The 569,204-nt window shown below is 45.8% G+C and overlaps 8 protein-coding genes and 12 long non-coding RNA genes across 106 annotated transcripts in view; 9 read left to right on the forward strand and 11 right to left on the reverse strand.

The window, feature by feature from the left end:
* Positions 1-29,744, reverse strand: part of LOC127907381 (transducin-like enhancer protein 4) — a 160,034-nt gene extending 130,290 nt beyond the window's left edge. Inside the window, exons 1-2 of the mRNA XM_052462649.1 lie at positions 29,101-29,744; positions 19,317-19,414 (exon numbers count right to left, since the gene is read on the reverse strand). Coding sequence (XP_052318609.1) covers positions 19,317-19,414; positions 29,101-29,145 — 143 coding nt within the window. The 5' untranslated portion in view covers positions 29,146-29,744. The remainder of the gene's footprint in view (positions 1-19,316; positions 19,415-29,100) is intronic.
* A 14,704-nt stretch (positions 29,745-44,448) lies between these two features.
* On the reverse strand, positions 44,449-45,173 carry LOC127907383 (uncharacterized). Its single transcript, XR_008064310.1, has 3 exons — positions 45,074-45,173; positions 44,942-45,007; positions 44,449-44,596 (listed from the first exon to the last, which is right to left on the reverse strand). It is a non-coding gene; the product is annotated as an uncharacterized LOC127907383 (long non-coding RNA).
* A 7,760-nt stretch (positions 45,174-52,933) lies between these two features.
* LOC127907384 (uncharacterized) lies at positions 52,934-53,875 on the forward strand. Its single transcript, XR_008064311.1, has 3 exons — positions 52,934-53,109; positions 53,159-53,464; positions 53,661-53,875. It is a non-coding gene; the product is annotated as an uncharacterized LOC127907384 (long non-coding RNA).
* Positions 53,876-96,602: 42,727 nt separating this feature from the next.
* Positions 96,603-97,888, forward strand: LOC127907386 (uncharacterized). The gene is made up of 3 exons (XR_008064313.1): positions 96,603-97,088; positions 97,126-97,239; positions 97,307-97,888. It is a non-coding gene; the product is annotated as an uncharacterized LOC127907386 (long non-coding RNA).
* Positions 97,889-112,713: 14,825 nt separating this feature from the next.
* On the reverse strand, positions 112,714-148,507 carry LOC118379946 (STAM-binding protein-like A). 13 transcript variants are annotated; one of them, XM_052460784.1, is made up of 11 exons: positions 148,269-148,506; positions 141,869-142,084; positions 139,081-139,156; positions 136,544-136,639; positions 136,223-136,356; positions 135,437-135,660; positions 128,263-128,396; positions 127,275-127,412; positions 119,935-120,047; positions 113,808-113,907; positions 112,714-113,683 (listed from the first exon to the last, which is right to left on the reverse strand). In XM_052460784.1, the coding sequence occupies exons 2-11, from the start codon at positions 142,069-142,071 to the stop codon at positions 113,627-113,629; spliced, it is 1,275 nt and encodes a 424-aa protein (XP_052316744.1). In that variant the 5' UTR covers positions 142,072-142,084; positions 148,269-148,506; the 3' UTR covers positions 112,714-113,626. The 13 variants fall into 13 exon arrangements, with proteins under 13 accessions (XP_052316744.1, XP_052316743.1, XP_052316752.1 ...); XM_052460783.1 differs by having other exon boundaries at positions 141,869-142,092; positions 148,269-148,505; XM_052460792.1 differs by lacking the exons at positions 112,714-113,683; positions 113,808-113,907 and adding an exon at positions 113,937-113,985 and having other exon boundaries at positions 141,869-142,092.
* A 42,034-nt stretch (positions 148,508-190,541) lies between these two features.
* Positions 190,542-191,469, reverse strand: LOC118381861 (uncharacterized). Its single transcript, XR_008063080.1, has 2 exons — positions 190,760-191,469; positions 190,542-190,687 (listed from the first exon to the last, which is right to left on the reverse strand). It is a non-coding gene; the product is annotated as an uncharacterized LOC118381861 (long non-coding RNA).
* Positions 191,470-191,483: 14 nt separating this feature from the next.
* On the forward strand, positions 191,484-192,452 carry LOC127907385 (uncharacterized). Its single transcript, XM_052462650.1, has 4 exons — positions 191,484-191,499; positions 191,544-191,557; positions 191,672-192,264; positions 192,315-192,452. Exons 1-4 carry the CDS (start codon positions 191,484-191,486, stop codon positions 192,385-192,387), a joined length of 696 nt encoding a protein of 231 aa, XP_052318610.1. The 3' UTR covers positions 192,388-192,452.
* A 1,430-nt stretch (positions 192,453-193,882) lies between these two features.
* LOC127907089 (mitogen-activated protein kinase 1) lies at positions 193,883-320,168 on the reverse strand. The gene is made up of 8 exons (XM_052460796.1): positions 319,745-320,168; positions 280,511-280,693; positions 269,620-269,809; positions 215,547-215,663; positions 208,417-208,531; positions 206,036-206,277; positions 202,284-202,413; positions 193,883-201,030 (listed from the first exon to the last, which is right to left on the reverse strand). The coding sequence occupies exons 1-7, from the start codon at positions 319,888-319,890 to the stop codon at positions 202,297-202,299; spliced, it is 1,110 nt and encodes a 369-aa protein (XP_052316756.1). The 5' UTR covers positions 319,891-320,168; the 3' UTR covers positions 193,883-201,030; positions 202,284-202,296.
* Positions 198,262-199,262, forward strand: LOC127907387 (uncharacterized). Its single transcript, XM_052462651.1, has 6 exons — positions 198,262-198,416; positions 198,461-198,508; positions 198,557-198,796; positions 198,841-198,984; positions 199,029-199,076; positions 199,121-199,262. The coding sequence occupies exons 1-6, from the start codon at positions 198,262-198,264 to the stop codon at positions 199,242-199,244; spliced, it is 759 nt and encodes a 252-aa protein (XP_052318611.1). The 3' UTR covers positions 199,245-199,262.
* On the reverse strand, positions 288,107-292,400 carry LOC127907090 (uncharacterized). 3 transcript variants are annotated; one of them, XR_008063081.1, is made up of 3 exons: positions 291,843-292,400; positions 289,491-289,673; positions 288,107-288,416 (listed from the first exon to the last, which is right to left on the reverse strand). It is a non-coding gene; the product is annotated as an uncharacterized LOC127907090 (long non-coding RNA). The 3 variants fall into 3 exon arrangements; XR_008063083.1 differs by lacking the exon at positions 291,843-292,400 and adding an exon at positions 290,056-290,202; XR_008063082.1 differs by lacking the exon at positions 291,843-292,400 and adding an exon at positions 289,743-289,889.
* A 2,234-nt stretch (positions 320,169-322,402) lies between the features above and the next one.
* Positions 322,403-324,574, forward strand: LOC127907388 (uncharacterized). The gene is made up of 4 exons (XR_008064314.1): positions 322,403-322,780; positions 322,833-323,300; positions 323,353-323,508; positions 323,561-324,574. It is a non-coding gene; the product is annotated as an uncharacterized LOC127907388 (long non-coding RNA).
* A 501-nt stretch (positions 324,575-325,075) lies between these two features.
* LOC118377884 (protein RUFY3) lies at positions 325,076-385,091 on the forward strand. Of its 30 annotated transcripts, none has more exons than XR_008063101.1 (16): positions 325,076-325,575; positions 348,710-348,883; positions 358,960-359,077; positions 361,316-361,541; positions 362,334-362,395; positions 364,940-365,075; positions 365,374-365,460; positions 366,585-366,671; positions 372,853-373,020; positions 377,350-377,447; positions 379,411-380,040; positions 380,081-380,522; positions 380,563-380,642; positions 380,763-380,802; positions 380,845-380,924; positions 381,335-385,091. XR_008063101.1 is itself a non-coding variant. In XM_052460797.1 (11 exons), the coding sequence occupies exons 1-11, from the start codon at positions 343,298-343,300 to the stop codon at positions 381,646-381,648; spliced, it is 1,407 nt and encodes a 468-aa protein (XP_052316757.1). In that variant the 5' UTR covers positions 342,571-343,297; the 3' UTR covers positions 381,649-385,091. The 30 variants fall into 30 exon arrangements, 1 of the variants encoding a protein (XP_052316757.1); XR_008063094.1 differs by having other exon boundaries at positions 380,603-380,682; XR_008063085.1 differs by having other exon boundaries at positions 380,603-380,642; positions 380,683-380,924; positions 381,335-383,678; positions 383,753-385,091.
* Positions 385,092-399,719: 14,628 nt separating this feature from the next.
* Positions 399,720-402,521, reverse strand: LOC127907091 (uncharacterized). 42 transcript variants are annotated; one of them, XR_008063140.1, is made up of 4 exons: positions 400,627-402,521; positions 400,539-400,582; positions 400,261-400,494; positions 399,720-400,114 (listed from the first exon to the last, which is right to left on the reverse strand). It is a non-coding gene; the product is annotated as an uncharacterized LOC127907091 (long non-coding RNA). The 42 variants fall into 42 exon arrangements; XR_008063177.1 differs by having other exon boundaries at positions 400,261-400,888; positions 400,991-401,034; positions 401,079-402,519; XR_008063161.1 differs by lacking the exon at positions 400,539-400,582 and having other exon boundaries at positions 400,671-400,714; positions 400,889-402,518.
* An 8,505-nt stretch (positions 402,522-411,026) lies between these two features.
* Positions 411,027-464,118, forward strand: LOC118380140 (threonine--tRNA ligase 1, cytoplasmic-like). Its single transcript, XM_052460798.1, has 18 exons — positions 411,027-411,202; positions 412,337-412,408; positions 415,509-415,699; positions 424,323-424,446; positions 426,730-426,851; positions 427,294-427,411; positions 429,389-429,453; positions 429,559-429,637; positions 432,610-432,756; positions 433,832-433,930; positions 438,633-438,799; positions 438,991-439,153; positions 441,637-441,774; positions 451,990-452,067; positions 452,219-452,319; positions 452,608-452,712; positions 455,144-455,331; positions 463,442-464,118. Exons 1-18 carry the CDS (start codon positions 411,143-411,145, stop codon positions 463,588-463,590), a joined length of 2,166 nt encoding a protein of 721 aa, XP_052316758.1. The 5' UTR covers positions 411,027-411,142; the 3' UTR covers positions 463,591-464,118.
* On the reverse strand, positions 433,746-438,372 carry LOC127907093 (uncharacterized). Its single transcript, XR_008063184.1, has 4 exons — positions 437,441-438,372; positions 436,127-436,167; positions 435,582-435,666; positions 433,746-434,159 (listed from the first exon to the last, which is right to left on the reverse strand). It is a non-coding gene; the product is annotated as an uncharacterized LOC127907093 (long non-coding RNA).
* Positions 439,170-439,839, forward strand: LOC127907092 (uncharacterized). Its single transcript, XR_008063183.1, has 3 exons — positions 439,170-439,378; positions 439,429-439,528; positions 439,579-439,839. It is a non-coding gene; the product is annotated as an uncharacterized LOC127907092 (long non-coding RNA).
* Positions 464,119-496,122: 32,004 nt separating the features above from the next.
* Positions 496,123-530,402, reverse strand: fbp2 (fructose-1,6-bisphosphatase 2). Its single transcript, XM_052460799.1, has 8 exons — positions 530,104-530,402; positions 517,333-517,495; positions 516,512-516,604; positions 514,448-514,456; positions 508,230-508,370; positions 507,635-507,772; positions 500,921-501,040; positions 496,123-496,353 (listed from the first exon to the last, which is right to left on the reverse strand). Exons 1-8 carry the CDS (start codon positions 530,277-530,279, stop codon positions 496,168-496,170), a joined length of 1,026 nt encoding a protein of 341 aa, XP_052316759.1. The 5' UTR covers positions 530,280-530,402; the 3' UTR covers positions 496,123-496,167.
* On the forward strand, positions 502,779-504,450 carry LOC127907095 (uncharacterized). The gene is made up of 2 exons (XR_008063185.1): positions 502,779-503,826; positions 503,865-504,450. It is a non-coding gene; the product is annotated as an uncharacterized LOC127907095 (long non-coding RNA).
* On the reverse strand, positions 510,309-512,218 carry LOC127907096 (uncharacterized). Of its 2 annotated transcripts, none has more exons than XR_008063186.1 (3): positions 511,163-512,218; positions 510,548-511,059; positions 510,309-510,496 (listed from the first exon to the last, which is right to left on the reverse strand). It is a non-coding gene; the product is annotated as an uncharacterized LOC127907096 (long non-coding RNA). The 2 variants fall into 2 exon arrangements; XR_008063187.1 differs by having other exon boundaries at positions 510,320-510,445; positions 510,497-511,059.
* Positions 530,403-549,084: 18,682 nt separating the features above from the next.
* Positions 549,085-550,745, reverse strand: LOC127907389 (uncharacterized). 2 transcript variants are annotated; one of them, XR_008064316.1, is made up of 3 exons: positions 550,678-550,745; positions 550,201-550,306; positions 549,085-549,457 (listed from the first exon to the last, which is right to left on the reverse strand). It is a non-coding gene; the product is annotated as an uncharacterized LOC127907389 (long non-coding RNA). The 2 variants fall into 2 exon arrangements; XR_008064315.1 differs by lacking the exon at positions 550,678-550,745 and adding an exon at positions 550,519-550,586.
* Positions 550,746-569,204: the final 18,459 nt, after the last annotated feature.

Genomic DNA, 569,204 nt, shown 5'->3' on the forward strand with positions numbered 1-569,204 from the left:
AACGGAAATGGCGTAACACCAAACTGGAAGTCTTCCGACTAGCTTGGAAAGACGGTACCGTGCAGTACCGAAGAACCCTTACTGCTGCTCGATCATCCTATTTTTCTAACTTAATTGAGGAAAATAAGAACAATCCGAAATTCCTTTTGATACTGTCGCAAAGCTAACTAAAAAGCAGCATTCCCCAAGAGAGGAAGACTTTCACTTTAGCAGTGATAAATTCATGAACTTCTTTGAGGAAAAGATTATGATTATTAGAAAGCAAATTACGGACTTGGGTTGTGCCATGGCGGCGATCTTTGTGAGCGAAACTCAGCCTTGTCTCAGGATGGTAAGTTGGTGGTTGAAGATATCCCTCTAGTGGTGTGGGGGCTGTGCTTTGGCAAAGTGGGCGGGGTTATATCCTTCCTGTTTGGCCCTGTCCGGGGTGTACTCGGATGGGGCCACAGTGTCTCCTGACCCCTCCTGTCTCAGCCTCCAGTATTTATGCTGCAGTAGTTTATGTGTCGGGGGCTAGGGTCAGTTTGTTATATCTGGAGTACTTCTCCTGTCCTATTCGGAGTCCTGTGTGAATCTAAGTGTGCGTTCTCTAATTCTCTCCCTCTCTTTCTTTCTCTCTCTTGGAGGACCTGAGCCCTAGGACCATGCCCCAGGACTACCTGACATGATGACTCCTTGCTGTCCCCAGTCCACCTGGCCGTGCTGCTGCTCCAGTTTCAACTGTTCTGCCTTATTATTATTCGACCATGCTGGTCATTTATGAACATTTGAACATCTTGGCAATGTTCTGTTATAATCTCCACCCGGCACAGCCAGAAGAGGACTGGCCACCCCACATAGCCTGGTTCCTTTCTAGGTTTCTTCCTAGGTTTTGGCCTTTCTAGGGAGTTTTTCATAGCCACCGTGCTTCTACACCTGCATTGCTTGCTGTTTGGGGTTTTAGGCTGGGTTTCTGTACAGCACTTTGAGATATCAGCTGATGTACGAAGGGCGATATAAATACATTTGATTTGATTTGATTTATCCAGTCAGGTTGTGGTCTGGTCTGGTCTGGTCTGGTCTGGTCTGGTCTGGTCTGGTCTGGTCTAGTATGGTCTGGTCTGGTCTGAGACATCATCACATACTATCCAATCAGGTTGTGGTCTGGTCTGGTCTAGTATGGTCTGGTCTGGTCTAGTATGGTATGGTCTGGTCTGGTCTGGTCTGAGACATCATTACATACTATCCAGTCAGGTCTGGTCTGGTCTGGTCTGGTCTGGTCTAGTATGGTCTGGTCTGATCTGATCTAGTATGGTCTGTTCTAGTATGGTCTGGTCTAGTATGGTCTGGTCTAGTATGGTCTGGTCTGGTCTGAGACATCATCACATACTATCCAGTCAGGTTGTGGTCTGGTCTGGTCTGGTCTGGTCTGGTCTGGTCTGGTCTGATCTAGTATGGTCTGGTCTGATCTAGTATGGTCTGGTCTAGTATGGTCTGGTCTGATCTAGTCTGGTCTGGTCTGGTCTGGTCTGATCTAGTATGGTCTGGTCTGATCTAGTATGGTCTGGTCTGATCTAGTATGGTCTGGTCTAGTATGGTCTGGTCTGGTCTGGTCTGGTCTGGTCTGGTCTGAGACATCATCACATGCTATCCAGTCAGGTTGTGGTCTGGTCTGGTATGGTCTGGTCTAGTATGGTCTGGTCTGATCTAGTATGGTCTGGTCTGGTCTGGTATGGTCTGAGACAATAACACATACTATCCAGTCAGGTCTGGTCTAGTATGGTCTGGTCTGGTCTGATCTGATCTAGTATGGTCTGGTCTGATCTGATCTAGTATGGTCTGGTCTAGTATGGTCTGGTCTGGTCTGGTCTGATCTAGTATGGTCTGGTCTGATCTGGTCTGGTCTGGTCTGGTCTGGTCTGGTCTAGGATGGTCTGGTCTGGTCTGGTCTGAGACATAATCACATATTATCCAGTCAGGTTCTGGTCTGGTCTGGTCTAGTATGGTCTGATCTGGTCTGGTCTGGTCTGGTCTAGTATGGTCTGATCTGGTCTGGTCTGGTCTGGTCTAGTATGGTCTGATCTGGTCTGGTCTGGTCTAGTATGGTCTGGTCTGAGACATAATCACATACTATCCAGTCAGGTTGTGGTCTGGTCTGGTCTGGTCTGGTCTGGTCTGATCTAGTATGGTCTGGTCTGGTCTGGTCTGGTCTAGTCTGGTCTGAGACATAATCACATACTATCCAGTCAGGTTGTGGTCTGGTCTGGTCTGGTCTGGTCTGGTCTGGTCTGGTCTAGTATGGTCTGATCTGGTCTGGTCTGGTCTGGTCTTGTATGGTCTGGTCTAGTATTTTCTGGTCTGGTCTGAGACATGATCACATACTATCCAGTCAGGTTGTGGTCTGGTCTGGTCTGGTCTGGTCTGGTCTAGGATGGTCTGGTCTGGTCTGGTCTGAGACATAATCACATACTATCCAGTCAGGTTGTGGTCTAGTCTGGTCTGGTCTGGTCTGGTCTGGTCTGGTCTGGTCTGGTCTGGTCTAGTATGGTCTGGTCTGGTCTGGTCTGAGACATAATCACATACTATCCAGTCAGGTTGTGGTCTAGTCTTGTATGGTCTGGTCTGGTCTGGTCTGGTCTGAGACATAATCACATACTATCCAGTCAGGTTGTGGTCTGGTCTGGTCTGGTCTGGTCTGGTCTGGTCTGGTCTAGTATGGTCTGGTCTGGTCTGAGACATAATCACATACTATCCAGTCAGGTTGTGGTCTGGTCTAGTATGGTCTGGTCTGGTCTGGTCTGGTCTGGTCTAGTCTGGTCTGGTCTGGTCTGGTCTGGTCTGGTCTGGTCTGAGACAGCAACACATACTATCCAGTAAGGTTGTAGTTGGTCTGGTCTGGTCTGGTCTAGTATGGTCTAGGATGGTCTGGTCTGGTCTGGTCTGGTCTAGGATGGTCTGGTCTGGTCTGGTCTGAGACATAATCACATACTATCCAGTCAGGTTGTGGTCTGGTCTGGTCTGGTCTGAGACATCATCACATACTATCCTCTAGCTCCACAATGAAATATGGTGCAGGCCAGGCAGCAGGCTGTTAACCAGCCTGCCAGCATAGTGGAGTCTGCCACTAGCACAGTCAGTGTAGTCAGCTCAGCTATCACCATTGAGACTGTGTCTGTGCCTCGACCTAGGTTGGGCAAAACTAAACATGGCGGTGTTCGCCTTAGCAATCTCACAAGGATAAAGACCACCTCCATTCCTGTCATTATTGAAAGAGATCATGATACCTCACATCTCAAAATAGGGCTACTTAATGTTAGATCCCTTACTTCAAAGGCAATTAGAGTCAATGAACTTTTCACTGATCATAATCTTGATGTGATTGGCCTGACTGAAACATGGCTTAAGCCTGATGAATTTACTGTGTTAAATGAGGCCTCACCTCCTGGCTACACTAGTGACCATATCCCCGTGCATCCCGCAAAGGCGGAGGTGTTGCTAACATTTACGATAGCAAATTTCAATTTACAAAAAAAAATGACGTTTTCGTCTTTTGAGCTTCTAGTCATGAAATCTACGCAGCCTACTCAATCACTTTTTATAGCTACTGTTTACAGGCCTCCTGGGCCATATACAGCGTTCCTCACTGAGTTCCCTGAATTCCTATCGGACCTTGTAGTCATAGCAGATAATATTCTAATCTTTGGTGACTTTAATATTCACATGGAAAAGTCCACACACCCACTCCAGAAGGCTTTCGGAGCCATCATCAACTCAGTGGGTTTTGTCCAACATGTCTCTGGACCCACTCACTGTCACAGTCATACGCTGGACCTAGTTCTGTCCCATGGAATAAATGTTGTGGATCTTAATGTTTTTCCTCCATAATCCTGGACTACCGGACCACCATTTTATTACGTTTGCAATTGCAACAAATAATCTGCTCAGACCCCAACCAAGGAACATCAAAAGTCGTGCTATAAATTCACAGACAACACAAAGATTCCTTGATGTCCTTCCAGATTCCCTCTGTCTACCCAAGGACGCCAGAGGACAAAAATCAGTTAACGACCTAACTGAGGAACTCAATTTAACCTTGTGCAATACCCTAGATGCAGTTGCACCCCTAAAAACTAAAAACATTTCTCATAAGAAACTAGCTCCCTGGTATACAGAAAATACCCGAGCTCTGAAGCAAGCTTCCAGAAAATTGGAACGGAAATGGCGTAACACCAAACTGGAAGTCTTCCGACTAGCTTGGAAAGACGGTACCGTGCAGTACCGAAGAACCCTTACTGCTGCTCGATCATCCTATTTTTCTAACTTAATTGAGGAAAATAAGAACAATCCGAAATTCCTTTTTGATACTGTCGCAAAGCTAACTAAAAGCAGCATTCCCCAAGAGAGGAAGACTTTCACTTTAGCAGTGATAAATTCATGAACTTCTTTGAGGAAAAGATTATGATTATTAGAAAGCAAATTACGGACTTGGGTTGTGCCATGGCGGCGATCTTTGTGAGCGAAACTCAGCCTTGTCTCAGGATGGTAAGTTGGTGGTTGAAGATATCCCTCTAGTGGTGTGGGGGCTGTGCTTTGGCAAAGTGGGCGGGGTTATATCCTTCCTGTTTGGCCCTGTCCGGGGTGTACTCGGATGGGGCCACAGTGTCTCCTGACCCCTCCTGTCTCAGCCTCCAGTATTTATGCTGCAGTAGTTTATGTGTCGGGGGGCTAGGGTCAGTTTGTTATATCTGGAGTACTTCTCCTGTCCTATTCGGAGTCCTGTGTGAATCTAAGTGTGCGTTCTCTAATTCTCTCCTTCTCTCTTTCTTTCTCTCTCTTGGAGGACCTGAGCCCTAGGACCATGCCCCAGGACTACCTGACATGATGACTCCTTGCTGTCCCCAGTCCACCTGGCCGTGCTGCTGCTCCAGTTTCAACTGTTCTGCCTTATTATTATTCGACCATGCTGGTCATTTATGAACATTTGAACATCTTGGCAATGTTCTGTTATAATCTCCACCCGGCACAGCCAGAAGAGGACTGGCCACCCCACATAGCCTGGTTCCTTTCTAGGTTTCTTCCTAGGTTTTGGCCTTTCTAGGGAGTTTTTCATAGCCACCGTGCTTCTACACCTGCATTGCTTGCTGTTTGGGGTTTTAGGCTGGGTTTCTGTACAGCACTTTGAGATATCAGCTGATGTACGAAGGGCGATATAAATACATTTGATTTGATTTGATTTATCCAGTCAGGTTGTGGTCTGGTCTGGTCTGGTCTGGTCTGGTCTGGTCTGGTCTAGTATGGTCTGGTCTGGTCTGAGACATCATCACATACTATCCAATCAGGTTGTGGTCTGGTCTGGTCTAGTATGGTCTGGTCTGGTCTAGTATGGTATGGTCTGGTCTGGTCTGGTCTGAGACATCATTACATACTATCCAGTCAGGTCTGGTCTGGTCTGGTCTGGTCTGGTCTAGTATGGTCTGGTCTGATCTGATCTAGTATGGTCTGGTCTGGTCTGATCTAATATGGTCTGGTCTGGTCTGGTCTGGTCTGGTCTAGTATGGTCTGGTCTGATCTGATCTAGTATGGTCTGGTCTGGTCTAGTATGGTCTGGTCTGGTCTGGTCTGGTCTGAGTCATAATCACATGCTATCCAGTCAGGTTGTGGTCTGGTCTGGTCTGGTCTGGTCTGGTCTGGTCTGGTCTGGTCTGAGACATCATCACATACTATCCTGTCAGGTTGTGGTGTGGTATGGTCTGGTCTAGTATGGTCTGGTCTGGTCTGATCTAGTATGGTCTGGTCTAGTATGGTCTGGTCTGGTCTGGTCTGTCTGATCTAGTATGGTCTGGTCTGGTCTGATCTGATCTAGTATGGTCTGGTCTGGTCTGATCTGATCTAGTATGGTCTGGTCTGTTCTGATCTGATCTAGTATGGTCTGGTCTGATCTGGTCTGATCTGATCTAGTATGGTCTGGTCTGGTCTGGTCTGATCTGATCTAGTATGGTCTGGTCTAGTATGGTCTGGTCTAGTATGGTCTGGTCTAGTATGGTCTGGTCTGGTCTGAGACATCATCACATACTATCCAGTCAGGTTGTGGTCTGGTCTGGTCTGGTCTGGTCTGGTCTGGTCTGGTCTGGTCTGATCTAGTATGGTCTGGTCTGATCTAGTATGGTCTGGTCTAGTATGGTCTGGTCTGATCTAGTCTGGTCTGGTCTGGTCTGGTCTGATCTAGTATGGTCTGGTCTGATCTAGTATGGTCTGGTCTGATCTAGTATGGTCTGGTCTAGTATGGTCTGGTCTGGTCTGGTCTGGTCTGGTCTGGTCTGAGACATCATCACATGCTATCCAGTCAGGTTGTGGTCTGGTCTGGTATGGTCTGGTCTAGTATGGTCTGGTCTGATCTAGTATGGTCTGGTCTGGTCTGGTATGGTCTGAGACAATAACACATACTATCCAGTCAGGTCTGGTCTAGTATGGTCTGGTCTGGTCTGATCTGATCTAGTATGGTCTGGTCTGATCTGATCTAGTATGGTCTGGTCTAGTATGGTCTGGTCTGGTCTGGTCTGATCTAGTATGGTCTGGTCTGATCTGGTCTGGTCTGGTCTGGTCTGGTCTGGTCTGGTCTAGGATGGTCTGGTCTGGTCTGGTCTGAGACATAATCACATATTATCCAGTCAGGTTCTGGTCTGGTCTGGTCTAGTATGGTCTGATCTGGTCTGGTCTGGTCTGGTCTAGTATGGTCTGATCTGGTCTGGTCTGGTCTGGTCTAGTATGGTCTGATCTGGTCTGGTCTGGTCTAGTATGGTCTGGTCTGAGACATAATCACATACTATCCAGTCAGGTTGTGGTCTGGTCTGGTCTGGTCTGGTCTGGTCTGATCTAGTATGGTCTGGTCTGGTCTGGTCTGGTCTAGTCTGGTCTGAGACATAATCACATACTATCCAGTCAGGTTGTGGTCTGGTCTGGTCTGGTCTGGTCTGGTCTGGTCTGGTCTAGTATGGTCTGATCTGGTCTGGTCTGGTCTGGTCTTGTATGGTCTGGTCTAGTATTTTCTGGTCTGGTCTGAGACATGATCACATACTATCCAGTCAGGTTGTGGTCTGGTCTGGTCTGGTCTGGTCTGGTCTAGGATGGTCTGGTCTGGTCTGGTCTGAGACATAATCACATACTATCCAGTCAGGTTGTGGTCTAGTCTGGTCTGGTCTGGTCTGGTCTGGTCTGGTCTGGTCTGGTCTAGTATGGTCTGGTCTGGTCTGGTCTGAGACATAATCACATACTATCCAGTCAGGTTGTGGTCTAGTCTTGTATGGTCTGGTCTGGTCTGGTCTGGTCTGGTCTGAGACATAATCACATACTATCCAGTCAGGTTGTGGTCTGGTCTGGTCTGGTCTGGTCTGGTCTGGTCTGGTCTGGTCTAGTATGGTCTGGTCTGGTCTGAGACATAATCACATACTATCCAGTCAGGTTGTGGTCTGGTCTAGTATGGTCTGGTCTGGTCTGGTCTGGTCTGGTCTGGTCTAGTCTGGTCTGGTCTGGTCTGGTCTGGTCTGAGACAGCAACACATACTATCCAGTAAGGTTGTAGTTGGTCTGGTCTGGTCTGGTCTAGTATGGTCTAGGATGGTCTGGTCTGGTCTGGTCTGGTCTAGGATGGTCTGGTCTGGTCTGGTCTGAGACATAATCACATACTATCCAGTCAGGTTGTGGTCTGGTCTGGTCTGGTCTGAGACATCATCACATACTATCCTCTAGCTCCACAATGAAATATGGTGCAGGCCAGGCAGCAGGCTGTTAACCAGCCTGCCAGCATAGTGGAGTCTGCCACTAGCACAGTCAGTGTAGTCAGCTCAGCTATCACCATTGAGACTGTGTCTGTGCCTCGACCTAGGTTGGGCAAAACTAAACATGGCGGTGTTCGCCTTAGCAATCTCACGAGGATAAAGACCACCTCCATTCCTGTCATTATTGAAAGAGATCATGATACCTCACATCTCAAAATAGGGCTACTTAATGTTAGATCCCTTACTTCAAAGGCAATTAGAGTCAATGAACTTTTCACTGATCATAATCTTGATGTGATTGGCCTGACTGAAACATGGCTTAAGCCTGATGAATTTACTGTGTTAAATGAGGCCTCACCTCCTGGCTACACTAGTGACCATATCCCCGTGCATCCCGCAAAGGCGGAGGTGTTGCTAACATTTACGATAGCAAATTTCAATTTACAAAAAAAAATGACGTTTTCGTCTTTTGAGCTTCTAGTCATGAAATCTACGCAGCCTACTCAATCACTTTTTATAGCTACTGTTTACAGGCCTCCTGGGCCATATACAGCGTTCCTCACTGAGTTCCCTGAATTCCTATCGGACCTTGTAGTCATAGCAGATAATATTCTAATCTTTGGTGACTTTAATATTCACATGGAAAAGTCCACACACCCACTCCAGAAGGCTTTCGGAGCCATCATCAACTCAGTGGGTTTTGTCCAACATGTCTCTGGACCCAATCACTGTCACAGTCATACGCTGGACCTAGTTCTGTCCCATGGAATAAATGTTGTGGATCTTAATGTTTTTCATCCATAATCCTGGACTACCGGACCACCATTTTATTACGTTTGCAATTGCAACAAATAATCTGCTCAGACCCCAACCAAGGAACATCAAAAGTCGTGCTATAAATTCACAGACAACACAAAGATTCCTTGATGTCCTTCCAGATTCCCTCTGTCTACCCAAGGACGCCAGAGGACAAAAATCAGTTAACGACCTAACTGAGGAACTCAATTTAACCTTGCGCAATACCCTAGATGCAGTTGCACCCCTAAAAACTAAAAACATTTCTCATAAGAAACTAGCTCCCTGGTATACAGAAAATACCCGAGCTCTGAAGCAAGCTTCCAGAAAATTGGAACGGAAATGGCGTAACACCAAACTGGAAGTCTTCCGACTAGCTTGGAAAGACGGTACCGTGCAGTACCGAAGAACCCTTACTGCTGCTCGATCATCCTATTTTTCTAACTTAATTGAGGAAAATAAGAACAATCCGAAATTCCTTTTTTTGATACTGTCGCAAAGCTAACTAAAAAGCAGCATTCCCCAAGAGAGGAAGACTTTCACTTTAGCAGTGATAAATTCATGAACTTCTTTGAGGAAAAGATTATGATTATTAGAAAGCAAATTACGGACTTGGGTTGTGCCATGGCGGCGATCTTTGTGGGCGAAACTCAGCCTTGTCTCAGGATGGTAAGTTGGTGGTTGAAGATATCCCTCTAGTGGTGTGGGGGCTGTGCTTTGGCAAAGTGGGCGGGGTTATATCCTTCCTGTTTGGCCCTGTCCGGGGTGTACTCGGATGGGGCCACAGTGTCTCCTGACCCCTCCTGTCTCAGCCTCCAGTATTTATGCTGCAGTAGTTTATGTGTCGGGGGCTAGGGTCAGTTTGTTATATCTGGAGTACTTCTCCTGTCCTATTCGGAGTCCTGTGTGAATCTAAGTGTGCGTTCTCTAATTCTCTCCTTCTCTCTTTCTTTCTCTCTCTTGGAGGACCTGAGCCCTAGGACCATGCCCCAGGACTACCTGACATGATGACTCCTTGCTGTCCCCAGTCCACCTGGCCGTGCTGCTGCTCCAGTTTCAACTGTTCTGCCTTATTATTATTCGACCATGCTGGTCATTTATGAACATTTGAACATCTTGGCAATGTTCTGTTATAATCTCCACCCGGCACAGCCAGAAGAGGACTGGCCACCCCACATAGCCTGGTTCCTTTCTAGGTTTCTTCCTAGGTTTTGGCCTTTCTAGGGAGTTTTTCATAGCCACCGTGCTTCTACACCTGCATTGCTTGCTGTTTGGGGTTTTAGGCTGGGTTTCTGTACAGCACTTTGAGATATCAGCTGATGTACGAAGGGCGATATAAATACATTTGATTTGATTTGATTTATCCAGTCAGGTTGTGGTCTGGTCTGGTCTGGTCTGGTCTGGTCTGGTCTAGTATGGTCTGGTCTGGTCTGGTCTGAGACATCATCACATACTATCCAATCAGGTTGTGGTCTGGTCTGGTCTAGTATGGTCTGGTCTGGTCTAGTATGGTATGGTCTGGTCTGGTCTGGTCTGGTCTGGTCTGGTCTGGTCTGAGACATAATCACATACTATCCAGTCAGGTTGTGGTCTGGTCTGGTCTGGTCTGAGACATCATCACATACTATCCTCTAGCTCCACAATGAAATAGGGTGCAGGCCAGGCAGCAGGCTGTTAACCAGCCTGCCAGCATAGTGGAGTCTGCCACTAGCACAGTCAGTGTAGTCAGCTCAGCTATCACCATTGAGACTGTGTCTGTGCCTCGACCTAGGTTGGGCAAAACTAAACATGGCGGTGTTCGCCTTAGCAATCTCACGAGGATAAAGACCACCTCCATTCCTGTCATTATTGAAAGAGATCATGATACCTCACATCTCAAAATAGGGCTACTTAATGTTAGATCCCTTACTTCAAAGGCAATTAGAGTCAATGAACTTTTCACTGATCATAATCTTGATGTGATTGGCCTGACTGAAACATGGCTTAAGCCTGATGAATTTACTGTGTTAAATGAGGCCTCACCTCCTGGCTACACTAGTGACCATATCCCCGTGCATCCCGCAAAGGCGGAGGTGTTGCTAACATTTACGATAGCAAATTTCAATTTACAAAAAAAAAAATGACGTTTTCGTCTTTTGAGCTTCTAGTCATGAAATCTACGCAGCCTACTCAATCACTTTTTATAGCTACTGTTTACAGGCCTCCTGGGCCATATACAGCGTTCCTCACTGAGTTCCCTGAATTCCTATCGGACCTTGTAGTCATAGCAGATAATATTCTAATCTTTGGTGACTTTAATATTCACATGGAAAAGTCCACACACCCACTCCAGAAGGCTTTCGGAGCCATCATCAACTCAGTGGGTTTTGTCCAACATGTCTCTGGACCCACTCACTGTCACAGTCATACGCTGGACCTAGTTCTGTCCCATGGAATAAATGTTGTGGATCTTAATGTTTTTCCTCCATAATCCTGGACTACCGGACCACCATTTTATTACGTTTGCAATTGCAACAAATAATCTGCTCAGACCCCAACCAAGGAACATCAAAAGTCGTGCTATAAATTCACAGACAACACAAAGATTCCTTGATGTCCTTCCAGATTCCCTCTGTCTACCCAAGAACGCCAGAGGACAAAAATCAGTTAACGACCTAACTGAGGAACTCAATTTAACCTTGCGCAATACCCTAGATGCAGTTGCACCCCTAAAAACTAAAAACATTTCTCATAAGAAACTAGCTCCCTGGTATACAGAAAATACCGAGCTCTGAAGCAAGCTTCCAGAAAATTGGAACGGAAATGGCGTAACACCAAACTGGAAGTCTTCCGACTAGCTTGGAAAGACGGTACCGTGCAGTACCGAAGAACCCTTACTGCTGCTCGATCATCCTATTTTTCTAACTTAATTGAGGAAAATAAGAACAATCCGAAATTCCTTTTTGATACTGTCGCAAAGCTAACTAAAAAGCAGCATACCCCAAGAGAGGAAGACTTTCACTTTAGCAGTGATAAATTCATGAACTTCTTTGAGGAAAAGATTATGATTATTAGAAAGCAAATTACGGACTTGGGTTGTGCCATGGCGGCGATCTTTGTGGGCGAAACTCAGCCTTGTCTCAGGATGGTAAGTTGGTGGTTGAAGATATCCCTCTAGTGGTGTGGGGGCTGTGCTTTGGCAAAGTGGGCGGGGTTATATCCTTCCTGTTTGGCCCTGTCCGGGGTGTACTCGGATGGGGCACAGTGTCTCCTGACCCCTCCTGTCTCAGCCTCCAGTATTTATGCTGCAGTAGTTTATGTGTCGGGGGCTAGGGTCAGTTTGTTATATCTGGAGTACTTCTCCTGTCCTATTCGGAGTCCTGTGTGAATCTAAGTGTGCGTTCTCTAATTCTCTCCTTCTCTCTTTCTTTCTCTCTCTTGGAGGACCTGAGCCCTAGGACCATGCCCCAGGACTACCTGACATGATGACTCCTTGCTGTCCCCAGTCCACCTGGCCGTGCTGCTGCTCCAGTTTCAACTGTTCTGCCTTATTATTATTCGACCATGCTGGTCATTTATGAACATTTGAACATCTTGGCAATGTTCTGTTATAATCTCCACCGGCACAGCCAGAAGAGGACTGGCCACCCCACATAGCCTGGTTCCTTTCTAGGTTTCTTCCTAGGTTTTGGCCTTTCTAGGGAGTTTTTCATAGCCACCGTGCTTCTACACCTGCATTGCTTGCTGTTTGGGGTTTTAGGCTGGGTTTCTGTACAGCACTTTGAGATATCAGCTGATGTACGAAGGGCGATATAAATACATTTGATTTGATTTGATTTATCCAGTCAGGTTGTGGTCTGGTCTGGTCTGGTCTGGTCTAGTATGGTCTGGTCTGGTCTGGTCTGAGACATCATCACATACTATCCAATCAGGTTGTGGTCTGGTCTGGTCTAGTATGGTCTGGTCTGGTCTAGTATGGTATGGTCTGGTCTGGTCTGGTCTGGTCTGGTCTGAGACATCATCACATACTATCCAGTCAGGTCTGGTCTGGTCTGGTCTGGTCTAGTATGGTCTGGTCTGATCTGATCTAGTATGGTCTGGTCTGGTCTGATCTAATATGGTCTGGTCTGGTCTGGTCTGGTCTGGTATGGTATGGTCTGGTCTGGTCTAGTATGGTCTGGTCTGATCTGATCTAGTATGGTCTGGTCTGGTCTAGTATGGTCTGGTCTGGTCTGGTCTGGTCTGAGTCATAATCACATGCTATCCAGTCAGGTTGTGGTCTGGTCTGGTCTGGTCTGGTCTGAGACATCATCACATACTATCCTGTCAGGTTGTGGTGTGGTATGGTCTGGTCTAGTATGGTCTGGTCTGGTCTGATCTAGTATGGTCTGGTCTAGTATGGTCTGGTCTGGTCTGGTCTGATCTGATCTAGTATGGTCTGGTCTGGTCTGATCTGATCTAGTATGGTCTGGTCTGATCTGATCTAGTATGGTCTGGTCTGGTCTGGTCTGATCTGATCTAGTATGGTCTGGTCTAGTATGGTCTGGTCTAGTATGGTCTGGTCTAGTATGGTCTGGTCTGAGACATCATCACATACTATCCAGTCAGGTTGTGGTCTGGTCTGGTCTGGTCTGGTCTGTTCTAGTATGGTCTGGTCTGGTCTGGTCTGATCTGATCTAGTATGGTCTGGTCTGGTCTGGTCTGATCTGATCTAGTATGGTCTGGTCTAGTATGGTCTGGTCTAGTATGGTCTGGTCTAGTATGGTCTGGTCTGGTCTGGTCTGGTCTAGGATGGTCTGGTCTGGTCTGGTCTGAGACATCATCACATACTATCCAGTCAGGTTGTGGTCTGGTCTGGTCTGGTCTGATCTGATCTAGTCTGGTCTGGTCTGGTCTGATCTGATCTAGTATGGTCTGGTCTAGTATGGTCTGATCTAGTCTGGTCTGATCTGATCTAGTATGGTCTGGTCTGGTCTGATCTGATCTAGTATGGTCTGGTCTGGTCTGATCTGATCTAGTATGGTCTGGTCTGGTCTGATCTGATCTAGTATGGTCTGGTCTGGTCTGGTCTTGTCTGATCTGATCTAGTATGGTCTGGTCTGATCTAGTCTGGTCTGGTCTGGTCTGATCTGATCTATAATGGTCTGGTCTGATCTAGTATGGTCTGGTCTGGTCTAGTATGGTCTGGTCTGGTCTGGTCTGGTCTGATCTGATCTAGTATGGTCTGGTCTGGTCTGATCTGATCTAGTATGGTCTGATCTGATCGGTATGGTCTGGTCTGGTCTGGTCTGATCTAGTATGGTCTGGTCTGGTCTGGTCTGGTCTGATCTGATCTAGTATGGTCTGGTTTGGTCTGATCTAGTATGGTCTGGTCTGGTCTGATCTAGTATGGTCTGGTCTGGTCTGGTCTGATCTGATCTAGTATGGTCTGGTTTGGTCTGATCTAGTATGGTCTGGTCTGGTCTGGTCTAGTATGGTCTGGTCTGGTCTGGTCTGAGACATCATCACATACTATCCAGTCAGGTTGTAGTATGGTCTGGTCTGGTCTGATCTAGTATGGTCTGGTCTGGTCTGGTCTGATCTAGTATGGTCTGGTCTGGTCTGATCTGATCTAGTATGGTCTGGTCTGGTCTGGTCTGATCTAGTATGGTCTGGTCTGGTCTGGTCTGATCTAGTATGGTCTGGTCTGGTCTGATCTGATCTAGTATGGTCTGGTCTGGTCTAGTATGGTCTGGTCTGATCTAGTATGGTCTGGTCTGGTCTGGTATGGTCTGAGACAATAACACATACTATCCAGTCAGGTCTGGTCTAGTATGGTCTGGTCTGGTCTGATCTGATCTAGTATGGTCTGGTCTGATCTGATCTAGTATGGTCTGGTCTAGTCTAGTATGGTCTGGTCTGGTCTGGTCTGGTCTGGTCTGATCTGATCTAGTATGGTCTGGTCTGGTCTAGTATGGTCTGGTCTGGTCTGGTCTGGTCTGAGTCATAATCACATGCTATCCAGTCAGGTTGTGGTCTGGTCTGGTCTGGTCTGGTCTGGTCTGGTCTAGTATGGTCTGGTCTGGTCTGATCTAGTATGGTCTGGTCTAGTATGGTCTGGTCTGGTCTGGTCTGATCTGATCTAGTATGGTCTGGTCTGGTCTGATCTGATCTAGTATGGTCTGGTCTGATCTGATCTAGTATGGTCTGGTCTGGTCTGGTCTGGTCTGATCTGATCTAGTATGGTCTGGTCTAGTATGGTCTGGTCTAGTATGGTCTGGTCTAGTATGGTCTGGTCTGGTCTGAGACATCATCACATACTATCCAGTCAGGTTGTGGTCTGGTCTGGTCTGGTCTGGTCTGGTCTGTTCTAGTATGGTCTGGTCTGGTCTGGTCTGATCTGATCTAGTATGGTCTGGTCTGGTCTGGTCTGATCTGATCTAGTATGGTCTGGTCTAGTATGGTCTGGTCTAGTATGGTCTGGTCTAGTATGGTCTGGTCTGGTCTGGTCTGGTCTAGGATGGTCTGGTCTGGTCTGGTCTGAGACATCATCACATACTATCCAGTCAGGTTGTGGTCTGGTCTGGTCTGGATCTGATCTGATCTAGTCTGGTCTGGTCTGGTCTGATCTGATCTAGTATGGTCTGGTCTAGTATGGTCTGATCTAGTCTGGTCTGATCTGATCTAGTATGGTCTGGTCTGGTCTGATCTGATCTAGTATGGTCTGGTCTGGTCTGGTCTGGTCTGATCTGATCTAGTATGGTCTGGTCTGGTCTGGTCTGGTCTTGTCTGATCTGATCTAGTATGGTCTGGTCTGATCTAGTCTGGTCTGGTCTGGTCTGATCTGATCTAGTATGGTCTGGTCTGATCTAGTATGGTCTGGTCTGGTCTAGTATGGTCTGGTCTGGTCTGGTCTGGTCTGATCTGATCTAGTATGGTCTGATCTGATCGAGTATGGTCTGGTCTGGTCTGGTCTGATCTAGTATGGTCTGGTCTGGTCTGGTCTGGTCTGATCTGATCTAGTATGGTCTGGTTTGGTCTGATCTAGTATGGTCTGGTCTGGTCTGGTCTGATCTAGTATGGTCTGGTCTGGTCTGGTCTAGTATGGTCTGGTCTGGTCTGGTCTGAGACATCATCACATACTATCCAGTCAGGTTGTAGTATGGTCTGGTCTGGTCTGATCTGATCTAGTATGGTCTGGTCTGGTCTGGTCTGATCTAGTATGGTCTGGTCTGGTCTGGTCTGATCTAGTATGGTCTGGTCTGGTCTGGTCTGGTCTGATCTGATCTAGTATGGTCTGGTCTGGTCTGATCTAGTATGGTCTGGTCTGGTCTGATCTGATCTAGTATGGTCTGGTCTGGTCTAGTATGGTCTGGTCTGATCTAGTATGGTCTGGTCTGGTCTGGTATGGTCTGAGACAATAACACATACTATCCAGTCAGGTCTGGTCTAGTATGGTCTGGTCTGGTCTGATCTGATCTAGTATGGTCTGGTCTAGTATGGTCTGGTCTGGTCTGGTCTGATCTGATCTAGTATGGTCTGGTCTGATCTAGTATGGTCTGGTCTGATCTAGTATGGTCTGGTCTGGTCTAGTATGGTCTGGTCTGGTCTGGTCTGGTCTGATCTGATCTAGTATGGTCTGGTCTGGTCTGGTCTGGTCTGGTCTGGTCTGATCTGATCTAGTATGGTCTGATCTGATCGAGTATGGTCTGGTCTGGTCTGGTCTGATCTAGTATGGTCTGGTCTGGTCTGGTCTGGTCTGATCTGATCTAGTATGGTCTGGTTTGGTCTGATCTAGTATGGTCTGGTCTGGTCTGATCTGATCTAGTATGGTCTGGTCTGGTCTGGTCTGATCTAGTATGGTCTGGTCTGGTCTGATCTAGTATGGTCTGGTCTGGTCTGATCTGATCTAGTATGGTCTGGTCTAGTATGGTCTGATCTAGTATGGTCTGGTCTGGTCTGGTCTGATCTAGTATGGTCTGGTCTGATCTGGTCTGGTCTGATCTGATCTAGTATGGTCTGGTCTGATCTAGTATGGTCTGGTCTGATCTAGTATGGTCTGGTCTGATCTAGTATGGTCTGGTCTGGTCTGGTCTGATCTGATCTAGTATGGTCTGGTCTGATCTAGTATGGTCTGGTCTGATCTAGTATGGTCTGGTCTGATCTAGTATGGTCTGGTCTGATCTAGTATGGTCTGGTCTGATCTAGTATGGTCTGGTCTGGTCTGATCTGATCTAGTATGGTCTGGTCTAGTATGGTCTGTTCTGGTCTGGTCTGGTCTGAGACATCAACACTATCCAGTCAGGTGTTCCACTATATAGACCCCCCTGGCGTGTGTGTGTATTCCACTATATAGACCCCCCCTGGCGTGTGTGTGTATTCCACTATATAGACCCCCTGGGGTGTGTGTGTATTCCACTATATAGACCCCTCCCTGGGGTGTGTGTATTCCACTATATAGACCCCCCTGGGGTGTGTATTTCACTATATAGACCCCCTGGGGTATGTGTATTTCACTATATAGACCCCCCCTGGGGTGTGTGTATGTCACTATATAGACCCCTCCCCCTGGGGTGTGTGTATTCCACTATATAGACCCCCCTGGGGTGTGTGTATTCCCTATATAGACTCCCCCTGGGGGTGTGTGTATTCCACTATATAGACCCCCCTGGGGTGTGTGTGTGTACTTCACTACATAGACCCCCCTCCTGGGGGTGTGTGTGTATTCCACTATATAGACCCCCCTGGGGTGAGTGTGTATTCCACTACATAGACCCCCTGGGGTGTGTGTATTCCACTATATAGACCCCCCTGGGGTGTGTTTGTGTGTTTCACTACATAGACCCCCCTGGGGTGTGTGTGTGTATTTCACTACATAGACCCCCCCTGGGGGTGTGTATTCCCTATATAGACCCCCTGGGGTGAGTGTGTATTCCACTATATAGACCCCCCTGGGGTGTGTGTATTCCACTATATAGACCCCCCTGGGGTGTGTTTGTGTGTTTCACTACATAGACCCCCCTGGGGTGTGTGTGTGTATTTCACTACATAGACCCCCTCCTGGGGTGTGTGTGTGTATTCCACTATATAGACCCCCTGGGGGTGTGTGTATTCCACTATATAGACCCCCCCTGGGGTGTGTGTATTCCACTATATAGACCCCTGGGGTGTGTGTGTATTCCACTATATAGACCCCCCTGGGGTGTGTGTGTATTCCACTATATAGACCCCCCTGGGGTGTGTGTATTCCACTATATAGACCCCCTGGGGTGTGTGTGTATTTCACTATATAGACCCCCCCGGGGTGTGTGTATTCCACTATACAGACCCCCTGGGGGTGTGTGTATTCCACTATATAGACCCCCCCTGGGGTGTGTGTTTATTTCACTATATAGAACCCCCCTGGGGTGTGTGTATTCCACTATATAGAACCCCCTGGGGTGTGTGTATTCCACTATATAGACCCCCCTGGGGTGTGTGTATTCCACTATATAGAACCCCTGGGGTGTGTGTGTATTTCACTATATAGACCCCCCTGGGGTGTGTGTATTCCACTATACAGACCCCCTGGGGGTGTGTGTATTCCACTATATAGACCCCCGGGGTGTGTGTTTATTTCACTATATAGAACCCCCTGGGGGTGTGTGTATTCCACTATATAGAACCCCCCTGGGGTGTGTGTATTCCACTATATAGACCCCCCTGGGGTGTGTGTATTCCACTATATAGACCCCCTGGGGTGTGTGTGTGTATTCCACCATACAGACCCCCTCCCTGGGGTGTGTATTCCACTATATAGACCCCCCTGGGGTGTGTGTGTATTCCACTATATAGAACCCCCCTGGGGTGTGTGTATTCCACTATATAGACCCCCCTGGGGTGTGTGTATTCCACTATATAGAACCCCCTGGGGTGTGTGTGTATTCCACTATATAGACCCCCCTGGGGTGTGTGTATTCCACTATATAGACCCCCTGGGGTGTGTGTGTATTCCACTATATAGACCCCCTGGGGGTGTGTGTGTGTATTTCACTACATAGACCCCCCCTCCTGGGGTGTGTGTGTGTATTCCACTATACAGACCCCCCCCTGGGGTGTGTGTGTATTCCACTATATAGACCTCCCTGGGGTGTGTGTATTCCACTATATAGACCCCCTGGGGGTGTGTGTGTATTCCACTATATAGACCCCCCCCGGGGTGTGTTTGTGTGTTTCACTACATAGACCCCCCTGGGTGTGTGTGTGTATTCCACTATATAGACCCCCCTGGGTGTGTGTATTCCACTATATAGACCCCCTGGGGTGTGTGTGTATTCCACTATATAGACCCCCGGGGTGTGTTTGTGTGTTTCACTACATAGACCCCCCGGGGTGTGTTTGTGTGTTTCACTACATAGACCCCCCTCCTGGGGTGTGTGTGTGTATTCCACTATATAGACCCCCCCTGGGGTGTGTGTGTATTCCACTATATAGACCCCCCCCTGGGGTGTGTGTATTCCACTATATAGACCCCCCCTGGGGTGTGTGTATTCCACTATATAGACCCCCCTGGGGTGTGTGTGTGTGTTTCACTACATAGACCCCCCTCCTGGGGTGTGTGTATTCCACTATATAGACCCCCCTGGGGTGTGTGTGTATTCCACTATATAGACCCCCTGGGGTGTGTGTGTATTTCACTATATAGACCCCCTGGGGTGTGTGTGTATTCCACTATATAGACCCCCCCTGGGGTGTGTGTGTATTCCACTATATAGACCCCCTGGGGTGTGTGTGTATTTCACTATATAGACCCCCCTGGGGTGTGTGTTACCTGTGAAACTGAGCCTGTAGGAACTGAAACTCCTCCTTAATGCGGTCACATGACTCTGACACAGTGAACTTGAAGGGCTGGCCCGGCTGGTGAGGTACCTGGGGGTCAACAACAATAACAAGACATCAAAAGGCCCCTCCTGGTTAGAGCACATCACATAGAACAAATTGAGAACACCATTGTGTTCGGGAGAGTCTCATCTTTCCACTACGGTGAAGTCAGATTTTCGGGATGTCTCCTGGTCTGACAAACAGCGCTGCAACTTTGCAACCTTTTACCGCGGATGCTGAAGGCCGACATCGGCAGATGTGGTGTATTGCTAAATTGTAGTCACTTCGCCGCTATTGGCCTATTTATTGCCTGATCTCCTTACTCCATTTGCACACACTGGATACAGATGTTCTATTGTGTTATTGACTGTATGTTTGTTTATCCCATGTGTAACTCTGTGTTGTTGTTTTGGTTGCACTGCTTTGCTTTGTCTTGGCCAGGTCGCAGTTGTAAATGAGAACTTGTTCTCAACTGGCCTACCTGGTTACATAAAAGTTACACAAAATAAAAAAGACTTCGCTCTGTTATCTTGTGTTGTCTTGGCTGTGTGCTTAGGGTCATAGTCCTGTTGGAAGGTGAACCTTTGCCCCAGTCTGAGGTCCTGAGCGCTCTGGAGCAGGTTTTCATCAAGGATCTCTCTGTACATTGCTCCGTACGTCTTTCCCTCTATCCTGACTAGTCGCCCAATACCTGTCGCTGAATAACATCCCCACAGCATGTTGCTGCCACCATCATGCTTCTTCACCGTAGGGATGGTGCCAACTTTCCTCCATACGTGACATTTGGCATTACTAAGGAATGGCTTCTGTCTGGAAAGGTCTGATTGGTGGAGTGCTGCAGAAAGGGTTGTCCTTCTAGAAGGTTCTCCCATCTCAACAGACAAACTCTTGAGCTGAGTGACCAGTGGGTTCTTGGTCACCTCCCTGACAAAGGCCCTCTCACCAAATTGCTCAGATTGGCCGGGAAGCCAGCTCTAGGAAGAGTCTTGGTGGTTCCAAACTTCCAAACTTCTTCTGTTTAAGAATGATGGAAGCACCTTAAACGCTGCAGACATGTTTTATTACCCTTCTCCAGATCTGTGCCTCGACACAATTGTGTCTGGGAGCTCTATGGAAAATGTCCTTTGACCTCATGGCTTGGTTTTTGCTCTGACATACACTGTCAACTGTGGGACCTTATATAGACATTCAAATCATGTCCAATCAATTGAATTCACCACAGGTGGACTCCAGTCCAGTTGTAGAAACTTCTCAAGGATGATCAATGGAAACAGGATGCACCTGAGCTCAATTTTGAGTCTCATAGAAAAGGGTCTGAATAATTATGTAAATAAGGTATAAGGTTATATTTGATATATATATACATATTTTTGAAAAAATGTGTAAAAAGCAGTTTTCTTCTTGTCAGGACAGTAGAAGGAGACACAATGAGCTGAATATAACAGGAGACACTATGAGCTGAATATAACAGTCAGTGGAAGAGAGGACCGTAACAGGAGACACAATGAGCTGAATATAACAGGAGACACTATGAGCTGAACATAACAGTCAGTAGAAGAGAGGACAGTAACAGGAGACACTATGAGCTGAACATAACAGGAGACACTATGAGCTGAACATAACAGGAGACACTATGAGCTGAACATAACAGTCAGTAGAAGAGAGGACAGTAACAGGAGACACTATGAGCTGAACATAACAGGAGACACTATGAGCTGAACATAACAGGAGACACTATGAGCTGAATATAACAGGAGACACTATGAGCTGAACATAACAGGAGACACTATGAGCTGAATATAACAGGAGACACTATGAGCTGAACATAACAGGAGACACTATGAGCTGAACATAACAGGAGACACTATGAGCTGAATATAACAGGAGACACTATGAGCTGAATATAACAGGAGACACTATGAGCTGAACATAACAGGAGACACTATGAGCTGAACATAACAGGAGACACTATGAGCTGAACATAACAGGAGACACTATGAGCTGAACATAACAGGAGACACTATGAGCTGAACATAACAGGAGACACTATGAGCTGAATATAACAGGAGACACTATGAGCTGAACATAACAGGAGACACTATGAGCTGAACATAACAGGAGACACTATGAGCTGAACATAACAGGAGACACTATGAGCTGAACATAACAGGAGACACTATGAGCTGAATATAACAGGAGACACTATGAGCTGAACATAACAGGAGACACTATGAGCTGAATATAACAGGAGACACTATGAGCTGAACATAACAGGAGACACTATGAGCTGAACATAACAGGAGACACTATGAGCTGAACATAACAGGAGACACTATGAGCTGAACATAACAGGAGACACTATGAGCTGAACATAACAGGAGACACTATGAGCTGAATATAACAGTCAGTAGAAGAGAGGACAGTAACAGGAGACACTATGAGCTGAATATAACAGTCAGTAGAAGAGAGGACAGTAACAGGAGACACTATGAGCTGAACATAACAGGAGACACTATGAGCTGAACATAACAGTCAGTAGAAGAGAGGACAGTAACAGGAGACACTATGAGCTGAACATAACAGGAGACACTATGAGCTGAATATAACAGTCAGTGGAAGAGAGGACAGTAACAGGAGACACTATGAGCTGAACATAACAGGAGACACTATGAGCTGAACATAACAGGAGACACTATGAGCTGAACATAACAGGAGACACTATGAGCTGAACATAACAGTCAGTGGAAGAGAGGACAGTAACACGAGACACTATGAGCTGAACATAACAGGAGACACTATGAGCTGAACATAACAGGAGACACTATGAGCTGAATATAACAGGAGACACTATGAGCTGAACATAACAGGAGACACTATGAGCTGAACATAACAGGAGACACTATGAGCTGAACATAACAGGAGACACTATGAGCTGAACATAACAGTCAGTGGAAGAGAGGACAGTAACACGAGACACTATGAGCTGAATATAACAGGAGACACTATGAGCTGAACATAACAGTGGAAGAGCCTTTATATTTCCCATAAATATTGATGCCAAATGTTTTGTCTCTGCCTACAAATCGTCCCACTCCTAAAAGGTTGGCATTATCCTATATGCAAATCGCCCCACTCCTAAAAGGAAGGCTTCATCCTCTATGCAAATGGTCCCACTCCTAAAAGGTAGGGTCAGCATTCGGTATTTTGGATGAAAAGCATGCCCAAATTAAACGGCCTGCTACTCGCGCCCAGAAGACACGATATGCATATAACTGGTAGATTTGGATAGATAAAACACGCTAAAGTTTCCAAAACTGTTAAAATAGTGTCTGTGAGTACAACAGAAATGATTTAGCAGGTAAAAACCTGAGAAAAATCCATTCAGGAAGTAGTTTTTTTTTTGGTTTTGTAGTTCTATTCAATGCCATTACAGTATCCATTGACTTAGGTCTCCATTTGCAGTTCCTATGCCTTCCACTAGATGTCTTATAAATGAGGGAGTAAGACCAGTCTGAACGAGTGGACACTAACGTGATGCAGAGTTTTTTCAGGCGCATGTGCATTTCTTGTTTACCTTTTATGTTGACAACGTTATTGTCTGGTTGAAATATTATAGATCATTTAGGCTAAAAAAACAACCTGAGGATTGAATATTAACATAGTTTGACATGTTTCTATGAACTTTACGGATACAATTTGGATTTTTTTGTCTGATTGTTTTGACTGAGTTTGAGCCTGTGGATTACTTTAGAAAACGCGCAAACAAAACTGAGGTGTTTGGATATAAAGAGACTTCATCGAACAAAAGGAACATTTATTGAGGAAATTAATGTCTTCTGAGTGCCACCATATGAAGATGATCAAAGGTAAGGGATTCATTTTATCTCTATTTCTGAGTTTTGTAACGCTTCTGCTTGGCTGGTTACTGTTTGTAATAATTTGTCAACTGGGCTAGGTATGTTCTGGGCTAGGTATGTTCTGGGCTAGGTATGATCTGGGCTAGGTATGTTCTGGGCTAGGTATGTTCTGGGCTAGGTATGCTTTCGCCGAAAAGCATTTTATAAATATGACACTGTGGTTTAACAAGAAGTTAATCTTTAAACCTATGTAAAATATGTTTTGTTTTCTGAATTTTTATAATGAGCATTTCTGTAATTGAATTTGGCGCTCTGCAATCTCACTGGATGTTGGCCAGATAGGACGCTCGCGTCCCACGTACCCTAGAGAGCTTAACGACCATTCCACAGGTGCATGTTAAGTAATTGTTTATGGGCCATTGAACAAGCATGGGAAACAGTGTTTAACCTCTTGCTCCTACCTGGCACGCAGGCATCCCATCTAGACATCTGGTAGGCTTTATCCAATATGCAAATCATCCCACTCTAAAAGGTAAGCTTTATCCTATATGCAAACCATCCCACTCCTAACAGGTAGGCTTTATACAATATGCAAATCATCCCACTCTAAAAGGTAAGCCTTATCCTATATGCAAATCATCCCACTCCTAACAGGTAGGCTTTATCCAATATGCAAACCATCCCACTCCTAACAGGTAGGCTTTATCCAATATGCAAATCATCCCACTCCCAACAGGTAGGCTTTATCCAATATGCAAATCATCCCACTCCTAACAGGTAGGCTTTATCCTATATGCAAATCATCCCACTCCTAACAGGTAGGCTTTATTCAATATGCAAATCATCCCACTCCTAACAGGTAGGCTTTATCCAATATGCAAATCATCCCACTCCTAACAGGTAGGCTTTATCCTATATGCAAATCATCCCACTCCCAACAGGTAGGCTTTATCCAATATGCAAATCATCCCACTCCTAACAGGTAGGCTTTATCCAATATGCAAATCATCCCACTCCTAACAGGTAGGCTTTATCCAATATGCAAATCATCCCACTCCTAACAGGTAGGCTTTATCCTATATGCAAATCATTCCATTCCTAACAGGTAGGCTTTATCCAATATGCAAATCATCCCACTCCTAACAGGTAGGCTTTATCCAATATGCAAATCATCCCACTCCTAACAGGTCGGCTTTATCCTATATGCAAATCATCCCACTCCTAACAGGTAGGCTTTATCCAATATGCAAATCATCCCACTCCTAACAGGTAGGCTTTATCCAATATGCAAATCATCCCACTCCCAACAGGTAGTCTTTATCCAATATGCAAATCATCCCACTCCTAACAGGTAGGCTTTATCCAATATGCAAATCATCCCACTCCTAAAAGGTAGGCTTTATCCAATATGCAAATCATCCCACTCCTAACAGGTCGGCTTTATCCAATATGCAAATCATCCCACTCCTAACAGGTAGGCTTTATCCAATATGCAAATCATCCCACTCCCAACAGGTAGGCTTTATCCAATATGCAAATCATCCCACTCCTAACAGGTAGGCTTTATCCAATATGCAAATCATCCCACTCCTAACAGGTAGGCTTTATACAATATGCAAATCATCCCACTCCTAACAGGTAGGCTTTATCCAATATGCAAATCATCCCACTCCTAACAGGTAGGCTTTATCCTATATGCTAATCATCCCACTCCTAACAGGTAGGCTTTATACAATATGCAAATCATCCCACTCTAAAAGGTAGGCTTTATCCTATATGCAAATCATCCCACTCTAAAAGGTAGGCTTTATCCAATATGCAAATCATCCCACTCCTAAAAGGTAGGCTTTATCCAATATGCAAATCATCCCACTCCTAACAGGTAGGCTTTATCCTATATGTAAATCATCCCACTCCTAACAGGTAGGCTTTATCCTATATGTAAATCATCCCACTCCTAACAGGTAGGCTTTATCCAATATGCAAATCATCCCACTCCTAAAGGTAGGCTTGACCCTATAAGCAAATTGTCCAGCTATTAACAGGTAGCTTTTATCCTCTATGCAAACCGTCCCACTCCTAAAAGGCACGCTTTATCTGTGCAAATCGTCCCTTTCCTAAAAGGTAGACTTTATCCTCTATGGAAATCATCCCACTCTAACAGGTAGGCTTTATCCAATATGCAAATCATCCCACTCCTAACAGGTAGGCTTTATCCAATATGCAAATCATCCCACTCCTAACAGGTAGGCTTTATCCAATATGCAAATCATCCCACTCCTAACAGGTAGGCTTTATCCTCTATGCAAATCATCCCACTCCTAACAGGTAGGCTTTATCCTACATGAAAATCATCCCACTCCTAACAGGTAGGCTTTATCCAATATGCAAATCATCCCACTCCTAACAGGTAGGCTTTATCCTATATGCAAATCATCCCACTCCTAACAGGTAGGCTTTATCCAATATGCAAATCATCCCACTCCTAACAGGTAGGCTTTATCCTATATGCAAATCATCCCACTCCTAACAGGTAGGCTTTATCCAATATGCAAATCATCCCACTCCTAACAGGTAGGCTTTATCCAATATGCAAATCATCCCACTCCTAACAGGTAGGCTTTATCCAATATGCAAATCATCCCACTCCTAACAGGTAGGCTTTATCCTATATGCAAATCATCCCACTCCTAAAGGTAGGCTTTATCCAATATGCAAATCATCCCACTCCTAACAGGTAGGCTTTATCCAATATGAAAATCATCCCACTCCTAAAGGTAGGCTTTATCCAATATGCAAATCATCCCACTCCTAACAGGTAGGCTTTATCCAATATGCAAATCATCCCACTCCTAAAGGTAGGCTTTATCCAATATGCAAATCATCCCACTCCTAAAGGTAGGCTTTATCCAATATGCAAATCATCCCACTCCTAACAGGTAGGCTTTATCCAATATGCAAATCATCCCACTCCCAACAGGTAGGCTTTATCCAATATGCAAATCATCCCACTCCTAAAGGTAGGCTTTATCCAATATGCAAATCATCACACTCCTAACAGGTAGGCTTGATCCAATATGCAAATCATCCCACTCCTAAAGGTAGGCTTTATCCAATATGCAAATCATCCCACTCCTAACAGGTAGGCTTTATCCAATATGCAAATCATCCCACTCCCAACAGGTAGGCTTTATCCAATATGCAAATCATCCCACTCCCAACAGGTAGGCTTTATCCAATATGCAAATCATCCCACTCCCAACAGGTAGGCTTTATCCAATATGCAAATCATCCCACTCCCAACAGGTAGGCTTTATCCTTTTCCTCCTAACATGGTAGACTTTATTCTATATGCTAATAATTCTCCTAAAGGTAGACTTTATCCTTTTCCTCCTAAAAGGTAGGCTTTATCCTCTGTGCTCTTGAGGCGAGGCAAAGTTCTACGCCTCTTTGACTGGGAAACAGTATGGATTCTTCAACAAAGTTAGTGTTTCCATTCAATGACAGATAACTAGTTTTCATACACATTTTTTCACTTGAAAAATACTGCACCAAACATTTTAGTTAGATGTAAAATTGTGCCACTTAGATCTCTGCAAAAACGTCCAAATTGCACAGATTTCTTAAATGATCTCAGATGAAATTGGACTATAATAGGGCCAAACAGTACTATTGACGCTTTTCTTTTTCATTTTTAGCAAAGTTCTTTTCCGAGGGTATGCAAAACACAGATTTTCACTTCGCCTAGCCGAGTTCTACAGCCGTGGCCAAAAGTTTTGACAATGACACAAATATTAATTTTCACAAAGTCTGCTGCCTCAGTTTGTATGATGGCAAGTTGCATATACTCCAGAATGTTATGAAGAGTGATCAGATGAATTGCAATTAATTGCAAAGTCCCTCTGTTTGGTGCAGTATTTCTCAAGTGAAAAAACGTGTGAATGGAAACAATTCCTCTCTTGTTGAATAACAACAAACACTTCATTGAATAAACCCTACTGTTGACCAATCGCAGACAGAACTTCGAAAAATTCTGCCAAACAGTGTAAATTCTGTCATAATATATGCATGAACTGCTTTGACTGGGAAGCGTAAGGTAAGCTTTAAACCCAATTTAAAAATTCAATCAAATTCAAAATTAGCTCTGTATTGCATCGCCATGTGCCTCCCAAATTGTGTAACAATGCGGAGTGCTCCATATAGCTCCGAAATTGACATAAACACAAATTGACTTCCTTGACAACTTCCTTCACAACATGTCTACGCTGCCCTGCAAAGCGCAAGAAGTTTGAATGCCCTGACTTCTGCAGGGGCCATGTCACTGTAAATGCTGCGCATCCTTTTGGGCGTGCAAGTTCAGTGCCTGTGGTCTCAATTAAATAGAGAAGACTATATGCATGGGAGGAGAAGCACGGGGCAGTTCTCTTTCAAAGGAAATTAACTTCCTAAATATTTGTATTTATTCATTTTATTTTTTTTATTTCACCTTTATTTAACCAGGTGGCCAGTTGAGAACACCTTTATTTAACCAGGTAGGCTAGTTGAGAACACCTTTATTTAACCAGGTAGACTAGTTGAGAACACCTTTATTTAACCAGGTAGACTAGTTGAGAACACCTTTATTTAACCAGGTAGGCTAGTTGAGAACACCTTTATTTAACCAGGTAGACTAGTTGAGAACACCTTTATTTAACCAGGTAGGCTAGTTGAGAACACCTTTATTTAACCAGGTAGGCTAGTTGAGAACACCTTTATTTAACCAGGTAGGCTAGTTGAGAACACCTTTATTTAACCAGGTAGGCTAGTTGAGAACACCTTTATTTAACCAGGTAGGCTAGTTGAGAACACCTTTATTTAACCAGGTAGGCTAGTTGAGAACATGTTCTCATTTACAACTGTGACCTGGCCAAGATAAAGCATAGCAGTGTGACACAGACAACAACACAGAGTTACACATGGAGTAAACAATTAACAAGCCAATAACACAGTAAACAAGTCAATGACACAGTAGAAAAAAGAAAGTCTATATACAGTGTGTGCAGAAGACATGAGGAGGTAGGCAATAAATAGGCCAATAGGAGCGAATAATTACAATTTAGCAGATTAACACTGGAGTGATAAATGAGCAGATGATGATGTGCAAATAGAGATACTGTTGTGCAAAAGAGCAGAAAAGTAAATCAAATAAAAACAGTATGGGGATGAAGTAGATAGATTGGGTGGGCTATTTACAGATTAGGCTATAGTTTACTACTTTGCCTGGAAATAAATATTGATCACCCATATTTCTCTCCGTCTGAAAATCGTCCCGCTCCTAAAAGGTAGGCTATATGAAAAACGTAGCTCAAGAGAAAGCGCAAGGTTCCGCTGTCTCTCTCTCCAATTCTGCTATTTTCAAACTCCGTCTATCCTATTGACTGATATAATACCGATAGCTTAATATAACCGGCCAAGTGTGAATAGCTGGTCATTTAACCTATTTATAAGGTTTATTGTGCCCATTTTGATCGGTCAAGAAGTTGACGGGCGGACAGGTGTGGCATGAAAAGCATGCGGGAGCGGGATGAAGAAATATTTTCTATATTTCGCTCTCTCTTTCTCTCTCTCTGTCCCCCTCTGTCACTCTCAAATACACACAAGACATTCACCCACATTGCTTCTCTCAGTTTCAGCGGTTTGACCATTTGACAATGCCAGCGATTGTCCAGTTTCCGCGCGATGGCACGGAAACTGATCCAAAGTGATTATGCTTGGCCCGGGTGGGGTGGGCTTGGCCCGGGTGGGGTGGGCTTGGCCCGGGTGGGGTGGCATCACGCCCCGCACAGTCCTCTGTCTTGGGTGTGTTGTTGGTGTTGTTGTTCTGACAGAGAGACTCACCGGGTGCCGTGCCTGCGGATACATCTTGCTCAGGTCCCGAATCATTAATAATAGATGTTGAAGTTCATCCACCAACAAACGGGGAACACGGACAGATCCGCCCCGTCTCTAGGAGCTACCTGCAGTCAGGTAGAGGTGGTGAGAGCCACTATTTCTGCAGACAACCGCGGGAAAACCTCCACACCTCCGCTGAAACCAAAAATACATTCTATTAATTAACCAGTCAAATATGATGCAACTCCTCCCTCCAAGTGACAAGCTCCGGGTTTTCTCGGCTCTCTTCCATGTGTAGAAGATGAGCAACCACGTATAATGTGTCCAGATGCTGAGCTTGGATAGGCTACAATGCCAGTGGCTCTTCTCCTGTCCTAAGAATATATTTTGTTTCGATTCATGTAGCCTATTCTCTGCTTTCTTTAGATGTATTTTCTTCACCTTCACCAGGTTACCATATCACTTTCACTACCTTATATCCTCGAATATATCCTGGTCAATCACGCAGCTTCATTTATTTGCAGTTTGCAATACTGCATGTATTGGGGGGATGCTCTGGTTATTAGCGCATCCTGTCAAAACGTTATGTCCGTTAGTTTAAATCCTTTCCGTACATCCGCTCCCGCGTCAGTCCTGCTGACCACCCCTGTCTAGGTACCACCTTCTGATAACACATTTAGAAGCAACCAGTCGTAAGAACTCTATTATATATTCATAACAAGGAAAAGCGATATCTCCTGTGTCTGGGATATGTAGTTCCAAAACGCACAGCAGCCAGTGATTAATACTTTAAGCTATGTCAAAAGAAAACTACATTTTCTTGATGCGTCTCAGCGCAACTCAGACCCGAGGAGGGGTAGATAGTCACAAGGAGCAGAAGTCTTTATAAGCAGCCAATAAGATCATTGAAGAGCACAGAGCGCGTCTCATTATGTTGTCAATCAGCATCATCTTATCCAATCACCATCTAATAGAATTAATTTTACGTATGCTCCCCACGTGGGTAACGTAGCTTTACATCAAGATGCATCCAATGATCTCTCGATGGAGACGCCCCTCCCAGGGAAGGAACGCCTTCCTGTCTGACGTGTAACGGAGAAACGAGGGGACAAGGGAAAGGTTAGTTCAGTTGTCAATCAAAATAACGTGGCGTGTGTTGCAGTCTGCCGGTGAACACATCAAGTGAATTATCTTCCGCTTTGTTCTGCTTGTCTGCGTGCTGCAGAATCACCGCTAATTACTGCTAGATGTCTGCTTAAAGAGACGACTTCAACCTCTTTGACACACACACACGCATTCACGCTCGCACACACACACACGCAAACACACACATACACACATACACACACACACACGCACGCACACACACGCATACACGCTCGCTCGCACACACACACACACACACGCACAACACACACACACACACACACACACACACACACACACACACACACACACACACACACACACACACACACACACACACACACACACACACGCGCATACACGCAAACACATACACACATACAGACACACACATACACACACAGAGAGAGACACCGGTGCGTAATGATGACAGAGATGCCTGTTGTATTTCTCCAAGTAGCCACTGTGATAACGACTTTCTGACTGAGCAGCTGGGTCCTTGCAAAAAAAGATAGCAGTTTTGAAACTGCAGTAAAAGTGCAGTAACTGCAGACGACTGTAGTATTTTGGACAAAGTATTCGCAGAATAATTGCAGTGCTGAATGACAGCTAGTGAAGTATGGATATAATTGGTGGATTTTTGTCCTTTATACTTGGTTAGTAACATGGTAGTTAGGCAGGGGCAGTGTTATACCTGGTTATTAACATGGTCGTTAGGCAGATACAGTATTATACCTGGTTAGTAACATGGTAGTTAGGCAGGGGCAGTGTTATACCTGGGTATTAACATGGTAGTTAGGCAGGGACAGTGTTATACCTGGATATTAACATGGTAATTAGGCAGGGGCAGTGTTATACCTGGGTATTAACATGGTAGTTAGGCAGGGACAGTGTTATACCTGGTTATTAACATGGTAGTTAGGCAGGTACAGTGTTATACCTGGTTAGTAACATGGTAGTTAGGCAGGGACAGTGTTATACCTGGTTAGTAACATGGTAGTTAGGCAAGTACAGTGTTATACCTGGTTAGTAACATGGTAGTTAGGCAGGTACAGTGTTATACCTGGTTATTAACATGGGAGTTAGGCAGGTACAGTGTTATACCTGGTTATTAACATGGTAGTTAGGCAAGTACAGTGTTATACCTGGTTATTAACATGGTAGTTAGGCAGGTACAGTGTTATACCTGGTTAGTAACATGGTAGTTAGGCAGGGACAGTGTTATATCTGGTTATTAACATGGTAGTTAGGCAGGTACAGTGTTATACCTGGTTATTAACATGGTAGTTAGGCAAGTACAGTGTTATACCTGGTTAGTAACATGGTAGTTAGGCAGGTACAGTGTTATACCTGGTTATTAACATGGTAGTTAGGCAGGGACAGTGTTATACCTGGTTAGTAACATGGTAGTTAGGCAGGGACAGTGTTATACCTGGTTAGTAACATGGTAGTTAGGCAGGGACAGTGTTATACCTGGTTAGTAACATGGTAGTTAGGCAAGTACAGTGTTATACCTGGTTAGTAACATGGTAGTTAGGCAAGTACAGTGTTATACCTGGTTATTAACATGGTAGTTAGGCAAGTACAGTGTTATACCTGGTTAGTAACATGGTAGTTAGGCAGGTACAGTGTTATACCTGGTTATTAACATGGTAGTTAGGCAGGTACAGTGTTATACCTGGTTAGTAACATGGTAGTTAGGCAGGTACAGTGTTATACCTGGTTAGTAACATGGTAGTTAGGCAGGTACAGTGTTATACCTGGTTAGTAACATGGTAGTTAGGCAAGTACAGTGTTATACCTGGTTAGTAACATGGTAGTTAGGCAGGGACAGTGTTATACCTGGTTAGTAACATGGTAGTTAGGCAGGTACAGTGTTATACCTGGTTATTAACATGGTAGTTAGGCAGGTACAGTGTTATACCTGGTTAGTAACATGGTAGTTAGGCAGGTACAGTGTTATACCTGGTTAGTAACATGGTAGTTAGGCAGGTACAGTGTTATACCTGGTTAGTAACATGGTAGTTAGGCAGGTACAGTGTTATACCTGGTTATTAACATGGTAGTTAGGCAAGTACAGTGGTATACCTGGTTAGTAACATGGTAGTTAGGCAGGTACAGTGTTATACCTGGTTAGTAACATGGTAGTTAGGCAAGTACAGTGTTATACCTGGTTAGTAACATGGTAGTTAGGCAAGTACAGTGTTATACCTGGTTAGTAAGATGGTAGTTAGGCAGGTACAGTGTTATACCTGGTTATTAACATGGTAGTTAGGCAAGTACAGTGTTATACCTGGTTATTAACATGGTAGTTAGGCAGGTACAGTGTTATACCTGGTTAGTAACATGGTAGTTAGGCAGGTACAGTGTTATACCTGGTTAGTAACATGGTAGTTAGGCAGGTACAGTGTTATACCTGGTTAGTAACATGGTAGTTAGGCAAGTACAGTGTTATACCTGGTTAGTAACATGGTAGTTAGGCAGGGACAGTGTTATACCTGGTTAGTAACATGGTAGTTAGGCAGGTACAGTGTTATACCTGGTTATTAACATGGTAGTTAGGCAGGTACAGTGTTATACCTGGTTAGTAACATGGTAGTTAGGCAGGTACAGTGTTATACCTGGTTAGTAACATGGTAGTTAGGCAGGTACAGTGTTATACCTGGTTAGTAACATGGTAGTTAGGCAGGTACAGTGTTATACCTGGTTATTAACATGGTAGTTAGGCAAGTACAGTGTTATACCTGGTTAGTAATGGTAGTTAGGCAGGTACAGTGTTATACCTGGTTAGTAACATGGTAGTTAGGCAAGTACAGTTATACCTGTTACAGTGTTATACCTGGTTAGTAACCTGTAGTTATACCTGGTAACATGGTAGTTAGGCAAGTACAGTGTTATACCTGGTTAGTAAGATGGTAGTTAGGCAGGTACAGTGTTATACCTGGTTATTAACATGGTAGTTAGAGAAGTACAGTGTTATACCTGGTTATTAACATGGTAGTTAGGCATGTACAGTGTTATACCTGGTTAGTAACATGGTAGTATTAGGCAGGTACAGTGTTATACCTGGTTAGTAACATGGTAGTGAGGCAAGTACAGTGTTATACCTGGTTAGTAACATGGAAGTTAGGCAAGTACAGTGTTATACCTGGTTAGTAACATGGAAGTTAGGCAGGTACAGTGTTATACCTGGTTAGTAACATGGTATTTAGGCAAGTACAGTATTATACCTGGTTATTAACATGGTAGTTAGGCAGGTACAGTGTTATACCTGGTTATTAACATGGTAGTTAGGCAGGTACAGTGTTATACCTGGTTAGTAACATGGTAGTTAGGCAGGTACAGTGTTATACCTGGGTATTAACATGGTAGTTAGGCAGGTACAGTGTTATACCTGAGTATTAACATGGTAGTTAGTACAGTGTTATACCTGGGTAACATGGTAGTTTACAGTGTTATACCTGGTTATTAACATGGTAGTTAGGCAAGTACAGTGTTATACCTGGTTATTAACATGGTAGTTAGGCAGGGACAGTGTTATACCTGGTTATTAACATGGTAGTATTAGGCAGGTACAGTGTTATACCTGGTTATTAACATGGTAGTTAGGCAAGTACAGTGTTATACCTGGGTTATTAACAGTGTTATACCTGGGTAACATGGTAGTTAGGCAGGGACAGTGTTATACCTGGTTATTAACATGGTAGTATTAGGCAGGTACAGTGTTATACCTGGTTATTAACACGGTAGTTAGGCAGGTACAGTGTTATACCTGAGTATTAACATGGTAGTTAGGCAGGGACAGTGTTATACCTGGTTATTAACACGGTAGTTAGGCAGGTACAGTGTTATACCTGAGTATTAACATGGTAGTTAGGCAGGGACAGTGTTATACCTGGTTATTAACATGGTAGTTAAGCAAGTACAGTGTTATACCTGGTTATTAACATGGAAGTTAGGCAGGGACAGTGTTATACCTGGTTATTAACATGGTAGTATTAGGCAGGTACAGTGTTATACCTGGTTAGTAACATGGTAGTTAGGCAGGTACAGTGTTATACCTGGTTATTAACATGGTAGTTAGGCAGGTACAGTGTTATACCTGGTTATTAACATGGAAGTTAGGCAGGTACAGTGTTATACCTGGTTAGTAACATGGTAGTTAGGCAGGTACAGTGTTATACCTGGTTAGTAACATGGTAGTTAGGCAGGTACAGTGTTATACCTGGGTATTAACATGGTAGTTAGGTAGGTACAGTGTTATACCTGAGTATTAACATGGTAGTTAGGCAGGGACAGTGTTATACCTGGTTATTAACATGGTAGTTAGGCAAGTACAGTGTTATACCTGGTTATTAACATGGTAGTTAGGCAGGGACAGTGTTATACCTGGTTATTAACATGGTAGTATTAGGCAGGTACAGTGTTATACCTGGTTATTAACATGGTAGTTAGGCAAGTACAGTGTTATACCTGGTTATTAACATGGTAGTTAGGCAGGGACAGTGTTATACCTGGTTATTAACATGGTAGTATTAGGCAGGTACAGTGTTATACCTGGTTATTAACACGGTAGTTAGGCAGGTACAGTGTTATACCTGAGTATTAACATGGTAGTTAGGCAGGGACAGTGTTATACCTGGTTATTAACATGGTAGTTAGGCAAGTACAGTGTTATACCTGGTTATTAACATGGTAGTTAGGCAGGGACAGTGTTATACCTGGTTATTAACATGGTAGTTAGGCAAGTACAGTGTTATACCTGGTTATTAACATGGTAGTTAGGCAGGTACAGTGTTATACTTGGGTATTAACATGGTAGTTAGGCAGGGACAGTGTTATACCTGGTTATTAACATGGTAGTTAGGTAGGTACAGTGTTATACTTGGGTATTAACATGGTAGTTAGGCAGGGACAGTGTTATACCTGGTTATTAACACGGTAGTTAGGCAAGTACAGTGTTATACCTGGTTATTAACATGGAAGTTAGCTAGGTACAGTGTTATACCTGGTTATTAACATGGCAGTTAGGCAAGTACAGTGTTATACCTGGTTAGTAACATGGTAGTTAGGCAGGGACAGTGTTATACCTGGTTATTAACATGGTAGTTAGGCAGGGACAGTGTTATACCTGGATATTAACATGGTAGTTAGGTAGGTACAGTATTATACCTGGTTAGTAACATGGTAGTTAGGCAAGTACAGTGTTATACCTGGTTATTAACATGGTAGTTAGGCAGGTACAGTGTTATACCTGGTTATTAACATGGTAGTTAGGCAGGTACAGTGTTATACCTGAGTATTAACATGGTAGTTAGGCAGGGACAGTGTTATACCTGGGTATTAACATGGTAGTTAGGCAGGTACAGTGTTATACCTGGGTATTAACATGGTAGTTAGGCAGGTACAGTGTTATACCTGGTTAGTAAGATGGTAGTTAGGCAGGTACAGTATTATACCTGGTTAGTAACATGGTAGTGAGGCAGGTACAGTGTTATACCTGGATATTAACATGGTAGTTAGGCAGGTACAGTGTTATACCTGGATATTAACATGGTAGTTAGGCAGGTACAGTGTTATACCTGGGTATTAACATGGTAGTTAGGCACGTAATTCTAATGCTTGGGCTCTATTCAGCTATAATCACAAACTCACTCTTGGCACTGTCCTATCCCTCTCGGCACTGTCCTATCCCTCTAGGCACTGCCCTATCCCTCTTGGCATTGTCCTATCCCTCAAGGCACTGTCCTATCCCTACACCTCTAGGCACTGTCCTATCCCTCTAGGCACTATGCTATCCCTACACCTCTAGGCACTGCCCTATCCCTATCGGCACTGTCCTATCCCTACACCTCTAGGCACAGTCCTATCCTGATCCCTCTAGGCACTGTTCTATCCCGCGAGGCACTGTCCTATCCCTATCCCTCAAGGCACTGCCCTATCTCTACCCCTCTAGGCACTGTCCTATCCCTATCCCTCTAGGCACTGTCCTATCCCTATCCCTCTAGGCACTGTCCTATCCCTATCCCTCTAGGCACTGTCCTATCCCTCTAGGCACGGTCCTATCCCTCTAGGCACTGTCCTACCCCTCTAAGCAATGTCCTATCCCTATCTCTCTCGGCACTAACCTATCCCTCTAGGCACTGTCCTATCCTTATCCCTCTAGGCACTGACCTATCCCTCTAGGCACTGTCCTATCCTTATCCCTCTAGGCACTGTTCTATCCCTCTAGGCACAGTCCTATCCCTCTAGGCACTGTCCTATCCCTCTAGGCACAGTCCTATCCCTCTAGGCACTGTCCTATCCCTCTAGGCACTGTCCTATCCCTCTAAGCAATGTCCTATCCCTATCTCTCTCGGCACTAACCTATCCCTGTAGGCAATGTCCTATCCGTATCCCTCTGCCGATACACAGAGCGTGGAAGTGCAGAACAGGCAGTCATCATATCAGTCTGTCAATCAGTCCACAGGGGAAATGACTGGTAGACTGGTAGACTGGTAGACTGGTAGACTAGTAGACTGGTAGACTGTTAGACTAGTAGACTGGTAGACTGTTAGACTAGTAGACTGGTACACTGGTACACTGTAATAATGGTAAGCTGGTCGACTGGCACACTGGTAGACTGGCACTCTGGTAGACTGGTACACCGGTAGACTGGTAGACTTTTAGACTAGTACACTGGTTGACTGGCACACTGGTAGACTGGTCGACTTGTAGACTTGTAAACTGGTAGACTGTTAGACAGGTAGACTAGTAGACTAGTAGACTGGTATACTGGTAGACTTGTAAACTGGTAGACTGGTATACTGGTAGACTGGTAGACTAGTAAACTGGTAGACTGGTAGACTGGTAGACTGGTAGACTGCACAGAGGATGGTGTTAGGTTCAAGCACGGTGGAATCTCTCTCTGTCTCTCTCGCTCATTAGGAGCTGTCCGCCTGAAGAGGTGAGGTGGAACTATTGACTTGGATGGGGTAAAAGATGTTTCAGGCCAATCCGAAGTCTGCATTGGCAGTGCATCACTTACAGGGATAAGGCCTCTGCAGAAGTTCCCCCACCTCCCCCTCCCTCTCGGGTTAATATTGGTAAAGACAGAGAGGCATGCAGACGTTGGGACTTCAGTGACCCTCTGCCTCCGTGTGTCATTCTATGATTTCATTCCGAGGTAATATCGCAACCCGGACCCCAAGGCTTCAACGAGACGGACGGAGCGGAAGGCGGAAGGGAGGAATGGAGAGAGGGGGTCGTGGAAGAGGGAGGAATACACAGATTTATTTGCCTGCTCCACTCTGTGATTATTTCATCCCTTCTTCCTTGTTCCTGGTCTTATGAAGATGAAATGTCAAGTGAGGCGAAGCACCATATCACCAGCTGTCAATCAACCTCTCTCTGCTGCGCTCGCCGCTCAAGCCTTGACCACGGATTATTGGCTTCTCTCTACGACAAGGGGTAGATGAGGGTTACACACACACACACACACACACACACACACACACACACACACACACACAGAGACACACACACACACACACACACACACACACACACACAGACACACACACACACACACACACACACACACAGAGACACACACACACACACACACAGAGACACACACACACACACACACACACACACACACACACACACACACACACACACACACACACACACACACACACACACACACACACACACACACACACACACACACACACACACACACACACACACACACACACACACACACACACACACACACACACACACACACACACACACACACAGACACACACACACACACACACACAGAGACACACACACAGAGACACACACACACACACACACACACACACACACACACACACACACACACACACACACACACACACACACACACACACACACAGAGACATACACACAGAGACACACACTCAGAGACACACACACACACACACAGTGAGACACACACACAGAGACACACACACACACAGAGAGACACACAGCTTCTCCACTGCCAGTTCCCGGCAGGTTCAATGGAGGAATTTCATTTGTTGTGTGATGTCGGGGAGGTGGAGGATGGAGATAAGCTTTCTAGGAGGGATTAGGATAGTAGGGTGTTGCAGGGTGGGAGGTGTGTTGTAATTTTTCAATTTTCTATTATTTAAAAAACTATTCTTTCTCTCCACATTGTTGGGAAGGGCCAGTAAGTAAACATTTCACTGTTAATCCACACCTGTTGTTTATGAAGCAGGTGACAAATACAATTTGATTACATTTGTGTGTTAAGGCCTAATCCCCCATGACTCCAAACCAGCTATGGACACCTTTACACATCTCCTAATCTCAGTTATCAACACCTTTACACGTCTCCTAATCTCAGCTATCAACACCTTTACACATCTCCTAATCTCAGTTATCAACACCTTTACACATCTCCTAATCTCAGCTATCAACACCTTTACACATCTCCTAATCTCAGCTATCAACACCTTTACACATCTCCTAATCTCAGCTATCAACACCTTTACACATCTCCTAATCTCAGTTATCAACACCTTTACACATCTCCTAATCTCAGTTATCAACACCTTTACACGTCTCCTAATCTCAGCTATCAACACCTTTACACATCTCCTAATCTCAGCTATGGACACCTTTACACATCTCCTAATCTCAGTTATCAACACCTTTACACATCTCCTAATCTCAGCTATCAACACCTTTACACATCTCCTAATCTCAGTTATCAACACCTTTACACATCTCCTAATCTCAGCTATCAACACCTTTACACATCTCCTAATCTCAGTTATCAACACCTTTACACATCTCCTAATCTCAGCTATGGACACCTTTACACATCTCCTCATCTCAGTTATCAACACCTTTACACATCTCCTAATCTCAGTTATCAACACCTTTACACATCTCCTCATCTCAGTTATCAACACCTTTACACATCTCCTAATCTCAGTTATCAACACCTTTACACATCTCCTAATCTCAGTTATCGACACCTTTACACATCTCCTAATCTCAGCTATCAACACCTTTACACATCTCCTAATCTCAGCTATCGAAACCTTTACACATCTCCTAATCTCAGCTATCAACACCTTTACACATCTCCTAATCTCAGTTATCAACACCTTTACACATCTCCTAATCTCAGCTATCAACACCTTTACACATCTCCTAATCTCAGTTATCAACACCTTTACACATCTCCTAATCTCAGCTATGGACACCTTTACACATCTCCTCATCTCAGTTATCAACACCTTTACACATCTCCTAATCTCAGTTATCAACACCGTTACACATCTCCTAATCTCAGTTATCGACACCTTTACACGTCTCCTAATCTCAGCTATCAACACCTTTACACATCTCCTAATCTCAGCTATCGACACCTTTACACATCTCCTAATCTCAGCTATCAACACCTTTACACATCTCCTAATCTCAGCTATCGAAACCTTTACACATCTCCTAATCTCAGCTATCAACACCTTTACACATCTCCTAATCTCAGCTATCAACACCTTTACACATCTCCTAATCTCAGCTATCCACACCTTTACACATCTCCTATTCTCAGCTATCAACACCTTTACACATCTCCTCATCTCAGCTATCGACACCTTTACACATCTCCTAATCTCAGTTATCGAAACCTTTACACATCTCCTAATCTCAGCTATCAACACCTTTACACATCTCCTAATCTCAGCTATCAACACCTTTACACATCTCCTAATCTCAGTTATCAACACCTTTACACATCTCCTAATCTCAGTTATCAACACCTTTACACGTCTCCTAATCTCAGCTATCAACACCTTTACACATCTCCTAATCTCAGCTATGGACACCTTTACACATCTCCTAATCTCAGTTATCAACACCTTTACACATCTCCTAATCTCAGCTATCAACACCTTTACACATCTCCTAATCTCAGTTATCAACACCTTTACACATCTCCTAATCTCAGCTATCAACACCTTTACACATCTCCTAATCTCAGTTATCAACACCTTTACACATCTCCTAATCTCAGCTATCAACACCTTTACACATCTCCTAATCTCAGTTATCAACACCTTTACACATCTCCTAATCTCAGCTATGGACACCTTTACACATCTCCTCATCTCAGTTATCAACACCTTTACACATCTCCTAATCTCAGTTATCAACACCGTTACACATCTCCTAATCTCAGTTATCGACACCTTTACACGTCTCCTAATCTCAGCTATCAACACCTTTACACATCTCCTAATCTCAGCTATCGACACCTTTACACATCTCCTAATCTCAGCTATCAACACCTTTACACATCTCCTAATCTCAGCTATCGAAACCTTTACACATCTCCTAATCTCAGCTATCGACACCTTTACACATCTCCTAATCTCAGCTATCGACACCTTTACACATCTCCTAATCTCAGCTATCCACACCTTTACACATCTCCTATTCTCAGCTATCAACACCTTTACACATCTCCTCATCTCAGCTATCGACACCTTTACACATCTCCTAATCTCAGTTATCGAAACCTTTACACATCTCCTAATCTCAGCTATCAACACCTTTACACATCTCCTAATCTCAGCTATCAACACCTTTACACATCTCCTCATCTCAGCTATCGACACCTTTACACATCTCCTAATCTCAGTTATCAACACCTTTACACATCTCCTCATCTCAGCTATCGAAACCTTTACACATCTCCTAATCTCAGCTATCAACACCTTTACACATCTCCTAATCTCAGCTAACAATACCTTTACACATGTTTCTTAATCTCAGCTATCAACACATTTACACATCTCCTAATCTCAGCTATCAATACCTTTACACATCTCCTAATCTCAGCTAACAATACCTTTACACATCTCCTAATCTCAGCTAACAATACCTTTTCACATGTTTCTTAATCTCAGTTATCAACACCTTTACGCATGTTTCCTAATCTCAGCTATCAACACCTTTGCACGTCTCCTAATCTCAGCTATCAACACCTTTGCACGTCTCCTAATCTCAGTTATCAACACCTTTACACGTCTCCTAATCTCAGCTATCAACACCTTTGCACGTCTCCTAATCTCAGTTATCAACACCTTTGCACGTCTCCTAATCTCAGTTATCAACACCTTTGCACGTCTCTTAATCTCATCTATCGACACCTTTACACATCTCCTAATCTCAGCTAACAATACCTTTACACATGTTTCTTAATCTCAGCTATCAACACCTTTACGCATGTCTCCTAATCTCAGCTATCAACACCTTTGCACATCTCCTAATCTCAGCTAACAATACCTTTACACATCTTCTAATCTCAGCTAACAATACCTTTACGCATGTCTCCTAATCTCAGCTATCGACACCTTTACACATATCTCCTAATCTCAGCCAGTCACACACATCGCATATGCCCCCACACACTCCGTTTCACCCAGACTGCATCACTACATATTTCAAATTTCATCTAATCTCCTCTCCACCCCCAACACCTGGATCCCATCTCAAATGTACCTTATTATTATTAAAGGCACACATCTCTCACAAGACCAGTACGCACGCACACACACACACACACACACACACACACACACACACACACACAGACACAGACACAGACACAGACACAGACACACACACAGACACAGACACAGACACACACACACACACACACACACACACACACACACACACACACACACACACACACACACACACACACACACACATCGAACAACATTATTTTTCAAGTCTGAAGCTTAGTTTTCCTCCTTCATGCTTTCACTCAACACAGACTCAGATCTTTTGTCTGAGACCCGAGGGCTTTGCATGCCTTGTCCCAGGCATTGGCTCAACAGGCTAACACAGGAACAACAGCACAGTGCAGTAGACAGTGTGAAATGATGGACATCTCAGACCAGGTTATTTGGTGTGTGTGTGTGTGAACTCAGATGAGCTGTTACGAGGTTATTTGGTGTGTGTGTGTGTGAACTCTGAATGCAGTTAGCACAAGGCCCGTACCTCTGATCTCAGAGTGGGTGTTCAACATCTCTGATCGTTACCGCGGCATCGCACCCCTTTTACCCACAGTTAATACCAACTACCGGTCCCTTTCAACAGGGAGATAAAGGTACACACAGTTAATACCAACTACCGGTCCCTTTCAACAGGGAGATAAAGGTACACACAGTTAATACCAACTACCAGTCCCTTTCAACAGGGAGATAAAGGTACACGCAGTTAATACCAACTACCAGTCCCTTTCAACAGGGAGATAAAGGTACACACAGTTAATACCAACTACCGGTCCCTTTCAACAGGGAGATAAAGGTACACACAGTTAATACCAACTACCAGTCCCTTTCAACAGGGAGATAAAGGTACACGCAGTTAATACCAACTACCGGTCCCTTTCAACAGGGAGATAAAGGTACACACAGTTAATACCAACTACCGGTCCCTTTCAACAGGGAGATAAAGGTACACACAGTTAATACCAACTACCGTTCCCTTTCAACAGGAGATAAAGGTACACACAGTTAATACCAACTACCAGTCCCTTTCAACAGGGAGATAAAGGTACACACAGTTAATACCAACTACCAGTCCCTTTCAACAGGGAGATAAAGGTACACGCAGTTAATACCAACTACCAGTCCCTTTCAACAGGGAGATAAAGGTACACACAGTTAATACCAACTACCGGTCCCTTTCAACAGGGAGATAAAGGTACACACAGTTAATACCAACTACCAGTCCCTTTCAACAGGGAGATAAAGGTACACGCAGTTAATACCGAGGTGGGGAGAGAGGTGTAGAAACTACCGGTCCCTTTCAACAGGGAGATAAAGGTACACACAGTTAATACCAACTACCGGTCCCTTTCAACAGGGAGATAAAGGTACACACAGTTAATACCAACTACCGTTCCCTTTCAACAGGGAGATAAAGGTACACACAGTTAATACCAACTACCAGTCCCTTTCAACAGGGAGATAAAGGTACACACAGTTAATACCAACTACCAGTCCCTTTCAACAGGGAGATAAAGGTACACGCAGTTAATACCAACTACCAGTCCCTTTCAACAGGGAGATAAAGGTACACACAGTTAATACCAACTACCAGTCCCTTTCAACAGGGAGATAAAGGTACACACAGTTAATACCAACTACCAGTCCCTTTCAACAGGGAGATAAAGGTACACGCAGTTAATACCAACTACCAGTCCCTTTCAACAGGGAGATAAAGGTACACACAGTTAATACCAACTACCAGAGGTGAGAACAGAGGCAGACAGACGAGGTGGGGAGAGAGGTGTAGAAGACAGAAAGGGAGAGAGGTGTAGAAGACAGAAAGACGAGGTGGGGAGAGAGGTGTAGAAGACAGAAAGACGAGGTGGGAGAGAGGTGTAGAAGACAGAAAGGGAAAGAGGTGAGAACAGAGGCAGACAGACGAGGTGGGGAGAGAGGTGTAGAAGACAGAAAGACGAGGTGGGGAGAGAGGTGTAGAAGACAGAAAGACGAGGTGGGGAAAGAGGTGTAGAAGACAGAAAGACGAGGTGGGGAGAGAGGTGTAGAAGACAGAAAGGGAGAGAGGTGTAGAAGACAGAAAGACGAGGTGGGGAGAGAGGTGTAGAAGACAGAAAGGGAAAGAGGTGAGAACAGAGGCAGACAGACGAGGTGGGGAGAGAGGTGTAGAAGACAGAAAGGGAAAGAGGTGAGAACAGAGGCAGACAGCATATGATTCATGAATTACAGTGCTTCCCTAATATTCTCTCACTTCATCACAATTACAGTGTCTCTAGCGGTGTCTCCTAACCAGCCTTGGGCTCCCAGTCAGCCCGAAGGTTATCTTAAGAGTGGGTAAGGTGGCGATGATGGGACTGGCTTCTTCTCTCACATCCAAACATACCTGCAGACGAGAGACAGAGGGATAGAGAGAGAGCATGATTAAGCCTTGTTTTTTTTATTCTAACACAGTCAGTCATCATAATCATCAGGAGGTGAAATTCCAAACTGATCTTTGATTATTAACTCTGCGATTACTTCATCTCTATCTGTATTTCAATGTAAAGCATCGATTTAATAATGCTTCCTGTATAATATAAACTGACCTGGGATCATTAACTCTGGGACTACTGCATCTCTTTAATAATACTTCCTGTATAATATAAACTGACCTGGGATCATTAACTCTGGGACTACTACATCTCTTTAATAATACTTCCTGTATAATATAAACTGACCTGGGATCATTAACTCTGGGACTACTACATCTCTTTAATAATACTTCCTGTATAATATAAACTGACCTGGGATCAGAAAGACAGAGGAGATTATCTCTGGGACTACTACATCTCTTTAATAATACTTCCTGTATAATATAAACTGACCTGGGATCATTAACTCTGGGACTACTACATCTCTTTAATAATACTTCCTGTATAATATAAACTGACCTGGGATCATTATCTCTGGGACTACTACATCTCTTTAATAATACTTCCTGTATAATATAAACTGACCTGGGATCATTAACTCTGGGACTACTACATCTCTTTAATAATACTTCCTGTATAATATAAACTGACCTGGGATCATTAACTCTGGGACTACTGCATCTCTTTAATAATACTTCCTGTATAATATAAACTGACCTGGGATCATTAACTCTGGGACTACTACATCTCTTTAATAATACTTCCTGTATAATATAAACTGACCTGGGATCATTATCTCTGGGACTACTACATCTCTTTAATAATACTTCCTGTATAATATAAACTGACCTGGGATCATTAACTCTGGGACTACTACATCTCTTTAATAATACTTCCTGTATAATATAAACTGACCTGGGATCATTAACTCTGGGACTACTGCATCTCTTTAATAATACTTCCTGTATAATATAAACTGACCTGGGATCATTAACTCTGGGACTACTACATCTCTTTAATAATACTTCCTGTATAATATAAACTGACCTGGGATCATTATCTCTGGGACTACTACATCTCTTTAATAATACTTCCTGTATAATATAAACTGACCTGGGATCATTAACTCTGGGACTACTACATCTCTTTAATAATACTTCCTGTATAATATAAACTGACCTGGGATCATTATCTCTGGGACTACTACATCTCTTTAATAATACTTCCTGTATAATATAAACTGACCTGGGATCATTAACTCTGGGACTACTACATCTCTGTCTGTATTTCAATATAAAGCATCTCTTTAATAACACTAACCACTGGTATTGTGGTGATGGGACATGTGCTTTACACCAGACTGGTATTGTGGTTGTTCATTAGGTGATGGGACATATCTTTACACCAGACTGGTATTGAGGTGATGGGACATATGCTTTACACCAGACTGGTATTGTGGTGATGGGGCATATTCTTTACACCAGACTGGTATTGTGGTTGTTCATTAGGTGATGGGACATATTCTTTACACCAGACTGGTATTGTGGTGATGGGGCATATTCTTTACACCAGACTGGTATTGAGGTGATGGGACATATGCTTTACACCAGACTGGTATTGTGGTGATGGGACATATGCTTTACACCAGACTGGTATTGTGGTGATGGGGCATATTCTTTACACCAGACTGGTATTGAGGTGATGGGACATATGCTTTACACCAGACTGGTATTGTGGTGATGGGACATGTGCTTTACACCAGACTGGTATTGTGGTTGTTCATTAGGTGATGGGACATATGCTTTACACCAGACTGGTGTTGTGGTTGTTCATTAGGTGATGGGACATATGCTTTACACCAGACTGGTAATAATAATAATAATATATGCCATTTAGCAGACGCTTTTATCCAAAGCGACTTACAGTCATGTGTGCATACATTCTACGTATGGGTGGTGATGGGAATCGAACCCACTACCCTGGCGTTACAAGCGCCATGCTCTACCAACTGAGCTACAGAACCACGGTATTGTGGTTGTTCATTAGGTGATGGGACATATGCTTTACACCAGACTGGTGTTGTGGTTGTTCATTAGGTGATGGGACATGTGCTTTACACCAGACTGGTATTGTGGTGATGGGACATATGCTGTACACCAGACTGGTATTGTGGTGATGGGACATATGCTTTACACCAGACTGGTATTGTGGTTGTTCATTAGGTGATGGGACATGTGCTTTACACCAGACTGGTATTGTGGTGATGGGACATATGCTTTACACCAGACTGGTATTGAGGTGATGGGACATATGCTTTACACCAGACTGGTATTGTGGTGATGGGACATGTGCTTTACACCAGACTGGTATTGAGGTGATGGGACATATGCTTTACACCAGACTGGTATTGTGGTGATGGGACATATGCTTTACACCAGACTGGTATTGAGGTGATGGGACATATGCTTTACACCAGACTGGTATTGTGGTGATGGGACATATGCTTTACACCAGACTGGTATTGTGGTGATGGGACATATGCTTTACACCAGACTGGTATTGTGGTTGTTCATTAGGTGATGGGACATATGCTTTACACCAGACTGGTATTGTGGTTGTTCATTAGGTGATGGGACATGTGCTTTACACCAGACTGGTATTGTGGTGATGGGACATATGCTTTACACCAGACTGGTATTGTGGTGATGGGACATGTGCTTTACACCAGACTGGTATTGTGGTGATGGGACATATGCTTTACACCAGACTGGTATTGTGGTGATGGGACATATGCTTTACACCAGACTGGTGTTGTGGTTGTTCATTAGGTGATGGGACATATGCTTTACACCAGACTGGTATTGAGGTGATGGGACATATGCTTTACACCAGACTGGTATTGTGGTTGTTCATTAGGTGATGGGACATGTGCTTTACACCAGACTGGTATTGAGGTGATGGGACATATGCTTTACACCAGACTGGTATTGAGGTGATGGGACATATGCTTTACACCAGACTGGTGTTGTGGTTGTTCATTAGGTGATGGGACATATGCTTTACACCAGACTGGTATTGAGGTGATGGGACATATGCTTTACACCAGACTGGTATTGAGGTGATGGGACATATTCTTTACACCAGACTGGTATTGTGGTGATGGGACATATGCTTAACACCAGACTGGTATTGAGGTGATGGGACATATTCTTTACACCAGACTGGTATTGAGGTGATGGGACATATTCTTTACACCAGACTGGTATTGTGGTGATGGGACATATGCTTTACACCAGACTGGTATTGTGGTTGTTCATTAGGTGATGGGACATATGCTTTACACCAGACTGGTATTGTGGTGATGGGACATATGCTTTACACCAGACTGGTATTGAGGTGATGGGACATATGCTTTACACCAGACTGGTATTGTGGTGATGGGACATGTGCTTTACACCAGACTGGTATTGAGGTGATGGGACATATGCTTTACACCAGACTGGTATTGAGGTGATGGGACATATGCTTTACACCAGACTGGTATTGTGGTGATGGGACATATGCTTTACACCAGACTGGTATTGTGGTGATGGGACATATGCTTTACACCAGACTGGTATTGTGGTGATGGGACATATGCTTTACACCAGACTGGTATTGAGGTGATGGGACATATGCTTTACACCAGACTGGTATTGTGGTGATGGGACATATGCTTTACACCAGACTGGTATTGTGGTTGTTCATTAGGTGATGGGACATGTGCTTTACACCAGACTGGTATTGTGGTTGTTCATTAGGTGATGGGACATATGCTTTACACCAGACTGGTATTGAGGTGATGGGACATATGCTTTACACCAGACTGGTATTGTGGTTGTTCATTAGGTGATGGGACATGTGCTTTACACCAGACTGGTATTGAGGTGATGGGACATATGCTTTACACCAGACTGGTATTGTGGTGATGGGACATATGCTTTACACCAGACTGGTATTGTGGTTGTTCATTAGGTGATGGGACATATGCTTTACACCAGACTGGTATTGTGGTGATGGGACATATGCTTTACACCAGACTGGTATTGAGGTGATGGGACATGTGCTTTACACCAGACTGGTATTGTGGTGATGGGACATGTGCTTTACACCAGACTGGTATTGTGGTGATGGGACATGTGCTTTACACCAGACTGGTATTGTGGTGATGGGACATATGCTTTACACCAGACTGGTATTGTGGTTGTTCATTAGGTGATGGGACATGTGCTTTACACCAGACTGGTGTTGTGGTTGTTCATTAGGTGATGGGACATGTGCTTTACACCAGACTGGTGTTGTGGTTGTTCATTAGGTGATGGGACATATGCTTTACACCAGACTGGTATTGAGGTGATGGGACATATGCTTTACACCAGACTGGTATTGTGGTGATGGGACATATGCTTTACACCAGACTGGTATTGTGGTGATGGGACATATGCTTTACACCAGACTGGTATTGAGGTGATGGGACATATGCTTTACACCAGACTGGTATTGAGGTGATGGGACATATGCTTTACACCAGACTGGTATTGTGGTGATGGGACATATGCTTTACACCAGACTGGTATTGTGGTGATGGGACATATGCTTTACACCAGACTGGTATTGTGGTGATGGGACATATGCAATGATGCACCATCTACTGTCATGGAAATTTCCTCTATTTACCAAATCATGAGAGCAAACCACAACACAAGTCAGAGTTAGTTATCAAAGTCCATCTTTAATTATATGAGCTCCATCACAACCCTGTGACTCTCAGATCAATTCAGTGTCTGTCAATGAATTCTCTGAGAGTCCCTCACACATTGCAGCTGAGATCCTTTAAAAGACAAAAAACACACATAGGCATAATTTATCGTTCAGCTTTTACTCTCTTCTCAAACTCAGAACCTAAACAAATCCTCCATATCAACAGGCATATATCAAATCCATCCTATCTTGACAAGATCACAGAGACACATTGACTGGCACACAGACATTGTGGAGCCAAGAGATCCACGCTTGACCTCTCCCCTCTCTCCGGCCCAAGCAACTTAGTCTTGACAGAGACCAGATACTGCAACCCTGCCACAGTGTTATACAAAAACATGCTGATGAGAAGTAACTTACAAACATATGATGAATATAAAACATCTTACCTATGTTACCAACCAATTCTGATTATTCCCCAACACTACATGCTGCAAAGACTCCCTAACTATTCGTGACAGACATACTTCCCTTTCCCCTTCCCCTCGCCCAGGCTGTTTCAGAGCCCTGAGAGAGGCAGCAGCAGGTAGATACCCAGACTAATCTCTATAAGATCTCTATGAGCTCATCCCTACATGCTAATGGTCTATAGTTAGATGTAGTCACCTACTCTGTGTCTCACAAAGACATGGCGATTGGAACCAAAAATCTCAAAGTTTTCATAAGTATTTGCTATAAAAAGTAGTGAGTGGAGTTACAAACAGACTATCAGCAATATTGGACTCGCGGTAGCGCTGTAACGCTGGCTAGCGTGTAACTCGATTTGGGCCTACCCCCACACCAAAGCTAGTTAGCGTTGCTAGCTAATAACTCAGAATAATGACCAAACTCCCCCCTGGATGTGTCGATTGTCAACAACTGATCCAGATAATCTCTGAATTGGAGCATAGAGTGTCTATTGTTCATCAGATTAAAGAAGATGAACAGCTGATTGACTCTTTGCTTGAGTCTGCCAAAAATGTGGAGAACGAAGCCACATGCCCATGGCTTGTCACAGCGGCCTCGGAGGAGCCTGCGGCTGTGAGACGTGCTTTGATCCCTCTCGAAGAGCCTTGGCCATTACCGGGAGCTGTGCTCGAGCACCCGGTCTGCTCCACGCCCTCTGCTCCACCTCAGGAGCCTTGGCCATTACCGGGAGCTGTGCTCGAGCACCCGGTCTGCTCCACGCCCTCTGCTCCACCTCAGGAGCCTTGGCCATTACAGGGAGCTGTGCTCGAGCACCCGGTCTGCTCCACTCCTTCTGCTCCACCTCAGGAGCCTTGCCCATTACCGGGAGCTGTGCTCGAGCACCCGGTCTGCTCCACTCCTTCTGCTCCACCTCAGGAGCCTTGGCCATTACAGGGAGCTGTGCTCAAGCACCCGGTCTACTCCACTCCCTCTGCTCCACCTCAGGAGCCTTGGCCATTACAGGGAGCTGTGCTCGAGCACCCGGTCTGCTCCACTCCTTCTGCTCCACCTCAGGAGCCTTGCCCATTACCGGGAGCTGTGCTCAAGCACCCGGTCTGCTCCACTCCTTCTGCTCCACCTCAGGAGCCTTGGCCATTACCGGGAGCTGTGCTCGAGCACCCGGTCTGCTCCACGCCCTCTGCTCCACCTCAGGAGCCTTGGCCATTACCGGGAGCTCTGCTCGAGCACCCGGTCTGCTCCACTCCTTCTGCTCCACCTCAGGAGCCTTGGCCATTACCGGGAGCTGTGCTCAAGCACCCGGTCTGCTCCACTCCTTCTGCTCCACCTCAGGAGCCATGGCCATTACCGGGAGCTGTGCTCGAGCACCCGGTCTGCTCCACGCCCTCTGCTCCACCTCAGGAGCCTTGGCCATTACCGGGAGCTGTGCTCGAGCACCCAGTCTGCTCCACGCCCTCTGCTCCACCTCAGGAGCCATGGATTACTGTACGGAAACCAAAAGGCCTTAGCAGGAAAACACCAAGGCAAGGTGATGCCTTGGAACTGGGAAACATATACCGGGTATTGGAAGAGTCAGAGATTTCTGCCTCTGGCCCCAAAGGAACAAATAACTCTGCCCAGTAGCAAGTGGACCCCCTGCCATCTAAACAATTTACAATGAAGCAGCCGTACCACCAGCCACAGACAACTTTCTAATAGCAAGATAGTCCCACTGTCCTTATTGTGGGCTCATCTATGATCCAACATGTTTCTATTAGGAAAGCAGAGACCATCTGTTACCCGGGTGCCCGGATCCAGGACATTGACTGTATGATATTGTATGATGTATGACATGTACTTATTAATAAACACCCGACTGCTTCAGGTATCACTGTCCATGTAGGGTCAAATGTTATTAAAATACAGGAATCTGAGCAATAACCTCTTTGGGATAGGGGGCAGCATTTTCACTTTTAGATAAATAGCGTGCCCAATTTCAACTTCCTGCTACTCATGCCAAGAATACAAGATATGCATATTATTAGTGTAGTGGATCTGGATAGAAAACACTCTGAAGTTTCTAAAACTGTTTGAATCATGTCTGTGAGTCTAAAACAGAACTTATGTAGCAGGCAAAACCCCAAGGACAAACCATTCAGATTTTTTTTTTTTTTTAGGTCTCTGTCTGTTCAGTGAGTTCTCATTGGGAAACGATATTTCTTATGCACTTGTTTGCCATTCCTACTGCTTCCACTGGATGTCACCAGTCTTTGGGATTTGGTTGAGGTTATTCCTTTGTGCAATGAAGAAGTACGGCCATCTTGGACCAGGGTAACGTTATGTGTACTGTTGAGAGTTGCACAAGACTTGAAAAGTAGCGTTGGATTGTGATCCTCCTGTATTGAAAACAGATGGACCCGTCTTCAATTTGATCGATTATTAACGTTTAAAAATACCTAAAGTTGTATTACAAAAGTAGTTTGAAATGTTTTGGAAAAGTTTACAGGTAACTTTTCGAGATATTTTGTAGTGACGTTGGGCGAATTGGAAGCTGTTTTTTTCTGGATCAAACGCACCAAATAAATTGACATTTTGGATATATATGGACGGAATGAATCGAACAAAAGGACCATTTGTGATGTTTATGGGACATATTGGAGTGCCAACAAAAGAAGCTCGTCAAAGGTAAGGCATGTTTTATATTTTATTTCTGCGTTTTGTGTTTTGTGTTGCGCCTGCAGCATTGAAATATGCTATTGTCTCTTTGTTTACTGTTGTGCTATCATCAGATAATAGCTTCTTATGCTTGGAGATGGACTTTATATTATTGTTACACTATTGTCAAGGTACCGTGTTGCCACTTCCTCGTACAGGCAGAGGGGTATTGTTAGAAGTCATCTCATCTCCATCCAACTCAGGCCTGTCAGTAGTTACACGAGGAAGCATCGATCATCTAATATTACCCTGAATGCTCCTTCTGATATTAGCTCTCGAAAATAGTGGCCTAGGAATTATTCATTTGAATGCTAGAAGCTTGATCCAAAAGCTAGATTTAATTGAAATACTGGTCTCACAATCACATGCTGACATATTGATTATATCTGAATCCTGGCTGTGTGTCTCTGTTCAAGACTCAGATGTTCTGTTAGCTGGGTATAATGTCTACAGACAGAGTGGGTAGAGGTAGACTCAGATGTTCTGTTAGCTGGGTATAATGACAGAGTGGGTAGAGGTAGACTCAGATGTTCTGTTAGCTGGGTATAATGTCTACAGACAGAGTGGGTAGAGGTAGACTCAGATGTTCTGTTAGCTGGGTATAATGACAGAGTGGGTAGAGGTAGACTCAGATGTTCTGTTAGCTGGGTATAATGTCTACAGACAGAGTGGGTAGAGGTAGACTCAGATGTTCTGTTAGCTGGGTATAATGTCTACAGACAGAGTGGGTAGAGGTAGACTCAGATGTTCTGTTAGCTGGGTATAATGACAGAGTGGGTAGAGGTAGACTCAGATGTTCTGTTAGCTGGGTATAATGTCTACAGACAGAGTGGGTAGAGGTAGACTCAGATGTTCTGTTAGCTGGGTATAATGACAGAGTGGGTAGAGGTAGACTCAGATGTTCTGTTAGCTGGGTATAATGACAGAGTGGGTAGAGGTAGACTCAGATGTTCTGTTAGCTGGGTATAATGACAGAGTGGGTAGAGGTGGACTCAGATGTTCTGTTAGCTGGGTATAATGACAGAGTGGGTAGAGGTAGACTCAGATGTTCTGTTAGCTGGGTATAATGACAGAGTGGGTAGAGGTGGACTCAGATGTTCTGTTAGCTGGGTATAATGTCTACAGAGCAGACAGAGTGAGTAGAGGTAGACTCAGATGTTCTGTTAGCTGGGTATAATGACAGAGTGAGTAGAGGTAGACTCAGATGTTCTGTTAGCTGGGTATAATGACAGAGTGAGTAGAGGTAGACTCAGATGTTCTGTTAGCTGGGTATAATGACAGAGTGGGTAGAGGTAGACTCAGATGTTCTGTTAACTGGGTATAATGACAGAGTGGGTAGAGGTAGACTCAGATGTTCTGTTAGCAGGGTATAATGACAGAGTGGGTAGAGGTAGACTCAGATGTTCTGTTAACTGGGTATAATGACAGAGTGGGTAGAGGTAGACTCAGATGTTCTGTTAGCTGGGTATAATGACAGAGTGGGTAGAGGTAGACTCAGATGTTCTGTTAGCTGGGTATAATGACAGAGTGAGTAGAGGTAGACTCAGATGTTCTGTTAGCTGGGTATAATGACAGAGTGGGTAGAGGTAGACTCAGATGTTCTGTTAGCTGGGTATAATGACAGAGTGGGTAGAGGTAGACTCAGATGTTCTGTTAGCTGGGTATAATGTCTACAGACAGAGTGGGTAGAGGTAGACTCAGATGTTCTGTTAGCTGGGTATAATGACAGAGTGGGTAGAGGTAGACTCAGATGTTCTGTTAGCTGGGTATAATGTCTACAGAGCAGACAGAGTGAGTAGAGGTAGACTCAGATGTTCTGTTAGCTGGGTATAATGACAGAGTGGGTAGAGGTAGACTCAGATGTTCTGTTAGCTGGGTATAATGTCTACAGACAGAGTGGGTAGAGGTAGACTCAGATGTTCTGTTAGCTGGGTATAATGTCTACAGACAGAGTGGGTAGAGGTAGACTCAGATGTTCTGTTAGCTGGGTATAATGACAGAGTGGGTAGAGGTAGACTCAGATGTTCTGTTAACTGGGTATAATGACAGAGTGGATAGAGGTAGACTCAGATGTTCTGTTAGCTGGGTATAATGTCTACAGACAGAGTGGGTAGAGGTAGACTCAGATGTTCTGTTAGCTGGGTATAATGATAGTGGGTAGAGTTGGACTCAGATGTTCTGTTAGCTGGGTATAATGACAGAGTGGGTAGAGGTAGACTCAGATGTTCTGTTAGCTGGGTATAATGACAGAGTGGGTAGAGGTGGACTCAGATGTTCTGTTAGCTGGGTATAATGACAGAGTGGGTAGAGGTAGACTCAGATGTTCTGTTAGCTGGGTATAATGACAGAGTGGGTAGAGGTGGACTCAGATGTTCTGTTAGCTGGGTATAATGTCTACAGAGCAGACAGAGTGAGTAGAGGTAGACTCAGATGTTCTGTTAGCTGGGTATAATGTCTACAGAGCAGACAGAGTGAGTAGAGGTAGACTCAGATGTTCTGTTAGCTGGGTATAATGTCTACAGAGCAGACAGAGTGAGTAGAGGTAGACTCAGATGTTCTGTTAGCTGGGTATAATGTCTACAGAGCAGACAGAGTGAGTAGAGGTAGACTCAGATGTTCTGTTAGCTGGGTATAATGACAGAGTGAGTAGAGGTAGACTCAGATGTTCTGTTAGCTGGGTATAATGACAGAGTGGGTAGAGGTAGACTCAGATGTTCTGTTAGCTGGGTATAATGTCTACAGAGCAGACAGAGTGAGTAGAGGTAGACTCAGATGTTCTGTTAGCTGGGTATAATGACAGAGTGGGTAGAGGTAGACTCAGATGTTCTGTTAGCTGGGTATAATGACAGAGTGGGTAGAGGTAGACTCAGATGTTCTGTTAGCTGGGTATAATGTCTACAGAGCAGACAGAGTGGGTAGAGGTAGACTCAGATGTTCTGTTAGCTGGGTATAATGACAGAGTGAGTAGAGGTAGACTCAGATGTTCTGTTAGCTGGGTATAATGTCTACAGAGCAGACAGAGTGGGTAGAGGTAGACTCAGATGTTCTGTTAGCTGGGTATAATGTCTACAGAGCAGACAGAGTGAGTAGAGGTAGACTCAGATGTTCTGTGAAACAGCATATTGGCTGCAAAAGAAATAAATGGACAGGAGGAATAAAAATGGCAAAAGCTAGGTATTTTCTTGATGCTATGTCAGAGTCTGCTGGTGATCCCTCTAAATTCTGAAAACTGTTAGCTCACTTAAACGAGGAAGCTCCTTGACTTCCCTGCCAAAGCAAATTACATCGGAATCTGGGATCATCAGTGACCGAATATAAATTTGTGATGTTTTTAATAAGCATTTTATTTCTGCAGGTTTTCTTTTTGAAAGAAAAAATGGCCAACATGATCCTGACCGGTCTATTGTTTCAGCCCCTTGACCTTCAGCTGATGTGAAAAACAGTAAGCCAGTTTTTACTTTTCAAAAAGTCACAGAAGATAGTGCAGATAAGACCTGCTATAGATTCTAAGAAATCATTAGGTGCTGACAATCTGGATCCGTAGTTACTCAACTGTGGGACACCTATTATTGCCTGTGTTGTGTAGTATATCTTTAATCAAACATTAGTCATAGGAAAGGTTCCTAAATCTTGGAAATCAGCTTTTGTTTTACCTCAAGGGAGGTGATGGTAGTGAATTGGATAATTATCGGCCCATCTCTAAGCTCTCCTGTTTGGCTAACATTCTAGAGTCACTGGTGAATAGGCAACTACAATCTTCTTTAACTGTTAACTCTTTCTAGTAATCAATCTGACTTCAGACCTAAACACAGTACTATTACGGCCACTGTAAGTGTTGTATATTATATTACTAATGCCCTAGATAATAGAAAGTACTGTGCCGCCTTGTTCATAGATTTATCTAAAGCACTTGACACTGTAGACCATGCAATAGTTTTGGGTAAGCTGTGTCATCAATAGGACTGGGATTGGATGCCTGTCATTGGTTTCATGACTATCTAAAGGATAGAAGCTGTTAGAGTCGACGGCATCCAGTCAGAGCCATTGGAGTTGGTTAAAGGGGTCCCACAAGGTTCCATACTTGGTCCATTACTGTTCACTCTCTACATAAACAATATTGGTGATGAGATAAGAAAGTAATACCTAGGATAGGATAGAGTAATCCTTCTCACCCCCCCCCCCTTAAAAGATTTAGATGCACTATTGTAAAGTGGCTGTTCCACTGGATGTCATAAGGTGAATGCACCAATTTGTAAGTCGCTCTGGATAAGAGCGTCTGCTAAATGACTTAAATGTAAATGTAATGTGTCAAATTAATTTATATGCTGATGACACTGTCATATATTCTATCGCTTCAACGGCTGACCAAGCATTATCACTATTGGGGACAGATTTTAAGATATTATAAGTGTCTTTTATACAGCTGAAACGTGTTTAAATGCAAAGAAACACATTTTATGATTTTGAATAGGTTCAAAAAGTTGGTTGAAAATACACTTGCACTTACGAGCTAAGATGGCTCTCGAATTAATCAGGTCTCTGCATATAAATACTTAGGGATATGGTTGGATGATGAACTGTCTTTTAAAATGCAAGTTGACGAACTTTGTAAACGGCTAAAAATCAAGCTAGGCTTCCTCTATAGAAACAGGACATGTTTGTCCTCTACAAATAGAAGAGAAATTGTGCAAGCTACTTTTATGTCTGTTATAGATTATGGTGATATTATTTACATGAACACTACGGCATCAATACTTAAATCGCTGGATGCTACTTATCATTGTGCACTTAGGTTTATTACGGGTGCTAGCTACAGAACTCACCACTGTGTTTTATATCATAATGTGGGTTGGACTTCGCTGTCCGTGGGACGAGAACAACATGCTCTCGTGTTTGTCTAATAAAGCACTTCTGAATAATCTACCTTCTTATTTATCATCACTTATCAACATTAGAAATGTCATTCATAAAACCAGGTCTCAAGCATGGATTACACTTGAAGCCCATGTGATCTCCACAGAGTTGGCTGCCTTTTCCTGTTATGCTCCTTGCCTATGGAATAGCCTGCAGACTAAACTTAAACTCTAGTGGTGGGGGGCTGTGCTTTCTCCTGACCCCTCCTGTCTTATCCAGTGTCCTGTGTGAATTTAAGTATGCTCTCTCTAATTCTCTCTTTCTTTCTCTTTCTTTCTCTCTCTCGGAGGACCTGAGCCCTAGAACCATGCCCCAGGACTACCTGGCATGATGACTTGCTGTCCCCAGTCCACCTGGCTGTGCTGCTGCTCCAGTTTCAACTGTTCTGCCTGTGGCTATGGAACCCTGGCCTGTTCACAGGACGTGCTACTTGTCCCAGACCTGCTGTTTTCAACTCTCTAGAGACAGCACGAGTGGTAGAGATACTATTAATGATCGGCCTGGTTCCTCTCTAGGTTTCTTCCTAGGTTTTGGCCTTTCTAGGGAGTTTTTCCTAGCCTCCGTGTTTCTACACCTGCATTGCTTGCTGTTTGGGGTTTTAGGCTGGGTTTCTGTACAGCACTTTGAGATATCAGCTGATGTAAGAAGGGCTATATAAATACATTTGATTTGATTTGAAACTTGAGACTCTTCTCCCCCTGTCGCCCATTTAAAATATTTATTGGAGGATTTTTATTTTTGTATTGCTTGTAACTGTTTCGGGTAATGTAAGTTATTGTGCTGTTAGGGGAATAACCTGTGTGTAAATGTAATCTGTTGCTGTATTTTGTTGTGTTATCTGTGATCGTTTTTAAGCGTTCCAAGCGCAAAAAGTATTTTGGGGCATTTGATGACAACCGAGCTAGCTGCCCAGGCTTACATAATAAGAACAATTCTAATGATTAAAATGGCGTCCAACTTGAAACAAATCAAAATATACACATTGCCAGATATTTGACAAAATATACAGACATGCCTGTTTCCCTCATAGGAAACAATGGGAAGACCGCAGTTCCAATATAATCTTTTGCTGTTTATATTTGAACTATAAAACAACACTGTGAACTGGTCTCATTGCCAACACAGGGGAAGCAGGCATTGTGACGTTGAACAATACACTGGGAATAGAATGTTCAGAAGGCGAGTTGGTGCTACGGTTCTCATAATAACTAATAGGAGCTGGCAGGGTGAAAAATGCACTAAAATAAGGCCTGTTTTTTCACAGTTACTTCAAAATGACTGCAAGCAGCTGGGAAATCTGGTCAGATGAAACTGAGCTCCACGGTGGATGCAATGAACTAGTTTTTCTCAGAAAATAATGTTGTTAAAAATATCATGTGTCCAGCCTACTATCTACATGGATTTCAGAGCACAGAATAATTCATTAACGAGCATTGAATATGGCTGGTGTCAGTAAACGTCTGCAAAAAACAATTAGATTGTTTCCAGCAGTACAGTTACAGACACCAACGCTCCGGTTAACAAGAAAACTGCCTAACCAGCTCTGCTAGGGTGAGTAAAATGGTCAGAGTGGTCTCATTTGTGTCTGGAGGCAGCTAGCAAGCTAGCCAACATTAGCTTGGGTTTTTCATTTTTCATGGAATAGAAACACCATAATATTAATCAAATTAATTAAGCAAGTACCAGTAAAATGTTTGGACACACTTACTCATTCCAGGATTTTTCTTTATTTAGACTATTTTCTACATTGTAGAATAAAAGTGAAGACATCACAACTATGAAATAACACCGGTCTCCCACGTGCCCCGCATTCTGTAGTGCAGACATGGCCTGCTTTCCCTTATGTAAGGAATTAGGCACTTCCCATGTTTACTACAATATGTATTGTAGACTGCCCATTAGCCTAATAAACAAATAAACACATTTTGTTAATAAAATAATGTTAAAAAATACTCTTTCAATATGCAGATGTTTTTTTTAGTTTAGTTTAGTTAGGATCCATAACGAATTACTATGGGAATAAATATCATTGATTTACAGAAATATTGGAACAAAGTTGTCTAACGAAGGCAAACAATTCAGAATCGTCTAATCCTGTAGCCTACTCCCGACCGTCACGTTGTACAGCGTCATATTTTCCATTCTATCCTAATGGAAACCCTGAGGGTTTAGTTTTTATTTTTTCTCTAAACAAATAAATTAAGACAAATTTCTTAAAATCAATCCCGTATACTATGTTATTAGAAAAAAAGTTTTAAATTATCTGGTAATGCCAATACAGAATACTGTCAAATGCTTCTCCAACATGCCCTCCAGTGGTCAAACTAGTAATAACCTGCAGTAACAGAAAAATGTCTGACAATTTAAATATTTATTATATAGAATAACTTGCCACAGGATTCTGCAGTAGGTGTGCTGCTGTACGATACAACTTTTAAAGGATTCAGCAGTAGGTGTTCTGCTGTACGATACAACTTTTAAAGGATTCTGCAGTAGGTGTGACGCTGTACGATACAACTTTTAAAGGATTCTGCAGTAGGTGTGCCGCTGTACGATACAACTTTTAAAGGATTCTGCAGTATGCAACTTTTAAAGGATTCTGCAGTAGGTGTGCCGCTGTACGATACAACTTTTAAAGGATTCTGCAGTAGGTGTGCCGCTGTACGATGCAACTTTTAAAGGATTCTGCAGTAGGTGTGCCGCTGTACGATACAACTTTTAAAGGATTCTGCAGTAGGTGTGACGCTGTACGATACAACTTTTAAAGGATTCTGCAGTAGGTGTGACGCTGTACGATACAACTTTTAAAGGATTCTGCAGTAGGTGTGCCGCTGTACGATACAACTTTTAAAGGATTCTGCAGTAGGTGTGCCGCTGTACGATACAACTTTTAAAGGATTCTGCAGTAGGTGTGCCGCTGTACGATACAACTTTTAAAGGATTCTGCAGTAGGTGTGCCGCTGTACGATACAACTTTTAAAGGATTCTGCAGTAGGTGTGACGCTGTACGATACAACTTTTAAAGGATTCTGCAGTAGGTGTGCCGCTGTACGATACAACTTTTAAAGGATTCTGCAGTAGGTGTGCCGCTGTACGATACAACTTTTAAAGGATTCTGCAGTAGGTGTGCCGCTGTACGATACAACTTTTAAAGGCCCACATACTGTACAGACAGACAAATGACGTTAACCACACACACTGCAGATCAAAGCAACAACAACCATTTGATTGAATTTCAAATACATCTATTTATATGTGGAAAACACAGCAGATTATTTTAATAACAATAGTCTTGACAGACTAAAGTGAAGTAGACAGAGATATAAACACAGCGGGGTCGTTACCGTAGCAATAAGATGTCTCTGTCTCCGTAGACGTACCAGCGGGACTCCCACTATAATAAAATCAGATTAAAGAATGATCACATGTATTTCATATATATATCAGAGCTCTGAGATGGCAACTGTCTTGTGTTCTGTAGTAGGTGTGTACGTGTGTGATACAACTTTTGTGTGTGATTCTGCAGTGTGGTGTGTGTGTGTGATGTGTGTTTTAAAGGCCCACATACTGTACAGACAGACAAATGTGTTAACTCACACACTGCAGATTTAAAACAACAAGTAGTATTTGATTGAATTTCAAATAGTATTTAAGATGAGCAGATTATTTTAATAACAATAGTCTTGACAGACTAGAGCTGTGTCAGAGATCTAAACCACTAGCTGTTAAATCATTCCTCTGACCTTGTCTCCTTAGGGTTTAACAGCGGGTCTCCCACTATAGTGTCTCTAAAATGATACATGTATTTAAATCATTCAGAGCTCTGAGATGTGTTCTCAGGGTTTAACAAGTCTTCCTTAGTGTCTCTAAACCTTACTAGCTGTTAAATCATTCCTCTGACCTTGTTTCCTCAGGGTTTAACAAGTCTTCCTGTAGTGTCTCTAAACCTCTACTAGCTGTTAAATCATTCCTCTGACCTTGTTTAATCAGATGGTTTGAACAAGTCGGACTTAGAGCTGTGTCTCTAAACCTTACTAGCTGTTAAATCATTCCTCTGACCTTGTTTCCTTAGGGTTTAACAAGTCTTCCTTAGTGTCTCTAAACCTTACTAGCTGTTAAATCATTCCTCTGACCTTGTTTCCTCAGGGTTTAACAAGTCTTCCTTAGTGTCTCTAAACCTTACTAGCTGTTAAATCATTCCTCTGACCTTGTTTCCTCAGGGTTTAACAAGTCTTCCTTAGTGTCTCTAAACCTTACTAGCTGTTAAATCATTCCTCTGACCTTGTTTCCTCAGGGTTTAACAAGTCTTCCTTAGTGTCTCTAAACCTTACTAGCTGTTAAATCATTCCTCTGACCTTGTTTCCTCAGGGTTTAACAAGTCTTCCTTAGTGTCTCTAAACCTTACTAGCTGTTAAATCATTCCTCTGACCTTGTTTCCTCAGGGTTTAACAAGTCTTCCTTAGTGTCTCTAAACCTTACTAGCTGTTAAATCATTCCTCTGACCTTGTTTCCTCAGGGTTTAACAAGTCTTCCTTAGTGTCTCTAAACCTTACTAGCTGTTAAATCATTCCTCTGACCTTGTTTCCTCAGGGTTTAACAAGTCTTCCTTAGTGTCTCTAAACCTTACTAGCTGTTAAATCATTCCTCTGACCTTGTTTCCTCAGGGTTTAACAAGTCTTCCTTAGTGTCTCTTGGTTATGTTCATACCAAATTAGACAAATATGACTGTGTATGATAATAATAATATAATATATGCCATTTAGCAGACGCTTTTATCCAAAGCGACTTACAGTCATGTGTGCATACATTCCACCTTTGGGTGGTCCCGGGAATCGAACCCACTACCCTGGCGTTACAAGCGCCATGCTCTACCAACTGAGCTACAGAAGGACTCACGTATGAGACAGGAAGCTAGTCGTGAATGTGTCATTTCACATCCCAAAAAAGGCAGGCCCAGGTACACCAACACATTATTTTGGCATTAATACATGTCACATATCAGTTTGCAAACAATATATAAAATATATATACAGTGCCTTGCGAAAGTATTCGGCCCCCTTGAACTTTGCGACCTTTTGCCACATTTCAGGCTTCAAACATAAAGATATAAAACTGTATTTTTTTGTGAAGAATCAACAACAAGTGGGACACAATCATGAAGTGGAACGACATTTATTGGATATTTCAAACTTTTTTAACGGAATCAAAAACTGAAATATTGGGCGTGCAAAATTATTCAGCCCCTTTACTTTCAGTGCAGCAAACTCTCTCCAGAAGTTCAGTGAGGATCTCTGAATGATCCAATGTTGACCTAAATGACTAATGATGATAAATACAATCCACCTGTGTGTAATCAAGTCTCCGTATAAATGCACCTGCACTGTGATAGTCTCAGAGGTCCGTTAAAAGCGCAGAGAGCATCATGAGAACAAGGAACACACCAGGCAGGTCCGAGATACTGTTGTGAAGAAGTTTAAAGCCGGATTTGGATACAAAAAGATTTCCCAAGCTTTAAACATCCCAAGGAGCACTGTGCAAGCGATAATATTGAAATGGAAGGAGTATCAGACCACTGCAAATCTACCAAGACCTGGCCGTCCCTCTAAACTTTCAGCTCATACAAGGGATGCATGGGGACACTACGTCACCGCCAAGTATAAGGGTAGAGATACAAAATTCAAGCCTCTTGGGTGATGCCATAGAGTTACATTAGAAGTACCCATCCAAGAAGGCTCAAGGTCATTGGCCACAGATAAAATGTACAGTAGCTTTGATTGCACTGATCATGTCAACATCATACTTTTAAAATCTTAGCTAGCCGTGATCGTCATTTATCAAGTCGAATCTACTGGTAAATCCTTTTTAACCATTGTCATATGAAGAGAAATAATGAAGAGAATTTATAGATAAAATGGATCGGTGTTCATCTGACATTGGACATAAACACAACAAGTTGGAAATCGCAAATTCAACAATGAGTGGTTTGAAAGTAATCAGTGACCGTGGCTAACTGCAAGCATTGCAAAGCAATCACTAGCCTGTTATTCAGTGGAGTAGCTGTGTGGTCCCAAATCTGGGATTAAGGGTCTCTTTTTCAAATAAAAAATTATAAACATTCAACATTGGCCATGCTGACACTGAAGCATGGTTTGTGCCGCGCTCAAAACAACTGTTAACTCGGAACTGCGAAACCTTGACTTCAGTGAATTCAAGACAGCTGGGAAGTCGGGAATAAACTCTGACTGGGAAAATACGTTTTGAACGGTCATCTCTTGTAAATCCGGCCTCTTTCTCTAGCTACGACCTTAAGATCAATGACGTCATCATGCAACCTTGTCTTTTTCTGAGTTCCCAGTTGTTTTGAAATCACCATAAACCCAGAGACTTTGATGACAACATTTCCCCATGAAGGATTTACACGCCATCAGTCCAAAAATCATTTGTACGCTGCTGCATAAATTATGTAATATGCCAGGGAGATATGTATACTGTAGCTAAGGAAGTAATACTCAGAGTATATTGTATATAAGTGGAACAGCCCATGTGCCTCACCCTAATATTTGCATCTAAATCTGTTTGACTTGGGGGTGACATGATTAGCCTATAACCTGTTTTAGGAAATTAATCAGGTGAATATTGTAAGAGCTTTCATTGTCTGATTACATCCCTGTCCCTTTATTTATCCTACGGTTCTGATTGGGACAGGGAGAATACTTAAGAACGGCCCATGTTCTGAATTCTGTGGTAGGGAGGCAAAAGTGCTGAACAAATAGTTATTTTATTTTGAATGCTGTGCACTCATTGTCTTAATGTACGGATTGCTTCTATCAGAGCCTGAGTCCCCCTATGCCAAAGTTTGTACATCTCCGGCATCAGAAACACATTTGTTTAAGCAAGTCACCAGTTGTGGTTTTAGCGGAAAAGGCAGTAAATGACAAGCCAGACAAGGCTCCGGATAGCCAGGTGTAGCAGTGGAGAGATTCACTGCGTGGTGCTGAAAACAAGGCTCTGCTGATAGCCAGGTGAGCAGTGGTAGGGGTTTAATGGCCAGGTGTAGCAGTGGTAAGGATTCACTCCATGGTGCCCAGCTGATAGCCAGGTGTAGCAGTGGTAATCCACTCCATGGTGCTGAAAACAAGGCTGCCTGATAGCCAGGTGTAGTGGTGGCGATTCACACCATGGTGCTGAGGCAGGCTCTGCTGATAGCCAGGTGAAGGATTCACTCCATGGTGCTGAAAACAAGGCTCTGCTGATAGCCAGGTGTCAGATTCACAAAAATGGTGCTGAAAACAAGGCTCTGCTGATAGCCAGGTTAGCAGTGGTAATATGCCATGGTGGAAAAGATATGTAGCCAGGTGTAGCAGTGGTAAGATTCACGAATGGTGCTGAAAACAATGCTGTAAGGTGTTAGTGGTAAGGATTCACACCATGGTGCTGAAAATTTGGCTCTGCTTAGCCAGGTGTAATTTGGTACTGTTCTGACATGGTGCTGAAAACAAGGCTCTGCTGTTTTTAGAAGGTGTGTGGTGGTAAGAGCTTTCATTGTCACCATGGTGCTTATTTAAACAAGGTTCTGACTGATAGCCAGGTGAGCAGTGGAATTCAGCCCATGGTTCTGACTTAGCCAGGTGTAGTGGTGGAGAACATGGTGCTGAAAACAGCCCATGTTCTGACTTAGCCAGGGAGAACAGTGGTAAGAATTCACCCATGGTTCTGAAAACAAGGCTCGCTGATAGCCAGGTGTAGCAGTGGTTTCAAAAGTGCTGAACAAATAGTTATTTTATTTTGACTACGTCTGTCCTAGCTCAGGTCATTGTCTTAATTCACTCCATGGTGCTGAAAACAAGGCTCTGCTGATAGCCAGGTGTAGCAGTTGTACATTCACTGCATGGTGCTGAAAACATTTGTCCGCAAGTCAGCCATATCAGTTAAGTTGTTTTAAAAGGCAGTAAATGACACTTGCCAGACAAGGCTCTGCTGATAGCCAGGTGTAGCAGTGGTAAGGATTCACACCATGGTGCTGAAAACAAGGCTCCACTGATAGCCAGGTGTAGCGGTGGTAAGGATTCACACCATGGTGCTGAAAACAAGGCTCCGCTGATAGCCAGGTGTAGCAGTGGTAAGGATTCACTGCATGGTGCTGAAAACAAGGCTCTGCTGATAGCCAGGTGTAGCAGTGGTAAGGATTCACTCCATGGTGCTGAAAACAAGGCTCCGCTGATAGCCAGGTGTAGCAGTGGTAAGGATTCACTCCATGGTGCTGAAAACAAGGCTCCGCTGATAGCCAGGTGTAGCAGTGGTAAGGATTCACACCATGGTGCTGAAAACAAGGCTCCACTGATAGCCAGGTGTAGCGGTGGTAAGGATTCACACCATGGTGCTGAAAACAAGGCCACTGATAGCCAGGTGTAGCAGTGGTAAGGATTCACACCATGGTGCTGAAAACAAGGCTCCGCTGATAGCCAGGTGTAGCAGTGGTAAGGATTCACACCATGGTGCTGAAAACAAGGCTCCGCTGATAGCCAGGTGTAGCGGTGGTAAGGATTCACACCATGGTGCTGAAAACAAGGCTCCGTTGATAGCCAGGTGTAGCAGTGGTAAGGATTCACTCCATGGTGCTGAAAACAAGGCTCCGTTGATAGCCAGGTGTAGCAGTGGTAAGGATTCACTCCATGGTGCTGAAAAGAAAGCTCTGCTGTAGGGACAACTTTATATGTCGGCCCTAACAGTGTGGGCATCGTTGTAGTGCAGTAAATATATTGTTTAGGGTTGTGTATAAGGTAGTTGTTGGGGAACAAGATTACTTTATATGTACATATTCTCATTCACCCCTTTACATGTGTGTGTATAAGGTAGTTGTTGGAATTGTGTATAAGGTAGTTGTTGGGGAACAAGATTACTTGTTAAATATTACTGCACTGTTGGAACTAGAAGCACAAGCATTTCGCTACCCTCACGTTAACATCTGCCAACCATGTGTATGTGACCAATAAAATTAGATTTGATTTTGTTACATGTAACCACATCAGTCACTACCAACTAAATATGCTCGGTCAGCTGTCGTACAATCCCTATCATTAAAAAGCTCTGTAGTATAAAAAGTAGAAAGGTCCTAGCTGGATGTAGCATGTAACCCTGGACTGATTCCAGTTCAAGTGATAATAGTGATAATAGTTTAAACTCTATAAAATAGATGGGGAGAACAGGAAGTGGGTGGAAGGGGAATAATAATATTAAGTATACACTACTAAGAGAGTGTTCTTCAGTGGTGATTGTAGAATGTAAATCTTGGTGGGGCAAAAAATAAAAGTGAGATGCATATCAGCACAGCCACTATACAACACAATTCCCCAACAACTACCTTATACACACACATGTAAAGGGGTGAATGAGAATATATACAGTTGGAAGTTAACATACACCTTAGCCAAATACATTTAAACTCAGTTTTTTCACAATACCTGACATTTAATCCTAGTAAAAATTCCCTGTCTTAGGTCAGTTAGGATCACCACTTTATTTTAAGAATGTGAAATGTCAGAATAATAGTAGAGAGAATGAATTGTTTATTTCAGCTTTTATTTCTTTCATCAAATCAATTTTTTTTTGACACATACACATGGTTAGCAGATGTTAATGCGAGTGTAGCGAAATGCTTGTGCTTCTAGTTCTGACAATGCAGTGATAACCAACAAGTAATCTAACTAACAATTCCAAAACTACTGTCTTATACACAGTGTAAGGGGATAAGGAATATGTACATAAGGATATATGAACGAGTGATGGTACAGAGCAGCATACAGTAGATGGTATCGAGTACAGTATATACATATGAGATGAGTATGTAGACAAAGTAAACAAAGTGGCATAGTTAAAGTGGCTAGTGATACATGTATTACATAAGGATGCAGTAGATGATATAGAGTACAGTATATACGTATACATATGATATGAATAATGTAGGGTATGTAAACATTATATTAGGTAGCATTGTTAAAAGTGGCTAGTGATATATTTTACATAATTTCCCATCAATTCCCATTATTAAAGTGGCTGGAGTTGAGTCAGTGTGTTGGCAGCAGCCACTCACTGTTAGTGGTGGCTGTTTAATTAACAGTCTGATGGCCTTGAGATAGAAGCTGTTTTTCAGTCTCTCGGTCCCAGCTTTGATGCACCTGTACTGACCTCACCTTCTGGATGATAGCAGGGTGAACAGGCAGTGGCTCAGGTGGTTGCTGTCCTTGATGATCTTAATGGCCTTCCTGTGACATCGGGTGGTGTAGGTGTCCTGGAGGGCAGGTAGTTTGCCCCCGGTGATGCGTTGTGCAGACCTCACTACCCTCTGGAGAGCCTTACGGCGGTGATACAGCCCGCCAGGATGCTCTCGATTGTGCATCTGTAGAAGTTTGTGAGTGCTTTTGGTGACAAGCTGAATTTCTTCAGCCTCCTGAGCTGCTGCACCTTCTTCATGATGCTGTCTGTGTGGGTGGACCAATTCAGTTTGTCTGTGATGTGTACGCCGAGGAACTTAACTTACTACCCTCTCCACTACTGTTCCATCGATGTGGATAGGGGGGTGTTCCCTCTGCTGTTTCCTGAAGTCCACAATCATCTCCTTAGTTTTGTTGACGTTGAGTGTGAGGTTATTTTCCTGACACCACACTCCGAGGGCCCTCACCTCCTCCCAGTAGGCCGTCTTGTCGTTGTTGGTAATCAATCCTACCACTGTTGTGTCGTCCGCAAACTTTGATGATTGAGTTGGAGGCGTGCGTGGCCACGCAGTCGTGGGTGAACAGGGAGTACAGGAGAGGGCTCAGAACGCACCCTTGTGGAGCCCCAGTGTTGAGGATCAGCGGGGTGGAGATGTTGTTGCCTACCCTCACCACCTGGGGGCGGCCCGTCAGGAAGTTCAGTACCCAGTTGCACAGGGCGGGGTCGAGACCCAGGGTCTCGAGCTTGATGACGAGCTTGGAGGGCACTATGGTGTTAAATGCCGAGCTGTAGTCGATGAACAGCATTCTCACATAGGTATTTCTCTTGTCCAGATGGGTTAGGGCAGTGTGGTTGAGATTGCATCGTCTGTGGACCTATTTGGGCGGTAAGCAAATTTGAGTGGGTCAAGGGTGTCAGGTAGGGTGGAGGTGATATGGTCTTTGACTAGTCTCTCAAAGCGCTTCATGATGATGGAAGTGAGTGCTACGGGGCGGTAGTCGTTTCGCTCAGTTACCTTAGCTTTCTTGGGAACAGGAACAATGGTGGCCCTCTTGAAGCATGTGGGAACAACAGACTGGGATAGGGATTGATTGAATATGTCCGTAAACACACCAGCCAGCTGGTCTGCGCATGCTCTGAGGGGGATGCTCAGCTGGGGATGCCGTCTGGGCCTGCAGCCTTGCGAGGGTTGACAAGTTTAAATGTTTTCCTCACCTCGGCTGCAGTGAAGGAGAGTCCGCATGTTTTGGTTGCGGGCCGTGTCAGTGGCACTATATTGTCCTCAAAGTGGGCAAAAAAGTTATTTAGTCTGCCTGGGAGCAAGACATCCTGGTCCGTGACGGGGCTGGTTTTCTTTTTGTAATCCGTGATTGACTGTAGACCCTGCCACATACCTCTTGTGTCTGAGCCGTTGAATTGAGATTCTACTTTGTCTCTATACTGACACTTAGCTTGTTTGATTGCCTTGCGGAGGGAATAGTTACACTGTTTGTATTCGGTCATGTTTCCGGTCACCTTGCCCTGATTAAAAGCAGTGGTTCACGGTTAGAGCGTTGGACTAGTAACCGAAAGGTTTCAAGTTCGAATCCCCGAGCTGACAAGGTACAAATCTGTCGTTCTGCCCCTGAACAGGCAGTTAACCCACTGTTCCTAGGCTGTCATTGAAAATAAGAATGTGTTCTTAACTGACTTGCCTAGTAAAATAAAATAAAAATAAATTTCAGTTTCACGCAAATGCTGCCATCAATCCACGGTTTCTGGTTTGGGAATGTTTTAATCGTTGCTATGGGAACAACATCTTCAACGCACGTTCTAATGAACTCGCACACCGAATCAGCGTGTTCGTCAATGTTGTTGTCTGACGCAATATGAAACATATCCCAGTCCACGTGATGGAAGCAGTCTTGGAGTGTGGAGTCAGCTTGGTCGGACCAGCGTTGGACAGACCTCAGCGTGGGAGCCTCTTGTTTTAGTTTCTGTCTGTAGGCAGGGATCAACAAAATGGATTCGTGGTCAGCTTTTCCGAAAGGAGGGCGGGGCAGGGCCTTATATGCGTCGCGGAAGTTAGAATAGCAATGATCCAAGGTTTTACCACCCCTGGTTGCGCAATCGATATGCTGATACAATTTAGGGAGTCTTGTTTTCAGATTAGCCTTGTTAAAATCCCTAGCTACAATGAATGCAGCCTCAGGATATGTGGATTCCAGGTTACAAAGAGTCAAATAAAGTTTGTTCAGAGCCATCGATGTGTCTGCTTGGGAGGTAATATATACGGCTGTGATTTTAATCGAAGAGAATTCCCTTGGTAGATAATGCGGTCGACATTTGATTGTGAGGAATTCTAAATCCCAGTGGGTCACATTCCCAGTGGGTCAGAAGTTTACATACACTCAATTATTATTTGGTAGCATTGCCTTTAAGTTGTTTAACTTGGGTCAAACATTTCGGGTAGCCTTCCACAAGCTTCCCACAATAAGTTGGGTGAATTCTGGCCCCTTCCTCCTGACAGAGCTGCTGTAACTAAGTCAGGTTTGTAGGCCTCCTTGCACACGTAGTTCTCGGGCAAAAACTAAAATGTGCACCTCTTTGGGTCCCCAGGGCCAGGATTGAGAACCAGTGATTTAGAGCAACAGTGAACCTAATTGATTCCAGAATTGTAAATAAATACCACCCCCACCAATACCACCCCCACCAATACCACCCCCACCAATACCACCCCCACCAGGTGATTAGACTTTATTCATGTTTATCCGATGCCCTTTTGACTTCGTTGAGAGAGATCTGGGCTCCCAGCGAAATGGCTTCCTCTGGTGACAGAAGAAGAGTTCTTCATTCTTTTAGAAAGGACTTTGTCTGGCTTGGTGTGGATTTACAATCAGAGGTGAGCCAATTCTTTATAGAAGCGGAATAATCTATGATTGATTAATTAGTGTTCTGATAGTAATTCCCCTGCTTCAGATTCAATAGTTACTATATTAGCTAATTGTTCATTACTGTGTAGCTTGTTGGCCAGTAAACAACAGGGACGATTACCATTGAAGTAATGGTTGAATCTAACTCCATGGCAAATTCTGCTCTCCGTCTGTCTAATCAATAAATTAAGTTCTGGATTGACTTTGGACAGAGTAAAAGCTACCTGGTCTGATAATATTTGTTGAGAACACCAACATAGTTAACAACATTTCCAAATCTGATATCTTCTTGAATTGTGATTTATTCAACTCAGATGCAAATGAAGTTGCGTTATTTTAATAAAACATTTGGTGGAATCCCAGAAAGCTTCCCTTGTTTCTAATAGATAATATAACTGAGCTTCCCTTGTTTCTAATAGATAATATAACTGAGCTTCCCTTGTTTCTAATAGATAATATAACTGAGCTTCCCTTGTTTCTAATGGATAATATAACTGAGCTTCCCTTGTTTCTAATGGATAATATAACTGAGCTTCCCTTGTTTCTAATAGATAATATAACTGAGCTTCCCTTGTTTCTAATAGATAATATAACTGAGCTTCCCTTGTTTCTAATAGATAATATAACTGAGCTTCCCTTGTTTCTAATAGATAATATAACTGAGCTTCCCTTGTTTCTAATAGATAATATAACTGAGCTTCCCTTGTTTCTAATAGATAATATAACTGAGCTTCCCTTGTTTCTAATAGATAATATAACTGAGCTTCCCTTGTTTCTAATGGATAATATAATTGAGCTTCCCTTGTTTCTAATGTCTCGCTCTCTCTCTCCTCGGTGGCCTTATCTCCTGCTAAATGCCACCCCATAATGAGTGTCTGTCTGTGGGTTTGGGGGGATAGGAGGGAGGTGGTGGTGGGATTGAGACGCAGGGTCTTGAGGAAGTGTGTGTGTCTGTGAAGAGCTTAGTGATGGTAGGCGAACGTAAGAGCTGACTTGTTTATTCGTCCCCCCACTCCACCCGCCTCTCACTGGTCACCGGTCTCCTCTCGCCTGCTAAATGCCATGCAAATGCTGCCGCGGCCGCCCCAGCTGCCAATCAACCGGCGTTGGCATTCACCGCCCGCTACCCGCCAGAGCATTTAGAACCACCGCGATCTTTACTAAATGAGAAATCTCTACCTCTTCTCTCCTCTCCCCTATTTCTCCCTTCTCCTCCCCTATTTCTCCCTTCTCCTCCCCTATTTCTCCCTTCTCCTCCCTTTTCCTCCCCTATTTCTCCCTTTTCCTCCCCTATTTCTCCCTCTCTTCCCTTATTTCTCCCTTTTCCTCCCCTATTTCTCCCTTTTCCTCCCCTATTTCTCCTCCCCTATTTCTCCCTTCTCCTCCCCTATTTCTCCCTTCTCCTCCCCTATTTCTCCCTTCTCCTCCCCTATATCTCCCTTTTCCTCCCCTATATCTCCCCTATTTCTCCCCTTTCCCTCCCCTATTTCTCCCCCTCTCCTCCCCTATTTCACCCTTTTCCTCCCCTATTTCTCCCCTATTTCTCCCTTCTCCCCCCCTATTTCTCCCTTCTCCTCCTCTATTTCTTAATTCTCCTCCCCTATTTCTCCCTTCTCCTCCCCTATTTCTCCCTTTTCCTCCCCTATTTCTCCCTTCTCCTCCCCTATTTCTCCCCTATTTCTCCCTTCTCCTCCCCTTTCCCTCCCCTATTTCTCCCCCTCTCCTCCCCTATTTCTCCCCCATTTCTCCCTTCTCCTCCCTTATTTCTCCCATTTCCTCCCCTATTTCTCCCTTTTCCTCCCCTATTTCTCCCTTTTCCTCCCCTATTTCTCCCTTTTCCTCCCCTATTTCTCCCTTTTCCTCCCCTATTTCTCCCTTTTCCTCCCCTATTTCTCCCTTTTCCTCCCCTATTTCTCCATTTTCCTCCCCTATTTCTCCCTTATCCTCCCCTATACCTCCCCTATTTCTCCCCTTTCCCTCCCCTATTTCTCCCCCTCTCCTCCCCTATTTCACCCTTCTCCTCCCCTATTTCTCCCTTCTCCTCCCCTTTCCCTGCCCTATTTCTCCCCCATTTCTCCCTTTTCCTTCCCTATTTCTCCCTTTTCCTTCCCTATTTCTCCCTTTTCCTCCCCTATTTCCCCCTTCTCCTCCCCTATTTCTCCCCTATTTCTCCCCTTTCCCTCCCCTCCCCCATTTCACCCTTCTCCTCCTCTATTTCTTCCTTCTCCTCCCCTATTTCTCCCTTTTCCTCCCCTATATCTCCCTTATCCTCCCCTATATCTCCCTTATCCTCCCCTATTTCTCCCCTATTTCTCCCTTCTCCTCCCCTCCCCTATTTCTCCCCCTCTCCTCCCCTATTTCTCCATTTTCCTCCCCTATTTCTCCATTTTCCTCCCCTATTTCTCCCTTTTCCTCCCCTATTTCTCCCTTTTCCTACCCTTTCCTCCCCTATTTCTCCCTTCTCCTCCCCTATTTCTCCCTTTTCCTCCCCTATTTCTCCCTTTTCTCCCCTATTTCTCCCTTTTCCTCCCCTATTTCTCCCTTCTCCTCCCCTATTTCTCCCTTCTCCTCCCCTATTTCTCTCTTTTCCTCCCCTATATCTCCCTTCTCCTCCCCTATTTCTCCCTTCTCCTCCCCTTTCCCTCCCCTATTTCTCCCCCATTTCTCCCTTTTCCTTCCCTATTTCTCCCTTTTCCTTCCCTATTTCTCCCTTTTCCTCCCCTATTTCTCCCTTCTCCTCCCCTATTTCTCCCTTCTCCTCCCCTATATCTCCCCTATTTCTCCCCTTTCCCTCCCCTCCCTTATTTCACCCTTCTCCTCCTCTATTTCTTCCTTCTCCTCCCCTATTTCTCCCTTTTCCTCCCCTATATCTCCCTTATCCTCCCCTATTTCTCCCCTATTTCTCCCTTCTCCTCCCCTATTTCTCCCCCTCTCCTCCCCTATTTCTCCTTTTTCCTCCCCTATTTCTCCCTTTTCCTCCCCTTTCCTCCCCTATTTCTCCTCCCCTATTTCTCCCTTTTCCTCCCCTATTTCTCCGTATTTCTCCCCTATTTCTCCCTTCTCCTCCCCTATTTCTCCCCCTCTCCTCCCCTATTTCTCCCTTTTCCTCCCCTATTTCTCCCTTTTCCTCCCCTTTCCTCCCCTATTTCTCCCTTCTCCTCCCCTATTTCTCCCTTTTCCTCCCCTATTTCTCCCTATTTCTCCCCTATTTCTCCCTTCTCCTCCCCTTCCCCTCCCCTGTTTCTCCCCCTCTCCTCCCCTATTTCTCCCCCATTTCTCCCTTCTCCTCCCTTATTTCTCCCTTTTCCTCCCCTATTTCTCCCTTTTCCTCCCGTATTTCTCCATTTTCCTCCCCTATTTCTCCCCTTTCCCTCCCCTATTTCTCCCCCTCTCCTCCCCTATTTCACCCTTCTCCTCCTCTATTTCTCAATTTTCCTCCCCTATTTCTCCATTTTCCTCCCCTATTTCTCCCTTTTCCTCCCCTATTTCTCCCTTTTCCTCCCCTATTTCTCCCTTTTCCTCCCCTATTTCTCCCTTCTCCTCCCCTATTTCTCCCTTCTCCTCCCCTATTTCTCCCTTTTCCTCCCCTATTTCTCCCTTTTCCTCCCCTATTTCTCCATTTTCCTCCCCTATTTCTCCCTTATCCTCCCCTATACCTCCCCTATTTCTCCCCTCCTTTCCCTCCCCTATTTCTCCCCTCTCCTCCCCTATTTCACCCTTCTCCTCCCTATCCCTTCTCTCCCCTTCTCCCCTATTTCTCCCCTTTCCCTCCCCTATTTCTCCCCATTTCTCCCTTTTCCTTCCCCTATTTCTCCCTTTCCCTCCCTATTTCTCCCTTTTCCTCCCTATTTCCCCCTTCTCCTCCCCTATTATCTCCCCTATTTCTCCCTTTCCCCCCCCTCCCCCATTTCATTTCCCTTCCTCCTCCCCCCTCTATTTCTTCCTTCTCCTCCCCTATTTCTCCCTTTTCCTCCCCTATTTCTCTTTATCCTCCCTATTTCTCCCTTTTCCTCCCTATTTCCTCCCCTATTTCTCCCTTCTCCTCCCTCCCCTATTTCTCCCCTTTTCCTCCCTATTTCTCCATTTTCCTCCCCTATTTCTCCATTTCCCCTTTCCTTTTCCTCCCCTATTTCTCCCTTTTCCTCCCTATTTCTCCCTTTTCCTCCCTTTCCTCCCCTATTTCTCCCTTCTCCTCCCTATTTCTCCCTCCCCTATTTCTCCCTTTTCCTCCTCCCCTATTTCTCCCTTTTCCTCCCCTATTTCTCCCTTCTCCTCCCCTATTTCTCCCTTCTCCCCCTATTTCTCCCTTCTCCTCCCTATTTCTCCCTTCTCCTCCCCTATTTCTCCCTTCTCCTCCCCTATTTCTTTCCCCTTTTCCTCCCTATTTCCTTTCTCCCTTTTTCCTATTTCCTCCCCTATTTCTCCCTTTTCCTCTCCCTTTCCTCCCCTATTTCTCCCTTTCCTCTCCCTTTTCCCCTTTTCTCCCCCTCCCTCCTCCCTATTTCTCCCTTTTCCTCCCTTATTTCTCCCCCTCCCTATTTCCTCCCTATTTCTTTCTTCTCCTCCCTTATTTCCCTTTTCCTCCCCTTATTTCTTTCTCCTTTCCTCCCCTTTCCTCCCCTATTTCTCCCTTCTCCTCCCCTATTTCTCCCTTCTCCTCCCCTATTTCTCCCTTATCTCCCCTATTTCTCCCCCTTCTCCTCCCTATTTCTCCCCTATTCTCCCCTATTCCTCTCCTCCCTATTTCTCCCTTTTCCTCCCCTATTTCTCTCCCTTCTCCTCCCCTATTTCTATTTCCTTTTCTCCCCTATTTCTCCTTCTCCCCTATTTCTCCCTTCTCCTCCCCTATTTCTCCTTCTCTTCTCCTCTATTTCTTCCCTTCCCTATTTCTTCCTTCTCCTCCCCTATTTCTCCCTTTCTCCTCCCCTATTTCTCCCCTTCTCCTCCCCCTTTCCCTCCCCTATTTTTCTCCCCCCTATTTCCTCCCCATTTCTCCCTTTTCCTCCCTATTTCTCTCCCCTATTTCTCCCTTTTCTCCCCCATTCCTCCCCCTTTCTCCTTCCCCTATTTCTCCCTTTTCCTCCCCTATTTCTCCCTTTTCCTCCCTATTTCTCCTTTCCTCCCCTATTTCTCCCTTTTCCTCCCCTATTTCTCCCTTTTCCTCCCCTCCCTTTTTCCTCCCCTTTTCCTCCCCTATTTCTCCCCTATTTTCCCTTTTCCTCCCTATTTCTCCTTCATTTCTCCCTTCTCCTCCCTTTTTCTCCCTTCTTTCTCCCTTCTCCTCCCCTTTTTCTCCCTATTTCTCTCCTCCCCTATTTCTCCCCCTATTTTCCTCCCTATTTCTCCTTCTCCTCCCTATTTCTCCCTATTTCTCCCTTTTCCCCCTATTTCTCCCTTCTCCTCCCCTATTTCTCCCCTTTTTCCTCCCCTATTTCTCCTTCTCCTCCCCTATTTCTCCCTTTCCTCCCCTATTTCTCCCCTCCCCCTATTTCTCTTTTCCTCCCTTTCCTCCCCTATTTCTCCCCCTTCTCCTCCCCTATTTCTCCTTTCCTCCTCCCCTCCCTTTCCTCCCTATTTTTCCTCCCTATTTCTCCCTTTTCTCCTCCCCTATTCCTCTCCCCCTTTTCCTCCCTATTTCTCCCTTTTCCTCCCCTATTTCTCCCTTTTCCTCCCCTATTTCTCCCTTTCTCCTCCCTATTTCTCCCTTTTCCTCCCCTATTTCTCCCTTTTCCTCCCCTATTTCTCCCTTTTCCTCCCTATTTCTCCCTATTTCTCCCCTATTTCTCCCTTTTCCTCCCATATTTCTCCCTTCTTTCTCCCTTTCCTCCCCTCCCCTATTTCTCCCTTCTTTCTCCCTTTTCCTCCCCTATTTCTCCCTTCTCCTCCCCTATTTCCCCTATTTCCCTTTTCCTCCCCTATTTCTCCCTTTTCCTCCCCTATTTCTCCCTTCTCCTCCCCTATTTCTCCCTTTTTCCCTCCTCCCCTTTTCCTCCCCTATTTCTCCCCTCCTCCCCTATTTCTCTCCTCCCCTATTTCTCCCTTTTTCCTCCCCTATTTCTTTCTCCCTATTTCTCCTCCCCCTATTTCTCCCTTTTCCTCCTCTATTTCTTCCTTCTTTTCCTCCCCTATTTCTCCCCTTCCTCCCCTATTTCTCCCTTCTCCCTCCCCTTTCCTCCCCTATTTCTCCCCCTCCCCCTATTTCTCCTCCCCCATTTCTCCCTTTTCCTCCCCTATTATTTCTCCCTTTTCCTCCCCTATTTCTCCCTTTCTCCCTATTTCTCCCTTTTCCCCCTATTCCTCCCCCTTTCCTCCCCTATTTCTCCCTTTTCCTCCCTATTTCTCCCTTTTCCTCCCTATTTCCCCCTTTCTCCCTCCCCTATTTCTCCCTTTTCCTCCCCTATTTCTCCCTTTTCCTCCCCTATTTCTCCCTTTTCCTCCCCTATTTCTCCCTATTTCTCCCTATTTTTTCCTCCCCTATTTCTCCCTATTTCTCCCCTATTTCTCCCTTTTCCTCCCATATTTCTCCTTCTTTCTCCCTTCTCCTCCCCTATTTCTCCTTCTTTTCCCTTCTCCTCCCTATTTCTCCCTTCTCCTCCCCTATTTCTCCCTTCTCCTCCTCTATTTCTTCCCTTCTCCCCTCCCCTATTTCTCCCTTTCTCCCTATTTCCTCCCTTTTCCTCCCCTATTTTCTCCCCCCTTATTTCTCCCTTTTCCTCCCCTATTTCTCCCTCCCTTTTCTCCCTTCTCCTCCCCTATTTCTCCCTTTTCTCCCTTCCTCCTCCCCTATTTTTCTCCCTATTTCTATTTTCCTCCCCTATTTCTCCCTATTTTCTCCTCCCCTATTTCTCCCTTTTCCCTCCCCTATTTCTCCCTTTTCCTCCCCTTTCCTCCCCTATTTCTCCTTTTCCTCCTCCCTTTCCTCCCCTATTTCCCCTTCTCCTCCCCTATTTCTCCCTCTCCTCCCTATTTCTCCCATTTTCCTCCCCTATTTCTCCCTTTCTCCCTCCCCTATTTCTCCCTTTTCCTCCCCTTTTCTCCCTTCTCCTCCCCTATTTCTCCCTTCTCCTCCCCCCCTATTTCTCCCTTCTCCTCCTCTATTTCTCCCTTCCTTCTCCTCCCCCTATTTCTCCCTTCTCTCCCTATTTCTCTCTATTTCCTTTTCCTCCCCTATTTCTCCTATTTCTTTTCCTCCCCCCTATTTCTCCCCTTTTTCTTCCCCTTTCCTCCCCTATTTCTCCCTTCCTCCTCTCCCTATTTCTTCCCTTTTCCTCCCCTATTTCTCCCTATTTCTTCCCCTTTTCCTCCCCTATTTCTCCCTTCTCCTCCCCTATTTCTCCCTTTTTCTCCCTTCTCCTCCCTATTTTCCCTTCTCCTCCCTATTTCTCCCTTCTCCTCCTCTATTTCTCCTTCCTCCTCCCTATTTCTCCCTTCTCCCCTATTTCTCCCTTTTCCTCCCCTATTTCTCCCTTTTCCTCCCCTATTTCTCCCTTTTCCTCCCCTATTTCTCCCTTTTCCCCCCTTTTCCTCCCCTATTTCTCCCTTCTCCTCCCCTATTTCTCCCTTTTCCTCCCCTATTTCTCCCTTCTCCTCCCCTATTTCTCCCTTTCCTCCCCTTTCCTCCCCTATTTCTCCCTTCTCCTCCCCTATTTCTCCCTCTCCTCCCCTATTTCTCCCTTTTCCTCCCCTATTTCTCCCTCCTCCTCCCCTATTTCTCCCTTTTCCTCCCCTATTTCTCCCTTCTCCTCCCCTATTTCTCCCTTTCCTCCCCTATTTCTCCCTTCTCCTCCCCTATTTCTCCCTTCTCCTCCCCTATTTCTCCCTTTTCCTCCCCTATTTCTCCCTCTCCCCTTTCCCTCCTTTTCCCTATTTCTCCCCCTCTCCTCCCCTATTTCTCCTTTCCTCCCCTTTCCTCCCCTATTTCTCCCTTCTCCTCCCCTTATTTCTCCCTTTTCCTCCCCTATTTCTCCCTTCTCCTCCCCTATTTCTCCATTTTCCTCCCCTCCCTTTTCTCACTTCTCCTCCCCTTTCCTCCCCTATTTCTCCCTTCTCCTCCCCTATTTCTCCCTTCTCCTCCCTATTTCCTTTCTCCCTTTTCCTCCCTATTTCTATTTCTCCCTTCTCCTCTCCCTATTTCTCCCTTTTCCTCCCCTTTCCTCCCCTATTTCTCCCTTTTCCTCCCCTATTTCTCCCTTTTCCCTCCCTTTCCTCCCCTATTTCTCCCCTATTTCCCTTCTCCTCCCCTATTTCTCCCTTCTCCTCCCCTATTTCTCCCTTCTCCTCCCCTATTTCTCCCTTCTCCTCCCCTATTTCTCCCTTCTCCTCCCTCTATTTCTCCCTTCTCCTCCCCTATTTCTCCCTTCTCCTCCCCTATTTCTCCCTTCTCCTCCCTATTTCTCCCTTCTCCTCCCCTATTTCTCCCTTTTCCTCCCCTATTTCTCCCTTTTCCCCCCTTTCCTCCCCTATTTCTCCCCTTTCCTCCCTTTCCCTATTTTCCCTTCTCCTCCCTTATTTCTCCCTCTCCTCCCTTATTTCTCCCTTTTCCTCCCCTATTTCTCCCTCTCCCTTTTCCTCCCCTATTTCTCCCTTCTCCTCCCCTATTTCTCCCTTCTCCCTCCTCCCCTATTTCTCCCTTCTCCTCCCTATTTCTATTTTCCTTCTCCTCCCCTATTTCACCCTTTCTCCCCTATTTCTCCCTTTTCCTCCCCTATATCTCCCCTATTTCTCCCTTCTCCTCCCCTATTTCTCCTCCTTATTATTTCTCCCTTTTTTTCCTCCCCTATTTCTCCCTTTTCCTCCCCTATTTCTCCCTTTTCCTCCCCTTTCCTCCCCTATTTCTCCCTTCTCCTCCCCTATTTCTCCCTTTTCCTCCCCTATTTCTCCCTTTCTCCTCCCCTATTTCTCCCTTCTCCTCCCCTATTTCTCCCCTATTTCTCCCCTATTTCCCCTATTTCTCCCTTCCTCCCCTATTTCTCCTTCCTCCCCTATTTCTCCCTTTTCCTCCCCCTTTTCCCTCTCCCTTCTCCTCCCCTATTTCTCCCTTTTCCTCCCCTATTTCTCCCTTTCTCCTCCCCTATTTCTCCTTTTCCTCCCTATTTCTCCCTTCTCCTATTTCTCCCTTCTCCTCCCCTATTTCTCCCTTCTCCTCCCCTATTTCTCCCTTCTCCTCCCTATTTCTCCCTTCTCCTCCCCTATTTCTCCCTTCTCCTCCCCTATTTCTCCCTTCTCCTCCCCTATTTCTCCTTTTCCTCCCCTATTTCTCCCTCCTCCCCTATTTCTCCCTTTCTCCTTTTCCCCTTTTCCTCCCCTTTTCTCCCTTTTCTCCCCTATTTCTTTCTCCTCCCCTATTTTTCTCCCCTATTTTCCTCCCCTCCCTTTCCTCCCCTATTTCTCCCTTCTCCTCCCCTATTTCTCCCTTCTCCTCCCCTATTTCTCCCCTATTTCTCCCCTTTCCTCCCCTATTTCTCCCTTCTCCTCCCCTATTTCTCCCTTTTCTCCCTTTTCCTCCCCTATTTCTCCTTTTCCTCCCCTATTTCCTTCTCCTCCCCCTATTTCTCTCCTCCCCTATTTCTCCCTTTTCCTCCCCTATTTCTCCCTTTTCCTCCCCTATTTCTCCCTTTTCCTCCCCTATTTTCCCTTTTCCTCCCCTTTTTCTCCCTTTTCCTCCCCTATTTCTCCCTTTTCCTCCCCTATTTCTCCCTTCTCCTCCCCTATTTCCCCTCCCCTATTTTCTCCTCTCCCCTTTTTCTCCCTTCTCCTCCCCTATTTCTCCCTTCTCCTCCCCTATTTCTCCCTTTCTCTTCCCTTTTCCTCCCCCCTATATCTCCCCTATTTCCCTTTTCTCCCTATTTCTCCCTCCTCCCTATTTCTCCCCTTTCTCCTCCCCTATTTCCCTTTTCCTCCCCTATTTTCCCTCCCCTATTTCTCCCTTTTCCTCCCTATTTCTCCCTTCTCCTCCCCTATTTCTCCCTTCTCCTCCCTATTTCTCCCCTCCTCCCTATTTCTCCCTTCTCCTCCCCTATTTCTCCCTTCTCCTCCCCCTATTTCTCCCTTCTCCTCCCCCCTATTTCTCCCTTTTCCTCCCCTATTTTCTCCCTTTTCCTCCCTATTTCTCCTTCTCCTCCCCTATTTTTTCTCCCTTTCCTCCCTATTTCTCCCTTCTTCTCCTCCCCTATTTCTCCCCTCCCTCCCTTTTCTCCCCTTATCCTCCCCTATTTCTCCCCTTCTCCTCCCCTATTTCTCCCCCTCCTCCCCTATTTCCTCCCTTCTCCTCCCCTATTTCTCCCTTCTCCTCCCCCTCCTTTCCCCTATTTCTCCCTTTTCCTCCCCTATTTCTCCCTATTTTCCCTCCTCCCCTATTTCTCCCTTCTCCTCCCCTATTTCTCCCTTTTCCTCCCTATTTCTTTCCTCCCCTATTTCTCCCTTCTCCCTATTTCTCCCCTCCCCTATTTCTCCCTCCTCCCTATTTCTCCCTTTCCTCCCCTATTTCTCCCTTTCTCTCCCCTATTTCTCCCTTCCTCCCTATTTCTCCCTTCTCTCCCCTATTTCTCCTATTTCTCCTTTCCTCCCCTCCCCTATTTCTCCCTTTTCCTCCCCTATTTCTCCCTTCTCCTCCCCTATTTCTCCTCCCCTATTTCTCCCTTCTCTTCCTCTATTCCTCCCCTCTCCTCTTGTTCAGACAGACGTGCTGCAGCCAGGTGTTCAAACACAGAAACACAACTCCCCCAGGAGGAGAGACAGAGGAGGAAACATGGAGGGAGAGAGAGTGACAAGGGAGGGAGTGGAGGAAGCGGAGGAGGGAGGGTGAGAAATGAGAGAAGGAGAGAGAAAGAGAGAAGAGGAGGGAGAGAGAGGAGAGGAAGGAGGTGAGATGAGAGACATGGGAGAGAAAGAGGAACAGAGAGATGAAAGAAGAGGAATAGGAAGGGAGTGAGGGGGAAGGAGGAGGGAGTGAAGGGCTGAGTGGCCACCGTTTCTACCAATCACATCTACTTAATAAGGCTGTTGTACGGGACTTAGGACACCTTCCACTCCTCCTCCCTCCATCTACACTTCACTCCATCCTCCTCCTCGGAGACAGAGCAGTGAATCAGCAACTGATGGAAGGAGTCAGAGCAGTGGATCAGGAGGAGGAGGAGGGAGTGAAGGGCTGAGTGGAGATGGAGGGAGGAGGAGGAGGAGGGAGTGAAGGGCTGAGTGGAGATGGAGGGAGGAGGAGGGAGTGAAGGGCTGAGTGGAGGAGGAGGGAGGAGGAGGAGGGAGTGAAGGGCTGAGTGGGAGAGGGGGAGGGGAGGAGGGAGTGAAGGGCTGAGTGGAGATGGAGGGAGGAGGAGGAGGAGGGAGTGAAGGGCTGAGTGGAGATGGAGGGAGGAGGAGGAGGAGGAGGAGGGAGTGGAGTGCTGAGTGGAGATGGAGGGAGGAGGAGGAGGGAGTGAAGGGCTGAGTGGAGATGGAGGGAGGGGGAGGAGGAGGAGGGAGATGAAGGGCTGAGTGGAGATGGGGGAGGAGGAGGGGAGGAGGGAGTGAAGGGCTGAGTGTAGATGGAGGGAGGAGGAGGAGGGAGTGAAGGGCTGAGTGGAGATGGAGGGGAGGAGGGGAGGAGGAGGAGGAGGGAGTGAAGGGCTGAGTGGAGATGGAGGGAGGAGGAGGAGGGAGTGAAGGGCTGAGTGGAGATGGAGGGAGGAGGAGGAGGAGGAGGAGGAGGAGGAGTGAAGGGCTGAGTGGAGATGGAGGGAGGGAGGAGGAGGGAGTGAAGGGCTGAGTGGAGATGGGGGAGGGGGGAGGGAGTGAAGGGCTGAGTGGAGATGGAGGGAGGAGGAGGAGGGAGTGAAGGGCTGAGTGGAGATGGGGGAGGAGGAGGAGGGAGTGAAGGGCTGAGTGGAGAGGGAGGGGGAGGAGGAGGGAGTGAAGGGCTGAGTGGAGATGGGGGAGGGGAGGAGGAGTGAAGGGCTGAGTGGAGATGGAGGGAGGAGGAGGAGGGAGTGAAGGGCTGAGTGGAGATGGAGGAGGAGGGGAGGAGGAGGAGGAGAAGGGCTGAGTGGAGATGGAGAGGGAGGAGGAGGAGGAGGAGGAGGAGGAGGGAGTGAAGGGCTGAGTGGAGATGGAGGGAGGAGGAGGAGGAGTGAAGGGCTGAGTGGAGATGGAGGGAGGAGGAGGAGGAGGAGGGAGTGGAGTGCTGAGAGGAGATGGAGGGAGGAGGAGGAGGAGGGAGTGAAGGGCTGAGTGGAGATGGAGGGAGGAGGAGGAGGAGGGAGTGAAGGGCTGAGTGGAGATGGGGGAGGAGGAGGAGGAGGAGGAGTGAAGGGCTGAGTGGAGATGGAGGGAGGAGGAGGAAGTGAAGGGCTGAGTGGAGATGGAGGGAGGAGGAGGAGGAGGAGGAGAGGAGGGAGTGAAGGGCTGAGTGGAGATGGAGGGAGGAGGGAGGACTTTGGGAGTGCAGGGCTAACCAGGTGGAGATGGGGGAGGGGAGGAGGGAATGAAGGGCTGATGGGGAGATGGAGGGAGGAGGAGGAGGAGGAGGAGGAGGAGGGAGTGAAGGGCTGAGTGGAGATGGAGGGAGGAGGAGGAGGAGGAGTGAAGGGCTGAGTGTAGATGGAGGGAGGAGGAGGAGGAGGAGGAGGAGGAGGGAGTGAAGGGCTGAGTGGAGATGGAGGGGAGTGGAGGAGGAGGAGGAGGAGGAGGGAGTGAAGGGCTGAGTGTAGATGGAGGGGAGGAGGAGGAGGAGGAGGAGGAGGAGGAGGAGGAGGAGGAGGGAGTGAAGGGCTGAGTGTAGATGGAGGGAGGAGGAGGAGGGAGTGAGAGGAGTGGAGTGGAGATGGAGGGAGGAGGAGGAGGAGGAGGAGGAGGAGGTAGTGGAAGGGCTGAGGGAGATGGAGGGAGGAGGAGGAGGGAGTGAAGGGCTGAGTGGAGATGGGGGAGGGGAGGAGGGAGTGAAGGGCTGAGTGGAGATGGACGGAGGAGGAGGAGGGAGTGAAGGGCTGAGTGGAGATGGAGGGAGCAAGAGGAGGAGGGAGTGGAGGAGTGGAGATGGAGGGAGGAGGAGGAGGAGGAGGAGGAGGAGGAGGAGAGAGGGAGTGAAGGGCTGAGTGTAGATGGAGGGAGAGGAGGAGGGAGATGGGGAGTGCTGAGAGGAGATGGAGGGAGGAGGAGGAGGAGGAGGAGGAGGAGGGAGTGAAGGGCTGAGTGGAGATGGAATGGGAGGAGGAGGAGGGAGTGAAGGGTTGGGGGAGATGGAGGGATTGAAGGGCTGAGTGGAGATGGAGGGAGGAAGAGGGGAGGGAAGGAGTAAGGAGTGGAGATGGAGGGGAGGAGGAGTGGAGTAAAGGGCGGAGTGGAGATGGAGGGAGGAGGAGGAGGGGGAGTGAAGGGCTGATGGGGAGATGGAAGAGGGAGTGAAGGGCTGATGTGGAGATGGAGGAGGATGGGAGTGAAGGGCTGAGTGGAGGAGAAGGGCTGATGGAGGAGGAGGGAGGGATAAGGGCTGAGTGGAGGAGGAGGAGAAGGGCTGATGGAGGAGGAGGAGTGGATGAAGGGCTGATGGGAGATGGAGGGAGGAGGAGGAGGGAGTGAAGGGCTGAGTGGGAGATGGAGGGAGGAGGAGGAGGGAGTGAAGGGCTGAGTGGAGATGGGGGAGGAGGAGGGGGAGGAGGGAGAGAAGGGCTGAGTGGAGATGGAGGGAGGAGGAGGAGGGAGTGGAGGGCTGAGTGGAGATGGGGGAGGAGGGATGGAGGGCTGAGTGGAGATGGGGGAGGGGAGGAGGGAGTGAAGGGCTGAGACGGAGATGGGGGAGGGGGAGGGGGAGTGAAGGGCTGAGTGGAGATGGGGGAGGGGAGGAGGGATGAAGGGCTGATGGTGGAGATGGAGGGAGGAGGAGGAGGGAGTGAAGGGAACTGATGGGGGAGATGGAGGGAGGAGGAGGGAGTGAAGGGCTGAGTGGAGATGGAGGGGGAGGAGGAGGAGGAGGGATGAAGCAACTGATGGGGAGATGGAGGGAGGAGGAGGAGGGAGTGAAGGGCTGAGTGGAGATGGGGGAGGAGGAGGAGTGGATGAAGGGCTGAGTGGAGATGGAGGGAGGAGGAGGAGGGAGTGAAGGGCTGATGTGGAGATGGACGGAGGTGGAGGAGGAGGATGGGGAGGAGGGCTGAGTGGAGATGGAGGGAGGAGGAGGGAGTGGAGGGCTGAGGGGAGATGGGGGAGGAGGAGGGAGTGGAGGGCTGAGTGGAGATGGGGGATGGGGAGGAGGGAGTGGAGGGCTGAGTGGAGATGGGGGAGGGGGAGGGGGGAGAAGGGCTGAGTGGAGATGGAGGGAGGAGGAGGAGGGATGAAGGGCTGATGTGGAGATGGAGGGAGGAGGAGGAGGGAGAGAAGGGCTGGATGGAGATGGAGGGAGGAGGAGGAGGAGGGAGTGAAGGGCTGGGGGAGATGGGGGAGGAGGACTGGGGAGGAGGAGTGAAGGGCTGAGTGGAGATGGAGGGAGGAGGAGGAGGGAGTGAAGGGCTGATGGAGATGATGGGGAGGAGGAGGAGGAGGAGTGGAGTGGAGCTGAGAGGAGATGGAGGGAGGAGGAGGAGGAGTGAAGGGCTGATGTGGAGATGGAGGGAGGAGGAGGAGGAGGGAGTGATGGGGCTGAGTGGAGATGGGGGAGGAGGATGGGGAGGAGGGAGTGAAGGGCTAAGTGGAGATGGAGGAGGAGGAGGTGGAGGAGGAGGAGGGGAGGAGGAGTGAAGGATGGCTGAGTGGAGATGGAGGGAGGAGGAGGAGGGTAGTGGAAGGGCTGAGTGGAGATGGAGGGAGGAGGAGGAGGAGGAGGAGGAGGAGTGGAGTGAAGGGCTGAGTGGAGATGGAGGGAGGAGGAGGAGGGAGTGAAGGGCTGAGTGGAGATGGGGGGGAGGAGGAGGGAGTGAAGGGCTGAGGGGAGATGGAGGGAGGAGGAGGGGAGAGAAGGGCTGAGTGGAGATGGGGGAGGGGAGGAGGAGTGAAGGGCTGAGGGGAGATGGAGGGAGGAGGAGGAGGGAGTGAAGGGCTGAGTGGAGATGGGGGAGGGGAGGAGTGGATGAAGGGCTGAGTGGAGATGGAGGGAGGAGGAGGATGGGGGAGTGAAGGGCTGAGTGGAGATGGAGGGAGGAGGAGGAGGAGGAGGAGGAGGGAGTGAAGGGCTGATGGTGGAGATGGAGGGAGGAGGAGGATGGGGAGTGAAGGGCTGAGTGGAGATGGAGGGAGGAGGAGGAGGAGGAGGAGGGAGTGGAGTGCTGAGAGGAGATGGGGGAGGAGGAGGAGGGAGTGAAGGGCTGAGTGGAGATGGAGGGAGGAGGAGGAGGAGGGAGTGAAGGGCTGAGTGGAGATGGGGGAGGAGGAGGAGGAGGAGGAGTGAAGGGCTGAGGTAGATGGAGGGAGGAGGAGGAGGAGTGGATAAGGGCTGAGTGGAGATGGGGGAGGGGAGGATGGGGGAGTGAAGGGCTGAGTGGAGATGGAGGGAGGAGGAGGAGGGAGTGAAGGGCTGAGTGGAGATGGGGGAGGGGGAGGAGGGATGAGCAACTGAGTGGAGATGGAGGGAGGAGGAGGAGGGAGTGGAGTGCTGAGAGGAGATGGAGGGAGGAGGAGGAGTGGATAAAGGGCTGAGTGGAGATGGAAGGAGGAGGAGGAGGAGGAGGAGGAGGAGGAGGAGGAGGAGGAGGAGTGAAGGGCTGAGTGTAGATGGAGGGAGGAGGAGGAGGGAGTGGAGTGCTGAGAGGAGATGGAGGGAGGAGGAGGAGGGAGTGGAAGGGCTGAGTGGAGATGGAAGGAGGAGGAGGAGGGAGTGAGCAACTGAGGGAGAGAGGAGTAGTGGAGATGGAGGGAGTGAAGGGCTGAGTGGAGATGGAGGGAGGAAGAGGAGGAGGGAGTGGAGTGGAGTGGAGATGGAGGGGGAGGAGGAGGGAGTAAATGGGGAGGAAGGAGGGAGTGGAGATGGAGGGAGGAGGAGGAGGGGGAGTGAAGGGCTGAGTGGAGATGGAAGAGGGAGTGAAGGGCTGAGTGGAGATGGAGGAGGAGGGAGTGAAGGGCTGAGTGGAGGAGAAGGGCTGAGTGGAGGAGGAGGAGGGAGTGAAGGGCTGAGTGGAGGAGGAGGAGAAGGGCTGAGTGGAGGAGGAGGAGGGAGTGAAGGGCTGAGTGGAGATGGAAGAGGGAGTGAAGGGCTGAGTGGAGATGGAGGGAGGAGGAGGAGGGAGTGAAGGGCTGAGTGGAGGAGAAGGGCTGAGTGGAGGAAGAGGGAGTGAAGGGCTGAGTGGAGGAGGAGGAGGGAGTGAAGGGCTGATGGAGGAGGAGGGCTGAGTGGAGGAGGAGGAGGAGGACGGGCTGAGTGGGGGAGATGGAAGAGGGAGTGAAGGGCTGAGTGGAGGAGGAGGAGGGAGTGAAGGGCTGAGTGGAGGAGGAGGAGGGATGAAGGGCTGAGTGGAGATGGAAGAGGGAGTGAAGGGCTGAGTGGAGGAGGAGGAGGGAGTAAAGGGCTGAGTGGAGGAGGAGGAGGGAGTGAAGGGCTGAGTGGAGATGGAAGAGGGAGTGAAGGGCTGAGTGGAGATGTAGTGGAAGGTGTCAAAGTCCCGTACAACAGCCTTATTATGTTGATGTGATTGGTAGAAACGGTGGCAGCTCTCGTTGTGGCTAATACCAGCTCCCCTGGGCAATGGCGGTGCTTTATTAAACTTCATGAATGGCTTAGCCTTCCAATTTATCGCCTGGCAAGGAGAGGAGACACACAGAGAGATGGGAGGGAGAAGGAGACTCTCCCGAACAGAACTACATAAAATTTGATTATAAGGGAACAAGTTTTAGCCCCAAGGCAGAGGTACTTTGGGACTGCAGTTTTATAACCAGGAATGCAAATATGAGAGACATGTCAGGTGAATAAGGAACTGATGGGGAGAGACGGAGTAGTGAATAAGGAACTGATGGGGAGAGACGGAGTAGTGAATAAGGAACTGATGGGGAGAGACGGAGTAGTGGATAAGGAACTGATGGGGAGAGACGGAGTAGTGGAAAAGGAACTGATGGGGAGAGACGGAGTAGTGGATAAGGAACTGATGGGGAGAGATGGAGTAGTGGATAAGGAACTGATGGGGAGAGACGGAGTAGTGGATAAGGAACTGATGGGGAGAGACGGAGTAGTGGATAAGCAACTGATGGGGAGAGACGGAGTAGTGGATAAGCAACTGATGGGGAGAGATGGAGTAGTGGATAAGCAACTGATGGGGAGAGACGGAGTAGTGGATAAGGAACTGATGGGGAGAGACGGAGTAGTGGATAAGCAACTGATGGGGAGAGACGGAGTAGTGAATAAGGAACTGATGGGGAGAGACGGAGTAGTGGATAAGGAACTGATGGGGAGAGACGGAGTAGTGGATAAGGAACTGATGGGGAGAGACGGAGTAGTGGATAAGCAACTGATGGGGAGAGACGGAGTAGTGGATAAGCAACTGATGGGGAGAGACGGAGTAGTGGATAAGGAACTGATGGGGAGAGACGGAGTAGTGGATAAGCAACTGATGGGGAGAGACGGAGTAGTGGATAAGCAACTGATGGGGAGAGACGGAGTAGTGGATAAGCAACTGATGGGGAGAGAAGGAGTAGTGGATAAGCAACTGATGGGGAGAGACGAAGTAGTGGATAAGCAACTGATGGGGAGAGACGGAGTAGTGGATAAGCAACTGATGGGGAGAGACGGAGTAGTGGATAAGCAACTGATGGGGAGAGACGGAGTAGTGGATAAGCAACTGATGGGGAGAGACGGAGTAGTGGATAAGCAACTGATGGGGAGAGACGGAGTAGTGGATAAGCAACTGATGGGGAGAGACGAAGTAGTGGATAAGCAACTGATGGGGAGAGACGAAGTAGTGGATAAGCAACTGATGGGGAGAGACGGAGTAGTGGATAAGCAACTGATGGGGAGAGACGGAGTAGTGGATAAGCAGCTAATGGGGAGAGAAGGAGTAGTGGATAAGCAACTGATGGGGAGAGAAGGAGTAGTGGATAAGCAGCTAATGGGGAGAGAAGGAGTAGTGGATAAGCAACTGATGGGGAGAGAAGGAGTAGTGGATAAGCAGCTGATGGGGAGACAGAGAGAGACAGGCTGAGAAAGAGAGACAGAGAGACAGGCAGAGAAGGAGAGACAGAGAGAGACAGGCAGAGAAGGAGAGACAGAGAGAGACAGGCAGAGAAGGAGAGAAAGAGAGAGACAGGCAGAGAAAGAGAGACAGAGAGACAGGCAGAGAAGGAGAGACAGATAGAGACAGGCAGAGAAAGAGAGACAGAGACAGGCAGAGAAAGAGAGACAGAGAGAGACAGGCTGAGAAGGAGAGACAGGCAGAGAAAGAGAGACAGAGAGAGACAGGCTGAGAAAGAGAGACAGAGAGAGACAGGCAGAGAAGGAGAGACAGATAGAGACAGGCAGAGAAAGAGAGACAGAGAGAGACAGGCAGAGAAAGAGAGACAGATAGAGACAGGCAGAGAAAGAGAGACAGAGACAGGCAGAGAAGGAGAGACAGATAGAGACAGGCAGAGAAAGAGAGACAGAGAGAGACAGGCTGAGAAGGAGAGACAGGCAGAGAAAGAGAGACAGAGAGAGACAGGCTGAGAAAGAGAGACAGAGAGACAGGCAGAGAAGGAGAGACAGAGAGAGACAGGCAGAGAAAGAGAGACAGAGAGAGACAGGCAGAGAAAGAGAGACAGAGAGAGACAGGCTGAGAAAGAGAGACAGGCAGAGAAAGAGAGAGACAGGCTGAGAAAGAGAGACAGAGAGAGACAGGCAGAGAAGGAGAGACAGAGAGAGACAGGCAGAGAAAGAGAGAGACAGAGAGAGAGACAGGCAGAGAAAGAGAGACAGAGAGAGACAGGCAGAGAAGGAGAGACAGAGAGAGACAGGCAGAGAAAGAGAGACAGAGAGAGACAGGCAGAGAAGGAGAGACAGAGAGAGACAGGCAGAGAAAGAGAGACAGAGAGAGACAGGCAGAGAAAGAGAGACAGAGAGAGACAGGCAGAGAAGGAGAGACAGAGAGAGACAGGCAGAGAAAGAGAGACAGAGAGAGACAGGCAGAGAAAGAGAGACAGAGAGAGACAGGCAGAGAAAGAGAGAGACAGGCTGAGAAAGAGAGAGACAGGCTGAGAAAGAGAGAGACAGGCAGAGAAAGAGAGACAGAGAGAGACAGGCAGAGAAGGAGAGACAGAGAGAGACAGGCAGAGAAAGAGAGACAGAGAGAGACAGGCTGAGAAAGAGAGAGAGAGACAGGCAGAGAAAGAGAGACAGAGAGAGACAGGCAGAGAAGGAGAGACAGAGAGAGACAGGCAGAGAAGGAGAGACAGATAGAGACAGGCAGAGAAAGAGAGACAGAGAGAGACAGGCTGAGAAAGAGAGACAGGCAGAGAAAGAGAGACAGAGAGAGACAGGCTGTCACAATAGAGAACCTGCAGACTAGAATCAGATACACTGCTTTCAGAAAGTCGTCGTACCCCTTGACTTATTCCACATTTTGTTGTGTTACTCTGAATTCAAAATGGATTAAATATGTATTTTTCTCATCCATCTACACACAATACCCCAAAATATTTGCACATTTATTACAAATTAAATTGAGAAATATCGTATTTCACACCGCTGAGTACATGTTAGAATCACCTTTGCCAGTGATTACAGCTGTGAGTCTTTCTGGGTAATTCTCTAAGAGTGATTACAGCTGTGAGTCTTTCTGGGTAATTCTCTAAGAGCGATTACAGCTGTGAGTCTTTCTGGGTAATTCTCTAAGAGTGATTACAGCTGTGAGTCTTTCTGGGTAATTCTCTAAGAGCGATTACAGCTGTGAGTCTTTCTGGGTAATTCTCTAAGAGCGATTACAGCTGTGAGTCTTTCTGGGTAATTCTCTAAGAGCGATTACAGCTGTGAGTCTTTCTGGGTAATTCTCTAAGAGCGATTACAGCTGTGAGTCTTTCTGGGTAATCTCTAAGAGCGTTTACAGCTGTGAGTCTTTCTGGGTAATTCTCTAAGAGCGATTACAGCTGTGAGTCTTTCTGGGTAATTCTCTTAGAGCGATTACAGCTGTGAGTCTTTCTGGGTAATTCTCTAAGAGCGATTACAGCTGTGAGTCTTTCTGGGTAATTCTCTAAGAGCGTTTACAGCTGTGAGTCTTTCTGGGTAATTCTCTAAGAGCGATTACAGCTGTGAGTCTTTCTGGGTAATTCTCTAAGAGCGTTTACAGCTGTGAGTCTTTCTGGGTAATTCTCTAAGAGCGATTACAGCTGTGAGTCTTTCTGGGTAATTCTCTAAGAGCGATTACAGCTGTGAGTCTTTCTGGGTAATTCTCTAAGAGCGATTACAGCTGTGAGTCTTTCTGGGTAATTCTCTAAGAGCGATTACAGCTGTGAGTCTTTCTGGGTAATTCTCTTAGAGCGATTACAGCTGTGAGTCTTTCTGGGTAATTCTCTAAGAGCGATTACAGCTGTGAGTCTTTCTGGGTAATTCTCTAAGAGCGATTACAGCTGTGAGTCTTTCTGGGTAATTCTCTAAGAGCGATTACAGCTGTGAGTCTTTCTGGGTAATTCTCTTAGAGCGATTACAGCTGTGAGTCTTTCTGGGTAATTCTCTAAGAGCGATTACAGCTGTGAGTCTTTCTGGGTAATTCTCTAAGAGCGATTACAGCTGTGAGTCTTTCTGGGTAATTCTCTAAGAGCGTTTACAGCTGTGAGTCTTTCTGGGTAATTCTCTAAGAGCGTTTACAGCTGTGAGTCTTTCTGGGTAATTCTCTAAGAGCGATTACAGCTGTGAGTCTTTCTGGGTAATTCTCTAAGAGCGATTACAGCTGTGAGTCTTTCTGGGTAATTCTCTAAGAGCGTTTACAGCTGTGAGTCTTTCTGGGTAATTCTCTAAGAGCGATTACAGCTGTGAGTCTTTCTGGGTAATTCTCTAAGAGCGTTTACAGCTGTGAGTCTTTCTGGGTAATTCTCTAAGAGCGATTACAGCTGTGAGTCTTTCTGGGTAATTCTCTAAGAGCGATTACAGCTGTGAGTCTTTCTGGGTAATTCTCTAAGAGCGATTACAGCTGTGAGTCTTTCTGGGTAATTCTCTAAGAGCGATTACAGCTGTGAGTCTTTCTGGGTAATTCTCTTAGAGCGATTACAGCTGTGAGTCTTTCTGGGTAATTCTCTAAGAGCGATTACAGCTGTGAGTCTTTCTGGGTAATTCTCTAAGAGCGATTACAGCTGTGAGTCTTTCTGGGTAATTCTCTAAGAGCGATTACAGCTGTGAGTCTTTCTGGGTAATTCTCTAAGAGCGATTACAGCTGTGAGTCTTTCTGGGTAATTCTCTAAGAGCGATTACAGCTGTGAGTCTTTCTGGGTAATTCTCTAAGAGCGATTACAGCTGTGAGTCTTTCTGGGTAATTCTCTAAGAGCGATTACAGCTGTGAGTCTTTCTGGGTAATTCTCTAAGAGCGATTACAGCTGTGAGTCTTTCTGGGTAATTCTCTAAGAGCGATTACAGCTGTGAGTCTTTCTGGGTAATTCTCTAAGAGTGATTACAGCTGTGAGTCTTTCTGGGTAATTCTCTAAGAGCGATTACAGCTGTGAGTCTTTCTGGGTAATTCTCTAAGAGCGATTACAGCTGTGAGTCTTTCTGGGCAACTGATGGGGAGAGAAGGAGTAAGAGCTAGTGTTGAAGAGGTACTCAAAAAACATCCTCATTCCCCGGGGACCCTCTGGAGGGTGACGTTAAACAGGTGCCCTGACTCTCTGTGGTCACTAAAGATCCCATTGCACTTATCATAAGAGGAGGGGTGTTAACACCGGTGTCCTGGATAAATTCACCATCAACCATGACTTAAATTCTTCATAACCTCCACCTTTACGTGCGATGAAACAGTGAATCAGGTTGAGCAACCTGTCAGTTCAACATCATCTTCTATTTCTGATAGAATTAACACCTTTCTCCATGCAATTTACAAATTGATAAGCGCTATTGATTAGAGCTGGGTAAATGAGTAATCCATTTGGATAAGGGGATTGTAAATATAAATTACTACTGTTTAACCTTATTGAGAAAAATGAGACCAAATGGATTTGGACTTATGTTGCAAAATAATTTTAAATTGTGTTTATTTTTATTTTTACATTGGATAAAAATAAATAGTCAGAGCTAGAAAATGGTATAGCTTACACTACAGTTGAGGAACAATGGGAAAGTAATTCTGCTTTGATAAACGAGTAACCCCACTTTTGAGAAAATGGCCTTTGAATGTTTTGGTACCTACTGGAGAGATCTTCTTTGTCTACACCCATTCAGCATCGTTCACACCCTCTTAAGCTTTAGCCCCACCCATTCAGCATCGTTCACACCCTGTTAAGCTTTAGCCCCACCCATTCAGCATCGTTCACACCCTCTTTAAGCCTTAGCCCCACCCATTCAGCATCGTTCACACCCTCTGAAGCTTTAGCCCCACCCATTCAGCATCGTTCACACCCTCTTAAGCCTTAGCCCCACCCATTCAGCATCGTTCACACCCTCTTAAGCTTTAGCCCCACCCATTCAGCATCGTTCACACCCTCTTAAGCCTTAGCCCCACCCATTCAGCATCGTTCACACCCTCTTAAGCCTTAGCCCCGCCCATTCAGCATCGTTCACACCCTCTTAAGCTTTAGCCCCACCCATTCAGCATCGTTCACCCTCACCCATTTCATTTAAGTCATTTAGCAGACGCTCTTATCCAGAGCGACTTACAAATTGGTGCATTCACCTTATGACATCCAGTAGAAGTCACTTTACAATAGTGCATCTAAATCTTAAAGGGGGTGAGAAGGATTACTTATCCTATCCTAGGTATTCCTTAAAGACCCCGGAAGGTGGTGATTGACTCCGCTGTCCTGGCTTGAGGGAGTTTGTTCCACCATTGGGGGCCAGAGCAGCGAACAGTTTAGACTGGGCAGCGGGAACTGTACTTCCTCAGTGGTAGGGAGGCGAGCAGGCCAGAGGTGGATGAACGCAGTGCCCTTAAGCCTTAGCCCCGCCCATTCAGCATCGTTCACACCCTCTTAAGCTTTAGCCCCGCCCATCTCTTTAAGGATTCACATGTGAGGCCATGTGCTAAACAGAGTGAGTACAGTAGTGTAGTAAACAACCAAAGATTTAAAGACTAAAAGTGGTGTAAGTAGTAGACTACAATAAGGAAAACCTCCAGGTAAAGTACTTTATCGCGTCCTTCACCTACATCCTAATCTGATTGTGTCGAGCCACTCCAGTTCACACTGACCGTGTGCAGAAAGTAGCACATCACTACTTTTTCCTACTGATCTTTGTCGATAGCGCCTGATAAACTCAGGGCAGCAATGTTGAGAGCAGTAGCAACAGTTTGCGGTTCTCCAAGGTTAACGTTATATATATATATATTTTAAAGCCTTGGGAGGATTATCAACACATACTGAGCAGATCATGTTATAGACAGAAGCTTCATGGCAGACCAACATAATATACACAATCAAGAGTGGTGCTGAAAAGGAGATGAATAGCATGACTTTTTCATTGATCACTAATATTCTAAACTTTTCTCTCAATATATTCTAGTTAGTCTGTTGAGAAAATGAAAAGGTACACTGACTTTAAAAGGGGGAAATGTGCTGAAACCCCTATTGAATGAGAACTCCATGATAAATGTGCTGAAACCCCTATTGAATGAGAACTCCATGATAAATGTGCTGAAAAACCCCTATTGAATGAGAACTCCATGATAAATGTGCTGAAAACCCTATTGAATGAGAACTCCATGATAAATGTGCTGAAAAAACCCTATTGAATGAGAACTCCATGATAAATGTGCTGAAAACCCTATTGAATGAGAACTACATGATAAATGTGCTGAAAACCCTATTGAATGAGAACTCCATGATAAATGTGCTGAAACCCCTATTGAATGAGAACTCCATGATAAATGTGCTGAAAAACCCTATTGAATAAGAACTCCATGATAAATGTGCTGAAAACCCTATTGAATGAGAACTCCATGATAAATGTGCTGAAAACCCTATTGAATGAGAATTCCATGATAAATGTGCTGAAAAACCCCTATTGAATGAGAACTCCACGATACATGTGCTGAAAAAACCCTATTGAATGAGAACTCCATGATAAATGTGCTGAAAACCCTATTGAATGAGAACTCCATGATAAATGTGCTGAAAACCCTATTGAATGAGAACTCCATGATAAATGTGCTGAAAACCCTATTGAATGAGAACTCCATGATAAATGTGCTGAAAACCCTATTGAATGTGGTCCTTCTGTAGCTCATTTGGTAGAGCATGATAACGCCAGGGTAGTGGGTTGATCCCGGGAACCCTATTGAATATATGCACACATGATAAATAAAAGCGTCTGCTAAATGGCATATATTATTATTATTATTATGAGAACTCCATGATAAATGTGCTGAAAAACCCTATTGAATGAGAACTCCATGATAAATGTGCTGAAAACCCTATTGAATGAGAACTCCATGATACATGTGCTGAAAACCCTATTGAATGAGAACTCCATGATAAATGTGCTGAAAAACCCCTATTGAATGAGAACTCCATGATAAATGTGCTGAAAACCCTATTGAATGAGAATTCCATGATAAATGTGCTGAAAAACCCCTATTGAATGAGAACTCCACGATAAATGTGCTGAAAACCCTATTGAATGAGAACTCCATGATAAATGTGCTGAAAACCCTATTGAATGAGAACTCCATGATAAATGTGCTGAAAACCCTATTGAATGAGAACTCCATGATAAATGTGCTGAAAACCCTATTGAATGAGAACTCCATGATAAATGTGCTGAAAACCCTATTGAATGAGAACTCCATGATAAATGTGCTGAAAACCCTATTGAATGAGAACTCCATGATAAATGTGCTGAAAACCCTATTGAATGAGAACTCCATGATAAATGTGCTGAAAACCCTATTGAATGAGAACTCCATGATAAATGTGCTGAAAAAACCCTATTGAATGAGAACTCCATGATAAATGTGCTGAAAACCCTATTGAATGAGAACTCCATGATAAATGTGCTGAAAAACCCCTATTGAATGAGAACTCCATGATAAATGTGCTGAAAACCCTATTGAATGAGAACTCCATGATAAATGTGCTGAAACCCCTATTGAATGAGAACTCCATGATAAATGTGCTGAAAAAACCCTATTGAATGAGAACTCCATGATAAATGTGCTGAAAACCCTATTGAATGAGAACTCCATGAAAAAATAGTTTGGCCAGCTCGTGGGAGGGTTTTCAGCTGTTGAATTCAAATGTATTGAGTGCACGCAAGGCAACCATGCCTGCAAAGCCCGGAACGCACCTACATAAGGTAAGTCTGAATAGCAACTAATGAGAAGTGCGTAGGGAAGGTGTGCATAGGAATGGTGTACATTTCCTAAGTCTGAATCGGGCCCCATGAGAATAGCTGTTCACGCACTGATAGGTCACAGGAGAGCTGGTGACAGGTGTACATCTTAATCTCTCTCTTCCCTTTTTTCTCCCTCTGTCTCACTCTCTCTTTTCTCCTTTGTTGTGTTTCTTTCTGCTATAATCCGTGTCTCTGTCCATGCATGGGGTTGGGGGATGGAGGCTGATTAAATAGAAATGATACTGCCATCGAGGTGGTCTCTGTGGGTTCAGATTCTTCATATGGTCCAGAGATCGTTTGGTTGCTTTACCCGACAAATCTCTCCCGTGATAGGCCTACTGACACCAGTCTGTCCTTAGATTACAGTGTGGTGTTAAGCAGTGTTAAAGCCGCCTGGCTAGCTAACAGTTATCATGGTAAATACTACAAGACAGAGAGAGCAGATTCCTTTGATCGATAATGAGAGAGAGGCATTTGACACACGATGGGGATAGTTTCATCTTTCAGAGCACAGCTATTCTTCTCCGCTCTCATCGTGAGTTATCCTGTCTGTCTGTCTGTCTGTCTGTCTGTCTGGAGCAGCACACACAACCACCACACTCTCTAGGTGGACTATCTGAACCCTGTGGTGAAGACACTCTCTAGACCCTGTGGTGAAGACACTCTCTAGACCCTGTGGTGAAGACACAGGTGGACTCTAGACCCTGTGGTGAAGACACTCTCTAGACCCTGTGGTGAAGACACTCTCTAGACCCTGTGGTGAAGACACTCTCGACCCTGTGGTGAAGACACTCTCAGGTGGAGACCCTGTGGTGAAGACACTCCAGGTGGACTCTCTAGACCCTGTGGTGAAGACACTCTCTAGACCCTGTGGTGAAGACACTCTCTAGACCCTGTGGTGAAGACACTGGACTCTAGACCCTGTGGTGAAAACACTCTCTGGAGACCCTGTGGTGAAGACACTATCTAGACCCTGTGGTGAAGACACTCTCAGGTGGACTCTCTGACCCTGTGGTGAAGACACTCTCCAGGTGGACTCTCTGAACCCTGTGGTGAAGACACTCTCCAGGTGGACTCTCTGAACCCTGTGGTGAAGACACTCTCCAGGTGGACTCTCTGAACCCTGTGGTGAAGACACTCTCCAGGTGGACTCTCTGAACCCTGTGGTGAAGACACTCTCCAGGTGGACTCTCTGAACCCTGTGGTGAAGACACTCTCCAGGTGGACTCTCTGAACCCTGTGGTGAAGACACTCTCCAGGTGGACTCTCTGAACCCTGTGGTGAAGACACTCTCCAGGTGGACTCTCTGAACCCTGTGGTGAAGACACTCTCCAGGTGGACTCTCTGAACCCTGTGGTGAAGACACTCTCCAGGTGGACTCTCTGAACCCTGTGGTGAAGACACTCTCCAGGTGGACTCTCTGAACCCTGTGGTGAAGACACTCTCCAGGTGGACTCTCTGAACCCTGTGGTGAAGACACTCTCCAGGTGGACTCTCTGAACCCTGTGGTGAAGACACTCTCCAGGTGGACTCTCTGAACCCTGTGGTGAAGACACTCTCAGGTGGACTCTCTGAACCCTGTGGTGAAGACACTCTCCAGGTGGACTCTCTGAACCCTGTGGTGAAGACACTCTCCAGGTGGACTCTCTGAACCCTGTGGTGAAGACACTCTCCAGGTGGACTCTCTGAACCCTGTGGTGAAACCCTCCAGGTGGTGAACCCTGTGGTGAAGACACTCTCCAGGTGGACTCTCTGAACCCTGTGGTGAAGACACTCTCCAGGTGGACTCTCTGAACCCTGTGGTGAAGACACTCTCCAGGTGGACTCTCTGAACCCTGTGGTGAAGACACTCTCCAGGTGGACTCTCTGAACCCTGTGGTGAAGACACTCTCCAGGTGGACTCTCAGAACCCTGTGGTGAAGACACTATCTAGACCCTGTGGTGAAGACACTCTCCAGGTGGACTCTCAGAACCCTGTGGTGAAGACACTCTCCAGGTGGACTCTCAGAACCCTGTGGTGAAGACACTATCTAGACCCTGTGGTGAAGACACTCTCCAGGTGGACTCTCAGAACCCTGTGGTGAAGACACTCTCCAGGTGGACTCTCAGAACCCTGTGGTGAAGACACTCTCCAGGTGGACTATCTTCTAGTCTTAATGAGTGACAGGGATAATTAAAAACACACACACACAGTGCTCTAATTATCTCTGTTTGTGACACGACGCGGTGCTGTGTGCTCCAGCTATAAGACAAGCTAATTCGGAGTGATGTCCCAGCGCTGTCTGTTCATTAATAAGACAACATCAATTAGACAGCTGCACTTCGCTGCACTGCCACGCTCTTACCGTTTACACAGAGAGATACAACGTTTAATGGGAAGGAAGAGAGAGGATGGTGAGGAAGAGGGAGGAGGGGAGGGGAGGGAGCAGAGATGAAGACAGACGAAAGATGAAGAGGGAAGGATGAAGGGATGAGAGAGGGGGTATAAAATGATTGCGTTTTCATCTTTGGAGCTTCTAGTAATGAAATCTATGCAGTCTACTCAATAACTTTTTATAGCTACTGTTTACAGGCCTCCTGGGCCATATACAACGTTCCACACTGAATTCCCTGAATTCCTATCGGACCTTGTAGTCATGGCAGGTAATATTCTAATTGAATATGTGCATTTCTCCAAAACTCAGTTGTCCTGAGTCTGTGCAGAACTGCCGGTAGCTAGGTTCAATGGAGACACTCAAGTGTTTTAATCCTGTATCAGCTACCTTCTGGAACTCATTCCAATGACTGAAAGCTACTTCCTGTGCTAATCCATGTTGATGGAACTCATTCCAATGACTGAAAGCTACTTCCTGTGCTTGGCCATGTTGATGGAACTCATTCCAATGACTGAAAGCTACTTCCTGTGCTAATCCATGTTGATGGAACTCATTCCAATGACTGAAAGCTACTTCCTGTGCTAATCCATGTTGATGGAACTCATTCCAATGACTGAAAGCTACTTCCTGTGCTAATCCATGTTGATGGAACTCATTCCAATGACTGAAAGCTACTTCCTGTGCTAATCCATGTTGATGGAACTCATTCCAATGACTGAAAGCTACTTCCTGTGCTAATCCATGTTGATGGAACTCATTCCAATGACTGAAAGCTACTTCCTGTGCTAATCCATGTTGATGGAACTCATTCCAATGACTGAAAGAGCTGGAACTCATTCCAATGTGCTAATCCATGTTGATGGAACTCATTCCAATGACTGAAAGCTACTTCCTGTGCTAATCCATGGTGATGGAACTAATTCCAATGACTGAAAGCTACTTCCTGTGCTAATCCATGGTGATGGAACTCATTCCAATGACTGAAAGCTACTTCCTGTGCTAATCCATGTTGATGGAACTCATTCCAATGACTGAAAGAGCTACTTCCTGTGCTTGGCCATGTTGAAAATAATCAACCATATCCTCTGGACGTGTACTAAAGTCTTTGAAAAGGCCAAAACTATTGGTCTATATCGAATCTCCCATTCCTCAAAATAAAAACTATTAGTCTATATCGAATCTCCCATTCCTCAAAATAAAAACTATTAGTCTATATCGAATCTCCCATTCCTCAAAATAAAAACTATTAGTCTATATCGAATCTCCCATTCCTCAAAATAAAAACTATTGGTCTATATCGAATTTCCCATTCCTCAAAATAAAAACTATTGGTCTATATCAAATCTCCCATTCCTCAAAATAAAAACTATTGGTCTATATCGAATCTCCCATTCCTCAAAGGTAGCCTAGTGGTTAGAGTGTTGGGCCAGTAACCAGCAGGTAGCCTAGTGGTTAGAGTGTTGGGCCAGTAACCAGCAGGTAGCATAGTGGTTAGAGTGTTGGGCCAGTAACCAGCAGGTAGCCTAGTGGTTAGCTCAGTGTTGGGCCAGTAGATCACAGCTCAGGATGCCTAGTGGTTAGAGGGTGTTGGGCCAGATCACAGCTCAGGGTAGCCTAGTGGTTAGAGTGTTGGGCCAGTAACCAGCAGGTAGCCTAGTGGTTAGAGTGTTGGGCCAGTAACCAGCAGGTAGCCCAGTGGTTAGAGTGTTGGGCCAGTAACCAGCAGGTAGCCCAGTGGTTAGAGTGTTGGACTAGTAACCAGCAGGTAGCCTAGTGGTTAGTGTTGGGCCAGTAACCAGCAGGTAGCCTCGTGGTTAGAGCGTTAGGGTTAGCTCAGGGATGCCCTCGTCTATATAGATCACAGCTCAGAGATGCCCTCGTCTATATAGATCACAGCTCAGGGATGCCCTCGTAAATATAGATCACAGCTCAGAGATGCCCTCGTCTATTTCGATCACAGCTCAGAGATGCCCTCGTCTATATCGATCACAGCTCAGGGTTGCCCTCGTCAATATAGATCACAGCTCAGGGATGCCCTCGTCTACATAGATCACAGCTCAGGGATGCCCTCGTCAATATAGATCACAGCTCAGGGATGCCCTCGTCAATATAGATCACAGCTCAGAGATGCCCTCGTCAATATTGATCACAGCTCAGAGATGCCCCTGTCTTTTTCAATCACAGCTCAGAGATGCCCTCGTCCATATCGATCACAGCTCAGAGATGCCCTCGTCTATATAGATCACAGCTCAGGGATGCCCTCGTAAATATAGATCACAGCTCAGAGATGCCCTCGTCTATATGGATCACAGCTCAGGGATGCCCTCGTCTATATCGATCACAGCTCAGAGATGCCCTCGTCTATATCGATCACAGCTCAGGGATGCCCTCGTCAATATAGATCACAGCTCAGGGATGCCCTCGTCTACATAGATCACAGCTCAGGGATGCCCTCGTAAATATAGATCACAGCTCAGGGATGCCCTCGTCAATATAGATCACAGCTCAGGGATGCCCTCGTCTATATCGATCACAGCTCAGGGATGCCCTCGTAAATATAGATCATAGCTCAGGGATGCCCTCGTCTATATCGATCACAGTTCAGAGATGCCCTCGTCAATATAGATCACAGCTCAGAGATGCCCTCGTCAATATTGATCACAGCTCAGAGATGCCCCTGTCTTTTTCGATCACAGCTCAGAGATGCCCTCGTCCATATCGATCACAGCTCAGGGATGCCCTCGTCTATATAGATCACAGCTCAGGGATGCCCTCGTCTATATAGATCACAGCTCAGAGATGCCCTCGTCTATATAGATCACAGCTCAGAGATGCCCTCGTCGATAACGATCACAGCTCAGAGATGCCCTCGTCGATATAGATAACAGCTCAGGGATGCCCTCGTCGATATAGATCACAGCTCAGAGATGCCCTCGTCTATATCGATCACAGCTCAGGGATGCCCTCGTCTATATCGATCACAGCTCAGGGATGCCCTCGTCTATATAGATCACAGCTCAGGGATGCCCTCGTCTATATCGATCACAGATCTGGGATACCCTTGTCAATATAGATCACAGCTCAGGGATGCCCTCGTCTATATAGATCACAGCTCAGGGATGCCCTCGTCTATATCGATCACAGCTCTGGGATACCCTTGTCAATATAGATCACAGCTCAGGGATGCCCTCGTCTACATAGATCACAGCTCAGGGATGCCCTCGTAAATATAGATCACAGCTCAGGGATGCCCTCGTCTATATAGATCACAGCTCAGGGATGCCCTCGTCTATATCGATCACAGATCTGGGATGCCCTCGTAAATATAGATCACAGCTCAGGGATGCCCTCGTCTACATAGATCACAGCTCAGGGATGCCCTCGTAAATATAGATCACAGCTCAGGGATGCCCTCGTCAATATCGATCACAGCTCAGGGATGCCCTCGTCAATATCGATCACAGCTCAGGGATGCCCTCGTCAGTCAATATAGATCACAGCTCAGGGATGCCCTCGTCTATATCGATCACAGCTCAGGGATGCCCTCGTCTATATCGATCACAGTTCAGAGATGCCCTCGTCAATATAGATCACAGCTCAGGGATGCCCTCGTCTATATAGATCACAGCTCAGGGATGCCCTCGTCCATATCGATCACAGCTCAAGGATGCCCTCGTCTATATAGATCACAGCTCAGGGATGCCCTCGTCCATATCGATCACAGCTCAAGGATGCCCTCGTCTATATATCTGGCAGTCAGACGAAGAAAGCTGGGTTAGGCGGATGCCAGGAGAACCCTACCTGCCCGAATGCATAGTGTAAATTATGGTGGAGGAGGAATAATGGTCTGGAACAAATTAAATATTAATGGCCAATGATTTTGGAATGAGAAGTTGGACGAGCAGGTGTCCACATACTTTTGGTCATGTTGTGTAAGAGGTCAGTAGGAAGCTGTCACTGTTTTCCTCCCCAAAACAGAATTAAACTAATGAAATGCAACAAGCAACAGAGACTTCAAGTCTTTTACTTTTTAAAAATGAACTTATTTCAGAGTTAGAAATGATTTAGAATCTCAATAAATACATATTGCCCTGCAGATTCCCCTGTGGATGACTTCCGTTACCCACTGTCTGAAGCAGACTCCATCTAAAGGACATCTCTGTGCCACACTACAGCTACAAAGCACTTCACCAGAGCCTCAATCAGTGTGGAGCGTGCAGTGCAGAGCGCCAGGCTTCTAATAATCAGCTACACTAAAGCCTTGCCTCCCCCTCAGTCCCAGTGTCAGCCACACTGCTAGCATCGAGGCTAATCTACCCTACTCTCTACTGGTAGCGCAAAATCTAATCTCTACCTCACTTCCCTAGCGCCTAGGCTAATCTCGTACTCACTTCCTTAGCGCACAGGCTAATCTCTACCTGAAAATTCACTCCTCCCTGCTAGCGCTGATGCTAATCTCAACTCTGCTATGCGGAGGAGCCCTCTGATATGGTCTCTCCTGGTGTTTTTCATTACAGTGGTGTTACCGGACTGCTGCCAGTATTACCCTGACATTAGTCACTTGGTGGAGCAGGGATCACTGGGCAATCTACCCACAACCCCTGTTCTGGTGTTTCAAATCCTGCCTGAGATTCTCTCTCCCTCCTTCCTTCCTTCAATCATTCTTTCACTCCCTCCTTCAATAACACCCATCCTCAATCACTCTCACTCACCCCCTCAATCACTCACTCACCCCCCCTCAATCACTCTCACTCCTCAATCCCCCTCAATCACTCTCACCCCCCTCAATCACTCTCACTCACCCCCCTCAATCACTCTCACTCACCCCCCTCAATCACTCTCACTCACCCCCCTCAATCACTCTCACTCACCCCCCCCTCAATCACTCACCCCCCTCAATCACCCCCTCAATCACTCTCACTCACCCCCTCAATCACTCTCACTCACCCCCCTCAATCACTCTCACTCCCTCTCCTCACCCCCCTCAATCACCCTCAATCACTCTCACTCACCCCCTCAATCACTCTCACTCACCCTCCCCCCCTCAATCACTCTCACTCACCCCCCCCTCAATCACTCTCACTCACCCCCCCCTCAATCACTCACTCACCCCCCCTCAATCACTCTCTCACTCACTCACCCCCCAATCACCCCCTCAATCACTCACTCACCCCCCCAATCACTCTCACTCACCCCCCTCAATCACTCTCACTTTACCCCCCCTCAATCACTCTCACTCACCCCCCTCAATCACTCTCACTCACCCCCCCCTCAATCACCCCCCTCAATCTCACTCACCCCCCTCAATCACTCTCACTCACCCCCTCAATCACTCTCACTCACCCCCCCCCCCTCAATCACTTTCACTCACCCCCACCCCCCTCAATCACTCTCACTCACCCCCCTCAATCACTCTCACTCACTCACCCCCCTCAATCACTCTCACTCACCCCCTCAATCACTCACTCACCCCCCCCCTCAATCACTCTCACCCCCCTCACTCACTCACTCACCCCCCTCAATCACTCACCCCCCTCAATCACTCTCACTCCCCCCTCAATCTCACTCACTCACCCCCCCAATCACTCTCACTCACCCCCCTCAATCACTCTCACTCACCCCCTCACTCACCCCCCCCTCAATCTCTCTCACTCCCACCCCCCTCAATCACTCTCACTCACCCCCCTCAATCACTCTCACTCCCCCCCTCAATCAGTCTCACTCTCTCACCCCCCTCAATCACTCTCCTCACCCCCCTCAATCACTCTCACTCACCCCCCTCAATCACTCTCACTCACCCCCCTCAATCACTCTCACTCACCCCCTCCCTCAATCACCCCCCCCAATCTCACTCACCCCCCCTCAACTCACTCACCCCCCTCAATCACTCTCACTCACCCCCCTCAATCACTCTCACTCACCCCCCTCAATCACTCTCACTCACCCCCCTCAATCACTCTCACTCACCCCCCTCATCACTCTCTCACCCCCACTCAATCACTCTCACTCACCCCCCTCAATCACTCTCACTCACCCCCCTCAATCACTCTCACTCACCCCCCTCAATCACCCCCCCTCAATCTCACTCACCCCCTCAATCACTCCTCACTCACCCCCCTCAATCACTCTCACTCACCCCCCTCAATCCCCCTCAATCACTCTCTCACTCACCCCCCTCATCACTCTCACCCCCCTCAATCACTCTCACTCACCCCCCCTCAATCACCCCCCTCAATCACTCACCCCCCCTCAATCACTCTCACAATCACCCACCCCCCTCAATCACTCTCACTCACCCCCCTCAATCACTCACCCCCTCAATCACTCACCCCCCTCAATCACCCCCCTCACTCACCCCCCTCAATCACTCACTCACCCCCCTCAATCACTCTCACTCACCCCCCTCAATCACTCACCCCCCCCTCACTCTCACTCACCCCCCTCAATCACTCTCACTCACCCCCCTCAATCACTCACTCACCCCCCCTCCCTCAATCACTCACTCACTCACCCCCCTCAATCACTCACCCCCTCAACTCACCCCCCCTCAATCACTCACCCCTCAATCACCACCCCTTCAATCCCCCCTCAATCACTCTCACCCCCCTCTCACTCTACTCACCCCCCTCAATCACTCTCACTCACCCCCCTCAATCACTCTCACTCACCCCCCTCAATCACTCTCACCCCCCCAATCACCCCCTCAATCAGTCTCACTCACCCCCCTCAATCACTCTCACCCCCCTCAACACTCCTCCCCTCTCACTCTCACCCCCACTCAATCACTCACCCCCCTCAATCACTCTCACTCACCCCCCTCAATCACTCTCACTCACCCCCCCCTCAATCACTCAATCTCTCACCCCCCCCTCAATCACTCACTCACTCCCTCCTCTCACTCACCCCTCTCAATCACTCACCCCCCTCAATCACTCTCACCCCCCCTCAATCACTCTCACTCACCCCCCTCAATCACTCTCACTCACCCCCCTCAATCACTCTCACTCACCCCCCCCTCAATCACTCTCACTCACCTCCCCTCAATCCTCTCAATCTCTCACTCACCCCCCTCAATCACTCTCACTCACCCCCCTCAATCACTCTCTCATCCCCCTCAATCACTCTCACTCACCCCCTCAATCACTCTCACTCACCCCCCCCTCAATCACTCTCACTCACCCCCCTCAATCACTCTCACTCACCCCCCTCAATCACTCTCTCACTCCCCCCCTCCCAATCCAGTCTCCCTCCACCCCCCTCAATCACTCTCACTCACCCCCTCAATCCCTCACCCCCCTCAACTCACCCCCCTCAATCACTCTCACTCCCACCCCCAATCCCTCAATCCCCTCCCAACCTCAACCCCCCCCATCACTCCCCCTCCATCACCCCCCCCCCTCCATCACCCCCCCCTCCATCACTCCCCCCTCCATCACCCCCCTCCATCACCCCCCCCCCTCCATCCCCCCCCCTCCATCACCCCTCCCCCCTCCATCACTCCCCTCCTCAATCTTTCACTCTTTTCTCCCCCTCTAGTTAAGGGAAGAACTGCCCATCTTTACATCCATTTCAGATAACATTGCTGTTCTGTTCCCTGCTCACCACTTTTAAACAACCAAATAAGTCTTTCCCAACATTATTAGGGGTTTTCGGAAATTCCGGTTGGAAGACTCCCCGGAATCAGGAGGGCAGCAGGAAAACTGTAAACCTTCAACTAGGATTTCTGGAAAACTGGGGAAGTCGGGGAAAGATACCAGAATTTTTGCAACAGTCCTTCTGCAGTTTGTTTGGTCTTGCATGGCGGAGGCAGAACGTGACTAACGACCCCTGAACTTAAGATGTGAACCAAAGCAGCAAGTGACACATTTTATGATCACATTTAGAAATGTACTGCATTAGGTTTGCCCTCAGAACAGAGTTAACTTCATTGAACGGTCTGTCTCCTACCAGGCAGCACAGCAGTTCTACTCAAGGTTTGCCCTCAGATCAGCTAGTATAATACAGCTGATTGTCCTCTCTCCTCAGAGCTAATATAATACAGCTGATTGTCCTCTCTCCTCAGAGCTAATATAATACAGCTGATTATCCTCTCTCCTCAGAGCTAATATAATACAGCTGATTGTCCTCTCTCCTCAGAGCTAATATAATACAGCTGATTGTCCTCTCTCCTCAGAGCTAATATAACACAGCTGATTGTCCTCTCTCCCCAGAGCTAATATAATACAGCTGATTGTCCTCTCTCCCCAGAGCTAATATAATACAGCTGATTGTCCTCTCTCCCCAGAGCTAATATAATACAGCTCATTGTCCTCTCTCCTCAGACAGAGCTAATATAATACAGCTGATTGTCCTCTCTCCTCAGAGCTAATATAACACAGCTGATTGTCCTCTCTCCTCAGAGCTAATATAACACAGCTGATTGTCCTCTCTCCTCAGAGCTAATATAACAAAGCTGATTGTCCTCTCTCCTCAGAGCTAATATAATACAGCTGATTGTCCTCTCTCCTCAGAGCTAATATAATACAGCTGATTGTCCTCTCTCCTCAGAGCTAATATAATACAGCTGATTGTCCTCTCTCCTCAGAGCTAATATAATACAGCTGATTGTCCTCTCTCCCCAGAGCTAATATAATACAGCTCATTGTCCTCTCTCCTCAGACAGAGCTAATATAATACAGCTGATTGTCCTCTCTCCTCAGAGCTAATATAACACAGCTGATTGTCCTCTCTCCTCAGACAGAGCTAATATAACACAGCTGATTGTCCTCTCTCCTCAGAGCTAATATAACAAAGCTGATTGTCCTCTCTCCTCAGACAGAGCTAATATAATACAGATGATTGTCCTCTCTCCTCAGAGCTAATATAATACAGCTGATTGTCCTCTCTCCTCAGAGCTAATATAACACAGCTGATTGTCCTCTCTCCTCAGAGCTAATATAATACAGCTGATTGTCCTCTCTCCTCAGAGCTAATATAACACAGCTGATTGTCCTCTCTCCTCAGAGCTAATATAACAAAGCTGATTGTCCTCTCTCCTCAGAGCTAATATAATACAGCTGATTGTCCTCTCTCCTCAGAGCTAATATAATACAGCTGATTGTCCTCTCTCCTCAGAGCTAATATAATACAGCTGATTGTCCTCTCTCCTCAGAGCTAATATAATACAGCTGATTGTCCTCTCTCCCCAGAGCTAATATAATACAGCTCATTGTCCTCTCTCCTCAGACAGAGCTAATATAATACAGCTGATTGTCCTCTCTCCTCAGAGCTAATATAACACAGCTGATTGTCCTCTCTCCTCAGACAGAGCTAATATAACACAGCTGATTGTCCTCTCTCCTCAGAGCTAATATAATACAGCTGATTGTCCTCTCTCCTCAGAGCTAATATAATACAGCTGATTGTCCTCTCTCCTCAGAGCTAATATAATACAGCTGATTGTCCTCTAAATTGTCCATTACTAAATGACACATTTATTACGAGTGTGAACACTCCTCAGCCTATTTGGACCCCAGTGTTCGAGAGGCACTGGTGAGTAATTAAAGCTTATTAAATCTGCTCCTCCTGTGAGGGAGTCATTAGCAATGATGTGCTGCTCCCTCCCCAGTGTGAAACTCTTACTGTGTGTCTCTCTGCTTCCCTGTAAAGTGGGTGGTTAATGAGGAAAAGGCCGTCATTAGCATTGTTCCCCGCTACGCTACATCAGAGAGAGATCAATCATTTACAGGCCCAGGGACATGTACTAGTCTGTGGCGACCTAAATGCCAGAACCTGACACCCTCAGCACACAGGGGGACAAACACCTGCCTGCAGGTGACAGCATTCCCACCCCCATAACAACTACATAACCAACAAACGGGTCGCTTTGTTGCACGCTGGTACTGTGCATAGTCAATTATAGGCTACTCCTATAGCTTATCTCTTGGCAGTAGTACTGTAGACTACTTTATCACTGACCTCAACCCAGAGTCTCTCAGAGCGTTCACAGTCAGTCCACTGACCTCAACCCAGAGTCTCTCAGAGCGTTCAGTCAGCCCACTGACACAACAGAAAAAAAATCAGTCTACTTGAACAGAGCAATACTCAAATCATGAGGCATCAAAGCCAAAGGAACTGAATACTATTAAGAAATGCTATAGATGGAAGGAATGTGGTGTGGAAACCTACCAAAAACTATTAGGTAACAACAAATTCAATCCCTTAAGGACAACTTTCTGGACAAAATGTTTGACTAATAGTGAAGGTGTAGACTTGGCAGTAGAAAACCTGAACAGTATATTTGATCTCTCAGACCCCTTAAATAATCTACAAATTTGAAGCAGAAAACCTAAGAAAATTAAAAATGGTTTGATGAAGAATGAAAAAAACCTAAGAAAGAAATAGGGGCGGCAGCGTAGCCTAGTGGTTAGAGCGTTGGACTAGTAACCGGAAGGTTGCGAGTTCAAACCCCCGAGCTGACAAGGTACAAATCTGTCGTTCTGCCCCTGAACAGGCAGTTAACCCACTGTTCCTAGGCCGTCATTGAAAATAAGAATTTGTTCTTAACTGACTTGCCTGGTTAAATAAAGGTAAAAAAATAAAAAAGAAACCTGTAAAAAAATAAAAAAGAAACCTGTCCAACCAAAAACATCGAGACCCAGAAAACCGGAGCTTACGCCTAAAACAATACAGAAATAGACTACACAAAAAGAAGGAACAGCACGTCAGAAATCAGCTCAATGTAATTTAAGAATCCACTCGAACCACTTCTGGGAAAATTGGACACTAAAACAAATAATTCTCTGTCAAAAACAGAGATGTATGGATAAACCACTTCTCCAATTTCTTTGGCCCTAAAACAAACAATAAACAACAAAAACACGATCAAATACATGGTCGCATGTCTGTGGAACTTGTTCAGTTTGTCTCAGTTGTTGAATCTTAAATATTTACACATGTTAAATTTGCTGAAAATAAATGCAATTGAGAGGATGTTTTTTTTTGCTGAGTTGATATGATCAAATACAAATCTTAGAATCAACTATTAAAGACGACAAGAACCCAGTGGATTCTCCAATTACATTGGATGAGGACAAAATACAAATAAAAGGCATGTGGAGTTGTTATCTTAAATTAAAAAATACAGACCACATTCATACTTAAACTATTTAACATTATCTTCAGCTCTAGGATCGTCCCCAATATTTGGAACCAAGGACTGATCACCCCAATCCACAAAAAGTAGAGACACATTTTACTCCATTAACTACATCGGGATGAGCCAACAGCAAGCTTGGGGAAGTCCTCTGCATTATCATTAACTCGTACATTTCCTCAGCTAAAACAATGTACTGAAAAAAAAATGTCAAATTGGCTTTTTACCAAATTACCATACGGCAGACCACGTATTCACCCTGCATTGACAAACCAACAAACAAACCAAAACAAAAGGCAATGTCTTCTCATGCTTTGTTCAAGGAGGGTCTGCTATACAAATTGATGGAAAGTGATGTTGGGGGGAAACATACGACATAAAATCCATGTAAACAAACAAGTGTGCGGTTAAAATGTGCAAAAAAACACGTTCTTTCCACAGGGCCGTGGGGTGAGACAGGGATGCAACTTAAGCCCCACCCTCTTCCAACATATATATATATATATATATATATATATATATCAACGAATTGGCGCGGGCACTAGAACAGTCTGCAGCACCCCGGCCCCCCCCTACTAGAATCTGAAGTCCAATATCTACTGTTTGCTGATGATCTGGTGCTTCTGTCCCCAACCAAGGAGGGCCTACAGCAGCACCTAGATATTCTGCACAGATTCTGCCAGACCTGGGCCCTGACAGTAAATCAGACCACAAATACAAATTCCATCTAGACACCGTTGCCGTTGAGCACACACAACTATACATACCTCGGCCTAAACCTCAGCGCCACAGGTCACTTCCACAAAGCTGTGAACGATCTGAGAGACAAGGCAAGAAGGGCTTCTATGCCATCAAAAGGAACATAAAATTCAACATACCAATTTGGCTAAAAATACTTGAATCAGTCATAGAGCCCATTGCCCTTTATGGTTGTGAGGTCTGGGGTCCGCTCACCAACCAAGATTTCACAAAATGGGACAAACACCAAATTGAGAATCTGCATGCAGAACTCTGAAAAAATATCCTCAGTGTACAACGTAGAACACCAAATAATGCATGCAGAGCAGAATTAGGCCGATACCCACTAATTATCAAAATCCAGAAAAGAGCCATCAAATTCTACAACCACCTAAAAGGAAGCGATTCCCAAACCTTCCATAACAAAGCCATCACCTACAGAGAGATGAACCTGGAGAAGGGTCCCCTAAGCAAGCTGGTCCTGGGGCTCTGTTCACAAACACAAACACACCCTACAGAGCCCCAGGACAGCAACACAATTAGACCCAACCAAATCATGAGAAAACAAAAAGATAATTACTTGACACATTGAAAAGAATTTACAAAAAAAACCAGCAAACAAGCTATTTGACAGGTAAGCAGAGTACACAGTGGCATAATACCTGACCACTGTGTCTGACCCAAATTTAAGGAAAGCTTAAACAAGTCCAAATTTGATAAACTTATTTCATAAATCTATTGAGTGAAATACTAGCATCACAGCAGCAATATTTGTGACCCGTTGCCACAAGAAAAGGGCAACCAGTGAAAAACACCATGGCAAATACAACCTATATTTATGTTTATTTTCTCTTTTGTACTTTAACTATTTGCACATCATCACAACACTGTGTATATATATATATATACACATATGACATTTGAAAATGCATTCTTCTTTTGGAACTCTTTAGTGTAATGGTTACTGTTAATTTGTATTGTTCATTTCACTTCTGTTTACAATCTATTTCACTTGCTTTGGCAATGTTAACATATGTTTCCCATACCAATAAAGCCCTTTGAAGAGAGAAGGGGTGGACAGAGAACAAACCTCAAAACATTGTCTATTATTTGTCTCCCCCTAGTGGATATACTGGAACCTCACTTAGCCATTTAATTACAGCTGAACACATTGAGAACCAGCAGCCTGACAAGTCATTAATAGGACAGAGAGAAGTATGAACACACAGATAATAGTTATTAATCACACAGCATTAGTCCAACAGTTATACGCATTCAAACTGCCTTTTCACCCATGTCTTCAACTGCCGTCTAAACAGACACAAAGTATACAGGTTCCTTTAATAAGCACGAGATGGATGCTGTGTTCAAACACACAACGTTGTGGAACACTCCGGGCTACAGGTCTGGAATCAGCCTCCCCAAACAGAACATTAACCATTCGTGGGGAAACTGCCAAATCCAAGATCAGCATCTAGGGGGCGACATCCCCCTCGTCCTTGTGGAAGATCCAGATAAAATAGATGGTACTGAAAAGGCATGCCTCTCGTTGTATTTCTATCTGTTGTCCATGAGAGTGCAGCTGTTAAGTCATCTTATTATGACACAAACTGGGAGAAAATCAAGAGACGTACGACGTCACCGTCTCAGTTCTCCTTGGCATTTTCCTTAGGTTAGACTGTTAGGTCTGCAGGCCCTGTCAGACCATATACACCCCCGGAGGCTGGTGAGGGGAGGACAGCTCATAATAAATGAATGAAACGGAAAACATGTGTTTGAATCATTTATTCAGCTCCTCCCCTCAGCCACCTCCTGTGCAACACATGAGACAGTTTTGTAGGAAAAATCTTCTCACATTGCCTATAGATCCTCTCTGATCTGAGCCAGATCTGAGCCAGCCAGCCTGAGAGACAGGTAGGTAGCCAGCCAGCCTGAGAGACAGGTAGGTAGCCAGCCAGCCTGAGAGACAGGTAGGTAGCCAGCCAGCCTGAGAGACATGTAGCCAGCCAGCCTGAGAGACAGGTAGGTAGCCAGCCAGAGAGACAGGTAGGTAGCCAGCCAGAGAGACAGGTAGGTAGCCAGCCAGAGAGACAGGTAGGTAGCCAGCCAGAGAGACAGGTAGGTAGCCAGCCAGAGAGACAGGTAGGTAGCCAGCCAGAGAGACAGGTAGGTAGCCAGCCAGAGAGACAGGTAGGTAGCCAGCCAGAGAGACAGGTAGCCAGCCAGCCAGAGAGACAGGTAGCCAGCCTGAGAGACAGGTAGCCAGTCTGAGAGACAGGTAGCCAGTCTGAGAGACAGGTAGCCAGTCTGAGAGACAGGTAGCCAGTCTGAGAGACAGGTAGCCAGTCTGAGAGACAGGTAGCCAGTCTGTGAGACAGGTAGCCAGTCTGTGAGACAGGTAGCCAGTCTGTGAGACAGGTAGCCAGTCTGAGACAGGTAGCCAGTCTGAGACAGGTAGCCAGTCTGAGACAGGTAGCCAGTCTGAGACAGGTAGCCAGTCTGAGACAGGTAGCCAGTCTGAGACAGGTAGCCAGTCTGAGACAGGTAGCCAGTCTGAGACAGGTAGCCAGTCTGAGACAGGTAGCCAGTCTGAGACAGGTAGCCAGTCTGAGACAGGTAGCCAGTCTGTGAGACAGGTAGCCAGTCTGTGAGACAGGTAGCCAGTCTGAGACAGGTAGCCAGTCTGAGACAGGTAGCCAGTCTGTGAGACAGGTAGCCAGTCTGTGAGACAGGTAGCCAGTCTGTGAGACAGGTAGCCAGTCTGTGAGACAGGTAGCCAGTCTGTGAGACAGGTAGCCAGTCTGTGACAGGTAGCCAGTCTGTGAGACAGGTAGCCAGTCTGACAGGTAGCCAGTCTGTGAGACAGGTAGCCAGTCTGAGACAAGTAGCCAGTCTGAGACAGGTAGCCAGTCTGAGACAGGTAGCCAGTCTGAGACAGGTAGCCAGTCTGAGACAGGTAGCCAGTCTGTGAGACAGGTAGCCAGTCTGTGAGACAGGTAGCCAGTCTGTGAGACAGGTAGCCAGTCTGTGAGACAGGTAGCCAGTCTGTGAGACAGGTAGCCAGTCTGTGAGACAGGTAGCCAGTCTGTGAGACAGGTAGCCAGTCTGTGAGACAGGTAGCCAGTCTGTGAGACAGGTAGCCAGTCTGTGAGACAGGTAGCCAGTCTGTGAGACAGGTAGCCAGTCTGTGAGACAGGTAGCCAGTCTGAGACAGGTAAGCTCTGAGCAAAAAAAAAGCAGAAAACCTTCTAAAAGGATATGAAATCATAAACGGACTGTTGGCAGCAAGCCTAGCAGAGCTTTATGGAGTGATAGTCACCTCTGGAATAAAACTCTGTTTTGAAATAAAGACTAAGACAGAAAAGTGGGAGTGGACCCAGGAGAGTTGTCCTTCCCCCAACGAGAAGCGGTCTGCTTTAGTTCAACGGAGGACAGTGAGAGCAGGAGGTCCCTTAAATGAACCATTCCCACTGTCTGTAGTGATGGGTAGAACAATGGGTTTAGAAGTAAGATGTCTCTGTCTTTTAACAGTCTTTCTCCAAATTCCAGGATTATCCAAAAATCCTGGTTGGAATATTCCTGGAAATCCGGGAAAATCTCCAACCAAGATTCATGGAACCCTGGTCATTTTACAACAACTTAAAGAAAATTACCAGAATTATGCAACCCCAAATTCAGCCAGATGTCAGCTGGCCAGGCAGATCAGCCAGTCAACTTTCAGCTGCTTCTTAAAAAGCTAAATAGGGATCCTAATAAACAAATACAGTCAGTCAGCCAGCCAGCCAGCGTTTGGTGTGTAGATCCCCAGTCCAGAGATCACCGCAGGTCCAACATGGTGACTCTGTCCTCGGTGACGGTGATGTGTCCTGCTCCCTGGAGGTGAACACAGAGGATTGTGTTGATGCGTTTCTGAACAGAACCCTACTCCCTATATAGGGTTCAGGCAGCTGCAAAGGTAGTGCACTACAAAGGGGATAGGGAAAAGAGGTGGACTCACAGTGAAGAGAGGAGGGTCTTTGCTGTGAGGGTGGAAACCTTTCTGTTTACACGTTGAGATCTCATCCATCCCACGGTCTGTTATCCTGAAGTAGCCCGTCCTATAAACACACAGTCTGTTAGTCAGAAGTAGCCCGTCCTATAAACACACACAGTCTGTTATCCTGAAGTAGCCCGTCCTATAAACACACAGTCTGTTAGTCTGAAGTAGCCCGTCCTATAAACACACAGTCTGTTAGTCAGAAGTAGCCCGTCCTATAAACACACACAGTCTGTTATCCTGAAGTAGCCCGTCCTATAAACACACAGTCTGTTAGTCTGAAGTAGCCCGTCCTATAAACACACAGTCTGTTAGTCAGAAGTAGCCCGTCCTATAAACACACAGTCTGTTAGTCTGAAGTAGCCCGTCCTATAAACACACACAGTCTGTTAGTCAGAAGTAGCCCGTCTTATAAACACACAGTCTGTTAGTCTGAAGTAGCCCGTCCTATAAACACACACAGTCTGTTAGTCAGAAGTAGCCCATCCTATAAACACACAGTCTGTTAGTCAGAAGTAGCCCGTCCTATAAACACACAGTCTGTTAGTCTGAAGTAGCCCGTCCTATAAACACACACAGTCTGTTAGTCAGAAGTAGCCCGTCCTATAAACACACAGTCTGTTAGTCAGAAGTAGCCCGTCCTATAAACACACACAGTCTGTTAGTCAGAAGTAGCCCGTCCTATAAACACAGTCTGTTAGTCAGAAGTAGCCCGTCCTATAAACACACACAGTCTGTTATCCTGAAGTAGCTCGTCCTATAAACACACAGTCTGTTAGTCAGAAGTAGCCCGTCCTATAAACACACACAGTCTGTTAGTCAGAAGTAGCCCGTCCTATAAACACACACATTCTGTTAGTCAGAAGTAGCCCGTCCTATAAACACACACAGTCTGTTAGTCAGAAGTAGCCCGTCCTGTAAACACACACAGTCTGTTAGTCAGAAGTAGCCCATCCTATAAACACACAGTCTGTTAGTCAGAAGTAGCCCGTCCTATAAACACACAGTCTGTTAGTCTGAAGTAGCCCGTCCTATAAACACACACAGTCTGTTAGTCAGAAGTAGCCCGTCCTATAAACACACAGTCTGTTAGTCAGAAGTAGCCCGTCCTATAAACACACACAGTCTGTTAGTCAGAAGTAGCCCGTCCTATAAACACAGTCTGTTAGTCAGAAGTAGCCCGTCCTATAAACACACACAGTCTGTTAGTCAGAAGTAGCTCGTCCTATAAACACACAGTCTGTTATCCTGAAGTAGCCCGTCCTATAAACACACAGTCTGTTAGTCAGAAGTAGCCCGTCCTATAAACACACACATTCTGTTAGTCAGAAGTAGCCCGTCCTATAAACACACACAGTCTGTTAGTCAGAAGTAGCCCGTCCTGTAAACACACACAGTCTGTTAGTCAGAAGTAGCCCGTCCTGTAAACACACACAGTCTGTTAGTCAGAAGTAGCCCGTCCTATAAACACACACACAGTCTGTTAGTCAGAAGTAGCCCATCCTATAAACACAGTCTGTTATCCTGAAGTAGCCCGTCCTATAAACACACAGTCTGTTAGTCAGAAGTAGCCCGTCCTATAAACACACACATTCTGTTAGTCAGAAGTAGCCCGTCCTATAAACACACACAGTCTGAAGTAGCCCGTCCTATAAACACACACATTCTGTTAGTCAGAAGTAGCCCGTCCTATAAACACACAGTCTGTTATCCTGAAGTAGCCCGTCCTATAAACACACACAGTCTGTTAGTCAGAAGTAGCCCGTCCTATAAACACACACACAGTCTGTTATCCTGAAGTAGCCCGTCCTATAAACACACACAGTCTGTTAGTCTGAAGTAGCCCGTCCTATAAACACACAGTCTGTTAGTCAGAAGTAGCCCGTCCTATAAACACACAGTCTGTTAGTCTGAAGTAGCCCGTCCTATAAACACACACAGTCTGTTAGTCTGAAGTAGCCCGTCCTATAAACACACACAGTCTGTTAGTCAGAAGTAGCCCGTCCTATAAACACACAGTCTGTTAGTCAGAAGTAGCCCGTCCTATAAACACACAGTCTGTTATCCTGAAGTAGCCCGTCCTATAAACACACAGTCTGTTAGTCTGAAGTAGCCCGTCCTATAAACACACAGTCTGTTAGTCAGAAGTAGCCCGTCCTATAAACACACAGTCTGTTAGTCTGAAGTAGCCCGTCCTATAAACACACACAGTCTGTTAGTCAGAAGTAGCCCGTCCTATAAACACACACAGTCTGTTAGTCAGAAGTAGCCCGTCCTATAAACACACAGTCTGTTATCCTGAAGTAGCCCGTCCTATAAACACACACAGTCTGTTAGTCAGAAGTAGCCCGTCCTATAAACACACAGTCTGTTAGTCAGAAGTAGCCCATCCTATAAACACACAGTCTGTTAGTCAGAAGTAGCCCGTCCTATAAACACACACAGTCTGTTATCCTGAAGTAGCCCGTCCTATAAACACACAGTCTGTTAGTCTGAAGTAGCCCGTCCTATAAACACACAGTCTGTTAGTCAGAAGTAGCCCGTCCTATAAACACACACATTCTGTTAGTCAGAAGTAGCCCGTCCTATAAACACACACAGTCTGAAGTAGCCCGTCCTATAAACACACACATTCTGTTAGTCAGAAGTAGCCCGTCCTATAAACACACAGTCTGTTATCCTGAAGTAGCCCGTCCTATAAACACACACAGTCTGTTAGTCAGAAGTAGCCCGTCCTATAAACACACACACAGTCTGTTATCCTGAAGTAGCCCGTCCTATAAACACACACAGTCTGTTAGTCTGAAGTAGCCCGTCCTATAAACACACACAGTCTGTTATCCTGAAGTAGCCCGTCCTATAAACACACACAGTCTGTTAGTCAGAAGTAGCCCGTCCTATAAACACACACAGTCTGTTAGTCAGAAGTAGCCCGTCCTATAAACACACACAGTCTGTTAGTCAGAAGTAGCCCGTCCTATAAACACACAGTCTGTTATCCTGAAGTAGCCCGTCCTATAAACACACACAGTCTGTTATCCTGAAGTAGCCCGTCCTATAAACACACACAGTCTGTTAGTCTGAAGTAGCCCGTCCTATAAACACACACAGTCTGTTAGTCAGAAGTAGCCCGTCCTATAAACACACACAGTCTGTTAGTCTGAAGTAGCCCGTCCTATAAACACACACAGTCTGTTAGTCAGAAGTTGCCCGTCCTATAAACACAGTCTGTTAGTCAGAAGTAGCCCGTCCTATAAACACAGTCTGTTAGTCAGAAGTAGCCCGTCCTATAAACACAGTCTGTTATCCTGAAGTAGCCCGTCCTATAAACACACACAGTCTGTTAGTCAGAAGTTGCCCATCCTATAAACACAGTCTGTTAGTCAGAAGTAGCCCGTCCTATAAACACACACAGTCTGTTATCCTGAAGTAGCCCGTCCTATAAACACACAGTCTGTTAGTCAGAAGTAGCCCGTCCTATAAACACACAGTCTGTTATCCTGAAGTAGCCCGTCCTATAAACACACAGTCTGTTAGTCTGAAGTAGCCCGTCCTATAAACACACACAGTCTGTTAGTCAGAAGTTGCCCGTCCTATAAACACAGTCTGTTAGTCAGAAGTAGCCCGTCCTATAAACACACACAGTCTGTTATCCTGAAGTAGCCCGTCCTATAAACACACAGTCTGTTAGTCAGAAGTAGCCCGTCCTATAAACACACAGTCTGTTAATCAGAAGTAGCCCGTCCTATAAACACACAGTCTGTTAATCAGAAGTAGCCCGTCCTATAAACACACTGTCTGTTAGTCAGAAGTAGCCCGTCCTATAAACACACAGTCTGTTAGTCAGAAGTAGCCCGTCCTATAAACACACAGTCTGTTAGTCAGAAGTAGCCCGTCCTATAAACACACAGTCTGTTAGTCAGAAGTAGCCCGTCCTATAAACACACAGTCTGTTAGTCAGAAGTAGCCCGTCCTATAAACACACAGTCTGTTAGTCAGAAGTAGCCCGTCCTATAAACACACAGTCTGTTAATCAGAAGTAGCCCGTCCTATAAACACACAGTCTGTTAATCAGAAGTAGCCCGTCCTATAAACACACTGTCTGTTAGTCAGAAGTAGCCCGTCCTATAAACACACAGTCTGTTAGTCAGAAGTAGCCCGTCCTATAATAACAACATACACATTATTGGGCTGAACTGTGAATTACAGACTGTGGCTTTAATACAGCATCCGAGAAGAAAAAGAAAGGCTAGAAAACTAGAACATAAAGGAGACACCTATTTAGGCCAGGTGCTGGCTAGCGGAGTAGAAAACTAGAACTTAAAGGAGAGCCGCACACTCTGAGCTCAGATGCAAAAATGTAATTACCAATGTTTCGACAGTTAAGCCGTCTTCATCAGGGTATAATCACAAACACTACGGGATGACATTTTTAGTTTCCATCCAGTAGGGGCGCAAATAGACGTTGTTCAGGAATATCTTGGGGTGGTAAATCAGAGTTTACCAATTGAGATTTCTCTGAGATTTCTGCCCCCGCGAGAATACGACCAAGGGAAGTTCCCGAAAACACATTACCGAGACTATCGTCGGATTTTAGAATGTGCCAATGTTTGTGAACAATTCCCAAGATATTCCTGAACAACGTCTATTTGCGCCCCTACTGGATGGAAACTAAAAATGTAACGGCTGGGCTCAATGCAATAGCACTTATAAATGTAGATCCTTCAAACACCCCGAAACAGGGAAACAGATCCCAATCAAAGGTGTTATTACGTGCTCCACTAAGGCAGTTATTTATTTTATAACTTGTCCTTGTGGTAAAAAATGATGTGGGTAAAACAAAGTGTGAATTAAAAGTACGTATCTCGGAGCATCGTAGCACCAATGGGTGTAAAAACTTGACTTACCCAGTTGCGGCCCACTTCTTGGAAGCAGGCCACTCGATTTGGTCTCTGCGTTACGTTGGCATCGAACATGTCACCCTCCCAAGGAGAGGGGGGGTAACTCAGATAATTTATTGTTAAAACGAGAGGCTGCCTGGATCTTTAACTTAAAGGCCCTTGCGCCCTTCGGTCTCAACGTAGATTTTGATCTGAAGACATTCTTGTGATTATTGTGACTTTGTAATTGTTTGTAAGCTTGTGTAGTTAAATGAATCTATGATCGTATGCTCTCCATTTGCTGTTTGTATGCTGTTCTTTGTATGACATTTTAATATTTGATAATTAACCAATGATATGAGGCCACTCCTGGCCATGATTACAGACACCTGTGTCTTTTGATACTATATAAACAAGTCATCCCGTAGTGTTTGTGATTATACCCTGATGAAGACGGCTTGACTGTCGAAACATTGGTAATTACATTTTTGCATCTGAGCTCCTAGAGTGTGCGGCTCTTTTATTTTCAAGTTTAAAACAGCATACAACACATGACCTGATAAAGGCAGTGTGTCTACACTCACTCGTTATAACACATGACATGATAAAGGTTATAACACATGATAAAGGTTATAACACATGATAAAGGTTATAACACATGATAAAGGTTATAACACATGATAAAGGTTATAACACATGATAAAGGCAGCGTGTCTACACTAATTCGTTATAACACATGACATGATAAAGGTTATAACACATGATAAAGGTTATAACACATGATAAAGGTTATAACACATGATAAAGGTTATAACACATGATAAAGGTTATAACACATGATAAAGGTTATAACACATGATAAAGGTTATAACACATGATAAAGGTTATAACACATGATAAAGGCAGCGTGTCTACACTAATTCGTTATAACACATGACATGAAAAAGGTTATAACACATGATAAAGGTTATAACACATGATAAAGGTTATAACACATGATAAAGGTTATAACACATGATAAAGGCAGCGTGTCTACACTAATTCGTTATAACACATGACATGATAAAGGTTATAACACATGATAAAGGCAGCGTGTCTACACTAATTCGTTATAACACATGACATGATAAAGGCTATAACACATGATAAAGGCTATAACACATGATAAAGGTTATAACACATGATAAAGGCAGTGCGTCTATACTCACTCGTTGAACCTGGGTGAGCAGACAATAGCGATAGCCTCCGGCATCATGAGCTGGTAGGAACAGTGTGTGTGGAGATCGACACTGGACAGGAAGGCTGTCTGGGTGGGGTGGGTCTGAAACAATGCAAACATATATATTGAACAAAAATATAAGGTGTTGGTCCCATGAACTGAAATAAATGATCCCAGAAATGTTCCATTCATGCAAAAATCTTATATCTAACAAATGTTTGTAGCTCAGTTGGTAGAGCATGGCGCTTGTAACGCCAGGGTAGTGGGTTCGATTCCCGGGACCACCCATACGTAGAATGTATGCACACATGACTGTAAGTCGCTTTGGATAAAAGCGTCTGCTAAATGGCATATATTATTATTATATTATCCTTGTTACTGAACATTTCTCCATGATAATCCATCCACCTGACAGGTGTGGAATATCAAGAAGCTGATTAAACAGCATGATCATTACACAGGTGCACCTTCTGCTGGGGTCAATAAAAGGCCTGTTGTGTAAAATGTGCAGTTTTGTCACACAACGCCACAGATGTTTTGAGGAAGCTTGCAATTGGCATACTGACTACAGGAATGTCCGCCAGAGTTTGTGTGTGGGCGAGCAGTTTGCTGATGTCAGCGTTGTGAACAGAGTGCCCCATGGTGGGGTTACAGTATGGGCAGGCATAAGCTACGGACAACGAACACAACTGCATTCTAGCAATGCCAATTTGAATGCACAGAGATACCGTGACAAGATCCTGAGGCCCATTGTTGTGCCATTCATCCGCCTCCATCACCTCATGGTTCAGCATGATAATACACAGCCCCATGTCGCAAGGATCTGGACACAATTCCTGGAAGATGAAAATGTCCCAGTTCTTCCATGGCCTGCACATTCACCAGACATGTCACCCATTGAGCATGTTTGGGATGCTCTGGATCTAATTGGCCCTAGCGTCGTCCAGGTTAGGGAGGGCTTGGTCGGTAGGGATGTCCTTGTCTCATCACGCACCAGCAACTCCTCTGGCGGGCCGGGCGCAGTGAGCGCTAACCAAGGTGGCCAGGTGCACGGTGTACCCTCCGACACATTGGTGCGGCTGGCTTCCTGGTTGGATGCGCGCTGTGTTAAGAAGCAGTGCGGCTGGTTGGGTTGTGTATCGGAGGACGCATGACTTTCAACCTTAGTCTCTCCCGAGCCCATACGGGAGTTGTAGCGATGAGACAAGATAGTAGCTACCACAACAATTGGAAACAACGAAATTGGGGAGAAAAAGGGGTAAAAATTCAACAACAAAAATATCCTCATATCAACTGTAACTCAGTAAAATCTGAAATTGTTGCATGTTGCATTTATAATTTTGTTCAGTGTATAATTATAATTATATATTATTATATAGTAGGAACAAGGTGTGTGGGCATGAAGAAACACTGGGCATGAAGAAAATTCTCACTGAGGAGAAGCCCGGGTTCAGTATCTCAGTAAATGTATCATCTCTGGTAGGGTTATCCCAATATCAGAATGTATCATCTCTGGTAGGGTTATCCCAATACCAGAATGTATCATCTCTGGTAGGGTTATCCCAATATCAGAATGTATCATCTCTGGTAGGGTTATCCCAATACCAGAATGTATCATCTCTGGTAGGGTTATCCCAATACCAGAATGTATCATCTCTGGTAGGGTTATCCCAATACCAGTATCTCAGTAAATGTACAGTTGAAGTCAGAAGTTTACACACAATTAGGTGTGAGTCATTAAAACTTGTTTTTCAACCACTCCACAAATGTCGTGTTAAACTATAGTTTTGGCAAGGCGGTTGGGACATCTACTTTGTGCATGACACAAGTAATTTTTCCAACAATTGTTTTCAGACAGATTATTTCACTTATAATTCACTGTATCACAATTCCAGTGGGTCAGAAGTTTACATACACTAAGTTGACTGTGCCTTTAATTAAACAGCTTTGAAATGTACAGAAAATTATGTCATGGCTTTAGAAGCTTCTGATAGGCTAATTGATGTCATTTGAGTCAATATGAGTTGAACCTGTGGATGTATTTCAAGGCCTACCTTCAAACTCAGTGCCTCTTTGCTTGACATCATGTGAAAATCAAAAGAAATCAGCCAAGGCCTCAGAAAAAAAAAATGGTAGACCTCCACAAGTCTGGTTCATCATTGAGGGCAATTTCCAAACACCTGAAGGTACCACGTTCATCTGTACAAACAATAGTACGCAAGTATAAACACCATGGGACCACGCAGCCATCATACCGCTCAGGAAGGAGACGTGTTCTGTCTCCTAGAGATGAACGTACTTTGGTTCGAAAAGTGCAAATCAATCCCAGAACAACAATAAAGGACCTTGTGAAGATGCTGGAGGAAACAGGTACAAAAGTATCTATATGCACAGTAAAACGAGTCCTATATCGACATAACCTGAAAGGCCGCTCAGCAAGGAAGAAGCCACTGCTCCAAAACCGCCATAAAAAAGCCAGACTACGGTTTGCAACTGCACATGGGGACAAAGATCGTACTTTTTGGAGAAATGTCCTCTGGTCTGATGAAACAAAAATAGAACCGTTTGGCCATAATGACCATCATTATGTTTGGAGGAAACAGGGGAAAGCTTGCAATACGAAGAACACCATCCCAACCGTGAAGCACGGGGGTGGCAGCATCATGTTGTGGGGGTGCTTTGCTGCAGGAGGGACTGGTGCACTTCACAAAATAGATGGCATCATGAGGGAGGAAAATGATTTGGAGATATTGAAGCAACATCTCAAGAAATCAGTCAGGAAGTTAAAGATTGGTCACAAATGGGTCTTCCAAATGGACAATGACCTCAAGCATACTTCCAAAGTTATGGCAAAATGGCTTAAGGACCACAAATTCAAAGCCCTGACCTCAATCCTGTAGAACATTTGTGGCCAGAACTGAAAAGGTGTGTGCGAGCAAGAAGGCCTACAAACCTGACTCAGTTACACCAGCTCTGTCAGGAGGAATGGGCCAAAATTCACCCAACTCATTGTGGGAAGCTTGTGGAAGGCTACCCGAAACGTTTGACCCAAGTTCAACAATTTAAAGGCAATGCTACCAAATACTAATTGAGTGTATGGAAACTTCTGACCCACTGGGAATGTGATGAAATAAATAAAAGCACTCTACACTATTATTCTGACATTTCACATTCTTAAAATAAAGTGATGTTCCTAACTGACCTAAGACAGGGGATTTTTACTAAGATTAAATGTCAGGAATAGTGAAAAACTGAGTTTAAATGTATTTGGCCAAGGTGTATGTAAACTTCCTACTTCAACTGTATGTAAGAATGCTGTTTATAGACTACAGCTCAGCATTCAACACCATAGTGCCCTCCAAGCTCATCATTAAGCTCAGGGCCCTGGGTCTGAACCCCTCCCTGTGCAACTGGTTCCTGGACTTCCTGACAGCAGCCCCCCCAGGTGGTGAAGGTAGGCAACAACACCTCCACGACACTGATCCTCAACACAGGGGTCCAACAAGGGTGAGTGCTCAGCCCCCTCCTGTACTCCGTTCACCGTGACTGCAATCATCAAGTTTGCAGATGACACAAGTGGCCTGATTACAAACAACAACGAGACAGCCTACAGGGAGGATGAGTGGTGCCAGGAAAATAACCCACAACAAAACGAAGGAGCTATTCATGGATTTCAGGAGACAGCAGAGGGAGCACCCCCCTATCCACATCGATGGGACCACAGTGGAGAAAGTGAAAAGCTTCAAGTTTCTCTGCGTACACATCACTGGCAAACTGAAATGACACAGACAATGTGCTGAAGAAGTCGCAACAACGCATCAGGAGGCTGAAGAAATTCGGCTTGGCACCGAAGACCCTCAAACTTAGATGCATCATTGAGAGCATCCTGTCAGGCTGTATCACCACCTGGTACGGCAACTGTACCGTCCACAACTGCAGGGCTCTCCAGAGGGTGGTACGTTCAGGCATCCGAGCCACGGCCTGTTCACCCAGGTGGTGAGGGTAGGCAACAACATCTCCACCCCGCTGATCCTCAACACTGGGGCCCCACAAGGGTGCGTTCTGAGCCCTCTCCTGTACTCCCTGTTCACCCACGACTGCGTGGCCACGCACGCCTCCAACTCAATCATCAAGTTTGCGGACGACACAACAGTGGTAGGCTTGATTACCAACAACGACGAGACGGCCTACAGGGAGGAGGTGAGGGCCCTCGGAGTGTGGTGTCAGGAAAATAACCTCACACTCAACGTCAACAAAACTAAGGAGATGATTGTGGACTTCAGGAAACAGCAGAGGGAACACCCCCCTATCCACATCGATGGAACAGTAGTGGAGAGGGTTGTAAGTTTTAAGTTCCTCGGCATACACATCACAGACAAACTGAATTGGTCCACTCACACAGACAGCATCATGAAGAAGGCGCAGCAGCGCCTCTTCAACCTCAGGAGGCTGAAGAAATTCGGCTTGTTACCAAAAGCACTCACAAACTTCTACAGATGCACAATCGAGAGCATCCTGGCGGGCTGTATCACCGCCTGGTACGGCAACTGCTCCGCCCACAACCGTAAGGCACTCCAGAGGGTAGTGAGGTCTGCACAACGCATCACCGGGGGCAAACTACCTGCCCTCCAGGACACCTACACCACCCGATGTTACAGGAAGGCCATAAAGATCATCAAGGACAACAACCACCCGAGCCACTGCCTGTTCACCCCGCTATCATCCAGAAGGCGAGGTCAGTACAGGTGCATCAAAGCTGAGAACAAGACTGAAAAACAGCTTCTATCTCAAGGCCACCAGACTGTTAAACAGCCATCACTAGCAGCTACCACCCGGGTACTCAACCCTGCACCTTAGAGACTGCTGCCTGAAATCACTGATCACTTCAATAATGTTTGCAAACTGTTTTACTAATTTCATATGTATATGCTGTATACTACTGTATTGCTCGTCCTAATATTTATATATTTCTTCATTCCACTCTTGTACTTTTAGTTGTGTGCATTGTTTGATACTACTTGTTATTACTGCACTGTTGGAGCTAGGAACACTTTCGCTACACCCACAATAACATCTGCTACCAATTTGATTTGGAATTGGATTTGATTACGTTATCACAATACCAGTATCTCAGTAGATGTATTACCATTATTACTAATATTATTATGACCAAACATCTGCTCATCCAACATCTCATTCCAAAATCAGAGTTGGTCCCCCTTTGCTGCTATAACAGCCTCCACTCTTCTGCTAAGTCATTAATATGGAGTTGGACCCCCTTTGCTGCTATAACAGCCTCCACTCTTCTGGGAAGTCATTAATATGGAGTTGGTCCCCCTTTGCTGCTATAACAGCCTCCACTCTTCTGCTAAGTCATTAATATGGAGTTGGTCCCCCCTTTGCTGCTATAACAGCCTCCACTCTTCTGGGAAGTCATTAATATGGAGTTGGTCCCCCCTTTGCTGCTATAACAGCCTCCACTCTTCTGCTAAGTCATTAATATGGAGTTGGTCCCCCCTTTGCTGCTATAACAGCCTCCACTCTTCTGCTAAGTCATTAATATGGAGTTGGTCCCCCCTTTGCTGCTATAACAGCCTCCACTCTTCTGGGAAGTCATTAATATGGAGTTGGTCCCCCCTTTGCTGCTATAACAGCCTCCACTCTTCTGGGAAGTCATTAATATGGAGTTGGTCCCCCTTTGCTGCTATAACAGCCTCCACTCTTCTGCTAAGTCATTAATATGGAGTTGGTCCCCCCTTTGCTGCTATAACAGCCTCCACTCTTCTGGGAAGTCATTAATATGGAGTTGGTCCCCCCTTTGCTGCTATAACAGCCTCCACTCTTCTGGGAAGTCATTAATATGGAGTTGGTCCCCCCCTATAACAGCCTCCACTCTTCTGGGAAGTCATTAATATGGAGTTGGTCCCCTCTTTGCTGCTATAACAGCCTCCACTCTTCTGGGAAGGCATTAATATGGAGTTGGTCCCCCCTTTGCTGCTATAACAGCCTCCACTCTTCTGCTAAGTCATTAATATGGAGTTGGTCCCCCCTTTGCTGCTATAACAGCCTCCACTCTTCTGGGAAGTCATTAATATGGAGTTGGTCCCCCCTTTGCTGCTATAACAGCCTCCACTCTTCTGGGAAGTCATTAACATGGAGGTGGTCCCCCCTTTGCTGGTACTATTTAATGAAGCTAACAGCCTCCACTCTTCTGGGAAGGCTTTCCACTAGATGTAGGAACATTGCTGCTAAAACAGCCTCCACTGTACTTGCAGGCCAGTCATGTTCTTCCACACCTATCTCAACAAACCATTTCTGTATGGACCTCGCTTTGTGCTCAAGGACATTGTCATGCTGAAACAGGAAAGGGCCTTCCCCAATCTGTTGCTAGAAAGTTGGAAGAACAGAATCGTCTAGAATGTCATTGTATGCTGTAGCGTTCAGATTTTCGTTCACTGGAACTAAGGGGCCTGAACCACGAAAAACAGTCCCACACCATTATGCCTCCTCCACCAAACTTTACAGTTGGCACTATGCATTGGGGCAGGTAGGGTTCTCCTGGCATCTGCCAAACCCAGATTCGTCCGTCGGGCTGCCAGATGGTGAAGCGTGATTCACCCCTCCAGAGAACGTGGTTCCACTGCTCCAGACTCCAATGGCGGCGAGCTTTACACCACTCCAGCTGACGCTTGGCATTGGGCACGGTGATCTTAGTCTTGTGTGTGGCTGCTCGGCCATGGAAACCATGGCTCCATTTCATGAAGCTCCCGACGAACAGTTCTTGTGCTGACGTTGCTTCCAGAGGCAGAATGGCACTCAGTATTGAGTGTTGCAACCGGGGACAGACAATTTTTACACTCTTCAGCACTCGGTGGTCCTGTTCTGTGAGCTGGTGTGGCCTACCACTTCGTGGCTGAGCCGTTGTTGCTCCTAGACATTACCACTTCACAAAAACAGAGCTTACACTTGACAGGGACATCTCTAGCAGGGCAGAAATTTAACCAACTGAATTGTTAGAAAAGTGGCATCCTATGACAGTGCCAAGTTGAAAGTCACTGAGCTCTTCAGTAAGGACCATTCTACTGACAATGTTTGTCTATGGAGATTGCATGGCTGTGTGCTCCATTTTATACATCTGTCAGCAACGGGTGTGGTTGAATTAGCAGAATACACTCATTTGGAGGGGTGTCCACAAACTTCTGCACAAAAAGTATCATGACAAGCAAACAAAAAATAAAGCAGACTTAATTTGCAGAGGAAAATGTTATAAACTGGTCCTGGATCAGCTCTCCTAGAGGTTGTATGAATATGGGCTCTGGTGTAACTCACATGTATCCAGCCCAGGGTGATGAGGTCATACTGGTCCTGGATCAGGAACAGCTCCTCTTCGTTCTCCGTGTCGCAGTAGTCTGGCCCTCCGTTCTGTTTCGGCACGATCACATGGGTCACTGTGAAAGCATTCCTCAGCTGGAAAACACAGAATCAGACACACATAGACACAGAGAGAGAGTCAGAGACGCAGAGAGAGAGTCAGAGACGCAGAGAGAGAGTCAGAGACGCAGAGAGAGAGTCAGAGACGCAGAGAGAGAGTCAGAGAGTCAGAGACACAGAGAGAGAGTCACAGAGAGAGTCAGAGACACAGAGAGAGAGTCACAGAGAGAGTCAGAGACACAGAGAGAGTCACAGAGAGAGTCAGAGACACAGAGAGAGTCAGAGACGCAAAGAGAGAGTCAGAGACGCAAAGAGAGAGTCAGAGACGCAGAGAGAGTCAGAGACGCAGAGAGAGAGTCAGAGACGCAGAGAGAGAGTCAGAGACGCAGAGAGAGAGTCAGAGACGCAGAGAGAGAGTCAGAGACGCAGAGAGAGAGTCAGAGACGCAGAGAGAGAGTCAGAGACGCAGAGAGAGAGTCAGAGACGCAGAGAGAGAGTCAGAGACGCAGAGAGAGAGTCAGAGACGCAGAGAGAGTCAGAGACGCAGAGAGAGTCAGAGACGCAGAGAGAGTCAGAGACGCAGAGAGAGAGTCAGAGACACAGAGAGAGAGTCAGAGACACAGAGAGAGAGTCAGCGACACAGAGAGAGAGTCAGCGACACAGAGAGAGAGTCAGAGACACAGAGAGAGAGTCAGAGACACAGAGAGAGAGTCAGAGCCACAGAGAGAGAGTCAGAGACACAGAGAGACAGAATCAGACATGGACTGCCTTCATGACTCATAACACGGTCACCGTACCAGCCCTACATGCACCCACAGCAATAAGTTTAGCTATAGAATAACTATGATTATAGTACAGCTGTTGCTGTATAAAAGTCAGGTCTTACCAGTTTGCCACAGAGGATGCCACAGGTCTCCACAGCTCGGCTGGTGTTGGACTCAGCTAGCCTGAGGAAGCTGCTGCAGAGCTCTGAGGGCACTGCCAGCTGCCGAATGCCATCCACCATCCCATCCATGGTGTCTGGACAGAGGAGGGACAACACCCCATCAGGTTCAGGACCACTTCAGAAATAACTGATTTAATTTGTGTGTTATCCTCTGTCATTGAAATGTGAATCTTGTGTTGTATTTCATCTCTTCTATTCTACGTGGTGGAGCCAGATGAAACATCCCTTCTATTCTACGTGGTGGAGCCAGATGAAACATCTCTTCTATTCTACGTGGTGGAGCCAGATGAAACATCTCTTCTATTCTACGTGGTGGAGCCAGATGAAACATCTCTTCTATTCTACGTGGTGGAGCCAGATGAAACATCCCTTCTATTCTACGTGGTGGAGCCAGATGAAACATCTCTTCTACGTGGTGGAGCCAGATGAAACATCTCTTCTATTCTACGTGGTGGAGCCAGATGAAACATCTCTTCTACGTGGTGGAGCCAGATGAAACATCTCTTCTATTCTACGTGGTGGAGCCAGATGAAACATCTCTTCTATTCTACGTGGTGGAGCCAGATGAAACATCTCTTCTATTCTACGTGGTGGAGCCAGATGAAACATCTCTTCTATTCTACGTGGTGGAGCCAGATGAAACATCTCTTCTATTCTACGTGGTGGAGCCAGATGAAACATCCCTTCTATTCTACGTGGTGGAGCCAGATGAAACATCCCTTCTATTCTACGTGGTGGAGCCAGATGAAACATCTCTTCTATTCTACGTGGTGGAGCCAGATGAAACATCCCTTCTATTCTACGTGGTGGAGCCAGATGAAACATCTCTTCTATTCTACGTGGTGGATCCAGATGAAACATCTCTTCTATTCTACGTGGTGGAGCCAGATGAAACATCTCTTCTATTCTACGTGGTGGAGCCAGATGAAACATCTCTTCTATTCTATGTGGTGGAGCCAGATGAAACATCTCTTCTATTCTACGTGGTGGAGCCAGATGAAACATCCCTTCTATTCTACGTGGTGGAGCCAGATGAAACATCTCTTCTATTCTACGTGGTGGAGCCAGATGAAACATCTCTTCTATTCTACGTGGTGGAGCCAGATGAAACATCCCTTCTATTCTACGTGGTGGAGCCAGATGAAACATCTCTTCTATTCTACGTGGTGGAGCCAGATGAAACATCTCTTCTATTCTATGTGGTGGAGCCAGATGAAACATCCCTTCTATTCTACGTGGTGGAGCCAGATGAAACATCTCTTCTATTCTACGTGGTGGAGCCAGATGAAACATCTCTTCTATTCTACGTGGTGGAGCCAGATGAAACATCTCTTCTATTCTATGTGGTGGAGCCAGATGAAACATCTCTTCTATTCTACGTGGTGGAGCCAGATGAAACATCTCTTCTATTCTACGTGGTGGAGCCAGATGAAACATCTCTTCTATTCTACGTGGTGGAGCCAGATGAAACATCTCTTCTATTCTACGTGGTGGAGCCAGATGAAACATCTCTTCTATTCTACGTGGTGGAGCCAGATGAAACATCTCTTCTATTCTACGTGGTGGAGCCAGATGAAACATCTCTTCTATTCTACGTGGTGGAGCCAGATGAAACATCCCTTCTATTCTACGTGGTGGAGCCAGATGAAACATCTCTTCTATTCTACGTGGTGGAGCCAGATGAAACATCCAGAGAAAAGTAGATCAGAGTAGAAGAATTTGATAAGCCTTTGAATCGTTCCATGAACACTGAGTGTACAAAACATCAGGAACACCTTCCTAATATTAAGTTGCACCCCCTTTTGCCCTCAGAACAGCCTCAATTCGTCAGGGTATGGGACTCTACAAGGTCTCTAAAGCGTTCCACAGGGATGCTGGCCGACGTTGACTCCAATGCTTCCCACAGTTGTGTCAGGTTGTCTGGATGTCCTTTGGGTGGTGGATCATTCTTCATACACACAGGAAACTGTTGATTGTGAAAAATGCAGCAGCTTTGCAGTTCTTGACACAAACCGGTACTCCTGGCACCTACTACCTTACCCCGTTCAAAGGCACTTAAATATGTTGTCTTGTCCATTCACCCTCTGAATGACACACATACACAATCCATGTCTCAATTGTCTCAAGGCTGAAAAATGCTTCTTCAACCTGTCTCCTCCCCTTCATCTACACTGATTGAAGTGGATTTAACCTGTCTCCTCCCCTTCATCTACACTGATTGGAGTGGATTTAACCTGTCTCCTCCCCTTCATCTACACTGATTGGAGTGGATTTAACCTGTCTCCTCCCCTTCATCTACACTGATTGAAGTGGATTTAACCTGTCTCCTCCCCTTCATCTACACTAATTGAAGTGGATTTAACCTGTCTCCTCCCCTTCATCTACACTAATTGAAGTGGATTTAACCTGTCTCCTCCCCTTCATCTACACTAATTGAAGTGGATTTAACCTGTCTCCTCCCCTTCATCTACACTAATTGAAGTGGATTTAACCTGTCTCCTCCCCTTCATCTACACTAATTGAAGTGGATTTAACCTGTCTCCTCCCCTTCATCTACACTGATTGAAGTGGATTTAACCTGTCTCCTCCCCTTCATCTACACTGATTGAAGTGGATTTAACCTGTCTCCTCCCCTTCATCTACACTGATTGGAGTGGATTTAACCTGTCTCCTCCCCTTCATCTACACTGATTGAAGTGGATTTAACCTGTCTCCTCCCCTTCATCTACACTGATTGAAGTGGATTTAACCTGTCTCCTCCCCTTCATCTATACTGATTGAAGTGGATTTAACCTGTCTCCTCTTCATCTACACTGATTGAAGTGGATTTAACCTGTCTCCTCCCCTTCATCTACACTGATTGAAGTGGATTTAACCTGTCTCCTCCCCTTCATCTACATGTCTCCTCCCCTTCATCTACATGTCTCCTCCCCTTCATCTACACTGATTGAAGTGGATTTAACCTGTCTCCTCCCCTTCATCTACATGTCTCCTCCCCTTCATATACATGTCTCCTCCCCTTCATCTATACTGATTGAAGTGGATTTAACCTGTCTCCTCCCCTTCATCTACACTGATTGAAGTGGATTTAACCTGTCTCCTCCCCTTCATCTACACTGATTGAAGTGGATTTAACCTGTCTCCTCCCCTTCATCTACATGTCTCCTCCCCTTCATCTACATGTCTCCTCCCCTTCATCTACATGTCTCCTCCCCTTCATCTACATGTCTCCTCCCCTTCATCTACACTGATTGAAGTGGATTTAACCTGTCTCCTCCCCTTCATCTACATGTCTCCTCCCCTTCATATACATGTCTCCTCCCCTTCATCTATACTGATTGAAGTGGATTTAACCTGTCTCCTCCCCTTCATCTACACTGATTGAAGTGGATTTAACCTGTCTCCTCCCCTTCATCTACACTGATTGAAGTGGATTTAACCTGTCTCTCCCCTTCATCTACCTCCTACACCCCTTCATCTACATGATTTCTGTCTCCTCCCCTTCATCTACATGTCTCCTCCCCTTCATCTACATGTCTCCTCCCCTTCATCTACACTGATTGAAGTGGATTTAACCTGTCTCCTCCCCTTCATCTACACTGATTGAAGTGGATTTAACCTGTCTCCTCTTCATCCCTTCATCTACATGTCTCCTCCCCTTCATCTACAGTGGTCTCCTCCCCTTCATCTACATGTCTCCTCCCCTTCATCTACACTGATTGAAGTGGATTTAACCTGTCTCCTCCCCTTCATCTACACTGATTGAAGTGGATTTAACCTGTCTCCTCCCCTTCATCTACATGTCTCCTCCCCTTCATCTACATGTCTCCTCCCCTTCATCTACATGTCTCCTCCCCTTCATCTACACTGATTGAAGTGGATTTAACCTGTCTCCTCCCCTTCATCTATACTGATTGAAGTGGATTTAACCTGTCTCCTCCCCTTCATCTACACTGATTGAAGTGGATTTAACCTGTCTCCTCCCCTTCATCTACACTGATTGAAGTGGATTTAACCTGTCTCCTCCCCTTCATCTACACTGATTGAAGTGGATTTAACCTGTCTCCTCCCCTTCATCTACACTGATTGAAGTGGATTTAACCTGTCTCCTCCCCTTCATCTACACTGATTGAAGTGGATTTAACCTGTCTCCTCCCCTTCATCTACACTGATTGAAGTGGATTTAACCTGTCTCCTCCCCTTCATCTACACTGATTGAAGTGGATTTAACCTGTCTCCTCCCCTTCATCTACACTGATTGAAGTGGATTTAACCTGTCTCCTCCCCTTCATCTACACTGATTGAAGTGGATTTAACCTGTCTCCTCCCCTTCATCTACACTGATTGAAGTGGATTTAACCCCCTTCATCTACATTGAAGTGGATTTACATGTCTCCTCCCCTTCATCCATGTCTCCTCCCCTTCATCTACACTGATTGAAGTGGATTTAACCTGTCTCCTCCCCTTCTCTACCCCCTTCATCTACACTGATTGTCTCCTCCCTTCATCTACAGTGGATTTAACCTGTCTCCTCCCCTTCATCTACACTGATTGGAGTGGATTTAACCTGTCTCCTCCCCTTCATCTACACTGATTGGAGTGGATTTAACCTGTCTCCTCCCCTTCATCTACACTGATTGAAGTGGATTTAACCTGTCTCCTCCCCTTCATCTACACTGATTGAAGTGGATTTAACCTGTCTCCTCCCCTTCATCTACACTGATTGGAGTGGATTTAACCTGTCTCCTCCCCTTCATCTACACTGATTGAAGTGGATTTAACCTGTCTCCTCCCCTTCATCTACACTGATTGAAGTGGATTTAACCTGTCTCCTCCCCTTCATCTACATGTCTCCTCCCCTTCATCTACATGTCTCCTCCCCTTCATCTACACTGATTGGAGTGGATTTAACCTGTCTCCTCCCCTTCATCTACACTGATTGGAGTGGATTTAACCTGTTTCCTCCCCTTCATCTACACTGATTGGAGTGGATTTAACCTGTCTCCTCCCCTTCATCTACACTGATTGAAGTGGATTTAACCTGTCTCCTCCCCTTCATCTACACTGATTGAAGTGGATTTAACCTGTCTCCTCCCCTCATCATCACTGATTGAAGTGGATTTAACCTGTCTCCTCCCCTTCATCTACATGTCTCCTCCCCTTCATCTACATGTCTCCTCCCCTTCATCTACATGTCTCCTCCCCTTCATCTACACTGATTGAAGTGGATTTAACCTGTCTCCTCCCCTTCATCTACACTGATTGAAGTGGATTTAACCTGTCTCCTCCCCTTCATCTACACTGATTGGAGTGGATTTAACCTGTCTCCTCCCCTTCATCTACACTGATTGGAGTGGATTTAATGTCTCCTCCCCTTCATCTACACTGATTGAAGTGGATTTAACCTGTCTCCTCCCCTTCATCTACACTGTCTCCTCCTTCATTGAAGTGGATTTAACCTGTCTCCTCCCCTTCATCTACACTGATTGAAGTGGATTTAACCTGTCTCCTCCCCTTCATCTACACTGATTGAAGTGGATTTAACCTGTCTCCTCCCCTTCATCTACACTGATTGAAGTGGATTTTAACCTGTCTCCTCCCCTTCATCTACACTGATTGAAGTGGATTTAACCTGTCTCCTCCCCTTCATCTACACTGATTGAAGTGGATTTAACCTGTCTCCTCCCCTTCATCTACACTGATTGAAGTGGATTTACCTGTCTCCTCCCCTTCATCTACACTGATTGGAGTGGATTTAACCTGTCTCCTCCCCCTTCATCTACATGTCTCCTCCCCTTCATCTACATGTCTCCTCTCCCTTCATCTACACTGATTGTCTCCTCCTTCATCTACAGTGGATTTTCCCCTTCAATTGAAGTGTCTCCTCCCCTTCATCTACACTGATTGAAGTGGATTTAACCTGTCTCCTCCCCTTCATCTACACTGATTGAAGTGGATTTAACCTGATTTCTCCTCCCCTTCATCTACACTGATTGAAGTGGATTTAACCTGTCTCCTCCCCTTCATCTGATTGAAGTGGATTTAACCTGTCTCCTCCCCTTCATCTAAGATTGGATTTAACCTGTCTCCTCCCCTTCTCTGATTGAAGTGGATTTAACCTGTCTCCTCTCCCCTTCATCTACACTGATTGAAGTGGATTTAACCTGTCTCCTCCCCTTCATCTACACTGATTGAAGTGATTTAACCTGTCTCCTCCCCTTCATCTACACTGATTGAAGTGGATTTAACCTGTCTCCTCCCCTTCATCTACACTGATTGAAGTGGATTTAACCAGTCTCCTCCCCTTCATCTACACTGATTGAAGTGGTCTCCTCCCCTTCATTTACACTGATTGAAGTGGATTTCTCCTCCCCTTCATCTACACTGATTGAAGTGGATTTAACCTGTCTCCTCCCCTTCATCTACACTGATTGGAGTGGATTTAACCTGTCTCCTCCCCTTCATCTACACTGATTGAAGTGGATTTAACCTGTCTCCTCCCCTTCATCTACACTGATTGAAGTGGATTTAACCTGTCTCCTCCCCTTCATCTACACTGATTGAAGTGGATTTAACCTGTCTCCTCCCCTTCATCTACACTGATTGAAGTGGATTTAACCTGTCTCCTCCCCTTCATCTACACTGATTGGAAGTGAATTTAACCTGTCTCCTCCCCTTCATCACTGATTGAAGTGGATTTAACCTGTCTCCTCCCCTTCATCTACACTGATTGAAGTGGATTTAACCTGTCTCCTCCCCTTCATCTACACTGATTGAAGTGGATTTAACCTGTCTCCTCCCCTTCATCTACACTGATTGAAGTGGATTTAACCTGTCTCCTCCCCTTCATCTACACTGATTGGAGTGGATTTAACCTGTCTCCTCCCCTTCATCTATACTGATTGAAGTGGATTTAACCAGTCTCCTCCCTTTATCTACACTGATTGAAGTGGATTTAACCTGTCTCCTCCCCTTCATCTATACTGATTGAAGTGGATTTAACCTGTCTCCTCAATAAGGGATCATAGATTTATACCTGGAATCACCAGATCAGTCGGTCATGGAAAAAGCAGGTGTTCCTAATGTTTTGTCCAGTCAGTGTGTGTTTACTCACTGCTGTTCCCACTAGGGCTCACAGGTTTGAGCGTCCGGTCGAAGGTGGGGAGCGGTCTGACCTGGCCGGCGCTGTCCCCCGGGCTCTGAGGGGGGGTGGGGGACACGGCCAGGGGAAGAGGGGGGCCCTGGATCCCAGGGAGGAGGGGTGCATCGGGGGGAGGGGTCCCAGGAGCATGAAACTCCTGAAGGATACGTTGCCTCTCCTTCTCCAGCTCCTGCCGTCTGATTATGGGATTATGGAGTCACATTTAGTGTCAATATTGATCAATATTTTAAAAAAAAGGTCCATTTTGATCTTCATATGAAATCCTTTCTGGGTAAGTTGCTGTACTTAACTATGATTTTTGACCAATTGAAAACAAACAAAAATAGCTACTTAGCAAAGAGCAATTTCTCAAGCTACGTCTGTCTGTGAGTGGTCTGAGTGGGGAGGGGAGAACTGGTGATGTCCCCAGGCACGCCAAAACTCCATCCCACCAAAACGGGAGGAAATTTCCATTGACCTTTTCAAACCGCTCTTCACAGTACTATTCCAACATCATAGTGCGTAAGTATATATAAAACAGGAAAATCACATTTTTGACTGCACTGGTTAAAAACAATGCCATATTCATTCAATCCAGTTTCAAATCATGAAATAGCCTATACGTTACATTTATGAATTCAATGATTCACTCATTTGTCCAATACAAATTACAATTTTTTTTAAATTGAAATTACATTTCTTAAATGCGATTGAAAAAGCGATTAAATTCAGATGATGTTTCTGTTGGCAGTGATGTACCTGATCATCTCCTCGAAGGCGCTGAACTGTTCTTGTTCCCGTTGGCGTCGCTGCAGTTCCACCACACGCTCCCGCTCTGCTTCTAGCGCCTGCTGCTTCGACTGCTGCTGCGCCAACGCTGCCTCGTCCGCTTTCTACAAACACAGTAGTGACACACACACACACACACACACACACACACACACACACACACACACACACACACACACACACACACGCATTAGCAAATCAACCAAATCTGGTGTGCAGAGGGCTCTACTGAGGGTATAAAGTTGGAAAATGGGCAGGAAGGTCTACAGAGGTGGGCAGAAGCCTTGTAACCTTTTTGATGAGATACTGTGCATGCTCCTGCTCATATATCTTGAGAAGAGCCTTCTTCAGCACCTCTGCTTGAGGGAAGGCCACCTCCTTCAGCCTCTGTTGAGACAGATGACAGCATGTCACATCACAAGAGAAACGTAGAGGTCCAAGAACCCTGTTGTTTCACAACCCTGGTCCACCAGAACCCCCCCAACGCTGGTCCTCCAGAACCAACCCTGGTCCTCCAGCGGGTCAGGGTCGGGCTGTCTGGGGGTGGGGGAGTTGGGGGAACTGGTTGACCAGGGTTGGGCTACTGGGGGACTGGAAGACCAGGGTTGGGCTACTGGGGGACTGGAGGACCAGGGTTGGGCTACTGGGGGACTGGAGGACCAGGGTTGGGCTGCTGGGGGACTGGAGGACCAGGGTTGGGCTGACCAGGGTTGGGGGACTGGAAGACCAGGGTTGGGCTGGGGGACTGGAGGACCAGGGTTGGGCTGCTGGGGGACTGGAGGACCAGGGTGGGGGACTGGAGGGCTGGGGGACTGGAGGACCAGGGTTGGGCTGCTGGGGGACTGGAGGACCAGGGTTGGGCTGCTGGGGGACTGGAGGACCAGGGTTGGGCTGCTGGGGGACTGGAGGACCAGGGTTGGGCTGGGCTGGGGGACTGGAGGACCAGGGTTGGGCTGGGGGACTGGGGACCAGGGTTGGAGGCTGGGGGACTGGAGGACCAGGGTTGGGCTGCTGGGGACTGGAGGACCAGGGTTGGGCTGCTGGGGGACTGGAGGACCAGGGTTGGGCTGCTGGGGGACTGGAGGACCAGGGTTGGGCTGCTGGGGGACTGGAGGACCAGGGTTGGGCTGCTGGGGACTGGAGGACCAGGGTTGGGCTGCTGGGGACTGGAGGACCAGGGTTGGGCTGCTGGGGGACTGGAGGACCAGGGTTGGGCTGGGGGACTGGAGGACCAGGGTTGGGCTGCTGGGGGACTGGAGGACCAGGGTTGGGCTGCTGGGGGACTGGAGGACCAGGGTTGGGCTGCTGGGGGACTGGAGGACCAGGGCTGGGCTGCTGGGGGACTGGAGGACCAGGGCTGGGCTGCTGGGGGCTGCTGCTGGGGGACTGGAGGACCAGGGCTGGGCTGCTGGGGGACTGGAGGACCAGGGCTGGGCTGCTGGGGGACTGGAGGACCAGGGCTGGGCTGCTGGGGACTGGAGGACCAGGGCTGCTGGGGGACTGACCAGGGGGGACTGGAGGACCAGGGTTGGGCTGCTGGGCTGGGGGACTGGAGGACCAGGGTTGGGCTGCTGGGGACTGGAGGACCAGGGTTGGGCTGCTGGGGACTGGAGGACCAGGGTTGGGCTGCTGGGGGACTGGAGGACCAGGGTTGGGCTGCTGGGGGACTGGAGGACCAGGGTTGGGCTGCTGGGGACTGGGGACCACTGGGGGACTGGAGGACCAGGGTGGGCTGCTGGGGGACTGGAGGACCAGGGTTGGGCTGGGGGACTGGAGGACCAGGGTTGGGCTGCTGGGGGACTGGAGGACCAGGGTTGGGCTGCTGGGGGACTGGAGGACCAGGGTTGGGCTGACTGGGGGACTGGAGGACCAGGGGTTGGGCTGCTGGGGGACTGGAGGACCAGGGTTGGGTGCTGGGCTGGAGGACCAGGGTTGGGCTGGGGGACTGGAGGACCAGGGTTGGGCTGCTGGGGGACTGGAGGACCAGGGTTGGGCTGCTGGGGGACTGGAGGACCAGGGTTGGGCTGCTGGGGGACTGGAGGACCAGGGGGCTGCTGGGGGACTGGAGGACCAGGGTTGGGCTGCTGGGGACTGGAGGACCAGGGTTGGGCTGCTGGGGGACTGGAGGACCAGGGTTGGGCTGCTGGGGGACTGGAGGACCAGGGTTGGGCTGCTGGGGACTGGAGGACCACTGGGGGACTGGAGGACCAGGGTTGGGCTGCTGGGGGACTGGAGGACCAGGGGTTGGGCTGCTGGGGGACTGGAGGACCAGGGTTGGGCTGCTGGGGGACTGGAGGACCAGGGTTGGGCTGCTGGGGACTGGAGGACCAGGGTTGGGCTGCTGGGGACTGGAGGACCAGGGGGACTGGGGGACTGGAGGACCAGGGTTGGGCTGCTGGGGGACTGGAGGACCAGGGTGGGGGACTGGGCTGCTGGGGGACTGGAGGACCAGGGTTGGGCTGCTGGGGGACTGGAGGACCAGGGTTGGGCTGCTGGGGGACTGGAGGACCAGGGTTGGGCTGCTGGGGGACTGGAGGACCAGGGTTGGGCTGCTGGGGGACTGGAGGACCAGGGTTGGGCTGCTGGGGGACTGGAGGACCAGGGTTGGGCTGCTGGGGGACTGGAGGACCAGGGTTGGGCTGCTGGGGGACTGGAGGACCAGGGTTGGGCTGCTGGGGGACTGGAGGACCAGGGTTGGGCTGCTGGGGGACTGGAGGACCAGGGTTGGGCTGCTGGGGGACTGGAGGACCAGGGTTGGGCTGCTGGGGGACTGGAGGACCAGGGTTGGGCTGCTGGGGGACTGGAGCGTGAAACAGTTAGAATGGTACCTTCAAGGTGTCCTTCTTCTCTGGAATGTTGGCTGTTTTGTAATCTCTATGTTTAGGAAGCTTCTCAATGAAGAGCCTGAATAGAAGAATGATGATAAACAGAAACACATCTTCATGACATTGCAAAAATCTGAAACTTTTTGTCTAAAAATGATGCAGAAAAACGAAGCCATGCTTTTGTCACTTCTAGGTTAAGACTACTGCAATGCTCTACTTTCTGGCTACCCGGATAAAGCACTAAATAAACTTCAGTTAGTGCTAAATACGGCTGCTAGAATCTCTACTAGAACCAAAAATGTGATCATATTACTCCAGTGATAGTCTCCCTACACTGCCTTCCTGTTAAGGCAAGGGCTGATTTCAAGGTTTTACTGCTAAGCATTACATGGACTTGCTCCTACCCATCTCTCTGATTTGGTCCTGTCGTACATACCTACACGTACACTACGGTCACAAGAAGCAGGCCTGCTTACTGTCCCTAGAATGTCTAAGCAAACAGCTGGAGGCAGGGATTTGGATACTCCTATACAGCTCCATTTTTATGGAATGGTCTGCCTACCCATGTGAGATACGCAGACTCTTTAAGTCTTTACTGAAGACTCATCTCTTCAGTTAGTCATATGATTGAGTGTAGTCTGGCTTACTGGTGCTCTTCCATGCCGTCCCTCGGAGGGGTGTCACGTGAGTGGGTTGAGTCACTGACGTGACCTTCCTGTCTGGTTTTGCAGGAGATCTTTGTGGGCTATACTCAGCCTTGTCTCAGGGAAGAAGGATGGCGGTCTGTTGATATCCCTCTAGTGGTGTGGAGATCTTTGTGGGCTATACTCGGCCTTGTCTCAGGATGGTAAGTTGGTGGTTGAAGATATCCCTTCTAGTGGTGTGGGGGCTGTGCTTTGGCAAAGTGGGTGGGGTTATATCCTGCTTGGATGGCCCTGTCTGGGGGTATCACCGAACAAGGCCACAGTGTCCCCCGACCCCTTGTCTCAGTCTCCAGTATCTATGCTGCAATAGTCTGTGCCGGGGGGCTTGGGTCAGTATGTCCTATCTGGAGTATTTCTCCTGTCCTGTCTGGAGTATTTCTCCTGTCCTGTCTAGAGTATTTCTCCTGTCCTGTCTAGAGTATTTCTCCTGTCCTGTCTAGAGTATTTCTCCTGTCCTGTCTAGAGTATTTCTCCTGTCCTGTCTAGAGTATTTCTCCTGTCCTGTCTAGAGTATTTCTCCTGTCCTGTCTAGAGTATTTCTCCTGTCCTGTCTAGAGTATTTCTGTCCTGTCTGTCCTGTCTGTCTAGAGTATTTCTCCTGTCCTGTCTGGAGTATTTCTCCTGTCCTGTCTGGAGTATTTCTCCTGTCCTGTCTAGAGTATTTCTCCTGTCCTGTCTAGAGTATTTCTCCTGTCCTGTCTAGAGTATTTCTCCTGTCCTGTCTAGAGTATTTCTCCTGTCCTGTCTGGAGTATTTCTCCTGTCCTGTCTGGAGTATTTCTCCTGTCCTATCTGGTGTATTTCTCCTGTCCTATCTGGTGTATTTCTCCTGTCCTATCTGGTGTATTTCTCCTGTCCTATCTGGTGTATTTCTCCTGTCCTATCTGGTGTATTTCTCCTGTCCTATCTGGTGTATTTCTCCTGTCCTATCTGGTGTATTTCTCCTGTCCTATCTGGTGTATTTCTCCTGTCCTATCTGGAGTATTTCTCCTGTCCTATCTGGAGTATTTCTCCTGTCCTATCTGGTGTATTTCTCCTGTCCTGTCTGGTGTATTTCTCCTGTCCTGTCTAGAGTATTTCTCCTGTCCTGTCTAGAGTATTTCTCCTGTCCTGTCTAGAGTATTTCTCCTGTCCTGTCTAGAGTATTTCTCCTGTCCTGTCTAGAGTATTTCTCCTGTCCTGTCTAGAGTATTTCTCCTGTCCTGTCTAGAGTATTTCTCCTGTCCTGTCTAGAGTATTTCTCCTGTCCTGTCTGGAGTATTTCTCCTGTCCTGTCTAGAGTATTTCTCCTGTCCTATCTGGAGTATTTCTCCTGTCCTATCTGGAGTATTTCTCCTGTCCTATCTGGAGTATTTCTCCTGTCCTATCTGGTGTATTTCTCCTGTCCTGTCTAGAGTATTTCTCCTGTCCTGTCTGGAGTACTTCTCCTGTCCTGTCTAGAGTATTTGTCCTGTCCTGGAGTTTGAGGTTTTAGGCTGGGTTTCTGTACAGCACTTTGTGACATCTGCTGATGTAAACAGGGCTTTATAAAAACATTTGATTGATTGATTCATATTCCTGACTTGATGAGGCCCACACTTCCCAGGACACGAGCTGTGTGTTTCAGATGAGGCCCACACTTCCCAGGACACCTGCTGTGTGTTTCAGATGAAGCCCACGCTTCCCATTCATTTGAGACTCAGGAATTTTATCTGGATCTAAGCTCTACAGCTCATCTCAACATGATAGTCTATTGGGTTGCAGACAATATGGTACATTGTCCACACTACTACCATAAACACATGTTAGATGCCTGGCAACACACTGACACTTTATCCATCTTGGGTTCTCCGTCTTGTGACACGACGGTCTTCTTCGTGGTCCTTCTGTGGCTCAGTTGGTAGAGCATGGCGCTTGTAACGCCAGGGTAGTGGGTTCGATTCCCGGGACCACCCATACGTAGAATGTATGCACACATGACTGTAAGTCGCTTTGGATAAAAGCGTCCGCTAAATGGCATATATTATTATTATTATTATTATATTATTCTTGACAACACCTTCATCACCTAGAAATGTAATGGAGCCTAGTTTCACCAACGTAACTTACGTGATGTACTTGTTGTAGAGTAGGAAGGCGTGCTCGGCGTTGCCCTCCTCGGTGTAGGTGTTGGCCATACGAATCATCTCCACGCCTGACCTGAAGTACCTCCGGGGAGGAACGTCCTCGTTCACGTCCACAGAGCTGCCCTTCTTGGTCAGGGCACGGACACGGTCCTCAGGGGGCAGGCTGACATCAGTGTGGTCTGCCATCAGGACCTTCCTCCTACACACCTGACAGGAAATCAAACCTTTGTTAGTCCGCTTCAGAAATTGCATGCTACACACACACACACACACACACACACACAAAAATACCAGCTGAACATCAGCACGGCTCGCTGGGGCTCCATCCATCTCCCCTACACACCTGACAGGGACTTAATCAATTAATCAAAAGTATTGATTAAACTCTGGTTTACATCAGCACTCGTCACAGAGGGGAGCGTTCCACAGCTAAGGGCGAGGCAACAACCAATGGCTGCGTGCCATGTCACCGACTGTGTCAGACTGACAGATTGCTATAACATGTGATTTGGTCAAATGTTACTTAAAATAGCTATCCAGTTGTTGTAAGATCTGCTAGGTGTCAGCAACGTCTAATCAGATGAACCAAAGGCCGCGTTTTCACAGGAGAGACTTAGTTCTTCACTGACTAATGAAACTTTAAAATGTGTTTCTGTTAAATCACTTTGGATGTGTTTACACAGGAGAGACTTAGTTCTTCACTGACTAATTAAACTTTAAAATGTGTTTCTGTTAAATCACTTTGGATGTGTTTACACAGGCAGACAAATTCTGATATTTTTTCCCACTAATTGGTATTTTTAATCAATCACAGATCCACCCACATCAGATCCACCCACATCAGATCCACCCACATCAGATCCACCCACATCAGACCCACCCACATCAGATCCACCCACATCAGACCCACCCACATCAGATCCACCCACATCAGATCCACCCACATCAGATCCACCCACATCAGATCCACCCACATCAGATCCACCCACATCAGATCCACCCACATCAGATCCACCCACATCAGATCCACCCACATCAGATCCACCCACATCAGATCCACCCACATCAGATCCACCCACATCAGATCCACCCACATCAGATCCACCCACATCAGATCCACCCACATCAGATCCACCCACATCAGATCCACCCACATCAGATCCACCCACATCAGATCCACCCACATCAGATCTTGTTCAGTGCTGATCTGAATGGTCAAAAGACGAATAAGTGAAAAAAGTTCAGAATCGGGCTGCCTGTGTAAACACATCCAACGTGATTTTACAGTAACACATTTTAAGCTTTCATTAGTCAGTGTAGTTAGTCTCTCCTGGTCACAACATGGCATGATGACGACCCGGGAGAGGCTACACGGACACTCCCGGTGCCCAAATTGATGACGTGAGTCGCGCGGAGACGAATGGATTGAGTTCAGTCCTGATGAGCCCTTCAAAGCTAGCTAATGTATGCTGGCTAGCTGGCAGCCACAGCAGAACGGGGTTACTTCAAACTTGGAAAAGCAAGTGATGTTTATTTCGATGGGCGAGGGAGAAGTTACTTGTAGTACAGGTCACCAGCTGTATATTTAGAGTAGAACAGCAGCCTAAGAGTTGTTCTATGCTACTTGATTATATTTAGAGTAGAACAGCAGCCTAAGACCATATCACCTCCACCCTTCCTGACACCATAGACCCAATCCAATTTGCTTACCGCCCAAATAGGTCCACAGACGATGCAATCTCAACCACACTGCACACTGCCCTAACCCACCTGGACAAGAAGAATACCTATGTGAGAATGCTGTTCATCGACTACAGCTCAGCATTTAACACCATAGTACCCTCCAAACTCGTCATCAAGCTGGGTCTCGACCCCGGCCTGTGCAACTGGGTACGGGACTTCCTGACGGGCCGCCCCCAGGTGGTGAGGGTCGGTAACAACATCTCCAACCCGCTGATCCTCAACACTGGGGCCCCACAAGGGTGCGTTCTGAGCCCTCTCCTATACTCCCTGTTCACCCACGACTGCGTGGCCACGCACGCCTCCAACTCAATCATCAAGTTTGCGGACGACACAACAGTGGTAGGCTTGATTATACCAACAACGACGAGACAGCCTACAGGGAGGAGGTGAGGGCCCTGAGTGTGGTGTCAGGAAAATAACCTCACACTCAATGTCAACAAAACTAAGGAGATGATTGTGGACTTCAGGAAACAGCAGAGGGAACACCCCTCTATCGACATCGATGGGACAGTAGTGGAGAGGGTAGCAAGTTAAGTTCCTCGGCATACACATCACAGACAAACTGAATTGGTCCACTCACACTGACAGCGTCGTGAAGAAGGCGCAGCAGCGCCTATTCAACCTCAGGAGGCTGAAGAAATTCGGCTTGTCACCAAAAGCACTCACAAACTTCTACAGATGCACAATCGAGAGCATCCTGGCGGGCTGTATCACCGCCTGGTACGGCAACTGCTCCGCCCACAACCGTAAGGCTCTCCAGAGGGTAGTGAGGTCTGCACAACGCATCACCGGGGGCAAACTACCTGCCCTCCAGGACACCTACACCACCCGATGTCACAGGAAGGCCAAAAAGATCATCAAGGACAACAACCACCCGAGCCACTGCCTGTTCACCCCGCTATCATCCAGAAGGCGAGGTCAGTACAGGTGCATCAAAGCTGGGACCGAGAGACTGATAATATTTAGAGTAGAACAGCAGCCTAAGAGTTGTTCCATCCTACTTGATTAGAGAAGAACAGCAGCCTAAGAGTTGTTCCATTCTACTTGATTAGAGAAGAACAGCAGTTCCATCCTACTTGATTAGAGAAGAACAGCAGTTCCATCCTACTTGATTAGAGTAGAACAGCAGCCTAAGAGTTGTTCCATCCTACTTGATTAGAGAAGAACAGCAGTTCCATCCTACTTGATTAGAGTAGAACAGCAGCCTAAGAGTTGTTCCATCCTACTTGATTAGAGAAGAACAGCAGTTCCATCCTACTTGATTAGAGAAGAACAGCAGTTCCATCCTACTTGATTAGAGTAGAACAGCAGCCTAAGAGTTGTTCCATCCTACTTGATTAGAGAAGAACAGCAGTTCCATCCTACTTGATTAGAGAAGAACAGCAGTTCCATCCTACTTGATTAGAGTAGAACAGCAGCCCAGGAGTTGCTTGATGTCATTTCAGCCACACACCATCTCAGATTGTTTTGAAATGCTTTCAGTAGTTAGATTGGCATTCCTGATAAAATTACATTTAAACAAAATAATGTGTCTCAAATTGGCCATTTTAATTGATTGGATTCAGATATTCAATAAATATAGTACGAAACTTCTTCCTACCAAAAACAACTTGTAAACGCCACCCACAGACCACCCGCACCCCAACCATCAGTATAGAGTAGGAGTTCTCTTTGTTTGACAAGTAGTATGAAGCTGTGGCTTCCCTGTGAAAATGGCGATGTTCTTCCCAGTGAAGACAAATTAGCCATTGAAGTCGCTTGTATTATCTACCATGCAGTAGTGTGACAGTAGCAGGTTGACCACTAGATGCCGCTGTTCCTACTACACTCTTATCCGTTTTGCTGGTCTCTTGTGTTTATTAAATAGATGACTTTTGTTTATCAACTTGTGTCAGAAAACCAGTAGATTTGTCTCATTATGAAAATAGTGTGGTCATCCTCACAATTCAAGCCTGTCCTCCATGAAAGCAAATCTCGATTGTTTTAATGCCTAAGTTAGGAAACAGGCCCTTTGTGTCTCAACCTTTAATGCCTAATCTTGACCAGGAAATGTGTCTCAACCTGTAATGCCATTTTAATCTGTGACCAGGAAACAGGCCCATTGTGTGTCTCAACCTTTAATGCCTAATCTGTGACCAGGAAACAGGCCCTTTGTGTGTCTCAACCTTTAATGCCTAATCTGTGACCAGGAAACGGGCCCTTTGTGTGTCTCAACCTGTAATGCCTAATCTGTGACCAGGAAACAGGCCCTTTGTGTGTCAACCTTTAATGCCTAATCTGTGACCAGGAAACAGGCCCTTTGTGTGTCTCAACCTGTAATGCCTAATCTGTGACCAGGAAACAGGCCCTTTGTGTGTCTCAACCTGTAATGCCTAATCTGTGACCAGGAAACAGGCCCTTTGTGTGTCTCAACCTTTAATGCCTAATCTGTGACCAGGAAACAGGCCCTTTGTGTGTCTCAACCTTTAATGCCTAATCTGTGACCAGGAAACGGGCCCTTTGTGTGTCTCAACCTTTAATGCCTAATCTGTGACCAGGAAACAGGCCCTTTGTGTGTCTCAACCTTTAATGCCTAATCTGTGACCAGGAAACAGGCCCTTTGTGTGTCTCAACCTTTAATGCCTAATCTGTGACCAGGAAACAGGCCCTTTGTGTGTCTCAACCTGTAATGCCTAATCTGTGACCAGGAAACAGGCCCTTTGTGTGTCTCAACCTTTAATGCCTAATCTGTGACCAGGAAACGGGCCATTTGTGTGTTGTATATTCCCTTTAAGAGCTGAATTACTGTTAGACCTTTCCTGGTGACCAAGTACACCAATAGTTTACAGCAGTTTCAATGGTAAAAGTCCCAAACACACACTGTATTGTGTTTTTCAGTGTTGTTTGATTGAAATGGTAAAGGTCACTAAATCACACTACATATAGAGCTTATTCCTCATCCTTTTATTGACCAACACAAGACTGCTATGCAATTCTTTTTTCTTCTTTTTTTTTTTTAAAAGTTGTCACCACATTTAAGTTGCTTGCCATCAACGTTTTGGGCTTGTAGGAAAAGTCTTTATAATAGAATTGCATAGGGATTGCCCTCTGAGAGCAGCATCGTGTTGGACTACTCAAGGAGAGTCAGGTTGAAGCAGTAGGTTGCTAAGAGAACGACAAACAATTGATTTAACGGACGACTGACTTGAACTGAGGATGGCCGCACAATTTTTTTCAAAGTTGTAAAGGAAATGTTGTGATCTATTTAATAAAACACCCCAAAAAAGTCTGGAAATCCAGATGTTTTCAAGAGACCCTCCACAACCTGCACCACTCATCCAGGGAGGACAGGAAGTACCAGTGGTATCAATGACCAAGTTCATCTAGACTCTAACCTCAGCGGTGATGCACGTGAAGCAGTGGCCTCACTGAGAAATGGCCTGAAGATCTGGTCACAGTGTACACTACACTGGTCAGGCATGGTCTGGAATACGGTGGAGTGATGTTGGTTGGATGCAACAAAAAGCAGCAGCCACAACTTAACATGGTGCAGAGGGGCACATCTCCAGAGGGGGAGCCACAGCTCCCGTCACTGCAGAACAATTCTACACATTTTGCTATGAGGCTGAGAGAACAATGTGCCGTTCTATAGCAAATTCCCTTCAATTCTACACATTTTGCCTGCTAATACCATACAAGTGACTCAAACATCATAACAAAATCAATGGGGGCCCCACGCCATGACAAAAATACTCCAGAATGTATAATTTGTTTTATTGTATATTCTCACCTGACTGTCTAGCTTTGATTTAGGTGTTTGTTAGTTATCAAAGATTATATTATTGAAAACAATGTCTACACTGTATTTCTGATCAATTTGATGTTATTTTAAAGGACATCGTTTTTTTTTTTTTTTATAAACAAGGACATTTCTCAGTGACCCCAAACTTTTGAACGGTAGTGTACATAGGTCCACTATCTTTTCTACATACTTTAGGTCCATCCATAAAAGTAATATATATATATACACATTCTTTTTGGACGTAGGTGGCCCGAAAACAAACACTTAGGCGGCCACCAAAGACATTTCTATGCAGAAAAAAAACCTTCAGATATCTAAATATATGTTTCAGCCTTATATGGACAATCATTAAAATATGTGACCGACCGGCTCAAATCGGTCTGAAGCAGCGAAATGTTGTTTCTTACATTTGATTAAAGTAGAGACTAAACTCTACCTGTGCGACCCACGGACAATAGGCGTGGCCATAAAGCCTCTCCCTGATAACACACATTGTTATAAAGTTTCCACAATTAAGTTATGTATATTAAGTATTTTGTGCATAAACATTTGTGTTTTTTCCCCAGAATGTTGGACTATCGAGCCAACAGAAAGAAAATTAATCTGTAGCTGGCCAACTTCTCAATCCATATCATATGTTTGGGAGGCTAGCTAGCTAGCCATGACCGATTTGAAGTGAACCTGTATGGGCAACTAGCTAGCTAGCCAGCCATGACCGAGGTGAAGTTACCCGGACATTTGATGTATGCCAGACGGACATGTTTCACCATCATCCATAATGAAAAACATTAATTGCAGGGTCAAGATTGATGTGCCAGCAGTTATAACACTAGCTAGTAGCTTAGCAAAACTAACTTACGTTCGATTCTTTTCAAATTCCCTCCTGGTTGAGCGAGGAAATATGTAGGTTTCACCAACAAATGCGTATCAAAGGATATATCATTCAATTCAGGAACTATTTCTCGTTGTCTTTATCAAGTAAATCTTCAGTTAAGTAAATAATTAGCTAGCAAGGTGGCTAATTGTTACAACCGTCTACTTCCGCATCTCCACCAGCGTCTCGTCAGCAACACAAATGTTTTACTTCCGGGTCATGGAATTTCGGCAAAATAAAAGTGCTCTACGTAACGGAAGAAAGGTGTTGTTGTCTGTATTTATTGATGATATATTACGTTGATTGTCTAAGCATTAACATTGATGTGATGGTATTAATTAAAAGTAATTTTGATCGAAATGTGCAAATTGTCCAAACATTAAGGCAGACGGATTATTTTAAATATGCTATTGGACAATAAACAGATATGGCTTATTAACCTATACGGTCAAAATAATGATGATCCAAGCTTCTAAAATATATATAAGAATCTATCAACTCTACAAGCAACACTAGACTCTATTATTATGGTGGGAGATTTTAATACGGTCTTAAGTACCTCTATGGACCTGAAAGGAAATCACAACAAACTATCACCCTCAGGCACCTAAGGAAATCATGAATGTCATGGATATATTGGAATTAGAGGATATATGGAGACTTAAAAACTTGAAAGACTTGAAAGAGGACGTAAAGTACTTTAAGAATATGTTTTCGTTTCAGTCTCCGCCATCTCCACTAACCAAAGATAATTGTATGGATTTTTCCTAATAATAATGTAAAATTAACATCTGTACAGAAAGACTCATGTGAAGGCCAAATTTCAGAGGAGGAACTTATTGATGCAATTAAAGATTTTATGTCTGGGAAAACTCCAGGGCTGGATGGCATACCTTTTTTTGATATGCTCAGAGGACCACTCCTATATAAACAGTAGATTATCAGACACGCAACAAGGTCTGATAACATTATTACTGTAACAGGACCCAAGTGGTATACAGTAGGGCAAAACAAGTATTTAGTCAGCCACCAATTGTGCAAGTTCTCCCACTTAAAAAGATGAGAGAGGCCTGTACTTTTCATCATAGGTACACTTCAACTGGTCCTTCTGTAGCTCAGTTGGTAGAGCATGGCGCTTGTAACGCCAGGGTAGTGGGTTCGATCCCCGGGACCACCCATACGTAGAATGTATGCACACATGACTGTAAGTCGCTTTGGATAAAAGCGTCTGCTAAATGGCATATATTATTATTATATATTAGACAAAATGAGAAAAAAATATCCAGAAAATCACATTGTAGGATTTTCTATGAATTTATTTGCAAATTATGGTGGAAAATAAGTATTTGGTCAATAACAAAAGTTTATCTCAATACTTTGTTATATAACCTTTGTTGGCAATGACAGAGGTCAAACGTTTTCTGTAAGTCTTCACAAGGTTTTCACTCACTTTTGCTGGTATTTTGGCCCATTCCTCCATGCAGATCTCCTCCAGAGCAGTGATGTTTTGGGGATGTTGCTGGGCAACACAGACTTTCAACTCCCTCCAAAGATTTTCTATGGGGTTGAGATCTGGAGACTGGCTAGGCCACTCCAGGACCTTGAAATGCTTCTTACGAAGCCACTCCTTCGTTGCCCGGGCGGTGTGTTTGGGATCATTGTCATGCTGAAAGACCCAGCCACGTTTCATCTTCAATGCCCTTGATGATGGAAGGAGATTTTCACTCAAAATCTCACGATACATGGCCCCATTCATTCTTTCCTTTACATCAGGGGTGTCAAAGTCAAATGGACGGAGGGCCAAATAAAAAATTTAGCTACAAGCCGAGGGCCGGACTGTTCGAATGTTCATTGAAAAATTTTTAAATGACGCATATAGTCTAGTGAACCTAATTGAACCTACTGAAAACCTAACAAATATATTCCAATATGATCAGATAAATAAAGCAATATTTTCTTATGGCTCTGTCAGTAATCTTTAATTTTCAACAGACACAAAAGACAAATTTCCTTTATATAAAAATCCCCATAACATGAACATTAAATGAAAGAAACCGGTATTCAAGGCACCATCAGTAGCCTATATTTTCTATTTTAGCAAAAGTGGGCTAAATTTACTTCAAAGAAAAAAACAATAATAGCAATTTTCTATCATCCACTCAACTGAAATATTTTTAAAATATAATTGGATTGAAATACAATAAAATAAAGTGCAAAAATCTATTAATCAAAAACAACACTTTGTTTAAGGAGAAGTAACATGCAGTGAAAACAAATATTAAACTTTAACTTTTAAACTTGAACTGAGTAAAAACTCTAAATATGTGATTGCACAGTAATGTTCACTTGTTTGAGGTTGAGGGTGATACTTGGTGGTGTCCCATCTTTTCCACAAGTTCATCAATGTTCGGGGTAAGGCTCTGAGCTGAGGAAATCCTCAGAATTGAGTGGAGGTGTTCAGCAGTAAGTCGACTTCTGTGTGATGTTTTGTTCAAGTTCATCAAAGAAAACAGTTGTTCACACAGGTATGTGCTGCCAAACATAGACAACGTTTGAGCAGCCTGGATGCGCAGCTGGGGCATTGTGTCGGGAGGAAACGGGCGAACTCCGCAGCACCCACTGCCGCATATTTTGCCCTCAGTGCATCATTGCATTGGAGGTCAATCAACTCCATTTGGAGGTTTGGTGGTGAGCTTTCCACGTCAACAGCAAATGGGTTACCGAGCAGTTCCAACCTGCTTTTTTGTGCTTCAAAGTCAGCAAATCGGCGTCGAAAGTCAGCGGCAAGCATACCTATTTTATCAGCCAACTGTGCGCTCGGGAACGCACTGGTAGAGAGCTTCTCTTTCATGGTCTGGCAGCTGGGAAAGTGGCTCAAATTTTCTTTCCGCATCTGCGTCTCCCACAGAGTCAGTTTGGTTTTAAATGCCTTCACTGTACTGTACATATCAGAGATGACACGATCCCGACCCTGCAGCTGCAAGTTCATTGCATTCAGATGACTCGTAATGTCACACAGAAAAGCCATTTCACACAGAAACATTTCGTCTCGGAGTTGTGTTGTGTCTTTCCCTTTGCTGTCCAAGAACAGACAAATCTCCTCACGAAGCTCGAAACATCTTTGAAGCACCTTTCCCTGGCTTAGCCATCGCACCTCTGTGTGATAAGGCAAATCACCATGCTCCGTTTCTAACTCCGTCAGAAATGCCTTGAACTGGCGGTGATTCAAACCTTTGGCTCTGATAAAGTTAACTGTGCGCGTGATGATGCTCATTACATGCTCCATTTTCAAGGCTTTACCGCACAACGCTTCCTGGTGTATGATACAATGATAAGCTGTCAGCTCACCTGTCGCGTTTTCCTCTTGCATCTTTTCCCGTATCTTCGCCACCAGTCCGCTCCTGTGTCCACACATCGCAGGTGCTCCGTCGGTTGTCAAACCCACGAGTTTTTCCCAAGGCAGCTCCATCTCATTTACACATCTTGACACCTCTTCATACAAATCATGCCCCGTAGTTGTGCCATGCATAGGACGTAAAGCCAAAAACTCCTCTGTCACGCTTAGGCTGGAGTCCACTCCGCGGATGAAAATTGACAACTGGGCAATGTCAGAAATGTCGGTGCTCTCATCCACAGCCAAGGAATATGCAATGAAATCTTTTCCCTTTTTCACAAGCTGCTCTTTTAGATTGATGGACAACTGGTCTACTCTCTCGGCAATGGTGTTTCTGCTCAGACTCACATTTAAAAAGAGTTGCCTTTTTCTGGGCAAACTTCGTCACAAACTTTAATCATGCAGTTTTTGATGAAATCCCCCTCCGTAAATGGCCGGGCTGATTTAGCGATCTCTTCTGCCAAAATAAAACTGGCCTTGACAGCAGCCTGGCCTTGTGATTTGGCTTTTTTGAACAGAGCCTGTCGAGATTTGAGGCCTCGTTTTAATTCCTCTGCCTTTTGTAGCCTTTGTTCCATGTCCATATTCTTGTTTTTGTCCGCGTGTTTCGTTTCATAATGTCGTCTCAGATTATACTCTTTCAGTACCGCCACACTTTCTCCACACAGAAGACACACAGGTTTTCCAGCTACCTCCGTGAACAAATACTCCGACTCCCACCTTGTTTGAAACCCCGGTTCTCAGTGTCCACCTTCCGTTTTGCCATTTTTGATGGGTATCTGAAAGTTAATTTTACTGTGATGCTGACAACTGCTGTGCCAATAAATATTGAAATGAAGCAGCCTACTGCTCGGTGCGTCACCGTTGCATTGTGGGAAATGTAGTATTGGTGCGTGTAAAAGATCTGCGGGCTGCCGGCTTGCTGCGGTCTGCGGGCCGGTTCTAATAATAAATCAAGATCATCCCAGGGGCCGTAAAAAACCTTCTCGCGGGCCGGATGTGGCCCGCGGGCCTTGACTCTGACATATGTGCTTTACATGGATCAGTCGTCCTAGTCCCTTTGCAGAAAAACAGCCCCAAAACATGATGTTTCCACCCCCATGCTTCACAGTAGGTATGGTGTTCTTTGGATGCAACTCAGCATTCTTTGTCCTCCAAACACGACGAGTTGAGTTTTTACCAAAAAGTTCTATTTTGGTTTCATCTGACCACCATCTTCTTCTGGATCATCCAAATGCTCTCTAGCAAACTTCAGACGGGCCTATACATGTACTGGCTTAAGCAGGGGGACACGTCTGGCACTGCAGGATTTGAGTCCCTGGCGGCGTAGTGTGTTACTGATGGTAGGCTTTGTTACTTTGGTCCCAGCTCTCTGCAGGTCATTCACTAGGTCCCCCCGTGTGGTTCTGGGATTTTTGCTGACCGTTCTTGTGATCATTTTGACCACACGGGGTGAGATCTTGCGTGGAGCCCTAAATCGATCAAGATTATCAGTGGTCTTGTATGTCTTCCATTTCCTAATAATTGCTCCCACAGTTGATTTCTTCAAACCAAGCTGCTTACCTATTACAGATTCAGTCTTCCCAGCCTGGTGCAGGTCTACAATTTTGTTTCTGGTGTCCTTTGACAGCTCTTTGGTCTTGGCCATAGTGGAGTTTGGAGTGTGACTGTTTGAGGTTGTGGACAGGTGTCTTTTATACTGATAACAAGTTCAAACAGGTGCCATTAATACAGGTAATGAGTGGAGGACAGAGGAGCCTCTTAAAGAATAAGTTACAAGTCTGTGAGAGCCAGAAATCTTGCTTGTTTGTAAGTGAACAACACTTATTTTCCACCATAATTTGCAAATAAATTCATAAAACATCAGACAGTGATTTTCTGATTTTTTTTCTTCTCATTTTGTCTGTCATAGTTGAAGTGTACCTAAGATGAAAATTACAGGCCTCTCTCATATATTTAAGCGGGAGAACTTGCACAATTGGTGGCTGACTAAATACTTTTTTGCCCCACTGTTTATAAAGATCCAGTCCATTTAAAGAATTGGAGACCTCTTACATTTCAGTGTTGTGATGCAAAAATCCTAGCAAAATGCTTGGAGCATAGAATTTAAAAAGTATTGTCAGATATTATTCATCCTAATAATTATTAATTCTAATCAGACAGGTTTGTTACATGAACGATACATTGGAGATAATATAAGACATGTCCTGGAAACAATAGAATACTATGAAATATCGGGGACACCAGGACGGGTTTATCATAGCTGACTTTGAAAAGGCTTTTGATACAGTACGACTGGAGTTTATATATAAATGCCTAGAATATTTCAATTTTGGGGAATCTCTTATAAAATGTGTTAAAGTTATGTATAGTAACCCTAGGTGTAAAATAGTAAATAATGGCTACATCTCAGGAAGTTTTAAACTGTTGAGGAGTAAAACAAGGTTGTCCACTATCGGCGTATCTATTTATTATTGCCATTAAAAAGTTAGCTGTTAAAATTAGATCAACCAATAATATTAAGGGATTAGAAATCCGTGGCTTAAAAACTAAGGTGTCATTGTACGCTCATGATTCATGTTTTCTTTTAAAACCACAATTAGAGTCTCTCCACGGCCTCATAGAGGATCTAGATACTTTTGCTATTCTCTCTGGATTAAAATCAAATTATGATAAATGTACCATATTACGTATTGGATCACAAAAAAAAAAGCACATTTTACATTACCGTGTAGTTTACCAATTAAATGGTCTGACGGAGATGTGGACACTCAGTATACAAAGAAAGAAACGATCCAATAAATGTTTATAGAAAGTTAGCAAAAATAGATCAAATGTTGCTAGCATGGAAAGGAAAATACCTGTCTCTTTGTGTAAAAATCACCCTGATTAACTCTTTAGTCATATCACAGTTTACCCTGATTAACTCTTTAGTCATATCACAGTTTACCCTGATTAACTCTTTAGTCATATCACAGTTTACCCTGATTAACTCTTTAGTCATATCACAGTTTACCCTGATTAACTCTTTAGTCATATCACAGTTTACCCTGATTAACTCTTTAGTCATATCACAGTTTACCCTGATTAACTCTTTAGTCATATCACAGTTTACCCTGATTAACTCTTTAGTCATATCACAGTTTACCCTGATTAACTCTTTCGTCATATCACAGTTTACCCTGATTAACTCTTTAGTTATATCAGAGTTTACCCTGATTAACTCTTTAGTCATATCACAGTTTACCCTGATTAACTCTTTAGTCATATCACAGTTTACCCTGATTAACTCTTTAGTCATATCACAGTTCACCCTGATTAACTCTTTAGTCATATCACAGTTTACCCTGATTAACTCTTTAGTCATATCACAGTTTACCCTGATTAACTCTTTAGTCATATCACAGTTTACCCTGATTAACTCTTTAGTCATATCACAGTTTACCCTGATTAACTCTTTAGTCATATCACAGTTTACCCTGATTAACTCTTTAGTCATATCACAGTTTACCCTGATTAACTCTTTAGTCATATCACAGTTTACCCTGATTAACTCTTTAGTCATATCACAGTTTACCCTGATTAACTCTTTAGTCATATCACAGTTTACCCTGATTAACTCTTTAGTCATATCCCAGTTTACCCTGGTTAACTCTTTAGTCATATCCCACTTTACCCTGATTAACTCTTTAGTCATATCCCAGTTTACCCTGATTAACTCTTTAGTCACATCACAGTTGACCTATTTGCTTATGGTTTTGCCTACACCTAGTGACCTGCTTTTTCAATTATATGAACAAACAATAATCAATTTACTTTGGAATGGCAAGCCAGACAAAATTAAAAGTGCCTATTTATATAACGAATATGAATATGGAGGGCAGAAATGATTCAGTCATACAAAAGTTATACTTAAATCCAAACTGGTTCTCTAGTAAATTGGTAGGAATGTCTCATCCTCTGTTCAAGAATGGCCTTTTCCACTTTATTCAGATTACAATAATTTTCGTTGTTTGAAAAGGAAATAATCTCCAAAATATAATTATTTTTTAAACAAGCCTTGTAAAGTTAGTTGCAATTTCAGTTTAATCCACCTGAAAAGACAGAACAAACGTATAACAAATATTGTTGATAAACTCAAATATACTAATATATACTAATTTAAACGTATTTTTCGAAGAAATGTTTAAAAAATATATAATTTGAGTGAATGATATCATAAATAGGACTGATGGAGTTTTGTCACACATGCAGCTAACACAGACATATGGAAATGTCTGCTCTACCCAAAATTACAACCAACCAATTGCAGCATTACCACAAAAATGGAAGAGGCAAGTAGAATGGGGGACAAGTAAGGAACTTGTATGTCGGCCCTGTATTAAAGAACATAAATGGTTCAAGAAAAGTGTGATAAATAAAAACATTCACCAATTTCATTTAAGGACCAAAAAACTGACAGCTGTGCCATATAAATTGCAAAACAGTTGGGAAGAGATTTTCGATGTACCCATTCCATGGCACATGGTTTATGAATTGATACGCAAAACAACACCGGATTCAAAACTTCACATTTCCATTTAAATTACTATACAAAATTCTTGCAACTAATAGAATGTTATATATATGGGGGATACAATATTCCCAGCTCTGCAGATTCTGCAGTGAGGAGGAGTCATTGGATCATTTATTTTGGTATTGTCCATATGGAGCTCGTTTTTGGTCACAGGTCCAGGAATGGCTGAAGATTTGTAACATTTGCCTAGAACTAACACTACAGACAGCAATACTGGGTGATCTGAAAAGCCATAGTCAATCAATCATTAATATAATAATGATATTAGAAAATATGTTTAAATTACAATCTGTAGAAGCTATGAGCATAGAAAGGTTCAGTACTTTTGTGAAGCATCACAGTTGAAAAATATATGGCAAGTAGAAATCCAAAATGGATGATGTTGAGAGATAGATGGGAGGGGTTGAATGGAGCTGAAGGGACTGGATGGTGTTAAGAGATAGATGGGAGGGGTTGAATGGAGCTGAAGGGACTGGATGGTGTTAAGAGATAGATGGGAGGGGTTGAGGGGAACTGAAGGGACTGGATGGTGTTGAGAGATAGATGGGAGAGGTTGAATGGAGCTGAAGGGACTGGATGGTGTTAAGAGATAGATGGGAGGGGTTGAATGGAGCTGAAGGGACTGGATGGTGTTAAGAGATAGATGGGAGAGGTTGAATGGAGCTGAAGGGACTGGATGGTGTTAAGAGATAGATGGGAGGGGTTGAGGGGAACTGAAGGGACTGGATGGTGTTGAGAGATAGATGGGAGAGGTTGAATGGAGCTGAAGGGACTGGATGGTGTTAAGAGATAGATGGGAGGGGTTGAATGGAGCTGAAGGGACTGGATGGTGTTGAGAGATAGATGGGAGGGGTTGAATGGAGCTGAAGGGACTGGATGGTGTTGAGAGATAGATGGGAGGGGTTGAATGGCGCTGAAGGGACTGGATGTTGTTGAGAGATAGATGGGAGGGGTTGAATGGAGCTGAAGGGACTGGATGGTGTTGAGAGATAGATGGGAGGGGTTGAATGGGGCTGAAGGGACTGGATGGTGTTGAGAGATAGATGGGAGGGGTTGAATGGAGCTGAAGGGACTGGATGGTGTTGAGAGATAGATGGGAGAGGTTGAAGGGGAGCTGAAGGGACTGGATGGTGTTGAGAGATAGATGGGAGGGTTGAATGGCGCTGAAGGGACTGGATGGTGTTGAGATAGATGGGAGAGGTTGAATGGAGCTGAAGGGACTGGATGGTGTTGAGAGATAGATGGGAGAGGTTGAATGGAGCTGAAGGGACTGGATGGTGTTAAGAGATAGATGGGAGGGGTTGAAGGGGAGCTGAAGGGACTGGATGGTGTTGAGAGATAGATGGGAGGGGTTGAATGGAGCTGAAGGGACTGGATGGTGTTGAGAGATAGATGGGAGGGGTTGAATGGCGCTGAAGGGACTGGATGGTGTTAAGAGATAGATGGGAGGGGTTGAATGGAGCTGAAGGACTGGATGGTATTGAGAGATAGATGGGAGGTGAATGGCGCTGAAGGGACTGGATGGTGTTGAGAGATAGATGGGAGAGGTTGAATGGGCTGAAGGGACTGGATGGTGTTGAGAGATAGATGGGAGAGGTTGAATGGAGCTGAAGGGACTGGATGGTGTTAAGAGATAGATGGGAGGGGTTGAATGGAGCTGAAGGGACTGGATGGTGTTGAGAGATAGATGGGAGGGGTTGAATGGAGCTGAAGGGACTGGATGGTGTTGAGAGATAGATGGGAGAGGTTGAATGGAGCTGAAGGGACTGGATGGTGTTGAGAGATAGATGGGAGAGGTTGAATGGAACTGAAGGGACTGGATGGTGTTAAGAGATAGATGGGAGAGGTTGAGGGGAACTGAAGGGACTGGATGGTGTTAAGAGATAGATGGGAGGGGTTGAATGGAGCTGAAGGGACTGGATGGTGTTGAGAGATAGATGGGAGGGGTTGAATGGAGCAGAAGGGACTGGATGGTGTTAAGAGATAGATGGGAGGGGTTGAATGGAGCAGAAGGGACTGGATGGTGTTAAGAGATAGATGGGAGGGGTTGAGGGGAACTGAAGGGACTGGATGGTGTTAAGAGAGATGGGAGAGGTTGAATGGAGCTGAAGGGACTGGATGGTGTTAAGAGATAAATGGGAGGGGTTGAGGGGAACTGAAGGGACTGGATGGTGTTAAGAGAGATGGGAGAGGTTGAATGGAGCTGAAGGGACTGGATGGTGTTAAGAGAAAGATGGGAGGGGTTGAATGGAGCTGAAGGGACTGGATTGTGTTAAGAGATAGATGGGAGAGGTTGAATGGAGCTGAAGGGTGGGACTGGATGGTGTTAAGAGATAGATGGGAGGGGTTGAGGGGAACTGAAGGGACTGGATGGTGTTAAGAGAGATGGGAGAGGTTGAATGGAGCTGAAGGGACTGGATGGTGTTAAGAGATAGATGGGAGGGGTTGATGGAGCTGAAGGGACTGGATGGTGTTGAGAGATAGATGGGAGGGGTTGAATGGCGCTGAAGGGACTGGATGGTGTTGAGAGATAGATGGGAGGGGTTGAATGGCGCTGAAGGGACTGGATGGTGTTGAGAGATAGATGGGAGGGGTTGAATGGAGCTGAAGGGACTGGATGGTGTTGAGAGATAGATGGGAGGGGTTGAATGGAGCTGAAGGGACTGGATGGTGTTGAGAGATAGATGGGAGGGGTTGAATGGCGCTGAAGGGACTGGATGGTGTTGAGAGATAGATGGGAGAGGTTGAATGGAGCTGAAGGGACAGGATGGTGTTGAGAGATAGATGGGAGGGGTTGAATGGCGCTGAAGGGACTGGATGGTGTTGAGAGATGATGGGAGAGGTTGAGGGGAACTGAAGGGACTGGATGGTGTTGAGAGATAGATGGGAGAGGTTGAATGGAGCTGAAGGGACTGGATGGTGTTAAGAGATAGATGGGAGGGGTTGAATGGAGCTGAAGGGACTGGATGGTGTTGAGAGATAGATGGGAGGGGTTGAATGGCGCTGAAGGGACTGGATGGTGTTGAGAGATAGATGGGAGGGGTTGAATGGCGCTGAAGGCACTGGATGGTGTTAAGAGATAGATGGGAGGGGTTGAATGGAGCTGAAGGGACTGGATGGTGTTGAGAGATAGATGGGAGGGGTTGAATGGAGCTGAAGGGACTGGATGGTGTTGAGAGATAGATGGGAGGGGTTGAATGGCGCTGAAGGGACTGGATGGTGTTGAGAGATAGATGGGAGAGGTTGAATGGAGCTGAAGGGACTGGATGGTGTTAAGAGATAGATGGGAGGGTTGAATGGAGCTGAAGGACTGGATGGTGTTAAGAGATAGATGGGAGGGGTTGAATGGAGCTGAAGGGACTGGATGGTGTTAAGAGATAGATGGGAGGGGTTGAATGGAGCTGAAGGGACTGGATGGTGTTAAGAGATAGATGGGAGGGGTTGAGGGGAACTGAAGGGACTGGATGGTGTTAAGAGAGATGGGAGAGGTTGAATGGAGCTGAAGGGACTGGATGGTGTTAAGAGATAGATGGGAGGGGTTGAATGGAGCTGAAGGGACTGGATGGTGTTAAGAGATAGATGGGAGAGGTTGAATGGAGCTGAAGGGTGGGACTGGATGGTGTTAAGAGATAGATGGGAGGGGTTGAGGGGAACTGAAGGGACTGGATGGTGTTAAGAGAGATGGGAGAGGTTGAATGGAGCTGAAGGGACTGGATGGTGTTAAGAGATAGATGGGAGGGGTTGAATGGAGCTGAAGGGACTGGATGGTGTTAAGAGATAGATGGGAGAGGTTGAATGGAGCTGAAGGGACTAGATGGTGTTAAGAGATAGATGGGAGGGGTTGAATGGAGCTGAAGGGACTGGATGGTGTTAAGAGATAGATGGGAGGGGTTGAATGGAGCTGAAGGGACTAGATGGTGTTAAGAGATAGATGGGAGGGGTTGAATGGAGCTGAAGGGACTGGATGGTGTTAAGAGATAGATGGGAGAGGTTGAATGGAGCTGAAGGGACTGGATGGTGTTAAGAGATAGATGGGAGGGGTTGAATGGAGCTGAAGGGACTGGGGACTGGATGGTGAATGGAGAGATAGATGGGAGATAGGTTGAATGGAGCTGAAGGGACTGGATGGTGTTGAGAGATAGATGGGAGAGGTTGAATGGAGCTGAAGGGACTGGATGGTGTTGAGAGATAGATGGGAGGGGTTGAATGGCGCTGAAGGGACTGGATGGTGTTGAGAGACGATGGGAGAGGTTGATGGGGAACTGAAGGGACTGGATGGTGTTGAGAGATAGATGGGAGAGGTTGAATGGAGCTGAAGGGACTGGATGGTGTTAAGAGATAGATGGGAGGGGTTGAATGGAGCTGAATGGACTGGATGGTGTTGAGAGATAGATGGGAGGGGTTGAATGGAGCTGAAGGGACTGGATGGTGTTGAGAGATAGATGGGAGAGGTTGAATGGAGCTGAAGGGACTGGATGGTGTTGAGAGATAGATGGGAGGGGTTGAATGGCGCTGAAGGGACTGGATGGTGTTGAGAGACGATGGGAGAGGTTGAGGGAACTGAAGGACTGGATGGTGTTGAGAGATAGATGGGAGGGGTTGAATGGAGCTGACGGGACTGGATGGTGTTAAGAGATAGATGGGAGGGGTTGAATGGAGCTGAAGGGACTGGATGGTGTTAAGAGAGATGGGAGAGGTTGAATGGAGCTGAAGGGACTGGATGGTGTTAAGAGATAGATGGGAGGGGTTGAATGGAGCTGAAGGGACTGGATGGTGTTAAGAGATAGATGGGAGGGGTTGAATGGAGCTGAAGGGACTGGATGGTGTTAAGAGATAGATGGGAGGGGTTGAGGGGAACTGAAGGGACTGGATGGTGTTAAGAGAGATGGGAGAGGTTGAATGGAGCTGAAGGGACTGGATGGTGTTAAGAGATAGATGGGAGGGGTTGAATGGAGCTGAAGGGACTGGATGGTGTTAAGAGATAGATGGGAGAGGTTGAATGGAGCTGAAGGGTGGGACTGGATGGTGTTAAGAGATAGATGGGAGGGGTTGAGGGGAACTGAAGGGACTGGATGGTGTTAAGAGAGATGGGAGAGGTTGAATGGAGCTGAAGGGACTGGATGGTGTTAAGAGATAGATGGGAGGGGTTGAATGGAGCTGAAGGGACTGGATGGTGTTAAGAGATAGATGGGAGAGGTTGAATGGAGCTGAAGGGACTAGATGTTGTTAAGAGATAGATGGGAGGGGTTGAATGGAGCTGAAGGGACTGGATGGTGTTAAGAGATAGATGGGAGGGGTTGAATGGAGCTGAAGGGACTAGATGGTGTTAAGAGATAGATGGGAGGGGTTGAATGGAGCTGAAGGGACTGGATGGTGTTAAGAGATAGATGGGAGAGGTTGAATGGAGCTGAAGGGACTGGATGGTGTTAAGAGATAGATGGGAGGGGTTGAATGGAGCTGAAGGGTGGGACTGGATGGTGTTAAGAGATAGATGGGAGGAGTTGAGGGGAACTGAAGGGACTGGATGGTGTTAAGAGAGATGGGAGAGGTTGAATGGAGCTGAAGGGACTGGATGGTGTTAAGAGATAGATGGGAGGGGTTGAATGGAGCTGAAGGGACTGGATGGTGTTAAGAGATAGATGGGAGAGGTTGAATGGAGCTGAAGGGACTAGATGGTGTTAAGAGATAGATGGGAGGGGTTGAATGGAGCTGAAGGGTGGGACTGGATGGTGTTAAGAGAGATGGGAGGGGTTGAATGGAGCTGAAGGGTGGGACTGGATGGTGTTAAGAGATAGATGGGAGGGGTTGAATGGAGCTGAAGGGACTGGATGGTGTTGAGAGATAGATGGGAGGGGTTGAATGGCGCTGAAGGGACTGGATGGTGTTGAGAGATAGATGGGAGGGGTTGAATGGCGCTGAAGGGACTGGATGGTGTTAAGAGATAGATGGGAGGGGTTGAATGGAGCTGAAGGGACTGGATGGTGTTGAGAGATAGATGGGAGAGGTTGAATGGAGCTGAAGGGACTGGATGGTGTTGAGAGATAGATGGGAGGGGTTGAATGGCGCTGAAGGGACTGGATGGTGTTGAGAGATAGATGGGAGAGGTTGAATGGAGCTGAAGGGACTGGATGGTGTTGAGAGATAGATGGGAGGGGTTGAATGGCGCTGAAGGGACTGGATGGTGTTGAGAGACGATGGGAGAGGTTGAGGGGAACTGAAGGGACTGGATGGTGTTGAGAGATAGATGGGAGAGGTTGAATGGAGCTGAAGGGACTGGATGGTGTTAAGAGATAGATGGGAGGGGTTGAATGGAGCTGAATGGACTGGATGGTGTTGAGAGATAGATGGGAGGGGTTGAATGGCGCTGAAGGGACTGGATGGTGTTGAGAGATAGATGGGAGAGGTTGAATGGAGCTGAAGGGACTGGATGGTGTTGAGAGATAGATGGGAGGGGTTGAATGGCGCTGAAGGGACTGGATGGTGTTGAGAGACGATGGGAGAGGTTGAGGGGAACTGAAGGGACTGGATGGTGTTGAGAGATAGATGGGAGGGGTTGAATGGAGCTGACGGGACTGGATGGTGTTAAGAGATAGATGGGAGGGGTTGAATGGAGCTGAAGGGACTGGATGGTGTTAAGAGAGATGGGAGAGGTTGAATGGAGCTGAAGGGACTGGATGGTGTTAAGAGATAGATGGGAGGGGTTGAATGGAGCTGAAGGGACTGGATGGTGTTAAGAGATAGATGGGAGGGGTTGAATGGAGCTGAAGGGACTGGATGGTGTTAAGAGATAGATGGGAGGGGTTGAGGGGAACTGAAGGGACTGGATGGTGTTAAGAGAGATGGGAGAGGTTGAATGGAGCTGAAGGGACTGGATGGTGTTAAGAGATAGATGGGAGGGGTTGAATGGAGCTGAAGGGACTGGATGGTGTTAAGAGATAGATGGGAGAGGTTGAATGGAGCTGAAGGGTGGGACTGGATGGTGTTAAGAGATAGATGGGAGGGGTTGAGGGGAACTGAAGGGACTGGATGGTGTTAAGAGAGATGGGAGAGGTTGAATGGAGCTGAAGGGACTGGATGGTGTTAAGAGATAGATGGGAGGGGTTGAATGGAGCTGAAGGGACTGGATGGTGTTAAGAGATAGATGGGAGAGGTTGAATGGAGCTGAAGGGACTAGATGTTGTTAAGAGATAGATGGGAGGGGTTGAATGGAGCTGAAGGGACTGGATGGTGTTAAGAGATAGATGGGAGGGGTTGAATGGAGCTGAAGGGACTAGATGGTGTTAAGAGATAGATGGGAGGAGGTTGAATGGAGCTGAAGGGACTGGATGGTGTTAAGAGATAGATGGGAGAGGTTGAATGGAGCTGAAGGGACTGGATGGTGTTAAGAGATAGATGGGAGGGGTTGAATGGAGCTGAAGGGTGGGACTGGATGGTGTTAAGAGATAGATGGGAGGAGTTGAGGGGAACTGAAGGGACTGGATGGTGTTAAGAGAGATGGGAGAGGTTGAATGGAGCTGAAGGGACTGGATGGTGTTAAGAGATAGATGGGAGGGGTTGAATGGAGCTGAAGGGACTGGATGGTGTTAAGAGATAGATGGGAGAGGTTGAATGGAGCTGAAGGGACTAGATGGTGTTAAGAGATAGATGGGAGGGGTTGAATGGAGCTGAAGGGTGGGACTGGATGGTGTTAAGAGAGATGGGAGGGGTTGAATGGAGCTGAAGGGTGGGACTGGATGGTGTTAAGAGATAGATGGGAGGGGTTGAATGGAGCTGAACGGACTGGATGGTGTTGAGAGATAGATGGGAGGGGTTGAATGGAGCTGAAGGGACTGGATGGTGTTGAGAGATAGATGGGAGGGGTTGAATGGCGCTGAAGGGACTGGATGGTGTTAAGAGATAGATGGGAGGGGTTGAATGGAGCTGAAGGGACTGGATGGTGTTGAGAGATAGATGGGAGAGGTTGAATGGAGCTGAAGGGACTGGATGGTGTTGAGAGATAGATGGGAGGGGTTGAATGGCGCTGAAGGGACTGGATGGTGTTGAGAGATAGATGGGAGAGGTTGAATGGAGCTGAAGGGACTGGATGGTGTTGAGAGATAGATGGGAGGGGTTGAATGGCGCTGAAGGGACTGGATGGTGTTGAGAGACGATGGGAGAGGTTGAGGGGAACTGAAGGGACTGGATGGTGTTGAGAGATAGATGGGAGAGGTTGAATGGAGCTGAAGGGACTGGATGGTGTTAAGAGATAGATGGGAGGGGTTGAATGGAGCTGAATGGACTGGATGGTGTTGAGAGATAGATGGGAGGGGTTGAATGGCGCTGAAGGGACTGGATGGTGTTGAGAGATAGATGGGAGAGGTTGAATGGAGCTGAAGGGACTGGATGGTGTTGAGAGACGATGGGAGAGGTTGAGGGGAACTGAAGGGACTGGATGGTGTTGAGAGATAGATGGGAGGGGTTGAATGGCGCTGAAGGGACTGGATGGTGTTGAGAGACGATGGGAGAGGTTGAGGGAACTGAAGGGACTGGATGGTGTTGAGAGATAGATGGGAGGGGTTGAATGGAGCTGACGGGACTGGATGGTGTTAAGAGATAGATGGGAGAGGTTGAATGGAGCTGAAGGGACTGGATGGTGTTAAGATAGATGGGAGAGGTTGAATGGAGCTGAAGGGACTGGATGGTGTTAAGAGATAGATGGGAGGGGTTGAATGGAGCTGAAGGGACTGGATGGTGTTAAGAGATAGATGGGAGGGGTTGAATGGAGCTGAAGGGACTGGATGGTGTTAAGAGATAGATGGGAGGGTTGAATGGGCTGAAGGGACTGGATGGTGTTAAGAGAGATGGGAGAGGTTGAATGGAGCTGAAGGGACTGGATGGTGTTAAGAGATAGATGGGAGGGGTTGAATGGAGCTGAAGGGACTGGATGGTGTTAAGAGATAGATGGGAGAGGTTGAATGGAGCTGAAGGGTGGGACTGGATGGTGTTAAGAGATAGATGGGAGGGGTTGAGGGGAACTGAAGGGACTGGATGGTGTTAAGAGAGATGGGAGAGGTTGAATGGAGCTGAAGGGACTGGATGGTGTTAAGAGATAGATGGGAGGGGTTGAATGGAGCTGAAGGGACTGGATGGTGTTAAGAGATAGATGGGAGAGGTTGAATGGAGCTGAAGGGACTGGATGGTGTTAAGAGATAGATGGGAGGGGTTGAATGGAGCTGAAGGGACTGGATGGTGTTAAGAGATAGATGGGAGGGGTTGAATGGAGCTGAAGGGACTAGATGGTGTTAAGAGATAGATGGGAGGGGTTGAATGGAGCTGAAGGGACTGGATGGTGTTAAGAGATAGATGGGAGAGGTTGAATGGAGCTGAAGGGACTGGATGGTGTTAAGAGATAGATGGGAGGGGTTGAATGGAGCTGAAGGGTGGGACTGGATGGTGTTAAGAGATAGATGGGAGGAGTTGAGGGGAACTGAAGGGACTGGATGGTGTTAAGAGAGATGGGAGAGGTTGAATGGAGCTGAAGGGACTGGATGGTGTTAAGAGATAGATGGGAGGGGTTGAATGGAGCTGAAGGACTGGATGGTGTTAAGAGATAGATGGGAGAGGTTGAATGGAGCTGAAGGGACTAGATGGTGTTAAGAGATAGATGGGAGGGGTTGAATGGAGCTGAAGGGTGGGACTGGATGGTGTTAAGAGATGGGAGGGGTTGAATGGGGCTGAAGGGTGGGACTGGATGGTGTTAAGAGATAGATGGGAGGGGTTGAATGGAGCTGAAGGGACTGGATGGTGTTGAGAGATAGATGGGAGGGGTTGAATGGCGCTGAAGGGACTGGATGGTGTTGAGAGATAGATGGGAGGGGTTGAATGGCGCTGAAGGGACTGGATGGTGTTAAGAGATAGATGGGAGGGGTTGAATGGAGCTGAAGGGACTGGATGGTGTTGAGAGATAGATGGGAGAGGTTGAATGGAGCTGAAGGGACTGGATGGTGTTGAGAGATAGATGGGAGGGGTTGAATGGCGCTGAAGGGACTGGATGGTGTTGAGAGATAGATGGGAGAGGTTGAATGGAGCTGAAGGGACTGGATGGTGTTGAGAGATAGATGGGAGGGGTTGAATGGCGCTGAAGGGACTGGATGGTGTTGAGAGACGATGGGAGAGGTTGAGGGGAACTGAAGGGACTGGATGGTGTTGAGAGATAGATGGGAGAGGTTGAATGGAGCTGAAGGGACTGGATGGTGTTAAGAGATAGATGGGAGGGGTTGAATGGAGCTGAAGGGACTGGATGGTGTTGAGAGATAGATGGGAGGGGTTGAATGGCGCTGAAGGGACTGGATGGTGTTGAGAGATAGATGGGAGAGGTTGAATGGAGCTGAAGGGACTGGATGGTGTTGAGAGATAGATGGGAGGGGTTGAATGGCGCTGAAGGGACTGGATGGTGTTGAGAGACGATGGGAGAGGTTGAGGGGAACTGAAGGGACTGGATGGTGTTGAGAGATAGATGGGAGGGGTTGAATGGAGCTGACGGGACTGGATGGTGTTAAGAGATAGATGGGAGGGGTTGAATGGAGCTGAAGGGACTGGATGGTGTTAAGAGAGATGGGAGAGGTTGAATGGAGCTGAAGGGACTGGATGGTGTTAAGAGATAGATGGGAGGGGTTGAATGGAGCTGAAGGGACTGGATGGTGTTAAGAGATAGATGGGAGGAGGTTGAATGGAGCTGAAGGGACTGGATGGTGTTAAGAGATAGATGGGAGGGGTTGAGGGAACTGAAGGGACTGGATGGTGTTAAGAGAGATGGGAGAGGTTGAATGGAGCTGAAGGGACTGGATGGTGTTAAGAGATAGATGGGAGGGGTTGAATGGAGCTGAAGGGACTGGATGGTGTTAAGAGATAGATGGGAGAGGTTGAATGGAGCTGAAGAAGGGACTGGATGGTGTTAAGAGATAGATGGGAGGGGTTGAGGGGAACTGAAGGGACTGGATGGTGTTAAGAGAGATGGGAGAGGTTGAATGGAGCTGAAGGGACTGGATGGTGTTAAGAGATAGATGGGAGGGGTTGAATGGAGCTGAAGGACTGGATGGTGTTAAGAGATAGATGGGAGAGGTTGAATGGAGCTGAAGGGACTAGATGTTGTTAAGAGATAGATGGGAGGGGTTGAATGGAGCTGAAGGGACTGGATGGTGTTAAGAGATAGATGGGAGGGGTTGAATGGAGCTGAAGGGACTGGATGGTGTTAAGAGATAGATGGGGGGGTTGAATGGAGCTGAAGGGACTGGATGGTGTTAAGAGATAGATGGGAGAGGTTGAATGGAGCTGAAGGGACTGGATGGTGTTAAGAGATAGATGGGAGGGGTTGAATGGAGCTGAAGGGTGGGACTGGATGGTGTTAAGAGATAGATGGGAGGAGTTGAGGGGAACTGAAGGGACTGGATGGTGTTAAGAGAGATGGGAGAGGTTGAATGGAGCTGAAGGGACTGGATGGTGTTAAGAGATAGATGGAGGGGGTTGAATGGAGCTGAAGGGACTGGATGGTGTTAAGAGATAGATGGGAGAGGTTGAATGGAGCTGAAGGGACTAGATGGTGTTAAGAGATAGATGGGAGGGGTTGAATGGAGCTGAAGGGTGGGACTGGATGGTGTTAAGAGAGATGGGAGGGGTTGAATGGAGCTGAAGGGTGGGACTGGATGGTGTTAAGAGATAGATGGGAGGGGTTGAATGGAGCTGAACGGACTGGATGGTGTTGAGAGATAGATGGGAGGGGTTGAATGGCGCTGAAGGGACTGGATGGTGTTGAGAGATAGATGGGAGGGGTTGAATGGCGCTGAAGGGACTGGATGGTGTTAAGAGATAGATGGGAGGGGTTGAATGGAGCTGAAGGACTGGATGGTGTTGAGAGATAGATGGGAGAGGTTGAATGGAGCTGAAGGGACTGGATGGTGTTGAGAGATAGATGGGAGGGGTTGAATGGCGCTGAAGGGACTGGATGGTGTTGAGAGATAGATGGGAGAGGTTGAATGGAGCTGAAGGGACTGGATGGTGTTGAGAGATAGATGGGAGGGGTTGAATGGCGCTGAAGGGACTGGATGGTGTTGAGAGACGATGGGAGAGGTTGAGGGGAACTGAAGGACTGGATGGTGTTGAGAGATAGATGGGAGAGGTTGAATGGAGCTGAAGGGACTGGATGGTGTTAAGAGATAGATGGGAGGGGTTGAATGGAGCTGAAGGGACTGGATGGTGTTGAGAGATAGATGGGAGGGGTTGAATGGCGCTGAAGGGACTGGATGGTGTTGAGAGATAGATGGGAGAGGTTGAATGGAGCTGAAGGGACTGGATGGTGTTGAGAGATAGATGGGAGGGGTTGAATGGCGCTGAAGGGACTGGATGGTGTTGAGAGACGATGGGAGAGGTTGAGGGGAACTGAAGGGACTGGATGGTGTTGAGAGATAGATGGGAGGGGTTGAATGGAGCAGAAGGGACTAGATGTTGTTAAGAGATAGATGGGAGGGGTTGAATGGAGCTGAAGGGACTGGATGGTGTTAAGAGATAGATGGGAGGGGTTGAATGGAGCTGAAGGGACTAGATGGTGTTAAGAGATAGATGGGAGGGGTTGAATGGAGCTGAAGGGACTGGATGGTGTTAAGAGATAGATGGGAGAGGTTGAATGGAGCTGAAGGGACTGGATGGTGTTAAGAGATAGATGGGAGGGGTTGAATGGAGCTGAAGGGTGGGACTGGATGGTGTTAAGAGATAGATGGGAGGAGTTGAGGGGAACTGAAGGACTGGATGGTGTTAAGAGAGATGGGAGAGGTTGAATGGAGCTGAAGGGACTGGATGGTGTTAAGAGATAGATGGGAGGGGTTGAATGGAGCTGAAGGGACTGGATGGTGTTAAGAGATAGATGGGAGAGGTTGAATGGAGCTGAAGGGACTAGATGGTGTTAAGAGATAGATGGGAGGGGTTGAATGGAGCTGAAGGGTGGGACTGGATGGTGTTAAGAGAGATGGGAGGGGTTGAATGGAGCTGAAGGGTGGGACTGGATGGTGTTAAGAGATAGATGGGAGGGGTTGAATGGAGCTGAAGGGACTGGATGGTGTTGAGAGATAGATGGGAGGGGTTGAATGGCGCTGAAGGACTGGATGGTGTTGAGAGATAGATGGGAGGGGTTGAATGGCGCTGAAGGGACTGGATGGTGTTAAGAGATAGATGGGAGGGGTTGAATGGAGCTGAAGGGACTGGATGGTGTTGAGAGATAGATGGGAGAGGTTGAATGGAGCTGAAGGGACTGGATGGTGTTGAGAGATAGATGGGAGGGGTTGAATGGCGCTGAAGGACTGGATGGTGTTGAGAGATAGATGGGAGAGGTTGAATGGAGCTGAAGGGACTGGATGGTGTTGAGAGATAGATGGGAGGGGTTGAATGGCGCTGAAGGGACTGGATGGTGTTGAGAGATAGATGGGAGGGGTTGAATGGAGCTGACGGGACTGGATGGTGTTAAGAGATAGATGGGAGGGGTTGAATGGAGCTGAAGGGACTGGATGGTGTTAAGAGAGATGGGAGAGGTTGAATGGAGCTGAAGGGACTGGATGGTGTTAAGAGATAGATGGGAGGGGTTGAATGGAGCTGAAGGACTGGATGGTGTTAAGAGATAGATGGGAGGGGTTGAATGGAGCTGAAGGGACTGGATGGTGTTAAGAGATAGATGGGAGGGGTTGAGGGAACTGAAGGGACTGGATGGTGTTAAGAGAGATGGGAGAGGTTGAATGGAGCTGAAGGGACTGGATGGTGTTAAGAGATAGATGGGAGGGGTTGAATGGAGCTGAAGGGACTGGATGGTGTTAAGAGATAGATGGGAGAGGTTGAATGGAGCTGAAGGGTGGGACTGGATGGTGTTAAGAGATAGATGGGAGGGGTTGAGGGGAACTGAAGGGACTGGATGGTGTTAAGAGAGATGGGAGAGGTTGAATGGAGCTGAAGGACTGGATGGTGTTAAGAGATAGATGGGAGGGGTTGAATGGAGCTGAAGGGACTGGATGGTGTTAAGAGATAGATGGGAGAGGTTGAATGGAGCTGAAGGGACTAGATGTTGTTAAGAGATAGATGGGAGGGGTTGAATGGAGCTGAAGGACTGGATGGTGTTAAGAGATAGATGGGAGGGTTGAATGGAGCTGAAGGGACTGGATGGTGTTAAGAGATAGATGGGAGGGGTTGAATGGAGCTGAAGGGACTGGATGGTGTTAAGAGATAGATGGGAGAGGTTGAATGGAGCTGAAGGGACTGGATGGTGTTAAGAGATAGATGGGAGGGGTTGAATGGAGCTGAAGGGACTGGATGGTGTTAAGAGATAGATGGGGAGGGAGGTTGAATGGAGCTGAAGGGTGGGACTGGACTGGTGTTAAGAGATAGATGGGAGGGGTTGAATGGAGCTGAAGGGACTGGATGGTGTTAAGAGATAGATGGGAGAGGTTGAATGGAGCTGAAGGGACTGGATGGTGTTAAGAGATAGATGGGAGGGGTTGAATGGAGCTGAAGGGTGGGACTGGATGGTGTTAAGAGATAGATGGGAGAGGTTGAATGGAGCTGAAGGGACTGGATGGTGTTAAGAGATAGATGGGAGAGGTTGAATGGAGCTGAAGGGACTGGATGGTGTTAAGAGATAGATGGGAGAGGTTGAATGGAGCTGAAGGGACTGGATGGTGTTAAGAGATAGATGGGAGAGGTTGAATGGAGCTGAAGGGACTGGATGGTGTTGAGAGATAGATGGGAGGGGTTGAATGGAGCTGAAGGGACTGGATGGTGTTGAGAGACGATGGGAGAGGTTGAGGGGAACTGAAGGGACTGGATGGTGTTGAGAGATAGATGGGAGGGGTTGAATGGAGCTGAGGGACTGGATGGTGTTAAGAGATAGATGGGAGGGGTTGAATGGAGCTGAAGGGACTGGATGGTGTTAAGAGAGATGGGAGAGGTTGAATGGAGCTGAAGGGACTGGATGGTGTTAAGAGATAGATGGGAGGGGTTGAATGGAGCTGAAGGGACTGGATGGTGTTAAGAGATAGATGGGAGGGGTTGAATGGAGCTGAAGGGACTGGATGGTGTTAAGAGATAGATGGGAGGGGTTGAGGGGAACTGAAGGGACTGGATGGTGTTAAGAGAGATGGGAGAGGTTGAATGGAGCTGAAGGGACTGGATGGTGTTAAGAGATAGATGGGAGGGGTTGAATGGAGCTGAAGGGACTGGATGGTGTTAAGAGATAGATGGGAGAGGTTGAATGGAGCTGAAGGGTGGGACTGGATGGTGTTAAGAGATAGATGGGAGGGGTTGAGGGGAACTGAAGGGACTGGATGGTGTTAAGAGAGATGGGAGAGGTTGAATGGAGCTGAAGGGACTGGATGGTGTTAAGAGATAGATGGGAGGGGTTGAATGGAGCTGAAGGGACTGGATGGTGTTAAGAGATAGATGGGAGAGGTTGAATGGAGCTGAAGGGACTAGATGTTGTTAAGAGATAGATGGGAGGGGTTGAATGGAGCTGAAGGGACTGGATGGTGTTAAGAGATAGATGGGAGGGGTTGAATGGAGCTGAAGGGTGGGACTGGATGGTGCTAAGAGATAGATGGGAGGGGTTGAATGGAGCTGAAGGGACTGGATGGTGTTAAGAGATAGATGGGAGGGGTTGAATGGAGCTGAAGGGACTGGATGGTGTTAAGAGATAGATGGGAGGGGTTGAGGGGAACTGAAGGGACTGGATGGTGTTAAGAGATAGATGGGAGAGGTTGAATGGAGCTGAAGGGTGGGACTGGATGGTGTTAAGAGATAGATGGGAGAGGTTGAATGGAGCTGAAGGGACTGGATGGTGTTAAGAGATAGATGGGAGAGGTTGAATGGAGCTGAAGGGACTGGATGGTGTTAAGAGATAGATGGGAGGGTTGAATGGAGCTGAAGGGACTGGATGGTGTTAAGAGATAGATGGGAGGGGTTGAATGGAGCTGAAGGGTGGACTGGATGGTGCTAAGAGATAGATGGGAGAGGTTGAATGGAGCTGAAGGACTGGATGGTGCTAAGAGATAGATGGGAGAGGTTGAATGGAGCTGAAGGGACTGGATGGTGTTAAGAGATAGATGGGAGAGGTTGAATGGAGCTGAAGGACTGGATGGTGTTAAGAGATAGATGGGAGAGGTTGAATGGAGCTGAAGGGACTGGATGGTGTTGAATGGACTGAAGGGACTGGATGGTGTTAAGAGATAGATGGGAGGGGTTGAATGGAGCTGAAGGGACTGGATGGTGTTAAGAGATAGATGGGAGGGGTTGAATGGAGCTGAAGGGACTGGATGGTGTTAAGAGATAGATGGGAGGGGTTGAATGGAGCTGAAGGGACTGGATGGTGTTAAGAGATAGATGGGAGAGGTTGAATGGAGCTGAAGGGACTGGATGGTGTTAAGAGATAGATGGGAGGGGTTGAATGGAGCTGAAGGGTGGGACTGGATGGTGCTAAGAGATAGATGGGAGAGGTTGAATGGAGCTGAAGGGACTGGATGGTGTTAAGAGATAGATGGGAGAGGTTGAATGGAGCTGAAGGGTGGGACTGGATGGTGTTAAGAGATAGATGGGAGAGGTTGAATGGATTTGAAGGGACTGGATGGTGTTAAGAGATAGATGGGAGAGGTTGAATGGAGCTGAAGGGACTGGATGGTGTTAAGAGATAGATGGGAGAGGTTGAATGGAGTTGAAGGGACTGGATGGTGTTAAGAGATAGATGGGAGAGGTTGAAAGGATTTGAAGGGGCTGGATGGTGTTAAGAGATAGATGGGAGGGTTGAATGGAGCTGAAGGGTGGGACTGGATGGTGTTAAGAGAGATGGGAGGGGTTGAATGGAGCTGAAGGGTGGGACTGGATGGTGTTAAGAGATAGATGGGAGGGTTGAATGGAGCTGAAGGGACTGGATGGTGTTGAGAGATAGATGGGAGGGGTTGAATGGCGCTGAAGGGACTGGATGGTGTTGAGAGATAGATGGGAGGGGTTGAATGGCGCTGAAGGGACTGGATGGTGTTAAGAGATAGATGGGAGGGGTTGAATGGAGCTGAAGGGACTGGATGGTGTTGAGAGATAGATGGGAGAGGTTGAATGGAGCTGAAGGGACTGGATGGTGTTGAGAGATAGATGGGAGGGGTTGAATGGCGCTGAAGGGACTGGATGGTGTTGAGAGATAGATGGGAGAGGTTGAATGGAGCTGAAGGGACTGGATGGTGTTGAGAGATAGATGGGAGGGGTTGAATGGCGCTGAAGGGACTGGATGGTGTTGAGAGACGATGGGAGAGGTTGAGGGGAACTGAAGGGACTGGATGGTGTTGAGAGATAGATGGGAGAGGTTGAATGGAGCTGAAGGGACTGGATGGTGTTAAGAGATAGATGGGAGGGGTTGAATGGAGCTGAAGGGACTGGATGGTGTTGAGAGATAGATGGGAGGGGTTGAATGGCGCTGAAGGGACTGGATGGTGTTGAGAGATAGATGGGAGAGGTTGAATGGAGCTGAAGGGACTGGATGGTGTTGAGAGATAGATGGGAGGGGTTGAATGGCGCTGAAGGGACTGGATGGTGTTGAGAGACGATGGGAGAGGTTGAGGGGAACTGAAGGGACTGGATGGTGTTGAGAGATAGATGGGAGGGGTTGAATGGAGCTGACGGGACTGGATGGTGTTAAGAGATAGATGGGAGGGTTGAATGGAGCTGAAGGGACTGGATGGTGTTAAGAGAGATGGGAGAGGTTGAATGGAGCTGAAGGACTGGATGGTGTTAAGAGATAGATGGGAGGGTTGAATGGAGCTGAAGGGACTGGATGGTGTTAAGAGATAGATGGGAGGGGTTGAATGGAGCTGAAGGGACTGGATGGTGTTAAGAGATAGATGGGAGGGGTTGAGGGGAACTGAAGGGACTGGATGGTGTTAAGAGAGATGGGAGAGGTTGAATGGAGCTGAAGGGACTGGATGGTGTTAAGAGATAGATGGGAGGGGTTGAATGGAGCTGAAGGGACTGGATGGTGTTAAGAGATAGATGGGAGAGGTTGAATGGAGCTGAAGGGTGGGACTGGATGGTGTTAAGAGATAGATGGGAGGGGTTGAGGGGAACTGAAGGGACTGGATGGTGTTAAGAGAGATGGGAGAGGTTGAATGGAGCTGAAGGGACTGGATGGTGTTAAGAGATAGATGGGAGAGGTTGAATGGAGCTGAAGGGACTAGATGGTGTTAAGAGATAGATGGGAGGGGTTGAATGGAGCTGAAGGGACTGGATGGTGTTAAGAGATAGATGGGAGGGGTTGAATGGAGCTGAAGGGACTAGATGGTGTTAAGAGATAGATGGGAGGGGTTGAATGGAGCTGAAGGGACTGGATGGTGTTAAGAGATAGATGGGAGAGGTTGAATGGAGCTGAAGGGACTGGATGGTGTTAAGAGATAGATGGGAGGGGTTGAGGGGAACTGAAGGGACTGGATGGTGTTAAGAGATAGATGGGAGAGGTTGAATGGAGCTGAAGGGTGGGACTGGATGGTGTTAAGAGATAGATGGGAGGGGTTGAATGGAGCTGAAGGGACTGGATGGTGTTAAGAGATAGATGGGAGGGGTTGAATGGAGCTGAAGGGTGGGACTGGATGGTGCTAAGAGATAGATGGGAGAGGTTGAATGGAGCTGAAGGGACTGGATGGTGTTAAGAGATAGATGGGAGAGGTTGAATGGAGCTGAAGGGACTGGATGGTGTTGAGAGATAGATGGGAGGGGTTGAATGGCGCTGAAGGGACTGGATGGTGTTGAGAGACGATGGGAGAGGTTGAGGGGAACTGAAGGGACTGGATGGTGTTGAGAGATAGATGGGCTGGATGGTGTTAAGAGATAGATGGGGGGTTGAATGGAGCTGAAGGGACTGGATGGTGTTAAGAGATAGATGGGAGGGGTTGAATGGAGCTGAAGGGACTGGATGGTGTTAAGAGAGATGGGAGAGGTTGAATGGAGCTGAAGGGACTGGATGGTGTTAAGAGATAGATGGGAGGGGTTGAATGGAGCTGAAGGGACTGGATGGTGTTAAGAGATAGATGGGAGGGTTGAATGGAGCTGAAGGGACTGGATGGTGTTAAGAGATAGATGGGAGAGGTTGAATGGAGCTGAAGGGTGGGACTGGATGGTGTTAAGAGATAGATGGGAGGGTTGAGGGGAACTGAAGGGACTGGATGGTGTTAAGAGAGATGGGAGAGGTTGAATGGAGCTGAAGGGACTGGATGGTGTTAAGAGATAGATGGGAGGGGTTGAATGGAGCTGAAGGGACTGGATGGTGTTAAGAGATAGATGGGAGAGGTTGAATGGAGCTGAAGGGACTAGATGTTGTTAAGAGATAGATGGGAGGGGTTGAATGGAGCTGAAGGACTGGATGGTGTTAAGAGATAGATGGGAGGGGTTGAATGGAGCTGAAGGGTGGGACTGGATGGTGCTAAGAGATAGATGGGAGGGTTGAATGGAGCTGAAGGGACTGGATGGTGTTAAGAGATAGATGGGAGAGGTTGAATGGAGCTGAAGGGACTGGATGGTGTTAAGAGATAGATGGGAGGGTTGAGGGGAACTGAAGGGACTGGATGGTGTTAAGAGATAGATGGGAGAGGTTGAATGGAGCTGAAGGGTGGGACTGGATGGTGTTAAGAGATAGATGGGAGGGGTTGAATGGAGCTGAAGGGTGGGACTGGATGGTGTTAAGAGATAGATGGGAGGGGTTGAATGGAGCTGAAGGGACTGGATGGTGCTAAGAGATAGATGGGAGAGGTTGAATGGAGCTGAAGGGACTGGATGGTGTTAAGAGATAGATGGGAGAGGTTGAATGGAGCTGAAGGGTGGGACTGGATGGTGTTACGAGATAGATGGGAGAGATTGATGGAGCTGAAGGGACTGGATGGTGTTAAGAGATAGATGGGAGGGGTTGAATGGAGCTGAAGGGACTGGATGGTGTTAAGAGATAGATGGGAGGGTTGAATGGAGCTGAAGGGACTGGATGGTGTTAAGAGATAGATGGGAGAGGTTGAATGGAGCTGAAGGGACTGGATGGTGTTAAGAGATAGATGGGAGAGGTTGAATGGAGCTGAAGGGACTGGATGGTGTTAAGAGATAGATGGGAGAGGTTGAATGGAGCTGAAGGGACTGGATGGTGTTAAGAGATAGATGGGAGGGGTTGAATGGAGCTGAAGGGTGGGACTAATAACAAGATAACTAATGTAAAACATACAGGATTTGTAAAATGTATACAGGTTCAGAAATGTTGTGAAATAGCACAGTTACAAATGGAAATCGAACTGGATGGACATCAGAAATAGAGGAAGGACTAAAGACAAACAAAATATAACTATTGTAAAATAGATTGTGTCTGTAAAATGTGTATAAACTGAAGGTAAAAGCCTAAGTGTTATCGTTTATTAGTTTACTCCAATTGGGGGAAGGGTGGTAGGGAATAATAAAGGTATATTCTAAAAAAGGTATGTATATGGGTATGTATATGTATATATGTGTATATGGGTATGTGTATATGTGTATATAGGTATGTTTATGTATATATGTGTATATAGGTATGTGTATGTATATATGTGTATATGGGTATGTGTATGTATATATGGGTATGTGTAAGTATATATGTGTATATAGGTATGTGTATGTATATATGTGTATATAGGTATGTGTATGTATATAGGTATGTGTATGTATATATGTGTATATAGGTATGTGTATGTATATATGTGTATATGTGTATATATGTGTATGTGTATGTATATATGTGTCTATAGGTATGTGTATGTATATATGTGTATATAGGTATGTATATGTATATGTGTATGTATATATGTGTCTATAGGTATGTATATATGTGTATATGGGTATGTGTATGTATATATGTGTATGTGTATGTATATATGTGTATATATGTATTTATATGTATATATGTGTATATGGGTATGTGTATGTATATATGTGTATATAGGTATGTGTATGTATATATATGTATATATGTGTATGTGTATATGGGTATGTGTATGTATATATGTGTATGTGTATATAGGTATGTGTATGTCTATAGGTATGTGTATGTATATATGTGTATATAGGTATGTGTATGTATATATGTGTATATAGGTATGTGTATGTATATATGTGTATGTGGTCCTTCTGTAGCTCAGTTGGTAGAGCATGGCGCTTGTAACGCCAGGGTAGTGGGTTCGATTCCCGGGACCACCCATACGTAGAATGTATGCACACATGACTGTAAGTCGCTTTGGATAAAAGCGTCTGCTAAATGGCATATATTATTATATATGTGTATATAGGTATGTGTATGTATATATGTGTATATGTGTATATGTATATATGTGTATATGTGTATGTGTATGTGTATGTGTATTTATATGTATATATGTGTATATGGGTGTATATATGTATATGTATGTATATATGTGTATGTATATATGTGTATATGGGTATGTGTATGTATATATGTGTATATGGGTATGTGTATGTATATGTATATGGGTATGTGTGTCTATAGGCATGTGTATGTATACATGTGTCTATAGGTATGTGTATGTATATATGTGTATATGTGTATATATGTGTATGTGTATGTATATATGTGTCTATAGGTATGTGTATGTATATATGTGTCTATAGGTATGTATATGTATATATGTGTATATGGGTATGTGTATGTATATATGTGTATATATGTATTTATATGTATATATGTGTATATGGGTATGTGTATGTATATATGTGTATATAGGTATGTGTATGTATATATGTGTGTATGTGTATGTATATATGTGTATATAGGTATGTGTATGTATATATGTGTATATGGGTATGTGTATGTATATATGTGTATATAGTTATGTGTATGTATATATGTGTATATAGTTATGTGTATGTATATATGTGTATATGGGTATGTGTATGTATATGTATATGGGTATGTGTGTCTATAGGTATGTGTATGTATATATGTGTATATGTGTATATATGTGTATGTGTATGTATATATGTGTCTATAGGTATGTGTATGTATATATGTGTCTATAGGTATGTATATGTATATATGTGTATATGGGTATATGGGTATGTGTATGTATATATGTGTATGTGTATGTATATATGTGTATATATGTATTTATATGTATATATGTGTATATGGGTATGTGTATGTATATATGTGTATATAGGTATGTGTATGTATATATGTGTATATAGTTATGTGTATGTATATATGTGTATATAGTTATGTGTATGTATATATGTGTATATGGGTATGTGTATGTATATGTATATGGGTATGTGTGTCTATAGGCATGTGTATGTATATATGTGTATATGTGTATATATGTGTATGTGTATGTATATATGTGTCTATAGGTATGTGTATGTATATATGTGTCTATAGGTATGTATATGTATATATGTGTATATGGGTATGTGTATGTATATATGTGTATGTATATATGTGTATATATGTATTTATATGTATATATGTGTATATGGGTATGTGTATGTATATATGTGTATATAGTTATGTGTATGTATATATGTGTATATGGGTATGTGTATGTATATGTATATGGGTATGTGTGTCTATAGGCATGTGTATGTATATGGGTATGTGTATGTATACAGTAGGTGTATGTATACAGTATGTGTATGTATATATGTGTATATAGTTATGTGTATGTATATATGTGAATATAGTTATGTGTATGTATATATGTGTATATAGTTATGTGTATGTATATATGTGTATATAGGTATGTGTATGTATATATGTGTATATAGTTATGTGTATGTATATATGTGTATATAGTTATGTGTATGTATATATGTGTATATGGGTATGTGTATGTATATATGTGTATATAGTTATGTGTATGTATATATGTGTATATAGTTATGTGTATGTATATATGTGTATATAGTTATGTATATGTATATATGTGTATATAGGTATGTGTATGTATATATGTGTATATAGTTATGTGTATGTATATATGTGTATATGGGTATGTGTATGTATATATGTGTATATGGGTATGTGTATATATGTGTATATAGTTATGTGTATGTATATATGTGTATATAGTTATGTGTATGTATATATGTGTATATGGGTATGTGTATGTATATGTACATGGGTATGTGTGTCTATAGGCATGTGTATGTATATATGTGTCTATAGGTATGTGTATGTATATAGGTATGTGTATGTATATATGTGTATATAGGTATGTGTATGTATATATGTGTATATAGGTATGTGTATGTATATATGTGTATATGGGTATGTGTATATATGTGTATATAGTTATGTGTATGTATATATGTGTATATAGGTATGTGTATGTATATATGTGTATGTGTATGTATATGTATATGTGTATGTATATATGTGTCAATAGGTATGTGTATGTATATATGTGTATATGTGTATATATGTGTATGTATATATGTGTATATGGGTATGTGTATGTATATATGTGTATGTGTATATAGGTATGTGTATGTCTATAGGTATGTGTATGTATATATGTGTATATAGGTATGTGTATGTGTATGTATATGTGTATTTATATGTATATATGTGTATATGGGTATGTGTATGTATATATGTGTATATAGGTATGTGTATGTATATATGTGTATATAGGTATGTGTATGTATATATGTGTACGTGTATGTATATATGTGTATATAGGTATGTGTATGTATATATTTGTATATAGGTATGTGTATGTATATATGTGTATATAGGTATGTGTATGTATATATGTGTATATGGGTATGTGTATGTATATATGTGTATATAGTTATGTGTATGTATATATGTGTATATAGTTATGTGTATGTATATATGTGTATATAGTTATGTGTATGTATATACTGGATGGTGTTAAGAGATAGATGTGTATATAGTTATGTGTATGTATATATGTGTATATAGTTATGTGTATGTATATATGTATATGGGTATGTGTATGTATATATGTATATGGGTATGTGTATGTATATATGTATATGTGTATATGGGTATGTGTATGTGTATGTATATATGTGTATATGTATTTATATGTATAAATGTGTATATAGGTATGTGTATGTATATATGTGTCTATATGTATGTGTATGTATATATGTGTATATATGTATTTATATGTATATATGTGTATATAGGTATGTGTATGTATATATGTGTATATAGGTATGTGTATGTATATATGTGTATGTGTATATGTGTATTTATATGTGTATATGGGTATGTGTATGTGTATGTATATATGTGTATATGGGTATGTGTATGTGTATGTATATATGTGTATATGTATTTATATGTATATATGTGTATATAGGTATGTGTATGTGTATATGTGTATATAGTTATGTGTATGTATATATGTGTATATAGGTATGTGTATGTGTATGTATATATGTGTATATAGGTATGTGTATGTGTATGTATATATGTGTATATGGGTATGTGTATGTGTATGTATATATGTGTATATATGTATTTATATGTATATATGTGTATATAGGTATGTGTATGTGTATATGTGTATATAGTTATGTGTATGTATATATGTGTATATAGTTATGTGTATGTATATATGTGTATATAGTTATGTGTATGTATATATGTGTATATGTATATGTATATGGGTATGTGTGTCTATAGGCATGTGTATGTATATATGTGTATATAGGTATGTGTATGTGTATGTATATATGTGTATATGGGTATGTGTATATGTGTATATATGTATTTATATGTGTATATGTGTATATATGTATATGTGTATGTATATATGTGTATATAGGTATGTGTATGTATATATGTGTCTATAGGTATGTGTATGTATATATGTGTATATAGGTATGTGTATGTATATATGTGTATATAGGTATGTGTATGTATATATGTGTATGTGTATATGGGTATGTGTATGTATATATGTGTATGTGTATATAGGTATGTGTATATGTGTATATGGGTATGTGTATGTATATATGTGTATATAGGTATGTGTATGTATATATGTGTATATAGGTATGTGTATGTATATATGTATATGGGTATGTGTATGTATATATGTATATGGGTATGTGTATGTATATATGTATATGTGTATATGGGTATGTGTATGTGTATGTATATGTGTATATGGGTATGTGTATGTATATATGTGTATGTGTATATAGGTATGTGTATGTATATATGTGTATGTATATATAGGTATGTGTATGTATATATGTGTATATAGGTATGTGTATGTATATATGTGTATGTGTATATGTGTATGTATATATGTGTATGTGTCTATAGGTATGTGTATATGTGTATATGGGTATGTGTATGTATATGTATATGGGTATGTGTGTCTATAGGCATGTGTATGTATATATGTGTCTATAGGTATGTGTATGTATATATGTGTATATGTGTATATATGTGTATGTGTATGTATATATGTGTCTATAGATAACTGAGGAGACATCGACTCGGGCTGATTTCTTCTGCCATAACTGAGGAGACATCGACTCGGGCTGATTTCTCCTGGCATAACTGAGGAGACATCGACTCGGGCTGATTTCTTCTGCCATAACTGAGGAGACATCGACTCGGGCTGATTTCTCCTGCCATAACTGAGGAGACATCGACTCGGGCTGATTTCTTCTGCCATAACTGAGGAGACATCGACTCGGGCTGATTTCTTCTGCCATAACTGAGGAGACATCGACTCGGGCTGATTTCTTCTGCCATAACTGAGGAGACATCGACTCGGGCTGATTTCTTCTGCCATAACTGAGGAGACATCGACTCGGGCTGATTTCTTCTGCCATAACTGAGGAGACATCGACTCGGGCTGATTTCTTCTGCCATAACTGAGGAGACATCGACTCGGGCTGATTTCTTCTGCCATAACTGAGGAGACACTGCCGGTGTCTTGACAGTGACTCACTCATGTTGTGTTGCTACCATGTTGTGTTGCTGCCATGTTGTTGTCATGTTGTGTTGCTGCTATGTTGTTGTCATGTTGTGTTGCTGCTATGTTGTTGTCATGTTGTGTTGCTACCATGTTGTGTTGCTACCATGTTGTTGTCATGTTGTGTTGCTGCTATGTTGTTGTCATGTTGTGTTGCTCCATGTTGTTGTCATGTTGTGTTGCTGCCATGTTGTTGTCATGTTGTGTTGCTGCTATGTTGTTGTCATGTTGTGTTGCTGCTATGTTGTTGTCATGTTGTGTTGCTGCCATGTTGTTGTCATGTTGTGTTGCTGCTATGTTGTTGTCATGTTGTGTTGCTGCTATGTTGTTGTCATGTTGTGTTGCTGCTATGTTGTTGTCATGTTGTGTTGCTACCATGTTGTTGTCATGTTGTGTTGCTACCATGTTGTTGTCATGTTGTGTTGCTACCATGTTGTTGTCATGTTGTGTTGCTACCATGTTGTTGTCATGTTGTGTTGCTGCCATGTTGTTGTCATGTTGTGTTGCTGCTATGTTGTTGTCATGTTGTGTTGCTGCTATGTTGTTGTCATGTTGTGTTGCTGCTATGTTGTTGTCATGTTGTGTTGCTGCTATGTTGTTGTCATGTTGTGTTGCTGCCATGTTGTTGTCATGTTGTGTTGCTGCTATGTTGTTGTCATGTTGTGTTGCTGCCATGTTGTTGTCATGTTGTGTTGCTGTCATGTTGTGTTGCTGCTATGTTGTTGTCATGTTGTGTTGCTGCCATGTTGTTGTCATGTTGTGTTGCTGTCATGTTGTGTTGCTGCTATGTTGTTGTCATGTTGTGTTGCTGCCATGTTGTTGTCATGTTGTGTTGCTGCTATGTTGTTGTCATGTTGTGTTGCTGCTATGTTGTTGTCATGTTGTGTTGCTGCTATGTTGTTGTCATGTTGTGTTGCTGCTATGTTGTTGTCATGTTGTGTTGCTGCCATGTTGTTGTCATGTTGTGTTGCTGCTATGTTGTTGTCATGTTGTGTTGCTGCTATGTTGTTGTCATGTTGTGTTGCTGCTATGTTGTTGTCATGTTGTGTTGCTGCTATGTTGTTGTCATGTTGTGTTGCTGCTATGTTGTTGTCATGTTGTGTTGCTACCATGTTGTTGTTATGTTGTGTTGCTGCCATGTTGTTGTCATGTTGTGTTGCTGCCATGTTGTTGTCATGTTGTGTTGCTGCTATGTTGTTTTTTCATGTTGTGTTGTTGTCATGTTGTGTTGCTGCCATGTTGTTGTCATGTTGTGTTGCTGCTATGTTGTTGTCATGTTGTGTTGCTGCTATGTTGTTGTCATGTTGTGTTGCTGCTATGTTGTTGTCATGTTGTGTTGCTGCTATGTTGTTGTCATGTTGTGTTGCTGCTATGTTGTTTTTCATGTTGTGTTGTTGTCATGTTGTGTTGCTGCCATGTTGTTGTCATGTTGTGTTGCTGCTATGTTGTTGTCATGTTGTGTTGCTGCTATGTTGTTGTCATGTTGTGTTGCTGCTATGTTGTTGTCATGTTGTGTTGCTGCTATGTTGTTGTCATGTTGTGTTGCTGCTATGTTGTTGTCATGTTGTGTTGCTGCTATGTTGTTTTTTCATGTTGTGTTGTTGTCATGTTGTGTTGCTGCCATGTTGTTGTCATGTTGTGTTGCTGCTATGTTGTTGTCATGTTGTGTTGCTGCTATGTTGTTGTCATGTTGTGTTGCTGCTATGTTGTTGTCATGTTGTGTTGCTACCATGTTGTGTTGCTGCTATGTTGTTGTCATGTTGTGTTGCTGCTATGTTGTTGTCATGTTGTGTTGCTACCATGTTGTTGTTATGTTGTGTTGCTGCCATGTTGTTGTCATGTTGTGTTGCTGCCATGTTGTTGTCATGTTGTGTTGCTGCTATGTTGTTGTCATGTTGTGTTGCTGCTATGTTGTTGTCATGTTGTGTTGCTGCTATGTTGTTGTCATGTTGTGTTGCTGCTATGTTGTTGTCATGTTGTGTTGCTGCTATGTTGTTGTCATGTTGTGTTGCTGCCATGTTGTTGTCATGTTGTGTTGCTGCTATGTTGTTGTCATGTTGTGTTGCTGCTATGTTGTTGTCATGTTGTGTTGCTGCTATGTTGTTGTCATGTTGTGTTGCTGCCATGTTGTTGTCATGTTGTGTTGCTGCCATGTTGTTGTCATGTTGTGTTGCTGCTATGTTGTTGTCATGTTGTGTTGCTGCTATGTTGTTGTCATGTTGTGTTGCTGCTATGTTGTTGTCATGTTGTGTTGCTGCCATGTTGTTGTCATGTTGTGTTGCTGCCATGTTGTTGTCATGTTGTGTTGCTGCTGCCATGTTGTTGTCATGTGTTGCTGCTGCCATGTTGTTGTCATGTTGTGTTGCTGCTGCCATGTTGTTGTCATGTTGTGCTGCTGCCATGTTGTTGTCATGTTGTGTTGCTGCTATGTTGTTTTTTTTCATGTTGTGTTGCTACCATGTTGTTGTCATGTTGTGTTGCTGCTATGTTGTTGTCATGTTGTGTTGCTGCTATGTTGTTGTCATGTTGTGTTGCTGCTATGTTGTTGTCATGTTGTGTTGCTGCCATGTTGTTGTCATGTTGTGTTGCTGCTATGTTGTTGTCATGTTGTGTTGCTACCATGTTGTTGTTATGTTGTGTTGCTGCCATGTTGTTGTCATGTTGTGTTGCTGCCATGTTGTTGTCATGTTGTGTTGCTGCTATGTTGTTTTTTCATGTTGTGTTGTTGTCATGTTGTGTTGCTGCCATGTTGTTGTCATGTTGTGTTGCTGCTATGTTGTTGTCATGTTGTGTTGCTGCTATGTTGTTGTCATGTTGTGTTGCTGCTATGTTGTTGTCATGTTGTGTTGCTGCTATGTTGTTGTCATGTTGTGTTGCTGCTATGTTGTTTTTTTCATGTTGTGTTGTTGTCATGTTGTGTTTGCCATGTTGTTGTCATGTTGTGTTGCTGCCATGTTGTTGTCATGTTGTGTTGCTGCTATGTTGTTGTCATGTTGTGTTGCTGCTATGTTGTTGTCATGTTGTGTTGCTGCTATGTTGTTGTCATGTTGTGTTGCTGCTATGTTGTTGTCATGTTGTGTTGCTGCTATGTTGTTTTTTCATGTTGTGTTGTCATGTTGTTGTTGTCCATGTTGTATGTTTGTCATGTTGTGTTGCTGCTATGTTGTTGTCATGTTGTGTTGCTGCTATGTTGTTGTCATGTTGTGTTGCTGCTATGTTGTTGTCATGTTGTGTTGCTGCTATGTTGTTGTCATGTTGTGTTGCTGCTATGTTGTTCTCATGTTGTGTTGCTACCATGTTGTTGTTATGTTGTGTTGCTGCCATGTTGTTGTCATGTTGTGTTGCTGCCATGTTGTTGTCATGTTGTGTTGCTGCTATGTTGTTTTTTCATGTTGTGTTGTTGTCATGTTGTGTTGCTGCCATGTTGTTGTCATGTTGTGTTGCTGCTATGTTGTTGTCATGTTGTGTTGCTGCTATGTTGTTGTCATGTTGTGTTGCTGCTATGTTGTTGTCATGTTGTGTTGCTGCTATGTTGTTTTTTCATGTTGTGTTGTTGTCATGTTGTGTTGCTGCCATGTTGTTGTCATGTTGTGTTGCTGCTATGTTGTTGTCATGTTGTGTTGCTGCTATGTTGTTGTCATGTTGTGTTGCTGCTATGTTGTTGTCATGTTGTGTTCATGTTGTGTTGCTGCTATGTTGTTGTCATGTTGTGTTGCTGCTATGTTGTTTTTTCATGTTGTGTTGTTGTCATGTTGTGTTGCTGCCATGTTGTTGTCATGTTGTGTTGCTGCTATGTTGTTGTCATGTTGTGTTGCTGCTATGTTGTTGTCATGTTGCTCTATGTTGTTGTCATGTTGTGTTGCTGCTATGTTGTTGTCATGTTGTGTTGCTGCTTGTTGTGTTGCTGCTATGTTGTTGTCATGTTGTGTTGCTACCATGTTGTTGTCATGTTGTGTTGCTGCCATGTTGTTGTCATGTTGTGTTGCTGCCATGTTGTTGTCATGTTGTGTTGCTGCTATGTTGTTGTCATGTTGTGTTGCTGCCATGTTGTTGTCATGTTGTGTTGCTGCTATGTTGTTGTCATGTTGTGTTGCTGCTATGTTGTTGTCATGTTGTGTTGCTGCATGTTGTTGTCATGTTGTGTTGCTGCCATGTTGTTGTCATGTTGTGTTGCTGCTATGTTGTTGTCATGTTGTGTTGCTGCTATGTTGTTGTCATGTTGTGTTGCTGCTATGTTGTTGTCATGTTGTGTTGTTGTCATGTTGTGTTGCTGCCATGTTGTTGTCATGTTGTGTTGCTGCTATGTTGTTGTCATGTTGTGTTGCTGCTATGTTGTTGTCATGTTGTGTTGCTGCTATGTTGTTGTCATGTTGTGTTGCTGCCATGTTGTTGTCATGTTGTGTTGCTGCCATGTTGTTGTCATGTTGTGTTGCTGCTATGTTGTTGTCATGTTGTGTTGCTGCTATGTTGTTGTCATGTTGTGTTGCTGCTATGTTGTTGTCATGTTGTGTTGCTGCCATGTTGTTGTCATGTTGTGTTGCTGCTATGTTGTTTTCATGTTGTGTTGCTACCATGTTGTTGTCATGTTGTGTTGCTGCTATGTTGTTGTCATGTTGTGTTGCTGCTATGTTGTTGTCATGTTGTGTTGCTGCTATGTTGTTGTCATGTTGTGTTGCTGCCATGTTGTTGTCATGTTGTGTTGCTGCTATGTTGTTGTCATGTTGTGTTGCTGCCATGTTGTTGTCATGTTGTGTTGCTGCTATGTTGTTTTTTCATGTTGTGTTGCTACCATGTTGTTGTCATGTTGTGTTGCTGCTATGTTGTTGTCATGTTGTGTTGCTGCTATGTTGTTGCTGCTATCATGTTGTTGTCATGTTGTGTTGCTGCTATGTTGTTGTCATGTTGTGTTGCTGCTATGTTGTTGTCATGTTGTGTTGCTACCATGTTGTTGTTATGTTGTGTTGCTACCATGTTGTTGTCATGTTGTGTTGCTGCTATGTTGTTGTCATGTTGTGTTGCTACCATGTTGTTGTCATGTTGTGTTGCTACCATGTTGTTGTCATGTTGTGTTGCTACCATGTTGTTGTCATGTTGTGTTGCTACCATGTTGTTGTCATGTTGTGTTGCTGCTATGTTGTTGTCATGTTGTGTTGCTGCTATGTTGTTGTCATGTTGTGTTGCTGCTATGTTGTTTTTTCATGTTGTGTTGCTGCCATGTTGTTGTCATGTTGTGTTGCTGCCATGTTGTTGTCATGTTGTGTTGCTGCTATGTTGTTGTCATGTTGTGTTGCTGCTATGTTGTTGTCATGTTGTGTTGCTACCATGTTGTTGTCATGTTGTGTTGCTGCTATGTTGTTGTCATGTTGTGTTGCTGCTATGTTGTTGTCATGTTGTGTTGCTACCATGTTGTTGTTATGTTGTGTTGCTACCATGTTGTTGTCATGTTGTGTTGCTACCATGTTGTTGTCATGTTGTGTTGCTACCATGTTGTTGTCATGTTGTGTTGCTACCATGTTGTTGTCATGTTGTGTTGCTACCATGTTGTTGTCATGTTGTGTTGCTACCATGTTGTTGTCATGTTGTGCTGCTACCATGTTGTTGTCATGTTGTGTTGCTACCATGTTGTTGTCATGTTGTGTTGCTACCATGTTGTTGTCATGTTGTGTTGCTACCATGTTGTTGTCATGTTGTGTTGCTACCATGTTGTTGTCATGTTGTGCTGCTACCATGTTGTCTCTGGTCATGGTATTAAAAGATCACTGACGTATCAACTTTGCTGTGGGTCCATGGAAGCTGCAGTATTGAAATATAATTGTAACATGGTCTGAGAATAACAGTATTGGAAGGCCAATTCAAGCATTGCCTAACATGACGAGTGTATTTTTGAAAAGCATTTTTACCAGTTTTATGGTAAAGAGAATTTGGTGTTTAATGTGCATGGCCTTCTACATCTGATGACTGAATACTATCTCAGGGTTTCTTTTAGAAAACTTTATAGTTACATTTTGTTTTGAAGTTATAACTTACCTGGATTAAATATGGGTGAGGAGTGTAGTCTCCAGGACTAAATTAAATACATCTCTCTCTAGTGTCTTCACATAGACAGATAAGCGCTCTGTGTCAGTTTGTAGTCAAGAACATCACCCTGCTGCCACAGCAACCATCAGCCCTCTAACAGACCACTGACTTGAAACTATTCTCCTTTAGTCAGTTCCGACCATCTCCTGTCTTATTCTTCCCATTCACTCAGGTCAGAGTGACTATCCTCCCTTCTCTCTCTCTTCATTTCCTGTCTTATTCTTCCCATTCACTCAGGTCAGAGTGACTATCCTCCCTTCTCTCTCTCTTCCTTTCCTGTCTTATTCTTCCCATTCACTCAGGTCAGAGTGACTATCCTCCCTTCTCTCCCTCCTCTTCATTTCCTGTCTTATTCTTCCCATTCACTCAGGTCAGAGTGACTATCCTTCCTTCTCTCCCTCTTCCTTTCCGGTCTTGTTTTTCCCCCATTCACTCTTCTGAAAGCTGGTAGAGTACACATTGCCTGTTACCTTGCCAACCAAGAGCCTTGAAAAGAGCTACAGGCCCAGGTGTAAACAGTGATCATCTACAGCAACATCATGGAACAGCCTACAGTTGGGGGGGGCATCATAGAACAGCTTCAACGATGAGATTTCACAACTCACAGAGACAGACTATCAGCCAGGTCGTCTGCCCTACATATGTCCTATCTGCTGAGAGGCGGACATGTCAACAACGGGATCAGTTTGGTGAATGTAATTGTCATTACATTGTGGTACAGTAGTCGTAGTAAACGGAGTGAATAAAACATTAGGAACACTCCTTCCACTGACCAGGTGAAAGTTACGATCCCTTATCGATGTCACTTGTTAAATCCACTTCAATCAGTGTAGATTAATTAGATATTCCTCTCGTGGTGTGGGGGGCTGTCCTTTGGGAAAGTAGGTGGGGTTATATCCTGCCCGTTTGGCCCTGTCCGGGGGTATCGTCGGACGGGGCCACAGTGCCTCCAGACCCCTCCTGTCTCAGCCTCCAGTATTTATGCTGCAGTAGTTTGTGTCGGGGGGCTAGGGTCAGTCTGTTTTATCTGGAGGACTTCTCCTGTCTAATCCGGTGTCCTGTGTGAATTTAAGTATGCTCTCTCTAATTCTCTCCGAGGACCATGCCTCAGGACTACCTGGCCTGATGGCTCCTTGCTGTCCACAGTCCACCTGGTCGTGCTGCTGCTCCAGTTTCAACTGTTCTGCCTGCGGCTATGGACCCCTGAGCTGTTCAAAGGACGTGCTACCTGTCCCAGACCTGCTGTTTTCAACTCTCTAGAGACAGCAGGAGCGGTAGAGATACTCTGAAGGATCGGCTATGAAAAGCCAACTGACATTTAATCCTGAGGTGCTGACCTGTTGCACCCTCGACAACTACTGTGATCATTATTATTTGACCCTGCTGGTCATCTATTAACATTTTAACATCTTGGCCATGTTCTGTTATAATCTCCACCCGGCCCAGCCAGAAGAGGACTGGCCACCCCTCAAAGCCTGGTTTCTTCCTAGGTTCCTTCCTTTCTAGGGAGTTTTTCCTAGCCACCGTGCTTCTACACCTGCATTGCTTGCTGTTTGGGGTTTTAGGCTGGGTGTCTGTACAGCACTTTGAGATATCAGCTGATGTACGAAGGGCTTTATGAATACATTTGATTGAAATAATTGTGATGAAGGGGAGGACACAGGTTAAAGAATGATTTTTAAGCCTTAACATGGATTGTGTATGTGTGACATTCAGAGGGTGAATGGGCAAAAAAATATTTAAGTGTCATTGAACGGGGTTATGGTAGAGGTTTTTCATTCTTAACAGTTTCCTGTGTGTATAAAGAATGCAACACCACCCAAAGGACATCCAGCCAACTTGACAACTGTGGGAAGCATTGGAGTCAACATGGGCCAGCATCCCTGTGGAACGCTTTAGAGACCTTGTAGAGTACCATACCCTGACGAATTGAGGCTGTTCTGAGGGCAAAAGGGGATACAACTCAATAACATACTCCATTCATAACCACTGAATTGGGAACATCCCATGTAGCCGTACTATCCTCTGATTCAAATGAAAAGGCTCTGATCATGTCACATCGGGAGAGAATCACAAATCCTCTCATTCTGGGGTTGCTTCCTAAACAGCAGCCTTTTGACCAGGGACCAGAAGCCGGGGACTGAATTGTGTTTGTTTCCAAAGAAGACCCCCAAGACACATAGGATACAGTGTATTTATTTCATAGGTTACATGGCAAAGATGCAAAATAACAAGATTGATATTGTTTTTTAATAAATGGCAGTCATCTTCAACATTAGCAGAAATGGTTTGTTCTCCGGCATGACAGACGGCAATATTCTCAGACCTTGAAGGGTTGGTTTAAACCTCTCCCTACCATAACCTGGTTTAGTTACCGATACTACCCTCAAAAACAGACCTTGAAGGGTTGGTTTAAACCTCTCCCTACCATAACCTGGTTTAGTTACCGATAGTACCCTCAAAAACAGACCTTGAAGGGTTGGTTTAAACCTCTCCCTACCATAACCTGGTTTAGTTACCGATACTACCCTCAAAAACAGACCTTGAAGGGTTGGTTTAAACCTCTCCCTACCATAACCTGGTTTAGTTACCGATAGTACCCTCAAAAACAGACCTTGAAGGGTTGGTTTAAACCTCTCCCTACCATAACCTGGTTTAGTTACCGATACTACCCTCAAAAACAGACCTTGAAGGGTTGGTTTAAACCTCTCCCTACCATAACCTGGTTTAGTTACCGATACTACCCTCAAAAACAGACCTTGAAGGGTTGGTTTAAACCTCTCCCTACCATAACCTGGTTTAGTTACCGATAGTACCCTCAAAAACAGACCTTGAAGGGTTGGTTTAAACCTCTCCCTACCATAACCTGGTTTAGTTACCGATACTACCCTCAAAAACAGACCTTGAAGGGTTGGTTTAAACCTCTCCCTACCATAACCTGGTTTAGTTACTGGTGCTAACCTCAAAAACACAGCCAACCGAAAATACATGAAACTTAATATTTTTTCTTTTTAGCGTGAATGAAAGATTTTACTGCTCAAAACATAAGAGTATTTCAATTCATGGCAACAAGTCTTATTCAAGATTAATATTAGATAGAAACATAAGCCATTTGAAAATACATGAAAAATATTTTTTGCACAAAACATTTGAATGAAAGATTTTAAATAAAAACATAAGAGTATTTCAATTCATGGCAACAAGTCTTATTCAAGATTAATATTAGATAGAAACATAACATTCATTTGACAATAAAAAATATTTTTTGCACAAAACATTTAAAAAAAAGAAATAAATAAAAAGCAAAAAGAACGGGGTGGAGACACCCCACCCAGACCAAGGTGGAGACACCCCACCCAGACCAAGGTGGAGACACCCCACCCAGACCAAGGTGGAGACACCCCACCCAGACCAAGGTGGAGACACCCCACCCAGACCAAGGTGGAGACACCCCACCCAGACCAAGGTGGAGACACCCCACCCAGACCAAGGTGGAGAAACCCCACCCAGACCAAGGTGGAGAAACCCCACCCAGACCAAGGTGGAGAAACCCCACCCAGACCAAGGTGGAGAAACCCCACCCAGACCAAGGTGGAGACACCCCACCCAGACCAAGGTGGAGACACCCCACCCAGACCAAGGTGGAGAAACCCCACCCAGACCAAGGTGGAGAAACCCCACCCAGACCAAGGTGGAGACACCCCACCCAGACCAAGGTGGAGAAACCCCACCCAGACCAAGGTGGAGACACCCCACCCAGGCCAAGGTGGAGACACCCCACCCAGACCAAGGTAAAGAGCGGGGTGGAGACACCCCACCCAGACCAAGGTGGAGACACCCCACCCAGACCAAGGTGGAGAAACCCCACCCAGACCAAGGTGGAGAAACCCCACCCAGACCAAGGTGGAGAAACCCCACCCAGACCAAGGTGGAGACACCCCACCCAGGCCAAGGTGGAGACACCCCACCCAGGCCAAGGTGGAGACACCCCACCCAGACCAAGGTAAAGAGCGGGGCAGAGGTTAAAGTAAAGCAAACAATAGAATTCAGCCTTCATCTTTTTCAGTACAGAATCACAATCACAAAGCTTCGGCAACAGAACCATAACTAATCTTAAAAAGTACAACATACTCAGTGAGACTTATGAAAAACCTTCCCTTAACATAAAGAATATACTGCAATCACAACGGACCCCCAGCTAAACAAAGCTGCACAAAACATTTTGGAGTTCAAGCCCGTTAAGAAGAAAGGCACAAAGAACCAGACAGGTTTGCAACACGGACCGACTCAGACTCTGAAGCAGATCGATACAAGCTTACATCTTACTAGGTAGGTTGAGGATAGGTTTGAGGATAGGTAGGTAAGCATAGGGTAGATCAATAGAGATAGATACATTACTTGGCCAAAAGCATGTGGACACCTGCTTGTCAAACATCTCATTCCAAAATCACAGGCATTAATATTGAGTTGGTCCCCGCTTTGCTGCTATAAAAGCCTCCACTCTCCTGGGAAGGCTTTCCACTAGATGTTGGAACATTCCTGCTATAACAGCCTCCACTCTTCTGGGAAGGCTTTCCACTAGATGTTGGAACGTTGCTGCTATAACAGCCTCCACTCTTCTGGGAAGGCTTTCCACTAGATGTTGGAACATTGCTGCTATAACAGCCTCCACTCTTCTGGGAAGGCTTTCTACTAGATGTTGGAACATTGCTGCTATAACAGCCTCCACTCTTCTGGGAAGGCTTTCTACTAGATGTTGGAACATTGCTGCTATAACAGCCTCCACTCTTCTGGGAAGGCTTTCTACTAGATGTTGGAACATTGCTGCTATAACAGCCTCCACTCTTCTGGGAAGGCTTTCTACTAGATGTTGGAACATTGCTGCTATAACAGCCTCCACTCTTCTGGGAAGGCTTTCTACTAGATGTTGGAACATTGCTGCTATAACAGCCTCCACTCTTCTGGGAAGGTTTTCCACTAGATGTGGGAACATTGCTGCTATAACAGCCTCCACTCTTCTGCTAAGTCATTAATATTGAGTTGGTCCCCCCTTTGCTGCTATAACAGCCTCCACTCTTCTGGGAAGGCTTTCCACTAGATGTAGGAACATTGCTGCTATAACAGCCTCCACTCTCCTGGGAAGGCTTTCCACTAGATGAAGGAACATTGCTGCTATAACAGCCTCCACTCTTCTGGGAAGGCTATCCACTAGATGTGGGAACATTGCTGCTATAACAGCCTCCACTCTTCTGGGAAGGCTTTCCACTAGATGTAGGAACATTTCTGCTATAACAGCCTCCACTCTCCTGGGAAGGCTTTCCACTAGATGTAGGAACATTGCTGCTATAACCGCCTCCACTCTCCTGGGAAGGCTTTCCACTAGATGTTGGAACATTGCTGCGGGACTTGCTTCCATTCAGCCACAACAGTATTAGTGAGGTCGGGCACTGATGTTGGGCGATTAGTCCTGGCTAACAGTCGGCCTTCCAATTCATCCCAAAGGTGTTCGATGGGGTTGAAGTCAGGGCTCTGTGCCGGCCAGTCAGGTTTTCGTCCGTCGGATCACCAGATTAATCCGTCGGACTGCCGGATGGTGAAGCGAAATTCATCACCCAAGAAAATGCATTTCCATTGCTCCAGATTCCAATGGCGGCGAGCTTTACACCCCTCCAGCCGTTATTACACATGGTGATCTTAGGCTTGTGTGCGGCTGCTCGACCATGGAAACCCATTTCATGAAGCTCCCGATGAACAGTTCATGTGCTGACGTTGCTTCCAGAGGCAGTTTGGAACTCGGTAGTGAGTGTTGCAACCGGGGACAGATGATCTTTATGCGTTTCAGCACTTGGCGGTCCTGTTCTGTGAGCTGGTGTTGCCTACCACTTCGCGGCTAAGCCGTTGTTGCTCCTAGATGTTTCCACTTCACAGTAACAGCACTTACAGATGACCGGGGGAAGCTCTAGCAGGGCAGACATTTGACAAACTGACTTGTTGGAAAGGTGGCATTCTATGACGGTGTCAGGTTTAAGGTCACTGAGCTCTCCATTCTACTGCCAATGTCTGTCTATGGAGATTGCATGGCTGTGTGCTCGATTTTATTTTACACCTGTCAGCAATGGGTGTGGTTGAAATAGAACCCACTAATTTGAAAGGGTGTCCACATACTTTTGGATAGATAGATTGATGGACAGATGGATCAGGGGGGGGGGTTGTGGCCAGTGGCTCTAACAGCTGCTGCCTTCTGTAGATGGGTTAAGGCTCTGTAATGCTGTGCAGCAGGTCCCATGGCATTGTCATGTTATTCAGACCTTAATGTAATCCACCTAGCTGGCTCTCTGTGTGGAGATATTGAGCCAGTAGACACTATATGTCCCATTATGGCATTGTAACGTTATATAGAAGGCATTTTAACGTCGTTGATGTGGCATTTTAACATTATATAGAAAGTATTGTAACATTATATAGAAGGCATTGTAACGTTATATAGAAAAAGCAAGTGCAATCAAAGAGGTGGACCTGCACTACATGGAGAATGTTCTCTCTGAGCATCTCAACCAATGAGCTGGGAGCTCTAGACTTGGCATTAGACTTGGTATGAAGTCTGATAGGTGTCGCATGAAACCACAGCCAGTTACTGGAGCAGAGGTGTGAAACCACAGCCAGTTACTGGAGCAGAGGTATGAAACCACAGCCAGTTACTGGAGCAGAGGTGTGAAACCACAGCCAGTTACTGGAGCAGAGGTGTGAAACCACAGCCAGTTACTGGAGCAGAGGTGTGAAACCACAGCCAGTTACTGGAGCAGAGGTATGAAACCACAGCCAGTTACTGGAGCAGAGGTGTGAAACCACAGCCAGTTACTGGAGCAGAGGTATGAAACCACAGCCAGTTACTGGAGCAGAGATATGAAACCACAGCCAGTTACTGGAGCAGAGGTGTGAAACCACAGCCAGTTACTGGAGCAGAGGTGTGAAACCACAGCCAGTTACTGGAGCAGAGGTATGAAACCACAGCCAGTTACTGGAGCAGAGATATGAAACCACAGCCAGTTACTGGAGCAGAGGTATGAAACCACAGCCAGTTACTGGAGCAGAGATATGAAACCACAGCCAGTTACTGGAGCAGAGATATGAAACCACAGCCAGTTACTGGAGCAGAGATATGAAACCACAGCCAGTTACTGGAGCAGAGGTATGAAACCACAGCCAGTTACTGGAGCAGAGGTATGAAACCACAGCCAGTTACTGGAGCAGAGATATGAAACCACAGCCAGTTACTGGAGCAGAGATATGAAACCACAGCCAGTTACTGGAGCAGAGGTATGAAACCACAGCCAGTTACTGGAGCAGAGGTGTGAAACCACAGCCAGTTACTGGAGCAGAGATGTGAAACCACAGCCAGTTACTGGAGCAGAGATGTGAAACCACAGCCAGTTACTGGAGCAGAGATGTGAAACCACAGCCAGTTACTGGAGCAGAGATATGAAACCACAGCCAGTTACTGGAGCAGAGATGTGAAACCACAGCCAGTTACTGGAGCAGATATGTGAAACCACAGCCAGTTACTGGAGCAGAGGTGTGAAACCACAGCCAGTTACTGGAGCAGAGGTGTGAAACCACAGCCAGTTACTGGAGCAGAGATGTGAAACCACAGCCAGCTACTGGAGCAGAGATGTGAAACCACAGCCAGTTACTGGAGCAGAGGTGTGAAACCACAGCCAGTTACTGGAGCAGAGGTGTGAAACCACAGCCAGTTACTGGAGCAGAGGTGTGAAACCACAGCCAGTTACTGGAGCAGAGGTGTGAAACCACAGCCAGTTACTGGAGCAGAGGTGTGAAACCACAGCCAGTTACTGGAGCAGAGATCTATATAGATGTTTGGCCACTTAGATACTATGGCCAGTGAAATGGCAGCAGACATGGAGAATGTTCTCTCTGAGCATCTCAAATACTGATGAAGGAGCTCAAGCTACTAACAACTAGCCAGCTTCCCTTGCATTGGTTGTGTATGGAACTTAAATAAGGGTGATAAATGTTATGTGAAACAGGGAAAGCTGAAGCAAATAGGAACGAAGACACTAAGACATGAACTGTTGACGAGAAGTGAACTATGACCGCTGCGATGGTGTCAAAGAGAAGCTAGCGTATAGATCTAGAGAGATGCAGACATCTTGTGTCACTGATAATGCCTCCGTTATTAATCCTTGTTATTTGTTCTTCTAGTTCGGGGAAGGAGGGAGAAACAGACGGGACTCGTTTATAATTGTCCTTCTGTAGCTCAGTTGGTAGAGCATGGCGCTTGTAACGCCAGGATAGTGGGTTCGATCCCCGGGACCACCCATACGTAGAATGTATGCACACATGACTGTAAGTCGCTTTGGATAAAAGCGTCTGCTAAATAGCATATATTATTATTATTATTATTATTATTATTATTATTATATTATAATGCTGTTACAGTCTGTCACAGATCCAACGGGTGGTGATACCGTGTTAAAGGGGAACTTGCATACATAAACCACCACACTAGAAACATCCAAACTATTGAAACGGCTCCAGTGGACTGATAATGTACATATTATGTCATCTGACTCATGCCTCTGTAGGTTTGTCAGTATACATTGTTTTACACATGAAGGTACGTAATATATATATAATTATAAACAGTATTTTTAATATACATCGCCTATGGGTTTTTTTGTTGCTTTAAATGGGGAATCTTATTTAAGATCAAGAAATTATAAGTTTATTAACTTGGTAAAAATAAAAAGGGGGTGTGCTCTCCGAGATATTTAAATTTGTGAAGGTGTGCTGCCACCTGATTGGGATCCACTGATCTGCATATCATTAGCATATTACTGCACAAGCACCATGTTAAGTGCCTTGATCTGATTAGTTAAACTCCACCCCCAAAATATATTTTAGTATTTGTTTCAGTTCATTGTAGTCCCAAAATGTTTTGCTTGTCAGCTATGAACAACAATGAACTAATGAAACAAATACCAAAGAGATAGTTAAAGGAAAACTCCCCCCCAAAAGGAACAAATTTCAGTGTACCCGGGGGGCAGAGGTCATGCACATAAAGGAGCAGTATGATGTAGAACGCATCTAGTACACAGAATAACATCAGCCGTAGTCTATCTGCAACGTTCAACAACATATCGTAACTGAAACAGGGCCCAGGGGTTAGGGGGAGGAGCTGAAACAGGGCCCAGGGGGTTAGGGGGAGGAGCTGAAACAGGGCCCAGGGGGTTAGGGGGAGGAGCTGAAACAGGGCCCAGGGGGTTAGGGGGAGGAGCTGAAACAGGGCCCAGGGGGTTAGGGGGAGGATCTGAAACAGGGCCCAGGGGGTTAGGGGGAGGAGCTGAAACAGGGCCCAGGGGGTTAGGGGGAGGAGCTGAAACAGGGCCCAGGGGGTTAGGGGGAGGAGCTGAAACAGGGCCCAGGGGTTAGGGGGAGGAGCTGAAACAGGGCCCAGCCAACCAGACATTATCAATATGTAGACAGAGTGTTTAACAGTCAAAAGGATACAGTCTTACTGTCACAAGGCCAAAGACCCAGAAAGAGATTCACCAGAGGGAGGAGAGGAGGAATTTATGCACACATGACTGTAAGTCGCTTTGGATAAAAGCGTCTGCTAAATGGCATATATTATTATTATTATTATTTATCATTTAACAGTGAAGACCCTGCTCCACAGGCCAGGTTGATACTGTCCGTTGGTCTGGTCCGTCTGCTCTTCCTCAAGAGGAGGAAGTGGAGGACCTACGTATTCTATCTGGGAGGGAGGGAGATTACTAACCAGTGTTACAAAAGTAACAGATTACTTTTATGAGTAACAGAGTAAAGCAACATGTTACTTTTTCAAATTGGGTTCTATTATTACAGTTACTTCGACAACACATGCGTTACTTTCAGAATCATCTCTCTACCAACAACCTGTCCTGTGTCTGTCTGTCCAGGTACAGAGAGCATTATGTCAACAACCTGTCCTGTGTCTGTCTGTCCAGGTACAGAGAGCATTATGTCAACAACCTGTCCTGTGTCTGTCTGTCCAGGTACAGAGAGCATTATGTCAACAACCTGTCCTGTGTCCGTCCAGGTACAGAGAGCATTATGTCAACAACCTGTCCTGTGTCTGTCTGTCCAGGTACAGAGAGCATTATGTCAACAACCTGTCCTGTGTCTGTCCGTCCAGGTACAGAGAGCATTATGTCAACAACCTGTCCTGTGTCTGTCTGTCCAGGTACAGAGAGCATTATGTCAACAACCTGTCCTGTGTCTGTCTGTCCAGGTACAGAGAGCATTATGTCAACAACCTGTCCTGTGTCTGTCTGTCCAGGTACAGAGAGCATTATGTCAACAACCTGTCCTGTGTCTGTCTGTCCAGGTACAGAGAGCATTATGTCAACAACCTGTCCTGTGTCTGTCTGTCCAGGTACAGAGAGCATTATGTCAACAACCTGTCCTGTGTCCGTCCAGGTACAGAGAGCATTATGTCAACAACCTGTCCTGTGTCTGTCTGTCCAGGTACAGAGAGCATTATGTCAACAACCTGTCCTGTGTCTGTCTGTCCAGGTACAGAGAGCATTATGTCAACAACCTGTCCTGTGTCTGTCTGTCCAGGTACAGAGAGCATTATGTCAACAACCTGTCCTGTGTCTGTCCAGGTACAGAGAGCATTATGTCAACAACCTGTCCTGTGTCTGTCTGTCCAGGTACAGAGAGCATTATGTCAACAACCTGTCCTGTGTCTGTCCAGGTACAGAGAGCATTATGTCAACAACCTGTCCTGTGTCTGTCTGTCCAGGTACAGAGAGCATTATGTCAACAACCTGTCCTGTGTCTGTCTGTCCAGGTACAGAGAGCATTATTTCATTGCATAAATAAGTTGTTGTCATTAATGCGGGGTCTTTCTTGGTAGAGTGATATCACCTACGAGTTCCTGATCATAGCTCGGCTTCAGATAGTTAGAAAAGAAAAGAAGCTGTACAAAAATTATATATAGTGGTACTACTATAGACCAGAGCCCTATTCCCTATATAGTGCACTACTATAGACCAGAGCCCTATTCCCTATATAGTGCACTACTATAGACCAGAGTCCTATTCCCTATATAGTGGTACTACTAGTGACCAGAGCCCTATTCCCTATATAGTGCACTACTTTAGACCAGAGTCCTATTCCCTATATAGTGGTACTACTATAGACCAGGGCCCTATTCCCTATATAGTGGTACTACTATAGACCAGGGCCCTATTCCCTATATAGTGGTACTACTATAGACCAGAGCCCTATTCCCTATATAGTGCACTACTATAGACCAGAGCCCTATTCCCTATATAGTGCACTACTATAGACCAGAGTCCTATTCCCTATATAGTGGTACTACTAGTGACCAGAGCCCTATTCCCTATATAGTGCACTACTTTAGACCAGAGTCCTATTCCCTATATAGTGGTACTACTATAGACCAGGGCCCTATTCCCTATATAGTGGTACTACTATAGACCAGGGCCCTATTCCCTATATAGTGGTACTACTATAGACCAGAGCCCTATTCCCTATATAGTGGTACTACTATAGACCAGGGCCCTATTCCCTATATAGTGTACTACTATAGACCAGGGCCCTATTCACTATATAGTGGTACTACTATAGACCAGAGCCCTATTCCCTATATAGTGGTACTACTATAGACCAGGGCCCTATTCCCTATATAGTATACTACTATAGACCAGGGCCCTATTCCCTATATAGTGGTACTACTATAGACCAGAGCCCTATTCCCTATATAGTGGTACTACTATAGACCAGGGCCCTATTCCCTATATAGTGTACTACTATAGACCAGGGCCCTATTCCCTATATAGTGTACTACTATAGACCAGGGCCCTATTCCCTATATAGTGGTACTACTATAGACCAGGGCCCTATTCCCTATATAGTGCACTACTATAGACCATTGCCCTATTCCCTATATAGTGTACTACTATAGACCAGGGCCCTATTCCCTATATAGTGCACTACTATAGACCAGGGCCCTACTCCCTATATAGTGTACTACTTTAGACCAGGCCCTATTCCCTATATAGTACACTACTTTAGACCAGATCACTATTCCCTACATAGTGCACTACTATAGACCAGAGCACTATTCCCTATATGGTACACCACTTTAGACCAGGGCCCTATTCCCTATATAGTGGTACTACTATAGACCAGAGCTCTATTCCCTATATAGTGTACTACTATAGACCAGGGCCCTATTCCCCTATATAGTGCACTACTTTTAGACCAGGGCCCTATTCCCTATATAGTGTACTACTATAGACTAGAGTCATGTTACCTATATAGTGCACTACTTTAGACCAGAGCCCTATTCCCTATATAGTGCACTACTATAGCCCAGAGCCCTATTCCCTACATAGTGCTTTCCAATAGTCCCCCGTAGGCAGTGAGGAGTGGGTGGGGGGATAATAAACAATAAGCCAACATGTGACCCTCCTCACCCCGTAGGGAGAGAGGGGAGGGATAGAGGGAGAAAGGACAGATTGATTCCTGAAACCCGTTCCTGAGCATGGTGGTCTGACTGAGGAAGGTGGGGGGGGAGTATACAGGCTGAAGACAGGAGGAACCAGAGCACACAACGAGGAGAGTCCAGAGTCTGATCTGTGGAGAGAGAGAGAGAGAGCTGTTAAAGAGAGAGAGAGAGAGAGAGAGAGAGAGAGAGAGAGAGAGAGAGAGAGAGAGAGAGATGTTTGAGAGAGAGAGCTGCTAGAGAAAGAGAGCTGCTAGAGAGAGAGAGCTGCTAGAGAGAGAGAGCTGCTAGAGAGAGAGAGCTGCTAGAGAGAGAGAGAGAGAGCTGCTAGAGAGAGAGAGCTGCTAGAGAGAGAGAGCTGCTAGAGAGAGAGAGCTGCTAGAGAGAGAGAGCTGCTAGATAGAGAGAGAGAGCTGCTAGATAGAGAGAGAGAGAGCTGCTAGATAGAGAGAGAGAGAGCTGCTAGATAGAGAGAGAGAGCTGCTAGATAGAGAGAGAGAGCTGCTAGATAGAGAGAGAGAGAGCTGCTAGAGAGAGAGAGCTGCTAGATAGAGAGAGAGAGCTGCTAGAAAGAGAGAGCTGCTAGAGAGAGAGAGCTGCTAGATAGAGAGAGCTGCTAGATAGAGAGAGCGAGAGCTGCTAGATAGAGAGAGAGAGCTGCTAGATAGAGAGAGAGAGAGCTGCTAGATAGAGAGAGAGAGAGCTGCTAGATAGAGAGAGAGAGAGCTGCTAGAGAGAGAGAGCTGCTAGAGAGAGAGAGCTGCTAGAGAGAGAGAGCTGCTAGAGAGAGAGAGCTGCTAGAGAGAGAGAGCTGAGAGAGAGAGAGAGAGCTGCTAGAGAGAGAGAGCTGCTAGAGAGAGAGAGCTGCTAGAGAGAGAGAGAGAGCTGAGAGAGAGAGAGAGCTGCTAGAGAGAGAGAGCTGCTAGAGAGAGAGAGCTGCTAGAGAGAGGGAGCTGCTAGAGAGAGAGAGCTGCTAGAGAGAGAGAGCTGCTAGAGAGAGAGCTGCTAGAGAGAGAGAGCTGCTAGAGAGAGAGAGCTGCTAGAGAGAGGGAGCTGCTAGAGAGAGAGAGCTGCTAGAGAGAGAGAGCTGCTAGAGAGAGAGAGCTGCTAGAGAGAGGGAGCTGAGAGAGAGAGAGAGCTGAGAGAGAGAGAGAGCTGAGAGAGAGCTGAGAGAGAGAGGGAGCTGAGAGAGAGAGAGAGCTGAGAGAGAGAGAGAGAGAGCTGAGAGAGAGAGAGCTGAGAGAGAGAGAGCTGAGAGAGAGAGGGAGCTGAGAGAGAGCTATCCAGAGCACCTTCAACAAAGGCAGTCCAAAATGACTTTATTATTATTTATTATTCACCATACTTGGGCAGAACCTCATAAGGCCCTGTCTGCTGTTTGTACCTGGTTCTATAGGTTAGGACCTGCAGACTGTGTTGAAGCGAGCCGTCTCTTCAAAGATCAGCTCCTTCAGGGTCTCTTTGGGGAGATCATCCAGCTCCATGTCAAACTTGAAAGGAGCCTCAGCTACAGGCTAACACACACAGAGAGAGAGAGAGAGAGAGAGAGAGAGAGAGAGACAGAGACAGAGACAGAGACAGAGACAGAGACAGAGAGAGAGAGAGAGAGAGAGAGAGAGAGAGAGAGAGAGAGAGAGAGAGAGAGAGAGAGAGAGAGAGAGACACAGAGAGAGAGGAGGTTAGAGTCTAAACTAGGGTCAGGGTTTATATAATATATAATAATAATATCTCTGTAGGGTGGTAATATATATACACACACACACACACACACACACACACACACACACACACACACACACACACACACACACACACACATACATACATACATACATACATACATACATACATACATACATACATACATACATACATGCATGCATACACAGTTGAAGTCAGAAGTTTACATACACCTCAGCCAAATACATTTAAACTCAGTTTCACAATTTCTGACAATTGCCACTTTATATAATGTTTACATACCCTACATTACTCATCTCATATGTATATACTGTACTTGATACCATCTATTTTAAATTATTTTAACGGCACCTTCGCCAAATACATTTAAACTCAGTTTATCACAATTCCTGGCATTTAATCATAGTAAAGATGTCTTAGGTCAGTTAGGATCACCACTTTATTTTAAGAATGTGAAATGTCAGAATAATAGTAGAGAGAATGATTTATTTCAGCTTTTATTTCTTTCATCACATTCCCAGTGGGTCAGAAGTTTACAACCACTCAATTAGTACTTGGTAGCATTGCCTTTAAAATTTTGTTGAACTTGGGTCAAACGTTTCGGGTAGCCTTCCACAAGCTTCCCACAATAAATTGGGTGAATTTTGTCCCATTCCTCCTGACAGTGCTGGTGTAACTGAGTCAGGTTTGTAGGCCTCTTTGCTCGCACACGCTTTTTCAGTTCTGCCCACAAATTTTCTAAAGGACTGAGTTCAGGGCTTTGTGATGGCCACTCCAATACCTTGACTTTGTCCGGTGAAATGTCAGAGCGCCAAATTCAAATGAAATTACTATAAATATTACGCTTTCATGAAATCACACAAGCTACACTTGTTGTTAATCCAGCCAACGTATCAGATTTGAGAAAGGCTTTACGGCGAAAGCGATTATCTGACGACAGCACCCCAGCAAACAAACACAGACAATCATATTTCAACCCGCCAGGCGCGACACAAAAGTCAGAAATAGATATAATTCATGCCTTACCTTTGAAGATCTTCTTCTGTTGGCACTCCAATATATCCCGTAAACATCACAAATGGTCCTTTTGTTCGATTAATTCCGTCGTTCCCAAATGTCCAGTTGATCCAGAAAAACAACGGTTCCAACTCACGCAACATGACTTCAAAATATCTCATAAATTACCTGTAATTTCTATCCAAACATTTCAAACAACTTTCCTAATACAACTTTAGGTATTTTTTAACGTAAATAATCGATACAATTTAAGACGGGATGAACTGCGTTCAATACCGGATGAAAACTAAGTGGAGCTTTCAGGTCACGCTCCCTTAACAAACAGTACACTCAACCCTCGTTCTGAACAGGGCTACTTCTTCATTACACAAAGGAAAAACATCAACCAATTTCTATAGACTGTTGACATCCAGTGGAAGCGATAAGAACTGTAAGCAAGTCCCTTAGAAATCCAGATCCCCATAGAAAACCATTGAAAAGAGAGTGACATTTTTTTTTCCTGGATGGTTTGTCCAAATAAGTTCTGTTGTACTCAGACGTCAGAGTGTTTTCGATCCAAATCTACTAATATTATGAATATCATAGCTTCTGGGCCTGAGTAGCAGGCAGTTTACTTTGGGCACGCTTTTCATCCGGACGTGAAAATACCGCCCCCTAGCCTAGAGAGGTTTTAAGCCATTCTAACACAACTTTGGAAGTATGCTTGGGGTATATTGTCTATTTGGAAGACCCATTTGCGACTAAGCCTTAACTTCCTGACTGATGTCTTGAAATGTTGCTTCAATTTATCCACAGAATTTTCTTTCCTCATGATGTGATCTATTTTGTGAAGTGCACCAGTCCTTCCTGCAGCAAAGCACCCCCACAACATGATGCTACCACCCCTGTGCTTCACGGTTGTACTTATTAATACTTATTTTCCACCATAATTTGCAAATAAATTCATTAAAAATCAATGTGATTTTCTTGTTTGTCATAGTTGAAGTGTACCTATGATTAAAATTACAGGCCTCTCATCTTTTTAAGTGGGAGAACTTGCACAATTGGTGGCTGACTAAATACTTTTTTGCCCCACTGTGTGTGTGTGTGTGTGTGATATATATATAAACATTGGCCCATTATAATGTATATAAACATTGGCCCATTATAATGTATATAAACATTGGCCCATTATAATGTATATAAACATTGGCCCATTATAATGTATATAAACATTGGCCCATTATAATGTATATAAATATTGCCCCATTATAATGTATATAAATATTGCCCCATTATAATGTATATAAATATTGCCCCATTATAATGTATATAAACATTGCCCCATTATAATGTATATAAACATTGGCCCATTATAATGTATATAAATATTGCCCCATTATAATGTATATAAACATTGGCCCATTATAATGTATATAAATATTGCCCCATTATAATGTATATAAACATTGGCCCATTATAATGTATATAAACATTGGCCCATTATAATGTATATAAATATTGCCCCATTATAATGTATATAAACATTGGCCCATTATAATGTATATAAATATTGCCCCATTATAATGTATATAAACATTGGCCCATTATAATGTATATAAACATTGGCCCATTATAATGTATATAAATATTGCCCCATTATAATGTATATAAACATTGGCCCATTATAATGTATATAAATATTGCCCCATTATAATGTATATAAACATTGGCCCATTATAATGTATATAAATATTGCCCCATTATAATGCCCCATTATAATATAAATATTGCCCCATTATAATGTATATAAACATTATTGGCCCATTATAATGTATATAAATATTGCCCCATTATAATGTATATAAACATTGGCCCATTATAATGTATATAAACATTGGCCCATTATAATGTATATAAATATTGCCCCATTATAATGTATATAAACATTGGCCCATTATAATGTATATAAATATTGCCCCATTATAATGTATATAAATATTGGCCCATTATAATGTATATAAATATTGCCCCATTATAATTTATACACTTTCTATCTAGTTGTAGATGTTTTATAATCCAAAATAAAATAAGAGTGAGTCAGGGTCAGGGGTCAGGGTTCATTACCTCATCTGTAGGGTTGTAATACTATTCCAGGTAAGAGCGAGTCAGGGTCAGGCGTCAGGGTTCATTACCTCAACTGCAGGGTCGTAGTAGTACTCCAGGTCAGGGTGAGCTAGGGTCAGGGGTCATGACCTCATCTGTAGGGTTGTAATACTATTCCAGATAAGGGTGTGCCAGGGTCAGGGGTCATTACCTCATCTGTAGGAACGTAGTACTGCTCCAGGTAAGAGTGAATCAGGGTCAGGGGTCATTACCTCATCTGTAGGGCCGTAGTACTGCTCCAGGTAAGAGTGAGTCAGGGTCAGGGGTCATTACCTCATCTGTAGGATCGTAGTACTGCTCCAGGTAAGGGTGAGCCAGAGCCTCCTCTACCTCGATCCTCTTGTGGGGGTTAAAGGTCAACATCTTGTCCAGCAGGTCCAGAGCTTTGGGGTCAGCGTTGGGGAAAAGGCGGTTCCAGGGGACCTTGCAGCGCAGCGGGAGAGACAGCAGGTAGTTCCTGGCCTTGATGTTAATGATGCAGTTCAGATCCTCCTGTGAAGGAGACCCTAGGATACCTGGAGGGAGACATGACACCAGGGGTCAGCTCAACAGCTAGAGGGAGACATGACACCAGAGGTCAGCTCAACAGCTAGAGGGAGACATGACACCAGGGGTCAGCTCAACAGCTAGAGGGAGACATGACACCAGGGGTCAGCTCAACAGCTAGAGGGAGACATGACACCAGGGGTCAGCTCAACAGCTAGAGGGAGACATGACACCAGGGGTCAGCTCAACAGCTAGAGGGAGACATGACACCAGAGGTCAGCTCAACAGCTAGAGGGAGACATGACACCAGGGGTCAGCTCAACAGCTAGAGGGAGACATGACACCAGAGGTCAGCTCAACAGCTAGAGGGAGACATGACACCAGGGGTCAGCTCAACAGCTAGAGGGAGACATGACACCAGGGGTCAGCTCAACAGCTAGAGGGAGACATGACACCAGGGGTCAGCTCAACAGCTAGAGGGAGACATGACACCAGGGGTCAGCTCAACAGCTAGAGGGAGACATGACACCAGGGGTCAGCTCAACAGCTAGAGGGAGACATGACACCAGGGTCAGCTCAACAGCTAGAGGGAGACATGACACCAGGGGTCAGCTCAACAGCTAGAGGGAGACATGACACCCGGGGTCAGCTCAACAGCTAGAGGGAGACATGACACCAGAGGTCAGCTCAACAGCTAGAGGGAGACATGACACCAGGGGTCAGCTCAACAGCTAGAGGGAGACATGACACCAGGGGTCAGCTCAACAGCTAGAGGGAGACATGACACCAGGGGTCAGCTCAACAGCTAGAGGGAGACATGACACCAGAGGTCAGCTCAACAGCTAGAGGGAGACATGACACCAGAGGTCAGCTCAACAGCTAGAGGGAGACATGACACCAGGGGTCAGCTCAACAGCTAGAGGGAGACATGACACCAGGGGTCAGCTCAACAGCTAGAGGGAGACATGACACCAGGGGTCAGCTCAACAGCTAGAGGAGACATGACACCAGGGGTCAGCTCAACAGCTAGAGGGAGACATGACACCAGGGGTCAGCTCAACAGCTAGAGGGAGACATGACACCAGGGGTCAGCTCAACAGCTAGAGGGGAGACATGACACCAGGGGTCAGCTCAACAGCTAGAGGGAGACATGACACCAGGGGTCAGCTCAACAGCTAGAGGGAGACATGACACCAGGGGTCAGCTCAACAGCTAGAGGGAGACATGACACCAGGGGTCAGCTCACAGCTAGAGGAGACATGACACCAGGGGTCAGCTCAACAGCTAGAGGGAGACATGACACCAGGGTCAGCTCAACAGCTAGAGGGAGACATGACACCAGAGGTCAGCTCAACAGCTAGAGGGAGACATGACACCAGGGGTCAGCTCAACAGCTAGAGGGAGACATGACACCAGGGGTCAGCTCAACAGCTAGAGGAGACATGACACCAGGGGTCAGCTCAACAGCTAGAGGGAGACATGACACCAGAGGTCAGCTCAACAGCTAGAGGGAGACATGACACCAGGGGTCAGCTCAACAGCTAGAGGAGACATGACACCAGGGGTCAGCTCAACAGCTAGAGGGAGACATGACACCAGGGTCAGCTCAACAGCTAGAGGGAGACATGACACCAGAGGTCAGCTCAACAGCTAGAGGGAGACATGACACCAGGGTCAGCTCAACAGCTAGAGGAGACATGACACCAGGGGTCAGCTCAACAGCTAGAGGAGACATGACACCAGAGGTCAGCTCAACAGCTAGAGGGAGACATGACACCAGAGGTCAGCTCAACAGCTAGAGGGAGACGTGACACCAGGGGTCTGCTCAACAGCTAGAGGGAGACATGACACCAGGGTCAGCTCAACAGCTAGAGGGAGACATGACACCAGGGGTCAGCTCAACAGCTAGAGGGAGACATGACACCAGAGGTCAGCTCAACAGCTAGAGGGAGACATGACACCAGGGGTCAGCTCAACAGCTAGAGGGAGACATGACACCAGAGGTCAGCTCAACAGCTAGAGGGAGACATGACACCAGAGGTCAGCTCAACAGCTAGAGGGAGACATGACACCAGGGGTCAGCTCAACAGCTAGAGGGAGACATGAGTATGTGGTTGAGGTGTGTGTGGTGTGTGGTGTGTGGTGTGTGTGTGTGTGTGTGTGTGTACCCAGTATGTGGTTGAGCTGGTCCAGGTAGTGCTTCCCGGGGAAGATGGGTCTATTGGAGAGCATCTCAGCCAGGATGCAGCCCACAGACCAGATATCAATCGACTTGGTGTAACCCTGAGAGAGGAGGGGCTAGCATTAACACAGCATATAGGAACCTCTAGCATTAACACAGCAGATACATATAGTAACCTCTAGCATTAACACAGCATATAGGAACCTCTAGCATTAACACAGCATATAGGAACCTCTAGCATTAATACAGTAGATACATATAGTAACCTCTAGCATTAATACAGTAGATACATATAGTAACCTCTAGCATTAATACAGCATATAGGAACCTCTAGCATTAATACAGTAGATACATATAGTAACCTCTAGCATTAACACAGCAGATACATATAGTAACCTCTAGCATTAATACAGCATATAGTAACCTCTAGCATTAATACAGCATATAGGAACCTCTAGCATTAATACAGTAGATACATATAGTAACCTCTAGCATTAACACAGCAGATACATATAGTAACCTCTAGCATTAATACAGTAGATACATATAGTAACCTCTAGCATTAATACAGTAGATACATATAGTAACCTCTAGCATTAATACAGCATATAGGAACCTCTAGCATTAATACAGTAGATACATATAGTAACCTCTAGCATTAACACAGCAGATACATATAGTAACCTCTAGCATTAATACAGCAGATACATATAGTAACCTCTAGCATTAATACAGTAGATACATATAGTAACCTCTAGCATTAATACAGTAGATACATATAGTAACCTCTAGCATTAATACAGCATATAGGAACCTCTAGCATTAATACAGTAGATACATATAGTAACCTCTAGCATTAACACAGCAGATACATATAGTAACCTCTAGCATTAATACAGCAGATACATATAGTAACCTCTAGCATTAATACAGTAGATACATATAGTAACCTCTAGTATTAATACAGTAGATACATATAGTAACCTCTAGCATTAATACAGTAGATACATATAGTAACCTCTAGCATTAATACAGTAGATACATATAGTAACCTCTAGCATTAACACAGCAGATACATATAGTAACCTCTAGCATTAATACAGCAGATACATATAGTAACCTCTAGCATTAATACAGTAGATACATATAGTAACCTCTAGCATTAATACAGTAGATACATATAGTAACCTCTAGCATTAATACAGCATATAGGAACCTCTAGCATTAACACAGCATATAGGAACCTCTAGCATTAATACAGCAGATACATATAGTAACCTCTAGTATTAATACAGTAGATACATATAGTAACCTCTAGCATTAATACAGTAGATAAATATAGTAACCTCTAGCATTAATACTGCAGATACATATAGTAACCTCTAGCATTAATACAGTAGATACATATAGGAACCTCTAGCATTAATACAGTAGATACATATAGTAACCTCTAGTATTAATACAGCATATAGGAACCTCTAGTATTAATACAGCATATAGGAACCTCTAGTATTAATACAGCATATAGTAACCTCTAGTATTAATACAGCATATAGGAACCTCTAGTATTAATACAGCATATAGGAACCTCTAGCATTAATACAGTAGATACATATAGTAACCTCTAGTATTAATACAGTAGATACATATAGTAACCTCTAGCATTAATACAGTAGATACATATAGTAACCTCTAGCATTAATACAGCATATAGGAACCTCTAGCATTAACACAGCATATAGGAACCTCTAGCATTAATACAGCAGATACATATAGTAACCTCTAGTATTAATACAGTAGATACATATAGTAACCTCTAGCATTAATACAGTAGATAAATATAGTAACCTCTAGCATTAATACAGCAGATACATATAGTAACCTCTAGCATTAATACAGTAGATACATATAGTAACCTCTAGTATTAATACAGCATATAGGAACCTCTAGTATTAATACAGCATATAGGAACCTCTAGTATTAATACAGCATATAGTAACCTCTAGCATTAATACAGCATATAGTAACCTCTAGTATTAATACAGCATATAGGAACCTCTAGCATTAATACAGTAGATACATATAGTAACCTCTAGTATTAATACAGTAGATACATATAGTAACCTCTAGCATTAATACAGCAGATACATATAGTAACCTCTAGCATTAATACAGTTGATACATATAGTAACCTCTAGCATTAATACAGCATATAGTAACCTCTAGTATTAATACAGCATATAGGAACCTCTAGCATTAATACAGCATATAGGAACCTCTAGCATTAATACAGTAGATACATATAGTAACCTCTAGCATTAATACAGTAGATACATATAGTAACCTCTAGCATTAATACAGCAGATACATATAGTAACCTCTAGCATTAATACAGCAGATACATATAGTAACCTCTAGCATTAATACAGTAGATACATATAGTAACCTCTAGTATTAATACAGTAGATACATATAGTAACCTCTAGCATTAATACAGTAGATACATATAGTAACCTCTAGCATTAATACAGTAGATACATATAGTAACCTCTAGCATTAATACAGCAGATACATATAGTAACCTCTAGTATTAATACAGTAGATACATATAGTAACCTCTAGCATTAATACAGTAGATACATATAGTAACCTCTAGCATTAATACAGTAGATACATATAGGAACCTCTAGTATTAATACAGTAGATACATATAGTAACCTCTAGCATTAATACAGCAGATACATATAGTAACCTCTAGCATTAATACAGCAGATACATATAGTAACCTCTAGCATTAATACAGTAGATACATATAGTAACCTCTAGCATTAATACAGTAGATACATATAGTAACCTCTAGCATTAATACAGTATATACATATAGTAACCTCTAGCATTAATACAGTAGATACATATAGTAACCTCTAGCATTAATACAGTAGATACATATAGTAACCTCTAGTATTAATACAGTAGATACATATAGTAACCTCTAGCATTAATACAGTAGATACATATAGTAACCTCTAGCATTAATACAGCAGATACATATAGTAACCTCTAGCATTAATACAGTAGATACATATAGGAACCTCTAGTATTAATACAGCATATACATATAGTAACTAATATGGGTTGTTGTAGTGGTGTATTGTAGATTAATATGGGTTGTTGTAGTGGTGTATTGTAGACTAATATGGGTTGTTGTAGTGGTGTCTTGTAGACTATTATGGGTTGTTATAGTGGTGTATTGTAGACTAATATGGGTTGGTGTAGTGTAGTGGTGTATTGTAGACTAATATGGGTTGGTGTAGTGTAGTGGTGTATTGTAGACTAATATGGGTTGGTGTAGTGTAGTGGTGTATTGTAGACTAATATGGGTTGGTGTAGTGTAGTGGTGTATTGTAGATTAATATGGGTTGTTGTAGTGTAGTGGTGTATTGTAGACTAATATGGGTTGTTGTAGTGGTGTATTGTAGACTAATATGGGTTGTTATAGTGGTGTATTGTAGACTAATATGGGTTGGTGTAGTGTAGTGGTGTATTGTAGACTAATATGGGTTGGTGTAGTGTAGTGGTGTATTGTAGATTAATATGGGTTGTTGTAGTGTAGTGGTGTATTGTAGACTAATATGGGTTGTTGTAGTGTAGTGGTGTATTGTAGACTAATATGGGTTGTTGTAGTGGTGTATTGTAGACTAATATGGGTTGTTGTAGTGTAGTGGTGTATTGTAGACTAATATGGGTTGTTGTAGTGTAGTGGTGTCTTGTAGATTAATATGGGTTGTTATAGTGTAGCGGTGTATTGTAGACTAATATGGGTTGGTGTAGTGTAGTGGTGTATTGTAGACTAATATGGGTTGGTGTAGTGTAGTGGTGTATTGTAGATTAATATGGGTTGTTGTAGTGTAGTGGTGTATTGTAGACTAATATGGGTTGTTGTAGTGGTGTATTGTAGACTAATATGGGTTGGTGTAGTGGTGTATTGTAGACTAATATGGGTTGTTGTAGTGTAGTGGTGTATTGTAGACTAATATGGGTTGTTGTAGTGTAGTGGTGTATTGTAGACTAATATGGGTTGGTGTAGTGGTGTCTTGTAGATTAATATGGTTTGTTGTTGTAGTGTAGTGGTGTCTTGTAGACTAATATGAGTTGTTATAGTGGTGTATTGTAGACTAATATGGGTTGGTGTAGTGTAGTGGTGTCTTGTAGACTAATATGGGTTGTTATAGTGGTGTATTGTAGACTAATATGGGTTGTTGTAGTGTAGTGGTGTATTGTAGACTAATATGGGTTGTTGTAGTGGTGTCTTGTAGATTAATATGGGTTGTTGTAGTGTAGTGGTGTATTGTAGACTAATATGGGTTGTTATAGTGGTGTATTGTAGACTAATATGGGTTGGTATAGTGGTGTATTGTAGACTAATATGGGTTGTTGTAGTGGTGTATTGTAGACTAATATGGGTTGTTATAGTGTAGTGGTGTATTGTAGACTAATATGGGTTGTTATAGTGTAGTGGTGTATTGTAGACTAATATGGGTTGTTGTAGTGGTGTATTGTAGACTAATATGGGTTGGTGTAGTGGTGTATTGTAGACTAATATGGGTTGGTGTAGTGTAGTGGTGTATTGTAGACTAATATGGGTTGGTGTAGTGGTGTATTGTAGACTAATATGGGTTGGTGTAGTGGTGTATTGTAGACTAATATGGGTTGTTATAGTGTAGTGGTGTATTGTAGACTAATATGGGTTGTTATAGTGTAGTGGTGTATTGTAGACTAATATGGGTTGGTGTAGTGTAGTGGTGTATTGTAGACTAATATGGGTTGGTGTAGTGTAGTGGTGTATTGTAGACTAATATGGGTTGTTATAGTGTAGTGGTGTATTGTAGACTAATATGGGTTGGTGTAGTGTAGTGGTGTATTGTAGACTAATATGGGTTGGTGTAGTGGTGTATTGTAGACTAATATGGGTTGTTATAGTGTAGTGGTGTATTGTAGACTAATATGGGTTGTTATAGTGTAGTGGTGTATTGTAGACTAATATGGGTTGGTGTAGTGTAGTGGTGTATTGTAGACTAATATGGGTTGGTGTAGTGTAGTGGTGTATTGTAGACTAATATGGGTTGTTATAGTGTAGTGGTGTATTGTAGACTAATATGGGTTGGTGTAGTGGTGTATTGTAGACTAATATGGGTTGTTATAGTGTAGTGGTGTATTGTAGACTAATATGGGTTGTTATAGTGTAGTGGTGTATTGTAGACTAATATGGGTTGTTATAGTGTAGTGGTGTATTGTAGACTAATATGGGTTGTTGTAGTGGTGTCTTGTAGACTATTATGGGTTGTTGTAGTGGTGTCTTGTAGATTAATATGGGTTGTTGTAGTGGTGTCTTGTAGATTAATATGGGTTGTTGTAGTGGTGTCTTGTAGACTAATATGGGTTGTTGTAGTGGTGTCTTGTAGACTAATATGGGTTGGTGTAGTGTAGTATTGTAGACTAATATGGGTTGGTGTAGTGTAGTGGTGTATTGTAGACTAATATGGGTTGTTATAGTGGTGTATTGTAGACTAATATGGGTTGTTATAGTGGTGTATTGTAGACTAATATGGGTTGTTATAGTGGTGTATTGTAGACTAATATGGGTTGTTATAGTGTAGTGGTGTATTGTAGACTAATATGGGTTGGTGTAGTGTAGTGGTGTATTGTAGACTAATATGGGTTGGTGTAGTGTAGTGGTGTATTGTAGACTAATATGGGTTGGTGTAGTGTAGTGGTGTATTGTAGACTAATATGGGTTGTTGTAGTGGTGTATTGTAGACTAATATGGGTTGTTATAGTGGTGTATTGTAGATTAATATGGGTTGGTGTAGTGTGGTATTGTAGACTAATATGGGTTGGTGTAGTGTAGTGGGGTATTGTAGACTAATATGGGTTGGTGTAGTGTAGTGGTGTATTGTAGACTAATATGGGTTGTTGTAGTGGTGTATTGTAGACTAATATGGGTTGGTGTAGTGTAGTGTGGTATTGTAGACTAATATGGGTTGGTGTAGTGTAGTGGTGTATTGTAGACTAATATGGGTTGTTGTAGTGGTGTATTGTAGACTAATATGGGTTGTTATAGTGGTGTATTGTAGACTAATATGGGTTGGTGTAGTGGTGTATTGTAGACTAATATGGGTTGGTGTAGTGGTGTATTGTAGACTAATATGGGTTGGTGTAGTGGTGTATTGTAGACTAATATGGGTTGGTGTAGTGTAGTGGTGTATTGTAGACTAATATGGGTTGTTGTAGTGGTGTCTTGTAGATTAATATGGGTTGTTATAGTGTAGTGGTGTATTGTAGACTAATATGGGTTGTTGTAGTGTAGTGGTGTATTGTAGACTAATATGGGTTGTTGTAGTGTAGTGGTGTATTGTAGACTAATATGGGTTGTTGTAGTGGTGTATTGTAGACTAATATGGGTTGTTGTAGTGGTGTATTGTAGACTAATATGGGTTGGTGTAGTGGTGTCTTGTAGACTATTATGGGTTGTTGAATTGTAATATTGTAGACTAATATGGGTTGGTGTAGTGGTGTATTGTAGACTAATATGGGTTGGTGTAGTGGTGTATTGTAGACTAATATGGGTTGGTGTAGTGGTGTCTTGTAGACTATTATGGGTTGTTGAATTGTAATATTGTAGACTAATATGGGTTGGTGTAGTGGTGTCTTGTAGACTATTATGGGTTGTTGAATTGTAATATTGTAGACTAATATGGGTTGGTGTAGTGGTGTATTGTAGACTAATATGGGTTGTTGTAGTGTAGTGGTGTATTGTAGACTAATATGGGTTGTTGTAGTGGTGTCTTGTAGACTATTATGGGTTGTTGAATTGTAATATTGTAGACTAATATGGGTTGGTGTAGTGGTGTATTGTAGACTAATATGGGTTGGTGTAGTGGTGTATTGTAGACTAATATGGGTTGGTGTAGTGTAGTGGTGTATTGTAGACTAATATGGGTTGTTATAGTGGTGTATTGTAGACTAATATGGGTTGGTGTAGTGTAGTGGTGTATTGTAGACTAATATGGGTTGGTGTAGTGTAGTGGTGTGGTGTATTGAGCTGTTGCATTTCACCTTTGAGTTGAGCATGATCTCAGGCGCACGGTACCAACGAGTCGCAACGTACTCTGTCAGGAAGCCCGTGTGGTCATGGTCTGGGTCAGCTACACGTGCAAGACCAAAGTCACAGATCTAAGGAGGGGGAGGAGTTTAGAAAGGACAGAAGGGAGGAGAGAGGGTAGAGAAGGAGGGTGGAGAGAGATGAGTGGGTGGACCTGGTGCTAATTTGTAAAAATCAATCCACTAACTTGAAGTCGCAGATGATAATGAGCAGTAGGTTTAGGCCTCGGTGCAGGACATTAGGGTCAGGGTTCTGTACCTCTAGATAACAGATGATAATGAGCAGTAGGTTTAGGCCTCGGTGCAGGACATTAGGGTCAGGGTTCTGTACCTCTAGATAACAGATGATAATGAGCAGTAGGTTTAGGCCTCGGTGCAGGACATTAGGGGATGAGGGGCAGGGATCAAAGGTCAGGGTACTGTACCTCTAGATAACAGATGATAATGAGCAGTAGGTTTAGGCCTCGGTGCAGGACATTAGGGTCAGGGTTCTGTACCTCTAGATAACAGATGATAATGAGCAGTAGGTTTAGGCCTCGGTGCAGGACATTAGGGTCAGGGTTCTGTACCTCTAGATAACAGATGATAATGAGCAGTAGGTTTAGGCCTCGGTGCAGGACATTAGGGTCAGGGTTCTGTACCTCTAGATAACAGATGATAATGAACAGTAGGTTTAGGCCTCGGTGCAGGACATTAGGGTCAGGGTTCTGTACCTCTAGATAACAGATGATAATGAGCAGTAGGTTTAGGCCTCGGTGCAGGACATTAGGGTCAGGGTTCTGTACCTCTAGATAACAGATGATAATGAGCAGTAGGTTTAGGCCTCGGTGCAGGACATTAGGGTCAGGGTTCTGTACCTCTAGATAACAGATGATAATGAGCAGTAGGTTTAGCAGTAGGTTTAGGCCTCGGTGCAGGACATTAGGGTCAGGGTTCTGTACCTCTAGATAACAGATGATAATGAGCAGTAGGTTTAGGCCTCGGTGCAGGACATTAGGGTCAGGGTTCTGTACCTCTAGATAACAGATGATAATGAGCAGTAGGTTTAGGCCTCGGTGCAGGACATTAGGGTCAGGGTTCTGTACCTCTAGATAACAGATGATAATGAGCAGTAGGTTTAGGCCTCGGTGCAGGACATTAGGGTCAGGGTTCTGTACCTCTAGATAACAGATGATAATGAGCAGTAGGTTTAGGCCTCGGTGCAGGACATTAGGGTCAGGGTTCTGTACCTCTAGATAACAGATGATAATGAGCAGTAGGTTTAGGCCTCGGTGCAGGACATTAGGGTCAGGGTTCTGTACCTCTAGATAACAGATGATAATGAGCAGTAGGTTTAGGCCTCGGTGCAGGACATTAGGGTCAGGGTTCTGTACCTCTAGATAACAGATGATAATGAGCAGTAGGTTTAGGCCTCGGTGCAGGACATTAGGGTCAGGGTTCTGTACCTCTAGATAACAGATGATAATGAGCAGTAGGTTTAGGCCTCGGTGCAGGACATTAGGGTCAGGGTTCTGTACCTCTAGATAACAGATGATAATGAGCAGTAGGTTTAGGCCTCGGTGCAGGACATTAGGGTCAGGGTTCTGTACCTCTAGATAACAGATGATAATGAGCAGTAGGTTTAGGCCTCGGTGCAGGACATTAGGGTCAGGGTTCTGTACCTCTAGATAACAGATGATAATGAGCAGTAGGTTTAGGCCTCGGTGCAGGACATTAGGGTCAGGGTTCTGTACCTCTAGATAACAGATGATAATGAGCAGTAGGTTTAGGCCTCGGTGCAGGACATTAGGGTCAGGGTTCTGTACCTCTAGATAACAGATGATAATGAGCAGTAGGTTTAGGCCTCGGTGCAGGACATTAGGGTCAGGGTTCTGTACCTCTAGATAACAGATGATAATGAGCAGTAGGTTTAGGCCTCGGTGCAGGACATTAGGGTCAGGGTTCTGTACCTCTAGATAACAGATGATAATGAGCAGTAGGTTTAGGCCTCGGTGCAGGACATTAGGGTCAGGGTTCTGTACCTCTAGATAACAGATGATAATGAGCAGTAGGTTTAGGCCTCGGTGCAGGACATTAGGGTCAGGGTTCTGTACCTCTAGATAACAGATGATAATGAGCAGTAGGTTTAGGCCTCGGTGCAGGACATTAGGGTCAGGGTTCTGTACCTCTAGATAACAGATGATAATGAGCAGTAGGTTTAGGCCTCGGTGCAGGACATTAGGGTCAGGGTTCTGTACCTCTAGATAACAGATGATAATGAGCAGTAGGTTTAGGCCTCGGTGCAGGACATTAGGGTCAGGGTTCTGTACCTCTAGATAACAGATGATAATGAGCAGTAGGTTTAGGCCTCGGTGCAGGACATTAGGGTCAGGGTTCTGTACCTCTAGATAACAGATGATAATGAGCAGTAGGTTTAGGCCTCGGTGCAGGACATTAGGGTCAGGGTTCTGTACCTCTAGATAACAGATGATAATGAGCAGTAGGTTTAGGCCTCGGTGCAGGACATTAGGGTCAGGGTTCTGTACCTCTAGATAACAGATGATAATGAGCAGTAGGTTTAGGCCTCGGTGCAGGACATTAGGGTCAGGGTTCTGTACCTCTAGATAACAGATGATAATGAGCAGTAGGTTTAGGCCTCGGTGCAGGACATTAGGGTCAGGGTTCTGTACCTCTAGATAACAGATGATAATGAGCAGTAGGTTTAGGCCTCGGTGCAGGACATTAGGGTCAGGGTTCTGTACCTCTAGATAACAGATGATAATGAGCAGTAGGTTTAGGCCTCGGTGCAGGACATTAGGGTCAGGGTTCTGTACCTCTAGATAACAGATGATAATGAGCAGTAGGTTTAGGCCTCGGTGCAGGACATTAGGGTCAGGGTTCTGTACCTCTAGATAACAGATGATAATGAGCAGTAGGTTTAGGCCTCGGTGCAGGACATTAGGGTCAGGGTTCTGTACCTCTAGATAACAGATGATAATGAGCAGTAGGTTTAGGCCTCGGTGCAGGACATTAGGGTCAGGGTTCTGTACCTCTAGATAACAGATGATAATGAGCAGTAGGTTTAGGCCTCGGTGCAGGACATTAGGGTCAGGGTTCTGTACCTCTAGATAACAGATGATAATGAGCAGTAGGTTTAGGCCTCGGTGCAGGACATTAGGGTCAGGGTTCTGTACCTCTAGATAACAGATGATAATGAGCAGTAGGTTTAGGCCTCGGTGCAGGACATTAGGGTCAGGGTTCTGTACCTCTAGATAACAGATGATAATGAGCAGTAGGTTTAGGCCTCGGTGCAGGACATTAGGGTCAGGGTTCTGTACCTCTAGATAACAGATGATAATGAGCAGTAGGTTTAGGCCTCGGTGCAGGACATTAGGGTCAGGGTTCTGTACCTCTAGATAACAGATAACAGATGATAATGAGCAGTAGGTTTAGGCCTCGGTGCAGGACATTAGGGTCAGGGTTCTGTACCTCTAGATAACAGATGATAATGAGCAGTAGGTTTAGGCCTCGGTGCAGGACATTAGGGTCAGGGTTCTGTACCTCTAGATAACAGATGATAATGAGCAGTAGGTTTAGGCCTCGGTGCAGGACATTAGGGTCAGGGTTCTGTACCTCTAGATAACAGATGATAATGAGCAGTAGGTTTAGGCCTCGGTGCAGGACATTAGGGTCAGGGTTCTGTACCTCTAGATAACAGATGATAATGAGCAGTAGGTTTAGGCCTCGGTGCAGGACATTAGGGTCAGGGTTCTGTACCTCTAGATAACAGATGATAATGAGCAGTAGGTTTAGGCCTCGGTGCAGGACATTAGGGTCAGGGTTCTGTACCTCTAGATAACAGATGATAATGAGCAGTAGGTTTAGGCCTCGGTGCAGGACATTAGGGTCAGGGTTCTGTACCTCTAGATAACAGATGATAATGAGCAGTAGGTTTAGGCCTCGGTGCAGGACATTAGGGTCAGGGTTCTGTACCTCTAGATAACAGATGATAATGAGCAGTAGGTTTAGGCCTCGGTGCAGGACATTAGGGTCAGGGTTCTGTACCTCTAGATAACAGATGATAATGAGCAGTAGGTTTAGGCCTCGGTGCAGGACATTAGGGTCAGGGTTCTGTACCTCTAGATAACAGATGATAATGAGCAGTAGGTTTAGGCCTCGGTGCAGGACATTAGGGTCAGGGTTCTGTACCTCTAGATAACAGATGATAATGAGCAGTAGGTTTAGGCCTCGGTGCAGGACATTAGGGTCAGGGTTCTGTACCTCTAGATAACAGATGATAATGAGCAGTAGGTTTAGGCCTCGGTGCAGGACATTAGGGTCAGGGTTCTGTACCTCTAGATAACAGATGATAATGAGCAGTAGGTTTAGGCCTCGGTGCAGGACATTAGGGTCAGGGTTCTGTACCTCTAGATAACAGATGATAATGAGCAGTAGGTTTAGGCCAGGGTTCGGTGCAGGACATTAGGGTCAGGGTTCTGTACCTCTAGATAACAGATGATAATGAGCAGTAGGTTTAGGCCTCGGTGCAGGACATTAGGGTCAGGGTTCTGTACCTCTAGATAACAGATGATAATGAGCAGTAGGTTTAGGCCTCGGTGCAGGACATTAGGGTCAGGGTTCTGTACCTCTAGATAACAGATGATAATGAGCAGTAGGTTTAGGCCTCGGTGCAGGACATTAGGGTCAGGGTTCTGTACCTCTAGATAACAGATGATAATGAGCAGTAGGTTTAGGCCTCGGTGCAGGACATTAGGGTCAGGGTTCTGTACCTCTAGATAACAGATGATAATGAGCAGTAGGTTTAGGCCTCGGTGCAGGACATTAGGGTCAGGGTTCTGTACCTCTAGATAACAGATGATAATGAGCAGTAGGTTTAGGCCTCGGTGCAGGACATTAGGGTCAGGGTTCTGTACCTCTAGATAACAGATGATAATGAGCAGTAGGTTTAGGCCTCGGTGCAGGACATTAGGGTCAGGGTTCTGTACCTCTAGATAACAGATGATAATGAGCAGTAGGTTTAGGCCTCGGTGCAGGACATTAGGGTCAGGGTTCTGTACCTCTAGATAACAGATGATAATGAGCAGTAGGTTTAGGCCTCGGTGCAGGACATTAGGGTCAGGGTTCTGTACCTCTAGATAACAGATGATAATGAGCAGTAGGTTTAGGCCTCGGTGCAGGACATTAGGGTCAGGGTTCTGTACCTCTAGATAACAGATGATAATGAGCAGTAGGTTTAGGCCTCGGTGCAGGACATTAGGGTCAGGGTTCTGTACCTCTAGATAACAGATGATAATGAGCAGTAGGTTTAGGCCTCGGTGCAGGACATTAGGGTCAGGGTTCTGTACCTCTAGATAACAGATGATAATGAGCAGTAGGTTTAGGCCTCGGTGCAGGACATTAGGGTCAGGGTTCTGTACCTCTCTAGATAACAGATGATAATGAGCAGTAGGTTTAGGCCTCGGTGCAGGACATTAGGGTCAGGGTTCTGTACCTCTAGATAACAGATGATAATGAGCAGTAGGTTTAGGCCTCGGTGCAGGACATTAGGGTCAGGGTTCTGTACCTCTAGATAACAGATGATAATGAGCAGTAGGTTTAGGCCTCGGTGCAGGACATTAGGGTCAGGGTTCTGTACCTCTAGATAACAGATGATAATGAGCAGTAGGTTTAGGCCTCGGTGCAGGACATTAGGGTCAGGGTTCTGTACCTCTAGATAACAGATGATAATGAGCAGTAGGTTTAGGCCTCGGTGCAGGACATTAGGGTCAGGGTTCTGTACCTCTAGATAACAGATGATAATGAGCAGTAGGTTTAGGCCTCGGTGCAGGACATTAGGGTCAGGGTTCTGTACCTCTAGATAACAGATGATAATGAGCAGTAGGTTTAGGCCTCGGTGCAGGACATTAGGGTCAGGGTTCTGTACCTCTAGATAACAGATGATAATGAGCAGTAGGTTTAGGCCTCGGTGCAGGACATTAGGGTCAGGGTTCTGTACCTCTAGATAACAGATGATAATGAGCAGTAGGTTTAGGCCTCGGTGCAGGACATTAGGGTCAGGGTTCTGTACCTCTAGATAACAGATGATAATGAGCAGTAGGTTTAGGCCTCGGTGCAGGACATTAGGGTCAGGGTTCTGTACCTCTAGATAACAGATGATAATGAGCAGTAGGTTTAGGCCTCGGTGCAGGACATTAGGGTCAGGGTTCTGTACCTCTAGATAACAGATGATAATGAGCAGTAGGTTTAGGCCTCGGTGCAGGACATTAGGGTCAGGGTTCTGTACCTCTAGATAACAGATGATAATGAGCAGTAGGTTTAGGCCTCGGTGCAGGACATTAGGGTCAGGGTTCTGTACCTCTAGATAACAGATGATAATGAGCAGTAGGTTTAGGCCTCGGTGCAGGACATTAGGGTCAGGGTTCTGTACCTCTAGATAACAGATGATAATGAGCAGTAGGTTTAGGCCTCGGTGCAGGACATTAGGGTCAGGGTTCTGTACCTCTAGATAACAGATGATAATGAGCAGTAGGTTTAGGCCTCGGTGCAGGACATTAGGGTCAGGGTTCTGTACCTCTAGATAACAGATGATAATGAGCAGTAGGTTTAGGCCTCGGTGCAGGACATTAGGGTCAGGGTTCTGTACCTCTAGATAACAGATGATAATGAGCAGTAGGTTTAGGCCTCGGTGCAGGACATTAGGGTCAGGGTTCTGTACCTCTAGATAACAGATGATAATGAGCAGAGCAGTAGGTTTAGGGGCCTCTAGATAACAGATGATAAGGACAGGTTTAGGGGTCAGGGTTCTGTTCTCTAGATAACAGATGATAATGAGCAGTAGGTTTAGGCCTCGGTGCAGGACATTAGGGTCAGGGTTCTGTACCTCTAGATAACAGATGATAATGAGCAGTAGGTTTAGGCCTCGGTGCAGGACATTAGGGTCAGGGTTCTGTACCTCTAGATAACAGATGATAATGAGCAGTAGGTTTAGGCCTCGGTGCAGGACATTAGGGTCAGGGTTCTGTACCTCTAGATAACAGATGATAATGAGCAGTAGGTTTAGGCCTCGGTGCAGGACATTAGGGTCAGGGTTCTGTACCTCTAGATAACAGATGATAATGAGCAGTAGGTTTAGGCCTCGGTGCAGGACATTAGGGTCAGGGTTCTGTACCTCTAGATAACAGATGATAATGAGCAGTAGGTTTAGGCCTCGGTGCAGGACATTAGGGTCAGGGTTCTGTACCTCTAGATAACAGATGATAATGAGCAGTAGGTTTAGGCCTCGGTGCAGGACATTAGGGTCAGGGTTCTGTACCTCTAGATAACAGATGATAATGAGCAGTAGGTTTAGGCCTCGGTGCAGGACATTAGGGTCAGGGTTCTGTACCTCTAGATAACAGATGATAATGAGCAGTAGGTTTAGGCCTCGGTGCAGGACATTAGGGTCAGGGTTCTGTACCTCTAGATAACAGATGATAATGAGCAGTAGGTTTAGGCCTCGGTGCAGGACATTAGGGTCAGGGTTCTGTACCTCTAGATAACAGATGATAATGAGCAGTAGGTTTAGGCCTCGGTGCAGGACATTAGGGTCAGGGTTCTGTACCTCTAGATAACAGATGATAATGAGCAGTAGGTTTAGGCCTCGGTGCAGGACATTAGGGTCAGGGTTCTGTACCTCTAGATAACAGATGATAATGAGCAGTAGGTTTAGGCCTCGGTGCAGGACATTAGGGTCAGGGTTCTGTACCTCTAGATAACAGATGATAATGAGCAGTAGGTTTAGGCCTCGGTGCAGGACATTAGGGTCAGGGTTCTGTACCTCTAGATAACAGATGATAATGAGCAGTAGGTTTAGGCCTCGGTGCAGGACATTAGGGTCAGGGTTCTGTACCTCTAGATAACAGATGATAATGAGCAGTAGGTTTAGGCCTCGGTGCAGGACATTAGGGTCAGGGTTCTGTACCTCTAGATAACAGATGATAATGAGCAGTAGGTTTAGGCCTCGGTGCAGGACATTAGGGTCAGGGTTCTGTACCTCTAGATAACAGATGATAATGAGCAGTAGGTTTAGGCCTCGGTGCAGGACATTAGGGTCAGGGTTCTGTACCTCTAGATAACAGATGATAATGAGCAGTAGGTTTAGGCCTCGGTGCAGGACATTAGGGTCAGGGTTCTGTACCTCTAGATAACAGATGATAATGAGCAGTAGGTTTAGGCCTCGGTGCAGGACATTAGGGTCAGGGTTCTGTACCTCTAGATAACAGATGATAATGAGCAGTAGGTTTAGGCCTCGGTGCAGGACATTAGGGTCAGGGTTCTGTACCTCTAGATAACAGATGATAATGAGCAGTAGGTTTAGGCCTCGGTGCAGGACATTAGGGTCAGATAACAGGTTCTGTACCTCTAGATAACAGATGATAATGAGCAGTAGGTTTAGGCCTCGGTGCAGGACATTAGGGTCAGGGTTCTGTACCTCTAGATAACAGATGATAATGAGCAGTAGGTTTAGGCCTCGGTGCAGGACATTAGGGTCAGGGTTCTGTACCTCTAGATAACAGATGATAATGAGCAGTAGGTTTAGGCCTCGGTGCAGGACATTAGGGTCAGGGTTCTGTACCTCTAGATAACAGATGATAATGAGCAGTAGGTTTAGGCCTCGGTGCAGGACATTAGGGTCAGGGTTCTGTACCTCTAGATAACAGATGATAATGAGCAGTAGGTTTAGGCCTCGGTGCAGGACATTAGGGTCAGGGTTCTGTACCTCTAGATAACAGATGATAATGAGCAGTAGGTTTAGGCCTCGGTGCAGGACATTAGGGTCAGGGTTCTGTACCTCTAGATAACAGATGATAATGAGCAGTAGGTTTAGGCCTCGGTGCAGGACATTAGGGTCAGGGTTCTGTACCTCTAGATAACAGATGATAATGAGCAGTAGGTTTAGGCCTCGGTGCAGGACATTAGGGTCAGGGTTCTGTACCTCTAGATAACAGATGATAATGAGCAGTAGGTTTAGGCCTCGGTGCAGGACATTAGGGTCAGGGTTCTGTACCTCTAGATAACAGATGATAATGAGCAGTAGGTTTAGGCCTCGGTGCAGGACATTAGGGTCAGGGTTCTGTACCTCTAGATAACAGATGATAATGAGCAGTAGGTTTAGGCCTCGGTGCAGGACATTAGGGTCAGGGTTCTGTACCTCTAGATAACAGATGATAATGAGCAGTAGGTTTAGGCCTCGGTGCAGGACATTAGGGTCAGGGTTCTGTACCTCTAGATAACAGATGATAATGAGCAGTAGGTTTAGGCCTCGGTGCAGGACATTAGGGTCAGGGTTCTGTACCTCTAGATAACAGATGATAATGAGCAGTAGGTTTAGGCCTCGGTGCAGGACATTAGGGTCAGGGTTCTGTACCTCTAGATAACAGATGATAATGAGCAGTAGGTTTAGGCCTCGGTGCAGACATTAGGGTCAGGGTCTGTACCTCTAGATAACAGGACATTAGGGTCAGGGTTCTGTACCTCTAGATAACAGATGATAATGAGCAGTAGGTTTAGGCCTCGGTGCAGGACATTAGGGTCAGGGTTCTGTACCTCTAGATAACAGATGATAATGAGCAGTAGGTTTAGGCCTCGGTGCAGGACATTAGGGTCAGGGTTCTGTACCTCTAGATAACAGATGATAATGAGCAGTAGGTTTAGGCCTCGGTGCAGGACATTAGGGTCAGGGTTCTGTACCTCTAGATAACAGATGATAATGAGCAGTAGGTTTAGGCCTCGGTGCAGGACATTAGGGTCAGGGTTCTGTACCTCTAGATAACAGATGATAATGAGGGTTCTGTACCTCATGTAGGTTTAGGCCTCGGTGCAGGACATTAGGGTCAGGGTTCTGTACCTCTAGATAACAGATGATAATGAGCAGTAGGTTTAGGCCTCGGTGCAGGACATTAGGGTCAGGGTTCTGTACCTCTAGATAACAGATGATAATGAGCAGTAGGTTTAGGCCTCGGTGCAGGACATTAGGGTCAGGGTTCTGTACCTCTAGATAACAGATGATAATGAGCAGTAGGTTTAGGCCTCGGTGCAGGACATTAGGGTCAGGGTTCTGTACCTCTAGATAACAGATGATAATGAGCAGTAGGTTTAGGCCTCGGTGCAGGACATTAGGGTCAGGGTTCTGTACCTCTAGATAACAGATGATAATGAGCAGTAGGTTTAGGCCTCGGTGCAGGACATTAGGGTCAGGGTTCTGTACCTCTAGATAACAGATGATAATGAGCAGTAGGTTTAGGCCTCGGTGCAGGACATTAGGGTCAGGGTTCTGTACCTCTAGATAACAGATGATAATGAGCAGTAGGTTTAGGCCTCGGTGCAGGACATTAGGGTCAGGGTTCTGTACCTCTAGATAACAGATGATAATGAGCAGTAGGTTTAGGCCTCGGTGCAGGACATTAGGGTCAGGGTTCTGTACCTCTAGATAACAGATGATAATGAGCAGTAGGTTTAGGCCTCGGTGCAGGACATTAGGGTCAGGGTTCTGTACCTCTAGATAACAGATGATAATGAGCAGTAGGTTTAGGCCTCGGTGCAGGACATTAGGGTCAGGGTTCTGTACCTCTAGATAACAGATGATAATGAGCAGTAGGTTTAGGCCTCGGTGCAGGACATTAGGGTCAGGGTTCTGTACCTCTAGATAACAGATGATAATGAGCAGTAGGTTTAGGCCTCGGTGCAGGACATTAGGGTCAGGGTTCTGTACCTCTAGATAACAGATGATAATGAGCAGTAGGTTTAGGCCTCGGTGCAGGACATTAGGGTCAGGGTTCTGTACCTCTAGATAACAGATGATAATGAGCAGTAGGTTTAGGCCTCGGTGCAGGACATTAGGGTCAGGGTTCTGTACCTCTAGATAACAGATGATAATGAGCAGTAGGTTTAGGCCTCAGGGGTGATAACAGGACATTAGGGTCAGGGTTCTGTACCTCTAGATAACAGATGATAATGAGCAGTAGGTTTAGGCCTCGGTGCAGGACATTAGGGTCAGGGTTCTGTACCTCTAGATAACAGATGATAATGAGCAGTAGGTTTAGGCCTCGGTGCAGGACATTAGGGTCAGGGTTCTGTACCTCTAGATAACAGATGATAATGAGCAGTAGGTTTAGGCCTCGGTGCAGGACATTAGGGTCAGGGTTCTGTACCTCTAGATAACAGATGATAATGAGCAGTAGGTTTAGGCCTCGGTGCAGGACATTAGGGTCAGGGTTCTGTACCTCTAGATAACAGATGATAATGAGCAGTAGGTTTAGGCCTCGGTGCAGGACATTAGGGTCAGGGTTCTGTACCTCTAGATAACAGATGATAATGAGCAGTAGGTTTAGGCCTCGGTGCAGGACATTAGGGTCAGGGTTCTGTACCTCTAGATAACAGATGATAATGAGCAGTAGGTTTAGGCCTCGGTGCAGGACATTAGGGTCAGGGTTCTGTACCTCTAGATAACAGATGATAATGAGCAGTAGGTTTAGGCCTCGGTGCAGGACATTAGGGTCAGGGTTCTGTACCTCTAGATAACAGATGATAATGAGCAGTAGGTTTAGGCCTCGGTGCAGGACATTAGGGTCAGGGTTCTGTACCTCTAGATAACAGATGATAATGAGCAGTAGGTTTAGGCCTCGGTGCAGGACATTAGGGTCAGGGTTCTGTACCTCTAGATAACAGATGATAATGAGCAGTAGGTTTAGGCCTCGGTGCAGGACATTAGGGTCAGGGTTCTGTACCTCTAGATAACAGATGATAATGAGCAGTAGGTTTAGGCCTCAGTAGGTTTAGGTGCAGGACATTAGGGTCAGGGTTCTGTACCTCTAGATAACAGATGATAATGAGCAGTAGGTTTAGGCCTCGGTGCAGGACATTAGGGTCAGGGTTCTGTACCTCTAGATAACAGATGATAATGAGCAGTAGGTTTAGGCCTCGGTGCAGGACATTAGGGTCAGGGTTCTGTACCTCTAGATAACAGATGATAATGAGCAGTAGGTTTAGGCAGGGTTCTGTACCTCTAGATAACAGATGATAATGAGCAGTAGGTTTAGGCCTCGGTGCAGGACATTAGGGTCAGGGTTCTGTACCTCTAGATAACAGATGATAATGAGCAGTAGGTTTAGGCCTCGGTGCAGGACATTAGGGTCAGGGTTCTGTACCTCTAGATAACAGATGATAATGAGCAGTAGGTTTAGGCCTCGGTGCAGGACATTAGGGTCAGGGTTCTGTACCTCTAGATAACAGATGATAATGAGCAGTAGGTTTAGGCCTCGGTGCAGGACATTAGGGTCAGGGTTCTGTACCTCTAGATAACAGATGATAATGAGCAGTAGGTTTAGGCCTCGGTGCAGGACATTAGGGTCAGGGTTCTGTACCTCTAGATAACAGATGATAATGAGCAGTAGGTTTAGGCCTCGGTGCAGGACATTAGGGTCAGGGTTCTGTACCTCTAGATAACAGATGATAATGAGCAGTAGGTTTAGGCCTCGGTGCAGGACATTAGGGTCAGGGTTCTGTACCTCTAGATAACAGATGATAATGAGCAGTAGGTTTAGGCCTCGGTGCAGGACATTAGGGTCAGGGTTCTGTACCTCTAGATAACAGATGATAATGAGCAGTAGGTTTAGGCCTCGGTGCAGGACATTAGGGTCAGGGTTCTGTACCTCTAGATAACAGATGATAATGAACAGTAGGTTTAGGCCTCGGTGCAGGACATTAGGGTCAGGGTTCTGTACCTCTAGATAACAGATGATAATGAGCAGTAGGTTTAGGCCTCGGTGCAGGACATTAGGGTCAGGGTTCTGTACCTCTAGATAACAGATGATAATGAGCAGTAGGTTTAGGCCTCGGTGCAGGACATTAGGGTCAGGGTTCTGTACCTCTAGATAACAGATGATAATGAGCAGTAGGTTTAGGCCTCGGTGCAGGACATTAGGGTCAGGGTTCTGTACCTCTAGATAACAGATGATAATGAGCAGTAGGTTTAGGCCTCGGTGCAGGACATTAGGGTCAGGGTTCTGTACCTCTAGATAACAGATGATAATGAGCAGTAGGTTTAGGCCTCGGTGCAGGACATTAGGGTCAGGGTTCTGTACCTCTAGATAACAGATGATAATGAGCAGTAGGTTTAGGCCTCGGTGCAGGACATTAGGGTCAGGGTTCTGTACCTCTAGATAACAGATGATAATGAGCAGTAGGTTTAGGCCTCGGTGCAGGACATTAGGGTCAGGGTTCTGTACCTCTAGATAACAGATGATAATGAGCAGTAGGTTTAGGCAGGACATTAGGGTCAGGGTAGATAACAGATGGACAGGTTTTCGGTGCAGGGGTCAGGGTTCTGTACCTCTAGATAACAGATGATAATGAGCAGTAGGTTTAGGCCTCGGTGCAGGACATTAGGGTCAGGGTTCTGTACCTCTAGATAACAGATGATAATGAGCAGTAGGTTTAGGCCTCGGTGCAGGACATTAGGGTCAGGGTTCTGTACCTCTAGATAACAGATGATAATGAGCAGTAGGTTTAGGCCTCGGTGCAGGACATTAGGGTCAGGGTTCTGTACCTCTAGATAACAGATGATAATGAGCAGTAGGTTTAGGCCTCGGTGCAGGACATTAGGGTCAGGGTTCTGTACCTCTAGATAACAGATGATAATGAGCAGTAGGTTTAGGCCTCGGTGCAGGACATTAGGGTCAGGGTTCTGTACCTCTAGATAACAGATGATAATGATGCAGTAGGTTTAGGCCTCGGTGCAGGACATTAGGGTCAGGGTTCTGTACCTCTAGATAACAGATGATAATGAGCAGTAGGTTTAGGCCTCGGTGCAGGACATTAGGGTCAGGGTTCTGTACCTCTAGATAACAGATGATAATGAACAGTAGGTTTAGGCCTCGGTGCAGGACATTAGGGTCAGGGTTCTGTACCTCTAGATAACAGATGATAATGAGCAGTAGGTTTAGGCCTCGGTGCAGGACATTAGGGTCAGGGTTCTGTACCTCTAGATAACAGATGATAATGAGCAGTAGGTTTAGGCCTCGGTGCAGGACATTAGGGTCAGGGTTCTGTACCTCTAGATAACAGATGATAATGAGCAGTAGGTTTAGGCCTCGGTGCAGGACATTAGGGTCAGGGTTCTGTACCTCTAGATAACAGATGATAATGAGCAGTAGGTTTAGGCCTCGGTGCAGGACATTAGGGTCAGGGTTCTGTACCTCTAGATAACAGATGATAATGAGCAGTAGGTTTAGGCCTCGGTGCAGGACATTAGGGTCAGGGTTCTGTACCTCTAGATAACAGATGATAATGAGCAGTAGGTTTAGGCCTCGGTGCAGGACATTAGGGTCAGGGTTCTGTACCTCTAGATAACAGATGATAATGAGCAGTAGGTTTAGGCCTCGGTGCAGGACATTAGGGTCAGGGTTCTGTACCTCTAGATAACAGATGATAATGAGCAGTAGGTTTAGGCCTCGGTGCAGGACATTAGGGTCAGGGTTCTGTACCTCTAGATAACAGATGATAATGAGCAGTAGGTTTAGGCCTCGGTGCAGGACATTAGGGTCAGGGTTCTGTACCTCTAGATAACAGATGATAATGAGCAGTAGGTTTAGGCCTCGGTGCAGGACATTAGGGTCAGGGTTCTGTACCTCTAGATAACAGATGATAATGAGCAGTAGGTTTAGGCCTCGGTGCAGGACATTAGGGTCAGGGTTCTGTACCTCTAGATAACAGATGATAATGAGCAGTAGGTTTAGGCCTCGGTGCAGGACATTAGGGTCAGGGTTCTGTACCTCTAGATAACAGATGATAATGAGCAGTAGGTTTAGGCCTCGGTGCAGGACATTAGGGTCAGGGTTCTGTACCTCTAGATAACAGATGATAATGAGCAGTAGGTTTAGGCCTCGGTGCAGGACATTAGGGTCAGGGTTCTGTACCTCTAGATAACAGATGATAATGAGCAGTAGGTTTAGGCCTCGGTGCAGGACATTAGGGTCAGGGTTCTGTACCTCTAGATAACAGATGATAATGAGCAGTAGGTTTAGGCCTCGGTGCAGGACATTAGGGTCAGGGTTCTGTACCTCTAGATAACAGATGATAATGAGCAGTAGGTTTAGGCCTCGGTGCAGGACATTAGGGTCAGGGTTCTGTACCTCTAGATAACAGATGATAATGAGCAGTAGGTTTAGGCCTCGGTGCAGGACATTAGGGTCAGGGTTCTGTACCTCTAGATAACAGATGATAATGAGCAGTAGGTTTAGGCCTCGGTGCAGGACATTAGGGTCAGGGTTCTGTACCTCTAGATAACAGATGATAATGAGCAGTAGGTTTAGGCCTCGGTGCAGGACATTAGGGTCAGGGTTCTGTACCTCTAGATAACAGATGATAATGAGCAGTAGGTTTAGGCCTCGGTGCAGGACATTAGGGTCAGGGTTCTGTACCTCTAGATAACAGATGATAATGAGCAGTAGGTTTAGGCCTCGGTGCAGGACATTAGGGTCAGGGTTCTGTACCTCTAGATAACAGATGATAATGAGCATGTAGGTTTAGGCCTCGGTGCAGGACATTAGGGTCAGGGTTCTGTACCTCTAGATAACAGATGATAATGAGCAGTAGGTTTAGGCCTCGGTGCAGGACATTAGGGTCAGGGTTCTGTACCTCTAGATAACAGATGATAATGAGCAGTAGGTTTAGGCCTCGGTGCAGGACATTAGGGTCAGGGTTCTGTACCTCTAGATAACAGATGATAATGAGCAGTAGGTTTAGGCCTCGGTGCAGGACATTAGGGTCAGGGTTCTGTACCTCTAGATAACAGATGATAATGAGCAGTAGGTTTAGGCCTCGGTGCAGGACATTAGGGTCAGGGTTCTGTACCTCTAGATAACAGATGATAATGAGCAGTAGGTTTAGGCCTCGGTGCAGGACATTAGGGTCAGGGTTCTGTACCTCTAGATAACAGATGATAATGAGCAGTAGGTTTAGGCCTCGGTGCAGGACATTAGGGTCAGGGTTCTGTACCTCTAGATAACAGATGATAATGAGCAGTAGGTTTAGGCCTCGGTGCAGGACATTAGGGTCAGGGTTCTGTACCTCTAGATAACAGATGATAATGAGCAGTAGGTTTAGGCCTCGGTGCAGGACATTAGGGTCAGGGTTCTGTACCTCTAGATAACAGATGATAATGAGCAGTAGGTTTAGGCCTCGGTGCAGGACATTAGGGTCAGGGTTCTGTACCTCTAGATAACAGATGATAATGAGCAGTAGGTTTAGGCCTCGGTGCAGGACATTAGGGTCAGGGTTCTGTACCTCTAGATAACAGATGATAATGAGCAGTAGGTTTAGGCCTCGGTGCAGGACATTAGGGTCAGGGTTCTGTACCTCTAGATAACAGATGATAATGAGCAGTAGGTTTAGGCCTCGGTGCAGGACATTAGGGTCAGGGTTCTGTACCTCTAGATAACAGATGATAATGAGCAGTAGGTTTAGGCCTCGGTGCAGGACATTAGGGTCAGGGTTCTGTACCTCTAGATAACAGATGATAATGAGCAGTAGGTTTAGGCCTCGGTGCAGGACATTAGGGTCAGGGTTCTGTACCTCTAGATAACAGATGATAATGAGCAGTAGGTTTAGGCCTCGGTGCAGGACATTAGGGTCAGGGTTCTGTACCTCTAGATAACAGATGATAATGAGCAGTAGGTTTAGGCCTCGGTGCAGGACATTAGGGTCAGGGTTCTGTACCTCTAGATAACAGATGATAATGAGCAGTAGGTTTAGGCCTCGGTGCAGGACATTAGGGTCAGGGTTCTGTACCTCTAGATAACAGATGATAATGAGCAGTAGGTTTAGGCCTCGGTGCAGGACATTAGGGTCAGGGTTCTGTACCTCTAGATAACAGATGATAATGAGCAGTAGGTTTAGGCCTCGGTGCAGGACATTAGGGTCAGGGTTCTGTACCTCTAGATAACAGATGATAATGAGCAGTAGGTTTAGGCCTCGGTGCAGGACATTAGGGTCAGGGTTCTGTACCTCTAGATAACAGATGATAATGAGCAGTAGGTTTAGGCCTCGGTGCAGGACATTAGGGTCAGGGTTCTGTACCTCTAGATAACAGATGATAATGAGCAGTAGGTTTAGGCCTCGGTGCAGGACATTAGGGTCAGGGTTCTGTACCTCTAGATAACAGATGATAATGAGCAGTAGGTTTAGGCCTCGGTGCAGGACATTAGGGTCAGGGTTCTGTACCTCTAGATAACAGATGATAATGAGCAGTAGGTTTAGGCCTCGGTGCAGGACATTAGGGTCAGGGTTCTGTACCTCTAGATAACAGATGATAATGAGCAGTAGGTTTAGGCCTCGGTGCAGGACATTAGGGTCAGGGTTCTGTACCTCTAGATAACAGATGATAATGAGCAGTAGGTTTAGGCCTCGGTGCAGGACATTAGGGTCAGGGTTCTGTACCTCTAGATAACAGATGATAATGAGCAGTAGGTTTAGGCCTCGGTGCAGGACATTAGGGTCAGGGTTCTGTACCTCTAGATAACAGATGATAATGAGCAGTAGGTTTAGGCCTCGGTGCAGGACATTAGGGTCAGGGTTCTGTACCTCTAGATAACAGATGATAATGAGCAGTAGGTTTAGGCCTCGGTGCAGGACATTAGGGTCAGGGTTCTGTACCTCTAGATAACAGATGATAATGAGCAGTAGGTTTAGGCCTCGGTGCAGGACATTAGGGTCAGGGTTCTGTACCTCTAGATAACAGATGATAATGAGCAGTAGGTTTAGGCCTCGGTGCAGGACATTAGGGTCAGGGTTCTGTACCTCTAGATAACAGATGATAATGAGCAGTAGGTTTAGGCCTCGGTGCAGGACATTAGGGTCAGGGTTCTGTACCTCTAGATAACAGATGATAATGAGCAGTAGGTTTAGGCCTCGGTGCAGGACATTAGGGTCAGGGTTCTGTACCTCTAGATAACAGATGATAATGAGCAGTAGGTTTAGGCCTCGGTGCAGGACATTAGGGTCAGGGTTCTGTACCTCTAGATAACAGATGATAATGAGCAGTAGGTTTAGGCCTCGGTGCAGGACATTAGGGTCAGGGTTCTGTACCTCTAGATAACAGATGATAATGAGCAGTAGGTTTAGGCCTCGGTGCAGGACATTAGGGTCAGGGTTCTGTACCTCTAGATAACAGATGATAATGAGCAGTAGGTTTAGGCCTCGGTGCAGGACATTAGGGTCAGGGTTCTGTACCTCTAGATAACAGATGATAATGAGCAGTAGGTTTAGGCCTCGGTGCAGGACATTAGGGTCAGGGTTCTGTACCTCTAGATAACAGATGATAATGAGCAGTAGGTTTAGGCCTCGGTGCAGGACATTAGGGTCAGGGTTCTGTACCTCTAGATAACAGATGATAATGAGCAGTAGGTTTAGGCCTCGGTGCAGGACATTAGGGTCAGGGTTCTGTACCTCTAGATAACAGATGATAATGAGCAGTAGGTTTAGGCCTCGGTGCAGGACATTAGGGTCAGGGTTCTGTACCTCTAGATAACAGATGATAATGAGCAGTAGGTTTAGGCCTCGGTGCAGGACATTAGGGTCAGGGTTCTGTACCTCTAGATAACAGATGATAATGAGCAGTAGGTTTAGGCCTCGGTGCAGGACATTAGGGTCAGGGTTCTGTACCTCTAGATAACAGATGATAATGAGCAGTAGGTTTAGGCCTCGGTGCAGGACATTAGGGTCAGGGTTCTGTACCTCTAGATAACAGATGATAATGAGCAGTAGGTTTAGGCCTCGGTGCAGGACATTAGGGTCAGGGTTCTGTACCTCTAGATAACAGATGATAATGAGCAGTAGGTTTAGGCCTCGGTGCAGGACATTAGGGTCAGGGTTCTGTACCTCTAGATAACAGATGATAATGAGCAGTAGGTTTAGGCCTCGGTGCAGGACATTAGGGTCAGGGTTCTGTACCTCTAGATAACAGATGATAATGAGCAGTAGGTTTAGGCCTCGGTGCAGGACATTAGGGTCAGGGTTCTGTACCTCTAGATAACAGATGATAATGAGCAGTAGGTTTAGGCCTCGGTGCAGGACATTAGGGTCAGGGTTCTGTACCTCTAGATAACAGATGAGGCCTCGGTGCAGGAATGAGGGTTCTGCAGTAGGTTTAGGCCTCGGTGCAGGACATTAGGGTCAGGGTTCTGTACCTCTAGATAACAGATGATAATGAGCAGTAGGTTTAGGCCTCGGTGCAGGACATTAGGGTCAGGGTTCTGTACCTCTAGATAACAGATGATAATGAGCAGTAGGTTTAGGCCTCGGTGCAGGACATTAGGGTCAGGGTTCTGTACCTCTAGATAACAGATGATAATGAGCAGTAGGTTTAGGCCTCGGTGCAGGACATTAGGGTCAGGGTTCTGTACCTCTAGATAACAGATGATAATGAGCAGTAGGTTTAGGCCTCGGTGCAGGACATTAGGGTCAGGGTTCTGTACCTCTAGATAACAGATGATAATGAGCAGTAGGTTTAGGCCTCGGTGCAGGACATTAGGGTCAGGGTTCTGTACCTCTAGATAACAGATGATAATGAGCAGTAGGTTTAGGCCTCGGTGCAGGACATTAGGGTCAGGGTTCTGTACCTCTAGATAACAGATGATAATGAGCAGTAGGTTTAGGCCTCGGTGCAGGACATTAGGGTCAGGGTTCTGTACCTCTAGATAACAGATGATAATGAGCAGTAGGTTTAGGCCTCGGTGCAGGACATTAGGGTCAGGGTTCTGTACCTCTAGATAACAGATGATAATGAGCAGTAGGTTTAGGCCTCGGTGCAGGACATTAGGGTCAGGGTTCTGTACCTCTAGATAACAGATGATAATGAGCAGTAGGTTTAGGCCTCGGTGCAGGACATTAGGGTCAGGGTTCTGTACCTCCAGATGATAATCTAGATAACATTAGGGATGATAACAGATGATGAGCAGTAGGTTTAGGCCTCGGTGCAGGACATTAGGGTCAGGGTTCTGTACCTCTAGATAACAGATGATAATGAGCAGTAGGTTTAGGCCTCGGTGCAGGACATTAGGGTCAGGGTTCTGTACCTCTAGATAACAGATGATAATGAGCAGTAGGTTTAGGCCTCGGTGCAGGACATTAGGGTCAGGGTTCTGTACCTCTAGATAACAGATGATAATGAGCAGTAGGTTTAGGCCTCGGTGCAGGACATTAGGGTCAGGGTTCTGTACCTCTAGATAACAGATGATAATGAGCAGTAGGTTTAGGCCTCGGTGCAGGACATTAGGGTCAGGGTTCTGTACCTCTAGATAACAGATGATAATGAGCAGTAGGTTTAGGCCTCGGTGCAGGACATTAGGTCAGGGTTCTGTACCTCTAGATAACAGATGATAATGAGCAGTAGGTTTAGGCCTCGGTGCAGGACATTAGGGTCAGGGTTCTGTACCTCTAGATAACAGATGATAATGAGCAGTAGGTTTAGGCCTCGGTGCAGGACATTAGGGTCAGGGTTCTGTACCTCTAGATAACAGATGATAATGAGCAGTAGGTTTAGGCCTCGGTGCAGGACATTAGGGTCAGGGTTCTGTACCTCTAGATAACAGATGATAATGAGCAGTAGGTTTAGGCCTCGGTGCAGGACATTAGGGTCAGGGTTCTGTACCTCTAGATAACAGATGATAATGAGCAGTAGGTTTAGGCCTCGGTGCAGACATTAGGGTCAGGGTTCTGTACCTCTAACGATGTGCAGGACATTAGGGTCAGGGTTCTGTACCTCTAGATAACAGATGATAATGAACAGTAGGTTTAGGCCTCGGTGCAGGACATTAGGGTCAGGGTTCTGTACCTCTAGATAACAGATGATAATGAGCAGTAGGTTTAGGCCTCGGTGCAGGACATTAGGGTCAGGGTTCTGTACCTCTAGATAACAGATGATAATGAGCAGTAGGTTTAGGCCTCGGTGCAGGACATTAGGTCAGGGTTCTGTACCTCTAGATAACAGATGATAATGAACAGTAGGTTTAGGCCTCGGTGCAGGACATTAGGGTCAGGGTTCTGTACCTCTAGATAACAGATGATAATGAGCAGTAGGTTTAGGCCTCGGTGCAGGACATTAGGGTCAGGGTTCTGTACCTCTAGATAACAGATGATAATGAGCAGTAGGTTTAGGCCTCGGTGCAGGACATTAGGGTCAGGGTTCTGTACCTCTAGATAACAGATGATAATGAGCAGTAGGTTTAGGCCTCGGTGCAGGACATTAGGGTCAGGGTTCTGTACCTCTAGATAACAGATGATAATGAGCAGTAGGTTTAGGCCTCGGTGCAGGACATTAGGGTCAGGTTCTGTACCTCTAGATAACAGATGATAATGAGCAGTAGGTTTAGGCCTCGGTGCAGGACATTAGGGTCAGGGTTCTGTACCTCTAGATAACAGATGATAATGAGCAGTAGGTTTAGGCCTCGGTGCAGGACATTAGGGTCAGGGTTCTGTACCTCTAGATAACAGATGATAATGAGCAGTAGGTTTAGGCCTCGGTGCAGGACATTAGGGTCAGGGTTCTGTACCTCTAGATAACAGATGATAATGAGCAGTAGGTTTAGGCCTCGGTGCAGGACATTAGGGTCAGGGTTCTGTACAGATGATAATGAGCTAGATGCAGGACAACAGGGTTCTGACCTCTAGATAACAGATGATGAGCAGTAGGTTTAGGCCTCGGTGCAGGACATTAGGGTCAGGGTTCTGTACCTCTAGATAACAGATGATAATGAGCAGTAGGTTTAGGCCTCGGTGCAGGACATTAGGGTCAGGGTTCTGTACCTCTAGATAACAGATGATAATGAGCAGTAGGTTTAGGCCTCGGTGCAGGACATTAGGGTCAGGGTTCTGTACCTCTAGATAACAGATGATAATGAGCAGTAGGTTTAGGCCTCGGTGCAGGACATTAGGGTCAGGGTTCTGTACCTCTAGATAACAGATGATAATGAGCAGTAGGTTTAGGCCCCGGTGCAGGACATTAGGGTCAGGGTTCTGTACCTCTAGATAACAGATGATAATGAGCAGTAGGTTTAGGCCTCGGTGCAGGACATTAGGGTCAGGGTTCTGTACCTCTAGATAACAGATGATAATGAGCAGTAGGTTTAGGCCTCGGGTGCAGGACATTAGGTCAGGGTTCTGTACCTCTAGATAACAGATGATAATGAGCAGTAGGTTTAGGCCTCGGTGCAGGACATTAGGGTCAGGGTTCTGTACCTCTAGATAACAGATGATAATGAGCAGTAGGTTTAGGCCTCGGTGCAGGACATTAGGGTCAGGGTTCTGTACCTCTAGATAACAGATGATAATGAGCAGTAGGTTTAGGCCTCGGTGCAGGACATTAGGGTCAGGGTTCTGTACCTCTAGATAACAGATGATAATGAGCAGTAGGTTTAGGCCTCGGTGCAGGACATTAGGTCAGGTTCTGTACCTCTAGATAACAGATGATAATGAGCAGTAGGTTTAGGCCTCGGTGCAGGACATTAGGGTCAGGGTTCTGTACCTCTAGATAACAGATGATAATGAGCAGTAGGTTTAGGCCTCAGGGGGTTCTGTACCTCTAGATAACAGGACATTAGGGTCAGGGTTCTGTACCTCTAGATAACAGATGATAATGAGCAGTAGGTTTAGGCCTCGGTGCAGGACATTAGGGTCAGGGTTCTGTACCTCTAGATAACAGATGATAATGAGCAGTAGGTTTAGGCCTCGGTGCAGGACATTAGGGTCAGGGTTCTGTACCTCTAGATAACAGATGATAATGAGCAGTAGGTTTAGGCCTCGGTGCAGGACATTAGGGTCAGGGTTCTGTACCTCTAGATAACAGATGATAATGAGCAGTAGGTTTAGGCCTCGGTGCAGGACATTAGGGTCAGGGTTCTGTACCTCTAGATAACAGATGATAATGAGCAGTAGGTTTAGGCCTCGGTGCAGGACATTAGGGTCAGGGTTCTGTACCTCTAGATAACAGATGATAATGAGCAGTAGGTTTAGGCCTCGGTGCAGGACATTAGGGTCAGGGTTCTGTACCTCTAGATAACAGATGATAATGAACAGTAGGTTTAGGCCTCGGTGCAGGACATTAGGGTCAGGGTTCTGTACCTCTAGATAACAGATGATAATGAGCAGTAGGTTTAGGCCTCGGTGCAGGACATTAGGGTCAGGGTTCTGTACCTCTAGATAACAGATGATAATGAGCAGTAGGTTTAGGCCTCGGTGCAGGACATTAGGGTCAGGGTTCTGTACCTCTAGATAACAGATGATAATGAGCAGTAGGTTTAGGCCTCGGTGCAGGACATTAGGGTCAGGGTTCTGTACCTCTAGATAACAGATGATAATGAGCAGTAGGTTTAGGCCTCGGTGCAGGACATTAGGGTCAGGGTTCTGTACCTCTAGATAACAGATGATAATGAGCAGTAGGTTTAGGCCTCGGTGCAGGACATTAGGGTCAGGGTTCTGTACCTCTAGATAACAGATGATAATGAGCAGTAGGTTTAGGCCTCGGTGCAGGACATTAGGGTCAGGGTTCTGTACCTCTAGATAACAGATGATAATGAGCAGTAGGTTTAGGCCTCGGTGCAGGACATTAGGGTCAGGGTTCTGTACCTCTAGATAACAGATGATAATGAGCAGTAGGTTTAGGCCTCGGTGCAGGACATTAGGGTCAGGGTTCTGTACCTCTAGATAACAGATGATAATGAGCAGTAGGTTTAGGCCTCGGTGCAGGACATTAGGGTCAGGGTTCTGTACCTCTAGATAACAGATGATAATGAGCAGTAGGTTTAGGCCTCGGTGCAGGACATTAGGGTCAGGGTTCTGTACCTCTAGATAACAGATGATAATGAGCAGTAGGTTTAGGCCTCGGTGCAGGACATTAGGGTCAGGGTTCTGTACCTCTAGATAACAGATGATAATGAGCAGTAGGTTTAGGCCTCGGTGCAGGACATTAGGGTCAGGGTTCTGTACCTCTAGATAACAGATGATAATGAGCAGTAGGTTTAGGCCTCGGTGCAGGACATTAGGGTCAGGGTTCTGTACCTCTAGATAACAGATGATAATGAGCAGTAGGTTTAGGCCTCGGTGCAGGACATTAGGGTCAGGGTTCTGTACCTCTAGATAACAGATGATAATGAGCAGTAGGTTTAGGCCTCGGTGCAGGACATTAGGGTCAGGGTTCTGTACCCCTAGATAACAGATGATAATGAGCAGTAGGTTTAGGCCTCGGTGCAGGACATTAGGGTCAGGGTTCTGTACCTCTAGATAACAGATGATAATGAGCAGTAGGTTTAGGCCTCGGTGCAGGACATTAGGGTCAGGGTTCTGTACCTCTAGATAACAGATGATAATGAGCAGTAGGTTTAGGCCTCGGTGCAGGACATTAGGGTCAGGGTTCTGTACCTCTAGATAACAGATGATAATGAGCAGTAGGTTTAGGCCTCGGTGCAGGACATTAGGGTCAGGGTTCTGTACCTCTAGATAACAGATGATAATGAGCAGTAGGTTTAGGCCTCGGTGCAGGACATTAGGGTCAGGGTTCTGTACCTCTAGATAACAGATGATAATGAGCAGTAGGTTTAGGCCTCGGTGCAGGACATTAGGGTCAGGGTTCTGTACCTCTAGATAACAGATGATAATGAGCAGTAGGTTTAGGCCTCGGTGCAGGACATTAGGGTCAGGGTTCTGTACCTCTAGATAACAGATGATAATGAGCAGTAGGTTTAGGCCTCGGTGCAGGACATTAGGGTCAGGGTTCTGTACCTCTAGATAACAGATGATAATGAGCAGTAGGTTTAGGCCTCGGTGCAGGACATTAGGGTCAGGGTTCTGTACCTCTAGATAACAGATGATAATGAGCAGTAGGTTTAGGCCTCGGTGCAGGACATTAGGGTCAGGGTTCTGTACCTCTAGATAACAGATGATAATGAGCAGTAGGTTTAGGCCTCGGTGCAGGACATTAGGGTCAGGGTTCTGTACCTCTAGATAACAGATGATAATGAGCAGTAGGTTTAGGCCTCGGTGCAGGACATTAGGGTCAGGGTTCTGTACCTCTAGATAACAGATGATAATGAGCAGTAGGTTTAGGCCTCGGTGCAGGACATTAGGGTCAGGGTTCTGTACCTCTAGATAACAGATGATAATGAGCAGTAGGTTTAGGCCTCGGTGCAGGACATTAGGTCAGGGTTCTGTACCTCTAGATAACAGATGATAATGAGCAGTAGGTTTAGGCCTCGGTGCAGGACATTAGGTCAGGGTTCTGTACCTCTAGATAACAGATGATAATGAGCAGTAGGTTTAGGCCTCGGTGCAGGACATTAGGGTCAGGGTTCTGTACCTCTAGATAACAGATGATAATGAGCAGTAGGTTTAGGCCTCGGTGCAGGACATTAGGGTCAGGGTTCTGTACCTCTAGATAACAGATGATAATGAGCAGTAGGTTTAGGCCTCGGTGCAGGACATTAGGGTCAGGGTTCTGTACCTCTAGATAACAGATGATAATGAGCAGTAGGTTTAGGCCTCGGTGCAGGACATTAGGTCAGGGTTCTGTACCTCTAGATAACAGATGATAATGAGCAGTAGGTTTAGGCCTCGGTGCAGGACATTAGGGTCAGGGTTCTGTACCTCTAGATAACAGATGATAATGAGCAGTAGGTTTAGGCCTCGGTGCAGGACATTAGGTCAGGGTTCTGTACCTCTAGATAACAGATGATAATGAGCAGTAGGTTTAGGCCTCGGTGCAGGACATTAGGGTCAGGGTTCTGTACCTCTAGATAACAGATGATAATGAGCAGTAGGTTTAGGCCTCGGTGCAGGACATTAGGGTCAGGGTTCTGTACCTCTAGATAACAGATGATAATGAGCAGTAGGTTTAGGCCTCGGTGCAGGACATTAGGGTCAGGGTTCTGTACCTCTAGATAACAGATGATAATGAGCAGTAGGTTTAGGCCTCGGTGCAGGACATTAGGGTCAGGGTTCTGTACCTCTAGATAACAGATGATAATGAGCAGTAGGTTTAGGCCTCGGTGCAGGACATTAGGTCAGGGTTCTGTACCTCTAGATAACAGATGATAATGAGCAGTAGGTTTAGGCCTCGGTGCAGGACATTAGGGTCAGGGTTCTGTACCTCTAGATAACAGATGATAATGAGCAGTAGGTTTAGGCCTCGGTGCAGGACATTAGGTCAGGGTTCTGTACCTCTAGATAACAGATGATAATGAGCAGTAGGTTTAGGCCTCGGTGCAGGACATTAGGGTCAGGGTTCTGTACCTCTAGATAACAGATGATAATGAACAGTAGGTTTAGGCCTCGGTGCAGGACATTAGGGTCAGGTTCTGTACCTCTAGATAACAGATGATAATGAACAGTAGGTTTAGGCCTCGGTGCAGGACATTAGGGTCAGGGTTCTGTACCTCTAGATAACAGATGATAATGAGCAGTAGGTTTAGGCCTCGGTGCAGGACATTAGGGTCAGGGTTCTGTACCTCTAGATAACAGATGATAATGAGCAGTAGGTTTAGGCCTCGGTGCAGGACATTAGGGTCAGGGTTCTGTACCTCTAGATAACAGATGATAATGAGCAGTAGGTTTAGGCCTCGGTGCAGGACATTAGGGTCAGGGTTCTGTACCTCTAGATAACAGATGATAATGAGCAGTAGGTTTAGGCCTCGGTGCAGGACATTAGGGTCAGGGTTCTGTACCTCTAGATAACAGATGATAATGAGCAGTAGGTTTAGGCCTCGGTGCAGGACATTAGGGTCAGGGTTCTGTACCTCTAGATAACAGATGATAATGAGCAGTAGGTTTAGGCCTCGGTGCAGGACATTAGGGTCAGGGTTCTGTACCTCTAGATAACAGATGATAATGAGCAGTAGGTTTAGGCCTCGGTGCAGGACATTAGGGTCAGGGTTCTGTACCTCTAGATAACAGATGATAATGAACAGTAGGTTTAGGCCTCGGTGCAGGACATTAGGGTCAGGGTTCTGTACCTCTAGATAACAGATGATAATGAGCAGTAGGTTTAGGCCTCGGTGCAGGACATTAGGGTCAGGGTTCTGTACCTCTAGATAACAGATGATAATGAGCAGTAGGTTTAGGCCTCGGTGCAGGACATTAGGGTCAGGGTTCTGTACCTCTAGATAACAGATGATAATGAGCAGTAGGTTTAGGCCTCGGTGCAGGACATTAGGGTCAGGGTTCTGTACCTCTAGATAACAGATGATAATGAGCAGTAGGTTTAGGCCTCGGTGCAGGACATTAGGGTCAGGGTTCTGTACCTCTAGATAACAGATGATAATGAGCAGTAGGTTTAGGCCTCGGTGCAGGACATTAGGTCAGGGTTCTGTACCTCTAGATAACAGATGATAATGAACAGTAGGTTTAGGCCTCGGTGCAGGACATTAGGGTCAGGGTTCTGTACCTCTAGATAACAGATGATAATGAGCAGTAGGTTTAGGCCTCGGTGCAGGACATTAGGGTCAGGGTTCTGTACCTCTAGATAACAGATGATAATGAACAGTAGGTTTAGGCCTCGGTGCAGGACATTAGGGTCAGGGTTCTGTACCTCTAGATAACAGATGATAATGAGCAGTAGGTTTAGGCCTCGGTGCAGGACATTAGGGGATGAGGGGCAGGGATCAAAGGTCAGGGTACTGTACCTCTAGATAACAGATGATAATGAGCAGTAGGTTTAGGCCTCGGTGCAGGACATTAGGGTCAGGGTTCTGTACCTCTAGATAACAGATGATAATGAGCAGTAGGTTTAGGCCTCGGTGCAGGACATTAGGTCAGGTTCTGTACCTCTAGATAACAGATGATAATGAGCAGTAGGTTTAGGCCTCGGTGCAGGACATTAGGGTCAGGGTTCTGTACCTCTAGATAACAGATGATAATGAGCAGTAGGTTTAGGCCTCTAGGTGCAGGACATTAGGGTCAGGGTTCTGTACCTCTAGATAACAGATGATAATGAGCAGTAGGTTTAGGCCTCGGTGCAGGACATTAGGGTCAGGGTTCTGTACCTCTAGATAACAGATGATAATGAGCAGTAGGTTTAGGCCTCGGTGCAGGACATTAGGGTCAGGGTTCTGTACCTCTAGATAACAGATGATAATGAGCAGTAGGTTTAGGCCTCGGTGCAGGACATTAGGTCAGGGTTCTGTACCTCTAGATAACAGATGATAATGAGCAGTAGGTTTAGGCCTCGGTGCAGGACATTAGGGTCAGGGTTCTGTACCTCTAGATAACAGATGATAATGAGCAGTAGGTTTAGGGCCTCGGTGCAGGACATTAGGGTCAGGGTTCTGTACCTCTAGATAACAGATGATAATGAGCAGTAGGTTTAGGCCTCGGTGCAGGACATTAGGGTCAGGGTTCTGTACCTCTAGATAACAGATGATAATGAGCAGTAGGTTTAGGCCTCGGTGCAGGACATTAGGTCAGGGTTCTGTACCTCTAGATAACAGATGATAATGAGCAGTAGGTTTAGGCCTCGGTGCAGGACATTAGGGTCAGGGTTCTGTACCTCTAGATAACAGATGATAATGAGCAGTAGGTTTAGGCCTCGGTGCAGGACATTAGGGTCAGGGTTCTGTACCTCTAGATAACAGATGATAATGAACAGTAGGTTTAGGCCTCGGTGCAGGACATTAGGGTCAGGGTTCTGTACCTCTAGATAACAGATGATAATGAGCAGTAGGTTTAGGCCTCGTGCAGGACATTAGGGTCAGGGTTCTGTACCTCTAGATAACAGATGATAATGAGCAGTAGGTTTAGGCCTCGGTGCAGGACATTAGGGTCAGGGTTCTGTACCTCTAGATAACAGATGATAATGAGCAGTAGGTTTAGGCCTCGGTGCAGGACATTAGGGTCAGGTTCTGTACCTCTAGATAACAGATGATAATGAGCAGTAGGTTTAGGCCTCGGTGCAGGACATTAGGGTCAGGGTTCTGTACCTCTAGATAACAGATGATAATGAGCAGTAGGTTTAGGCCTCGGTGCAGGACATTAGGGTCAGGTTCTGTACCCTAGATAACAGATGATAATGAGCAGTAGGTTTAGGCCTCGGTGCAGGACATTAGGGTCAGGGTTCTGTACCTCTAGATAACAGATGATAATGAGCAGTAGGTTTAGGCCTCGGTGCAGGACATTAGGGTCAGGGTTCTGTACCTCTAGATAACAGATGATAATGAGCAGTAGGTTTAGGCCTCGGTGCAGGACATTAGGGTCAGGGTTCTGTACCTCTAGATAACAGATGATAATGAACAGTAGGTTTAGGCCTCGGTGCAGGACATTAGGGTCAGGGTTCTGTACCTCTAGATAACAGATGATAATGAGCAGTAGGTTTAGGCCTCGGTGCAGGACATTAGGGTCAGGGTTCTGTACCTCTAGATAACAGATGATAATGAGCAGTAGGTTTAGGCCTCGGTGCAGGACATTAGGGTCAGGGTTCTGTACCTCTAGATAACAGATGATAATGAGCAGTAGGTTTAGGCCTCGGTGCAGGACATTAGGGTCAGGGTTCTGTACCTCTAGATAACAGATGATAATGAGCAGTAGGTTTAGTCCTCGGTGCAGGACATTAGGGTCAGGGTTCTGTACCTCTAGATAACAGATGATAATGAGCAGTAGGTTTAGGCCTCGGTGCAGGACATTAGGGTCAGGGTTCTGTACCTCTAGATAACAGATGATAATGAGCAGTAGGTTTAGGCCTCGGTGCAGGACATTAGGTCAGGGTTCTGTACCTCTAGATAACAGATGATAATGAGCAGTAGGTTTAGGCCTCGGTGCAGGACATTAGGGTCAGGGTTCTGTACCCTAGATAACAGATGATAATGAGCAGTAGGTTTAGGCCTCGGTGCAGGACATTAGGGTCAGGGTTCTGTACCTCTAGATAACAGATGATAATGAGCAGTAGGTTTAGGCCTCGGTGCAGGACATTAGGTCAGGGTTCTGTACCTCTAGATAACAGATGATAATGAGCAGTAGGTTTAGGCCTCGGTGCAGGACATTAGGTCAGGGTTCTGTACCTCTAGATAACAGATGATAATGAGCAGTAGGTTTAGGCCTCGGTGCAGGACATTAGGGTCAGGTTCTGTACCTCTAGATAACAGATGATAATGAGCAGTAGGTTTAGGCCTCGGTGCAGGACATTAGGTCAGGGTTCTGTACCTCTAGATAACAGATGATAATGAGCAGTAGGTTTAGGCCTCGGTGCAGGACATTAGGTCAGGGTTCTGTACCTCTAGATAACAGATGATAATGAGCAGTAGGTTTAGGCCTCGGTGCAGGACATTAGGGTCAGGGTTCTGTACCTCTAGATAACAGATGATAATGAGCAGTAGGTTTAGGCCTCGGTGCAGGACATTAGGTCAGGGTTCTGTACCCTAGATAACAGATGATAATGAGCAGTAGGTTTAGGCCTCGGTGCAGGACATTAGGGTCAGGTTCTGTACCTCTAGATAACAGATGATAATGAGCAGTAGGTTTAGGCCTCGGTGCAGGACATTAGGGTCAGGGTTCTGTACCTCTAGATAACAGATGATAATGAGCAGTAGGTTTAGGCCTCGGTGCAGGACATTAGGTCAGGGTTCTGTACCTCTAGATAACAGATGATAATGAACAGTAGGTTTAGGCCTCGGTGCAGGACATTAGGTCAGGGTTCTGTACCTCTAGATAACAGATGATAATGAGCAGTAGGTTTAGGCCTCGGTGCAGGACATTAGGGTCAGGGTTCTGTACCCTCTAGATAACAGATGATAATGAGCAGTAGGTTTAGGCCTCAGTGCAGGACATTAGGGTCAGGGTTCTGTACCTCTAGATAACAGATGATAATGAGCAGTAGGTTTAGGCCTCGTGCAGGACATTAGGGTCAGGTTCTGTATCTAGATAACAGATGATAATGAGCAGTAGGTTTAGGCCTCGGTGCAGGACATTAGGGTCAGGGTTCTGTACCTCTAGATAACAGATGATAATGAGCAGTAGGTTTAGGCCTCGGTGCAGGACATTAGGTCAGGGTTCTGTACCTCTAGATAACAGATGATAATGAGCAGTAGGTTTAGGCCTCGGTGCAGGACATTAGGGTCAGGGTTCTGTACCTCTAGATAACAGATGATAATGAGCAGTAGGTTTAGGCCTCGTGCAGGACATTAGGGTCAGGGTTCTGTACCTCTAGATAACAGATGATAATGAGCAGTAGGTTTAGGCCTCGGTGCAGGACATTAGGGTCAGGGTTCTGTACCTCTAGATAACAGATGATAATGAGCAGTAGGTTTAGGCCTCGGTGCAGGACATTAGGGTCAGGGTTCTGTACCTCTAGATAACAGATGATAATGAGCAGTAGGTTTAGGCCTCGGTGCAGGACATTAGGTCAGGGTACTGTACCTCTAGATAACAGATGATAATGAGCAGTAGGTTTAGGCCTCGGTGCAGGACATTAGGGTCAGGGTTCTGTACCTCTAGATAACAGATGATAATGAGCAGTAGGTTTAGGCCTCGGTGCAGGACATTAGGGTCAGGGTTCTGTACCTCTAGATAACAGATGATAATGAGCAGTAGGTTTAGGCCTCGGTGCAGGACATTAGGGTCAGGGTTCTGTACCTCTAGATAACAGATGATAATGAGCAGTAGGTTTAGGCCTCGGTGCAGGACATTAGGGTCAGGGTTCTGTACCTCTAGATAACAGATGATAATGAGCAGTAGGTTTAGGCCTCGGTGCAGGACATTAGGTCAGGGTTCTGTACCTCTAGATAACAGATGATAATGAGCAGTAGGTTTAGGCCTCGGTGCAGGACATTAGGGTCAGGGTTCTGTACCTCTAGATAACAGATGATAATGAGCAGTAGGTTTAGGCCTCGGTGCAGGACATTAGGGTCAGGGTTCTGTACCTCTAGATAACAGATGATAATGAGCAGTAGGTTTAGGCCTCGGTGCAGGACATTAGGTCAGGGTTCTGTACCTCTAGATAACAGATGATAATGAGCAGTAGGTTTAGGCCTCGGTGCAGGACATTAGGGTCAGGGTTCTGTACCTCTAGATAACAGATGATAATGAGCAGTAGGTTTAGGCCTCGGTGCAGGACATTAGGGTCAGGGTTCTGTACCTCTAGATAACAGATGATAATGACAGTAGGTTTAGGCCTCGGTGCAGGACATTAGGGTCAGGGTTCAGATGATAATGAGCAGTAGGTTTAGGCCTCAGTGCAGGACATTAGGGTCAGGGTTCTGTACCTCTAGATAACAGATGATAATGAGCAGTAGGTTTAGGCCTCGGTGCAGGACATTAGGGTCAGGGTTCTGTACCTCTAGATAACAGATGATAATGAGCAGTAGGTTTAGGCCTCGGTGCAGGACATTAGGGTCAGGTTCTGTACCTCTAGATAACAGATGATAATGAGCAGTAGGTTTAGGCCTCGGTGCAGGACATTAGGGTCAGGGTTCTGTACCTCTAGATAACAGATGATAATGAGCAGTAGGTTTAGGCCTCGGTGCAGGACATTAGGTCAGGGTTCTGTACCTCTAGATAACAGATGATAATGAGCAGTAGGTTTAGGCCTCGGTGCAGGACATTAGGTCAGGGTTCTGTACCTCTAGATAACAGATGATAATGAGCAGTAGGTTTAGGCCTCGGTGCAGGACATTAGGGTCAGGTTCTGTACCTCTAGATAACAGATGATAATGAGCAGTAGGTTTAGGCCTCGGTGCAGGACATTAGGGTCAGGGTTCTGTACCTCTAGATAACAGATGATAATGAGCAGTAGGTTTAGGCCTCGGTGCAGGACATTAGGGTCAGGGTTCTGTACCTCTAGATAACAGATGATAATGAGCAGTAGGTTTAGGCCTCGGTGCAGGACATTAGGGTCAGGGTTCTGTACCTCTAGATAACAGATGATAATGAGCAGTAGGTTTAGGCCTCGGTGCAGGACATTAGGTCAGGGTTCTGTACCTCTAGATAACAGATGATAATGAGCAGTAGGTTTAGGCCTCGGTGCAGGACATTAGGTCAGGGTTCTGTACCTCTAGATAACAGATGATAATGAGCAGTAGGTTTAGGCCTCGGTGCAGGACATTAGGGTCAGGGTTCTGTACCTCTAGATAACAGATGATAATGAGCAGTAGGTTTAGGCCTCGGTGCAGGACATTAGGGTCAGGGTTCTGTACCTCTAGATAACAGATGATAATGAGCAGTAGGTTTAGGCCTCGGTGCAGGACATTAGGTCAGGGTTCTGTACCTCTAGATAACAGATGATAATGAGCAGTAGGTTTAGGCCTCGGTGCAGTGACATTAGGGTCAGGGTTCTGTACCTCTAGATAACAGATGATAATGAGCAGTAGGTTTAGGCCTCGGTGCAGGACATTAGGGTCAGGGTTCTGTACCTCTAGATAACAGATGATAATGAGCAGTAGGTTTAGGCCTCGGTGCAGGACATTAGGGTCAGGGTTCTGTACCTCTAGATAACAGATGATAATGAGCAGTAGGTTTAGGCCTCGGTGCAGGACATTAGGGTCAGGGTTCTGTACCTCTAGATAACAGATGATAATGAGCAGTAGGTTTAGGCCTCGGTGCAGGACATTAGGGTCAGGGTTCTGTACCTCTAGATAACAGATGATAATGAGCAGTAGGTTTAGGCCTCGGTGCAGGACATTAGGGTCAGGGTTCTGTACCTCTAGATAACAGATGATAATGAACAGTAGGTTTAGGCCTCGGTGCAGGACATTAGGGTCAGGGTTCTGTACCTCTAGATAACAGATGATAATGAGCAGTAGGTTTAGGCCTCGGTGCAGGACATTAGGGGATGAGGTGCAGGGATCTAAGGTCAGGGTACTGTACCTCTAGATAACAGATGATAATGAGCAGTAGGTTTAGGCCTCGGTGCAGGACATTAGGGTCAGGGTTCTGTACCTCTAGATAACAGATGATAATGAGCAGTAGGTTTAGGCCTCGGTGCAGGACATTAGGGTCAGGGTTCTGTACCTCTAGATAACAGATGATAATGAGCAGTAGGTTTAGGCCTCGGTGCAGGACATTAGGTCAGGTTCTGTACCTCTAGATAACAGATGATAATGAGCAGTAGGTTTAGGCCTCGGTGCAGGACATTAGGGTCAGGGTTCTGTACCTCTAGATAACAGATGATAATGAGCAGTAGGTTTAGGCCTCGGTGCAGGACATTAGGGTCAGGGTTCTGTACCTCTAGATAACAGATGATAATGAGCAGTAGGTTTAGGCCTCGGTGCAGGACATTAGGGTCAGGGTTCTGTACCTCTAGATAACAGATGATAATGAGCAGTAGGTTTAGGCCTCGGTGCAGGACATTAGGTCAGGGTTCTGTACCTCTAGATAACAGATGATAATGAGCAGTAGGTTTAGGCCTCGGTGCAGGACATTAGGTCAGGGTTCTGTACCTCTAGATAACAGATGATAATGAGCAGTAGGTTTAGGCCTCGGTGCAGGACATTAGGGTCAGGGTTCTGTACCTCTAGATAACAGATGATAATGAGCAGTAGGTTTAGGCCTCGGTGCAGGACATTAGGGTCAGGGTTCTGTCTAGATAACAGATGATAATGAGCAGTAGGTTTAGGCCTCGGTGCAGGACATTAGGGTCAGGGTTCTGTACCTCTAGATAACAGATGATAATGAGCAGTAGGTTTAGGCCTCGGTGCAGGACATTAGGGTCAGGGTTCTGTACCTCTAGATAACAGATGATAATGAGCAGTAGGTTTAGGCCTCGGTGCAGGACATTAGGGTCAGGGTTCTGTACCTCTAGATAACAGATGATAATGAGCAGTAGGTTTAGGCCTCGGTGCAGGACATTAGGGTCAGGGTTCTGTACCTCTAGATAACAGATGATAATGAGCAGTAGGTTTAGGCCTCGGTGCAGGACATTAGGGTCAGGGTTCTGTACCTCTAGATAACAGATGATAATGAGCAGTAGGTTTAGGCCTCGGTGCAGGACATTAGGGTCAGGGTTCTGTACCTCTAGATAACAGATGATAATGAGCAGTAGGTTTAGGCCTCGGTGCAGGACATTAGGGTCAGGGTTCTGTACCTCTAGATAACAGATGATAATGAGCAGTAGGTTTAGGCCTCGGTGCAGGACATTAGGGTCAGGGTTCTGTACCTCTAGATAACAGATGATAATGAGCAGTAGGTTTAGGCCTCGGTGCAGGACATTAGGGTCAGGGTTCTGTACCTCTAGATAACAGATGATAATGAGCAGTAGGTTTAGGCCTCGGTGCAGGACATTAGGGTCAGGGTTCTGTACCTCTAGATAACAGATGATAATGAGCAGTAGGTTTAGGCCTCGGTGCAGGACATTAGGGTCAGGGTTCTGTACCTCTAGATAACAGATGATAATGAGCAGTAGGTTTAGGCCTCGGTGCAGGACATTAGGGTCAGGGTTCTGTACCTCTAGATAACAGATGATAATGAGCAGTAGGTTTAGGCCTCGGTGCAGGACATTAGGGTCAGGGTTCTGTACCTCTAGATAACAGATGATAATGAGCAGTAGGTTTAGGCCTCGGTGCAGGACATTAGGGTCAGGGTTCTGTACCTCTAGATAACAGATGATAATGAGCAGTAGGTTTAGGCCTCGGTGCAGGACATTAGGGTCAGGGTTCTGTACCTCTAGATAACAGATGATAATGAGCAGTAGGTTTAGGCCTCGGTGCAGGACATTAGGGTCAGGGTTCTGTACCTCTAGATAACAGATGATAATGAGCAGTAGGTTTAGGCCTCGGTGCAGGACATTAGGTCAGGGTTCTGTACCTCTAGATAACAGATGATAATGAGCAGTAGGTTTAGGCCTCGGTGCAGGACATTAGGTCAGGGTTCTGTACCTCTAGATAACAGATGATAATGAGCAGTAGGTTTAGGCCTCGGTGCAGGACATTAGGGTCAGGGTTCTGTACCTCTAGATAACAGATGATAATGAGCAGTAGGTTTAGGCCTCGGTGCAGGACATTAGGGTCAGGGTTCTGTACCTCTAGATAACAGATGATAATGAGCAGTAGGTTTAGGCCTCGGTGCAGGACATTAGGGTCAGGGTTCTGTACCTCTAGATAACAGATGATAATGAGCAGTAGGTTTAGGCCTCGGTGCAGGACATTAGGGTCAGGGTTCTGTACCTCTAGATAACAGATGATAATGAGCAGTAGGTTTAGGCCTCGGTGCAGGACATTAGGGTCAGGGTTCTGTACCTCTAGATAACAGATGATAATGAGCAGTAGGTTTAGGCCTCGGTGCAGGACATTAGGGTCAGGGTTCTGTACCTCTAGATAACAGATGATAATGAGCAGTAGGTTTAGGCCTCGGTGCAGGACATTAGGGTCAGGGTTCTGTACCTCTAGATAACAGATGATAATGAGCAGTAGGTTTAGGCCTCGGTGCAGGACATTAGGGTCAGGGTTCTGTACCTCTAGATAACAGATGATAATGAGCAGTAGGTTTAGGCCTCGGTGCAGGACATTAGGGTCAGGGTTCTGTACCTCTAGATAACAGATGATAATGAGCAGTAGGTTTAGGCCTCGGTGCAGGACATTAGGGTCAGGGTTCTGTACCTCTAGATAACAGATGATAATGAGCAGTAGGTTTAGGCCTCGGTGCAGGACATTAGGGTCAGGGTTCTGTACCTCTAGATAACAGATGATAATGAGCAGTAGGTTTAGGCCTCGGTGCAGGACATTAGGGTCAGGGTTCTGTACCTCTAGATAACAGATGATAATGAGCAGTAGGTTTAGGCCTCGGTGCAGGACATTAGGGTCAGGTTCTGTACCTCTAGATAACAGATGATAATGAGCAGTAGGTTTAGGCCTCGGTGCAGGACATTAGGGTCAGGGTTCTGTACCTCTAGATAACAGATGATAATGAGCAGTAGGTTTAGGCCTCGGTGCAGGACATTAGGGTCAGGGTACTGTACCTCTAGATAACAGATGATAATGAGCAGTAGGTTTAGGCCTCGGTGCAGGACATTAGGGTCAGGGTTCTGTACCTCTAGATAACAGATGATAATGAGCAGTAGGTTTAGGCCTCGGTGCAGGACATTAGGGTCAGGGTTCTGTACCTCTAGATAACAGATGATAATGAGCAGTAGGTTTAGGCCTCGGTGCAGGACATTAGGGGATGAGGGGCAGGGATCAAAGGTCAGGGTACTGTACCTCTAGATAACAGATGATAATGAGCAGTAGGTTTAGGCCTCGGTGCAGGACATTAGGGTCAGGGTTCTGTACCTCTAGATAACAGATGATAATGAGCAGTAGGTTTAGGCCTCGGTGCAGGACATTAGGGTCAGGGTTCTGTACCTCTAGATAACAGATGATAATGAGCAGTAGGTTTAGGCCTCGGTGCAGGACATTAGGGTCAGGGTTCTGTACCTCTAGATAACAGATGATAATGAGCAGTAGGTTTAGGCCTCGGTGCAGGACATTAGGGTCAGGGTTCTGTACCTCTAGATAACAGATGATAATGAGCAGTAGGTTTAGGCCTCGGTGCAGGACATTAGGGTCAGGGTTCTGTACCTCTAGATAACAGATGATAATGAGCAGTAGGTTTAGGCCTCGGTGCAGGACATTAGGGTCAGGGTTCTGTACCTCTAGATAACAGATGATAATGAGCAGTAGGTTTAGGCCTCGGTGCAGGACATTAGGGTCAGGGTTCTGTACCTCTAGATAACAGATGATAATGAGCAGTAGGTTTAGGCCTCGGTGCAGGACATTAGGGTCAGGTTCTGTACCTCTAGATAACAGATGATAATGAGCAGTAGGTTTAGGCCTCGGTGCAGGACATTAGGGTCAGGGTTCTGTACCTCTAGATAACAGATGATAATGAGCAGTAGGTTTAGGCCTCGGTGCAGGACATTAGGGTCAGGGTTCTGTACCTCTAGATAACAGATGATAATGAGCAGTAGGTTTAGGCCTCGGTGCAGGACATTAGGGTCAGGGTTCTGTACCTCTAGATAACAGATGATAATGAGCAGTAGGTTTAGGCCTCGGTGCAGGACATTAGGGTCAGGGTTCTGTACCTCTAGATAACAGATGATAATGAGCAGTAGGTTTAGGCCTCGGTGCAGGACATTAGGGTCAGGGTTCTGTACCTCTAGATAACAGATGATAATGAGCAGTAGGTTTAGGCCTCGGTGCAGGACATTAGGGTCAGGGTTCTGTACCTCTAGATAACAGATGATAATGAGCAGTAGGTTTAGGCCTCGGTGCAGGACATTAGGGTCAGGGTTCTGTACCTCTAGATAACAGATGATAATGAGCAGTAGGTTTAGGCCTCGGTGCAGGACATTAGGGTCAGGGTTCTGTACCTCTAGATAACAGATGATAATGAGCAGTAGGTTTAGGCCTCGGTGCAGGACATTAGGGTCAGGGTTCTGTACCTCTAGATAACAGATGATAATGAGCAGTAGGTTTAGGCCTCGGTGCAGGACATTAGGGTCAGGGTTCTGTACCTCTAGATAACAGATGATAATGAGCAGTAGGTTTAGGCCTCGGTGCAGGACATTAGGGTCAGGGTTCTGTACCTCTAGATAACAGATGATAATGAGCAGTAGGTTTAGGCCTCGGTGCAGGACATTAGGGTCAGGGTTCTGTACCTCTAGATAACAGATGATAATGAGCAGTAGGTTTAGGCCTCGGTGCAGGACATTAGGTCAGGGTTCTGTACCTCTAGATAACAGATGATAATGAGCAGTAGGTTTAGGCCTCGGTGCAGGACATTAGGGTCAGGGTTCTGTACCTCTAGATAACAGATGATAATGAGCAGTAGGTTTAGGCCTCGGTGCAGGACATTAGGGTCAGGGTTCTGTACCTCTAGATAACAGATGATAATGAGCAGTAGGTTTAGGCCTCGGTGCAGGACATTAGGGTCAGGGTTCTGTACCTCTAGATAACAGATGATAATGAGCAGTAGGTTTAGGCCTCGGTGCAGGACATTAGGGTCAGGGTTCTGTACCTCTAGATAACAGATGATAATGAGCAGTAGGTTTAGGCCTCGGTGCAGGACATTAGGGTCAGGGTTCTGTACCTCTAGATAACAGATGATAATGAGCAGTAGGTTTAGGCCTCGGTGCAGGACATTAGGGTCAGGGTTCTGTACCTCTAGATAACAGATGATAATGAGCAGTAGGTTTAGGCCTCGGTGCAGGACATTAGGGTCAGGGTTCTGTACCTCTAGATAACAGATGATAATGAGCAGTAGGTTTAGGCCTCGGTGCAGGACATTAGGGTCAGGGTTCTGTACCTCTAGATAACAGATGATAATGAGCAGTAGGTTTAGGCCTCGGTGCAGGACATTAGGGTCAGGGTTCTGTACCTCTAGATAACAGATGATAATGAGCAGTAGGTTTAGGCCTCGGTGCAGGACATTAGGGTCAGGGTTCTGTACCTCTAGATAACAGATGATAATGAGCAGTAGGTTTAGGCCTCGGTGCAGGACATTAGGGTCAGGGTTCTGTACCTCTAGATAACAGATGATAATGAGCAGTAGGTTTAGGCCTCGGTGCAGGACATTAGGGTCAGGGTTCTGTACCTCTAGATAACAGATGATAATGAGCAGTAGGTTTAGGCCTCGGTGCAGGACATTAGGGTCAGGGTTCTGTACCTCTAGATAACAGATGATAATGAGCAGTAGGTTTAGGCCTCGGTGCAGGACATTAGGTCAGGGTTCTGTACCTCTAGATAACAGATGATAATGAGCAGTAGGTTTAGGCCTCGGTGCAGGACATTAGGGTCAGGGTTCTGTACCTCTAGATAACAGATGATAATGAGCAGTAGGTTTAGGCCTCGGTGCAGGACATTAGGGTCAGGGTTCTGTACCTCTAGATAACAGATGATAATGAGCAGTAGGTTTAGGCCTCGGTGCAGGACATTAGGGTCAGGGTTCTGTACCTCTAGATAACAGATGATAATGAGCAGTAGGTTTAGGCCTCGGTGCAGGACATTAGGTCAGGGTTCTGTACCTCTAGATAACAGATGATAATGAGCAGTAGGTTTAGGCCTCGGTGCAGGACATTAGGGTCAGGGTTCTGTACCTCTAGATAACAGATGATAATGAGCAGTAGGTTTAGGCCTCGTGCAGGACATTAGGGTCAGGGTTCTGTACCTCTAGATAACAGATGATAATGAGCAGTAGGTTTAGGCCTCGGTGCAGGACATTAGGGTCAGGGTTCTGTACCTCTAGATAACAGATGATAATGAGCAGTAGGTTTAGGCCTCGGTGCAGGACATTAGGGTCAGGGTTCTGTACCTCTAGATAACAGATGATAATGAGCAGTAGGTTTAGGCCTCGGTGCAGGACATTAGGTCAGGGTTCTGTACCTCTAGATAACAGATGATAATGAGCAGTAGGTTTAGGCCTCGGTGCAGGACATTAGGGTCAGGGTTCTGTACCTCTAGATAACAGATGATAATGAGCAGTAGGTTTAGGCCTCGGTGCAGGACATTAGGGTCAGGGTTCTGTACCTCTAGATAACAGATGATAATGAGCAGTAGGTTTAGGCCTCGGTGCAGGACATTAGGTCAGGGTTCTGTACCTCTAGATAACAGATGATAATGAGCAGTAGGTTTAGGCCTCGGTGCAGGACATTAGGGTCAGGGTTCTGTACCTCTAGATAACAGATGATAATGAGCAGTAGGTTTAGGCCTCGGTGCAGGACATTAGGGTCAGGGTTCTGTACCTCTAGATAACAGATGATAATGAGCAGTAGGTTTAGGCCTCGGTGCAGGACATTAGGGTCAGGGTTCTGTACCTCTAGATAACAGATGATAATGAGCAGTAGGTTTAGGCCTCGTGCAGGACATTAGGGTCAGGGTTCTGTACCTCTAGATAACAGATGATAATGAGCAGTAGGTTTAGGCCTCGGTGCAGGACATTAGGGTCAGGGTTCTGTACCTCTAGATAACAGATGATAATGAGCAGTAGGTTTAGGCCTCGGTGCAGGACATTAGGGTCAGGGTTCTGTACCTCTAGATAACAGATGATAATGAGCAGTAGGTTTAGGCCTCGGTGCAGGACATTAGGGTCAGGGTTCTGTACCTCTAGATAACAGATGATAATGAGCAGTAGGTTTAGGCCTCGGTGCAGGACATTAGGGTCAGGGTTCTGTACCTCTAGATAACAGATGATAATGAGCAGTAGGTTTAGGCCTCGGTGCAGGACATTAGGGTCAGGGTTCTGTACCTCTAGATAACAGATGATAATGAGCAGTAGGTTTAGGCCTCGGTGCAGGACATTAGGTCAGGGTTCTGTACCTCTAGATAACAGATGATAATGAGCAGTAGGTTTAGGCCTCGGTGCAGGACATTAGGGTCAGGGTTCTGTACCTCTAGATAACAGATGATAATGAGCAGTAGGTTTAGGCCTCGGTGCAGGACATTAGGGTCAGGGTTCTGTACCTCTAGATAACAGATGATAATGAGCAGTAGGTTTAGGCCTCGGTGCAGGACATTAGGGTCAGGGTTCTGTACCTCTAGATAACAGATGATAATGAGCAGTAGGTTTAGGCCTCGGTGCAGGACATTAGGGTCAGGGTTCTGTACCTCTAGATAACAGATGATAATGAGCAGTAGGTTTAGGCCTCGGTGCAGGACATTAGGGTCAGGGTTCTGTACCTCTAGATAACAGATGATAATGAGCAGTAGGTTTAGGCCTCGGTGCAGGACATTAGGGTCAGGGTTCTGTACCTCTAGATAACAGATGATAATGAGCAGTAGGTTTAGGCCTCGGTGCAGGACATTAGGGTCAGGGTTCTGTACCTCTAGATAACAGATGATAATGAGCAGTAGGTTTAGGCCTCGGTGCAGGACATTAGGGTCAGGGTTCTGTACCTCTAGATAACAGATGATAATGAGCAGTAGGTTTAGGCCTCGGTGCAGGACATTAGGGTCAGGGTTCTGTACCTCTAGATAACAGATGATAATGAGCAGTAGGTTTAGGCCTCGGTGCAGGACATTAGGGTCAGGGTTCTGTACCTCTAGATAACAGATGATAATGAGCAGTAGGTTTAGGCCTCGGTGCAGGACATTAGGGTCAGGGTTCTGTACCTCTAGATAACAGATGATAATGAGCAGTAGGTTTAGGCCTCGGTGCAGGACATTAGGGTCAGGGTTCTGTACCTCTAGATAACAGATGATAATGAGCAGTAGGTTTAGGCCTCGGTGCAGGACATTAGGGTCAGGGTTCTGTACCTCTAGATAACAGATGATAATGAGCAGTAGGTTTAGGCCTCGGTGCAGGACATTAGGGTCAGGGTTCTGTACCTCTAGATAACAGATGATAATGAGCAGTAGGTTTAGGCCTCGGTGCAGGACATTAGGGTCAGGGTTCTGTACCTCTAGATAACAGATGATAATGAGCAGTAGGTTTAGGCCTCGGTGCAGGACATTAGGGTCAGGGTTCTGTACCTCTAGATAACAGATGATAATGAGCAGTAGGTTTAGGCCTCGGTGCAGGACATTAGGGTCAGGGTTCTGTACCTCTAGATAACAGATGATAATGAGCAGTAGGTTTAGGCCTCGGTGCAGGACATTAGGGTCAGGGTTCTGTACCTCTAGATAACAGATGATAATGAGCAGTAGGTTTAGGCCTCGGTGCAGGACATTAGGGTCAGGGTTCTGTACCTCTAGATAACAGATGATAATGAGCAGTAGGTTTAGGCCTCGGTGCAGGACATTAGGGTCAGGGTTCTGTACCTCTAGATAACAGATGATAATGAGCAGTAGGTTTAGGCCTCGGTGCAGGACATTAGGGTCAGGGTTCTGTACCTCTAGATAACAGATGATAATGAGCAGTAGGTTTAGGCCTCGGTGCAGGACATTAGGGTCAGGGTTCTGTACCTCTAGATAACAGATGATAATGAGCAGTAGGTTTAGGCCTCGGTGCAGGACATTAGGGTCAGGGTTCTGTACCTCTAGATAACAGATGATAATGAGCAGTAGGTTTAGGCCTCGGTGCAGGACATTAGGGTCAGGGTTCTGTACCTCTAGATAACAGATGATAATGAGCAGTAGGTTTAGGCCTCGGTGCAGGACATTAGGGTCAGGGTTCTGTACCTCTAGATAACAGATGATAATGAGCAGTAGGTTTAGGCCTCGGTGCAGGACATTAGGTCAGGGTTCTGTACCTCTAGATAACAGATGATAATGAGCAGTAGGTTTAGGCCTCGGTGCAGGACATTAGGGTCAGGGTTCTGTACCTCTAGATAACAGATGATAATGAGCAGTAGGTTTAGGCCTCGGTGCAGGACATTAGGGTCAGGGTTCTGTACCTCTAGATAACAGATGATAATGAGCAGTAGGTTTAGGCCTCGGTGCAGGACATTAGGGTCAGGGTTCTGTACCTCTAGATAACAGATGATAATGAGCAGTAGGTTTAGGCCTCGGTGCAGGACATTAGGGTCAGGGTTCTGTACCTCTAGATAACAGATGATAATGAGCAGTAGGTTTAGGCCTCGGTGCAGGACATTAGGGTCAGGGTTCTGTACCTCTAGATAACAGATGATAATGAGCAGTAGGTTTAGGCCTCGGTGCAGGACATTAGGGTCAGGGTTCTGTACCTCTAGATAACAGATGATAATGAGCAGTAGGTTTAGGCCTCGGTGCAGGACATTAGGGTCAGGGTTCTGTACCTCTAGATAACAGATGATAATGAGCAGTAGGTTTAGGCCTCGGTGCAGGACATTAGGGTCAGGGTTCTGTACCTCTAGATAACAGATGATAATGAGCAGTAGGTTTAGGCCTCGGTGCAGGACATTAGGGTCAGGGTTCTGTACCTCTAGATAACAGATGATAATGAGCAGTAGGTTTAGGCCTCGGTGCAGGACATTAGGGTCAGGGTTCTGTACCTCTAGATAACAGATGATAATGAGCAGTAGGTTTAGGCCTCGGTGCAGGACATTAGGGTCAGGGTTCTGTACCTCTAGATAACAGATGATAATGAGCAGTAGGTTTAGGCCTCGGTGCAGGACATTAGGGTCAGGGTTCTGTACCTCTAGATAACAGATGATAATGAGCAGTAGGTTTAGGCCTCGGTGCAGGACATTAGGGTCAGGGTTCTGTACCTCTAGATAACAGATGATAATGAGCAGTAGGTTTAGGCCTCGGTGCAGGACATTAGGGTCAGGGTTCTGTACCTCTAGATAACAGATGATAATGAGCAGTAGGTTTAGGCCTCGGTGCAGGACATTAGGTCAGGGTTCTGTACCTCTAGATAACAGATGATAATGAGCAGTAGGTTTAGGCCTCGGTGCAGGACATTAGGGTCAGGGTTCTGTACCTCTAGATAACAGATGATAATGAGCAGTAGGTTTAGGCCTCGGTGCAGGACATTAGGGTCAGGGTTCTGTACCTCTAGATAACAGATGATAATGAGCAGTAGGTTTAGGCCTCGGTGCAGGACATTAGGGTCAGGGTTCTGTACCTCTAGATAACAGATGATAATGAGCAGTAGGTTTAGGCCTCGGTGCAGGACATTAGGGTCAGGGTTCTGTACCTCTAGATAACAGATGATAATGAGCAGTAGGTTTAGGCCTCGGTGCAGGACATTAGGGTCAGGGTTCTGTACCTCTAGATAACAGATGATAATGAGCAGTAGGTTTAGGCCTCGGTGCAGGACATTAGGGTCAGGGTTCTGTACCTCTAGATAACAGATGATAATGAACAGTAGGTTTAGGCCTCGGTGCAGGACATTAGGGTCAGGGTTCTGTACCTCTAGATAACAGATGATAATGAACAGTAGGTTTAGGCCTCGGTGCAGGACATTAGGGTCAGGGTTCTGTACCTCTAGATAACAGATGATAATGAGCAGTAGGTTTAGGCCTCGGTGCAGGACATTAGGGTCAGGGTTCTGTACCTCTAGATAACAGATGATAATGAGCAGTAGGTTTAGGCCTCGGTGCAGGACATTAGGGTCAGGGTTCTGTACCTCTAGATAACAGATGATAATGAGCAGTAGGTTTAGGCCTCGGTGCAGGACATTAGGGTCAGGGTTCTGTACCTCTAGATAACAGATGATAATGAGCAGTAGGTTTAGGCCTCGGTGCAGGACATTAGGGTCAGGGTTCTGTACCTCTAGATAACAGATGATAATGAGCAGTAGGTTTAGGCCTCGGTGCAGGACATTAGGGTCAGGGTTCTGTACCTCTAGATAACAGATGATAATGAGCAGTAGGTTTAGGCCTCGGTGCAGGACATTAGGGTCAGGGTTCTGTACCTCTAGATAACAGATGATAATGAGCAGTAGGTTTAGGCCTCGGTGCAGGACATTAGGGTCAGGGTTCTGTACCTCTAGATAACAGATGATAATGAGCAGTAGGTTTAGGCCTCGGTGCAGGACATTAGGGTCAGGGTTCTGTACCTCTAGATAACAGATGATAATGAGCAGTAGGTTTAGGCCTCGGTGCAGGACATTAGGGTCAGGGTTCTGTACCTCTAGATAACAGATGATAATGAGCAGTAGGTTTAGGCCTCGGTGCAGGACATTAGGGTCAGGGTTCTGTACCTCTAGATAACAGATGATAATGAGCAGTAGGTTTAGGCCTCGGTGCAGGACATTAGGGTCAGGGTTCTGTACCTCTAGATAACAGATGATAATGAGCAGTAGGTTTAGGCCTCGGTGCAGGACATTAGGGTCAGGGTTCTGTACCTCTAGATAACAGATGATAATGAACAGTAGGTTTAGGCCTCGGTGCAGGACATTAGGGTCAGGGTTCTGTACCTCTAGATAACAGATGATAATGAGCAGTAGGTTTAGGCCTCGGTGCAGGACATTAGGGTCAGGGTTCTGTACCTCTAGATAACAGATGATAATGAGCAGTAGGTTTAGGCCTCGGTGCAGGACATTAGGGTCAGGGTTCTGTACCTCTAGATAACAGATGATAATGAGCAGTAGGTTTAGGCCTCGGTGCAGGACATTAGGGTCAGGGTTCTGTACCTCTAGATAACAGATGATAATGAGCAGTAGGTTTAGGCCTCGGTGCAGGACATTAGGGTCAGGGTTCTGTACCTCTAGATAACAGATGATAATGAGCAGTAGGTTTAGGCCTCGGTGCAGGACATTAGGGTCAGGGTTCTGTACCTCTAGATAACAGATGATAATGAGCAGTAGGTTTAGGCCTCGGTGCAGGACATTAGGGTCAGGGTTCTGTACCTCTAGATAACAGATGATAATGAGCAGTAGGTTTAGGCCTCGGTGCAGGACATTAGGGTCAGGGTTCTGTACCTCTAGATAACAGATGATAATGAGCAGTAGGTTTAGGCCTCGGTGCAGGACATTAGGGTCAGGGTTCTGTACCTCTAGATAACAGATGATAATGAGCAGTAGGTTTAGGCCTCGGTGCAGGACATTAGGGTCAGGGTTCTGTACCTCTAGATAACAGATGATAATGAGCAGTAGGTTTAGGCCTCGGTGCAGGACATTAGGGTCAGGGTTCTGTACCTCTAGATAACAGATGATAATGAGCAGTAGGTTTAGGCCTCGGTGCAGGACATTAGGGTCAGGGTTCTGTACCTCTAGATAACAGATGATAATGAGCAGTAGGTTTAGGCCTCGGTGCAGGACATTAGGGTCAGGGTTCTGTACCTCTAGATAACAGATGATAATGAGCAGTAGGTTTAGGCCTCGGTGCAGGACATTAGGGTCAGGGTTCTGTACCTCTAGATAACAGATGATAATGAGCAGTAGGTTTAGGCCTCGGTGCAGGACATTAGGGTCAGGGTTCTGTACCTCTAGATAACAGATGATAATGAGCAGTAGGTTTAGGCCTCGGTGCAGGACATTAGGGTCAGGGTTCTGTACCTCTAGATAACAGATGATAATGAGCAGTAGGTTTAGGCCTCGGTGCAGGACATTAGGGTCAGGGTTCTGTACCTCTAGATAACAGATGATAATGAGCAGTAGGTTTAGGCCTCGGTGCAGGACATTAGGGTCAGGGTTCTGTACCTCTAGATAACAGATGATAATGAGCAGTAGGTTTAGGCCTCGGTGCAGGACATTAGGGTCAGGGTTCTGTACCTCTAGATAACAGATGATAATGAGCAGTAGGTTTAGGCCTCGGTGCAGGACATTAGGGTCAGGGTTCTGTACCTCTAGATAACAGATGATAATGAGCAGTAGGTTTAGGCCTCGGTGCAGGACATTAGGGTCAGGGTTCTGTACCTCTAGATAACAGATGATAATGAGCAGTAGGTTTAGGCCTCGGTGCAGGACATTAGGGTCAGGGTTCTGTACCTCTAGATAACAGATGATAATGAGCAGTAGGTTTAGGCCTCGGTGCAGGACATTAGGGTCAGGGTTCTGTACCTCTAGATAACAGATGATAATGAGCAGTAGGTTTAGGCCTCGGTGCAGGACATTAGGGTCAGGGTTCTGTACCTCTAGATAACAGATGATAATGAGCAGTAGGTTTAGGCCTCGGTGCAGGACATTAGGGTCAGGGTTCTGTACCTCTAGATAACAGATGATAATGAGCAGTAGGTTTAGGCCTCGGTGCAGGACATTAGGGTCAGGGTTCTGTACCTCTAGATAACAGATGATAATGAGCAGTAGGTTTAGGCCTCGGTGCAGGACATTAGGGTCAGGGTTCTGTACCTCTAGATAACAGATGATAATGAGCAGTAGGTTTAGGCCTCGGTGCAGGACATTAGGGTCAGGGTTCTGTACCTCTAGATAACAGATGATAATGAGCAGTAGGTTTAGGCCTCGGTGCAGGACATTAGGGTCAGGGTTCTGTACCTCTAGATAACAGATGATAATGAGCAGTAGGTTTAGGCCTCGGTGCAGGACATTAGGGTCAGGGTTCTGTACCTCTAGATAACAGATGATAATGAGCAGTAGGTTTAGGCCTCGGTGCAGGACATTAGGGTCAGGGTTCTGTACCTCTAGATAACAGATGATAATGAGCAGTAGGTTTAGGCCTCGGTGCAGGACATTAGGTCAGGGTTCTGTACCTCTAGATAACAGATGATAATGAGCAGTAGGTTTAGGCCTCGGTGCAGGACATTAGGGTCAGGGTTCTGTACCTCTAGATAACAGATGATAATGAGCAGTAGGTTTAGGCCTCGGTGCAGGACATTAGGGTCAGGGTTCTGTACCTCTAGATAACAGATGATAATGAGCAGTAGGTTTAGGCCTCGGTGCAGGACATTAGGGTCAGGGTTCTGTACCTCTAGATAACAGATGATAATGAGCAGTAGGTTTAGGCCTCGGTGCAGGACATTAGGGTCAGGGTTCTGTACCTCTAGATAACAGATGATAATGAGCAGTAGGTTTAGGCCTCGGTGCAGGACATTAGGGTCAGGGTTCTGTACCTCTAGATAACAGATGATAATGAGCAGTAGGTTTAGGCCTCGGTGCAGGACATTAGGGTCAGGGTTCTGTACCTCTAGATAACAGATGATAATGAGCAGTAGGTTTAGGCCTCGGTGCAGGACATTAGGGTCAGGGTTCTGTACCTCTAGATAACAGATGATAATGAGCAGTAGGTTTAGGCCTCGGTGCAGGACATTAGGGTCAGGGTTCTGTACCTCTAGATAACAGATGATAATGAGCAGTAGGTTTAGGCCTCGGTGCAGGACATTAGGGTCAGGGTTCTGTACCTCTAGATAACAGATGATAATGAGCAGTAGGTTTAGGCCTCGGTGCAGGACATTAGGGTCAGGGTTCTGTACCTCTAGATAACAGATGATAATGAGCAGTAGGTTTAGGCCTCGGTGCAGGACATTAGGGTCAGGGTTCTGTACCTCTAGATAACAGATGATAATGAGCAGTAGGTTTAGGCCTCGGTGCAGGACATTAGGGTCAGGGTTCTGTACCTCTAGATAACAGATGATAATGAACAGTAGGTTTAGGCCTCGGTGCAGGACATTAGGGTCAGGGTTCTGTACCTCTAGATAACAGATGATAATGAACAGTAGGTTTAGGCCTCTCGGTGCAGGACATTAGGGTCAGGGTTCTGTACCTCTAGATAACAGATGATAATGAGCAGTAGGTTTCTAGGGTCAGGGTTCTGTACCTCTAGATAACAGATGATAATGAGCAGTAGGTTTAGGCCTCGGTGCAGGACATTAGGGTCAGGGTTCTGTACCTCTAGATAACAGATGATAATGAGCAGTAGGTTTAGGCCTCGGTGCAGGACATTAGGGTCAGGGTTCTGTACCTCTAGATAACAGATGATAATGAGCAGTAGGTTTAGGCCTCGGTGCAGGACATTAGGGTCAGGGTTCTGTACCTCTAGATAACAGATGATAATGAACAGTAGGTTTAGGCCTCGGTGCAGGACATTAGGGTCAGGGTTCTGTACCTCTAGATAACAGATGATAATGAGCAGTAGGTTTAGGCCTCGGTGCAGGACATTAGGGTCAGGGTTCTGTACCTCTAGATAACAGATGATAATGAGCAGTAGGTTTAGGCCTCGGTGCAGGACATTAGGGTCAGGGTTCTGTACCTCTAGATAACAGATGATAATGAGCAGTAGGTTTAGGCCTCGGTGCAGGACATTAGGGTCAGGGTTCTGTACCTCTAGATAACAGATGATAATGAGCAGTAGGTTTAGGCCTCGGTGCAGGACATTAGGGTCAGGGTTCTGTACCTCTAGATAACAGATGATAATGAGCAGTAGGTTTAGGCCTCGGTGCAGGACATTAGGGTCAGGGTTCTGTACCTCTAGATAACAGATGATAATGAGCAGTAGGTTTAGGTTTGCAGGACATTAGGTCAGGTTCTGTACCTCTAGATAACAGATGATAATGAGCAGTAGGTTTAGGCCTCGGTGCAGGACATTAGGGTCAGGGTTCTGTACCTCTAGATAACAGATGATAATGAGCAGTAGGTTTAGGCCTCGGTGCAGGACATTAGGGTCAGGGTTCTGTACCTCTAGATAACAGATGATAATGAGCAGTAGGTTTAGGCCTCGGTGCAGGACATTAGGGTCAGGGTTCTGTACCTCTAGATAACAGATGATAATGAGCAGTAGGTTTAGGCCTCGGTGCAGGACATTAGGGTCAGGGTTCTGTACCTCTAGATAACAGATGATAATGAGCAGTAGGTTTAGGCCTCGGTGCAGGACATTAGGGTCAGGGTTCTGTACCTCTAGATAACAGATGATAATGAGCAGTAGGTTTAGGCCTCGGTGCAGGACATTAGGGTCAGGGTTCTGTACCTCTAGATAACAGATGATAATGAACAGTAGGTTTAGGCCTCGGTGCAGGACATTAGGGTCAGGGTTCTGTACCTCTAGATAACAGATGATAATGAGCAGTAGGTTTAGGCCTCGGTGCAGGACATTAGGGTCAGGGTTCTGTACCTCTAGATAACAGATGATAATGAGCAGTAGGTTTAGGCCTCGGTGCAGGACATTAGGGTCAGGGTTCTGTACCTCTAGATAACAGATGATAATGAGCAGTAGGTTTAGGCCTCGGTGCAGGACATTAGGGTCAGGGTTCTGTACCTCTAGATAACAGATGATAATGAGCAGTAGGTTTAGGCCTCGGTGCAGGACATTAGGGTCAGGGTTCTGTACCTCTAGATAACAGATGATAATGAGCAGTAGGTTTAGGCCTCGGTGCAGGACATTAGGGTCAGGGTTCTGTACCTCTAGATAACAGATGATAATGAGCAGTAGGTTTAGGCCTCGGTGCAGGACATTAGGGTCAGGGTTCTGTACCTCTAGATAACAGATGATAATGAGCAGTAGGTTTAGGCCTCGGTGCAGGACATTAGGGTCAGGGTTCTGTACCTCTAGATAACAGATGATAATGAGCAGTAGGTTTAGGCCTCGGTGCAGGACATTAGGGTCAGGGTTCTGTACCTAGATAACTAGATGCAGGACAACAGATGATAATGAGCAGTAGGTTTAGGCCTCGGTGCAGGACATTAGGGTCAGGGTTCTGTACCTCTAGATAACAGATGATAATGAGCAGTAGGTTTAGGCCTCGGTGCAGGACATTAGGGTCAGGGTTCTGTACCTCTAGATAACAGATGATAATGAGCAGTAGGTTTAGGCCTCGGTGCAGGACATTAGGGTCAGGGTTCTGTACCTCTAGATAACAGATGATAATGAGCAGTAGGTTTAGGCCTCGGTGCAGGACATTAGGGTCAGGGTTCTGTACCTCTAGATAACAGATGATAATGAGCAGTAGGTTTAGGCCTCGGTGCAGGACATTAGGGTCAGGGTTCTGTACCTCTAGATAACAGATGATAATGAGCAGTAGGTTTAGGCCTCGGTGCAGGACATTAGGGTCAGGGTTCTGTACCTCTAGATAACAGATGATAATGAGCAGTAGGTTTAGGCCTCGGTGCAGGACATTAGGGTCAGGGTTCTGTACCTCTAGATAACAGATGATAATGAGCAGTAGGTTTAGGCCTCGGTGCAGGACATTAGGGTCAGGGTTCTGTACCTCTAGATAACAGATGATAATGAGCAGTAGGTTTAGGCCTCGGTGCAGGACATTAGGGTCAGGGTTCTGTACCTCTAGATAACAGATGATAATGAGCAGTAGGTTTAGGCCTCGGTGCAGGACATTAGGGTCAGGGTTCTGTACCTCTAGATAACAGATGATAATGAGCAGTAGGTTTAGGCCTCGGTGCAGGACATTAGGGTCAGGGTTCTGTACCTCTAGATAACAGATGATAATGAGCAGTAGGTTTAGGCCTCGGTGCAGGACATTAGGGTCAGGGTTCTGTACCTCTAGATAACAGATGATAATGAGCAGTAGGTTTAGGCCTCGGTGCAGGACATTAGGGTCAGGGTTCTGTACCTCTAGATAACAGATGATAATGAGCAGTAGGTTTAGGCCTCGGTGCAGGACATTAGGGTCAGGGTTCTGTACCTCTAGATAACAGATGATAATGAGCAGTAGGTTTAGGCCTCGGTGCAGGACATTAGGGTCAGGGTTCTGTACCTCTAGATAACAGATGATAATGAGCAGTAGGTTTAGGCCTCGGTGCAGGACATTAGGGTCAGGGTTCTGTACCTCTAGATAACAGATGATAATGAGCAGTAGGTTTAGGCCTCGGTGCAGGACATTAGGGTCAGGGTTCTGTACCTCTAGATAACAGATGATAATGAGCAGTAGGTTTAGGCCTCGGTGCAGGACATTAGGGTCAGGGTTCTGTACCTCTAGATAACAGATGATAATGAGCAGTAGGTTTAGGCCTCGGTGCAGGACATTAGGGTCAGGGTTCTGTACCTCTAGATAACAGATGATAATGAGCAGTAGGTTTAGGCCTCGGTGCAGGACATTAGGGTCAGGGTTCTGTACCTCTAGATAACAGATGATAATGAGCAGTAGGTTTAGGCCTCGGTGCAGGACATTAGGGTCAGGGTTCTGTACCTCTAGATAACAGATGATAATGAGCAGTAGGTTTAGGCCTCGGTGCAGGACATTAGGGTCAGGGTTCTGTACCTCTAGATAACAGATGATAATGAGCAGTAGGTTTAGGCCTCGGTGCAGGACATTAGGTCAGGGTTCTGTACCTCTAGATAACAGATGATAATGAGCAGTAGGTTTAGGCCTCGGTGCAGGACATTAGGGTCAGGGTTCTGTACCTCTAGATAACAGATGATAATGAGCAGTAGGTTTAGGCCTCGGTGCAGGACATTAGGGTCAGGGTTCTGTACCTCTAGATAACAGATGATAATGAGCAGTAGGTTTAGGCCTCGGTGCAGGACATTAGGGTCAGGGTTCTGTACCTCTAGATAACAGATGATAATGAGCAGTAGGTTTAGGCCTCGGTGCAGGACATTAGGGTCAGGGTTCTGTACCTCTAGATAACAGATGATAATGAGCAGTAGGTTTAGGCCTCGGTGCAGGACATTAGGGTCAGGGTTCTGTACCTCTAGATAACAGATGATAATGAGCAGTAGGTTTAGGCCTCGGTGCAGGACATTAGGGTCAGGGTTCTGTACCTCTAGATAACAGATGATAATGAGCAGTAGGTTTAGGCCTCGGTGCAGGACATTAGGGTCAGGGTTCTGTACCTCTAGATAACAGATGATAATGAGCAGTAGGTTTAGGCCTCGGTGCAGGACATTAGGGTCAGGGTTCTGTACCTCTAGATAACAGATGATAATGAGCAGTAGGTTTAGGCCTCGGTGCAGGACATTAGGGTCAGGGTTCTGTACCTCTAGATAACAGATGATAATGAACAGTAGGTTTAGGCCTCGGTGCAGGACATTAGGGTCAGGGTTCTGTACCTCTAGATAACAGATGATAATGAGCAGTAGGTTTAGGCCTCGGTGCAGGACATTAGGGTCAGGGTTCTGTACCTCTAGATAACAGATGATAATGAACAGTAGGTTTAGGCCTCGGTGCAGGACATTAGGGTCAGGGTTCTGTACCTCTAGATAACAGATGATAATGAACAGTAGGTTTAGGCCTCGGTGCAGGACATTAGGGTCAGGGTTCTGTACCTCTAGATAACAGATGATAATGAACAGTAGGTTTAGGCCTCGGTGCAGGACATTAGGTCAGGTTCTGTACCTCTAGATAACAGATGATAATGAGCAGTAGGTTTAGGCCTCGGTGCAGGACATTAGGGTCAGGGTTCTGTACCTCTAGATAACAGATGATAATGAACAGTAGGTTTAGGCCTCGGTGCAGGACATTAGGGTCAGGGTTCTGTACCTCTAGATAACAGATGATAATGAGCAGTAGGTTTAGGCCTCGGTGCAGGACATTAGGGTCAGGGTTCTGTACCTCTAGATAACAGATGATAATGAACAGTAGGTTTAGGCCTCGGTGCAGGACATTAGGGTCAGGGTTCTGTACCTCTAGATAACAGATGATAATGAGCAGTAGGTTTAGGCCTCGGTGCAGGACATTAGGGTCAGGGTTCTGTACCTCTAGATAACAGATGATAATGAACAGTAGGCATAAAAAAAAATATATATTTTTAAATCGAAGGAAATTTGCTATAAAACTGCACAATTTTCTCTGCCCCACAGTGCAGTACATTAGGGGATGAGGGGCAGGGATCAAAGGTCAGGGTACTGTACCTTTAGATCACAGGTGGTATTGAGCAGCAGGTTGGAGGGTTTGAGATCACGGTGCAGGACGTTAGCTGAGTGGATGTACTTCAGGCCTCTCAGGATCTGGTACAGGAAGTAACAGATGTGATCGTTGCTCAGGTGCTGGGTCTTCAGCAGCTTATACAGATCTGTCTCCATCAGGTCCTGCACGATGTAGCTGGATAACAGAGGGTTAAGGGACAAACTCGACTGGGGCTGTTCATCACACTGCTGCTGTGTTGGTGGGGAGAAAGAGAGAGATCTCAGCAGGCTCTGCCCAAACCACACAACTAACACTTTATGAAACAAAGTCTTCACTATCTCATCCTAGGCAGATGGCCTGAGGTCATGATCTAATGAGCAGGAAACTTGACTTCACAAAAAAAAAAAATCCTACAAGTAATCCGACAAGAAATCGTATTTTTAAGTTTGCGGACAACACAACAGTGGTAGGCCCGATAACCAACAACGACTAGACAAACTATAGGGAGGAGGTCAGAGACCTGGCCGGGTGGTGCCAGAATAACATCCTATCCCTCAACGTCACCAAGACTAAGGAGATGATTGTGGACTGCAGGAAAAGGAGGACCGAGCACGCCCCCCATTCTCATCGACTGGGCTGTAGTGGAGCAGGTTGAGAGCTTCAAGTTCCTTGGCGTCCACATCAACAACAAACTAGAATGGTCCAAACACACCAAGACTGCCGTGAAGAGGGCACAACAAAGCCTATTCCCCCTCAGGAAACTAAAAAGATTTGGCATGGGTCCTGAGATCCTCAAACAGGTTCTACAGCTGCAACATCGAGAGCATCCTGACTGGTTGCATCACTGCCTGGTACGGTAACTGCTCGGCCTCAGACTGCAAGTCACTACAGAGGGTAGTGTGTATGGCCCAGTACATCACATCATCGGGGCCAAGCTTCCTGCCAGGCGGTGTCAGAGGAAGGCCCTGAAAATGGTCAAAAGACCCCAACCTCCCGTCATGGACCGTTCTCTCTGCTACCGCACGGCAAGCGGTACCGGGGTGCCAAGTCTAGGTCCAAAAGGCTTCTCAACAGCTTCTACCCCCAAGCCATATGACTCCTGAACAGGTAATCAAATGGCTCCCTGGACGATTTGCATTGTGTGCCCCCCGAAACCCCTCATTTACACTGCTGCTCTATTTTCTGTTTCATCAATGCATAGTCACTTTAACTATACATTCATTACCTTAATTAGCCCAACTAACCGGTGCCTGTACACAGCCCCTCTTCTGTTATGTTTCACTGTCTTTTTACAGTTGTTTTTATTTCTTTACTTACCTATTGTTCTCCTAACACCTTTTTTTGTACTTAAAAAAATAATAATAATTTTAAAAAATATATTTTTTTTAAATCGCATTATTGGTTAGAGCCTGTAATATTCACCATTTCACTGTGAGGTCTACTACACTTGTTGTATTCAGCATTTCACTGTAAGGTCTACTACACCTGTTGTATTCACCATTTCACTGTAAGGTCTACTACACCTGTTGTATTCACCATTTCACTGTAAGGTCTACTACACCTGTTGTATTCACCATTTCACTGTAAGGTCTACTACACCTGTTGTATTCAGCATTTCACTGTGATGTCTACTACACCTGTTGTATTCAGCATTTCACTGTAAGGTCTACTACACCTGTTGTATTCAGCATTTCACTGTAAGGTCTACTACACCTGTTGTATTCAGCATTTCACTGTAAGGTCTACTACACCTGTTGTATTCAGCATTTCACTACTACAGGTCTACTACACCTGTTGTATTCAGCATTTCACTGTGAGGTCTACTACACCTGTTGTATTCAGCATTTCACTGTGAGGTCTACTACACCTGTTGTATTCAGCATTTCACTGTGAGGTCTTACACCTGTTGTATTCAGCATTTCACTGTAGGTCTACTACACCTGTTGTATTCAGCATTTCACTGTGAGGTCTACTACACCTGTTGTATTCAGCATTTCACTGTAAGGTCTACTACACCTGTTGTATTCAGCATTTCACTGTGAGGTCTACTACACCTGTTGTATTCAGCATTTCACTGTGAGGCATTTCTACTAAACCTGTTGTATTCAGCATTTCACTGTAAGGTCTACTACACCTGTTGTATTCACCATTTCACTGTCTACTACACCTGTTGTATTCAGCATTTCACTAGGTCTACACCTGTATTGTATTCAGCATTTCACTGTAAGGTCTACTACACCTGTTGTATTCAGCATTCAGCATTTCACTGTAAGGTCTACTACACCTGTTGTATTCAGCATTCAGCATTCAGCATTTCACTGTAAGGTCTACTACACCTGTTGTATTCAGCATTCAGCATTTCACTGTGAGGTCTACTACACCTGTTGTATTCAGCATTCAGCATTTCACTGTGAGGTCTACTACACCTGTTGTATTCAGCATTCAGCATTTCACCGTGAGGTCTACTACACCTGTTGTATTCGGCGCATGTGACAAATAAAATGTGATTTGGACCCACTGGTTGTCTCCTAGGTTACAGAGAGCTGGTAGTCCCATCCACCACACTACCAGATGGGTGGTATAGAGGAGATGGACCCACTGGTTGTCCTCTAGGTTACAGAGAGCTGGTAGTCCCATCCACCACACTACCAGGTGGGTGGTATAGAGGAGATGGACCCACTGGTTGTCCTCTAGGTTACAGAGAGCTGGTAGTCCCATCCACCACACTACCAGGTGGGTGGTATAGAGGAGATGGACCCACTGGTTGTCAATAACTCTAGAAAAAAAGGTTACAGAGAGCTGGTATAATTCAATTTTCCCATCCACCACACTACCAGGTGGGTGGTATAGAGGGAGATGGACCCACTGGTTGTCCTCTAGGTTACAGAGAGCTGGTAGTCCCATCCACCACACTACCAGGTGGGTGGTATAGAGGAGATGGACCCACTGGTTGTCCTGAACTAGGTTACAGAGAGCTGGTAGTCCCATCCACCACACTACCAGGTGGGTGGTAGGTGCTTTAGTGAGGAGATGGACCCACTGGTTGTCCTCTAGGTTACAGAGAGCTGGTAGTCCCATCCACCACACTACCAGGTGGGTGGTATAGAGGAGATGGACCCACTGGTTGTCCTCTAGGTTACAGAGAGCTGGTAGTCCCATCCACCACACTACCAGGTGGGTGGTATAGAGGAGATGGACCCACTGGTTGTCCTCTAGGTTACAGAGAGCTGGTAGTCCCATCCACCACACTACCAGGTGGGTGGTATAGAGGAGATGGACCCACTGGTTGTCCTCTAGGTTACAGAGAGCTGGTAGTCCCATCCACCACACTACCAGGTGGGTGGTACAGAGGAGACGGACCCACTGGTTGTCCTCTAGGTTACAGAGAGCTGGTAGTCCCATCCACCACACTACCAGGTGGGTGGTATAGAGGAGATGGACCCACTGGTTGTCTCCTAGGTTACAGAGAGCTGGTAGTCCCATCCACCACACTACCAGGTGGGTGGTATAGAGGAGATGGACCCACTGGTTGTCCTCTAGGTTACAGAGAGCTGGTAGTCCCATCCACCACACTACCAGGTGGGTGGTATAGAGGAGATGGACCCACTGGTTGTCTCCTAGGTTACAGAGAGCTGGTAGTCCCATCCACCACACTACCAGGTGGGTGGTATAGAGGAGATGGACCCACTGGTTGTCCTCTAGGTTACAGAGAGCTGGTAGTCCCATCCACCACACTACCAGGTGGGTGGTATAGAGGAGATGGACCCACTGGTTGTCCTCTAGGTTACAGAGAGCTGGTAGTCCCATCCACCACACTACCAGGTGGGTGGTATAGAGGAGATGGACCCACTGGTTGTCCTCTAGGTTACAGAGAGCTGGTAGTCCCATCCACCACACTACCAGGTGGGTGGTATAGAGGAGATGGACCCACTGGTTGTCTCTAGGTTACAGGGAGCTGGTAGTCCCATCCACCACACTACCAGGTGGGTGGTATAGAGGAGATGGACCCACTGGTTGTCTCTAGGTTACAGAGAGCTGGTAGTCCCATCCACCACACTACCAGGTGGGTGGTATAGAGGAGATGGACCCACTGGTTGTCTCCTAGGTTACAGAGAGCTGGTAGTCCTAGGTTACAGAGAGCTGGTAGTCCCATCCACTACACTACCAGGTGGGTGGTATAGAGGAGATGGACCCACTGGTTGTCTCCTAGGTTACAGAGAGCTGGTAGTCCCATCCACTACACTACCAGGTGGGTGGTATAGAGGAGATGGACCCACTGGTTGTCTCCTAGGTTACAGAGAGCTGGTAGTCCCATCCACCACACTACCAGGTGGGTGGTATAGAGGAGATGGACCCACTGGTTGTCCTCTAGGTTACAGAGAGCTGGTAGTCCCATCCACCACACTACCAGGTGGGTGGTATAGAGGAGATGGACCCACTGGTTGTCCTCTAGGTTACAGAGAGCTGGTAGTCCCATCCACCACACTACCAGGTGGGTGGTATAGAGGAGATGGACCCACTGGTTGTCTCCTAGGTTACAGAGAGCTGGTAGTCCCATCCACCACACTACCAGGTGGGTGGTATAGAGGAGATGGACCCACTGGTTGTCTCCTAGGTTACAGAGAGCTGGTAGTCCCATCCACCACACTACCAGGTGGGTGGTACAGAGGAGATGGACCCACTGGTTGTCTCCTAGGTTACAGAGAGCTGGTAGTCCCATCCACCACACTACCAGGTGGGTGGTATAGAGGAGATGGACCCACTGGTTGTCCTCTAGGTTACAGAGAGCTGGTAGTCCCATCCACCACACTACCAGGTGGGTGGTATAGAGGAGATGGACCCACTGGTTGTCCTCTAGGTTACAGAGAGCTGGTAGTCCCATCCACCACACTACCAGGTGGGTGGTACAGAGGAGACGGACCCACTGGTTGTCCTCTAGGTTACAGAGAGCTGGTAGTCCCATCCACCACACTACCAGGTGGGTGGTATAGAGGAGATGGACCCACTGGTTGTCTCCTAGGTTACAGAGAGCTGGTAGTCCCATCCACCACACTACCAGGTGGGTGGTACAGAGGAGATGGACCCACTGGTTGTCTCCTAGGTTACAGAGAGCTGGTAGTCCCATCCACCACACTACCAGGTGGGTGGTATAGAGGAGATGGACCCACTGGTTGTCTCCTAGGTTACAGAGAGCTGGTAGTCCCATCCACCACACTACCAGGTGGGTGGTATAGAGGAGATGGACCCACTGGTTGTCCTCTAGGTTACAGAGAGCTGGTAGTCCCATCCACCACACTACCAGGTGGGTGGTATAGAGGAGATGGACCCACTGGTTGTCCTCTAGGTTACAGAGAGCTGGTAGTCCCATCCACCACACTACCAGGTGGGTGGTATAGAGGAGATGGACCCACTGGTTGTCCTCTAGGTTACAGAGAGCTGGTAGTCCCATCCACCACACTACCAGGTGGGTGGTATAGAGGAGATGGACCCACTGGTTGTCCTCTAGGTTACAGAGAGCTGGTAGTCCCATCCACCACACTACCAGGTGGGTGGTATAGAGGAGATGGACCCACTGGTTGTCTCCTAGGTTACAGAGAGCTGGTAGTCCCATCCACCACACTACCAGGTGGGTGGTATAGAGGAGATGGACCCACTGGTTGTCCTCTAGGTTACAGAGAGCTGGTAGTCCCATCCACCACACTACCAGGTGGGTGGTATAGAGGAGACAGACCCACTGGTTGTCTCCTAGGTTACAGAGAGCTGGTAGTCCCATCACCCAAGTGTGCTAATATGGTATAGAACTCAATCTACTAAATTAGTCAACAGGGACATTTGACATTTGTCTAGAAATGAACAAGGAAATGATCGAACAGAGACAAATGTTATCCTGAGTGCTACCTATATCCCCGCACTAGAATCCCCATACTTTAATAACCTCTTGAATATAGGGGGCAGTATTTTCATTTTTGGAAAAATAACATCCCCAAAATAAACAGACTATTTTGTCAGGACAAGATGCTAGAATATGCATATAATTGACAGCTTAGGATAGAAGACTCTATAAAGTTTCCAAAACTGTACAAATATTGTCTGTGAGTATAACAGAACTGATATTACAGGCGAAAGTCTGAGAAAAATCCAAACAGGAAGTGACTCTTATTTAGAAGGCTCTGCGTTCCTATGCGTATTGAGCAGTGAATGAGATATCAACCAGATTCATTTTTCTATGGCTTCCCTAATGTGTCTAGTGTCACAATACATAGTTTCAGGCTTTTATTTTGAAAAATGAGCCTGAACGTCAACATTGCGTCAGTGGTCAGCTGGAGTCTCTCAGAGTGTTTTGTGCGTAAGGGACAAATGCGGCCATTTTTTCTCTCTATCCTACTAAGTAGCCACGAGTCCCGGTGGATATATTATCGAATAGATATTTGAAAAACACCTTGAGGATTGATTATAAACAACGTTTGCCAAGTTTCTGTCGATATTATGGAGCTAATTTAGAATATTTTTCGGTGTTGTAGTGACCCGCAATTTCCGGTCGATTTCTCAGCCAAACGTTAAGAGTTATTTCACCTACAAAAATAATATTTTTGTAAAAAAGGAAGAGGTGAATGAAGACAGCCTCTCCATCCTGGAGGGGGAAATCAATCATTTACAGGCCCAGGGACATGTACTTCTCTGTGGCTACCTAAATGCCAGAACCGGACAAGAACCTGACACCCTCAGCACACAGGAGGACAAACACCTGCCTGGAGGTAACAGCATTCCCTCCCCCATATGCCCCCCTAGACATACGACATCATAACCAACAACATCGAGTCACAACTCCTGTCGCACGCTGGGTATGTACATAGTTAATGGTAGGCTTCGAGGGGACTCCTACGGTAGGTACACCTATAGCTCATCTCTTGGCAGTAGTACTGTAGACTAGTTTATCACTGACCTCAAACGAGAGTCTCTCAGAGCGTTCACAGTCAGCCCACAGAAAAATCAGTCTACTTGAACAGAGCAATACTCAAATCATGAGGCATCAAAGCCAAAGGAACTGAATACTATTAAGAAATGCTATAGATGGAAAGAAAGAAGTGTGGAAACCTACCAAAAACTATTAGGTAACAACAAATTCAATCCCTTAAGGACAACTTTCTGGACAAAACGTTCCACTGTAACAGTGAAGGTGTAGACTTGGCAGTAGAAAACCTAAACAGTATATTTGACCTCTCAGCTTCCCGATCAAATCTAAAAAATTACAAATGATTTGATGAAGAATGCAAAAACCTTTGAAAGAAATTGAGAACCTGTCCAACCAAAAACAGAGGCCCAGAAAACCTGAGTCTACGCCTTCACAATGGTGAATCACCAAAACAATACAGAAATACATACGGAAAAAGAAGGAACAGCAGGTCAGAAATAAGCTCAATGTGATTGAATTCTCAATAGACCACTTTGGGGAAAACTAGACAAAAAAACAACATGAAGAGTTCTCTATCCAAAACAGAGATGTATGGATAAACCACTTCTCCCATATTTTTGGCTCCATAATAAATAACAAACAGCAAAATATTTATGTCCTTGTCTTTTAAAGACAAAAATCCAAAGAACTTTACATTCTTCATTGTAAATGGAACGGTCGTTAAGGTGCTGACAGCTTACAGACGGTAGGCAATTAAGGTCACATTTATGAAAACTTAGGACACTAAAGAGGCCTTTCTACTGACTCAAAAACATTAAAAGAACGATGCCCAGGGTCCCTGCTCATCTGCGTGAACATTCCTTAGGAATGCTGCAAGGAGGCATGAGGACTGCAGATGTGGCCAGGGCAATAAATGGCAATGTCCATACTGGGAGACAGGGAGACAGGACGGACAACTGACCGTCCTCGCAGTGGCAGACCACGTGTAACAACACCTGCACAAGATCCTTACATCTGAACATCACACCTGCAGGACAGGTACAGGATGGCAACAACAACTGCCCGAGTTACACCAGGAACGCACAATCCCTTCATCAGTGCTCAGACTGTCCGTAATAGATGATGAGAGAGGCTGGACTGAGGGCTTGTAGGCCTGAGGGCTTGTAGGCCTGTTGTAAGGCAGGTCCTCACCAGACATCACCGGCAACAACGTCACCTATGGGCACAAACCCACCGTTGCAGGAGCAGACAGGACTGGCAAAAAGTGCTCTTCACTGACGAGTCCCGTTTTGTCTTATCAGGGGACATCAGACGTTTATCGTCGAAGGAATGAAGCGTTACACTGAGGCCTCTGCAGCGGGAACGAGGTGGAGGGTCCGTCATGGTCTGGGGCGGTGTGCCACAGCATCATCGGACTGAGCTTGTTGTCATTGCAGCCAATCTCCACGCTGTGCGTTACAGGGAAGACATCCTCCTCCCTCACGTGGTACCCTTCCTGCAGGCTCCTCCTGACATGACCCTCCAGCATGACAATGCCACCAGCCATACTGCTCGTTCTGTTTGTGATTTTCTGCAAGACAGAAATGTCAGTCTTCTGCCATGGCCAGCGAAGAGCCCAGATCTCAATCCCATTGAGCACGTCTGGGACCTGTTGGATCAGAGGGTGAGGGCTACAGCCATTCCCCCCAGAAATGTCCGTGAACTTGCATGTGCCTTGGTGGAAGAGCGGGGTAACATCGCAAAGCAAGAACTGGCAAATCTGGTGCAGTCCATGAAGAGGAGATACACTGCAGTACTTAATGCAGCTGGTGGCCACACCAGATACTGACTGTAAAGTTTGATCTTGACCCCCCCTTTGTTTAGGGACACATTATTCAATTTCCGTTGGTTGCATGTCTGTGGAACTTGTTCAGTTTATGTCTCAGTTGTTGAATCTTAATCTTAAATATTTACACATGTTAAATTTGCTGAAAATAAACGCAATTGACAGTGAGAGGATGTTTTTTTTTTGCTGAGTTGATATGATCTAATACAAATCTTAGAATCAACTATTAAAGACTAAAAAATGTAAATTAATAAAATTCCATTTAACTAAAACTAGCATCATCCTTAGCTCTGGCATCTTCCCCAATATTTGGAACCAAGGACTGATCACCCCAATCCACAAAAGTGGAGACAAATTTGACCCCAATAACTACCGTGGGATATGCGGTAACAGCAACCTTGGGAAAATCCTCTGCATTATCATTAACAGCAGACTCGTACATTTCCTCAGTGAACACAATGTACTGAACAAATATTATATATATATATATTTTTTTTTTACCAAATTACCATACGACAGACCACGTATTCACCCTGCACACCCTAATTGACAACCAAACAAACCAAAACAAAGGCAAAGTCTTCTCATGTTTGTTGAATTCAAAAGAGCTTTAGACTCAATTTGGCTTGAGGGTCTGCTATACAAATTGATGGAAAGTGGTGTTGGGGGGGAAACATACAACATTATAAAATCCACGTAAAGAAACACACATTTCTTCCCACGGGGCCGTGGGGTGAGGCAGGGATGCAGCTGAAGCCTCACCCTCTCCAACATTTTTATCAACGAATTGGCGAGGGTACTAGAACAGTCTGCGGCACCCAGCCTCACCTGCTAGAATCTGAAGTCAAATGTCTACTGTTCGCTCATGATCTGGTGCTTCTGTCACCAACCAAGGAGGGCCTACAGCAGCACCTAGATATTCTGCACAGATTCTGCCAGACCTGGACCCTGGCAGTAAATCTCAGTAAGACCAAAATAATGGTATTCCAAAAAAGGTCCAGTTGACAGGACAACAAATACAAATTCCATCTAGAAACCTTTGCCCTAGCGCACACAAAAAACTATACATACCTTGGCCTAAACATCAGCGCCACAAATACCCAATTGAGACTCTGCATGCAGGATTCTGCAACAATATCCTCAATGTACAACATAAAACACCAAATAATGCATGCAGAGCAGAATTAGGCCGATACCCACTTATTATCAAAATCCAGAAAAGAGACGTTAAATTCTACAACCACCTAAAAGGAAGCGATTCCCAAACCTTCCATAACAAAGCCATCACCTACAGAGAGATGAACCTGGAGAAGAGTCCCCTAAGCAAGCTGGTCCTGGGGCTCTGTTCACAAACACAAACACACCCCACAGAGCCCCAGGACAGCAACACAATTAGACCCAACCAAATCATGAGAAAACAAAAAGATAATTACTTGACACATTGGAAAGAATTACCAAAAAACTGAGTAAACTAGAATGCTATTTGGTCCTTAACAGAGAGTACAGCGGCAGAATACCTGACCACTGTGACTGACCCAAACTTTAGGAAAGCTTTGACTATGTACAGACTCAGTGAGCATAGCCTTGCTATTGAGAAAAGCCGCCGTAGTCAGACCTGGCTCTCAAGAGAAGACAGGCTATGTGCTCACTGCCCACAAAATGAGGTGGAAACTGAGCTGCACTTCCTAACTTCCTGCCCAATATATGACCATATTAGAGACACATATTTCCCTCAGATTACACAGATCCACAAACAAATCCAATTTTTATAAACTCCCATATCTACTGGGTGAAATTCCACAGTGTGCCATCACAGCAACTAGAGTTGTGACCTGTTGTCACGAGAAAAGGGCAACCAGTGAAGAACAAACACCATTGTAAATACATCCCATATTTATGTTGATACACTTTACCTTGTGTACTTTAACCATTTTCACATATGACATTTAAAATGTCTTTATTCTTTTGGAACTTTTGTGAGTGTAATGTTAATAAACAATACAATTTAAGAGAGAGAGAGAGAGAGAGAGAGAGAGAGAGAGAGAGTGAGCGAGAGCGAGAGAGCGAGAGAATCACAAGATAAAGATGATCCAAGTCTGATTAACATCCTGACTCCGTGCGGATGACATGATAAATAACATCAGGCTGTAAAAGATACACGTCCTTCATCTGGTGGATGGAGGGCATGCGGATGATGTCGTTGATGCTGATGATGTTCTCATGTTTGAAGCGCAGCAGGATCTTAATCTCTCTCAGAGTCCTCTGGCAGTATGTCTGGTGTTCAAACGGACTGATCTTCTTAATCGCAACGCGGACCTTGTTGTCACGGCAATATGCAGAGCTGGGGATGGAGAGAGAGAGAGAGGAGGTTAGAGTTAGAGCTGGAGAGAGATGGTGGGGGTTTAGAGAGAGGGGGTTTAGAGAGAGGCGGGGGGTTTAGAGAGAGAGGCGGGGGGTTTAGAGAGAGAGGCGGGGGTTTAGAGAGAGAGGCGGGGGTTTAGAGAGAGAGGCGGGGGTTTAGAGAGAGAGGTGGGGGGTTTAGAGAGAGAGGTGGGGGTTTAGAGAGAGAGGTGGGGGTTTAGAGAGAGAGGTGGGGGTTTAGAGAGAGATGTGGGGGTTTAGAGAGAGAGGGGGGGTTTAGAGAGAGGTGGGGGTAGAGAGAGAGGTGGGGGTAAGAGAGAGAGGTGGGGGTAAGAGAGAGAGGTGGGGGTAAGAGAGAGAGGTGGGGGTAAGAGAGGGGGGTTTAGAGAGAGAGGTGGGGGGTTAGAGAGAGAGAGGTGGGGGGTTAGAGAGAGGAAGTTAGTCAGTTAATCTCTTAGAAATACAGTAACTACTAACTACTGAGTTGTTGACTGTGCTATTCTTTCTTTCTGCAACATGAAATCACTATCAGTCAGCATGTGGAACATTCAGGCCCTAAACTCATCAACCTTTGGACTGAAGAGTTTAGCACTGGAGTTCAACAAACATCTGAAAGATGTTGACGTCATCATTATGCAGGAGACATGGAGTAAGGCTGACATTTCTCACTAACTGCCCCACAAGCTACAGAGAAGTAATCATTCTGCAGGAGACATGGAGTAAGGCTGACATTTCTCACTAACTGCCCCACAAGCTAAAGAGAGGTAATCATTCTGCAGGAGACATGGAGTAAGGCTGACATTTCACACTAACTGCCCCACAAGCTACAGAGAAGTAATCATTCTGCAGGAGACATGGAGTAAGGCTGACATTTCTCACTAACTGCCCCACAGGCTACAGAGAGGTAATCATTCTGCAGGAGACATGGAGGGCTGACATTTCACACTAACTGCCCCACAAGCTACAGAGAGGTAATCATTCTGCAGGAGACATGGAGACATTTAAGGCTGACATTTCTCACTAACTGCCCCACAAGCTACAGAGAGGTAATCATTCTGCAGGAGACATGGAGTAAGGCTGACATTTCTCACTAACTGCCCCACAGGCTACAGAGAGGTAATCATTCTGCAGGAGACATGGAGTAAGGCTGACATTTTCACTAACTGCCCCACAGGCTACAGAGGTCATCATTCTGCAGGAGACATGGAGTAAGGCTGACATTTCTCACTAACTGCCCCACAAGCTACAGAGAAGTAATCATTCTGCAGGAGACATGGAGTAAGGCTGACATTTAACACTAACTGCCCCACAGGCTACAGAGAGGTAATCATTCTGCAGGAGACATGGAGTAAGGCTGACATTTCACACTAACTGCCCCACAGGCTACAGAGAAGTAATCATTCTGCAGGAGACATGGAGTAAGGCTGACATTTCTCACTAACTGCCCCACAAGCTACAGAGAAGTAATCATTCTGCAGGAGACATGGAGTAAGGCTGACATTTAACACTAACTGCCCCACAGGCTACAGAGAGGTAATCATTCTGCAGGAGACATGGAGTAAGGCTGACATTTCACACTAACTGCCCCACAAGCTACAGAGAGGTAATCATTCTGCAGGAGACATGGAGTAAGGCTGACATTTCTCACTAACTGCCCCACAGGCTACAGAGAGGTAATCATTCTGCAGGAGACATGGAGTAAGGCTGACATTTCTCACTAACTGCCCCACAAGCTACAGAGAAGTAATCATTCTGCAGGAGACATGGAGTAAGGCTGACATTTCACACTAACTGCCCCACAAGCTACAGAGAGGTAATCATTCTGCAGGAGACATGGAGTAAGGCTGACATTTCACACTAACTGCCCCACAAGCTACAGAGAGGTAATCATTCTGCAGGAGACATGGAGTAAGGCTGACATTTCACACTAACTGCCCCACAAGCTACAGAGAAGTAATCATTCTGCAGGAGACATGGAGTAAGGCTGACATTTCTCACTAACTGCCCCACAAGCTACAGAGAAGTAATCATTCTGCAGGAGACATGGAGTAAGGCTGACATTTCTCACTAACTGTCCCACAGGCTACAGAGAGGTAATAATTCTGCAGGAGACATGGAGTAAGGCTGACATTTCTCACTAACTGCCCCACAAGCTACAGAGAAGTAATCATTCTGCAGGAGACATGGAGTAAGGCTGACATTTCTCACTAACTGCCCCACAGGCTACAGAGAGGTAATCATTCTGCAGGAGACATGGAGTAAGGCTGACATTTCTCACTAACTGCCCCACAGGCTACAGAGAGGTAATCATTCTGCAGGAGACATGGAGTAAGGCTGACATTTCTTACTAACTGTCCCACAAGCTACAGAGAAGTAATCATTCTGCAGGAGACATGGAGTAAGGCTGACATTTCTCACTAACTGCCCCACAAGCTACAGAGAAGTAATCATTCTGCAGGAGACATGGAGTAAGGCTGACATTTAACACTAACTGCCCCACAGGCTACAGAGAGGTCATCATTCTGCAGGAGACATGGAGTAAGGCTGACATTTCTCACTAACTGCCCCACAGGCTACAGAGAGGTAATCATTCTGCAGGAGACATGGAGTAAGGCTGACATTTCACACTAACTGCCCCACAAGCTACAGAGAGGTAATCATTCTGCAGGAGACATGGAGTAAGGCTGACATTTCTCACTAACTGCCCCACAAGCTACAGAGAGGTAATCATTCTGCAGGAGACATGGAGTAAGGCTGACATTTCACACTAACTGCCCCACAAGCTACAGAGAGGTAATCATTCTGCAGGAGACATGGAGTAAGGCTGACATTTCACACTAACTGCCCCACAAGCTACAGAGAGGTAATCATTCTGCAGGAGACATGGAGTAAGGCTGACATTTCTCACTAACTGCCCCACAAGCTACAGAGAGGTAATCATTCTGCAGGAGACATGGAGTATAAGGCTGACATTTCTCACTAACTGTCCCACAGGCTACAGAGAGGTAATAATTCTGCAGGAGACATGGAGTAAGGCTGACATTTCTCACTAACTGCCCCACAAGCTACAGAGAGGTAATCATTCTGCAGGAGACATGGAGTAAGGCTGACATTTCTCACTAACTGCCCCACAGGCTACAGAGAGGTAATCATTCTGCAGGAGACATGGAGTAAGGCTGACATTTCTCACTAACTGCCCCACAGGCTACAGAGAGGTAATCATTCTGCAGGAGACATGGAGTAAGGCTGACATTTCTCACTAACTGCCCCACAAGCTACAGAGAGGTCATCATTCTGCAGGAGACATGGAGTAAGGCTGACATTTCTCACTAACTGCCCCACAGGCTACAGAGAGGTAATCATTCTGCAGGAGACATGGAGTAAGGCTGACATTTCACACTAACTGCCCCACAAGCTACAGAGAGGTAATCATTCTGCAGGAGACATGGAGTAAGGCTGACATTTCACACTAACTGCCCCACAGGCTACAGAGAGGTCATTGTACCATCACAGAAACACAGCTCTGTCAATAGAGGCAGAGACTCTGGAGGACTGATCATTTGGTACAAATCCCAACTACAAAATCAAATTGATCCCCTCAAAATCGGTAAATATCACATTTGGTTAAAACTATATAACTTTGACTGACAGAAAAAGATGTGTTCCTTTGCACAATATATCTCCCCTCAGAATCCCCATATTACTCAGAGGAGACCCCCCTCAGAATCCCCATATTACTCAGACCCCCCTCAGAATCCCCATATTACTCAGAGCAGACCCCCCTCAGAATCCCCATATTACTCAGAGGAGATCTCACCCCCCTTGAGGAAGAGACGTGCCATTTCCAGGCCCAGAGAAATGTGCTCATCTGTGGGGACACTGGGGCCTCCTGAGTGGAGCAGTGGTCTAAGACACTGTATGTTAGTGGTGGCTGTTTAACAGTCTGATGGCCTTGAGATAGAAGCTGTTTTTCAGTCTCTCGGTCCCAGCTTTGATGCACCTGTACTGACCTCGCCTTCTGGATGATAGCGGGGTGAACAGGCAGTGGCTCGGGTGGTTGATGTCCTTGATGATCTTTATGGCCTTCCTGTAACATCGGGTGGTGTAGGTGTCCTGGAGGGCAGGTAGTTTGCCCCCGGTGATGCGTTGTGCAGTCCTCACTACCCTCTGGAGAGCCTTACGGTTGTGGGCGGAGCAGTTGCCGTACCAGGCGGTGATACAGCCCGCCAGGATGCTCTCGATTGTGCATCTGTAGAAGTTTGTGAGTGCTTTTGGTGACAAGCCGAATTTCTTCAGCCTCCTGAGGTTGAAGAGGCGCTGCTGCGCCTTCTTCACGACGCTGTCAGTGTGAGTGGACCAATTCAGTTTGTCTGTGATGTGTATGCCGAGGAACTTAAAACTTGCTACCCTCTCCACTACTGTTCCATCGATGTGGATAGGGGGTGTTCCTCTGCTGTTTCCTGAAGTCCACAATCATCTCCTTAGTTTTGTTGACGTTGAGTGTGAGGTTATTTTCCTGACACCACACTCCGAGGGCCCTCACCTCCTCCCTGTAGGCCGTCTCGTTGTTGTTGGTAATCAAGCCTACCACTGTTGTGTCGTCCGCAAACTTGATGATTGAGTTGGAGGCGTGCGTGGCCACGCAGTCGTGGGTGAACAGGGAGTACAGGAGAGGGCTCAGAACGCACCCTTGTGGGGCCCCGTGTTGAGGATCAGCGGGGAGGAGATGTTGTTGCCTACCCTCACCACCTGGGGGCGGCCCGTCAGGAAGTCCAGTACCCAGTTGCACAGGGCGGGGTCGAGACCCAGGGTCTCGAGTTTGATGACGAGCTTGGAGGGCACTATGGTGTTAAATGCCGAGCTGTAGTCGATGAACAGCATTCTCACATAGGTATTCCTCTTGTCCAGGTGGGTTAGGGCACTGTGCAGTGTGGTTGAGATTGCGTCGTCTGTGGACCTATTTGGGCGGTAAGCGAATTGGAGTGGGTCTAGGGTGTCAGGTAGGGTGGAGGTGATATGGTCCTTGACTAGTCTCTCAAAGCACTTCATGATGACGGAAGTGAGTGCAACGGGGCGGTAGTCGTTTAGCTCAGTTACCTTAGCTTTCTTGGGAACAGGAACAATGGTGGCCCTCTTGAAGCATGTGGGAACAGCAGACTGGTATAGGGATTGATTGAATATGTCCGTAAACACACCGGCCAGCTGGTCTGCGCATGCTCTGAGGGCGCGGCTGGGGATGCCGTCTGGGCCTGCAGCCTTGCGAGGGTTAACACGTTTAAATGTCTTACTCACCTCGGCTGCAGTGAAGGAGAGACCGCATGTTTTCGTTGCAGGCCGTGTCAGTGGCACTGTATTGTCCTCAAAGCGGGCAAAAAAGTTATTTAGTCTGCCTGGGAGCAAGACATCCTGGTCCGTGACTGGGCTGAGTTTCTTCTTGTAGTCCGTGATTGACTGTAGACCCTGCCACATGCCTCTTGTGTCTGAGCCGTTGAATTGAGATTCTACTTTGTCTCTGTACTGACGCTTAGCTTGTTTAATAGCCTTGCGGAGGGAATAGCTGCACTGTTTGTATTCAGTCATGTTACCAGACACCTTGCCCTGATTAAAAGCAGTGGTTCGCGCTTTCAGTTTCACGCAAATGCTGCCATCAATCCACGGTTTCTGGTTAGGGAATGTGTTTTTTATATATAGACATAGATATAGTTATAGTTATAGATAGATATATATAGTTATAGATATATATATGTATATATAGTTATATAGATATATAGATATATAGTTATAGATATAGATATATAGTTATAGATATATATATATATAGATATATATATATAGTTATAGACATATATAGTTATAGAAATAGATATATATAGTTATAGATATATATAGTTATAGATATATATAGTTTTAGATATATATAGTTTTAGATAGTTATATATATTTATAGATATATACATAGATATATATAGTTATAGATATATATAGTTATAGATATATATAGTTTTAGATATATATAGTTATATATATATATAGTCATAGATATATATAGTTATATAGTTATAGAAATAGTTATAGATAGTTATATATAGTTAGATATATATAGTTATAGACATATATATATAGATATATATATATATAGTTATAGATATATATAGTTATAGATATAGTTATATAAAGATATAGTTATAGATATATATAGTTATAGTTATAGATATATACATATATATATGTATGTCTATCTATATATATATATATAGTTATAGATATATACATATATAGTTATAGATATATACATATATAGTTATAGATATATACATATATAGTTATAGATATATACATATATAGTTATAGATATATAAATATATAGTTATAGATTTATCTATAACTATATCTATAACTATATATATATAGTTATAGATATATATATATATATATATCTATAACTATATATATAGTTATAGATATATATATATATATATATATATATATATATATAGTTATAGATATATATAGTTATAGATCCACTTTTATACATATATAATATATAGAGATTCCAAGACTAAAGGCTGGCTTATACTACGGTGTGTTTGAAAAGTTCTCAATTGGTACAAAATATATAGATCTATATGCACACAATACAATTACTTAGGTTTACAAAATAAGCTCAACTGGACACCTTAATGAGGCAGTGAACAGAAAGCACTCAGGGCATTCAACACCATTAAAAAACAAATTCAAATACCTTTGACTAAATTTGGCTGAAACTAATTCAAATGTCTCAGTGAACCAATTGCACTTTATGGCAGTGAGGTGTGGGGTCCACTTTATGGCAGTGAGGTGTGGGGTCCACTTTATGGCAGTGAGGTGTGGGGTCCACTTTATGGCAGCGAGGTGTGGGGTCCACTTTATGGCAGTGAGGTGTGGGGTCCACTATGGCAGCGAGGTGTGGGGTCCACTTTATGGCAGTGAGGTGTGGGGTCCACTTTACCTGGCAGTGAGGTGTGGGGTCCACTTTATGGCAGCGAGGTGTGGGGTCCACTTTATGGCAGTGAGGTGTGGGGTCCACTGTTTATGGCAGCGAGGTGTGGGGTCCACTTTATGGCAGCGAGGTGTGGGGTCCACTTTATGGCAGCGAGGTGTGGGGTCCACTTTATGGCAGTGAGGTGTGGGGTCCACTTTATGGCAGCGAGGTGTGGGGTCCACTGTTTATGGCAGCGAGGTGTGAAGGGTCCACTTTATGGCAGTGAGGTGTGGGGTCCACTTTATGGCAGCGAGGTGTGGGGTCCCTTTATGGCAGCGAGGTGTGGAGTCCACTGTTTATGGCAGCTGAAGGTGTGGGGTCCCTTTATGGCAGCGAGGTGTGGGGTCCACCCGTAAAACAATATTTCACCCAAAACTACAAACACCCCATTGAAACCCTGCATGCAGAGTTCTTTAACATTCTCCTACAAACAAAAACTTAAAAAAATGGATGCAGGACAGAATTAGGCCAATATCCACTAATAATAACAACTCAATGAGCAATTAAAGTTTTGGAAACATCCAAAATACAATGACCACCGCTCATATCATTACCAAGCCCTGCAATACCAAGAGCTGAGCAAAGGAGTTCCTTCATCCTGCTGGTCCTGAGTTCACAAACCTGTTCTACTAACACACTGAAGCCTCAGTCCCCTCATCCAGCTGGTCCTGAGTTCACAAACCTGTTCTACTAACACACTGAAGCCTAAGTCCCCTCATCCAGCTGGTCCTGGGTTCACTAACCTGTTCTACTAACACACTGAAGCCTCAGTCCCCTCATCCAGCTGGTCCTGAGTTCACTAACCTGTTCTACTAAGACACTGAAGCCTCAGTCCCCTCATCCAGCTGGTCCTGGGGCTGAGTTCACTAACCTGTTCTACTAACACACTGAAGCCTCAGTCCCCTCATCCAGCTGGTCCTGAGTTCGCTAACCTGTTCTACTAACACACTGAAGCCTCAGTCCCCTCATCCAGCTGGTCCTGAGTTCGCTAACCTGTTCTACTAAGACACTGAAGCCTCAGTCCCCTCATCCAGCTGGTCCTGGGGCTGAATTCACTAACCTGTTCTACTAACACACTGAAGCCTCAGTCCCCTCATCCAGCTGGTCCTGAGTTCACTAACCTGTTCTACTAAGACACTGAAGCCTCAGTCCCCTCATCCAGCTGGTCCTGGGGCTGAGTTCACAAACCTGTTCTGCTAACACACTGACGCCTCAGTCCCCTCATCCAGCTGGTCCTGGAGCTGAGTTCACTAACCTGTTCTACTAACACACTGAATCCTCAGTCACCTCATCTAGCTGGTCCTGAGATCACTAACCTGTTCTACTAACACACTGAAGCCTCAGTCCCCTCATCCAGCTGGTCCTGAGTTCACTAACCTGTTCTACTAACACACTGAAGCCTCAGTCCCCTCATCCAGCTGGTCCTGAGTTCACTAACCTGTTCTACTAACACACTGAAGCCTCAGTCCCCTCATCCAGCTGGTCCTGGAGTTCACTAACCTGTTCTACTAACACACTGAAGCCTCAGTCCCCTCATCCAGCTGGTCCTGAGTTCACTAACCTGTTCTACTAACACACTGAAGCCTCAGTCCCCTCATCCAGCTGGTCCTGGGGCTGAATTCACTAACCTGTTCTACTAACACACTGAAGCCTCAGTCCCCTCATCCAGCTGGTCCTGAGTTCACTAACCTGTTCTACTAACACACTGAAGCCTCAGTCCCCTCATCCAGCTGGTCCTGGTCCTGAGTTCACAAACCTGTTCTACTAACACACTGAAGCCTCAGTCCCCTCATCCAGCTGGTCCTGAGTTCACAAACCTGTTCTACTAACACACTGAAGCCTCAGTCCCCTCATCCAGCTGGTCCTGAGTTCACTAACCTGTTCTACTAACACACTGAAGCCTCAGTCCCCTCATCCAGCTGGTCCTGAGTTCACTAACCTGTTCTACTAACACACTGAAGCCTCAGTCCCCTCATCCAGCTGGTCCTGAGTTCACTAGTTCACTAACCTGTTCTACTAACACACTGAAGCCTCAGTCCCCTCATCCAGCTGGTCCTGGGGCTGAATTCACTAACCTGTTCTACTAACACACTGAAGCCTCAGTCCCCTCATCCAGCTGGTCCTGAGTTCACTAACCTGTTCTACTAACACACTGAAGCCTCAGTCCCCTCATCCAGTTCTGGTCCTGAGTTCACTAACCTGTTCTACTAACACACTGAAGCCTCAGTCCCCTCATCCAGCTGGTCCTGATTTCACTAACCTGTTCTACTAACACACTGAAGCCTCAGTCCCCTCATCCAGCTGGTCCTGGGTTCACTAACCTGTTCTACTAACACACTGAAGCCTCAGTCCCCTCATCCAGCTGGTCCTGGGGCTGAATTCACTAACCTGTTCTACTAACACACTGAAGCCTCAGTCCCCTCATCCAGCTGGTCCTGAGTTCACTAACCTGTTCTACTAACACACTGAAGCCTCAGTCCCTCATCCAGCTGGTCCTGAGTTCACTAACCTGTTCTACTAACACACTGAAGCCTCAGTCCCCTCATCCAGCTGGTCCTGGGGCTGAATTCACTAACCTGTTCTACTAACACACTGAAGCCTCAGTCCCCTCATCCAGCTGGTCCTGGGGCTGAATTCACTAACCTGTTCTACTAACACACTGAAGCCTCAGTCCCCTCATCCAGCTGGTCCTGGGGCTGAGTTCACTAACCTGTTCTACTAACACACTGAAGCCTCAGTCCCCTCATCCAGCTGGTCCTGGGGCTGAATTCACTAACCTGTTCTACTAACACACTGAAGCCTCAGTCCCCTCATCCAGCTGGTCCTGGGGCTGAATTCACTAACCTGTTCTACTAACACACTGAAGCCTCAGTCCCCTCATCCAGCTGGTCCTGAATTCACTAACCTGTTCTACTAACACACTGAAGCCTCAGTCCCCTCATCCAGCTGGTCCTGAGTTCACTAACCTGTTCTACTAACACACTGAAGCCTCAGTCCCAGTCCCCTCATCCAGCTGGTCCTGAGTTCACTAACCTGTTCTACTAACACACTGAAGCCTCAGTCCCCTCATCCAGCTGGTCCTGGGGCTGAATTCACTAACCTGTTCTACTAACACACTGAAGCCTCAGTCCCCTCATCCAGCTGGTCCTGGGGCTGAAGTTCACTAACCTGTTCTACTAACACACTGAAGCCTCAGTCCCCTCATCCAGCTGGTCCTGGGGCTGAATTCACTAACCTGTTCTACTAACACACTGAAGCCTCAGTCCCCTCATCCAGCTGGTCCTGGGGCTGAATTCACTAACCTGTTCTACTAACACACTGAAGCCTCAGTCCCCTCATCCAGCTGGTCCTGGGGCTGAATTCACTAACCTGTTCTACTAACACACTGAAGCCTCAGTCCCCTCATCCAGCTGGTCCTGGGGCTGAAGTTCACTAACCTGTTCTACTAACACACTGAAGCCTCAGTCCCCTCATCCAGCTGGTCCTGGGGCTGAAGCTTCACTAACCTGTTCTACTAACACACTGAAGCCTCAGTCCCCTCATCCAGCTGGTCCTGGGGCTGAATTCACTAACCTGTTCTACTAACACACTGAAGCCTCAGTCCCCTCATCCAGCTGGTCCTGGGGCTGAATTCACTAACCTGTTCTACTAACACACTGAAGCCTCAGTCCCCTCATCCAGCTGGTCCTGGGGCTGAGTTCACTAACCTGTTCTACTAACACACTGAAGCCTCAGTCCCTCATCCAGCTGGTCCTGGGGCTGAGTTCACTAACCTGTTCTACTAACACACTGAAGCCTCAGTCCCCTCATCCAGCTGGTCCTGGGGCTGAATTCACTAACCTGTTCTACTAACACACTGAAGCCTCAGTCCCCTCATCCAGCTGGTCCTGGGGCTGAATTCACTAACCTGTTCTACTAACACACTGAAGCCTCAGTCCCCTCATCCAGCTGGTCCTGGGGCTGAGTTCACTAACCTGTTCTACTAACACACTGAAGCCTCAGTCCCCTCATCCAGCTGGTCCTGGGGCTGAATTCACTAACCTGTTCTACTAACACACTGAAGCCTCAGTCCCCTCATCCAGCTGGTCCTGGGGCTGAATTCACTAACCTGTTCTACTAACACACTGAAGCCTCAGTCCCCTCATCCAGCTGGTCCTGGGGCTGAGTTCACTAACCTGTTCTACTAACACACTGAAGCCTCAGTCCCCTCATCCAGCTGGTCCTGAGTTCACTAACCTGTTCTACTAACACACTGAAGCCTCAGTCCCCTCATCCAGCTGGTCCTGGGGCTGAGTTCACTAACCTGTTCTACTAACACACTGAAGCCTCAGTCCCCTCATCCAGCTGGTCCTGGGGCTGAGTTCACTAACCTGTTCTACTAACACACTGAAGCCTCAGTCCCCTCATCCAGCTGGTCCTGGGGCTGAGTTCACTAACCTGTTCTACTAACACACTGAAGCCTCAGTCCCCTCATCCAGCTGGTCCTGGGGCTGAGTTCACTAACCTGTTCTACTAACACACTGAAGCCTCAGTCCCCTCATCCAGCTGGTCCTGGGGCTGAGTTCACTAACCTGTTCTACTAACACACTGAAGCCTCAGTCCCCTCATCCAGCTGGTCCTGGGGCTGAATTCACAAACCTGTTCTACTAACACACTGAAGCCTCAGTCCCCTCATCCAGCTGGTCCTGGGGCTGAGTTCACTAACCTGTTCTACTAACACACTGAAGCCTCAGTCCCCTCATCCAGCTGGTCCTGGGGCTGAATTCACTAACCTGTTCTACTAACACACTGAAGCCTCAGTCCCCTCATCCAGCTGGTCCTGGTCCTGAGTTCACTAACCTGTTCTACTAACACACTGAAGCCTCAGTCCCCTCATCCAGCTGGTCCTGGGGCTGAATTCACTAACCTGTTCTACTAACACACTGAAGCCTCAGTCCCCTCATCCAGCTGGTCCTGGGGCTGAATTCACTAACCTGTTCTACTAACACACTGAAGCCTCAGTCCCCTCATCCAGCTGGTCCTGGGGCTGAATTCACTAACCTGTTCTACTAACACACTGAAGCCTCAGTCCCCTCATCCAGCTGGTCCTGGGTTCACTAACCTGTTCTACTAACACACTGAAGCCTCAGTCCCCTCATCCAGCTGGTCCTGGGTTCACTAACCTGTTCTACTAACACACTGAAGCCTCAGTCCCCTCCCCTCTTCTGCACAGATTGTGTCAGACCTGGGCCCTGACAGTAAATCTAAGTAAGACAAAAATAATGCTGTTCCAAAAAACGTCCAGTTACCAGGAACATAGAATTTGTATTTATCTAGACACTGTTGCCCGAGAGCACACAAAACTATACGTACCTCGGCCTAAACATGAACATCACAGGTTCACAGGCTCTAAACAGAGTACACAGCGGCAGAAAATCTGACTGACAAACTTAAGGAAAGCTTTGACTATGTACAGACTCAGTGAGCATCGCCTTGCTATTGAGAAAGGCAGCTGTAAGCAAACCTGGCTCTCAAGAGAAGACCGGCTATGTGCACACCGCCCACAACATGAGGTGGAAACTGAGCTGCACTTCCTCACTTCCTATCAAATGTATGACCAGATGAGAGAGACATATTTCCATCAGATTACACAGAACCACAAAAAATTAGAATACCAGTGTGCCATCACAGCAGCAACATGCGACCTGTTCCCACGAGAAAAGAGCAACCAGTGAAGAACAAACACTGTTGTAAATAGAAGACATATTTATGCTTATTTATTTTCCCTTTTGTACTTGAACTATTTGCGCATAATCTGACATTTGAAATGTCTTTATTCATTTGAATCTTTTGTGAGTGTAATGTTTACTGTTTATTTTTTATGGTTTATTTCACTTTTGTTTATTATCTATTTAAATAGCTTAGGCAATGTAAACATATGTTTCCCATGTAAATAAAGCCCCTTAAATTGAATTGAGAGAGGAGAGAAATAAAAGAAAGGAGAGAGGGAAGAGAGCGAAAGAGAGGAGAGAGCGAAAGAGAGGAGAGAGCGAGAGAGAGGAGAGAGCGAGAGAGCGAAAGAGAGGAGAGAGCGAGCGAAAGAGAGGAGAGAGCGAAAGAGAGGAGAGAGCGAAAGAGAGGAGAGAGCGAAAGAGAGGAGAGAGCGAAAGAGAGGAGAGCGAGAGAGAGGAGAGAGCGAGAGAGAGGAGAGAGCGAGAGAGAGGAGAGAGCGAGAGAGAGGAGAGAGCGAGAGAGAGGAGAGAGCGAGAGCGGAGAGAGCGAGAGAGAGGAGAGAGCGAAAGAGAGGAGAGAGCGAAAGAGAGGAGAGAGCGAAAGAGAGGAGAGAGAGAGAGGAGAGAGAAAGAGAGAGAGAGGAGAGAGAAAGAGAGAGAGGGGAGAGAGAAAGAGAGAGAGGGGAGAGAAAGAGAGAGAGAGAAAGAGAGGAGAAAGAGAGGAGAAAGAGAGGAGAAAGAGAGGATAGAGAGAGAGAGAGAAAAGAGAGAAAGAGAGAAAGAGAGGAGAGAGAGAAAGAGAGGAGAGAGAGAGAAAGAGAGGAGAGAGAAAGAGAGGAGAGAGAAAGAGAGGAGAGAGAGAGAAAGAGAGGAGAGAGAAAGAGAGGAGAGAGAGAAGAGAGAGAGAGAGAAGAGAGAAAGAGAGAAGAGAGAAAGAGAGGAAAGAGAGGAGAGAAAGAGAGGGGAGAGAAAGAGAGGGAGAGAGAAAATGTTAACATATGTTTCCCGTGCGAATAAAGCCCTGAAATTGAAAGTAAATTGAATTGAGAGAGATGAGAAAGAGGACAGAGAGAAAGGAAGAGGTGGTAGTGTTTCCATGGAAACAGAGTGCAAGGCCTTAGATATTGCAGCCAGTGTGGTGGATTATGAAACAGGCCATTGCTATGACGATGTGGAAAGGGGAGGGGAGAAAGCTCAACCCTGCCAGCAGGTTTAGCATAGCATCCCCCATACACAGTTAAATCTGTGCGACTATAGCAGGGAATTGGATTGATTGGGTCTATAAAAAATGTTCCTTCTGTCACATCTTAGTCGATATGACACCTATGTCGTTGAAAATTCCCAAATCAACACAACACTCCCCACCTCTAGTCATGATCTGTATGGCCATGAATCACTATACCAGATGTAATTTATTTTATAAGGTACAGTTAGCATTAGGGTCATCAGAGAGAGGTGGTTCATTTCCTGATTTTTTTCTTATGCAGGAAAATAAAGGCATGTGATGTATCAGAGATTATGTAATGGAATTATAGTCAACCTAAAATATTGTAATACAAGTATAAATACTGTTTATACAAACCTGTATAAAGTCTCCAAAATATTTGTAAACAGAATGTTTTCTTAGAAAGCTGTGAGTGTCATTATACGATACAATATCAGTACTTGTTGCATTTCCAACTTGTCCCATCATCAACTGATGTCAGCCAGTATATGGCTGTGGATGGACAGCATTGTTTGAATATTGGCAGTTACATTTTTTAAATTATGGACTTATTTCTCTAAAAATGTCTGGCTAGCTAGCTAACACATTCAGTGCACATAAATTCTTCACATTCGTTGTTTTACAACAATATTTTACCACAGCATTGGAAAACCATGGTTGACCAACTCCCTGACCACAATGGCTGACCTTTGGCCCGTCATAAGAAGGTTCATGGCCATTCTAGTATTCTACTTCTATAGAACCTAAGACGTGATCATTTTTTGTAGTGTTTCTGACAAGGCGAACATCTTTTCAGCTGAATCTCAGAGTTCAAAAACCAGGGCAAACAACTTGTCAGCTAGCAAGCCAACACCAGTAGATGAGAAGCAAGCCAACACCAGTAGATGAGAAGCACGCCAACACCAGTAGATGAGAAGCACGCCAACACCAGTAGATGAGAAGCAAGCCAACACCAGTAGATGAGAAGCACGCCAACACCAGTAGATGAGAAGCACGCCAACACCAGTAGATGAGAAGCACGCCAACACCAGTAGATGAGAAGCACGCCAACACCAGTAGATGAGAAGCACGCCAACACCAGTAGATGAGAAGCAAGCCAACACCAGTAGATAAGAAGCAAGCCAACACCAGTAGATGAGAAGCACGCCAACACCAGTAGATGAGAAGCACGCCAACACCAGTAGATGAGAAGCAAGCCAACACCAGTAGATGAGAAGCACGCCAACACCAGTAGATGAGAAGCAAGCCAACACCAGTAGATGAGAAGCAAGCCAACACCAGTAGATGAGAAGCAAGCCAACACCAGTAGATGAGAAGCAAGCCAACACCAGTAGATGAGAAGCAAGCTACTCATTTCAACTGTACCGGGCAGATGGCAGACGGCGTGTATGGTATCGTACAAGACCATGGTGCTTGCCTACGGAGCTGTGAGGGGAACGGCACCTCAGTACCTCCAGGCTCTGATCAGGCCCTACACCCAAACAAGGGCACTGCGTTCATCCACCTCTGGCCTGCTCGCCTCCCTACCACTGAGGAAGTACAGTTCCCGCTCAGCCCAGTCAAAACTGTTCGCTGCTCTGGCCCCCCAATGGTGGAACAAACTCCCTCACGACGCCAGGACAGCGGAGTCAATCACCACCTTCCGGAGACACCTGAAACCCCACCTCTTTAAGGAATACCTAGGATAGGATAAAGTAATCCTTCTCACCCCCCCCCCCCTTAAAAGATTTAGATGCACTATTGTAAAGTGGCTGTTCCACTGGATGTCATAAGGTGAATGCACCAATTTGTAAGTCGCTCTGGATAAGAGCGTCTGCTAAATGACTTAAATGTAATGTAAATATGTGGGTGAGCAGTTTGCTGATGTCAACGTTGTGAACAGAGTGCCCCATGGTGGTGGTGGGGTTATAGTACGGGCAGGCATAAACTACGGACAACGAACACCAATTGCATTTATCAATGGCAATTTGAATGCACATTCACCAGACATGTCACCCATTGAGCATGTTTGGGATGCTCTGGATCTACGTGTACGGCAACGTGTCCCAGTTCTTCCTGTATATTCACCAGACATGTCACCCATTGAGCATGTTTGGGATGCTTTGGATCTAAGTGTACGGCAACGTGTCCCAGTTCTTCCTGCATACTCACCAGACATGTCACCCATTGAGCATGTTTGGGATGCTCTGGATCTACGTGTACAGTAACGTGTCCCAGTTCTTCCTGTATACTCACCAGACATGTCACCCATTGAGCATGTTTGGGATGCTCTGGATCTACGTGTACGGCAACGTGTCCCAGTTCTTCCTGCATACTCACCAGACATGTCACCCATTGAGCATGTTTGGGATGCTCTGGATCTACGTGTACAGTAACGTGTCCCAGTTCTTCCTGTATACTCACCAGACATGTCACCCATTGAGCATGTTTGGGATGCTCTGGATCTACGTGTACGGCAGAGTGTTCCAGTTTCCGCCAATATCCAGCTACATCTCAAAGTCATTGAAGAGGAGTGGGACAACATTCCAACAAGCCACAATCGACAGCCTGATCAACTCTATGTGAAGGAGATGTGTCACGCTGCATGAGACAAATGTTGGCCACACCAGATACTGACTGGTTCTGATCCACACCAGATACTGACTGGTTCTGATCCACACCAGATACTGACTGGTTCTGATCCACACCAGATACTGACTGGTTCTGATCCACACCAGATACAGACTGGTTCTGATCCACACCAGATACAGACTGGTTCTGATCCACACCAGATACAGACTGGTTCTGATCCACACCAGATACAGACTGGTTCTGATCCACACCAGATACTGACTGGTTCTGATCCACACCAGATACTGACTGGTTCTGATCCACACCAGATACAGACTGGTTCTGATCCACACCAGATACAGACTGGTTCTGATCCACACCAGATACTGACTGGTTCTGATCCACACCAGATACTGACTGGTTCTGATCCACACCAGATACTGACTGGTTCTGATCCACACCAGATACTGACTGGTTCTGATCCACACCAGATACTGACTGGTTCTGATCCACACCAGATACTGACTGGTTCTGATCCACACCAGATACTGACTGGTTCTGATCCACACCAGATACAGACTGGTTCTGATCCACACCAGATACTGACTGGTTCTGATCCACACCAGATACTGACTGGTTCTGATCCACACCAGATACTGACTGGTTCTGATCCACACCAGATACTGACTGGTTCTGATCCACACCAGATACTGACTGGTTCTGATCCACACCAGATACTGACTGGTTCTGATCCACACCAGATACTGACTGGTTCTGATCCACACCAGATACTGACTGGTTCTGATCCACACCAGATACTGACTGGTTCTGATCCACGGCCCTACCTTTTTAAGGTATCTGTGATCAACAGATGCATATCTGTATTCCTCGTCATGTGAAATCCATAGATTAAAACTCAGTAAAATCTGTGAAATTGTTGCATGTTGCTTTTATATTTTTGTTCGACTAAGAAATACTTAGACTGGCTACGGAATCTCTAAAATGGACAAAACAGTACTATTGCCCATTTTTCAAGTGGAGGCCTTAAGGGAATATACGAGCACACTTGTTCAGCAGGCGCCAGCCGAACTGAAGCATGGCGACGCCTTAACTCTGTTGCCGGAGAGGAAGGAAACCGCTCAGGGATTTCACCATGAGGCCAATGGTGACATTAAAACAGTTGAATGGCTGGGATGGGAGAAAACTGAGGATGGATCAACAACATTGTCGTTACTCCACAATACCAACCTAAATGACAGAGTGACAATGAAGCCTGTACAGAATAAAACATATTGCAAAACAAGCATCCTGTTGGCAACAAGGCACTAACGTAATACTGCAAAAATGTGGCAAAGCACTTCACTTTATGTCCCGAATACATAGGTTTATGTTTGGGTCAAATCCAATACAACACATTACTGAGTACCATTATTTCAAGCATCATGGTGGCTGCAACATGGACGCAGCGGTCTAAGGCATCTCAGTGCAAAAGGCGTCACTAAATACACCCTGGTTCAAATCCAGGCTGTATCACATCCGGCTGTGATTGGGAGTCCCATAGAGCGGCGCACAATTGGCCCAGCGTCGTCTGGGTTTGGCTGGTGTAGTCAGTCATTGTAAATAAGAATTTGTTCTTAACTAGTTATATATATAACTATAATTTAAAAGATTTTTAAACATTTAAATCCACTAGATGTTGGAACATTGCTGCAAGGACCTCCTACCATTCAGAGAGGATCGACCATTTTTAAGTGCTTCAGCACTCTGTTGTCCCGTTCTGTGAGCTTGTGTGGCCTACAACTTCGTCTTATGCTCCTAAACGTTTCCACTTCACAATAACAGCTCTTACAGTTGACCAGGGCAGGAATTTGACAAACTGACTTGTTGGAAAGGTGGCATCCTATGACGGTGCCACATTGAAAGTGACTGATCTCTTCTTGTAAGGCCATTCTACTGACAATGTTTGTCTAAGGAGATCGCATGATTTTATACACCGGTCAGCAAAGGGTGTGGCTGAAATAGAACCCACTAATTTGAAAGGGTGTCCACATACTTTTGGCCATGTGAAGTACATTACTTTGTGACAAGACAGCTACTTTAGTAAAAATGGTTTCCTAGGACACATTTGAGTGATTGCGTGTTCCATTTAATTGTGTGGTTACCACAATCAGCTCTCTCTGGCTGAGACGGAGTGAAAACCTTGACACACACACACACAATCCTGTGGTTCACTTGTCAATACCCTCATTAACCCTACTACATCGAAGCACACAGAACAGACCACACCAGAGAGTCAGTGGTTTAAGAACTGAGGCCTGGACACTGCCCTTAGCTGTGGTATATTGACCATATATCACAGACCCGCGAGGTCCGTCAACCAATGAAATTAGTGCAGTTAAAATAAATATTTTGTCAAACCCGTGGTATACGGACTGATATACCATGAATGTCAATCATGAATGTCAGCCAATCAGCATTCAGGATTGAAATCACCCTGTTTATAAAATTAAATAAATAGCAGTTACAGCTGGATTAAAGCCCCACATTAAACCCTTCTCTACTGGCAGTTACAGCTGGATTAAAGCCCCACATTAAACCCTTCTCTACTGGCAGTTACAGCTGGATTAAAGCCCCACATTAAACCCTTCTCTACTGGCAGTTACAGCTGGATTAAAGCCCCACATTAAACCCTTCTCTACTGGCAGTTACAGCTGGATTAAAGCCCCACATTAAACCCTTCTCTACTGGCAGTTACAGCTGGATTAAAGCCCCACATTAAACCCTTCTCTACTGGCAGTTACAGCTGGATTAAAGCCCCACATTAAACCCTTCTCGACTGGCTGTTACAGCTGGATTAAAGCCCCACATTAAACCCTTCTCGACTGGCAGTTACAGCTGGATTAAAGCCCCACATTTAACCCTTCTCGACTGGCAGTTACAGCTGGATTAAAGCCCCACATTAAACCCTTCTCGACTGGCAGTTACAGCTGGATTAAAGCCCCACATTAAACCCTTCTCTACTGGCAGTTACAGCTGGATTAAAGCCCCACATTAAACCCTTCTCGACTGGCAGTTACAGCTGGATTAAAGCCCCACATTAAACCCTTCTCTACTGGCAGTTACAGCTGGATTAAAGCCCCACATTAAACCCTTCTCTACTGGCAGTTACAGCTGGATTAAAGCCCCACATTAAACCCTTCTCTACTGGCAGTTACAGCTGGATTAAAGCCCCACATTAAACCCTTCTCTACTGGCAGTTACAGCTGGATTAAAGCCCCACATTAAACCCTTCTCTACTGGCAGTTACAGCTGGATTAAAGCCCCACATTAAACCCTTCTCTACTGGCAGTTACAGCTGGATTAAAGCCCCACATTAAACCCTTCTCGACTGGCAGTTACAGCTGGATTAAAGCCCCACATTAAACCCTTCTCGACTGGCAGTTACAGCTGGATTAAAGCCCCACATTAAACCCTTCTCTACTGGCAGTTACAGCTGGATTAAAGCCCCACATTAAACCCTTCTCTACTGGCAGTTACAGCTGGATTAAAGCCCCACATTAAACCCTTCTCTACTGGCAGTTACAGCTGGATTAAAGCCCCACATTAAACCCTTCTCTACTGGCAGTTACAGCTGGATTAAAGCCCCACATTAAACCCTTCTCTACTGGCAGTTACAGCTGGACTAAAGCCCCACATTAAACCCTTCTCTACTGGCAGTTACAGCTGGACTAAAGCCTCACATTAAACCCTTCTCTACTGGCAGTTACAGCTGGACTAAAGCCCCACATTAAACCCTTCTCTACTGGCAGTTACAGCTGGATTAAAGCCCCACATTAAACCCTTCTCTACTGGCAGTTACAGCTGGATTAAAGCCCCACATTAAACCCTTCTCTACTGGCAGTTACAGCTGGACTAAAGCCCCACATTAAACCCTTCTCTACTGGCAGTTACAGCTGGATTAAAGCCCCACATTAAACCCTTCTCTACTGGCAGTTACAGCTGGATTAAAGCCCCACATTAAACCCTTCTCGACTGGCAGTTACAGCTGGATTAAAGCCCCACATTAAACCCTTCTCTACTGGCAGTTACAGCTGGATTAAAGCCCCACATTAAACCCTTCTCTACTGGCAGTTACAGCTGGATTAAAGCCCCACATTAAACCCTTCTCTACTGGCAGTTACAGCTGGATTAAAGCCCCACATTAAACCCTTCTCTACTGGCAGTTACAGCTGGATTAAAGCCCCACATTAAACCCTTCTCTACTAGCAGTTACAGCTGGAATAAAGCCTCACATTAAACCCTTCTCTACTGGCAGTTACAGCTGGACTAAAGCCCCACATTAAACCCTTCTCTACTGGCAGTTACAGCTGGACTAAAGCCCCACATTAAACCCTTCTCTACTGGCAGTTACAGCTGGATTAAAGCCCCACATTAAACCCTTCTCTACTGGCAGTTACAGCTGGATTAAAGCCCCACATTAAACCCTTCTCTACTGGCAGTTACAGCTGGATTAAAGCCCCACATTAAACCCTTCTCTACTGGCAGTTACAGCTGGATTAAAGCCCCACATTAAACCCTTCTCTACTGGCAGTTACAGCTGGATTAAAGCCCCACATTAAACCCTTCTCTACTGGCAGTTACAGCTGGATTAAAGCCCCACATTAAACCCTTCTCGACTGGCAGTTACAGCTGGATTAAAGCCTCACATTAAACCCTTCTCTACTGGCAGTTACAGCTGGATTAAAGCCTCACATTAAACCCTTCTCTACTGGCAGTTACAGCTGGACTAAAGCCCCACATTAAACCCTTCTCTTAAAATGACAACAGTGTTGGGTTTGTCGTACTTGTAGATGTCAGTGGTAGAGTGGTTGGTTGCCGTAGAGACGAGGTGTTATGGCGTTGGGCTCATGGTAACGGCAGTCTGACAGGGACAGCAGGAATATAGGTGCCATGATGGGAAACATTTTGACACTCATCACTACAGTCGTCAGGGGTTAGAGGTCAGGGAGTGAGGGGTCAAACACACACCTCTACCAACGGGCCTTACAGGTCAAAACACACAGCCCTGTTCCGCCTCTGACATCGCGAGCGTGGTTCCGCCTCTTAACATCGCGAGCGTGGTTCCGCCTCTTAACATCGCGAGCGTGGTTCCGCCTCTTAACATCGCGAGCGTGGTTCCGCCTCTTAACATCGCGAGCGTGGTTCCGCCTCTTAACATCGCGAGCGTGGTTCCGCCTCTTAACATCGCGAGCGTGGTTCCGCCTCTTAACATCGTTAGCTACGACTTACCACCTTTTTTTTGCCACGTAAAATGTTATGCAACTAAAACGAGAGATTCTTATTGGACAAATTCAGGTAGGTCCCTCCCTCCCGGTTTGGTTTCTAGTGACTACACCCTGGTTGGTTGGTGTTGAGGTGTCAGCCACAACAACTTCCTCTTGTCCTGACCTGACTACAGGGATAATATGATCTCATTCAGACACATTGAAAAGCTAATCCATAAACTCTATTATCAGATTAAGGGACAGTTTATACCTCACTGGGACTGTATTGGCTGGATCCCAGACCTGCCTCATCCAGCCAGGACAGAGATGACCAGTGAGACTTTATGAACTCAACTGACATGAAGCCATGTTTATCGAAGGGGAGAAGAGGTGGCTGGAGGTCCACAGGAAGCTCTCACTGATACAGCTCACACACTGGAACACACCAGCCTCCTTAAGTCATCGCAGGACAGACAGACACACACACACGTACAAACACGCTCGGACAAACACACACTCCTGGGTTCTACCCACAGAATGTACGCAGGGCGCTGCGACACCTTGTGGAATTGGCTGCCCCACTTTGGAAACATTTTTCAGAGCTATCGCTATTAGTAAATATAAACACAGCCAGAGTCTAGTCACAGAGCTGCCTCCATGTATATATAAACACAGCCAGAGTCTAGTCACAGTGCTCCCTCCATGTAAATATTAACACAGCCAGAGTCTAGTCACAGTGCTCCCTCCATGTAAATATTAACACAGCCAGAGTCTAGTCACAGTGCTGCCTCCATGTAAATATAAACACAGCCAGAGTCTAGTCACAGTGCTCCCTCCATGTATATATAAACACAGCCAGAGTCTAGTCACAGTGCTGCCTCCATGTAAATATAAACACAGCCAGAGTCTAGTCACAGTGCTGCCTCCATGTAAATATAAACACAGCCAGAGTCTAGTCACAGTGCTGCCTCCATGTAAATATAAACACAGCCAGAGTCTAGTCACAGTGCTCCCTCCATGTAAATATAAACACAGCCAGAGTCTAGTCACAGTGCTGCCTCCATGTAAATATAAACACAGCCAGAGTCTAGTCACAGTGCTGCCTCCATGTAAATATAAACACAGCCAGAGTCTAGTCACAGTGCTCCCTCCATGTAAATATAAACACAGCCAGAGTCTAGTCACAGTGCTGCCTCCATGTAAATATAAACACAGCCAGAGTCTAGTCACAGTGCTCCCTCCATGTAAATATTAACACAGCCAGAGTCTAGTCACAGTGCTCCCTCCATGTAAATATAAACACAGCCAGAGTCTAGTCACAGTGCTCCCTCCATGTAAATATAAACACAGCCAGAGTCTAGTCACAGTGCTGCCTCCATGTAAATATAAACACAGCCAGAGTCTAGTCACAGTGCTGCCTCCATGTATATATAAACACAGCCAGAGTCTAGTCACAGTGCTGCCTCCATGTATATATAAACACAGCCAGAGTCTAGTCACAGTGCTGCCTCCATGTATATATAAACACAGCCAGAGTCTAGTCACAGTGCTGCCTCCATGTATATATAAACACAGCCAGAGTCTAGTCACAGTGCTGCCTCCATGTATATATAAACACAGCCAGAGTCTAGTCACAGTGCTGCCTCCATGTATATATAAACACAGCCAGAGTCTAGTCACAGTGCTCCCTCCATGTAAATATAAACACAGCCAGAGTCTAGTCACAGTGCTGCCTCCATGTATATATAAACACAGCCAGAGTCTAGTCACAGTGCTCCCTCCATGTATATATAAACACAGCCAGAGTCTAGTCACAGTGCTGCCTCCATGTAAATATAAACACAGCCAGAGTCTAGTCACAGTGCTCCCTCCATGTAAATATAAACACAGCCAGAGTCTAGTCACAGTGCTCCCTCCATGTAAATATAAACACAGCCAGAGTCTAGTCACAGTGCTGCCTCCATGTAAATATAAACACAGCCAGAGTCTAGTCACAGTGCTGCCTCCATGTAAATATAAACACAGCCAGAGTCTAGTCACAGTGCTCCCTCCATGTATATATAAACACAGCCAGTCTAGTCACAGTGCTCCCTCCATGTAAATATAAACACAGCCAGAGTCTAGTCACAGTGCTGCCTCCATGTAAATATAAACACAGCCAGAGTCTAGTCACAGTGCTGCCTCCATGTAAATATAAACACAGCCAGAGTCTAGTCACAGTGCTCCCTCCATGTAAATATAAACACAGCCAGAGTCTAGTCACAGTGCTGCCTCCATGTAAATATAAACACAGCCAGAGTCTAGTCACAGTGCTGCCTCCATGTAAATATAAACACAGCCAGAGTCTAGTCACAGTGCTCCCTCCATGTAAATATAAACACAGCCAGAGTCTAGTCACAGTGCTGCCTCCATGTAAATATAAACACAGCCAGAGTCTAGTCACAGTGCTGCCTCCATAACACAGCCAGAGTAAAGTGCTCCCTATAAACACAGCCAGAGTCTAGTCACAGTGCTGCCTCCATGTAAATATAAACACAGCCAGAGTCTAGTCACAGTGCTCCCTCCATGTAAATATTAACACAGCCAGAGTCTAGTCACAGTGCTCCCTCCATGTAAATATAAACACAGCCAGAGTCTAGTCACAGTGCTGCCTCCATGTATATATAAACACAGCCAGAGTCTAGTCACAGTGCTCCCTCCATGTAAATATTAACACAGCCAGAGTCTAGTCACAGTGCTCCCTCCATGTAAATATTAACACAGCCAGAGTCTAGTCACAGTGCTGCCTCCATGTATATATAAACACAGCCAGAGTCTAGTCACAGTGCTGCCTCCATGTAAATATAAACACAGCCAGAGTCTAGTCACAGTGCTGCCTCCATGTAAATATAAACACAGCCAGAGTCGAGGCACAGTTAACACAGCCAGAGTCGAGGCACAGTTAACACAGCCAGAGTTTAGTTGGTTGAACAATGACCATTACGCGAGATGCAGTATTCAAAAGCCCATTGCTGTCTGGGGGCCCACTGCTGTCTGTGGGGGCCCACTGCTGTCTGTGGGGGCCCACTGCTGTCTGTGGGGGCCCACTGCTGTCTGTGGGGGCCCACTGCTGTCTGTGGGGGCCCACTGCTGTCTGTGGGGGCCCACTGCTGTCTGTGGGGGCCCACTGCTGTCTGTGGGGCCCACTGCTGTCTGTGGGGGCCCACTGCTGTCTGGGGGCCCACTGCTGTCTGTGGGGGCCCACTGCTGTCTGTGGGGGCCCACTGCTGTCTGTGGGGGCCCACTGCTGTCTGTGGGGGCCCACTGCTGTCTGTGGGGGCCCACTGCTGTCTGTGGGGGCCCACTGCTGTCTGTGGGGGCCCACTGCTGTCTGTGGGGGCCCACTGCTGTCTGTGGGGGCCCACTGCTGTCTGTGGGGGCCCACTGCTGTCTGTGGGGGCCCACTGCTGTCTGTGGGGGCCCACTGCTGTCTGTGGGGGCCCACTGCTGTCTGGGGGCCCACTGCTGTCTGGGGGCCCACTGCTGTCTGGGGGCCCACTGCTGTCTGGGGGCCCACTGCTGTCTGGGGGCCCACTGCTGTCTGGGGGCCCACTGCTGTCTGGGGGCCCACTGCTGTCTGGGGGCCCACTGCTGTCTGGGGGCCCACTGCTGTCTACAGAGGTATCTGCACCATGAGGTCATTATTACTGACAAAAACACACGCTCTAGTCTACTTATTCCACCTGTAGCCCAATAAACAGTCCTAACTTATTCCACCTGTAGCCTAAATAACAGTCCTAACTTATTCCACCTGTAGCCCAATAAACAGTCCTAACTTATTCCACATGTCGCCTAATAAACAGTCCTAACTTATTCCACCTGTCGCCTAATAAACAGTCCTAACTTATTCCACCTGTTGCCTCAAACAGTCCTAACTTATTCCACCTGTAGCCTAATAAACTATCCTTACTTATTCCACCTGTAGCCTCAAACAGTCCTAACTTATTCCACCTGTAGCCTAGTAAACAGTCCTAACTTATTCCACCTGTTGCCTCAAACAGTCCTAACTTATTCCACCTGTAGCCTAATAAACTATCCTTACTTATTCCACCTGTAGCCTCAAACAGTCCTAACTTATTCCACCTGTAGCCTAGTAAACAGTCCTAACTTATTCCACCTGTCGCCTAATAAACTTCATGGTTTGACCAGTCACAGTAGTGTGAGGACGAAACATGTCCCTGCGTGACTCCAAGCCTACTTACTTCCACCGACGTTTCTAGTTCACCAAAATAAATCTGTTTCCATCAGGCCTGTCATGACATTTTCTATCCGACATGTACTTTACTCACCTAAAAATGTTGGATGGAAACCTGGTTTATTAGACAGAGACCCAGACAGCTAGACAGTATGGGTAACAGAGACCCAGACAGCTAGACAGTAGGGGAAACAGAGACCCAGACAGCTAGACAGTAGGGGAAACAGAGACCCAGACAGCTAGACAGTATGGGTAACAGAGACCCAGACAGCTAGACAGTATGGGTAACAGAGACCCAGACAGTAGGGGTAACAGAGAGACCCAGACAGTAGGGGTAACAGAGACCCAGACAGCTAGACAGTAGGGGTAACAGAGACCCAGACAGCTAGACAGTAGGGGTAACAGAGACCCAGACAGTAGGGGTAACAGAGACCCAGACAGCTAGACAGTAGGGTAACAGAGACCCAGACAGCTAGACAGTAGGGGTAACAGAGACCCAGACAGCTAGACAGTAGGGTAACAGAGACCCAGACAGTAGGGGTAACAGAGACCCAGACAGTAGGGGTAACAGAGACCCAGACAGTAGGGGTAACAGAGACCCAGACAGCTAGACAGTAGGGGTAACAGAGACCCAGACAGCTAGACAGTATGGGTAACAGAGACCCAGACAGCTAGACAGTAGGGGTAACAGAGACCCAGACAGCTAGACAGTAGGGTAACAGAGACCCAGACAGCTAGACAGTAGGGGTAACAGAGACCCAGACAGCAAGACAGTATGGGTAACAGAGACCCAGACAGCTAGACAGTAGGGGTAACAGAGACCCAGACAGCTAGACAGTAGGGGTAACAGAGACCCAGACAGCTAGACAGTAGGGGTAACAGAGACCCAGACAGCTAGACAGTAGGGGTAACAGAGACCCAGACAGCTAGACAGTAGGGGTAACAGAGACCCAGACAGCTAGACAGTAGGGGTAACAGAGACCCAGACAGCTAGACAGTAGGGTAACAGAGACCCAGACAGCTAGACAGTAGGGTAACAGAGACCCAGACAGCTAGACAGTAGGGTAACAGAGACCCAGACAGCTAGACAGTAGGGTAACAGAGACCCAGACAGCTAGACAGTATGGGTAACAGAGACCCAGACAGCTAGACAGTATGGGTAACAGAGACCCAGACAGCTAGACAGTAGGGGTAACAGAGACCCAGACAGCTAGACAGTAGGGGTAACAGAGACCCAGACAGCTAGACAGTAGGGGTAACAGAGACCCAGACAGCTAGACAGTAGGGGTAACAGAGACCCAGACAGCTAGACAGTAGGGGTAACAGAGACCCAGACAGCTAGACAGTAGGGGTAACAGAGACCCAGACAGCTAGACAGTAGGGGTAACAGAGACCCAGACAGCTAGACAGTATGGGTAACAGAGACCCAGACAGCTAGACAGTAGGGGTAACAGAGACCCAGACAGCTAGACAGTAGGGGTAACAGAGACCCAGACAGCTAGACAGTAGGGGTAACAGAGACCCAGACAGCTAGACAGTAGGGGTAACAGAGACCCAGAGCTAGACAGTATGGGTAACAGAGACCCAGACAGCTAGACAGTAGGGGTAACAGAGACCCAGACAGCTAGACAGTATGGGTAACAGAGACCCAGACAGCTAGACAGTAGGGGTAACAGAGACCCAGACAGCTAGACAGTAGGGTAACAGAGACCCAGACAGCTAGACAGTAGGGGTAACAGAGACCCAGACAGCTAGACAGTAGGGTAACAGAGACCCAGACAGCTAGACAGTAGGGGTAACAGAGACCCAGACAGCTAGACAGTAGGGGTAACAGAGACCCAGACAGCTAGACAGTAGGGGTAACAGAGACCCAGACAGCTAGACAGTAGGGTAACAGAGACCCAGACAGCTAGACAGTATGGGTAACAGAGACCCAGACAGCTAGACAGTATGGGTAACAGAGACCCAGACAGCTAGACAGTATGGGTAACAGAGACCCAGACAGCTAGACAGTATGGGTAACAGAGACCCAGACAGCTAGACAGTATGGGTAACAGAGACCCAGACAGCTAGACAGTAGGGGTAACAGAGACCCAGACAGCTAGACAGTAGGGGTAACAGAGACCCAGACAGCTAGACAGTAGGGGTAACAGAACCCAGACAGCTAGACAGTAGGGTAACAGAGACCCAGACAGCTAGACAGTATGGGTAACAGAGACCCAGACAGCTAGACAGTAGGGGTAACAGAGACCCAGACAGCTAGACAGTAGGGGTAACAGAGACCCAGACAGCTAGACAGTAGGGGTAACAGAGACCCAGACAGCTAGACAGTATGGGTAACAGAGACCCAGACAGCTAGACAGTATGGGTAACAGAGACCCAGACAGCTAGACAGTAGGGTAACAGAGACCCAGACAGCTAGACAGTAGGGTAACAGAGACCCAGACAGCTAGACAGTAGGGTAACAGAGACCCAGACAGCTAGACAGTAGGGTAACAGAGACCCAGACAGCTAGACAGTATGGGTAACAGAGACCCAGACAGCTAGACAGTAGGGGTAACAGAAACCCAGACAGCTAGACAGTAGGGTAACAGAGACCCAGACAGCTAGACAGTATGGGTAACAGAGACCCAGACAGCTAGACAGTAGGGGTAACAGAGACCCAGACAGTAGGGGTAACAGAGACCCAGACAGCTAGACAGTAGGGTAACAGAGACCCAGACAGCTAGACAGTATGGGTAACAGAGACCCAGACAGCTAGACAGTAGGGTAACAGAGACCCAGTAGGGGTAACAGAGCCAGACAGTAGACAGGGGTAACAGAGACCCAGACAGCTAGACAGTAGGGGTAACAGAGACCCAGACAGCTAGACAGTAGGGTAACAGAGACCCAGACAGTAGGGGTAACAGAGACCCAGACAGCTAGACAGTAGGGGTATCAGACATTTACCAGAGACCCAGACAGCTAGACAGTATGGGTAACAGAGACCCAGACAGCTAGACAGTATGGGTAACAGAGACCCAGACAGCTAGACAGTAGGGGTAACAGAGACCCAGACAGCTAGACAGTAGGGTAACAGAGACCCAGACAGTAGGGGTAACAGAGACCCAGACAGCTAGACAGTAGGGGTAACAGAGACCCAGACAGCTAGACAGTAGGGGTAACAGAGACCCAGACAGCTAGACAGTAGGGGTAACAGAGACCCAGACAGCTAGACAGTAGGGTAACAGAGACCCAGACAGCTAGACAGTAGGGGTAACAGAGACCCAGACAGCTAGACAGTAGGGGTAACAGAGACCCAGACAGCTAGACAGTAGGGGTAACAGAGACCCAGACAGCTAGACAGTAGGGTAACAGAGACCCAGACAGCTAGACAGTAGGGGTAACAGAGACCCAGACAGCTAGACAGTAGGGTAACAGAGACCCAGACAGCTAGACAGTAGGGGTAACAGAGACCCAGACAGCAAGACAGTATGGGTAACAGAGACCCAGACAGCTAGACAGTATGGGTAACAGAGACCCAGACAGCTAGACAGTAGGGTAACAGAGACCCAGACAGCTAGACAGTAGGGGTAACAGAGACCCAGACAGCTAGACAGTAGGGGTAACAGAGACCCAGACAGCTAGACAGTAGGGTAACAGAGACCCAGACAGTAGGGGTAACAGAGACCCAGACAGCAGCGGCAATAATTTAGCAACAGTCGACCACCTCACAATCTTTCAAAGAAAGCTCTGAAATCTATTTTCCACATTAACAGAACAGTATTTTTCCTTTTTATTGGCTAAAAAAATGAAATTACTAGGATAATTCCATGAAAAATAATGTAAACAAATGTTTTAATATTTCACTGTGTTTAAATATAATTTAAAGCTCTAGATTGCAGGAAATGGCAGTTAGCTGTGATTCCAAAGGGGATACTATCCCTCACCGGACTGAGCAACACCAGGTCACATGATAGTGGACTCACTCTGTGCAGTAATAGTGTTGATGAATGTTGAGTGACTACCTCATCTGCGTACCCCACACAGACTTAAGCATAGTTTTACTCCTGTACATATTTAGGCGTGTCATAACAAAGGTGTTGAATACTTATTGACCCAAGACATTTCAGCTTTTCATTTGTAATTCATTTCTAAAAATGTAAAAATTAAATTCAACTTTGATATTATGGGGTAGTGCGCAGGCCAGCCTAAACCAGTGTGAATCCTTCCTGTCTGTACAGACCAGCCTAAACCAGTGTGAATCCTTCCTGAAGACTCTGTACAGACCAGCCTAAACCAGTGTGAATCCTTCCTGTCTGTACAGACCAGCCTAAACCAGTGTGAATCCTCCCTGTCTGTACAGACCAGCCTAAACCAGTGTGAATCCTTCCTGTCTGTACAGACCAGCCTAAACCAGTGTGAATCCTTCCTGTCTGTACAGACCAGCCTAAACCAGTGTGAATCCTTCCTGTCTGTACAGACCAGCCTAAACCAGTGTGAATCCTTCCTGAAGACTCTGTACAGACCGGCCTAAACCAGTGTGAATCCTTCCTTAACGGTCTGTACAGACCAGCCTAAACCAGTGTGAATCCTTCCTGAAGACTCTGTACAGACCAGTTTTAAACCAGTGTGAATCATTCTGAAGACTCTGTACAGACCAGCCTAAACCAGTGTGAATCCTCCCTGTCTGTACAGACCAGCCTAAACCAGTGTGAATCCTTCCTGAAGACTCTGTACAGACCAGCCTAAACCAGTGTGAATCATTCTGAAGACTCTGTACAGACCAGCCTAAACCAGTGTGAATCCTTCCTGTCTGTACAGACCAGCCTAAACCAGTGTGAATCCTTCCTGTCTGTACAGACCAGCCTAAACCAGTGTGAATCCTTCCTGAAGACTCTGTACAGACCAGCCTAAACCAGTGTGAATCCTTCCTGTCTGTACAGACCAGCCTAAACCAGTGTGAATCCTCCCTGTCTGTACAGACCAGCCTAAACCAGTGTGAATCCTTCCTGTCTGTACAGACCAGCCTAAACCAGTCTGAATCCTTCCTGTCTGTACAGACCAGCCTAAACCAGTGTGAATCCTTCCTGTCTGTACAGATCAGCCTAAACCAGTGTGAATCATTCCTGAAGACTCTGTACAGACCAGCCTAAACCAGTGTGAATCCTTCCTGTCTGTACAGACCAGCCTAAACCAGTGTGAATCCTTCCTGTCTGTACAGACCAGCCTAAACCAGTGTGAATCATTCCTGAAGACTCTGTACAGACCAGCCTAAACCAGTGTGAATCCTTCCTGTCTGTACAGATCAGCCTAAACCAGTGTGAATCATTCCTGAAGACTCTGTACAGACCGGCCTAAACCAGCAGTCTACTTCTCTGTCCTTCCAAAATTACGAGTAGTACAGAAAAAGACTGTGCTTCTGTGTTCACACAGGGAAAGGTGAGTGGGTGATTAGGGTTAGGGAGGGTTGGTGTGTGTTTGCTCAGTGCAGGAGGGAGGCTGGGAGGGGCAAGCTGGAAAATGCAGAGAGCGTGCCAAGTGCAGTCATGTTGCTCCCTGCCTGCTCCCTACCATAGGGCACAGCCATAGCCTAAACCCTGGCTGTCTCACTTGTTCATGCAGGAAGGTGGAATTCAAGGAAGCACGCAACTAAAACCTACAGTCGGGGATGCTTCATGACAGGGTCTCTCTCTCTCTCTCTCTCTCTCTCTCTCTCTCTCCCTCCTCTCTCTCTCTCTCTCTCTCTCTCTCCCTCTCTCTCTCTCTCTCTCTCTCTCTCTCTCTCTCTCTCTCTCTCTCTCTCTCTCTCTCTCTCTCTCTCCTCTCTCTCTCTCTCTCTCTCTCTCTCTCTCTCTCTCTCTACCTCTAGAAGAACAGATCTCTCTCTCTCTAGAAGAACTCTCTCTCTCTCTCTCTCTCTGAGACTAGAAGAACAGATCTCTCTCTCTCTCTCTCTCTCTGAGACTAGAAGAACAGATGGACCTCTCAAAGTACCTGAGACTAGAAGAACAGATCTCTCCTCTCTACCTCTCTCTCTCAAACCCTCTTTCTCCCTACCTGAGACGTTTATAACCCTTCTCTCAATTCAATCTCTACCCTTCCCTCCCTTGTAACAGAAACTAGAAGAACAGATGGACCTCCTCACAGTACCTGAGACTAGAAGAACAGATGGACCTCCTCACAGTACCTGAGACTAGAAGAACAGATGGACCTCCTCACAGTACCTGAGACTAGAAGAACAGATGGACCTCCTCACGGTACCTGAGACTAGAAGAACAGATGGACCTCCTCACAGTACCTGAGACTAGAAGAACAGATGGACCTCCTCACGGAACCTGAGACTAGAAGAACAGATGGACCTCCTCACAGAACCTGAGACTAGAAGAACAGATGGACCTCCTCACGGAACCTGAGACTAGAAGAACAGATGGACCTCCTCACGGAACCTGAGACTAGAAGAACAGATGGACCTCCTCACGGAACCTGAGACTAGAAGAACAGATGGGCCTCCTCACGGAACCTGAGACTAGAAAAACAGATGGACCTCACAGTACCTGAGACTAGACCAGATGGACCTCCTCACAGTACCTGAGACTAGAAGACCAGATGGGCCTCCTCACAGTACCTGAGACTAGAAGAACAGATGGACCTCCTCACAGTACCTGAGACTAGAAGAACAGATGGACCTCCTCACAGTACCTGAGACTAGAAGAACAGATGGACCTGCTCACAGTACCTGAGACTAGAAGAACAGATGGACCTCCTCACAGTACCTGAGACTAGAAGAACAGATGGGCCTCCTCACAGTACCTGAGACTAGAAGAACAGATGGGCCTCCTCACAGTACCTGAGACTAGAAGACCAGATGGGCCTCCTCACAGTACCTGAGACTAGAAGAACAGATGGGCCTCCTCACAGTACCTGAGACTAGAAGAACAGATGGACCTGCTCACAGTACCTGAGACTAGAAGAACAGATGGGCCTCCTCACAGTACCTGAGACTAGAAGAACAGATGGGCCTCCTCACAGTACCTGAGACTAGAAGAACAGATGGACCTGCTCACAGTACCTGAGACTAGAAGAACAGATGGGCCTCCTCACAGTACCTGAGACTAGAAGAACAGATGGACCTCCTCACAGTACCTGAGACTAGAAGAACAGATGGACCTCCTCACAGTACCTGAGACTAGAAGAACAGATGGACCTCCTCACAGTACCTGAGACTAGAAGAACAGATGGACCTCCTCACAGTACCTGAGACTAGAAGAACAGATGGGCCTCCTCACAGTACCTGAGACTAGAAGAACAGATGGGCCTCCTCACAGTACCTGAGACTAGAAGAACAGATGGACCTCCTCACAGTACCTGAGAGTAGAAGACCAGATGGACCTCCTCACAGTACCTGAGAGTAGAAGACCAGATGGGCCTCCTCACGATACCTGAGACTAGAAGAACAGATGGAACTCCTCACGGAACCTGAGACTCCTTTTGTTGACACCTCCCACTATTTCTCAATGAGCTAAAACACACACACGTTGTGGTTGCGTGTGTGTGTGAGAGAGACAGACTACAAGTGACTACACACAATCTTGGTGGGAATTGCAGTGTATGATGTAGACTGCTATTGTGTGAGCGAGATTCTATTTACAGTAGATGACACATGTAGACTGCTATTGAGAGAGAGATTCTATTTACAGTAGATGACACATGTAGACTGCTATTGAGAGAGAGAGATTCTATTTACAGTAGATGACACATGTAGACTGCTATTGAGAGAGAGATTCTATTTACAGTAGATGACACATGTAGACTGCTATTGAGTGAGAGATTCTATTTACAGTAGATGACACATGTAGACTGCTATTGAGTGAGAGAGATTCTATTTACAGTAGATGACACATGTAGACTGCTATTGAGTGAGAGAGATTCTATTTACAGTAGATGACACATGTAGACTGCTATTGAGTGAGAGATTCTATTTACAGTAGATGACACATGTAGACTGCTATTGAGTGAGAGATTCTATTTACAATAGATGACACATGTAGACTGCTGTTGAGTAGATATTCTAGACAGTAGATGACACATGTAGACTGCTAGAGTGAGAGAGATTCTATTTACAGTAGATGACACATGTAGACTGCTATTGAGTGAGAGAGATTCTAGAAGAACAGTAGATGACACATGTAGACTGACTATTGAAGTGAGATGGATTCATTTACAGTAGATGACACAGATGGACTGCTATTGAGTGAGAGATTCTATTTACAGTAGATGACACATGTAGACTGCTGAAGAAGAGATATTCTATTTACAGTAGATGACACATGTAGACTGCTATTGAGTGAGAGATTCTAGACAGTAGATGATGCATGGACTGCTATTGAGTGAGAGATTCTATTTACAGTAGATGACTAGACCATGGACCGCTATTGAGTGAGAGAGATTCTATTTACAGTAGATGACACATGTAGACTGCTATTGAGTGAGAGAGATTCTATTTACAGTAGATGAGACATGTAGACTGCTATTGAGTGAGAGAGATTCTATTTACAGTAGATGACACATGTAGACTGCTATTGAGAGAGAGATTCTATTTACAGTAGATGACACATGTAGACTGCTAAGAGATGGATTCTATTTACAGTAGATGACACATGTAGACTGCTACTAGAAGAACAGATGGACCTCCTCACAGAGAGATTCTAAGAACAGTAGATGACACATGTAGACTGCTATTGAGTGAGAGATTCTATTTACAGTAGATGACACAGATGGACTGCTACAGTAGAGAGATTCTATTTACAGTAGATGACACATGTAGACTGCTATTGAAGTGAGAGATTCTATTTACAGTAGATGACACATGTAGACTGCTATTGAGTGAGAGATTCTATTTACAGTAGATGACGCATGTAGACTGCTATTGAGTGAGAGAGATTCTATTTACAGTAGATGACACACGTAGACTGCTATTGAGTAGAAGAGAGATTCTATTTACAGTAGATGACACATGTAGACTGCTATTGAGTGAGAGATTCTATTTACAGTAGATGACACATGTAGACTGCTATTGAGTGAGAGATTCTATTTACAGTAGATGACACATGTAGACTGCTGTTGAGTGAGAGAGATTCTATTTACAGTAGATGACACATGTAGACTGCTATTGAGAGTGAGAGATTCTATTTACAGTAGATGACACATGTAGACTGCTATTGAGTGAGAGAGATTCTATTTACAGTAGATGACACATGTAGACTGCTATTGAGTGAGAGAGATTCTATTTACAGTAGATGACACATGTAGACTGCTATTGAGTGAGAGATTCTATTTACAGTAGATGACACATGTAGACTGCTGTTGAGTGAGAGAGATTCTATTTACAGTAGATGACACATGTAGACTGCTGTTGAGTGAGAGAGATTCTATTTACAGTAGATGACACATGTAGACTGCTATTGAGTGAGAGATTCTATTTACAGTAGATGACACATGTAGACTGCTATTGAGTGAGAGATTCTATTTACAGTAGATGACACGTAGACTGCTATTGAGAGAGATATTCTATTTACAGTAGATGACACATGTAGACTGCTATTGAGAGAGAGATTCTATTTACAGTAGATGACACATGTAGACTGCTATTGAGTGAGAGATTCTATTTACAGTAGATGACACATGTAGACTGCTATTGAGAGAGAGATTCTATTTACAGTAGATGCCACATGTAGACTGCTATTGAGAGAGATTCTATTTACAGTAGATGACACATGTAGACTGCTATTGAGAGAGAGATTCTATTTACAGTAGATGACACATGTAGACTGCTATTGAGTGAGAGATTCTATTTACAGTCGATGACACATGTAGACTGCTATTGAGTGAGAGATTATATTTACAGTAGATGACACATGTAGACTGCTATTGAGTGAGAGATTCTATTTACAGTAGTTGACACATGTAGACTGCTATTGAGTGAGAGAGATTCTATTTACAGTAGATGACACATGTAGACTGCTATTGAGTGAGAGAGATTCTATTTACAGTAGATGACACATGTAGACTGCTATTGAGTGAGAGATTCTATTTACAGTAGATGACACATGTAGACTGCTATTGAGAGAGAGATTCTATTTACAGTAGATGACACATGTAGACTGCTATTGAGTGAGAGATTCTATTTACAGTAGATGACACATGTAGACTGCTATTGAGTGAGAGATTCTATTTACAGTAGATGACACATGTAGACTGCTATTGAGAGAGAGAGATTCTATTTACAGTAGATGACACATGTAGACTGCTATTGAGTGAGAGAGATTCTATTTACAGTAGATGACACATGTAGACTGCTATTGAGTGAGAGATTCTATTTACAGTAGATGACACATGTAGACTGCTATTGAGTGAGAGAGATTCTATTTACAGTAGATGACACATGTAGACTGCTATTGAGTGAGAGATTCTATTTACAGTAGATGACATATGTAGACTGCTACCAGGTACTATATTAAAGGTTAATAAATAACAACTTTCATAACAGCACTGAGGTTTACAACTAGTCTAGTGGAGGAGAGAGAACTAGTAGCTGGTGGTGGTAATACACCATTAACATGGGGTTTAACGGCGGTTGGCATCTGATCGAAGAAGAAGGTACAAAGCTCAATGCGGTTGTGTCACACACTCCATTAGGGCTCCACACTTTCAGATCAAGCATTACACTGGCTCATACACTGCCCCTATACAAACACCTTCTCGCATCAGCACCCTGATCACCATCTTACAATCGATGTCAAGACAACGTGAACGACTGTGAATTCTGCAGTTGTATGTGTTTTACCGAAACCAGCTTACCAGTAACTCTGAAAAAATGTTTAGAGTTTTCTTGAGAACTAGTTTAAGGCCTGCTGACAGATTAGGACATTTGATTTGAGGTTTTAAAAGAAGCATGCAGGCATTGAGTATTTATTTTCTTAAGAGGCAGACAGCTAGTATCAGCTTGAGCTGTGGTTATTTTTGATAAATCACTCAGTGATGGACATCGCCAAAAGTTAATAAAATTAAAGATACATTGATTGTCGAGTCAAAATGATAGGCTATATTTATTTTTTTTAAACTGGGTGACATTAAAATCAAAAATGTGTCATATGCGCCGAAATAGTGCTGAAACACTTAATTAATGGAATACGAAATGTATCGGCGTTAGAGTTGGCAAAGCCTAGTTGACCCAAGATCAACAAGTAACAAGAGCCTTCACTCACTGGACTAGAAGTAACAAGAGCCTTCACTCACTGGACTAGAAGTAACAAGAGCCTTCACTCACTGGACTAGAAGTAACAAGAGCCTTCACACACTGGACTAGAAGTAACAAGAGCCTTCACTCACTGGACTAGACGTAACAAGAGCCTTCACTCACTGGACTAGAAGTAACAAGAGCCTTCACTCACTGGACTAGAAGTAACAAGAGCCTTCACTCACTGGACTAGAAGTAACAAGAGCCTTCACTCACTGGACTAGAAGTAGCAAGAGCCTTCACTCACTGGACTAGAAGTAACAAGAGCCTTCACTCACACTAACAAGAGCCTTCACTCACTGGACTAGAAGTAACAAGAGCCTTCACTCACTGGACTAGAAGTAACAAGAGCCTTCACTCACTGGACTAGAAGTAACAAGAGCCTTCACTCACTCACACTGGACTAGAAGTAACAAGAGCCTTCACTCACTGGACTAGAAGTAATAAGAGCCTTCACTCACTGGACTAGAAGTAACAAGAGCCTTCACTCACTGGACTAGAAGTAACAAGAGCCTTCACTCACTGGACTAGAAGTAACAAGAGCCTTCACTCACTGGACTAGAAGTAACAAGAGCCTTCACTCACTGGACTAGAAGTAACAAGAGCCTTCACTCACTGGACTAGAAGTAGCAAGAGCCTTCACTCACTGGACTAGAAGTAACAAGAGCCTTCAAGACTTCACTCACTGGACTAGAAGTAACAAGAGCCTTCACTCACTGGACTAGAAGTAACAAGAGACTAGAAGTAACAAGAGCCTTCACTCACTGGACTAGAAGTAACAAGAGCCTTCACTCACTGGACTAGAAGTAACAAGAGCCTTCACTCACTGGACTAGAAGTAACAAGAGCCTTCACTCACTGGACTAGAAGTAACAAGAGCCTTCACTCACTGGACTAGAAGTAACAAGAGCCTTCACTCACTGGACTAGAGAGCCTTCACTCACTAACAAGAGCCTTCACTCACTGGACTAGAAGTAACAAGAGCCTTCACTCACTGGACTAGAAGTAACAAGAGCCTTCACTCACTGGACTAGAAGTAACAAGAGCCTTCACTCACTGGACTAGAAGTAACAAGAGCCTTCACTCACTGGACTAGAAGTAACAAGAGCCTTCACTCACTGGACTAGAAGTAGCAAGAGCCTTCACTCACTGGACTAGAAGTAACAAGAGCCTTCACTCACTGGACTAGAAGTAACAAGAGCCTTCACTCACTGGACTAGAAGTAACAAGAGCCTTCACTCACTGGACTAGAAGTAATAAGAGCCTTCACTCACTGGACTAGAAGTAACAAGAGCCTTCACTCACTGGACTAGAAGTAATAAGAGCCTTCACTCACTGGACTAGAAGTAACAAGAGCCTTCACTCACTGGACTAGAAGTAATAAGAGCCTTCACTCACTGGACTAGAAGTAACAAGAGCCTTCACTCACTGGACTAGAAGTAATAAGAGCCTTCACTCACTGGACTAGAAGTAACAAGAGCCTTCACTCACTGGACTAGAAGTAATAAGAGCCTTCACTCACTGGACTAGAAGTAATAAGAGCCTTCACTCACTGGACTAAAGGCACAATATCAACACAGCAACAAATGTATCAAAACCAGAGATTCCATGTTACAATGTGTCAGTAAAGATGAGTTAGGCAGATAATTCTAGACAGTCTACAAAGTAACCAACCCTGGTTTATGAACGTCAGTAACGATGAGAGGCTACATGTCTGCCTTTATGGTATGCTACGGAAATATTTCTTACCACACCATTCCATAGGCGCCCTCGCCAATATAGGAGAGATTGTGGTAGCGAGGGCCGACATCGAAGACCTGTCCTCGGACTAACTCAGCGCCAGATCCGGGGTTGGGGCCGCTGCCAGCACTGGCAGATACTGCTGCTGTCGCCATTGTGAAAACTAGCTGTATTTTTAACACGTTCTCCACAGCCAAAAAGAAAGGGAAAATACGAAAAGTCACCGCTGTAATAACGTTATACAACACAGTGAGACTTTATGAAGTCCTCAGTAACGGCGAAAGAGAGTAAGAAAAGTAATTTGTCCGCTCCTCGGCGCTATAACGTGTACAAAGCCTGATTCCACTGACTGCAGTCTGCTAGCTACTGCAAGAGCATGGGTGTATTCATTTGCGACATTTTTGGTCTGTTGCAAAACCTTTTGCAACAGAAAGCGTTTACTCCCAACGTAAAACGTTTTGCAAAGAAAACGAGGGCTTCTATTTGACACATTCGGGTAGGCCCCTCCCCGTTTCCTTCCGTTTGCTCTGTTTGCTTCTTACACGCGGTAAACGGTTTCCGTTGCAAGACGTAATGAATACACAGAGCTGAGCCGAGGCTGCTGCAGGAAATAACGGAGTGCGTCATGTGATCAAGGAGGCAAGACAAGATCGAAAACCGCGCTGTGAGAAGATCTTTAACATCACCCGGATAAATCAAACTCATTATAACACAAATGACCTTTGTCTACAGATTAGGCCCATGAGGATGAAGATTACTAGGCACAACCCTTTAGGATAATATCAGATATTCTTACATGCAGGTCTACATTTATTGCATGACTACAAATGATAGATTGACATGAATTGCCTACAACCACTGTTGTCCATAATGAGTACGTATTATTGTGGATTATCATGATGATAATCTGAGTATGTATTATTGTGGATTATCATGATGATAATCTGAGATTATTGAATCATTATGAGGGGTTAATCTCTGATCTTCAGATTGAGGCAGTTGGCAGTTCCTGGAGTGCGGTGCCAAGAAAATAACCTCTCACTCAACGTCACCAAAACAAAGGAGCTGATCGTGGACTTCAGGAAACAGCAGAGGGTGCACCCCCCTATCTACATCAACCGGACCGCAGTGGAGAAGGTGGAAAGCTTAAAATTCCTCTGTGTACACATCACGGACAAACTGAAATGGTCCACCCACACAAACAGTGTGGTGAAGAAGGCGCAAAAGCGCTTCTTCAACCTCAAGAGGTTGAAGAAATTTGTCTTGGCACCTAAAACCCTCACAAACTTTTACAGATGCACAATTGAGAGCATCCTATCGGGCTATATCACCGTCTGGTACGGCAACTGTCCAACTCATCCCCGGGGGCAAACTACATGCCCTCCAGGACACCTACAGCACCCGATGTCACAGGAAGGCCATAAAGATCATCAAGGACAACAACCACCCAAGCCACTGCCTGTTCATTTTGTGCTGTCTGCGACTAAATTGGAAAACAAACAGAAAGGTAGAAGAATGGATGTGGTCAAAGTCACAGGTATTGTGGTTGTTTGTGCAATGGTCATTATGGCCAAACAGTTCTATTTTTGTTTCATCAGACCAGAGGACATTTCTCCACAATGTACGATCTTTGTCCCCATGTGCAGTTGCAAACCGTAGTCTGGCTTTTTTATGGTGGTTTCGGATCAGTGGCTTCTTCCTTGCTGAGCGTGGATATAGATACTTTTACCTGTTTCCTCCAGTATCTTCACAAGGTCCTTTGTTGTTGTTCTGGGATTGATTTGCACTTTTCACACCAAAGTACATTCATCTCTAGGAGACAGAACACATCTACGTCCTGAGCGGTATGACGGCTGGGTGGTCCCATGGTGTTTATACTTGCGCGCTATTGTTTGTACAGATAAACGTGGTACCTTCAGGTGTTTGGAAATTGCCCCCAAGGATGAACCAGACTTGTGGAGGTCTACATTTCTTTCGGAGGTCCTGGCTGATTTCTTTTGATTTTCCCATGATGTCAAGCAAAGAGGCACTGAGTTTGAAGGTAGACCTTGAAATACATCCACAGGTTCACCTCATATTGACTCAAATTATGTCAATTAGCCTATCAGAAGCTTCTAAAGCCATGACATCATTTTCTGGAATTTTCCAAGCTGTTTTCAGGCACAGTCAACTTAGTGTATGTGAACTTCTGACCCACTGGACTTGTGATACAGTGAATTCTAAGTGATATAATCTGTCTTTAAACAATTGTTGGAAAAATCACTTGCGTTATGCACAAAGTAGATGTCCTAACCGCCTTGCCAAAACTATAGTTTGTTTACAAGACATTTGTGGAGTTGTTGAAAAACGAGTTAATGACTCCAACCGAAGTGTATGTTAACTTCAACTGTATATAGTATGGTGTGTACAGATAGTATAGACAGTATATTGATAGAAAGGTGTTTACAACAGTAGTTATATAGGATGAGCCCTGACTAGAATACACTATATACATATGAAGTGGGTAAAACAGTATGTAAACATGATTAAAGAGACCAGTGTTTAATGACTATGTATATAGGGCAGCAGTCTCTAAGGTGCAGGGTAGAGTACCGTGTGGTAGCCGGCTAGGAACAGTGTCAAAAGTTCAGGGCAGGTTACTGGGTACAGGCTGGATAGTGGTGACTATTTAACAGTCTAATGGCCTGGAGATAGAAGCTATTTTTCAGCCTCTCGGGTCCAAGCTTCGATTCACCTGTACTGCCTCTGCCTTCTGATGGTACTGGGAGAACAGGCCGTGGCTCAGGTGGCTGAGGTCCTTCCTGTGAGTGATGTGTTGAGTGGTACTGGGAGAACAGGTGGCTGAGGTCCTTCCTGTGAGTGATGTGTTGAGTGGTACTGGGAGAACAGGTGGCTGAGGTCCTTCCTGTGAGTGATGTGTTGAGTGGTACTGGGAGAACAGGTGGCTGAGGTCCTTCCTGTGAGTGATGTGTTGAGTGGTACTGGGAGAACAGGTGGCTGAGGTCCTTCCTGTGAGTGATGTGTTGAGTGGTACTGGGAGAACAGGTGGCTGAGGTCCTTACTGTGAGTGATGTGTTGAGTGGTACTGGGAGAACAGGTGGCTGAGGTCCTTCCTGTGAGTGATGTGTTGAGTGGTACTGGGAGAACAGGTGGCTGAGGTCCTTCCTGTGAGTGATGTGTTGAGTGGTACTGGGAGAACAGGTGGCTGAGGTCCTTCCTGTGAGTGATGTGTTGAGTGGTACTGGGAGAACAGGTGGCTGAGGTCCTTCCTGTGAGTGATGTGTTGAGTGGTACTGGGAGAACAGGTGGCTGAGGTCCTTCCTGTGAGTGATGTGTTGAGTGGTACTGGGAGAACAGGTGGCTGAGGTCCTTCCTGTGAGTGATGTGTTGAGTGGTACTGGGAGAACAGGTGGCTGAGGTCCTTCCTGTGAGTGATGTGTTGAGTGGTACTGGGAGAACAGGTGGCTGAGGTCCTTCCTGTGAGTGATGTGTTGAGTGGTACTGGGAGAACAGGTGGCTGAGGTCCTTCCTGTGAGTGATGTGTTGAGTGGTACTGGGAGAACAGGTGGCTGAGTTCCTTCCTGTGAGTGATGTGTTGAGTGGTACTGGGAGAACAGGTGGCTGAGGTCCTTCCTGTGAGTGATGTGTTGAGTGGTACTGGGAGAACAGGTGGCTGAGGTCCTTCCTGTGAGTGATGTGTTGAGTGGTACTGGGAGAACAGGTGGCTGAGGTCCTTCCTGTGAGTGATGTGTTGAGTGGTACTGGGAGAACAGGTGGCTGAGGTCCTTACTGTGAGTGATGTGTTGAGTGGTACTGGGAGAACAGGTGGCTGAGGTCCTTCCTGTGAGTGATGTGTTGAGTGGTACTGGGAGAACAGGTGGCTGAGGTCCTTCCTGTGAGTGATGTGTTGAGTGGTACTGGGAGAACAGGTGGCTGAGGTCCTTCCTGTGAGTGATGTGTTGAGTGGTACTGGGAGAACAGGTGGCTGAGGTCCTTCCTGTGAGTGATGTGTTGAGTGGTACTGGGAGAACAGGTGGCTGAGGTCCTTCCTGTGAGTGATGTGTTGAGTGGTACTGGGAGAACAGGTGGCTGAGGTCCTTCCTGTGAGTGATGTGTTGAGTGGTACTGGGAGAACAGGTGGCTGAGGTCCTTCCTGTGAGTGATGTGTTGAGTGGTACTGGGAGAACAGGTGGCTGAGGTCCTTCCTGTGAGTGATGTGTTGAGTGGTACTGGGAGAACAGGTGGCTGAGGTCCTTCCTGTGAGTGATGTGTTGAGTGGTACTGGGAGAACAGGTGGCTGAGGTCCTTCCTGTGAGTGATGTGTTGAGTGGTACTGGGAGAACAGGTGGCTGAGGTCCTTCCTGTGAGTGATGTGTTGAGTGGTACTGGGAGAACAGGTGGCTGAGGTCCTTACTGTGAGTGATGTGTTGAGTGGTACTGGGAGAACAGGTGGCTGAGGTCCTTACTGTGAGTGATGTGTTGAGTGGTACTGGGAGAACAGGTGGCTGAGGTCCTTCCTGTGAGTGATGTGTTGAGTGTCCGTTTGTTGATTGTCTTCTGTTCGCCCCATAAGTCATGAAAGTGGTCGAATGGGTGAAGAGTGTCAATTCGTTCGTAGGCGAATTCCACCCATGTCAACGTAATTTACCTAATGTGAGTCTCATTTCATACAAGCACATTTGTTTCCACAACGGAGGAGGACGTGAGGAGTCGAGCAAAACTAATTGAGATTCTCCCCTACAGACGAGACCTTGGGACTCATGGCTGCATTTCCACAGGCAGCCCAATTCTGATGTTTTTTCTACTAATTGGTCTTTCGACCAATCACAGCAGCGCTTTTCACAGCAGCGCTTTTTTCAAAGCTGATCTGACTGTTTAAAAGAACAATTTGTGAAAAAAATATCAGATTTGGGCTGCCCATGTAAACTAATGGTGTCAAAGCAACCATGAAGGCCTATTGAGTGCTGCTTGTCAGCAGAGGGCGCTAAAATATCAAACTATGAAAAACAATCTCAGCTGCATCAAATGTTATTGGATTGAATTTTTTTAAATGAATAACGCAAGTTTTTAATTGAATTATATGATATAAGTCATGTTATTACATAAATAAGTAGCCTGTCTACTGTGTACTCTGATCGGCTCATATATGCAATTTATATGTATATATTCTCTGCATTATACAGGCCCCCTTTTTTTAAATAGTTTTTAAAAATGTCATAAACACAAAAACCCTCGTAATAAAGTTGTGTTTTAATGCATTTCATTGGTGTAAAATGTTTCGGCAATGAGCAGGTTTCTTTACGACAGCTATGCGTCACGTTTTGTGTACGTCATAGCCTGCACTGCGATTCTTTGAAGTTCATTAGGTACGGGTTTTGTGGAGACTGGACTGCAGAATTATACAGAAAAACAGCAGGTTGCAGAAAAATAAAAGATCTATAAAATCTTTCGTGTAAGAAAGAAGTGAAAGAACGAAGTGTATATCCGTCATGCGCTAGTAGTCTGCTACAATATTGCTTTTGCACTGCTTTATTTTGGAAACGAGTCATATGAGTTTGAAGTGAAGATGGCCGAGGGGAGGCTGATATCATCGTACCCTTTTCAGGATCCACAACTTTCACAAAGTTTGGACGCCACGGGGGACTCTGACAGAGTACATATTCAAGCTAAAAACGGACATGTTGCTGGCACCCCGGATGAGTCTTTCTCTCCGACGTCGGTCATTTATTTTAAAGAGGCGCTCAGTTCGGCCAACATCCGATTTGCAAAGACTGGACTGTCATCTCCCACTCCTGTTCAATATGAGTTCAATATCGAAAGAATGCCCAACAAAACGAAAAGTGAGTTTCAATAAATGTAATAATTTGGGTCTATAGTTAGAGTCTATAGGTGGCTAGGTTACCCCCTAGAGTCTATAGGTGGCCAGGTTACCCCCTAGAGTCTATAGGTGGCCAGGTTACCCCCTAGAGTCTATAGGTGGCCAGGTTACCCCCTAGAGTCTATAGGTGGCCAGGTTACCCCCTAGAGTCTATAGGTGGCTAGGTTACCCCCTAGAGGCTATAGGTGGCCAGGTTACCCCCTAGAGGCTATAGGTGGCTAGGTTACCCCCTAGAGTCTATAGGTGGCTAGGTTACCCCCTAGAGTCTATAGGTGGCCAGGTTACCCCCTAGAGTCTATAGGTGGCCAGGTTACCCCTAGAGTCTATAGGTGGCCAGGTTACCCCCTAGAGTCTATAGGTGGTTAGGTTACCCCTAGAGTCTATAGGTGGCCAGGTTACCCCTAGAGTCTATAGGTGGCCAGGTTACCCCTAGAGTCTATAGGTGGCCAGGTTACCCCTAGAGTCTATAGGTGGCTAGGTTACCCCTAGAGGCTATAGGTGGCTAGGTTACCCCTAGAGGCTATAGGTGGCTAGGTTACCCCCTAGAGTCTATAGGTGGCTAGGTTACCCCTAGAGGCTATAGGTGGCTAGGTTACCCCTAGAGGCTATAGTTGGCCAGGTTACCCCCTAGAGTCTATAGGTGGCCAGGTTACCCCCTAGAGTCTATAGGTGGCTAGGTTACCCCCTAGAGTCTATAGGTGGCCAGGTTACCCCCTAGAGTCTATAGGTGGCCAGGTTACCCCCTAGAGTCTATAGGTGGCCAGGTTACCCCCTAGAGTCTATAGGTGGCTAGGTTACCCCTAGAGTCTATAGGTGGCCAGGTTACCCCCTAGAGTCTATAGGTGGCTAGGTTACCCCCTAGAGTCTATAGGTGGCCAGGTTACCCCCTAGAGTCTATAGGTGGCTAGGTTACCCCCTAGAGGCTATAGGTGGCTAGGTTACCCCCTAGAGGCTATAGGTGGCTAGGTTACCCCCTAGAGGCTATAGGTGGCTAGGTTACCCCCTAGAGGCTATAGGTGGCTAGGTTACCCCCTAGAGGCTATAGGTGGCTAGGTTACCTCCTCGAGGCTATAGGTGGCTAGGTTACCTCCTCGAGGCTATAGGTGGCTAGGTTACCTCCTCGAGGCTATAGGTGGCTAGGTTACCCCCTAGAGGCTATAGGTGGCTAGGTTACCCCTAGAGGCTATAGGTGGCTAGGTTACCCCCTAGAGGCTATAGGTGGCTAGGTTACCTCCTCGAGGCTATAGGTGGCTAGGTTACCCCCTAGAGGCTATAGGTGGCTAGGTTACCTCCTAGAGGCTATAGGTGGCTAGGTTACCTCCTCGAGGCTATAGGTGGCTAGGTTACCTCCTCGAGGCTATAGGTGGCTAGGTTACCTCCTCGAGGCTATAGGTGGCTAGGTTACCTCCTCGAGGCTATAGGTGGCTAGGTTACCTCCTCGAGGCTATAGGTGGCTAGGTTACCTCCTCGAGGCTATAGGTGGCTAGGTTACCCCCTAGAGGCTATAGGTGGCTAGGTTACCCCCTAGAGGCTATAGGTGGCTAGGTTACCCCTAGAGGCTATAGGTGGCTAGGTTACCCCCTAGAGGCTATAGGTGGCTAGGTTACCCCCTAGAGGCTATAGGTGGCTAGGTTACCCCCTAGAGGCTATAGGTGGCTAGGTTACCCCTAGAGGCTATAGGTGGCTAGGTTACCTCCTAGAGGCTATAGGTGGCTAGGTTACCTCCTAGAGGCTATAGGTGGCTAGGTTACCTCCTAGAGGCTATAGGTGGCTAGGTTACCTCCTCGAGGCTATAGGTGGCTAGGTTACCTCCTAGAGGCTATAGGTGGCTAGGTTACCTCCTTGAGGCTATAGGTGGCTAGGTTACATCCTAGAGTCAGATGAACACCTCTGGTCAGCTTATTCTGTGTCACCATGTCAGTAGTTGGTGTTGTGATGTAGCTGGTTAGCTTGTTGTCTATGCTGGTTGTTTGCATACCTGATGTGTATAATGTAAGGGAACAATACATGTTGTGGAGAATATTTACAGCGTAGGTGAGGTCCATTCCTGAATGGCTGATCAGATTACATTGCAGCCTCAAAGGCGTTTGCAAATGTTTTGCAAATAATTGCCGGTTGAGTTATTGCCCAGGTATAGCACATTTTTGGTAATTAATGAGATCCCCTCAAGTCATGGTTTTTGCGCATCACAGGCGGGTGTGTCAGTTGTCCGTTGCCAGAGAAGAGAGAGACATTAGTGCAGCAGGTAAACTGATATACAACAGACTAACTCGATAATCAGCCAAACTACAATGTTTTGAATGGTTCTCGCTATTTAACCATTAGCATGCATTAATGTCATTGTTTAGTCCTATGTCCTAAAAAATATTCTAACATGCTGACAAGGTGCGCCATCACACGCGTGTTGATTTTGTCCATCCACACCAGACACGATCAGGACATGGAGGTTGAAATATCAAAACCAACTTTGAACCAACTATATTAATTTGGGGACAGGTCGAAAAACATTAGACATTCATGTAAATTTAGCTGGCTCGTATGCTGTTGATAGCTAATTTGTTCTGGGATAAAAACATTGGGTTGTTATTTTACCTGAAATGCACAAGGTCCTCTACTCTGACAATTAATCCACACATAAAAGTTTTTTCTTCTAGTAATCTCGCCTCCTTTAGGCTTCTTCGTCTTTGGACTTTAAATGGCGGTTGACAACCAACTTTAACCGTCACCGACTGGACTGGAGTGTGGCCCTCAGTTCATCTTTCAATCACCCATATGGGTATATTCTCCTTAAAACCAATGAGATGGAAGAGGCGGGACTTGCAGCGCATCATGCGTCTCAAATGATGTATTTTAGCACCTGGCCACGCAGGCGCTCTTGAGCAGTTTGGATGAAATTATTGAATAACATGTTTACTCAGCAACAAAAAAAGGTCCTTTCACTGTCAACTGTGTTTATTTTCAGCAAACTTAACGTGTAAATATTTGTATGAACATGACAAGATTCAACAACTGAGACATAAACTGAACAAGTTCCACAGACATGTGACTAACAGAAATGTAATAATGTGTCCCTGAACAAAGGGGGGGTTCAAAATCAAAAGTAACAGTCAGCATCTGGTGTGGCCACCAGCTGCATTAAGTACTGCAGTGCATCTCCTCCTCATGGACTGCACCAGATCAGCCAGTTCTTGCTGTGAGATGTTACCCGCTCTTCCACCAAGGCACCTGCAAGTTCCCAGACATTTCTAGGGGGAATGGCCCTAGCCCTCACCCTCCGATCCAACAGGTCCCAGACATGCTCAAGGGGATTGGCAGAACACTGACATTCCTGTCTTGCAGGAAATCTCACACAGAACAAGCAGTATGGCTGGTGGCATTGTCATGTTGGAGGGTCATGTCAGGATGAGTCTGCAGGAAGGGTACCACATGAGGAAGGAGGATGTTTTCCTTGTAATGCACAGCGTAGAGATTGCCTGCAATGACAATAAGCTCAGTCCGATGATGCTGTGATACACCGCCCCAGACCATGACGGACCCTCCACCTCCAAATCAATCTTTCTCCAGAGTACAGGCCTCGGTGTAAGGCTCATTCCTTCGACGATAAATGCGAATCCAACAAAACGGGACTCGTCAGTGAAGAGCACTTTTTGCTAGTCCTGTCTGGTCCAGCGATGGTGGGTTTGTTCACGTAGGTGACGACGTTGCCGGTGATGTAAGGCAGGTCCTCACCAGATAACAGGCCTACAAGCCCTCAGTCCAGCCTCTCTCAGGCTATTGCGGACAGTCTGAGCACTGATGGTGGGATTGTGCGTTCCTGGTGTAACTCGGGCAGTTGTTGTTGCCATCCTGTACCTGTCCCGCAGGTGTGATGTTCGGATGTAAGGATCTTGTGCAGGTGTTGTTACACGTGGTCTGCCACTGCGAGGACGATCAGCTGTCCATCCTGTCTCCCTGTAGCGCTGTCTTAGGCGTCTCACAGTACGGACATTGCAATTTATTGCCCTGGCCACATCTGCAGTCCTCATGCCTCCTTGCAGCATGCCTAAGGCACGTTCACGCAGATGAGCAGGGACCCTTGGCATCTTTCTTTTGGTGTTTGTCAGAGTCAGTAGAAAGGCCTCTTTAGTGTCCTAAGTCTTCATAACTTTGACCTTAATTGCCTACTGTCTATAAGCTGTCAGCATCTTAACGACCGTTCCACAGGTGCATGTTTATTAATTGATTATGGTTCATTGAACAAGCATGGGAAACAGTGTTTAAACCCTTTACAACAAGCATGGGAAATAGTTTAAACCCTTTACAATGAAGATCTGTGAAGTTTTATGGATTTTTACGAATTATCTTTGAAAAGAGACTTGTTTTTTTGCGTTGAGTTTGTCTACATTTATTTAGCAAAGTTAGCGAGTGGTGTGGTAGCCTAAATGACAAATAACTCCTACGCTGTCAAGATCTCCCCTGAACTCTGAATATTTTAACCTTACAAATAGATGAATATCTTAGTTCGCTAACTGGCCCATCTTAACCATTTGATCCCTGGTTCATTGAATGAGAGAATAGTTTAGGGCTGACCCCATTTAGTCGACTTGTCGATTGTTTCGTCAATAGGCTGTTGGTCGACTGAGTATTATTATTGTCAAGCAGTTGTAAAGAAAATCTATGGCACATGTCTTGATTGACACTTGTCTCAGTGGACTGATCCATTGCGGAGACCCGTCTCAGTGGACTGATCCATTGCGGAGACCCGTCTCAGTGGACTGATCCATTGCGGAGACCCGTCTCAGTGGACTGATCCATTGCGGAGACCCGTCTCAGTGGACTGATCCATTGCGGAGACCCGTCTCAGTGGACTGATCCATTGCGGAGACCCGTCTCAGTGGACTGATCCATTTCCCATTGCAGAGGCCACGGGAATTGCACACCAGTAGTACAGTTAATTCCCATTATTTCTAATATACTTTTGTTACTGTAAAATCTATTAATGCCTTCAATATTTTATTATTAGTCCTACAGTTCTGATGATTGGAGTATGAATAGTAGTAGGCCTAGTCTACCTGGCCAAATGTGCCCATTTGGCAAATTCGCCACTGGTGCCCTGTGCTCTTCACAGATGAAAGCAGGTTCACACTGAGCACATGTGACAGACGTGACAGAGTCTGGAGACGCCGTGGAGAACGTTCTGCTGCCTGCAACATCCTCCAGCATGACCGGTTTGGCGGTGGGTCAGTCATGGTGTGGGGTGGCATTTCTTTGGGGGCCGCACAGCCCTCCATGTGCTCGCCAGAGGTAGCCTGACTGCCATTAGGTACCGAGATGAGATCCTCAGACCCCTTGTGAGACCATATGCTGGGAGGAGATCCCTCAGGAGACCATCCGCCAAATTGATTATATTTTGGTTTTCCCCCTAATCGATATACACACACTACTATGACAAAGCAAAAACAGGTTTGTAGACATTTGTAGACATTTTTTATAATTTATATTTAAAAAATGAAAACAGAAATATGACATTTACATAAGTATTCAGACCCTTTTACTTAGTACTTTGTTGACACACCATTGGCAGCGATTACAGCCGTGAGTCTTCTTGGGTATGACGCTACAAGCTTGGTACACCTGTATTTGGGGAGTTTCTCCCATTCTTCTCTGCAGATCCTTTCAAGCTCTCAGGTTGGATGGGGAGCATCGCTGCACAGCTATTTTCAAGTCTCTCCAGAGTTGTTAGATCGGGTTCAAGTCCGGGCTCTGGCTGGCCCGTTGAAGGACATTCAGAGACTTGTCCCGAAGCCAGTCCTGCGTTGTCTTGGCCGTGTTGTTAGGGTTGTGAGGTCCTGAGCAGTCTTGAGCATGTTTCCAGCAAGGATTTCTCTGTACTTTGCACCATTACCTCGATCCTGACTAGTCTCCCAGTTCCTGTCACTGAAAAACATCCCCACAGCATGATGCTGCAACCACCATAATTCACCGTTGGGATGTTGCCAGGTTTCATCCAGATGTGACACTTGGCAATCAGAGAGGTCAATCTTGTTTCTCATGGTTTGAGTCCTTTTAGGTAAACTACAATTGGGCTGTTGCGCCTTTTTACTGAGGAGTGACTTCCTTCTGGTCACTCTACCATAAAGGCCCGATTGGTGTTGCAGAGATGGTTGTCCTTTTGGAAGGTAATCCCATCCCCACAGAGGAACTCTGGAGCTCTGTCAGAGTGACTCGGTTGCTCAATTTGGCTGGGCAACCAGCTCTAGGAAGAGTCTTGGTGGTTCCAAACATTTGTGTAAGAATGATGGAGGCCGCTATGTTCTTGGGCAGTATTGTTGTGAAATTTTAGATGTCACTTGTTAGATATTACTGCACTGTTGGAGCTAGAAACACAAGCATTTCGCAACACCCGCAATAACATCTGCTTCACACGTGTATGTGACAAACAAAATTTGATTTGAATTGAGATGGATTAGGTTGAGTTGGACCGTGGAGTGAAGGAAAAGCAGCTAAACAAGTGCTCAGCATATGTGGGAACTCCTTCAAGATTGAAATAATCTAAAAATGTATTTGGATTTGTTTAACAATTCTTTTTGGTTACTACATGCTTCCATATGTGTTATTTCATAGTTTTAATGTCTTCACTATTATTCTACAATGTAGAAAATAGTAAAAAATAAAAACCCTTGAATGAGTAGGTGTTGTAAAACTTTTGACCGGTGTAATTGGTGTTTTGATACAGGCTAGATGTAGCTGGATGGTCTGACTGAGCTCTGCAGTTCCTCTGTGGAGATGGTTGTCCTTCGGGAAGGTTCTCCCATCTCTCTTCAGCACTCCACCAATCAGGCCTTTATGGTAGAGTGTCCATACGGAAACCACTCCTCAGTAAAGATGACAGCCCGCTTGGGGTTTGCCAGAAGGCACCCAAAGGACTCGCACACGATGAGAAACAAGATTCGCTGGTCTGATGAAATCAAGATTGAATTCTTTGGCCTGAAAGCCAAGTGTCACATCTGGAGGAAACCTGGCACCATCCCTACGGTGAAGCATGGTGGTGGCAGCATCATGCTGTGGGGATGTTTTTCAGCCGCAGGGACTGGGAGACTAGTCAGGATCGAGGTAATGGTGCAAAGTACAGAGGAATCCTTGCTGAACTTGCTCAAGACTGCTCAGGACCTCACAACCCTACTTATATAAATGTGATATTTCTGTTTTTTAATTTGAGAAATTAGCAAACATTTAAAAAATAAAACAGTTTTTGCTTTGTCATTATGGGGTGTAGATTTATCGGGGGGGAAACACTTTATATCAATTTTAGAATAAGGCTGTAACAATTTGGAAAAAGTCACGGGGTCTGAATACTTTGAGGGGTTGGATGCTGCACATTTGATATCTTTTTTGAACTTCTGTTTAGCGATCTAACAAGGATGCAAACTAGTCACCTTTCGGTGAATTTTGCCATTTTGAATCCAAGAAAGTGTGATGGACCAAGTATTGTTAGCATTGTTTAGTATCTTGCTAGCTGGGTGGAATTGAACGTTAGCTAGCCAGGGAAATGTTGAGCCACATTAGCCAATTTATCTGATGAAATAGATGAGTTTACGGTGTGAAAATTGGCTAATAAAGTCAGATGAGCTAACGTTAGTAACCTAACCAATTCGCTATAGTATTAACTGGTAACATTATACCACTACAGGATCTAGATACTTTTGCTATACTCTCTGGATTAAAATCAAATTATGATAAGTGTACCATATTACGTATTGGATCACAAGAAAAATGCTAATTTTACATTACCGTGTAGTTTACCAATTAAATGGTCTGACGGAGATGTGGACAGACTCAGTATACAAATCCCAAAAGAAATAAACGATCTCACTCCAATACATGTTTATAGAAGGTTAGCAAAAATAGATAAGATCTTGCTACCATAGAAAGGTAAATACCTGTCTCTTTGTGTAAAAATCACCCTGATTAACTCTTTAGTCATATCCCATTTTACCCTGATTAACTCTTTAGTCATATCCCAGTTTACCCTGATTAACTCTCTAGTCATATCACAGTTGACCTTTTTGCTTATGGTTTTGCCTACACCTAGTGACCTGCTTTTTCGATTATATGAACATAAAATATTCAATTTTATATGGAACAACAAGCCAGACAAAATGAAAAGGGCCTATTTATATAACGAATATGAATATGGAGGGCAGAAATGATTAAATATTAAAGCATTAGACCTCTCACTAGAGGCATCAGTCATACAAAAGTTATACTTAAATCCAAACTGGTTCTCTAGTAAATTGGTAGGAATGTCTCATCCTCTGTTCAAGAATGGCCTTTTCCCCTTTATTCAGATTACAACCTGCTCACTTTATTCAGATTACAACCTCTCCCTTTATTCAGATTACAACCTGCTCACTTTATTCAGATTACAACCTCTCCCTTTATTCAGATTACAACCTCTCCCTTTATTCAGATTACAACCTCTCCCTTTATTCAGATTACAACCTCTACCTTTATTCAGATTACAACCTCTCCCTTTATTCAGATTACAACCTCTACCTTTATTCAGATTACAACCTCTCCCTTTATTCAGATTACAACCTCTCCCTTTATTCAGATTACAACCTCTCCCTTTATTCAGATTACAACCTCTCCCTTTATTCAGATTACAACCTCTACCTTTATTCAGATTACAACCTCTCCCTTTATTCAGATTACAACCTCTACCTTTATTCAGATTACAACCTCTCCCTTTATTCAGATTACAACCTCTCCCTTTATTCAGATTACAACCTCTTCCTTTATTCAGATTACAACCTCTCCCTTTATTCAGATTACAACCTCTCCCTTTATTCAGATTACAACCTCTCCCTTTATTCAGATTACAACCTCTCCCTTTATTCAGATTACAACCTCTCCCTTTATTCAGATTACAACCTCTCCCTTTATTCAGATTTCAACCTCTCCCTTTATTCAGATTACAACCTCTCCCTTTATTCAGATTACAACCTCTCCCTTTATTCAGATTACAACCTCTCCCTTTATTCAGATTACAACCTCTCCCTTTATTCAGATTACAACCTGCTCACTTTATTCAGATTACAACCTCTCACTTTATTCAGATTACAACCTCTCCCTTTATTCAGATTACAACCTCTCCCTTTATTCAGATTACAACCTGCTCACTTTATTCAGATTACAACCTCTCCCTTTATTCAGATTACAACCTCTCCCTTTATTCAGATTACAACCTCTCCCTTTATTCAGATTACAACCTCTCCCTTTATTCAGATTACAACCTCTCCCTTTATTCAGATTACAACCTCTCCATTTATTCAGATTACAACCTCTCCATTTATTCAGATTACAACCTCTCCCTTTATTCAGATTACAACCTGCTCACTTTATTCAGATTACAAACTCTCCCTTTATTCAGATTACAAACTCTCCCTTTATTCAGATTACAACCTCTCCCTTTATTCAGATTACAACCTCTCCCTTTATTCAGATTACAACCTCTCCCTTTATTCAGATTACAACCTCTCCCTTTATTCAGATTACAACCTCTCCCTTTATTCAGATTACAACCTCTCCCTTTATTCAGATTACAACCTCTCCCTTTATTCAGATTACAACCTCTCCCTTTATTCAGATTACAACCTCTCCCTTTATTCAGATTACTGCCTGCTCACTTTCAGTTGTTTGAAAAGGAAATAATCTCCAAAATATCTTTATTTTTTTAAACAAGCCTTAGAAAGTTGGTTGCCATGTCAGTTTAATCCACCTGAAAAGACAGAACAAATAGTACAACAAATATTGTGGTTAAATTATAATATACTAATTGATTAAAAAAAATGTTTATTGAAGAAATTTTTTAAAAAGCTATACATTTAGTGAATGACATCATAAATAGGACAGATGGAGTTGTGTCACACATGCAGCTAACACAGACATATGGAAATGTCTGCTCTACCCAAAATTACAACCAACTAATTGCAGCATTACCACAAAACTGGAAGAGGCAAGTAGAAGGGAGAAAGAGTAAGGAACTTGTATGTCGGCCCTGTATTAAAGAATATAAATGGTTAAAGAAAAGTGTGATAAATAAAAACATTCACCAATTTCATTTAAGGACCAAAAAACTGACAGCTGTGCCATATAAATAGCAAAATAGTTGGGAAGAGCTTTTCGATGTACCCATTCCATGGCACATGGTTTATGAATTGATACGCAAAACAACACCGGATTCAAAACTTCACATTTCTATTTAAATTATTATACAAAATTCTTGCAACTAATAGAATGTTATACAATATTCCCAGCTCTGCAGATTCTGCTGTGAGGAGGAGTCATTGGATCATTTATTTTGGTATTGTCCATATGGAGCTCGTTTTTGGTCACAGGTCCAGGAATGGCTGAAGATTTGTAACATGTGCCAAGAACTAACACTACAGACAGCAATACTGGGTGATCTGAAAAGCCATAGTCAATCAATCAATAATATAATAATGATATTAGAAAATATGTTTAAATTACAATCTGTAGAAGCTATGAGATTAGAAAGGTTCAATTATTTTGTGAAGCATCACAGTTGAAAAATATATGGCAAGTAGAAATCCAAAATGGATGATGTTGAGAGATAGATGGGAGGGGTTGAATGGAGCTGAAGGGACTGGATGGTGTTAAGAGATAGATGGGACTGGATGGGTTGAATGGAGGCTGAAGGGACTGGATGGTGTTAAGAGATAGATGGGAGAGGTTGAATGGAGCTGAAGGGACTGGATGGTGTTAAGAGATAGATGGGAGGGGTTGAATGGAGCTGAAGGGACTGGAAGGTGTTAAGAGATAGATGGGAGGGGTTGAATGGAGCTGAAGGGTGGGACTGGATGGTGTTGAGAGATAGATGGGAGGGGTTGAGTGGAGCTGAAGGGACTGGATGGTGTTAAGAGACAGATGGGAGGGGTTGAGTGGAGCTGAAGGGGCTGGATGGTGTTAAGAGACAGATGGGAGGGGTTGAGTGGAGCTGAAGGGGCTGGATGGTGTTAAGAGACAGATGGGAGGGGTTGAGTGGAGCTGAAGGGACTGGATGGTGTTAAGAGACAGATGGGAGGGGTTGAATGGAGCTGAAGGGTGGGACTGGATGGTGTTAAGAGATAGATGGGAGGGGTTGAATGGAGCTGAAGGGTGGGACTGGATGGTGTTAAGAGATAGATGGGAGGGGTTGAATGGAGCTGAAGGGACTGGATGGTGTTTAGAGATAGATGGGAGGGGTTGAATGGAGCTGAAGGGTGGGACTGGATGGTGTTAAGAGATAGATGGGAGGGGTTGAGTGGAGCTGAAGGGTGGGACTGGATGGTGTTGAGAGACAGATGGGAGGGGTTGAGTGGAGCTGAAGGGTGGGACTGGATGGTGTTAAGAGACAGATGGGAGAGGTTGAGGGGAACTGAAGGGTGGGACTGGAAGGTGTTAAGAGATAGATGGGAGGGGTTGAATGGAGCTGAAGGGTGGGACTGGATGGTGTTGAGAGATAGATGGGAGGGGTTGAAGGGACTGGAAGGTGTTAAGAGATAGATGGGAGGGGTTGAATGGAGCTGAAGGGTGGGACTGGATGGTGTTGAGAGATAGATGGGAGGGGTTGAGGGGAACTGAAGGGGCTGGATGGTGTTAAGAGACAGATGGGAGAGGTTGAGTGGAGCTGAAGGGTGGGACTGGATGGTGTTGAGAGACAGATGGGAGGGGTTGAGTGGAGCTGAAGGGTGGGACTGGATGGTGTTAAGAGACAGATGGGAGAGGTTGAGGGGAACTGAAGGGTGGGACTAATAACAAGAGAAACAATGTCGGGCATAAGGGATGTGTAGAATGTATATAGGTTCAGAACTGTTGTGAAATAGCATAGTTACAAATAGAAATCAAACTGGATGGACATCAGAAATAGAGGAAGGACTAAGAACAAACAAGAGAGAACTATTGTAAAGTAGACTGTGTCTGTAGAGTGTGTATAAGATGTACGGATTGAAGGTAGAAGCAGAAGTGTTTATTAGTTTACTCCAATTGGGGGATCGGGGGAAGGGTTTGCGGGGAATAATAATAAAGGTATATTCTTTTAAAAAGTATGTATGTCTATATAGGTATGTGTATGTATATATGTGTATATATATGCATGCGTGTATGGATATATATATTTACCCCAAAACATATGGGGGATTGGAAATGATGCAGACAATTACATTGGAAGCAACATTCTTCCCTCAATATTAAGCCGATCTTCCTTCAAAAAACAAAACATTCTACGACTCCTTGCCATTCCTCAAGTTGTAATGCGTTAGTTGCTTACTGGATGCTGGAAATCTGTGTGAAGTGTTAACTCGTTATAGTTAGCTCACCAAACGAACCTATATCTGTGAACTAATGTTTTCCCTCTACAGTATGTGGTTAATTTTCAGAATGAGAGAATTAGGTGAAAATGAGGCGTTGCTTGTTTAAAAACCTCTTAAGGATCTGCCCCCCCCCCCCCAATTTCCTCCTAAAATGACATACCCAACTCTAACTGCCTGTAGCTCAGAACCTGAAGCAAGGATATGCATATTCTTGATACCATTTCAAAGGAAACACTTTGAAGTTTGTGGAAATGTGAAATTAATGTAGTTGAATATAACACATTAGATCTGGTAAAAGATAATACAAAGAAAAAACATGCTTTAAAAAATAAAATCCATACCATCTTTGAAATGGAAGAGCAAGGTGCAATTTAGATTGTGGCCACTAGATGGCAGCAGTGCATGGGCAAAATTTTAGACTGATCCAATGAACCATTGTATTTCTGTTCAAAATGTTGTATCGACTGCCCAAATGTGCGAAATTGGTGTATTAATACATTTTCAAGTTCATAACTGTGCACTCCCCTCAAACAATAGCATGGTATTATTTCACTGTAATAGCTACTGTAAATTAGACAGTGCAGTTAGACTAACAACAATTTAAGCCTTCTGCCAATATCAGATATGTCTATGTCCTGGGAAATGTTCTTTTTACTTACAACCTCATGCTAATCACATTAGCCTATGTTAGCTCAACCTCATGCTAATCACATTAGCTTATGTTAGCTCAACCTCATGCTAATCACATTAGCTTACGTTAGCTCAACCTCATGCTAATCACATTAGCCTACGTTAGCTCAACCTCATGCTAATCACATTAGCCTACGTTAGCTCAACCTTCCCACGGGGGTCCCACTGATCTGGTAGAGGTTAAACAAGTGTAGCTGGAGCTGGGCCTGGCTTAAGCTGGATGCCACTAGAGGTGAAGGGAACACCACACACTTTCCCTCTATCACTTTTTAAATACGGTGGATGGAAAGGGGCCTGAAAGAGACCAATTATGCCAACAAAGGATCTCATGCTCTGCTGGCACATTGTACAACAGATGTGTACAATGTAATAATGTGCAGTGAAGCCCACAGATATTGTTTTTGTTGTGTTGAACTTGATAGTAACACGTGAGTGAGTGCGTGGGATTATATTTATTTTTTTACTCGGTGAACATTTGCACACATGTATCCTTGTGCAGTTGATCAATATCTTCAGAGGCCACTATAATAGAGCAACAATAGAATGCCTGTTTCATTCTGTTTCTACTTTGCAATGTTTTTTCCCCAGTATATTTAGTGTGGTCACAAGCGTTCTATTATCAAGGCTAAAAGTAGTGTATTATTAGTGTTTTCTTTCTCATTTGCTGTGAAGTCTGGGCAACAAATAACATTGGATTTTGCTTTCTTTACTTTTTTAATTAGCTATTTTAGGGTCACATGAACCACTTTTTATTTTACACACAGAGACTGATCATGTAGATCATATTCTGTTGGTTAATTAGTTAAAAACCTGCGTTATTTATTGCTTGTTTCAGTGCAACAACAAAAAAGTGTCACCTTTTTTGGTCCCTCAGAAGTTTGTATCCCTGTATTATGTAAAATAAAGAACTGAATGGTGTGGCAGCACTATGAGGTAAAATAAAGAACTGAATGGTGTGGCAGCACTATGAGGTAAAATAAAGAACTGAATGGTGTGGCAGCACTATGAGGTAAAATAAAGAACTGAATGGTGTGGCAGCACTATGAGGTCAAATAAAGAACTGAATGGTGTGGCAGCACTATGAGGTAAAATAAAGAACTGAATGGTGTGGCAGCACTATGAGGTAACATAAAGAACTGAATGGTGTGGCAGCACTATGAGGTCAAATAAAGAACTGAATGGTGTGGCAGCACTATGAGGTCAAATAAAGAACTGAATGGTGTGGCAGCACTATGAGGTAAAATAATGAACTGAATGGTGTGGCAGCACTATGAGGTCAAATAAAGAACTGAATGGTGTGGCAGCACTATGAGGTAAAATAATGAACTGAATGGTGTGGCAGCACTATGAGGTCAAATAAAGAACTGAATGGTGTGGCAGCACTATGAGGTCAAATAAAGAACTGAATGGTGTGGCAGCACTATGAGGTAAAGTAAAGAACTGAATGGTGTGGCAGCACTATGAGGTAAAATAAAGAACTGAATGGTGTGGCAGCACTATGAGGTCAAATAAAGAACTGAATGGTGTGGCAGCACTATGAGGTAAAATAAAGAACTGAATGGTGTGGCAGCACTATGAGGTAAAATAAAGAACTGAATGGTGTGGCAGCACTATGAGGTAAAATAAAGAACTGAATGGTGTGGCAGCACTATGAGGTAACATAAAGAACTGAATGGTGTGGCAGCACTATGAGGTAAAATAAAGAACTGAATGGTGTGGCAGCACTATGAGGTAACATAAAGAACTGAATGGTGTGGCAGCACTATGAGGTCAAATAAAGAACTGAATGGTGTGGCAGCACTATGAGGTCAAATAAAGAACTGAATGGTGTGGCAGCACTATGAGGTAAAATAATGAACTGAATGGTGTGGCAGCACTATGAGGTCAAATAAAGAACTGAATGGTGTGGCAGCACTATGAGGTCAAATAAAGAACTGAATGGTGTGGCAGCACTATGAGGTAAAATAAAGAACTGAATGGTGTGGCAGCACTATGAGGTCAAATAAAGCACTGAATGGTGTGGCAGCACTATGAGGTCAAATAAAGAACTGAATGGTGTGGCAGCACTATGAGGTAACATAAAGAACTGAATGGTGTGGCAGCACTATGAGGTAACATAAAGAACTGAATGGTGTGGCAACACTATGAGGTAAAATAAAGAACTGAATGGTGTGGCAGCACTATGAGGTCAAATAAAGAACTGAATGGTGTGGCAGCACTATGAGGTAACATAAAGAACTGAATGGTGTAGCAGCACTATGAGGTAAAATAAAGAACTGAATGGTGTGGCAGCACTATGAGGTCAAATAAAGAACTGAATGGTGTGGCAGCACTATGAGGTCAAATAAAGAACTGAATGGTGTGGCAGCACTATGAGGTCAAATAAAGAACTGAATGGTGTGGCAGCACTATGAGGTCAAATAAAGAACTGAATGGTGTGGCAGCACTATGAGGTAACATAAAGAACTGAATGGTGTGGCAACACTATGAGGTAAAATAAAGAACTGAATGGTGTGGCAGCACTATGAGGTCAAATAAAGAACTGAATGGTGTGGCAGCACTATGAGGTAAAATAGTGAACTGAATGGTGTGGCAGCACTATGAGGTAAAATAAAGAACTGAATGGTGTGGCAGCACTATGAGGTCAAATAAAGAACTGAATGGTGTGGCAGCACTATGAGGTAAAGTAAAGAACTGAATGGTGTGGCAGCACTATGAGGTAAAATAATGAACTGAATGGTGTGGCAGCACTATGAGGTCAAATAAAGAACTGAATGGTGTGGCAGCACTTTGAGGTCAAATAATGAACTGAATGGTGTGGCAGCACTATGAGGTCAAATAAAGAACTGAATGGTGTGGCAGCACTATGAGGTAACATAAAGAACTGAATGGTGTGGCAGCACTATGAGGTAAAATAAAGAACTGAATGGTGTGGCAGCACTATGAGGTAAAATAAAGAACTGAATGGTGTGGCAGCACTATGAGGTAAAATAAAGAACTGAATGGTGTGGCAGCACTATGAGGTAAAATAAAGAACTGAATGGTGTGGCAGCACTATGAGGTCAAATAAAGCACTGAATGGTGTGGCAGCACTATGAGGTAACATAAAGAACTGAATGGTGTGGCAGCACTATGAGGTAACATAAAGAACTGAATGGTGTGGCAGCACTATGAGGTAAAATAAAGAACTGAATGGTGTGGCAGCACTATGAGGTAACATAAAGAACTGAATGGTGTGGCAGCACTATGAGGTAAAGTAAAGAACTGAATGGTGTGGCAGCACTATGAGGTCAAATAAAGCACTGAATGGTGTGGCAGCACTATGAGGTAACATAAAGAACTGAATGGTGTGGCAGCACTATGAGGTCAAATAAAGAACTGAATGGTGTGGCAGCACTATGAGGTAAAATAAAGAACTGAATGGTGTGGCAGCACTATGAGGTAACATAAAGAACTGAATGGTGTGGCAGCACTATGAGGTAAAATAAAGAACTGAATGGTGTGGCAGCACTATGAGGTAAAATAAAGAACTGAATGGTGTGGCAGCACTATGAGGTAACATAAAGAACTGAATGGTGTGGCAGCACTATGAGGTCAAATAAAGAACTGAATGGTGTGGCAGCACTATGAGGTCAAATAAAGAACTGAATGGTGTGGCAGCACTATGAGGTAAAATAAAGAACAGAATGGTGTGGCAGCACTATGAGGTAAAATAAAGAACTGAATGGTGTGGCAGCACTATGAGGTCAAATAAAGAACTAGAAATGCTGTAAACGAGCATAATGCCTAGGCTTTTGCTCAGAAGACTAATTGTTTTGTGACTCGCAGATGATCTCTGTTAATTTATTATTATTATAGTATTATTACTCAAGTTTCATCAGAGTGAAATGTAATTTTCCTGCAGTCTACAACAGTGCACGCGTTATTTTTATTTAACTCGGTAAGTCATTGAGAACAACTTATTTTACTTAACAAATTACTAAGAGATACCAATGTTTCAATACTTGTCCTAAAAACATTAATGCTGTAGGCTGATTGAAACGATAGTTAATGTCCACTGCTTTTATACAGGAGAGTTGTAGTGCCTGTTAAGTGGTGGTTCTCAGTTCAGTGTTTTGATTAATTCTCCTTCCCAACCAGGAAATCTGGCTGATGCCAGAAAGAAAGATGAAGCTCTCCCTCCCTGCAACAAAGCACTTTTTTTTTTCTTTTTCGCATGCACCATCTGGTCACGTGATGCTGATCTGTTACCCAGCAAGTTCATTATCAGGCAGCCATCTTGGTATCTATCATCGGAGCAGCGACTCACAGCCTACTCTATCTGAGCTAGCCGAGCGAGAGGAGAGGCAGAGCGTTGTTATACCAGTACCCAGACCACACCGCGCTGCAGAGACGAACAGGAGAGGGCAGGGCTGCAGCCTTTGTTGAGACAGACGCACGGTGGCTTTTCTCCTTACTCATCTGTAAAGGGAGGAGAGCGTGAAGGGCGAGGAATAACAAACCCAGCATCCATCCAGCCTCCTCTTTTCACTCTCCCTTTGTTTTCAGCACATAGACTGGCCTTACTTTGCATTGCCTGTCTTTCTGGAGAGAGCTGCGTTGTTTCCATTTGTCTCTCAGCCCTCTATTCGCTGAGTCATCATGGCAGACCTGATGGCCCAGCCCGACGCCCCGACTCCCACCACCGACAAGATCACGCAGGCCGCCCGGGAGACCATCTACCTGTGTAACTTCCGCGTGTCGGTGGACGGAGAATGGCTCTGTCTCAGGGAGCTGAACGACATCTCCCTCACCCCAGACCCAGAGCAAGCCCACGAAGGTACAGACAGGGCTGAGGCTGACCTAGTCTAGGAGGATGGGGAGGGGGGTGGGTGGGGGTGGGTGGATGTTCAGGAAGATGTTGTGGTAATGAATTACATCATTGGTTCTCAGCGCTTGGTAACCCACTGATTTAACTCAATGATTACAAGAGTGTCTTGCAGGGAGGAGGGCTGGGATATAGACACTCAGGATATCCTCTCTCCATCCTGCCTCCGTACAGTAACAGACCTGTGTTTTCGATGCTGTCGTTGAGCTGTGGCGCTGCTCCACACGTTGAAGATGGTAGAACAGCCCACATTTTACTTTTCCTCTACAAACAAAAGGCGTAATGAAAAATTAGACAACCCCATGGAATAGTTGATCTATTAACTTTATACTGAACAAAAATATAAACGTAACATGGGCTGAATAAAATATCACAGAAATGTTCCATGCGCACAAAAAACTTATCTCAAATTTTGGGCACAAATTTTTTTTACATCCCTGTTAGTGAGAATTTCTCCTTTGCAAAGATAATCCATCCACCTGACAGGTGTGACATATCAAGAATCTGATTAAACAGCATGATCATTACATAGGTGCACCTTGAGCTGGGGACAATAAAAGGCCACTCTAAAACCATGCGGTTTTGTCACACAACACAATTTCACAGATGTCTGAAGTTTTGAGGGAGCATTTGGGATGCGGACTGCAGGAATGTTCACCAGAGCTGTTTTATCTTTTTATTTAATATTTAACTAGGCAAGCCAGTTAAGAACAAATTCTTATTTACAATGACGGCCAAACCTGGTCAATTCTGCGCCGTCCTTTTTAGAGAATATGGCTGTATGGCCAACCGGCCTCACAACCGCAGACCATTTGCACAACTGAAGAATAGAAACCATAAACCAAGCTCGTCGTCTTGACCTGACTGACGATGTTCAGCATCGTAACTGACTTCAGATGCTCTGATGGCCCACTGGATAGGTGTGCTGTTCACAGGTTAATCCCGGTTTAAACTGTTTGCGATGCTCTGCATCGACGTGTACTACGGTTCCAGTTCTCGCTGATATTCAGCAACTTCACCATTGGAGGAGGGAGGAGTGGGACACCATCCCACAGCCATTGGGACAACATTCCACAGACCACAATCAACTCTGAGAAGATGTCACGCTGCATGAGGCACATGGTGGTCACACCAGATACCGGTTTGCTGATCTAAGCACCTAACTTTGTTTTAAGGTATCTGTGACCCACAGATGCATATCTGTATTCCCAGTCTTGTGAAATCCATAGATTAGAGCCTAATTTATTTAAATTCACTGATTTCCTTTTGAATTTGAACTCCGTAATATCTTCAGAAATTGTTGCATTGATATGGTTTGTTCAGTGTAGCTTTTTGTTTGGGTGAGATAAATGTTCTTCTTGAGGTGCATTCAAGTTGAGTGCCACCAGCCGCACAACAGTCATTTTAAATAAACAGATGCATTAACCACTTCCCCCTCTTCTTGTTCTTATACAGGTTTTCATACACTGCCGGTCCAACGTTTGGACACACCTACTCATTGAAGGGGTTTTCTTTATTTTTTGCTATTTTCTACGTAGTTGATTTGTTCTCTATTATTCTACTATGAAATTACACATGGCATCATGTAGTAACCAAAAAAAGTGTTAAACCAATCAAATCAAAATCTATTTTATATTTGAGATTCTTCAAATAGCCACCCGTTGCCTTGACAGCTTCGCACACTGTTGGCATTCTCTCAATGAGCTTCACCTGGAATGCTTTTCCAACAGTCTTGAAAAGAGTTCCCACATATGCTGAGCACTTGTTGGCTGCTTTTCCTTCACTCTGCGGTCCAACTCATCCCAAACCATCTCAATTGGGTTGAGGTAGGGTGATTGTGGAGACCAGGTCATCTGATGCAGCACCTTCTTGGTCAAATAGCCCTTACACAGCCTGGAGGTGTGTTGGGTCATTGTCCTGCTGAAAAACAAATGATAGTCCCACTAAGCCCAAACCAGATGGGATGGCGTATCGCTGCAGAATGTTGTGGTAGCCATGCTGGTTAAGTGTACCTTGAATTCTAAATAAATCGCTGACAGTGTCAACAGCAAAGCACCCCCACACCATCTCACCATAACACCACCTCCGCCATGCTTTACGGTGGGAAATACACATGCGGAGATCATCCGTTTACCCCCACACCATAACACCTCCTTCCTACGAGTATTGTTATAATATTTATTGACTGGCTATGGCTTTCCAAATCTCCCAACATTGCTATTTGTAAGGTTCATTTTAAGTGAATGTTGTGAATTATTATTTATTTTTTTCAAATAAATTCTGCCCAATTTTGTGATTACGATATTGTCTCATCGCTGCAACTCCCCGACGGGCGACGGTCGAGTCAGGTGTCCTTTAAAACATGACCCGCCAAACCGCACTGCCTAACACTTGCCCGCTTAACCTGGAAGCCAGTGGCACCAATGTGTCTGAGGAAACACCATTCAACTGACGACCGAGGTTAACCTGCAGGCGCCCGGCCCGCCACAAGGAGTCGCTAGAGCGCAATAAGCCCCCCTGGATCATTGTTATTCTAACTTCCTGCAACGCGACTCCATTTTGTTACTCCCAGCCTATAGACAGAAACTAAAACGGGAAGTACCCGTGCTCAGGTCTGTTCAACGCTGGTCCGACCAATCAGATTCCACGCTTCAAGATTGCTTCGATCACGTGGAATATGTTCAGCATAGCGTCGGACAACAAAATTGATGAATACGCTGTGTCGGTGAGTGAGTTTATTAGCAAGGGCATCGGTGATGTTGGACCCACAGTGTCTATTTAAACATTCCCCAGCCAGAAGCCGTGGATTGACGGCAGCATTCCCGCAAAACTGGGGCGAACCACTGCTTTTAATCAGGGCAAGGTGACCGGAAACATGACCGAATACAAACAGTGTAGCTATTCCCTCCAAGGCAATCAAACAAGCTAAGCGTCAGTATAGAGCCAAAGTAGAGTCGCAATTCAACGGCTCACACACAAGAGGTATGTTGCAGGGTCTACAGTCAATCACGGACCACAAAAGGAATACCAGCCCCATCGTGGACCAGGATGTCTTGCTCCCAGACAAACTAAACAACTTCTTTGCTCGCTTTGAGGACAATACAGTGCCACTGACACGGCCCGCTACCAAAACCTGCGGGCTCTCCTTCACTGCAGCCAACATGAGTAAAACATTTAAACGTGTTAACCCTTGCAGGGCTGCAGGCCCAGACGGCATCCTCAGCCGTGTCCTCAGAGCATGTGCAGACCAGCTGGCTGGTGTGTTTACGGACGTATTCAATCAATCCTTATCCTAGTCTGCTGTTCCCAAATGCTTCAAGAGGGCATTGTTCCTTTTCCCAAGAAAGCTAAGGTAACTAAGCTAAATGACTACCACCCCATAGCACTCACTTCCGTCATCTTGAAGTGCTTTGAGAGACGAGTCATGGACCATATCACCTCCACCCTACCTGACACCCTAGACCCACTCCAATTTGCTTGCCGCCCTAATAGGTCCACAGATGATGCAATCACACTGCACACTGCCCTAACCCATCTGGACAAGAGGAATAACTATGTATGTTGTTCATCGACTGCAGCTCAGCATTTAACACCATAGTACCCTCCAAACTCGTCATTAAGCTCGAGACCCTGGGTCTCGACCCCGCCCTGTGCAACTGGGTCCTGGACTTCCTGACCGGCCACCCCCAGGTGGTGAGGGTAGGTAACAACATCTCCACCCCGCTTAGCCTCAACACTGGGGCCCCACAAGGGTGCATTCTCAGCCCTCTCCTGTACTCCCTGTTCACCCACGTCTGCGTGGCCATGCATGCACGCTTCAGGAGGTTGAAGAAATTCGGTTTGTTACATTCGAGAACATCCTGTCGGGCTGTATCACCGCCTGGTACGGCAACTGCTCCGCCCACAACAGCAAGGCTCTCCAGAGGGTAGTGAGGTCTGCACAACGCATCACCGGGGGCAAACTACCTGCCCTCCAGGACACCTACACCACCTGATGTGACAGGAAGGACAAAAAGATCATCAAGGACAACAACCACCCGAGCCACTGCCTGTTCACCCCGCTATCATCCAGAAGGCGAGGTCAGTACAGGTGCATCAAAGCTGGGACCGAGAGACTGAAAAACAGCTTCTATCTCAAGGCCATCAGGTTGTTAATCTGCCATCAATAACATTGAATGGCTGCTGCCAACATACTGACTCAACTCTAGCCACTTTAATAATGGAAAAATTGATGTAATAAATGTATCACTAGCCACTTGAAACAATGCCACTTTATATAATGTTTACATACCCTACATTACTCATCTCATATGTATATACTGTACTCTTCCCTATGCAAGATGCAGTAGATGCCGTTAAAGTATTTTAACAGCATTTTCACCAAATACATTTAAACTCAGTTTATCACAATTCCTGACATTTAATCATAGTAAAGATGTCTTAGGTCAGTTAGGATCACCACTTTTTATTTTAAGAATGTGAAATTTCAGAATAATAGTAAAGAGTGAATCATTTCAGCTTTTATTTATTTCATCACATTCCCAGTGGGTCAGACGTTTACATACACTCAATTAGTATTTGGTTGCTTTTAAATTGTTTAACTTGGGCCAAACGTTTTGGGTAGCCTTCCACAAGCTTCCCACAATAAGTTGGTTGAATTTTGGCCCATTCCTCCTGACAGAGCTGGTGTAACTGAGTCACGTTTGTAGGAGGCTGTGATATTCTTTGCCAGTTTTGCAGTCAGATTAGTCAACTTTCTTTGATGTCTCACTATTATAAGACATGGATCCAAATAACAGTAGTGTGTCTTGCAGAAGAAAGAACCACCAGGATTTCACTGGGATTTTCTTTATTTATCTTTTTATTTTCGTAGTCATTTACCTGCAAAAATGCTTGATTTTGGTTCTCCAATGCTGACATTTGATTTTGTCCAATTTGTCGCAGAGATGCGCTGACGGGTGAAAAGGTTTGTTGCTACATCCTCTGCCTGTTGGAAGATATTCTTCCTCTCTCTATTCTCAGTTTTGATTGGCTGCTGCCTTCAACTAGTGTTGGTGACATGGTGACTATTGTACCAGGGTTTGTTTGTTGACATCTCTACTTTCTCTCTCTTCCCACTCTCCTTTATCTTTTCTACTTGTCCCTCCATTTCCTCCTCTACTCTCTCCCTCTATCCCTCTGTCCAGATCCGAAGGACCCTATAGCCATCGAGCGGTTGAACCTGATGAACATGGCTAAGCTGAGCATCAAGGGTCTGATTGAGTCGGCCCTGAACCTGGGCAGGACCCTGGACTCTGACTACGCTCCGTTACAGCAGTTCTTCGTGGTCATGGAGCACTGCCTCAAACATGGACTCAAAAGTACAGAGACGTGGGCTACCTACCTATGTTATTGTTTGTTCTCGTCCCAGATCTGTTTGTGCGGTCTTGTTTCACCAAACGTGACATAGGAGTGACCATAGGAGTTGGTTGGCAGAACAGATCTGGGACATGTTTGTATAGATGTAGGCTTCTTTCTCTGGTGTAACAAGAATCCTCAGTCATATCTTTGATAATAATAATTTGAGAACCATGCTCCCAAATTTTTTACCAACACATCTTACTCGTGGAAATTCTACTCTTGACCACTGCTACACGCCTTTTGGACACGGGGTATAAGGCCCGCTCTCGTCCTCCTTTTGGCAAATCCGACCATGACTCCATCTTGCTTCTCCCTGCTTTCAAAACAAAGACTCAAGAGGGAAGTGCTGGTGGTCAGGTCTATACAGTGTTCGTCCGACCAATCAGAATTCTGGCTGACTGTTTTAATCACGTGTACTGAAATATGTTCGGGGTTGGAGATTAACATCAACGCCGACTCCGTCACCAGATTAATGGCGCCGGAAGAAATGGCAGCAGTTTAGATTAGACGAGGTACGATCACAAATATCCTTACCAACGGGACATCAACAACTGTAATATCCTATGTATCACGGAATCATTGCTGAATGAGGACATGGATTTCAGCTATAGGGATATACGCTGCACTGGCAAGACAGAACAGCACAGAGGAGGGGGGGGGGCGGTCTGTGCATGTTTGTAAACAACAGCTGGTTCACAAAATCTAAGGAGGGTCTCTAGATTTTGCTCGCCTGGAGTAGAGTATATTGTGATAAATTGCAGGCCACGCTATTTGCCTAGAGAGTTCTCAGCTATACTTTTCGTAGCTGTTTATTTACCACCACAGAGAGAAGCTGGCACTGACCGCACTCAGTCAGCTGAATAAGGAAATAAGCAAACAGGAAACCACTCACCCAGAGGCGGCGCTCCTAGTGGCCGGAGACTTTAATGCATGATAACTTAAATCAGTTCTACCAAATCTCTATCAACATGTTAAATGTGCAACCAGAGGGGGAAAAAAATCTAGATCACCTTTACTCCACACACAGAGATGCGTACAAAGCTCTCCCTCGCCCTCCATTTGGTAAATCCGTCCACAACTCTATCCTCCTGATTCCTGCTTACAAGCAAAAATGAAAGCAGGAAGCACCAGTGACTCGGTCTATAAAAAAAGTGGTCAGATGAAGCAGATGCTAAACTACAGGACTATTTTGCTAGCACAGACTGGAACATGTTTCGGGATTCTTCTGATGGCATTGAGGAGTTCACCACATCAGTCACTGTCTTTATCAATAAGTGCATCGAGGACGACGTCCCCACAGTGACTGTACATACATACCCCAACCGGAAGCCATGGATTACAGGCAACATTCACACTGAGCTAAAGGGTAGAGCTGCCACTTTCAAGGTGCGTGACTCTAACCCGGAAGCTTATAAGAAATCCTGCTATGCCCTCCGACGAACCATCAAACAGGAAAAGCGTCAATACAGGGCTAAGATTGAATCATACTACACCGGCTCCGATGCTCATCGGATGTGGCAGGGCTTGCAAACTATTACAGACTAAAAAGGGAAGCACAGCCGCAAGCTGCCCAGTGACACGAGCCTACCAGTCGAGCTAAATCACTTCTATGCTCGTCTCGAGGCAAGCAACACTGAGGCATGCATGAGAGCATCAGTTGTTCCGGACGACTGCGATCGCGCTCTTCGTAGCCGACGTAAGTAAGACCTTTAAACAGGTCAACATACAGTGGGGCAAAAAAGTATTTAGTCAGCCACCAATTGTGCAAGTTCTCCCACTTAAAAATATGAGAGAGGCCTGTAATTTTCATCATAGGTACACTACAACTATGACAGACAAAATGAGGAAACAAAATCCAGAAAATCGCATTGTAGGATTTTTAATGAATTTATTTGCAAATTATGGTGGAAAATAAGTAATTGGTCACCTACAAACAAGCAAGATTTCTGGCTCTCACAGACCTGTAACTTCTTCTTTAAGAGGCTCCTCTGTCCTCCACTCGTTACCTGTATTAATGGCACATTAGAATCCTCCCTAAGTTTTTTTAACCTCCTGCTTTAGCACATTCTGCCAACCCGGATGTCCTAGCCGTGTCTGAATCCTGGCTTAGGAAGGCCACCAACAATCCTGACATTTCCATCCCTAACTATAACATTTTCCGACAAGATAAATCTACCAAAGGGGGCAGAGTTAGCCTCCAGAGTTCTGTCTTACTATCCAGGTCTGTGCCCAAACAATTCGAGCTTCTACTTCTACTTAAAAATCCACCTTTCCAGAAACAAGTCTCTCACCGTTGCCGCTTGTTATAGAGCCCCTTCAGCTCACAGCTGTGCCCTGGACACCATGTGAATTGATTATCCCTCATTTATCTTCAGAACTCGTGCTGCTAGGTGACCTAAACTGGGACATGCTTAACACAATCTCACACAAATTATCAAGGATCTGTAATCATGGGCACCCTCTTAGATATCATCCTGACCAACTTGCTCTCTAAATACACCTCTGCTGTCTTCAACCAGGATCTCAGCGTCACTGCCTCATTGCCTGCGTCCGTAATGGGTCCGCGGTCAAATGACCACCCCTCATCACTGTCAAACGCTCCCTAAAACACTTCTGCAAGCAGGCCTTTCTAACCAACCTGGCCTGGGTATCCTGGAAGGATATTGACCTCATCCCGTCAGTAGAGGATGCTCTTCTAAAGAGCTTTCCTCTCCATCTTAAATAAGCATGCCCCATTCAATAAATGTAGAACTAAGATCCGATATAGCCCTTGGTTCACCCCAGACTTGACTGCCCTTGACCAGCACAAAAACCTCCTGTGGCGTTCTGCATTAGCATTGAAAAGCCCCAGCAATATGCAGCTCTAAAGGGAAGTCAGGAACCAATATACTCAATCAGTTAGGAAAGCTAAGGATATCTTTTTCAAACTGAAATTTGCTTACTGTAGCACTAATTCCAAAAGGTTTTGGGACACTGTAAAGTCCATGGAGAATAAGAGCACCTCCTCCCAGCTGCCCACTGCTCTGAGGATAGGAAACACTGTAAAGTCCATGGAGAATAAGAGCACCTCCTCCCTGCTGTCCACTGCACTGAGGCTAGGAAACACTGTAAAGTCCATGGAAAATAAGAGCACCTCCTCCCAGCTGCCCACTGCTCTGAGGCTAGGAAACACTGTAAAGTCCATAGAGAATAAGAGCACCTCCTCCCAGCTGCCCACTGCACTGAGGCTAGGAAACACTGTAAAGTCCATGGAGAATAAGAGCACCTCCTCCCAGCTGCCCACTGCTCTGAGGCTAGGAAACACTGTAAAGTCCATGGAGAATAAGAGCACCTCCTCCCAGCTGTCCACTGCACTGAGGATAGGAAACACTGTAAAGTCCATAGAGAATAAGAGCACCTCCTCCCAGCTGTCCACTGCTGTGAGGATAGGAAACACTGTAAAGTCCATGGAGAATAAGAGCACCTCCTCCCAGCTGCCCACTGCACTGAGGCTAGGAAACACTGTAAAGTCCATGGAGAATAAGAGCACCTCCTCCCAGCTGCCCACTGCTCTGAGGATAGGAAACACTGTAAAGTCCATGGAGAATAAGAGCACCTCCTCCCAGCTGTCCACTGCTCTGAGGATAGGAAACACTGTAAAGTCCATGGAGAATAAGAGCACCTCCTCCCAGCTGCCCACTGCACTGAGGCTAGGAAACACTGTAAAGTCCATGGAGAATAAGAGCACCTCCTCCCAGCTGCCCACTGCACTGAGGCTAGGAAACACTGTAAAGTCCATGGAGAATAAGAGCACCTCCTCCCAGCTGCCCACTGCACTGAGGCTAGGAAACACTGTAAAGTCCATGGAGAATAAGAGCACCTCCTCCCAGCTGCCCACTGCTCTGAGGATAGGAAACACTGTAAAGTCCATGGAGAATAAGAGCACCTCCTCCCAGCTGTCCACTGCTCTGAGGATAGGAAACACTGTAAAGTCCATGGAGAATAAGAGCACCTCCTCCCAGCTGCCCACTGCACTGAGGCTAGGAAACACTGTAAAGTCCATGGAGAATAAGAGCACCTCCTCCCAGCTGCCCACTGCACTGAGGATAGGAAACACTGTCACCACCGAGAAATCTACGATAATCGATCATTTCAATAAGCATTTTTCCAAGGCAGGCCATGCTTTCCACCTGGCTACCCCTACCCCAGTAAACAGCCCTGCACCCCCCATAGCAACCTGCCCAAGCCTCCCCCATTTCTCCTTCACACAAATCCAGATAGCTGATGTTCTGAAAGAGCTGCCAAATCTGGACCCCTACAACTCAGCCGGGTTAGACAATCTGGACTCTCTCATCCTAAAATGATCCGCCGAAATTGTTGCAACCCCTATTACTAGCCTATTCAACCTTTTTGTATCATCTGAGATCCCCCAAAGATTGGAAAGCTGCCGCGATCATCCCCCTCTTCAAAGGGGGAGACACCCTGGACCCAAACTGTTTTAGATCTATATCCATCCTGCCCTGCCTTTGTAAAATATTTGAAAGCCAAGTTAATAAACAGATCACCGACAATTTCGAATCCCACTGTACCTTCTCCACTATGCAATCTGGTTTCTGAGCTGGTCATGGGTGCACCTCAGCCACGCTCAAGGTCCTAAACGATATCATAACCGCCATCGATAAGTGACATTACTGTGCAGCCGTATTCTTCGACCTGGCCAAGGCTTTCGACTCTGTCAATCACTGTATTCCTATCGGCAGACTCAATAGCCTTGGCTTCTCAAATGACTGCCTTGCTAGGTTCACCAACTATTTCTCTGATAGAGTTCAGTTGTCAAATCGGAGGGTCTGTTGTCCGGACCTCTGACAGTCTCTGTGGGGGTGCTACAGGGCTCAATTCTTGGCCTGACTCTTTTCTCTGTATAGATCAATGATGTCGCTCTTGCTGCTGGTGATTCTCTGATCCACCTCTACGTAGACGACACCATTCTGTATACTTCTGGCCCTTCTTTGGACACTGTGTTAACAACCCTCCAAATGAGCTTCAATGCCATACAACACTCCTTCCATGGCCTCCAACTGCTTTTAAATTCTACTAAAACTAGGTGCATGCTCTTCAACCAATTGCTGCCCGCACCCTCCCGCCCGACAAGCATCACTACTCTGGAGGGTTCTGACCTAGAATATGTGGACAACTACAAATACTTAGGTGTCTGTTTAGACAGTAAACTCTCCTTTCAGACTCACATTAAGCATCTCCAATCCAAAATTAAATCTAGAATCGGCTTCCTATTTCGCAACAAATCCTTCTTCACTAATGCCGCCAATCATACCCTCGTAAAACTGACCATCCTACCGATCCTTGACTTCGCCGATGTCATTTACAAAATAGCCTCCAACACTCTACTTAGTAAATTGGATGCAGTCCATCACAGTGCCATCCATTTTATCACCAAACCCCATATACGACCCTCCACTGTGACCTGTATGTTCTCGTTGGCTGGTCCTCGCTTCATATTGGTCACCAAACCCACTGGCTCCAGGTCATCTATGTTTTTGCTAGGTAAAGCCCCGCCTTAGCTCACTGGCACTATAGCAACACCCACCTGTAGCACACTCTCCAGAAGTTAATTTGCATAGGTCATCCCCAAAGCCAACACTTCCTTTGGCCGCCTTTCCTTCCAGTTCTCTGCTGCCAATGACTGGAACGAATTGCAAAAATCTCTGAAGGTGAAGAATCTCTCTAACTTTAAGCATCAGCTGTCAGAGCTGCTTACCGATCACTGTACCTGTACACAGCCAATCTGTAAATAGCCCACCCAACTACCCCCTCCCCATATTATTACTTATCCTCTTTTGCACCCCAGTATCTCTACTTGCACATCATCATCTGCACATACACTGCTCAAACAACACAATGTAACTCCAAGTCAATCACACTTCTATGAAATCAAACTGTCCACTTAGGAACGAACTCTGATCGACAATAAATTTCACATGCTGTTGTGCAAATGGAATAGACAACAGGTGGAAATTGGTCCTTCTGTAGCACAGTTGGTAGAGCATGGCACTTGTAACGCCAGGGTAGTGGGTTCGATTCCCGGGACCACCCATACGTAGAATGTATGCACACATGACTGTAAGTCGCTTTGGATAAAAGCGTCTGCTAAATGGCATATATTATTATTATTATTATATTATTATTATAGGCAAATAGCAAGACGCCCCCAATAAAGGAGTGGTTCTGCAGGTGGTGACCACAGACCACTTCTCAGTTCCTATGCGTCCTGGCTGATGTTTTTGGTCACTTTTGAATGCTGACGGTGCTTTCACTCCAGTGGTAGCATGAGACGGAGTCTACAACCCACACAAGGGGCTCAGGTAGTGCAGCTCATCCAGGATGACACAACAATGCGAGCTGTGCAAGAAGGTTTGCTGTGTCTGTCAGCGTAGTGTCCAGAGCATGGAGGCGCTACCAGGAGACAGGCCAGTACATCAGGAGACGTGGAGGAGGCCGTAGGAGGGCAACAACCCAGCAGCAGGACCGCTACCTACGCCTTTGTGCAAGGAGGAGTACTGCCAGAGCCCTGCAAAATGACCTCCAGCAGGCCACAAATGTGCATGTGTCTGCTCAAACGGTCAGAAACAGACTCCATGAGGGTGGTATGAGGGTCCGACATCCACAGGTGGGGGTTGTGCTTACAGCCCAACACCGTGCAGGACGTTTGGCATTTGCCAGAGAACACCAAGATTGGCAAATTCGCCACTGACGCCCTGTGCTCTTTACATGAGGAAAGCAGGTTCACACTGAGCACATGTGACAGACGTGACAGAGTCTGGAGACGCCGTGGAGAACGTTCTGTTGCCTGCAACATCCTCCAGCATGACCGGTTTGGCAGTGGGTCAGTCATGGTGTGGGGTGGCATTTCTTTGGGGGGTCGCACAGCCCTCCATGTGCTCGCCAGAGGTAGCCTGACTGCCATTAGGTACCGAGATGAAATCCTCTGACCCCTTGTGAGATCATATGCTGGTGCGGTTGGCCCTGGGTTCCTCCTAATGCAAGACAATACTAGACCTCATGTGGCTGGAGTGTGTCAGCAGTTCCTGCAAGAGGAAGGCATTGATGCTATGGACTGGCCCGCCCGTTCCCCAGACCTGAATCCAATTGAGCACATCTGGGACATCATGTCTCGCTCAATCCACCAACACCACGTTGCACCACAGACTGTCCAGGAGTTGGCGGATGCTTTAGTCCAGGTCTGGGAGGAGATCCCTCAGGACACCATCCACCACCTCATCAGGAGCATGCCCAGGCGTTGTAGGGATGTCATACAGGCACGTGGAGGCCACACACACTACTGAGCCTAATTTTGACTTGTTTTAAGGACGTTACATCAAAGTTGGATCAGCCTGTAGTGTGGTTTTCCACTTTAATTTTGAGTGTGACTCCAAATCCAGACCTCCATGGGTTGATACATTTGATTTCCATTGATAATTTTTGTGTGATTTTGATGTCAGCACATTCAACTATGTAAAGAAAAAAGTATTTAATCAGAATATTTCATTCATTCAGATCTCGGATGTGTTATTTTAGTGTTCCCTTTATTTTTTTGAGGGGTGTATATCACTCCAGTATTAATGCTAAGTTGTAATTATTTTTGCCTCTATGGCCTATTTATCCATTTACATTACATTTAAGACATTTAGCAGACGCTCTTATCCAGAGCGACTTACAAATTGGTGCATTCACCTTATGACATCCAGTGGAACAGCCACTTTACAATAGTGCATCTAAATCTTAAAAGGGGGGGGGGTGAGAAGGATTACTTTATCCTATCCTAGGTATTCCTTAAAGAGGTGGGGTTTCAGGTGTCTCCGGAAGGTGGTGATTGACTCCGCTGTCCTGGCGTCGTGAGGGAGTTTGTTCCACCATTGGGGGGCCAGAGCAGCGGACAGTTTTGACTGGGCTGAGCGGGAACTGTACTTCCTCAGTGGTAGGGAGGCGAGCAGGCCAGAGGTGGATAAACGCAGTGCCCTTGTTTGGGTGTAGGGCCTGATTAGAGCCTGGAGGTACTGAGGTGCCGTTCCCCTCACAGCTCCGTAGGCAAGCACCATGGTCTTGTAGCGGATGCGAGCTTCAACTGGAAGCCAGTGGAGAGAGCGGAGGAGCGGGGTGACGTGAGAGAACTTGGGAAGGTTGAACACCAGACGGGCTGCGGCGTTCTGGATGAGTTGTAGGGGTTTAATGGCACAGGCAGGGAGCCCAGCCAACAGCGAGTTGCAGTAATCCAGACGGGAGATGACAAGTGCCTGGATTAGGACCTGCGCCGCTTCCTGTGTGAGGCAGGGTTGTACTCTGCGGATGTTGTAGAGCATGAACCTACAGGAACGGGCCACCGCCTTGATGTTAGTTGAGAACGACAGGGTGTTGTCCAGGATCACGCCACGGTTCTTAGCGCTCTGGAAGGAGGACACAATGGAGTTGTCAACCGTGATGGCGAGATCATGGAACGAGCAGTCCTTCCTCGGGAGGAAGAGCAGCTCCGTCTTGCCGAGGTTCAGCTTGAGGTGGTGATCCGTCATCCACACTGATATGTCTGCCAGACATGCAGAGATGCGATTCGCCACCTGGTCATCAGAAGGGGGAAAGGAGAAGATTAATTGTGTGTCGTCTGCATAGCAATGATAGGAGAGACCATGTGAGGTTATGACAGAGCCAAGTGACTTGGTGTATAGCGAGAATAGGAGAGGGCCTAGAACAGAGCCCTGGGGGACACCAGTGGTGAGAGCTACATTTGCACACACTGTACATAAATCGAAAAATCTTTATTTTACATTTTTATGTGTAACTCTGTGTTGTTGTTTGTGTCGCACTGTGCTTTGCTTTATCTTGGCCAGGTCGCAGTTGTAAATGAGAACTTGTTCTCAACTGGCCTACTTGGTTAAATAAAGGTGAAATAAAAAAATACAAATTGTGGACTTCAGGAGGAATCAGGCTGGATACTCCCCTCCACGGAGACGGTCAGCGTACACCTCAGAGAATCTGAAATGGTCTAACCACATGGACATCGTAGTGATGGCACGACAGCGACTCTTCAATATTCTGAAGAAATATTGCATTTCCCAGCGGGCTCTGTGTTCTACAGGAGTAACTTCAAGAGCATACTGCCTGGCATCCCAGCCTGGTACGGACCACAAGGCGCTTCAGAGTGTGATACAGCATCCCAGCCTGGTACGGACCACAAGGCGCTTCAGAGTGTGATACAGCCTAACGCAGTATTGGGTGCCCACTGCCTGCTCTACAGGACACCTACAACACCAGGTGTCGCAGGAAGGCCTAGAAGATCATCATGGACCCCAACCACCAAGCCATGCCCTGTTCTCCCATCTTCAATCACTCAGACCGGGCAGCAAAGGAGCATCATGGGAAAAACTGGAAGGACTGGCTGCTGAATAGCCACCTGCAGCTACCTGCAACCCCTTCCTCCCTGCTACTTCCCTTATGGTCTTATGGTCTTTACTCTGCCTCGACCCCCAATGGACATGGACATGCAGGGTAGCCTAATGGTTAGAGTGTTGGACTAGTAACCAGAAGGTTGCAAGTTCAAACCCCTGAGCTGAAAAGGTACAAATCTGTCGTTCTGTCCCTGAACAACCCACTGTTCCTAGGCCGTCATTGAATATAAGAATTTGTTCTTAACTGACTTGCCTAGTTAAATAAAAGAAAATTTAAAAAATGTATTCATCCTTGCTACAGTTATGAATATAGTGTATTTTTTTCAATAGTTTTAATACCATTTGTCATTATCTCGTTTCACTCGTCCTGTATGTTGGAGCTCGGAACCTAAAAGTTTGACTGTACCCTGCCATCACACCTGTAACCCTGTACATGTGACGATTAAACACTCGGAATCTGATTATAATGATGTAAATGTGACAGATTTATAACCTACTGATTCTGTTCATTCAGGATGCTTAGAAGTGCCCTGTCAGGATGATCTTAGCATTGGTGTTGTGTAGTATTGTTGGCCTAATGTGCCCTCTACCGACCCCCTCAGCCAAGAAGACGTTCCTGGGGCAGAACAAGTCTTTCTGGGGGGCCCTGGAGCTGGTGGAGAAACTCACCCCTGAGGCTGGAGAGATCACCGCCAGCGTCAAAGACCTGCCAGGACTCAAGTAAGACCTGCGCCTGACTGACGCCGTCCCTAATGTCCTCTTCCTGACTAACGCCGTCCCTAATGTCTTCTTCCTGACTGACTAACGCTGTCTCTAATGTCCTCTTCCCATCTGACTAACGCCGTCCCTAATGTCCTCTTCCTGTCTAACGCTGTCCCTAATGTCCTCTTCCTGTCTAACGCTGTCCCTAATGTCCTGTTCTTGTCTGACTAACGCTGTCTCTAATGTCCTCTTCCTGACTGACTAACGCCGTCCCTAATGTCCTCTTCCTGTCTAACGCTGTCCCTAATGTCCTCTTCCTGTCTAACGCTGTGCCTCATGTCCTCTTCCTGTCTAACGCTGTGCCTCATGTCCTCTTCCTGTCTAACGCTGTGCCTCATGTCCTCTTCCTGTCTAACGCTGTCCCTAACCTAATGTCCTCTTCCTGTCTAACGCTGTCCCTAATGTCCTCTTCCTGTCTGACGCCGTCCCTAATGTCCTCTTCCTGTCTAACGCTGTGCCTCATGTCCTCTTCCTGTCTAACGCTGTCCCTAATGTCCTCTTCCTGTCTAACGCTGTCCCTAATGTCCTCTTCCTGTCTGACGCCGTCCCTAATGTCCTCTTCCTGTCTAACGCTGTCCCTAATGTCCTCTTCCTGTCTAACGCTGTGCCTCATGTCCTCTTCCTGTCTAATGCTGTGCCTCATGTCCTCTTCCTGTCTAACGCTGTGCCTCATGTCCTCTTCCTGTCTAATGCTGTGCCTAATGTCCTCTTCCTGTCTAACGCTGTGCCTCATGTCCTCTTCCTGTCTAACGCTGTGCCTCATGTCCTCTTCCTGTCTAACGCTGTGCCTCATGTCCTCTTCCTGTCTAACGCTGTGCCTCATGTCCTCTTCCTGTCTAACGCTGTGCCTCATGTCCTCTTCCTGTCTAACGCTGTGCCTAATGTCCTCTTCCTGTCTAACGCTGTCCCTAATGTCCTCTTCCCGTCTAACGCTGTCCCTAATGTCCTCTTCCTGTCTAACGCTGTGCCTCATGTCCTCTTCCTGTCTAACGCTGTGCCTCATGTCCTCTTCCCGTCTAACGCTGTGCCTCATGTCCTCTTCCTGTCTAACGCTGTGCCTAATGTCCTCTTCCTGTCTAACGCTGTGCCTAATGTCCTCTTCCTGTCTAACGCTGTGCCTCATGTCCTCTTCCCGTCTAACGCTGTGCCTAATGTCCTCTTCCTGTCTAACGCTGTGCCTAACAACACCATTCCTCCATGAAAAATTCCCTCCTTTGTTTTGTTGATGGTGGTGGAAAATGCCTCTGTCTCAAGTGTTATTTTATAGGGTTGACATCTATTGACACAAGTTTTGTTTTACTAACCTTGTGGGAACTAAACAATTGATTCCCATTTAAAAATCATATTTTACCTTTCCCTAGTTCTAGACCTAACCCCTAAGCCTGAAATTGTTTTTTTTCCCATGTGGGTCTCATCTTTCAAGAGTGGTCATAATAGGCCTGTTGAAACGTGTTTTTGGGAGAAGACTGATTTTCAGTATGTCTCCTGGTCTGACAAACAGAGCTGTAGCTCTGCCACCTTCCACAGCAGATGCTGAAGGGCGATATCGGTGGATGCATAGGCTTGAGAGACAGCCCAGGCAAAATAATATTTCTCTCGCTTGAACCTACTGATTTTGATGGGGATTTTGTTATGTTTATTTATGGGGTGCAGAAATTGTAGGCTAAGGTTTTTGAAACCCTCTATACTCTTTTGAGATCCGTCTTTGAAAGTCACTGAGATCTCTTCTATCCATGGTTGCCAACATAATGGGCAGCTGGGCATTTTTATACAGGGACCCTCCCAAAGCATGATGGGATGTTTTAAATGCTTAATTAACTAACGAACCACACCTGTGTGGAAGCACCTGCTTTCAATATACTCGGTCTCCCTCATTTACTCCAGTGATTCCTTTATTATGGAAGTCATATCACATCCGTGATTGGGAGTCCCATGGGACGGCGCACAATTGGCCCAGCGTCGTTCGGGGTAGGCCGTCATTGTAAATAGGAATTTGTTGGTAACTGACTTGCCCCCCCAGTATTAGATGGAGTAACACTGTGTGGTTCGATTACGATGGTAGACACTCGCACACGGTTCACTTGGTATCTGATTGGTGTAAACATGTCACACACTGTGTAGTTGATACATAATTGGCCTAATCCCCTGTTGACCAGTTGAGTTATGTGATTGGTGTAACTCCCCGTCCGTCACCAGAACCCCATTAGGAAGAGGGCGGGCCTGGCTGCGATTGGCCCTGATGCAGAAGAAGCTGTCAGATTACATGAAGACCATCATCAACAGAAAGGACCTGCTCAGTGAGTTCTACGAGTCCAACGCTCTCATGATGGAGGAGGAAGGAGCCGTGATCGCCGGACTGCTGGTTGGGTTGAACGTCATCGATGCCAATCTCTGTATGAAGGGAGAAGACCTCGACTCACAGGTTAGTACCATAGAATATATATGTGCCCCCCAGTACACATTTACAGTGGCCCCCAGTACGCATTTACAGTGGCCCCCAGTACGCATTTACAGTGGCCCCCAGTACGCATTTACAGTGGCCCCCAGTACGCATTTACAGTGGCCCCCAGTATACATTTACAGTGGCCCCCAGTACACATTTACAGTGGCCCCCAGTACACATTTACAGTGGCCCCCAGTATACATTTACAGTGGCCCCCAGTACGCATTTACAGTGGCCCCCAGTACACATTTACAGTGGCCCCCAGTATACATTTACAGTGGCCCCCAGTATAAATTTACAGTGGCCCCCAGTACACATTTACAGTGGCCCCCAGTACACATTTACAGTGGCCATTTACAGTGGCCCCCAGTATGCATTTACAGTGGCCCCCATTACGCATTTACAGTGGCCCCCAGTACGCATTTACAGTGGTAGTGCATTTACAGTGGCCCCCAGTATGCATTTACAGTGGCCCCCAGTACGCATTTACAGTGGCCCCCAGTACGCATTTACAGTGGCCCCCAGTACGCATTTACAGTGGCCCCCAGTACGCATTTACAGTGGCCCCCAGTACGCATTTACAGTGGCCCCCAGTACGCATTTACAGTGGCCCCCAGTACGCATTTACAGTGGCCCCCAGTACGCATTTACTGTGGCCCCTAGTACGCATTTACAGTGGCCCCCAGTACGCATTTACAGTGGCCCATCAGTGTAGCAGCTGTTATTCTGTTATGTGGTCATACAAGTAAGTCTGTTGTATTTCCTGTGCAGGTCGGGGTGATAGATTTCTCCATGTATCTTAAGGATGGTCAAAGCAGCAAGACGGCAGAAGGGTGCGTTCCTCTTTTAATACCGCTAGCCCCTCCCCTTAACAATGATAGCCCCTCCCCTTAACAATGATAGCCACTCCCTTAACAATGATAGCCACTCCCCTTGACAATGCTAGCCCCTCCCCTTAACAACGCGTTCCCCTCCCCTTAACAATGATAGCCACTCCCCTTAACAATGATAGCCACTCCCCTTAACAATGATAACCACTCCCCTTGACAATGCTAGCCCCTCCCCTTAACAACGCATTCCCCTCCCCTTAACAATGATAGCCCCTCCCCTTAACAATAGTAGCCCCTCCCCTTGACAATGCTAGCCCCTCCCTTTAACAATGATAGCCCCTCCCCTTAACAACACTTTCCCCTCCCCTTAACAACGCTAGCCCCTCACTAGCCCCTTTTTGCAATTCGTTCCAGTCGCAGGCAGCAGAGAACTGGAAGGAAAGACTGCCAAATGAGGTTTTGGCTTTAGGGATGATCAGTGAGACACCTGCTGGAGCGCGTGCTACGGTTGGGTGTTGCCATCGTGACCAATGAACTGAGATAAGGCGGAGCTTTACCTAGCATAGACTTGTAGATGACCTGGAGCCAGTGGGTCTGGCGACGAACATGTAGCGAGGGCCAGCCGACGAGAGCATACAGGTCGCAGGTGTGGGTGGTATAAGGTGCTTTAGTAACCAAACGGATGGCACTGTGATAAACTGCATCCAGATTGCTGAGTCGAGTATTGGAAGCAATTTTGCAGATGACATCGCCGAAGTCGAGGATCGGTAGGATAGTCAGTTTTACTAGGGTAAGTTTTGCGGCGTGAGTGAAGGAGGCTTTGTTGCGAAATAGAAAGCCGACTCTAGATTTGATTTTGGATTGGAGATATTTGATATGAGTCTGGAAGGAGAGTTTGCAGTCTAGCCAGACACCTAGGTACTTATAGATGTCCACATATTCTAGGTCGGAACCATCCAGGGTGGTGATGCTAGTCGGGCGTGCGGGTGCAGGCAGCGAACGGTTGCGAGCTTGTTGGCGACAGCGAGCTGTTGGCCGAGGTTGGAGTAGCCAGGAGGAAGGCATGGCCAGCCGTTGAGAAATGCTTGTTGAAGTATTCGATTATCACAGATTTATCGGTAGTGACGGTGTTACCTAGCCTCAGTGCAGTGGGCAGCTGGGAGGAGGTGCTCTTGTTCTCCATGGACTTTACAGTGTCCCAAAACTTTTTGGAGTTCGAGCTACAGGATGCACATTTCTGCCTGAAGAAGCTGGCCTTAGCTTTCCTGACTGACGGCGTGTTTTGGTTCCTGACTTCCCTGAATAGTTGCATATCGCGGGGACTATTCGATGCTATTGCAGTCCACCACAGGATGTTTTTGTGCTGGTCGAGGGCAGTCAGGTCTGGAGTGAACCAAGGTCTATATCTGTTTTTAGTTCTGCATTTTTTGAACGGAGTATGCTTGTCTAAGATGGTAAGGGAATTACTTTTAAAGAATGACCAGGCATCCTCAACTGATGGGATGAGGTCAATACCCTTCCAGGATACCCGGGCCAGGTCGATTAGAAAGGCCTGCGCGCAGAAGTGTTTTAGGAAGCGTTTGACAGTGATGAGGGGTGGTCGTTTGACTGCGGCTCCGTAGCGGATACAGGCAATGAGGCAGTGATCGCTGAGATCCTGATTGAAGACAGCAGAGGTGTATTTGGAGGGCAAGTTGGTCAGGATAATGTCAATTAGGGTGCCCATGTTTACAGATTTAGGGTTGTGTCGTAACCGCTAGCCCCTCACCTTAACAACGCTAGCCCCTCACCTTTAACCCCACGTATATCCTGTCTTTCTCTTCAGGAAAAACACTCAATTTCTCTGCCTAGTGTCGCACCCTCCCAGCCCTAGTGTCGTGCCCTCCCAGCCCTAGTGTTGTGCTCTCCCAGCCCTAGTGTCGTGCCCTCCCAGCCCTAGTGTCGTGCCCTCCCAGCCCTAGTGTCGCGCCCTCCCAGCCCTAGTGTCGCGCCCTCCCAGCCCTAGTGCCGCGCCCTCCCAGCCCTAGTGCCGCGCCCTCCCAGCCCTAGTGCCGCGCCCTCCCAGCCCTAGTGTCGCGCCCTCCCAGCCCTAGTGTCGTGCCCTCCCAGCCCTAGTGCCGCGCCCTCCCAGCCCTAGTGCCGCGCCCTCCCAGCCCTAGTGTCGTGCCCTCCCAGCCCTAGTGCCGCGCCCTCCCAGCCCTAGTGCCGCGCCCTCCCAGCCCTAGTGCCGCGCCCTCCCAGCCCTAGTGCCGCGCCCTCCCAGCCCTAGTGCCGCGCCCTCCCAGCCCTAGTGCCGCGCCCTCCCAGCCCTAGTGCCGCGCCCTCCCAGCCCTAGTGCCGCGCCCTCCCAGCCCTAGTGCCGCGCCCTCCCATCCCTAGTGCCGCACCCTCCTAGCCCTAGTGCCGCGCCCTCCCAGCCCTAGTGCCGCTCCCTCCCAGCCCTAGTGCCGCGCCCTCCCAGCCCTAGTGCCGCGCCCTCCCAGCCCTAGTGTGAGATGAGCTGGCTTTTGCTTCCAAGTATTTCTCAATTCTTCCCCCCCCCACCAGGGATGGCCAGATCACAGCCATCCTGGACCAGAAGAACTATGTTGAGGAGCTAAACAGACACCTGAGTGCTTCAGTCAACAACCTGCAGGCCAAAGTAGACGCTATGGAGAAGTCCAACACCAAGCTCACTGAAGAGGTTGGCTTATTTTTTTATTTGACCACAGTTTGATTTAACATGCAGTCTACAACTGGGTTGTGTAGAGGTTGTGTCGAGGTTAACATAACGTTGTCTTAATGTCAAGTGAAATGCCATTCTTTCAAGCTCTAAACCCAACAATGCAGTAATCAATAGCCTTGGTTGTCTGAAAGTAAATCTGATATTTCTCCACTGGTGTGGAACATTTTACAGGTTTCTCTTGCAAAGTTGATTTTTATCTCAATGAGACAAACCTGTATAAATAAATGTCAAATACACTCAAACCTGGTGTGTCCAGCTTGCAGTAGCCAACAACAGGATCATCACCCTACAAGAGGATGTAGAACGAGTCAAGGAGGAGTGCTCCAACCAGTCCAGTCGCAAGGTAAAACGGACAACCACTGTTCATTTTGAAGTATTTTACCATTATTTACAACGGCCTAGGAATAGTGGGTTAACTGCCTTATTCAGGGGCAGAACGACATTGTCAGCTCTGGGATTCGATCCAGCAACCTTTCAGTTACTGGCCCAACGCTCTAACCTACCTGCTGGTTACTGGTCCAACACTCTAACCACTAGGCTACCTGCTGGTTTCTGGCCCAACACTCTAACCACTAGGCTACCTGCTGGTTACTGGTCCAACGCTCTAACCACTAGGCTACCTGCTGGTTACTGGCCCAACGCTCTAACCACTAGGCTACCTGCTGGTTACTGGTCCAACACTCTAACCACTAGGCTACCTGCTGGTTACTGGCCCAACACTCTAACCACTAGGCTACCTGCTGGTTACTGGTCCAACACTCTAACCACTAGGCTACCTGCTGGTTACTGGTCCAACACTCTAACCACTAGGCTACCTGCTGGTTACTGGCCCAACGCTCTAACCACTAGGCTACCTGCTGGTTACTGGCCCAACGCTCTAACCACGAGGCTACCTGCTGGTTACTGGCCCAACGCTCTAACCACTAAGCTACCTGCTGGTTACTGGCCCAACGCTCTAACCACGAGGCTACCTGCTGGTTACTGGCCCAACGCTCTAACCACTAAGCTACCTGCTGGTTACTGGCCCAACGCTCTAACCACGAGGCTACCTGCTGGTTACTGGCCCAACGCTCTAACCACGAGGCTACCTGCTGGTTACTGCCCCAAAGCTAGATGACTAGCATTTCAGGCGGACAAACTCTTTCCTCACACGCTAGGAACGTATTTCCTCCAACGTGACGTTCCTAGCGTGTGAGGAACATAAAAAGGCGCCTCTCGCTCCCAAAACACACGTTTTCTGGAGACTTGAGGGCAGAGTGCTGATGACATCACCCACTGTATGTGTATCTGGTAGCCTGATTGATCCATACTGAGGAGAAATCCAATGTGTCCCTGACCACCTTCTGAACACAATCAGACCGCAACGCGACCTGTCTTTTCCATCTTCGTATACTGATCGCAGATATCACATGTAAATGTCAAGTGTGGACGAGGCCTGATATGAAGTAGTTATGACGCCTTTCCCAGGCATCGCGGGCAGGGGACAGCTTGGCAGACGGTCAGGTGCTGGGGGAGGCACGCAAACAGCTCAAGGAGGAAACACAGCTACGATTGGTCAGTTTGTCTCTCTCTCCCTAATCGCTGAGAAATATCATATCCCTCCCTCCCTCCCTCCTGTATTAACCCATCCATCCTGTATTAACCCCTCCATCCATCCATCCATCCATCCATCCATCCATCCATCCATCCATCCTGTATTAACCCATCCATCCATCCATCCATCCTGTATTAACCCATCCATCCATCCATCCATCCTGTATTAACCCATCCCTCCATCCATCCTGTATTAACCCCTCCCTCCATCCATCCATCCATCCTGTATTAACCCCTCCCTCCATCCATCCTGTATTCACCCATCCCTCCATCCATCCTGTATTAACCCCTCCCTCCATCCCTCCATCCATCCCTCCATCCATCCTGTATTAACCCATCCATCCATCCATCCTGTATTAACCCCTCCATCCATCCATCCTGTATTAACCCATCCATCCATCCATCCTGTATTAACCCCTCCATCCATCCTGTATTAACCCATCCATCCATCCATCCTGTATTAACCCCTCCCTCCATCCATCCTGTATTAACCCATCCATCCATCCATCCTGTATTAACCCATCCATCCATCCATCCATCCTGTATTAACCCCTCCATCCATCCATCCTGTATTAACCCCTCCCTCCATCCATCCTGTATTAACCCCTCCATCCATCCATCCTGTATTCACCCATCCCTCCATCCATCCTGTATTAACCCCTCCCTCCATCCCTCCATCCATCCCTCCATCCATCCCTCCATCCATCCTGTATTAACCCCTCCCTCCATCCATCCTGTATTAACCCCTCCATCCCTCCATCCATCCATCCTGTATTAACCCATCCCTCCATCCATCCTGTATTAACCCCTCCCTCCATCCATCCTGTATTAACCCCTCCCTCCATCCATCCTGTATTAACCCATCCATCCATCCCTCCATCCATCCCTCCATCCATCCCTCCATCCATCCCTCCATCCATCCTGTATTAACCCCTCCCTCCATCCATCCTGTATTAACCCATCCATCCATCCCTCCATCCATCCCTCCATCCATCCTGTATTAACCCCTCCATCCATCCCTCCATCCATCCCTCCATCCATCCTGTATTAACCCCTCCATCCATCCCTCCATCCATCCCTCCATCCATCCCTCCATCCATCCTGTATTAACCCCTCCATCCATCCCTCCATCCATCCCTCCATCCATCCCTCCATCCATCCTGTATTAACCCCTCCCTCCATCCCTCCATCCATCCCTCCATCCATCCCTCCATCCATCCCTCCATCCATCCTGTATTAACCCCTCCATCCATCCCTCCATCCATCCCTCCATCCATCCTGTATTAACCCCTCCATCCATCCCTCCATCCATCCCTCCATCCATCCCTCCATCCATCCCTCCATCCATCCTGTATTAACCCCTCCATCCATCCCTCCATCCATCCCTCCATCCATCCCTCCATCCATCCCTCCATCCATCCCTCCATCCATCCTGTATTAACCCCTCCCTCCATCCATCTTGTATTAACCCCTCCATCCATCCATCCTGTATTAACCCACCCCTCCATCCATCCATCCTGTATTAACCCCTCCATCCATCCCTCCATCCATCCTGTATTAACCCATCCCTCCATCCATCCTGTATTAACCCCTCCATCCATCCTGTATTAACCCCTCCATCCATCCTGTATTAACCCCTCCCTCCATCCATCCATCCATCCATCCATCCATCCATCCCTCCATCCATCCTGTATTAACCCATCCCTCCATCCATCCTGTATTAACCCCTCCATCCATCCATCCTGTATTAACCCCTCCATCCATCCATCCTGTATTAACCCATCCCTCCATCCATCCTGTATTAACCCATCCCTCCATCCATCCTGTATTAACCCATCCATCCATCCATCCTGTATTAACCCCTCCATCCATCCATCCTGTATTAACCCCTCCATCCATCCATCCTGTATTAACCCATCCCTCCATCCATCCTGTATTAACCCATCCATCCATCCATCCTGTATTAACCCATCCCTCCATCCATCCTGTATTAACCCATCCCTCCATCCATCCCTCCATCCATCCTGTATTAACCCATCCCTCCACCCATCCCTCCATCCATCCTGTATTAACCCCTCCATCCATCCTGTATTAACCCATCCCTCCATCCATCCCTCCATCCATCCTGTATTAACCCATCCCTCCATCCATCCTGTATTAACCCCTCCATCCATCCATCCTGTATTAACCCCTCCCTCCATCCATCCTGTATTAACCCCTCCATCCATCCATCCTGTATTAACCCCTCCATCCATCCTGTATTAACCCCTCCATCCATCCATCCTGTATTAACCCCTCCCTCCATCCATCCATCCCTCCATCCATCCATCCTGTATTAACCCCTCCATCCATCCCTCCATCCATCCCTCCATCCATCCCTCCATCCATCCTGTATTAACCCACCCCTCCATCCATCCATCCTGTATTAACCCACCCCTCCATCCCTCCCTCCATCCATCCTGTATTCACCCCTCCCTCCATCCATCCTGTATTAACCCACCCCTCCATCCCTCCATCCTGTATTAACCCACCCCTCCATCCCTCCCTCCATCCATCCTGTATTAACCCATCCCTCCATCCATCCTGTATTAACCCCTCCCTCCATCCATCCTGTATTAACCCCTCCCTCCCTCCATCCTGTATTAACCCATCCCTCCATCCATCCATCCTGTATTAACCCCTCCCTCCATCCATCCTGTATTAACCCCTCCCTCCATCCATCCTGTATTAACCCCTCCCTCCATCCATCCTGTATTAACCCATCCCTCCATCCATCCTGTATTAACCCCTCCCTCCATCCATCCATCCATCCATCCATCCATCCATCCATCCATCCATCCTGTATTAACCCATCCCTCCATCCATCCTGTATTAACCCCTCCCTCCATCCATCCTGTATTAACCCCTCCATCCCTCCATCCTGTATTAACCCATCCATCCCTCCATCCTGTATTAACCCATCCCTCCATCCATCCATCCTGTATTAACCCATCCCTCCACCCATCCATCCTGTATTAACCCATCCATCCATCCATCCTGTATTAACCCATCCATCCTGTATTAACCCATCCCTCCATCCATCCATCCTGTATTAACCCGTCCCTCCACCCATCCATCCTGTATTAACCCATCCATCCTGTATTAACCCCTCCATCCATCCATCCTGTATTAACCCATCCCTCCATCCATCCTGTATTAACCCCTCCCTCCATCCATCCTGTATTAACCCCTCCATCCATCCATCCTGTATTAACCCGTCCCTCCACCCATCCATCCTGTATTAACCCATCCCTCCATCCATCCTGTATTAACCCCTCCATCCATCCATCCTGTATTAACCCATCCCTCCACCCATCCATCCTGTATTAACCCATCCATCCATCCATCCTGTATTAACCCATCCATCCTGTATTAACCCCTCCATCCTGTATTAACCCGTCCCTCCACCCATCCATCCTGTATTAACCCATCCCCCATCCATCCTGTATTAACCCATCCATCCATCCATCCATCCATCCTGTATTAACCCCTCCATCCATCCATCCATCCTGTATTAACCCATCCATCCATCCATCCATCCTGTATTAACCCCTCCATCCATCCATCCATCCTGTATTAACCCCTCCATCCATCCATCCATCCATCCTGTATTAACCCCTCCATCCATCCATCCTGTATTAACCCCTCATCCATCCATCCATCCATCCTGTATTAACCCCTCCATCCATCCATCCATCCATCCTGTATTAACCCATCCCTCCATCCATCCATCCATCCTGTATTAACCCATCCATCCATCCATCCTGTATTAACCCCTCCATCCATCCATCCATCCATCCTGTATTAACCCCTCCATCCATCCATCCTGTATTAACCCATCCCTCCACCCATCCATCCTGTATTAACCCCTCCCTCCATCCATCCATCCTGTATTAACCCCTCCCTCCATCCATCCTGTATTAACCCCTCCCTCCATCCATCCTGTATTAACCCATCCATCCATCCATCCATCCATCCTGTATTAACCCATCCATCCATCCATCCTGTATTAACCCATCCATCCATCCATCCTGTATTAACCCCTCCATCCATCCATCCTGTATTAACCCCTCCATCCATCCATCCATCCTGTATTAACCCCTCCATCCATCCATCCTGTATTAACCCATCCATCCATCCATCCTGTATTAACCCATCCATCCATCCATCCTGTATTAACCCCTCCATCCATCCATCCTGTATTAACCCCTCCATCCATCCATCCATCCTGTATTAACCCCTCCATCCATCCATCCATCCTGTATTAACCCATCCATCCATCCATCCTGTATTAACCCATCCATCCATCCATCCTGTATTAACCCCTCCATCCATCCATCCATCCTGTATTAACCCCTCCATCCATCCATCCATCCATCCTGTATTAACCCATCCATCCATCCATCCTGTATTAACCCATCCATCCATCCTGTATTAACCCCTCCCTCCCTCCATCCATCCTGTATTAACCCCTCCCTCCTGTATTAACCCATCCATCCTGTATTAACCCATCCATCCTGTATTAACCCCTCCCTCCTGTATTAATCCATCCATCCTGTATTAACCCCTCCATCCATCCATCCTGTATTAACCCCTCCCTCCCTCCATCCATCCTGTATTAACCCCTCCCTCCATCCATCCTGTATTAACCCCTCCATCCATCCTGTATTAACCCCTCCATCCATCCATCCTGTATTAACCCCTCCCTCCACCCATCCATCCTGTATTAACCCCTCCATCCATCCATCCTGTATTAACCCCTCCCTCCCTCCATCCATCCTGTATTAACCCCTCCCTCCACCCATCCATCCTGTATTAACCCCTCCATCCATCCTGTATTAACCCCTCCCTCCATCCATCCTGTATTAACCCCTCCATCCATCCTGTATTAACCCCTCCCTCCATCCATCCTGTATTAACCCCTCCCTCCATCCATCCTGTATTAACCCCTCCCTCCATCCATCCTGTATTAACCCCTCCTCCATCCATCCTGTATTAACCCATCCATCCATCCATCCTGTATTAACCCCTCCATCCCTCCATCCATCCTGTATTAACCCCTCCCTCCATCCATCCTGTATTAACCCATCCATCCATCCTGTATTAACCCCTCCCTCCATCCATCCTGTATTAACCCCTCCATCCATCCATCCTGTATTAACCCCTCCATCCATCCATCCATCCTGTATTAACCCCTCCCTCCATCCATCCTGTATTAACCCCTCCCTCCACCCATCCTGTATTAACCCCTCCATCCATCCATCCTGTATTAACCCCCCTCCCTCCATCCATCCTGTATTAACCCCTCCATCCATCCATCCTGTATTAACCCCTCCATCCATCCATCCTGTATTAACCCCTCCCTCCATCCATCCATCCTGTATTAACCCATCCATCCATCCTGTATTAACCCCTCCCTCCATCCATCCATCCATCCTGTATTAACCCATCCCTCCATCCATCCATCCTGTATTAACCCCTCCCTCCACCCATCCATCCTGTATTAATCCCTCCACCCATCCATCCTGTATTAACCCCTCCATCCATCCATCCTGTATTAACCCATCCCTCCATCCATCCATCCTGTATTAACCCCTCCCTCCATCCATCCATCCATCCTGTATTAACCCATCCCTCCATCCATCCATCCTGTATTAACCCCTCCCTCCATCCATCCATCCTGTATTAACCCCTCCCTCCATCCATCCATCCTGTATTAATCCCTCCATCCATCCATCCTGTATTAACCCCTCCATCCATCCATCCTGTATTAACCCATCCCTCCATCCATCCATCCATCCTGTATTAACCCATCCCTCCATCCATCCATCCATCCTGTATTAACCCCTCCCTCCATCCATCCATCCATCCTGTATTAACCCCTCCCTCCATCCATCCATCCTGTATTAACCCATCCCTCCATCCATCCATCCTGTATTAACCCATCCCTCCATCCATCCATCCTGTGTTAACCCATCCCTCCATCCTGTATTAATCTCTCTCTCCTGTGTCTCTCTCTCTCTTGTCTCTCTCTCTCGTGTCTCTTTTGTCTCTCTCTCTCTTGTGTGTCTGTCTCTCTCGCTCTCACTGTCTCCGTCTCTAGGATGTAGAGAAGGAGTTGGAGGTTCAGATTGGTATGAAGCAGGAGATGGAGCTGTCTATGAAGATGTTAGAGACGGATATGTGTGAGAAACAGGATGCTCTGGTTGAGCTACGACAACAGCTAGAAGACCTCAGGTCCCTCAACCAGCAGCTAGCGCAGAAGTCCCAGGTAGGCCTAGAAACACACTGTGTTTGTCATAGTCACCAGTGACTGGACTCCTCTACCCCTCCAGTATCATAGTGACTTGACTCCTCTACCCCTCCAGTATCATAGCGACTTGACACCTCTACCCCTCCAGTATCATAGTGACTTGACTCCTCTACCCCTCCAGGTATCATATTGACTTGACTCCTCTACCCCTCCAGTATCATAGTGACTTGACTCCTCTACCCCTCCAGTATCAGACTTGACTCCTCTACCCCTCCAGTATCATAGTGACGTGACTCCTCTACCCCTCCAGTATCAGTGACCTTGACCCCTCTACCCCTCCAGTATCATAGTGACTTGACTCCGCAACCCCTCCAGTATCATAGTGACGTGACTCCTCTACCCCTCCAGTATCAGACTTGACTCCTCTACCCCTCCAGTATCATAGTGACTTGACTCCTCTACCCCTCCAGTATCATAGCGACTTGACACCTCTACCCCTCCAGTATCATAGTGACTTGACTCCTCTACCCCTCCAGGTATCATATTGACTTGACTCCTCTACCCCTCCAGTATCATAGTGACTTGACTCCTCTACCCCTCCAGTATCAGACTTGACTCCTCTACCCCTCCAGTATCATAGTGACGTGACTCCTCTACCCCTCCAGTATCAGTGACCTTGACCCCTCTACCCCTCCAGTATCATAGTGACTTGACTCCGCAACCCCTCCAGTATCATAGTGACGTGACTCCTCTACCCCTCCAGTATCAGACTTGACTCCTCTACCCCTCCAGTATCATAGTGACTTGACTCCTCTATCCCTCCAGTATCATAGTGACGTGACCCCTCTACCCCTCCAGTATCATAGTGACTTGACTCCTCTACCCCTCCAGTATCATAGTGACTTGACTCCTCTACCCCTCCAGTATCATAGTGACTTGACCCCTCTACCCCTCCAGTATCATAGTGACTTGACTCCTCTACCCCTCCAGTATCATCGTGACTTGACCCCTCTACCCCTCCAGTATCATAGTGACTTGACTCCTCTACCCCTCCAGTATCAGTGACTTGACTCCTCTACCCCTCCAGTATCATAGTGACTTGACTCCTCTACCCCTCCAGTATCATAGTGACTTGACTCCTCTACCCCTCCAGTATCATAGAGACTTGACTCCTCTACCCCTCCAGTATCATAGTGACTTGACTCCTCTACCCCTCCAGTATCAGTGACTTGACTCCTCTACCCCTCCAGTATCAGTGACTTGACTCCTCTACCCCTCCAGTATCAGTGACTTGACTCCTCTACCCCTCCAGTATCATCGTGACTTGACCCCTCTACCCCTCCAGTATCATAGTGACTTGACTCCTCTACCCCTCCAGTATCATAGTGACTTGACTCCTCTACCCCTCCAGTATCATAGTGACTTGACTCCTCTACCCCTCCAGTATCATAGTGACTTGACTCCTCTACCCCTCCAGTATCATAGTGACTTGACTCCTCTACCCCTCCAGTATCAGTGACTTGACTCCTCTACCCCTCCAGTATCATAGTGACTTGACTCCTCTACCCCTCCAGTATCAGTGACTTGACCCCTCTACCCCTCCAGTATCATAGTGACTTGACTCCTCTACCCCTCCAGTATCAGTGACTTGACCCCTCTACCCCTCCAGTATCATAGTGACTTGACTCCTCTACCCCTCCAGTATCAGTGACTTGACCCCTCTACCCCTCCAGTATCATAGTGACTTGACTCCTCTACCCCTCCAGTATCATAGAGACTTGACTCCTCTACCCCTCCAGTATCATAGTGACTTGACTCCTCTACCCCTCCAGTATCAGTGACTTGACTCCTCTACCCCTCCAGTATCAGTGACTTGACTCCTCTACCCCTCCAGTATCAGTGACTTGACTCCTCTACCCCTCCAGTATCAGTGACTTGACTCCTCTACCCCTCCAGTATCATCGTGACTTGACCCCTCTACCCCTCCAGTATCATAGTGACTTGACTCCTCTACCCCTCCAGTATCATAGTGACTTGACTCCTCTACCCTCCAGTATCAGTGACTTGACCCCTCTACCCCTCCAGTATCATAGTGACTTGACTCCTCTACCCCTCCAGTATCATAGTGACTTGACTCCTCTACCCCTCCAGTATCAGTGACTTGACTCCTCTACCCCTCCAGTATCATAGTGACTTGACTCCTCTACCCCTCCAGTATCAGTGACTTGACCCCTCTACCCCCTCCAGTATCATAGTGACTTGACTCCTCTACCCCTCCAGTATCAGTGACTTGACCCCTCTACCCCTCCAGTATCATAGTGACTTGACTCCTCTACCCCTCCAGTATCAGTGACTTGACCCCTCTACCCCTCCAGTATCATAGTGACTTGACCCCTCTACCCCTCCAGTATCAAAGTGACCAGTGACTTGACCCCTCTTCCCCTCCAGTATCATAGTGACTTGACTCCTCCTCCCCTCCAGTATCATATTGACTTGACTCCTCTACCCCTCCAGTATCATAGTGACTTGACCCCTCTACCCCTCCAGTATCATAGTGTATATCCCAGTGATATAAAGGGACCCTGTAGTAGTAGTGGTGGTAGTAGTAGTGGTAGTATTAGTAGTGGTGGTGGTAGTAGTGGTGGTGCTGGTGGTGGTAGTAGTAGTAGTATTAGTAGTGGTGGTGGTAGTAGTAGTAGTATTAGTAGTGGTGGTAGTAGTAGTAGTAGTATTAGTAGTGGTGGTGGTAGTAGTGGTGGTGCTGGTGGTGGTAGTAGTAGTAGTAGTAGTATTAGTAGTGGTGGTGGTAGTAGTAGTAGTATTAGTAGTGGTGGTGGTAGTAGTGGTGGTGCTGGTGGTGGTAGTAGTATTAGTAGTAGTAGTAGTGGTAGTGGTGGTGGTGGTAGTAGTAGTGGTGGTAGTAGTGGTGGTGGTAATAGTGGTGGTAATAGTGGTGGTAGTAGTAGTGGTGGTGCTGGTGGTAGTGGTGGTGCTGGTAGTAGTAGTAGTGCTGGTGGTGGTAGTAGTAGTAGTAGTAGTGGTGGTGCTGGTGGTAGTGGTGGTGCTGGTAGTAGTAGTAGTGGTGGTGGTGGTGGTGGTGGTAGTAATAGTGGTGGTGGTAGTAGTGGTGGTGGTAATAGTGGTGGTAGTAGTAGTGTTAGTCGTAGTAGTGGTTGTAGTAGTGCTGGTAGTAGTGGTGGTAGTAGTAGTAGTAGTAGTGGTGGTAGTAGTAGTAGTAGTAGTAGTAGTGCTGGTGGTGGTGGTAGTAGTAGTAGTAGTAGTAGTAGTAGTAGTAGTGCTGGTGGTAGTAGTAGTAGTAGTAGTAGTAGTAGTAGTAGTGGTGCTGGTAGTGTTAGTAGTAGTAGTGGTGCTGGTTGTAGTGGTGGTAGTAGTGCTGGTAGTAGTGGTAGTGGTAGTAGTAGTGGTGGTGGTAGTGTGGTAGTGCTGGTTGTAGTAGTAGTAGTAGTAGTAGTAGTAGTAGTAGTAGTAGTGGTGCTGGTAGTAGTGGTGGTGGTAGTGGTAGTAGTAGTGCTGGTCGTAGTAGTGGTGGTGGTAGTGGTAGTGGTAGTGCTGGTCGTAGTAGTGGTGGTAGTAGTGGTGGGAGTAGTGGTGGTAGTGGTAGTAGTAGTGCTGGTCGTAGTTGTGGTAGTGGTAGTACTGGTGGTAGTAGTGCTGGTCGTGGTAGTGGTAGTGGTAGTGCTGGTCGTAGTAGTAGTGGTAGTAGTGGTAGTAATAGTAGTGGTGGTAGTGGTAGTGGTGGTGGTGGTGGAAGTGGTAGTAGTGGTAGTAGTGGTAGTAGTGGTGGAAGTGGTAGTAGTAGTAGTGGTGGTAGTAGTGGTGGTGGTAGTGGTGGTGGTAGTAGTAGTGGTAGTAGTAGTAGTGGTGGTGGTGGTAGTAGTGGTAGTAGTAGTAGTAGTAGTAGTAGTGGTGGTGGTAGTAGTGGTGGTGGTGGTAGTAGTAGTGGTGGTAGTAGTAGTAGTGGTGGTAGTAGTGGTGGTGGTAGTAGTGGTAGTAGTGGTGGTGGTAGTAGGAGTGGTAGTAGGAGTGGTAGTAGTAGTAGTGGTGGTGGTGGTGGTAGTAGTGGTGGTGGTGGTGGTAGTAGTGGTAGTAGTAGTGGTAGTAGTGGTGGTGGTGGTGGTAGGAGTGGTGGTGGTGGTGGTGGTGGTGGTAGTAGTGGTAGTAGTAGTAGTAGTGGTAGTAGTGGTGGTGGTGGTGGTGGTAGTAGTGGTAGTAGTAGTGGTACTGGTAGTTGTACAAGCAAGACAGACATTTCACTGTACTAGTGGACGTGACAAAAAGCTTTAAACACACACAGCAAAAGGGTCTTGGTTTGATATGTGTCCACAGAACTTGGAGGCGGGCGCCAAGCAGAAGAGTGAGGTCATCAGTCGCTTGGAGGAGAAGACGAATCAGATGGCTGGAACTATAAAACAGCTGGAGAGCAGGTAGGAGGGAGGGACTATAAAACAGCCTGGGAGGAGGGAGGGACTATAAAACAGCCTGGTAGGAGGGAGGGACTATAAAACAGCCTGGGAGGAGGGAGGGACTATAAAACAGCCTGGTAGGAGGGAGGGACTATAAAACAGCCTGGGAGGAGGGAGGGACTATAAACAGCCTGGGAGGAGGGAGGGACTATAAACAGCCTGGGAGGAGGGAGGGACTATAAACAGCCTGGGAGGAGGGAGGGACTATAAACAGCCTGGTAGGAGGGAGGGACTATAAAACAGGTAGGTAGGAGGGAGGGACTGTAAACAGCCTGGGAGGAGGGAGGGACTATAAAACAGGTAGGTAGGAGGGAGGGACTATAAAACAGGTTGGTAGGAGGGACTATAAAACAGGTTGGTAGGAGGGAGGGACTATAAAACAGGTTGGTAGGAGGGACTATAAAACAGGTAGGTAGGAGGGAGGGGCTGTAAAACAGGTTGGTAGGAGGGAGGGACTATAAAACAGGTAGGTAGGAGGGAGGGACTATAAAACAGGTTGGTAGGAGGGACTATAAAACAGGTTGGTAGGAGAGAGGGGCTGTAAAACAGGTTGGTAGGAGGGAGGGACTATAAAACAGGTAGGTAGGAGGGAGGGACTATAAAACAGGTAGGTAGGAGGGAGGGGCTGTAAAACAGGTAGGTAGGAGGGAGGGACTATAAAACAGGTAGGTAGGAGGGAGGGGCTGTAAAACAGGTTGGTAGGAGGGAGGGACTATAAAACAGGTAGGTAGGAGGGAGGGACTATAAAACAGGTTGGTAGGAGGGACTATAAAACAGGTTGGTAGGAGAGAGGGGCTGTAAAACAGGTTGGTAGGAGGGAGGGACTATAAAACAGGTAGGTAGGAGGGAGGGACTATAAAACAGGTAGGTAGGAGGGAGGGGCTGTAAAACAGGTTGGTAGGAGGGAGGGACTATAAAACAGGTAGGTAGGAGGGAGGGACTATAAAACAGGTAGGTAGGAGGGAGGGACTATAAAACAGGTAGGTAGGAGGGACTATAAAACAGGTAGGTAGGAGGGACTATAAAACAGGTTGGTAGGAGGGACTATAAAACAGGTAGGTAGGAGGGAGGGGCTGTAAAACAGGTTGGTAGGAGGGAGGGACTATAAAACATGTTGGTAGGAGAGAGGGGCTGTAAAACAGCTGGAGAGCAGGTAGGAGGAAACAATACCTTAACACTACCCTAGCACTTGCGGTCGGTAAGCACTAACCCCAACTCCGTTAATACAAGAACAAGGGAGGGTACGCATGTCATTTCACAAATTGGTTCACAAGTCAAGTCAGTTGGCATACAAATTCAAACCAACTCCCAGCTCAACTCAAATGTAAGGCTCAACAACAGAAATGAAATATAACTAAATGCTTTGAACAGCCATCAGTCTGTATTCTTCAAGGAAAGTCAATGCTCAATTCAGTACTGAATCCAAGTCAGATATCCTCAAACTATTCAGTCCAATTAATCCAAATGGGGAGATCTGACCAGTTCAGTAATGTAACCCACGAAGTACAACTATTCCATATAAATATCCTTCCTGTTAATTTACCTGAGTCAGACAATCCACAAAGAGAAACCTCTTCTCAATTAATGCTCCTACACAAGTCTCACCTGTGCAGCATGAAAGAAAAGTATGCCTTCAAACATTTTCTCCGACCTCTATTCCCCTCAAACTAAACTCTGGACCACAAAGCCAGTTCCACTGTGTTTTTTAGGGACTGGTTTAGACTTGGGACACCAGGTGTGTGTAATTCATGGTCATGTAGAACAGAGAACTAGCAGGCACCTTGTACAGTCAGAGACCATTTATGCTTGATCCGATAATGTGGTTGGGAGTTTGTGGAGTGTGATAATGTGGAGTGTGATAATGTGGAGTGTGATAATGGGAGTTTGTGTATTATAATAAGTATGAATGCCCTGACTTCTGCAGAGGCCATATCACCGTAAATGCTGAATGGAGATGTCGGATTGACCAATGCAGCGCCTTTAACAGTTCAAATACCCCTGCTCTATGCAGTCAAAATGCATCCCCCTTTCACTTAACAAATCCAATGTTATTTGTCACATACACGTGTTTTAGCAATAATTAGAATATATGAATATTTGGACAAACAATGTCTTAGCAGCATAGACTAAGAATAGAATAGAATACAGTTTTACATATGAGATGAGTAATGCAAGATATGTAAACATTATTAAAGTGACCATTATTAAAGTGACTAGTGTTCCATTATTAAAGTGGCCAGTGATTACAAGTCTATGTATATAGGGCAGCAGCCTCTAATATGCTAGTGATGGCTAACAGTCTGATGGCCTTGATAGAAGCAGTCTCTCGGTCCCTGCTTTGATGCACCTGTATGTGTAGTCTTTATCTGAGTCCCAGAAACCGGCCCAGAGTGAATTAGGCTTTCTGGCTGTGTTCTGTTTTAGATCCCACTGAAACAAAGCTCTTGACAGCCTCAGACCAGTGTGTTTATCAGGTCTAGTCTGTCTAATTAACCTCACTAATGTGTTTATCAGGTCTAGTCTGTCTAATTAACCTCACTAATGTGTTTATCAGGTCTAGTCTGTCTAATTAACCTCACCAATGTGTTTATCAGGTCTAGTCTGTCTAATTAACCTCACTAATGTGTTTATCAGGTCTAGTCTGTCTAATTAACCTCACTAATGTGTTTATCAGGTCTAGTCTGTCTAATTAACCTCACTAATGTGTTTATCAGGTCTAGTCTGTCTAATAAACCTCAGTCCAGTGTGTTTATCAGGTCTAGTCTGTCTAATTAACCTCACTAATGTGTTTATCAGGTCTAGTCTGTCTAATAAACCTCACTAATGTGTTTATCAGGTCTAGTCTGTCTAATTAACCTCACTAATGTGTTTATCAGGTCTAGTCTGTCTAATAAACCTCACCAATGTGTTTATCAGGTCTAGTCTGTCTAATTAACCTCACTAATGTGTTTATCAGGTTTAGTCTGTCTAATTAACCTCACTAATGTGTTTATCAGGTCTAGTCTGTCTAATTAACATCACTAATGTGTTTATCAGGTCTAGTCTGTCTAATTAACCTCACCAGTGTGTTTATCAGGTCTAGTCTGTCTAATTAACCTCACCAATGTGTTTATCAGGTCTAGTCTGTCTAATTAACCTCAACAGTGTGTTTATCAGGTCTAGTCTGTCTAATTAACATCACTAATGTGTTTATCAGGTCTAGTCTGTCTAATAAACCTCACCAGTGTGTTTATCAGGTCTAGTCTGTCTAATTAACCTCACTAATGTGTTTATCAGGTCTAGTCTGTCTAATTAACCTCACTAATGTGTTTATCAGGTCTAGTCTGTCTAATAAACCTCAGTCCAGTGTGTTTATCAGGTCTAGTCTGTCTAATTAACCTCACTAATGTGTTTATCAGGTCTAGTCTGTCTAATAAACCTCACTAATGTGTTTATCAGGTGTAGTCTGTCTAATTAACCTCAGTCCAGTGTGTTTATCAGGTCTAGTCTGTCTAATTAACCTCACTAATGTGTTTATCAGGTCTAGTCTGTCTAATTAACCTCAGACCAGTGTGTTTATCAGGTCTAGTCTGTCTAATTAACCTCACTAATGTGTTTATCAGGTCTAGTCTGTCTAATAAACCTCACTAATGCGTTTATCAGGTCTAGTCTGTCTAATTAACCTCAGTCCAGTGTGTTTATCAGGTCTAGTCTGTCTAATTAACCTCACTAATGTGTTTATCAGGTCTAGTCTGTCTAATTAACCTCAGTCCAATGTGTTTATCAGGTCTAGTCTGTCTAATTAACCTCACTAATGTGTTTATCAGGTCTAGTCTGTCTAATTAACCTCAGACCAGTGTGTTTATCAGGTCTAGTCTGTCTAATTAACCTCACTAATGTGTTTATCAGGTCTAGTCTGTCTAATTAACCTCAGTCCAGTGTGTTTATCAGGTCTAGTCTGTCTAATTAACCTCACTAATGTGTTTCACTGTCTAATCAGGTTCTCTTCACAGGGAGTTACAGCCAGATACTTTCCCTGCAATAACTACTGTCTTCCTCTTCTTCTTTCTTCTCTCCATTTCTTTCATTTCTTGGTTCTCTTCTTCTCAGTGAGAAAGACTGTGTGAAGCAGGCCAGAAGCTTGAGTTCCAATGCAGGGAAACTGCTTCAGAAGCAACTATAGGACTCTCCTCTCTTCCCTTTCTCTTCCCACGATGACACCCACATCATAGTTTCAGAAATCTGATTCCCAATCGAAACATAAAACCAACCTTTGCATAATATAGAAGTGAATAAGCTTGGGTATTTATTTTGATATGATATCTGTTGCGGTTAAACCTTTTCATTTCTAACTGTTAAACAATCTTTTGTTTCCTAAAACTAAACTCTCCTAAAACTAAACAGGTTTCCTGACAGCATTACTTTGATTAGCAGCATGGACTGGAGACAGGCTAGAGGGGGCCAGAGAGAGACTGTCTTTCTGTTGTACTGAGACAGGCTAGAGGGGGCCAGAGAGAGACTGTCTTTCTGTTGTACTGAGACAGGCTAGAGGGGGCCAGAGAGAGACTGTCTTTCTGTTGTACTGAGACAGGCTAGAGGGGGCCAGAGAGAGACTGTCTTTCTGTTGTACTGAGACAGGCTAGAGGGGGCCAGAGAGAGACTATCTTTCTGTTGTACTGACACAGGCTAGAGGGGGCCAGAGAGAGACTGTCTTTCTGTTGTACTGAGACAGGCTAGAGGGGGCCAGAGAGAGACTGTCTTTCTGTTGTACTGAGACAGGCTAGAGGGGGCCAGAGAGAGACTGTCTTTCTGTTGTACTGAGACAGGCTAGAGGGGGCCAGAGAGAGACTGTCTTTCTGTTGTACTGAGACAGGCTAGAGGGGGCCAGAGAGAGACTGTCTTTCTGTTGTACTGAGACAGGCTAGAGGGGGCCAGAGAGAGACTGTCTTTCTGTTGTACTGAGACAGGCTAGAGGGGGCCAGAGAGAGACTGTCTTTCTGTTGTACTGAGACAGGCTAGAGGGGGCCAGAGAGAGACTGTCTTTCTGTTGTACTGAGACAGGCTAGAGGGGGCCAGAGAGAGACTATATTTCTGTTGTACTGAGACAGGCTAGAGGGGGCCAGAGAGAGACTGTCTTTCTGTTGTACTGAGACAGGCTAGAGGGGGCGAGAGAGAGACTATATTTCTGTTGTACTGAGACAGGCTAGAGGGGGCCAGAGAGAGACTGTCTTTCTGTTGTACTGAGACAGGCTAGAGGGGGCCAGAGAGAGACTATATTTCTGTTGTACTGAGACAGGCTAGAGGACTGTTGGACTGGCAGTGCAGGGTGACTCCACTCACAGTACTACATCTTTCTGTGTTAATAAAGATATCAGACCCACAGCTGTAATACATGTTCCCTGATAAGAAAGAGGTTTGGGATGTCTGCCATTTTAGTAAGAGAGAGGTTACTGTTCTGAAAACTCTAAATATTTGCTAATTCTTGAACATCAACACACCCAGACGCCCCCTACAGTGGCATACCGTAGGTCCTTAGACCAGCCCAATGCTACGTACAGCTTGTCCTTAGACCATACAGACATACGTGCTTAACCAGCCACTGAGCAGCCCTCTTTCTCACCCCATGGTTAATAAAGGTCTGGCCTCCTGCACCGTTAAGTGATAATGCCTGAGAAGCCCGTGTGTGGAGGACATATTGGCACGGGTGTTGTTAGGCCCGAGACGAAGTTGAGGCAAACCGGGCTTCTCAGGCATTATCACTTTTATACAACAGGTTACCAACCTATTCAAATAACGATTGACATTTTCATTAGCTTTATTTTGATAAATGTATTCATACCGTTTCGTCTTTACACAAATCTAGGGTTACTATCCAAGCTGGCTGGTCGTTGGTTCTATCAGTTCGGTTACCAGAGACGCGAACCAGTCCTTCAGTCGTTCTGTATCTATGGATGCAACACAGTCGTTCGTTCTCAATGTTCTATTGACTGGCTTGGCAACGTTCTTGTCCTTTGCTTGCTAGCTAGCCAACTACGGCTAACTTAGTCACATCAGAGTGCAGCCAGATAACAGCAAAGTAGCTAGTAGTAGTAGTAGTTAGTAGTAGTTAGTAGTAGTAGTAGTTAGTAGTAGTAGTAGTAGTAGTAGTAGCTAGTAGTAGTAGCTAGTAGTAGTAGTAGTAGTAGTTAGTAGTAGTAGTAGTTAGTAGTAGTAGTAGTAGTAGTGTTAGTAGTAGTTAGTAGTAGTAGTAGTAGTAGTAGTAGTAGTAGTAGTAGTAGTAGTAGTAGTTAGTAGTAGTAGTAGTTAGTAGTAGTAGTAGTAGTAGTAGTAGTAGTTAGTAGTAGTAGTAGTAGTTTTCTAGTGACCGTTATTTGAATACATTCATAAGAATTGGCAAAAGAAGCGCGATTTCGCCTGGCAAGGAAAATGTGCTCACTCATCAGGACACTGTTGTTCAGAGGAGCTAGCCAAAAACACAGCGAACATAATCACTTCAAAATGTAGCTGGAAAGACTGCGAACTAGCTGCACTTCGTTTGACCCGTTTTATATTCACATTTGTTTGTATATATCCATAAGAATCATGCGGATTCATGACTTGGACTCCCTACACTTTCATTACAATGGGTCAGCTGGAGATGGAATTTCAATATTGAAACAATGTTGCAAATGTCAGAGAGACAGACAGCAAGGTCAGAGAGACAGACAGCAAGGTCAGAGAGACAGACAGCAAGGTCAGAGAGACAGACAGCAAGGTCAGAGAGACAGACAGCAAGGTTTATTAAATCTCCGCTGTTGAAAACCAATTGCTAGTTTAAAAGAAGTGGGAGATAATGTCTTGATGCTTTTTACAGTGGAGATCGGGTTTATAAATTGCCTGGTTGGGCTGATGAGACAGTGGATTGGTGCAGTCAGATGGAACAGAGTAAATAAGCATTTTAACGTCATAGATTTAACCGGTGGTAACTTGTGGAATAGACACCGCCTGGAATGTGGTTTTAACCAATCAGCATTTGGCCCAACCCTAATGTCATGGTACGGTATAAAGTACCGTAGCATAACATCTGGACCATACAGCACACACAGTTTGTAGCTGTGCTTCCTTCGCTAGTCTGACTCCATACAGCTTTCTGTGGAACCATGCTGTTGGCCACTCACTGCTGTATGGATCAGTGGCCTGGTCCCAGATCAGTCTGTGCTGTATGGAGCAGTAGCCTGGTCCCAGATTAGTCTGTGCTGTATGGAGCAGTAGCCTGGTCCCAGATTAGTCTGTGCTGTATGGAGCAGTAGCCTGGTCCCAGATCAGTCTGTGCTGTATGGAGCAGTGGCCTGGTCCCAGATCAGTCTGTGCTGTATGGAGCAGTAGCCTGGTCCCAGATTAGTCTGTGCTGTATGGAGCAGTAGCCTGGTCCCAGATCAGTCTGTGCTATATGGAGCAGTGGCCTGGTCCCAGATCAGTCTGTGCTGTATGGAGCAGTAGCCTGGTCCCAGATTAGTCTGTGCTGTATGGAGCAGTAGCCTGGTCCCAGATCAGTCTGTGCTGTATGGAGCAGTGGCCTGGTCCCAGATCAGTCTGTGCTGTATGGAGCAGTAGCCTGGTCCCAGATTAGTCTGTGCTGTATGGAGCAGTAGCCTGGTCCCAGATCAGTCTGTGCTGTATGGAGCAGTGGCCTGGTCCCAGATCAGTCTGTGCTGTATGGAGCAGTAGCCTGGTCCCAGATCAGTCTGTGCTGTATGGAACAGTAGCCTGGTCCCAGATCAGTCTGTGCTATATGGAGCAGTGGCCTGGTCCCAGATAAGTCTGTGCTGTATGGAACAGTAGCCTGGTCCCAGATCAGTCTGTGCTATATGGAGCAGTGGCCTGGTCCCAGATAAGTCTGTGCTGTATGGAGCAGTAGCCTGGTCCCAGATCAGTCTGTGCTGTATGGAGCAGTAGCCTGGTCCCAGATCAGTCTGTGCTATATGGAGCAGTGGCCTGGTCCCAGATAAGTCTGTGCTGTATGGAGCAGTGGCCTGGTCCCAGATAAGTCTGTGCTATATGGAGCAGTGGCCTGGTCCCAGATCAGTCTGTGCTGTATGGAGCAGTAGCCTGGTCTCAGATCAGTCTGTGCTGTATGGAGCAGTAGCCTGGTCCCAGATCAGTCTGTGCCCTATGGAGCAGTAGCCTGGTCCCAGATCAGTCTGTGCCCTATGGAGCAGTAGCCTGGTCCCAGATCAGTCTGTGGCTAAAATAACAAGTCGGAGCACGGAGCACACTTAAACGCATCTATCATGTCAGGGTCTATAATATGTCCTGGATCAACCATAACCTTGACTGAAAATGTGAAGGGTCAGTCCAGGACAGCATGACGATAAAGCAGACCCAGAGCACAGCTAAATGACGTGTCTGTGGACGTCAACTGTAGTCAATACTAGCATAATAAAAACGATTCAATCAAACTTCTTCTACTGGTCTGCTTCTCCTGGATGATTGGAAGGGGAGCGCCTGTCGTTCTCCCGGGTGATTGGAATGGGGAGCGCCTGTTGTTCTCCCAGGTGATTGGAGGGGAGCGCCTGTTGTTCTCCCAGGTGATTGGAGGGGAGCGGCTGTCGTTCTCCCGGGTGATTGGAGGGGAGCGCCTGTCGTTCTCCCGGGTGATTGGAATGGGGAGCGCCTGTTGTTCTCCCGGGTGATTGGAATGGGGAGCGCCTGTTGTTCTCCCAGGTGATTGGAGGGGAGCGCCTGTCGTTCTCCCGGGTGATTGGAATGGGGAGCGCCTGTTGTTCTCCCAGGTGATTGGAGGGGAGCGCCTGTTGTTCTCCCGGGTGATTGGAGGGGAGCGCCTGTTGTTCTCCTGGATGATTGGAGGGAGCGCCTGTCGTTCTCCCAGGTGATTGGAGGGGAGCGGCTGTCGTTCTCCTGGATGATTGGAGGGAGCGCCTGTCGTTCTCCCAGGTGATTGGAGGAGCGCCTGTCGTTCTCCCGGGTGATTGGAGGGGAGCGGCTGTCGTTCTCCCAGGTGATTGGAGGGGAGCGCCTGTCGTTCTCCCGGGTGATTGGAGGGGAGCGCCTGTCGTTCTCCCAGGTGATTGGAGGGGAGCGCCTGTTGTTCTCCCAGGTGATTGGAGGGGAGCGCCTGTCGTTCTCCCAGGTGATTGGAGGGGAGCGGCTGTCGTTCTCCCAGGTGATTGGAGGGGAGCGCCTGTCGTTCTCCCAGGTGATTGGAGGGGAGCGCCTGTCGTTCTCCCAGGTGATTGGAGGGGAGCGCCTGTTGTTCTCCCAGGTGATTGGAGGGAGTGGCTGTCGTTCTCCCAGGTGATTGGAGCAGACGCTCTTATCCAGAGCGACTTACTGCATACACCTTATGACAACCAGTGGAACAGCCACTTGCATCTAAATCTTGTTGGGGGAGAAGGATTACCTACCCTTACTTACCCTATCCTAGGTATTCCTTGAAGAGGTGGGGATTGGAAGGTGGTGATTGACTCCGCTGTCCTGGCGCGTGAGGGAGTTTGTTCCACCATTGGGGGCCAGAGCAGCGAACAGTTTTGACTGGGCTGAGCGGGAACTGTACTCCCAGTGGTGAGCAGGCCAGAGGGGATGAACGCGCCCTGTTGGGTTAGGGCCTCAGAGCCTGGAGGTACTGATTGGTTCCCCTCACAGCTCCGTAGGCGAGCACCATGGTCTGATGCGAGCTTCAACTGGAAGCCAGTGAGAGAGCGAGCGGGGTGACGTGAGAGAACTTGGGAGGGGAGCGCCTTGGAGGGGAGCGCCTGTCGTTCTCCCAGGTGATTGGAGGAGTGGCTGTCGTTCTCCCAGGTGATTGGAGGGGAGCGCCTGTCGTTCTCCCGGTGATTGGAGGGGAGCGCCTGTCGTTCTCCCAGGTGATTGGAGGGGAGCGCCTGTCGTTCTCCCAGGTGATTGGAGGAGCGCCTGTCGTTCTCCCAGGTGATTGGAGGAGCGGCTGTCGTTCTCCTGGATGATTGGAGGGGAGCGCCTGTCGTTCTCCCAGGTGATTGGAGGGGAGCGGCTGTCGTTCTCCTGGATGATTGGAAGGGGAGCGCCTGTCGTTCTCCCAGGTGATTGGAGGGGAGCGCCTGTCGTTCTCCCAGGTGATTGGAGGGGAGCGGCTGTCGTTCTCCCAGGTGATTGGAGGGGAGCGCCTGTTGTTCTCCCGGGTGATTGGAGGGGAGCGCCTGTTGTTCTCCCAGGTGATTGGAGGGGAGCGCCTGTTGTTCTCCCGGGTGATTGGAAGGGGAGCGGCTGTCGTTCTCCCGGTTGATTGGAGGGGAGCGTCTGTCGTTCTCTTTATGTTCATCCTAGCTTTGGTTTCCCTGTTTATCTTCTTTTGAAAAAAAGGTTTCTCCCTGTCTTGTCCTTTACTTTTCATTTTATCTTAAGTTCATGACGTCTTCTGTAGTTTTCATCCCCTCCCACCCCTGGTTCAGATCCCGTCAGGCGGAGACAGAGAGGGACCAGGCAGGGGAGGATAATAGAATGTTCAAACAGGAGTTTGGAGAGAAGATAGACGCTCTACAGCTGGAGGTGGAACATCTCAGGAAACACAGGTAACTAGGGGGGGGTGACACAAGACTGGCCCACTCTGCTGTTCTGTATTCTCCAGGCCGTCGCTATAGCAACTCTTATTGTGTCTGCTGTTCTGTATCCTCCAGGCTGTCGCTATAGCAACTCTTATTGTGTCTGCTGTTCTGTATCCTCCAGGCTGTCGCTATAGCAACTCTTATTGTGTCTGCTGTTCTGTATCCTCCAGGCTATCGCTATAGCAACTCTTATTGTGTCTGCTGTTCTGTATCCTCCAGGCTGTCGCTATAGCAACTCTTATTGTGTGTGGTGTCAGGTCATGTTTGGAGCTGGAGCTGAGGAGAGGGAGGGGTAGTGGTGGAGGTAGCCAGTATATAGAGCCTGTGTCTGGGGAGAAGATGACCTCGGCCCCCCAGAGAGACCTGAAACACCTGGAAGACATCCGGAAGGTACAGCACCCTGCTCCTAGCTCCTTCACAGGGAATTTAAAAAACATCTTCAACAATCATATTTTCAAGCTCATCTGAACATGTTCAAAGTATCCCCCACTAATAATGATGTTTGTTATAGGAACTGGAGGCAGTGAAGAAGGAGAATCATCAACTATGTGCTGTGGTAGATGACGCGAGCGGTCCAGGGTCCAACATGTAAGTAATGGTTTAGTTAGGTTTAACTTGTGCAGGGTTGAGTAAAGTTTAGTCATTTTGATCAGTGTAGTCTCATTGCCTTTCTAAATTAAAGTTTAATCAGTGTAGTCTCACTGCCTTGATAAATTAAGGTTTAATCAGTGTAGTCTCATTGCCTTGCTGAATTAAAGTTTAATCAGTGTAGTCTAACTGCCTTGCTAAATTAAAGTTTAATCAGTGTAGTCTCATTGCCTTGCTAAATTAAAGTTTAATCAGTGTAGTCTCATTGCCTTTCTAAATTAAAGTTTAATCAGTGTAGTCTCATTGCCTTTCTAAATGAAAGTTTAATCAGTGTAGTCTCATTGCCTTGCTTAATTCAAGTTTAATCAGTGTAGTCTCATTGCCTTGCTTAATTCAAGTTTAATCAGTGTAGTCTCATTGCCTTGCTAAATTAAAGTTTAATCAGTGTAGTCTCATTGCCTTTCTAAATTAAAGTTTAATCAGTGTAGTCTCATTGCCTTGCTTAATTCAAGTTTAATCAGTGTAGTCTCATTGCCTTGCTAAATTAAAGTTTAATCAGTGTAGTCTCATTGCCTTTCTAAATTAAAGTTTAATCAGTGAAGTCTCACTGCCTTGATAAATTAAAGTTTAATCAGTGTAGTCTCATTGCCTTGCTAAATTAAAGTTTAATCAGTGTAGTCTCATTGCCTTGCTAAATTAAGGTTTAATCAGTGAAGTCTCATTGCCTTGATAAATTAAAGTTTAATCAGTGTAGTCTCACTGCCTTGATAAATTAAGGTTTAATCAGTGTAGTCTCATTGCCTTGCTGAATTAAAGTTTAATCAGTGTAGTCTAACTGCCTTGCTAAATTAAAGTTTAATCAGTGTAGTCTCACTGCCTTGCTAAATTAAGGTTTAATCAGTGAAGTCTCATTGCCTTGATAAATTAAAGTTTAGCATCTCTCTCTCGTCTTGAAGGTCAATGTCACAAAATGAGGATGAGCAGGTAAGTTAAAACTATTTTAAACTGATTCATACTTTGGTTCTAGTCTATACTCAGATTAATACATCTACATAGGATCTATACTCAGGTTAATACATCTACATAGGATCTATACATCTACATAGGATCTATACATCTACATAGGATCTATACTCAGATTAATACATCTACATAGGATCTATACTCAGATCAATACATCTACATAGGATCTATACATCTACATAGGATCTATACTCAGATTAATACATCTACATAGGATCTATACTCAGATCTATACATCTACATAGGATCTATACATCTACATAGGATCTATACATCTACATAGGATCTATACATCTACATAGGATCTATACTCAGATTAATACATCTACATAGGATCTATACTCAGATCAATACATCTACATAGGATCTATACATCTACATAGGATCTATACTCAGATTAATACATCTACATAGGATCTATACTCAGATCTATACATCTACATAGGATCTATACATCTACATAGGATCTATACATCTACATAGGATCTATACTCAGATTAATACATCTACATAGGATCTATACATCTACATAGGATCTATACTCAGATTAATACATCTACATAGGATCTATACTCAGATTAATACATCTACATAGGATCTATACTCAGATTAATACATCTACATAGGATCTATACTCAGATTAATACATCTACATAGGATCTATACATCTACATAGGATCTATACATCTACATAGGATCTATACATCTACATAGGATCTATACATCTACATAGGATCTATACTCAGATTAATACATCTACATAGGATCTATACTCAGATTAATACATCTACATAGGATCTATACATCTACATAGGATCTATACATCTACATAGGATCTATACATCTACATAGGATCTATACTCAGATTAATACATCTACATAGGATCTATACTCAGATTAATAAATCTACATAGGATCTATACATCTACATAGGATCTATACATCTACATAGGATCTATACATCTACATAGGATCTATACTCAGATCTATACATCTACATAGGATCTATACTCAGATTAATAAATCTACATAGGATCTATACATCTACATAGGATCTATACATCTACATAGGATCTATACTCAGATCTATACATCTACATAGGATCTATACTCAGATTAATACATCTACATAGGATCTATACTCAGATTAATACATCTACATAGGATCTATACATCTACATAGGATCTATACTCAGATTAATACATCTACATAGGATCTATACATCTACATAGGATCTATACTCAGATTAATACATCTACATAGGATCTATACTCAGATCAATACATCTACATAGGATCTATACATCTACATAGGATCTATACTCAGATTAATACATCTACATAGGATCTATACTCGGATCAATACATCTACATAGGATCTATACATCTACATAGGATCTATACTCAGATTAATACATCTACATAGGATCTATACTCAGATTAATACATCTACATAGGATCTATACTCAGATCAATACATCTACATAGGATCTATACATCTACATAGGATCTATACTCAGATTAATACATCTACATAGGATCTATACTCAGATCAATACATCTACATAGGATCTATACATCTACATAGGATCTATACTCAGATTAATACATCTACATAGGATCTATACTCAGATCAATACATCTACATAGGATCTATACATCTACATAGGATCTATACTCAGATTAATACATCTACATAGGATCTATACTCAGATCAATACATCTACATAGGATCTATACATCTACATAGGATCTATACTCAGATTAATACATCTACATAGGATCTATACATCTACATAGGATCTATACATCTACATAGGATCTATACATCTACATAGGATCTATACATCTACATAGGATCTATACTCAGATTAATACATCTACATAGGATCTATACATCTACATAGGCTCTATACATCTACATAGGATCTATACTCAGATTAATACATCTACATAGGATCTATACTCAGATTAATACATCTACATAGGATCTATACATCTACATAGGATCTATACTCAGATTAATACATCTACATAGGCTATATACATCTACATAGGATCTATACTCAGATTAATACATCTACATAGGATCTATACTCAGATTAATACATCTACATAGGATCTATACTCAGATTAATACATCTACATAGGATCTATACCCAGATCTATACATCTACATAGGATCTATACATCTTCATAGGATCTATACATCTACATAGGATCTATACATCTACATAGGATCTATACATCTACATAGGATCTATACATCTACATAGGATCTATACATCTACATAGGATCTATACTCAGATTAATACATCTACATAGGATCTATACTCAGATTAATACATCTACATAGGATCTATACATTTACATTTAAGTCATTTAGCAGACGCTCTTATCCAGAGCGACTTACAAATTGGTGCATACACCTTATGACATCCAGTGGAACAGCCACTTTACAATAGTGCATCTAAATCTTTTTTAGGGGGGTGAGAAGGATTACTTACCCTATCCTAGGTATTCCTTGAAGAGGTGGGGTTTCAGGTGTCTCCGGAAGGTGGTGATTGACTCCGCTGTCCTGGCGTCGTGAGGGAGTTTGTTCCACCATTGGGGGCCAGAGCAGCGAACAGTTTTGACTGGGCTGAGCGGGAACTGTACTTCCTCAGTGGTAGGGAGGCGAGCAGGCCAGAGGTGGATGAACGCAGTGCCCTTGTTTGGGTGTAGGGCCTGATCAGAGCCTGGAGGTACTGAGGTGCCGTTCCCCTCACAGCTCCGTAGGCAAGCACCATGGTCTTGTAGCGGATGCGAGCTTCAACTGGAAGCCAGTGGAGAGAGCGGAGGAGCGGGGTGACGTGAGAGAACTTGGGAAGGTTGAACACCAGACGGGCTGCGGCGTTCTGGATGAGTTGTAGGGGTTTAATGGCACAGGCAGGGAGCCCAGCCAACAGCGAGTTGCAGTAATCAAGACGGGAGATGACAAGTGCCTGGATTAGGACCTGCGCCGCTTCCTGTGTGAGGCAGGGTCGTACTCTGCGGATGTTGTAGAGCATGAACCTACAGGAACGGGCCACCGCCTTGATGTTAGTTGAGAACGACAGGGTGTTGTCCAGGATCACGCCAAGGTTCTTAGCGCTCTGGGAGGAGGACACAATGGAGTTGTCAACCGTGATGGCAAGATCATGGTACGGGCAGTCCTTCCCCGGGAGGAAGAGGAGCTCCGTCTTGCTGAGGTTCAGCTTGAGGTGGTGATCCGTCATCCACACTGATATGTCTGCCAGACATGCAGAGATGCGATTCGCCACCTGGTCATCAGAAGGGGGAAAGGAGAAGATTAATTGTGTGTCTGTCTGCATAGCAATGATAGGAGAGACCATGTGAGGTTATGACAGAGCCAAGTGACTTGGTGTATAGCGAGAATAAGAGAGGGCCTAGAACAGAGCCCTGGGGGACACCAGTGGTGACAGCGCGTGGTGAGGAGACAGATTCTCGCCACGCCACCTGGTAGGAGCGACCTGTCAGGTAGGACGCAATCCCCCAAGCGTGGGTCCGCGCCAGTGGAGATGCCCAACTCAGGTGTCTCCGGAGAGGGTGGAGAGGAGGATCTGATGGTTCACAGTATCGTTCCCCTCACAAGGCAGCATGGTCGATAGGTCTAGAAGGATGAGAGCAGAGACGGGCTGCGGAGAGAGAGTTAGGCAGCTTTAGCAGTGCGGAGCGCCTCCGTGATGCAGAGAAGAGCAGTCTCAGTTGAATGACTAGTCTTGAAACCTGACTGATTTGGATCAAGAAGGTCATTCTGAGAGAGATAGCGGTAGAGCTGGCCAAGGACGGCACGCTCAAGAGTTTTGGAGAGAAAAGAGAGAAGGGATACTGGTCTGTAGTTGTTGACATCGGAGGGATCGAGTGTAGGTTTTTTCAGAAGGGGTGCAACTCTCGCTCTCTTGAAGACGGAAGGGACGTAGCCAGCGGTCAGGAATGAGTTGATGAGCGAGGTGAGGTAGATGTAAGGTATACATCTACATAGGATCTATACATCTACATAGGATCTATACATCTACATAGGATCTATACTCAGATTAATACATCTACATAGGATCTATACTCAGATTAATACATCTACATAGGATCTATACATCTACATAGGATCTATACATCTACATAGGATCTATACTCAGATTAATACATCTACATAGGATCTATACTCAGATCTATACATCTACATAGGATCTATACATCTACATAGGATCTATACATCTACATAGGATCTATACATCTACATAGGATCTATACATCTACATAGGATCTATACTCAGATTAATACATCTACATAGGATCTATACTCAGATCTATACATCTACATAGGATCTATACATCTACATAGGATCTATACATCTACATAGGATCTATACATCTACATAGGATCTATACTCAGATTAATACATCTACATAGGATCTATACTCAGATTAATACATCTACATAGGATCTATACATCTACATAGGATCTATACATCTACATAGGATCTGCCATTATTGCTGTTTACGAACTATCAGATGTTGCCTTCTCCTTTCCAGGAGGAGTCTTGTCTTGATGACTTCCTCAAACTGAAGCGTTTCACTGACCATGATGTCTGTCTTCCTCTGACATAATGACTTCCTCAAACTGAAGCGTTTCACTGACATAATGACTTCCTCAAACTGAAGGGTTTCACTGACCATGATGTCTGTCTTCCTCTGACATAATGACTTCCTCAAACTGAAGGGTTTCACTGAAATAATGACTTCCTCAAACTGAAGGGTTTCACTGACCATGATGTCTGTCTTCCTCTGACATAAAGACTTCCTCAAACTGAAGGGTTTCACTGACCATAATGTCTGTCTTCCTCTGACATAAAGACTTCCTCAACCTGAAGCGTTTCACTGACATAATGACTTCCTCAAACTGAAGCGTTTCACTGACATAATGTCTGTCTTCCTCTGACATAATGACTTCCTCAAACTGAAGGGTTTCACTGACATAATGTCTGTCTTCCTCTGACATAATGACTTCCTCAAACTGAAGGGTTTCACTGACATAATGACTTCCTCAAACTGAAGGGTTTCACTGACCATGATGTCTGTCTTCCTCTGACATAATCACTTCCTCAAACTGAAGGGTTTCACTGACATAATGACTTCCTCAAACTGAAGGGTTTCACTGACCATGATGTCTGTCTTCCTCTGACATAATGACTTCCTCAAACTGAAGCGTTTCACTGACATAATGACTTCCTCAAACTGAAGCGTTTCACTGACATAATGACTTCCTCAAACTGAAGGGTTTCACTGACCATGATGTCTGTCTTCCTCTGACATAATGACTTCCTCAAACTGAAGGGTTTCACTGACATAATGACTTCCTCAAACTGAAGGGTTTCACTGACCATGATGTCTGTCTTCCTCTGACATAATGACTTCCTCAAACTGAAGCGTTTCACTGACATAATGACTTCCTCAAACTGAAGCGTTTCACTGACATAATGACTTCCTCAAACTGAAGGGTTTCACTGACCATGATGTCTGTCTTCCTCTGACATAATGACTTCCTCAAACTGAAGCGTTTCACTGACATAATGACTTCCTCAAACTGAAGCGTTTCACTGACATAATGACTTCCTCAAACTGAAGGGTTTCACTGACCATGATGTCTGTCTTCCTCTGACATAATAACTTCCTCAAACTGAAGGGTTTCACTGACCATGATGTCTGTCTTCCTCTGACATAATGACTTCCTCAAACTGAAGGGTTTCACTGACCATGATGTCTGTCTTCCTCTGACATAATGACTTCCTCAAACTGAAGGGTTTCACTGACATAATGACTTCCTCAACCTGAAGCGTTTCACTGACCATGATGTCTGTCTTCCTCTGACATAATGACTTCCTCAAACTGAAGTGTTTCACTGACCATGTCTCAATCCAGTTGACATGATCCTCTCCCTGAGCTCCTCTAATGTCTCAACTGGTTACTGAAAATAAGCTCTGCCTTAAAACAGAAGGATTTCACTCCCATTCTATAGAGCCAGGGTGTTCTATGACAGCTGTCTGGCCAATGGGCAGCCCTCCCCTCCGTCAACATATCTGTGACTCCTGCCACCGCAGCAGTACACACCCAGCCCTGCCTGAGAGAGACACCCAGCCCTGCCTGAGAGAGACACCCAGCCCTGCCTGAGAGAGACACCCAGCCCTGCCTGAGAGACGCCCAGCCCTGCCTGAGAGAGACGCCCAGCCCTGCCTGAGAGAGACGCCCAGCCCTGCCTGAGAGAGACGCCCAGCCCTGCCTGAGAGAGACGCCCAGCCCTGCCTGAGAGAGACACCCAGCCCTGCCTGAGAGAGACACCCAGCCCTGCCTGAGAGAGACACCCAGCCCTGCCTGAGAGAGACACCCAGCCCTGCCTGAGAGAGACACCCAGCCCTGCCTGAGAGAGACACCCAGCCCTGCCTGAGAGAGACACCCAGCCCTGCCTGAGAGAGACACCCAGCCCTGCCTGAGAGAGACACCCAGCCCTGCCTGAGAGAGACACCCAGCCCTGCCTGAGAGAGACACCCAGCCCTGCCTGAGAGAGACACCCAGCCCTGCCTGAGAGAGACACCCAGCCCTGCCTGAGAGAGACACCCAGCCCTGCCTGAGAGAGACACCCAGCCCTGCCTGAGAGAGACACCCAGCCCTGCCTGAGAGAGACACCCAGCCCTGCCTGAGAGAGACACCCAGCCCTGCCTGAGAGAGACACCCAGCCCTGCCTGAGAGAGACACCCAGCCCTGCCTGAGAGAGACACCCAGCCCTGCCTGAGAGAGACACCCAGCCCTGCCTGAGAGAGACACCCAGCCCTGCCTGAGAGAGACGCCCAGCCCTGCCTGAGAGAGACGCCCAGCCCTGCCTGAGAGAGACGCCCAGCCCTGCCTGAGAGAGACGCCCAGCCCTGCCTGAGAGAGACGCCCAGCCCTGCCTGAGAGAGACGCCCAGCCCTGCCTGAGAGAGACGCCCAGCCCTGCCTGAGAGACGCCCAGCCCTGCCTGAGAGAGACGCCCAGCCCTGCCTGAGAGAGACGCCCAGCCCTGCCTGAGAGAGACGCCCAGCCCTGCCTGAGAGAGACGCCCAGCCCTGCCTGAGAGAGACGCCCAGCCCTGCCTGAGAGAGACGCCCAGCCCTGCCTGAGAGAGACGCCCAGCCCTGCCTGAGAGACGCCCAGCCCTGCCTGAGAGAGACGCCCAGCCCTGCCTGAGAGAGACGCCCAGCCCTGCCTGAGAGAGACGCCCAGCCCTGCCTGAGAGAGACGCCCAGCCCTGCCTGAGAGACGCCCAGCCCTGCCTGAGAGAGACGCCCAGCCCTGCCTGAGAGAGACGCCCAGCCCTGCCTGAGAGACGCCCAGCCCTGCCTGAGAGAGACGCCCAGCCCTGCCTGAGAGAGACGCCCAGCCCTGCCTGAGAGAGACGCCCAGCCCTGCCTGAGAGACGCCCAGCCCTGCCTGAGAGAGACGCCCAGCCCTGCCTGAGAGAGACGCCCAGCCCTGCCTGAGAGAGACGCCCAGCCCTGCCTGAGAGAGACGCCCAGCCCTGCCTGAGAGAGACGCCCAGCCCTGCCTGAGAGAGACGCCCAGCCCTGCCTGAGAGAGACGCCCAGCCCTGCCTGAGAGAGACGCCCAGCCCTGCCTGAGAGAGACGCCCAGCCCTGCCTGAGAGACGCCCAGCCCTGCCTGAGAGAGACGCCCAGCCCTGCCTGAGAGAGACGCCCAGCCCTGCCTGAGAGACGCCCAGCCCTGCCTGAGAGAGACACCCAGCCCTGCCTGAGAGAGACAGGGTATATTTTTATACGGCGTCCCGGCAAAAGAAATACCAGTAATCCATCAATCTTTTTTTTTTTCTAATTAAAAAACGTAGGCTATAACAGCATTATTTCTCATTACCACGTCAGAGGAGAAGAAATGGCTTTGGAAATGGGTGATATAGTCTACTTGGAAATGGGTGATATAGTCTACTTGGAAATGGGTGATATAGTCTACTTGAAAGCATGTGATATAGTCTACTTGGAAATGGGTGATATAGTCTACTTGGAAATGGGTGATATAGTCTACTTGAAAGCATGTGATATAGTCTACTTGGAAATGGGTGATATAGTCTACTTGGAAATGGGTGATGTGGTCTACTTGGAAATGGGTGATATAGCCTACTTGAAAATGTGATATAGCCTACTTGGAAATGGGTGATATAGTCTACTTGGAAATGGGTGATATAGTCTACTTGGAAATGGGTGATATAGTCTACTTGGAAATGGGTGATATAGTCTACTTGAAAGCATGTGATATAGCCTACTTGGAAATGGGTGATATAGCCTACTTGGAAATGGGTGATATAGGCTACTTGAAAGCATGTGATGTAGCCTACTTGGAAATGGGTGATATAGTCTACTTGAAAGCATGTGATATAGTCTACTTGGAAATGGGTGATGTGGTCTACTTGGAAATGGGTGATGTGGTCTACTTGGAAATGGGTGATATAGCCTACTTGGAAATGGGTGATATAGCCTACTTGGAAATGGGTGATATAGTCTACTTGGAAATGGGTGATATAGTCTACTTGGAAATGGGTGATATAGTCTACTTGAAAGCATGTGATGTAGCCTACTTGGAAATGGGTGATGTGGTCTACTTGGAAATGGGTGATATAGCCTACTTGAAAGCATGTGATATAGCCTACTTGGAAATGGGTGATATAGTCTACTTGGAAATGGGTGATATAGCCTACTTGGAAATGGGTGATATAGTCTACTTGGAAATGGGTGATATAGTCTACTTGAAAGCATGTGATATAGCCTACTTGAAAGCATGTGATATAGCCTATTTGGAAATGGATGATAAAGCCTACTTGGAAACGGGTGATATAGCCTACTTGCGTTGTGTTTCCAATGGAGTAAACAGACATTTTGCCACAGCAGAGATGAGTGACCGAGACTCACTCGGACAGCAGCGGACGAGGACATTCTGGCCTAATGACAAATGTCATTATACTTTGGGGTGTTTTGTGTTACATATTTCTTTCCATTCACTCCTGTTCGGATGCTGGAAATATGTTCCGAAATATGCTCGGTGGCCGTCTTAGTGGTTCTTCCTGGATAGCTCCTCTGTCTCGGTGGCCATTCTTAGTGGCTCTTCCTGGATAGCTCCTCTGTCTCGGTGGCCATCTTAGTGGTTCTTCCTGGATAGCTCCTCTGTCTCGGTGGCCATTCTTAGTGGCTCTTCCTGGATAGCTCCTCTGTCTCGGTGGCCATTCTTAGTGGTTCTTCCTGGATAGCTCCTCTGTCTCGGTGGCCATTCTTAGTGGTTCTTCCTGGATAGCTCCTCTGTCTCGGTGGCCATCTTAGTGGTTCTTCCTGGATAGCTCCTCTGTCTCGGTGGCCATCTTAGTGGTTCTTCCTGGATAGCTCCTCTGTCTCGGTGGCCATCTTAGTGGTTCTTCCTGGATAGCTCCTCTGTCTCGGTGGCCATTCTTAGTGGTTCTTCCTGGATAGCTCCTCTGTCTCGGTGGCCATTCTTAGTGGTTCTTCCTGGATAGCTCCTCTGTCTCTTTGGCCATTCTTAGTGGTTCTTCCTGGATAGCTCCTCTGTCTCGGTGGCCATTCTTAGTGGTTCTTCATGGATAGCTCCTCTGTCTCGGTGGCCATTCTTAGTGGTTCTTCATGGATAGCTCCTCTGTCTCGGTGGCCATTCTTAGTGGTTCTTCCTGGATAGCTCCTCTGTCTCGGTGGCCATCTTCCAGAGACGGCTACTATCCGTGAGCCCAGCCTGCCCTCTGGTTACCTTGTCTCCCATGCCTTGTTGGGCTGCTATCCGTGAGCCCAGCCTGCCCTCTGGTTACCTTGTTGGGCTACTATCCGTGAACCCAGCCTGCCCTCTGGTTACCTTGTCTCCCATGCCTTGTTGGGCTACTATCCGTGAGCCCAGCCTGCCCTCTAGTTACCTTGTTGGGCTGCTATCCGTGAGCCCAGCATGCCCTCTGGTTACCTTGTCTCCCATGCCTTGTTGGGCTGCTATCCCTGAGCCCAGCCTGCCCTCTGGTTACCTTGTTGGGCTGCTATCCCTGAGCCCAGCCTGTCCTCTGGTTACCTTGTCTCCCATGCCTTGTTGGGCTGCTATCCCTGAGCCCAGCCTGCCCTCTGGTTACCTTGTCTCCCATGCCTTGTTGGGCTGCTATCCGTGAGCCCAGCCTGTCCTCTGGTTACCTTGTTGGGCTGCTATCCGTGAGCCCAGCCTGCCCTCTGGTTACCTTGTCTCCCATGCCTTGTTGGGCTGCTATCCGTGAGCCCAGCCTGCCCTCTGGTTACCTTGTTGGGCTGCTATCCCTGAGCCCAGCCTGCCCTCTGGTTACCTTGTCTCCCATGCCTTGTTGGGCTACTATCAGTGAGCCCAGCCTGCCCTCTGGTTACCTTGTTGGGCTGCTATCTGTGAGCCCAGCCTGCCCTCTGGTTACCTTGCCTCCCATGCCTTGTTGGGCTGCTATCTGTGAGCCCAGCCTGCCCTCTGGTTACCTTGTTGGGCTACTATCCGTGAGCCCAGCCTGTCCTCTGGTTACCTTGTTGGGCTGCTATCAGTGAGCCCAGCCTGCCCTCTGGTTACCTTGTTGGGCTGCTATCCCTGAGCCCAGCCTGTCCTCTGGTTACCTTGTTGGGCTGCTATCCGTGAGCCCAGCCTCCCCTCTGGTTACCTTGTCTCCCATGCCTTGTTGGGCTACTATCCGTGAGCCCAGCCTGCCCTCTGGTTACCTTGTTGGGCTGCTATCCGTGAGCCCAGCCTGCCCTCTGGTTACCTTGTTGGGCTACTATCAGTGAGCCCAGCCTGCCCTCTGGTTACCTTGTTGGGCTACTATCCGTGAGCCCAGCCTGCCCTCTGGTTACCTTGTTGGGCTGCTATCAGTGAGCCCAGCCTGCCCTCTGGTTACCTTGTTGGGCTACTATCCGTGAGCCCAGCCTGCCCTCTGGTTACCTTGTTGGGCTACTATCCGTGAGCCCAGCCTGCCCTCTGGTTACCTTGTCTCCCATGCCTTGTTGGGCTACTATCCGTGAGCCCAGCCTGCCCTCTGGTTACCTTGTCTCCCATGCCTTGTTGGGCTACTATCCGTGAGCCCAGCCTGCCCTCTGGTTACCTTGTCTCCCATGCCTTGTTGGGCTACTATCCGTGAGCCCAGCCTGTCCTCTGGTTACCTTGTCTCCCATGCCTTGTTGGGCTGCTATCCGTGAGCCCAGCCTGCCCTCTGGTTACCTTGTTGGGCTACTATCCGTGAGCCCAGCCTGCCCTCTGGTTACCTTGTTGGGCTACTATCCGTGAGCCCAGCCTGCCCTCTGGTTACCTTGTTGGGCTACTATCAGTGAGCCCAGCCTGCCCTCTGGTTACCTTGTTGGGCTACTATCCGTGAGCCCAGCCTGCCCTCTGGTTACCTTGTCTCCCATGCCTTGTTGGGCTGCTATCCGTGAGCCCAGCCTGCCCTCTGGTTACCTTGTCTCCCATGCCTTGTTGGGCTGCTATCCGTGAGCCCAGCCTGCCCTCTGGTTACCTTGTTGGGCTGCTATCCGTGAGCCCAGCCTGCCCTCTGGTTACCTTGTTGGGCTGCTATCCGTGAGCCCAGCCTGCCCTCTGGTTACCTTGTTGGGCTGCTATCCCTGAGCCCAGCCTGCCCCCTGGTTACCTTGTCTCCCATGCCTTGTTGGGCTGCTATCCCTGAGCCCAGCCTCCCCTCTGGTTACCTTGTCTCCCATGCCTTGTTGGGCTGCTATCCGTGAGCCCAGCCTGCCCCCTGGTTACCTTGTCTCCCATGCCTTGTTGGGCTGCTATCCCTGAGCCCAGCCTGCCCTCTGGTTACCTTGTCTCCCATGCCTTGTTGGGCTACTATCCGTGAGCCCAGCCTGCCCTCTGGTTACCTTGTTGGGCTACTATCCGTGAGCCCAGCCTGCCCTCTGGTTACCTTGTTGGGCTGCTATCCGTGAGCCCAGCCTGCCCTCTGGTTACCTTGTCTCCCATGCCTTGTTGGGCTGCTATCCGTGAGCCCAGCCTGCCCTCTGGTTACCTTGTCTCCCATGCCTTGTTGGGCTACTATCCGTGAGCCCAGCCTGCCCTCTGGTTACCTTGTTGGGCTGCTATCCGTGAGCCCAGCCTGCCCTCTGGTTACCTTGTCTCCCATGCCTTGTTGGGCTGCTATCCGTGAGCCCAGCCTGCCCTCTGGTTACCTTGTTGGGCTGCTATCCGTGAGCCCAGCCTGCCCTCTGGTTACCTTGTCTCCCATGCCTTGTTGGGCTGCTATCCGTGAGCCCAGCCTGCCCTCTGGTTACCTTGTCTCCCATGCCTTGTTGGGCTGCTATCCGTGAGCCCAGCCTGCCCTCTGGTTACCTTGTCTCCCATGCCTTGTTGGGCTGCTATCCGTGAGCCCAGCCTGCCCTCTGGTTACCTTGTCTCCCATGCCTTGTTGGGCTGCTATCCGTGAGCCCAGCCTGCCTTCTGGTGGTCCTTCCACAATACATTTTTACTATTGATCTGGCAGCTCATAGAGATCAAGGCCAGACAGGTTGGGTTCTACGTCATTGTGTTCTACGTCCTCATGTGTTGGGTTCCTACGTCCTCGTGTTGGGTTCTACGTCCTTGTGTGCTGGGTTCTACGTTCTCGTGTGTTGGGTTCTACGTTCTCATGTGTTCTACGTCCTCGTGTGTTGGGTTCTACGTTCTCATGTGTTCTACGTCCTCATGTGTTGTGTTCTACGTCGTTAAAGAAACACTGGACCAGACGTAAATGTTTCCTTGCTCAATAATAAACTTTGATCAAGTTTGCTAAATGTGTCCTGGTTTTATTTATGGTGAAATGGGATCTACTGTAAGTTCCTGTTCTGTACCCGCTACACCTTGCTTCTTCATCCCACTATTGGGATCCTTTTTCAACTCAGTGACACAATTTCAACACTTCACTACCGGCTCCATAGTGACATAGACCCACTCTTTATTATAAACCTGTTCCATAGTGACATAGCCCCACTCTTTATTATAAACCTGTTCCATAGTGACATAGCCCCACTCTTTATTATAAACCTGTTCCATAGTGACATAGCCCCACTCTTTATTATAAACCTGTTCCATAGTGACATAGCCCCACTCTTTATTATAAACCTGTTCCATAGTGACATAGCCCCACTCTTTATTATAAACCTGTTCCATAGTGACATAGCCCCACTCTTTATTATAAACCTGTTCCATAGTGACATAGCCCCACTCTTTATTATAAACCTGTTCCATAGTGATATGGCACATGGCTTGCTGTTGGACAGTAGTCCCTGCCCATCTTCCACCAGAGTATGAAAACATCAGACACCACCTGCACAAGAGCCTGAGTCTCCACTAAAATGTCAATGTAATGGAATAGATTGAAAACGGCTACCAACGATGGCTTCAGCAGGAAGGTATTGATGGTGTGGCGACCGCGCCATCCACAGAACAACAGAGCACTAATACAGAGAGCAGAACTCCAGTCCTAGTCATTCTGATACCGATCGTTCAGCCTTGGAGAGGACAGCCCTCCTAGTCATTCTGATACAGATCGTTCAGCCTTGGAGAGGACAGCCCTCCTAGTCATTCTGATACCGATCGTTCAGCCTTGGAGAGGACAGCCCTCCTAGTCATTCTGATACCGATCGTTCAGCCTTGGAGAGGACAGCCCTCCTAGTCATTCTGATACCGATCGTTCAGCCTTGGAGAGGACAGCCCTCCTAGTCATTCTGATACCGATCGTTCAGCCTTGGAGAGGACAGCCCTCCTAGTCATTCTGATACCGATCGTTCAGCCTTGGAGAGGACAGCCCTCCTAGTCATTCTGATACCGATCGTTCAGCCTTGGAGAGGACAGCCCTCCTAGTCATTCTGATACCGATCGTTCAGCCTTGGAGAGGACAGCCCTCCTAGTCATTCTGATACCGATCGTTCAGCCTTGGAGAGGACAGCTCTCCTAGTCATTCTGATACCGATCGTTCAGCCTTGGAGAGGACAGCCCTCCTTGTCATTCTGATACCGATCGTTCAGCCTTGGAGAGGACAGCCCTCCTAGTCATTCTGATACCGATCGTTCAGCCTTGGAGAGGACAGCCCTCCTTGTCATTCTGATACCGATCGTTCAGCCTTGGAGAGGACTGCCCTCCTAGTCATTCTGATACCGATCGTTCAGCCTTGGAGAGGACAGCCCTCCTAGTCATTCTGATACCGATCGTTCAGCCTTGGAGAGGACAGCCCTCCTAGTCATTCTGATACCGATCGTTCAGCCTTGGAGAGGACAGCCCTCCTTGTCATTCTGATACCGATCGTTCAGCCTTGGAGAGGACAGCCCTCCTAGTCATTCTGATACCGATCGTTCAGCCTTGGAGAGGACAGCCCTCCTAGTCATTCTGATACCGATCGTTCAGCCTTGGAGAGGACAGCCCTCCTAGTCATTCTGATACCGATCGTTCAGCCTTGGAGAGGACAGCCCTCCTAGTCATTCTGATACCGATCGTTCAGCCTTGAGAGGACAGCCTTCCAGGTGGAACCACCTGCAGACACAAACACAACCAAATACAGTTCTGATCCTAAATCAGTTAGCCAATATTCACCACTTCAGTTTCATATTACAATATTTGATGTTTAATCTAACCTAGAACTTTAAATTCAGACCAACCTTACGAACTTAATTTCCCCTCATCTGTTGATGCTAAATTCAGGAACAGCTCAATGCATCTCTCTTCTGCACGGAAAACAAAAACGGGTTTTTTTGGTGACATTCTGCCTCTAGGTGTAAACAGGAATATATAGAGTATAGAGAATGAGTCGTATAAACTCAGCAAAAAAAGAAACGTTCCTCTTTCAGGACCCTGTCTTTCCAAGATAATTTGTAATAATCTAAATTACTTCACAGATCTTCATTGTAAAGGGTTTAAACACTGTTTCCCATGCTTGTTCAATGAACATAAACAATTAATGAACATGCACCTGTGGAACGGTCGTTAAGACACTAACAGCTTACAGACGGTAGGCAATTAAGGTCACAGTTATGAAAACTTAGGACATTAAAGAGGCATTTCTACTGACTGAAAAACACCAAAAGAAAGATGTCCAGGGTCCCTGCTCATCTGAGTGAACGTGTCTTAGACATGCTGCAAGGAGGAATGAGGACTGCAGATGTGGCCAAGGCAATAAATTGCAATGTTCATACTCTGCAACAACTGCCCAAGTTACACCAGGAATGCACAATCCCTCCATCAGTTCTCAGACTGTCCTCAATAGGCTGAGAGAGGCTTGACTGAGGGCAAGGCCTGTTGTAAGGCAGGTCCTCACCAGACATCACCGGCAACAACGTCGCTGGACCAGACAGGACTGGCAGAAAGGGCTCTTCACTCACGAGTCACGTTTTTTTCTCACCAGGGTAATGGTCGGATTTGCGTTTATTGTCAACGGACTGAGCGTTACACTGAGGCCTGTACTCTGGAGCAGGATTGATTTGGAGATGGAGGGTCCATCATGGTCTGGGGCGGTGTGTCACAGCATCATCAGACTGAGCTTGTTGTCATTGCAGGCAATCTCAACACTGTGCGTTACAGGGAAGACATCCTCCTCCCTCATGTGGTACCCTTCCCGCAGCCCCCCCCCCCCTTTGTTCAGGGACACATTCAATTTCTGTTAGTTACATGTCTGTGGAACTTGTTCAGTTTATGTCTCAGTTTAATCTTATGTTCATACTAATATTTACACGTTAAATTTGCTGAAAATAAACGCAATTGACAGTTTAGTTTCTTGCTGAGTTTCTATGGACAGACATGTATGCCTTGTCCCGGATTATGGCTGAGACAGGATCTTGGTGTGATGTGAAGAAAACATCAGCCTCTCCGCTGGCCCTCCAGTGTGGCCTGAACTCTACCAGAATCCTAGACAGCCCTAGAGGACAGAAGAAGTGACAGAACACTATGAATCCTAGACAGCCCTAGAGGACAGAAGAAGAGACAGAACACTATGAATCCTAGACAGCCCTAGAGGACAGAAGAAGTGACAGAACACTATGAATCCTAGACAGAGCTAGAGGACAGAAGAAGTGACAGAACACTATGAATCCTAGACAGCCCAAGAGGACAGAAGAAGAGACAGAACACTATGAATCCTAGACAGCCCAAGAGGACAGAAGAAGTGACAGAACACTATGAATCCTAGACAGCCCTAGAGGACAGAAGAAGAGACAGAACACTATGAATCCTAGACAGCCCTAGAGGACAGAAGAAGTGACAGAACACTATGAATCCTAGACAGCCCTAGGGGACAGAAGAAGTGACAGAACACTATGAATCCTAGACAGCCCTAGGGGACAGAAGAAGTGACAGAACACTATGAATCCTAGACAGCCCTAGAGGACAGAAGAAGTGACAGAACACTATGAATCCTAGACAGAGCTAGAGGACAGAAGAAGTGACAGAACACTATGAATCCTAGACAGCCCTAGAGGACAGAAGGGACAGAACACTATGAATCCTAGACAGCCCTAGAGGACAGAAGAAGTGACAGAACACTATGAATCCTAGACAGCGCTAGAGGACAGAAGAAGTGACAGAACACTATGAATCCTAGACAGCCCTAGAGGACAGAAGAAGAGACAGAACACTATGAATCCTAGACAGCCCTAGAGGACAGAAGAAGTGACAGAACACTATGAATCCTAGACAGAGCTAGAGGACAGAAGAAGTGACAGAACACTATGAATCCCAGACAGCCCTAGAGGACAGAAGAAGTGACAGAACACTATGAATCCTAGACAGCCCTAGAGGACAGAAGAAGTGACAGAACACTATGAATCCTAGACAGCCCAAGAGGACAGAAGGGACAGAACACTATGAATCCTAGACAGCCCTAGAGGACAGAAGAAGTGACAGAACACTATGAATCCTAGACAGCCCTAGAGGACAGAAGAAGTGACAGAACACTATGAATCCTAGACAGCCCTAGAGGACAGAAGAAGTGACAGAACACTATGAATCCTAGACAGCCCTAGAGGACAGAAGAAGTGACAGAACACTATGAATCCTAGACAGCCCTAGAGGACAGAAGAAGTGACAGAACACTATGAATCCCAGACAGCCCTAGGGGACAGAAGAAGTGACAGAACACTATGAATCCTAGACAGCCCTAGAGGACAGAAGAAGAGACAGAACACTATGAATCCTAGACAGAGCTAGAGGACAGAAGAAGAGACAGAACACTATGAATCCTAGACAGCCCAAGAGGACAGAAGAAGAGACAGAACACTCGGCATTCAACACCATAGTACCCTCCAAGCTCGTCATCAAGCTCGAGACCCTGGGTCTCGACCCCGCCCTGTGCAACTGGGTACTGGACTTCCTGACGGGCCGCCCCCAGGTGGTGAGGGTAGGCAACAACATCCTCCCCGCTGATCCTCAACACGGGGCCCCACAAGGGTGCGTTCTGAGCCCTCTCCTGTACTCCCTGTTCACCCACGACTGCGTGGCCACGCACGCCTCCAACTCAATCATCAAGTTTGCGGACGACACAACAGTGGTAGGCTTGATTACCAACAACGACGAGACGGCCTACAGGGAGGAGGTGAGGGCCCTCGGAGTGTGGTGTCAGGAAAATAACCTCACACTCAACGTCAACAAAACTAAGGAGATGATTGTGGACTTCAGGAAACAGCAGAGGGAACACCCCTATCCACATCGATGGAACAGTAGTGGAGAGGGTAGCTAGTTTTAAGTTCCTCGGCATACACATCACAGACAAACTGAATATGTCCACTCACACTGACAGCGTCGTGAAGAAGGCGCAGCAGCGCCTATTCAACCTCAGGAGGCTGAAGAAATTCGGCTTGTCACCAAAAGCACTCACAAACTTCTACAGATGCACAATCGAGAGCATGCTGGCGGGCTGTATCACCGCCTGGTACGGCAACTGCTCCGCCCTCAACCGTAAGGCTCTCAAGAGGGTAGTGAGGACTGCACAACGCATCACCGGGGGCAAACTACCTGCCCTCCAGGACACCTACACCACCCGTTGTTACAGGAAGGCCATAAAGATCATCAAGGACATCAACCACCCGAACCACTGCCTGTTCACCCCGCTATCATCCAGAAGGCGAGGTCAGTACAGGTGCATCAAAGCTGGGACCGAGAGACTGAAAAACAGCTTCTATCTCAAGGCCATCAGACTGTTAAACAGCCACCACTAACAGTGAGTGGCTGCTGCCAACACACTGTCATTGACACTGACCCAACTCCAGCCATTTTAATAATGGGAATTGATGGGAATTATGTAAATATATCACTAGCCACTTTAAACAATGCTACCTTATATAATGTTACTTACCCTACATTATTCATCTCATATGCATATGTATATACTGTACTCTACATCATCGACTGCATCCTTATGTAACACATGTATCACTAGCCACTTTAACTATGCCACTTTGTTTACTTTGTCTACACACTCATCTCATATGTATATACTGTACTCGATACCATCTACTGTATGCTGCTCTGTACCATCACTCATTCATATATCCTTATGTACATATTCCTTATCCCCTTACACTGTGTATAAGACAGTAGTTTTGGAATTGTTAGTTAGATTACTTGTTGGTTATCACTGCATTGTCGGAACTAGAAGCACAAGCATTTCGCTACACTCGCATTTAACATCTGCTAACCATGTGTATGTGACAAATAAAATTTGATTTGATTTGATTTGAACACTATGAATCCTAGACAGCCCTAGAGGACAGAAGAAGAGACAGAACACTATGAATCCTAGACAGCCCTAGAGGACAGAAGAAGGGACAGAACACTATGAATCCTAGACAGCCCTAGAGGACAGAAGAAGAGACAGAACACTATGAATCCTTGTTAGTTTGTTCAGTGTTCATTCTTTAATAAATAAGAATGTACGCTTACCACGCTGTGCCTTGGTCCGATCCTTATAACGAACGTGACAGAAGATCCCACCACGAAAGGACCAAGCAGCATGTTGAAGAGGAGCGGACATCCTGGGCTCGGGAGGAGATAATGGCAGGGGACAAGACCCTGCCATGGAAGCAGGTGGAGATATCGTGGCCATTCCTCCTGCGCTACGAGGGGACACGGTGTCGTACCTTTTACTATTATTAAATGAAGACTTCGTTTTTATCAAAGATTCTCTGTAATTAGTATTATGCGATTAAACTGATCAATCATGTAACTGTAATTAACTAGGAAGTCGGGGAACCAAGGAAAATATTCAGATTACAAAGTTATAATTTCCAAATAACTTTTCAGATATCTGATCAATTAGTCCTGTCGTGGAAATTTCCTCTATTTACCAAATCATGAGAGCAAACCACCACACAAGTCAGAGTTATCATAAAGTCCATCTTTAATTATATGAACTCCATCACAACCCTGTGACTCTCAGATCAATTCAGTGTCTATCAATGAATTCTCTGAGAGTCCCTTACACATTGCAACTGAGATCCTTTATAGCAAAGACACACATAGCCAGACAGCATTGGCCATAATTTATCGTTCAGCTTTGTCTCCTAAACTATGTTATTTTCTCAAACTCAGAACCATAAACAAATCCTCATATCAACAGCCATATATCAAATCCATCCTATCTTGACAAGATCACAGAGGCACATTGACTGGCACACAGACATTGTGGAGCCAAGAGATACACGCTTGACCTCTCCCCTCTCTCCGGCCCAAGCAACTTAGTCCTGACAGAGAACAGATACTGCAACCCCGCCACAGTATTATACAAACACCTTCTATAAGGAACATTGGAGGCAAATCTGATGGCCGAATGGTAAAGACCATCTTGCCGCACGAGAGCATCATTACCTGACGATCTATAAATTACGTCTCCGTAATCTAGCATGGGTAGGATGGTCATCTGAATCAGGGTTAGTTTGTCAGCTGGGGTGAAAGAGGAGCGATTATGATAGAGGAAACCAAGTCTAGATTTAACTTTAGCCTGCAGCTTGGATATGTGCTGAGAGAAGGACAGTGTACCATCTAGCCATAATCCCAAGCACTTGCCTAGTTAAAGAAAGGTTAAATAAAAATGGTCTGTTCAGCTGTCTGACCCAGTGGGTGAATAAACTTGGTTTCAAATCAAATGTATTTATAAAGCCCTTCTTACATCAGCTGATATATCAAAGTGCTGTACAGAAACCCAGCCTAAAACCCCAAACAGCAATCAATGCAGGTGTAGAAGCACGGTGGCTAGGAAAAACTCCCTAGAAATGCCAAAACCTAGGAAGAAACCTAGAGAGGAACCAGGCTATGAGGGGTGGCCAGTCCTCTTCTGGCTGTGCCGGGTGGAGATTATAACAGAACATGGTCAAGATGTTCAAATGTTCATAAATGACCAGCATGGTCAAATAATAATAATCACAGTGAACAGGTCAGGGTTCCATAGCCGCAGGCAGAACAGTTGAAACTGGAGCAGCAGCACAGCCAGGTAAACTGGGGACAACAAGGAGTCATCCTGCCAGGTAGTCCTGAGGCATGGTCGTAGGGCTCAGGTCCTCCGGAAGGGAGAAAGAAAGGGAGAATTAGAGAAAGCATACTTAAATTCACACAGGACACCGGATAAGACAGGAGAAGTACTCCAGATATAACAAACTGACCCTAGCCCCCCGACACATAAACTACCGCAGCATAAATACTGGAGGCTGAGACAGGAAGGGTCAGGAGACACTGTGGCCCCATCCGATGATACCCCCGGACAGGGCCAAACAGGCAGGATATAACCCCACCCACTTTTCCAAAGCACAGCCCCCACACCACTAGCGGGATATCTTCAACCACCCACTTAGCATCCGGAGACAAGGCCGAGTATAGCCCACAAAGATCTCCGCCACGGCACAATCCAGGGGGGAGCGCCAACCCAGACAGGAAGACCATGCCAGTGACACACCCCTCCTAAGGACGGCATTCAAATTTATTCTGAAATTTGTGAATCATGTTATACAGATTATTTTTTACATTCTCTCCACAACAGCATAATATTACTGCAACCACAAACTGTTTCCATTAGTTACCACAGCTACAAAGTCAAATGGAATTTATGGTATGGTAAAATGTATGAATACAACGTGTTTTTTGGTCTTCATTAAAGGTTCGGTCTAGGCATAATGTTAGCAGTGTGGTTAGATTAAGAAATAGATTTTAGAGAAGCGAAATGGTAGAAATAGTCGGGGTGTTTGACTTTGTGGCTGTGGTTAACTACTGACGACAGCCACAAACCCACGACGCGAGACATAATTGGCTCAACGCTGCCGTCAATCAAATCAGCAACGATTGCATCAGTTAGTGACGCAATATCCGGGACACGATCTTGCCGGTGAGCTGGCTGAACTGGTTCACTTTTTTCAACACAATTGAAACAATATATTTACGGGTTTAGTATTCGTATAATGGCGGAAAAGAGCATGGCGGAGAAAATGGAGGAGTTGAAAGTTGACGACGGGAAAAAGGTAGCGTGGCAGCTGTCAGCATTGTTGACCTGAAGCTAAGCTAACTAGATAAACTGTTAGCTTGCTATCTATCATATGTATGAGTAAAGCAAGGGCTTTTCTCCTCAATATATAATCACAGCTTTTCAAAGAATATTCCTTGTCTTAAACATTCCAGTTAACTATCTAATGCTCTTCAAATGATCTAGCTATAGGCGTTTGATTGTAGCGTTAGTTACAGTAGCTAGCTATAGTAGTCTGTCTCCCGTGTGAATTTTATTTTTCTACTATTATTGCATCGTATTTTGTATTGATGCCCTGATGTCATGTTCTATGTTTATGCCTTGATCAGGACTCATTTCTGTTACACACTAAGTTGTTGGACGAAGGCGTCTTGGTGCAATAAGTTTCTGATGAACTTCACTAACGACGTGGAGCCGAGACCCGGCATTGTGGTCTCCAGCTCCTACAACATCAACTTAATATTATATTATAATTACGAAATGCCCACCGTGTACCTATTTGTCCTCTTGTTGCGTTCATTTTTGTTTGCTGAAACATAGTTATTCAATAAACGTTGATCAAATACCACTACCGATTCGCCTTATTGAATTAAATGAGCACATGCGCTGAGTTGCGGTTTTAGAGCAACAGCAAACCGGGCGGTGGTTATATTTGATTAACGGTTATTGAAAACGAGATTTATGCAAAGAAAAATACGCAACTACAAAGGACAAACACATGTGCAAAGTGGACATTTCATAATTGAAATGTTTGAGTATTGACCTTTGGCTAATCGTTGTAGTCGGGAGTTCGATTCCTCAACGCCTCGTTCATAATAATGAACCTTTGGTAGGATGCCGCCTACAGTTTGAGCGCTTTGTTCGTCGTCCTAACTAGTCGTGTCAACAACAGGCTCAACCTTGTTTGCACAGCAGGTTTGGCTGCTCTGTGTGGCCTAGACAATGTAGTTAAATACTCTGTTTCTGTCGCACTGCTTTGCTTTATCTTGGCCAGGTCGCAGTTGTACATGAGAACTTGTTCTCAAACTGGCCTACCTGGTTAAATAAAGGTGTTTTAAAAATGGTTAGTTATGACTAATGGTCAGTGTTTTATTAAGGAGCTAACCACACCCATTATCTGACTTCTGTTCAGGGAGGAGGAGCCAAAGATGGAGAGAAGAAGAAGAAGAAGGTTGCAGCCGGAGACGCTGGTGGGAAGACGGAGGTAAGTGGCGGAGTAGATTGCAGTCACTGTCTCAATCTCTTTGTGTCTGTCTCTCCTGCCTCTAGTGGTCCCCTCCACAGTAGATTGAAGGGCTGTCTTGGTACACACAGCTGAAGACTACTCTCCTATCCCATCTATCTAGCTGTCTGTTCACTACTTACATTCTCACCTCTCTCCTTTCCCCTCCAGCTGTCTTGTCTGTTCACTACTTACACGCTCTCACCACTCTCCTATCCCATCTATCTAGCTGTCTGTTCAGTACTTACACTCTCTCTCCTTTCCCCTCCAGCTGTCTGTTCACTACTTACGCTCTGTCACCTCTCTCCTTTCCCCTCCAGCTGTCTGTTCACTACTTACACTCTCTCTCCTTTCCCCTCCAGCTGTCTGTTCACTACTTACACTCTCTCTCCTTTCCCCTCCAGCTGTCTGTTCACTACTTACACTCTCTCTCCTTTCCCCTCCAGCTGTCTGTTCACTACTTACACTCTCACCTCTCTCCTTTCCCCTCCAGCTGTCTGTTCACTACTTACACTCTGTCACCTCTCTCCTTTCCCCTCCAGCTGTCTGTTCACTACTTAGCTCTCTCTCTCCTTCCCCTCCAGCTGTCTGTTCACTACTTACACTCTCTCTCCTTTCCCCTCCAGCTGTCTGTTCACTACTTACACTCTCTCTCCTTTCCCCTCCAGCTGTCTGTTCACTACTTACACTCTCTCTCCTTTCCCCTCCAGCTGTCTGTTCACTACTTACACTCTCTCTCCTTTCCCCTCCAGCTGTCTGTTCACTACTTACACTCTCTCTCCTTCCCCTCCAGCTGTCTGTTCACTACTTACACTCTCTCTCCTTCCCTCCAGCTGTCTGTTCACTACTTACACTCTCTCTCCTTTCCCCTCTAGCTGTCTGTTCACTACTTAGCTCTCTCTCTCCTTTCCCCTCCAGCTGTCTGTTCACTACTTACACTCTCTCTCCTTTCCCCTCCAGCTGTCTGTTCACTACTTAGCTCTCTCTCTCCTTTCCCTCCAGCTGTCTGTTCACTACTTACACTCTCACCTCTCCTTTCCCCTCCAGCTGTCTGTTCACTACTTAGCTCTCTCTCTCCTTTCCCCTCCAGCTGTCTGTTCACTACTTACACTCTCTCTCCTTTCCCCTCCAGCTGTCTGTTCACTACTTACACTCTCTCTCCTTTCCCCTCCAGCTGTCTGTTCACTACTTACACTCTCACCTCTCTCCTTTCCCCTCCAGCTGTCTGTTCACTACTTACACTCTCACCTCTCTCCTTTCCCCTCCAGCTGTCTGTTCACTACTTACACTCTCTCTCCTTTCCCCTCCAGCTGTCTGTTCACTACTTACACTCTCTCTCCTTTCCCCTCCAGCTGTCTGTTCACTACTTACACTCTCTCTCCTTTCCCCTCCAGCTGTCTGTTCACTACTTACACTCTCTCTCCTTTCCCCTCCAGCTGTCTGTTCACTACTTACACTCTCTCTCCTTTCCCCTCCAGCTGTCTGTTCACTACTTACACTCTCACCTCTCCTTCCCCTCCAGCTGTCTGTTCACTACTTACACTCTCCCCTCTCCTTTCCCCTCCAGCTGTCTGTTCACTACTTAGCTCTCTCTCTCCTTTCCCCTCCAGCTGTCTGTTCACTACTTACACTCTCTCTCCTTTCCCCTCCAGCTGTCTGTTCACTACTTACGCTCTCACCTCTCTCCTTTCCCCTCCAGCTGTCTGTTCACTACTTACACTCTCTCCTTTCCCCTCCAGCTGTCTGTTCACTACTTACACTCTCTCTCCTTTCCCCTCCAGCTGTCTGTTCACTACTTACTCTCTCTCCTTTCCCCTCCAGCTGTCTGTTCACTACTTACACTCTCTCTCCTTTCCCCTCTAGCTGTCTGTTCACTACTTACACTCTCACCTCTCCTTTCCCCTCCAGCTGTCTGTTCACTACTTACACTCTCTCTCCTTTCCCCTCCAGCTGTCTGTTCACTACTTACACTCTCTCTCCTTTCCCCTCCAGCTGTCTGTTCACTACTTACACTCTCACCTCTCCTTTCCCCTCCAGCTGTCTGTTCACTACTTACACTCTCACCTCTCTCCTTTCCCCTCCAGCTGTCTGTTCACTACTTACACTCTCACCTCTCCTTTCCCATCCAGCTGTCTGTTCACTACTTACACTCTCACCTCTCCTTTCCCCTCCAGCTGTCTGTTCACTACTTACACTCTCACCTCTCCTTTCCCATCCAGCTGTCTGTTCACTACTTACACTCTCACCTCTCCTTCCCCTCCAGCTGTCTGTTCACTACTTACACTCTCTCCTTTCCCCTCCAGCTGTCTGTTCACTACTTACACTCTCACCTCTCCTTCCCCTCCAGCTGTCTGTTCACTACTTACACTCTCACCTCTCCTTCCCCTCCATCTGTCTGTTCACTACTTACACTCTCACCTCTCTCCTTTCCCCTCTAGCTGTCTGTTCACTACTTACTCTCACCTCTCTCCTTTCCCCTCCAGCTGTCTGTTCACTACTTACACTCACCTCTCTCCTTCCCCTCCAGCTGTCTGTTCACTACTTACACTCTCACCTCTCTCCTTTCCCCTCCAGCTGTCTGTTCACTACTTACACTCTCACCTCTCTCCTTTCCCCTCCAGCTGTCTGTTCACTACTTACACTCACCTCTCTCCTTCCCCTCCAGCTGTCTGTTCACTACTTACACTCTCACCTCTCTCCTTTCCCATCCAGCTGTCTGTTCACTACTTACACTCTCACCTCTCTCCTTTCCCCTCCAGCTGTCTGTTCACTACTTACACTCACCTCTCTCCTTTCCCCTCCAGCTGTCTGTTCACTACTTACACACTCTCACCTCTCTCCTTTCCCCTCCAGCTGTCTGTTCAATACTTACACACTCTCACCTCTCCTTTCCCCTCCAGCTGTCTGTTCACTACTTACTCTCACCTCTCTCCTTTCCCCTCCAGCTGTCTGTTCAATACTTAGTCTCTCCACCCCCCCTGTCCATTCTCACTCTCCCCCTCTATCTGTCCACTCCTCTCCTGTGGATAGCGGAGCATCTCTCTCTGTTCACCAGACTCACTCTTCATTCTTCCCCCTCTAGCTGTCCCCTCCTCCTGGGTACATGGAGGAGCGTCTGTCCCTGTACACTAAACTGAAGGAGGAGCATGATGCTCTGATGGCAGAGAGGGCAGAGAAGGACAGTAAATCCATCAAGGTGACTCTGCCAGATGGGAAGGTGGTGGAGGCTGAGTCCTGGAAGACCACACCCTACCAGGTGGCTGCTGGCATCAGGTGAGACAGTCCCCTTACCTACCTTAACCCTACCATAGGGCAGGGCTATGTGGCCTAAAAATTATATCTAGATTTTTTTACAAACCTATGGGCTGTTTTTGATACATCTTCGATTTTTGAAAAGTTCTCTAAATACATTTTGTTGCACAATTTAAAGATCAAGACATTGCATTTCAAATAGTCACAAATAATCCAATGAATGGAGTGCTTGTATTCATACCTAGTATAAATATAAGCTTTCCACAACCATAAGACCCATAAATAATGTAATTATTTTATCAAAATAGTTTACCTGGATTTTTGCAATCGTTGATCTGGTTTTCAAGTCTATATCAAAATGCCCTTAACCAGATCCATGCACATTCACTGACTCTGTTGGTTCAAACCTCAACTGCATAAAGAGAGTTGAAACGGCTTGCTGTCAGAGAGGAAGAAGTGATATTTATTCTTCATGAGTGGCAGGAGGAGGGGCTTGGAGTCTGTCTGTGAGTGGCAGGAGGAGGAGCTTGGGGTCTGTCTGTGAGTGGCAGGAGGAGGAGCTTGGGGTCTGTCTGAGTGGCAGGAGGAGGAGCTTGGGGTCTGTCTGTGAGTGGCAGGAGGAGGAGCTTGGGGTCTGTCTGTGAGTGGCAGGAGGAGGGGCTTGGGGTCTGTCTGTGAGTGGCAGGGGGAGGGGCTTGGAGTCTGTCTGTGAGTGGCAGGAGGTGGGGCTTGGGGTCTGTCTGTGAGTGAAAGGAGGAGGGGCTTGGGGTCTGTCTGTGAGTGAAAGGAGGAGGGGCTTGGGGTCTGTCTGTGAGTGGCAGGAGGAGGAGCTTGGGGTCTGTCTGTGAGTGGCAGGGGGAGGGGCTTGGGGTCTGTCTGTGAGTGGCAGGAGGAGGAGCTTGGGGTCTGTCTGTGAGTGGCAGGGGGAGGAGCCGAGAACAATACAGGTATTTGGAACATCCTGCGAAAACATTTTAATGAATGAATGTATTTTAATAACATCGTCTATATGCACTGAGCTTGTCTAATGCTTTAAGCACACTGTTTGGTGAAATAATCTTTCACCTGCTGGCCTTCGCCGATTCTGTTAAGCTCCTGAAGTTGCCGTTAACAGGCTACACCCAGGGTCTGCAACCTTTTAAATGTGGAGTGCCAATTTATAATTGTTTTTTTTTATGTCACCTTTATTTAACCAGGTAGGCTAGTTGAGAACACCTTTATTTAACCAGGTAGGCTAGTTGAGAACACCTTTATTTAACCAGGTAGGCTAGTTGAGAACACCTTTATTTAACCAGGTAGGCTAGTTGAGAACACCTTTATTTAACCAGGTAGGCTAGTTGAGAACACCTTTATTTAACCAGGTAGGCTAGTTGAGAACACCTTTATTTAACCAGGTAGGCTAGTTGAGAACACCTTTATTTAACCAGGTAGGCTAGTTGCGAACACCTTTATTTAACCAGGTAGGCTAGTTGAGAACACCTTTATTTAACCAGGTAGGCTAGTTGAGAACACCTTTATTTAACCAGGTAGGCTAGTTGAGAACACCTTTATTTAACCAGGTAGGCTAGTTGCGAACACCTTTATTTAACCAGGTAGACTAGTTGAGAACACCTTTATTTAACCAGGGAGGCTAGTTGCGAACACCTTTATTTAACCAGGTAGGCTAGTTGCGAACACCTTTATTTAACCAGGTAGGCTAGTTGCGAACACCTTTATTTAACCAGGTAGGCTAGTTGCGAACACCTTTATTTAACCAGGTAGACTAGTTGAGAACACCTTTATTTAACCAGGTAGGCTAGTTGAACACCTTTATTTAACCAGGTAGACTAGTTGCGAACACCTTTATTTAACCAGGTAGGCCAGTTGAGAACACCTTTATTTAACCAGGTAGACTAGTTGAGAACACCTTTATTTAACCAAGTAGGCTAGTTGAGAACACCTTTATTTAACCAGGTAGGCTAGTTGAGAACACCTTTATTTAACCAGGTAGGCTAGTTGAACACCTTTATTTAACCAGGTAGGCTAGTTGAACACCTTTATTTAACCAGGTAGGCTAGTTGAACACCTTTATTTAACCAGGTAGACTAGTTGAACACCTTTATTTAACCAGGTAGACTAGTTGAACACCTTTATTTAACCAGGTAGACTAGTTGAACACCTTTATTTAACCAGGTAGACTAGTTGAACACCTTTATTTAACCAGGTAGACTAGTTGAACACCTTTATTTAACCAGGTAGACTAGTTGAACACCTTTATTTAACCAGGTAGACTAGTTGAACACCTTTATTTAACCAGGTAGACTAGTTGAGAACACCTTTATTTAACCAGGTAGACTAGTTGAGAACACCTTTATTTAACCAGGTAGACTAGTTGAGAACACCTTTATTTAACCAGGTAGACTAGTTGAGAACTAGTTCTCATTTACAACTGAGACCTGGCCAAGATAAAGCAGTGCGACAGAAACAACAGAGTTACACATGGAATAAACAAGCGTACAGTCAATAACACAATAGGAAAGTCTATATACAGTGTGTGCAATTGGAGTGAGGAGGTACGGCAATAACTAGTAGCAAAGTGATTACAATTTAGCAGATTAACACTGGAGTGAGAGATGAGCAGATAGTGTGTAAGTAGTGATACTGGTGTGCAAAAGAGCAGAAAAGTAAATAAGAACAATATGGGGATGAGGTAGATTGGGTGGGCTATTTACAGATGGGCTTGTGTCTAGCTGCAGCGATCGGTTAGCTGCTCAGATAGCTGATGTTTAAAGTTAGTGAGGGAAATGTAAGTACATTTCTACCGATCTCCGTGTAATGATTTTCATATGAACATTTACATTATAACGTGCTTTTGTTCTATTGCCAACTCGGTAAAAATATCCCCAAAATAAATCTGGCCAACAAACTTGCAGCATTGTACCAACTGTTCTGGCCCCAGGTACCAGTGAGCTCTGGACAGAAACGGCTGTATTTCCACAAGGGATAACACACGAATCAGACATTTTATGAGCCTCGGTGGTATCGGTGGTTATCAAAATTGGAGAGAGCTCGAACAATTTTTCAACTTCATTGAGTAACTGAGTAACTTGTCATTCTCATTCGATGTTGATTTGAGGTGAAGAATACAATACAGTTCATTAGTGGTGGTGAGTTGATTGTCTTAACTAGCAGACATCCCAAATGGACACATTTCTACATTTGCGCGCAGGCCAGGTAGCATGCTTCTACCTGTAATCCGTTACGCGACATTACTCAACATACTTTATTACCCAACATGACTCATTTGCATATTTTGTTTAAACCCCAGAACTGTGCAAAGTTGTTGATAATAGAAAAATAATTTGTTTGTCTACATTCAACTGGTAAAAGTTCATTTTTATATATTGTGGGAAAAAATTAGGGTGTGGTGACTGGCCTGGTATCCTATTCAGTAGGGTGGGCGGTACCCAGAAGTTTGTGTGGTGACTGGCCTGGTATCCTATTCAGTAGGGTGGGCGGTACCCAGAAGTTTGTGTTGTAACTGGCCTGGTATCCTATTCAGTAGGGTGGGCGGTACCCAGAAGTTTGTGTTGTAACTGGCCTGGTATCCTATTCAGTAGGGTGGGCGGTACCCAGAAGATATTTGCAAATGAAACAAGTTGTGATGGATGCTTTTCTGAAGGAAGAGCAGCATGTGTATACGGAGCAGATGAGTCAGAGCAGCATGTGTATACGGAGCAGATGGGAGTCAGAGCAGCATGTGTACACGGAGCAGATGAGTCAGAGCAGCATGTGTACACGGAGCAGATGAGTTAGAGCAGCATGTGTATACGGAGCAGATGAGTCAGAGCAGCATGTGTATACGGAGCAGATGAGTCAGAGCAGCATGTGTATACGGAGCAGATGGGAGTCAGAGCAGCATGTGTACACGGAGCAGATGAGTCAGAGCAGCATGTGTATACGGAGCAGATGAGTCAGAGCAGCATGTGTATACGGAGCAGATGAGTCAGAGCAGCATGTGTATACGGAGCAGATGAGTCAGAGCAGCATGTGTATACGGAGCAGATGGGAGTCAGAGCAGCATGTGTACACGGAGCAGATGAGTCAGAGCAGCATGTGTATACGGAGCAGATGAGTCAGAGCAGCATGTGTATACCGGGCAGATGAGTCAGAGCAGCATGGGTATACGGAGCAGATGAGTCAGACCAGCATGTGTATACCGGGCAGATGAGTTAGAGCAGCATGTGTATACGGAGCAGATGAGTCAGAGCAGCATGTGTATACGGAGCAGATGAGTTAGAGCAGCATGTGTATACGGAGCAGATGAGTCAGAGCAGCATGTGTATACGGAGCAGATGGGAGGAAGAGCAGCATGTGTATACGGAGCAGATGGGAGTCAGAGCAGCATGTGTATACGGAGCAGATGAGTTAGAGCAGCATGTGTATACGGAGCAGATGAGTCAGAGCAGCATGTGTATACGGAGCAGATGAGTAAGAGCAGCATGTGTACACGGAGCAGATGGGAGTCAGAGCAGCATGTGTATACGGAGCAGATGGGAGTCAGAGCAGCATGTGTATACGGAGCAGATGAGTTAGAGCAGCATGTGTACACGGAGCAGATGGGAGTCAGAGCAGCATGTGTACACGGAGCAGATGGGAGTCAGAGCAGCATGTGTACACGGAGCAGATGAGAGTCAGAGCAGCATGTGTACACGGAGCAGATGGGAGTCAGAGCAGCATGTGTACACGGAGCAGATGGGAGTCAGAGCAGCATGTGTATACGGAGCAGATGAGTTAGAGCAGCATGTGTACACGGAGCAGATGGGAGTCAGAGCAGCATGTGTACACGGAGCAGATGGGAGTCAGAGCAGCATGTGTACACGGAGCAGATGGGAGTCAGAGCAGCATGTGTATACGGAGCAGATGAGTCAGAGCAGCATGTGTACACGGAGCAGATGGGAGTCAGAGCAGCATGTGTATACGGAGCAGATGAGTTAGAGCAGCATGTGTACACGGAGCAGATGGGAGTCAGAGCAGCATGTGTACACGGAGCAGATGGGAGTCAGAGCAGCATGTGTACACGGAGCAGATGGGAGGAAGAGCAGCATGTGTATACGGAGCAGATGGGAGTCAGAGCAGCATGTGTATACGGAGCAGATGGGTCAGAGCAGCATGTGTATACGGAGCAGATGAGTCAGAGCAGCATGTGTACACGGAGCAGATGAGTCAGAGCAGCATGTGTACACGGAGCAGATGGGAGTCAGAGCAGCATGTGTATACGGAGCAGATGAGTCAGAGCAGCATGTGTATACGGAGCAGATGAGTCAGAGCAGCATGTGTATACGGAGCAGATGAGTCAGAGCAGCATGTGTATACGGAGCAGATGAGTTAGAGCAGCATGTGTATACGGAGCAGATGAGTCAGAGCAGCATGTGTATACGGAGCAGATGAGTCAGAGCAGCATGTGTATACCGGGCAGATGAGTCAGAGCAGCATGTGTACACGGAGCAGATGAGTCAGAGCAGCATGTGTATACGGAGCAGATGAGTCAGAGCAGCATGTGTATACGGAGCAGATGAGTTAGAGCAGCATGTGTATACGGAGCAGATGAGTCAGAGCAGCATGTGTATACGGAGCAGATGAGTCAGAGCAGCATGTGTATACGGAGCAGATGAGTCAGAGCAGCATGTGTATACGGAGCAGATGAGTCAGAGCAGCATGTGTATACGGAGCAGATGAGTTAGAGCAGCATGTGTATACGGAGCAGATGAGTCAGAGCAGCATGTGTATACGGAGCAGATGAGTCAGAGCAGCATGTGTATACCGGGCAGATGAGTTAGAGCAGCATGTGTATACGGAGCAGATGGGTCAGAGCAGCATGTGTATACGGAGCAGATGAGTCAGAGCAGCATGTGTATACGGAGCAGATGAGTTAGAGCAGCATGTGTATACGGAGCAGATGAGTCAGAGCAGCATGTGTATACGGAGCAGATGAGTCAGAGCAGCATGTGTATACGGAGCAGATGGGAGTCAGAGCAGCATGTGTACACGGAGCAGATGAGTCAGAGCAGCATGTGTATACGGAGCAGATGAGTCAGAGCAGCAGATACGGAGCAGATGAGTCAGAGCAGCATGTGTATACGGAGCAGATGAGTCAGAGCAGCATGTGTATACGGAGCAGATGAGTCAGAGCAGCATGTGTATACGGAGCAGATGAGTCAGAGCAGCATGTGTATACGGAGCAGATGGGAGTCAGAGCAGCATGTGTATACGGAGCAGATGAGTCAGAGCAGCATGTGTACACGGAGCAGATGGGAGGAAGAGCAGCATGTGTATACGGAGCAGATGAGTCAGAGCAGCATGTGTACACGGAGCAGATGGGAGGAAGAGCAGCATGTGTATACGGAGCAGATGAGTCAGAGCAGCATGTGTACACGGAGCAGATGGGAGTCAGAGCAGCATGTGTATACGGAGCAGATGAGTCAGAGCAGCATGTGTATACGGAGCAGATGAGTCAGAGCAGCATGTGTATACGGAGCAGATGAGTCAGAGCAGCATGTGTATACGGAGCAGATGAGTCAGAGCAGCATGTGTATACGGAGCAGATGAGTCAGAGCAGCATGTGTATACGGAGCAGATGGGGAAGAGCAGCATGTGTATACGGAGCAGATGAGGAAGAGCAGCATGTGTATACGGAGCAGATGAGTTAGAGCAGCATGTGTATACGGAGCAGATGAGTTAGAGCAGCATGTGTATACGGAGCAGATGGGTCAGAGCAGCATGTGTATACGGAGCAGATGAGTTAGAGCAGCATGTGTACACGGAGCAGATGAGTTAGAGCAGCATGTGTATACGGAGCAGATGGGTCAGAGCAGCATGTGTATACGGAGCAGATGGGAGTCAGAGCAGCATGTGTATACGGAGCAGATGAGTTAGAGCAGCATGTGTATACGGAGCAGATGAGTTAGAGCAGCATGTGTATACGGAGCAGATGAGTTAGAGCAGCATGTGTATACGGAGCAGATGAGTTAGAGCAGCATGTGTATACGGAGCAGATGAGTCAGAGCAGCATGTGTATACGGAGCAGATGGGAGTCAGAGCAGCATGTGTACACGGAGCAGATGGGAGTCAGAGCAGCATGTGTATACGGAGCAGATGAGTTAGAGCAGCATGTGTATACGGAGCAGATGAGTTAGAGCAGCATGTGTATACGGAGCAGATGAGTCAGAGCAGCATGTGTATACGGAGCAGATGGGAGGAAGAGCAGCATGTGTATACGGAGCAGATGAGTCAGAGCAGCATGTGTATACGGAGCAGATGAGTTAGAGCAGCATGTGTATACGGAGCAGATGAGTCAGAGCAGCATGTGTATACGGAGCAGATGAGTCAGAGCAGCATGTGTATACGGAGCAGATGAGTCAGAGCAGCATGTGTATACGGAGCAGATGGGAGTCAGAGCAGCATGTGTACACGGAGCAGATGGGAGTCAGAGCAGCATGTGTATACGGAGCAGATGAGTCAGAGCAGCATGTGTATACGGAGCAGATGAGTTAGAGCAGCATGTGTATACGGAGCAGATGAGTCAGAGCAGCATGTGTATACGGAGCAGATGAGTCAGAGCAGCATGTGTATACGGAGCAGATGAGTCAGAGCAGCATGTGTATACGGAGCAGATGGGAGGAAGAGCAGCATGTGTACACGGAGCAGATGAGTCAGAGCAGCATGTGTATACGGAGCAGATGAGTCAGAGCAGCATGTGTATACGGAGCAGATGGGAGGAAGAGCAGCATGTGTATACGGAGCAGATGAGTCAGAGCAGCATGTGTATACGGAGCAGATGAGTTAGAGCAGCATGTGTATACGGAGCAGATGAGTCAGAGCAGCATGTGTATACGGAGCAGATGGGAGTCAGAGCAGCATGTGTATACGGAGCAGATGAGTCAGAGCAGCATGTGTATACGGAGCAGATGAGTTAGAGCAGCATGTGTATACGGAGCAGATGAGTCAGAGCAGCATGTGTATACGGAGCAGATGAGTCAGAGCAGCATGTGTATACGGAGCAGATGGGGAAGAGCAGCATGTGTATACGGAGCAGATGGGAGGAAGAGCAGCATGTGTACACGGAGCCCAAGCCCCAGGCACAATTTAGATTTCGGCCACTAGATGGCAGCAGTGCATGTGCAAAGTTTTAGACTGATCCAATGAACCATTGCATTTCTGTTCAAAATGTTGTATCAAGTCTGCCCAAATGTGCCTAATTGGTTTATTAATAGCTTTTCAAGTTCATAACTGTGCACTCTCCTCAAACAATAGCATGGTATTATTTCAATAGATTAACAAGAATTTAAGCCTTCTGCCAATATCCTATATGTCTATATGTCTATGTCCTGGGAAATGTTCTTGTTACTTTGATGCTAATCAAATTAGCCTACGTTAGCTCAACCGTCCTGTGGGGTACCCACTGATCCTGAAGAAACACTAAGCTATCCCTGTATTCTAATGATGACTCTGTAATAACACAGCTATCCCTGTATTCTAATGACTCTGTAATAACGCAGCTATCCCTATATTTAGGCTCTTGCAGACAACCTGGACAGGCCTCTATTATAACAGATTCATTTGAATAGTTATAACTTTATAATGTGTGTGTCTCACTCTCTCATAGTCAGGGTCTAGCTGACGCCACAGTGATAGCTAAGGTGAACAGCTCTGTGTGGGACCTGGACCGACCTCTAGAGGAAAACTGCAGTCTGCAGCTACTCAAGTTTGATGACGACGAGGCTAAAGCTGTAAGTACAACCTCCAGGTCTTTTAAAGACTTACAGGGACAGTTTCTCCTGAGTTTAATCTATGTCTGGGAAACTGGCCTTTAACCTCTTGCTCCTAGAGCTCTGGAAATGCAAATGCGCTACGCTAAATGCTAATAGTACTAGTTAAAACTCAAACGTTCATTAAAATACACATGCAGGGTATTGAATTAAAGCTACACTCGTTGTGAATCCAGGCAACAAGTCAGATTTTTAAAATGCTATTCGGCGTAAGCATGAGAAGCTATTACCTGATAGCATGTAACACCCCAAAAGACCCGCAGGGGACGTAAACAAAATAATTAGCATAGTCGTCGCTACACAAACCGCACAAATAAAATATAAAACATTCATTACCTTTGACCATCTTCTTTGTTGGCACTCCTAGATGTCCCATAATCACTATTGGGTCTTTTTTTCGATTAAATCGGTCCATATATAGCCTAGATATCGATCTATGAAGACTGTGTGATAAACGGGAAAAAATAGCGTTTCATAACGTAACGTCATTTTTTAAAATTCAAAAAGTCGACGATAAACTTTCACAAAACACTTTGAAATACTTTTGTAATGCAACTTTAGGTAGTATTAAACGTTAATAAGCGATCAAATTGATCACGAGGCGAAGTATACTCTTTAGCTGTCCGTCTGGAAAAAATGTCTGTGTAACTCTCAACCAAAATATCCGGTCGGAGACCGGAGGGAATCGATTCCCTTGATTCGGTTTGACCAAGAATCAAAGCTGAATCAAATGACAAGACTCTAGACATCGTGTGGAAGCTGTAGGCACTGAAACCTCGGCCTCATGTAATTCGGTTCACTTTGAACAATTCCTGGAAGTGGCGCAAGGATATTAATTTCCATTTTCAGTGATCAGATTTTCTTGCACTTTTCGATGAAACGCACGTTCTGTTATAGTCACAGCCGTGATTTAACCAGTTTTTATAAACGTCTGAGTGTTTTCTATCCACACATACTAATCATATGCATATACTATATTCCTGGCCTGAGTAGCAGGGCGCTGAAATGTTGCGCGGTTTTTAACAGAATGTTTGAAAAAGAGGGTCGACTGAAGAGGTTAAGTCTGTAAAATAATGATATTTGGATTTAACCTTCTAGATAAAGACACTAATTTAGCTAACCTAGCTAGTGCTTTTTAACTGTGAGATGATAAACAGTTTTATAAACAGTAGTTAGTTAGAGCCAAGTTTGTTCATTGGCAAATAATGACATGAACTGTTTTAAGTCCTTCACAGTGGAACTTTGAAACCAAATGATCTCCCCCCGCCATCCTCCCCACTCTCTCCCCCACGCCATCCTCCCCACTCCCCCCCGCCATCCTCCCCACTCTCTCCCCCACGCCATCCTCCCCACTCCCCCCGCCATCCTCCCCACTCTCTCCCCCCACCCCTGCCATCCTCCCCACTCTCTTCCCCTGCCCCCACGCCATCCTCCCCACTCTCTCTCCCCCCACGCCATCCCCTCCCCCCCACCCCCCCATCCTCCCCCCACTTTCCCCCCCGCCATCCTCCCCACTCACTTTCCACCCCGCCATCCTCCCCACTCTCTTTCCCCCGCCATCCTCCCCACTCTCTTTCCCCCGCCATCCTCCCCACCCCCCCCACCCCATCCTCCCCACTCTCTCTCCCCCACGCCATCCTCCCCACTCTCTTTCCCCCCTGCCATCCTCCCCACTCTCTTTCCCCCTGCCATCCTCCCCATCCTCCCCACTCTCTTTCCCCCTGCCATCATCCCCACTCTCTTTCCCCCTGCCATCCTCCCCACTCTCTTTCCCCCCTGCCATCCTCCCCACTCTCTTTCCCCCTGCCATCCTCCCCACTCTCTTTCCCCCTGCCATCCCCCCACTCTCTTTCTCCCTCCGCCATCCTCCCCACTCTCTTTCCCCCCTGCCATCCTCCCCACTCTCTTTCCCCCCTGCCATCCTCCCCACTCTCTTTCTCCCTCCGCCATCCTCCCCACTCTCTTTCCCCCCTGCCATCCTCCCCACTCTCTTTCCCCCTGCCATCCCCCCACTCTCTTTCCCCCTGCCATCCTCCCCACTCTCTTTCCCTCCGCCATCCTCCCCACTCTCTTGCCCCCCGCCATCCTCCCCACTCTCTTGCCCCCCGCCATCCTCCCCACTCTCTTTTGCCATCCCCCCACTCTCCCCCCGCCATCCTCCCCACTCTCTTTCCCCCCTGCCATCCTCCACACTCTCTTTCCCCCCCCCCTGCCATCCTCCCCACTCTCTTTCCCCCGCGTCAGGTGTACTGGCACTCCAGTGCCCACATAATGGGCGAGGCAATGGAGAGGGTCTACGGAGGCTGCTTGTGTTACGGTCCGCCCATTGAGAACGGCTTCTACTACGACATGTTCCTGGACCAAGAGTGAGTAACGCCTCGTCTCATTGGCCAGTTTCAGCTGGGTAAAGACTTGTGTAACTGGTCTAGCTGGCTGACAGGGAATGAGTAGAAAGCAGAGCGCACCAGGAAGAATGTTCCAGTGTTTAGATGATTGGATGTTCATCCAATCCCAATGTACTTTCATCATCTAAGTTGACAGTGTTTGGGTCAATTCAGGATACTCAACTAATTCCTAGAAATCCAATTTAAATGTAGCTTCCTGAATTGACGGAACTGACTCTTCACTCAGGTTATGTTGATGCCAGTTGGCTTGGCAAGCAGTCTCGTTTACGAACTCTGGGGACGGAAGCCCTCAAGTCTAACAGTCGTTCTCTCTGCCAGCCAGCACTCCTTTTCTTCCATCCCTGTACTCACTCAGTCTCTTCCTCTGCCGCCTCCTTCCCCACTTCCTCCACTCTTCCTCCAGGGGGGTGTCCAGTAATGACTTCCCCTGCTTGGAGAACTTGTGTAAGAAGATCATCAAGGAGAAGCAGCCCTTCGAGAGGCTGGAGATCAAGAAGGAGACTCTCCTGGAGATGTTCAAGGTAGATCTCTCTCTCACTCAAGGGGCTTTATTGGGAAACATGTTTACATTTCTAGAAAACTAGAAAATAAACAATACTGTTTAAAAGTAAACATTACACTCACAAAAGTTACAAAGAATGAAGACATTTCAAATGTCATATGTGCGAATGGTTAAAAGTACAAAAGGGAAAATGAATAAACATAAATATGGGATGTATTTACAATGGCGTTTGTTCTTCACTGGTTGCCCTTTTCTTGTGGCAACAGGTCACAACTCTTACTGCTGTGATGGCACACTGTTATTTCACCCAGTAGATATGGGAGTTTTTCAAAGTCTGGTTTTGTTTTATAATTCTTTGTGGATCTGTGTAATCTGAGGGGAAATATGTGTGTCTAATATGGTCATACATTGGGCAGGAGGTTAGGAAGTGCAGCTCAGTTTCCACATTTTGTGGGCAGTTTTAAAACAGAGCCCCAGGACAGCAACACAATTAGACCCAACCAAATCATTAGAAAACAAAAAGATAATTACTTGACACATTGGAAAGTATTAACAAAAACTGCGCAAACTAGAATGCAACTTGGACTCAGTGAGCATAGCCTTGCTATTGAGAAAGGCTGCCGTAGTCAGACCTGGCTCTCAAGAGAAGACAGGCTATGTGCCGTTTGTGAACAGAGCCCCAAGACCAGCTTGCTTAGGGACTCTTCTCCAGGTTCATCTCTCTGTAGGTGATGGCTTTGTTATGGAAGGTTTTGGAATCGCTTCCTTTTTGGTGGTTGTAGAATGTAACGTCTCTTTTCTGGATTTTTATCATTAGCGGGTATCGGCCTAATTCTGCTCTGCATGCATTATTTGGTGTTCTACGTTGTACACAGAGGGTATTTTTGCAGAATTCAGCTTAGTCTTCATTTGGTGTTTGTCCCATTTGGTGAATTCTTAGTTGGTGAGCGGACCCCAGACCTCACAACCATAAAGGGCAATGGGTTCTATAACTGATTCAAGTATCTTTAGCCAGACACTGCAGACTGTTCTAATGCCCTTGCGAATTCGTATGTATGTAGGTTGAAGAGGGTGGGGCTTAAGCTGCATCCCTGTCTCACCCCACGGCCCTGTGGAAATATATTGTTTCGTTGTGAATTTTAATCATACACTTGTTTGTGTAATTTGATTTTAGAATCTCATAGCCCCCCCCAACACCACATTCCATCCATTTGTATAGGAGACCCTCCAGCTAAATTGAGTCAAGCTTTTTTGAATTGAACAACGCATGAGAAGACGTTGCCTTTGTTTTGGTTTGTTTGTTTGTCAATTAGGGTGTGCAAGGTGAATACGTGGTCTGTCGTATGGTAATTTGGTAAAAAAATATATATATATATATAATATTTGTTCAGTACATTGTGTTCACTGAGGAAATGTACGAGTCTGTTGTTAATGTTAATGCAGAGGATTTTCCCAAGGTTGCTGTTGATGCATATCCCACAGTAATTATTGGGGTCAAATTTGTCTCCACTTTTGTGGATTGGGGTGATCAGTCCTTGGTTCCAAATATTGGGGAAGATGTCAGAGTGAAGGATGATGTTAGTTTTTTAGTATAGCCAATAGAAATTTGTCTGTATATTTCATTCAGGATACAGTAAACATCACAGGCCTTTTTGTGTTGAAGGGTTTGTATTTTGTCCTGTAGTTCATTCACTATAATTGGACAATCCAGTGGAATTGTAATTTGAGAACCTGTATGGTAGTGCCATGTTACTGTCTCTCCCTGTCTCAAATTGAAATTCAAGCTGCTTTATTGGCATGAAAAACATTATCAATATTGCCAAAGCAACACTATATATAATATACATTGTAATAAATAATTTTGCTTTGCAATATTCTGTCTGTTCTCTTGGTCTCTCTCTCTCTGTCCTTTCTCTTCATGTCTGGTCTCTGTCATATGTAGTGTGATGTATTTCTGCTGTTCCACGACTGATCTGAACATCTCTCTGCTCTGCAGTACAACAAATTTAAGTGCCGTATCCTGAATGAGAAGGTGACCACCCCAACCACTACTGTGTACAGGTGAGCTGCATCCCGACCCGGTCATTCTGGAATGGGTGTTTGGGCCGATCCAGATTCCCTGTGTATTTATTATTATTTATTATTTATCCTGTCTGTGCTGACTAGGTGTGGTCCGCTCATTGACCTGTGCCGAGGACCCCATGTCCGACACACTGGAAAGATCAAGGCCCTGAAGATCCACAAGGTAAAGCTTCTGTTTTTGTCTCCGCTATGTTTTCATTCTTTTACACCGTGCTTTTACACCTGCATTGTTTGCTGTTTGGGGTTTTAGGCTGGGTTTCTGTACAGCACTTTGAGATATCTGATTTATATAAATATTTGATTTGATTTGATTTGATTCTTCTATTTAGTTTCTTTTGAAGGATCTTTAATTATCTTGATGGTTCTCTGAAGTCGTCCCAGTTTTACATGTCCTACCACTCTAAGGTTTCCATGACCACATTTACACTCCAACATCCCGGTATTATTCGGGATTCAAGTATTCGGTCTTGATGTTGTCTCATATAAACATATCCTGTTTTACAATAACCTGAATCGTCTCCTTTCCCAGTTATGAGAGTGCTGAAAAAGATGCCTGGTATATGCTGATCTTAGACTGGATACCTTGATATGCTGATCTTAGACTGGATACCTTGATATGCTGATCTTAGACTGGATACCTTGATATGCTGATCTTAGACTGGATACCTTGATATGCTGATCTTAGACTGGATACCTTGATATGCTGATCTTAGACTGGATACCCTGATATGCTGATCTTAGACTGGATACCTTGATATGCTGATCTTAGACTGGATACCTTGATATGCTGATCTTAGACTGGATACCTTGATATGCTGATCTTAGACTGGATACCTTGATATGCTGATCTTAGACTGGATACCTTGATATGCTGATCTTAGACTGGATACCTTGATATGCTGATCTTAGACTGGATACCTTGATATGCTGATCTTAGACTGGATACCCTGATATGCTGATCTTAGACTGGATACCCTGATATGCTGATCTTAGACTGGATACCCTGATATGCTGATCTTAGACTGGATACCTTGATATGCTGATCTTAGACTGGATACCTTGATATGCTGATCTTAGACTGGATACCTTGATATGCTGATCTTAGACTGGATACCTTGATATGCTGATCTTAGACTGGATACCCTGATATGCTGATCTTAGACTGGATACCTTGATATGCTGATCTTAGACTGGATACCTTGATATGCTGATCTTAGACTGGATACCTTGATATGCTGATCTTAGACTGGATACCTTGATATGCTGATCTTAGACTGGATACCTTGATATGCTGATCTTAGACTGGATACCTTGATATGCTGATCTTAGACTGGATACCTTGACGTGTTTTATTCCATTTCCTGTTTGTTGTGGTCTCCCAGGCTCAGTTGATATCACCTTTTGAAGTTCAGGTTTCCTTCAGCCAGATTTAAACTGTATGGTTTCCCTAGTTGTAGTGGAGCACCATGCCATCAAGTTTACTGTGTTTCTACCGCCATTTCTCCCAGAATTCATTTTAGACACTAAAAGATCCCTTATTAACCTCTTGTTACTACCATCCCGGATCCGGGAGCGTAATCCTCAACTGACACTAATTAGCATAACGCAACGGACATAAATATTAAAGACAAGCTTTTTTGTACGTTTTATAGTCTAGCATAGCATTATGCCTAGCTAGCAGCAGGCAACTTGATCACGAAAATCAGAAAAGCAATCAAATTAAATCGTTTACCTTTGATGAGCTTCGGATGTTTTCACTCGAGACTCCCAGTTAGATAGCAAATGTTCCTTTTTTCCCAAAAATATTATTTTTGTAGCCGAAATAACGGTCACGACAACGCCGAAATTAGCTCCATAATATCGACAGAAACATGGCAAACGTTGTTTATAATCAATCCTCAAGGTGTTTTTCAAATATCTATTTGATAATATATCCACCGGGACTCGTGGCTACTTAGTAGGATAAAGAGAAAAAATGGCCGCATTTGTCCCTTACGCACAAAACACTCTGAGAGACTCCAGCTGACCACTGACGCAATGTTGACGTTCAGGCTCATTTTTTCAAAATAAAAGCCTGAAACTATGTATTGTGACACTAGACACATTAGGGAAGCCATAGAAAAAGACATCTGGTTGATATCTCATTCGCTGCTCAATAGGGACGCATAGGAACGCAGAGCCTTCTAAATAAGAGTCACTTCCTGTTTGGATTTTTCTCAGGCTTTCGCCTGCAATATCAGTTATACTCACAGACAATATTTTTACAGTTTTGGAAACTTTAGTGTTTTCTATCCTAAGCTGTCAATTATATGCATATTCTAGCATCTGGTCCTGAGAAATAGTCTGTTTACTTTGGGAACGTTATTTTTCCAAAAATGAAAACCGAAATTCAACAGGTTGTTAAACAAACAAATATCCTTTTTCCATCAATTTAGTTGTATTTATTCGGTATGACTTACATAAAAACTGTGGATGGAAACGTGGTTAGTATTTAACTTTCATCCAAGATGAACTGAAATACTAGCAGAAATATGTTGATTGTTTTTACAGCTTTTAAGTTCCTTAAAACCAAATTGTGCACATAATCTCTACCTACTGGGAGGGCAAGGCTGACATGGAACGTGTTTTATACTCTTCTAGTCTGCTTCTCTAACCTCCAGAACTCCTCTACCTACTGGGAGGGCAAGGCTGACATGGAGTGTGTTTTAAACTCTTCTAGTCTGCTTCTCTAACCTCCAGAACTCCTCTACCTACTGGGAGGGCAAGGCTGACATGGAGTGTGTTTTTAAACTCTTCTAGTCTGCTTCTCTAACCTCCAGAACTCCTCTACCTACTGGGAGGGCAAGGCTGACATGGAGTGTGTTTTAAACTCTTCTAGTCTGCTTCTCTAACCTCCAGAACTCCTCTACCTACTGGGAGGGCAAGGCTGACATGGAGTGTGTTTTAAACTCTTCTAGTCTGCTTCTCTAACCTCCAGAACTCCTCTACCTACTGGGAGGGCAAGGCTGACATGGAGTGTGTTTTAAACTCTTCTAGTCTGCTTCTCTAACCTCCAGAACTCCTCTACCTACTGGGAGGGCAAGGCTGACATGGAGTGTGTTTTAAACTCTTCTAGTCTGCTTCTCTAACCTCCAGAACTCCTCTACCTACTGGGAGGGCAAGGCTGACATGGAGACTCTTCAGAGGATCTACGGCATCTCCTTCCCTGATCCTAAGATGCTAAAGGAGTGGGAACGCTTCCAGGAGGAGGCCAAGAACAGGGACCACCGCAAACTGGGACGGGTACGGGACTGTTATTCAAATCACTCAAATGGTATTTGTCAAATGCTTTATAAACAACGGGTGGAGATGAACAGTGAAATGCTTACTTACAGACCCTTCCCAACAATGCAGAGAGAAGAATGTAATAAAGATGATAACACAAGGAATGAATGCACAATTAGTAACAATAATATGGCTATATACAGGAAGTACCAGGTAATAACATGGTTATATACAGGGAGTACCAGGTAATAACATGGTTATATACAGGGAGGTAATAACATGGCTATATATAGGGAGTATCAGGTAATAACGTGGCTATATACAGGGAGTACCAGGTAATAACGTGGCTATATACAGGGAGTACCAGGTAATAACGTGGCTATATATAGGGAGTACCAGGTAATAACATGGTTATATACAGGGAGGTAATAACATGGCTATATATAGGGAGTATCAGGTAATAACATGGTTATATACAGGGAGTACCAGGTAATAACATGGTTATATACAGGGAGGTAATAACATGGCTATATATAGGGAGTATCAGGTAATAACGTGGCTATATACAGGGAGTACCAGGTAATAACGTGGCTATATACAGGGAGTACCAGGTAATAACGTGGCTATATACAGGGAGTACCAGGTAATAACGTGGCTATATACAGGGAGTACCAGGTAATAACGTGGCTATATACAGGGAGTACCAGGTAATAACGTGGCTATATACAGGGAGTACCAGGTAATAACGTGGCTATATACAAGGGAGTACCAGGTAATAACGTGGCTATATACAGGGAGTACCAGGTAATAACGTGGCTATATACAGGGAGTACCAGGTAATAACGTGGCTATATACAGGGAGTACCAGGTAATAACGTGGCTATATACAGGGAGTACCAGGTAATAACGTGGCTATATACAGGGAGTACCAGGTAATAACGTGGCTATATACAGGGAGTACCAGGTAATAACATTACTGGGTCCTCTGTGTCTTTAGAGGGGTAGGGGGGAACTGATCAGTGACGTGGTGCAGATGTCCTCCTGGTTAGTATCTGCTGTAGGGTAACACTGATCATTCAACTCTCTGCTACAGGAACAGGATCTGTTCTTCTTCCATGATCTGTCTCCAGGCAGTTGTTTCTTCCTGCCTAAAGGATCCTACATCTACAACAGTCTGGTGGACTTTATCAGGGTGAGTAGTCATTGCGATAAGATGGGCAGCCCCTGTAGAATGGGAACTTTGTCTGTTCTATGTCTGATAGCCCTAGAGTGAGCGCTGTAATTATCTCTATAGGTACGTTATCTCTCCCTATGGGTTAGGTACAGTATATATCTAACCCTATAGAGAACTGTGAGGCTTCCAGGCGGTGGTAACAGTACCTTTGAACCAGGGCTATTTAACTGGTGGCCAGATGCAGTACCTTTGGACCAGGGCTATTTAACTGGTGGTGGCCAGATGCAGTACCTTTGGACCAGGGCTATTTAACTGGTGGTGGCCAGATGCAGTACCTTTGAACCAGGGCTATTTAACTGGTGGTGGCCAGATGCAGTACCTTTGAACCAGGGCTATTTAACTGGTGGTGGCCAGATGCAGTACCTTTGGACCAGGGCTATTTAACTGGTGGTGGCCAGATGCAGTACCTTTGGACCAGGGCTATTTAACTGGTGGCCAGATGCAGTACCTTTGGACCGGGGCTATTTAACTGGTGGTGGCCAGATGCAGTACCTTTGGACCGGGGCTATTTAACTGGTGGTGGCCAGATGCAGTACCTTTGGACCAGGGCTATTTAACTGGTGGTGGCCAGATGCAGTACCTTTGGACCAGGGCTATTTAACTGGTGGTGGCCAGATGCAGTACCTTTGGACCAGGGCTATTTAACTGGTGGTGGCCAGATGCAGTACCTTTGGACCAGGGCTATTTAACTGGTGGCCAGATGCAGTACCTTTGGACCAGGGCTATTTAACTGGTGGTGGCCAGATGCAGTACCTTTGGACCAGGGCTATTTAACTGGTGGTGGCCAGATGCAGTACCTTTGGACCAGGGCTATTTAACTGGTGGCCAGATGCAGTACCTTTGAACCAGGGCTATTTAACTGGTGGCCAGATGCAGTACCTTTGGACCAGGGCTATTTAACTGGTGGTGGCCAGATGCAGTACCTTTGGACCAGGGCTATTTAACTGGTGGTGGCCAGATGCAGTACCTTTGGACCGGGGCTATTTAACTGGTGGCCAGATGCAGTACCTTTGGACCAGGGCTATTTAACTGGTGGTGGCCAGATGCAGTACCTTTGGACCAGGGCTATTTAACTGGTGGCCAGATGCAGTACCTTTGGACCAGGGCTATTTAACTGGTGGTGGCCAGATGCAGTACCTTTGGACCAGGGCTATTTAACTGGTGGTGGCCAGATGCAGTACCTTTGGACCAGGGCTATTTAACTGGTGGTGGCCAGATGCAGTACCTTTGGACCAGGGCTATTTAACTGGTGGCCAGATGCAGTACCTTTGGACCAGGGCTATTTAACTGGTGGTGGCCAGATGCAGTACCTTTGGACCAGGGCTATTTAACTGGTGGTGGCCAGATGCAGTACCTTTGGACCAGGGCTATTTAACTGGTGGCCAGATGCAGTACCTTTGAACCAGGGCTATTTAACTGGTGGCCAGATGCAGTACCTTTGGACCAGGGCTATTTAACTGGTGGTGGCCAGATGCAGTACCTTTGGACCAGGGCTATTTAACTGGTGGTGGCCAGATGCAGTACCTTTGGACCGGGGCTATTTAACTGGTGGCCAGATGCAGTACCTTTGGACCAGGGCTATTTAACTGGTGGTGGCCAGATGCAGTACCTTTGGACCAGGGCTATTTAACTGGTGGCCAGATGCAGTACCTTTGGACCAGGGCTATTTAACTGGTGGTGGCCAGATGCAGTACCTTTGGACCAGGGCTATTTAACTGGTGGTGGCCAGATGCAGTACCTTTGGACCGGGGCTATTTAACTGGTGGTGGCCAGATGCAGTACCTTTGGACCAGGGCTATTTAACTGGTGGTGGCCAGATGCAGTACCTTTGGACCAGGGCTATTTAACTGGTGGCCAGATGCAGTACCTTTGGACCAGGGCTATTTAACTGGTGGCCAGATGCAGTACCTTTGGACCAGGGCTATTTAACTGGTGGCCAGATGCAGTACCTTTGGACCAGGGCTATTTAACTGGTGGCCAGATGCAGTACCTTTGGACCAGGGCTATTTAACTGGTGGCCAGATGCAGTACCTTTGGACCAGGGCTATTTAACTGGTGGCCAGATGCAGTACCTTTGGACCAGGGCTATTTAACTGGTGGCCAGATGCAGTACCTTTGGACCAGGGCTATTTAACTGGTGGCCAGATGCAGTACCTTTGAACCGGGGCTATTTAACTGGTGGCCAGATGCAGTACCTTTGGACCGGGGCTATTTAACTGGTGGCCAGATGCAGTACCTTTGGACCAGGGCTATTTAACTGGTGGCCAGATGCAGTACCTTTGGACCAGGGCTATTTAACTGGTGGCCAGATGCAGTACCTTTGGACCAGGGCTATTTAACTGGTGGCCAGATGCAGTACCTTTGAACCGGGGCTATTTAACTGGTGGCCAGATGCAGTACCTTTGGACCGGGGCTATTTAACTGGTGGCCAGATGCAGTACCTTTGGACCAGGGCTATTTAACTGGTGGTGGCCAGATGCAGTACCTTTGGACCAGGGCTATTTAACTGGTGGCCAGATGCAGTACCTTTTGGACCGGGGCTATTTAACTGGTGGCCAGATGCAGTACCTTTGGACCGGGGCTATTTAACTGGTGGCCAGATGCAGTACCTTTGGACCAGGGCTATTTAACTGGTGGTGGCCAGATGCAGTACCTTTGGACCAGGGCTATTTAACTGGTGGTGGCCAGATGCAGTACCTTTGGACCAGGGCTATTTAACTGGTGGTGGCCAGATGCAGTACCTTTGGACCGGGGCTATTTAACTGGTGGTGGCCAGATGCAGTACCTTTGGACCGGGGCTATTTAACTGGTGGTGGCCAGATGCAGTACCTTTGGACCAGGGCTATTTAACTGGTGGCCAGATGCAGTACCTTTGGACCGGGGCTATTTAACTGGTGGCCAGATGCAGTACCTTTGGACCGGGGCTATTTAACTGGTGGTGGCCAGATGCAGTACCTTTGGACCAGGGCTATTTAACTGGTGGTGGCCAGATGCAGTACCTTTGGACCAGGGCTATTTAACTGGTGGTGGCCAGATGCAGTACCTTTGGACCAGGGCTATTTAACTGGTGGTGGCCAGATGCAGTACCTTTGGACCAGGGCTATTTAACTGGTGGTGGCCAGATGCAGTACCTTTGGACCAGGGCTATTTAACTGGTGGCCAGATGCAGTACCTTTGGACCAGGGCTATTTAACTGGTGGCCAGATGCAGTACCTTTGGACCGGGGCTATTTAACTGGTGGTGGCCAGATGCAGTACCTTTGGACCAGGGCTATTTAACTGGTGGTGGCCAGATGCAGTACCTTTGGACCAGGGCTATTTAACTGGTGGCCAGATGCAGTACCTTTGGACCAGGGCTATTTAACTGGTGGCCAGATGCAGTACCTTTGGACCGGGGCTATTTAACTGGTGGCCAGATGCAGTACCTTTGGACCGGGGCTATTTAACTGGTGGTGGCCAGATGCAGTACCTTTGGACCAGGGCTATTTAACTTATTAATCCAGACTGGCCCTTTCTGAACGTGGAGAATAGTCCGCCGTTCCGTGCCAAAATAACAAGCACTGTGGTGGTCTGGGGCAGTTTATGGTTCAGGCCCCTTAGTTCCAGTGAAGGAAAATCTTAACGCTACAGAATACAATGATATTCTAGATGATTCTGCAAACTTTGTGGCAATAATTTGGTGAAGGCACTTTCCTGATTCAGAATGACAACGCCCCCATGCACAAATTGAAGTCCATACAGAAATGGTTGGTTGAACAGTGTGGCAGAACTTAACTGGCCCACACAACCCTGACCTCAACCCTATCGAACACCTTTGGGATGAATTGGAACGCCGACTGTTAGCCAGGACTAATCGCCCAACATCAGTGCCCGACCTCACTAATACTGTTGTGGCTGAATGGAAGCAAGTCCCGCAGCAATGTTCCAACATCTAGTGGAAAGCCTTCCCAGAAGAGTGGAGGCTGTTATAGCAGCAATGTTCCAACATCTAGTGGAAAGCCTTCCCAGAAGAGTGGAGGCTGTTATAGCAGCAATGTTCCAACATCTACTGGAAAGCCTTCCCAGAAGAGTGGAGGCTGTTATAGCAGCAATGTTCCAACATCTACTGGAAAGCCTTCCCAGAAGAGTGGAGGCTGTTATAGCAGCAATGTTCCAACATCTAGTGGAAAGCCTTCCCAGAAGAGTGGAGGCTGTTATAGCAGCAATGTTCCAACATCTACTGGAAAGCCTTCCCAGAAGAGTGGAGGCTGTTATAGCAGCAAAGGGGGGACCAACTCTATATTAATGACTTCCCAGAAGAGTGGAGGCTGTTATAGCAGCAAAGGGGGACCAACTCCATATTAATGACTTAGCAGAAGAGTGGAGGCTGTTATAGCAGCAAAGGGGGACCAACTCCATATTAATGACTTAGCAGAAGAGTGGAGGCTGTTATAGCAGCAAAGGGGGGGACCACCTCCATATTAATGACTTCCCAGAAGAGTGGAGGCTGTTATAGCAGCAATGGGGGGACCAACTCCATATTAATGACTTCCCAGAAGAGTGGAGGCTGTTATAGCAGCAATGGGGGGACCAACTCCATATTAATGTCCTTGATTTTGTAATAAGATGTTGGACTAGCAGGTGTCCACATGCATTGAGACATGTCGTGTCTCTGTCTCTAGTGCGAGTACCGTAAGCGAGGCTTCCAGGAGGTGGTAACCCCTAACATCTATAACAGTAAGCTGTGGCAGACATCAGGCCACTGGCAGCACTACAGTGACAACATGTTCTCCTTCGAAGTGGAGAAGGAGGTGTTCGCCCTCAAACCTATGAACTGCCCGGGACATTGGTGAGTACCGCTTTAGGGCTTTTCATACTACTGAGCTACTGGTGAGTTATGCTGTACTGAGCTGGCCTGGTTACCCATAATTACCCTGGTTACCAATCTATTTAGAAGAAGAATAAGCGCCAGCACAGTTTGGTTCAGGTTCACCCTGTCTCTTTCTCTCACGGTGACTCTTCTCCCCTCCCCATTTCTAGTCTGATGTTTGACCACCGACCGCGGTCCTGGAGGGAGCTGCCTCTGCGAATGGCTGACTTCGGCGTGCTGCATCGTAACGAGCTGTCTGGCGCTCTGACTGGGCTGACCCGTGTACGACGCTTCCAGCAGGACGATGCCCACATCTTCTGCACCATGGACCAGGTAAGCATTATGGGGACTGGGCCAGCTAGGCATTATGGGGACTGGGCCAGGTAGGCATTATGGGGACTGGGCCAGGTAGGCATTATGGAGACTGGGCCAGGTAGGCATTATGGGGACTGGGCCAGGTAGGCATTATGGGGACTGGGCCAGGTAGGCATTATGGGGACTGGGCCAGGTAGGCATTATGGGGACTGGGCCAGGTAGGCATTATGGGGACTGGGCCAGGTAGGCATTATGGGGACCGGGCCAGGTAGGCATTATGGGGACCGGGCCAGGTAGGCATTATGGGGACTGGGCCAGGTAGGCATTATGGGGACTGGGCCAGGTAGGCATTATGGGGACTGGGCCAGGTAGGCATTATGGGGACTGGGCCAGGTAAGCATTATGGGGACCGGGCCAGGTAAGCATTATGGGGACTGGGCCAGGTAGGCATTATGGGGACTGGGCCAGGTAGGCATTATGGGGACTGGGCCAGGTAGGCATTATGGGGACTGGGCCAGGTAGGCATTATGGGGACCGGGCCAGGTAAGCATTATGGGGACCGGGCCAGGTAAGCATTATGGGGACCGGGCCAGGTAAGCATTATGGGGACCGGGCCAGGTAAGCATTATGGGGACCGGGCCAGGTAAGCATTATGGGGGGACCGGGCCAGGTAAGCATTATGGGGGGACCGGGCCAGGTAAGCATTATGGGGGGGACCGGGCCAGGTAAGCATTATGGGGGGGACCGGGCCAGGTAAGCATTATGGGGGGGACCGGGCCAGGTAAGCATTATGGGGGGACAGGCCAGGTGAAGCATTATGGGGGGGACCGGGCCAGGTAAGCATTATGGGGGGGACCGGGCCAGGTAAGCATTATGGGGGGGACCGGGCCAGGTAAGCATTATGGGGGGGACCGGGCCAGGTAAGCATTATGGGGGGGACCGGGCCAGGTAAGCATTATGGGGGGGACCGGGCCAGGTAAGCATTATGGGGGGGGCCGGGCCAGGTAAGCATTATGGGGGGACCGGGCCAGGTAAGCATTATGGGGGACCGGGCCAGGTAAGCATTATGGGGGACCGGGCCAGGTAAGCATTATGGGGGGACCGGGCCAGGTAAGCATTATGGGGGGGACCGGGCCAGGTAAGCATTATGGGGGGGGGACCGGGCCAGGTAAGCATTATGGGGGGGACCGGGCCAGGTAAGCATTATGGGGGGGACCGGGCCAGGTAAGCATTATAGGGGGGACCGGGCCAGGTAAGCATTATGGGGGACCGGGCCAGGTAAGCATTATGGGGGGACTGGGCCAGGTAAGCATTATGGGGGGACGGGGCCAGGTAAGCATTATGGGGGGACTGGGCCAGGTAAGCATTATGGGGGACTGGGCCAGGTAAGCATTATGGGGGACTGGGCCAGGTAAGCATTATGGGGGACTGGGCCAGGTAGGCATTATGGGGGACTGGGCCAGGTAGGCATTATGGGGACCGGGCCAGGTAGGCATTATGGGGACCGGGCCAGGTAAGGCATTATGGGGACCGGGCCAGGTAAGCATTATGGGGGACCGGGCCAGGTAAGCATTATGGGGGGACCGGGCCAGGTAAGCACTTATGGGGGGACCGGGCCAGGTAAGCATTATGGGGGACCGGGCCAGGTAAGCATTATGGGGGACCGGGCCAGGTAAGCATTATGGGGGGACCGGGCCAGGTAAGCATTATGGGGGACCGGGCAAGGTAAGCATTATGGGGGACCGGGCCAGGTAAGCATTATGGGGGACCGGGCCAGGTAAGCATTATGGGGGACCGGGCCAGGTAAGCATTATGGGGGACCGGGCCAGGTAAGCATTATGGGGGACTGGGCCAGGTAAGCATTATGGGGGACTGGGCCAGGTAAGCATTATGGGGGGACTGGGCCAGGTAAGCATTATGGGGGACTGGGCCAGGTAAGCATTATGGGGGACTGGGCCAGGTAAGTATTATGGGGGACTGGGCCAGGTAAGCATTATGGGGGGACTGGGCCAGGTAAGCATTATGGGGGACTGGGCCAGGTAAGCATTATGGGGGACTGGGCCAGGTAAGCATTATGGGGGACTGGGCCAGGTAAGCATTATGGGGGGACTGGGCCAGGTAAGCATTATGGGGGGACTGGGCCAGGTAAGCATTATGGGGGGACTGGGCCAGGTAAGCATTATGGGGGACTGGGCCAGGTAAGCATTATGGGGGACTGGGCCAGGTAGGCGAAGGGAGTTTGATACATCGTAAAACATCCCCCCCCCCCCAAATCACTTGTGGAGCAGACAGACTGACCTTAACCCTCCTGCGGGTCACTGCGGGTCAGGCACACTCCTCTTCTCCATGTAGCGCCACACGGCATGGGTCAGTTAGCGAGTTCACCTCCTGGGATAATCTTCCAGTGGACCATGTCAGCTGTCACACTATTTTAGACACCATGAAGCCTTGACTAAGGCTGAAGGAAAATTGTGTGGTTTTGTCTTTTCCTCAACCTCCAGATTGAGGCGGAGATTAAGGGTTGTCTGGACTTCCTGCGTACAGTCTACGACTGTTTTGGTTTCTCCTTCAAACTCAACCTGTCCACCCGGCCTGAGAAGTTCCTGGGAGAGCCTGCGGTCTGGGATCAGGCTGAGAAGGTAACGTTATAAACCCTTTATAAAGTCTAAGTTTCAATGTCACAGGCCCATGTACAGTGAAATGCCACTTACAGCTCGAACCAAACAAGGTTGTAATCGATGACAATGTAATTAATACTACAAATAACAAGGGAGAACAAAAACACACAAGATATAAAAATAACTTAAAGTAAGCAAGAATACAAGTTAATACCATACTATATACAGGGTCAGTTAATACCATACTATATACAGGGTCAGTTAGTACCATACTATATACAGGGTCAGTTAATACCATACTATATACAGGGTCAGTTAATACCATACTATATACAGGGTCAGTTAGTACCATACTATATACAGGGTCAGTTAATACCATACTATATACAGGGTCAGTTAATACCATACTATATACAGGGTCAGTTAATACCATACTATATACAGGGTCAGTTAATACCATACTATATACAGGGTCAGTTAATACCATACTATATACAGGGTCAGTTAATACCATACTATATACAGGGTCAGTTAATACCATACTATATACAGGGTCAGTTAGTACCATACTATATACAGCAGGGGTGTCAAAGTCAAATGGACGGAGGGCCAAATAAAAAATTTAGCTACAAGCCGAGGGCCGGACTGTTCGAATGTTCATTGAAAAATTTTTAAATGACGCATATAGTCTAGTGAACCTAATTGAACCTACTGAAAACCTAACAAATATATTCCAATATGATCAGATAAATAAAGCAATATTTTCTTATGGCTCTGTCAGTAATCTTTAATTTTCAACAGACACAAAAGACAAATTTCCTTTATATAAAAATCCCCATAACATGAACATTAAATGAAAGAAACCGGTATTCAAGGCACCATCAGTAGCCTATATTTTCTATTTTAGCAAAAGTGGGCTAAATTTACTTCAAAGAAAAAACAATAATAGCAATTTTCTATCATCCACTCAACTGAAATATTTTTAAAATATAATTGGATTGAAATACAATAAAATAAAGTGCAAAAATCTATTAATCAAAAACAACACTTTGTTTAAGGAGAAGTAACATGCAGTGAAAACAAATATTAAACTTTAACTTTTAAACTTGAACTGAGTAAAAACTCTAAATATGTGATTGCACAGTAATGTTCACTTGTTTGAGGTTGAGGGTGATACTTGGTGGTGTCCCATCTTTTCCACAAGTTCATCAATGTTCGGGGTAAGGCTCTGAGCTGAGGAAATCCTCAGAATTGAGTGGAGGTGTTCAGCAGTAAGTCGACTTCTGTGTGATGTTTTGTTCATCAAAGAAAACAGTTGTTCACACAGGTATGTGCTGCCAAACATAGACAACGTTTGAGCAGCCTGGATGCGCAGCTGGGGCATTGTGTCGGGGAGGAAACGGGCGAACTCCGCAGCACCCACTGCCGCATATTTTGCCCTCAGTGCATCATTGCATTGAGGTCAATCAACTCCATTTGGAGGTTTGGTGGTGAGCTTTCCACGTCAACAGCAAATGGGTTACCGAGCAGTTCCAACCTGCTTTTTTGTGCTTCAAAGTCAGCAAATCGGCGTCGAAAGTCAGCGGCAAGCATACCTATTTTATCAGCCAACTGTGCGCTCGGGAACGCACTGGTAGAGAGCTTCTCTTTCATGGTCTGGCAGCTGGGAAAGTGGCTCAAATTTTCTTTCCGCATCTGCGTCTCCCACAGAGTCAGTTTGGTTTTAAATGCCTTCACTGTACTGTACATATCAGAGATGACACGATCCCGACCCTGCAGCTGCAAGTTCATTGCATTCAGATGACTCGTAATGTCACACAGAAAAGCCATTTCACACAGAAACATTTCGTCTCGGAGTTGTGTTGTGTCTTTCCCTTTGCTGTCCAAGAACAGACAAATCTCCTCACGAAGCTCGAAACATCTTTGAAGCACCTTTCCCTGGCTTAGCCATCGCACCTCTGTGTGATAAGGCAAATCACCATGCTCCGTTTCTAACTCCGTCAGAAATGCCTTGAACTGGCGGTGATTCAAACCTTTGGCTCTGATAAAGTTAACTGTGCGCGTGATGATGCTCATTACATGCTCCATTTTCAAGGCTTTACCGCACAACGCTTCCTGGTGTATGATACAATGATAAGCTGTCAGCTCACCTGTCGCGTTTTCCTCTTGCATCTTTTCCCGTATCTTCGCCACCAGTCCGCTCCTGTGTCCACACATCGCAGGTGCTCCGTCGGTTGTCAAACCCACGAGTTTTTCCCAAGGCAGCTCCATCTCATTTACACATCTTGACACCTCTTCATACAAATCATGCCCCGTAGTTGTGCCATGCATAGGACGTAAAGCCAAAAACTCCTCTGTCACGCTTAGGCTGGAGTCCACTCCGCGGATGAAAATTGACAACTGGGCAATGTCAGAAATGTCGGTGCTCTCATCCACAGCCAAGGAATATGCAATGAAATCTTTTCCCTTTTTCACAAGCTGCTCTTTTAGATTGATGGACAACTGGTCTACTCTCTCGGCAATGGTGTTTCTGCTCAGACTCACATTTAAAAAGAGTTGCCTTTTTCTGGGCAAACTTCGTCACAAACTTTAATCATGCAGTTTTTGATGAAATCCCCTCCGTAAATGGCCGGGCTGATTTAGCGATCTCTTCTGCCAAAATAAAACTGGCCTTGACAGCAGCCTGGCCTTGTGATTTGGCTTTTTTGAACAGAGCCTGTCGAGATTTGAGGCCTCGTTTTAATTCCTCTGCCTTTTGTAGCCTTTGTTCCATGTCCATATTCTTGTTTTTGTCCGCGTGTTTCGTTTCATAATGTCGTCTCAGATTATACTCTTTCAGTACCGCCACACTTTCTCCACACAGAAGACACACAGGTTTTCCAGCTACCTCCGTGAACAAATACTCCGACTCCCACCTTGTTTGAAACCCCGGTTCTCAGTGTCCACCTTCCGTTTGCCATTTTTGATGGGTATCTGAAAGTTAATTTTACTGTGATGCTGACAACTGCTGTGCCAATAAATATTGAAATGAAGCAGCCTACTGCTCGGTGCGTCACCGTTGCATTGTGGGAAATGTAGTATTGGTGCGTGTAAAAGATCTGCGGGCTGCCGGCTTGCTGCGGTCTGCGGGCCGGTTCTAATAATAAATCAAGATCATCCCAGGGGCCGTAAAAAACCTTCTCGCGGGCCGGATGTGGCCCGCGGGCCTTGACTCTGACATATGTGATATACAGGGTCAGTTAATACCATACTATATACAGGGTCAGTTAATACCATACTATATACAGGGTCAGTTAATACCATACTATATACAGGGTCAGTTAATACCATACTATATACAGGGTTAGTTAATACCATACTATATACAGGGTCAGTTAGTACCATACTATATACAGGGTCAGTTAATACCATACTATATACAGGGTCAGTTAAAATCATACTATATACAGGGTCAGTTAATACCATACTATATACAGGGTCAGTTAATACCACACTATATACAGGGTCAGTTAATACTACACTATATACAGGGTCAGTTAATACCATACTATATACAGGGTCAGTTAATACCATACTATATACAGGGTCAGTTAATACCATACTATATACAGGGTCAGTTAATACCATACTATATACAGGGTCAGTTAATAACATACTATATACAGGGTCAGTTAATAACATACTATATACAGGGTCAGTTAATACCATACTATATACAGGGTCAGTTAATACCACACTATATACAGGGTCAGTTAATACCACACTATATACAGGGTCAGTTAATACCACACTATATACAGGGTCAGTTAATAACATACTATATACAGGGTCAGTTAATAACATACTATATACAGGGTCAGTTAATAACATACTATATACAGGGTCAGTTAATACCATACTATATACAGGGTCAGTTAATACCATACTATATACAGGGTCAGTTAATACCATACTATATACAGGGTCAGTTAATACCATACTATATACAGGGTCAGTTAATACCATACTATATACAGGGTCAGTTAATACCATACTATATACAGGGTCAGTTAATACCATACTATATACAGGGTCAGTTAATACCATACTATATACAGGGTCAGTTAGTACCATACTATATACAGGGTCAGTTAGTACCATACTATATACAGGGTCAGTTAGTACCATACTATATACAGGGTCAGTTAATACCATACTATATACAGGGTCAGTTAGTACCATACTATATACAGGGTCAGTTAATACCATACTATACACAGGGTCAGTTAATACCATACTATATACAGGGTCAGTTAATACCATACTATATACAGGGTCAGTTAGTACCATACTATATACAGGGTCAGTTAATACCACACTATATACAGGGTCAGTTAATACCATACTATATACAGGGTCAGTTAATCCCATACTATATACAGGGTCAGTTAATCCCATACTATATACAGGGTCAGTTAATACCATACTATATACAGGGTTAGTTAGTACCATACTATATACAGGGTCAGTTAGTACCATACTATATACAGGGTCAGTTAATACCATACTATATATAGGGTCAGTTAATACCATATATACAGGGTCAGTTAGCACCATACTATATACAGGGTCAGTTAGTACCATACTATATACAGGGTCAGTTAATACCATACTATATATAGGGTCAGTTAATACCATATATACAGGGTCAGTTAGCACCATACTATATACAGGGTCAGTTAGCACCACACTATATACAGGGTCAGTTAGTACCACACTATATACAGGGTCGGTTAGCACCATACTATATACAGGGTCAGTTAATACCATACTATATACAGGGTCAGTTAGCACCATACTATATACAGGGTCAGTTAGTACCATACTATATACAGGGTCAGTTAGTACCATACTATATACAGGGTCAGTTAATACCATACTATATACAGGGTCAGTTAGCACCATACTATATACAGGGTCAGTTAATACCATACTATATACAGGGTCAGTTAGCACCATACTATATACAGGGTCAGTTAGTACCATACTATATACAGGGTCAGTTAATACCATACTATATACAGGGTCAGTTAATACCATACTATATACAGGGTCAGTTAATCCAATACTATATACAGGGTCAGTTAAAATCATACTATATACAGGGTCAGTTAATACCATACTATATACAGGGTCAGTTAATACCACACTATATACAGGGTCAGTTAATACTACACTATATACAGGGTCAGTTAATACCATACTATATACAGGGTCAGTTAATACCATACTATATACAGGGTCAGTTAATACCATACTATATACAGGGTCAGTTAATACCATACTATATACAGGGTCAGTTAATAACATACTATATACAGGGTCAGTTAATAACATACTATATACAGGGTCAGTTAATACCACACTATATACAGGGTCAGTTAATACCACACTATATACAGGGTCAGTTAATACCACACTATATACAGGGTCAGTTAATACCACACTATATACAGGGTCAGTTAATACCACACTATATACAGGGTCAGTTAATAACATACTATATACAGGGTCAGTTAATAACATACTATATACAGGGTCAGTTAATACCATACTATATACAGGGTCAGTTAATACCATACTATATACAGGGTCAGTTAATACCATACTATATACAGGGTCAGTTAATACCATACTATATACAGGGTCAGTTAATACCATACTATATACAGGGTCAGTTAATACCATACTATATACAGGGTCAGTTAATACCATACTATATACAGGGTCAGTTAATACCATACTATATACAGGGTCAGTTAGTACCATACTATATACAGGGTCAGTTAATACCATACTATATACAGGGTCAGTTAATACCATACTATATACAGGGTCAGTTAGTACCATACTATATACAGGGTCAGTTAATACCATACTATATACAGGGTCAGTTAGTACCATACTATATACAGGGTCAGTTAATACCATACTATACACAGGGTCAGTTAATACCATACTATATACAGGGTCAGTTAATACCATACTATATACAGGGTCAGTTAGTACCATACTATATACAGGGTCAGTTAATACCATACTATATACAGGGTCAGTTAATACCATACTATATACAGGGTTAGTTAGTACCATACTATATACAGGGTCAGTTAGTACCATACTATATACAGGGTCAGTTAATACCATACTATATACAGGGTCAGTTAATACCATACTATATACAGGGTCAGTTAATACCATACTATATACAGGGTCAGTTAGTACCACACTATATACAGGGTCGGTTCATACCACACTATATACAGGGTCGGTTAATCCCATACTATATACAGGGTCGGTTAATCCCATACTATATACAGGGTCGGTTAATCCCATACTATATACAGGGTCAGTTAATCCCATACTATATACAGGGTCAGTTAATACCATACTATATACAGGGTCAGTTAATACCATACTATATACAGGGTCAGTTAATACCATACTATATACAGGGTCAGTTAATACCATACTATATACAGGGTCAGTTAGTACCATACTATATACAGGGTCAGTTAGTACCATACTATATACAGGGTCAGTTAGTACCATACTATATACAGGGTCAGTTAGTACCACACTATATACAGGGTCAGTTAATACCATACTATACACAGGGTCAGGTTAATACCATACTATATACAGGGTCAGATAAATATATACAGAAATAATCCTAGAAAATATTCATATTCATGAAAATCACAAGTGAAATATATTGAGACACAGCTTAGCCCTTTGTTAATCAACCTGTCATCTGAGATTTTCAAAATATGCTTTACAGCCAAAGCAAGACAAGCATTTGTGTAAGTTTATCGATAGCCTAGCATAGCATTTTGTCCAGCTAGCAGCAGCTAACCTGGTCACGGAAATCAGAAAAGCAGTCAAATTAAATTGTTTACCTTTGATGAGCTTCGGATGTTTTCACTCATGAGACTCCCAGTTAGATAGCCAATATTCATTTTTTCCCAAAATATTATTTTTGTAAGCGAATTAGCTCCGTTTGTTCTTCACGATTGGCTGAGAAATCGCCCGGAAATTGCAGTCACGAAAACACTGAAAAATATTCAAAATTAGCTCCATAATATCGACGGAAACATGGCAAACGCTGTTTATAATCAATCCTCAAGGTGTTTTTCAAATATCTATTCAATATCCACCGGGACAATTGTTTTTTTTTTCAGTAGGACCGATTGGAATAATGGCTACCTCTGTATTTTACGCGAGAATCACTCTGGGAGCCATCAGGTGACCAGTTGCGCAATGTAGCCGCTTACGGTATTCTTCAACATAAATGCGTAAAACTACGTCACAATGCTGTAGACACCTTGGGGAATACGTAGAAAAAGTAATCTGGTTGATAGCCCATTCACTGATCAATATGGACGCATTGGAACACAGAGGTTTCAAAACATGAGGCACTTCCGGATTGGATTTTTCTCAGGCTTTCGCCTGCAACATCAGTTCTGTTATACTCACAGACAATATTTTTACAGTTTTGGAAACTTTAGTGTTTTCTATCCTAAGCTGTCAATTATATGCATATTCTATCATCTTATCCTGACAAAATATCCTGTTTACTACAGGAATGTTATTTTTCCAAAAATGGAAATACTGCCCCCTAGTCACAAGGTTAAGTAATTTTTTCTTTAGTTAGTTGAATGTGCTGACAACAACAAAATCACACAAATTATCAATGGAAATCAAATTTATCAACCCATGGAGGTCTGGATTTGGAAAAGCTCTGACAAGTCAGGGTCCACACATTCAGACTGGTCTTACTCCCTCATTCATAAGAATACAAGCCTGAAACAATTTCTAAAGACTGTTGACATCTAGTGGAAGGCATAGGAACTGCAAATGGAGTCCTAAGTCAATGGATACTGTAATGGCATTGAATAGAACTACAAAACCAAAAATACAACTACTTCCTGAATGGATTTTTCTCAGGTTTTCGCCTGCTAAATCAGTTCTGTTATACTCAGACACTATTTTAACAGTTTTGGAAACTTTAGTGTTTTCTATCAAGATCTACCAGTTATATGCATTTCATATCTTCGGGGCGCGAGTAGCAGGCGGTTTAATTTGGGCATGCTTTTCATCCAAAATTCCGAATGCTGCCCCTTACCCTAGAGAGGTTAAGACACTAACAGCTTACAGACGGTAGGCAATTAAGGTCACAGTTATGAAAACTTAGTAGGCTTCTTTTGTGTCCTGACTGAAAAACACCAGAAGAAAGATGCCCAGGGTCCCTGCTCATCTGCGTGAACATGCCTTAGGCATGCTGCAAGGAGGCATGAGGACTTCAGATGTGGCCAGGGCAATAAATGTCAATGTCCGTACTGAGACGACTAAGACAGTTCTACAGGGAGACAGGACGCACAGCTGATCATCCTCGCAGTGGCAGACCACGTGTAACAACACCTGCACAGGATCGGTACATCCAAACATCACACCTGCGGGACAGGTACAGGATGGCAACAACAACTGCCCGAGTTACACCAGGAACGCACAATCCCTCCATCAGTGCTCAGACTGTCCTGAATAGGCTGAGAGAGGCTGGACTGAGGGGTTGTTGGCTTGTTGTAAGGCACGTCCTCAACAGACATCACCGGCAACAACAAGACAGGACTGGCAAAAAGTGCTCTTCACTGATGAATCACGGTTTTGTCTCACCAGGGGTGATGGTCGGATTCATGTTTTTCGTCGAAGGAATGAGCGTTACACCGAGGCCTGTACTCTGCAGCGGGAACGAGGTGGAGGGTCCGTCATGGTCTGGGGCGGTGTGTCACATCATCATCGGACTGAGCTTGTTGTCATTGCTGCCAATCTCCACGCTGTGCGTTACAGGAAAGAGATCCTTCTCCTTCATGTGGTACCCTTCCTGCATGACCCTCCAGCATACTGCTCATTCTGTGTGTGATTTCCTGCAAGACAGGAATGTCAGTGTTCTGCCATGGCCATCAAAAAGCCTGGACCCACGTCTGGGACCTGTTGGATCAGAGGTTGAGGGCCAGGCCCCCCCCCCCCCAGAAATGTCCGGGATCTTGCAGGTGCCTTGGTAGAAGAGTGGGGTAACATCTCACAGCAAGAACTGGTAAATCTGGTGCAGTCCAAGATGAGGAGATGCACTGCAGTTTTTAATGCAGCTGGTGGCCACACCAGATGCTGACTGTTACTTTTGACCACTCCTTTTATTCAGGGACACATTATTCCATTTGTTAGTCACATGTCTGTGGAACTTGTTCAGTTTGTCTGTTATTGAATCTTGTTATGTTCATACAAATATTTACCCATGTTAATAAGTTTGCTGAAAATAAACGCAATTTACAGTGAGGGTGTCTTATATACAGGGTCAGTACCGTGACGGCGTGTAGGGCCCTGTCTGCGTGCATAGAGTGCAAAAATAAGAATCCAATACAAAAGTCAAATCATATAGTCAGTGTAGCTATTTAAGTCTTATGGCTTGGGGATAGGAACTGTTCAGGAGCCTGTTGGTGTCAGACTTGATGCATTAGTACCGCTTGCCGTGCGGAAGCAGAGAGAAGTTTATGCCCTGGTTGTTGGTAGTCTTCCTTTCACACCGCCTGATAAAGAGGGCTGGATGTCAGGGAGCTCAGCCCCAGTGATATCCTGGGTTGTCCTCACCACCCTCTGATAAATAGGGCTGGATGTCAGGGAGCTCAGCCCCAGTGATATCCTGGGTTGTCCTCACCACCCTCTGATAAATAGGGCTGGATGTCAGGGAGCTCAGCCCCAGTGATATCCTGGGTTGTCCTCACCACCCTCTGATAAATAGGGCTGGATGTCAGGGAGCTCAGCCCCAGTGATATCCTGGGTTGTCCTCACCACCCTCTGATAAATAGGGCTGGATGTCAGGGAGCTCAGCCCCAGTGATATCCTGGGTTGTCCTCACCACCCTCTGATAAATAGGGCTGGATGTCAGGGAGCTCAGCCCCAGTGATATCCTGGGTTGTCCTCACCACCCTCTGATAAATAGGGCTGGATGTCAGGGAGCTCAGCCCCAGTGATGTACTGAGTTGTTTATGAAGGGTTAATGTAACGTTAAGCGTATACTGTTATATATGGTTATATACTGGTGATATGTGGTTGTTATGGATAAGAGTCTCTGCTAAATGACAAATGTAAGTTGGTCATTTAGCAAACCTCCCAACTCTGTTCTCTTCTGTGTGATTGCAGCAACTGGAGAACAGTCTGAATGAGTTTGGCGAGAAGTGGGTCCTCAACCCTGGAGACGGGGCCTTCTACGGACCGAAGGTAAGACCGACCAATGTTGTCATGTTGTATTGAACTTTATAAGGATCAAAAGGGAATATGGTGTCTCATCTAACTCATCATGGAGGAATGGAAACATTACTTATACGCCAAGCGGTAGTGACACCATGCTGTGTGTTGTACCCGGCTGTAGATTGACATCCAGATCAAGGATGCTATTGGTCGATACCATCAGTGTGCCACCATCCAGCTGGACTTCCAGCTACCAATCCGCTTCAACCTCACCTTTGTCAGGTAACACTTCCTCTGACATCTCTGTAACACAGTTTGCGATTGGTTGCTAGACAGGAGTTTGTTGACAGAGCAGCATCGTGATTGGTCACATTTTTTCTAATGGTCTTCTGTAGTTGGTTTGTCAACTGGCAAGAAATGGGGAGAACAGGGTCACTGTGTGGAACTATTTTGAAGACTTATTTTTATGCTAGATGTGTCTGATGGAAATGTGTGTGTGTGTGTGTGTGTGTGTGTGTGTGTGTGTGTGTGTGTGTGTGTGTGTGTGTGTGTGTGTGTGTGTGTGTGTAGCCATGATGGAGACGATAAGCAGAGGCCAGTCATCATCCACAGAGCCATCCTGGGATCAGTAGAGAGGATGATCGCTATCCTCACTGAGAACTACGGAGGGAAATGGTGAGGGGCTATATTAGTACTGATACTACTACTCTCTAATCTACTGTAGCTGGTAATACTGTCTCTACTAATATCTAATCTACTGTAGCTGGTAATACTGTCTCTACTACTATCTAATCTACTGTAGCTGGTAATACTGTCTCTACTGTAGCTGGTAATACTGTCTCTACTAATATCCAATCTACTGTAGCTGGTAATACTGTCTCTACTACTATCTAATCTACTGTAGCTGGTAATACTGTCTCTACTATCTAATCTACTGTAGCTGGTAATAATACTGTCTCTACTATATCTAATCTACTGTAGCTGGTAATACTGTCTCTACTACTATCTAATCTACTGTAGCTGGTAATACTGTCTCTACTACTGTAGCTGGTAATCTAATCTACTGTAGCTGGTAATACTGTCTCTACTACTATCTAATCTACTAGTAGCTGGTAATACTGTCTCTACTAATATCTAATCTACTGTAGCTGGTAATACTGTCTCTACTACTATCTAATCTACTGTAGCTGGTAATACTGTCTCTACTACTGTAGCTGGTAATATCTAATCTCTAACTGTAGCTGGTAATACTGTCTCTACTACTATCTAATCTACTGTAGCTGGTAATACTGTCTCTACTAAATATCTAATCTACTGTAGCTGGTAATACTGTCTCTACTAATATCTAATCTACTGTAGCTGGTAATACTGTCTCTACTAATATCTAATCTACTGTAGTAGCTGTCTCTACTAATATAATCTACTGTAGCTGGTAATACTGTCTCTACTAATATCTAATCTACTGTAGCTGGTAATACTGTCTCTACTAATATCTAATCTACTGTAGCTGGTAATACTGTCTCTACTACTATCTAATCTACTGTAGCTGGTAATACTGTCTCTACTACTATCTAATCTACTGTAGCTGGTAATACTGTCTCTACTACTATCTAATCTACTGTAGCTGGTAATACTGTCTCTACTACTATCTAATCTACTGTAGCTGGTAATACTGTCTCTACTAATATCTAATCTACTGTAGCTGGTAATACTGTCTCTACTACTATCTAATCTACTGTAGCTGGTAATACTGTCTCTACTAATATCTAATCTACTGTAGCTGGTAATACTGTCTCTACTAATATCTAATCTACTGTAGCTGGTAATACTGTCTCTACTACTATCTAATCTACTGTAGCTGGTAATACTGTCTCTACTACTATCTAATCTACTGTAGCTGGTAATACTGTCTCTACTACTGTCTCTTACTAATATCTAATCTACTGTAGCTGGTAATACTGTCTAATCTACTGTAGCTACTGTCTCTACTACTATCTAATCTACTGTAGCTGGTAATACTGTCTCTCTACTATCTAATCTACTGTAGCTGGTAATACTGTCTCTACTATATCTAATCTACTGTAGCTGGTAATACTGTCTCTACTATCTAATCTACTGTAGCTGGTAATACTGTCTCTACTATCTAATCTACTGTAGCTGGTAATACTGTCTCTACTAATATCTAATCTACTGTAGCTAGTAATACTGTTTCTACTATCTAATCTACTGTAGCTGGTAATACTGTTTCTACTAATATCTAATCTACTGTAGCTGGTAATACTGTCTCTACTAATATCTAATCTACTGTAGCTGGTAATACTGTCTCTACTAATATCTAATCTACTGTAGCTGGTAATATTAATATGTTCACTCCTGTCAGACTTTTAGGTTAGATCTTTTACCTGCGGCTCTAAACATATATATGCCATAAACACTCCCATAGGAACACAGCCGTTTCAGAAGTGCAATGTCATTTTTCGTCATACAGGAATACTTTCCCCCCTAAGGTTACTGTATGCGTTCCAGTCGAACCAACAATTCACACACCTGTGATCTTTTTTGTTCGTTTTGGTCTTCGGCGGGATTTTATTTTCGTGCGCAAACATTTTCTTCTTACGGTAAGTCAAAGTTCGGCAGCCGAATTCTACTCCTAGTGGGAACTACAGATGGGATTCTTTGAAGTGACTAAGACCTCTGCAAGAATGTAAAAATTAATTACAGATTACTTGCTTTATCTTAGATGAATTCAACTTATTTTGAGGAAGTGATAGTGTGTATGTTGCTACGGTGGCTCAAGAGGGACAAACAGCCGTAATGTTTTTCAAGAGAAGATTCTTAGGGCGTATGCAAGTACAGCCTTTTGTTTCGCCCAGTTCAGCTTTATGCAGGATTTTACAGGAGAAACATTCTTATGACATTTCCATCAGTAAGATTGGAGTTTGATTTCCAAAACGACGACGGCTGTAGCTTTCAAATTTAATTGTCACTTGAAAAGAAAATTAGTTGGTTGCCCCAAAACAAATCTCAGGAGCTGGTACCGGATCCAAAGCAGCTGTTAGAGTTTTAACCTCTTAACTCTGTAATAAGATGTCAATACCCTCCCCAGGCCGCTGTGGCTGTCTCCTCGTCAGGTGATGGTGGTACCTGTAGGACCCACACTGGATGACTATGCTCAGAAGATCCGTGATGATTTCCACCGTGGAGGTCTGATGACAGACGTAGACTGTGATGCCAGCTGCACCCTGAACAAGAAGATACGCAACGCACAGCTGGCACAGTACAACTTCATCCTGGGTAAGTGGTGGTGGGGTCTAGGGTATGGGCTGAGTGGTGGGGTCTCGGGTATGGGCTGAGTGGTGGGGTATGGGCTTTGAGCTGAGTGGTGGGTTATGGGCTGAGTGGTGGGGTATGGGCTGAGTGGTGGGGTATGGGCTGAGTGGTGGGGTATGGGCTGAGTGGTGGGGTATGGGCTGAGTGGTGGGGTCTAGGGTATGGTTTATTATTTGTTATGAAATTTACAGGCAAATCATTACGGAATCATAGTCTCTCAGCCTGTCTTTGGTGCTAATGTAACGTTAGCAATGCTAGCTAGCTAAACCTGCTGCATCTGAAATGGTTTGTTCAACGATAACTGACGTACTGTCCAAGCAGCCATCTGGAGGCCTGCCTATTGGAACTAATAAATGTATGAAGTTTACAAGTAATTCGATATGAAAATATAGGCTGTTTAGAAAGTGCACCAATGGCTGCCGGAGCTACAACTTTGGTCGGTGATGGTGGGAGTGATTTTGCCAGATGGAATCATGGGAGTTTGAGCCTTGAACAACATGTAAAAATGTTAAGCTGATTTTAAATCTCATTCTATAGGTTGAGTGTCTATTTAAAATATTTAAACATTTTATTAGACCACGACAACCAGAGCTACATGCAGCAGGGAGATCCAATATGATCAGAACTACACGTTATTAGACCACGACAACCAGAGCAACATGCAGCAGGGAGATCCAATATGATCAGAACTACACGTTATTAGACCACGACAACCAGAGCAACATGCAGCAGGGAGATCAATATGATCAGAACTACACATATTAGACCACGACAACCAGAGCAACATGCAGCAGGGAGATCCAATATGATCAGAACTACACATATTAGACCACAACAACCAGAGCAACATGCAACAGGGAGATCCAATATGATCAGAACTACACGTTATTAGACCACGACAACCAGAGCAACATGCAGCAGGGAGATCCAATATGATCAGAACTACACATATTAGACCACAACAACCAGAGCAACATGCAGCAGGGAGATCCAATATGATCAGAACTACACACGTTATTAGACCACAACAACCAGAGCAACATGCAGCAGGGAGATCCAATATGATCAGAACTACACATATTAGACCACGACAACCAGAGCTACATGCAGCAGGGAGATCCAATATGATCAGAACTACACGTTATTAGACCACGACAACCAGAGCAACATGCAGCAGGGAGATCCAATATGATCAGAACTACACATATTAGACCACGACAACCAGAGCAACATGCAGCAGGGAGATCCAATATGATCAGAACTACACATATTAGACCACAACAACCAGAGCAACATGCAGCAGGGAGATCCAATATGATCAGAACTACACACGTTATTAGACCACAACAACCAGAGCAACATGCAACAGGGAGATCCAATATGATCAGAACTACACGTTATTAGACCACGACAACCAGAGCAACATGCAGCAGGGAGATCCAATATGATCAGAACTACACATATTAGACCACGACAACCAGAGCAACATGCAGCAGGGAGATCCAATATGATCAGAACTACACATATTAGACCACGACAACCAGAGCAACATGCAGCAGGGAGATCCAATATGATCAGAACTACACATATTAGACCACGACAACCAGAGCAACATGCAGCAGGGAGATCCAATATGATCAGAACTACACATATTAGACCACGACAACCAGAGCAACATGCAGCAGGGAGATCCAATATGATCAGAACTACACATATTAGACCACGACAACCAGAGCAACATGCAGCAGGGAGATCCAATATGATCAGAACTACACATATTAGACCACGACAACCAGAGCAACATGCAGCAGGGAGATCCAATATGATCAGAACTACACGTTATTAGACCACGACAACCAGAGCAACATGCAGCAGGGAGATCCAATATGATCAGAACTACACACGTTATTAGACCACAACAACCAGAGCAACATGCAGCAGGGAGATCCAATATGATCAGAACTACACGTTATTAGACCACGACAACCAGAGCAACATGCAGCAGGGAGATCCAATATGATCAGAACTACACATATTAGACCACGACAACCAGAGCAACATGCAGCAGGGAGATCCAATATGATCAGAACTACACACGTTATTAGACCACGACAACCAGAGCAACATGCAGCAGGGAGATCCAATATGATCAGAACTACACATGTTATTAGACCACAACAACCAGAGCAACATGCAGCAGGGAGATCCAATATGATCAGAACTACACATATTAGACCACAACAACCAGAGCAACATGCAGCAGGGAGATCCAATATGATCAGAACTACACATGTTATTAGACCACGACAACCAGAGCAACATGCAGCAGGGAGATCCAATATGATCAGAACTACACGTTATTAGACCACAACAACCAGAGCAACATGCAGCAGGGAGATCCAATATGATCAGAACTACACATATTAGACCACGACAACCAGAGCAACATGCAGCAGGGAGATCCAATATGATCAGAACTACACATATTAGACCACGACAACCAGAGCAACATGCAGCAGGGAGATCAATATGATCAGAACTACACGTTATTAGACCACGACAACCAGAGCAACATGCAGCAGGGAGATCCAATATGATCAGAACTACACGTTATTAGACCACGACAACCAGAGCAACATGCAGCAGGGAGATCCAATATGATCAGAACTACACATATTAGACCACGACAACCAGAGCAACATGCAGCAGGGAGATCCAATATGATCAGAACTACACATGTTATTAGACCACGACAACCAGAGCAACATGCAACAGGGAGATCCAATATGATCAGAACTACACTTTATTAGACCACGACAACCAGAGCAACATGCAGCAGGGAGATCCAATATGATCAGAACTACACATATTAGACCACGACAACCAGAGCAACATGCAGCAGGGAGATCCAATATGATCAGAACTACACGTTATTAGACCACAACAACCAGAGCAACATGCAACAGGGAGATCCAATATGATCAGAACTACACGTTATTAGACCACGACAACCAGAGCAACATGCAGCAGGGAGATCCAATATGATCAGAACTACACATATTAGACCACGACAACCAGAGCAACATGCAGCAGGGAGATCCAATATGATCAGAACTACACATATTAGACCACGACAACCAGAGCAACATGCAGCAGGGAGATCCAATATGATCAGAACTACACATATTAGACCACGACAACCAGAGCAACATGCAGCAGGGAGATCCAATATGATCAGAACTACACATATTAGACCACGACAACCAGAGCAACATGCAGCAGGGAGATCCAATATGATCAGAACTACACATATTAGACCACGACAACCAGAGCAACATGCAGCAGGAGATCCAATATGATCAGAACTACACATATTAGACCACGACAACCAGAGCAACATGCAGCAGGGAGATCCAATATGATCAGAACTACACGTTATTAGACCACGACAACCAGAGCAACATGCAGCAGGGAGATCCAATATGATCAGAACTACACACGTTATTAGACCACAACAACCAGAGCAACATGCAGCAGGGAGATCCAATATGATCAGAACTACACGTTATTAGACCACGACAACCAGAGCAACATGCAGCAGGGAGATCCAATATGATCAGAACTACACATATTAGACCACGACAACCAGAGCAACATGCAGCAGGGAGATCCAATATGATCAGAACTACACACGTTATTAGACCACGACAACCAGAGCAACATGCAGCAGGGAGATCCAATATGATCAGAACTACACATGTTATTAGACCACAACAACCAGAGCAACATGCAGCAGGGAGATCCAATATGATCAGAACTACACATATTAGACCACAACAACCAGAGCAACATGCAGCAGGGAGATCAATATGATCAGAACTACACATGTTATTAGACCACGACAACCAGAGCAACATGCAGCAGGGAGATCCAATATGATCAGAACTACACGTTATTAGACCACAACAACCAGAGCAACATGCAGCAGGGAGATCCAATATGATCAGAACTACACATATTAGACCACGACAACCAGAGCAACATGCAGCAGGGAGATCCAATATGATCAGAACTACACATATTAGACCACGACAACCAGAGCAACATGCAGCAGGGAGATCAATATGATCAGAACTACACGTTACGACAACCAGAGCAACATGCAGCAGGGAGAGCAGGGAGATCCAATATGATCAGAACTACACATATTAGACCACGACAACCAGAGCAACATGCAGCAGGGAGATCAATATGATCAGAACTACACATATTAGACCACGACAACCAGAGCAACATGCAGCAGGGAGATCCAATATGATCAGAACTACACGTTATTAGACCACGACAACCAGAGCAACATGCAGCAGGGAGATCCAATATGATCAGAACTACACGTTATTAGACCACAACAACCAGAGCAACATGCAGCAGGGAGATCCAATATGATCAGAACTACACGTTATTAGACCACGACAACCAGAGCAACATGCAGCAGGGAGATCCAATATGATCAGAACTACACATATTAGACCACGACAACCAGAGCAACATGCAGCAGGGAGATCCAATATGATCAGAACTACACATGTTATTAGACCACGACAACCAGAGCAACATGCAGCAGGGAGATCCAATATGATCAGAACTACACATGACCACGACAACCAGAGCAACATGCAGCAGGGAGATCCAATATGATCAGAACTACACATATTAGACCACAACAACCAGAGCAACATGCAACAGGGAGATCCAATATGATCAGAACTACACGTTATTAGACCACAACAACCAGAGCAACATGCAGCAGGGAGATCCAATATGATCAGAACTACACATATTAGACCATGACAACCAGAGCAACATGCAGCAGGGAGATCCAATATGATCAGAACTACACATGTTATTAGACCACAACAACCAGAGCAACATGCAACAGGGAGATCCAATATGATCAGAACTACACGTTATTAGACCACGACAACCAGAGCAACATGCAGCAGGGAGATCCAATATGATCAGAACTACACGTTATTAGACCACGACAACCAGAGCAACATGCAGCAGGGAGATCCAATATGATCAGAACTACACATATTAGACCACGACAACCAGAGCAACATGCAGCAGGGAGATCCAATATGATCAGAACTACACATATTAGACCACGACAACCAGAGCAACATGCAGCAGGGAGATCCAATATGATCAGAACTACACGTTATTAGACCACGACAACCAGAGCAACATGCAGCAGGGAGATCCAATATGATCAGAACTACACGTTATTAGACCACGACAACCAGAGCAACATGCAGCAGGGAGATCCAATATGATCAGAACTACACGTTATTAGACCACGACAACCAGAGCAACATGCAACAGGGAGATCCAATATGATCAGAACTACACGTTATTAGACCACGACAACCAGAGCAACATGCAGCAGGGAGATCCAATATGATCAGAACTACACGTTATTAGACCACGACAACCAGAGCAACATGCAGCAGGGAGATCCAATATGATCAGAACTACATGTTATTAGACCACGACAACCAGAGCAACATGCAACAGGGAGATCCAATATGATCAGAACTACACATATTAGACCACGACAACCAGAGCAACATGCAGCAGGGAGATCCAATATGATCAGAACTACACGTTATTAGACCACGACAACCAGAGCAACATGCAGCAGGGAGATCCAATATGATCAGAACTACACACGTTATTAGACCACAACAACCAGAGCAACATGCAACAGGGAGATCCAATATGATCAGAACTACACGTTATTAGACCACGACAACCAGAGCAACATGCAGCAGGGAGATCAATATGATCAGAACTACACATATTAGACCACAACAACCAGAGCAACATGCAGCAGGGAGATCCAATATGATCAGAACTACACACGTTATTAGACCACAACAACCAGAGCAACATGCAACAGGGAGATCCAATATGATCAGAAAACTACACATATTAGACCACGACAACCAGAGCAACATGGAGCAGGGAGATCCAATATGATCAGAACTACACGTTATTAGACCACGACAACCAGAGCAACATGCAGCAGGGAGATCCAATATGATCAGAACTACACGTTATTAGACCACGACAACCAGAGCAACATGCAGCAGGGAGATCCAATATGATCAGAACTACACATATTAGACCACGACAACCAGAGCAACATGCAGCAGGGAGATCCAATATGATCAGAACTACACGTTATTAGACCACAACAACCAGAGCAACATGCAGCAGGGAGATCCAATATGATCAGAACTACACATATTAGACCACGACAACCAGAGCAACATGCAGCAGGGAGATCCAATATGATCAGAACTACACATGTTATTAGACCACGACAACCAGAGCAACATGCAGCAGGGAGATCCAATATGATCAGAACTACACATATTAGACCACGACAACCAGAGCAACATGCAGCAGGGAGATCCAATATGATCAGAACTACACGTTATTAGACCACGACAACCAGAGCAACATGCAGCAGGGAGATCCAATATGATCAGAACTACACGTTATTAGACCACGACAACCAGAGCAACATGCAGCAGGGAGATCCAATATGATCAGAACTACACGTTATTAGACCACGACAACCAGAGCAACATGCAACAGGGAGATCCAATATGATCAGAACTACACGTTATTAGACCACGACAACCAGAGCAACATGCAGCAGGGAGATCCAATATGATCAGAACTACACGTTATTAGACCACGACAACCAGAGCAACATGCAGCAGGGAGATCCAATATGATCAGAACTACATGTTATTAGACCACGACAACCAGAGCAACATGCAACAGGGAGATCCAATATGATCAGAACTACACATATTAGACCACGACAACCAGAGCAACATGCAGCAGGGAGATCCAATATGATCAGAACTACACGTTATTAGACCACGACAACCAGAGCAACATGCAGCAGGGAGATCCAATATGATCAGAACTACACATATTAGACCACGACAACCAGAGCAACATGCAGCAGGGAGATCCAATATGATCAGAACTACACACGTTATTAGACCACAACAACCAGAGCAACATGCAACAGGGAGATCCAATATGATCAGAAAACTACACATATTAGACCACGACAACCAGAGCAACATGGAGCAGGGAGATCCAATATGATCAGAACTACACATGTTATTAGACCACGACAACCAGAGCAACATGCAGCAGGGAGATCCAATATGATCAGAACTACACATATTAGACCACGACAACCAGAGCAACATGCAGCAGGGAGATCCAATATGATCAGAACTACACGTTATTAGACCACGACAACCAGAGCAACATGCAGCAGGGAGATCCAATATGATCAGAACTACACGTTATTAGACCACGACAACCAGAGCAACATGCAGCAGGGAGATCCAATATGATCAGAACTACACGTTATTAGACCACAACAACCAGAGCTACATGCAGCAGGGAGATCCAATATGATTATTATTATGATCAGAACTACACGTTATTAGACCACGACAACCAGAGCAACATGCAACAGGGAGATCCAATATGATCAGAACTACACGTTATTAGACCACGACAACCAGAGCAACATGCAACAGGGAGATCCAATATGATCAGAACTACACGTTATTAGACCACGACAACCAGAGCAACATGCAGCAGGGAGATCCAATATGATCAGAACTACACATATTAGACCACGACAACCAGAGCAACATGCAGCAGGGATATCCAATATGATCAGAACTACACGTTATTAGACCACGACAACCAGAGCAACATGCAGCAGGGAGATCAATATGATCAGAACTACACATATTAGACCACAACAACCAGAGCAACATGCAGCAGGGAGATCCAATATGATCAGAAAACTACACATGTTATTAGACAGCTGGAAATGACAGGCCATAATTGATTGTATTAGTCATCTCAGGGATTCTACTTGAAAGCGTAACAGAGAAGCAATTTAGGGTTTTATCACTAAACAGTCAAGACATTAAATCATAATGAAATCCTCTTTTCTGTCCAGTTGTGGGAGAGAAGGAGAAGACCAGCGAGACGGTGAACGTGCGTACGCGTGACAACAAGGTGCACGGAGAGCGCAGCGTCAATGAGTGTATGGAGCGTCTCAAACAGCTGAAGGCCTCACGCAGCCGCAACGCGGAGGAGGAATTCTGATACCTCTGACGGTCCTTCAGTGAACCGCATCTCAGAGGATTTAAACTTCACTGGTTCAACTTCAAACACAAAGTGAAGAACTTCCGAGTCCTTAGGGGGAGCTCACTCGCTCGGTCTTTTACTTAACTTGACTACGCATCTGTCTGCATTTCTTAATAAAGTTGTTTTTTTTGTGGGTTTTTTTTTGCTTTTTGAGATCACATTCTAATTCGTTGAACGTTTTGATGAAACAAAGCATAAATCGCAACTCTTTCAATGGAACCTCCAATGTCCTCTCTTGTAATATGTGAAACTCGTGATACTGTCGATGATCTGTTGTGGAAATGTTACAAGGGATGACCTCTCCTTTTAAAATTGATTTATGCCACTTTGCCTCTTTCTCCTCATTGGTTTACATTATAAAGGGAAACAAGAAAAAGACAGGGTTACTGCTGTCAACTGTAGGAATAACCGTTTTCATCACATCAAAGAATTGTAAATATGTAATGCAATTTTGAAAACGTAAAAAATAAAATATTTCTTACATTAGTTTTGTTTTCCAATGTCCTATCACCACCGGCACTGTCCAAAATGGCACCACTCTTGTAAAGATTGGTTGGTTTATTGATTTATGAAAGGAAATGGAAGCTGTGTAGAAGCCCTGTGTTGATTGCTAGATGTCAATGTCGAACCAATGCAGTGATATACATTTTATTAGCTTGCTATGAGCTGCTTTTCCTGAACATGTCTGACATAGCTAGCTAGTTCTAGTGTCCATTAAATGTTACAGCCACAACATCATGATCATCTAGTCCTGCAGAGCAGTGAGGAGGAGAAATGCCTGCTTTGGGTGAGCTAGCTGAAACATCAACTAGCTAGCTGGAACATCAGCTAGCTAGCTGGAACATCAGGAACATCAACTAGCTAGCTGGAACATCAACTAGCTAGCTGGAACATCAGCTAGCTAGCTGGAGCATCAGGAACATCAACTAGCTAGCTGGAACATCAACTAGCTAGCTGGAACATCAGCTAGCTAGCTGGAACATCAACTAGCTAGCTGGAACATCAGCTAGCTTGCTGGAACATCAACTAGCTATTTGTAGTGTAAACTACTTCCTGGCTGTCCAGGAGTGACATTGGACTAGGCCATAGTGTCTCCCAACCTGTCTCAGTCCCCAGTATTTATTCTACAGTGTCTTATGGTCCGGTGGGCTAGGGCCTTATCTGGACCTGTATTCACAAAAGCGTCTTAGAGTAGGACTGCCGATCTAGGATCAGTCTTTACTTTTACATCATAATGAATCAAATTCTCTTGACTTTTGGGACCTGACAGATTCCTCCCGCCTTTCCGACACCTGGCCTCTGATTTCACGGGCCGTTCTACCTTGTCCCAGACTCCTGCTGTTGATCAGGGCTGTCCTGATTAACGTGAGACAATAGTAATGCATTTGGAACAACAACAGCGAGTGTTGTGTTGGGGTTGTATATCCTTACCTTGCTAATGTGAACATTTAGCTGGTCCGGAGTGGACTACATTTGAATCGAAATGATTCACTAGAATGGCTAACATCCATCATTATCCATGACTACCATCCACATGTACTCCACCCCCTCTTTTTTAATGAATACTCCTCAATCTATTGTACATGGAGCAATGTGTTTTATATATTCATGATTAATATTCCCTTTTGTCAATAACAGCTTCTGCACATCATGACAACATGCTTGAATGAAAACGTCTTTCGACTTTATGGAGATTACGGGGGTGATTCTGTCGCCCCATCAGCTTTTATTTTGTGCCAATATGTCAAAGTTCTCAATTAGGAAGATGGTGCTGTTCATAATGCCATGTTCAGGACTGTTGATGTCCACAGGACTCCTAATGCTGTGTTGAAGAAGCAGCATGGATGGAGGAGGGAAACGGACAGTTTGTCTCTCTACCACGCCTTGTCTCTACCACGCCTTGTCTCTACCACGCCTTGTCTCTACCACGCCTTGCCTCTACCACGCCTTGCCTCTACCACGCCTTGTCTCTACCACGCCTTGTCTCTACCACGCCCTGTCTCTACCACGCCTTGTCTCTACCACGCCTTGTCTCTACCACGCCTTGTCTCTACCACGCCTCGTCTCTACCACGCCTCGTCTCTACCACGCCTCGTCTCTACCACGCCTTGCCTCTACCACGCCTTGTCTCTACCACGCCTTGTCTCTACCACGCCTTGTCTCTACCACGCCTTGTCTCTACCACGCCTTGCCTCTACCACGCCTTGTCTCTACCACGCCTTGTCTCTACCACGCCTTGCCTCTACCACGCCTTGTCTCTACCACGCCTTGTCTCTACCGCGCCTTGTCTCTACCGCGCCTTGTCTCTACCGCGCCTTGCCTCTACCGCGCCTTGTCTCTACCGCGCCTTGTCTCTACCGCGCCTTGCCTCTACCGCGCCTTGTCTCTACCACGCCTTGCCTCTACCACGCCTTGCCTCTACCACGCCTTGCCTCTACCACGCCTTGCCTCTACCACGCCTTGTCTCTACCACCCCTTGCCTCTACCACGGCTTGCCTCTACCACGGCTTGCCTCTACCACGCCTTGTCTCTACCACGCCTTGTCTCTACCACGGCTTGTCTCTACCACGCCTTGCCTCTACCACGCCTTGTCTCCACCACGGCCTGTCTCCGCCACGCCTTGTCTCCACCACGCCTTGTCTCCACCACGCCTTGTCTCTACCACGCCTTGTCTCCACCACGCCTTGTCTCCACCACGCCTTGTCTCTACCACGCCTTGCCTCTACCACGCCTTGTCTCTACCACGCCTTGTCTCTACCACGCCTTGTCTCTACCACGCCTTGTCTCTACCACGCCTTGTCTCTACCACGCCTTGTCTCTACCACGCCTTGTCTCTACCACGCCTTGTCTCTACCACGCCTTGCCTCTACCACGCCTTGTCTCTACCACGCCTTGTCTCTACCACGCCTTGTCTCCACCACGGCCTGTCTCTACCACGCCTCGTCTCTACCACGCCTTGTCTCTACCACGCCTTGTCTCCACCACGGCCTGTCTCTACCACGGCTTGTCTCTACCACGCCTTGTCTCTACCACGCCTTGTCTCTACCACGCCTTGTCTCTACCACGCCTTGTCTCTACCACGCCTTGTCTCTACCACGCCTTGCCTCCACCACGCCCTGTCTCTACCACGCCTTGTCTCTACCACGCCTTGCCTCTACCACGCCTTGTCTCTACCACGCCTCGTCTCTACCACGCCTCGTCTCTACCACGCCTCGTCTCTACCACGCCTCGTCTCTACCACGCCTCGTCTCTACAACGCCTCGTCTCTACAACGCCTCGTCTCTACCACGCCTCGTCTCTACCACGGCTTCACCAAGTCATCCAATGTTTGCTTAATCAACAATTGGACCAACTTCTAAACATTTTTTTTCTGTTCTGTTTTTTATGCTGTGAGTAATTTAGCAGGACTATAGTATAATTGATTGGGTTTAAATGTTTCTTAAATACAGTTATTTGATGCATGCAGTGCTTGTCAGAGCCTCAGGGGGGCGCTGATTCAGAAAGGTGAGAGCTTCCAACAGACCGACAGCATTATTTGGATAAGTATGCGACAACAGTTCAACATTCACCTTCTACTACCGTTTCTATCAAGCCGTCTGTACATACAGTTTGACTCATACATTCGATAAATTCAACATATGCACCACACCGAACGCACTGCTGCAAGGCAAATGCAACGTTTCATTGGAAATTAATGTAATTCTGGTTGTCAGAAATGTAATGACGCCGTCGGTGTGGTCGAAGCGTCACCCTTCCTGGTGGAGAGACTCATCTCCCTCAACCCAATAGACTTCAATGTGCTTATCCATGGGGTCTCTCATAGGCTGGTACGGTAGCGTGTTATCTTCTCAGACAAGGAGCCTAGAGATGAAACTACAGGCCTTCCTAAAACAAAATTAAATGTGCGGGTCACAGGACTTGAAACTGGTGTGTAACGGGCAACAGACCTGACGTCGCAAAATAAATGTAGAAATCCTTGTCATTCAATTGTTGCACCCACACTGCTCGCGCAAGCCAAAGACCGTCTGCGACGTCAAGGGCTAAAATAGGACTCATTCCTATTTCTGACACAGATCGTTACTGCACGTCCTGCCTCTCCCATCTCATTGGTTTATAGAGGCAGGTACCCACGTTTGCTGGTCGTCGTGGTAATACAATGAACGTTTAGATGCGATCACCATATAAGTTAAACAATGGAGGAGAGATGACTAGAAACGATTCGGTTGGCCATTTTATGTGTGGATTATTGTCGGAGAAGAGGTCCTTGTTTGTGCATTTCAGGTAAAATAACAACTCAAGGTTTATATCCCAGGACAAATTAGCTATCAACAGCAAGCTAACTAAATCGGACAAATTAACGTTAGCTAGCAAGTGCAAGCTAAGTAGCTAAATTGCCATACATGTTTAATGATTTTCGACCTGTCCCAAAATTAACGTCATTGGTTCAGAGTTTGTTTTGATATTTTAACCTGCGTGTTGTGATCGCGTTTGGTGTGGGGGGCTAAATTAATGTATGCACGATGGTGAATCGATTACATAACTGTACATGTAAACCTGTAGAGATTTAACTTCACTCAATCTTCAAGAGCAGTGGTCACCAACCGGTCGATCACGACCACTGGTCCATCTCCAAGGCATACTATCAAGAGCAGTGATACAAGACAGAGCTGTGATACTATCCAGAGTAGTGATACTATCAAGAGCAGTGATACAAGACAGAGCTGTGATACTATCCAGAGTAGTGATACTATCCAGAGTAGTGATACTATCCAGAGCAGTGATACTATCCAGAGCAGTGATACTATCCAGAGCAGTGATACTATCCAGAGTAGTGATACTTTCCAGAGCAGTGATACTAGCAGTGATACTATCCAGAGCAGTGATACTATCCAGAGTAGTGATACTATCCAGAGCAGTGATACTAGCAGTGATACTATCCAGAGCAGTGATACTATCCAGAGTAGTGATACTTGCAGTGATACTATCCAGAGCAGTGATACTATCCAGGGCAGTGATACTATCAGTGCGGTGATACTATCCAGAGCAGTGATACTAGCAGTGATACTATCCAGAGCAGTGATACTAGCAGTGATACTATCCAGAGCAGTGATACTATCCAGAGCAGTGATACTATCCAGAGCAGTGATACTAGTAGTGATACTATCCAGAGCAGTGATACTATTCAGAGTAGTGATATTATCCAGAGCAGTGATACTATCCAGAGGAGTGATACTATCCAGAGTAGTGATACTATCCAGAGCAGTGATGATACTATCCAGAGCAGTGATACTAGTAGTGATACTATCCAGAGTAGTGATACTATCCAGAGCAGTGATACTATCCAGAGTAGTGATACTAGTAGTGATACTATCCAGAGCAGTGATACTAGTAGTGATACTATCCAGAGCAGTGATACTATTCAGAGTAGTGATACTATCCAGAGTAGTGATACTATCCAGAGTAGTGATACTATCCAGAGCAGTGATACTATCCAGAGCAGTGATACTATCCAGAGTAGTGATACTATCCAGAGGAGTGATACTATCCAGAGCAGTGATACTAGTAGTGATACTATCCAGAGCAGTGATACTATCCTGAGCAGTGATACTAGTAGTGATACTATCCAGAGCAGTGATACTATCCAGAGTAGTGATACTATCCAGAGCAGTGATACTATCCAGAGCAGTGATACTATCCTGAGCAGTGATACTAGTAGTGATACTATCCAGAGCAGTGATACTAGTAGTGATACTATCCAGAGCAGTGATACTATCCAGAGTAGTGATACTAGTAGTGATACTATCCAGAGCAGTGATACTAGTAGTGATACTATCCAGAGCAGTGATACTATTCAGAGTAGTGATACTATCCAGAGCAGTGATACTATCCAGAGTAGTGATACTATCCAGAGTAGTGATACTATCCAGAGGAGTGATACTATCCAGAGCAGTGATACTAGTAGTGATACTATCCAGAGCAGTGATACTATCCTGAGCAGTGATACTAGTAGTGATACTATCCAGAGCAGTGATACTATCCAGAGTAGTGATACTATCCAGGGTAGTGATACTATCCAGAGCAGTGATACTATCCAGAGCAGTGATACTATCCTGAGCAGTGATACTAGTAGTGATACTATCCAGAGCAGTGATACTAGCAGTGATACTATCCAGAGTAGTGATACTATCCAGGGTAGTGATACTATCCAGGGTAGTGATACTATCCAGAGCAGTGATACTATCCAGAGCAGTGATACTAGTAGTGATACTATCCAGAGCAGTGATACTATCAGAGCAGTGATACTATCCAGAGTAAGTGAAACTATCCAGAGCAGTGATACTATCCTGAGCAGTGATACTAGCAGTGATACTATCCAGAGTAGTGATACTAGCAGTGATACTATCCAGAGTAGTGATACTAGCAGTGATACTATCCAGAGCAGTGATACTATCCAGAGTAGTGATACTAGCAGTGATACTATCCAGAGCAGTGATACTATCCAGGGCAGTGATACTATCAGTGCGGTGATACTATCAGTGCGGTGATACTATCCATAGCAGTGATACTATCCAGAGCAGTGATACTATCCTGAGCAGTGATACTAGTAGTGATACTATCCAGCAGTGATACTATCCAGAGTAGTGATACTATCTAGAGCAGTGATACTATCCAGAGCAGTGATACTATCCAGAGTAGTGATACTATCCAGAGTAGTGATACTATCTAGAGCAGTGATACTATCCAGAGCAGTGATACTATCCAGAACAGTGGTGCTAGCAGTGATACTATCCAGAGCAGTGATACTATCCAGGGCAGTGATACTATCAGTGCGGTGATACTATCCAGAGCAGTGATACTAGCAGTGATACTATCCAGAGTAGTGATACTATCCAGGGCAGTGATACTATCCAGGGCAGTGATACTATCCAGAGCAGTGATACTATCCAGAGCAGTGATACTATCCAGAGCAGTGATACTATCCTGAGCAGTGATACTAGTAGTGATACTATCCAGAGCAGTGATACTATCCAGAGTAGTGATACTATCCAGAGCAGTGATACTATCCAGAGCAGTGATACTATCCAGAGCAGTGATACTATCCAGAGCAGTGATACTATCCAGAGTAAGTGAAACTATCCAGAGCAGTGATACTAGCAGTGATACTATCCAGATTACTGATACTAGCAGTGATACTATCCAGAGTAGTGATACTATCCAGAGCAGTGATACTATCCAGGGCAGTGATACTATCAGTGCGGTGATACTATCCAGAGGAGTGATACTAGCAGTGATACTATCCAGAGTAATGATACTAGCAGTGATACTATCCATAGTAGTGATACTAGCAGTGATACTATCCAGAGCAGTGATACTATCCAGAGCAGTGATACTATCCAGAGCAGTGATACTATCCAGAGTAGTGATACTATCCAGAGCAGTGATACTAGCCAGATTAGTGATACTATCAGTGATACTATCCATAGTAGTGATACTAGCAGTGATACTATCCAGAGCAGTGATACTATCCAGAGCAGTGATACTAGTAGTGATACTATCCAGAGCAGTGATACTATTCAGAGTAGTGATACTATCCAGAGCAGTGATACTATCCAGAGCAGTGGTACTATCCAGAGCAGTGATACTATCCAGGGTAGTGATACTATCCAGAGCAGTGATACTATCCAGAGCAGTGATACTATCCTGAGCAGTGATACTATCCAGAGCAGTGATACTATCCAGAGCAGTGATACTAGTAGTGATACTATCCAGAGCAGTGATACTATCCAGAGAAGTGATACTATCCAGAGCAGTGATACTATCCAGAGTAAGTGATACTATCCAGAGTAGTGATACTATCCAGGGTAGTGATACTATCCAGAGCAGTGATACTATCCAGAGCAGTGATACTATCCTGAGCAGTGATACTATCCTGAGCAGTGATACTAGTAGTGATACTATCCAGAGCAGTGATACTATCCAGAGTAGTGATACTATCCAGAGCAGTGATACTGGCAGTGATACTATCCAGAGTAGTGATAATTGCAGTGATACTATCCAGAGCAGTGATACTATCCAGAGTAGTGATACTACCAGTGATACTATCCAGAGCAGTGATACTATCCAGAGCAGTGATACTAGCAGTGATACTATCCAGAGTAGTGATACTATCCAGAGCAGTGATACTATCCAGAGCAGTGATACTATCCAGAGCAGTGATACTATCCAGAGCAGTGATACTATCCAGAGCAATGATACTATCCAGAGCAGTGATACTAGCAGTGATACTATCCAGAGCAGTGATACTATCCAGAGTAGTGATACTTTCCAGAGTAGTGATACTATCCAGAGCAGTGATACTATCCAGAGTAGTGATACTATCCAGAGTAGTGATACTATCCAGAGCAGTGATACTATCCAGAGTAGTGATACTATCCAGAGTAGTGATACTATCCAGAGTAGTGATACTATCCAGAGTAGTAATACTAGCAGTGATACTATCCAGAGCAGTGATACTATCCAGAGTAGTGATACTATCCAGAGCAGTGATAATATCCAGAGCAGTGATAATATCCAGAGCAGTGATACAATCCAGAGTAGTGATACTATCCAGAGTAGTGATACTATCCAGAGTAGTGATACTATCCAGAGCAGTGATACTATCCAGAGTAGTGATACTAGCAGTGATAATATCCAGAGCAGTGATACAATCCAGAGTAGTGATACTATCCAGAGTAGTGATACTATCCAGAGCAGTGATACTATCCAGAGTAGTGATACTATCCAGAGCAGTGATACTATCCAGAGCAGTGATACTATCCAGAGTAGTGATACTATCCAGAGCAGTGATACTATCCAGAGCAGTGATACTATCCAGAGTATTGATACTATCCAGAGCAGTGATACTAGTAGTGATACTATCCAGAGCAGTGATACTAGTAGTGATACTATCCAGAGTAGTGATACTATCCAGAGCAGTGATACTATCCAGAGCAGTGATACTATCCAGAGCAGTGATACTATCCAGAGTAGTGATACTTTCCAGAGCAGTGATACTAGCAGTGATACTATCCAGAGCAGTGATACTATCCAGAGTAGTGATACTAGCAGTGATACTATCCAGAGCAGTGATACTATCCAGAGCAGTGATACTATCCAGGGCAGTGATACTATCAGTGCGGTGATACTATCCAGAGCAGTGATACTAGCAGTGATACTATCCAGAGCAGTGATACTAGCAGTGATACTATCCAGAGCAGTGATACTATCCAGAGCAGTGATACTATCCAGAGCAGTGATACTATCCAGAGCAGTGATACTAGTAGTGATACTATCCAGAGCAGTGATACTATTCAGAGTAGTGATATTATCCAGAGCAGTGATACTATCCAGAGGAGTGATACTATCCAGAGTAGTGATACTATCCAGAGCAGTGATACTAGTAGTGATACTATCCAGAGTAGTGATACTATCCAGAGCAGTGATACTATCCAGAGTAGTGATACTATCCAGAGCAGTGATACTATCCAGAGTAGTGATACTAGTAGTGATACTATCCAGAGCAGTGATACTAGTAGTGATACTATCCAGAGCAGTGATACTATTCAGAGTAGTGATACTATCCAGAGTAGTGATACTATCCAGAGCAGTGATACTATCCAGAGCAGTGATACTATCCAGAGTAGTGATACTATCCAGAGGAGTGATACTATCCAGAGCAGTGATACTAGTAGTGATACTATCCAGAGCAGTGATACTATCCTGAGCAGTGATACTAGTAGTGATACTATCCAGAGCAGTGATACTATCCAGAGTAGTGATACTATCCAGAGCAGTGATACTATCCAGAGCAGTGATACTATCCTGAGCAGTGATACTAGTAGTGATACTATCCAGAGCAGTGATACTATCCAGAGCAGTGATACTAGTAGTGATACTATCCAGAGCAGTGATACTATCCAGAGTAGTGATACTAGTAGTGATACTATCCAGAGCAGTGATACTAGTAGTGATACTATCCAGAGCAGTGATACTATTCAGAGTAGTGATACTATCCAGAGCAGTGATACTATCCAGAGCAGTGATACTATCCAGAGTAGTGATACTATCCAGAGTAGTGATACTATCCAGAGCAGTGATACTAGTAGTGATACTATCCAGAGCAGTGATACTATCCTGAGCAGTGATACTAGTAGTGATACTATCCAGAGCAGTGATACTAGTAGTGATACTATCCAGAGCAGTGATACTATTCAGAGTAGTGATACTATCCAGAGCAGTGATACTATCCAGAGTAGTGATACTATCCAGAGTAGTGATACTATCCAGAGGAGTGATACTATCCAGAGCAGTGATACTAGTAGTGATACTATCCAGAGCAGTGATACTATCCTGAGCAGTGATACTAGTAGTGATACTATCCAGAGCAGTGATACTATCCAGAGTAGTGATACTATCCAGGGTAGTGATACTATCCAGAGCAGTGATACTATCCAGAGCAGTGATACTATCCTGAGCAGTGATACTAGTAGTGATACTATCCAGAGCAGTGATACTATCCAGAGCAGTGATACTAGCAGTGATACTATCCAGAGTAGTGATACTATCCAGGGTAGTGATACTATCCAGAGCAGTGATACTAGTAGTGATACTATCCAGAGCAGTGATACTATCAGAGCAGTGATACTATCCAGAGTAAGTGAAACTATCCAGAGCAGTGATACTAGCAGTGATACTATCCAGAGTAGTGATACTAGCAGTGATACTATCCAGAGTAGTGATACTAGCAGTGATACTATCCAGAGCAGTGATACTATCCAGAGTAAGTGATACTAGCAGTGATACTATCCAGAGTAGTGATACTAGCAGTGATACTATCCAGAGTAGTGATACTAGCAGTGATACTATCCATAGTAGTGATACTAGCAGTGATACTATCCAGAGCAGTGATACTATCCAGAGCAGTGATACTATCCATAGCAGTGATACTATCCAGAGCAGTGATACTATCCTGAGCAGTGATACTAGTAGTGATACTATCCAGCAGTGATACTATCCAGAGTAGTGATACTATCTAGAGCAGTGATACTATCCAGAGCAGTGATACTATCCAGAGTAGTGATACTATCCAGAGTAGTGATACTATCTAGAGCAGTGATACTATCCAGAGGAGTGATACTAGCAGTGATACTATCCAGAGTAATGATACTAGCAGTGATACTATCCATAGTAGTGATACTAGCAGTGATACTATCCAGATCAGTGATACTATCCAGAGCAGTGATACTATCCAGAGCAGTGATACTATCCAGAGCAATGATACTATCCAGAGCAGTGATACTAGCATTGATACTATCCAGAGCAGTGATACTATCCAGAGTAGTGATACTATCCAGAGTAGTGATACTAGCAGTGATACTATCCAGAGCAGTGATACTATCCAGAGCAGTGATACTATGGAGTGATACTATCCAGAGTATTGATACTATCCAGAGCAGTGATACTATCCAGAGCAGTGATACTATCCAGAGCAGTGATACTATCCAGAGTAGTGATACTATCCAGAGTACTGATACTATCCAGAGCAGTGATACTATCCAGAGCAGTGATACTATCCAGAGTAGTGATACTATCCAGAGCAGTGATACTATCCAGAACAGTGGTACTAGCAGTGATACTATCCAGAGCAGTGATACTATCCAGGGCAGTGATACTATCAGTGCGGTGATACTATCCAGAGCAGTGATACTAGCAGTGATACTATCCAGAGTAGTGATACTATCAGTGATACTATCCACAGTAGTGATACTAGCAGTGATACTATCCAGAGCAGTGATACTATCCATAGCAGTGATACTATCCATAGCAGTGATACTATCCAGAGCAGTGATACTATCCAGAGCAGTGATACTATGGAGTGATACTATCCAGAGCAGTGATACTATCCAGAGCAGTGATACTATCCAGAGTAGTGATACTACCAGTGATACTATCCAGAGCAGTGATACTATCCAGAGCAGTGATACTAGCAGTGATACTATCCAGAGCAGTGATACTATCCAGAGCAGTGATACTATCCAGAGCAGTGATACTAGCAGTGATACTATCCAGAGCAGTGATACTATCCAGAGTAGTGATACTATCCAGAGCAGTGATACTAGCAGTGATACTATCCAGAATAGTGATACTATCCAGAGTAGTGATACTAGCAGTGATACTATCCAGAGCAGTGATACTATCCAGAGCAGTGATACTATCCAGAGCAGTGATACTATCCAGAGCAGTGATACTATCCAGAGCAGTGATACTAGACAGAGCAGTGATACTATCCAGAGCAGTGATACTATCCAGAGTAGTGATACTATCCAGAGCAGTGATACTATCCAGAGTAGTGATACTAGTAGTGATACTATCCAGAGCAGTGATACTAGTAGTGATACTATCCAGAGCAGTGATACTAGCAGTGATACTATCCAGAGTAGTGATACTATCCAGAGCAGTGATACTAGTAGTGATACTATCCAGAGCAGTGATACTATCCAGAGCAGTGATACTAGTAGTGATACTATCCAGAGCAGTGATACTAGTAGTGATACTATCCAGAGCAGTGATACTATCCAGAGCAGTGATACTATCCAGAGCAGTGATACTAGCAGTGATACTATCCAGAGTAGTGATACTAGCAGTGATACTATCCAGAGCAGTGATACTAGTAGTGATACTATCCAGAGTAGTGATACTAGCAGTGATACTATCCAGAGCAGTGATACTATCCAGAGCAGAGATACTATCCAGAGCAGTGATACTATCCAGAGCAGTGATACTATCCAGAGTAGTGATACTATCCAGAGTAGTGGTACTAGCAGTGATACTATCCAGAGTAGTGATAATTGCAGTGATACTATCCAGAGTAGTGATACTATCCAGAGCAGTGATACTAGCAGTGATACTATCCAGAGTAGTGATACTATCCAGAGTAGTGATACTATCTATCAAATCAAATCAAATCAAATTTATTTATATAGCCCTTCGTACATCAGCTGATATCTCAAAGTGCTGTACAGAAACCCAGCCTAAAACCCCAAACAGCAAACAATGCAGGTGTAAAAGCACGGTGGCTAGGAAAACTCCCTAGAAAGGCCAAAACCTAGGAAGAAACCTAGAGAGGAACCGGGCTATGTGGGGTGGCCAGTCCTCTTCTGGCTGTGCCGGGTAGAGATTATAACAGAACATGACCAAGATGTTCAAATGTTCATAAATGACCAGCATGGTCGAATAATAATAAGGCAGAACAGTTGAAACTGGAGCAGCAGCAGTCAGGTGGAATGGGGACAGCAAGGAGCCATCATGTCAGGTAGTCCTGGGGCACTGTCCTAGGGCTCAGGTCCTCCAGAGAGAGAGAGAGAAAGAAAGAGAGAATTAGAGAGAGCATATGTGGGGTGGCCAGTCCTCTTTTGGCTGTGCCGGGTGGAGATTATAACAGAACGTGGCCAAGATGTTCAAATGTTCATAAATGACTAGCATGGTTGAATAATAGTAAGGCAGAACAGTTGAAACTGGAGCAGGAGCATGGCCAGGTGGACTAGAGCAGTGATACTATCCAGAGTAGTGATATTATCCAGAGTAGTGATATTATCCAGAGCAGTGATACTATCCAGAGCAGTGATACTTTCCAGGGCAGTGATACTATCAGAGCGGTGATACTATCCAGAGCAGTGATACTATCTAGAGTAGTGATACTACCAGTGATACTATCCAGAGCAGTGATACTATCCAGAGCAGTCATACTAGCAGTGATACTATCCAGAGTAGTGATACTATCCAGAGCAGTGATACTATCCAGAGCAGTGATACTATCCAGAGTAGTGATACTATCCAGAGTAGTGATACTATCCAGAGTAGTGATACTATCCAGAGCAGTGATACTATCCAGAACAGTGGTACTAGCAGTGATACTATCCAGAGCAGTGATACTATCCAGGGCAGTGATACTATCCAGAGTAGTGATATTATCCAGAGTAGTGATATTATCCAGAGCAGTGATACTATCCATAGCAGTGATACTATCCAGAGTAGTGATACTATCCAGAGTAGTGATACTATCCAGAGCAGTGATACTATCCAGAGCAGTGATACTATGGAGTGATACTATCCAGAGTATTGATACTATCCAGAGCAGTGATACTATCCAGAGCAGTGATACTATCCAGAGTAGTGATACTACCAGTGATACTATCCAGAGCAGTGATACTAGCAGTGATACTATCCAGAGTAGTGATACTATCCAGAGCAGTGATACTATCCAGAGCAGTGATACTATCCAGAGCAATGATACTATCCAGAGCAGTGATACTAGCAGTGATACTATCCAGAGCAGTGATACTATCCAGAGTAGTGATACTATCCAGAGCAGTGATACTAGCAGTGATACTATCCAGAATAGTGATACTATCCAGAGTAGTGATACTAGCAGTGATACTATCCAGAGCAGTGATACTATCCAGAGCAGTGATACTAGACAGAGCAGTGATACTATCCAGAGCAGTGATACTATCCAGAGTAGTGATACTATCCAGAGCAGTGATACTAGTAGTGATACTATCCAGAGCAGTGATACTATCCAGAGTAGTGATACTATCCAGAGCAGTGATACTAGTAGTGATACTATCCAGAGCAGTGATACTAGTAGTGATACTATCCAGAGCAGTGATACTAGCAGTGATACTATCCAGAGTAGTGATACTATCCAGAGCAGTGATACTAGTAGTGATACTATCCAGAGTAGTGATACTATCCAGAGCAGTGATACTAGTAGTGATACTATCCAGAGCAGTGATACTATCCAGAGCAGTGATACTATCCAGAGCAGTGATACTAGCAGTGATACTATCCAGAGTAGTGATACTAGCAGTGATACTATCCAGAGCAGTGATACTATCCAGAGCAGTGATACTATCCAGAGCAGTGATACTATCCAGAGCAGTGATACTATCCAGAGTAGTGATACTAGCAGTGATACTATCCAGAGTAGTGATAATTGCAGTGATACTATCCAGAGTAGTGATACTATCCAGAGCAGTGATACTATCCAGAGTAGTGATACTATCCAGAGTAGTGATACTATCTAGAGCAGTGATACTATCCAGAGCAGTGATACTATCCAGAGTAGTGATATTATCCAGAGCAGTGATACTATCCAGAGCAGTGATACTTTCCAGGGCAGTGATACTATCAGAGCGGTGATACTATCCATAGCAGTGATACTAGTAGTGATACTATCCAGAGCAGTGATACTAGTAGTGATACTATCCAGAGTAGTGATACTAGTAGTGATACTATCCAGAGTAGTGATACTATCCAGAGTAGTGATACTATCCAGAGTAGTGATACTATCCAGAGCAGTGATACTAGCAGTGATACTATCCAGAGTAGTGATACTATCCAGAGTAGTGATACTATCCAGAGCAGTGATACTAGCAGTGATACTATCCAGAGTAGTGATACTAGCCAGAGCAGTGATACTATCCAGAGCACTGATACTGGCAGTGATACTATCCAGAGCACTGATATTATCCAGAGCCGTGATACTAGTAGTGACACTATCCAGAGTAGTGATCCTATCAGTGATACTATCCAGAGTAGTGATACTAGCAGTGATACTATCCAGAGCAGTGATACGAGCAGTGATACTATCCAGAGGAGTGATACTATCCAGAGCAGTGATACTATGGAGTGATACTATCCAGAGTATTGATACTATCCAGAGCAGTGATACTATCCAGAGCAGTGATACTATCCAGAGTAGTGATACTACCAGTGATACTATCCAGAGCAGTGATACTATCCAGAGCAGTGATACTATCCAGAGTAGTGATACTATCCAGAGTAGTGATACTATCTAGAGCAGTGATACTATCCAGAGTAGTGATACTATCCAGAGCAGTGGTACTATCCAGAACAGTGGTACTAGCAGTGATACTATCCAGAGCAGTGATACTATCCAGGGCAGTGATACTATCAGTGATACTATCCATAGTAGTGATACTATCCAGAGCAGTGATACTATCCAGAGCAGTGATACTAGCAGTGATACTATCCAGAGTAGTGATACTATCAGTGATACTATCCATAGTAGTGAAACTAGCAATGATACTATCCAGAGCAGTGATACTATCTATAGCAGTGATACTATCCATAGCAGTGATACTATCCAGATCAGTGATACTATCCAGAGTAGTGATACTATCCAGAGCAGTGATACTATCCAGAGCAGTGATACTATGGAGTGATACTATCCAGAGCAGTGATACTATCCAGAGCAGTGATACTATCCAGAGTAGTGATACTATCCAGAGCAGTGATACTAGTAGTGATACTATCCAGAGCAGTGATACTATCCAGAGCAGTGATACTAGTAGTGATACTATCCAGAGTATTGATACTATCCAGAGCAGTGATACTATCCAGAGCAGTGATACTATCCAGAGTAGTGATACTACCAGTGATACTATCCAGGGCAGTGATACTATCCAGAGTAGTGATACTATCCAGAGCAGTGATACTAGCAGTGATACTGTCCAGAGTAGTGATACTATCAGAGCAGTGATACTATCCAGAGCAGTGATACTATCCAGAGCAGTGATACTATCAGAGCAGTGATACTATCCAGAGCAGTGATACTATCCAAAGCAGTGATACTAGCAGTGATACTATCCAGAGCAGTGATACTATCCAGAGTAGTGTTACTATCCAGAGCAGTGATACTATCCAGAGCAGTGATACTATCCAGAATAGTGATACTATCCAGAGTAGTGATACTAGCAGTGATACTATCCAGAGCAGTGATACTATCCAGAGCAGTGATACTAGTAGTGATACTATCCAGAGCAGTGATACTATCCAGAGTAGTGATACTATCCAGAGCAGTGATACTAGTAGTGATACTATCCAGAGCAGTGATACTATCCAGAGCAGTGATACTATCCAGAGTAGTGATACTATCCAGAGCAGTGATACTATCCAGAGTAGTGATACTATCCAGAGTAGTGATACTATCCAGAGCTGTGATACTATCCAGAGCAGTGATACTATCCAGAGCAGTGATACTAGTAGTGATACTATCCAGAGCAGTGATACTATCAAGAGTAGTGATACTATCCAGAGCAGTGATACTAGTAGTGATACTATCCAGAGCAGTGATACTAGCAGTGATACTATCCAGAGTAGTGATACTATCCAGAGCAGTGATACTAGTAGTGATACTATCCAGAGTAGTGATACTATCCAGAGCAGTGATACTATCCAGAGCAGTGATACTATCCAGAGCAGTGATACTATCCAGAGCAGTGATACTATCCAGAGCAGTGATACTAGACAGAGCAGTGATACTAGACAGAGCAGTGATACTAGTAGTGATACTATCCAGAGCAGTGATACTATCCAGAGCAGTGATACTAGTAGTGATACTATCCAGAGCAGTGATACTATCCAGAGCAGTGATACTATCCAGAGCAGTGATACTAGACAGAGCAGTGATACTAGACAGAGCAGTGATACTAGACAGAGCAGTGATACTAGACAGAGCAGTGATACTAGACAGAGCAGTGATACTATCCAGAGCAGTGATACTAGTAGTGATACTATCCAGAGCAGTGATACTAGTAGTGATAATATCCAGAGCAGTGATACTAGTAGTGATACTATCCAGAGCAGTGATACTAGACAGAGCAGTGATACTATCCAGAGCAGTGATACTAGACAGAGCAGTGATACTATCCAGAGCAGTGATACTAGTAGTGATACTATCCAGAGCAGTGATACTAGTAGTGATAATATCCAGAGCAGTGATACTAGACAGAGCAGTGATACTAGACAGAGCAGTGATACTAGACAGAGCAGTGATACTATCCAGAGCAGTGATACTAGTAGTGATACTATCCAGAGCAGTGATACTAGTAGTGATAATATCCAGAGCAGTGATACTAGCAGTGATACTATCCAGAGTAGTGATACTATCCAGAGCAGTGATACTAGTAGTGATACTATCCAGAGCAGTGATACTATCCAGAGTAGTGATATTATCCAGAGCAGTGATACTATCCAGAGCAGTGATACTTTCCAGGGCAGTGATACTATCAGAGCGGTGATACTATCCATAGCAGTGATACTAGTAGTGATACTATCCAGAGCAGTGATACTAGTAGTGATACTATCCAGAGTAGTGATACTAGTAGTGATACTATCCAGAGTAGTGATACTAGTAGTGATACTATCCAGAGTAGTGATACTATCCAGAGTAGTGATACTATCCAGAGTAGTGATACTAACCAGAGCAGTGATACTAGCAGTGATACTATCCAGAGTAGTGATACTATCCAGAGTAGTGATACTATCCAGAGCAGTGATACTAGCAGTGATACTATCCAGAGTAGTGATACTAGCCAGAGCAGTGATACTATCCAGAGCACTGATACTGGCAGTGATACTATCCAGAGCACTGATATTATCCAGAGCCGTGATACTAGTAGTGACACTATCCAGAGTAGTGATCCTATCAGTGATACTATCCAGAGTAGTGATACTAGCAGTGATACTATCCAGAGCAGTGATACGAGCAGTGATACTATCCAGAGGAGTGATACTATCCAGAGCAGTGATACTATGGAGTGATACTATCCAGAGTATTGATACTATCCAGAGCAGTGATACTATCCAGAGCAGTGATACTATCCAGAGTAGTGATACTACCAGTGATACTATCCAGAGCAGTGATACTATCCAGAGCAGTGATACTATCCAGAGTAGTGATACTATCCAGAGTAGTGATACTATCTAGAGCAGTGATACTATCCAGAGTAGTGATACTATCCAGAGCAGTGGTACTATCCAGAACAGTGGTACTAGCAGTGATACTATCCAGAGCAGTGATACTATCCAGGGCAGTGATACTATCAGTGATACTATCCATAGTAGTGATACTATCCAGAGCAGTGATACTATCCAGAGCAGTGATACTAGCAGTGATACTATCCAGAGTAGTGATACTATCAGTGATACTATCCATAGTAGTGAAACTAGCAATGATACTATCCAGAGCAGTGATACTATCTATAGCAGTGATACTATCCATAGCAGTGATACTATCCAGATCAGTGATACTATCCAGAGTAGTGATACTATCCAGAGCAGTGATACTATGGAGTGATACTATCCAGAGCAGTGATACTATCCCAGTGCAGTGATACTATCCAGAGCAGTGATACTAGTAGTGATACTATCCAGAGCAGTGATACTATCCAGAGCAGTGATACTAGTAGTGATACTATCCAGAGTATTGATACTATCCAGAGCAGTGATACTATCCAGAGCAGTGATACTATCCAGAGTAGTGATACTACCAGTGATACTATCCAGGGCAGTGATACTATCCAGAGTAGTGATACTATCCAGAGCAGTGATACTAGCAGTGATACTGTCCAGAGTAGTGATACTATCAGAGCAGTGATACTATCCAGAGCAGTGATACTATCCAGAGCAGTGATACTATCAGAGCAGTGATACTATCCAGAGCAGTGATACTATCCAAAGTAGTGATACTAGCAGTGATACTATCCAGAGCAGTGATACTATCCAGAGCAGTGATACTATCCAGAGCAGTGATACTATCCAGAGCAGTGATACTATCCAGAATAGTGATACTATCCAGAGTAGTGATACTAGCAGTGATACTATCCAGAGCAGTGATACTATCCAGAGCAGTGATACTAGTAGTGATACTATCCAGAGCAGTGATACTATCCAGAGTAGTGATACTATCCAGAGCAGTGATACTAGTAGTGATACTATCCAGAGCAGTGATACTATCCAGAGCAGTGATACTATCCAGAGCAGTGATACTATCCAGAGCAGTGATACTATCCAGAGTAGTGATACTATCCAGAGCTGTGATACTATCCAGAGCAGTGATACTATCCAGAGCAGTGATACTAGTAGTGATACTATCCAGAGCAGTGATACTATCAAGAGTAGTGATACTATCCAGAGCAGTGATACTAGTAGTGATACTATCCAGAGCAGTGATACTAGCAGTGATACTATCCAGAGTAGTGATACTATCCAGAGCAGTGATACTAGTAGTGATACTATCCAGAGCAGTGATACTATCCAGAGCAGTGATACTATCCAGAGCAGTGATACTATCCAGAGCAGTGATACTATCCAGAGCAGTGATACTATCCAGAGCAGTGATACTATCCAGAGCAGTGATACTAGACAGAGCAGTGATACTAGACAGAGCAGTGATACTAGTAGTGATACTATCCAGAGCAGTGATACTATCCAGAGCAGTGATACTAGTAGTGATACTATCCAGAGCAGTGATACTATCCAGAGCAGTGATACTATCCAGAGCAGTGATACTAGACAGAGCAGTGATACTAGACAGAGCAGTGATACTAGACAGAGCAGTGATACTATCCAGAGCAGTGATACTAGTAGTGATACTATCCAGAGCAGTGATACTAGTAGTGATAATATCCAGAGCAGTGATACTAGTAGTGATACTATCCAGAGCAGTGATACTAGACAGAGCAGTGATACTATCCAGAGCAGTGATACTAGACAGAGCAGTGATACTATCCAGAGCAGTGATACTAGTAGTGATACTATCCAGAGCAGTGATACTAGTAGTGATAATATCCAGAGCAGTGATACTAGACAGAGCAGTGATACTAGACAGAGCAGTGATACTAGACAGAGCAGTGATACTATCCAGAGCAGTGATACTAGTAGTGATACTATCCAGAGCAGTGATACTAGTAGTGATAATATCCAGAGCAGTGATACTATCCAGAGCAGTGATACTAGACAGAGCAGTGATACTATCCAGAGCAGTGATACTAGTAGTGATAATATCCAGAGCAGTAATACTATCCAGAGCAGTGATACTATCCAGAGCAGTGATACTATCCAGAGCAGTGATACTATCCAGAGCAGTGATACTATCCAGAGTAGTGATACTAGGGTCAGTGTCAGGCAGAGGTCAGTAGTCCATAGCAGAGTCTGAAAGGTAGAGAATGGCAGGCAGGCTCAGGGTCAGGCAGAGGTCAGTAATCCATAGCAGAGTCTGAAAGGTAGAGAACGGCAGGCATGCTCAGGGTCAGGCAGAGGTCAGTAAATCCATAGCAGAGTCTGAAAGGTAGAGAATGGCAGGCAGGCTCAGGGTCAGGCAGAGGTCAGTAATCCATAGCAGAGTCTGAAAGGTAGAGAACGGCAGGCATGCTCAGGGTCAGGCAGAGGTCAGTAAATCCATAGCAGAGTCTGAAAGGTAGAGAACGGCAGGCTCAGGGTCAGTGCCGGGCAGAGGTCAGTAGTCCATAGCAGAGTCTGAAAGGTAGAGAACGGCAGGCAGGCTCAGGGTCAGGCAGAGGTCAGTAATCCATAGCAGAGTCTGAAAGGTAGAGAACGGCAGGCTCAGGGTCAGGCAGAGGTCAGTAATCCATAGCAGAGTCTGAAAGGTAGAGAATGGCAGGCAGGCTCAGGGTCAGGCAGAGGTCAGTAGTCCATAGCAGAGTCTGAAAGGATCCTCTCCTCTAGAGATGACTAGAGACAGAGAAAAACAACCTGAATGATGACTTTCCTTCCACTATTCCTCTTTCCTCTCTTCATGTCTAGAGTTGTCATGTCTCTCCTCTCCTCACATCTAGAGTTGTCATGTCTCTCCTCTCCTCACGTCTAGAGTTGTCATGTCTCTCCTCTCCTCACGTCTAGAGTTGTCATGTCTCTCCTCTCCTCACGTCTAGAGTTGTCATGTCTCTCCTCACATCTAGAGTTGTCATGTCTCTCCTCTCCTCACGTCTAGAGTTGTCATGTCTCTCCTCTCCTCACGTCTAGAGTTGTCATGTCTCTCCTCTCCTCACGTCTAGAGTTGTCATGTCTCTCCTCTCCTCACGTCTAGAGTTGTCATGTCTCTCCTCTCCTCACGTCTAGAGTTGTCATGTCTCTCCTCTCCTCACGTCTAGAGTTGTCATGTCTCTCCTCTCCTCACGTCTAGAGTTGTCATGTCTCTCCTCTCCTCACATCTAGAGTTGTCATGTCTCTCCTCACGTCTAGAGTTGTCATGTCTCTCCTCACGTCTAGAGTTGTCATGTCTCTCCTCACGTCTAGAGTTGTCATGTCTCTCCTCTCCTCACGTCTAGAGTTGTCATGTCTCTCCTCTCCTCACGTCTAGAGTTGTCATGTCTCTCCTCACGTCTAGAGTTGTCATGTCTCTCCTCTCCTCACGTCTAGAGTTGTCATGTCTCTCCTCACATCTAGAGTTGTCATGTCTCTCCTCTCCTCACGGCTAGAGTTGTCATGTCTCTCCTCTCCTCACATCTAGAGTCAAATCAAATCAAATCAAAATCAAATCAAATTTTATTTGTCACATGCACATGGTTAGCAGATGTTAAATGCGAGTGTAGCGAAATGCTTGTGCTTCTAGTTCCGACAATGCAGTGATAACCAACAAGTAATCTAACTAACAATTCCAAAACTACTGTCTTATACACAGTGTAAGGGGATAAGGAATATGTACATAAGGATATATGAATGAGTGATGGTACAGAGCAGCATACAGTAGATGGTATCGAGTACAGTATATACATATGAGATGAGTGTGTAGACAAAGTAAACAAAGTGGCATAGTTAAAGTGGCTAGTGATACATGTGTTACATAAGGATGCAGTCGATGATGTAGAGTACAGTATATACATATGCATATGAGATGAATAATGTAGGGTAAGTAACATTATATAAGGTAGCATTGTTTAAAGTGGCTAGTGATATATTTACATAATTCCCATCAATTCCCATGATTAAAATGGCTGGAGTTGGGTCAGTGTCAATGACAGTGTGTTGGCAGCAGCCACTCACTGTTAGTGGTGGCTGTTTAACAGTCTGATGGCCTTGAGATAGAAGCTGTTTTTCAGTCTCTCGGTCCCAGCTTTGATGCACCTGTACTGACCTCGCCTTCTGGATGATAGCGGGGTGAACAGGCAGTGGTTCGGGTGGTTGATGTCCTTGATGATCTTTATGGCCTTCCTGTAACAACGGGTGGTGTAGGTGTCCTGGAGGGCAGGTAGTTTGCCCCCGGTGATGCGTTGTGCAGTCCTCACTACCCTCTGGAGAGCCTTACGGTTGAGGGCGGAGCAGTTGCCGTACCAGGCGGTGATACAGCCCGCCAGGATGCTCTCGATTGTGCATCTGTAGAAGTTTGTGAGTGCTTTTGGTGACAAGCCGAATTTCTTCAGCCTCCTGAGGTTGAATAGGCGCTGCTGCGCCTTCTTCACGACGCTGTCAGTGTGAGTGGACCAATTCAGTTTGTCTGTGATGTGTATGCCGAGGAACTTAAAACTAGCTACCCTCTCCACTACTGTTCCATCGATGTGGATAGGGGTGTTCCCTCTGCTGTTTCCTGAAGTCCACAATCATCTCCTTAGTTTTGTTGACGTTGAGTGTGAGGTTATTTTCCTGACACCACACTCCGAGGGCCCTCACCTCCTCCCTGTAGGCCGTCTCGTCGTTGTTGGTAATCAAGCCTACCACTGTTGTGTCGTCCGCAAACTTGATGATTGAGTTGGAGGCGTGCGTGGCCACGCAGTCGTGGGTGAACAGGGAGTACAGGAGAGGGCTCAGAACGCACCCTTGTGGGGCCCCGTGTTGAGGATCAGCGGGGAGGAGATGTTGTTGCCTACCCTCACCACCTGGGGGCGGCCCGTCAGGAAGTCCAGTACCCAGTTGCACAGGGCGGGGTCGAGACCCAGGGTCTCGAGCTTGATGACGAGCTTGGAGGGTACTATGGTGTTGAATGCCGAGCTGTAGTCGATGAACAGCATTCTCACATAGGTATTCCTCTTGTCCAGGTGGGTTAGGGCAGTGTGCAGTGTGGTTGAGATTGCATCGTCTGTGGACCTATTTGGGCGGTAAGCAAATTGGAGTGGGTCTAGGGTGTCAGGTAGGGTGGAGGTGATATGGTCCTTGACTAGTCTCTCAAAGCACTTCATGATGACGGAAGTGAGTGCTACGGGGCGGTAGTCGTTTAGCTCAGTTGTCATGTCTCTCCTCACGTCTAGAGTTGTCATGTCTCTCCTCTCCTCACGTCTAGAGTTGTCATGTCTCTCTCTCTCCTCACGTCTAGAGTTGTCATGTCTCTCCTCTCCTCACGTCTAGAGTTGTCATGTCTCTCCTCACGTCTAGAGTTGTCATGTCTCTCCTCACGTCTAGAGTTGTCATGTCTCTCCTCTCCTCACGTCTAGAGTTGTCATGTCTCTCCTCTCCTCACGTCTAGAGTTGTCATGTCTCTCCTCTCCTCACGTCTAGAGTTGTCATGTCTCTCCTCTCCTCACATCTAGAGTTGTCATGTCTCTCCTCTCCTCACATCTAGAGTTGTCATGTCTCTCCTCTCCTCACATCTAGAGTTGTCATGTCTCTCCTCTCCTCACATCTAGAGTTGTCATGTCTCTCCTCTCCTCACGTCTAGAGTTGTCATGTCTCTCCTCACGTCTAGAGTTGTCATGTCTCTCCTCTCCTCACATCTAGAGTTGTCATGTCTCTCCTCACGTCTAGAGTTGTCATGTCTCTCCTCACGTCTAGAGTTGTCATGTCTCTCCTCACATCTAGAGTTGTCATGTCTCTCCTCTCCTCACATCTAGAGTTGTCATGTCTCTCCTCACGTCTAGAGTTGTCATGTCTCTCCTCACGTCTAGAGTTGTCATGTCTCTCCTCTCCTCACGTCCAGAGTTGTCATGTCTCTCCTCTCCTCACGTCTAGAGTTGTCATATCTCTCCTCTCCTCACATCTAGAGTTGTCATGTCTCTCCTCACGTCTAGAGTTGTCATGTCTCTCCTCTCTTCACGTCTAGAGTTGTCATGTCTCTCCTCTCCTCACGTCTAGAGTTGTCATGTCTCTCCTCACGTCTAGAGTTGTCATGTCTCTCCTCTCCTCACGTCTAGAGTTGTCTCTCCTCTCCTCACATCTAGAGTTGTCATGTCTCTCCTCACTTCTAGAGTTGTCATGTCTCTCCTCTCCTCACGTCTAGAGTTGTCATGTCTCTCCTCTCCTCACTTCTAGAGTTGTCATGTCTCTCCTCTCCTCACGTCTAGAGTTGTCATGTCTCTCCTCTCCTCACGTCTAGAGTTGTCATGTCTCTCCTCTCCTCACTTCTAGAGTTGTCATGTTTCTCCTCTCCTCACTTCTAGAGTTGTCATGTCTCTCCTCACGTCTAGAGTTGTCATGTCTCTCCTCTCCTCACGTCTAGAGTTGTCATGTCTCTCCTCTCCTCACGTCTAGAGTTGTCATGTCTCTCCTCTCCTCACGTCTAGAGTTGTCATGTCTCTCCTCACGTCTAGAGTTGTCATGTCTCTCCTCTCCTCACATCTAGAGTTGTCATGTCTCTCCTCACGTCTAGAGTTGTCATGTCTCTCCTCTCCTCACGTCTAGAGTTGTCATGTCTCTCCTCTCCTCACGTCTAGAGTTGTCATGTCTCTCCTCACGTCTAGAGTTGTCATGTCTCTCCTCTCCTCACGTCTAGAGTTGTCATGTCTCTCCTCTCCTCACATCTAGAGTTGTCATGTCTCTCCTCACGTCTAGAGTTGTCATGTCTCTCCTCACGTCTAGAGTTGTCATGTCTCTCCTCTCCTCACGTCTAGAGTTGTCATGTCTCTCCTCTCCTCACGTCTAGAGTTGTCATGTCTCTCCTCACGTCTAGAGTTGTCATGTCTCTCCTCTCCTCATGTCTAGAGTTGTCATGTCTCTCCTCTCCTCACATCTAGAGTTGTCATGTCTCTCCTCACGTCTAGAGTTGTCATGTCTCTCCTCACGTCTAGAGTTGTCATGTCTCTCCTCACTTCTAGTTGTGTGTTATTCTAGTTATTTGTGTGTATGAGAGTGTACACAGTCATGCTACACGGTGATGTCCTCCTTTCTCTGGACAGGGCAGTGCATCAGGGGACAGGTTGACCTCCCTCCTGACACAGATCCTCCTCCACATTCCTGGTGAATACCTCACAACCAGAGGCCAACTATGTGATGCACCTTCGGCATGCCTGCTAGGGGCTCTGTGTCTGTTCGGTCATACCCCCTTAGGGACTCACCTGCCCTCTCCTGTTACAGCATGAGGCACAGAGTATGATGGGTAAACCACAGAGGCAGACCTACACATGTTACCACCATAAAGAATAAACTAAACTCGACACCTAGGAAGCGGGAACCTTAGTGTGCAGTTCTCAGAACAGCACTCCCCTGGTCATACGTGTGTGCTAACCTAAACAACAGTTCTCAGAACAGCACTCCCCTGGTTATACGTGTGTGCTAACCTAAACAACAGTTCTCAGAACAGCACTCCCCTGGTCATACGTGTGTGCTAACCTAAACAACAGTTCTCAGAACAGCACTCCCCTGGTCATACGTGTGTGCTAACCTAAACAACAGTTCTCAGAACAGCACTCCCCTGGTCATACGTGTGAGCTAACCTAAACAACAGTTCTCAGAACAGCACTCCCCTGGTCATACGTGTGTGCTAACCTAAACAACAGTTCTCAGAACAGCACTCCCCTGGTCATACGTGTGTGCTAACCTAAACAACAGTTCTCAGAACAGCACTCCCCTGGTCATACGTGTGTGCTAACCGAAACAACAGTTCTCAGAACAGCACTCCCCTGGTCATACGTGTGTGCTAACCTAAACAACAGTTCTCAGAACAGCACTCCCCTGGTCATACGTGTGTGCTAACCTAAACAACAGTTCTCAGAACAGCACTCCTCTGGTCATACGTGTGTGCTAACCTAAACAACAGTTCTCAGAACAGCACTCCCTCCCCTGGTCATACGTGTGTGCTAACCTAAACAACAGTTCTCAGAACAGCACTCCCTCCCCTGGTCATACGTGTGTGCTAACCTAAACAACAGTTCTCAGAACAGCACTCCCCTGGTCATACGTGTGTGCTAACCTAAACAACAGTTCTCAGAACAGCACTCCCCTGGTCATACGTGTGTGCTAACCTAAACAACAGTTCTCAGAACAGCACTCCCTCCCCTGGTCATACGTGTGTGCTAACCTAAACAACAGTTCTCAGAACAGCACTCCCTCCCCTGGTCATACGTGTGTGCTAACCTAAACAACAGTTCTCAGAACAGCACTCCCCTGGTCATACGTGTGTGCTAACCTAAACAACAGTTCTCAGAACAGCACTCCCCTGGTCATACGTGTGTGCTAACCTAAACAACAGTTCTCAGAACAGCACTCCCTCCCCTGGTCATACGTGTGTGCTAACCTAAACAACAGTTCTCAGAACAGCACTCCCCTGGTCATACGTGTGTGCTAACCGAAACAACAGTTCTCAGAACAGCACTCCCCTGGTCATACGTGTGTGCTAACCTAAACAACAGTTCTCAGAACAGCACTCCCCTGGTCATACGTGTGTGCTAACCTAAACAACAGTTCTCAGAACAGCACTCCCCTGGTCATACGTGTGTGCTAACCTAAACAACAGTTCTCAGAACAGCACTCCCCTGGTCATACGTGTGTGCTAACCTAAACAACAGTTCTCAGAACAGCACTCCCCTGGTCATACGTGTGTGCTAACCTAAACAACAGTTCTCAGAACAGCACTCCCCTGGTCATACGTGTGTGCTAACCTAAACAACAGTTCTCAGAACAGCACTCCCTCCCCTGGTCATACGTGTGTGCTAACCTAAACAACAGTTCTCAGAACAGCACTCCCTCCCCTGGTCATACGTGTGTGCTAACCTAAACAACAGTTCTCAGAACAGCACTCCCCTGGTCATACGTGTGTGCTAACCTAAACAACAGTTCTCAGAACAGCACTCCCTGGTCATACGTGTGTGCTAACCTAAACAACAGTTCTCAGAACAGCACTCCCCTGGTCATACGTGTGTGCTAACCTAAACAACAGTTCTCAGAACAGCACTCCCCTGGTCATACGTGTGTGCTAACCTAAACAACAGTTCTCAGAACAGCACTCCCCTGGTCGTACGTGTGTGCTAACCTAAACAACATTGTTTTTCCCCCCTCACTCTGTCCATGCAGCACATGTTGAGATTATTAAGATACATCTGTCTTGACTGAGCCGACGAGAGGAATGTCCGCTGTGAGGCCCTGGCATTACCAATGAGGCCAGTGGGAGAGGCCTGCGGTAAGTGACAACAGCAGCTGCCGCCCATGACTGATCTGTGTGTGTGTGTGTGTGTGTGTGTGTGTGTGTGTGTGTGTGTGTGTGTGTGTGTGTGTGTGTGTGTGTGTGTGTGTGTGTGTGTGTGTGTGTGTGTGTGTGTGTGTGTGTGTGTGTGTGTGTGTGTGTGTGTGTGGAGTTAGAGTTTCGGAGGGAGGGTAGTTGGGGAGATCACAGATAGTCGAGGAGAGGTAGAAAGATTGAGATGGGGGGTTAGAGTTAGGGAGGGAGGTTGGGGGTTAGAGTTAGGGAGGGAGGTTGAGGGGTTAGAGTTAGGGAGGGAGGGAGGTTGAGGGTTAGAGTTAGGGAGGTTAGGGAGGGAGGTTGGGGGTTAGAGTTAGGGAGGGAGGTTGAGGGTTAGAGTTAGGGAGGTTAGGGAGGGAGGTTGGGGGTTAGAGTTAGGGAGGGGTTAGAGTTCAGGGAGGGAGGTTGGGGGTTAGAGTTAGGGAGGGAGGTTGAGGGTTAGAGTTAGGGAGGTTAGGGAGGGAGGATGGGGGTTAGAGTTAGGGAGGGGGGTTAGAGTTCAGGGAGGGAGGATGGGGGTTAGAGTTAGGGCGGGGGAGGGCCTCATAGCCATCCCGGAAGGGAGAGTAACAATGGTTGAGAGTTTTTGAAGAGTGAGTACTACAGGTAATGTGTTGGTAGCATTTTCCTCCCCACCCACCATAAATACAGTCCCTGGTTCAAATTCAGGCTGAATCACATCCGGCTTTGACTGGGAGTCCCATAGGGCGGCACACAATTGGCCCAGCATCGTCTGGGTTTGGTTGGGGTAGGCCGTCATTGTAAATAAGAATTTGTTCTTACTGACTTGCCTAATTAAATAAAGGTAACATATATAGATATAGATATATACAGTATATATATATATTTTTAAGCGGCCTCAGGATATGTGGTTTACAGAAAGTCTAGTGTAGAAATAGAGGTAATACGGTCGGCCTTTGATTGTGAGATGGTTGGGTGAACAAAAGGAGTTCCTGTACGTTATTACAATCACACCATGAGTAGGTAATCATGAGACATACACCACCCCCTTTCTTCTTCCCGGAGAGGTCTTTATTCCTGTCTGTGTGATGTACTGAAAACCCAGCTGGCTGTTTCTGTAACGGCGTTCTTCGTTTGTAGAAAGAGAGTCGGACCGAAATGCAGCGTGGTGGTTAATCATGACTTTAATGAACAAAGTGACACGTGAAATAACTTACAAAATACAAAACAACAAATGGAACGTGAAACCTAATTACAGCCTATCTGGTGAAACTACACAGAGACAGTAACAATCACCCACAAAATACAAAGCGAAACCAGGCTACCTAAATACGGTTCCCAATCAGAGACAACGAGAATCACCTGACTCTGATTGAGAACCGCCTCAGGCAGCCAAGCCCATACAACACTCCTACTCAGCCGCAATCCCAATAATACAAAAACCCCAATACGAAATACAACAACATAAGCCCATGTCACACCCTGGCCTGACCAAATAATAAAGAAAACACAAAATACTAAGACCAAGGCGTGACAGTTTCTCTACAGCTCCAGTATATTACTGACTGTTTCTCTACAGCTCCAGTACATTACTGTACTGACTGTTTCTCAACAGCTCCAGTATATTACTGACTGCTTCTCAACAGCTCCAGTACATTACTGACTGTTTCTCAACAGCTCCAGTACATTACTGACTGTTTCTCTACAGCTCCAGTACATTACTGACTGTTTCTCTACAGCTCCAGTATATTACTGACTGTTTCTCTACAGCTCCAGTACATTACTGACTGTTTCTCTACAGCTCCAGTACATTACTGACTGTTTCTCTATAGCTCCAGTCTATTACTGACTGTTTCTCTACAGCTCCAGTACATTACTGACTGTTTCTTTACAGCTCCAGTACATTACTGACTGTTGCTCTACAGCTCCAGTACATTACTGACTGTTGCTCTACAGCTCCAGTACATTACTGACTGTTGCTCTACAGCTCCAGTATATTACTGTGGATCCGCCAGAGTCTCCCTCCAGTCTGGATCCGCCAGAGTCTCCCTCCAGTCTGGATCCGCCAGAGTCTCCCTCCAGTCTGGATCCGCCAGAGTCTCCCTCCAGTCTGGATCCGCCAGAGTCTCCCTCCAGTCTGGATCCGCCAGAGTCTCCCTCCAGTCTGGATCCGCCAGAGTCTCCCTCCAGTCTGGATCCGCCAGAGTCTCCCTCCAGTCTGGATCCGCCAGAGTCTCCCTCCAGTCTGGATCCGCCAGAGTCTCCCTCCAGTCTGGATCCGCCAGAGTCTCCCTCCAGTCTGGATCCGCCAGAGTCTCCCTCCAGTCTGGATCCGCCAGAGTCTCCCTCCAGTCTGGATCCGCCAGAGTCTCCCTCCAGTCTGGATCCGCCAGAGTCTCCCTCCAGTCTGGATCCGCCAGAGTCTCCCTCCAGTCTGGATCCGCCAGAGTCTCCCTCCAGTCTGGATCCGCCAGAGTCTCCCTCCAGTCTGGATCCGCCAGAGTCTCCCTCCAGTCTGGATCCGCCAGAGTCTCCCTCCAGTCTGGATCCGCCAGAGTCTCCCTCCAGTCTGGATCCGCCAGAGTCTCCCTCCAGTCTGGATCCGCCAGAGTCTCCCTCCAGTCTGGATCCGCCAGAGTCTCCCTCCAGTCTGGATCCGCCAGAGTCTCCCTCCAGTCTGGATCCGCCAGAGTCTCCCTCCAGTCTGGATCCGCCAGAGTCTCCCTCCAGTCTGGATCCGCCAGAGTCTCCCTCCAGTCTGGATCCGCCAGAGTCTCCCTCCAGTCTGGATCCGCCAGAGTCTCCCTCCAGTCTGGATCCGCCAGAGTCTCCCTCCAGTCTGGATCCGCCAGAGTCTCCCTCCAGTCTGGATCCGCCAGAGTCTCCCTCCAGTCTGGATCCGCCAGAGTCTCCCTCCAGAGTCCCGCCAGAGTCTCCCTCCAGAGTCCGCCAGAGTCTCCCTCCAGAGTCCCGCCAGAGTCTCCCTCCAGAGTCCCGCCAGAGTCTCCCTCCAGAGTCCCGCCAGAGTCTCCTCTCACACCAGATGATCCAGTCACACCAGACGATCCAGTCACACCAGACGATCCAGTCACACCAGACGATCCAGTCACACCAGACGATCCAGTCACACCAGACGATCCAGTCACACCAGACGACCCAGTCACACCAGACGACCCAGTCACACCAGACGACCCAGTCACACCAGACGATCCAGTCACACCAGACAACCCAGTCACACCAGACAACCCAGTCACACCAGACAACCCAGTCACACCAGACAACCCAGTCACACCAGACAACCCAGTCACACCAGATAATCCAGTCACACCAGACAACCCAGTCAACCCAGACCTAGATCAGTGTGTAGTTCCTAGTTGGATAGGAGAGGAGCTTGTTGTTCATCAGACCTAGATCAGTGTTATTGTGTAGTTCCTAGTTGGATAGGAGAGGAGCTTGTTGTTCATCAGACCTAGATCAGTGTTATTGTGTAGTTCCTAGTTGGATAGGAGAGGAGCTTGTTGTTCATCAGACCTAGATCAGTGTTATTGTGTAGTTCCTAGTTGGAGAGGAGAGGAGCTTGTTGTTCATCAGACCTAGATCAGTGTTATTGTGTAGTTCCTAGTTGGATAGGAGAGGAGCTTGTTGTTCATCAGACCTAGATCAGTGTTATTGTGTAGTTCCTAGTTGGATAGGAGAGGAGCTTGTTGTTCATCAGACCTAGATCAGTGTTATTGTGTAGTTCCTAGTTGGATAGGAGAGGAGCTTGTTGTTCATCAGACCTAGATCAGTGTTATTGTGTAGTTCCTAGTTGGAGAGGAGCTTGTTGTTCATCAGACCTAGATCAGTGTTATTATTGTATTATTTATGCAGACTTAGCTTTGTCTCTATTTCCTTCTTCCCTCCTTTCCTTCTCTTTCTGATCAAAACTCTGATTGGCAGGTTGGACCGTTGGCGGCGCAAGCTAATCTTTAGCACACATCACAAAACACAGACAAGTCAGCCCGGATGTCTCTCAATTCTTCAGGTTAGTTTGGCTTTAGGGTGATATTATTGATACTGTGTCTCACTACTGGCAGGCTGCTCTCTAGAGTATAAAGTGAGCCTATGAGACAAACAGCTGTCAGAGTTCTGGTTCTAGTAGAGTTGAGGATAGGGTTACATGAACAGGAAGAGTGGAATATCTGAATCCTGAAATATGGGCCCTGGTCAAAAGCAGTGCAGTATATAAGGAAGAGGGTGCCATTTGCTCTTCTTGCTGATGGACAGACATGTAGTTACTCATGTTTTTTTTGTTGGTATTTAACTTTTATTCAAGTTTTGTTGTCGTTCTACTTGTGCTTCTTGACAAAGTCGAGGTACTCGTTGACGTCATCAGGTGAACCCACAATAAACGGAACTCTCTGGTGGATGTTGGTTGGAACCACGTCTAGGACACGCCCTTCTCCCGTAGTCGCCACGCCTCCACACTGCTCGATCAGGAAGGCAATGGGGTTGCACTCGTACAGCAAACGCAGCTAGGGAAGGGAAAGGAATACACACACCAAGATTAGAGGAGGGAATGTGAAGGAGTGATACACAGCTTCAACCTATTTAACTGGATTAGCTATTGTTTATACCTTTCTTAACTTTCCTTCTCTTAGCCAGAGAGATCTGGGCCCTGTTTCCCCACAGCCAGAGAGCCCTGGGCACTGTTTCCCCACAGCCAGAGAGCCCTGGGCCCTGTTTCCCCACATCCGGAGAGCCCTGGGCCCTGTTTCCCCACATCCGGAGAGCCCTGGGCCCTGTTTCCCCACATCCAGAGAGACCTGGGCCCTGTTTCCCCATAGCCGGAGAGACCTGGGCCCTGTTTCCCCATAGCCGGAGAAATCTGGGCCCTGTTTCTCCATAGCCGGAGAGATCTGGGCCCTGTTTCTCCACAGCCAGAGAGCCCTGGGCCCTGTTTCCCCACAGCCAGAGAGACCTGGGCCCTGTTTCTCCACAGCCAGAGAGCCCTGGGCCCTGTTTCTCCACAGCCAGAGAGCCCTGGGCCCTGTTTCCCCACATCCAGAGAGACCTGGGCCCTGTTTCCCCATAGCCGGAGAGACCTGGGCCCTGTTTCCCCATAGCCGGAGAGACCTGGGCCCTGTTTCCCCATAGCCGGAGAGATCTGGGCCCTGTTTCCCCATAGCCGGAGAGATCTGGGCCCTGTTTCCCCATAGCCGGAGAGCCCTGGGCCCTGTTTCCCCATAGACAGAGACTCTACTACAACTGCAATGGTATTACAACAGCTGTAATGGTATTACTACAGCTGTAATGGTATTACTACAGCTGTAATGGTATTACCACAGCTGTAATGGTATTACTACAGCTGTAATGGTATTACTACAGCTGTAATGGTATTACTACAGCTGTAATGGTATTACTACAGCTGTAATGGTATTACTACAGCTGTAATGGTATTCCCCACAGCTGTAATGGTATTACTACAGCTGTAATGGTATTACTACAGCTGTTGGTATTACCACAGCTGTAAGTATTACTACAGCTGTAATGGTATTACTACAGCTGTAATTTACTACAGCTGTAATGGTATTACTACAGCTGTAATGGTATTACTACAGCTGTAATGGTATTACTACAGCTGTAATGGTATTACTACAGCTGTAATGGTATTACTACAGCTGTAATGGTATTACTACAGCTGTAATGGTATTACCACAGCTGTAATGGTATTACCACAGCTGTAATGGACAGCTGTAATGGTATTACCCAGCTGTATTTCAGCCTACAGCTGTAAGTATTACCAGCTGTAATGGTATTACTACAGCTGTAATGGTATTACTACAGCTGTAATGGTATTACTACAGCTGTATTACCACAGCTGTAATGGTATTACTACAGCTGTAATGGTATTACTACAGCTGTAATGGTTTACCACAGCTGTAATGGTATTACTACAGCTGTAATGGTATTACCAGCTGTTTCCCCTACAGCTGTAATGGTATTACTACAGCTGTAATGGTATTACTACAGCTGATGGTATTACTACAGCTGTAATGGTATTACCACAGCTGTAATGGTTTACTACAGCTGTAATGGTATTACCACAGCTGTAATGGTTTTTACTACAGCTGTAATGGTCCCCACAGCTGTAATGGTATTACCACAGCTGTAATGGTATTACTACAGCTGTAATGGGCTGTAATGGTATTACCACAGCTGTAATGGTATTACTACAGCTGTAATGGTATTACCACAGCTGTAAGACCTTACCAGCTGTAATGGTATTACTACAGCTGTAATGGGTGTTTCCCCTACAGCTGTAATGGTATTACTACAGCTGTAATGGTATTACTACAGCTGTAATGGTATTACTACAGCTGTAATTACCACAGCTGTAATGGTATTACCACAGCTGTAATGGTATTACTACAGCTGTAATGGTATTACACAGCTGTAATGGTATTACACAGCTGTAATGGTATTACTACAGCTGTAATGGTATTACTACAGCTGTAATGGTATTACTACAGCTGTAATGGTATTACTACAGCTGTAATGGTATTACTACAGCTGTAATGGTATTACTACAGCTGTAATGGTATTACTACAGCTGTAATGGTATTACTACAGCTGTAATGGTATTACCACAGCTGTAATGGTATTACTACAGCTGTAATGGTATTACTACAGCTGTAATGGTATTACTACAGCTGTAATGGTATTACTACAGCTGTAATGGTATTACTACAGCTGTAATGGTATTACTACAGCTGTAATGGTATTACTACAGCTGTAATGGTATTACTACAGCTGTAATGGTATTACTACAGCTGTAATGGTATTACCACAGCTGTAATGGTATTACTACAGCTGTAATGGTATTACTACAGCTGTAATGGTATTACCACAGCTGTAATGGTATTACCACAGCTGTAATGGTATTACTACAGCTGTAATGGTATTACTACAGCTGTAATGGTATTACTACAGCTATATCCTCACATGGTCTCTCCTGTCATTGCTATGCGGATGACACTCAACTACCTTTCTTCTTCCCCCCTTCTGACACCCAGGTGGCGAAACGCATCTCTGCGTGCCTGGCAGATATCTCAGCTTGGATGTTGTCCCACCACCTCAACAAGACGGCGCTGCTCTTCCTCCCGGGAAACGCCTCCCCGCACAATTAATTAATTAATTATTTATATTATTATTATTAAAGAAGTCTACATCACAGTTGACTCCACAGTGTCGCCCTCCCAGAGTACAAAGAACCTTGGCGTGACCCTGGACGACTCCCTGTTGTTCTCTGCAAACATCAAAGCAAGTGACTCCTGCAGGATCATGCTCAACAACATCCGTAGAGTACAGGAAGTGGCGCAGGTCCTAATCCAGGGACTTGTCATCTCCCGTCTGGACATCTGCAACTCTCTGTTGGCTGGGCTCCCCGCTTGTGCCGTCAAACCCATGCAACCTATTGAGATTGCAGCAGGCCGCCTGGTTTTGAACCCAAGTTCTCTCATGTCACGCTGCTCCTCCTCACTCTCCACTGGCCTCCAGTTGAAGCTCCACTACCAGACCATGATGCTTACCTACGGAACTGCAAGGGGAATTGCCCCTTCCTACCTTCAGGCTCAAACCCTACACCCCAACCCGAGCACTATGTTCTGTCATCTCAGGTCCCTTGGCCCTCTAACCCCCACAGGAGGGCAGCTCCGGTCTCAGCCCAGTCTATGCTCCTCCTCTGTTCTGTCACCTCAGGTCCCTTGGCCCTCTAACCCCCACGGGAGGGCAGCTCCGGTCTCAGCCCAGTCTATGCTCCTCCTCTGTTCTGTCACCTCAGGTCCCTTGGCCCTCTAACCCCCACGGGAGGGCAGCTCCGGTCTCAGCCCAGTCTATGCTCCTCCTCTGTTCTGTCACCTCCGGTCCCTTGGCCCTCTAACCCCCACGGGAGGGCAGCTCCGGTCTCAGCCCAGTCTATGCTCCTCCTCTGTTCTGTCACCTCCGGTCCCTTGGCCCTCCAACCCCCACAGGAGGGCAGCTCCGGTCTCAGCCCAGTCTATGCTCCTCCTCTGTTCTGTCACCTCCGGTCCCTTGGCCCTCTAACCCCCACAGGAGGGCAGCTCCGGTCTCAGCCCAGTCTATGCTCCTCCTCTGTTCTGTCACCTCAGGTCCCTTGGCCCTCTAACCCCCACGGGAGGGCAGCTCCGGTCTCAGCCCAGTCTATGCTCCTCCTCTGTTCTGTCACCTCAGGTCCCTTGGCCCTCCAACCCCCACGGGAGGGCAGCTCCGGTCTCAGCCCAGTCTATGCTCCTCCTCTGTTCTGTCACCTCAGGTCCCTTGGCCCTCTAACCCCCACGGGAGGGCAGCTCCGGTCTCAGCCCAGTCTATGCTCCTCCTCTGTTCTGGCACCCCAATGGTGGAACCAGCTTCCCCCTGAATCTAGGACATCAGAGTCCCTGCTCATCTTCTGAAAACATCTGAAACCCTACCTCTTCAAACATTATCTTAAATAATCCCCCTCCTCACCTTGACCCCCCCACCCAAAAGATAAATAAATAATACAAATACAAAAATAACCACTTAACCTGTTTTCTGTGGTCTGTGGATGAGTTAAATCTATAGAGTCTATAATTCAACTAATCTTTTCACTGGCATGGTTAGAGGTTAGAGGTGAGGGATTAGAGGTCAAGGGATACTTTTAGGGTCAGGGCCTGCCTACCTTGCCCTTGGGGCTCTTCTTGTTGATAGGGTTAGGGTTAAAGGTCAGGGGTTAGAGGTCAATGGTTAAGGGGGCTCTTCTTGTTGATAGGGTTAGGGTTAAAGGTAGGGGTTAGAGGGGTTTAAACCTACCTTGCCCTTGGGGCTCTTCTTGTTGATAGGGTTAGGGTTAAAGGTTAGGGGTTAGAGGTCAATGGTTAAGGCTAAACCTACCTTTCCCTTAGGGCTCTTCTTGTTGATAGGGTTAGGGTTAGGGTTAAAGGTCAGGGGTTAGAGGTCAATGGTTAAGGCTAAACCTACCTTGCCCTTGGGGCTCTTCTTGTTGATAGGGTTAGGGTTAAAGGTCAGGGGTTAGAGGTCAATGGTTAAGGCTAAACCTACCTTTCCCTTAGGGCTCTTTTCATTGGCGGGGTACATGAAGATTCCTCCATATGCGATGGTGCGATGGACGTCTGCCACCATAGAGCCCACATACCTTGCTCCATAGGGGGCGCTCCCGTCCTATAGGGGCAGAGACAACAAGACACTGAACTCACTCTCATCACCATACACTGTTAGCAAAACAACTTTGATTGATTGATGTACAGTTTTGATTGATACCATCACAACCATATTCGTTTGCCAGAGCCATAGATGAAGCTACAGTAGCAAGCAACAGGAGGCTATGCACAGCTACACAGCACATTTGCACGTGTTAAAATCTCAGTGTTAAGGTAAAAAGTGTTGTGAGTGTTATATCTGAGTGTTGATTCTAGTGGTGTTAACACCAGTGTTATATCTGAGTGTTGATTCTAGTGGGGTTAACACCAGTGGTATATCTGAGTGTTGATTCTAATGGGGTTAACACCAGTGTTATATCTGAGTGTTGATTCTAGTGGGGTTAACACCAGTGGTATATCTGAGTGTTGATTCTAGTGGGGTTAACACCAGTGGTATATCTAAGTGTTGATTCTAGTGGGGTTAACACCAGTGTTATAGCTGAGTGTTGATTCTAGTGGGGTTAACACCAGTGTTATATCTGAATGTTGATTCTAGTGGTGTTAACACCAGTGTTATATCTGAGTGTTGATTCTAGTGGGGTTAACACCAGTGTTATATCTGAGTGTTGATTCTAATGGGGTTAACACCAGTGTTATATCTGAGTGTTGATTCTAGTGGGGTTAACACCAGTGGTATATCTGAGTGTTGATTCTAATGGGGTTAACACCAGTGTTATATCTGAGTGTTGATTCTAGTGGGGTTAACACCAGTGGTATATCTGAGTGTTGATTCTAATGGTGTTAACACCAGTGGTATATCTGAGTGTTGATTCTAATGGGGTTAACACCAGTGTTATATCTGAGTGTTGATTCTAGTGGGGTTAACACCAGTGGGATTAAAATTGATACCACCTGCGGTGAATAAATAAAGTGTTATTTGAATTACAGTGGTATCAACACTGCGTGGTGTTGGTTAATCGGCTGTGTTGAGTTAATTTCCGTTAACTCTTGAAGGACCTCTATCATATTTCCCAGGATGCTTTGTTGCAGGTTGATTTTTAGAATGTTTTATTTTAATATCTATGTTTCTGCATGCACATTGATTCATTAATCTTATACTATACAAAGATAAAAAACTGAAATGTTTCTAAACTAATCCAATCTGTAAGGGGTTGGACTTATTACACCTGTTAACCACACTGCACACTGCCCTAACCCATCTGGACGAGAGGAATACCTATGTGAGAATGCTGTTCATCGACTACAGCTCGGCATTTAACACCATAGTGCCCTCCAAGCTCGTCATCAAGCTCGAGACCCTGGGTCTCGACCCCGCCCTGTGCAACTGGGTACTGGACTTCCTGACGGGCTGCCCCCAGGTGGTGAGGGTAGGTAAAAACATCTCCACCCCGCTGATCCTCAACACTGGGGCCCCACAAGGGTGCTTTCTGAGCCCTCTCCTGTACTCCCTGTTCACCCATGACTGCGTGGCCACGCACGCCTCCAACTCAATCATCAAGTTTGCGGACGACACAACAGTGGTAGGCTTGATTACCAACAACGACGAGACGGCCTACAGGGAGGAGGTGAGGACCCTCGGAGTGTGGTGTCAGGAAAATAACCTCACACTCAACGTCAACAAAACTAAGGAGATGATTGTGGACTTCAGGAAACAGCAGAGGGAACACCCCCTATCCACATCGATGGAACAGTAGTGGAGAGGGTAGTAAGTTTTAAGCTCCTCGGCGTACACATCACAGACAAACTGAATCCTTGTAGTGGTGTTGGGACTGTGCTTTGGCAAAGTGGGTGGGGTTATATTCTGCCTGGTTGGCCCTATCCGGGGTATCATCGGACTGGGCCACAGTGTCTCCTGACCCCTCCTGTCTCAGCCTCCAGTATTTATGCTGCAGTAGTTTGTGTCGGGGGGCTAGGGTCAGTTTGTTATATCTGGAGTACTTCTCCTATCGTATCCGGTGTCCTGTGTGAATTTAAGTATGCTCTCTAATTCTCTCTCTCTTTCTCTCAGAGGACCATGCCCCAGGACTACCTGGCCTGGTGGCTCCTTGCTGTCCCCAGTCCACCTGGCCGTGCTGCTGCTCCAGTTTCAACTGTTCTGCCTGCGGCTATGGAATCCTGACCTGTTCACCGGACGTGCTAAATGTCCCAGACCTGCTGTTTTCAACTCTCTCTCTCTTCCGCACCTGCTGTCTTTAACTCTAAATGCTCGGCTATAAAAAGCCAGCTGACATTTACTCATGAGGTGCTGACCTGTTGCACCCTCTACAACCACTGTGATTATTAATATTATTTGACCCTGCAGGTCATCTTTGAACATTTGAAAATCTTGGCCATGTTCTGTTATAATCTCCACCCGGCACAGCCAGAAGAGGACTGGCCATCCCTCAGAGCCTGGTTCCTCTCTAGGTTTCTTCCTAGGTTCCTGCCTTTCTTGGGAGTTTTTCCTAGCCTCCGTGCTTCTACACCTGCATTGCTTGCTGTTTGGGGTTTTAGGCTGTGTTTCTCTATAGCACTTTGAGATATCAGCTGATGTACGAAGGGCTATATAAATACATTTGATTGATGCATCCTCACACAGATCAAATAAAATCTAATCAAATCACATGTTATTTGTCACATGAGCCGAATACAACAGGTGTAGTAGACCTTACCGTGAAATGATGAATACAACAGGTGTAGTAGACCTTACAGTGAAATGCTGAATACAACAGGTGTAGTAGACCTTACCGTGAAATGATGAATACAACAGGTGTAGTAGACCTTACCGTGAAATGATGAATACAACAGGTGTAGTAGACCTCACAGTTAAATGCTGAATACAACAGGTGTAGTAGACCTTACCGTGAAATGATGAATACAACAGGTGTAGTAGACCTTACCGTGAAATTCTTACTTACAAACCCTTAACCAACAATGCAGTTTTAGGAAAATAGAGTTAAGTAAAGATTTACAAAATAAAACACCGTAAAAAAATCTATTAAAAAGTAACACAATAAAATAACATTAATGAGGCTATATAAATAAGGTTATATACAGGGGGTACCGGTGCCAAGTCATTGTGCATGAGTACAGGTTAGTAAAACAAGGTGATTTGTACATGTAGGTAGGGGTAAAGTGACTATGCATAGATAATATGCATATTACCTGACGTGCTACCTGTCCCAGACCTGCTGTTTTCAACTCTCTAGAGACAGCAGGAGCGGTAGAGATACTCTGAAGGATCGGCTATGAAGAGTCAACTGACATTTACTCCTGAGGTGCCAAACAGCATTGCTTGCGGTTTGGGGTTTTATAGGCTGGGTTTCTGTACAGCACTTTGAGATATCAGCTGATGTAAGAAGGGCTTTCAATTCTTCAGTTTTTGATTTGTTAAAAAAGTTTGAAATATCCAATAAATGTCGTTCCACTTCATGATTGTGTCCCACTTGTTGTTGATTCTTCACAAAAAAAATACAGTTTTATATCTTTATGTTTGAAGCCTGAAATGTGGCAAAAGGTCGCAAAGTTCAAGGGGGCCGAATACTTTCGCAAGGCACTGTAGGTACGGGATGGCAGGAAGCTTGGCCCCAGTGAATATCCTGTGCCATACGCACAACCCTCTGTAGCGCCGTATGGTCGGATGCCAATGGTCAGTGTGCTCTCGATGGTGCAGCTGTAGACATTTTTGAGGATCTGGGGACCCATGCCAAATATTTTCAGTCTCCTCAGGGGGAAAAGGTGTTGTGGTGCCCTCTTCACGACTTTCGTGGTGAGTTTTTGAACATTATAGTTTGTTGGTAATGTGGACACAAAGGAACTCTCGACCCACTCCACTACAGCCTCCTCGATGTGAATGGGGTTGTGTTTGACCCCCCCTTTACCTGTAGTATGAGCTAGTGAGTGGTACCGTGAGGTGAGAGTAACTGACTACTGGAATCACTGTCAGCAAGAATACAATTATGGTGGGTTCCATAAGGCTAGACAGAGAGGTTACTGTGAGGCTAACTGACTACTGGACTCACTGTCAGCAAGAATACATAAGGCTAGTGTGTTTAATGGGTTCCATAAGGCTAGTGTGTTTAATGGGTTCCATAAGGCTAGTTAGTGTAAGAGCGTCTGCTAAATGACTTAAATGTAAATGTAAATGTAATGGGTTCCATAAGGCTAGTGTGTTTAATGGGTTCCATAAGGCTAGTGTGTTTAATGGGTTCCATAAGGCTAGTGTGTGTAATGGGTTCCATGAGGCTAGTGTGTGTAATGGGTTCCATAAGGCTAGTGTGTGTAATGGGTTCCATAAGGCTAGTGTGTGTAATGGGTTCCATAAGGCTAGTGTGTGTAATGGGTTCCATAAGGCTAGTTCCATTAGTGTGTTTAATGGGTTCCATAAGGCTAGTGTGTGTGTTTAATGGGTTCCATAAGGCTAGTGTGTTTAATGGGTTCCATAAGGCTAGTGTGTTTAATGGGTTCCATAAGGCTAGTGTGTTTAATGGGTTCCATAAGGCTAGTGTGTTTAATGGGTTCCATAAGGCTAGTGTGTTTAATGGGTTCCATAAGGCTAGTGTGTTTAATGGGTTCCATAAGGCTAGTGTGTTTAATGGGTTCCATAAGGCTAGTGTGTTTAATGGGTTCCATAAGGCTAGTGTGTTTAATGGGTTCCATAAGGCTAGTGTGTTTAATGGGTTCCATAAGGCTAGTGTGTTTAATGGGTTCCATGAGGCTAGTGTGTTTAATGGGTTCCATAAGGCTAGTGTGTTTAATGGGTTCCATAAGGCTAGTGTGTGTAATGGGTTCCATGAGGCTAGTGTGTGTAATGGGTTCCATAAGGCTAGTGTGTTTAATGGGTTCCATAAGGCTAGTGTGTTTAATGGGTTCCATAAGGCTAGTGTGTGTAATGGGTTCCATAAGGCTAGTGTGTGTAATGGGTTCCATAAGGCTAGTGTGTTTAATGGGTTCCATAAGGATAGTGTGTTTAATGGGTTCCATAAGGCTAGTGTGTTTAATGGGTTCCATAAGGATAGTGTGTTTAATGGGTTCCATAAGGCTAGTGTGTTTAATGGGTTCCATAAGGCTAGTGTGTTTAATGGGTTCCATAAGGCTAGTGTGTTTAATGGGTTCCATAAGGCTAGTGTGTTTAATGGGTTCCATAAGGCTAGTGTGTTTAATGGGTTCCATAAGGCTAGTGTGTTTAATGGGTTCCATAAGGCTAGTGTGTTTAATGGGTTCCATAAGGCTAGTGTGTTTAATGGGTTCCATAAGGCTAGTGTGTAATGGGTTCCATAAGGCTAGTGTGTTTAATGGGTTCCATAAGGATAGTGTGTTTAATGGGTTCCATGGGTTCAAGGCTAGTGTGTTTAATGGGTTCCATAAGGCTAGTGTGTTTAATAGTTTCCATAAGGATAGTGTGTTTAATGGGTTCCATAAGGCTAGTGTGTTTAATGGGTTCCATAAGGCTAGTTAGTGTGTTTAATGGGTTCCATAAGGCTAGTGTGTGTAATGGGTTCCATAAGGCTAGTGTGTTTAATGGGTTCCATGAGGCTAGTGTGTTTAATGGGTTCCATGAGGCTAGTGTGTTTAATGGGTTCCATAAGGCTAGTGTGTGTAATGGGTTCCATGAGGCTAGTGTGTTTAATGGGTTCCATAAGGTTAGTGTGTTTAATGGGTTCCATAAGGCTAGTGTGTTTAATGGGTTCTATAAGGCTAGTGTGTTTAATGGGTTCCATAAGGCTAGTGTGTTTAATGGGTTCCATAAGGATAGTGTGTTTAATGGGTTCCATAAGGCTAATGTGTTTAATGGGTTCCATGAGGCTAGTGTGTTTAATGGGTGCTAATGTGTTTAATGGGTTCCATAAGGCTAGTTAGTGTGTTTAATGGGTTCCATAAGGCTAATGTGTTTAATGGGTTCCATAAGGCTAGTTAGTGTGTTTAATGGGTTCCATAAGGCTAGTGTGTTTAATGGGTTCCATAAGGCTAATGTGTTTAATGGGTTCCATAAGGATAGTGTGTTTAATGGGTTCCATAAGGCTAGTGTGTTTAATGGGTTCCATAAGGCTAATGTGTTTAATGGGTTCCATAAGGCTAGTGTGTTTAATGTTTAAGGCTAATGTGTTTAATGGGTTCCATAAGGCTAGTTAGTGTGTTTAATGGGTTCCATAAGGCTAGTGTGTTTAATGGGTTCCATAAGGCTAATGGGTTAGTGTGTTTAATGGGTTCCATAAGGCTGTTTAATGGGTTCCATAAGGTGTGTGTTTAATGGGTTCCATAAGGCTAGTGTGTGTAATGGGCTAAGGTTAGTGTGTTTAATGGGTTCCATAAGGCTAGTGTGTGTAATGGGTTCCATAAGGTTAGTGTGTTTAATGGGTTCCATAAGGCTAGTGTGTGTAATGGGTTCCATGAGGCTAGTGTGTTTAATGGGTTCCATAAGGCTAATGTGTTTAATGGGGAAATGGAAGATCGCTAAAAGTTATTTGTGGTTCCAAAACTCAAGGTGTCAGGTGATGATCATGTTTGTGTGTGTGTGTGTGTGTGTGTGTGTGTGTGTGTGTGTGTGTGTGTGTGTGTGTGTGTGTGTGTGTGTGTGTGTGTGTGTGTGTGTGTGTGTGTGTGTGTGTGTGTGTACCTCTGGGTATTTCTTGTGCTTCAGGTATGCGTTGATGGATGGGTGCATGTATTTGGCGTATCCCTCGTTCAGACTGTAGATCTTTCCTTTGGGCTTGATCTTCACATTTTTCTCTGTCAGGATAAACTCTCCAATCGCCTGGAAACCAAACAACACAGTTAGTTAAGGACATTCACTTGTTATTTTACCGACACTGGCCTCTGTCTCTGTCCTCTGTCACTGTCACTGTCCTCTGTCCACTGTCCTCTGTCCCTGTCCTCTGTCCACTGTCCTCTGTCACTGTCCTCTGTCACTGTCCCCTGTCCACTGTCCACTGGCCTCTGTCACTGTCCTCTGTCCACTGTCCTCTGTCACTGTCCTCTGTCACTGTCCCCTGTCCTCTGTCCACTGGCCTCTGTCCTCTGTCACTGTCCTCTGTCACTGTCCAATGCCCTCTGGCCTCTGTCCCTGTCCTCTGTCTCTGTTCTCTGTCCTCTATATCTGTCCTCGAGTCTGAGTAAACACTGTTGCTCAGTGTGGGTGGTGGATTAGCCTGCGCTAAGGAAACTCCTGTGAATTAACTTTGAATATGGGGCTATTACTTCCACAAACTCACAGGGTCCAGCATAAAGAAGTTGAGGCCCTGTCCGGTGGAGAGGGCAACCAAGGTGGCACTACCATAGAGTGCATATCCCGCGGCAACAATCTTGCTGCCAGGCTGCAGCGCATCCTTCTCTGTGGCGTCGTTAGTTGATGTCTGACAAAAATAGACATTGTATCATATTAGTGGATATTCACACTACTCTCAGGGCAAGTCTGGCGGTTTTGACGATCACTGACTTTTAGTAGCAGGTTAGGAGAATTAGGTTAATGTTAGGAGAATGAATGTGTCAGGTTAGGAGAATTAGGTTAATGTTAGGGGAATGAACGTGTCAGGTTAGGAGAATTAGGTTAATGTTAGGAGAATGAACGTGTCAGGTTAGGAGAATTAGGTTAATGTTAGGAGAATGAACGTGTCAGGTTAGGAGAATTAGGTTAATGTTAGGAGAATGAACGTGTCAGGTTAGGAGAATTAGGTTAATGTTAGGAGAATGAACGTGTCAGGTTAGGAGAATTAGGTTAATGTTAGGAGAATGAACGTGTCAGGTTAGGAGAATTGGGTTAATGTTAGGAGAATGAACGTGTCAGGTTAGGAGAATTAGGTTAATGTTAGGAGAATGAACGTGTCAGGTTAGGAGAATTAGGTTAATGTTAGGAGAATGAACGTGTCAGGTTAGGAGAATTAGGTTAATGTTAGGAGAATGAACGTGTCAGGTTAGGAGAATTAGGTTAATGTTAGGAGAATGAACGTGTCAGGTTAGGAGAATTAGGTTAATGTTAGGAGAATGAACGTGTCAGGTTAGGAGAATTAGGTTAAGGTTAGGAGAAACCTCTTCAGGATTGGTGGGTCCCCTGCGTGACGGTTGAGCTAACGTAGGCTAATGCGATTAGCATGATGTTGTAAGTAACAAGAACATTTCCCAGGACATAGACATATCTGATATTGGCAGAAAGCTTAAATTCTTGTTAATCTAACTGCACTGTCCAATTTACAGTAGCCATTACAATGAAATAATACCATGCTATTGTTTGAGGAGAGTGCACAGTTTTGAACTTTGAAAAGTTATTAATAAACAAATTAGGCACATTTGGGCAGTCTTGATACAACATTTTGATCAGAAATGCAATGGTTCATTGGATCAGTCTAAAACTTTGCACATGCACTGCTGCCATCTTGTGGCCAAAATCTAAATTGCACATGGGCTGGAATAATAATATATATGCCATTTAGCAGACGCTTTTATCCAAAGCGACTTACAGTCATGTGTGCATACATTCTACGTATGGGTGGTCCCGGGGATCGAACCCACTACCCTGGCGTTACAAGCGCCATGCTCTACCAACTGAGCTACAGGACCAATTGCTTTTCTCTTGCATTTCAAAGATGATGGTACAAAAATAATACAAAAAAACAGTTATTTTTTCTTTGTATTGTCTTTTACCAGATCTAATGTGTCATATTCTCCTACATTTCCACAAACTAAAAAAGAGTGTCCTTTCAAATGGTACCAAGAATATGCATATCCCTGCTTCAGGACAGTTAGATTTAGGTATGTCATTGCTATAGGCAGTTATATTTGGGGTATGTCATTGCTACAGGCAGTTAGATTTGGGTATGTCATTGCTATAGGTAGTTAGATTTAGGTATGTCATTGCTAAAGGTAGTTAGATTTAGGTATGTCATTGCTATAGGCAGTTAGATTTGGGGTATGTCATTGAAAAAAAGTGTCCGATCCTTAAGAAGTTACAGGAATTTACATGTCAGTTTAGGAGAATTAACATGCCAGGTTAGGAGAATTAACGTGGTACGTTAGGATAATTAGGTTACGGTTAGGACAATTAGGTAGGAAAACAGTTAGGGTTAGCGAAAATTGTTCCCGACACAACTCGAACATATCTAGCTACAATCAGACCTGCCCTGAGAACAGTCTAAATGATCATGATTGTGATTCTGCCAAGTAGACATGAATTAGAACATAAACTACACACTGGCTGTGTCCACCGGCAAGACCTATATTGGCTAGACCTATACACACTGGATATAACATGGGCCAGCTGGATATTCCTCCCTAATAGACCTATACACACTGGATATAACATGGGCCAGCTGGATATTCCTCCCTAATAGACCTATACACACTGGATATAACATGGGCCAGCTGGATATTCCCCCTAATAGACCTATACACACTGGATAGAACATGGGCCAGCTGGATATTCCCCCTAATAGACCTATACACACTGGATATAACATGGGCCAGCTGGATATTCCCCCTAATAGACCTATACACACTGGATAGAACATGGGCCAGCTGGATATTCCCCCTAATAGACCTATACACACTGGATATAACATGGGCCAGCTGGATATTCCCCCTAATAGACCTATACACACTGGATATAACATGGGCCAGCTGGATATTCCCCCTAATAGACCTATACACACTGGATATAACATGGGCCAGCTGGATATTCCCCCTAATAGACCTATACACACTGGATAGAACATGGGCCAGCTGGATATTCCCCCAAATAGGCCTATACACACTGGATATAACATGGGCCAGCTGGATATTCCTCCCTAATAGACCTATACACACTGGATAGAACATGGGCCAGCTGGATAATCCCCCTAATAGACCTATACACACTGGATATAACATGGGCCAGCTGGATATTCCTCCCTAATAGACCTATACACACTGGATAGAACATGGGCCAGCTGGATATTCCCCCTAATAGACCTATACACACTGGATATAACATGGGCCAGCTGGATATTCCCCCTAATAGACCTATACACACTGGATATAACATGGGCCAGCTGGATATTCCCCCTAATAGACCTATACACACTGGATATAACATGGGCCAGCTGGGTATTCCCCCTCATAGACCTATAAACACTGGATAGAACATGGGCCAGCTGGATATTCCTCCCTGATAGACCTATACACACTGGATATAACATGGGCCAGCTGGATATTCCCCCTAATAGACCTATACACACTGGATATAACATGGGCCAGCTGGATATTCCCCCAAATAGACATATACACACTGGATAGAACATGGGCCAGCTGGATATTCCCCCTAATAGAGCTATACACACTGGATATAACATGGGCCAGCTGGATATTCCCCCAAATAGACCTATACACACTGGATAGAACATGGGCCGGGCCAGCTGGATATTTCCCCTAATAGACCTATACACACTGGATAGAACATGGGCCAGCTGGGTATTCCCCCTAATAGACCTATACACACTGGATAGAACATGGGCCAGCTGGATATTCCCCCTAATAGACCCATACACACTGGATATAACATGGGCCAGCTGGATATTCCCCCAAATAGAGCTGTACACACTGGATAGAACATGGGCCAGCTGGATATTCCCCCTAATAGAGCTATACACACTGGATATAACATGCTAACATGCTAACATGGGCCAGCTGAATATTCCTCCCTAATAGACCTATACACACTGGATATAACATGGGCCAGCTGGATATTCCCCCTAATAGACCTATACACACTGGATAGAACATGGGCCAGCTGGATATTCCCCCTAATAGAGCTATACACACTGGATATAACATGCTAACATGCTAACATGGGCCAGCTGGATATTCCCCCTAATAGAGCTATACACACTGGATATAACATGCTAACATGCTAACATGGGCCAGCTGGATATTCCTCCCTAATAGAGCTATACACACTAGATATAACATGTTAACATGCTAACATGGGCCAGCTGAATATCCCCCTGATAGAGCTAAACACACTGTATATAACATGCTAACATGCTAACATGGGCCAGCTGAATATCCCCCTGATAGAGCTAAACACACTGGATATAACATGCTAACATGGGCCAGCTGAATATCCCCCTGATAGAGCTATACACACTGGATATAACATGCTAACATGCTAACATGGGCCAGCTGAATATCCCCCTGATAGAGCTATACACACTGGATATAAGATGCTAACATGCTAACATGGGCCAGCTGAATATTCCCCTGATAGAGCTAAACACACTGGATATAACATGCTAACATGGGCCAGCTGAATATCCCCCTGATAGAGCTAAACACACTGGATATAACATGCTAACATGCTAACATGGGCCAGCTGAATATCCCCCTGATAGAGCTAAACACACTGGATATAACATGCTAACATGCTAACATGGGCCAGCTGAATATCCCCCTGATAGAGCTATACACACTGTATATAACATGCTAACTTGAGTCAGTGAAATAAAATCTACTACTACCATAAAATAAAGTATTTGTGTAATTTGTAAGTCGCTCTGGATAAGAGCGTCTGCTAAATGACTTAAATGTAAATGTAAATGTTGAGCGTGATATGATTATTGCATGTCAGGTCTGTGACAGCACCCTCTATTGTTGGTTATTGTAATGCTAAGCCTGCTGGTGCTGGAGCATGGATGGATCCTTCATCTGTTGTAGCTCCTTCAACTCAACCACAGCTTGGACTAAATTTCTCTGTCAATTATGCATGTCTGATACTAATACTATGTCTGATACTATAATACTAAGAATCATGTTGTTAGTGTCTAATGTCTAAAGAATGTGTCAATCCTTGTGTCTAATGTCTAAAGAATGTGTCAATCCTTGTGTCTAATGTCTAAAGAATGTGTCAATGCTTGTGTCTAATGTCTTGTCACCCTGATCTGTTTCACCTGTCTTGTGCTTGACACCCCCACCAGGTGTCTCCACCCCCCACCAGGTGTCTCCACCCCCCACCAGGTGTCTCCACCCCCACCAGGTGTCTCCACCCCCCTACCAGGTGTCTCCACCCCCCACCAGGTGTCTCCACCCCCCACCAGGTGTCTCCACCCCCACCAGGTGTCTCCACCCCCACCAGGTGTCTCCACCCCCCACCAGGTGTCTCCACCCCCCACCAGGTGTCTCCACCCCCCACCAGGTGTCTCCACCCCCCACCAGGTGTCTCCCATTTGTCCCCATTCTCTCCTGTGCTAATACCACGTTTGTCTGTTCCACTGGTCATGTCCTAACAGCGTGTTCCTGTGTTTTTGTTTTCTTAGTCTTCCCAGTTCTGACCTTTCTGCCTGTCCTGATCCTGCCTGCTGTCCTGATCCTGCCTGCTGTCCTGATCCTGCCTGCTGTCCTGATCCTGCCTGCTGTCCTGATCCTGCCTGCTGTCCTGTATGATCCTGCCTGCTGTCCTGATCCTGCCTGCTGTCCTGTACCTGCCTGCTGTCCTGATCCTGCCTGCTGTCCTGATCCTGCCTGCTGTCCTGATCCTGCCTGCTGTCCTGATCCTGCCTGCTGTCCTGATCCTGCCTGCTGTCCTGATCCTGCCTGCTGTCCTGTACCTGCCTGCTGTCCTGATCCTGCCTGCTGTCCTGATCCTGCCTGCTGTCCTGATCCTTCCTGCTGTCCAGTGATCCTGCCTGCTGTCCTGAATGATCCTGCCTGCTGTCCTGAAACCTGCCTGCTGTCCTACCTGCCTGCTGTCCTGATCCTGCCTGCTGTCCTACCTGCCTGCTGTCCACCTGCCTGCTGTCCTGATCCTGCCTGCTGTATCCTGCCTGCTGTCCTGATCCTGCCTGCTGTCCTGATCCTGCCTGCTGTCCTGTACCTGCCTGCTGTCCTGATCCTGCCTGCTGTCCTGATCCTGCCTGCTGTCCTGATCCTGCCTGCTGTCCTGTACCTGCCTGACTCTGATTTGGATCTCAACTCTTTGCCTGCCTTGACTTACCTTTTGCCTGCCCCTTGTACTATAATAAACTCTGAGGCTTGTACAATCCACCTCCTGGATCTGTGTCTTAGCCTGAGTCCTGATACGTCTAAAGAATGTATCAATCCTCATGACTAATGTCTAAAGAATGTATCAATCCTAATGACTAATGTCTAAAGAATGTATCAATCCTAACGACTAATGTCTAAAGAATGTATCAATCCTAATGACTAATGTCTAAAGAATGTATCAATCCTAATGACTAATGTCTAAAGAATGTATCAATCCTAATGACTAATGTCTCAAGAATGTATCAATCCTAACGACTAATGTCTCAAGAATGTGTTCATGCTAGTGTCTAATGTCTAAGGAATGTGTTCATGCTAGTGTCTAATGTCTAAGGAATGTGTCAATCCTAGCTGTAACAGTTCCGTAATATAATTCCATAGCTTAGCTGGTGCATATGATCAGGCTGGCGATCAGTGGGGCAGTTACCTCGTCAATCTGGCACATGGAGAGAGACACAAGGAGACACACGTCAGAGAACAGACAGAGTGCATATGAACAACAGATTTACCCACTCAGCATGTATTGAATGTCACAAATACACTACACTTCTGTTAGGTATATCTGTTTCTACACTTCTGTTAGGTATATCTGTTTCTACACTTCTGTTAGGCATATCTGTTTCTACACTTCTGTTAGGTATATCTGTTGCTACACTTCTGTTAGGTATATCTGTTTCTACACTTCTGTTAGGTATATCTGTTGCTACACTTCTGTTAGGTATATCTGTTTCTACACTTCTGTTAGGCATATCTGTTTCTACACTTCTGTTAGGCATATCTGTTTCTACACTTCTGTTAGGCATATCTGTTTCTACACTTCTGTTAGGCATATCTGTTTCTACACTTCTGTTAGGTACATCTGTTTTACACTTCTGTTTCTACACTTCTGTTAGGTATATCTGTTGCTACACTTCTGTTAGGTATATCTGTTTCTACACTTCTGTTTCTACACTTCTGTTAGGTATATCTGTTTCTACACTTCTGTTAGGTATATCTGTTTCTACACTTCTGTTAGGCATATCTGTTTCTACACTTCTGTTAGGTATATCTGTTTCTACACTTCTGTTAGGCATATCTGTTTCTACACTTCTGTTAGGTATATCTGTTGCTACACTTCTGTTAGGTATATCTGTTTCTACACTTCTGTTAGGCATATCTGTTTCTACACTTCTGTTAGGTACATCTGTTTCTACACTTCTGTTAGGTACATCTGTTTCTACACTTCTGTTAGGTATATCTGTTTCTACACTTCTGTTAGGTATATCTGTTTCTACACTTCTGTTAGGTATATCTGTTGCTACACTTCTGTTAGGTACATCTGTTTCTACACTTCTGTTAGGTATATCTGTTGCTACACTTCTGTTAGGTACATCTGTTTCTACACTTCTGTTAGGTATATCTGTTTCTACACTTCTGTTAGGCATATCTGTTTCTACACTTCTGTTAGGTACATCTGTTTCTACACTTCTGTTTCTACACTTCTGTTAGGTACATCTGTTTCTACACTTCTGTTAGGTACATCTGTTTCTACACTTCTGTTAGGCATATCTGTTTCTACACTTCTGTTAGGCATATCTGTTTCTACACTTCTGTTAGGTATATCTGTTTCTACACTTCTGTTAGGTATATCTGTTTCTACACTTCTGTTAGGTATATCTGTTTCTACACTTCTGTTAGGTATATCTGTTTCTACACTTCTGTTAGGTATATCTGTTTCTACACTTCTGTTAGGTATATCTGTTTCTACACTTCTGTTAGGCATATCTGTTTCTACACTTCTGTTAGGCATATCTGTTTCTACACTTCTGTTAGGCATATCTGTTTCTACACTTCTGTTAGGCATATCTGTTTCTACACTACTGTTAGGCATATCTGTTTCTACACTTCTGTTAGGCATATCTGTTTCTACACTTCTGTTAGGCATATCTGTTTCTACACTTCTGTAGTGTACAGATATACCTAACAGAAGTGTAGAAACAGATATACCTAACAGAAGTGTAGAAACAGAAGTGTAGAAACAGATGTACCTAACAGAAGTGTAGAAACAGATATACCTAACAGAAGTGTAGAAACAGATGTACCTAACAGAAGTGTAGAAACAGAAGTGTAGAAACAGATGTACCTAACAGAAGTGTAGAAACAGAAGTGTAGAAACAGATGTACCTAACAGAAGTGTAGAAACAGAAGTGTAGAAACAGATATACCTGACAGAAGCGTATTAGGTAGATGTTGTGGAATTGTTAGATTACTTATTAGATATTGCTGCGCTGTCGGAACTAGAAGTACAAACATTTCGCTACACTCGCAATAACATCTGCTAACCATGTGTATGTGACCTATAACATTTGATTTGATTTGATCTGTTTCTACACTTCTGTCAGGAATATCTGTTTCTTAAAAAGTATTACCATACTGTATAGTTGAACACACAAATGGCTAAAAACGATTTCATGTGTTGACATGCTGTGTACTGTACTACAGACATACTCACCCTTTTGTAGATTGCGAAGATGGTGCCGATGGAAGCCAAGCAGTCGATGTTAGAGGAGCCATCCAGAGGATCAAAACACACCACGTATTTACCCTGGAGGAGAGACCAGGGGAGTCAAAACACACCACGTATTTACCCTGGAGGAGAGACCAGGGGAGTCAAAACACACCACGTATTTACCCTGGAGGAGAGACCAGGGGGGTCAACTGAGGGTAGAGGTAGGGGGACATGTATATTGCTACACTAATATTACATGACTTCCCATCAGGGTCATTAAATGACATGACTTCCCACCAGGGTCATTAAATTACATGACTTCCCATCAGGGTCATTAAATTACATGACTTCCCATCAGGGTTACATGACTTCCCACCAGGGTCATTAAATTACATGACTTCCCACCAGGGTTACATGACTTCCCACCAGGGTTATTAAATTACATGACTTGCCATCAGGGTCATTAAATGACATGACTTCAAACCAGGGTCATTAAATTACATGACTTCCCACCAGGGTCATTAAATTACATGACTTCCCACCAGGGTTACATGACTTCCCACCAGGGTCATTAAATTACATGACTTCCCATCAGGGTCATTAAATTACATGACTTCCCACCAGGGTTACATGACTTCCCACCAGGGTTATTAAATTACATGACTTGCCATCAGGGTCATTAAATGACATGACTTCAAACCAGGGTCATTAAATGCGTGTTCGAAGGCTGTTAGGGACTGACTGGAATCGATGAAAGAATAACTGAGAAAGAGAATAGTCTTCAAAATGTTATCTAAACAATTAGAGAGAAGATCAGAAGATACCCTCTTTTCCTTGGGTGTGATGATGGCATGTTCGTTCTCCTCTGACACCATGCAGCAGGTTCCGTATGAAGACCTCAGCATATTAATGACCAGGTCATTAGAGAGGATGTCCAGCTTCTTCTGGTCATCACCCGTCGTGTTCACTGTCCCTGCAATGCCCTGGCTGGAACACACACACACACACACCCTTGTTACCACGTCTCCTGCCACCTTCACTGTACTGTGAGAAGTCTACCTGCTGGAGCAGATGCCTTCTGTGTCTGTGGGTGTCCGTGCAGAGCGACATGCAACATTAGCTGTCAGTCAGTCAAAGATGCTGTGGTTTAAATCAATGAAGGATTTGTTATAAACAATGTTACAGGGAGACTCTCCAGTACAGGATAAGGTGTAACAGATAATGTTACAGACAGACTCTCCAGTACAGGATAAGGTGTAACAGATAATGTTACAGACAGACTCTCCAGTACAGGATAAGGTGTAACAGACAATGTTACAGACAGACTCTCCAGTACAGGATAAGGTGTAACAGATAATGTTACAGACAGACTCTCCAGTACAGGAGAAGGTGTAACAGATAATGTTACAGACAGACTCTCCAGTACAGGATAAGGTGTAACAGATAATGTTACAGGGAGACTCTCCAGTACAGGAGAAGGTGTAACAGATAATGTTACAGGGAGACTCTCCAGTACAGGATAAGGTGTAACAGATAATGTTACAGGGAGACTCTCCAGTACAGGATAAGGTGTAACAGATAATGTCACAGACAGACTCTCCAGTACAGGATAAGGTGTAACAGATAATGTTACAGACAGACTCTCCAGTACTAGGATAAGGTGTAACAGATAATGTTACAGACAGACTCTCCAGTACAGGAGAAGGTGTAACAGATAATGTTACAGGGAGACTCTCCAGTACAGGAGAAGGTGTTACAGGGAGACTCTCCAGTACAGGAGAAGGTGTAACAGATAATGTTACAGGGAGACTCTCCAGTACAGGATAAGGTGTAACAGATAATGTTACAGGGAGACTCTCCAGTACAGGATAAGGTGTAACAGATATCATGTACAGTTCAGGAGACTCTCTTTCAGTACAGGATACAGGTGTAACAGATAATGTTACAGGGAGACTCTCCAGTACAGGATCAAAGGTGTAACAGATAATGTCCTTGACAGACTCTCCAGTACAGGATAAGGTGTAACAGATAATGTTACAGACAGACTCAACACCAGTACTAGGATAAGGTGTAACAGATAATGTTACAGACAGACTCTCCAGTACAGGTCAGGTGTAACAGATAATGTTACAGGGAGACTCTCCAGTACAGGAGAAGGTGTAACAGATAATGTTACAGGGAGACTCTCCAGTACAGGATAAGGTGTAACAGATAATGTTACAGACAGACTCTCCAGTACAGGATAAGGTGTAACAGATAATATTACAGACAGACTCTCCAGTACAGGATAAGGTGTAACAGATAATGTTACAGACAGACTCTCCAGTACAGGATAAGGTGTAACAGATAATGTTACAGGGAGACTCTCCAGTACAGGATAAGGTGTAACAGATAATGTCACAGACAGACTCTCCAGTACAGGATAAGGTGTAACAGATAATGTTACAGACAGACTCTCCAGTACTAGGATAAGGTGTAACAGATAATGTTACAGACAGACTCTCCAGTACAGGAGAAGGTGTAACAGATAATGTTACAGGGAGACTCTCCAGTACAGGAGAAGGTGTAACAGATAATGTTACAGGGAGACTCTCCAGTACAGGATAAGGTGTAACAGATAATGTTACAGACAGACTCTCCAGTACAGGATAAGGTGTAACAGATAATATTACAGACAGACTCTCCAGTACAGGATAAGGTGTAACAGATAATGTTACAGACAGACTCTCCAGTACAGGATAAGGTGTAACAGACAATGTCACAGGGAGACTCTCCAGTACAGGAGAAGGTGTAACAGATAATGTTACAGGGAGACTCTCCAGTACAGGATAAGTTGTAACAGATAATGTCACAGGGAGACTGTCCAGTACCTGATAAGGTGTAACAGATAATGTTACAGACAGACTCTCCAGTACAGGATAAGGTGTAACAGACAATGTTACAGGGAGACTGTCTGCCTGGTTGGGAATTAAGAATATGGCAAACGCCCCCTTCAAAGGGAGGCAACGTGTCGATCCCTGCCTGGACGAGAGGGTGTGCCCCTCTACAGCCAATGAACTAAACAAGTTTTTCACCGGCGTTGAAACAGGGGTCGCCCCCGCTCCCCTGGCCTGTCTTGAGGAGGATGTCATGGCAACCAAGAGCGCGCTTATCATCAATGAGGAAGTCGTACAACGAGTGTTCAAAAGCGCTGGAGCACGAAAGAGCCCGGGGCCTGATAACATCAGTGGTCGTGTCTAGAAACACTGTTCAGCTGAGAGGTGTCTTCTGCTCCCTCTTTCAGAGGTCCCTGGATACATTTAAAACAATCTATTGTTGTACCTGTCCCAAAAACCTCTCATCCATCTGCATCAAATGATTACTGACCTGTCACTATGACCTCTCTCTTGATTAAATCTCTTGAAAAGATCATCAATGCATACATCCTCAACACTACCAGTCACCTTGTTGACCCCCTCCAATCTGCATACATCCTCAACACCACCAGTCACCGTGTTGACCCCCTCCAATCTGCATACATCCTCAACACCAGTCACCTTGTTGATCCAATCTGCATACATCATCAACACTACCAGCCACCTTGTTGACCCCCTCCAATCTGCATACATCCTCAACACCACCAGTCACCGTGTTGACCCCCTCCAATCTGCATACATCCTCAACACCAGTCACCTTGTTGACCCAATCTGCATACATCATCAACACTACCAGTCACCTTGTTGACCCCCTCCAATCTGCATACATCATTAAACACCACCAGTCACCTTGTTGACCCCCTCCAATCTGCATACATCATCAACACCACCAGTCACCTTGTTGACCCCCTCCAATCTGCATACATCCTCAACACCACCAGTCACCTTGTTGACCCCCTCCAATCTGCATACATCCTCAACACCACCAGTCACCTTGTTGACCCCCTCCAATCTGCATACATCCTCAACACCACCAGTCACCTTGTTGACCCCCTCCAATCTGCATACATCCTCAACACCACCAGTCACCTTGTTGACCCCCTCCAATCTGCATACATCCTCAACACTACCAGCCACCTTGTTGACCCCCTCCAATCTGCATACATCCTCAACACCACCAGTCACCTTGTTGACCCCCTCCAATCTGCATACATCATAAACACCACCAGTCACCTTGTTGACCCCCTCCAATCTGCATACATCATAAACACCACCAGTCACCTTGTTGACCCCCTCCAATCTGCATACATCATCAACACCACCAGTCACCTTGTTGACCCCCTCCAATCTGCATACATCCTCAACACTACCAGTCACCTTGTTTACCCCCTCCAATCTGCATACATCCTCAACACTACCAGTCACCGTGTTGACCCCCTCCAATCTGCATACATCAACAACACTACCAGTCACCTTGTTGACCCAATCTGCATACATCCTCAACACCACCAGTCACCTTGTTGACCCCCTCCAATCTGCATACATCCTCAACAACACCAGTCACCTTGTTGACCCAATCTGCATACATCCTCAACACTACCAGCCACCTTGTTGACCCCCTCCAATCTGCATACATCATCAACACTACCAGTCACCTTGTTGACCCCCTCCAATCTGCATACATCCTCAACACCACCAGTCACCTTGTTGACCCAATCTGCATACATCCTCAACACCACCAGTCACCTTGTTGACCCCCTCCAATCTGCATACATCCTCAACACTACCAGCCACCTTGTTGACCCCTCCAATCTGCATACATCCTCAACAACACCAGTCACCTTGTTGACCCAATCTGCATACATCCTCAACACTACCAGCCACATTGTTGACCCCCTCCAATCTGCATACATCATCAACACTACCAGTCACCTTGTTGACCACCTCCAATCTGCATACATCATAAACACCACCAGTCACCTTGTTGACCCAATCTGCATACATCATCAACACTACCAGTCACCTTGTTGACCCCCTCCAATCTGCATACATCCTCAACACTACCAGTCACCTTGTTGACCCAATCTGCATACATCATCAACACTACCAGTCACCGTGTTGACCCCCTCCAATCTGCATACATTCTCAACACTACCAGTCACCTTGTTGACCCCCTCCAATCTGCATACATCAACAACACTACCAGTCACCTTGTTGACCACCTCCAATCTGCATACATCCTCAACACTACCAGTCACCTTGTTGACCCCCTCCAATCTGCATACATCCTCAACAACACCAGTCACCTTGTTGACCCCCTCCAATCTGCATACATCCTCAACACCACCAGTCACCTTGTTGACCCCCTCCAATCTGCATACATCATCAACACTACCAGTCACCTTGTTGACCCCCTCCAATCTGCATACATCCTCAGTAAAACAACACCAGTCACCTTGCGTATCAATCATTTGACCCCCTCCAATCTGCATACATCCCTACATGTGCGTATCAATCAGGGCTAAAACCAGCCAACCTTGTTGAGGGCCCTAAACCAATCTGCATACATCCTCATTTTGAGGGCACCACCAGTCACCTTCATTTTGACCCCCTCCAATCTGCATACATCCTTTGAGGGCACCACCAGCCACCTTTTGAGGGCCCTAAAACCAATCTGCATACATCATTCAACACCAGTCACCTTGTTGACCCCCTCCAATCTGCATACAATCATGAGGGCAGTAAAACACCACCAGTCACCTTTTGACCCCCTCCAATCTGCATCAATCATCCTCAACACTACCAGTCACCTTTTGACCCCCTAAAACCAATCTGCATCAATCATTTAGAGGGCAGTAAAACCCAGTCACCTTGTTGAGGGCCCTAAAACCAATCTGCATCAATCATCCTCAGGGCAGTAAAACCAGTCATCCTTGTATCAATCATTTTGAGGGCCCTAAAACCAATCTGCATACATCATTTTAAACACCACCAGTCACCTTGTATCAATCATTTTGAGGGCAGTAAAACCAATCTGCATACCAATCAGAGGGCAGTAAAACAGATGATGCCATCCTCTCAGTCTTACATCTGGTGAACATGCAGTAAAACCCACGTGCGTATCAATCATTTTGAGGGCAGTAAAACCCATGTGCGTATCAATCATTTTGAGGGCAGTAAAACCCATGTGCGTATCAATCATTTTGAGGGCAGTAAAACCCATGTGCGTATCAATCATTTTGAGGGCAGTAAAACCCACGTGCGTATCAATCATTTAGAGGGCAGTAAAACCCATGTGCGTATCAATCATTTTGAGGGCAGTAAAACCCATGTGCGTATCAATCATTTTGAGGGCAGTAAAACCCATGTGCGTATCAATCATTTTGAGGGCAGTAAAACCCATGTGCGTATCAATCATTTTGAGGGCAGTAAAACCCACGTGCGTATCAATCATTTAGAGGGCAGTAAAACCCATGTGCGTATCAATCATTTTGAGGGCAGTAAAACCCATGTGCGTATCAATCATTTTGAGGGCAGTAAAACCCATGTGCGTATCAATCATTTTGAGGGCAGTAAAACCCATGTGCGTATTATATTTGCAGATTTCTCCTCGGCATTTAACACAATCAATCCGTTGGTCCTCGCGGACAGACTGAAAGGAGACTTGGGACTTGATGCTCATTACATGGATCACCAACTTCCTAACTGATAGGTCTCAGCAGGTACGAGTGGGCAACACACTCTCTGAGGTGGGCACTGCTTCAGTTGGAACCCCACAGGGCAGTGTTCCTTCACCAATACTATACATACTGTATACATACAGCTGCCGGAGTCGGGTTCCCAGGGCGACACCTGATCAAATATGCTGACAATACTGCTTTGGTCAGTCTTCTCGAAGGGGATGAGATGGAGCACGGACCGGCTCTGAATGATTTTACTGTCTGGTGTGAGTCATCCCATCTAATATTAAATAAACTCAGTAAAAAAAGAAACGTCCCTTTTTCAGGACCCTGTCTTTCAAAGATAATTAGTAAAAATCAAAATAACTTCACAGATCTTCATTGTAAAGGGTTTAAACACTGTTTCCCATGCTGGTTCAATGAACCATAAACAATTAATGAACATGGACCTGTGGAACAGACGTTAAGACACTAACAGCTTACAGATGGTAGGCAATTAAGGTCACAGTTATGAAAACTTAGGACACTAAAGAGGCCTTTCTACTGACTCAAAAACATTAAAAGAAAGATGCCCAGGGTCCCTGCTCATCTGCGTGAACGTGCCTTAGGCATGCTGCAAGGAGGCATGAGGACTGCAGATGTGGCCAGGGCAATAAATTGCAATGTCCGTACTGTGAGACGCCTAAGACACCGCAACAGGGAGACAGGACGGACAGCTGATTGTCCTCGCAGTGGCAGACCACGTGTAACAACACCTGTACAGGATCGGTACATCTGAACACCATACCTGCGGGACAGGTACAGAATGGCAACAACAACTGCCCGAGTTACACCAGGAACACACAATCCCACCATCAGTGCTCAGACTGTCCGCAATAAGTTGAAAGAGGCTGGACTGAGGGCTTGTAGGCCTGTTATAAGGCAGGTCCTCACCAGACAAATACAATAGAGGTTGACTCTTCCCATCCACTCCATCTCCTTCCCTCTGGTTGCAGGTACAGACTACCTAACGTTAAAAAAAGTGCCAAGTTCTCTTTTATTCCAAATGCAATTCTGCAACTTAACAAATGTTGGACTAATTGCACTTGCCCTGCCTATTTGTTTGTAAATATCCTTTGCTATTTATTTTAGATTTTTAGATGTTTTATGTTTTATGACTGCTGCAAGATGAATTGCCTCTTTGAGGACATTAAAGTTTTTGAAATCTGAATCTCTCTCTCTCTCTCCCCTCTCCCCCTCCCTCCTTCCATCACTAAGGAATTATAATATATATATTTATATCACGGATTTCACGTTGTATTCACCACATGTGAAGACCTCTTCTCCCTCAGGAGGCTGAAACATTTTCTGATCTCAGATCTTCAAAAAGTTCTAGAGCTGCACCATTGAGAGCATCTTGACTGGCTGCATCACCTCTTACCACCGCAACTGCTTGGCATCTGACCAGGCGCTACAGACGGTGGTGCGTACGTCCCAGTACATCAATGGGGCTCCCTGCTAACCAGGACATCTAGACTACTGTTCAAAAGTTTGGGGTCACTTAGAAATGTCCTTGTTTTTTAACAGAAAGCATTTTTTGTCCATTAAAATAAGAGAAAATGTATCAGAAATACAGTGTAACATTGTTAATGTTGTAAATGACTATTGTAGCTGGAAACGGCAGATTTTTTATTGAATATCTACATAGGTGTAAAGAGGCCCATTATCAGCAACCATCACTCCTGTGTTCCAGTGGCACGCTGCTAATCCAAGTTGATCATTTTAAAAGACTAGTTGATCATTAGAAAACCCTTTTGCAATTATGTTAGCACAGCTGAAAACTGTTGTCCTGATTAAAGAAGTAATAAAACTGGCCTTCTTTAGACTAGTTGAGTATCTGGAGCATCAGCATTTGTGGGTCAAAATGGACAGAAACAAAGGACTTTCTTCTGAAACTCGTCAGTCTATTCTTGTTCTGAGAAATGAAGGCTATTCCATGTGAGAAATTGCCAAGAAACTGCAGATCCCGTACAGCGCTGTGTACAACTCCCTTCACAGAACTGCGTGAACTGGATCTAACCAGAATAGAAAGAGTGGGAGAATAGAAAGAGTGCACAACTGAACAAGAGGACAAGTATATAAGAGTGTCTAGTTTGAGAACAGACGCCTCACAAGTCCTCAACTGGCAGCTTCATTAAATAGTACCCGCAAAACACCAGTCTCAACGTCAACAGTGAAGAGGCGACTCTGGGATGCTGGCCTTCTAGGCAGAGTTCCTCTGTCCAGTCTCAACAGTGAAGAGGTGACTCCGGGATGCTGGCCTTCTAGGCAGAGTTCCTCTGTCCAGTCTCAACAGTGAAGAGGCGACTCTGGGATGCTGGCCTTCTAGGCAGAGTTCCTCTGTCCAGTCTCAACAGTGAAGAGGCGACTCCGGGATGCTGGCCTTCTAGGCAGAGTTCCTCTGTCCAGTCTCAACAGTGAAGAGGTGACTCCGGGATGCTGGCCTTCTAGGCAGAGTTCCTCTGTCCAGTCTCAACAGTGAAGAGGTGACTCCGGGATGCTGGCCTTCTGTTGGACCACCATTTTTTTATGTTTGCAATCGCAACAAATAATCTGCTCAGACCCCAACCAGGGATCATCAAAAGCCGTGCTATAAAATCGGTTAACCACCTAACTGGCTGCTTCCTGTGCTTGGCCCTCCTATGTTGAGTATAATGAACGCCTCCCCACCCACCAGATACAAGTTCTCAGACAACCCTTTCAGACTCCCTCCACCCACCCAAAAATCTGTTAACCACCTAACTGAGGAATTAAATTTAACATTGTGTAATACCCTAGATGCAGTCGCACCCCTAAAACATTTGCATTAAACACTAGCTCCCTGGTATACAGAAAAACCCAAGCCCTGAAGCAAGCTTCCAGAAAATTGGAAAGGAAATGGCGCTGCACCAAACTGGAAGTCTTCCGATTAGCTTGGAAAGACAGTAGCGTGCAGTATCGAAGAGCCCTCACTCTTGAGGAGAATAAGAACAATACAAAATAAATGTTTGTTGCTGTAGCAAAGCTAACTAAAAACAGCATTCCCCAAGAGAGGATGGCTTTCACAAAGATCATGGTCATTAGGAAGCAAATTGCGGACTCCTCTTTAAATCTGCGTATTCCTCCAAACCTCAGTTGTCCTGAGTCTGCACAACACTGCCAGGACCTAGGATCAAGGGAAACACTCAAGTGTTTTAGTACTATATCTCTTGACACATTGATGAAAATATTCATGGCCTCAAAACCTTCAAGCTGCATACTGGACCCTATTCCAACTAAACTACGGAAAGAGCTGCTACTGTGCTTGGTCCTCCTATGTTGAACACAATAAATGGCTCTCTATCCACCAGCTGTGTACCAAACTCACTAAAAGTGGCAGTAATAAAGCCTCTCTTGAAAAAGCCAAACCTTGACGAGAAAATATAAAAACTAATCGGCCGATATCGAATCTCCAATTCCTCTCAAACATTCTTGAAAAAGCTGTTGCGCAGCAACTCATTGCTTTCCTGAACAATGTTTACGAAATGCTTCAGTCTGGTTTTAGACCCCATCATAGCACTGAGACTGCAGTCATGAAGGTGGTAAATGACCTTTTAATGGCGTCAGACCGAGGCTCTGCATCTGTCATTGTGCTCCTAGACCTTAATGCTGCTTTTGATATCAGTTTGTCTCTGTGGATGGTTTGTCCTGTAAATGTCGGTGTTCCTCAAGGTTCCGTTTTAGGACCACTATTGTTTTCATTATATATTTTACCTCTTGGTGATGTCATTTGGAAACATAATGTTAACTTTCACTGCTATGTGGATGATACACAGCTGTACATTTCAATGAAACATGGTGAAGCCCTAAAATTGCCCTCCCTGAAAGCCTGTGTTTCAGACACAAGGAAAATGTGTTACTTAAACTCGAACAAAACAGAAATGCTAGTTCTACGTCCCAGGAAACAATAAGATCTAAACAAGTTCTAAACACGGCTGCTAGAATCTTGACTAGAACCAAAAAATGTGAACATATAACTCCAGTGCTAGCCTCTCTACACTGGCTTCCTGTTAAGGCAAGGGCTGATTTAAAGGTTTTACTGCTAACCTTCAAAGCAAACAGCTTGAGCTAGGGCTTTCTCCTATAGAGCTACATTTTTATGGAATGATCTGCCTATCCATGTGAGAGACGCAGACTCGGTCTCAACCTTTAAGTCTTTATTGAAGACTCACCTCTTCAGTAGGTCCTATGATTGAGTGTAGTCTGGCCCAGGAGTGTGAAGGTGAATGGAAAGGCTCTGGAGCGACAAACCTCCCTTGCTGTCTCTGCCTGGCCAGTTCCCCTCTCTCCACCGGGATTCTCTGCCTCTAACCCTATTATAGAGGCTGAGTCACGGGCTTACTGGTGCTTTTCCATGTTGTAACTTGGAGGGGTGCATCACTTGAGTCAATGATGTGATCTTCCTGTCCGAGTTGGCGCCCCCCTCAGGTTCTTGCTGTGGGGGAGATCTTTGTGGGCTATACTCAGCCTTATCTCAGGGTAGTAAGTTGGTGGTTTGAAGATATCCCTCTAGCTGTCTCAGCCTCCAGTATTTATGCTGCAGTAGTTTATGTGTCGGGGGGCTAGGGTCAGTTTGTTATATCTGGAGTATTTCTCTTGTTGGGGTATTTCTCTTGTTCTCTTCTTATCCGGTGTCCTGTGTGAATTTAAGTATGCACCCTCTTTCTCTCTCTCTTTCTCTCTTTTCTCTCTCTAACTCTGAATGATCAGCTATGAAAAGCCAACTGACATTTACTCCTGAGGTGTAGACATGTTGCCCCCTCTACAACCACTGTGATTATTATTATTTTACCCTGCTGGTCATCTATGAACATCTTGGCCATGTACTTTTATAATCTCCACCTGGCACAGCCAGAAGAGCACTGGTCACCCCTCAGCCCCTGGTTCCTCTCTAGATTTCTTCCAAAGTTCCTGCCTTTCTAAGGAATTTTTCCTAGCCACCAGGCTTCTACATCTGCATTGCTTGCTGTTTGGGGTTTTAGGCTGGGTTTCTGAATAGCACTTTGTGACATCGGCTGATGCAAAAAGGGCTTTAAAAATTATATCTCCTGCTGAATATAACATCCTGTACTGTCCCAGAGAACAGCTATCTCCTGCTGAATACAACATCCTGTACTGTCCCAGAGAACAGCTATCTCCTGCTGAATACAACATCCTGTACTGTCCCAGAGAACAGCTATCTCCTGCTGAATACAACATCCTGTACTGTCCCAGAGAACAGCTATCTCCTGCTGAATACAACATCCTGTACTGTCCCAGAGAACAGCTATCTCCTGCTGAATACAACATCCTGTACTGTCCCAGAGAACAGCTATCTCCTACTGAATACAACATCCTGTACTGTCCCAGAGAACAGCTATCTCCTACTGAATACAACATCCTGTACTGTCCGAGAGAACAGCTATCTCCTGCTGAATACAACATCCTGTACTGTCCCAGAGAACAGCTATCTCCTACTGAATACAACATCCTGTACTGTCCCAGAGAACAGCTATCTCCTACTGAATACAACATCCTGTACTGTCCGAGAGAACAGCTATCTCCTGCTGAATACAACATCCTGTACTGTCCCAGAGAACAGCTATCTCCTACTGAATACAACATCCTGTACTGTCCCAGAGAACAGCTATCTCCTACTGAATACAACATCCTGTACTGTCCCAGAGAACAGCTATCTCCTGCTGGAGCACACAGTACATTCAGCCTTAAATATCACAGGTCATGGCAGAAGCATGTGTCCCCATGCATTCAACTCACCACACCCATTTCATTCACATGCTGCTGCCTGGAGGTTACTCTCAAACAGTAGTTAGCTAACTGACTTTAACATCCTGTTGCTCTGATTCAACTGAGAGGGGAGTACCGTAGAAACATGTCACAATGCAGAGGGGAACGTCCTTAATTAACACTATATACTGTCTCTATCACAAACACTGTCTGTCTCTCAATCTCTTCTGCCATCCATGTTGCATGAATGAATTGAAAATGGTTCATAACTTTCAATCAGGACTTTCCAATAACTTTTGAATTATGTTTCAAAGGTACAGGCTGAGGTGCAGAGAGACAGTGTAGTACTTACAGGTGTGCTGTAGTCAGGGAGACAGTGTAGTACTTACAGGTGTGCTGTAGTCAGGGAGACAGTGTAGTACTTACAGGTGTGCTGTAGTCAGGGAGACAGTGTAGTACTTACAGGTGTGCTGTAGTCAGGGAGACAGTGTAGTACTTACAGGTGTGCTGTAGTCAGGGAGACAGTGTAGTACTTACAGGTGTGCTGTAGTCAGAGAGACAGTGTAGTACTTACAGGTGTGCTGTAGTCAGAGAGACAGTGTAGTACTTACAGGTGTGCTGTAGTCAGGGAGACAGTGTAGTACTTACAGGTGTGCTGTAGTCAGTGAGTACTTACAGGTGTGCTGTAGTCAGAGAGACAGTGTAGTACTTACAGGTGTGCTGTAGTCAGGGAGACAGTGTAGTACTTACAGGTGTGCTGTAGTCAGAGAGACAGTGTAGTACTTACAGGTGTGCTGTAGTCAGAGAGACAGTGTAGTACTTACAGGTGTGCTGTAGTCAGAGAGACAGTGTAGTACTTACAGGTGTGCTGTAGTCAGAGAGACAGTGTAGTACTTACAGGTGGAGGTGCAGGGAGACAGTGTAGTACTTATAGGTGGAGGTGCAGGGAGACAGTGTAGTACTTACAGGTGTGCTGTAGTCAGGGAGACAGTGTAGTACTTACAGGTGTGCTGTAGTCAGGGAGACAGTGTAGTACTTACAGGTGGAGGTGCAGGGAGACAGTGTAGTACTTACAGGTGTGCTGTAGTCAGAGAGACAGTGTAGTACTTACAGGTGGAGGTGCAGGGAGACAGTGTAGTACTTACAGGTGGAGGTGCAGGGAGACAGTGTAGTACTTACAGGTGTGCTGTAGTCAGGGAGACAGTGTAGTACTTACAGGTGTGCGAGTCCGGCCTTACGCACGGCGCAGGAGATGGCTTTGATGGATGTCAGCAGACTGTTAATCAGCTGGGTCAGCTCTCCTGTTGACCCCTTGACCTGGCGCCCCGTCTCCATCACAAACCGAGTTAGGGTCCACACGTCCGTGTCGATCTTAGAGCTATTATCCGACATGTTGTAGCCGTGTTGGGGTCCTACCTCGTGGGGTCCGGGTTAGGCTGATACTCCTGGGTAGAGAAGCACGACTGTGTCTGTGAGAGGTGTATGAGTGAGTGAGAGGTCAGGCTGTGTGTGTGTGAGAGAGAGGGAGAGAGCAGCTGTTATTAACAGAGAAGGTCAACCTCATTCCAGCAGCATGGCTGAACGCCGAGGTTATATTTGTGATGGCAGTACAGGGGGAGAGTAGAGAAGGGTATAGAGTGGATGCAAACCTTTGGTCACAGACAGACGGATATGTACAGTGGGGAGAACAAGTATTTGATACACTGCCGATTTTGCAGGTTTTCCTACTTACAAAGCATGTAGAGGTCTGTAATTTATTTATCATAGATACACTTCAACTGTGAGAGACGGAATCTAAAACAAAAAATCAAGAAAATCACTTTGTATGATTTTTAAGCAATTAATTTGCATTTTATTATTTTGTGTGTGTCTGGACTTTCTAAGACAGAAGTTCAATGCTAGAAGGATGCAGTAAAACATGTCCATGCTAGAAGGATGCAGTAAGATATGTCCATGCTAGAAGGATGCAGTAAGACATGTCCATACTAGAAGGATGCAGTAAGATATGTCCATGCTAGAAGGATGCAGTAAGACATGTCCATGCTAGAAGGATGCAGTAAGACATGTCCATGCTAGAAGGATGCAGTAAGACATGTCCATACTAGAAGGATGCAGTAAGACATGTCCATACTAGAAGGATGCAGTAAGACATGTCCATGCTAGAAGGATGCAGTAAGACATGTCCATACTAGAAGGATGCAGTAAGACATGTCCATACTAGAAGGATGCAGTAAGACATGTCCATGCTAGAAGGATGCAGTAAGACATGTCCATGCCCCGCCCCCCTTTCGGAAAAGCTGACCACGACTCCATTTTGTTGATCCCTGCCTACAGACAGAAACTTAAAAAAGAGGCTCCCACGCTGAGGTCTGTCCAACGCTGGTCCGACCAAGCTGACTCCACACTCCAAGACTGCTTCCATCACGTGGACTGGGACATGTTTCGTGTTGCGTCAGATAAAAATATTGACGAATACGCTGATTCGGTGTGCGAGTTCATTAGAACGTGCGTTGAAGATGTCGTTCCCATAGCAACGACAAAAACATTCCCTAACCAGAAACCGTGGATTGATGGCAGCATTCGCGTGAAACTGAAAGCGCGAACCACTGCTTTTAATCAGGGCAAGGTGTCTGGTAACATGACCGAATATAAACAATGCAGCTATTCCCTCCGCAAGGCTATTAAACAAGCTAAGCGTCAGTACAGAGACAAAGTAGAATCTCAATTCAACGGCTCAGACACAAGAGGCATGTGGCAGGGTCTACAGTCAATCACGGACTACAAGAAGAAACCCAGCCCAGTCACGGACCAGGATGTCTTGCTCCCAGGCAGACTAAATAACTTTTTTGCCCGCTTTGAGGACAATACAGTGCCACTGACACGGCCTGCAACGAAAACATGCGGTCTCTCCTTCACTGCAGCCGAGGTAAGACATTTAAACGTGTTAACCCTCGCAAGGCTGCAGGCCCAGACGGCATCCCCAGCCGCGCCCTCAGAGCATGCGCAGACCAGCTGGCCGGTGTGTTTACGGACATATTCAATCAATCCCTATACCAGTCTGCTGTTCCCACATGCTTCAAGAGGGCCACCATTGTTCCTGTTCCCAAGAAAGCTTCCGTCATCATGAAGTGCTTTGAGAGACTAGTCAAGGACCATATCACCTCCACCCTACCTGACACCCTAGACCCACTCCAATTTGCTTACCGCCCAAATAGGTCCACAGACGACGCAATCTCAACCACACTGCACACTGCCCTAACCCACCTGGACAAGAGGAATACCTATGTGAGAATGCTGTTCATCGACTACAGCTCGGCATTCAACACCATAGTACCCTCCAAGCTCGTCATCAAGCTCGAGACCCTGGGTCTCGACCCCGCCCTGTGCAACTGGGTACTGGACTTCCTGACGGGCCGCCCCCAGGTGGTGAGGGTAGGCAACAACATCTCCTCCCCGCTGATCCTCAACACGGGGGCCCCACAAGGGTGCGTTCTGAGCCCTCTCCTGTACTCCCTGTTCACCCACGACTGCGTGGCCACGCACGCCTCCAACTCAATCATCAAGTTTGCGGACGACACAACAGTGGTAGGCTTGATTACCAACAACGACGAGACAGCCTACAGAGAGGAGGTGAGGGCCCTCGGAGTGTGGTGTCAGGAAAATAACCTCACACTCAACGTCAACAAAACTAAGGAGATGATTGTGGACTTCAGGAAACAGCAGAGGGAACACCCCCCTATCCACATCGATGGAACAGTAGTGGAGAGGGTAGCAAGTTTTAAGTTCCTCGGCATACACATCACAGACAAACTGAATTGGTCCACTCACACTAACAGCGTCGTGAAGAAGGCGCAGCAGCGCCTCTTCAACCTCAGGAGGCTGAAGAAATTCGGCTTGTCACCAAAAGCACTCACAAACTTCTACAGATGCACAATCGAGAGCATCCTGGCGGGCTGTATCACCGCCTGGTACGGCAACTGCTCTGCCCTCAACCGTAAGGCTCTCCAGAGGGTAGTGAGGTCTGCACAACGCATCACCGGGGGCAAACTACCTGCCCTCCAGGACACCTATACCACCCGATGTTACAGGAAGGCCATAAAGATCATCAAGGACATCAACCACCTGAGCCACTGCCTGTTCACCCCGCTATCATCCAGAAGGCGAGGTCAGTACAGGTGCATCAAAGCTAACATTGAGTGGCTGCTGCCAACACACTGTCATTGACACTGACCCAACTCCAGCCACTTTAATAATGGGAATTGATGGGAAATTATGTAAATATATCACTAGCCACTTTAAACAATGCTACCTTATATAATGTTACTTACCCTACATTATTCATCTCATATGCATACGTATATACTGTACTCTATATCATCGACTGCATCCTTATGTAATACATGTATCACTAGCCACTTTAACTATGCCACTTTGTTTACTTTGTCTACATACTCATCTCATATGTATATACTGTACTCGATACCATCTACTGTATGCTGCCCTGTACCATCACTCATTCATATATCCTTATGTACATATTCTTTATCCCCTTACACTGTGTATAAGACAGTAGTTTTGGAATTGTTAGTTAGATTACTTGTTGGTTATCACTGCATTGTCGGAACTAGAAGCACAAGCATTTCACTACACTCGCATTAACATCTGCTAACCATGTGTATGTGACAAATACAATTTGATTTGATTTGATTTGCTAGAAGGACTAGAAAGACTCATAATAGATACTAGTGAGTAGACTCATCATAGATAGATAGTGAGTAGACTAATCATAGATACTAGTGGGCAGACTCACCATAGATACTAGTGAGTAGACTCATCATACATACTAGAGTAGACTCATCATAGATAGTGAGTAGACTCATCATAGATAGTGAGTAGACTCATCATAGATAGTGAGTAGACTCATCATAGATAGATAGCGAGTAGACTCATCATAGATAGTGAGTAGACTCACCATAGATAGTGAGTAGACTCATCATAGATAGATAGCGAGTAGACTCATCATAGATAGATAGTGAGTAGACTCATCATAGATAGATAGTGAGTAGGCTCATCATAGATAGATAGTGAGTAGACTAATCATAGATAGATAGTGAGTAGACTCATCATAGATAGATAGTGAGTAGACTAATCATAGATAGATAGTGAGTAGACTCATCATAGATAGATAGTGAGTAGACTCATCATAGATAGTGAGTAGACTCATCATAGATAGATAGTGAGTAGACTCATCATAGATAGTGAGTAGGCTCATCATAGATAGATAGTGAGTAGACTCATCATAGATAGTGAGTAGGCTCATCATAGATAGATAGTGAGTAGACTCATCATAGATAGATAGTGAGTAGACTCATCATAGATAGTGAGTAGGCTCATCATAGATAGATAGTGAGTAGACTAATCATAGATAGTGAGTAGACTCATCATAGATAGATAGTGAGTAGACTCATCATAGATAGATAGTGAGTAGACTCATCATAGATAGATAGTGAGTAGGCTCATCATAGATAGATAGTGAGTAGACTAATCATAGATAGATAGTGAGTAGACTAATCATAGATAGATAGTGAGTAGACTCATCATAGATAGATAGTGAGTAGGCTCATCATAGATAGATAGTGAGTAGACTCATCATAGATAGATAGCGAGTAGACTCATCATAGATAGATAGTGAGTAGACTCATCATAGATAGATAGTGAGTAGACTAATCATAGATAGATAGTGAGTAGACTCATCATAGATAGATAGTGAGTAGACTCATCATAGATAGTGAGTAGGCTCATCATAGATAGATAGTGAGTAGACTCATCATAGATAGATAGTGAGTAGACTCATCATAGATAGTGAGTAGGCTCATCATAGATAGATAGTGAGTAGACTAATCATAGATAGTGAGTAGGCTCATCATAGATAGATAGTGAGTAGACTAATCATAGATAGTGAGTAGACTCATCATAGATAGTGAGTAGACTCACCATAGATAGTGAGTAGACTCATCATAGATAGATAGCGAGTAGACTCATCATAGATAGATAGTGAGTAGACTCATCATAGATAGATAGTGAGTAGACTAATCATAGATAGATAGTGAGTAGACTCATCATAGATAGATAGTGAGTAGACTCATCATAGATAGTGAGTAGGCTCATCATAGATAGATAGTGAGTAGACTAATCATAGATAGTGAGTAGACTCACCATAGATAGATAGTGAGTAGACTCATCATAGATAGATAGTGAGTAGACTCATCATAGATAGTGAGTAGGCTCATCATAGATAGATAGTGAGTAGACTCATCATAGATAGATAGTGAGTAGACTCATCATAGATAGTGAGTAGGCTCATCATAGATAGATAGTGAGTAGACTAATCATAGATAGATAGTGAGTAGACTCATCATAGATAGTGAGTAGACTCATCATAGATAGATAGTGAGTAGACTCATCATAGATAGTGAGTAGGCTCATCATAGATAGATAGTGAGTAGACTAATCATAGATAGATAGTGAGTAGACTCATCATAGATAGTGAGTAGACTCATCATAGATAGATAGCGAGTAGACTCATCATAGATAGATAGTGAGTAGACTCATCATAGATAGATAGTGAGTAGACTAATCATAGATAGATAGTGAGTAGACTCATCATAGATAGATAGTGAGTAGACTCATCATAGATAGATAGTGAGTAGACTCATCATAGATAGATAGTGAGTAGACTCATCATAGATAGATAGTGAGTAGACTCATCATAGATAGTGAGTAGGCTCATCATAGATAGATAGTGAGTAGACTCATCATAGATAGATAGTGAGTAGACTAATCATAGATAGATAGTGAGTAGACTCATCATAGATAGTGAGTAGGCTCATCATAGATAGATAGTGAGTAGACTAATCATAGATAGTGAGTAGGCTCATCATAGATAGATAGTGAGTAGACTAATCATAGATAGTGAGTAGGCTCATCATAGATAGATAGTGAGTAGACTAATCATAGATAGTGAGTAGACTCATCATAGACATCATATACATCTATGTGATGAGTCTAATAATTTAATCATCATCTATGACTCAGTATCTATGTGTTGTTTAACAGGGTCAGCCATAGTAGTGGTGAATTGTGTTGTTTTACAGGGTCAGCCATAGTAGTGGTGAATTGTGTTGTTTTACAGGGTCAGCCATAGTAGTGGTGAATTGTGTTGTTTTACAGGGTCAGCCATAGTAGTGGTGAATTGTGTTGTTTTACAGGGTCAGCCATAGTAGTGGTGAATTGTGTTGTTTTACAGGGTCAGCCATAGTAGTGGTGAATTGTGTTGTTTTACAGGGTCAGCCATAGTAGTGGTGAATTGTGTTGTTTAACAGGGTCAGCCATAGTAGTGGTGAATTGTGTTGTTTTACAGGGTCAGCCATAGTAGTGGTGAATTGTGTTGTTTTACAGGGTCAGCCATAGTAGTGGTGAATTGTGTTGTTTTACAGGGTCAGCCATAGTAGTGGTGAATTGTGTTGTTTAACAGGGTCAGCCATAGTAGTGGTGAATTGTGTTGTTTTACAGGGTCAGCCATAGTAGTGGTGAATTGTGTTGTTTTACAGGGTCAGCCATAGTAGTGGTGAATTGTGTTGTTTTACAGGGTCAGCCATAGTAGTGGTGAATTGTGTTGTTTTACAGGGTCAGCCATAGTAGTGGTGAATTGTGTTGTTTTACAGGGTCAGCCATAGTAGTGGTGAATTGTGTTGTTTTACAGGGTCAGCCATAGTAGTGGTGAATTGTGTTGTTTTACAGGGTCAGCCATAGTAGTGGTGAATTGTGTTGTTTTACAGGGTCAGCCATAGTAGTGGTGAATTGTGTTGTTTTACAGGGTCAGCCATAGTAGTGGTGAATTGTGTTGTTTTACAGGGTCAGCCATAGTAGTGGTGAATTGTGTTGTTTTACAGGGTCAGCCATAGTAGTGGTGAATTGTGTTGTTTTACAGGCTCAGCCATAGTAGTGGTGAATTGTGTTGTTTTACAGGGTCAGCCATAGTAGTGGTGAATTGTGTTGTTTAACAGGGTCAGGCATAGTAGTGGTGAATTGTGTTGTTTTACAGGGTCAGCCATAGTAGTGGTGAATTGTGTTGTTTTACAGGGTCAGCCATAGTAGTGGTGAATTGTGTTGTTTTACAGGGTCAGCCATAGTAGTGGTGAATTGTGTTGTTTTACAGGGTCAGCCATAGTAGTGGTGAATTGTGTTGTTTTACAGGGTCAGCCATAGTAGTGGTGAATTGTGTTGTTTTACAGGGTCAGCCATAGTAGTGGTGAATTGTGTTGTTTTACAGGGTCAGCCATAGTAGTGGTGAATTGTGTTGTTTTACAGGGTCAGCCATAGTAGTGGTGAATTGTGTTGTTTTACAGGGTCAGCCATAGTAGTGGTGAATTGTGTTGTTTAACAGGGTCAGGCATAGTAGTGGTGAATTGTGTTGTTTTACAGGGTCAGCCATAGTAGTGGTGAATTGTGTTGTTTTACAGGGTCAGCCATAGTAGTGGTGAATTGTGTTGTTTTACAGGGTCAGCCATAGTAGTGGTGAATTGTGTTGTTTAACAGGGTCAGCCATAGTAGTGGTGAATTGTGTTGTTTAACAGGGTCAGCCATAGTAGTGGTGAATTGTGTTGTTTTACAGGGTCAGCCATAGTAGTGGTGAATTGTGTTGTTTAACAGGGTCAGCCATAGTAGTGGTGAATTGTGTTGTTTTACAGGGTCAGCCATAGTAGTGGTGAATTGTGTTGTTTTACAGGGTCAGCCATAGTAGTGGTGAATTGTGTTGTTTTACAGGGTCAGCCATAGTAGTGGTGAATTGTGTTGTTTTACAGGGTCAGCCATAGTAGTGGTGAATTGTGTTGTTTAACAGGGTCAGGCATAGTAGTGGTGAATTGTGTTGTTTTACAGGGTCAGCCATAGTAGTGGTGAATTGTGTTGTTTTACAGGGTCAGCCATAGTAGTGGTGAATTGTGTTGTTTTACAGGGTCAGCCATAGTAGTGGTGAATTGTGTTGTTTAACAGGGTCAGCCATAGTAGTGGTGAATTGTGTTGTTTAACAGGGTCAGCCATAGTAGTGGTGAATTGTGTTGTTTTACAGGGTCAGCCATAGTAGTGGTGAATTGTGTTGTTTTACAGGGTCAGCCATAGTAGTGGTGAATTGTGTTGTTTTACAGGGTCAGCCATAGTAGTGGTGAATTGTGTTGTTTTACAGGGTCAGCCATAGTAGTGGTGAATTGTGTTGTTTTACAGGGTCAGCCATAGTAGTGGTGAATTGTGTTGTTTTACAGGGTCAGCCATAGTAGTGCCCGGAGCCAATTAGTGTTAAGTGCTTTGCTCGAGGGCAAAGACAGATTATCTTTACAGATACCGATAGGCTACTAACTGTACCCACTAAATAGGGGATAGAGTGCCATCTCTATGGGCCTTGGTCAAACTGTACCCACTAAATAGGGGATAGGGTGCCATCTCTATGGGCCTTGGTTAAACTGTACCCACTAAATAGGGGATAGGGTGCCATCTCTATGGGCCTTGGTCAAACTGTACCCACTAAATAGGGGATAGGGTGCCACCTCTATGAGCCTTGGTCAAACTGTACCCACTAAATAGGGGATAGGGTGCCATCTCTATGGGCCTTGGTCAAACTGTACCCACTAAATAGGGGATAGGGTGCCATCTCTATGGGCCTTGGTCAAACTGTACCCACTAAATAGGGGATAGGGTGCCATCTCTATGGGCCTTGGTCAAACTGTACCCACTAAATAGGGGATAGAGTGCCACCTCTATGGGCCTTGGTCAAACTGTACCCACTAAATAGGGGATAGGGTGCCACCTCTATGGGCCTTGGTCAAACTGTACCCACTAAATAGGGGATAGGGTGCCATCTCTATGGGCCTTGGTCAAACTGTACCCACTAAATAGGGGATAGGGTGCCACCTCTATGGGCCTTGGTCAAACTGTACCCACTAAATAGGGGATAGGGTGCCACCTCTATGGGCCTTGGTCAAACTGTACCCACTAAATAGGGGATAGGGTGCCACCTCTATGAGCCTTGGTCAAACTGTACCCACTAAATAGGGGATAGGGTGCCACCTCTATGGGCCTTGGTCAAACTGTACCCACTAAATAGGGGATAGGGTGCCACCTCTATGGGCCTTGGTCAAACTGTACCCACTAAATAGGGGATAGGGTGCCACCTCTATGAGCCTTGGTCAAACTGTACCCACTAAATAGGGGATAGGGTGCCACCTCTATGAGCCTTGGTCAAACTGTACCCACTAAATAGGGGATAGGGTGCCACCTCTATGGGCCTTGGTCAAACTGTACCCACTAAATAGGGGATAGGGTGCCACCTCTATGGGCCTTGGTCAAACTGTACCCACTAAATAGGGGATAGGGTGCCATCTCTATGGGCCTTGGTCAAACTGTACCCACTAAATAGGGGATAGGGTGCCACCTCTATGGGCCTTGGTCAAACTGTACCCACTAAATAGGGGATAGGGTGCCATCTCTATGGGCCTTGGTCAAACTGTACCCACTAAATAGGGGATAGGGTGCCACCTCTATGGGCCTTGGTCAAACTGTACCCACTAAATAGGGGATAGAGTGCCACCTCTATGGGCCTTGGTCAAACTGTACCCACTAAATAGGGGATAGGGTGCCATCTCTATGGGCCTTGGTCAAACTGTACCCACTAAATAGGGGATAGAGTGCCACCTCTATGGGCCTTGGTCAAACTGTACCCACTAAATAGGGGATAGGGTGCCATCTCTATGGGCCTTGGTCAAACTGTACCCACTAAATAGGGGATAGAGTGCCATCTCTATGAGCCTTGGTCAAACTGTACCCACTAATTAGGGGATAGGGTGCCACCTCTATGGGCCTTGGTCAAACTGTACCCACTAAATAGGGGATAGGGTGCCACCTCTATGAGCCTTGGTCAAACTGTACCCACTAAATAGGGGATAGGGTGCCACCTCTATGGGTCTTGGTCAAACTGTACCCACTAAATAGGGGATAGGGTGCCATCTCTATGGGCCTTGGTCAAACTGTACCCACTAAATAGGGGATAGGGTGCCACCTCTATGGGCCTTGGTTAAACTGTACTCACTAATAGTGGATAGGGTGCCATCTCTATGGGCCTTGGTCAAACTGTACCCACTAAATAGGGGATAGAGTGCCATCTCTATGGGCCTTGGTCAAACTGTACCCACTAAATAGGGGATAGGGTGCCACCTCTATGGGCCTTGGTCAAACTGTACCCACTAAATAGGGGATAGGGTGCCACCTCTATGGGCCTTGGTCAAACTGTACCCACTAAATAGGGGATAGGGTGCCATCTCTATGGGCCTTGGTCAAACTGTACCCACTAAATAGGGGATAGGGTGCCACCTCTATGGGCCTTGGTCAAACTGTACCCACTAAATAGGGGATAGGGTGCCACCTCTATGGGCCTTGGTCAAACTGTACCCACTAAATAGGGGATAGGGTGCCACCTCTATGGGCCTTGGTCAAACTGTACCCACTAAATAGGGGATAGGGTGCCACCTCTATGGGCCTTGGTCAAACTGTACCCACTAAATAGGGGATAGGGTGCCACCTCTATGGGCCTTGGTCAAACTGTACCCACTAAATAGGGGATAGGGTGCCACCTCTATGGGCCTTGGTCAAACTGTACCCACTAAATAGGGGATAGGGTGCCACCTCTATGGGCCTTGGTCAAACTGTACCCACTAAATAGGGATAGGGTGCCACCTCTATGGGCCTTGGTCAAACTGTACCCACTAAATCGGGATAGGGTGCCACCTCTATGGGCCTTGGTCAAACTGTACCCACTAAATAGGGATAGGGTGCCACCTCTATGGGCCTTGGTTAAACTGTACCCACTAAATAGGGGATAGGGTGCCACCTCTATGGGCCTTGGTCAAACTGTACCCACTAAATAGGGGATAGGGTGCCACCTCTATGGGCCTTGGTCAAACTGTACCCACTAAATAGGGGATAGGGTGCCATCTCTATGGGCCTTGGTCAAACTGTACCCACTAAATAGGGGATAGGGTGCCATCTCTATGAGCCTTGGTCAAACTGTATCCACTAAATAGGGGATAGGGTGCCACCTCTATGGGCCTTGGTCAAACTGTACCCACTAAATAGGGGATAGGGTGCCACCTCTATGGGCCTTGGTCAAACTGTACCCACTAAATAGGGGATAGGGTGCCATCTCTATGGGCCTTGGTCAAACTGTACCCACTAAATAGGGGATAGGGTGCCATCTCTATGTGCCTTGGTCAAACTGTACCCACTAAATAGGGGATAGGGTGCCACCTCTATGAGCCTTGGTCAAACTGTACCCACTAAATAGGGGATAGGGTGCCACCTCTATGGGCCTTGGTCAAACTGTACCCACTAAATAGGGGATAGGGTGCCATCTCTATGGGCCTTGGTCAAACTGTACCCACTAAATAGGGGATAGGGTGCCACCTCTATGAGCCTTGGTCAAACTGTACCCACTAAATAGGGGATAGGGTGCCATCTCTATGAGCCTTGGTCAAACTGTACCCACTAAATAGGGGATAGGGTGCCACCTCTATGGGCCTTGGTCAAACTGTACCCACTAAATAGGGGATAGGGTGCCACCTCTATGGGCCTTGGTTAAACTGTACCCACTAAATAGGGGATAGGGTGCCACCTCTATGGGTCTTGGTCAAACTGTACCCACTAAATAGGGGATAGGGTGCCACCTCTATGGGCCTTGGTCAAACTGTACCCACTAATAGGGGATAGGGTGCCACCTCTATGGGCCTTGGTTAAACTGTACCCACTAATTAGGGGATAGGGTGCCATCTCTATGTGCCTTGGTTAAACTGTACCCACTAATTAGGGGATAGGGTGCCACCTCTATGAGCCTTGGTTAAACTGTACCCACTAATTAGGGGATAGGGTGCCATCTCTATGTGCCTTGGTTAAACTGTACCCACTAATTAGGGGATAGGGTGCCACCTCTATGGGCCTTGGTTAAACTGTACCCACTAATTAGGGGATAGGGTGCCACCTCTATGTGCCTTGGTTAAACTGTACCCACTAATTAGGGGATAGGGTGCCACCTCTATGAGCCTTGGTTAAACTGTACCCACTAATTAGGGGATAGGGTGCCATCTCTATGTGCCTTGGTTAAACTGTACCCACTAATTAGGGGATAGGGTGCCACCTCTATGAGCCTTGGTTAAACTGTACCCACTAATTAGGGGATAGGGTGCCATCTCTATGTGCCTTGGTTAAACTGTACCCACTAATTAGGGGATAGGGTGCCACCTCTATGAGCCTTGGTTAAACTGTACCCACTAATTAGGGGATAGGGTGCCACCTCTATGAGCCTTGGTCAAACTGTACCCACTAAATAGGGGATAGGGTGCCACCTCTATGGGCCTTGGTTAAACTGTACCCACTAAATAGGGGATAGGGTGCCATCTCTATGTGCCTTGGTTAAACTGTACCCACTAATTAGGGGATAGGGTGCCACCTCTATGAGCCTTGGTCAAACTGTACCCACTAAATAGGGGATAGGGTGCCATCTCTATGGGCCTTGGTCAAACTGTACCCACTAAATAGGGGATAGGGTGCCATCTCTATGGGCCTTGGTCAAACTGTACCCACTAAATAGGGGATAGGGTGCCATCTCTATGGGCCTTGGTCAAACTGTACCCACTAAATAGGGGATAGGGTGCCATCTCTATGTGCCTTGGTTAAACTGTACCCACTAATTAGGGGATAGGGTGCCACCTCTATGAGCCTTGGTCAAACTGTACCCACTAAATAGGGGATAGGGTGCCATCTCTATGGGCCTTGGTCAAACTGTACCCACTAAATAGGGGATAGGGTGCCACCTCTATGTGCCTTGGTTAAACTGTACCCACTAAATAGGGGATAGGGTGCCACCTCTATGGGCCTTGGTCAAACTGTACCCACTAAATAGGGGATAGGGTGCCACCTCTATGGGCCTTGGTTAAACTGTACCCACTAAATAGGGGATAGGGTGCCACCTCTATGGGCCTTGGTCAAACTGTACCCACTAAATAGGGGATAGGGTGCCACCTCTATGGGCCTTGGTCAAACTGTACCCACTAAATAGGGGATAGGGTGCCACCTCTATGGGCCTTGGTTAAACTGTACCCACTAAATAGGGGATAGGGTGCCACCTCTATGGGCCTTGGTCAAACTGTACCCACTAAATAGGGGATAGGGTGCCATCTCTATGGGCCTTGGTTAAACTGTACCCACTAAATAGGGGATAGGGTGCCACCTCTATGAGCCTTGGTCAAACTGTACCCACTAAATAGGGGATAGGGTGCCACCTCTATGAGCCTTGGTCAAACTGTACCCACTAAATAGGGGATAGGGTGCCACCTCTATGAGCCTTGGTCAAACTGTACCCACTAAATAGGGGATAGGGTGCCATCTCTATGGGCCTTGGTCAAACTGTACCCACTAAATAGGGGATAGGGTGCCATCTCTATGGGCCTTGGTCAAACTGTACCCACTAAATAGGGGATAGGGTGCCATCTCTATGGGCCTTGGTTAAACTGTACCCACTAAATAGGAGATAGGGTGCCACCTCTATGGGCCTTGGTCAAACTGTACCCACTAAATAGGGGATAGGGTGCCACCTCTATGAGCCTTGGTCTAACTGTACCCACTAAATAGGGGATAGGGTGCCATCTCTATGGGCCTTGGTCAAACTGTACCCACTAAATAGGGGATAGGGTGCCACCTCTATGGGCCTTGGTCAAACTGTACCCACTAAATAGGGGATAGGGTGCCACCTCTATGGGCCTTGGTCAAACTGTACCCACTAAATAGGGGATAGGGTGCCACCTCTATGTGCCTTGGTCAAACTGTACCCACTAAATAGGGGATAGGGTGCCACCTCTATGAGCCTTGGTCAAACTGTACCCACTAAATAGGGGATAGGGTGCCACCTCTATGGGCCTTGGTCAAACTGTACCCACTAAATAGGGGATAGGGTGCCACCTCTATGAGCCTTGGTCAAACTGTACCCACTAAATAGGGGATAGGGTGCCACCTCTATGGGCCTTGGTCAAACTGTACCCACTAAATAGGGGATAGGGTGCCATCTCTATGAGCCTTGGTCAAACTGTACCCACTAAATAGGGGATAGGGTGCCATCTCTATGGGCCTTGGTCAAACTGTACCCACTAAATAGGGGATAGGGTGCCACCTCTATGTGCCTTGGTCAAACTGTACCCACTAAATAGGGGATAGGGTGCCACCTCTATGGGCCTTGGTTAAACTGTACCCACTAAATAGGGGGTAGGGTGCCACCTCTATGGGCCTTGGTCAAACTGTACCCACTAAATAGGGGATAGGGTGCCACCTCTATGAGCCTTGGTCAAACTGTGCCCACTAAATAGGGGATAGGGTGCCATCTCTATGGGCCTTGGTCAAACTGTACCCACTAAATAGGGGATAGGGTGCCACCTCTATGGGCCTTGGTCAAACTGTACCCACTAAATAGGGGATAGGGTGCCACCTCTATGAGCCTTGGTCAAACTGTACCCACTAAATAGGGGATAGGGTGCCATCTCTATGGGCCTTGGTCAAACTGTACCCACTAAATAGGGGATAGGGTGCCACCTCTATGGGCCTTGGTCAAACTGTGCCCACTAAATAGGGGATAGGGTGCCATCTCTATGGGCCTTGGTCAAACTGTACCCACTAAATAGGGGATAGGGTGCCACCTCTATGGGCCTTGGTCAAACTGTACCCACTAAATAGGGGATAGGGTGCCACCTCTATGGGCCTTGGTTAAACTGTACCCACTAAATAGGGGATAGGGTGCCATCTCTATGGGCCTTGGTCAAACTGTACCCACTAAATAGGGGATAGGGTGCCATCTCTATGGGCCTTGGTCAAACTGTACCCACTAAATAGGGGATAGGGTGCCACCTCTATGGGCCTTGGTTAAACTGTACCCACTAAATAGGGGATAGGGTGCCACCTCTATGGGCCTTGGTCAAACTGTACCCACTAAATAGGGGATAGGGTGCCACCTCTATGAGCCTTGGTTAAACTGTACCCACTAAATAGGGGATAGGGTGCCACCTCTATGGGCCTTGGTCAAACTGTGCCCACTAAATAGGGGATAGGGTGCCTGTGCCTCTATGGGCCTTGGTCAACTGTACCCACTAAATAGGGGATAGGGTGCCACCTCTATGTGCCTTGGTCAAACTGTACCCACTAAATAGGGGATAGGGTGCCATCTCTATGGGCCTTGGTCAAACTGTACCCACTAAATAGGGGATAGGGTGCCACCTCTATGGGCCTTGGTTAAACTGTACCCACTAAATAGGGGATAGGGTGCCATCTCTATGGGCCTTGGTCAAACTGTACCCACTAAATAGGGGATAGGGTGCCACCTCTATGGGCCTTGGTTAAACTGTACCCACTAAATAGGGGATAGGGTGCCATCTCTATGGGCCTTGGTCAAACTGTACCCACTAAATAGGGGATAGGGTGCCACCTCTATGGGCCTTGGTTAAACTGTACCCACTAAATAGGGGATAGGGTGCCATCTCTATGAGCCTTGGTCAAACTGTACCCACTAAATAGGGGATAGGGTGCCACCTCTATGAGCCTTGGTCAAACTGTACCCACTAAATAGGGGATAGGGTGCCACCTCTATGGGCCTTGGTTAAACTGTACCCACTAAATAGGGGATAGGGTGCCATCTCTATGAGCCTTGGTCAAACTGTACCCACTAAATAGGGGATAGGGTGCCACCTCTATGGGCCTTGGTCAAACTGTACCCACTAAATAGGGGATAGGGTGCCACCTCTATGAGCCTTGGTCAAACTGTACCCACTAAATAGGGGATAGGGTGCCATCTCTATGGGCCTTGGTCAAACTGTACCCACTAAATAGGGGATAGGGTGCCACCTCTATGGGCCTTGGTCAAACTGTACCCACTAAATAGGGGATAGGGTGCCACCTCTATGGGCCTTGGTCAAACTGTACCCACTAAATAGGGGATAGGGTGCCACCTCTATGGGCCTTGGTCAAACTGTACCCACTAAATAGGGGATAGGGTGCCACCTCTATGGGCCTTGGTCAAACTGTACCCACTAAATAGGGGATAGGGTGCCATCTCTATGGGCCTTGGTCAAACTGTACCCACTAAATAGGGGATAGGGTGCCACCTCTATGAGCCTTGGTCAAACTGTACCCACTAAATAGGGGATAGGGTGCCACCTCTATGGGCCTTGGTCAAACTGTACCCACTAAATAGGGGATAGGGTGCCATCTCTATGGGCCTTGGTCAAACTGTACCCACTAAATAGGGGATAGGGTGCCACCTCTATGAGCCTTGGTCAAACTGTACCCACTAAATAGGGATAGGGTGCCACCTCTATGGGCCTTGGTCAAACTGTACCCACTAAATAGGGGATAGGGTGCCACCTCTATGGGCCTTGGTCAAACTGTACCCACTAAATAGGGGATAGGGTGCCACCTCTATGGGCCTTGGTCAAACTGTACCCACTAAATAGGGGATAGGGTGCCACCTCTATGGGCCTTGGTCAAACTGTACCCACTAAATAGGGGATAGGGTGCCACCTCTATGGGCCTTGGTCAAACTGTACCCACTAAATAGGGGATAGAGTGCCACCTCTATGGGCCTTGGTCAAACTGTACCCACTAAATAGGGGATAGGGTGCCATCTCTATGGGCCTTGGTCAAACTGTACCCACTAAATAGGGGATAGGGTGCCACCTCTATGGGCCTTGGTCAAACTGTACCCACTAAATAGGGGATAGGGTGCCACCTCTATGGGCCTTGGTTAAACTGTACCCACTAAATAGGGGATAGGGTGCCACCTCTATGGGCCTTGGTCAAACTGTACCCACTAAATAGGGGATAGGGTGCCACCTCTATGGGCCTTGGTCAAACTGTACCCACTAAATAGGGGATAGGGTGCCACCTCTATGGGCCTTGGTCAAACTGTACCCACTAAATAGGGGATAGGGTGCCATCTCTATGAGCCTTGGTCAAACTGTACCCACTAAATAGGGGATAGGGTGCCACCTCTATGGGCCTTGGTCAAACTGTACCCACTAAATAGGGGATAGGGTGCCATCTCTATGGGCCTTGGTCAAACTGTACCCACTAAATAGGGGATAGGGTGCCATCTCTATGAGCCTTGGTCAAACTGTACCCACTAAATAGGGGATAGGGTGCCATCTCTATGAGCCTTGGTCAAACTGTACCCACTAATAGGGGATAGGGTGCCATCTCTATGGGCCTTGGTCAAACTGTACCCACTAAATAGGGGATAGGGTGCCATCTCTATGGGCCTTGGTCAAACTGTACCCACTAAATAGGGGATAGGGTGCCACCTCTATGAGCCTTGGTCAAACTGTACCCACTAAATAGGGGATAGGGTGCCATCTCTATGGGCCTTGGTCAAACTGTACCCACTAAATAGGGGATAGGGTGCCATCTCTATGGGCCTTGGTCAAACTGTACCCACTAAATAGGGGATAGGGTGCCATCTCTATGGGCCTTGGTCAAACTGTACCCACTAAATAGGGGATAGGGTGCCACCTCTATGGGCCTTGGTCAAACTGTACCCACTAAATAGGGGATAGGGTGCCACCTCTATGGGCCTTGGTCAAACTGTACCCACTAATTAGGGGATAGGGTGCCACCTCTATGGGCCTTGGTCAAACTGTACCCACTAAATAGGGGATAGGGTGCCACCTCTATGGGCCTTGGTCAAACTGTACCCACTAAATAGTGTGCTGTTTGAGACGCAGTCTAAGACCTGACATTGAGGCTTGTTCCAGACTGGTTCAGGGAAGTTCAAGTGTGACTCAAATGTCACCTGCTCTTTAGTTGACCTGCAGAGTAAAGGTCGGCTCCTCCCCAGTTGGTCTTCAGTGTACACTCCACTCTCTGGCCGCAGCTGGAGCATAATGGAAACTATTGTGATGGGTCTCTGAGTGGCTTTGAAATTAAGTCAAGTTGTGATGGGTCTCTGAGTGGCTTTGAAATTAATTCAAGTTGTGATGGGTCTCTGAGTGGCTTTGAAATTAAGTCAAGTTGTGATGGGTCTTTGAGTGTCTTTGACCTTAAGTCAAATTGGGTAAATTAGTGTGTTGAGGATATCATTGGTTCACAGAAAAAACCAAGGCCGAGATTCAATGCTTTTAAAAGGCAATGCTCCCATGTTTGAGGAAACCAAATTGACAGTAAACGCTACATATGTCGTCACAACAGGAAATGACCTGTAAATGCTGCATATGTCGTCACAACAGGAAATGACCTGTAAATGCTGCATATGTCGTCACAACAGGAAATGACCTGTAAACGCTGCATATGTCGTCACAACAGGAAATGACCTGTAAATGCTGCATATGTCGTCACAACAGGAAATGACCTGTAAATGCTGCATATGTCGTCACAACAGGAAATGACCTGTAAACGCTGCATATGTCGTCACAACAGGAAATGACCTGTAAATGCTGCATATGTCGTCACAACAGGAAATGACCTGTAAATGCTGCATATGTCGTCACAACAGGAAATGACCTGTAAACAGATCATTAGCCAAATCCACTATGGGATGGAATCCGACATGTTACCAGACACCTTGCCCTGATTAAACAGAGAATCCAGGCCCGAGTCACGGTAGCGGTGTTGTTAGGCATACAAAGATACTGGTATATTGATTGTCTATCCGTTTGATTTATCTTTGCTGTTCATTTTAGAGCATCTGATTACTACTGGTGTTGTATATAAGCGGTAAAATAGGATCGCAAAGTAAGAGACTCACAACAACACGATGACATCATCACCAGCGTCTATTATTCACATGCTTCATCATCCCAAAGAAGGCACCTAGCTGTTAGCTACTGTAATAGCTAATAGCTTCTGTACTGCATAGAGGTCACATTAGGCAGTAGTGGAAATACTTTAAAGTACTACTTTAGTCACTTTTTGGGGGGGTATCTGTACTTCACCATTTTGACAACTTTTACTTTTACTTAACTACATTCTTAAACAAAATAATATACTTTTTACTCCATACATTTTCCCTGACACCCAAAAGTTGTCGTTACGTTTTGAATGTTTAGCAGGACAAGAAAATGGTCCAATTCAAGGACTTATCAAGAGAACATCCCTGGTCCATCCCTACTGCCTCTGATCTGGAGGACTCACTAAACAGAGAACATCCCTGGTCCATCCCTACTGCCTCTGATCTGGAGGACTCACTAAACAGAGAACATCCCTGGTCCATCCCTACTGCCTCTGATCTGGAGGACTCACTAAACAGAGAACATCCCTGGTCATCCCTACTGCCTCTGATCTGGAGGACTCACTAAACAGAGAACATCCCTGGTCCATCCCTACTGCCTCTGATCTGGAGGACTCACTAAACAGAGAACATCCCTGGTCATCCCTACTGCCTCTGATCTGAAGGACTCACTAAACAGAGAACATCCCTGGTCATCCCTACTGCCTCTGATCTGGAGGACTCACTAAACAGAGAACATCCCTGGTCATCTCTACTGCCTCTGATCTGGAGGACTCACTAAACAGAGAACATCCCTGTTCCATCCCTTCCACCTCTGATCTGGAGTACTCACTAAACAGAGAACATCCCTGGTCATCCCTACTGCCTCTGATCTGGAGGACTCACTAAACAGAGAACATCCCTGGTCATCCCTACTGCCTCTGATCTGGAGGACTCACTAAACAGAGAACATTCCTGGTCATCCCTACTGCCTCTGATCTGGAGGACTCACTAAACAGAGAACATTCCTGGTCATCCCTACTGCCTCTGATCTGGAGGACTCACTAAACAGAGAACATCCCTGGTCATCCCTACTGCCTCTGATCTGGAGGACTCACTAAACAGAGAACATCCCTGGTCATCCCTACTGCCTCTGACCTGGAGGACTCACTAAACAGAGAACATCCCTGGTCATCCCTACTGCCGCTGATCTGGAGGACTCTATAAACAGAGAACATCCCTGGTCATCCCTACTGCCTCTGATCTGGAGGACTCACTAAACAGAGAACATCCCTGGTCATCCCTACTGCCTCTGATCTGGAGGACTCACTAAACAGAGAACATCCCTGGTCATCCCTACTGCCGCTGATCTGGAGGACTCTATAAACAGAGAACATCCCTGGTCATCCGTACTGCCTCTGATCTGGAGGACTCACTAAACAGAGAACATCTCTGGTCATCCCTACTGCCTCTGACCTGGAGGACTCACTAAACAGAGAACATCCCTGGTCATCCCTACTGCCTCTGATCTGGAGGACTCACTAAACAGAGAACATCCCTGGTCATCCCTACTGCCTCTGATCTGGAGGACTCACTAAACAGAGAACATCCCTGGTCATCCCTACTGCCTCTGATCTGGAGGACTCACTAAACAGAGAACATCCCTGGTCATCCCTACTGCCTCTGATCTGGAGGACTCACTAAACAGAGAACATCCCTGGTCATCCCTACTGCCTCTGATCTGGAGGACTCACTAAACAGAGAACATCCCTGGTCATCCCTACTGCCTCTGACCTGGAGGACTCACTAAACAGAGAACATCCCTGGTCATCCCTACTGCCGCTGATCTGGAGGACTCTATAAACAGAGAACATCCCTGGTCATCCCTACTGCCTCTGATCTGGAGGACTCACTAAACAGAGAACATCCCTGGTCATCCCTACTGCCTCTGACCTGGAGGACTCACTAAACAGAGAACATCCCTGGTCATCCCTACTGCCGCTGATCTGGAGGACTCTATAAACAGAGAACATCCCTGGTCATCCCTACTGCCTCTGATCTGGAGGACTCACTAAACAGAGAACATCCCTGGTCATCTAAACACAAATGCTTAGTTTGTAAATGATTTTGGAGGAAGCCCCTGGCTATCCGTTCTTTAAAAAAACACTGGTGATGTCTGGTTTGCTTAGTGGTCTGGGACCACTGGTGGTCCAAGAGGGTACTGCAGGTCATCTGCAAATTCCTTTCAAATAAATTACAATGATGTAATTAGGGAAAATGGTCTCTTCCCCTCCAGTTCCTGGTCCAGGATGGGAAGTCATAGTAGGTGGCCATCTTGGTTTTCTTCTTGGCCTCTGGTCTGGGTGTTGTGGCTTGGTCTGGGTGGTGAGGCTTGGTCTGGGTGGTGAGGCTTGGTCTGGGTGGTGAGGCTTGGTCTGGGTTGTAAGGCTTGGTCTGGGTGGTGAGGCTTGGTCTGGGTAGTGAGGCTTGGTCTGGGTGGTAATGCTTGGTCTGGGTGGTGAGGCTTGGTCTGGGTGGTGAGGCTTGGTCTGGGTGTTGTGGCTTGGTCTGGATGGTAAGGCTTGGTCTGGGTGGTGAGGCTAGTTATGGGTGGTGAGGCGAGTTCTGGGTGGTGAGGCTAGTTCTGGGTGGTGAGGCTTGTTCTGGGTGGTGAGGCTAGTTCTGGGTGGTGAGGCTTGGTCTGGGTGGTGAGGCGAGTTCTGGGTGGTGAGGCTAGGTCTGGGTGGTAATGCTTGGTCTGGGGTGGTGAGGCTTGTTCTGGGTGGTGAGGCTAGTTCTGGGTGGTGAGGCTTGGTCTGGGTGGTGAGGCGAGTTCTGGGTGGTGAGGCTAGTTCTGGGTGGTAATGCTTGGTCTGGGGTGGTGAGGTTTGGCCTGGGTGTTGAGGCTTGAGTGTGTGTCTTTGGTCTTCAGTTTAGTGTTTGATGGTCTTCAAATCAAATTAAATACAATTGTACTTGTCACATGCCCCCGAAAACAACAACCTTACAGTGAAATGCTGACTTACAAGCCCTTAACCAACAATGCTTTAAGAAGTTAAGAACAAAGTGTTAAGTAAAAAATTGATAAGTAGAAAAAAAAAATATATATATATATATGTATAAACTCAGCAAAAATAGAAACGTCCCTTTTTCAGGACCCTGTCTTTCAAATATAATTCGTAAAAATCTAAATAACTTCACAGATCATCATTGTAAAGGGTTTAAACACTGTTTCCCATGCTTGTTCAATGAACCATAAACAATTAATGAACATGGACCCGTGTAACGGTCGTTAATAAATTAACAGCTTACAGATGGTAGGCAATTAAGGTCACAGTTATGAAAACTTAGGACACTAAAGAGGCCTTCTATTGATTCTGAAAAACACCAAAAGAAAGATGCCCAGGGTCCCTGCTCATCTGCGTGAACATGCTTTAGGCATGCTGCTAGGAGGCATGAGGACTGCAGATGTGCTCTTCACTGACAAGTCACGGTTTTGTCTCGCCAGGGGTGATGGTCAGATTCACGTTTATCGTCGAAGGAATAAGCGTTTACACCGAGGCCTGTACTCTGGAGCGGGATCGATTTGGAGGTGGAGAGTGCTACGTAGCAGTCAGACGTCTTTTGTCCTCGTCTTGTCGTGTCCCGTATTTGTATATATATATACGTTTACAACTTTCTTCGCATACCTTTTTATATATATTTTTTATTTTCCATAAATTCATCTTCAAAACACTCTCCTGCAACCCGCCTCACCAATTTATATTTTAAAAGAAAGTATTATTTACCTCAAATCTGTAATCCTATCCAGAAGCTAGCCAGAAGCTAGCCAGAAGCTAACCTGAAGCTAGCCAGTTGCTAGACAGAAGCAAGCCAGAAGCTAACCAGAAGCTAGCCAGAAGCTAGACAGAAGCGAGCCAGAAGCTAGCCTGAAGCTAATCAGAAGCTAGTTAGCTTCTTTACTGGCTAATCGTTAGTATTCAGCTAACCACGGTTTGTGACTCGGACCGGAATATACCGGACCTATTTTTCTCTCCATGTCCCCGGATTTCAACCACTAACTCTGGACATGTATACCTGGATCTCGCAGCTAGTTAACTGCTATCCGTGTGACTATCGGCTTACGTCTATTCCGGAGCAAACATAAATTATTCCGGAGCTAGCCAGCTGAAGAGTTCCATCAGTCACTCCTGGGCTACAATCACCTATCCGGACCCGTTTTACTGCCAACTCAGAGCCCCACCGGGCCTTCACAACTGGACTACCGTCGTTATCTGCCAGAGGGAGTTATCCGGCTGGCTCCTCCATCGCGACGTTACCTGAACGCCCATCTGCGGTCCACTAACCGTTAGCTGTCTTATCGGCTGCTATCTGAATAGACCTATCGGACAATTTTTATTATTTTTTTTATTTTTATTTTTTCTTGGGCCTCTATAACTTTATCTATTGTTTTTTTTTTTGCGAATTGGATTGATCCCCTCTACCACACGGAACCCCACCAATCCTACCGAAGGAAACGCACGAGGTGGCTAAAAACAGACCTCCATCCTATGCTAGCTTGCTACCGATGGCCCGGCTAGCTGTCTGAATCGCCGTGACCCCAACCAACCTCACTACTCACTGGACCCTTTTGATCACTCGACTAAGCATGTCAATATGCCTTGTCCATTGCTGTTCTGGTTAGTGTTTATTGGCTTATTTCACTGTCGAGCCTCTAGTCCTGCTCACTATACCTTATCCAACCTATTAGTTCCACCACCCACACATGCGATGACATCTCCTGGTTTCAATGATGTTTCTAGACATTTACATTTAAGTCATTTAGCAGACGCTCTTATCCAGAGCGACTTACAAATTGGTGCATACACCTTATGACATCCAGTGGAACAGCCACTTACAATAGTGCATCTAAATCTTTTAGGGGGGTGAGAAGGATTACTTACCCTATCCTAGGTATTAATTGAAGAGGTGGGGTTTCAGGTGTCTCCGGAAGGTGGTGATTGACTCCTGTCCTGGCTGTCCTGGCGTCGTGAGGGAGTTTGTTCCACCATTGGGGGGCCAGAGCAGCGAACAGTTTTGACTGGGCTGAGCGGGAACTGTACTTCCTCAGTGGTAGGGAGGCGAGCAGGCCAGAGGTGGATGAACGCAGTGCCCTTGTTTGGGTGTAGGGCCTGATCAGAGCCTGGAGGTACTGAGGTGCCGTTCCCCTCACAGCTCCGTAGGCAAGCACCATGGTCTTGTAGCGGATGCGAGCTTCAACTGGAAGCCAGTGGAGAGAGCGGAGGAGCGGGGTGACGTGAGAGAACTTGGGAAGGTTGAACACCAGACGGGCTGCGGCGTTCTGGATGAGTTGTAGGGGTTTAATGGCACAGGCAGGGAGCCCAGCCAACAGCGAGTTGCAGTAATCAAGACGGGAGATGACAAGTGCCTGGATTAGGACCTGCGCCGCTTCCTGTGTGAGGCAGGGTCATACTCTGCGGATGTTGTAGAGCATGAACCTACAGGAACGGGACACCGCCTTGATGTTAGTTGAGAACGACAGGGTGTTGTCCAGGATCACGCCAAGGTTCTTAGCGCTCTGGGAGGAGGACACAATGGAGTTGTCAACCGTGATGGCGAGATCATGGAACGGGCAGTCCTTCCCCGGGAGGAAGAGGAGCTCCGTCTTGCTGAGGTTCAGCTTGAGGTGGTGATCCGTCATCCACACTGATATGTCTGCCAGACATGCAGAGATGCGATTCGCCACCTGGTCATCAGAAGGGGGAAAGGAGAAGATTAATTGTGTGTCGTCAGCATAGCAATGATAGGAGAGACCATGTGAGGTTATGACAGAGCCAAGTGACTTGGTGTATAGCGAGAATAAGAGAGGGCCTAGAACAGAGCCCTGGGGGACACCAGTGGTGAGCGCGTGGTGAGGAGACAGATTCTCGCCACGCCACCTGGTAGGAGCGACCTGTCAGGTAGGACGCAATCCAAGCGTGGGCCGCGCCGGAGATGCCCAACTCGGAGAGGGTGGAGAGGAGGATCTGATGGTTCACAGTATCGAAGGCAGCCGATAGGTCTAGAAGGATGAGAGCAGAGGAGAGAGAGTTAGCTTTAGCAGTGCGGAGCGCCTCCGTGATACAGAGAAGAGCAGTCTCAGTTGAATGACTAGTCTTGAAACCTGACTGATTTGGATCAAGAAGGTCATTCTGAGAGAGATAGCGGTAGAGCTGGCCAAGGACGGCACGCTCAAGAGTTTTGGAGAGAAAAGAGAGAAGGGATACTGGTCTGTAGTTGTTGACATCGGAGGGATCGAGTGTAGGTTTTTTCAGAAGGGGTGCAACTCTCGCTCTCTTGAAGACGGGAGGGACGTAGCCAGCGGTCAGGGATGAGTTGATGAGCGAGGTGAGGTAAGGGAGAAGGTCTCCGGAAATGGTCTGGAGAAGAGAGGAGGGGATAGGGTCAAGCGGGCAGGTTGTTGGGCGGCCGGCCGTCACAAGACGTGAGATTTCATCTGGAGAGAGAGGGAGAAAGAGGTCAGAGCATAGGGTAGGGCAGTGTGAGCAGAACCAGCGGTGTCGTTTGACTTAGCAAACGAGCATCGGATGTCGTCGACCTTCTTTTCAAAATGGTTGACGAAGTCATCTGCAGAGAGGGAGGAGGGGGGAGGGAGGATTCAGGAGGGAGGAGAAGGTGGCAAAGAGCTTCCTAGGGTTAGAGGCAGATGCTTGGAATTTAGAATGGTAGAAAGTGGCTTTAGCAGCAGAGACAGAGGAGGAAAATGTAGAGAGGAGGGAGTGAAAGGATGCCAGGTCCGCAGGGAGGCGAGTTTTCCTCCATTTCCGCTCGGCTGCCCGGAGCCCTGTTCTGTGAGCTCGCAATGAGTCGTCGAGCCACGGAGCGGGAGGGGAGGACCGAGCCGGCCTGGAGGATAGGGGACATAGAGAGTCAAAGGATGCAGAAAGGGAGGAGAGGAGGGTTGAGGAGGCAGAATCAGGAGATAGGTTGGAGAAAGTTTGAGCAGAGGGAAGAGATGATAGGATGGAAGAGGAGAGAGTAGCGGGGGAGAGAGAGCGAAGGTTGGGACGGCGCGATACCATCCGAGTAGGGGCAGTGTGGGAAGTGTTGGATGAGAGCGAGAGGGAAAAGGATACAAGGTAGTGGTCGGAGACTTGGAGGGAGTAGCAATGAGGTTAGTGGAAGAACAGCATCTAGTAAAGATGAGGTCAAGCGTATTGCCTGCCTTGTGAGTAGGGGGAAGGTGAGAGGGTGAGGTCAAAAGAGGAGAGGAGTGGAAAGAAGGAGGCAGAGAGGAATGAGTCAAAGGTAGACGTGGGGAGGTTAAAGTCGCCCAGAACTGTGAGAGGTGAGCCGTCCTCAGGAAAGGAGCTTATCAAGGCATCAAGCTCATTGATGAACTCTCCGAGGGAACCTGGAGGGCGATAAATGATAAGGATGTTAAGCTTGAAAGGGCTGGTAACTGTGACAGCATGGAATTCAAAGGAGGCGATAGACAGATGGGTAAGGGGAGAAAGAGAGAAAGAACACTTGGGAGAGATGAGGATCCCGGTGCCACCACCCCGCTGACCAGAAGCTCTCGGGGTGTGCGAGAACACGTGGGCGGACGAGGAGAGAGCAGTAGGAGTAGCAGTGTTATCTGTGGTGATCCATGTTTCCGTCAGTGCCAAGAAGTCAAGGGACTGGAGGGAGGCATAGGCTGAGATGAACTCTGCCTTGGTGGCCGCAGATCGGCAGTTCCAGAGGCTACCGGAGACCTGGAACTCCACTAGAGACAATATCTTTCTCATCATTACTCAATACCTAGGTTTACCTCCACTGTATTCACATCCTACCATACCTTTGTCTGTACATTATACCTTGATGCTATTTTATCGCTCCCAGAAACCTCCTTTTACTCTCTGTTCCAGACGTTCTAGACGACCAATTCTTATTGCTTTTAGCCGTACCCTTATCCTACTCCTCCTCTGTTCCTCTGGCGATGTAGAGGTGAATCCAGGCCCTGCAGTGCCTAGCTCCACTCTTATTCCCCAGGCGCTCTCTTTTGATGACTTCTGTAACCGTAATAGCCTTGGTTTCATGCATGTTAACATTAGAAGCCTCCTCCCTAAGTTTGTTCTTATTCACTGCTTTAGCACACTCTGCTAACCCGGATGTTCTAGCTGTGTCTGAATCCTGGCTTAGGAAGACCACCAAAAATTCAGACATTTTCATCCCAAACTACAACATTTTCAGACAAGATAGAACTGCCAAAGGGGGCGGTGTTGCAATCTACTGCAAAGATAGCCTGCAGAGTTCTGTCCTACTATCCAGGTCTGTACCCAAACAATTTGAGCTTCTACTTTTAAAAATCCACCTCTCCAAAAACAAGTCTCTCACCGTTGCCGCCTGCTATAGACCACCCTCTGCCCCCAGCTGTGCTCTGGACATCATATGTGAAGTGATTGCCCCCCATCTATCTTCAGAGCTCGTGCTTCTAGGCGACCTAAACTGGAACATGCTTAACACCCCAGCCATCCTACAATCTAAGCTTGATGCCCTCAATCTCACACAAATGATCAATGAACCGACCAGGTACCTCCCCAAAGCGGTAAACACGGGCACCCTCATAGATATCATCCTACCCAACTTCCCCTCTAAATACACCTCTGCTGTCTTCAACCAAGATCTCAGCGATCGCTGTCTCATTGCCTGCGTCCGTAATGGGTCAGAGGTCAAACGACCTCCACTCATCACTGTCAAACGCTCCCTGAAACACTTTAGGGAGCAGGCCTTTCTAATCGACCTGGCCGGGGTGTCCTGGAAGGATATTGATCTCATCCCGTCAGTAGAGGATGCCTGGTTTTCTTTAAAAATGTCTTCCTCACCATCTTAAATAAGCATGCACCATTCAAGAAATTTAGAACCAGGAACAGATATAGCCCTTGGTTCTCTCCAGACCTGACTGCCCTTAACCAACACAAAAACATCCTATGGCGTTCTGCATTAGCATCGAACAGCCACCGTGATATGCAGCTGTTCAGGGAAGCTAGAAACCATTATACACAGGCAGTTAGAAAAGCCAAGGCTAGCTTTTTCAAGCAGAAATTTACCTGCAACACTAACTCAAAAAAGTTCTGGGACACTGTAAAGTCCATGGAGAATAGGAACACCTCCTCCCAGCTGCCCACTGCACTGAAGATAGTAAACACTGTCACCACTGATAAATCCACTATAATTGAGAATTTCAATAATCATTTTTCTACGGCTGGCCATGCTTTCCACCTGGCTACCCCTACCCCGGTCAACAGCACTGGACCCTCCACAGCAACTCGCCCAAGCCTTCCCCATTTCTCCTTCTCCCAAATCCAGTCAGCTGATGTTCTGAAAGAGCTGCAAAATCTGGACCCCTACAAATCAGCCGGGCTAGACAATCTGGACTCTTTCTTTCTAAAATTATCTGCCGAAATTGTTGCCACCCCTATTACTAGCCTGTTCAACCTCTCTTTCGTGTCGTCTGAGATTCCCAAAGATTGGAAAGCAGCTGCGGTCATCCCCCTCTTCAAAGGGGGGGACACTCTTGACCCAAACTGCCACAGACCTATATCTATCCTACCATGCCTTTCTCAGTTCTTCGAAAGCCAAGTCAACAAACAGATTACCGACCATTTCAAATCTCACCATACCTTCTCTGCTATGCAATCTGGTTTCAGAGCTGGTCATGGGTGCACCTCAGCCACACTCAAGGTCCTAAACGATATCTTAACCGCCATCGATAAGAAACATTAATGTGCAGCCGTATTCATTGATCTGGCCAAGACTTTCGACTCTGTCAATAACCACATCCTCATCGGCAGACTCGACAGCCTTGGTTTCTCAAATGATTGCCTCGTCTGGTTCACCAACTACTTCTCTGATAGAGTTCAGTGTGTCAAATCGGAGGGTCTGCTGTCCGGACCTCTGGCAGTCTCTATGGGGGTGCCACAGGGTTCAATTCTTGGACCGAGTCTCTGATCCACCTCTACGCAGACGACACCATTCTGTATACTTCTGGCCCTTCTTTGGACACTGTGTTAACAACCCTCCAGGCAAGCTTCAATGCCATACAACTCTCCTTCCGTGGCCTCCAATTGCTCTTAAATACAAGTAAAACTAAATGCATGCTCTTCAACCGATCGCTGCCTGCACCTCCATCATCACTACTCTGGACGGCTCTGACTTAAAATACGTGGACAACTACAAATACCTAGGTGTCTGGTTAGACTGTAAACTCTCCTTCCAGACCCATATCAAACATCTCCAATCCAAAGTTAAATCTAGAATTGGCTTCCTATTTCGCAACAAAGCATCCTTCACTCATGCTGCCAAACATACCCTTGTAAAACTGACCATCCTACCAATCCTGGACTTTGACGATGTCATTTACAAAATAGCCTCTATACCCTACTCAACAAATTGGATGCAGTCTATCACAGTGCAATCCGTTTTGTCACCAAAGCCCCATATACTACCCACCATTGCGACCTCTACGCTCTCGTTGGCTGGCCCTCGCTTCATACTCGTCGCCAAACCCATTGGCTCCATGTCATCTACAAGACCCTGCTAGGTAAAGTCCCCCCTTATCTCTGCTCGCTGGTCACCATAGCATCACCCACCTGTAGCACGTGCTCCAGCAGGTATATCTCTCTGGCCACCCCCAAAACCAATTCTTTCTTTGGCCGCCTCTCCTTCCAGTTCTCTGCTGCCAATGACTGGAACGAACTACAAAAATCTCTGAAACTGGAAACACTTATCTCCCTCACTAGCTTTAAGCACCAACAGTCAGAGCAGCTCACAGATCACTGCACCTGTACATAGCCCACCTATAATTTAGCCCAAACAACTACCTCTTTCCCACAGTATTTATTTATTTTGCTCCATTGCACCCCATTATTTGTATTTCTACTTTGCACATTCTTCCACTGCAAATCTACCATTCCAGTGTTTTACTTGCTATATTGTATTTACTTTTTTTGCCTTTACCTCCTTTATCTCACCTCACTTGCTCACATCATATATAAACTTGTTTATACTGTATTATTGACTGTATGTTTGTTTTACTCCATGTGTAACTCTGTGTCGAGCTGCTTTGCTTTATCTTGGCCAGGTCGCAATTGTAAATGAGAACTTGTTCTCAACTTGCCTACCTGGTTAAATAAAGGTGAAATAAAAAATAAAAATAAAATGGTCTGGGGCGGTGTGTCACAGCATCATCGGACTGAGCTTGATGTCATTGCAGCCAATCTCAACGCTGTGCGTTACAGGAAGAACATCCTCCTCCCTCATGTGGTACACTTCCTGCAGGCTCATCCTGACATGACCCTGTCGCCAGCCATACTGACAATGCCATCAGCCATACTGCTCGTTTTGTGTGTGATTTCCTGCAAGACAGGAATGTCAGTGTTCTGCCATGGCCAACGAAGAGCCCATCAATCCCATTGAGCACGTCTGGGAGCTGTTGGGTGAGGGCTAGGGCCATTCCCCCCAGAAATGTCCAGAAACTTGCAGGTGCCTTGGTGGAAGAGTGGCGTAACATCTCACAGCAACACCTGGCAAAGCTGGTGCAGTCCATGAGGAGGGGATGCACTGCAGTACTTATGCAGCTGGTAGCCACACCAGATACTGACTGTTACTTTTGATTTTGACCTCCCCTTTGTTTAGGGACACATTATTCAATTTCCGCTAGTCACATGTCTGTGGAACTTGTTCAGTTTATGTGTCAGTTGTTGAATCGTGTTATGTTCATACAAATATGTACATGTTAAGTTTGCTGAAAATAAACGCAGTTGACAATGAGAGGATATTTCTTTTTTTGCTGAGTTTATGTACAGTGGGGCAAAAAGGTATTTAGTCAGCCACCAATTGTGCAAGTTCTCCCACTTAAAAAGATGACAGAGGCCTGTAATTGTCATCATAGGTAGACTTCAACTATGACAGACAAAATGAGAAAACTCACATCACATTGTAGGATTTTTAATGAATTTATTTGCAAATTATGGTGGAAAATAAGTATTTGGTCACCTACAAACAAGCAAGATTACTGGTCTCTCACAGACTTGTAACTTCTTCTTTAAGAGGCTCCTCTGTCCTCCACTCATTATCAGTATAAAAGACACCTGTCCACAACCTCAAACAGTCACACTCCAAACTCCACTATGGCCAAGACCAAAGAGCTGTCAAAGGACACCAGAAACAAAATTGTAAACCTGCACCAGGCTGGGAAGACTGAATCTGCAATAGGTAAGCAGCTTGGTTTGAATAAATCAACTGTGGGAGCAATTATTAGGAAATGGAAGACATACAAGACCACTGATAATCTCCCTCGATCTGGGGCTCCACGCAAGATCTCACCCCGTGGGGTCAAAATGATCACAAGAACGGTGAGCAAAAATCCCAGAACCACATGGGGGGACCTAGTGAATGACCTGCAGAGAGCTGGGACCAAAGTAACAAAGCCTACCATCAGCAAGGGCATTGAAGACAAAACGTGGCTGGGTCTTTCAGCATTACAATGATCCCAAACACACCGCCCGGGCAACGAAGGAGTGGCTTCGTAAGAAGCATTTCAAGGTCCTGGCCTGGAGTGGCCTAGCCAGTCTCCAGATCTCAACCCCATAGAACATCTTTGAAGGGAGTTGAAAGTCAGTGTTGCCAGCAACAGCCCAAAACATCACTGCTCTAGAGGAGATCTGCATGGAGGAATGGGCCAAAATACCAGCAACAGTGTGTGAAAACCTTGTGAAAACGTTTGACCTCTGTCATTGCCAACAAAGGGTACTTGCACAATTGGTGACTGACTAAATACTTTTTTGCCCCACTGTATATATATACAGGGGGTACTGGTACAGAGTCAATGTGCGGGGGCATCGGTTAGTCGAGGTAATTGAGATAATATGTACATGTTAAAGTGACTATGCATACATAATTAACAGAGAGCAGTCGCGTGAAAGGGGGGTCTGGGTAGCCAATTGATTAGATGTTCAAGAGTCTTATGGCTTGTGGGTAAAAGCTGTTTAGAAGCCTCTTGGACCTAGACTTGGCGCTCCGGTACCACTTCCCGTGTGGTAGCTGAGAGAACAGTCTATTACTAGGGTGGCTGGAGTTTTTAACCATTTTTAGGGCCTTCCTCTGACACCACCTGGTATAGAGGTCCTGGATGGCAGGAAGCTTGGCCCCAGTGAGCCTTACGCACTACCCTCGCTTGTGGTCGGAGGCCGAACAGTTGCCAGGCAGTGATGCAACCAGTAAGGATGCTCTCGATGGTGCAGCTGTCGAAACTTTTGAGGATCTGAGGACCCATACCAAATCTTTTTGGTCTCCTGAGGGAGAATAGGTCTTGTTGTGCCCTCTTCACGACTGCCTTAGCATGCTTGGACCATGTTCGTTTGTTGGTGATGTGGACACCAAAGACCTTGAAGCTCTTAATCTGCTCCACTGCAGCCCGTCGATGAGAATGGGGGCGTGCTCGGTTCTCCTTTTCCACAACCATCTCCTTTGTCTTGATCATATTGACGGAGAGGTTGTTGTCCTGACGTTGTTGGTGATCAGGCAAACTTGCTGGGTGTGTCATCGGCAAACTTAATGATGGTGTTGGAGTCGTGCTTGGCCCTGCAGTCATGAGTGAACAGGGAGGGGACTAAGCATGCAAGCCTGAGGGGCCCCTGTGTTGAGGATCAGCGTGGCAGATGTGTTGTTACCTAACTTCACCACCTGGGGGCGGCCCATCAGGAAATCCAGGATCCAGTTGCAGAGGGAAGTGTTTAGTCCCAGGGTCCTTAGCTTATTGATGAGCTTGAGGGCACTATGGTGTTGAACGCTGAACTGCAGTCTCTTTTATTTTTGTGTTTTTTTGTTGTAGTTTTTATTGTTATACCCCTTTTTCTCCCCAATTCCAATTGTTGTAGTAGCTACTATCTTGTCTCATCGCTACAACTCCCGTACGGGCTCGGGAGAGACGAAGGTTGAAAGTCATGCGTCCTCCGATACACAACCCATCCAAGCCGCACTGCTTCTTAACACAACGCGCATTCAACCCGGAAGCCAGCCGCACCAATGTGTCGGAAGAATAGGAAGAATCCCGTAACATATCCCATTCTGTGCTAGCAAAACAGTCCTGTAGCTTAGCATCGGCTTCATCTGACAAAGTCACTGGTGCTTCCTGCTTTATTTTTTGCTTGGAGTAAAGGTGATCTACAGGTTTTTTTTCTCTCTGGTTGCACATGTGACATGCTGGTAGAACAGAACAGATTTAAGTTTCCCTGCATTAAAGTCTCCGGCCACTAGGAGTGCCGCCTTAGGATGAACGTTTTCCTGTTTGCTTAATACGGAAGACAGTCCATTGAGTGCGATCTTAGTGCCAGCATCGGTCTGTGGTGGTATGTAGATAGCTACGAAAAATACTAATGAAACAGGTAGATAGTGTGGTCTACAGCTTATCATGAGATACTCTACCTCATGTAAGCAAAACTTCCTTAGATATCGTGCACCAGCTGTTGTTTACATAGTATTTGATACACTGTCGATTTTGCAGATTTTCCTACTTACAAAGCATGTAGAGGTCTGTAATTTTTAGTATAGGTACACTTCAACTGTGAGAGACGGAATCTAAAACCAAAATCCAGGAAATCACATTGTATGATTTCTAAGTAATTAATTTGCATTTCATTGCATGACATAAGTATTTGATCACCTACCAACCAGTAAGAATTCCGGCTCTCACAGACCTGTTAGTTTTTCTTTAAGGAGCCCTCCTGTTCTCCACTCATTACCTGTATTAACTGCACCTGTTTGAACTTGTTACCTGTATAAAAGACACCTGTCCACACACTCAATCAAACAGACTCCAACCTCTCCACAATGGCCAAGACCAGAGAGCAGTGTAAGGACATCAGGGATCAAATTGTAGACCTGCACAAGGCTGGAATGGGTTACAGGACAATAGGCAAGCAGCTTGGAGAGAAGGCAACAACTGTTGGCGCAATTATTAGAAAATGGAAGAAGTTCAAGATGACGTTCAATCACCCTCGATCTGGGGCTCCATGCAAGATCTCACCTCATGAGGCATCATGAGGAAGGTGATGGATCAGTCCATCAGGACCTGGTCAATGACCTGAAGAGAGCTGGGACCAGTCTCAAAGAAAACCATTAGTAACACACTACGCCGTCATGGATTAAAATCCTGCAGCGCACGCAAGGTCCCCCTTGACAAGCCAGCGCATGTCAAGGCACATCTGTAGTTTGCCAATGACCATCTGGATGATCCAGAGGAGGAATGGGAGAAGGTCATGTGTTCTGATGAGACGAAAATAGAGCTTTTTGGTCTAAACTCCACTCGCCGTGTTTGGAGGAAGAAGAAGGATGAGTACAACCCCAAGAACACCATCCCAACCGTGAAGCAAGGAGGTGGAAACGTCATTCTTTGGGGATGCTTTTCTGCAAAGGGGACAGGACGACTGCACCATATTGAGGGGAGGATGGATGGGGCCATGTATCGCGAGATCTTGGCCAACAACCTTCTTCCCTCAGTAAGAGCATTGAAGATGGGTCGTGGCTGGGTCTTCCAGCATGACAACGACCCGAAACACACAGCCAGGGCAACTAAGGAGTGGCTCTGTAAGAAGCATCTCAAGGACCTGGAGTGGCCTAGCCAGTCTCCAGACCTGAACCCAATAGAACATCTTTGGAGGGAGCTGAAAGTCCGTATTGCCCAGCGACAGCCCCGAAACTTGAAGGATCTGGAGAAGGTCTGTATGGAGGAGTGGGCCAAAATCCCTGCTGCAGTGTGTGCAAACCTGGTCAAGAACTACAGGAAACGTATGATCTCTGTAATTGCAAACAAAGGTTTCTGTACCAAATATTAAGTTCTGCTTTTCTGATGTATCAAATACTTATGTCATGCAATAAAATGCAAATTAATTACTTAAAAATTAATCCATTATTTTGTTACTTCTAGGATAGACTACTGCAATGCTCTACTTTCCGGCTACCCGGATAAAGCACTAAATAAACTTCAGTTAGTGCTAAATACGACTGCTAGAATCCTGACTAGAACCAAAAAAAATGTATAATATTACTCCTGTGCTAGCCTCCCTACACTGGCTTCCTGTTAAGGAAAGGGCTGATTTCAAGGTTTTACTGCTAACCTACAAAGCATTACATGGGCTTGCTCCTACCTATCTCTCTGATTTGGTCCTGCCGTACATACCTACACGTACGCTACGGTCACAAGACGCAGGCCTCCTAATTGTCCCTAGAATTTCTATGCAAACAGCTGGAGGCAGGGCTTTCACCTATAGAGCTCAATTTTTATGGAATGGTCTGCCTACCCATATGAGAGACGCAGACTCGGTCTCAACCTTTACGTCTTTACTGAAGACTCATCTCTTCAGTGGGTCATATGATTGAGTGTAGTCTGGCCCAGAAGTGTGAAGGTGAACGGAAAGGCTCAGGAGCAACGAACCACCCTTGCTGTCTCTGCCTGGCCGGTTCTCCTCCCTCCACTGGGATTCTCTGCCTCTAACCCTATTACAGGGGCTGAGTCACTGGCTTACTGGTGCTCTTTCATGCCGTCCCTAGGAGGGGTGCGTCACTTGAGTGGGTTGAGTCACTGATGTGATCTTCCTGTCTGGGTTGGCACCCCCCTTGGGTTGTGCCGTGGCGGAGATCTTCGTGGGCTATACTCTGCCTTGTCTTAGGATGGTAAGTTGGTGGTTGAAGATATCCCTCTAGTGGTGTGGGGGCTGTGCTTTGGCAAAGTGGGTGGAATTATATCCTTCCTGTTTGGCCCTGTCCGGGGGTATCATCGGATGGGGCCACAGTGTCTCCTGACCCCTCCTGTCTCAGACTCCAGTATTTATGCTGCAGTAGTTTATGTGTCGGGGGGCTAGGGTCAGTTTGTTATATCTGGAGTACTTCTCCTGTCATATCCGGTGTCCTGTGTGAATTTAAGTATGCTTTCTCTAATTCTCTCGGAGGACCTGAGCCCTAGGACCATGCCTCAGGACTACCTGACATGATGACTCCTTGCTGTCCCCAGTCCACCTGGCAGTGCTGCTGCTCCAGTTTCAACTGTTCTGCCTGCGGCTATGGAATCCTGACCTGTTCACCGGACGTGCTACATGTCCCAGACCTGCTGTCAAGTCTCTAGCGACAGCAGGAGTGGTAGAGATACTCAACTGACATTTACTCCTGAGGTGCTGACTTGCTGCACCCTCGACAACTACTGTGATTATTATTATTTGACCATGCTAGTCATTTATGAACATTTGAACATCTTGGCCATGTTCTGTTATCTCTACCCGGCACAGCCAGAAGAGGACTGGCCACCCCTCATAGCCTGGTTCCTCTCTAGGTTTCTTCCTAGGTTTTGGCCTTTCTAGGGAGTTTTTCTTAGCCACCGTGCTTCTACACCTGCATTGCTTGCTGTTTGGGGTTTTAGGCTGGGTTTCTGGACAGCACTTTGAGATATCAGCTTATGTACGAAGGGCTATATAAATACATTTGATTTGATTTGACGGGCTCATCGGACTCGTTAAAGGAAAAAAAGGCTTCTGCCAGTTTGTGGTGAGTAATCGCTTTTCAGTCATAAGAGACGTAGCAGCAAAATGATGTACAAAATATGTAAAAAAATAAGTTACAAATAACATTAAAAAATTAACATAAAAACACAAGGAGCACGTAAAATGTCAGCCATCTTCTTCTTCTTATACTGTATTATATTCTACTGGATTTACTAACTAGTCACTTTAATAACGTTTACATACTACTTTACTCATTTAATATGTATATACTCTATTCTATTCTACTGGATTTACTAACTAGTCACTTTAATAATGTTTACATACTGCTTTACTCATTTAATATGTACTCTATTCTATTCTACTGGATTTTGGTCAATGCCACTCTGACATTGCTCATCCTAATATTGATATATTTCTTAATTCCATTCTTTTACTTTTAGACGTGCGTATTATTGTGAATTGTTAGATACTACTGCATTGTTGGAACACAAGAATGTCGCTACACCCACAATAACATCTGCTAAATATGTGACTGCTATGATTAAGCAATAAGGCACAAGGGGGTGTGGTATATTGGCCATATACCGCAAACCTCCAGTGTGTCTTATTTCTATTATAAACTGGTTACCAAATCAAATCACATTTGAGCAGATGTTAATGCGAGTGTAGAGAAATGTGCTTCTAGTTCCGACAGTAACATCTGGAGCACACATGTGAGACTTTCTTTATTTTGATAGGTTATAGTTTATTCGCCGTTAGTCAGCACCTCCACACAGACTATTATTCTGGGTGTGCGCCACCTCGTGTTTTTTTTAGTGCAGTAATATCTAACAATTCCCCAACAACTACCTAATATACACAAATCTAAAGGGGTGAATGAGAATATGTACATGTAAGTATATGGATGAGTGATGGCCGAGCGGCATAGGCAAGGTGCAATAGATGGTATAAAATATAGTATATACATGTGATCTGAGTAATGAGAGATATGTAAACACTATTAAAGTGACATTATTAAAGTGGCATTGTATAAAGTGACTAGTGATCCATTTATTAAAGTGGCCAGTGATTGGGTCTCCATGTAGGCAGCAGCCTCTCTGAGTCCGTGATGGCTGTTTAGCAGTCTGATGTCCTTGAGATAGAAGCTGTTTTTCAGAATCTCAGTCCCAGCTTTGATGCACCTATACTGACCTCTCCTTCTGGATGATAGCGGGGTGACCAGGCAGTGGCTCGGGTGGTTGTTGTCCTTGATGATCTTTATGGCCTTCCTATGACATCCGGTGCTGTAGGTGTCCTGGAGGGCAGGTAGTTTGCCCCTGGTGGTGCATTGTGCAGATCACACCACCCTCTGGAGAGCCTTGCGGGTTGAGGGCGGTACAGTTGCCTTACCAGGCTGTGATACAGCCTGACAGGATGCTCTTGATTGTGCATCTGTAAATGTTTGTGAGGGTTTTAGGTGTTAAGCCAAATGTCTTCAGCCTCCTTAGGTTGAAGAGGCGCTGTTGCACCTTCTTCACCACGCTGTCTCTGTGCGTGGACCATTTCAGTTTGTCTGTGATGTGTACGCAGAGGAACTTAAAACTTTTCACCTTCTCCACTGCTGTCCTTTCGATGTGGATGGGGGGGTGCGCCCTCTGCTGTTTCCTAAAGTCCACAATCATCTCCTTTGTTTTGTTGACGTTGATTAGAACAGTAAAAAATATTTTTTTTGTCAAACCTGTGGTATATGGTCTGATATACCACAGCTTTCAGCCAATCTGCATTCATGGATCAAACCAGGTTTATAATTGTAAATAAATCCCCTTTACGCATGTGCATAACTATAGATAAATCCGACAGGAGAGTTTGTTGAGTTTGTTGCTCATAGATCTTGGAATCTCTGATAAAGAAACACTTGGATGAACATGAAAAAACAAATGTTGAGCTATTTTCTGGCTCCCGAGTGGCACAGCGGTCTACGGCACTGTATCTCAGTGCTTGAGGCGTCACTACAGATCCTGGTTCAATTCCAGGCTGTATCACAACCCGGCCGTGATTGGGAGTCCCATAGGGCAGCGCACAATTCTGGCCGGGGTAGGCCAGAATTGTAAATAAGAATGTGTTCTTAACTGACTTGCCTAGTTGAATAAAGGGTAAATGAAAATAATCTGGCAATTATGCTGTTATTCTGTGCCAGATATTAAGACTATAAACTGTTAATAATTGGGATTGACTTCTCAATCTAATGCGTTCTAACACATGATTGGCAATTGCGATAGAGCTTTGATACCTTCCAATGTAATGAACTTAACATGTCCATAATAACACAAGGCTACGGCAACAATACACTGAAGTTATAGGCTATTTATTAAATTGGTTTGACAGCTCCAGGAACGCTACACAAGTGGCACAAATTGATTTGCAATGACTCCCGTGATATTGTCATTTCAACATATTTATTGTATCAAATGGAAGCCTACAATGGCATACAAATGAATAGGCTACTTGATGGTCAACAGATGCAAATGTATCATTCTCCACATCCACAAAAAGTCTGAGGGAATGGAAAACAAATCTGAGGGAATTGATAACAAATCTGAGGGAATGGAAAACAAATCTGAGGGAATTGATAACAAATCTGAGGGAATGGAAAACAAATCTGAGGGAATGAATAAAACATCTGAGAGAATGGATAAAACATCCGAGAGAATGGAAAACAAATCTGAGGAAATGAATAAATAATCTGAGGGAATGGATAAAAATCTGAGGAATGGATAAAAATCTGAGAATGAATGGATAAAAAATCTGAGAGAATGGATAAAAATCTGAGAGAATGGATAAAAATCTGAGGGAATGGATAAATAATCTGAGGGAATAAAATAAATAACCTGAGGGAATGGATAAAACACCTGAGAGAATGGATAAAACACCTGAGGGAATGGATAAAACACCTGAGAGAATGGA

This window comes from Oncorhynchus keta, chromosome 14, assembly GCF_023373465.1.
Source record: "Oncorhynchus keta strain PuntledgeMale-10-30-2019 chromosome 14, Oket_V2, whole genome shotgun sequence".
Classification (NCBI taxonomy): Eukaryota; Metazoa; Chordata; class Actinopteri; order Salmoniformes; family Salmonidae; genus Oncorhynchus; species Oncorhynchus keta.

Coding starts and splice junctions, on each gene's coding strand:
- LOC118379946 (XM_052460784.1), bottom strand. CDS start 142,071: ATGGCAGACCACACTGATGTCAGCCTGCCCCCTGAGGACCGTGTCCGT. Junction 136,357..136,543: donor CACAGTATCTCATCAAAAAG/GTTACAAGGCTT, acceptor CTGTGTTTGTAG/AAAGCGGACGAGGCAGCGTT. Junction 135,661..136,222: donor GCCTTCGAGGAGATGATCAG/GTACATCACTGC, acceptor TCCCATAATCAG/ACGGCAGGAGCTGGAGAAGG.
- LOC127907385 (XM_052462650.1), top strand. Junction 192,265..192,314: donor GAAACCCCACCCAGACCAAG/GTGGAGAAACCC, acceptor ACCCAGGCCAAG/GTGGAGACACCCCACCCAGG.
- LOC127907387 (XM_052462651.1), top strand. CDS start 198,262: ATGCGTTACTTTCAGAATCATCTCTCTACCAACAACCTGTCCTGTGTC. Junction 198,417..198,460: donor TCCTGTGTCTGTCTGTCCAG/GTACAGAGAGCA, acceptor GTGTCCGTCCAG/GTACAGAGAGCATTATGTCA. Junction 199,077..199,120: donor TCCTGTGTCTGTCTGTCCAG/GTACAGAGAGCA, acceptor GTGTCTGTCCAG/GTACAGAGAGCATTATGTCA.
- fbp2 (XM_052460799.1), bottom strand. CDS start 530,279: ATGTCGGATAATAGCTCTAAGATCGACACGGACGTGTGGACCCTAACT. Junction 507,773..508,229: donor ACTTCTTTATGCTGGACCCT/GTGAGTTTGTGG, acceptor TTTGGTTTCCAG/GCGATTGGAGAGTTTATCCT. Junction 501,041..507,634: donor AGCACAAGAAATACCCAGAG/GTACACACACAC, acceptor CTGCCCCTATAG/GACGGGAGCGCCCCCTATGG.
- LOC127907089 (XM_052460796.1), bottom strand. CDS start 319,890: ATGGCGACAGCAGCAGTATCTGCCAGTGCTGGCAGCGGCCCCAACCCC. Junction 280,694..319,744: donor GGCGCCTATGGAATGGTGTG/GTAAGAAATATT, acceptor CTCCATCCCCAG/CTCTGCATATTGCCGTGACA. Junction 208,532..215,546: donor AGATCATGCTCAACTCAAAG/GTGAAATGCAAC, acceptor CTCCTCTCTCAG/GGTTACACCAAGTCGATTGA.
- LOC118377884 (XM_052460797.1), top strand. CDS start 343,298: ATGGCAGACCTGATGGCCCAGCCCGACGCCCCGACTCCCACCACCGAC. Junction 348,884..358,959: donor CCTCAAACATGGACTCAAAA/GTACAGAGACGT, acceptor CGACCCCCTCAG/CCAAGAAGACGTTCCTGGGG. Junction 365,461..366,584: donor CCAACCAGTCCAGTCGCAAG/GTAAAACGGACA, acceptor CGCCTTTCCCAG/GCATCGCGGGCAGGGGACAG.
- LOC118380140 (XM_052460798.1), top strand. CDS start 411,143: ATGGCGGAAAAGAGCATGGCGGAGAAAATGGAGGAGTTGAAAGTTGAC. Junction 415,700..424,322: donor CAGGTGGCTGCTGGCATCAG/GTGAGACAGTCC, acceptor ACTCTCTCATAG/TCAGGGTCTAGCTGACGCCA. Junction 452,068..452,218: donor GGGCCTTCTACGGACCGAAG/GTAAGACCGACC, acceptor ACCCGGCTGTAG/ATTGACATCCAGATCAAGGA.